At 46.3% G+C, this 576,716-nt stretch overlaps 2 protein-coding genes, 1 long non-coding RNA gene and 1 pseudogene across 3 annotated transcripts; 1 reads left to right on the top strand and 3 right to left on the bottom strand.

Annotated features, from left to right (window-relative positions):
- Window positions 1–95,530: 95,530 nt before the first annotated feature.
- Window positions 95,531–506,197, top strand: PDZD2 (PDZ domain containing 2). The gene is given in 28 exon segments (XM_049769043.1): window positions 95,531–95,659; window positions 245,294–246,111; window positions 390,750–391,215; window positions 406,198–406,340; window positions 409,649–409,781; window positions 413,258–413,410; window positions 446,519–446,615; window positions 455,464–455,609; window positions 459,732–459,851; window positions 460,673–460,787; window positions 464,059–464,132; window positions 464,296–464,521; window positions 465,871–465,988; window positions 467,798–467,930; window positions 473,209–473,290; window positions 475,357–475,391; window positions 476,353–476,509; window positions 477,831–478,012; window positions 478,014–478,391; window positions 478,394–478,512; window positions 478,581–478,614; window positions 482,999–483,137; window positions 488,723–491,978; window positions 492,708–492,825; window positions 493,865–493,966; window positions 495,795–496,053; window positions 500,460–500,594; window positions 502,960–506,197. Coding segments are annotated over 27 exon segments (7,563 nt in total). The 5' UTR covers window positions 95,531–95,659; window positions 245,294–245,635; the 3' UTR covers window positions 503,127–506,197.
- On the bottom strand, window positions 280,404–284,884 carry LOC126000459 (uncharacterized). The gene is made up of 4 exons (XR_007492757.1): window positions 284,726–284,884; window positions 283,844–283,968; window positions 280,998–281,052; window positions 280,404–280,809 (listed from the first exon to the last, which is right to left on the bottom strand). It is a non-coding gene; the product is annotated as an uncharacterized LOC126000459 (long non-coding RNA).
- Window positions 495,080–495,196, bottom strand: LOC126002362 (uncharacterized; annotated as a pseudogene).
- A 10,136-nt stretch (window positions 506,198–516,333) lies between the features above and the next one.
- On the bottom strand, window positions 516,334–573,552 carry GOLPH3 (golgi phosphoprotein 3). The gene is made up of 4 exons (XM_049767698.1): window positions 573,331–573,552; window positions 535,635–535,766; window positions 527,353–527,467; window positions 516,334–518,221 (listed from the first exon to the last, which is right to left on the bottom strand). Exons 1-4 carry the CDS (start codon window positions 573,550–573,552, stop codon window positions 517,797–517,799), a joined length of 894 nt encoding a protein of 297 aa, XP_049623655.1. The 3' UTR covers window positions 516,334–517,796.
- Window positions 573,553–576,716: the final 3,164 nt, after the last annotated feature.

The raw sequence follows: 576,716 nt of genomic DNA, 5'->3' as shown, positions 1-576,716 counted from the left end.
TGATCCTGGCACCACTAGGGTGCCCAAGCACTGAGCCAGGAAGCATCATGAGCAAGGCTGCTTAGGGCTTAACACCCCACCATACCCAAATTTGGGTATCTTGGAAATAGAAGGATGCCCAAACCGTACAAGTTTGGAAAGATGCAAAAGAGGAATAAGGACTCTCCATTCTCAAGTGTACTGATCCCTTCACAATGTGAATTTTATTCCTTCCCCTCTGCATTCCTCCCTTCCTTCTTGTAGATGCTGCACCTAACGAAGGATCATGCCATGCCTGACTGTGGGGCTCACACTTGTGTGGCCCTCAAAAGATGCCTAGCTCTGTGCCAATGGGCAATCCTGGGTTGGCTGAGGGGCCCAAGGCCAGGAAATATAGTCAATATAGTCCCACTTCAAGACTAAGCTCAAACAGTGCACTCTATCTCTGCCTCATGTCAGGTTGAAAGGCTGACCCCAAGCAGAGAGGAAAGGGGCAGATACTGCCCTGTCCACTCTTTTCTGCCCTCCCCCAGACCCAGCCTGCACTGTGGGAGACTCCTCTAGCCTGCACAAAATAGATGCCATCAACCTTAGCCTCTGTCTCTGTGGAAAGTTCCACTGAGCTGTATACGTGACCATCGGCAGGTTCTTAGCCCATGAGCAAATAGGAAATCTTGCAACAAAACATAGTGCCTTGTGCTAACCACAGGGCCATGAGGCCAGGGACAAGGTGTAGATAGTATTTCCTTATATGTCTCTGATTTCGGTCAAGCTAAAGATTGCTAGGATCAGCCATTGAGTTATGCCTTCCCCTTTACCCTTCCCCACCTCCTATGGGCTGTGCTTAACAAGGCACACTCTATCCTTTTTCCCTTTTTGGCCAAATACCTGGAGTAAGCATATAATTGGTGAAAAGCTTGTTTGAATTGACCAATGCTTGTATGCCCCATAGGTTTAATGCTAAGTACCTTTATCCATTCTTGGTTATGTGCCTATGCTTGGAATATAATTGGATAAGAGATGGTTCAAAATGACCAATAGTTTTTGAGACATGCCTCCCTTAGTGTAAAAAATATATAAGCGCTTGCCCGCTTAATAAATTTGACTTTGATCAGCAACAAGACTTAGGCCGTTCTTTCTAACCTCTACAGATTTTTCCACAGATATTTCGGATCGGGTCGGCCTCAGCAAATCCACAAATAAGTTGCGGCATTCATCCCCTTCACCCTGCTGGCCGGGGTCCCCAGAAAGCCGCACTGCACCACTCCAGAAATCTTGCAGGCCTGTTACTACCTGAGCACCTCCAGGCAAATTGTCATGTAGAGCTGATCCAGGAAAGGGCCAGTCTCTCCCTCCTAGTAGGCCCCAGATGAGATCTGTCTATGACCTCACAAGAGGCCCTAGGTAGGGGGTGTGTCTTATTCCCAGCAGGTGGCCTGAGGCAGAGCAAGGTGGGGTTGTGTTTATTCTCCAGTTCCCTGCTCAGAACCTCCTTCTCTCTCTCTCTCTCTCTCTCTCTCTCTCTCTCTCTCTCTCTCTCTCTCTCTCTCTCTCTCTCTCTCTCTCTCTCTCTCTCTCTCTCCCCTCTGGAGAGTGCTACAGCTGAGGTCTGGGGCTCCACATAGCCTCCAGGGAGGCCATGGACTGGCAGGTATGGAGTCCTGAGACCCAGATGCCAGAAGGCCTGAACCAAGAGCAGGCCTGGGCCTGGGTCATGGACTTCTTCCCTGCTCTGTGCAGCAGCTTCTGGGAGCTTCCACAGTGGGAAGTTTGAGGTGATATATAGTTCTGCTGAGCACAAGGCTCGGACTAGGAAATTCTTTCCAAACCAGGGAGGCCAAGGACTGGCAGGCAAGGCATCCACAGCTCGAGATGCCAGAGGGCCTAAACAGAAAGCAGATCTGGCTCTGGGTCATGGACAACGTCCGTGCTCTGTGCTGACGCTCTTGGGAGCTTCCACAGCAGGTAGTTGAGGTGATATATAGTTCTCCTTCTGCTGAGCACAAGGTTGGAACTAGAAAATTCTTTCCAAACCAGGGAGGCCAAGGATTGGCAGGCAAGGCATCCACAGCTCGAGATGCCAGAGGGCCTGAACAGAAAGCAGACCTAGCTCTGGGTCATGGACAACTTTTGTGCTCTGTGATAAAGCTCCTGGGAGTTTCCACAGTGGGGAGTTGAGAAAATGCATAGTTCTCCTTCTCCTGATAACAACTCTGGGACTAGGAAATCTGTTCCAAGGACAAGGTGGTCATGGACTGGCAGGTAATGGTTCAAGAACCCCAGATGCCTGATTCCCCATTACAAATCAAAGAACACAGCAAAATCAGCTTAACCCAGGTAGGCTTGCCTCTGCCCACAAGGACAGAGGTCTAATTCCTGCCTGTCTTTGGACTAAAGGAGACTCTTTTAAAGGCTACACCCGGGGCTGCTTCCTGATTCCCAGTTACAATCAAAGAACAACACAGCAAAATCAGCTCTTGAGTGCTTAACCCCAGATAGGTTTGCCTCTGCCCACAAGGAGAAGGGGCTAATTCCTGCCTGTCTTTGGGCTAAAGGGAACTCTTTTAAAAGAGACACCTGGGACTTCTTCCTGATCCTGGGTGACAAAGAAGAAAACAGAAGAAGAAGAAGAAGAAGAAGAAGAAGAAGAAGAAGAAGAAGAAGAAGAAGAAGAAGAAGAAGAAGAAGAAGAAGAAAAGAGCTTGGTCAGTGAGTAGACATGAACTCCATCGAAACATGTAGTAGGAATCACACCTCAAGCATGCCAGTGGGAGAAACAACGAAGGAAAACAGCAAGCATGGAAAATGAATATGGCCGCTCTGATGACTCAAAAAAATACAGATAAGGAGTTTAGAATAGAAATATGGAGGATGTTAGTAGAACTCAAAGAAAGCATAGATCTATCTGAACAGACCACAAATATAAATATGAGAAAAATCCTAACTGAAATAACGGGACTGAAAAATGCAATAGAGGAATTGAAAAACTCTCTGGACTGCCTCTCCAATAGAATAACAGCTGCTGAATACGGCTGGAAGATGAGATGCATAGTAACTCCATACCGCAGAAAAGAGTGGAAAAGAGGGCCCGGAGAGATAGCACAGCAGCGTTTGCCTTGCAAGCAGCCGATCCAGGACCAAAAGGTGGTTGGTTCAAATCCCCATGTCCCATATGGTCCCCCGTGCCTGCCAGGAGCTATTTCTGAGCAGACAGCCAGGAGTAACCCCTGAGCACCGCTGGGTGTGGCCCAAAAACAAAAACAAAAACAAAAAAACATCAAAGAGTGGAAAAGAACCTTAGAGCAAATGACCAGACAATAGAAAAAATACTCAAAGATTGTGAACAGATGAAAATAGAAATGTTTGATAAATTCAACAGAAACAAAATAAGAATCATTGGAGTCCCAGAAACCCAGGAAGAAAATCCCCAGGAAGAATCAACAATCAAGAACATCATTACAGGGGCTGGATAGATAGCATGGAGGTAGGGCGTTTGCCTTCCATGCAGAAGGATGGTGGTTTGAATCCTGGTATCCCATATGGTCCCCTGAGCCTGACAGGAGTGATTTCTGAGCATAGAGCCAGGAGTAACCCCTGAGCACTGCCAGGTGTGACCCAAAAAACAAAACAAAACAAAACAACTACAACAACAACAAAACAACATCATTACAGAGAAACTCCCAGAGCTAAAGACTGCATGCAACCAAATCCTGCATGCCCAAAGAATACCAGCTAAAAGAGACCCAAAGAAAAGCACCCCAAGACACATCTTAGTCACGATGATGAATCCCATAGATAGGGATAGAATACTGAAAGCAGCAAGAACAAAAAGGGAAATTACATTCCAAGGAGCATCCTTTAAGGTTTACAGCAGACCTGTCACAAGAAACCCTCAATGCCAGAAGGCAGTGGTGAGATATAGTGACAAAACTCAATGAAATGAATGCTTCACCTTGAATACTACACCCAGCCAGACTCACTTTCAGGTTTGAAGGAAGTATACATGGATAAACAACAGCTCAGAAACCTTACAGACTCAAAAGCAGCCCTAAAAGAATAGATGAAAGGTCTACTTTAAGGAAAGAAAGACCAACAGATACACCAAACTTCTACACAAAGATGATACTAAATCCCATGACAATATAACTCTCATTATCAATGGGCTAAATGCTCCTGTTAAGAGACACAGAGTGGCAAAATGAATCAAAAAAGCTGAATCTGGGGGCCGGAGAGATAGCATGGAGGCAGGACATTTGCCTTGCATGCTGAAGGTCGGTGGTTCAAATCCCAGCATTCCATATGGTCCCCTGAACCTGCCAGGAGCAATTTCTGAGTGTAAAGCCAGGAGTAACACGAAGCACATCTGTATAATCAAAACAAGCATATCTCAAAATCAAAGGCTGGAGGAAAATCATTCAAGCAAAAATCACACTTAAAAAAGCTGGAGTGGTCATATTAGTATCAGATGACACAAACTTTTGATTCAGAAAAGTTATAAGGGACAAAGATGGTCATTTTGTACTAATCAAAGGTTATGTACAACAAGAAGAAATCACACTCCTAAACATATATTCACCTGCAAAATATTTAATATAACTCTTGGCAAACCTGAAAGAAAGTATCAATACCAGCACAATAATAATGGGAGATCATGGGGCCAGAGAGATAACATGGAGGTAAAGTGTTTGCCTTCCATGCAGAAGTATGATGGTTCAAATCCCGGTATTCCATATGGTCCCCTATGCCAGCCAGGGGTGATTTCTGAGCATAGAGCCAGGAGTAATCCCTGAGCACTGCCAGGTGTGACCCCTCCCAAAACAAAACAAAAATAATAATAATAGTGGGAGATCACAACTGTCTCCTGACACCTCTTGATAGATCAACCAGGTTGAAACCCAACAAGAATGTATTAGCTCTGAAAAGAGAAGTGAAAGAAAGTGGACTAGTAGATATATACAGGGCACTCCATCTCCAGAAAACTGGATACACATTCTTCTCCAATGCACATGGGTCATTCTCCAGGATAGACCACGTGCTGGCCCATAAAACATATCCATAAAGTCAAGAGGATAGAAATTATACAAACTACTTCACTGACCACAAGGCACTAAAATTAGATGTGAACTACAAAGAAACACAGAAGAAAAACTTTAACACCTGGAAACTAAATAGTTCACTACTGTAGGGTTACTGATCCTACCTTAATCAATAATTGTACTCCATCCTAGGGTGTGACCTGGTGATAGTAATATTGGAATATTCCTTACTTGGTATTCTGCTCCCACCCAAAGGTGGGACCTGATTCTTCTCAATAAAAGCAGGGGTCTGAGGAAGGCAGGGGCTCATTCTTTGGTCTTCTTCCACTGAGCTGCACTCCATCATAGGAGCAGAAAGCTTTTGTCATTTGAATTTCTTGCTTGAGCACTGAATTTCCGGAACCCATTTTTGTACATTTTTGCTTTGTGAATTACTTCCTGCGGATCTCTACAACTGGAACTTATGAATGGGAACTGCCTTTCCTGTCTGGTAGTTTGGTGGGAATCAAACCTCAACCAATCTCCTAGAGAAGTGACACTTCACACTACTGAACAACCAGTGGGTCAGAAATGAAATCAAACAGGAAATCAAAATGTTCCTGGAAACAAATGACAATGAAGACACAAATTGTCAGAATTTATGGAACACAACAAAAGCAGTACTAAGAGGAAAATTTATAGCCTTGCAAGCACACATCAGAAAAGAAGAAGGGAGGGTGGAGAGATAGCACAGCAGTAAGGCATTTGTCTTGCATGCAGAAGGACAGTGGTTCCAATCTCGGCATCCCATATGATCCCCCAAGCCTGCCAGGAGTGATTCCTGAGCAAAGAGCCAGGAGTAGCCCTTGAGTGCTGCCGGGTGTGAACCAAAGAAAAAAAAGAAGGGGCTATATAAAAAGCTTAATGACATGCTTTTAGAACTAAAAATGACCAACAAAAAAAAATCAAAAATAGATAGGCAGAAGGAAATAACACTTAAAGCAGAAATCAGTGAAATGGAATTCCAAAAAAGAATTCAAAAGATCAATGAAAGCAAAAGTTGGTTCTTTGAAAAAATAAATAAGATCAATAAAGCACTAGCAAAACTCATAGAGAAACACACAGAGAGGAATCTAATACACCGGATTAAGAATAAAAAGGGAAAGATCGGGCCCGGAGAGATAGCACAGCGGCATTTGCCTTGCAAGCAGCCAATCCTGGACCAAAGGTGGTTGGTTTGAATCCCGGAGTCCCATATGGTCCCCTGTGCCTGCCAGGAGCTATTTCTGAGCAGACAGCCAGCAGTAACCCCTGAGCACTGCCGGGTGTGGCCAAAAACCAAGAAAAGGGAAAGATCACCACGGATACTGCAGAGATTCAAAGGATAATCAGAGACTACTTTGAGAAACTTTGCCACAAAACAATGAAAACCTAAAGGAAATGGATAAATACTTGGACTCTTATAATCTTGGATGATCTTGCATATATATAAGTAGACACATCAATACTGAGGTGTAACTCCACCCTGGATTTAGGTGTAGCTACCTAAGACCCACCCATTTCTGGGAGAGGTCTTGGGAACCAGATATTATGTGTGACCTTACCTGCAAGACCCCGCCCATTCCTGGGAGGGGTCTTGGAAAAGGTAGATAAGCCTTTGAGCCAGGGGATTAGGGTTTTCTGCCCTGCTGGGCTCTCTGGCTTTTGGGTCTTTGGCTTTTTGGTCTTTGACCAGCATGGAGGTCAAAGGAAGATGGCTGAAAGGAATTAAGATGCAGGGTAGCTAAGAATGGCTGAATGCTTGAAAGGTTATGAGATAGGCCACATACATGTGGTGGATAGGGCATGAATAAAGTTGATGCTTCCTGGTGCCTGCCTGTGAGTGAGTTCAACACCCGTCGCTTTCCTGGACCCCAGACCCACCGGTTCATGGGGGATGAAGCCACGTGGCCGGGGCCTAAGAACAAAGGCCTCCATCCTTCACCATCCACTTCCATCCAGCCCCATCATTAATTATTTGATTCTACACTGAGGAAATTAAAATGGTCATCAAGAGTCTTCCCAAAATAAAAGGCCAAACCCAGATGAATTCACTAATGAATTCTTTCAAAGCTTTCAAGAGGAACTTCTACCAATCCTCTGCAGGCTCTTTCATGAAATTGAAGAATCAGGAACACTCCCAGTTTTACAAAGCTAACATCACCTTAATATCAAAATCAGACAGAAATGCTGCAAAAAAGAAAACTACAGACCAGTATCCCTGATGAACACAGGTGCGAAAATCCTCAACAAAATTCTGGCACAATGGATCCAATACCTCATCAAGAAGATCATTCACCATGGCCAAGTAGGTTTCACCCCAGGAATGCAAAAATAGTTTAATAGCTGTAAATCAATCAACATAATACACCATATCAACAAAAAGAAAAAAACATGATCATATCAATAGATGCAGAGAAAGCATTTGATAAGGTCCAATACTTATTTTTTTTTTTTTTTTGTGGTTTTTTGGGTCACACCCGGCCGTGCTCAGGGGTTATTCCTGGCTCCAGACTCAGAAATTGCTCCTGGCAGGCACATGGGACCATATGGGGTGCCGGGATTCAAACCGATGACCTCCTGCATGAAAGGCAAACACCTTACCTCCATGCTATCTCTCAGGCCCCCAATACTTATTCTTGATAAAAAATTCTCATCAAGATGGATATAAAAGGAACTTTTATCGATATAGTAGAGGCAATCTACCACAAGCCAATGGCAAATATTATTAGTATTATTTTTTTTTTTTTTGGTTTTTGGGCTACACCCGGTGACGCTCAGGGGTTACTCCTGGCTATGCGCTCAGAAGTTGCTCCTGGCTTCTTGGGGGACCATATGGGACGCCGGGGGATCGAACCGCGGTCCGTCCTAGGCTAGCGCAGGCAAGGCAGGCACCTTACCTCCAGCGCCACCGCCCGGCCCCCGCAAATATTATTCTTAATGGAAATAAAATAAAAGCCTTTCCACTAAAATCTGGTACAAGACAGGGCTGCCCTCTCTCACCACTCCTATTCAACACAGTGCCGGAAGTTCTTGCCACAGAAATTAGGCAAGAAAAAGATATCAAGGGCATCCAGATAAGAAAGGAAGAAGTCAAGCTCTCACTGCAGATGACATGATATTATATTTAGAAAATCCTAAAGACTCTACCAAAAAGCTTCTAGAAACAACAGTTTCAGATAGCAAAGTGGAGGATACAAAATTAACACACAAAAATCAATGGCCTTCTTATATACCAATAATGATAGGGAGGAAATGGATATTTAAAAAAAAATCCCATTTACATTAGTGCTCCACAAACTCAAATATCTTGGAATCAACTTAACTAAAGATGTGAAGGACTTATGCAAAGAAAACTACAAAACCCTGCTTCAAGAAATAAAAGAAATGCAGAAATGGAGGCATATACCCTGCTCATGGATTGGGAGGATTAACATCATTAGAATGGCAATACTACAAAGGCATTGCAATTTAATGCAATTTAATTTAATGCAATCCCTCTAAGGATACCCATGACATTCTTCAAAGAAGTGGATCAAACACTCCTGAAATTCATTTGGAACAATAAACACCCAAGAATGGCTAGAGCAACTCTTGGGAGGCATCACTTTCCCCAACTTTAAATTGTATTACAATGCAATAGTCATTAAAACAGCATGGTATTGGAATAAAGACAGACCTTCAGATCAGTGGAATAGACTAGAGAATAGACAGAGAATGCTCCCCATATATACAATCAACTACTCTTTGATAAGGGGGCAAGAAATGCAAAATGGAGCAAGAAAAGCCTTTTCAACAACTGGTGTTGGCACAACTGCTCAGCCAAATATAAAAACACCAACTCAGACCTTCAACTAACACCCTGCACAAAGGTCAAATGCAAATGGATTAAATACCTTAATATCAGACCTGAAACCTAAGGTATATAGAAAACACTCCAGGACATTGAAACTAAAGGCATCTTCAAGGAGGAAACAGCACTCTCCAAACAAGTCAAAGCAGAGATACACAAATGGGACTATATTAAACTGAGAAGCTTCTGCACCTCAAAGGAAGTAATGCCTAGGATACAAAAGCCTCCCACAGAATGGGAGAAGCTATTCACCCAATACCCATCAGATAAGGGGCTAATATCTAAGATATACAAGGTCTTGACAGAACTTAACAAGAAAAAATCATCTAACTCCATTAAAAAATGGGGAGAAGAAAAAAAAGCACAAAACAATAATTTTTCCACATATTTATACATTGATCAACTTTTTGACATCTTTATATTAGTGTAGATATTGAAGTTGATGTCTCCAATATTATTTTATTTTATCTTATCTTTCTCTTTCTTTTTGCACTCTGGAATGAGTTGCTTTCAGAACCGAGACTGCTGTGTGTGCTTGTCTTTATTGCTGTGGTGCTCACTGGATATTTAATTTGATTCTTCTTTCTGTATTGTGGTGGTGTTTCAATTGCCTTTTTCACATCCTCTCTCAAACAGAGGTTGAAATCCTCTGGAAGGACTCTGCCTATTTTCAGCATATTTGACTTCTTTCTTTTTCTCTCTTATTTTGTACCCCAATCTATTGCTTTTCTTTCCTTCAAACAAAGCCACATAACTCAATTTATCTAGCTTTGCTTTTTAAATAGAGGGGGAGACAGGGGAGGGTACCAGGACCAAACAGATATATGATCACTAATAGTGAGCAGGACAAAGAGGGGACCACCTACTCTAGCAGTGATAGGTGTGATGGTGGGGTATATGGGTTGCAGAAGGGGAACTGGGATGGGGAGAGGACAAATTTGGTGATGGGTATTCCCCTGATTCAATGCTGATATGTACCTAAAATACTACTGTGAAAGAGACATAAGCCATTATGATCAAAATAAAAATTAAAAAAAGAAGGATTTAGATGGATAACAGAAAAAAATGGGGAGAAGAAATGAATAGACAATTTCTCAATGAAGAAATACAAATGGCCAAAAGGCACATGAAAATAATGGTCCACATCACATAATCATCAGGGAGATGCAAATCAAAACAACAATGAGGTATCATCTCACACCACAGAGATTGGCACACATCAAAAAACACAAGAACAATAAGAACAATCAGTGCTGGCAGGGATGTGAAGAGAAAGGAACTCTCATTCACTGTTGGTGGGTATGCCGTCTAGTCCAACCCTTATGGAAAACAATATGGAGATTACTCAAAAAACTGGAAATTGAGCTCCCATTTGATCTAGCTATACCACTCCTAGGGATATACTCTAGGAACTCAAAAACACAATACAAAAATCCCTTCCTCACACCTATATTCATGGCAGCACTATTTACAATAGCCAGACTCTGAAAAAATCAAGGTGCCCTTCAACAGATGAATGGCTAAAGAAACTGTGGTACATATACACAATGGAATATTATGCAGCCATCAGGAGAGATGAAGTCATGAAATTTTCCTATACATGGATCTACATGGAATCTATACTGAGTGAAATAAGTCAGAGGGAGAGAGAGACACAACATAATCTCATTCATCTATGGGTATTAAGAAAAAAGCATTGAAATAATTCCCAGAGGTTAGGGCTGGAAGAACCGACTCAAGATATGAAGCTCACCAGAAAGATTGGTGAGTGCAGTTAGAGAAATAGCTACACGAGAGCTACAATGTCAATGTGTGAGGGAAGTAGAAAGCCTGTCTTGAATACAGGCAGGAGTGTGGGAGGAAGGAGATGGGGGCATTGGTGGTGGGAACATTGCACAGGATATATATAGGCCACTCAATTTTTGGGAGGCACACCCAAAAATGCTCAGAGTTTGTTTCTGTCTCTGCATCCAGGGATCACTTCTGGCATTTTGGGGGGTGCAGGGGATTGAACTTGGATTGGCTGCATGCAGTGCAAGCACCTGACCTGCTGCACTATCTCTCTGGCACTATCAGGTTATAAGAGTATAACTATTGGTTATACTCAGCCTAGCAGGATGGGCCTGGTGCTTTGGTACTCAGTGCTACCGAGGCTACAACTGGTGGTGCTCAAGACTCCATGTGGTATTGGGGATTCAAATAGGGGCATCACCCATGAAAGGCATATTTACTAGTTCTTAGGTCCATTAATCCAGGTCCTAGGGAGTAAGAAAAATGTATTGTCTTCTCTCCACCCTGCACCACTTTCTCCTTCAGTTTTTAAACGTTTTAGTGTTCAAGGTTATCTTTGCTCAAACTGCATTTAAAAAATATAACTTCCTCCCTCCCTCCCTTTCTTCCTTCCTCCCTCCTTTCCTTTCTTCCTTCCTCCCTCCTTTCCTTCTTTCCTTCTTTCCTTCCTTCCTTCCTTCCTTCCTTCCTTCCTTCCTTCCTTCCTTCCTTCCTTCCTTCCTTCCTTCCTTCCTTCCTTCCTTCCTTCCTTCCTTCCTTCCTTCCTTCCTTCCTTCCTTCCTTCCTTCCTTCCTTCCTTCCTTCCTTCCTTCCTTCCTCCCTCCCTCCCTCCTTTCCTTCACCCTCCTTCCCCCTTCCCTCCTTTCCTTCCTTACTCTGTGCTATCTCTCTGGCCCGGCCCTTTTTTCATTCTTGATCACTTTTTAGTCTTTTGGCCACACCTGGAAGTGCTAAGGGCTTGCTTCCTGCTTTGGTACTCAGGGATCACTCCTAGTGGTGCTCAGGGAATCATATAGGATGCTGGACATCCAACCTGGATAGGCCGCGTGCAAGGCAAGCGCCCTGCCAGCTGTGCTACCGCTCCAGCCGGGCCGAGGATATTTTTTGAGGGGGGGTGGGTGGGATCAAGTCCGCCCCATTCTCTGCCGAGGCAATGAACCATTTTCCCTCCCAGGCACTGGCCAAGCAGATTTGAAGTCTCCCGCTTCCTCGCTCTGGCCACCTAGATGGCGCCCCAAGCCCCGCCGAGCTGCAACTCAGAGCTGCCACCTCGCTCCGGCTGCTCCGCCAGGATCCCCGGGGACGCCCGCTGCACCCCAGGGAACCCCCGCATTCATTGCAGTCCGTGCCCGGCCCGGGGCCGGGGAGGGAGGTGAGGGAGAGAATCCCCGTTCCCCATGCTGTCACTTCAGGGGTCCCCCCAGGGCCCAAGCGGCACAGGAGGGAATCCGGCAGACGGGCGCGGTGGGCGGGCGGGAGGCGCCAGAGTCCGGACGACCTCGGATCCCCGGGGCCGAACCCAGATCTCAGCTCCCTCCCTGGGTCCCGGGGGGCGCCTCGGCTCCGTCTCCCCGCGCACCCGGCCCGGCTGGGGTGGAGAGGACGCGTGGCCCGGACACGGCGGGGAGCACCGGGACGCGCTCGGTTGGATCCTGTCCGAGCCCCGATGTCCGCAGGTGCTCGGGCTTCGGTTCCCCCGTCCTACCTCCTCCCTAACCCCGGGGAGACAGAGACAGAGACAGAGACAGAGACAGAGATGCGCTGGGCGAGGGAGCGCTCCCCAGCGCAAGGGCATCTTTGCGGTGCGTTTGGCATCAGTCCCCGGAGTCTCCCCCCCAAGTCATCAGTCTCTAGGTTTGATCTGTCGCTATGGCGAATCTTCAGCCCTCTCATTTATCTTGGAGGAGGGGCTCCTAGCAGTGCTCAGGAGGCCCAGGGCCCCTCCCAGCAATTTTTGGCCAACCAGGCTGGTGGTTCAGTGCATGGACTTTTTGGATGTGGTGCTGGTTGGCCTGCGTACATGCGTAATTACCTGACAACTAGTGATGCTGACTGTCACCCCTCCCAGGGCAATGCAATCTTACCTGGAGAGGCACATCAGCCCACTTCTGGGAGGAGTCTATGGAAGGTAACAAAGTGGTTGCCTCAGGGGTGTAAGGGAATTCAGGGAGATTGAGCAGAGGAAGCCAGAGGAGGAGGCAGGGAGACAGAGCTGAAACAGGTTGAGGTATAGGGCTGTGAATGGAGTCTGCTTAAAAGGTAGGGGGAAATAAGGGAGACATCAAGACCAAACAGGTGCAAGACTACTAAGTAGTAGGTCAGATACAGAGGGGACCACATATTCTAGCCGCCCTGGGGGTGAGAGAAGAGGAAATGGGAGGGAGGACAAAAATGGAGGTGTAGGGAGGACAATTTGGTGATGGGAATCCCCCCTGATTTTATGTAAATATGTACCTAAAATAATATTGTCAACAATATGTAAGCCACTATGATCAAAATAAAAATTATATTAAAAAATATATATAAAAGGTTAGCATAGAAGCCATGGTGGCTAAGGCCTTATTAATAAAGTTGGTTATCTCCTGACTTTATTTCCTTGAAGCTACCCTGAATCTGCAGACCCGACCGCTAGAAGGGGTTGCAGGTGTCTGATCCGGGCAGGTCGAGAAAGGATCCACCATCATCTACCACTATCCAGGACTCTTATTAATTTAATTATTACTACACTGACTGGCCCCCAGGACCACGCCAGTCTGACCTCAGGCTACACCACAATGCTTGGGGACCATTTGGTGCTGGAGACAGAAATGGGGTTGCTACCACAAGGCCTGCGTCTTAACCCCTGTCTGCCTCATGCAAGGCAAACGCCCTGCCACTGTGCTATCTCTCCGGCCCTCAGAACTTGAGCTTCTTGTTTTGTTTTGTTTTGTTGTTTTTTTTTTCGGGCCACACTCGTTTGATGCTCAGGGTTTACTCCTGGCTAAGCGCTCAGAAATTACTCCTGGCTTGAGGGGACCATATAGGATGCTGGGGGATCGAACCGCGGTCGCGGTCCTTCCTTGGCTAGCGCTTGCTAGGCAGACACCTTACCTCCAGCGCCACCTCATCGGCCCCAGAACTTGAGCTTCTTAACCAGCTATGTTTGACATGTTTGTTTGTTTTAGGGCCACACATGGCAGCACTCTGGGTTACTCCTGATTCTGCACTCAGGAATCACTCCCAAAATGCAGCCATTGAAAGAAAAAATGGAAAGAAAAAATATAAAATGGAAGAGATAAAAAAAGAAGAAATAAAAGAAAAACAAAGTAGTGTAAGTACTGTAGCAAGCACATTTTTTTAAAAGTTATCAAGGATTCAGGTTTATTTATTTATTTTGATTTTGGGGTCACACCCGGCAGCACTCGGGGGTTACTCCTGGCTCTACGCTTAGAAATCGCTCCAGGCGGTGTAGGGGGGGCAGATACTGGCTTCCGGCTCTCTATCCATCCTCCCTTGAGCTGGAGGCCAGCTCTAGCTGGCATGGGGTTTGGGGAGACCCCATGTGGAAGGCCTTCTCCTTAACTTGGGTGCACTGGGAGCCTTGATAGGCCCCCCCCCCCAGCCTTTCCCTCTTCTGCCCCCGGCCTCCAGACCTTCTGGGGTGGCAGCCCAGGAGGCCAGACAAGGTGGGTGTCAGGAGGTCCCTCCTGGATGGGGTCCCAAGCCTTCTCCCTTTCCCCCAGCTCTAGAGAGGGAAGGGCACAGGGTGTAGGGCCGGGGCAGATCCCGGCTTCCCGCTCTCTATCCATCCTCTCTTGAGCTGAAGGCTAGCTCTAGCTGGCATGGGGTTTGGGGAGACCCCATGTGGAAGGCCTTCTCCTTAACTTGGGTGTGCTTGGGAGCCTTAATAGGCCCCCAGCCTTCCCCTCTTCTGCCCCCGGTCTCCAGGCCTTCTGGGGTGGCAGCCCAGGCGGCCGGACAAGGGGGGTGTCAGGAGGTCCCTCCTGGATGGGGTCCCAAGCTTTCCCTGCCCTTCCCCCAGCTCTAGGGTGGGAAGGCACAGGGTGTAGGGCCGGGGCAGATCCCGGCTTCCTGCTCTCTATCCATCCTCTCTTGAGCTGAAGGCTAGCTCTAGCTGGCATGGGGTTTGGGGAAACCCCATATGGAAGGCCTTCTCCTTAATTTGGTTGTGCTGGGAGCCTTGATAGGCCCCCAGCCTTCCTCTCTTCTGCCCCCGGCCTCCAGGCCTTCTGGGGTGGCAGCCCAGGAGGCCAGAAATGGTGGGTCCTAACTTGGGGTGTGCTGAGTTTTGCTCGGTTGCACTAAGTTTGTCACTGGCAATTTCTGACCAGTCTACATATGGAAAACCGCGCGGGGGCATTAGCCCCAGCTCGCACTGCATGTATTAAGAGTATTCCTTATCCTTTTGTTAAGTTTTGCGTACCCAGAATGTCCATTTTGTATTCTGACCTTTCTTTCCCACACCCCTACAAAGCTCATTTTTACTCTTTAACTCTCTCACCCCCCAAACATCACTAACCCACATTACTCTTTTTAACTTCAGTACTGCACAATCCTAATCACAGACCAAAACCGTGCATTGTGCGTAACAACCCCAAACTATTTCAAAAGACATAAAATGGACACGTATTTTTTTTCGAATATTTTGTATTTTTTCTCTGATAGCTATAAGCATTACTAAATATTCCCTTATACAGTGATAATTCTTTTTTTTTTTTTTTTTTTTTTTTTTGGTTTTTGAGCCACACCCGGCGGTGCTCAGGTGTTACTCCTGCCTGTCTGCTCAGAAATAGCTCCTGGCAGGCACAGGGGACCATATGGGACATGGGGATTCCAGCCAACCACCTTTGGTCCTGGATCGGCTGCTTGCAAGGCAAAAGCCACTGTGCTATCTCTCTGGGCCCCTACAGTGATGATTCTAACCACTTTTTATCTTCTCTTTATGAGCTGTTCAACAAGGAATTTTGGTGAAAGAGTCCCCAAGTTTAATCCTTATGATTGAACCATGTCATGGGGATTGTTGGACTTGTTCTTACGGCCCCCATATGTGCCAATAATGCCACTTGGCATTGCTCCTTTTTTGCATAGGCACATTAAAATGGGAAAATACTATACATACAAATAAGATCCTATCTAATAGAGATTGGAACACACAATTCTTGTAGTGCAAAGGGACCTTACACCCTGAATATTGACATAACGACCTGGCACAGGCCTCAGAAGAAAGGGCATGTTCCATTCACCCCTGAATCAGGGAAGCCATCCACGAAACATCCAGGTTTGTCTATAACATCACCTGGAAGCAATTCTCTACACGGAAGACCCTACCACTGCTCAGACATCGACCTGCTCAAGAGACTTTCCTTAACACTGAGAAGACTCAATAATAACAACGACCTGCTTACAGGACAAGGCTTCCTGCATTACCCTTTAATAGTGAGGTGAAATGAGAGGACGCTCCACGCCCTGACTTCAATGTAGGATATACAGATTCTAGGATCTTTAATACAGAAACATGATACCAACAACAGAGACTGTGTGAAAAATAAAAGTGTGTTTGGCACTACAGACAATGTCTTGGATTGGATGATCTAGCTTGCCTGGAGCCTAGAGTTGGTCTTATGCCAGGAAACTTCAGGGGTAGGGTCTCTTTGTATTTAGGCCAAGGTTATTCCTTTCTATGCCCCTCATATTTTGGTGGGCCTATGCAAACAACAATTGCCACTCTAACACCGTTTTTACTGTGCTCCTTTGACTCTAATCCTTAAAAAAAAAAAAAACTTAAAATTTGAGGTTAACTTAAGCTAATATGCATGTACATGGAAATGTAAAAAATACTATGCCTCTAATGTTTAAGGAGTTACGTAAGTTTTATGGCTTTAGATTGCCTTGTGTGCTGTTAAGAAATATTATAATGTGTTACAATCTGGGGACTTGAGGGACAAAGTAATTGTACATGAATTCTGTTTTATTTATCTTAATGTTCTTTGGCTGAAAGTTCAAAGATATCAGCAAGGGGACTTCTGAGAATTATGTTATGGGTGATTGTCCGTCCACTGTAACTTTACCTTGTCCTCTTTCTTTGCATCTTTGTCCTCATAATTAAAAATAAAAAATTAGGGGCCGGAGAGATAGCATGGAGGTAAGGCGTTTGCCTCTCATGCAGAAGGTCATCGGTTCGAATCCCGGCGTCCCATATGGTCCCCCATGCTTGCCAGGAGCGACTTCTGAGCCTGGAGCCAGGAGTAACCCCTGAGCACTGCCGGGTGAGACCCAAAAACCAAAAAAAAAAAAAAAAAAAAAAAAAAAAAATTAAAAAATAAAACTGAGGGGCCGGGAAGGTGGCGCTAGAGGTAAGGTGTCTGCCTTGCAAGCGCTATTGTAGGACGGACCGCAGTTCGATCCCCCAGCGTCCCATATGATCCCCCCAAGCCAGGAGCTATTTCTGAGCATATAGCCAGGAGTAACCCCTGAGCGTCAAACGGGTGTGGCCCAAAAACCAAAAATAATAATAATAATAATAAAAAATAAATAAAACTGAAAAAAAATGTCAATGTAGTTGATGTGCCAGCAAACAAGATATGATTAGGTATTCTTGAGATTTACCTCTGTTTGATGGGAGTAAAGATTAAATAAAAGATACACATTAAGAAAAAATAATGAGCAGAATATTGTACTTCTAAGTAGTTCACTTGAATGAACATTTTGACCACAAAACTGTAAATGCCAGAAGAATTAGATATGTGTTTAATCTAATTGTTAGTTTTTAGTTAGAAAGTGGTATTGGACATAGGTTAATAATGTTTTTCCATTCTTGATTTTTTTTTCTCTTATATAAATTTAATAATAAACTTAGTTGACCTCAAAAAAAAAAAAAAAAAAAAGAAAGAAATCGCAGGCTTGGGGGATCATATGGGATGCTGGGATATGAACCACTGTCTTTCTGCATGTAAGGCAAATGCCATACCTCCATGATATTTCTCCGGCCCAGCAAGTACATTTGTAAAAATCATTGAAGTCAGTAATGAAGTATTAATGAAGTCATTAATAAAATGACAGAAGGTTTAGGTTTAATAAGCTTAGCTGCCCATTCTGTTAAATTGGGGTGTTCCTTTAGAGATTATGGCATTAAATAAAAAAATGCAGAAATTCAATGCACTGTTTTTTTTTGTTGTTTTTTGTTTGTTTGTTTGTTTGTTTTTTGTTTTTGGGCTACACCCAGTGGTGCTCGAGGGTTACTCCTGGCTGTCTGCTCAGAAATAGCTCCTGGCAGGCACCAGAGGCCATATGGGACACCAGGAATCGAACCAACCACCTTAGGTCCTGAAACGGCTGCTTGCAAGGCAAACGCCACTGTGCTATCTCTCTGGTCCCTAATGCACTGTTTTTGATCATGCAAATTTTAGGAGCACGTACTCTGTTGTCAGGCCTCCCCAAAGAAAGAAGATATGGGGGAGAATGCCTACACTAACTTGAAAAAGCCCTGGTGATATCAACTCCAAAACTCAAGTACCTGAAGTGGGGTAAGATCCTGTCTCAGAAGGGAATCACAGAGGTTCAGTGATGAGGCAGAGCCATCAGAGAAATGGTCATTCTGTGTGAAAACAGCAGCAAGCGTGGCTTCTCTGGAGGTGGCCAGCTTTGTACTGTTGGGGTAGCCATACTCTTTCACTACTTGGATTACTTCTTGTTTGAGAAAAGACTGAGTTGGAGAAAAGAGTCTGTGGAGCTGGACCAGTTTGAACAAGAGAGTTATTTTTATTTTTGTTTTGTTTTATTTTGTTTTGGGATCACATCGGTACACCGGTGTTGCTCAGACATCGCCCCTAGCAGGCTCCAGAGACCATATGGAATGCTGGGAATTAATCCCTTCCTTCCTCCCTCCCTCCCTCTCTCCCTCTCTCTCCCTTCCTTCCTGAAGCGAGGTATTTTTTTTTCTTAAATAAAACAGAAATATAGCACAATGTAAGTGTTTGCCTGGCACGCAGCCAACCCAATACGGACCTGAGTTCAATTCCTAGTCTCCCATATGGTCCCCTGAGCCTTCCAGGAGCAATTTCTGAGCACAGAGCCAGGAGTAACCCCTGAGCAGCACTGGGGATGACCCAAAACCAAAAAGAAAAAGAATAAAGAGGGCCCGGAGAGATAGCACAGCGGCGTTTGCCTTGCAAGCAGCCGATCCAGGACCAAAGGTGGTTGGTTCGAATCCCGGTGTCCCATATGGTCCCCCGTGCCTGCCAGGAGCTATTTCTGAGCAGACAGCCAGGAGTAATCCCTGAGCACCGCCGGGTGTGGCCCAAAAATCAAAAAAAAAAACAAAAACAAAAACAAAAACAAAAAACATTAAAAAAAAAAAAGAAAAAGAATAAAGAAAGGTGTCCGAGGAGAGAAGAAAGGGACATGTCTTCAAGACAGAACATGGGCTTCTCCATAGTAGAAACTAGCAGAGAAGCACAGAGACAAAGTCAGTGTGTTCAGGGGAGCACCTGGGCTCACAGAGAAGCTGTTCTTGGGTCTTCCCTGCTCTCCATCTTATTATCTCCACCCCCAGTTTCCTGGGCGGTTGCACTTTCTACTCCTTCAGTCTGGTAGGAGAGATGGGTGAAGGGACCAGAAATACCTTGGTTTGAGTCCTTTGGTTTTGAGCCACACTGGTATTCCTCGGGGCCTTTCCCCAGCTCCAGGATCTCCCACCTGGAGGTGCTCAGGGGACCACGTTGGGGAGGGCCATCGTGTGTTCCAGTCCTTTCGCCAGACCCAGCGCCGTGATTGTGATTTGCCGGTGCACTTGTTGCTTCTCACATGTCATCAAGGAGAATCGGGCACAGGCAGGGGCGTCTGGCAGTCCGTGGGCTTGCCGGGGGGGGGGGGGGGGGGTGCAGGTGCCTGGCTGAGCCGCTCCTGTGTTCCAAAGCTGCTGTGTCTGAAGAAGTGCGTGGGGATGGAAAGGCTTTCCGAATACTATGCAGGCTTGGGCAGGAGACACACCACCCCCGACGTGTACCCCACACTGTCCACTCTCTTCCTCCTAAGCTTGAATTCAGTTCTCCACCAGCACTGCACAAGTTCTTTCCTCTTTCCCATCATCCTCCTCAGCGAGACCCTATGCTCAGGCCTCCTCCTTGTTTTTCAACCTTTTTGGCTTTGGTATTGCTTTTTGAACCACACTTAGCAGTGTACAAGGGTTACTCCTGGCTCTGAACTCAGAAATTACTTACCATATGGAATGTCCGGGATGGAACTCAAGTCAGCCACTTGGAAGGCAAGTGCCCTGCCCACTGTACTACCACTACAGCCCCTATTTTTTTTTTTTTTTTTTTTTTTTGGTTTTTGGGCCACACCCGGTGACGCTCAGGGGTTACTCCTGGCTATGCGCTCAGAAGTCGCTCCTGGCTTGGGGGACCATATGGGACGCCGGGGGATCGAACCGCGGTCCGTCTCCTAGGCTAGCGCAGGTAAGGCAGGCACCTTACCTCGAGCGCCACCGCCCGGCCCCATACAGCCCCTATTTTTAAACTTTTTAAGTTGTCAATGCCATTCTGGAACAGGGAGGCAAGGTCCCAAGACTGGTGCACATCCCCTGCTTGTAGGAGACCTGGGTTCCATCCCTAGTATCACATGTTTCATTGAACACTGCATTGGGAATCACCCCCAAGCACTACCCAGTGTGACCCACTGTAGGTGTACCTATCTGAGACCCGCCCATTTCTGGGAGGGGTCTTGGGAACTGAATATTAGGTGTGACCTTACCTGCAAGACCCCGCCCATTCCTGGGAGGGGTCTTGGAATAGGTAGATAAACCTTTGAACGAGGGGATTAGGGGGGCTGCCCTGCTGGGCTCTCAGGCTTTTGGGTCTTCGCCTCTTTTGGTCTTTGACCAGGATGGTGGCCAAAGGGAGATGGCTGAAAGGAGTTAAGATGCAGGGCTAAGAATAGCAATGCTTGAAAGGTTATGAGTAAGCCACACACATGTGGTGAATAGGGCATGAATAAAGATGATGCTTCCTGATGCCTGCCTGTGAGTGAGTTCAATACCCGTCGCTTTCCTGGACCCCAGACCCGCTGGTTTATGGGGGATGAAGCCACGTGGCCGGGGCCTAAGGACAAAGGCCTCCATCCTTCACCATCCATCACCATCCATTGCCATCCACCATCATCTTTAATTATTTAATACAACAACCCACAAAATATATTTATTCATTCATTTTTTATTACCATACTAAGCAGTAAGTTAGGCCTTATTCCTGACTCTGAACTTGGGGATTACTCCTGGCAGTGCTCAGGGGACCATATGAGGTGCTGATCTTCAAGCCCAGGCCAGACACATGCAAGGCAAGCACTCTGCCCGTTGTACTGGGGGCGTGACAAAGTTATAGCTTCATTGCTATTAATGGCAAGGAGAAGGCACCTGGAGTTTAGAAACAAATTTAAGGCTGGATGTATCAACTATAGCTTTGCATCTTGGTAGTTATTTCGTTCAGGACCTTCTTTTCTATTATTTTCAATTTTATTTTAGCAAAGGGGTTCACAGAACGGCTATTGGTAGGGTTTCATGCATGCAACATGCCAGTACCACAACCTCCACCAAAGTGCCCTTCCCTTGACCATTGTCCCAGTGGCCTGACCCCTCCCACATTTCCATACACCCCCAAACTTCCTAATGAAGACCAGTTCTGTTTTTCTTTGTAATCACCCTACTATTTTTCTTTATATTCCACATATGAGAGATCATTATGTGGTGATGGAAAGAGCTGTGGTTTTTTTTATTTTATTTTGTCTTAGTTTTAGTTTTTGGGTCACACCCAGCAGCACTCAGGGGTTATTCCTGGCTCTGTGCTCAGAAATTATTCCTGGTAGCCTCGGAGGATCATATAGGATGTCGGAGATCAAGATCCTGTAAGGCAAAGTCTTCAAGGACTTTGTAAGGCAAAGTCTTATGATTCTATAAGATTTAGACAATTTGGGGGCTGGAGCGATAGCAGAAGCAGGTCGGTTTTGCCTTGTTTGTGGCTAAACTGGAATTGACCTGGGTTCAATTTCTGGCTTCCCATATGGTCCCCTGAGCCTACTGGGAGCAATTTCTGAGCTCAGAGCCAGGAGTAACCCCTGCACACTGCAGAGTGTGGCCCCAAAACAAAATGAAAGTTTTATATGATCTCATATTATATTGGCACATAAAAACCCACGCAATAGAACCAGGGCAATAGCTCAATTCACTGACTCCAGTCAGTAAAGTGAAAGCAGGAATCTTTGCTTTAACATCTCGCATGGTTCTTGTCCACCACTGGTAATGAACTCTGAACACTGAGCCAATGTGTCCCCAAAACAAAGAATAAAAGAACACCCAAAACAACACAAAGGGTACAGAGTACAAAAGGTATAGCATGTTGGGACTTGCATGTGGGTAGCCCAGTCTTGTTCCCCAAGTCCCGCCAGGAGTGATCTCTGAATGCAGTTAGGAGTAAGCCCTGAGTGCCAAGGAAAATGACGTTTCTGCTCTGAGTTGGGGTATTTTTAAACAGGTTTCTGCACTGTGATTCACCTGTCAAATCATTTATTTTTCTATGAGTAGGTCAGTTTCTTAACCCCCTTATCTGACATAGCACAGGGACAAAGTGCCCCCTGGCATGAAAGGAACATGATTTCATAATGAAATACTTCCCCTGGATGGTTACCTAGTCTCTCAATATTAACATTACCTTGAAAGCAGGCAAAAATAGATTTCTTGAGCCTGAGAGATAGTATAGGGGCAAGAGACTTATCTTGCAGGCGGTCAACCCTGATTTGATCCCCACTATTCCATATAATCCCCTAAGTATACTGCCAGAAGTAGGGTGCTTGCCTTGCGCGTGGCCAACCCAGGTTGCAGAGCCAGGAGTATCCCCTGAGCACCTCTGGGTGTGGCCCAAAAAGAAAAGAAAAAGAAAATGGAATGAGTACATCAGCCTATTCTGATCACAAACATTTTTTGTTTCTGGAGTACATCCACTGATGGATGCTCAGGCATTACTCCCGACTCTGTGTTCAGGAATTACTTTTGGCAAAGATCAGGGGACTATATGGGATGCCGGGGATCAAACCTAGGTTGGCCCCATGCAAGGCAAGTGCCCCATCAGCTGTGCTATTGTTCTGGTCCCTCACAAAAATCTTAAACTTGAGGAAATAATCTAGCTCCAGGACTGCCTCCAAAGACTGAAATTGGGCCAGAGAGATAGTACAGTGGGCAGGGCACTTGCTTTGCACATGGTTAATGTAGGTTCAATCCTTGATATCCCAAAGAGTCACCCGAGCATCGCCACTCGTGATTTTGAGTGCAGAGCCATGAGTAACCTTGGAGCACACTGAGTGTGGCCCAAAAACAAAAAACAAAGGAACGTATATATGGGGGAGCCCTGGACATGATCTCCATCCAATCTGCAGGTTTCCCTAAGCACAGATGGGATGACTTCCTGAATACAGTTGCTGAGTGTATCTGAAAACAATCAAAGAGAAGAAAGGGGCCAGAGTGAAAAGAAAAACATGATCCTCAAGACTTAGTATAGACTCACTTCTGGTGCTAAGAGCATTGTTTTTATTTCTTTTTTGTTTTTAGACTATACCTGGCTTAGCTAAGGACTTACACTTGGCTTTATGCTCAGGGACCACTCCTAAGCTTGGGGATTTTGGTGGAGGACCATAAGTGGTACTGGGGATCACACCTAATCAGCTGCATGTAAGGCAAGTGCCTTTCATTAATAGTACCTCTCTGGCCCCCAAAAAGTCCTAATGCTATGGAAGGCTGTGAACACATTCACCAGTGCTAGATTTTAGGACTTGGGGCTTTGGTGAACTTAAAAATGTTATTAATTTGGAGTAAAGAGTTGTGCCATGCCTGGTTAGGACAAGTTGTAGGTAAGAGTTGTGCCAAGGCTGCCAAGCCTTCTTGGAGGTGAGAACTGGCTCAGATCAGGAGTGACCCCTTAGGTTGCACGTGGCCAACCCAAGTTGCAGAGCCAGGAGTATCCACTGAGCACCTCTGGGTGTGGCCCCCCCAAAAAAAAGAAAAGAAAAGAAAAGAAATGGAATCATCCTATTCTGGTCACAAACATTTTTTGTTTCTGGAGAAACAAACGATGCTCAGGCATTACTCCCGAAACAGCCACATTGGCATTCAGGAGACTTAGGCAGGAAGGACAAGCCTCTCTTGGGCATTTTCTTCTCAGAGCAACCCTACTTTATAAGTGGAGCAATCGTTCATTCTTAAAAGCCACAGCCAGAAAACTTAACCTTAGCACACTCGGCCTTCCCTGCAAATGTTGCCAGAAATATTCCATCCTCAGGGGACCGGAGTGATAGTACAGCGGTAGGGCGTTTGCCTCGCATGCAGCCACCTTGGACAGACCTGATTTCGATCCCCAGCATGCCATATGGTCCCCTGAACCTGCCAGGAGTTATTTCTGAGCACAGAGCCAGGAGTAACCCCTGAGAGCCACTAGTTATGGTCCAACTCCACCCCCCAAAAAAGTCCTCTCTCCACTAGTCTCATGCATAACAGGCCCTGCCTGTATTACTCTTACAAACGTTCACCCTTGTGGTCAGTCGTGGTCAGTTCTGTTTGAATCACTTTTATCTATAAACTTAATTTGTTAATTTGTTTTACCTTAAAAGGTAGGATGACAGGTGTTCTCCCTGGACCCCCGTGTGCCTCACATGAGTTTGTGCTTTATTTTCCCTAAATGAGGAAATAGTCCAAACAGTCCCCACGTACAAACCCCAAAGGAGGTAGGATGGCAGCCTGTGAAATGAGCTCCGGATGTGCCGCACATGGTTGGATAAGCAAGACTCTGAGTACCATCCCTGGCAACACATGGTCTCTATGGCACTGCCAGGAGTAGCCCTGGTGGTCCCTGAGCATTGAATTGTCAGTCCTAAACCTTTGGACTGAGCTCTGCTAGGGGCTGGGGAAGAAAAAAGTCGACCAAGTGCGAGGCAAACACACTACCTCTGTGCTATCACTTTGGCCCCATGGTGACTTTTTTGTTTGTTTGTTTTTTGGGCCACACACGTTGACCCATTAACTTCCTTCCTCCCTACCTCTGTTCCTCCCACCTTCCATCCTTTCCTCCCTCCCTCCCTTCCTTCTTTCCTGATATTTGTTTATTTATTTACTTATTGTTTTGGTTTTTGGGCTACACCCATTGACGCTCAGGGGTTACTCCTGGATATGAGCTCAGAAATTGCTCCTAGCTTTGTCCTGGGTCAGCCACATGCAAAGCAAATGCCCTACTGCTGTGTCACTGCTCCGGCCCCCAATTTTTTTTTTTTTTGGTTTTTGGGCCACACCCGGCGGTGCTCAGGGGTGACTCCTGGCTGTCTGCTCAGAAATAGCTCCTGGCAGGCACGGGGGACCATATGAGACACCGGGATTCGAACCAACCACCTTTGGTCCTGGATCGGCTGCTTGCAAGGCAAACACCGCTGTGCTATCTCCCCGGGCCCCCAATTTTTTTTAATTTTTATTTTGATCATATTGACTTACATATCTTTCACAGAGTATTTTAGGTACATATTAACATTAAATCAGGGGAATACCCATCACCAAATTTGTCCTCCCCCTTCCCTTTCTTCCCTTCCTGCAACCCATATCCCCCACCATCACCCCCCGGGCTGTTAGAGTAGGTGGTTCCCTCTTTGTCTAGCTTACTATTAGTGATCATATATCTGTTTGGTCCTGGTACCCTCTCTTGTTTCCCCCTCTATTTGAGAGGCGGAGCTAGATAATTCGAGTTATGTGGTTTTGTTTGAAGGAAAGGAAAGCAATAGAGGGCCCGGAGAGATAGCACAGTGGCATTTGCCTTGCAAGCAGCCGATCCAGGACCAAAGGTGGTTGGTTCAAATCCCAGTGTCCCACATGGTCCCCCGTGCCTGCCAGGAGCTATTTCTGAGCAGACAGCCAGGAGTAACACCTGAGCACCGCAGGGTGTGGCCCAAAGAAACAAACAAACAACAACAACAAAAAGAAAAACAATAGAATGGGGGTAGAAAACAATAAATAAAAAAAGTCAAAAAAATAAATCAATAAACAAATGTGGATAAAATGATTATTTTGTGCTCCCCCCCCCCCCCCGCATAGGCACAGTAACTATTGGAGATATTATAGAGGGATCTGGCCCCCAATTTTTTTTTTTGTTTTTGGGCCACACCCTGTGACGCTCAGGGGTTACTCCTGGTTATGCGCTCAGAAGTTGCTCCTGGCTTCTTGGGGGACCATATGGGACGCCGGGGGATCGAACCGAGGTCCGTCCTAGGCTAGCGCAGGCAAGGCAGGCACCTTACCTCCAGCGCCACCGCCCGGCCCTGGCCCCCAATTTTTAAAGAGAAAAAATTTCATCTTTCCTCAGTCCTAACACTGCACTTGTTTCATTTTTGCACATAATTTTCAGGTTTTGGCCCTATGCATACCTGGAGAGAGTTGCATGTAGCTGAAATGACTCAGCTTATTTCGTGGTTTTCTCCAGTCACTAGAGGAAACACCTGTGCTGATTTCAGTACACGTTTCAACGCAGTACCGCTGCCTAGCAGTAAGTGGCACTATTTCTCTTTCCATCCCCCTCTCTCCCTCCCTCCCTCCTCTCTCTTCTGTCTTCTCTTTCTTCTCTCATCTCTGTTTTTAACCTCTCTTTCTCTCCTCTCTCCACACTCTCTCCAATCAGAATAGCCAAATAGCGCCCTTCTCGATGCTGTGACAGTTTCGGTCTTTGTAACTATTGTGTGTGCCCACAGAGAAAATTGCGGGGAGGACTTTCAGAAGTAAACCCAGCTGACAGCACCATGTCACTTGTGTGTCTGCTGTCAGAGCACTGCTGTCATGAAGCTGCTCTCTGCACTGTTTCTGACAGCTCCCACGACCTCTGATGTGAGCTGTTGGTGTTCTAACTCAGGTGGAAGAAATGGGGCCTCTCACCAGGCCTTTCTGTCTTGCCTCTGACTTCAAAACATTTCTCCGAAGTGGGAAGATTGTTGAAAGCAGCCATCATCCCCCAACCCCTTCCAGGACTGTCAGGGCCTGTTTGATGCAAATGAAGCCAGGAATGGGACAAGGAGGATGTTTTCTGAGGAAATCTGTGACAGGAGCTCAAGCCTTGGCTGAGCTTGTCCCTTCCTTATTTTTCTGCCCTGAGGTCTCAGAACTCCACCAACCTCTTTCCATGGGGATCCTCAAACTTCCCAATATGGGATGTGGTGGGAATGTCTCCTGGGTCCCTTATTACAAGAACATCTGGCGATCTGGTTGCTGTTTTCAAAGTCAACCATCTCAGGTGATCCCAGATGTCTGTCCCAAGCTGTATTCCTCTTCTCAGGCTTCTTCTAAATAAGGATGTTGTCATCATCGTCTTTGACATCATCATCTTCATTATCATTGTTGTTGTGTTGTGTCACACCTGACAACACTCAGGGTTTACTCCTGACTCTACACTCTATCGCTTCTGGCAGAGCTTGGTGGGCCATAGGGGTGCTGAGAATGAACCTGGCTCAGCTGCATGCAAGGTAAACACCCTACCTGCTGTACTGTCACCTGGCCCCACATTACAGTCAGGAGCAATAATAATACAGAGGTTAAGACATTTGTCTCAAGTCAACTTTCCAATACTGGCTCTTACCACATACAGTCCTAACACTATTAGGGTTTGCTCCTGAGCACAAAGCGATGAATAACATAACTGGCTATGGCCAAAATATCCCCCACCCCAAAAATAAAACCTCACGCTAGCTTCCAATATATTTCTATGAATAAGGGTATGTCTAGGTTAAGAGCTTTGACAAAATTCCTTGAATGTAAGGGGAAAAAAATCACAGAAAATTTTATGTAAACTGACTTATCATGAAAAAACTTTGGTCTTTTAGGAAACAGAGAGATAGTACAAGGGTTAAAGCATTTGATCTGTCTGCTGCCAATCAGTTTGAGTCCCAGCACCAAATATATGGTCCCCTGAACTTCTTCAGAAGTTCACTGAGGGGCTGGAGCAATAGCACAGTGGTAGGGCGTTTGCTTTGTACACACAGATGACCAGGATTCAATCCCAAGCTTCCCATATGGTCCCCAGAGCTGCCAGAAGTGATTTTTTCAGCCACACCCAGCGGCTCTCGGGTTACTCCTAGCTCTGCTCTCTGGCAGAGCACAGGGATGTTTTCTGGCAGGCACAGGGATGCCAGGAATCGAGCCTGGGTCCATTCTGGATCAACAGCATGCAAGGCAAACATCCTACCCCTATGCTACCATTCAGCCCCAACAAGCCTTATTTGTAAAGATGAAGGGTAGGTAGGGAAGGATATATGGCTGTAGCTCAGTAATATATCACTTGCCTTTCTTGTATGAGGCCCTGAATTCAATTTTTTTTGTTTGCTTTTTTTTTGGGGTGGGGTGGGGTTTGGGTCACACCCGGCAGTGCTCAGGGGTTACTCCTGGCTGTCTGCTCAGAAATAGCTCCTGGCAGGCACGGGGGACCATATGGGACACCGGGATTTGAACCAACCACCTTTGGTCCTGGATCGGCTGTTTGCAAGGCAAATACCGCTGTGCTATCTCTCCGAGCCCTTGTTTGCTTTTTGGGCCACACCCTGCAGTTCTCAGGGTTTACTCTGCTCTCAGAAATCCTGGCAGGTTCGGGGACCATATGGGATACTGGGGATTGAACCCTGGTCGGCTACATGCACGCAAGGCAAATGCCCTAACTATCTCTCCAGCCCCCATGAATTTGATAGTTTTACACTGCCAACACGTGTGCTCACACACACACACACACACACACACACACACACACACACACACACACACACAGCTCTGCATTAGTCTGGTGATTCTGATGCATTCACCACCACGTTGAGAAACTCCTTCATCTGCCCTTCCCTATCTCTAACCAAATCTAGGCCATTACCCAGTGTTTATCAAGCAGTCGCATTTTTTAATTTCCTTAATTAGATGATATTGAACAATTTTCTGCACTTTTGAAATGAATTGATTTTTTAAATGAAGGTAGAAAAATATCACAGATTTACTATTTATTCCATGGAGTGGCTTCTCTAGTACATATCTTATAAATAAGCCATAGTCTTGTTTATATGCTTGGGGACCTCACCAGGCATTGCTCAGGGGTTTCTCCTGACTCTGCACTCAGGAATCACTCTTGGCAGTGATTTTGGTGATCATATGAAAGGCCAAGGATCAAACTTAGGTCTACTGTTTGCAAGACAAACACTCTACTTGATATACTGACTCTCTAGCCCCCTAATTTGAAAAAAATAGTAAGTACTTAATGTTGTATAAAATTTGCAATAGCAGCATCACATGCAAAACTAAAATTGCACTTTCTTGACAATGTTGATGGAACTGAAGATAATACCCCCCCCAACAAAATGTGTCAAAAAACAATGACGAAACCACTGATCTGACATTTCTGCAACTAAACATTTTCCCCCCAAAAGCCTTACTGTGCAATACTTACAATACAAATAACAAGATGTATGGAGGGGAAGTGTTGGAGCAAAGCAACGAAAGCTCTGCAGATCTGGAAGGAGAATTTTTAGGGATTAATCTCTAATTTTTTTGTTTTGTTTTATTTTTGGGTCAGACCCGGCAGCGCTCAGGGGTTACTCCTGGCTCTACACTCAGAAATCGCTTCTGGCAGGCTTGGGTGACCATATGGGATGCCGGGATTCAAATCACCATCCTTCTGCATGCAAGGCAGATGCCCTACCTCCATGCTATCTCTCTAGCCTAATTAATTAAAAAAATTAAATGTTTTAGAGAGGGCCGGAGTGGGGTGGGGCTAAAAGTGCTTCCTGAAAGGAAGTATAGACAGTTATTGGAGCCTCTGGGGCCTGGTAATGAAATCAAAACACAGAGATGGGGGAAATGGAATTCGCACATCCAGGACAAAATATATAACTTTGAAATAAAGGCAGAGATGTCAAAAGCAAGATCCAGAGAGTGTTTGTGTGTTGGAAAGAGCTCACAGGCAATGATGATGATGATGATGGTGATGATGATGATGATGATGATGATGATGATTGATCACAGGCCTGGGGTTGATCCCCAGTCCCACCTGCTTCTCTAGGCACTTCCAGAAGCATCCCTTAGCATAGAGCCAGGACTAGCCCCCAAACACTGCTGAGTGTGTCACACACACACACACACACACACACACACACACCAACAAGGAAGTTCTCTTATAGTATACTTGCCATTGTGTAGGAACATAGAAAGAATAAGAACATGTTGCACCTTACTTAAACAAAATATGTACAGGAAAAAGAAAGCCATAAACTAAAGTGATTGCTTGTACAAAGAGTGGGGTGGGGCTGAAAACAAGAAGGAAATCAACAGTGGGAGAGAGTAAGATCATTTCTACAGGGGAAACCTTCAGGTTTTGACTCAGAATTGTCATAGCATCATGTACCCAGAAACAAAGGAGTTCAAGGCAACCAGGATGAAAGCAGAACCCACAAAGACAAACAAAACAGGAACTAGAGATTTTCTTCCTTCCTTCCTTCCTTCCTTCCTTCCTTCCTTCCTTCCTTCCTTCCTTCCTTCCTTCCTTCCTTCCTTCCTTCCTTCCTTCCTTCCTCCTTCCTTCCTTCCTTCCTGCCTTCCTTCCTGCCTTCCTTCCTTCCTTCCTTCCTTCCTTCCTTCCTTCCTTCCTTCCTTCCTTCCTTCCTTCCTTCCTTTCTTTCTTCCTTCCTTTCTTTCTTCTTCCTTTCTCTCTTTCTTCTTCTTTCTTTCTTTTTTCTTTCTTTTCTCTCTCTTTCCTTCTTTCTTTTCTTCTTTCGTTCCTTCTTTTTCTTTTCTTTACCCTCCCTCCCCCCTCTCCTCCCCTCTCCTCCCCTCCCCTCCCCTCTCCTCCCCTCCCCTCCCCTCTCCTCCCCTCCCCTCCCCTCCCCTCTCCTCTCCTCCCCTCCCCTCCCCTCCCCTCCCCCCTCCCCTCCTCTCCCCTCCCCTCCCCTCCCTCCCCTCCCCTCCCCCTCCCCTCCCCTCCCCTCCTCTCCTCTCCTCTCCCTCCTCCCCTCCCCTCTCCTCTCCCGTCCTCTCTCCTCTCCTCTCCTCTCCTCTTCTTTCTTCTTGCCACACCCAGCAGCATCTTTCTTCTTGCCACACCCAGCAGCACTCAGGTTATTCCTGGCTTTGTACTGAGAAATCACTCCTGGCAGGCTTAGGGGGACCATATGGGATGCTAGGGATCAAACGGGTTGGTTCTAGGTCTGCTGTGCTATCGCTCTAGCCACAAAGGGAATTATTTCAACCAGTGAACCTCCCCCTTCTGGGTCCTTACAGTATCATCTTAGCCCAGATCAGGCTGATGTTCCCATATGTATTATCAATACCCAGCTCCAACATGCTTTTTTTTTTTGTTGTTTTTTTCGGGCCACACCTGGTGGTATTCAGGAGTTATTTCTGCTCTGCACCCAGAAGTTGCTTCTGGCAGACTTGGGGGGCCATTTGGAATGCTGGGAATTGAACCCAAGTCCATCTCGGATCAGCTGTGTGCAAGACAAATGCCCAGTCCCACCAACCTGCATTTTGTTTGCTTGTTTGATTTTGGATCACTCCAGGCGGTGCTCAGGAGTCATTCCTGGCAGTGCTCAGGGCACCATATGAAATGCCAGGAATTACATTGCAAGGCAAACTCCCTACCCACTGTGGTATCACTCTGGCCCCTCAACCTGCATTTTTTTTTTTTTTTTTGGTTTTTGGGTCGCACCTGGCAATGCTCAGGGGTTACTCCTGGCTCCGTGCTCAGAAACCACTCCTGGCAGACTCAGGGGACTCTATGGGATGCTGGGATTTGAACCACAGTCCTTCTGCATGCAAGGCAAACACCCTATCTCCATGCTATCTCTCCTGCCTCAACCTGCATTTTTTTTGTTTTTTTTTTTTTTTTTGGTTTTTGGGCCACACCCAGCGTTGCTCAGGGGTTACTCCTGGCTGTCTGCTCAGAAATAACTCCTGGCATGCAGGGGGGACTATATGGGACACCGGGATTCGAGCCAACCACCTTTGGTCTTGGATTGGCTGCTTGCAAGGCAAACGCCACTGTGCTATCTCTCTGGGCCCTCAACCTGAATTTTTTTAATGTCACCAAATTTGTGATGATTTGTTCCAGCTGCCTTGGGAGACTAACAGTGACTCTTTCCTGCTCCATCACAGAATGGATGTATTTGGACACAAGAGAGCACTGGCCTGCCATGTGTTCCAAAGACACCTTCTTCAGATCCTATGAGCCTAGTAAGGGCAGTGATTAAATTTTCATCTAATTTTTCTAGAAGGTGCAATCGTGTCATCACGTTTGCGTCCATTTTCACTGGCATCTTTGTTTAGCCTCTTAAATTTGCCTTGCTAAATTTGGGGAGGGGTGTTTTTAAGGCAACTCAGGGGACTGAGCACCAGCCTCAGCAAGACCCTACCAATGGGCACAGGTGGTTGAATAAAATGCAGTGTAGAGGTTGATGGCAAGGGTGCTACAATGAGGGGGTGAGGGAGGTGGCCCTGAGTGTTGTATGATAATCCTGGCCTGGCAGTGCTTTGCCTGAAGTGCACCCTTCACCACCACTTGGTGGTGCTCAGAGACAAAACTCAGGCCTGAGCATGCCAGTCAGTGTCTCTGCCCCTTGAGCTCTCTCTGTACCTTTATGATCATTTGTTTATACTGTGGATGTCACATGCTGAGGCCCTCCCCAACTATGCAACAGGGGACCAGAAGTCAGTTGCTTCAGGCAGTGGAGGAGGCTGGCAGGGTCTGGCAGAGTCCAGTGTGACCTGACGGTGGTGCTCCCCCACCCGTGCTCCCTGCACTCTCAGGCTCTTGATTCTGCTGTTCCGCTCAAGCCTACTCCCTGGCCTGTCTGGCTTCATAGGTCCAAGTAAAGAAGCCTCCTCCTTGCCCAGAATTGCGAGCACCAGACCCCACAAATCCCATTTCCTATCTATGTCTGTGGGCCTTGTTTTCTCCTTTTTCTCGTCATTCTGTACTTGGCTGTCCATTGGCTCCAATTGGCACATTTCCTTTGGAAAATACCATCTATTATTCTTTTGTTTGTTTTATTGGGGGCCACTCTTGGCAATATTTGGGGGCCACTCTGCAATCTGTGCTCAGGGGACTCCTCCTGGTTCTGTGCTTGGGGGTGGTTCCTGGTAGAACGTAGGGGGAAGGTGATAGGGATGAACTCTGGATTCCCACATTCAAAGCACCCACTCAGGGGCTGAAGAGATAGCAGAGCAGGAGGGCGTTTGCCTTGCACAGGGCCAACTTGGGGCAGACCTGTTTCTATCCTAGGCATCCCATATGGTCCTGCGAGCCTGCCAGGAGCTGTTTCTGAGCACTGAGCCAGGAGTAAACCTTGAACACCGCCGGGTATGGCCCTAAAACCAAACCAAAACAAACAAACAAACAAAAAATCAAAGCACAAACTCAGTCCTTTGAACTGGCCGCTGTATTTTATCCTTTTTGTTTGTCTATATGTTTATTTGTTTGTGGGCCACAGTTCAGAGGTTATTCCTGGCTCTGTACTCAGTCACTTAGGAATTTACTCTTGGTGGATTCAGGGGACCATATTCAATAGTGGGGATTGAACCTGGGTTGGTTATTCTTTTTTTTTTTTTTTTTTTTTTTGGTTTTTGGGCCACACCCGGCATTGCTCAGGGGTTACACCTGGCTATCTGCTCATAAATAGCTCCTGGCAGGCACGGGGGACCATATGGGACACCGGGATTCGAACCAACCACCTTTGGTCCTGGATCGGCTGCTTGCAAGGCAAACACCGCTGTGCTATCTCTCCGGGCCCTGGGTTGGTTATTCTTTTTTTTTTTTTTTTTTTTTTTTTTTTTTGGTTTTTGGGCCACACCCGGTGACGCTCAGGGAAATTTTTTTGTTTGTTTGTTTGTTTGTTTGTTTGTTTTGGGCCACACCCTGTGACGCTCAGGGGTTACTCCTGGCTATGCGCTCAGAAGTTGCTCCTGGCTTCTTGGGGGGACCATATGGGATGCCGGGGGATCGAACCGCGGTCCGTCCTAGGCTAGCGCAGGCAAGGCAGACACCTTACCTCCAGCGCCACCGCCCGGCCCCGGGTTGGTTATTCTTAAGACTAGCAACCTACAAGCTGTTCTTTTGCTTCAGCCCCGTATTTCCTTCTTTATTTGTCTTCTGAATAGCCAACCAATATCACAAAGACACTGACCGCTTCCAGGGAAGGAGAGGAGGGGGAGAAGGAGTCAGGTCACTGACATTGGGTTCAGACTGCAGAGGGGAATGACTGTGCTGAGATTCTCATATTGAAATATAGCTGTGTGCACATAGTTAGCCCAGAAGAAAGAAGTAATCAGGATAGCATAAATTGTTTGGGTTTAATTTCCATTTGCAAACTCTTGGGATAGTAAAGATAATGAAGCCTAAAAATCAGTGCTGACTGTCTCTTTTAAAAGCGATAAAGAAGGAATTTGAATGCAAATTGTAATATTTTTCTTCAAAGGAGAATGATTTGCCACTCTTTAATTTGATAAAGTCCTTTATGCCTCAAATGCAAGACCCAGGATTTAAATATTAATAATCTTCAGAAAGCCAACATCAAGTCCTCAAACCCTTCATGAATTAATTATCACCATTTTAAAACTCAAATTTTACAAAGCAAATCTGAAAGTATATAATGACTTTTCCAAATCATGTCTTTTTTTCTCATATTAAGTCATCTGAGTAAATTAAAATTTATTTATATTACATGGAGCACTAATATTATAGTGCCCTGCTTCTTCTCATTGTATGATTTCAACTATGATTTTTGCATTTGCAATAATGAATGTTGAACACACACACACACACACACACTTGTTTTGAGACCACACCTGGGGGTACTTTGGAGTTAATCTTTGTCTAGTGTTCTGAGGTCATTCAGGGGAATTTGTAGTGTTAAGATATCAAACCTTGAACTCCATGATGCAAGGCACTCACTCCAGCCTTTCAGGACATCTTCCCAGCCTATTTTAATTCATTATTTTCATCTATTTGGGGGGGGGTTATACTCAGCAGTGCTCAGGACTTACTCTTGGCTCTGTGCTCAAGGTTCACTCAATGGCTGGCTCCAAAGGACCATTTGAGGGCCCGGAGAGATAGCACAACGGTGTTTGCCTTGCAAGCAGCCGAGTCCAGGACCAAAGGTGGTTGGTTCGAATCCCGGTATCCCCATATGGTCCCCTGTGCCTGCCAGGAGCTATTTCTGAGCAGACAGCCAGGAGTAACCCCTGAGCACCCGCCAGGTGTGGCCCCCCCCCCCCAAAAAAGGACCATTTGATTAAAGGAGGTCAGCTGATTGCAAGTAAAGTACTCTCTACAATAACTATAACTATGATTTCCTTGTATCTATTATTATTTGGTTTTTTGTTTGTGTTTGGCAGGTCGGGGGACCATATGGGATGCCAGGATTCGAACTGGAGTTCATCCTGTGTTGGCCCCTTGCAAGGCAAAACGCCCTACTGCTGTGCTATGGCTCCAGTCCTATACATTATTATTTTGTTTTGTTTTTGGGCTACACCTGGCAGTTCTCAGGGGACAATATGGAAAGACAGAGAAACAAAACCCAGATCAGCAAGTGCAAAGCAAGCACCTTATCTACTATACTATCTATCCAGCCCTAAATCCATTTTGTATTAAGTCTTTACTTGAATACAAAAAAAAAAAAAATGAAGATTCATTTCTTTTTATTTATTTATTTTTGGTTTTTGGGCCACACCTGGTGACACTCAGGGGTTACTCCTGACTATGCACTCAGAAATCGCTCTTGGCTTGGGGGGACCATATGGGACGCTGGGAGATCAAACCGAGGACCATCCTAGGTTAGCGCGAGCAAGGCAAACACCCTACCACTTGCACCACCGCTCTGGCCCCGATGAAGATTTATTTTGCAAAGCATCAGTCCATGATTTTTTTTTCTCTCTTTTTCAACTTTTGGGCCATACCCAGTGGCAGTTCTCAGGGAGTCACATACAGTGCTGGGAATCAAACTAGGGTCTGCTTGGTGCAACTCTTACCCCTGCACTATATCTCCAGCTCCAAGTAGCTTTTTTCTTTTTTCTTCCTACCCCATCATCCATTTAATTTTTTGTTAGCTATTTTTCCTGACTTTACTTTTCTATTTCTAGGTGATACGTATATATATTCCATTTCTTTATTCATCTGAATAGACTGAGATGCTGATTTTCAATTAATCATGAGAATTTTAGGGGATCAGAGCTAAGGTATAGTGGGTAGGTAGGGTGTTTGCCTTTCACGTGGCCTACCCAAGTTAGATCTCCTGCATTCTATATGGTACCTTAGTCTGCCAGGAGTAACCCCTGAGTGCTTCCAGGTGCTGGACCCCCCCCAAAAAAAAACCCAAACATATACAAAACAAAAAATAAATTTTAATGCATCTCTTCTCCACTGTTCTCTCAATAAATCCTGTCTCAAATGCCTGTGAAAATACATTCTGTCTTGTCATTACTTGACAACAGAGTAATCTTGTCTAGTTTACTTTGGAGACAAGGAACATGATTATGTCTTTCCCAAGTCCTTGGCTTTTACCTGGAGTCTGATTTAAATTGCCTGATTTAAAAGCATTTTTTAAATGTCTTTTGTGCATCTAGCTAACTAGTCTCATCTCTGCGGCAGCTCTGTGAAATGCTTCTCATTTCATTATAATACTAAATCTGTTGGATAACTGAAGGATTCCAGAGACCCTTCCATCAGTCCCTACACAGTCTGGAGAATCCTCTTTTCTATGCTGGTCTTGACAGTTCCATCATGGCTGCCTCTCTCAGGCAGCAAATTCCAACTGCTTTCCCGGGAAATTCTTTGCCTCCATTGGATTCTTGCCCCTCAGGCTCCTGGATCCTGAGACTCCAATTCCTAACCGCCAAGATGCTCTCTTTTGTCTGAGCATGTGTGTACATGTGAGTGTGTTACACACACACATTCTCTCTCTCTCTCTCTCTCTCTCTCTCTCTCTCTCTCTCTCTCTCTCTCTCTTTCTCATAACTTGCTGAGGTGACTGCAAAACACTGTTCAAGGCTCTCACGTTGTCTGAATTGCTCTTTTCTACTCTCTCAGTGGACTTTGGCTAAATAAAAATTCTGGTTAAACAGTAATCTTGGGGACTGGAGGGGTTAAGATGCTTGTCTCTCAGTCCCTTTCAGCCCCTAGCATTGCATATGGTCCCCCCACAGCACCATCAGGAGTGGTCCAGGATCACAAAGCCAGAATAAAATCTGAGCATCCTGGACTGTGCTCCAAAACCAAACATACAAAAACAAAACAAAATGTAGAGACATAGCCCTAAAGTTCTCCAGCTCATCATCCCAGAAGTCTGATGCCTTTCTTGGTTGTGACCTTCTGTCCATTGTTTTCCTCACCATCCTCATCAAAAGCTTTTCAGAGTTTTTTTGTGTGTTCCCATGTTTGAAGTCTCAAAAATAATAGGCCTTTTGTTTTACTTTTCATTGTGGTTTTATTTGTTTATTGTCTATTATTCATTGGGCTGGTCCCAAAAAAGCCTTTCTTTTTTGTTTGTTTTTCCTCTTTTCCTAAAAGGCCTTTCTGAGAGGAGTTCAGAGTTGAAAACTTCTTCTGTCTCACTAACAAATTCTTTTCTGCATTCTGGAGATCCTACAGTTTAGTGATAAAGCCTCCTGGATTGGCCAACTAGCTCCTCACACTGTCTCTCTATATTGTCCAACTATTTGCCATTTTGTTCTATGGCTTTGGATTCCCTAATTAAAACCTCTCTGATCTATTAAGTTTTTTTCATTTTCTACCATCCTATCATAGTTTTTTCTATTGTTTTTGTTGACTTTACTATTATCCTCTGGTTCTTTTTAAACTTTTTGTTCTGCTATAGGATTCTAAGTTTCTCTTTTATTTCTTTAAGAATCACTTAAATTATTTTTTTTCCTCCCTCCATTGTTTCAGTTTCTCTGGCTCCTATTGATTTTATTAGTGAATTAATTTACCAGCTATGAAATTCAACTGCAGTGGGGCCGGGCTAGATAGCACAGTGGTAGGGCGTTTGCCTTGCATGTGGCCAACTCAGGATGGACCTGATTTCAATTCCCAGCATCAATATGGTCCCCCCAAGCATGCCACGAGCAATTTCTGAGCACAGAGCCAGGAGTAACCCCTGAGCACTGCCGGGTGTGGAGCAAAAACCGAAAAAATAAAAAATAAAACAAGATAGTCATAGGGAGAGAAGTAAATTATGGAGATGGTGGCTTCTATCTTGCCTTCTAGCTTCTTTGCCTTCCAAACCAAAACCTCTCTTTATCAGTTCAAATTCGACTGGGAAAAGGAGGGGTCCAGTAAAAAGACAAAAGTACCTAGATCAAGCTAATCTAGTCTAGCTGGATTTTTACATGTCAAAAGGAATGGGTGGAAAGGAAAGAGGAAGCTAGGGACCACCTTTGTTTTGTTCCAAGAGATGTGCTCTGGGCCTAACCTCCTGCCCTGGCGCCCTGGGTTCCTGCCAACTCTGTGCTGGCACAGGCTGTTTATGCATTTTTCACTCTGAAGATTCCACTGTGCAGATGTATCACAGTTTGTCTTGTTCAGCCTGTTGATTAAGTGGTTGAGTTTCTATTTAGGAGAAATTATAAACAAAATTATTTTATCTTTATTTTTTGTTTTTTTTTGGGGGGGGTTTTTTTTTTGGGTCACTCCCAGTGGCCCTCAGGTGTTAGCCCTGGCTCTGTGCTCAGAAGTCGCTCCTGGCAGGCTTGGGGTACCATATGAGATGCCAGGGGCCGGGATTCGAACCAGGGTCCATTCTGGTTGGCGGTGTGCAAGGCAAAGGGCCTTAGGGATGTGCTATTATTCCTGCCCCCTTTTTATATTTTAATTTGAAACTGTGTTTTCACATTAGAGGGCTTTTACACCCCTCGCCACAGATGAAATGATACTTTCTGGCAATTTACTCATGTTAGACAGGAAAACCTACCCAGAAAAGTGGCTCAAAGGACCTGTAGCACATGCTTTGCATGCAGGGAGTCCCAAGTTGATGCTCAGACCCTCTTGGTTCTCTAAGGACCACCAAGAGCCAGCCCCAAACAATGCATCAGGAATGACCTCTGAGCATTGACAGATGTGATCCCAAAGCAGTAAATAAATATATCACAAATACACAGAGTTAAAGTAACAGTAAAATTGAAAGGAGAGGGGCCGGCGATGGTGGCGCTAGAGGTAAAGGTGTTGTCTGCCTTGCAAGTGCTAGCTCAGGAAGGACCCGTGGTTCGATCCCCCCGTGTCCCATATGGTCCCCCCAAGCTAGGGGCAATTTCTGAGTTGCTTAGCCAGGAGTAACCCCTGAGCATCAATGGGTGTGGCCCGAAAAACCGGGAAAAAAAATTGAACGGAGAACCAACTTTATTTTGGTTGATATTCAGGGGTTCGGTGCTCAGATATTATACCTGGCTCTGTGTTAGGTTTTGGGGCCCAAGTGCAAAATTAAGCAACTTACCCCTGCTCTGTCTCTCCAGCACCCCTTTTTAATAAAGAAAAAAGTGATCATTAGCTTTTTGCATAGAGCAATAATGTCCCTAGATAGATAATAACTTTATTTATTTTGGTTTGGGTATATATTTAGAATGGACATCAGAATGTTTCCTGGCTCTGTGCTCAGAGATGACTCTTGGCCAGCTCAGGGGATAGTAGGAAGTGCCAGAGACCAAGCAGAATCAGATGCTTGCATCTGTTTGTTTGTTTTTGGGCCACACCTGGCAGTGCTCAGTTTACTCCTGGCTCTGTGCTCAGGGAGTGCCCAGCAGGATTTAGGGAATCATATGTGGTGCCAGGGATCAAACCTAGGTCAGCCATAGGCAAGGCCTTACCTGCTGTACCTTCTCTTCTGCCCATAAAGGATCTTTCCTGTAGACAGTATGTCTCTGGCCTATATATAGTACAGGACTAGCTCTTTAAATCCATTTTAACAATCTCTACCCAATAAACCTTTTTCTAAGGTGGTCAGAGAGACAAATAGAAAAGCAGGCAGGATGCTTACCTTGTATGCAGCTGACCTGAGTTTGATCCGTGGCATTCCATATGATATACTGGCTCACCCTGAGCATAAGGCCAAGAGTAAATCCCTAGACATCACTGGGTATGGCCCAAAATGAAAATGAAAAAAAAAAATTTTTATTGAGATATAAAATGTTTACAAGAGCTGAGGGGTGATATGTTACCCACATACACCAAAGTGCTATACCATTATGTCCTGGTCCACTATCCATTTATAGCCCATTCCCTGCGTTCATGGTGAGGCAATCTTCTATCATTTTGTAAATTTTATTTTATTGAAACCATTGTGATTTAAACTAAGCCCTTCTATGTCTGAAACCCAAACTTGGGTTGGGTTTCAGACAGTACAATAACTCAGGGCCTATTCCACCACCAATGTCCACCTCCCTCCACCAAAGTTCCCCAATTGCATCCCATACCATTCCCTAGTCCCACCCCCCAGGCCTACCAAGCATAATAGGCCCATTGTTAAGAGTGTTAAAGTTTTGGGTCTCTTGATTCCATTGGTTGTTGCCTTTGGCTGTGGATCTTTAGAGTTCTGTCCTTTTTTTAACACTAAACAATGCATCTGAGACTGCTTGGTCCCTGGCCCCATCCTTTTATAATTATGTTTCTTCTCCTTCCACTCAGTTCCCTTTTTTCTCCTCCCTATTCTTTAGGGCTAAGAGAATCTTCCTTTTAACTCATCTGTTAGTAGATTTGTGTTTACTATAATCAACACAAATGAGTTGATGTATCATATGCTTGTATTTATTTCCTTTTTCTTCCTATCCCTGTTTCTCCCTTTTTCTTTTTTTGTTTTGTTCTTGTTTTGGCAGTGCTCAGGGGTCACTGCGACTTTCAGGGTTTACTTCTGGCTCTGGTGCTCAGAAATGGCCCCCTGGCAGGAATGGGAGACCATATGACCATATGGGGACCCCGGGAATCAAACAGGGTCCTTCCCGGGTCACTCATGTGCAAGGCAAAGGCCTTAATGCCCTCTTTTTTCTTTATTTGGTGTAGGTATCACACTTAGCCGTGCTATGCAGTTGCTCCAGGCTCTGTGCTCTGCCGTGTTTTGTGCTTTCCTAACAGTGCTTTGGACTCTTTTTTTTTTTTTTTTTTGGTTTTTTGGGCCACACCCGGTAACGCTCAGGGGTTACTCCTGGCTATGCGCTCAGAAGTCGCTCCTGGCTTGGGGGACCATATGGGACGCCGGGGGATCGAACCGCGGTCCGTCCAAGGCTAGCGCAGGCAAGGCAAGGCACCTTACCTCTTGCGCCACCGCCCGGCCCCCCCTAACAGTGCTTTGGGATCATGCAATGTTTGAGCTCAAACCAATGTAGCACATGAGCTCAGCTTTGAGCCATACTCACTGACCTTTTCCTGACTCCTTTGGGATTAGTTCATGTTGTCTCGTGTATTCTGGAAATGGTTGTTTCTCTTTAGTTAATTAGTTATGTCTTTTTGTTTGTTTTTCTCAAGGATTCTCGAGGGATGCTCTAACTTACTACATTATACCTTCAAGTAATACTGCATTACTCCACATCCAATTTAATTTCTCTTTTGTTTATTATGCTATTGTTGCCATAATTTTACTCCTACTACATTTTAAGTAGCATTATATATTATTTTTGCTGTAGTCAAAAAAAATCCTTTAAATAAACAAGGGAGGGATGATGGAGTAAAAGTACAGTGTGTAGGTAGGGCTCTTGCCTTGTTCACAGACCTAGAATTAATTTCCAGCATCCTGTGTTGTCTCCAAAGCCCTAATAGGAATGATCCCTGAGTACAGAACCAGGTATAAGTCTTGAGCACTGCTGGATTGGCCCAAACAACCAAAGGTAAGCAGGAGGAGATGGTGTTACCCCCCTTCACCAATTTCCTGTCTGATCTTACCTGATGATAAGACCAGCCCATTTCTGGGAGGGGTCTATGGAAGGTAACAAAGGGGTTGTCTCAGGGATTCAGAAAGGATTCACAAAAAGCTTCAGGGGAGGAAGCAGGATGGAGGGATAAGAGACAGGTTTGATATGCAGGGCAGCTGAGAAGAGGCTGCTTAAAAGGTTAGCTTAGAAGCCACACATTGGTGGCTAGAGCCTTGTTAATAAAATAAAAAGCTGCATGTCTCCTGACTTCTCCTGACTGGCTGTGAGTCTTTTTTATCGCCTCTACCCTGAAGCCACCAGCTGGAAAGGAATGCAGGCGGCCATGGCCCAGGCTGGAAGAGACAAGGCCTTTCCACCCCAACCACCATTAATCCAGACTCCATCAAGGACTCTTATTAATTTAATTATTTCTACAAGATGGCTCAACACTGGGCGCCTGTGCTGCATGCCAGAGGTCCAGATTCAGTCTCTAGCATCACATCAACCCCTAAGTACTTCCAGGGGAATTGCCAGTCGCACTGAGCCAGTAGGAACCCCAAGAGCAAACTTTCCAAAGAACCCACTGGTGAAAAGCCATTAAAAACCCAAAATGTTCACATTGGTTTGTGGGGCTAGAGCTCAGGGTCTAATATCATCCCTACTCCCCACCCCTATGTTTTCTCCTACCTTGTTGTTCCTCTTCACTCCTTTCTGTGATCTGTGGGTGCATGAGTGTCTCCTTTCACACCATTAGCATGTGATTTGCAAGATGCAGTGTGGCCATTGGAAACAATTCTACAACCCCCAACTCTATAACAAATACTCGAATCAGAACTGACTGTGCAAGTATTACCTAGGTCTGAGGAAGGGAAGGGTGGTAATTTCAAATGTTGGTTGAAAGCTGGGTTACCCCAAGGCCGGGCAAGTGAAAGAGAACTAGAGATGTTGATAATGGAGGCGAGGGAGAGTGAACAGTTCTTAGGGCTCAGGCATATATTTTGGTTCTGCCACCGCATGGGACCCAACTGAGCATCACTGGGTGGACCCTGCAGGCCACAGTGCACTGCCAAGATAGCCCCAGTAATCCCTAGCAGCAGCACTACTACTTCTTTTAGCCTCACATGGAAAGAAGATAATGCTGGGCAAAGAGATAGCCCCAAAGTCTCAAGCGATGGGACCAGAGAGATGGTACTAGCAGAAAAAGTAGTATTATTGAATGCAGCTATCAGGATTCGGTCCCAGGCATCCCATATGGTTGACCAAGCCCCCAAAAGAGTTATTCCTTAGTGCAGACCCAGGATTTTGGCTGAGTGCAGCCAGCACCAAACAAAACCAAAAAATGTTTATAGCACAGCCTTAGTAATGGGGGGAAGGCCCCAACTTCTTATCCCCAGCTCTGAGCACTGTTCCAGGAGTATTCCCTGAGCAACACCAGGTGTGGTCCCCTAAAAAGAAAGATTGCTATATGTCCAAACAGGGTGGCCTTATTCCAATCCCTCTTTTGGATTAGAAAAAATTACAAGTTGTAGATGTTGGCAACTAACTTCAAACATTTTAAAACACAGTGTGGGATCAACATATGTTTCGAGGGTGTGTTTGGCTCCGAGGCAGCCAGTTTGGGTCTGTGGTGTAAAGCAGTTGTTCCCCAGCCTGGCTGTAGATCAGAATCATCCTCGGAGCCTAAAGAACACAGATGCCCCATCCCTGCCCGAATTGAATCTCTCAGGTTGATGCTGATGCGTTAGCCAAGTGCCAGAAGAGGGCAATGGGTCAGAATGATAGTACAGAGGGGAGGGCTTTTGCCTTGCATGCAGATGAACCCAGTTTGACCTCTGGGAGCCAATATAATCTCCCAAGTCTGCCAGGAGCCATCCCTTAATGTAGAATAGGAGTATGCCTGGCAATGCTGGCTATGGCCCAAAATCTTACCAAATACAAATAAAATAAAAGAACGATAGTTTCCACTATGCAAATAAACTCATAGATATGGGGGGATATTGTCGTTTGGTCACATGTATCAGTGCTCAGGGCTTACTTTGACTCTCTACTTAGGGATAACTCCTGGCAGTACTCAGAGAATGTCAAGTGCCAGGCAAGTGCCTCATCTCTTGCACTTTTCTTTTCTTTTTTTTTTTTTTGGCCACACCCGTTTGATGCTCAGGAGTTACTCCTGGCTAAGGGCTCAGAAATTGCCCCTGGCTTGGGGGGACCATATGGGACACCCGGGGAATCGAACCGCAAGCCCTTCCTTGGCTAGGCACTTGCAAGGCAGACACTTACCCTCTAGTGCCACCTCACCGGCCCCAACCTGCACTTTTCTGACCTGATATGGAAGTTTTTATTTTTTAATTTTATTATTTTATTTTATTTTATTTTTGCCACATCAGCAGCTCTCAGGAGTTACTCCTGGTTCTTGCACTCAGGAATTGTTCGTGGCAGACTCAGAGACCATATGGGATGCTGGGGATTGAACTCTGCCAGCCACATGCAAGGCAAATGCCCTACCTTCTGTGCTATTGCTCCAGCCTCTGGGAAAATTTTTTTAAAAAAGTCTGGGGAGGGGGGGGCGGAGAGATAGCACAGCGGGTGTTTGCCTTGCAATCAGCCGATCCAGGACCTAAGGGTGGTTTGGTTCGAATCTCAGTGTCCCATCTGGTCCCCCGTGCCTGCCAGGAGCTATTTCTGAGTAGACAACCAGGGAGTGATCCCTGAGCACTGCCAGGTGTGGCCCAAAAAACAAAAAACACACAAACAAAAAAAGTCTGGGGGGCCGGAGATAGCATGGAGGTAATGTGTTTGCCTTGCATGCAGAAGGTCAGTGGTTCAAATCCCAGCATCCCATATGGTCCCCTGAGCCTTGCCAAGAGCGATTTCTGAGCATAGAGCCAGGAGTAACTCTTGAGTGCTGCCGGGTGTGACCCAAAAACAAAAACAAAAAAATTTGAATGCGAGTCTCAAACAAATATTTATGCAAGGCTATATGCTAAGTACTCTGCTTTACTTATTGTTTTGCTTTTTGTTGTTTTTGGAGTTGTGTTTTTGGGCCACACCCAACTGTGCTCAGGCCTTCTGGTTCTATGCTCAGGGATCATTCCAGATCCATGTGGGATAATGGGGATCAAACCTGGGTTCACTGCACTATCTTTCTGGCCCAGAAGTGACTAAGATTTATTTATTTATTTAGTTTTTGGAAAGGGAGAGGGTATTTACTTAGACAAACAGTAAAAATCAATAGATTACAAAAGCTTGAAATACTATAAAGATGTAAAGTTAACAGAGTTATTTGAATTGATGAACTCCCAGATAAATCTGTATGATACTACTCAAGATTTTAAAACATATCTCAGGCAGTTCCCAAGAGTTATACTCCCAGGTACTTCTATTATTACCTCTCTAGTTTTCTTTTTTTTTTTTTTTTTTTTTGGTTTTTGGGCACCACACCCGGTGACGCCTCAGGGGTTATTCCTGGCTATGCGCTCAGAAGTCGCTCCTGGCTTGGGGGACCATATGGGACACCGGGGATCGAACCGTGGTCCGTCCTAGGCTAGCGCTGGCAAGGCAGGTACCTTACCTCTAGCGCACCGCCCGGCCCCACCTCTCTAGTTTTCAATCAGCTTTTTCTTCCTCACATTATATGCAAAAGGTTATCATTAGGTTGAAACAGGTAATTCGGTCTGTCATACAGTTTGAAGCAGGAAGAGAGGTAGTAATGACTAAGCAGAGAAAACTTTCTTGGGAAAGCATGAGATTCCTGGTGATAAGCTTTAATCTGATCATCTCTGAGGACTCAATATGACCCTCTGTCCCCATCAAGAATCACCTTCTGGGGCCTGAGCTACAGCATAGTTGTAGGGCTTTTGCCTTGCATGTGGCCCAACCTAGGACAAACCACAGGTTCAAATCTCCCCGGCATCCATATGGTCCCCCTTAGCCTGCCAGGAGTGATTTCTGAGTGCAGAACCAGGAGTAACTGCTGAGCACTGTCTGGTGTGGGATCATTTATAATAGTCCAACTAGCTAACTTTTCTTTTGTCACACATTAGAAGTTTGTTTGGCTATATTTCATAGTCTCCTTGTAGCTACTTAGGAATATAATAAAGAGTTGGTGTGGCCCCCAAAACCCAAATATATAATAATAATAATAATTAATAATAATAAAATGACCTGGTATGTGTAACTGCTTTAGTCTTTATCTTTCTGCAGGTTTTATGTCTCTGAGAGTGTTAAGGAATCCTTACTCAGCGACCAGGTCTAGGAGTTTTACTCCTTTTTTTCTTTTTTTTTTGGTTTTTGGCCACACCCAGTGACGCTCAGGGGTTACCTCCTGGCTATGCGCTCAGAAGTCGCTCCTGGCTTGGGGGACCATATGGGACACCGGGGGATCGAACCGTGGTCCGTCCTAGGCTAGCGCAGGCAATGCAGGCACCTTACCTCTAGCGCCACCGCCTGGCCCCAGGAGTTTTACTCTTAGTGGCTTTTCAGGATTAGAAACTCTGCTTATCTAATCTTATCTCTTAGCACCACCAACACCACCAAGGACTATTGACTTTTTTTTTTTTTTTTTGGTTTTGGTTTTTTGGGTCACACCTGCACAACCTGGCAGCGCTCAGGAGTTACTTCTGGCTCTATGCTCAGAAACTCGCCCCCTTGCAGGCACAGGAGACCCATATGGATGCTGGGATTCAAACCGCCAACCTTCTGCATGAAAGGCAAATTGCCTTATCTCCATGCTATCTCTCCGGCCCCAGGTCTATTGACATCACTGAATGACTTGCACAGAGAAAGTACCAAGTGACAGGGACCAGAGAGATAGCATGGAAGTAGGGCATTTGCCTTGCATGCAAAAGGACAGTGGTTCAAATCCTAGGCATCCCATATGGTCCTCAGAGCCTGCCAGAGAGATTTCTGAGTGATAGCCAGAGTAACCCCTGAGTACTGCTGGGTGTGACCTAAAAAACAAACAAACAAACAAAAAAGAAAGTACCAAGTGACACAAAGCTTTTTGTTTTAGTACAAACCACAATTTACCCCGCCTCCCCATATTATTAATACAAATGATTGTACCAGGTACTGTGTTAAGTGACAAGCATAAAGATGTGGCTAATACTATATAGTATGCCGTTACTTTATATGTCATTAAGATGCAGCTATTGCTCTTGATTGAACTCATATTCTAGAAGGTGAACTGGTAATCACAGTAGGTATATAATAAATGAAATCATGGAAATAAACTTGAGGGCATGACATATATAGCATGAGGCAATGGTTTAGTAGTTGTGGATAATAAGTCTACTTTTATTGAATGTTGATTTTATAACAAAGCTAAAGGGCAATTGGATAAAGAACAGTTAGCTATGTTGTTAGATCTAAGGCTATAATATTATTGCTTTCATCTTGATCATCCTCCTGGATTGAAACATCTCCACTTCTCTACTCCTAGGCTAACCCAGAAGATGGCAGAACCTAAACTAAAATAAAAAAAAAAAAACTACAGGCGGGGCCGGAGAGATAGCATGGAGGTAAGGCGTTTGCCTTTCATGCAGAAGGTCATCGGTTCGAATCCCGGCGTCCCATGATGGTCCCCCGTGCCTGCCCAGGAGCAATTTCTGAGCATGGAGCCAGGAATAACCCCTGAGCACTGCCGGGTGTGACCCAAAAACCACAAAAACAAAACAAAACAAAACAAAAAAAAAAACTAAGCAATGAACAGAAAGTAATTCTTTTTTTTTTTTTTTTTTTTTTTTTGCGGGGGAGGAAGGGGACACACGCAGTGGTGATCAAGGGTTACTCCTGGCTCTGCACTCAGAAACCGCTCATGCAGGCTCAGGGAACAATATGGGATGCTGGGGAACAGACCAGTGTCTGTCCCAGGTTGGCAATGTACAAGGGCAAATCCCCTGCCGCTATGCTATAACTCTAGCCTCCAGTAATTCTTTTTCAGCAGGACAGGGCCACACTTGGTCTTTCGTTGGAGAAAATACCTGACTTTGTGCACAGGGGACCATGCAGTACCAGGATCAAACCCCCACATGCAGATCAACTCAGTTCTTTGGGATAAGCTCTATAAATGTAAAATAATTATTCCCTAGTTTTTTAGTGATGCACTGTACTTTTTGGATATGTGCCCATTCTCACCTGATTTTTAGGTGGTATTTCACTGTGTTTTAATATACAATTCCCTGGTTAAAGTGAGGAGCATTTTTTATGTACCTATTTCGCACCTTCTTTGATCAAGGGTCTATAAGACTTCTTTCCCCCTTTTTAGTGGTGTTTTTGTTCTTAAGTTTGTTTTTTTTTGGGGGGGGTTTGGGGGTCACACCCGGCAGTGCCTCAGGGGTTATTCTTGGCTCTATGCTCAGAAACTGCCCCTGGCAGGTACAGGGGACCATATGGGATGCCAGGATTCGAACCGCCATCCTTCTGCATGAAAGGCAAATGCCTTATCTCCATGCTATCTCTCCAGCCCCTTGTTCTCAAGTATTTTTTTTTTTGTTGTTGTTGTTCTCAGTTTTATCGATGCTTTATATATCTTAAATATTGACATTTTGTCTGATGTGTGATGGTGGAATATTTTCTCCCAATCTGTGAGTGTGTCTCTTTTATTCTAGTCATTTTTTTCTTGTATAAATGTAGAAGCTTCTTAATTTGATGTACTTCCATTTGTTTATCTGGATTCCATAATATTTGGTCAATAGCTTTGAGTCATTGAAGATGCCTCTAGAGTTAATATCAAAGAGTTGGTTCTACTTAGTTTTTCTCAATGTAACCAATGGGTATGGCTCTAACATAGAAATCTTTAGTCCTTTTATGTTCAATTTTCTATTTATTGAAGCTATTTAAGCCTTGTAAACAAACCATGTGCCCATTCACATTTACTTTTGTATATGGTGTGAGATAGGGATTCAAGTTCATTTGGGGTGTATGTAGTATGTAGTAACCAGTGGGAAATAATCTTAGAGCCCAGTACATCTACATCACAGAATTTTGTGAACCATAGAATAAGCAAATCTGTTATTTTGAGCAGGAAAAAGATGGTGGCTTCAGGCAATGCAGGTTCATTCAGAGGAATTTTCAGCAGAATGTCTGGAATGTTCATTCATTTAACTTGTAGCAGCAAGTGTATCACTGACTGGTTAACCTGTGATGATGCAGTGAGCTGCCACAGCAACAAAATTTAAGCTATATCCAAACAGTGAAATGTTACCTAGAATAAGAAAAGCTCAAACTGATGTGTGTGTGTGTGTGTGTGTGTGTGTGTGTGTGTGTGTGTGTGTGTGTGGTGTGTGTGTTGTAGAGCTGTTGTTTTTGTTTAATCACTCCCAGCAGAGCTTAGGGCTACTCTGGGCTCTTCACTCAAGAATTTTTACCTGCTATCATTTCCAGAATGATAGCACAGAGATAGGTGTTTGCCTTATATGCGTCAACCCCAGATGGACTCCCGTTTGATTCCAGCCTTCTATATGGTCCCCAAGTCTGCCAGGAGCAATTTCTGAGCTCAGAGCCATGAGTAACCCTTGAGCACCGCTAGGTGTGACTCTCCCCCCCCCCCAAATAATTTTTCCTGGCAGTGCTCAGGGTACCAGATGAGATGCTGGGTATAGAACATGGGTCAACTGGTACAAAACAAGTGTCCTACATGTGGTACCATCTCAATCCCTTAACTTTGGATTTAATTAAATAAACTTAATAACTTTAGACTCAAAAAACCTGGCCAGATATGGGGCCGGAGCAATAGCACAGCAATAGGGCATTTGCCTTGAACTCAGCCAGAACAAGCCTGGGTTCAATTCCTGGCATCCCATAATGGTCCCCTGAGCCTTGCCAGGAGTGACTTCTGAGTGCAGAGCCAGGAGTAACCATTGAGAACAGTTGGGTGTGGCCCAAAAAACACAACCCACCCCCCAAATAAAGTCCTGGCCAGTTATGAGTATTCATCATTGACCAACATTATAAAAAGTCAGGCTCTCAGTTCTAATTTCAAAACATGAATATGGGTACAATAAGAAGTATAAACAAGTCATTAATCTCTGAAAAAATCCTAAACTCCTGGTTACTTTTCTCTCAGTAGAAGGTGGGCACAGTCTTCCCTGGTACCATTGGTTTCCTAAATGGTCTTCATCCTGCCCCACTTCTGACTTTACCACATGGGTTAAATCAAGAGTTCCCAAAGACAGAGATTATTCTCTGTCCTCTAATAATAATTGGGTTTGGGGGCCAGAAATGGTGAACTCAGCAGTAGGGCAATTTGCCTTGCATGTGGTCTGACCCTAGGACAGACCACGGTTCAATCCCCCTGTATCCCATATAGTCCCCCAAGCCAGGAGAAATTTCTTGAGCAAATAGCCAGGAGTAACCCCTGAGTGTCACAGGAAGAGGCCCCAAAAACCAAAAACCAAAAAAAAAAAATTGGGTTTTAATATCCTTAATAACCCAAGATAAGCAAACCCTGCATCTGATAGCCAACCAGCACTCTTACACCTCAGAGTACGTGACGTTTGCTATTCTGATTATAGCAGACTAATCGGCTAAGGAAGAAATTGTTGAATATAGTGAATGTGGAATATTATCCCAGAAATATTTTAGGGGTGGGAGTGGGGGCCATACCCAGTGGTACTCAGGGGCTGCTCTTGGTACTATGCTCAGGGACCTTGTGGTACCATGGATCAAATCAGGGTCAGCGACAGGTAAGGAAGAGTCTCAAGCCCTGTTCCGTCTCTCATGTCCAGCCCCCAAGTTATTATGAGGCTAAAGACAAAGGAGTACATGATAGAGAAAAAGAAAATTAGGCAACTCTTCCTTTTTTTTTTGGGGGGGGCTACACCCTGTTCAGGAGTTACTCCTGACTATGCACCTCAGGAATCGCTCCTGGCTTGGGCCACCATATGGGATTGGCTGCGTGTGCAAGGCAAATGCCCCTACAGCTGCGCTAATTGCTCTGGCCCCATTATTATTATTTTTTAAGGCAAATAATGCTAATAGGATAGGCACTCCCCTTGTGTTCTTTCAAACTAGCAAGTCTACCAAATAGTCTTCTTGGATGAGTCTTCTTCATAACATTTAAAAAACAACCCCCACAAATGTTCCCTTCAGATATTCCTGAAAGGACAACATTCAATTGTATCTATAAATTACATTCTCATTGTTTAGAAAACTGTTTTATGGTAATGGAAAGTTGTTCACTTGGGGTCAGCTCTCAACCAGAATGCTAATCAAGCTCATGTCCCTGAACAATGCCAGTTCTTTGCTCTTTACCTTTTGGATGTGGGAACCATATCCAGTGGTGCTCAGGGCTTCCCCTTAGCTCTGTGCTTAGGGATCAGTCCTGGGGGGGACTCAGGACATCATATAGGGTGCAGAGATTAAATCTGCAAGCCATGTGCAAGCAAGATGCCCTGTCCCTGCCTGGACTATATCTCCAACCTTGGTTGCTTGGTTTGCTCATGAGTCCCACTTGCCACCTGCAGAGATGAAGAACACCTCCAGGGGACATTGTGAAGTCTCACCCTGAGACCCAAAAGTAAAACAGCAAACTCGAAGAGCGGAATAGCTGCCAGCTTGTCATTTTCTATCTTTGTGCCAAGGCATAAAGACATATTTTGTGGTTGATTAGAAAAAATTAAAAATGTCAAAGCTGCACTATTTCACTTCATAAGGTCACATCTCTGCTCTGTCAGGAGAAAACGAACCATTTGTCTGTGGGATCATCTTACTCTTTTGGGGGAGCAAGCATGGTCTGGTTAAATTAAGAGACTAGGAGAAGAGGGATATTCAAAACCCAGGTAATACATCCCTCGCACCTGATGGCCCTGAGTGTTACTCTTCAGGGTGATGGTCTGGAAAGAGTTTGCAGAGGGGCCAGAGGAAGAGCAAGTAACAGGATCTGATGCAGTGGGTAATGTTAGACAGCACTCAGGCTCAGAAAGCTTCTTTCCACAAGCTGTCCCCAAGTGACACCCCCAGAGAGGGCTCACCTCGGTGACAAATGAAAGTCCTCGACCTGTAGAAGTTTAGGGCATCTTATACATGATCGCACAGTCAGCGAGGAGCTGAGAGCAGAGTCAGGTCCCTCAGCCTCTTTGTAGTTCAGTGCTTTTGTTTGGGGACCACAGATGGCAGTGTTCACTGTGCCCCCCAAGAGCTGTGCTCAGGGATCACTCCTGGCAGAATTATGAACTTCAACCCAGGTCTCCTCTATCCCAAACACGTGCTGTGTCTGTTGACTTCTCTTTCTCTCTGGAAGTTCTACACTGTTCTTTTGGCAGTGAGCAGACTTTGTGGAGGGGGATTATAAACCTCGGGACCTATTGGATCCTGCATCTGAGTCTTTTCTTGCTAGGTGGTTACCATGGCAACCGGGGAGTTTCCCACTGCCCCACCCACTCACCAAAAAGAGTCCCACCTGTCTCAGCCAGGATTTAGGGCCTACTTCTAGGTGAGTGCCTGACACATAGAAGCTTTTCGCACAGATGTTTGAATGAAGACCCCTGAAATGGTGTTGGGGTCTAAGAGGACGTGGCACAGGTCTTAGCTTAGCCTCTGGGGTTGGTAACAAGAGTCATTAGAGGAGTTTCTATGGGGACTAGAAAAAGTGTTAATGGGTGAAGGGTGCCTGCCTTGCAAGCAGCTTACCCAGCAACTATAGAATTAAACCTCAGGTTCTAACACACAGGCACACTAGGAAAGATGCGGGACTGGAAGCAAACTTCAATCTAGGAAATAATGCACACACACACACACACACACACACTACACACACACACCCACACACACACACACACACACAAACCACACACTAAGAGGAGAAATGGGTTCAGAAATTCCAGCCTTCAGCCCCTAAGAAGCAGCAAACTCAGTTGGAAGTCCAGAAACACAGAGAGCAAATTCCTGGAAATCCCAGCTGAATTTATTAGAGAGGCACAGACCACACCCATAAATGGGATGAGGAGGTCTAAATACCTGAGTACCCAGTGGTACTCTTGGGCTGTTCTTGGTACTATGCTCGGGACCCCTTGTTGGTACCATGGATCAAATCAGGGTCAGCGCCAGGTAAGGAAAGAGTCTCAAGCCCATTGTTCCGTCCTCTCATGTCAGCCCCAAGTTATTAGGAGCTAAAGACAAAGGAGTACATGATAGAAGAAAAAGAAAAATTAGGCAACTCCTTCCTTTTTTTTTTTTTTTTTTTTTTTTTTTTTTTTTTTGGGCTACAACTGTCTCAGGAGTTATTCCTTACTATGCACTCAGAAATCGCTCCTGGCTTGGGCCACCACATGGGATTGGCCGTCGTATGCAAGGCAAATGCCCTACAGCTGCGCTATTGCTCTGGCCCCATTATTATTATTTTTTTGTTTTGTTTTGTTTTTGAGGCCACACCGTTTGACCGCTCAGGGGTTACTCCTGGCTATGCGCTCAGAAATCGCCCCTGGCTTGGGGGGGACCTTATGGGACGCCGGGGGATCGAAACCGAGGTCCGTCCTACACTAGCGCTTGCAAGGTAGACACCTTACCTTTAGTGCCACCTTCCGGGCCCCTATTATTATTTTTTTAAGGGCAAATAATGCTAATAGGATATGCACTTCCTTGTGTTCTTTCAAACTAGCAGTCTACAAAATAGTCTTCTCGGATGAGTCTTCTTCATAACATTTAAAAAATACAACCCCCCCAAATGTTCCCTTCAGATAATTTCTGAAAGGACAACATTCATTTGTATCTATAAATTACATTCTCATTGTTTTTTGTTTTTTTTTTTCCTTTGGGGGGGGCCACATCCGGCGGTGCTCAGGGGTTACTCCTGCCTGTCTGCTCAGAAATAGCTCCTGGCAGGCACGGGGGACCATATGGGACACCGGGATTCAAACCAACCACCTTTGGTCCTGGATGGACTGCTTGCAAGGCAAACACCGCTATGCTATCTCTCCGGGCCCTACATTCTCATTGTTTAGAAAACTGTTTATGGTAATGAAAGTTGTTCACTTGGGGTCAGCTCTCAACCAGAATGCTAGTCAGTCATGTCCCTGAACAATGCAGTCTTCTTTTTTTTTTTTTTTTTGCCACACCCGTTTGGTGCTCAGGGGTTACTCCTGGCTAAGCTCTCAGAAATTGCCCCTGGCTTGGGGGGAACCATATGGGACGCTGGGGGATAGAACCGCGGTCCTTCCTTGGCTAGCGCTTGCAAGGCAGACACCTTACCTCTAGCGCCACCTCGCCGGTCCCTGAACAATGCAGTCTTGCTCTTACCTTTTGGATGTGGGGACCATATCCAGTGGTGCTCAGGGCTTCCCCTTAGCTCTCTGCTTAAGGATCACTCCTGGGGGGACTCAGGACATCATATAGGGTGCAGAGATCAAACCTGCAAGCCATGTGCAAGGTGCTACATTCAAAGATGTCTCCAACCAATGAATAACAAGGTATATACTGAATGAGATGAAATCCAATTAATCCCACAGCTACCAGGGTTTGATCCCTGGCACCACATTGGGTCCCCTGAGCCTGTACAGAGCCAGGAATAAGCCCTAAGCATCCTCCACCCTTTTCTTCAGTTCACTCCCCACCTCTTCAAAAAGGACCATCTTTCTTCTCCCCTCCCACTCCCAAATTTTTTTTTATAACACCAGGACCTTCTTAATGCCAACTCAAGATGTTTTATTACAGAGGCCAAAGTGATAGCACAGCGGGTTGGACATTTGCTTTGTACAGGGCCAACCCTTGTTTAATCCCCAACATCTCATATGCTCCCCCAAGCCCAGATGTAATTCCTTAGTGTAGTCAGGAGTAACTGGTGAACATTGCTGGGTGTGGCCCCAAAACCAAATAAACAAGCAAAAAGTTTCATTCCTTGTCCATGCAGACAGGAGAGTTGATTGTCCATCGCTCTGGAGGAGAGTAACTTCGATCATTCATCACTGCCAGAGTCCTGCCAGGCACGAGGGAAACACAGCACTCCATGGAGTACTTTCTACTCATTCAGAAATTTGCCTGGCTTTTGTAAGTCCCCTGGGGCCGCATGTAAATAAGAGGAAAGAGCAAGGCCTTGCCAGAAAGTGGCTGGATTTCAAGCAGACTGTGTAGCTGTGTGTGTGGCTTTGTGTATGCCTGTTCATATGCACATGGCCATGTGTATTCCTGTACATGTGGGGTGTGCATGCATCTATTATATGTACAGGTGTGTGTGCACACATGTGTAGAAGTCTTAGGTTGAGCCTCGGCATCTGTTTTCATTATATACCGCCACTGTCTTCGGGCCTGGAGGGCTGCTTGTGATAAATCCCTTGTAAGTCTTAAGTTTGCTTCTTTGTATGTAATTTCCCTTTTTGATTTTGCTGCTTTGAGTATTTGATCTCTATCTCTGGTTTTCATCACTGTAACTAAGGTATGCCTTGGGGTGCTTTTGGGTGGACCTCTTTTAACAGGTAGTCTTTGGGCCTCCAGGATGTGGGTGCAAGCATTGTTCAGCTATGGGAATTTCTCAATGATGATGTCTTTGACTATTACTTCTTCGTAGGGGTTTTCTCTCCCTGCCCCTTTGGGACTCTAATGATCTGTAGTTTTTTTCTGTTAAATTTATCCCAAAGGTCTATTGTTGTCTGTTTACTTATTTTGAGGATATTTCCCATCTTGTGTTCATTTATTTTATGACTCTTATCCAATTTCTTCTGTTGAATGGAGGTGTTATGCAGCTCATCTTCCAGCTCATTGATTTTGTCCCCAGCAGCTATATCTCTGCTGCTGAGGCTTTCTAGTGAGGTTTTCATTTTACTGCCATGTTTTTCAGTTCTGATATTTTTTTGGATTTTTCTCATTTCTTTTTGGGGGGTGGGCCACACCCAGTGACTTTTAGGAGTTACTCCTGGCTCTGTGCTCAGAAATTGCTCCTGGCAACTGATCCAGGACAGACTGTGGTTTGAATCCTGGCATCTCATATGGTCCCCCATGCCTGCCAGGAGTGATTTCTAAGTGCAGAGCCAGGAGTAACCCCTGAGTACCACTGGGTGTGACCCCCCCAAAAAAGAAAGAAAAACAAATAAGTTCTGGCTTGGGGGACCATATGGGATGCCAGGAATTGAACCAGGATTCATCCTGTGTAGGCCACATGCAAGGCAAATGCCCCACCACTGTGCTATCGTTCCAGCCCCTCCCTTCCCTCCCTTTTCCTCCATTCTTGAAGTTCTTGTTCTTGTTCTTCTTGTTCTTGTTCTTCTTTTCTTGTTCTTCTTCTTGTTCTTCTTGTTCTTCTTCTTCTTTTTGTTATTGTTGTTGTTGTTCTTCTTGTTCTTCTTTTTGTTGTTGTTGTTGTTGTTGTTGTTGTTGTTGTTCTTCTTCTTCTTCTTCTTCTTCTTCTTCTTCTTCTTCTTCTTCTTCTTCTTCTTCTTCTTCTTCTTCTTCTTCTTCTTCTTCTTCTTCTTCTTCTTGCCACATGCAAGACAAATGCCCTACCCACTATGCTATCATTCCAGCCTCTCCATCCTTAAAGTTTCATTGCTTGGTTTAGGACCACAACCTGGTTCCTTGCTCCAGGATCACTTCTGATGGGTTGGAGGGACCATCTTCAATGCCAGTTAAGACTGTAAGACTGTCATGTGCAAGGCAAGCACCTTACCCACCCACTGTACTAGCTCTCCAGCCTCATATTTCTTTTCTTGGTCTGGTTTTGGAGCCACGATAGAGGTCCTCAGGGACTACTCCTGGTTCTGTGCTCAGGGGTTGCACCTCACAGTGTTTGGGGACCTTAGTGGTACCAGAGACTGAACCAGGGTCAGAGCTATGCAAGGCAGGTGCCTGTTAGACCTTCACCCTTGTAGTATCTCTAGCACCACTGCTTTATTTTTCTACCACGCTGGTGCTTAGGGAGAATCAGGCTCTTCCTGCTGTTCCCTTTGGATCCCTGCTGCTCTTGTGTGTGTGGAAAGTACTTCCAAGAACAGATAAGTAGAGGGAGAGATTTTGCATTAAAAAAATCCCATTTAGTTAATCTTAATTTCTGGGTCAGTGGTTTTCCTCTCTGGAGCTTTGGTTTGTAATTAATAGAAAAAGCACAAGGTTCAGCCAAGTCTTGGGTGCTGCTGACCCTCTATGAAATTTGCTCTTAAAAAGCAGGCTCAATTGAACACGATCAGCTCAGAGCCGCAAAAGCAAAGGAAAACCCATGAGTTTTCAGTTAGAAGCCAGCAGCCTTCTACAGGGGTGAGGAGGAAAGGGGAGGGGAAAGGAGGAAGGGAGGATGAGGTAGAGAGAAGAGAGAGCAGGAAAGGGAGAGGTAGAGAGGGGAAGAGAAAGGAGGGGATGAAGTAGGAGGGAAAGGAAAGGGAGTGGAAGAAAAGAAAAAAGAATAGAAGGGGAGGGGAGGGGAGAATGGAAAAAGAAGGTAATGGGATGGCAGGAAAGGAAGGGGAGGAAAAGGAAAAGAGGGGAAAAGGGAAAAGAGGGGAAGGGGGAAGGAAAGAATGGGAAAGGGAAGATGAGAAGGAAGGAAAGTACAGGAAGAGGTGGGGAAGGATGGAAGGAAGGGAAGAAAGGAAGGAGAGAAGGATGGGAAGGAGAGGGGAGGGGGGAAAATTGGAAGGAGGAAAGGGCAGAGAAGGGAAGGGAGTAGGGGAGAGAAAGGGAGAGAAAGGGAAGAAAGGGAAGGCCTAATCTTTAAACCACTTCTCTGGCCCCTGTAAAATCACCCCATGTGGGGCCGGGCGGTGGCGCTAAAGGTAAGATGCCTGTCTTGCCTGCGCTAGCCTTGGACGGACCGCGGTTCGATCCCCCGGTGTCCCATATGGTCCCCCAAGCCAGGAGCAACTTCTGAACACATAGCCAGGAGTAACCCTTGAGCGTTACCGGGTGTGGCCCAAAAACCAAAAAAAAAAAAAAAAAAAAAAATCACCCCATGTGCCTTATTTCCAAACCCGTGTGAATGTGTCTGAAGCAGGGTAGCCATGAAGAATTAATAAACCAAGCCAATCAGGAGAAAATCATAGCGTTGGTTGGCTTCTTGCCTCATGGTTTCCACAGGTCAAGCCAAACTCAAACCTCTTTTTATTCTACCAGTCCAAATTCAACCAGGAAGGGGAAGGTCAAGTGAGAGACAAAAGCACCTCTCCGGGTCAAGTCAAAGAACTTGGTGGAAAGAAAGAGGAAATTGGGGGAAAGCCTTTGTTTTAGGTAAAGGCAGGGGTGACTTAGCAGGCCCCTTACTTGGATGTCTCTCTGGGCATTCACTGTTTCTACTAACCAGGACTTGAGGACTCAGGGGTGTCATCCCTTTTACCCGCTTGACCCTGTATCTTGGGCACAAACCTCCCTACATGGGAACTGCCTCAGTCTAGTGCCACCTGGGCCTAGATAAGGCACAGGTCAGGTCACTCTCCCAAGTGAGTCAGTCAAAAGGCAATTGTGTCAGTTCATAGTCCACTGTTGTAATTCTCTAAAGCTAGTGGCAGCTTTTTATATATTGTATTTTCCAGAGTATAAGACAACTTTTTAACCCATGAAAAACTTCTTAAAAGTCAGGGGTCGTCTTATACGCCAGTATACAGCATGTTAAAACTTACTCCAGCTTCAGGGATGAGTGATTCGCCCCCCTCTTACTGCTGCATCCCATCTAGCCACTGGGTGTCATTGCTGGTATGTGGCTTTCCAGTGCTCAGTCCTCTGCTTGTCCTGATTCATCGAGCTCCACATCTCATCCAGCTGCTGGGTATGCTGCTTTCCAGTGCTCAATCCTCTGTTCAGCTTTTATGGGACACAGAGGAGGCACTCTGTCTCCCTCTAGCTGTCCTATTAATCACTGCATCCCAGCCTTCTGCTCTTGGAGGAGCCCCCTCTCCCTGCTCTCAATGTAGATCACAATTTAAAAAATCACAGTCACTCACTACAAATGACATATGTAAAATGATTGTTGGCACTCCAAATTCTAGCTTTATTAAACATATACTGTTCACCTTTGAGGGTTCTTCTCTTTTTCTCTTACATTTTTTTCATTTCCATTTGGTGTGCGTTAAAAGAGAGGTATACTGCAAATATAGCCCAAACCCTATATTTTAACAGGAAAAGTAGGGGGTCATCTTATACACCCAGTCATCTTATATGCCGGAAAAAATGGTAAATGTGAAGCCATGTACTCAGTAGGCTGAGTGCTTTGTATACAGAAGCTCAGGTTCTATCCCTGGCACTGTATGGTTCCCTAAACACTGCCAGGATCTACTCCTGAGCACAGAGCCTGGAGTAGCCCCTTATAGCCCAAATTATTTTTTATAATATCTTTAAGTACCATGATTACAAACATGTTTATAGCTCAGTTTCAGTCATAAAAAATCACCCCCATGGGGCCCGAGACATGGCGCAGTGGTAGGGCATTTGCCTTGCATGTGGCTGACCGAGAACTGACCACAATTCAATCCCTCATGTCCCATATGGTCCCCCAAGCCAGGAGCAACTTCTGAGCACAGAGCCAGGAGTAACCCCTGAGCATCACCAGGTGCAACCCCAAAACAAAAACAAACCAGAATGAAAAGATCACCCCCTTCACCAGTGCACCCTTCCCACCACCAATGTCTCCCATCTCCCTCTTCTTCTACCCCTTGCCTGTATTTGAGACAGACATTCTCTTTCTCTCACTCACTACCATTGTCATGATAGTTTTTAGTGTAGTTATTTCTCTAGTCAGTGTAGTTATTTCACCACTCTTTGTGATAAGCTTTATACCAAGCCAGGATCTTCCAGCCCTCACTTTTATTGTCTCTGTGCATTATGACAATAATGTCTTTTGGGCCGGAGAGATAGCATGGAGGTAGAGCGTTTGCCTTGCATGCAGAAGGACAGTGGTTCAAATCCTGGCATCCCATATGGTCCCCTGAGCCTGCCAGGAGCGATTTCTAAGCGTAGAGCCAGGAGTAACCCCTGAGCTCTGCTGGGTGTGACCAAAAAACAAAAACAAAACAAAACAAAAACAAAACAATAATGTCTTTTATTTTTCTTAAATCCCACAAGTGAGTGACACTATTCTCTCTCTTTCTCTCTCACTCTCTCTCTCTCTGACTTATTTAACTCAGCATAATAGTTTTCATGTCCATCCATGTATAGGAAAATTTCATGACTTCATATCTCCTGACTGCTGTGGATGTCTTGCATCTCAGCAATTCTCATGGGTCATAGCACTACATGATAGGAAAGCGGGAGCATGAGTGGCCGAATATGAAATATGAAATAAATGAAACCACACGGAGAATGTGGGGTCAACAGGTTTCTGGCAGAAGTATGACAGGTTTAATTTTTTGAGCAGGGGAATTTATAGGGGTAAAATTAGCAACAGGTGAAGAATAATTGTAATCACAAAGCCTAGTACAACAATAACAATACTTAAGCAATGGGTGTGACTAAAAATTCTAAGTTACAAGAGAGAAGGTCACACAACTCATGGTAACTCCTTGCAAGCTTACTTTAAATGCAAAAATCAGGATTAGGAGAAAGTAGGAAATATCTAGAAACTTGGTCTTTCTAGGCTGGACTCTATTGTTTTAGAGGTTAAATGAAGGGAGGTACCAAATCCCCAGGAATGAGCTTCCCTATTTCTAAAGGAGGGTCAAAAGTCAAAATCTGTATTCTGGTTACACCCTTTATTACCAGAAACTGCAGCTGCAAAGGACATATTTGAAAAGGAGAAAAAAATTGTCTTTGCTTTTAGGGCTGACTATATCCAGAAAAAGGGGTTCTCAAATAAACTTTGGTGCTGGAATTTCTGAGCCAAATTATTTGACAGAAGCTATTCTTTTGCCTGATATATACAAAGGAGAGCTAGTCAAATACTGGGTAAAAATGTAATGCCAGGCGTCTCTGGAAATTTCTCAACCATCCACGCAGGGGAAAAAGGTGTCCACAGCTGGCCTTTTGAGGACCCCATGGGGGTTAAATTAGTTCTACCCACCAGGAAAATCTGAGGATACATCTGGTGGTCTGAGCCCCCCTAAAAGCTTAGGCATGTCCTGTAACCTGACAACTGCATAATATTCCATTGTGTATATGTACCACAGTTTCTTTAGTCACTCATCTGTTGTTGGGCCAAATTAAAATAAAATGAGATCATGCAGATAATTTAGAGACCAGGAACAGACCAGCTGTGGGGACACATGCCTAGCATGCCTCCCACCATGCTCAGTTCCTGGCACCACAAAGTCCTGCCAAAATTGCCCAAAAGGCCCCCAAGTACCCCTGGGCATGTCCTAAAAGTTTGGGCCTCCCTGCCTTGCAGGGCCTGAGAAGCTCACACTGAACCAAGAGCCTGGTGGGTGAAGAGACACTGACAGGGCCCCAGACCTCCTGAGCACCTCTTGGGAGAGCCCCCCAAAGTAAATAAAATCAGGGGCCAGAGCAACAGCACAGTGGTAGATCATTTGCCTTGCATGCAGCCAACCCAGGACAGACCCAGGTTTGATCCCCAGCATCCCATATGGCCCCCTGAGCCTGCTAGGAGCAATTTCTGAGCACAGAGCCAGGAGTAACCCTTGAGTGACATTGTATATGTGTGTGTATATATATATATATATACATATATATATATATATATATATATATAGAGAGAGAGAGAGAGAGAGAGAGAGAGCACTGTATTTTATCCAATAGAATATAGATGATCATTGAAACTCTGTGCTCATTCTTAGAATGGAGTCAAATAAATCTCATTGGGGTATTTTGGCACCGATTTTTACTAAAATGATCTGTGCTGTGAAACAACAGCTTTCACCGAAGTATGATTTTATAGCAGAAATGTTTTGGCAAATGCATGAGAGCCTCCTTCATTTTCCCAGAATTTCTCAACATTCCACCTAATCCTTAACATTTAAGCCATTGTTTTTTTTTTTTTTTTTTTTTTTTTTTTTTTGGGCCACCCCCGTTTGACGCTCAGGGGTTACTCCTGGCTATGTGCTCAGAAATCGCCCCTGGCTTGGGGGACCATATGGGATGCCGGGGGGATCGAACCACGGTCCTTCCTTGGCTAGCGCTTGCAAGGCAGACAGACACCTTACCTCCAGCGCCACCTACCTGGCCCTAAGCCATTGTTTTTGGAAATCCACATCCTGTTACCATATTTGTTGATTTTTCCGTCCCAAATATTAAGTCTTTTACCTAAGTTTTTTTTTTTTTTTTTGTCAATGGTTTTTATTTTCATACATTTCCAGCAGTGGTTCCACACTCACAACTTTATAGATGCCTGTATCTTTTGGAATAATTACAAAGTGTTTTGTAATTAATTTGCACTGTGTGGTATATTTTGGGGGGAGAGAGCCACACCTAACAGTGCTCAGAACTTAGTCTTGCCTTTGTGCTCAGGGATTGCTCTTAGCAGTGTTCAGGGAACCTAATGGAGTGCTAGAGATGGACTCAGGGTAAACCATGTGTCATGCAGGGCAAGTGCCTTAAACCCTGTACTATCTCTTGAGTTCCTAGAAGTAAACATTTAAAGAAGCTTTTATCTCTTAACTTTCATGTATCCTGAAATCAGAAAGAAAGGTCATCCTCAGAAAGGAGGAGGGTAGGACAAAGATGAGAATAAAGGAGAGGAGTCAGAGATCTGAATGCAGCAGAGAAGATTGGTAATAATGTGTAAATGGGAGAACGTTGGGGCCAGAGCCATAGAACAGTGGGTAAAGCAATTACGTTGCATGCTGCAGATCCAGGTTCAATCTCTGGCATCCCATCAGGAGTAAGTAATTCCTGAGCTAAGAGCCAGGAATAACACCTGAGGTGATTGGGTGTGGCCCAAAACAGAAACAAAAACAACAACAAAGGGAGACTGTTTGACCTAAAGAAATAGTGATTGAGCATTGATCAGATGACCTGAAATCTAATAGGAGGAAGGGCAGAAAAGTAAGGATCTATCCAAGGGGACATGAGGACAGGTTAGAGAATAGTGCTACTTTGAAGGAGATGGGTGCAGTGACTTTGTACATGAGCACAGGAAACTCAAACCCTGCTATAACCATGTTACTTACATGATTAAGATATCAAGTTTAGAGGCAGGATAGATAGCACAGCAGTAGGGGGCATTTTGCCTTGCAAACGGATAACCCAGGATGGACCTGGGTTTGATCCCTGGTGTCCCATATGGATTCCAGAGCCTGCCAGGAGCAATTTCTCAGCACAGAGCTAGAAGTATCCCCTGGAAGCATTTGGGTCCAAAAAAAAAAAAAAAAAAAAAGGCTTCAAGTTTAGAGCACAGCTTGTAGGGCACTTGCCTTGCACATGAATGACCCAGGTTTGATCCCCAGCATCCCATATGGAATCCTGAGCCTGCCAGAAGAAATTTCTGAGTGCAGAGCACAAAGTAACCCCTAAATGCCACTGGGTGTGCCCCCCCCCAACAAACAAATGATGTTTAAAAACGGGCTGGAGAGAGTGCAGGATTAAACCCCTACCTTGCCTTGCTTACTGTGAACCCTAGTCCCATCCCAACATTGCATATGATCCCCTACACACTGCCAGAATGACCCCTGAGCATGAAAACAGGAGTAAGCAAAGCATGGCCCTAAAACAACAACAACAACAACAAAACAAAACAAAACAATAAAAAATGACAGGCAAGTAGAAATCTACCATTTCCTCAAGAATCAATGCCACAGTTGCTAGGACTGGCCTATTTGGTGGTTTAACACTGCAATGGCTGGGCTGGCCTGTTTGAGGTAGTTGATAGGGATTTTACAGGCCAGCTTCATTCTAGAAGGGAGTTTGTCAGGTAAGTGCAACCAAGGCCCAAAACAGTGCAAATGCTAGTGACAAAATTAATGGGTCATTGAGTCAAAGCTGGGATGCCAGGTCTCACAGCACTCCTGACTTCCAGAGAAAAGATATTTTTGTTTGTTTGTTTTGTTTTTGGGTCACACCCGACTGCACTCAGCGGTTACTCCTGACTATCTGCTCAGAAATCGCTCCTGGCAGGCACGGGAGACCATTTGGGATGCTGGATATGAACAACCTTTGGTCCCAGGTCAGCCGCTTGCAAGGCAAATGCCCTACCGCTGTGCTATCTCTCCTGGCCTTGAGAAGATGATATTTATTGCTGCTTCTTCCCAGGAGAGTGCTGCAGGGAAGCTGGTGTCCGAGGAGAAAAAGTCCAGAGCTGAAGGCACCGAACAGACAAGAGACGGAGGGTCCAGGGCAGAGGTTGATGGTGGGCAAGGGAAAGAATTGGTTGCTTGGGGACAGTGTGGAAAAGAACACAATACTGTAGATATGTTGGGATGAACTCAAGGCACAGGGCAGGTGCCACAGAGGACTCTAGGGGGAGGGCGATAGAACTTGTTTTGTTATTGTTGTTGGTAGTGGTGGTGATTTTTTGGCTACTACTAGCAGCTCTGAGGGGTTACTCCTGGATCTACTCTCAGAAATCACTCCTAATGGGCTCGGGGAACGAATGGGATGCTGAGGATCAAATGCATTGGACACATGCAAGGCAAATACCCTACCCAATGTGCTATTGCTCTGGCCCAAAACTTGTACTTTTATTATTTTCTTTTAATATTACCTTGATTTAAGCACCTTGATTACAAACATGATTGTAGTTGGGTTTTTTTTTTTTTTTTTTTTTTTTTTTTTTTTGGTTTTTGGGCCACACCCGGTGACGCTCAGGGGTTACTCCTGGCTATGCGCTCAGAAGTCGCTCCTGGCTTGGGGGACCATATGGGACGCCGGGGGATCGAACCGTGGTCCGTCTCCTAGGCTAGCGCAGGTAAGGCAGGCACCTTACCTCGAGCGCCACCGCCCGGCCCTGTAGTTGGGTTTTATTCACAAAAAGAACACCCCCATTCACCTATGTTCGAATCCTGGCATCCCAGTGGTCCCCCGATTCCCATCACCAATGTCCCTCCAATCTCCCTCCTCCCCCTACCCCCCCACCGCCTGTATTCAAGACAAGCATTCTGCTTCTCACTCATTGACATTGTCACCATAGTTGTCAGTGTAGTTATTTCTCTAACTGCACTCACCACTCTTTGTGGTAAGCTTCATATCATGAGCCGGTTCTTCTAGCCCTCATCTCTATAGTCTCTGGGCATTATTATAACAATGTCTTTTATTTTTCTTAAAACTCATAGATGAGTGAGACTATTCTGTGTCTATCTCTCTCCGCTCTGACTTATTGCACTTAGCACAATAGGTTCCATGTACATCCATGTATAGGAAAATTTCATGACTTCATCTCTCCTGACAGCTGCATACTAGTCCATTGTGTATATGTACCACAGTTTCTTTAGTCATTCATCTGTTGAAAGGCATTTTTATTGTTTTCAGAGTCTGGCTATTGTAAATAGCTCTGCAATGAGTATAGGTGAGAGAAAGGCATTTTTTGAATGGTATTTTTGTGTTCCTAGAGTATATCCTTAGGAGTGGTAGAGATGGATCATATCGGAGCTCAATTTTCAGTTTTTTGAGTAATCTCCATATTGTTTTCTATAAAGGCTGAACTAGATGTCATTCCCACCAACAATAAATGAATGTTCCTTTCTTTCCACATCCCCTCCAGCACTGATTGTTCTTGCTCTTTGTAATGTGTGCCAGTGGCGTGAGATGGTACCTCATTCTTGTTTCTTTTTGTTGTTGTTTTGTTTTTGTTTTTGGGTCACACCCAGCAGTGCTCAGGAGTTACTCCTGGCTCTATGCTCAGAAATCGCTCCTGGTAGGCTCGGGGGATCATATGGGGTGTCGGGCTTCGAACCACAGTTCTTTTGCATGCAAGGCAAACGCCCTACCTCCATGCTATCTTTCCAGCCCCCATCATTGTTGTTTTGATTTGCATATGCCTGATAGATTAAAGATGTGGAACATTTTTTTCATGTGGCTTTTGGCCATTTGTATTTCTTCTTTGAGAAATTGTTCATTTCTTTTCCCCATTTTTTGATGGGGTTATATGTAGTTTTTCTTTTCTTGGTTTTTGGACCACATCCAGCGGCACTCAGGGATTACTACTCCTGGCTCTGCACTCAGAAATCTCCTGCAGGCATGGAGACTATGTGAGATGCTGGGATTTGAACCACCATTCGTCCTGAATCAGCTACGTGCAAGGCAAATGCCCTACTGCTGTGCTATATCTAAGACTCCTAGATGTTTTTTTCTTGTAAAGTTCTGTCAGTACTTTGTATATCTCAGATATCAGCCCCTTAACTGATGGGTATTGGGTGAATAGTTTCCCATTCTGTGGGTGGCTTTTGTATCCTAGGCACTATTTCTTTCAGGTGCAAAAGCTTCTCAGCTTAATATAGTCCCATCTGTTTATCTCTGCTTCCACTTTTTTGGAGAGTGATGAAATGTCATGGAGTATTTTACCTACGTGTTGTTCTCTATACATTATGGTTTTGGGTCTGATATGAAGGCCTTTAATCTATTTGGATTTGACCTTTGTGCATGATATTAGATGGAGGTCTGAGTCTCTTTTTTTGCAAGCGGTTGACCGTTCACCTGAACACCACTTGTTGAAGAGAATTTCCATGCTCCATTTTGCATTTATAGCCCCTTTATCAAAAATTAATTGCTTGTATGATGGGAATATTCTATGAATACTCAAGTCCATTCCATTGACCTGAAGGTTTTGTCTTTATTCCAGTACCATGCTATTTTAATGACTATAACTTTGTAATACAATTGTTTTAATTTTAATATCTTTATTTAAGCACCATGATTACAAATATGATTGTAGTTGTAGTCATGTAAAGAACACCCCCCCATCACCAGTGCAACATTCCTATCACCAATGTCCCAAATCTCCATGAGCTGTGTCATACCCCATCATGTCCCTGACCGCACCCAGGGTCAGGAAAACTAGCAGAGGCAACAAGAACATTGTTTGATTTGTTGGTTTAATTCATATTTTGGGATACACAACTAGTGCAAATACATTGGAACACTTTTTTGGGGGGGAGGGGGTCACACCTGGCAGCGCTCAGCGGTTATACTCCTGGGTCTGCAGTCAGAAGTCACTTCTGGCAAGCTCGGGGGACCATTTGGGGTGCTGGGATTGGAACCACCGCTGTCCTATGTTGGCTGCTTGCAAGGTAAACGCCTTACCGATGTGCTATCGTCGGCCCCTGGAACACTTTTCTAAAGCAATTTCAGAGGGGATGTCGTTCTCAGGTTGAGAGAGAACAGAGAGGAGAGCTGTAGGAAGAGGGGAAGAAAAGGGAGGTGATGAAAGGCAGGGAAGGGGCTCTGTTGTTGGGGAACTCTCATCACCCTCCCTGGCAGCCTGCACCCTCCCTTCATGGTCTTGTTCAATTGGATTCGTCTGGAGGTCGAGGCCAGTGAAATATGCTATGTCCAGCACTCATTGACCTGATTGTATCAGATAGTGTTAATTTTTTTCCAGTTAAATTGTTAATAGGCACAGCCATGCATATTTAAAATGTATAACATGCTGATTTTATTACCATTGCATCTGGAAACTGTACTGGATCTAGTTAAAATAATCATCACTCACATGCTTGCTACCTATGAATGTATTTGTGTGTGGTGTAAACAAAAGCCATCTTTACAAATTATAGGTACACAATATATCATTATTAATGATACACACCATGTTGTAGTTCTGCTTATTGAAATGTTTTCCTTTTGTAGCTGAAATCTTTTTTTGGGGGGGGGTTATTTGTTTATTTTTGGCCACACCTGGCAGTGCTCAGGGGTTACTCCTGGCTGTCTGCTCAGAAATAGCTCCTGGCAGGCACGGGGGACCATATGGGACACCGGGATTCGAACCAATCACCTTTGGTCCTGGATCAGCTGCTTGCAAGGCAAACGCCGCTGTGCTATCTCTCCGGGTACTGTAGCTGAAATCTTTTTTTTTTTTTTTTTGGTTTTTTGGGTCACACCCGGCGGTGCTCAGGGGTTACTCCTGGCTGTCTGCTCAGAAATAGCTCCTGGCAGGCTCAGGGGACCATATGGGACCGGGATTCGAACCAACCACCTTTGGTCCTGGATCGGCTGCTTGCAAGGCAAACACCGCTGTGCTATCTCTCCGGGCCCCTAGCTGAAATCTTAAACCAAAATCTTCATTGGTCTTCAGTTTCTGGCAACAGTTGATGATGCCTTTCAATTTTCTCTTTTTAGTTATTTTTTCTAGTTATTCAAAGAAAATAAAATCTACTAATATTTTCCTAGCAGTTCTCAGAATTTTTTTTTCTTTTTGGGCCACACCAAGTGGTGCTCAGAAGTTTCTCCTAGTTCTGCGTTCAGAAATCACTCCTGGCAGTCTCGGAGTACTGTATGAGATGCAGGAATCTAAACTGGATCAGCCGAGTGCAAGGCAAACGCCATTCCCACTGTGTTATCAGTCTGGCCCCATGTTCTCATAATTTTTATATATGTTTTAGTGTATTATTGATGTTAGAGTGATGGTACAGTGTAAATGAATTATGCTTGTCTTGCACAGACCTGCATGATTTAGTAATCCCTGGCACATCTTCTGGCCCCTAGAGGACTGCCAGGAAGTGTTTCTTAAGTTCAACGGGAGGAGTAAACCCTAAACCCTGAACACAGTAATGTGTAGGCTCTAAGCAAACAATGAAAAAGAAAATCATGTATTATTAGAATATGATAAATTTGGGGCCGTTACAGTGACTCAAGTGGTAAGAAATCTGCCTTGCCAGCGCTAGCCTAGGTTCGAGCCCCTGGTATCCATATGGTCCCCCAAGCCAAGAATGATTTCTGAGCACATAGCCAGGAGTAACCTCTGAGAATCACTGGGTGTGGACGAAGAAGAAGAAGAAGAAGGAGGAGGAGGAGGAGGAAGAGGAGGAGGAGGAGGAGAAGGAGAAGGAAAAGAAGAGAAGAAGAATATGATAAATTTTATTGATTTATAATTCCATTTGGAATAAATTTTCTTAAAATAATTTATCACTTAAAAATGTTCTTTTAAAGAAAATTAGCAGGATGGAATCGACAGAAACAATGAACTAAGCTTGCAATGCTGTCTGCAATTTATTTCAAGATACTTCAAACATCAACAACAAAATCATGGAAGCAGCATCCTTTGAAGCCCTCTGCAGCTTTTGTTATCCTCACGCCTTCAATCCCGAAGGTAAGCCCAGTTTTCTGGTCATGATTATCAGTGGTGGTATTTGTTTGATTCAGTACATTTCTTTCTTTATATAAGAAACTTAAGTGAAATTTGTTTTTCTTCTTTTTTTTTTTTTTTTTTGTTTGTTTTTGGGTCACACCCGGCAATGCTCAGGGGTTATCCTGGCTCCTGGCAGGCTCGGGGACCATATGGGATGCGGGATTTGAACCAATGACCATCTGCATGAAAGGCAAAACGCCTTACCTCCATGCTATCTTTTCTTCTTATTACTAACATCAAACATTGCCTCATTTTTCCTATTTTGCTGCAAAGGATAAACATTCACATATTTAGTAGCTGAATAGGATGCCATTGTATATCCATATCTTCTTTTCCAATCATTGGTCAATTTTAAATGGCTATGTCAGTTTCAGCATTAGTGCTTCCTAAAAATGCTAAAAGACTATCATGTTGGGGCCTGGAGAGATAGCACAGTGGCGTTTGCCTTGCAAGCAGCCAATCCAGGACCAAAGGTGGCTGGTTTGAATCCCGGTGTCCCATATGGTCCCCCGTGCCTGCCAAGAGCTATTTCTGAACAGACAGCCAGGAGTAACCCCTGAGCAATGCTGGGTGTGGCCCAAAAACCAAAAAACCAAACAAACAAACAAAAAAACTATCATGTTGGGGCCGGAGAGATAGCACAGCGGGAGCGCATTTGCCTTGCAAGTGCTGACCCAGGACACCAATGGTGGTTCGAATCCTGACATCCCATATGGTCCCCCGTGCCTTCCAGGAGTGATTTCTGAGCAGAGAGCCAGGAGTAACCCTGAGCAACGTCGGGTGTGGCCCCCGCAAAAAATAAAAAAACAAACAAACAAAAAAAACTATCAAGTTGAATACATATATAATTTTTCAAGGTAAATTTTAATTTAATTTTTTTAATTTTTTAAATTAATTTTTAAATAAATTAATTAAAAAATAAAAATTTTAATTCTTTTGGTAACACCTGGTCATGCTAGGAGTTTACTCCTGGTTCTGTGCTCAGGGGACCACGTGGGATGCCTAGATTTGAACCAGGGTCCATCATGTGTTGGCAGTGTGCAAGGCAAAAGCCTTACCGCTGTACTATCTCTTGAGCCTCAAGGTAATTTTGGGGGAGGGGCCACACCCCAGTAATGCTCAGGGTTACTCCTGAATATGCGTTCAGAAATCGCTCCTGGTGGGGCCAGAGCAGTGGCCCAGAGGTAAGGTGTTTGCCTTGCACGCACATGGCTGACCCAGGATGGATCGTGGTTCGATCCTCAGCATCCCATAGGGTCCTCCAAGCCAGGAGTGATTTCTGAGTTCATAGCCAGAAGTAACCCCAGATGTGGTCCAAAAACAGAAAGAAAAAGAAAGAAAGAAAGAAGAAAGAAAGAAAGAAAGAAAGAAAGAAGAAAGGAAGCAAGAAATAAAGAAAGTAAGAAAAAGAAAGAAAGAAAGGAAGAAAGAAAGAAAGAAAGAAAGAAGAAAGAAAGAAAGAAAGAAGAGAAAGAAAGAAGAAAGAAAGAAAGAAAGAAAGAAAGAAAGAAAAGAAAGAAAGAAAGAGAAAGAAAGAAAGAAAGAAGAAAGAAAGAAAGAAGAAAGAAAGAAAGAAAGAAAGAAAAAAAAAAAAAAAAAAAAAAAAAAAAGAAAAGAAAGAAGAAAGAAAAGAAAGAAAGAAAGAAAGAAAAAGAGAGAGAAAGAAAGAAAAAGAGAGAGAAAGAAAGAAAAAAAAGAAAAAGAAAGAAAATAGAGAGAGAAAGAAAGAGAAAGAGAGAGAGAAAGAAAGAAAGAGAGAGAAAGAAGAAGAAGAAAGAAGAAAGAAAGAAAGAAAGAAAGAAGAAATTATTTATATTACTTAATTTTGCTTACATTTCCCTTGACATCAACTTTCTTCACATAGAAACAGCTCTATCTCTGGGTGTGGTCATCTTGTTGAGATGTCAGACTGTCTAGATTGAGATTGTGCCCACTCATCTTGACTACTGTGACTAAGACCACAGTGAACACTAAGGTTGCAGCTCTCAAAATATTGATTTTGAAATTTGAAAGCTATATAGCCAGATGTGAATTACTGAATCATATAATACTTTGTGTTTTCTTATAGTTTAAAACAAGTACATGGGGCCCCGGAGAGATAGCACAGTGGCGTTTGCCTTGCAAGCAGCCGATCCAGGACCAAAGGTGGTTGGTTCGAATTCCCAGTGTCCCATATGGTCCCCCCGTGCCTGCCAGGAGCTATTTCTGAGCAGACAGCCAGGAGTAAACCCTGAGCAAAGCCGGGTGTGGCCCAAAAACCAAAAAAAAAAAAAAAAAAAAAAAAAACAAGTACATGTTACCAATTCATACTACTACCTGTTAGTAGGAGATAGTTACTCCACAGATCCAATTTAAATGTCTGTTGATTTTTTGCCTGAGGCAATTTTAATAGCTAAAAATTTAGATCAGTTACTGTCTGTGAGTCTATTCATGCAGAATGTCATCATTCATTCATTCTTTCTTTCTTTCTTTCTTTCTTTCTTTCTTTCTTTCTTTCTTTCTTCTTTCTCTCTTTTTCTCTCTTTCTCTTTCTCTCTTTCTCTCTCTCTCTTTCTTTCTCTCTTTCTTTCTTTTCTTTCTTCTTTCTTTCTTTCTCTTTTTTCTCTTTCTTTCTCTCTTTCTTTCTCTTTCTCTCTCTTTCTCTCTCTTTCTTTCTCTTTCTCTCTCTTTCTCTCTCTTTCTTTCTTTCTCTTTCTTTCTTTCTTTCTTTCTTTCTTTCTTTCTTTCTTTCTTTCTTTCTTTCTTTCTTTCTTTCTTTCTTTCTTTCTTTCTTTCTTTCTTTCTTTCTTTCTTTCTTCTTTCTTTTTAAATAGCAGGGGTCAGCACATCTGGAGTGCAATGGATAAGCCTCACCCTGGGAAAACCACCTTTGTGATCATGGTATCTCCCTTACCAGTTAAGTATTCTTCTATTTCATAAATGTATGGATTGTGTATAAGAAAGAAGGTAAAATTAAACATAAATTTTATTAAATCATTAGGGGCCGGAGCTATAGCACAGTGATATTTTTTCTTCTAAAAACAGTACCTTATAATATTTTATATATTATATATACTAATATAAATATTTCTTCTAATTTCAGTCCACTATAGATCTTCAATATTAACCCTTTATCAGAAGGGTACTGGGTGAATGTTTCTCCCATTCCATGGATAGCCATTATTCTCATCACCTTTTCCTTTGAGGTATGGAAGCTTCTCTGTTTAATGGAGTCCCTTTTCTTGATCTTTGCTTCCCTTGCTTACCAGTGGTGTTTCTTCCTTGAAGGAGAACATTAGCTTCAAAGTCATGCTATGTTCTTCCTATGTTTTTCTCTATGTATCTTAGGCTTCAGGTCTGATATCAAGGTCTTTAATCCAATTTTGCAAGGTTTAAATAGGAGTCTGAGTTTGCTCTTTTGCATGTGCTGACGAGTTTTCCCAATACCACTTGTTGCAGAGGCTTTCCTTTCTCCATTTTCCATTTCTTGATCCTTTACTAAAAATCAGTTGATCATACATCTGGATGTCAGTCTCAGAATATCCAAATCTATTCCATTGATCTCAGGGTCTTTCTCTATGCCAGTATGATGGTGTTTTAATGACTACTGCTTTATAGTACAGTTTAAGGTTGGGCAAATTGATTCCTCCTATCTTCTTATTCCCCAATTATTTGTTTAACTATTCATAGATGTTCACTTTTCCAAAGTGAACAAGAGTCTCTGATGGTTTTATCTATATTGAGACAAATTTCTTCAATTCCCATATTACTGAAGTATTTTTTATGAATGGGTACTGGACTTCGTTTCTCTGCACCTATTGATATGATTATATGATATTAGTTTTTTTCTTTTATGGAGTTGATGTGTTGTATTGATTGGGTTGTATATATATATATATATATATATATTTTTTTTTTTTTTTTGGTTTTTGGGCCACACCCTGTGACGCTCAGGGGTTACTCCTGGCTATGCGCTCAGAAGTTGCTCCTGGCTTCTTGGGGGACCATATGGGACGCCGGGGGATCGAACCGCGGTCCATCCTAGGCTAGCGCAGGCAAGGCAGGCACCTTACCTCCAGCGCCACCGCCCGGCCCCCTGGGTTGTATATATTAAACCATCCTTGCATCTCTGGAATGCATCATAACTGGCCAGGTGCCAGTATGTTGTATAAAGAAGTCCTGAATGGTGATAGATGATGGTGAGATGGATGGAGGGGCCTTTCTCCTCCTGCCTGGGCCATGCATTTGCAACCCTCTTCAGCTGGTGGGCCTGAGGGTTCAGGGTAGTAGTGAGTAAATGATCCATAGCAATCAGGTGTCAGGAGACATCAGCTTTATTCAGGCCCTGGCCAACATGTGTGGCCTATTATAACCTTTCAATCCAGCTCCATTATTAGTCCTGCATTCAACCTCTTTCTGCCATATCTCCTCCTGCTGCTTCTTCCTCCATCTCCCTTCCTCAATCCCTCAATCAATCCCCCAAATTCTCTTTCTGACCCTGAAGCAATCCTTTTGTTACCTACCAAAGACCCCTCCCAGAAATGGGCAGGTCTTACCATCAGGTAATGCAGGTTATGCAGAAGATGGGGGTGAGGTGACAGTCATGATGGAAAAATTTCTTGGTAAGTTATTGAATTCTATTTGCCAATATTTTCTGAGAATGTTTTCCTCTGTGTTCATCAAGGATATAGGATATAAAAGATATAAGATATTCCCTTTTAAAGTCTTTTCTCTGTTTTTGGTATCATAGTGATGATAGGAGGAAATCATATACTTCCTCAGATATGCTTAGACTGGAATTCAACAAGTAAATAGGCTTTGCACTTTCCCAACTCTCATTTTCTTTATTTTAAATTACTTTATTTAAACCAAGTAATACAAGGCTGTTCATAATACAGTTGAGGTTTCTTTTTTTTAATAATATATTTATTTATGCTCACATGATTAAAAACATGTTTGTAGTTGGGTTTCAGTTATAAAAAACGAACACCCCCCTGGGCCAGAGAGATAGCATGAAAGTAAGGCGTTTGCCTTGCATGCAGAAGGTCTGTGGTTCAAATCCCGGTATCCCATATGGTCCCCTGAGCCTGCCAGAAGCAATTTCTGAGCATAGAGCCAGGAGTAACCCCTGAGTGCTGCCAGGTGTGACCCAAAAACCAAAAACCAAAAAACAAAAAAAAAAGAACACCCCTCTTCACCAGTACAACCTTCCCCCTAGGAATACCTCCTATCTCCCTCCTCTCACCACCCCTCCCCCCCACTGTATCCAAGACAGGCAATCTATATCTTTCCATCACTACCATTGTCATGGTAGTTTGTCAGTGTAGGTTATTTCTCTAACTGAACTCACCACTTTTTGTGGTAAGTTCTATATTGTGGCCAGTCCTTCCAGTCCTCATCACTATTGTCTCTGGATATTATTACAATAATGTCTTTTATTTTTCTTAAATCCCATAGATGAGTGAGATCATTCCTGTGTCTATATCTCTCCTTCTGGCTTATTTCACTCAACATAATAATTTCCAGGTCATCCATATATAGGAAAATTTTAGATCTTCATTTTTTATTGACACTGCATAGTATCCATTGTGTATATGTTACCACAGTTTCTTTATTCTATTTATTTTTGGGGGGTTTGGGGTGCACCCGGCAGCACTCAGGGGTAACTACTGGATCTGTGCTCAGAAATCACTACTAGCAGTCATGGGGGATCATATGGGATAACGGGACTCAAAACCACTGTCTGTCCTGGATTGTCCTGCTTGCAAGGCAAAAACCCTTACTGCTGTACTATCTATGCGGCCCAACCACAGTTTCTTTAGCTACCTCATCTGTTGTTGGTCATCTTGGTTGTTTCAGATTCTAGCTATTGTAAATAGCACTGCAATAAATATAGGTGTGCAGAAGGCATTTTATATTGAGTGTTTTTTGTTCCTAGGGTATATTCCTAGGAATGGTAATGCTGGATCATATGGCAGTTCAATTTTCAGGTTTTAAGGAATCTCCATATTGCATTAATCCCATCAAAAATAGGTAGAAGAAATGAACAGAAATTTCCTCAAAGAAAAATACAAATGGTCAAAAGGTACATAAAAAATTGCTCCACAGGGCCCGGAGAGAATAGCACAGCGGTGTTTGCCTTGCAAGCAGCTGATCCAGGACCTAAGGTGGTTGGTTCCAAGTCCCAGTTGTCCCATATGGTCCCTCATGCCTGCCAGGAGCTATTTCTGAGCAGACAGCCAGGAGTAGCCCCTGAGAACCCGCCAGGTGTGGCCCAAAAACAAAACAAACAAAAAAAAATGCTCCACATCATCGCCAGCACTGATTGTTCTTTTTCTTTGTGATGCTTCTCTCTTTTTTTCTCTCTCTCTTTACTTTTTATTTATTTATTTTATTGTTTTGTTTTCTTGTTTTTTTTTTTGGCCACACCCATTGACGCTCAAGGGTTACTACTGGCTACTTGCCCAGAAATCGATCCTGGCTTGGGGGTGCCAAATGGGAACAACAGGGGGATCGAGCCGTGGTCTGTCCTAGGCTAGCGCTTAGCAAGGCAGATGCCTTTACCTCTAGCACCACCACTCCAGCTCCTCTCTCTTTCCTTTTTGACATTATGGTTTGCATTATTGCTAATAGAGGGGTCCTTTTCTGTTAGTTTCTCCATTTTTAGCAACAAGTTCTATCCAAAGCAATCAGTTCCAAATATTATTGCACTAATAGACACTTTTCTACTTTGGCTACACTCACTGCTCTTTGTGTGGAGCTTTCTACCATGGGCTGGAACTTCTTCTATTGTCTCTAGGTATTATTACTTTTCTTGGGCGGGGACAGACCTGGTAACGCTCAGGGCTCCTGGCTTTATACTCAGAAATAGCTCCTAGCTCGGGGGACCATATGGAACTTCAGGATCAAACCAGGTCCATTTTAGGCAGCCTTGTGCAAGGTAAATGCCCTATTGCTGTGTTGTTGCTCTGGCCCCTGTATTATTGCTATTAATGGCACAATTTAAGAAATTGGAAAAAGGGCCCGGAGAGATAGCACAGCGGCGTTTGCCCTTGCAAGCAGCCGACCCAGGACCCAAAGGTGGTTGGTTCGAATCCTGGGTGTCCCATTTGGTCCCCCGTGCCTGCCAGGAGCTTTTTCTGCGCAGACAGCCAGGAGTAACCCCTGCGCACCGCCGGGTGTGACCCCCCCCCCCAAAAAAAAACTAAAAAAAAAAAAAAAAAGAAATTGGAAAAAGAGCAACAAAATGAGCCAAAATTTTGGGCCGGAGAGATAGCACAGAGGTAGGGCATTTGCCTTGCAAGCGGCCAACCCAGGACCAACGATGTTTCAAATCCTAGCATCCCAGATGGTCCCCTGTGCCTGCCAGGAGCGATTTCTGATGAGCAGAAAGCCAGGAGTAACCCCTGAGTACCGCCGGGTATGGCATAAAACCAAAACCAAAACCAAACCAAACCAAACAAAACAAAAGAGCCAAAAATAAGCAGATAAAGGAAATAATAAAACTTAAGGAAAAAATTAAGAACTGGACACCACCCCCCCAAATCTGAAATATCAAATGAAAACAAAAGCTGGTTCTTTGAAAAAATAAACAAGATCAATAAACCTTTAGCAATATCACAAAGAAAGGGAGAGAGAGAAAATTAATAAGCAGAATCAGAAATGAAAAGGGGGACGTCACTATAAACACTACAGAAATTCCAATGTTAATCAAATATTAATTTGAGAAGCTCGATGATAAGCTGAGAGTAGATAATCTGGAGATATAGAAAAATTTTTGGACGCCTATAACCTTCCAAGGTTGACCCAAGATGATCTGGATTACCAGAACAGAATTTTCAATATTTAGGAAATTAAATAAGTGATCCAAAGACTTCCCCAAATCAATTTTCTCAGAGCAGGTTCTAGGCATCAAAAAGGATAACTTTCCTTTCTGTTACTAAAAGACCCTATTGTGCTAACTAGTAGAAACCTCAATCATTGTTAATTCCAAGCAAAATAGGTCATTTTACATAGAAATTCTCTTAAGCCAGGGGCCAGAGAGGTGGTACAAGCAGTAGGGCATCTGCCTTGCATGCACTATCTCTGACAGACCATGGTTTGATCCCCTGGCCAGGAGTAATCCCTCTCTCCCTCCCTCCCTCCCTCCCCCCCTCCTTCTTTTTTTTTTTTTTTTTTTTTTTTTTTTTTTTTTTTTTTTGTGGTTTTTGGGTCACACCCGCAGTGCTCAGGGGTTATTCCTGGCTCCAGGCTCAGAAATTGCTCCTGGCAGGCACGGGAGACCATATGGGATGCTGGGATTTGAACCGATGACCTCCTGCATGAAAGACAAATACCTTACCTCCATGCTATCTCTCCGGCCCCCTCCCCCCCTCCTTCTAAACTCCTTTCATTCCTTCCTCCTCCCTCCCTCCCCTTCTGTCCTTCCTTCCAACCCTCCTTCCTCCCTACTTTCCTTCCTTTCTTCCTCTTCTTTCCTTCCCTTTTTTTTTTTTTTTTGGGTGGTTTTTGGTTTTTGTGTCACAGCCGGCAGCGCTCAGGGGTACTCCTGAGTCTATGCTCAAAAATCGCTCCTGGCAGGCTCAAGGGATCATATGGGATGCCTGGATTCGAACCACTATACTTCTGCATGGAAGGCAAAACACCCTACCCTCCATGCTATCTCACCGGCCCCATCTTTTCTTTTCTTTTTTTTTTTTTGGGGGGGGTTATACCCTGTAGTGCTCAGGGCTTATCCCTGACTCTGCTCAAGAGGCACTCCAGATGATGCTTAGGGGACCATATGCAGTACCCATGGATTACCCAATTTAGCTGCATGATAGGCAAGTGCTCTTTCCATGCATTCTCTCTGGCCCCATATAGATATTTTTAGAGGAAAGTGAAGGCTAAACATGAGGACACTCTGAAATCCATGGAAATAAGTTAAAGTAGTAATCAGAAAGAAGCTTAGCAGAAAGCAGAAGATTCTACCATTTTTTCAACCATTTTAAATGATTTTTTTTGGTCTTGAAACATATCATTTGAGGATTCTTTTTGTTGTTGTTTGATTTTGGACCACACTTGGTAGTACTCAGGGCTTACTCCTGGCTAGGTACTCAGAGATCACTCTTTCCAGACTTGGGATCACGTGGGGCACTAGGAATTGAGCATAGTCAGCTGTGTGCAAGGATAACACATTATTACCCAGTTATACTACCCATCAGTCCCACCGATTCCACCATTTTTTGTTGTTGTTATGGGTTTTCTTTCAGTTGAACTCCCAGAGCAGAATATCCTACCACAAACAGTTCACAGAGATTCCTGGTGATACTTTCTAACTTTAAAATGTTAACTTCAGGGGCCGGGAAGGTGGCGCTAGAGGTAAGGTGTCTGCCTTGCAAGCACTAGTAGGACGGACCGCGGTTCGATCCCCCGGCGTCCCATATAGTCCCCCCAAGTCAGGGGCGATTTCTGAGCGCATAGCCAGGAGTAACCCCTGAGCGTCAAACGGGTGTGGCTCAAAAACCAAAAAAAAAAAAAAAAAGTTAACTTCAGGGGATGTAGAGATAGCATGAAGGTAGGGCATTTGCCTTGCATGCAAAAGGATGGTAGTTCGAATTTTGGCATCCATATGGCCCCCAAGCCTGCCAGGAGCAATTTCTGATCATTGAGCCAGGAGTAACTCCTGAGTGCTTCCAGGTGTGACCCAAAACAAACAAAAACCAAACCTGTTAGGTTGAGTATATATCTGTATCAGAAAGAGGAATTTCAAAATATTGGTTTTCTTTGTCTTTTTGCTTTGGGATCACACTCAGTGGTGCTTACGAGTCCACTTGGTACTCTGTGCTCACTTGTATGGTGTCAAGAGATCAAACAAAGGTAGGCTGAATACAAGGTAAACCTAACCTTAACCTCTACATGTACCCTCTCTCTGGTCAAAATATCACATCTTGTAACTCTTTTCGTATGTTTGGAGGTACAAAAGTCATTGTATGGAGAAAATAAGATTTGGGAGATAGAATAAAGTTCCTCCAAAGATGTCAACCTCATAATCTCTGAAAATTGCAGGAACTTGAAGATGTATTTAAATAAAGGATCGTGAGATGCTCTGGGTAGATCAAATGTAGTCAGGCTTCTAATAGCAGTGAGATAGGTGGACAGAGAAAGCACTGTCACTAGGGAAGCAGAGGTTAGAATGATGCAAGAAAATGACTATTGGACAAGGAAGCAGACCACCCTAGAATAGGAAAGGAAATAACCTCCTTAGCACTTGCAGTGAAACATAGTCCTGCTGTGTTTTTTTTTTTTTTAAGCAGTTGATTGATTGATTAATTGATTGGTTTTTGGGCCACACCAGGCAATGCTCAGTGTTTACTCCTGATTCTCTGCTCAGAAATCGCTCCTGGAAGCTCGGGGGACCACATGGGATGCCAGGAATAGAACCAGGCCTGCCGCATGCCATGCAAATGCCTTTACCACTGTGTTATTTCTCTGGCCTCCTGCTATTCTTTTTTTTTTTTTTTTCCGGCCACATCCGTTTGATACTCAGGGGTTACTCCTGGCTAAGTGCTCAGAAATTGCCCCTGGCTTGGGGGGACCATTTGGGACGCCAGGGGATCAAACCGCGGTAATTCCTTGGCTAAGGCTTGCAAGGCAGCCTTACCTCTAGCGCCACCTCACAGGCCCCAACCTCCTGCTATTCTATTTGAGACTTCACACTTAAAAAATTGTAGCCAGTTAACTACACAGTGTACTTCAGCTTGCCAATGCATGAAACGTTGATGCTGGAAAGGTTGGACAGAAGTTTAAGGCCCATTTTTTCAACCTGTGTACCACATATAATTCCCCCATTATCTTCCCACTCCCACCCAGCACTCTGAGGAGTGATCTCTGAGCATCGAATCAGAGAGTGAGCACTGCCAAATATGGCCACAAAATGCAAACAAAAATGATTGTTCACACGTGCAGGCACACATACGGAATTATTTTTCAGTCATCAGAAAGAAGGAAATCTTGGTTGTGTCTGGGTTACAGTGGATGGCCCTTGAATGTATTATGTGAAAGGAAGTAGCCAGCCAGGACACATATAATATAGTATCACCTATGTGTGAAACCTAAAAAAGAAGCAGTTGTAGTCGGAGAGATAGCATGGAGAGTTGTAGTCGGAGAGATAGCATGGAGGTAGGGCCTTGCATGCCTTGCATGCATCCCGGCATCCCATATGGTCCCTCGAGCCTGCCAGGAGTAATTTCTTTGTGTAGAACCAGGAGTAACACCTGAGTGCTACCGGGTGGTGTGACCCAAAAACCAAAATAATTAATTAATTAAAAAAAAAAAAGGAAGCAAACTCGTAGAAACAGGAAAAGTGTTTATCAAAGGCTGGGATCGGTAATAAGGAGAAATTGACAAGACTGTGTGTGTGTGTGTGTGTGTGTGTGTGTGTGTGTACGTGTGTGTGTGCGCGTGTGCATGTGTGAGTGTATGTATGGTTGCTGCAAACTGAACCTAGATGTTTGCACATCTGAGGCATCCACCCTACCACTGACCATACCCCTGACACTAAGTTAAAAAACTTGAGCTATACAATGAACAGGTCTTGAGGAGCTAATGCTCAAATGGTACTGTGGTTGGTAAGACTATTACATGACTGAAATTGGCTAAGAGAGTAGAACTTTAATGTTAGCACCTCAATAGCAGCACAACAAACATGCACATAAACCCAAAACATAAGTATGTGAGTGATAGATGTGTTCATAGACACCATGAGTATAAATTCTTTCACAACATATCCATAGAGAAAATGACCAAGACATGTGCTTTAAATATCTTTCCATTTTATTTGTACATTATACCTCAATCAAGGTGGAAAAAAGGCAGAAAAATTCTAAGATAATAAACTTGTGTTGTTTTGGGGCCGGAGCGATGGCACAGTGGTAGGGCATTTGCCTTGCACTTGGCTGACCCAGGACAGACCATGGTTTGATCCCCAGGCATCCCATATGATCCCCCAAGCCAGGAGCAGTTTCTGAGTGTATAGCCAGGAGTAGCCCCTGAGCGTCATAGGGTGTGGCCCAAAAAACCAAAAAAAAAAAAAATTCTTTTTTAAGGCGTTGTGTTTGTAATTTGTAAGAACAGCAGTAAGACATGAATTGAAAGAATTATAACTTTCAAGTTTAACTTTCAACTTTCATGGCAAACTTGCTGGTTGAATGTTTCCAAGGAAGTTTGTTCTAATGTTCATCCCAATCCAGGTACAGATGTGTGTAACAGGAAGAAAAATTCTCTAGAAACTTTTCTGTAGCTAATTGTAGACAATAGTATAATGGGACTAGAATGTGATAAAGGAATTGGTGAAAAGAAATTTTATTTTGTTCTTGAGTCTGAGTTATGATGGCATTATGCCCATAGTGACCCTCCCCAGGCAGTGGTGATATTTTGGAGGCTGTTTGATACAATATTTGAATATGGTTAGGAACTGAACTAAGGCCTCTCAAATTCATGTGTCAAAGCCCTAGCCCTCTAGCATAATGATTTTTGGAGAGGGACCTTTGAAAGACATTTAGATTTAGATGGTCATGTAAGTGGGTCCTCAAGAGAGAATTTGTGTCTAAAAAGACACAACAGAGAGTGTGCAAATGAAAGTCTCTTCTTAAAATCACTTCATGCAGACTTTGAGAAGAAATGAGGAGAAACTTGTAAAAGAGGCAGATTGTAAAATGGAGAGAGAGAAAAGAGACGGAAGAGAGAAGAGAGAAAAGAGACAGAGACAGACCTAGCATTCAAGATGAAGCAGAAACACTCATGGTTTGGAGAAGGTTTTCAGAAAATTTCCTCAAGATACTCAAGCTGACCCTTCAGGGCTCTGCATATAGGGTAGGCTGACTCCACCCACAAAAAAATCATGAAAGGCTGCTGCTTTGCTCCTTGCCTGGTTTCCTGCTCTTCTGTATAAGGCAGCCAAGAAAGGCCCCAGCAGATATAATCTCTTCAGGGCTCTGCACAAGGTAGGCTGACTCCGCCCATGAAGGGTGGAGTCAGAGGATCCGTGCTGCTCTGCTTCACTTCAGGGCTGCGTGCATCCTCTAGCTAGCCCATCAACCCCACCACAACAAGTAGAACGTGTCATTTTAATCTCTGCTCTCTCTTGAACACTGAATCAGCCAGGCAACCAGAGCCCAGTATAGGTGTGGGAAAAGCAAAGTGTGGGTAAGGGTGAGACACTGAGCAGTACGAGAGGTCCTCTGGAAGGGAGGGGCCAGACAGGTGGCCCTCACTGTTTTCCAGGTAGTAGGGGCCAGGCAGGACTTGCCCAGCATCACCCTGGGCTGGTTTTCAACACTCAATGTTAATCGCTGTTGCCTCATATCCTCTACTGGCTCAGCATCCAAACCATTCCTGAATCTTATAAGAGAACTAGAGCCATAACTAGGAAGGATGGGGGCCTCTTTTAAGTCCAGAATTGAAGGGGAATCTCACTTTTAGGTCAGACTAACCCTGAGTTTTAGTATACACCCTAAAAGTAAGGATGTGGTTGTATTTTATATTTTGTACTCCATGCAGAAAATCCAAATAGTATCTGTGAGAGCATTGATGATGATGATCATCATCATCATCTTCTTCTTCTTCTTCCTCCTCCTCCTCCTCCTTCTTCTTTTTCTTCTTCTTCCTCCTCCTCCTCCTTCTTCTTTTTCTTCTTCTTCTTCTTCCTTCTCTTCTCCTGTTTCTTCTCTTTCTCCGACATCTTTCTCTCCCTCTTCCTCCTCCTCTCCTCTTCTTCTCCTCCTCCTTTCCTTCTTCTCCTACATCTTCCTCTCCCTCTTCTTCCTCTTCTTCTTCTCTCCTCTTTCTCCTTCTCTTCTTCCTCCTCCTTCTCCTACCTCTTCTTCTCCATCCTCCTCTTCTTCTCTTCATCATCATCATCATCATTATTATTTTTGTTGTTGTTATTATTATTTCTATTTTGGGGTTATGTTTAGTTTTAGTCAGGACTTACTTCCAGCTCTATGTTCACTCCTGGCAGGGCTCAGGGGACCATATGTGGTGCCAGGGATTTAACCTAGATCTGTAGCCTGCAAGATAATGTGCCTTAACCTCTGTACTATCTTTTTGACCTAAGGAACCTTTAATTTGGGAGAAATATTTACCATTAGTACATTCAGAAAAAGCAAGACACAAACAAAACTCCTAATTCAAGATTCTATTTTGCTGTGTAAGTGGTGTAAGGATGGACCCATGTGGGAAGGAAGCACCTGGACCATGTATTTTCACTCTGGCCCTGAGTTCTTCTGAAAGAAAAGTCCATGGCACCAGGAAACCACATTGGGGACATGACAATATGACAATATGACACTGCACATCCTTCCATTTCCCATGACCTTTTTGGGTCTCTGAAAGCACTTTCTTGCCAATTCATGCTGGCAATACATTATTGATAAGCCCTGTGTCATTCTGATTGATGGTGCCCACTCAAAGGATTTTAATAAGAAAAACATCATTCTTTCATGAGCATTTGGGATTTATCATAAGGAATTAAATTATGAGTGTGCTTTCTTCTCTGGAGAAGATTTTCTCTCCCTGGGCAGATGTGTGGGGCCTCCAGGACTAGGACAGGAACAAGGAGACTTTCCACCCTCAGAGCTCCAAGTCCTGAGAAAGGCTTATCAGTGTTGAAACCAGCCACAACCTATTGTGGACAATGTGGCATTTGCATGATAACAGGCGGTAAGGGAGGCCCCTGACCCCAGAGCCCTTTTACATGTCCTCTTTCTCTCCCTCCACCAAATTTCACTGGGCAAGCCAGAGGATCAGGCCCGATCAATCTTCAGTCCCTCAGGAGACAGACTTCTGAGATCTTGTCCTCCCAAGCTTACTGGCCCGTCATTTGGAGTCTTTTTGTTTTCTCCCATACTTCTGGGTGGTCTGATGATCTAAATCACAAAAGCAAATAATTTCATTTGAAAGCAGTCCAGAGGGCAGGAGAGATAGTAAGGCGTTTGCCTTGCACAGCTGACCTGGTTTAATTCCTATCACCACAAAAGGTCCCAGAGCCTGCTAGGCTTGATCCTTGGGTGCAGAATCAGGATAAAACCTGGGCACTGCCGGGTGTGATTCCAATCCTCCCCCAAACAAGCCAACAAACAAACCTTACCTGCTCCTGCTGTACTAGCTGATCCTTCTCCCCCATTTACCCCATTTAAGTTAATTAGTTCATTTAGGGTTTTTTTTTTTTGGGGGGGGAGCTCACCCCTGAATGTGCTCAGGATTTACTCCTGACTCTAAACTCAGATGTCACTTTTTTTACTTCTTTGTTTTGTTTTTGGGCCACACCCAGAGGTAGTGGTGCTCAGGGGTTACTCCTAGCTATGCGCTCAGAAATCACTCCTGGCAGTGCTCAGGGGACCATATGGGATCAAACCGGGGTTGGCAGCATACAAGACAGATGCCCCATCCACTATGCTTTCTTTCTGGCCCTAATTGGACTTGGTGGTCCTTATGAGGTTCCAGGAATTGAACTTTGATCAGCTTTATGAAAACCTAGCAAATGCTCTAAGTGCCTTATTAACCCTGCAACCCCTAAAGCCCCCCCCCCCATCTTAAAGCAGTTCACTTGGGGTCTCCTGCACTTCATGGAGCCTGTGACTGCCTTAGATCACAGCTTCTGGCTCTATGTTAAGACAGGCAGTGTTTCTGGACTCTGTGTCTCTGTGGCCTTTTCAGCTTCTCCAGTAAACACAGGTACTAAGATTGGCTAAAGAGACAATGAAGTGGGAAGAGTCACATGAGAACAATAAAGAAAACAGAAGAGAAAGATGAGCGGGATGTTTATTTTCGTAATTGCTTTTGGAGAGATTATTAAATGAAGATATCTGAAAGGGGAAGTATCTGATGGAATAAAAATAGCCCGTGATTGACTTAGAATAATGTCTTTTCATAAGTAAGTAGAGCAGAACAGAACAAGGGACTAATCAGCAGGGGAGCTGGGACTCAGGGATGAGAATGCGTCACACATGAGATGAGGCTTCAGAAATGTCTCACCTAAATAGTCTGTGGATTTAGACACTGAATTGCTGCTACACACAGGGAACCGGAAAGGGGAGGAGGGGAGGATCCCAGTTTCCCAGGTTCCAGGGGTGGGGATGGGGAATAACTTTTATTTTTCCTTTTGGTTTTGAGGCCAATCCTGGTACAACACAGCTGAGTGCTCGGTGGTCACCTGGGGTGTCCAGAGGACAAGTTTCAAGGAGCCAAGTTTCAAGTCTAGGACTCTTAAAGTGGAGCATGTGTACCCCAGCCCAATGAGCCATTTCTCCCATTCCAGGAGGGGAAACACCTTCAACTATTCTGCTAAAGTGATACATATCTAAGGCATTCCTTGTGTTCGATTACTTAGATAAATTCAAGTAAAGGCAAAGGCCAGGGGCTAGAGCTATAGCACAGTGGGTAGGGCATTGCTTTGCAAAACCCACCCAGGTTTACTCTTTGGCATCCCATATGGTCCCCAAGCTGACCAGGAGTGATTCCTAAGCTCAGAGCCAGGAGTAACCTCTGAGCATCTTTTGGTGTGACAAAAAAAAAAAAAAAAAAAGACAAGGGTCAACTGTAAGACAGATCCTCTAAGTATTTAAGTATTCTTTGCTAAAATCACTTCTCTTATTTATTTTTAGGAGGGGTTGGGCCACATCTGGCGGGTGCTCAGGAGTTACTCCTGGTTCTGCACTCAGAAATTGCTCCTGACAAGCTCAGGGAACCATATGGGAAGCTAGGAATCGAACTGGAGTCCACCCAGGGTTGGCCGCTTGCAAGGCAAACACCCTACTGCTGTGCTATTGCTCCGGCCCCTAAAATTACTTCTCTTTAGCAGCTGGAGCAATAGCACAAGAAGATAGGGTGTTTGACTTATTTGCAGCCAACCTGGGTTTGATGCCCGGCATTCCATATGGTACCCCGAACATGACAGTGATTTCTGAGTGCAGAGCACTGTTGGATATAGCCCCCAAAAGAAAAATATATCACTTCTCTTTAGAGATGAACCTTCTCTGCCTCTCACAGGACCCATGTATATTGCGAGTCCCCAAGCATGTGGGGGTAGTTTAGCATAGGACAGAAGAATTGAATCATCTGTATAAATTGTGAAAACAATAAGTAATATCTGGTCTTTACTTGCTAGTGTAGAATTCATTTTTCTCCTTCTAAAAATCATATTAAAAATGACCTTGGCAACCAGTGTTCTCATAGTAGAAATGAAAGGTGGAATGAAAGATTTAAAAATAGATGGTTTCCCTGCCAATAAGAATCATGCATTCTGTATGGGGAACCCCAGGAGAAAATAATAAATATTGTATCCCCGGTAATATTTTACAACACTGAAAACAAGATGCACCTTTGTGTGAGCCCTGCTGTCCTGCCTGTGGAAATAGGAAAAGCTTGTCATTTTCAAAAAGCATTTGAGCCTTTCCTCTTAATAAGCATTTTGGACTTTGTAGAACACAGTGGTTTCAATAAAATTTTTTAAAATAAATAAGCATTTTGGAGAAGGAGATATTTAAGCAGGTTTATTTTGTGCATTGGCTGATATAAAACCGTTTTCATCAAGAAAAAAGATAAGGGCCGGAGAGATAGCATTGAGGTAAGGCATTTGCCTTGCATGCAGAAGGACAGTAGTTCAAATCTCGGCATCCCTTATGGTCCCCCTGAGCCTGCCAGGAATGATTTCTGAGCATAGAGCCAGGAGTAACCCCTGAGTGCTGCTGGGTGTGACCGAAAAAACAAAAGAAAAAAAAGATCAAGGGGCCGAAGAGATAGGGCATTTGCCTTGCACGTAGCCAACCCAGGATAGATGATGGTTCAAATCCTGGCACCCCATACGGTCCCCAAGCCTTCCAGGAGAGATTTCAGAGTGCAGTGTCAGGAGTAACCCCTGAGCGTGGCTGGGTATGACCCAATAACAAAAAGAAAAAAGAAAAAAATATCATTATTACTATCCAATTCCAGAATGTGTTCTAATAGGTTTACATATAAAAATGATAAATATATAAATATTATATATTATAAATTATATAAATTATAAATATCAAGATTATATATATAATCTTTTGGTTCTTGGGCTGTTTAGGAGCTCATTCTTGTTGGGGACTGAATCCACACCTCTCACATTCAAAGCATGTACTCCAGCCCTGTGAGCCATTTCCTAGCTCCAGTCTCCTTTCCACCCCAGTTAGGCTACACTTTATTTTACCTAAAACAAAGATCATCCCTGGTTCCCTTGTATGTTTGTTTACAACTTGGATTTACCCCCAAATAGAAATTGTCTTACTGGTAAACCTCGGTGGGACTGGCTCAGGTTAGCCTGAGCTATCTGTCCTTACTGCCCCACTCAGGGGTAGTCTCTGGACTCAAAAACAGCAGTTCTGTCAGGCAACTTGCTCTCCATATGAGGTAGGAGACTGCCAGAATACATGTGTTTTACCCTTAGCCTGGTTTGGATTATTTCATGCGTGACCCTGATTCAGACTCGTTCACCTGGGCTTGGAGATATGGTGCATGGGGTGATTTTACTCACATTTGGGGGGGGGGAGGGAAAGGGCCACAGCAGTGTTCAGAAGCTGTTTCTGGCTCTGTGCTCAGGAATCACCTCTGGTATTACATGAGGAATCTTGAGGATTTGAACAGGGCTTGGCCATATTCGAGGCAAGTACCTTATTTCCTATGCCACCTCCCGCTGTTGTAAACATTACTGTTTCTATGTTTACTACACATATGCTCAGTGGCCATCCAAATCACAAACCAACCAAGCCACAGTCTAGGGTGCAGATAAAAGAATACCATCCTGCCAGAGAGATAGAGCAGTGATAGGGCGTTTGCCTTAGATGCTGAAGGGTGGTGGTGGTTCAAATCCCAGCATCCCATATGGTTCCCCGAGCCTGCCAGGAGTGATTTCTGAGCATAGAGCCAGGAGTAACCCCTGAGCAGGGCCGGGTGTGATCCAAAAACCAAAAAAAAAAAAAAAAAAAAAAAAAACCAAAAAAACCCAAATACCATTTTCACCCCCGGACCCAAAAGTATGCTTCAGTTTCATCAGGCTATCTGAATTGGGTGTGTGTGTGTTTTGTTTGGGGCCAGGGTTTACTCCTGATTCTGCACTCAAGAATCATCCCTGGACAGTGCTTGGGGTGCCATATGGGATCGAACTCAGGTCCAATGTGTGCAAGGTAAGCGTCCTACCCATAGTCCTACTTGTACTATCTCTCCAGACTCTGGTCCCAGCTATCTGAATTTTTGGGATTTTTGTTTTGTTTGTTTGTTTTTGGATCATCCTCAGTGTTTCTGGGGATTACTCCCTGCTCAGCACTCAGGAATCATTCCTGGTGGATTCAGGCATCCATATAGGTGCCTGGATCCAACCTGGGTCAGCTGTATGCAAGGCACACACCCGACCTGCTGTGCTATCACTCACTCCCACCTGTGAATTTCTCAATCGCCTGAGGATCCCTAAACACTATCCAGATTCACATCCACTGAATTAATCTTTTAGTGCCAGTTGTTCTGTGTTTACTGTTTTGTTTGTTTGCTTTCTTGGAAGGTCACTCTCAAGGATATTGGGAGTGAATCAGACCCTTACTTGGAAGCCTTTTTTTTAGGCTCCAGCCCTCTGAGCCATTTTCCAGGCCTGGATCTGTTTTAAGTCCTTTATTGGCCAGAGGCTGGCTCATTCCAAAGTGAGTTTATGAATAGAAGATTTAGAGGCCAGGAATTTGCAGAAGACAGGAGTCTAATTAGCTGGGTAAACAGGAAGCTGGAATCAGTTTGGGAGATCAAATAAACCCAGGGAGGCCAGGAGTAAGGGAACTGTACTACTCAGACCCCTTGGAGGCTTCTAGGGAGAAGGGAGAGAGGGATGGGAGGAACAGTAGCGGAAGGGAACCGTGGGAAGGAGGTTTTGCAAGCTTTTATTTGGGTTGGGGCCACCACTTCCAGTTTCATTTCAGCTTTTGGGAGAGTCTTCACAGAAGAGAAAGCCCAGAAATAACCAGATGCCACTGCAGCCCTTGAGAATCTACTGGGCTCACTTAAAGCCATGCTTATGCATCATGTCGAGCAGTGTTCAGGGATTACTCCTGGCTCTGTGCTCAGGAATCATTCCTAGAGGCATTCAGGGAACCATATTCAGTGCAACAAATCAAGCTGGAAATGACTAACGTGCATGTCAAGCACCTTAGCCTCTTGTGCATCTCAAGCACCTTAGCCTTTGTACTATTTGAACTGAGACAGAAGATTCTTTTTTTATTTTGTCACACCCGTAGGCGCTCAGGGGTTACTCCTAGTTCTGTGCTCAGAAATTGCTCCTGGCAGGCTCAGGGGACCATATGGGATGCCAGGATTCGAACCACCGACCTTCTGAATGCAAGGCAAACGTCTTACCATGCTATATCTCTGGCCCCGAGACAGAAGATTCTTGAGTGATGTTATCCCATCTAATGCTTTCTTGTGAGTTTTTTTTTGTTTTTTTGGTTTTTGTTTTTTTTTTTTTTTTGGTTTTTGGGCCACACCCAGTGGTGCTCAGGGGTTACTCCTGGCTGTTTGCTCAGAAATAGCTCCTGGCAGGCACGGGGGACCATATGGGACACCGGGATTCGAACCAACCACCTTTGGTCCTGGATTGGCTGCTTGCAAGGCAAACACAGCTGTGCTATCTCTCCGGGCCCTCTTGTGAGTTTTTTTTTTTTCAATATATATATATTTTTTACACTCAGCAGCGCTCAGGGGTTACTACTGGCTCTATGCTCAGAAATCGCTCCTGGCAGGCTTGGGGGACCATATGGGATGCCGGGATTTGAACCACCGATCTTCATGCAAGGCAAATGCTTTATCTCCATGCTATCTCTCCTGCCCCTAGCAGCCTACTTGTTCTCTGTACTATCTCTCCAGGCCCAACCATATCTGTTTTATCTGTTACTAAATTCCATGATGAGAACATAACAAGCATTTCACAATACTTGTAGAAAGAGTAAGATCAGTCTTGTGTTCTTCAGTACTGGGGGACAGTAGTTTTTGTTTGTTTGTTTTGTTTTGTTTTCTGTTTTGTTTTTGGGTCATATCCCGCAGAGCTCAGGGGTTATTCCTGGCTCTGTGCTCGGAAATTGCTCCTGGTAGGCTCGGGGGACCATATGGGATGCCGGGATTCAAACCACTGTCCTTCTGCATGCAAGGCAAACACCCTACTTCCATGCTATCTCTCTGGCCCATGATTTTGATTTTTTAAAAATCTATCCTTGGTGGAGCCAGAGCAATTACACAGCAGGTCAGGTGTTTCCATGACCTTGTACATGGCTGATCTCGGTTCGTTGTTCTCTGGCATCCCATATGGTCACCCGAGCACCGCCAGAGTAATTCCTGAGCACCACCAGGTTTAGTCCCAAAACAAACAAACAAACCAAAATTATTCTTGTCAGCATGTTAGAGTGGTGTTTAGAGCTTTTGCCTTGCACCGCAGCCGACCCATCTTCAGTCTCTGGTATCCTGTATGGTTCCCTGAGCATTTCCAGGCGTAATTCCTGAGTGCTGAGCCAGGCATGAGCATTATCGGATATGGATCTTTCCACAAAACAAAATCGGGATCGGAGTGATTGCACAAAGATAGCACAAAGAGTAGGACACTTGCCTTGCATGCAGCCGACCCAGGTTCAAACCCTGGCATCCCATATGGTACCTTGAGCCTGTCAGGAATAATTCCAGACTACATAGAGCCAGGAGTAACCCCTGAGCACCACCAGGTGTGACTCCAAAACAAACAAAAAATTCATTTCCAGGGGCTGGAGTGATAGCACAGTGGTAGGACATTTGCCTTGCACACAGCCAATCTGAGTTCAATTCCTGGCGTCCCATATGCTCCCCTGAACCTGCCAGGAGCGATTTCTGAGTGCAGAGTCGGGGTAACTCCTGAGTGCCACCTGGTGTGACCCCCCAAAACAAAATAAATACATAAATAAAACTGAAAAAAAATTTATTTCCACATCAGAAACATAGTAAAGGAGGCCAAGCACTTGCCTTGCATGAAGCTGACACATTTTGAATCCCCGACATCACATCTGGTCATGCAGGCACTGTCAGGGGTCACTCCAGTCCAGAGCATAGTCAGGAACAATCTGTGAGCATGCCAGAGGTAGTTCAAAAATCAAAACCCACAATCAACTCTCAGTGGGGCCACCGTGGAGCTCATGTACTCCCCCCATGAATATTGCATGAATATCTCTGGGTATATCAGTTTCTCTCCACATCGCCAAATGTGAGAGTCCAGTTCACTGAGGTGACAGACTGGCCCTGGTCTGGATGTGTGCGTGTGTGTGTGTGTGTGTGTGTGTGTGTGCGCGCGCATCTGTGACAAAACAGGGCCTTCCCGAGCTGCTGAACCCAATGACTAGATTACCTCTTCGTGACCCTGCACCACAGTAAGCAGCCTGAGATGAAGGAATAAAAATCACTGCTTTAGATTACAGGGATAGGGTTACATCTCTTGGTGCAGGGTTTGTTCCTGGCTCTGTGTTCAGGGGTGACTCCTAGCAGTGCTTGGATGCACTGCCAAAGATCTAACCAGAGTTGGCTGCATGCAAGGCAAGTGCCTTTCTGTGCTCTCTCCAATCCCATGGGCCTTTATTTAGAAGTTTGCTGATATACTGGCAAAAATATCTGCCATGGGAACTTGATTCTTGTTCATATCAATTAGCCTATGGAAAAGTTGGTTTTTTTTTTTTTTTTGTGTTTGTGTGTTTTTTGGTTTTTGGGCCACACCCGGCGTTGCTCAGGGGTTACTCCTGGCTGTCTGCTCAGAAATAGCTCCTGGCAGGCACGGGGGACCATATGGGACACCAGGATTCGAACCAACCACCTTTGGTCCTGGATCGGCTGCTTGCAAGGCAAACGCCGCTGTGCTATCTCTCCGGGCCCGGAAAAGTTGGTTTTATGATACATCATTTTATTTAAAATTGTAGAAACTATTAACATCTTTAAGTGAGGACTTACTTAAAGTCTTGTAGCCCCAAATAACCCAACATTTATTTTGGTTCATTATTGTTTTTTTCTTTTGGTTTTTGGGTCAGGGGTATACCTGGCTCTGCACTCAGAAATTGCTCCTGGCAGGCATGAGGGGGACCATATAGGATGCTGGGATTCAAACCACCATGAGTCCTGGTTCCGATAGGTGCAAGGGAAATGCCCAATGGCTGTGCTATCTCTCCGGCCCCTGGTTCATTATTTTCATATTTCCTAGTCTCTTAGATTTTCTGAATCCTTTCTACTTCTTCATATTGCATTTATTATAAGCAGTAAATTAAAATGGCAACTTGGACAGATGTACTAATCTGTGACTAAATATTTATCAAGGGGGCAGAAATAATTTACATTTTAGTCTCAAACACTGGAAAATAAATTCCCTCACTTGTAAGCTGTCCAAATTGGCAAGATTGGAAAGGCAAAACAAAATTTCCATGCATTTTATTGACCCTGGAGAAGTGACCTATTATTAGAAAGCCAAAAGATGCCAAAAATTACCTGGAAAATATTGAATGTAAAGTGATTGAAATGAGAGTTGTTTTAAGCTGTCAGCAAACACATGTTGAAAGGTAATAGATTATAAACGACTGCAGTGGCTGGAGAGATAGTGCAGAGGCTTGGTAAGCCTTGCACGTGGCAATAGGTCCTGGATCCTATCCCTGACACCCCATAAGATCCCCAAGCACTGCCAAGAGAAATTTCTGAGTTTAGAACAAGATGGAAGGGGTCGAAGTGATAGCACAGCTGTAAGGGCATTTGCCTTGCATGTGGCTGACCTGGGTTTGATCCCTGGCATCCCATATGGTCCCTTGTGCCTGCCAAGAGTGATTTCTTTTCTTTTTCTTTTTCTTTTTCTTTTTCTTTCTTTCTTTCTTTCTTCTTTTTTTTTTTTTTTTTTTTTTTTGGTTCACACCAGGCAGCGCTCAGGGGTTACTCCTGGCTCTGCACTCAGAAATCACTCCTGGCAGGCTCGGGGGACCATATGGGATGCCGGGATTCAAACCACTGTCCATTTGCATTCGAGGCAAACACTTTATCTCCATGCTATCTTTCCGGCCCAGGAGTGATTTCTGACTGCAGAGCCAGGAGTAACCCCTGAGTATTGTCAGATGTGGATGAAAAACCCAAAAAGAGAAAAAGAAAAAAGAACAAGAAGTAAGCCCTTAGTGTCATGAGTTTCAGCCCCCAAACAAACATAAACATCAACAAGATCCAAACCAATTTAACAATTCATTCCAATTTTTTTTTTTTTTTTGCTTTTGGACCACACTCCTGGTTCTACACATAGGAATCACATCTGGCACACTTGGGGACCATATAGAATACCAGGAATCGAAGAAGGCAAGTGCCTTACCTGCTGCAGTATCACTCTGGCCCTTAAGTTTACAAATATTTTATTTTATTTTGGCACACCTGAAAGACAGTACCTTACCCACCGTTCTATCTCTAGCCACTAATTTTACCGATATTTATTAAATGGCTTTGAGTTAAACATTGTGCCATGTTCATCTGGGAAGTCCCCCCAGAATAAGAGCTGGCTCTGAGACCTCTGGGGGAATGCCTAAACTGTGTGCAGGATTTCTCCAATATCCAATCTAGCAAGAAATGTGTTAACCACTTGCAGAAAGTGCTGATGTTGCAGTGATTAGTGGGAGAGAAAACCCAGTTGTGGGTGCCAGTGATCAAAGAAGCCTTCTCAGAAAAGGGGGCAGTGAACTCTTCGGGATTTCAGCAGCTCTAGGAGGATAAGAATGGCATTCTGGCCAAGGAAGCAATTCCCATGTTGTACTGCCTGGCTGAAAGGAGAGTGCTTGCGATGGGCTGGATAAGAAATAACAGTGCTCTGGGCATAAGTAATCTATTCATTCACATCTCCATGCATCTCGCAAGTTTCCTATGAGGGCAAAAGGGAGCCCAGATAAGCGTGGGCACAGAGGCAGAGGAGATTGCCTGCTGCTCTCTACTCAGGGGACTGAGCATAGTAGAGGGCAGGCCCAGGGCCGCTGGAGAGAAAATGCCAGTCCTGCTTGATTCTGGAGGGCTGCTTGTGGTGCCCAATGATACCTTTCTAAGTAATAGCTGTCATTTCACAGAGCGTCTCTAACTGCAGTGCTGAGGCCTTCTCCTGCCAATCCATACGATCGTCCTGTGTGGCAGGTTATCTTTACAGAGAGAAAGAGAACTGGATTTCTGAGACTGCACAGCTTGGAATACCCAAAGCTTGGATTTGTGCAGACACGCCCCTCAGTGGCCGAGTCATTCAAAAGCTGACAAACAGGTGTATTCAAGTATGACTCCACCCACCCCAAAATACCATCCTGACATACCTGGGGACCACTCTGGTCTCTGGGGCTGTGCAGTGATCGCTATCTGTTCTTACATGTGAATTCAGCTAATGCAGCAACAACCTTGTCTCCTGTCCCACCGAAACCCATCCCTCTCCTGCAAAGATCTCCAATTACTGCTCTGCAGAAAATGTCAAAAGCATTGTTCAACTGCTCACCATTGCAGGTTTGGTCATATTCTTATATACATGAGATTTATATTATTAAATTTATTATTTTACTATTTATTATTAAATCTATATTATATATATTTACTCTTATCTACTAACACTTGAAAAAGACCATCTTTTCCCCTTCAGAGAACTTAATTTGCAAAGCTGAGCTGTCTCCCTATTACATTCTTATCACCCTCTTCCCGTCGTGAGCAGGATGACAAGGATAACAAAAGAAGGAATAAAAAAATATTGGAAGACCTTCAAGGAAATCCTGGGGAACGAAGGGTGGAACAAATCGCGGGCCACAGCTGCATATGGTCCCACGATTGACTTGACATTCAATTTCCGGCTCCATTCAGCAGGGTCTCTGCGTTAATTCCTCGCAAGACCACACCACCCTGGGACCTCAGGACAAATATCTGGCGCACCCCTGAGCGACGCATTACTGGCGAGGTGGAAACTCTCCAGAAACTCTCATATGGGTGCCCACAAACACAAGTAATTTTTCCCTCCCTCCTTCCCTTCCTTTCTGCTGTGCTATCTCTCCGGCCCTTTTTTCATTCTTTTTCACTTTTTAGTTTTTTTTTGGCCACACCTGGAGGTGCTTACTTCCAGCTTTGGCACTCAGGCATCACTCCTGGCGGTGCTTAGGGAACCACATAGGATGCTGGGCATCCAACCCAGAACGACCGAGTGCAAGGCAAGCGCCCTGCCCGCTGTGCTACAACTCCAGCCGGGCTGAGGATTTCTTGAGGGGTGAGATCAAGTCCGCCCCATTCTCTGCCGAGGCAATGAACCATTTTCCCTCCCAGGCACTGGCCAAGCAGATTTGAAGTCTCCCGCTCGCTCTGGCCACCTAGATGGCGCCCCAAGCTCCGCCGAGCTGCAACTCAGAGCTGCCAACCTCGCCGCGGCTGCTCCGCCTGGATCCGCGAAGATCCTTCGGAGCCGGCGCGCGGGGGACGCCCGCTGCACCCCAGGGACGCCCGGCCCGGGGGTGGGAGGGACTCCCCGGCAGCCTGGCCTTCCGAGGGGGGGCGGGGTCCGAGGGGGGGTCCCCGCCCCCCATCTGTCACTCCAGGGGGAGCCCCCGCCCCCCGAGCGGCGCAGGAGGGAATCCCCGCCCATCCCGGAGGCTAGCTCCCGAGCGCACGGCCGAGGCGGGCCGGGTGGGCCGCGCCGGCAGACGGACGCGGCGGGCGGGCAGGCGGCGGCGGTGCCGGTGGTGGCTGCGGGGCCCCGGGGCCGTGCAGGGCCGAGCCGAGGCGCGGGGCGGGTGCCCGGGTGTGCGCGGCGGGCGGGCGGGCGGGCGGGCAGGCGGCTGCGGGCGTTCGCGGCGCTGCAGCCCGGTAGGCGCGGTGGTAGTGGCGGCGGCGGCGGCGGCATCGCCCGCGCCGGGAGCCGCCGCGGAGCCCGGGACCCAGCGGGCGGAGGTGCCGGAGTCCGAACGCGCTCCTGCGGAGCAGCGGGACCTTCCACGAGCCGCGCGCAGGTGAGACGAGCGTCCGGGACGCGGGGCCCGAGCTGAGCCCCGGGGTGCGGGTGCGGGTGCGGGTGGGTGTGTGGGTGCGCGCGCGCCGAAAGGGTGGCACCCCCGACACCAGAACCGCGTGCGCTCGGGAAAGTTTCCTGACGACCTCGGATCCCCGGGGTCGAACCCAGATCTCAGCCCTCTGCTTGGGTCCCGGGGGGCGCCTCGGTTCCGTCTCCCCGCGTACCCGGCCCGGCTGGGGTGGAGAGGACGCGGCGGGGAGCACCGGGGCGCGCTCGTTCCGATCCAGTGCGGGTCCCGATGTCCCCAGGTGCTCGGGCCTCGGGTTCCCCCGTCCTGCCTCTTCTCATACCCCGGGGAGACAGTCAGGGAGCGCGCCCCAGCGCAAGGGCATCTTTGCGTTGGGTTTGGCATCAGTCCCCCGGAGAGGGAGCCCCCCAGGGGACGCAGCCTTGGGGACATCCCGCTGCACTCCCCTCGCCTCCCTAAGTCCAGCTGATCATCAACCTGTACTGCCCCCCCCCCCCACGCCACCCTGCAGCTCCGGTCCCTGCAGACACTGATAAGGGATACGAGTGTGAAGAGGACAAGTCTGGCACCAGCGGGGCGCAGACTGGCATGGCAGGCACGCGGGCATTCCAGAGCGCCTGACCTGTGCCCGCCTTGGAGGTTAGGGAGGAGTGTGGGGGCTGAAGCCTGCTATCGGTCTCAGGTACATATAGGCTGGTCTGGGTGGGGGGACATTACGGGGCGCCGGGATGGGGGCTGTGCTTGCTTCCCCGACCCGTCTTTGCAGCAGAGGTTGCCCACTATGGAATGGTCCTTGCGCGCGCTGCTGCAGAAAGTGCTCGTCTCTGAGCCTCCTTCTGCTACTTGTCTCCCCGCATTCAGCCTGCTCTGAACTGGGGCTCCCCTCCAGGGCTGCGCAGGAGCTTTCCTAGGCTGTAACTTCTGGGGGTGAGAGAGTCAAGTGGGTACAGGCTGGCAGGTGAGGAGGTCTGGGGCAGCTAAGGCGAGAAGAGTGCCTGGGCTGGCTCACACCCTGGGCTGGAGGTGGTGGTTCTGGCTCCAGCCATTCCTTTTTCCATTAGCCCGCGCCAGGAACTGCTGCTCAGCTAATCACCACCCAGTGGTGCATGTGCCTCTCTTCTCTCTCTCCCCCTCTCTCTCCTCTCTTCTCTTTTTCCTCTCTCTTCTCTCCTCTCATTCTCTCTCCTCTCTCCCCCTCTCTTCTTTCTCTCTCCTCTCATTCTTTCTCCTCTCCTCTCTCCCGCTCTCTTCTCTCTCTCTGTCTCTCTCTCAGTCTCTGTTTCTCTCTGTCTCTGTCTCTCTCTCTCTTCCCTTCCTCCCTCCCTCCCCCCAGAGGGGGGGGAGATGGAGCACCCTTGGTGATTGGCAAGTTCTGGGAGAGGAAGAATCAGAAACTTGTGAAGTAGATAAATGGCCTCCCCCCCTCCACACCACCACCACCACCCCCCCATGACAGAGTTAATATGCTCCTGGAAAAATATTGACGTAACTTTAAAGCTGTCATTGCAGTGGATTTCTCGTGCACTTAAGGCAGTTTGCTATTAAAGGAAATGCACGAAATGTCCCGAATCATTGCAAGCAAGCCCTTTATTTTTGGCATCCCTGTGGTTTGCTGTGCGCAGGGGATGTACAGAGGCGACTGGGATTCCCTTGGTGCTGTATGTCTCATCCTGTCAGGAGCTGTGATATGTGCACCCTCAGGGCTCGGAAGAAATTCCTCGGAGCGCCATGCGCTTCTGTGCTTCTTGGATAAAGGAATGAAGAGGTGATAAGTGAATCAAATGTCCAAAAAGAGAAACTGGAGGAGTATGAAGGAGAAATGCTCTCTTTCTCGCTCTCCCTCTGTCTCTGTCTCTCTCACTTTGGCACCACACCTAGAGGTGCTCAGAGCTTACTCCTGCAGACTTGAGGACCAAAGACTTGGATATCAAGGATCAAACCTAGGCAGGTTGTATGCAAGGCAAGCACCCTGTCCACTGTACTAGCTCTCTGGCCCCTCCAGGAATTTACTCTTGACTGAGAAGATATGCACTCATGTTGGAGACGAACCTCCATTTAAAGGGTGGTGTCCCGAGGGGCTGAGGAGGGCTCCTGAGTTGGCCCAAGGGGCATGAGAGAAGAGGAGGATGATCTCCAGGGCTGGGTGAGCCCGTTCTGCAGTCGGAATGGGCATATTTGGGAATTTTTGAGTTATGATTCTCTTGGTGGTTAGGTTTTTTTGCATCTTAGTTCCTTTGGAGGAAAGATTGGGATTGGGAGCAATGGAGGTTGTGAAGCTATGGCGGTAATAAGAGGGGAGCTGGAGGTCCAAGAGTATGAAATCAATGGGGGTAGCCAGCCAGGACGACTCCTTGGTTTGGACCTGAGGGTGGAGCACAACTTGGATTTGGAGCAAAGAAAGGTCACCTGCAAGGAAGGTCACCTGCAGCCTAGGATCATGCATATTTTTGCACTGTGTTTGGTGTTTTAACAGCCAGCGTACCAGAAACCTGAGAAAATAAATTCTTTTCTTTTGGGGGGGGCAGGTCACACCTGGCAGTGCTCAGGGGTTACTCCTGGCTCTACACTCAGAAATCGCTCCTGGTAGACTCAGGGGACCATGTGGGATGTCAGGATTCAAACCACCGTCCTCCTGCATGCAAGGCAAACACCTTACCTCCATGCTATCTCTCCAGCTTCTGGAGAAAACAATTCTTCCAGGCTCTTACTCTGCCATGTCTAATCAGCCACCAGGCCTTGCTGTTTCCTTTTTCTAGTGGAACCACCTTGCCACTCCCAGAACCTGCAGTTGGATTCTGAATCTTTTGTTCCTCTTCATTCACTCCCCTTTCCTGCTGTATTTTTTGATACAAGCACATACTGTAGATCTTGACAACTCACATAGGGTGTAGCTAAGAGGCCAGCTAGAATATCCTTTCTGAAAGCCTGGTTCTATGGAGCTTCTTTTGGAGGGGCAGGGATGGGGGTAGGGTTGGGCGATTCCTGGAGATGCTCAAGGGCCAACCTAGCTCTATGCTCCAAAGCGACCCCTGGTGGTGCTTGGAGAAACCATGGGTGGTGGGCCCGGAGAGATAGCACAGCGGTGTTTACCTTGTAAGCAGCCGATCCAAGGACCAAAGGTGGTTGGTTCGAATCCCGGTGTCCCATATGGTCCCCCGTGCCTGCCAGGAGCTATTTCTGAGCAGACAGCCAGGAGTGACCCCTGAGCACCGCCGGGTGTGGCCCAAAAACCAAAAAAAAAAAAAAAAAAAAAAGAAACCATGGGTGGTGTTGGGGGATTGAAGTCAGGGTAGCTTGGCAGCAGCCAGAGGCAAAGCAAAGAAAGTGCCTTCCAAGTTCACCTCTGAACATTCTTATTTTTGTACCGAGATACACCCCCATAGTGGTCAGGGCTCACTGGAGTTCTGCCCTTAGGGACCACTCCTGGCAGGGCTCAGATGTAGTGCTCAGGGTAGTGCTTTAATTCTGTACTGTCTCCAGCCCCCATCTCTTCTGCCCACCAAGGGTCCTCATAGTTCGAAGGAGGATTCCAGCTGGCAAGAAAGATGTCCATCTAAGGAAGATGGAGAGACAGGAAGAGGCAGGAACCTCTGGGGAGGGCTACTGTCCCAGGGCAGTAATAGAAAGTCCAGTGATGAGACCAGGAAAGACATAATGGCAGACCCAGAAGCTGCAAAACCAGGGAAATGACGTGGTTCTCTTAGCTCTTTGGGAGGAAGGATTGGGATTGTCAAAAAGGTCACAAGTGATCGCCAAGGCAGTCGTGATAGCAATCAGTCGCAAAGGGAGAGAGAGACTCTGGATCCTGAAACCTGACAGTTAAAAAGACTCCAAGAAAAGAGGCAGGATAGTTCAAAGGGCTAAGCACACATCATATATGCGAGAAACCCAGGTTCCGTCCCTGAGCACTGCTGGGTGTGCCTCCCTTTCCTTTTCAAGTAAAGCCAAAGCCAAGAAAGAGTATCTTGAGGAGGATGTGGGAATGCTTATCCCGGAGAGCCTCCAGTCCTCCCTTGGCAGGCATGTTTCATACTGATGAGAAGTGAGAGATCATGATCAGGAGAGCTTGGGAGGAGGGAAGAAGCAGCCAAGATCAAGTGCAGGTGCAGGCAGGGAAAACCATTGCAGGCTCTGCTGCCCTGGATGGTGAAGGGAGCAGAGGAGAGGCGAAACCCTGGGAGAGTCTGGGGCACAGCAGGGGGAAGGAATGGGGTGTGGCTGAGAGTGAGGGATGAAGGGCACAGGTGAGATGCTGCGGTAGCCTGGGGAGGTGCAGCTGGGCACCTCCAAAGGCAGCCTTCAGAGAAAGGAAAGATTCATGAGCGCTCCTGAATGGGGCCTCTTCTGGGACTGGAGAGAGGGATCAGCAGCAGGTCAGGTACCTGCTTACAAGTGGCCAATACTGTTTCTATTCCTGGCACCATCTATGGTCCCCTTAACCCTGCCAGGAGTGATCCCTGAGCACAGAACCAGCAGGAAGTCCTGAGCACAGCCTGGTGCTGCCCTGCAAAGAAATGCTCCAGAGAGTGGCTTAATCTGTGGAAAGATCCCAGCCTCAGTTTACAGTTTTCTCTTCAGGGGCCCATTCTGAGGGGACTGAGCCAAGGTGCGTTTCACCCTGCAGAGTGCCCACAACTGTGTTTGCTGCAGGCTGGGTTCTTCTGAGAAACAATAGAGAAACAAGTCAGTCTCTCACAGCTCCCCTGAAGATCCAGAACAGGACGTCGTAGGGGGCTTGACTGGAGCATCCTGGCCTACCCCTTGGGTGAAAAGCTTTGAACTGCTCAGAGTGGCCACTGCCTTCCTGTTCTCGCTTGCAGAGATCATTCTGGATGGTTCCAGTGGGTGCCTGAGTGTTTCTTGACACTCTAGAAGACACAGTGGCCTAGTTGCTGGGCTCTCCTGGATGGCCTTGCTGCTCTGTGGTTTGTACAGGGCAGCTTGCTCAGACTTACTTGTTCCTGCAGTCAGGGCAGTTGGGTTCAGAGAAGCAGAGAATCTGCTTCCTTAATATTTGTTTTTGTTCCCTCCCTTTCCCCAAGGGCACTCAGGGATTACTCCTGGCTCTGGACTCAGAAATCACTCCTGGCTGGGGGACCATATGGAATGCTTGGGGATTGAACCCTCATCTGTCCTGGGTCAGCCACATGCAAGGCAAATGCCTTACCACTGTGCTACCACTCCGGCCCCTGCCTCCTTCCTTTTCAGCTGCAATTACCTTCTACGGCTGTCCGGGCTGGTGCTGGACAACTAGTTTCTTTTGCTGGCAGTTGCGTACAATGCAGATGGCAGAGGAAGAAAGATAAGTTGTTCTCTTTCTCTTGCTTTTTATTAATGGTTCTATGATTGTACTTCAAAAGATTGACTAATTAATGTGCCGGAGAGAAAATTCAGAGGTTTAGGCGACAGATCCAGATTCAGTCCCTGGCACCCCATGTGATTAATTGAGTTCCTCTACCAGTGGCCCTGGATTGCAGAACCAGGAGTAAGCTCTGATGAGCACGGCTGGGTGTGGACCTCCTTCCCTTTAGAGGTTAGCTAAACAGTCACACTGATTAGTGAGGAGGAGAGGAAAAGGTGTGCTCAGTTCATTTGCTGAACACTGACTCACTAGACTCGCCAACTGAAGTTGGCACCAACTAATGTCCAACTAATTCCCACCAACTAATGGTGGGAATCGTGCTGACTTATTGTTTTATTTTTGGTTTTTGGTTTCGGGGCCACCCACGGATGTGCTGAGGGTTTGCTTCTGGGTCTGCACTCAGGGGTCACTCCTGTGGAGCTTGTGGGGGACCATATGGGGCACCAGAGATTGAACTCTAGTCAGCTGCAAGTAAGGCAAGCATCCTACCTGCTCTGCTATCTCTGGCTTCCAGACTTATTTATGCATACATAGAAGTATAAAAGTTGGGGCCTGCCAGGAGTAATTATTTTTTTAGGCCAAACCCAGCAATGCTTAGGGGTTTCTGCGCTCAGAAATTGCTTCTGGCAGGCTCAGGGATCATATGGGATGCTGGGGATCGAATATGGGTCTGTCCTAGGTTGATTGCATGCAAGGCAAATGCCTTACCACTGTGCTATCTCTCTGGCCTCATCCCAGGAGATTTTTTTGTTTTTGTTTTTGGGCCACACTCGGAGTTGCTCAGGGGTTACTCCTGGCTGTCTGCTCAGAAATAGCTCCTGGCAGGCACGGGGGACCATATGGGACACCGGGATTTGAACCAACCACCTTTGGTCCTGGATCAGCTGCTTGCAAGGCAAACGCTGCTGTGCTATCTCTCCGGGCCCATCCAGGAGATTTTTTTAAAAAAAATTGATTGGTTGGTTTGGGAGCCACACCTGGTGGTGTTCAGGGGTTACTCCTGGCTTTGCACTCAGAAATCACCCCTGGCAGGCTTTGGCACCACATGCAATGCCAGGAATCAAAGCAGGTCCCTCCCAGGCCAGTTGCATGCAAGGCAATTGCCTTACTGCTGTGCTATCTCTCCAGGCTCCCAGGAGTAATTTTTAAGTGCAGAGCCAGTAGTAACCACTGAGTTCCACATGGTGTGATCCTGAACCCCCCTCCCCTCAAAAAAAAAAAGCCAAATAAACAAAGTTGGGGTCAAAGAAATAGTACTGTGAGTAGGGTACTTGCTTTACATGCTGCACCTGGGTTTAATCCCCTATACCCTTATGGTCTCCAGAACCCACTAGTAATGATCCTTGAATGCAGTTAGGAGTAAGCACTGAGCTTACCGTCAGATGTGATTCCCCCATCCGTCCGTCCGTCCGTCCATCCATCCATCCATCCATCCATCCATGTATCTACCCACCCACCCATGTGTGTTTCTTTTTTTATTTTTTTTATTTATTTTTATTTTTATTTTTGGGCCACACCCGGTAATGCTCAGGGGTTACTCCTGGCTATGTGCTCAGAAGTTGCTCCTGGCTTGGGGGACCATATGGGACACCGGGGGATCGAACCGCGGTCCGTCCAAGGCTAGCGCAGACAAGGCAGGCACCTTACCTTTAGCGCCACTGCCCGGCCCCCCCATGTGTGTTTCTTAACAAAATATTCTTAGTTATTTCCCACTGGAATGGTCTGCCTATTAGCTGCTCTTTGGACTGAGGCACTGGTACTGGGCATGAAGCTGGGGAGCTTGCCTTGCATGCTGAAGACCCTACTTTTGATTCCTGAGAACACCTGGCTCTCCCCTCCCTAACACCACCCAGTGCTGCCCTGGGTCTCTCCCTTCCCAGCCTGACCCCAACCCCAGCAGACACTAGTTCCTAATTACCAGGCTGCACAGCTGAGCACTTCCAGGGATGCCCTATGCTAAAATGAGAGTTTATAAGGCCCCATGTAATAGCACAGTAGGTAGAGAATTTGTTTTGAACATGGCAGACCTGGGTTTCATCATTGACATCCCATATAGTCCCCTGAGCACTACCTAGGGTAGTTCCTGTGTACAGAGCCAGGAGTAACCCCTGACACTGCAGGTGTTAAAAAAAAAAAGTAGGGAGCCAGAGAGATAGCATGGAGGTAAGGCATTTGCCTTGCATGCAGAAGGATGGTGGTTCGAATCCCAGCATCCCATATGGTCCCCCGAGCCTGCCAGGAGCTATTTCTGAGTGTAGCACCAGGAGCAACTCCTGAGCGGAGCCGGGTGTGACCCAAAAACAAACAAACAAACAAAAAAAAATGAAAAGAAAAGTAAAAATAGTGGATTTCATTGAATTAATGAACATGATGGGTTCCTCAGTCTTTTCGTGGCTTTTGAAAAATTTAAGTTGTGGGGCCAGAGCAATCACACAGAGGTAGGGTGTTTGCCTTGCATGCAGCTAATCCAGGATGAACAGTGGTTCAAATCCCAGCATCCCATATGGTCCCATGAGCCTGGCTCAGTGGCTCAGTGCTACAGCCTGTGTGTCTCCCTGGATTTGATCTGTCGTACGGCGGAACTTCAATCCTCTCATTTATCTTGGAGGAGGGGTTTCTAGCAGTGCTCAGGAGGCCCAGGGCCCCTCCCAGCAATTCTTGGCCAACCAGGCTGGTGGTTCAGTGCTTGGACTTTGTGAATGTGGTGTTGGTTGGCTTGGGTACCTGGGATTAATTACCTGACACCTAGTGATGTTGACTGGCCTCCAGGGCCACACCAGTCTGATCTCAGGCTATAGCACAATGCTTGGGGACCATGTGGTGCTGGAAACAGAAATGGGATCACTACCACAAGGCCTGAGCCTTAACCCCTATACTATCGATCTGGCTCCAAATTCTAATTCTTTGTTGTTTCATTTTTGGGTCACATTCAGTGATGCTCAGGGGTTACTCCTGGCTTTGTGCTCAGAAATTACTCCTGGCAGGTTTGGGGAACCATATGGGATGCTGGGGATTGAACCTGGGCTAGCCACATGCAAAGCAAACACCCTACTCATGGTGTTATCTCTCCAGTGCCCTTTATTTCACTTTTTTAGTCTTTTCATATTCCTGTCAGAAGGGCCAAGAAAAGAACCTGTTCGTTTTGAGCCTAGCAGTGCCAGACAGAAGCAAAGTTTGAAAACGGCCCCATTCCCAGATCCATTCTTGAGTTGCCTGTGATCTCTGGCACAACACATTTTTTATTTACAAATGCATTCACGAAAATACTGGGAATGTTGATGGTCTGAAAACTCAATAGTCGAAGAGGCCCGTTGTGGCAATAAGGCAGAGGAGCCAAGAGACAGCTTATGAAGGCACCAACCATGCAGAGAAGACACGTTTGTTTTCTCTGTCTCTGCTACTCCAGGAAAAGGAAAGTGGCTGCCTGTCTCTGGCCTGTGCCCCAGACCCATAGGTTCATCTCAGCAGGGCAGAGAACCACCTGGATTAGAGAGCTCCTGGCTCCTGGGCACAACATTTCCCTCCAAGGCAAGGGTCTGGGTTATTAGCTTGCAGAAAATCTGAACAGGAAGAATGAACTCTCGGTGGAAGCAGCCTAATGAGACTAGGGAACACTGAGCATCTGACTAGTGAAAGTTATTCTGGGCTTATTTGCTTCTGGGTTGCAAAGTGTTTCTGTAGCTCATCAAGTTCTCTGGGAGACAATGAGGGGTTCTGAAGAAGCGGGTTGGGTTGGAATGGGGTGGGAGTGGAAGGGGGACCGACTTCTCAGCAGAGGAGGAATCTTGCACAACATGCTATTATTGCCAGCTTTGGATGAACTGATTGCGAGGAGATGGGGGAAGTCGGATGGTCTGAAATGCCTAAATTAAGAAAGAAAAAGTCCCAAATCCAGTGGTTTCCTCAGAAGTGTGTAATGCTCAAAGGCTAAGGTCAGCACAGCTCACTCCATAGTTCACTCCTGGGGTTCCACCAAACCACGAAGGTATCCTTACCTCTGGGGGCCCTTAGCACAATTGTGCCCTTTGAAGATTTTCAGTGGGAGTGGATGGATTTGAGCTGAACCCCACTCTCTTCTTTTTTTGGGGGGGGGGGACGCAAGGGGAAGGAGAGCTATGCAGTTGCTATGGCTCAGATAGGCCTTGGAACTCTTTGTTTTTTTTTGAGCCTGGCAGTGCTCAGGGGTCACTCCTGGCTCAGGACTCACTCCTGGCAGGTTGGGGGACCTTTGGGATGTGGGACTGCACACAAGGCAAATGTTCTACCTGCTGTGCTATTGCTCCAGCCCCATGGCCTTGGATCTCTTGTGCACATAACATGCACTCCAACCGCTCACCCCTTCCCAGGCCCTCATGTACTCTCATGTTCTCCTTCTCAACACCCGACACCTCTAGCTTGACTTGGCACCTCTTTACGATGTCACCTCGTGGGAATTGCCCAGCTGACTCACACCCACCCTGTTGGGCTGGTCTCTACTAGGTAATCCTCCTGCTTGGCTAAAAATAAAGATAGTCCAGCTCCTCAGCTGAGAGGAGAGGAGAGTGGGCTTGTCGGGGGACAAGTTTGGGAAAGGGCGAGCTTTGTGCTGCCTTACAGGGAGGCCTCTGGGTGGGAGCAGGGAAGGGGGTGGCTGGGAGCTCCGCTCTCCTGGGGCTTTTGCTAAGGATAATTTTTCCGAGGACAACCTGGGGGAATGGGGAAAAGCAGGATGAACACCAGCAACCTTTCATCAAACGCCAGTGCTTCACAGATGACTGTCTAAGGAATCTGCTCATCCTGTTCACAAACCAGAGCTGCCACCGGAATGCCTGTGTCAGGCAAGGCTGTTTGTGGAGAGAGAACGAGAGGCAAGCGGCGGCCACACCATCTGGGCTTGGTGATTGCAAGTTTCAACACCCAGTCAGGCCCCTCTTGCATCAAGGCAATAGCAGTTTGCTTATGCCTTTCTTTGGAGGAAGAGGAGTGGGGGGGGGGGAGCACATCTTGCAGTGCTCAGGGACAATCCCTGGCTCTGTGCTCAGGAGTTACCCCTGGCAGTGCTCAAGGAATTATGTGCTGTTCCAGGGGTGGGACCGAGAACTGCTCTGCACAATGCAAGCATCTTACTAGCTCTCTCTAGCACATGCCTGTGTTCTCTGATACCTTGCACACAGGTGACCCATGTAAGCAGAATTATTTAGTTTTTTTGGGGGGGCCACACCCTGCAGTGCTCAGGGATCACCCTGGCAGTGCTCAGGGTACTGCTGTGGATCCAACCCAGGTTGGCCATGCCCTACCCATTGTACTTCCACTTCAGCCCTATCAAATGTTGGCATGTTTCCTTGTCTGCCTTGAAGAGGAGAGGTGGTCAAGTTTGATATACCCAAGTGGCAATAAACTCTCCATTTTTCTCCTGGCCAATGGACACTCTCGGGCGTCTGCTTCTTGTTGGATTTCTGGCTGTTCTTCTCGTTCCCTCTTTTGGCACTGTCTTTTACAGAGCATCGGGGTAAAGCTAGACTGTGCCCAATTGGTCTCATGGTGAAGAAACCGACTGCCAAGGCTAAAATAGCCATGCAAACATCGTTACAAAACCATGCAGCAGACCAGATTGGCATCCTTTCCTCCAGAGTTTCCACCACTGCCCCTGCTGCCTGGTACTACCCCGCCCTGGTCACTGCAATTCCCAGCATCATTAGGCTGCAGGAAGAGACAGATGTCCCCAGAAAATGTGCTCTTGGGTTGTAGTCAGCATGGATTCTCATGTGAGAGCCAGTGGGAGGAGAGGAAGGTGCCATGAAGAATCGCATTAACCCTCTTCCCGAGCCTTAGCAGGTGGGAAGCTTATCAGCTTCTTCCTAGAGACCCAGGGGGCAGCCTGCAACCATGTTTTGGCACCAGTGAGACCCACATGGCCACCAAGCATGCCGTCTGTTCTCCTACCTGCCTAGCTTCTGGACACGCTCTCTATCTGGAGGATTCTGCAGAAGAGCTGCCTTTTCTTTCATCGTCCATTGCAGCCAGCCATAGGAGGCAGAGGAGCATCGACTGTTCTGTTCAGCAGGTGCTGTTCTAGGCTCCGAGCTCCCCATTAGCTTGTATGATTCTCCTAACCAGCCAGTGAAGTGTAGCTTGTTATCCCCTTGTATTGAGTTCCTAGGTGTGCTCTAACAAATATCACAAACTGGTTGGCTGCAAATGACAAAAATGTCTTCTCTCAGAGATTGGCACACGAGTCCTTAACCCCTGTAGCATCTCTGTGAGTCTCTTTTTAGTTTGTTTGATTTGGGGGCCATACCCGGAGATGCTCAGGGGTTACTCTGGCTCTGCATTCAGAAATCACTCCTGGCAGGCTGGGGGACCATATGGGATGCAGAAGATTGAACCCAGGTCGGCTGCATGCAAGGCAAATATGCAGTCACTCCAGAGCCCCCTCTGTGGTTCTCTTATAAGGACTCTTAGGATTGGATTTAGGGCCCCTGGTATAATTCAGGATGAGCTCATCTCAGTATCTATAATTTATAACTACTGCAAAGACCTTTTTGCCAAATAAAGTCATATTCACAGGTACCAGGATATGATCACATTCTTTTTTTTTTTTTTTTTTTTTGGGAAGCATCATTCAATAGACTTCATCTTGTCTTGCCAGTGGAGAAATGGTGGTGTGGTGTAGGCAAGCAAGTGAGAAGCTGGCACAGCAGTCTGGCCCCTACACTTGCACACCTCACCACTTGCTTCTGCCTCAAGAGAAGTGCTTCACAATTTTCTAAGGTGTCAGGGTGGCAGGAAGGATGGGCAGAGATGGATAACGAGATACAGACCACAGTGATCAGCAGTATTCTCCTTGCTGGTCTACTGAGAAGCATAATATTATTCCCTATGTTGTGAGGCTATAGCAGAGCTTGACCTGGGTTAGCTCTGCTAGTTACTTCCTCTGCAGGGAGGAATCCCATCTGCCTTCAGGCTCTACCTTCCATCTATGTTATATTGTGTGCTGAATTCAGATCCACATCCCCTGCAATGTTTCCTTTCTGTGTGAGTGGGTAAAAGTCATCTTACATACTCTCTGTCTTAAATTTTTTTTTTTTTGGACCATACTCGGTGGCGCTCAGAAGTTACTCTTGGCTCTGCACTCAGAAATCACTCCTGGCAGGCTTGGGGACCATATGGGATGCCAAGAATCAACCCAGATCTGTCCTGGGTCATCTGTGTGCAAGGCAAATGCCCTACTGCTGTGCTATCACCCCAGCCCCCTTCCTCACAGTCTCAAGTTGGGCCTCTTGGTTTTTCCTCCCTCCAGCCACTGTTTTTTTCTTTTTCTGCTCAACCAATAGCACCACCTTCTACCAATGGCTCCTTTCCAAGGCCTAGAAACCACTTCCTCCTGCCCTCCCCTCACTCCCAGCTAAGAAATCCCTCAGTTCCGTTGGCCCTCCAGATCCCAGAGCATTCTCCTACTTCTCTGGCAGCCACACTGGTCATACCCCTGGATCTCTGCTGTCCTTGTCATCTAGTGCTTCCACTGGGAATACTTGACCCACCAGTCCTCTCTAGAACCTTAGGGCATCTGGAAGGTCATGTCACTTTCCTCACTGCCTTTCAGGTAGGATTTAGCCTTGTCTTCACCATCTCTCTCCTCTGCTGCAGACACACTCTCCTTTTCCTTCTGGAACATTTAAGGGGCATGACTTAACCGCCTGGAGGCTGCTGCTCCCAGACATCAGATTATCTGAAACAGTTTGTCTTGGGACTCTAACAATCCCCTTTGAAATTAAAGGTGTTCCTTGAGGGGGAGGAACACACCCAGCAATGCTCTGGACTTACTTTTGGCACTGTGCTTCCGGAACACTTCTGGCGGTTTGAGGGACTATATGGGAGGCTAGGTATCCAACCTGGATTGACCATATTTAGGTAAGGCAATTGCTCTACCTGCTGTACTATCATTCCAGCTCCTGACACAAAGCTTGGATCTCTTGTGTACCTACCTATTGGAACATTAGTGCCACCAGAGCCAGCACTTGGCCTGGTCTAAGTTCCATACTGATTCAGGTTTTCCTGTTTTACTTTGTTTGGTGGTGGGGAAGGGTGAGAGGAAAAATTGACTTAGCATGGAAGTGCCTACTTACAAGAATTGAAATCTAGGGGGCTGGCATGAAAGCACAGTGGATACTGTCAGTGCATACTGCTGACTAGGTTTGGTCTCTGGCATCCCATATGGTCATCCAAGCACTACCAGAAGTGATTCTTGAGTGCAGAGCCAGTTATGATCCCTGGGCATCTGTGGGTGTACCTATTTAAGACCCTAGACCCACCCTTTTCTGGGAGGGGTCTTGGGAACCGGATAATAGGTGTAACTTTACCTGCGAGCCCCTCCCATTCCTGGGAGGGGTCTGGGAAATGTTAGATAAGGCGGAACCAAGGGGATTCGGGGCCTTTGGCTCTTGGCCCTTTCTGCGCTGCTGGGCGCTCTGAGGAAGATGGCTGAAAGGAGTTTAGATGCAGGGCCAAGAATAACTAGTGCTTAAAAGGTTATGAGATAGGCCACACACATGTGGTGAATAGGGTATGAATAAAGTTAATGCTTCCTGAAGCCTGCCTGTGAGTGAGTCTTGATTACGCCGATCACCTGGGCCTGGAACCCGCCAGCTGGATGGGGGATGAAGCCACGTGGCTGGGGCCTAAGCACAAAGGCCTCCATCCATCGCCATCCAGCCCCATCGTTAATTATTTAACACAACAGGCATCACCAGTGTAGCTCAACCTACTGCTCCCCAAAATGAATTTGGACCCAGTTGCCCATGCCACAGTGAGTAGTCTTAGCCATTATTACTGCTAAGCAATTAGGAAGCAGGCATGATAAGCACCCCAAAAGTCCTTGGAGAGCTCTGAGTTTTCAAACTCAACTTTCTGCATATAAGTCCAGGAAATAGAGTATTATTAGGACACAAGGTAGAAATATACTCAGTTAGGTCCCAAGTCTCTGATTTCTCTATAAACTCTGTCTTGGCTATATCCTGGGAAGGTAAGATTAGTTCTCATTTTTACTGGGGGTCTTGTGAGGGGAGGGTTGGCCATATCCTGCAGTGCTCAGGGGCAACTCCTTGTTCAGTGCTCATGGATCACTTATCATGGTGCTCACCAGGGATCAAATTGGTGTTAGTCAGGTGGTTCCTGTATTTCCTCTCGTCCTGGTTTGTCCTTTGATTTTTGTCTGTTCATCAATTTTCTATCCTTATTTACACACACAGATGAAATCATCCAAAACATTTTCCTCAGATTTATTTAGCGTCACATCATTCTCTGGAACTCTTCCCATTTAATTAGGAATAAATTGTAAGCACAGAGCTAAGAATAGCCCCTAAGCACCTCTAGGCAGGGCCCCAAACAAAAACAGACAAAATACGTTTTGTTACAAATTGCAGAAATTTATTTTATTTTGTATATTCAATTGCATAAATGTATCATCTATCGGTTTTGGCTGTTTCCATATATTTTACTTATACATCAGACGGATACTTCAAAATGGAATTACTAGGTCATAGTGAGCTGTGTCTTTAATTTCTTTTTCCTCTTAAAAATTTCCAAATTTTATTTGGTTTTTGGACCATACCTGTGGTGCTCAGGACTTACTCATTTTGGCTGTATGCTCAGGGAACATGAGGAGGGGAAAGGAGAGGAGGAGGATGGGAGACGGAGAGATATGAACTGCAATCTGCTTCATGTAGGACAGGTGCCTTCTCTGCACTGTCTCCCTGGCCCTGTCTCTCTGTTTTTAGGCCACATCGGGAGCCTCAGGGTCTAAGTCCAGCTTGGTGCTCAGGGATTACGTCCAGCCAGTGCTGGGAAACCAGACAATGCTGGGGATGGGAGCAGACCTTGAACTCTCTTCAGGTATCCTGGCCTGAGAATACTTTCTCCTTAACCTTTTCTCCAAGTTGTGTTACTATGCTACTATGCTTGGTTTGTGTGTGTGTGTGTGTGTGTGTGTGTGTGTGTGTGTGTGTGTGTGTAACAAGAAAGTTTTTTATTCCCAATATTTTAGAAAGAGGGTGAGAGGGGAAAGGAAGAGAGAAGTATAATGTTCAGGAGAGAACAATCTTGACAGGCTTAGTGAATGTGCAAGGCAAGTGCCTTGTGTGCTGGGCTTGCTCGTTTATCTTTCTTTTTCTCTCTTATACTGTTAGGGTCAAGTGCTCCCAAACTCCTCCAGGCTGATATCATGGAGCAATGCACCTGTGTCATCTGTGCCCATGATGCTTTGGGCATTTATATCGAGGTCTTAAACTCAGTTGGTTTTTTTTTTTTTTTAACTGATGAGATTAGGGAATTGTGCTTGCTTTCCCCTGCACAGGGCTGCCTTGTCCTCACACCCTTCATTGGAGAAAATCTTCTCTCCATGGTCTTGTCTTCGATCCTTGTATAAATTCAATCTTGATAAAAGTGTTATTTCTGGCCTTTCAGTTTGGCTCCATTGGTCTGTGGGTTTTATTTTCAGATCAGGTATTATTCCAATACCATGAAACTCTGATGGCTGAGAATACAGGTTGATAGCAAGACCCTTCCCAATGGTTATGATTGGTGGACAAAAAAGCCACCAAAAGACCCCAGAGGGATCCCTTTCCCTATCATCCTTTTAGGGCCAGTCCTGGAAGAGGCCACAGGAACAGCTTCCTACCAGATGCCAGGTTCATGATGCTTCTGCCAGGCTGGAAAGAACAAAAAAGCAGCTGTTTTATTTCCTTCCTGGTTGTCGGGCCTCCTGGAAGAAAATCAGTTCCATCCTGAGCATTGCATCAGTAAACACCAGACGCTACTGTTTCAGGCAGACAATCCATGTGTAGCGGCCCAGACCTATCACGCCAGGCCCTGGTGTGCAGAAGGGATTTTCCGGGCTGGCAAACAGAGCTGCAGGCCTGCTCGAAGGCTCTACTTTGGCCATTGACTCTGCTGTCACCAGTGGAGTTTGCTATGGAAACCAGAGCTTTGCCCAGGGGTTGTGCATGTAAAGTGTCACTCACCCAGCGGCTCCTTTATTTTTAGCCTCAGCAGAAGAGGAGCTGCTCATTGTTCCTCGGAACCTGCAAGTGGGGAACAGTGGAGCAGCCCTCCTTGGTGATGCTCTGTGCCCTGTGCTCCCAGGCAGCCCCGCCTGCCGCTTCTCATTGGCTGGATCTGGAAGCACCTCTGGATTCCATTGGCTCCAATCTTTGCCATTTAATAAAGTTGGACTTGGTGCTTTACAGAATTTTCTCCACCCATTTCTCATTTTCACCTCCAACACTGCAGGAGGAAGCTTTGGTGGTTTCCACAGATGGAGGTAGGCAGGGAGCGTCCTGGCAAATAGTGGATACTGCGGAAACTCAGCATATTTTTGTTTTGTTTACATGGCAGTGCCCCTGGCTCTGTGCTCAGGGATCACTCCTGGCAGTGCTCGGGGACCTTCTGGCATGCCTGAAATTGAACTTGAGTCAGCCACATGCAACACGCTTCAGGCCCTCAGCAAGCATTTGCCAGAGGTCATAGATAGTAATATCAGTTCTGCCCTATTCTCTCCTAATGTTCACACTTTGTGCTTCATGCCTGTAAAGCAATATATATTTTTCTTTCTAAATTGTTCTTGTTTTAATTGTTTTTTATTGTTGTTGTTTTCAGTTTGGGTGTTGAGGTCACACCAGGCAGTGCTTAGGGATTCCTCCCGGTTCTGCACACAGGATTTACTTCCGGTGGGCTTGGAAGACCATGCGAGATGTTGGGGATTGAACCCAAGTCAGCCACATGCAAGACAAGTGCCTACCTGCTGTACTCTCTCTATAGTCCCTAGTTTCTTTTTTTTGGGGGGGGCACAACTGGTAATGCTCAGGGGTTACTCCTGGCTATGTGCTCAGAAATTGCTCCTGGCTCGGGGAACCATATGGGATGGGGGGGGGTTGAATCAAGGTCCATCCTATATCAGCCATGTGCAAGGCAAGCACCCTACTGCTATGCTATCACTCCAGCCCCATATAATTAATTAATTAATTTTTAACAAGGGTTAACTTATTGGGCCAATGCTAATAATCATTCCTTGCAGGGCTTTGGGAACCCTGTGTGTGGTTCCGATGATCCAACCCTAGTTGGCAGAGTGCAAGGCCAGTGCCTTCCCTTCTGTGCTATCTCTCTGGCCCTCACTCATTTTGTATTTACTTAGCAACTGCCACACAGAGATAAATATAGGCTATAGGTCATACTTGGTCCCTAGTACCATGGTCTGCAGATCAGCAAGCTGGGAATGGCTCTCAAGCAATGACTGTGGGTCTCCACCCAGAGCTGTCACATCCTGATTGCATGCATTGTTCATTTTATCAAGCTCTGGAGTGATAGTAAAGGGGTTAAGGTGCTTACATAGCCAAGCTGGGTTTGATCAGAAGCAAATCCTGATACTGCCAGGTGTGATCCTTAGACAAGCAAATATTCCATAAGTCCCCTAAAACAAAAGTTTTGTCAAATAGTTTATCATTTAAGGGTGGAAAGAAAAGAGTGGAGAATGGATAGTTTGAAGATATGGAAAATCCCCTCCCCAATCACCATGTGTAGAAGCCTTGAGCTCCACTGAGACTCCCTCTGGCATATTAACAGAGAGATCTTGCTTGGTCAGGATGCCATCAGGCTCATGATACATTGCTTATTGGTGGGAGCTCTGGTTGCCTGTAAGGGGTTCCTAGTGGACCAAAACTTCCCATAATTTGACACCTGATGTGAGTCAGAAACCTGGCTGGGGTCAAAGAGATAGACCAGTGGGCAGGGTGCTTGCCTCACTTGTGACTGACCCCATATGAAACCCCGAGCACCTCCGGAGTAATCCCTGAGTACAGCTGGTGTGACCTCAAATCCTAAACCGAGAAACCTGGGCTAGAAAGTTACTTGGGCTGAGACAGTCCGATGCTATGACTCAAACACCCAACACTGTACGTGGGTCATTGTGGGCCTTTCCTCAAGTTTCCTAAGTGAATGTGTCTAGTGTCAGAAGAGGCTCGATTTCAGGTCAGTGACAGCTGGGCCCAGGAAAGTTCTGGCATGGGAAAGGATGGCCTTGGTCTTCAGGACTCTGGAGTCTGCACGATGATCTAAGGGGAACAGACACGAGGCTGGAGAATGGGATCTGGGATCTCTGAAGAGGAATCTCCTACCACAGTGTCAAAGAGAGTTGTCTTTTCATCAGGGGCATTTCACACTTCACACACCTGTCATTTGACTTTATATATATTAATGGGTGTTAGATATACCTGGTTGTACTTGGGTGGGTGGGTGGGGGGGACTCTATTGTGCTGAGTTTTGAACCCAGGAATCCTATTTACAGAAAAAAAAATGATGTGAGCAACCTTCCAGACCTATTTTATATTTTTTCCTTTTATTTTATTATTTTTGTATTTGGATCACTCCCGGTGGTGCTCAGGGGCTACTCCTGGCTCTGCACTCAGAAATCACTTTTTTTTTTTTTTGGTTTTTCGGGCCACACTCGTTTGATGCTCAGGGGTTATTCCTGGCTAAGCACTCAGAAATTGTCCCTGGCTTGGGGGGACCATATGGGATGCTGGGGGATTGAACTGTGGTCCTTCCTTGGCTAGCACTTGCAAGGCAGACACCTTGCCTCTAGCGCCACCTCACCAGCCCCTAAAATTTCCTTTTTTTTGTGTGTGTGTCACACCCGGCAGCGCTGAGTGGTTACTCCTGGCTCTATACTCAGAAATCGCCCCTGGCAGGCTCAGGGGACCATATGGGATGTCGGGATTCGAACCACCAACCTTCTGCATGGAAGGCAAATGCCTTACCTCCATGCGATCTCTCCGGCCCCTCAGAAATTACTCTTGGCAGGTAATGGGATGCCAGGATTTGAACCACCGTCTGTCCTGGATCAACTCTGTGCAAGGCAAATGCCCTACCACTGTACTATCTCTCCGGCCCTATATTTTCTTTTTTCTTTTTTCTTTTTTTTTCTTTTTTTTGTTTTTTTGGCCATACCCATTTGATGCTCAGGGGTTACTCCTGGCTAAGAGCTCAGAAATTGCCCTTGGCTTGGGGGGACCATATGGGACGCCGGGGGATGGAACCACGGTCTTGATCCTTGGCTAATGCTTGCAAGGCAGACACCACATTTTCTTTTTTCTTTTGTTTTTTGGGACCACACCTTGCAGTGCTCAGGAGTTACTCCTGGCTCTGTACTCAGTATTCACTTCTAAAAGGCTTGGGAGACCATATGGGATGCTGGGGATCAAACCTCGGTCGGCTACATGCAAAGCAACATCCAAGAGGACCTGCTGTGCTATTGCTCCGGTTTCATATTGTAACTTTTTTTTGGGGGGGTCATACCCATCAGTGCTCAGGAATTACTCCTGGTTCTACACTCAGAAATTGCTCCTGGCAGGCTCAGGGGACCATATGGGATGCTGGGATTCGAACCACTGTCCTTCTGCATGAAAGGCAAACGCCTTACCTCCATGCTATCTCTGCCCACCCCCGCCCCCATATTGTGACTTTTAAAGCATCTATCTATGTTTGACTGGTTTAAGTAGCATCTCATCGTGGTGCCCTCTGAGGGTGTAAAATCTTGGAGAGAATTGTTTTGGAAGTAATGGAGAGTTTCATTCTTGGACCTTCAACACTTAGAACAATGCTCAGCTTTGCCTGGAAATGCTGAGCAGGCAGTCAGAAAATAGAGCTCGAGAGAATGCAGTGGAAATCCTGGCATTTCTAATTCCAATACGGTGCCCCGGGGAAGGGCATGTAATTGGTAGGAGGCAGAGCCCTGGTTGGTATTTTTCAAACACCCCCCAGGTGCTTCTGTAGGGGAATCAGAAGCTCAAACCTCTCCTTGTTTTTCCTCTTTCTTGGGTTTCCTTGGTCTGCAGATGTCGTATTCTTAGAAAATCCATTAGTCTCAAAGGCGAAATGGCAGTGGATGCTTGTAATGAGGTCGTGCCACGTCTCCTAGCTGGCTAGGGTTCTCATCCCAGCATCTTGCTAGAGCGACTGGAGATGCATTTTGACCCTGTGTGACCTTGGCCAACTGCCTGTGGCTGGTGCAGACCTCTATTGCAAAGCCTTGTTCCCTTTATTCCTTACAACAGACTCTCCCCTTGGTACTTGGAAAGCAAGAGGGGTATGTAAGGACTGTATCAGTCTCCCCACTCCTTGTACTCAGACGTCTTCTGCCAATGCCAGGTCCTGCCCAGCCTTTGGCCAAGTCTCATTTCCTCGGCCCCACTCTGGCAGCTTCTCCCAGAGCATCTGGCATGCCCCGCCTGGCACCTTCACCTGCTCCAGGCACACTTGGTTTTGGTTGGTGAAACCTATGGAGAAGTGCCTGTTTGTGTCCTCTGGGGCACACTCTCCGGGGTGCTGGGCCTCTTGTTTCACCTCTTTTTTGTCCCCCCCAGCAGGCAGTGGGTAGAGACTAATAGATGGCCAAGCTGGCTTGCCTAAGGATTGGCAGCTTCTAGGAAGCTCTGTCCAGAGCACTGGAATCAGCTGTGGCAGGTTGGAAATTGGATTCTGCATAAATATCCCTGCCTGCTCCCTAATGGCTGACCATGGCTCTGTACGGCTACATCTTTCATTCATTCTTTTTCTCTTTTTTTCTCTACCTTTTTCATTTTCTCCCTCCCTCCCTCCCTCCCTTCCTTCCTTCCTTCCTTCCTTCCTTCCTTCCTTCCTTCCTTCCTTCCTTCCTTCCTTCCTTCTTCCTTCCTTCCTTCCTTCCTTCCTTCCTTCCTTCCTTCCTTCCTTCCTTCCTTCCTTCCTTCCTTTTTCCTTCCTTCCTTCCTTCCTTCCTTCCTTCCTTCCTTCCTTCCTTCCTTCCTTCCTTCCTTCCTTCCTTCCTTCCTTCCTTCCTTCCTTCCTTCCTTCCTTCCTTGCTTCCTTGCTTCCTTCCTTTCTTCCTGTTGTTTAAATATAAAATACAGAGTCCTAGTGTTGGGCCTAGTGAGGCCTCCCTCAGCTTGGCCCGGTGCCTGTAGCCCCTTCCGCCAGCAGGCCTGTAAGTTGCAGGATAGGATAACTGCAGAGAAATCATTTCACAGGCAGTCAGTTGATGTTTCAGGAGACATCCAGCTTTATTTCAAGACCCTAACCGCCATGCCCATTTCCTCACATGGCCTTTATGCTCAGCCTTTTCTCAGCAGCTCCATTTTGGGGGGGGGGGTCACACCTGGCAGTGCTCAGGGGTTACTCCTGGCTCTATGCTTCGAAATCGCTCCTGGTAGGCTCAGGGGACCATATGGGATGCTGAGATTCGAACCACCATCCTTCTGCATGCAAGGCAAACACACTACCTCCATGCTATCCCTTGGCCCCTCCCAGCAGCTTCTTTCAGCTGCTCTCCAAGCACCCTTACTGCTTTTCTTTCTCCCCTTCCCCAATCCAGTTCTATTCTCTATTCCAAACTGCAGTCCCTCCCTGGTGTCAGTAGGGCTGACCATTTAGGTGGGATAAACAGGAAGTTGGGGGAGGGATACCCCATACTTTCCTTCCTCCCTCCCTCTCTTCCTTCCTTCCTCCCCCCTCCCTTCCTTCTTCCCCCTCCCCCTCCCCTTCCCTCCCCCTCCCCTTCCCTCCCTCCCTCCTTCCCTCCCTCCTTCTTTCCCTTCCTCCCTCCCTCCTTTCCTTCCTTCCTTCCTTCCTTCCTTCCTTCCTTCCTTCCTTCCTTCCTTCCTTCCTTCCTTCCTTCCTTCCTTCCTTCCTTCCTTCCTTCCTTCCTTCCTCCCTCCCCTCCCTCCCTTTCTTTCTTCTCTTTTCCCTCCCTCCCTTCCCTTTCTTACTTTGTCTCTTTCCTCTTTTTCCTCATCTCTCCTCTTTTGCTTCTCTCTTTCCTTCTTCCCAGCCTTTGGCAAACCCTAGCATGCCAGAGTTCAAAACTGGGGCCTGTCACATGCAAAGGATATACTCAGTCTACTGGGCTCTTTCCAGCCTAGCTGTGTCAGTCATTGTTCTTTTTTTTTTTTTTTTTTTTTTTTTTAAGAAGCAAGGCTTTCTTATGTTTCTTTTTGGGGAGGGAGGTTTGGGGCCACCAAACCTCTATTTGATGCTCTTCAGGGTTCCTGGCTTTGTGCTCAGAGATCACTCATGATGGTGCTTGAGGGACATAGTGCAGTTCCTGGGTCATTTGTATGCAAGACAGGTACCTCACCTCCTGTTTTCTCTTCTCTTTCGGGTCCCACTTGGTGATTTTTTTTTCCAAGTGGCTGAATATGTAGCTTATAAAATTAAAAACCTTCAGAGCTTTCCCCTGTAGGTAAATGGCATGCCCAGGAAAGTTCAGATACAGTCACATTTGGCTTCCGCAAATCAGGGTCAGAAGATAGCTTAGAGTATCGAAGCACATGCTCAGCATGTCATAGCCCAGGTTCTATCCTGCAAGCACTGCTAGATGAGGTCTCTGAGCACTGAATAGGAGTATTTCCTGAATTCTTCTGAGTGTGACCCAAACCAAACCAAAATCCTATCGAAGAATGATCTGCTCATTTATTTTATTGTGTTTATTTTTACTCTACCAACAAGACTCAGGCTCACTCCTGATTCTGTGCTCAGGAATCACTCCTTGGTGGTGCTCAGGAACTTTCTGCAGGACTGCAGGTAGAAGTAGGCTTGGTTGTGTGCAAGGCAGGCTCCTTAGCTTTCTGTGTTCTTCCTCCTGCTTGTAGCACCCCTTTTTCTCTGCTCTGGGACTTTTAATGATTGCCCTTTGTCTCTCTCATATTCTTTCCCACAGCCCCAGAGCTCAGGCATTCATTTACCACCCCGTGCTGCCTGGGTCTTACAAGTGGAAGGTTTTGAAAGGGAAGTTCCTAATACCTTTGTGGAAACTGGGATGGTGGGAGGGGATGTCTGGGAGAAAGAGGAAGAGGCAGTGCAGGAAGCTGGGAAGTGTCATAAACCCATTTCCGGCTGGCCATAGGTAGGTGTATAAGACACACAGAGATGCATGTGTGTGTGTGTGTGACACAAAGAAGCATGTGTGTGTCTGTATGTGTGTGTGTCTGTGTGTCTATGTATGTTGTGTCTCTGTTTGTGTCTCTGTGTGTGTCCTTGGTAGAAGGTTTAGGAATAGCACAGCAGGGGAGGCCCTGGATGACTAGTAAGGTGATTGTTCCCTCAAAAGCAGTGAAGAGAGGGGAGATATTCTGCTAGCAGTAGTGGAAAAGCAGATCTATAGGAAAAATCTGGAGAAAAATCTCCTCAGAAGAGCTTGATGGATGGCCTCCCTCTGAGAGAGGATTCTGGCCAAGAGCTGGACCCTGCTCTCCTTGGATTTATTTTATTTCATTCTTTTGGGCCAGTCAGCAGTGCTCAGGGGTCGTTCCTGAATCTTGCTCAGGGATCATTTCTGGCAGCTTTGGAGGGAACCAGGTAGGGTGCTGGGGACTGAACCCGGGTTTGCTGCATGCAAGGCAAGCCCCTTACCCCCTGTCCTAACAAGACCTTGTCTTGTTCGCTCATTTGTAGCCAATCCTGAAGCGAAGATACGGACAGGTTTCTGTGGAGGATCCTGTTTGGTACTAAACACTCAGGTCAGGGGAACACTGAGCTCTCATTTTCAGAATCTGAACTGAAAAGGACTTGCAGGATAGGTCAAGAGGTAATGATTCTTTTATTTATTTATAATGTAGTAGCCCTGAAATTACAAAGTTATTTATGGTTGGATTTCAGGCTTGCAATGTTTTGATACCAAGCCCTTCACCACTTGCCTCCACCAGTGCATTTTTTTTTTTTTTAAGTTTTGTGGGGCCAGAGAGATAGCATGGAGGTAAGGCCTTGCATACATGAAGGATGGTGGTTCAAATCCCAGCATCCCATAAGGTCCCCCGAGCCTGCCAGGAGTGATTTCTGAGGGTAGAGCCAGGAGTAACCCCTGAGCGCTGCTGGGTGTGGCCCAAAAAACAAAAAACCAAAACAAGTTTTTGCAGGACCGGAGCAGTGGTGCAGGGCATAAGGCGTCTGCCTTGCATGCACTAGCCTAGGACGGACAGCGGTTCCATCCCCAGCATCCCATATGGTCCCCCAAGCCAGGAGCAATTTCTGAGCTCATAGTCAGGAGTAACCCCAGAGAGTCACTGTGTGTGGCCGAAAAAACAAACAAACAAACAATAACAACAACAAAGTTTTTGCACTGTGGTTTGCAGATCTGTTGCTGATAGGGTTTCGTTTAGAAGACTTCACGCCTGCCTTTCAGCACCATCTTCTGGTTAAAGCTTCCTCCATCTTGGTCTATTCTCCCTCCCTGTCCTATCTCCAAGCCACCTCAGGTGGCAGGTTTCCTACTGAAGACCAGTTCTCATGATTTTTTCCCCCATTGTCTTTGGGCATTTGTATTTCTTTATATTCCCTCTATGAGAGTGATCATTCTGTTGGTGTCTCCCTCTACCTAACTTCACTCAGCATGATACCCTCATATAACAGCAAATTGCACAACTCTCTTTTCTCCTATGACTAATATTCTATTGTGTATATGCACCATAGTTATTTTTTCTATTCTCTCATATATTCTGTACACTTGGGTGGTTTCTAGATTTTGGCTTTTGTGGATAATGCTGCAAGGAACATAAGGGTGCAAATGCCTTTTATCCATTTTGTTTTTGATCCCTTGAGGTATATTCCAAAAAGCAGAGTTGCTGGATCAAATGGAAGCTCAATTCCTAGATTTATTTTTAGGAATATTTATATCGTCCAGAAAGGGTGGACCAGTCAGCATTCCAACCAGCAGTGAAGGAGAGTCCCTTTCTTCCTGCATTGGCATTAGCACTGGTGGTTCTTGTTCTTTGTGATGTGTGCCAATCTCTGTGGTGTGAGATGATACCTCATTGTTGTTGTGATTTGCATCTCCCTGATGATTAGTGATTGGAACATTTTGTATGTGTGTGTCTTTTGGCCATCTGTATTTCTTCTTTGAGGAATTTTCTATTTATCTCTTTTTCTATTTTCAGTGGGGTTGGTTTTTTGGGGGGTTTGGGTCATACCAGCAGCACTCAGGGGTTACTCCTGGATCTGCGCTCAGAAATCTCTCTTGGCAGGCACTGGGGACCATATGGGATGATGGGATTCGAATCATCTTTGGTCCTGGGTCGGTTGCTTGCAAGGCAAATGCCCTACTGCTGTGCTCTCTCTAGCTCCGGGGTTGGATTTTTTTTTCCTTATAAAATTCTACCAGTGCCTTTGATATTGACCTCTTTCCAGATAATTGGTTTACTATGCAAAAATTCTACACTTTTGTATGTGGCTCTGATACAGTGGGGGTGGGAGGGTAGAGCCCCAAATTAATTGATCTAAAGTTGTCTTTTTTTGGGTTTGTTTGTTTTGTTTTTGGGATCCCACATGAGGATGTTCAGGAGTTTATTTCTGTCCCCGCATTCAGGAATCACTCCCGGCAGTGCTGCAGGGACCATATGGGGTGTGGGGGATTGAACCCACTTCGGTCACATGCAAGGCAAGTGCTCTACCTGCTGTGCTATGGCTTTGGCCTCTCTAAAATTAATCTTAGTCAGATACTTAAGTCTCACCCACCAGAATAAATAACATGTTCACTACCCAGAAAGGGAAGATTGGGCTGGGAAGTCATAGCAGATGGAAGGAAGTGCCAACCAAGACACATGGACAAAGTAGCAGAAAGAAGAAAGCACACCTTCCACAGAGACATTTATGCCCAGACAGACCGCAGATGGCACAGTCAGGCAGGGCTTGTACACCTGGAGAGCACCAACTTCAGAGCACTATATCTTACTCAGAACCATGACTGAGACTAGGGCAAGCTGAGACCCCAGGATAGCACAGGGGTGGGTTCCTGGAGTGGTCCGGGGACAGGGTACAGAACAATGAGTCTCAGTATGGGGACACATGTGACAGGGTTCTCCCCCAGACAATTGTAGATCAAGAATGCTGAAGCCAGGAAGGGTGCAGAGGGCAAGACAAGACCATCAGACCACAGAGGGGACCAGGTCCTGGGGTCCTCACCTATTTGACATGTGTAGTGAACTTCAACTTCTTTGGGCTTGTTTGTTTGTTTGTTTTTGGTGCCCTGGCAGCACTCAGGGGTTACTCCTGTCTCTGTGCTCAGAAATCGCTCCTCGTTTTGGGGACCATATGGGATGCCAAGGATCGAATCTATGTCTGTCCTGGGTCAGCCATGTGCAAAGCAAATCCCTACCACTGTGCTCCTCCTTGGACCCCAGAACTTAAACTTCTTTTTGTTTGTTTGTTTGTTTTGTGTGTTTTGTTTGTTTGTTTTGGGGTCATACCCAGCAGCACTCAGGGGTTACTCCTAGCTCTATGCTCAGAAATCGCTCCTAGCAGGCTCGGGGGACCAAATGGAATGCCAGGATTTGAACCGCCATCCTTCTGCATGCAAGGCAAATGCTCTACCTCCATGCTATCTCTCTGGCCCCAGAACTTCTTTTTTTAAAAAACAACAACAACTTTATTTTATTGATTGACTGGTTATTGAGCCACACCCAGCAGTGCTCTAGGGTTACTTCTGGCTCTGAACTCAGAAATCTCTTCTGGCAGGCTAGGGTACCATATGGGATGCAGAGAATAGAAACAGGTCCCTGCTGGGTCGGCCGCCTGCAGGCAAATACCCTACTGCTATACTATCTCTCCAGCCCCCAGAACTTGATCTTCTTAATCAGCTAAGTTTGACATGCAGATCTTTGTTTGTTTGTTTGTTTGTTTGGGGCCATACATGGCAGCCCTGTGGGTTACTCCTAACCCTGCACTCAGGAATTACTCCTAAAATGCTCTGGGATCATACAGGTTGCCAGGATCGAACCTGGGTCCACCCCGTGCAAGGCAAACACCCTACGGGTTGTGCTATCGCTCTGGCCTCCACATGCAGATATTTCAGACAATTCCCAAGAACCCTTGAGTTCAGGAAAAATCCACTTTGTGCTCACAGCTCCAGGATTCACAAACCTGGGCAGTACCACTGGACTGGAGCTTGGCAGGTGGGTGGTACCGAGGTCCCACTCCAGGCCTCCTGCCTGCAAAGCCCTCCCACCATTGCCTCTTCCCAGGCTGGGCTCCTCATGGGATGGATGTAAAGGAAGCAGTTTGCACAAGTGCTGTCAGCTGTCCCACAGTCCTGGAGGGAAGCACTATTGTGAGGGGAAACAACCCCACCTGTACCCGGAGGGTGGGACTGCTGAATCAGGGCTTCTGCACAGTGTGACCCTCAAGGCTGGAGACTGTCACCTTCTCTAGCCACCTCCATGTTCCCCCACCCTCATTCTCGCTCTTTTCCTCTGCTCCAACTCACTTTCTTTATTTGGTTTGGGGGCTGCACCTGCCTGTGTCAGAGGACCATATGTGGTGCCAAGGAGTCAGACCTGGTCAACGGCATGCCAAGTTACACTTTAACTTCAGTACCATCCGTTGTTTGGCCCATGGATTTTTTTTTTTTAATAATTTATTTCAAGTGTTTTGGGGCCACATTCACTGATGCTCAGAGGTTACTCTTGGCCCTGTGCTGAGGGATCAAACCCAGATTGGCCCCATGCCCCTGTACCTTTTCTCCCTTTCTCATCTGGGCCACACCCAAAGATGCTGGAGGCTTCTTTGACCAACTAATAAATCCCTCCTGTGCCCTTAGCCTTCCTCATCACATTCATGATGGCTGATAGATCATGCAACCTGATGTCATGTTTGTTTTGTTTGTTTTGTTTTGTTTTGGAGGGGGGCATATCTGATGCTCATGGTTACTCCTGCTTTTGCACTCAGGGATAACTCTTGGGTGTGCTCAGAAGAGCATAATATTGTACTAGGGATCAAGCCCAAGCTGGCTTTATTCAAGGCTACACCTGGTATACTTGGACTATTCCTAGCTCAGTGCTGGGGACTGGTTCTTCGGAGAGGGGGTGACAATACTGGGCCTGCCACATGTCAAGTGTGTTCTCCCCTAATCTGAGCCAACTCCCTAGCCCTAAAGCCCCATGTTTGTAGATGGGGACCCAGAATGCAGGCTCTTGAGAAGTTTTCTTTCAGAGTTGGGCCTTTAAAGCTTACTGCCTTGTTTTTGGCACAAGTCAAGAGTGTTTCATGAGGTTGTACGTGAAGGCTTGATACAGATAGGCCTTGCAAATCACAAGGAAGGGGCTGCTCTGATTCCAGAAAATGTTCTGAAACACATTGACATTTGTATCAGTATATTGCCTGCCTCTGAGTTTTTTAGGCCCTTTCCTTCTATGGATTCATTTTGTGGATTTTAGAGGTCACACCCAGCAGTGCTCAAGGCCTGCTTGGGAATCATTCCTGGAGGGACTCTTGGGACCATATGTGGTACCGGGGATGGAACCAGGGCCTGCAGTATTCAAGGCAGGTGCTTGCTCCTGTTTTCTCATTCTGAGAAGGCCTCCCCTTCCTTTCTCCGAGAGCTGGAAAGGCAGGAATGAGAAAGGGTTAAGCCTCTATTCACTTGGATTTAATTAGGGGAGACTCCCCATCTCCAGGATCCATTGTCAGGATTGCTGTTAAAAGAGGAGCCTGCTGTGTAAGGGATGTGAAGGGGCCACCCTGGTTTACTTTCTGGAAGGAAAGGGAGAGGCTAGATATTGGAGGAGGGGAACTGGGAGCTAGAAAGGAATCTAGCAGAATTTTAAGCTGTGCCTTTGACCTGGAAGAATCTGCAGGCTAATGAATGAATGGAGCAGGTAAGTATGAAGAGGGTTTCTGGGATCATTGTTGGGGTGGGAAATGCAGGCTTCCTGCAGCTCCCCCATGGGTGATGGAGTCCTACCCTTTCCTTATGGCTCCTTCTCTCCCTCTCAGGAGAGCTTCTCCATTTGACACAAGGCCTGGTTGTGATCATTGCTTCTGCCTGCTCACACCTGTTCTGTACCTTATTGTGTGGCTCTCGGCATCTTCTGGAGCTCAGGGCTAGGCTGATGCAATGAAAGTTCAGCAGTTTGTCCCCAGTCTGAGACAGAAGCACCTGTCCTCTCTGCTCTCTTGTTCAGCATGGCAGGAAGGCCCCTGTGACCAGCTTCTTTCAGAGGATGGGGCCTGAGGGATAGGACAGTGGGGAAGATGCTTGCTTGCCTTGCACACAGCTAAGCTGGTTCAATCCTCATTACTCCGTAGGGTCTCCTGAGCCCCCACGGGAGTGATTCCTGAATACAGATCCTGAGCATTGCCCAACTTGACCAACAAACAGAACAGGCTGTGGGGACCACAGAAAGTTCGAGACCAGCAGCCAGGCCAGGTACCACAGCTGACTAACTTTGATCACTGGCAGGTTTTTCTTTTAATTTTTTGTTTGCGTTGGAGCCACACCTGGCTCTGTTGTCTGTTAGGATGACTCCCTACTCTGTGCTCAGGATTTACTCCTGCTGCTGCTGCTCAGGGGAGCACACAGAGCTGGGGATCAAGCTGGGCCATGTTTAAAGACAACACTGAGCCCTCTGCACCTTCTCTTGGGTCCCAGTAACTGGCTTCTTAAAAAGTAGCGGTGATGTTTAATGATTCTTCAAGTCTCTGCATTTTGTCCCATCCTGTATCTCCCTCCTACAGACCAAACCCACATCTGTGTGCCTTGGACCTTCTGCTCTACCTCGAATAAAGAATTTCTCTAAGTTCACACTGAGTTCCTTCCATGAATAGAAAAGGCTAGAGTATGAGAAATTCAGTTCCCTTCCACTGACAAGTCTAGCTTTGGTAAACTGTGAGTTATTATATGTTAATGATGATGATGATGATGATGATGATGAAGATGATGAAGATGACGATTATTCTGGCATGGGATTCCTACCTGGTTGTACTCAGGCTTTACTCTTGGCTCTGTGCTTAGGGGTCACTCCCAGTGGTGCTTGGCTGGACCAAATTGGGTGCCAGGGATCAGACCTAGTCTAGTTTTGTGCAAGGCAAGTGCCCTACTCATTGTACTTTCTCTAGCCCCTTCACCTCATATTTTTTTGATGAACAAATTGAGATCCAGAGAGGTGAGGTGACATGAAGCATCACATGTGAAGACTCCTCTGTGAGATCCCCCACTCTCCCACATGGCTTGGTGTCAGGACTTGTTATTTTGTTTGTTTGTTTGTTTTATTTTGGGCCACACCTGTTGATGTTCAGGGGATATTCCTAGTTCTGCACTTAGAAATTGCTTCTGGCTCAGGGAACCATATGGGATGCTGGGAATTGAACCCTGGTCAACTGAGTGCAAGGCAAAAGCCCTACCACTATGCTATCACTTCAGCTCTTTGGTAGTCAGTGTATTAAGAAACCTGCCACTATGTGAGCAAATGTCAGTCCACAGCCAGTGTCTGCTGCCTGAGGTTAGGGTCTTGCAATCCAGACTGCAGTGCAGTTGGCCTGGCCACTCCTGCCTTTCAAACAAGCAAGCATGAGGGCATTTTCCCACCCCTTTAAGGCCTCTTTCCTGTCCCCGGATGCCATGTCCAATATCCTGGGGAATGGTATGTTGCATTGGTTTGATTTTAACTGCAAGTTAAATGGAAAGGAAGAAAGGGAGGAAGGAGGGAGAGTGGGAAAGAAAAAACAACTGCAGTTAAATTTTGAGGTTTTTTTTTTTTTTTTTAAATAACATTTTAAAAAATTGAACCACTGGGGCCGGAGAGATAGCATGGAGGTAAGGCGTTTGCCTTTCATGCAGGAGGTCATCGGTTCGAATCCCGGCGTCCCATATGGTCCCCCGTGCCTGCCAGGAGCAATTTCTGAGCCTGGAGCCAGGAATAACCCCTGAGCACTGCCGGGTGTGACCCAAAAACCACAAAAAAAAAAAAAAAAAAAAAAATTGAACCACTGTGAGATATAGTTATAAAGTTGCTGTTGGTTGTTTCAGTCATAAAATGTTTAGTCCCATTCCTTCACCAGTGCTCATTTCCTGCCAACAATAGCCCCAGTTTTTCTCACCCTACTTCTTTTTTTATAGTTTTATTTTAAATACATATTTTAATACTTTTTGGGGGCCACACCCAGCAGTTTTCAGGGGTTAGTCCTGGCACTGCACTCAGGAATCACTCCTAGCGGTGCTTGGGAGATCATCTGGGGTGCTGAGGATCGAACCCGGATCAGCTGTGTACAAGGAAAGTGCCCTACCCACTGTGCTATCTCTCTAACTCCTACCCTCTGTTTTTTTTTTTTTTTTTTTTTGGTTTCTGGGCCACACCCGGTAACGCTCAGGGGTTACTCCTGGCTATGTGCTCAGAAGTTGCTCCTGGCTTGGGGGACCATATGGGACACCGGGGGATCGAACCGCGGTCCGTCCAAGGCTAGCGCAGGCAAGGCAGGCACCTTACCTTTAGCGCCACCGCCCGGCCCCCTACCCTCTGTTTTGATGGCAGACATTCTCTCTCTCTCTCTCTCTCTCTCTCTCTCTCTCTCTCTCTCTCTCTCTCTCTCTCTCTCTCTCTCTCTCTCTCTCTCTCTGGTTTGCATACTGTTACTGAAGGGGGGGGGGTCATGCATATCATTTTTTATCTCCTTTCAGCACCTAGTTTTTGTCCAGAGTGATCATTTCCTTGAGAGTTATTCTTTTTATTTAAAGAAAAGGTATTACATAGTTGATCTTAGTACATTTGTTTCCAGATAAGTGAAAGTAGTCATTGAAAGAAAAATAGAAAGAAAAGAAATTAAATGGAAGAAATTTAAAAAGGAAGAAAAAAAGAGAAAAAAAGTACAGTAGCAAGTACATTTGTAAATATCATTGTATCTCCAATGAAGCCATTAATACAATGGCAGAAGGTTTAGGTTTAGTAAGTTTAGCTGCCCATTCTGTTAAATTGGGGTGTTCCTTTAGAGACTACAGCATCAAAAAAAATGCTCAGAAATTCAAAGAACTGTTCTTGTTACTACAAATTTTAGGAGCATGTAGTCAGTTGTCAGGCGTCTCCAAAGAAGGAAGATATGGGGGAGAATGCCTACAATAACTTGAATAAGCCCTGGTAATATCAACCCCAAAACTCAAGTAGCTGAAGTGAGGTAAGATCCTGTCTCAGAAGGGAATCATAGAGGTTTAGTGATGAGGCAGGGCCATCAGAAAAATGGTCATTATGGGTGAGAGTAGTAGCAAGCATGACTCCTCTGGAGGTGGCCAGCTTTGTACTGCTGGGTAGCCATAATCTTTCACTGCTCGGATTACTTCTCGTTGGAGAAAAGAATCTAGGGAGCTGGCCCAATTTGAACAAGAGTTATTTTTTTGTTTGTTTGTTTGTTTGTTAGTTTTTTGGGTCACACCCAGCAGCGCTCAGGGTTTACGCCTGGCTCTGTACTCAGAAGTCACTCCCGGCAGCCTCGGGGGACCATATGGGATGGCAGGATTTGAACCACCGACCTTCTGCATGCAAGGCAAACACACTACTTCCATGCTGTCTCTCCAGCCCCTGAACAAGAGTTATTTTTATTTTTGTTTTGTTTTGTGTTTTGGGGTCACACCGGTGGTGTTCAGAGTTTACTGACTCTGCACTCAGAAATTGTCCCTGGCAGGCTCGGGGGACATTATGGAATGCAGGGAATCGAACCAGGGTCCATCCTGTGTTGGCCACGTGCAAGGCAAATTCCCTACTGCTGAGTTATGGCTCCAGCCCTGAAAAAAAAATTTTTTTTTTGCAGAGAAATTATTTTATTTTATTTATTTATTTTTTAATTTTTATTTTGATCATAGTGGCTTACATATCTTTCACATTAGTATTTTAGGTACATATTAACATTGAATCAGGGGAATACCCACCACCAAATTTGTCTTCCCCCCTTCCCTGGAAAGTTATTTTTATTTATTTATTTATTTATTTATTTTTGGCTTTTTGGTTTTTGGTCCACACCTGGCGTTGCTCAGGGGTTACTCCTGGCTGTCTGCTCAGAAATAGCTCCTGGCAGGCACGGGGGACCATATGGGACACTGGAATTCGAACCAACCACCTTTGGTCCTGGATTGGCTGCTTGCAAGGCAAGCAGCTATCTCTCCAGGCCCGGAAAGTTATTTTTTGTTTTTTGTTTTTGTTTTTTGGTTTTTGGGCCACACCCAGTAACGCTCAGGGGTTACTCCTGGCTATGCGCTCAGAAGTTGCTCCTGGCTTGGGGGACCATATGGGACACCGGGGGATCGAACCTCGGTCCGTCCAAGGCTAGCGCAGGCAAGGCAGGCACCTTACCTTTAGCGCCACCGCCCGGCCCCCGGAAAGTTATTTTTATAGGAGGTTGTTTACTTTGTAATTTGGGGTGGAGGGATTAGTGTTGGGACATACTCGACACTATTTGGGGGTTAATCTTGATTCTCTGCTTAGGAGTGATTTGTGGTAGTTGTGTGGTGGAAACACCTTGGTAAATAGGTAAGAAGAATCAAGGGTTACTGCAGGGGTCTCAAACTTGCAGCCCGCCGGCCCTCCGTTCAACATTTTGTGGCCCTGCCCTAGAGGAATTTTTTTTGTTTTGTTTTGTTTTGTTTTAGTTGTTTGGGTCAACCCCTCAATGTTCAAGTTTTACTACTGACTTTGCACTCAAGGATCACCCCTACATTGCCTCCTGTGGCCCCAGGTAAATTGAGTTTGAGACCCCTGATGGCCCAGTGGGCTGGTGCACAAGATTTGTGCCATCACCAGGTCCCACCTCTTCAGTAATTTCCTGAGGTTACCTCCTGGAGTAATCTAATACCCTTGCATTGAGCTGAGAATAGACCCTGTGCCTTTCTGTCAAGATATGAAAAGACCAGAGGCAAGTGCAGCGGATCCCTGCCCCCCCCCCCCCCCCCAAGCAGGCAGGGAAAGGAGCTTTTCTGGGCAGCCAGTGTCCTGCACACAGACTGTTCTGGTCTCCTTGGTCAGCCCTTATCCCCGGCGCAGATCTGACTCATGGCTGAGATCATGAGAAGTCCAGGCTGCTTTTCTTGATGACTTTTTCTTTCCGATTCCAATTTTCTTTTGCGTATTTGGCTCTGTCTGGCAGCCAGCCTGGGGGAGGGAAGCTGGCCGGGGCTGTTCTGAGGCCTCTGCTGGTGTCGCCTTCACTGGCCACTTCGGAGTGTTGAGCCTCTCATGTGCTCTGCTGGACGGTCTGGAGGGCATGGGACAGGCGTGTGTGTATGTGTGTAGACTGTGCGGGCTTTATGACAGTTGGAAAATGCCTTATTTTTCTTAGAACTTGAGGGGTTTTGGGAAGACTCTCCTCCTCATATGCATTATTAACATTCGGCACCTGTTAACTTAATATCCACCTTTTTCCTCTGGGCTGAAGATAGAAAATGGAGATTTCTGCCATCGAGAGGAAGTTGCTGTAATTTAATTCAGTTATAATTGAATTTTATAAAATGTATTGAATTGACTCAATTACATTTAAAAAAGCAACTATTACCCTCCCCAGTATATTAGGGTTATGTTAGCTGTAGTGACAAATCATCCCAATTTATCGTTTATTTTATTTTTGTGTGTCTAATTTTTGCTCGTTTGTTTTTGTATGCCAGAACTTGTCGTGCACTGGGATTACTCCTGGTCGGACTCAGGGGACCTTATGGGAGGCCGGGGATCAAATCCAGATCAGTTATGTGCCAGGCCAGAGCCATACCACATACCTTCTCTTCAGCCTCTATTTTTATGTTCAGCGCTGACTCCTGGCTCTGGTACTCAGGGGTCACTCCTGGAGCTGCTGGGGACCATATATGGTACCGGCAAGACAAACACTTTAGCGTCTGTCCTCTTGTTCTCTAGCCTAAGTCTTCAATAGTTGCTTAGAAAAACACAAAAGTTATTTTTCACAGCTTGAGTTCATGAGGACAAGACTTCTTTCTTGATCAGCAGTTAATTTAAAACAAAAAAATTGCTAGGGCTAGAGCACTAGCACAGCGGGTAAGGTGGTTGGTTGTCTGGTCCACAGCTGACCTGGGTTGAATCTTCTGCAGAGCCACTGCTGGGTGTGGCCCCAAACTAAAACAAAACAAAACAAAACAAAACAGAATTGCCATCTTCATCTTCACCTGCAGTGCTTGGACTTCCAGAGGCTTCTCCTGGTGATGACAGGAATTCTACTGAGATCCTCATGCACAATCAGCATATGCTCTCCTGCTTTGGGACTCCCTGACCCTTTGTCAGTTTTGAAAACTCCCTCCCTCCCTCCCTCCCTCCCTCCCTCCCTCCCTCCCACCCACCTTTCCTTCCTTCCTTCCTTCCTTCCTTCCTTCCTTCCTTCCTTCCTTCCTTCCTTCCTTCCTTCCTTCCTTCCTTCCTTCCTTCCTTCCTTCCTTCCTTCCTTCCTTCCTTCCTTCCTTCCTTCCTTCCTTCCTTCGTTTCTACGCTATATTCTTCCTTCCCTCTATCCTTCTTTCCCTCCCTCTCCCTCCCTCTCTTTTTTCCTTCCTGAAGCAGGATAGTTTTTCTTAAATAAAACAGCATTGTAGGCCCGGAGAGATAGCACAGTGGCGTTTGCCTTGCAAGCAGCCGATCCAGGACTAAAGGTGGGTTGGTTCGAATCCCGGTGTCCCATATGGTCCCCCGAGCAGGGAAGACCCAAGAACGGCTTCTCTGTGAGCCCAGGTGCTCCCCTGAACACACTGACTTTGTCTTTGCTTCTCTACTTGTTTCTACTATGGAGAAGCCCATGTTCTATCTTGAAAACATGTCCCCTCCTTCTCTCCTCCGACATCTTTCTTTTTTCTTTTTCTTTTTCTATATTTTTTTCTTTTAGTTTTTGGGTCACCCACAGTGGCACCCAGGGTTACTCCTAGCTATGTGCTCAGAAATTGCTCCTGAAAGGCTCAGGATACCATACAGGATTCTGGGAAGTGAACTCAGGTCCGTATTGGGTTGTTTGCATGCCAGGCAAACACCCTACAATGCTGTTTTTTTTTTTGTTTTGTTTTGGTTTGGTTTTTGGGCCATACCCGGCAGTGCTCAGGGGTTACTCCTGGCTGTCTGCTCAGAAATAGCTCCTGGCAGGCACGGGGGACCATATGGGACACCGGGATTCGAACCAACCACCTTTGGTCCTAGATCGGCTGCTTGCAAGGCAAACGCCACTGTGCTATCTCTCCAGGCCCCCCCTCTCTTCCTTCTAAGCTTGAATTCAGTTTACCAACACTGTACAAGCTCTTTCCTTTTTCCAAAACCTTCTTCATTCCTCTCCTTGCTTTGCCCCAACCAGCTCAGGGTTTTTGCAGGTCAGTGGCCAGGCCTGTCCCCCAGAAAGTCTTCCTCCCACCTGTAGATCAAGTGCCCCTGCTTGAGCTGTGTTCTGTGAAGGCCGAGTGTAGAGACAGGAGTCATAGGGATGTCATTTCCCCAGTAGCCCTTTGACCCACTGAACTGGACATTATCCTGGAATAAACATCAGGTGGTTTATGAGCCTACAGCCACAGTACAGCCAGTAAAATTCTCTTTTGCACATGACCATCCTGGGTGTGCTCCCCAGCACCCATATGTACCCCAAACACTTCCAGGAGTAATTTCCTTTCAAGGAAAAACAGATTTTATTGGAAGGTACAGAGGAAAGAGAGGGGTAGAGAGTAACAAAAAAAAAAAAAAAAAAAAAAAAGCATAGGGCCGGCGAGATAGCATAGAGGTAAGGCGTTTGCCTTTCATGCAGAAGGTCGGTGGTTCGAATCCTGGCATCTCATATGGTCCCCTGTGCCTGCCAGGGGGCGATTTCTGAGCCTAGAGTCAGGAATAACCCCTGAGCATTGCCAGGTGTAACCCCCCCAAAAAAAAAACACAGATTGGGGTTGAAAAGATTGCACAGTGGGTAGTGTTTGCCTTGCATGCAGCTGACCTAGGTTGATCCCCAGCATTTCATATGGTCCCCCAAGCCTGCCAGGAATGATTTTTTTTTTTTTTTTTTTTTGTGGTTTTTAGGTCACGCCAAGCAGTGCTCAGGGGTTATTCCTGGCTCCACGCTCAGAAATTGCTCCTGGCAGGCACGGGGGACCATATGGGACGTCGGGATTGGAACCGATGACCTCCTGCAGGAAAGGCAAACGCCTTACCTTCATGTTATCTCTCTGGCCCCAGGAATGATTTCTGATCACAGAACCAGGAGTAACTCCTGAATGCTGCCCGATGTGTCCCAAAAACCAAAAACCAAAAAAAAAAAAAAAAAAAAAAAAAGAGAGAGAGAGAGAGAGAAAGAGCACAGCCTTCTCCGTTGGCAGAGAGAACCCTGGCACACAACCCAGCATGAAAGCAAGAAAACTCACACCTCAGGAGGGGAGACTCAAGTAACATGCTTGGGTACCATGGAGCAAGCAACACACATGCCAGGAGTAATCTTTATTTTTGGGGGGACAGTTGGGCCACAACCAGCGACACTCAAGCTGCTCCTGGCTCTGTACTCAGAAATCACTCCTGGCAGGTTCAGTGTCGGGGATCAAACCTGAGTCGTCCTGGGTCAGCTTAGTGCAAAGCAAATGCCCTACCTGCTGTGCTATTGCTCCGGCCACGAGGAATAATACTTTTTTTTTTTTTTTTTCTGGGCCACACCCGGCAGTGCTCAGGGGTTACTCCTGGCTGTCTGCTCAGAAATAGCTCCTGGCAGGCACGGGGGACCATGTGGGACACCGGGATTCGAACCAACCACCTTTGGTCCTGGATCGGCTGCTGGCAAGGCAAACGCCGCTGTGCTATCTCTCCAGGCCCGAGGAATAATTCTTGAGTACAGAGCCAGTAGTAAGCCCCAGCATCACCAACTGTGAACCCAAAATCCACATCCTAGCTGTGACTCCAAAGCCTATGTATATCATATATATATATATATATATATATATATATATATATATATGCCTTGGGTGAGAAGGAAGGTAAGGACATTCTTAGCTGAGGGGGACAGTGGAAGAGGCCATGAAATTCCTAGTGCCATGCTGAGAACCTCAATCCTTAGAGCAGTAGTGAGAGTGTTCCCCACTCCCCACGAGATTAGGGGTGTTCTCAGGGATCCACGCTTAGGGAGGTGGAGGTGCCCAGGAGTTCTACTGAGGACCACGTACCTAGCTAGAGACTGGAAGGGCCGTATGGAGGTCTCCAGGTTGAGCCCCACATGTTCCTGTCCCAAAGTCCTGGGGTCTCCTCAAGGAACATGAGGTTTTACTTGAGGGGGGGGGATACAAAGAATGGAGCCCGTCTCTCTTGCTGCTTCAACTTATTGCCTTATTCCAGAAATCTTTTCTTACTAATCATTTTTAATGATCTCAAGGACAAGTGCCTTTTGCGATTATCTCAACAAGTTCGTATATGCTTGGGCCCTGCTGCAGTTCAGAGGTTTAGGAGGTGACTGCATGTGGATTGTTGTGGTGACCATTGCAGCGGTCTAAAAATAGCACTGGGTGCTCAGAAGGGAACTTGGCAGGAGAGTTTGGACAGAGCCTAGGTTCACATCACGGTCTCTTGGCAATGGGATTCGAAGCTTGGCCCTCTGCAGCCTGGTATTCTTATAGGAAGGGCTATCATGGGTACAGACATGGAATGCCATGCATACTAGGTGTGGGTTGTATCTTTCTGGGACTGAGGTATTTGGGGGTACATTGTCACATCACTATATCTGCCCTAATGCAGTGTCTTGAACTTCCTTTCCATCAGCCTCTCTCAGCTGACTTTACCCTTCCAAAGGGACCCCACCTATTCCATGTTCACCCACCCTTCCCAATAACTTGACTAACTTCTTAGAGTCTCCCACCTCATCCCTGGTCATCTCAGTTTTGTCATCAAAGGTTGAGAAGATTCCTTCCCTCATTGGCCACCCCTGCGTAAAATGCTCTTCACTACATCTGAGAAATACATGACACAGACCCTCCTCCTGCTGACATATGCCACTAACATTCCATTCAGCCTGTGCTAAAATGCTGTTTTATCCATGATGTAGCTTAAATTATTATTATTATTATTATTATTATTATTATTATTATTATTATTATTATTATTATTATTATGGCTTTGGGCCACACCTGGCAGCATTCAGGATTCTGTGCTTAGAAATTACTCTGGGCAAGCTTGGGGGACCATATGGGATGATAGGATCATGCTCAGGTTGGGTTAGTGCTATCTCTCCCTCCTCTAAAGATGTGTGTGTGTGTGTGTGTGTATTTCTCCATTGTGTACACATACCACAAATTCTTTTTTTTTTTTTTTTTTTTGTGGTTTTTGGGTCACACCCGGCAGTGCTCAGGGGTTATTTCTGGCTCCAGGCTCAGAAATTGCTCCTGGCAGGCACAGGGGACCATATGGGGCGCCGGGATTCGAACCGATGACCTCCTGCATGAAAGGCAAATGCCTTACCTCCATGCTATCTCTCCGGCCCCACCACAAATTCTTTTTTTTTTTGGGGGGGGGTGTCATACCCGGCAGTGCTCAGGGGTTACTCCTGGCTTCATGCTCAGAAATTGCTCCTGGCAGGCACGGGGGACCATATGGGACACCGAGATTCGAACCGATGACCTTCTGCATGAAAGGCAAACGCCTTACCTCCATGCTATCTCTCCGGCCCCCATCCCACAAATTCTATTTTTTTTTTATTTTTTTTTATTTTGGGCCACACCCGGTGGTGCTCAGGGGTTACTCCTGGCAGGCACGGGGGACCATATGGCACATCGGGATTTGAACCAACCACCTTTGGTCCTGGATCAGCTGCTTGCAGGCAAATGCCACTGTGCTATCTCTTCAGGCCCATCCCACAAATTCTTTATCCACTTATCTATTTCATCTGTTGTTGGTTACTTGTGGTGTTTACAAATCTTGGCTGTTATAAAGAGAGTGTTACATTGACCACAAGTGGGCATATATCTTTTCAAAATTAGTGTTTTGTGTTCTTTTTATTTAGTTGTTTTGTTTTGTTTTGTGGCCACATCTGGCAAAACTCAGGTTATTCCCACTCTGCACTCAGGAATTACTTCTGGTAGTGATTGGAGGACTATATGGGATGCTGGGGATGAAACCTGGCTTGGGTTGGCCATGTGCAAGGCAAGTACTCCTACCCATTGTGTTACTGCTCCAGCCCTCCTTTGGCTTTCTTTCTTTGTTTTGGGCCATATCCAATGGCACTCTGGAGTTACTCCTGGCTCTGAGCTTAGAAATCACTCCTGGGAGGCTCAGGGGACCATATGATGTCAGGGATCAAACCTGGGTCAGCCCAATGCAAGGCAAATGCTCTACCCTTTGTGCTATTGCTCCAGCTGCCTTCCCTTGGCTTTTTAAATGATATCACTCATTTATAATTTTTATTTAATCACTATGGATTACAAAATTATTCATGATTGAGCTTCAGGTACACAATGTTACAATATCAATCCCTTCACTGGTGTTTGCTTCCCTCTACCAATGTCCCCAGTTTCCCTTCCACCACCACCCCCATGGCTGGCATTTCCTGTTGGTGATTGGTGCATTTTCCTGCCAAGATCATTTGGACTCTGGCTCTGGGGCCTCCCGCTGTTTCTCTTGTCATAAATGGATGGTGCTAACCTGAGAGGGGAGGGTGTTTTGGGACCTTGAGTAGAAGCAAGCAATTTCAAATGATCAATCTTATTTGCAGGCAGATATGGCTAATGGTAGACTGGGGAAAACAAACTAATTCAGATCTGGAGCGAGAGTGGGGCTAGTTCCATCGGGCCTGCTTTTAAATGTGCTGTAGTATGGAGTAAAGGGTGCTGGGAACCTTAGAATCAGTGTCCCAGAATTTCTTGGGTTTTTATTATTCTTTAAAGATCAGAGGCTGGTGTGCAGAATTTGCATGCTGGAGACTTGGGTTTGAATGCTGGTATCCCACTGTCCTTGGGCACCCGAGGAAAGATCCATGAGAACTGAGAGAGAAATAGCCCCAGAGCACTGCTGGAGATGACCCAGAAACCATAAAGATGAAGACTTATGACATGAAGCCTAAGATGGACTGCACATGAATAATGGTGGCAGTAATCAAGAGCATAGTTATTGAGGGTTTATAGGAACCAAGACTGTGCCAAAACTTTCCCTAAAAGTAGGTCACTAGAACCTCACCTAGACCTGTGTGTAGGTTCAGCTGTCACTGTGCTGTCATTTCCTAGATACAGATGACAGAACTGAGACCCAGAGAGCTGAGGAGATACCAGATGAAAAACAACTATGTTCCCGTGCAGTCCTGAGCTCCAGCCCTAGTCTCTAGATGACAATGAGAACTTCACTGATAGTCTGTTGGAGACAGTGTCCTGTCAAAGATCAATTTTTCTGTCTTCTGTCTTTTATGCGCCTTTCACCTAAGGCTGCCTACCTGCAGACTTTGCTGTAAGCTTTTGAGCTAACAGGAAAGGTATTTCACAGCTGAAGGAGATTTTCTTTGAAGCCAAAGAGAAAAGTGAACACCCCAATGCCAGTTCCAGATTTAGGCCACTCCCTTTAGCTTCTTTCCGGAGTTAATAGCTACGCTTCAAAAACCTGCCCCTTCACAGACTGATGTTAGCTCCAGATAAGCGGGCTGCAGATCCCACTTTGGAGACATAAGGTCTCCCTCCCCTCTGAATATTTTACTGCCTTTGTTCTATAACCTTCGCGCCAAAAAGTATGATTGACATGTCCTTTTTACCTGCCCATTTCTCCTCCTCTATATAAGAGATGCTGGACCAATAAATTTTACCTCTGATCGGATATTTCGCCTGAGGTCTTCATTACTAACCTCTCTCAGATTTTTTACAGGTGTGGTTGTTCTTTTAACCCAGCCAAATAAAGGTGCGGACGTCCAAGAGCCTCCCAGCCGCTTCCCCGCTGGCCGGGCCCCTCCAGGGGGCTTTAGGACCCTGCAATAGTCCCTTGATGTAGAGCTGTAGTGTTTGTTTTGGGTTTGGGGCCACACTCTTGCTGGTGCTGGTTGATCATGTGCGAGACAGGCACCTTAGCACCTTAACTCCTGTACTATCTCCTTTCTTTCTTTCTTTCTTTCTTTCTTTCTTTCTTTCTTTCTTTCTTTCTTTCTTTCTTTCTTTCTTTCTTTCTTTCTTTCTTTCTTTCTTTCTTTCTTTCTTTCTTTCTTTCTTTCTTTCTTTCTTTCTTTTCTTTCTTTCTTTCTCTCTTTCTTTCTCTCTCTTTCTCTCTTTCTTTCTTTCTTTCTTTCTTTCTTTCTCTCTCTCTCTCTTTCTTTCTTTCTTTCTTTCTTTCTTTCTTTCTTTCTTTCTTTCTTTCTTTCTTTCTTTCTTTCTTTCTTTCTTTCTTTCTTTCTTTCTTTCTTTCTTTCTTTCCTTTCTTTCTTTCTTTCTTTCTTTCTTTCTTTCTTTCTTTGTTTCTTTGTTTGTTTGTGTCTTTCTGTCTTTCTCTTTCTCTCTTTCTCTTTCTCTCTCTCTTTCTCTCTCTCTTTCTCTCTCTCTTTCTCTCTCTCTTTCTCTCTTTCTCTCTTTCTTTCTTTCTTTCTTTCTTTCTTTCTTTCTTTCTTTCTTTCTTTCTTTCTTTCTTTCTTTCTTTCTTTCTTTCTTTCTTTCTTTCTTTCTTTCTTTCTTTCTTTCTTTCTTTCTTTCTTTCTCTCTCTCTCTCTCTCTCTCTCCCTCCCTCCCTCCCTCCCTCCCTCCCTTCCTTCCTTCCTTCCTTCCTTCCTTCCTTCCTTCCTTCCTTCCTTCCTTCCTTCCTTTCATTTTCAATTTTAATTTTCAAAATGAGGAAATAGAAGAGAAGGTTTATCCCTTTCTTCAGGAGAAACCCAGAAGTGCCAGCCTCTGAAATTCTTTCTAGAAGGTTCATAGGAGATAGTCTTAAGGGGTCTAGATTTTAGGGGATTGTTCTCAGTGCCAAAAAGAGGCTGCAGATATAAGGGGAGAACTGAGGCTGATGGAGTTGGTCAGGGGAGCCCCCCTTTTACCTACCATTGAACCCCAAGAATTATTCTCTACATGAGCTCTGGAGACTTCTGGGGATGTTGTTACCTTGTACATCGTGATTTTTCACCATTGTCTGTTTCCTGCTGTATGTCCAAGTGAAAATTCCCTGGCGACCTTTCTCCTTGCCATAGTGAGAGAGTTGAGGTCCTCGTAGGACAGTCACCTACAGGAGTCCCTTCGTTGGAGAAGGGAAGAGCTGGCCTGACCTGTGAATTGGGCATGGGTTTGGGTGGGAGTACTGGCTCCTTTCTAGAGCTTTCTGTGAGCCATGAGGACAGGACTGTGCTCAGGCAGCATGGAGCACATCTTTTTTTTTTTTTTTTTTTTTTTTAGTTTTTGGGCCACACCCGGCGGTGCTCAGGGGATACTCCTGGCTGTCTGCTCAGAAATAGCTCCTGGCAGGCACGGGGGACCATATGGGACACCGGGATTCGAACCAACCACCTTTGGTCCTGGATCGGCTGCTTGCAAGGCAAACGCCGCTGGGCTATCTCTCCGGGCCCTGGAGCACATCTTTGACTGTGAGAACAAACTCTGGGCTCTGAAATGTAAACTCCCCCAGTTGGGGTGAAGAATCGGGAGGCTCGTTGAGGTGTTGGGTTGGGACATGGCTTCTCAACGGGCTGTGTTTTTGGGATCTCAGGAAGGAGAATTGTGTGGATTCTGGAGGTTCTAACTGTGCTCCCTCCACCCTTTTCCTGTATTCACACCCCATTATGAATGTGATAGTGGTTAGAGATGGAGTCTTAGGTGATGAGGTGGAGGGTTAAGGCCCAGGATCACCCTGCTTGGTCTCCCTCTTCCTGCCTGTCAGCATGGGCACCTCATAGCCCAGCACCTTGTTCCTGGACCTGTCACCTCCACACTGTGGGAACTCCACCTCTCAGGGGGCATGCTTATTTCAGTGCAGGCTGAGGCAGTCATTAGGGGCATAGAGAGTACAGCAGGGAAGGCATATGCGACCATTTTGGGTTCCATCTTGGCATTCCATATGGTTCCCTGAGCCCTTTCAGGAGTGCTTCCTAGGCAGAAAGCCATGAATAAGCCCTGTCATTGTTGAGTGTGATCCTAAAACAAAACCAAACCCAAAGACTTGGTTAGGCCAAGCCTTCTAGATGTTGTCAGGGACAAGTGGAGGTGACTGGGGGGTGGTCAATGGTAAATACAAGGAATCAATATAATGCATTTTTCTTTAAACAACTATTTTCAGGGGCTGAAACAATAGAACAGTAATGGGGCCTTTGCCTAGGAAATGGCCAACCAGAGGACCCGAGTTCTATCCCCAGCATCCCATATTGTCCCTCAAGCCTGCCAGGAGTGATTTTTGTGCAAAGAGCCTGAGTGCTGCTAGACTCCCCCCAAAACAAACAAACAAATGTAAAAAAACCTGACTATTTTCGGAGGCCAGGAGATAGTTGGGGGAAAGAAGCACAGGTCTTGTCTGAACAAGACCCCAGATTTAATCCCTAATCCCCATCACTGCTGTGTGTAGCTGGTGGCCCTAGCACCTAGATTGAGCAGCACATCAGTGGTATCAGATCCCTGTTTGGACCCATGCTGCATGGGGTGGTCCCAGCTGCTGGGCACTGCTGGGGACCCTCCACTTGCCCATCCACCAATAACTTAATTCCCTTAAGAACAGTTCATGTTGCACATGTGTTCCTCCTGCTTTCCAAGATGTTAAATTGGCTACTAATGAAGTCAATCGTGTTGTTCCACAATGATATTTATTTAGTTAGTATTTTTATTGAAAACAAAACGCTCAGAGTACTTTAGATCCAAAAACAATAATTATCACTTTTTTTATTAGCCTGTGAAATCTAGTTGTCTGGAAGCCAGTGAATTGGGCAGCCAGACAAGTGAAGGAGAGGCCAGAGTGATAGCACAGTGGGGAGGGTGCTTGCCTTGCACAGGGCCAACACGGGTACAGTCTTCATCTTCCCATATGGTGTCCCAAATCCTGCCAGGAGTGATTCCTGAGTGCAATGCAGAGCCAGGGATAACCTCTGAGTAGCACTGGTGTGGTCCCAAAATAAATACCCTCTACCCCAATTAAAGAAAAAAAAAAAAGTGAAGGTGAGAGCTGACAGCAGCAGGTAAGGGGCTCTTGGAGGAGAGAGAACTCAGGCTGGGTGGGCCAGAGGGTGACAGCGAGGAGTCTGGGGAAGGGGTCACTAATGTCTCATCAGCAGACATTAGTGAGCTCAGATTTGTGGAGTCCACAGTGAGCGTCGTGCCTAATGTCAGTTCATCAGTGCAGATGCGAGTGTTTTGATGGAAGGAGGGTGGGCAGGTTCTACTGCAGAGCAGAGACCATAGACCTTGGACTATAAAGCCCAGGAAGTTCCAAATCCTTTTCTGTGTAGTAACATCTGGAGAACCACCTAGTGTGTGAGGCTCCCGTCTCTGTGAGACACTTTTTGTGAGACTCCCCTTATCTGTAAGACCCCCTAATGTGAGAGACCATCTGTGTGAGAACCTTTTTCACTGAGACACCCTCTTTTCTGGGAGACACTGTTTTATGTGCAAGACCTTCTGTGTAAAAGAACCCCCATCTGTCAGAACCTCTTTATAGGATGTTTTTGGGGTGATACACCTTTCCGCTGCCCCTTTCATCCCTTTCCTTTATATTTTACTTACTTAATTAATTAATTTTTTGTTTTGAGGTCATACTTGGTGACACTCAGGGGTTACTCCTGACTCTGCACTCAGAAATCGCCCCTGACAGGTTCAGGAGACCATATGAGTGCCAGGGATTGAACCCAGATCTGTCCTAGGTTGTCCGCATGCAAGTCAAATGCCCTACTGCTGTGCTATTGATCTGGCTCCCTCTTTTATTTTTTGTTTGTTTTTTATTTGGGGGTCACACCTGCTGTGTTCAGGGCTTATTCCTGGCTCTGTGCCCAGGGATCACTTTATATGGGGGTGCCAGGGATTAAATCTGGGTCAGCTGTGTACAAGGTACTCCAAAAGTAGGCCTGGTGTACAATGGTCCTGGGCCTGACCCTTTCCCTTCATGTGTTAACTTCCTTTTCTTATTGCTGTGGTTATAAGGGGACACTCACATATTTGTTTGTGTACTTGTCACACTCATGGCAGGATACACTCTGACATGCTGCTTATGACACCCTGGCCACAGTGCTCACACATATTTCAGTTGTAATTCCAGGAAATCACTGTCTCTGGTGGTGCTAGGTGACCCAGAGATCAACAAAAGAATGATTGCATTCATCTGTGGGATATTAAAAAAATGACATGAGAATAATACCCAAAATATTTAATAACTGGGAAGTACAGTTAAGACAGAAAAAGGACCACTCTGACAATAAAAATTGAAAGATCACTCTGGACAAGAACTGGGAATTGAAAGGAAGTAAAGTTATATGCATGTGGAGAGGGAGAGAGGGAAAGAGAAAGGGGAGAGAAAGAGGTGGTGGGGGTGGTGAATGAGGGTAATTGGGGAAAATTGGCATAAAATGAGAATGAGCATGGATGAAGGGATGTAATAATGAAAAAGAAAAAAGATGAGTGGCTGATGGGGACATGGGGTGGGGTGGGCTCAGAAAAGCTGGGTACAGTGTGGACACAGCCCAGCAATCCTCCAGTATCTCTGGCCTAGAACAGGCCTAAGAGTTGCCCTGACTTATATCAGAGACCCTTCCCCACTGGAAACAGCTGCTGAGGCACTTTTCCAAGATGGTGGGTGCAGCCACAATGTGTCCTGAGGGGGAGCTTGGCCCACACAAAGTAGAAGATTTTTATACTATGTCTTGTTTTTATTTTCATTTAGTTATTTTTGGCAGTGCTAGGGATGGAACCAAGGGCCTCAAACATGCAAGGCAAATGCTCTGTGCTACATGGAGCCAGGGATCAAATCCACGCCTCCTTCAGGCAAAGTGTGTTTCTAGCTCACAGAGCTGGCTCAGTAGCTCTCTCTCTCTCTCTCTCTCTCTCTCTCTCTCTCTCTCTCTCTCTCTCTCTCTCTCTCTCTCACTCCCCCCGCTCCTCTCACATTTTGCCCTGCCAGACTGTACACAAGAGACACAGCAGGCAGGTGGTCGCTATATGGACCAAGCCACCCTCCCTGAAACTCTCTAGACAAGGGCCCTCTTGTTGAGTGTGAGATGAAGCAGCCAGAACCGTAAACTTTCCAACTTTCCACTAAAGTGACTTTATCAGCCTCCCCACCCACCCCCGCACCTGACAGAAAGATCCATACTGGGCTGGCACCGGTTCCAGCTTTTCTTACGGGAAGCAAAATATTTTATTTCACATTTGCAAAGCAGCTTGTGCTTAAAAACATCTCCAATATGTACACTTTGGAACGCTTTCTTCTTGAAAACGGGATTTTCAGAGGTGGCATCAGGAGGCTGCTCCTTCATCTCCAGAGACTGTTGTCTGAGGGCAACACAGAGGTTCCTCAGGGTCATGTTGTATGGGGTGTCTGTCATGGCCCAATGAGGTGCTCCATGTACAATGGATCTACTGGATTGGGGTTTTTATCACCCAACCCCACCTTATGGAGAGACACTGATCTGGCAATGGCTTCGGCTTATGCATTTGGGAAGGAACTTTGCATTCTGGAAGTCTGAGGTATTTTTTTTGTGGGGGGTGGGGCAGATCATACACGGTAGCACCAGGGGTTACTCCTGGCTCTGCACTCAGAAATCGCCCCTGGCATACTCAGGAACCATGTGAGATGCTGGGAGTCAAACTGGGTCCCTCCCAGTCACCGCATGCATGGCAAATGCCCTACCAGCTATCTCTCTGGCCTAGCAAGCCTGTTTTAATTTTATAACTGAGTTTCCATTCCTGTTGGCCCAGGAAGCTGAGTTGTCCTGTGCTGCCTAGGCTGGTCCCAGGGAAACACGCTTTCTGGGGCCGGATGCTGGTGGTGAGTGCACATAGGCAGCTAGGAGCACATCCCACAGCCTGGGGCATGCCGACGTCTGGTCTGAGCTTTGACGGCTGTGCTGTTCTCTGAATCTTCCGGCTTGTCCTTGGAATCTTTCCCCATATGCCAGTCCCTGCGGGGCTTGGAAAATGCCTCCTGTTGTCCGTGCAGCGAACCTGCACCCAGTCTGGCAGCTTGTGTCTTGCCGTTTGGAAAGACGGACGGTGGCACCTGGGCCAGCTCAAGTTTCTCTGGCAGTTCTGGCCTTTCTTACAGTAAGTGACTGTTACTGGCTGTTTGGGGGGATTGTCTGGCCTGAATTTGCCGGGATTCCCCAACCCTCTCACCCTCCAGGTCAATTAATACATGCAAAGTTTTGGCTACTGCTCATGTCAATGTTTTACCATTGTCAGCAAGTGCTTCTAAATCTTGAGCACTGTCAGGTGGAAAGTTGTCTGTTCACTTTCTTGGTCATGGGTATACACGGAAAATTTAGTACTATTGTCCTGTCAGTACTTTAAGCTTAGGGGCCGGAGGGATAGCACAGCGATAGGGTGTTTGCTTTGAACGCGACTGACCTGGAGGGACCCGGATGATTCCCTGCATCCCATGTGGGCCCACGAGCCTGTCAGGAGCAATTTTTGAGTGCAGAGCCATGAGTGACCCCTGAGCACCACACCAAGTGTGGCCCCAAAACAAAACAAAAAAAGGAAGAAGAAGAAGAAGAAGAAGAAGAAGAAGAAGAAGAAGAAGAAGAAGAAGAAGAAGAAGAAGAAGAAGAAGAAGAAGAAGAAGAAGAAGAAGAAGAAGAAGAAGAAGAAGAAGAAGAAGAAGAAGAAGAAGAAGAAGAAGAAGAAGAAGAAAAAAAGAAATACTTTTAGTTTACACAGAACTTGCTTTAGGGTTGGAACATATGCTTTGTGTATGGAGGCCAGGCTTCACCCCCCAGAATTGCTTGGACCCCTGAGCATTGCCAGAGTGAGTCTTTGAACACAGAGCTGGGAATAACTCCTGACCACTGGCTTGTATTGTCCCTGAAACAATACATACCCACACCCACACCCCCACACCCCCACACCCCCCCCCACACCCACGGGTTACTCCTGATATGGTGCTCAGGGATCCATGTAATGCTGGTGCTTGAACTTGAACTTGGGTCTCCTACTTACAAAACATATATTCCAGCTCTTTGTAGTCCTTCGAGTATTTTTTTTGGGGGGGGGCACGCCCGTTTGATGCTCAGGGGTTACTCCTGGCTAAGTGCTCAGAAATTGCCCCTGGCTTGGGGGGACCATATGGGACACAGGGGGATCGAACCGCGGTCCTTCCTTGGCTAGTGCTTGCAAGGTAGACACCTTACCTTTAGTGCCACCTCGCCGGCCCCTCTTTGAATATTTTCTTGACCCTATCTGTTTAAAATTTAAAAAAAAGTGTAAGTACAACACCTGGTTCTGCTCAGGGCTTATTTTTGGCTTTGCACTCAGGTCACTCTAGGAGGGGACCATGTGGGGGTACTGGGTATTGAACCCAGGTTGGGTGAATGCAAGACAAGTGTCCTAATGGCTTTTTTTTTTTTTTTTTTTGGTTTATGGGTCAAACCCAGCAGCCCTCAAGGGTTACTCCTGACTGCACTCAGAATTTGCCCCTGGCAGGCTCCAGGGACTATATGGGATGCTGGAAGTCGAACCCAGGTTTGTTCTGGGTTGGCTGTGTACAAGGCAAAACACCCTACCACTGTGCTATTGCCCTGGCCCTATTCTTTTTTTTTTTTTTTTTTTTTTTTGGTTTTTGGTTTTTGGGCCACACCCGGCGGCGCTCAGAAGTTACTCCTAGGGCCCGGAGAGATAGCACAGCGGCGTTTGCCTTGCAAACGGCCAATCCAGGACCAAAGGTGGTTGGTTCGAATCCCGGTGTCCCATATGGTCCCCCGTGCCTGCCAGGAGCTATTTCTGAGCAGACAGCCAGGAGTAACCCCTGAGCAATGCCGGGTGTGACCCAAAAACCAAAAAAAAAAAAAAAGTTACTCCTGGCTATCTCTTCAGAAATAGCTCCTGGCACCTGGCAGGCACGGGGAACCGAGATTCGAACCAACCACCTTAGGTCCTGGGTCAGCTGCTTGCAAGACAAACACCGCTGTGCTATCTCTCTGGCTCCAACCCTGCCCTCTGGAACCCTATTGTGTGTGTTTTTTGTTGGTTTTTTTTTTTACACAATAGTTTTTATTGAAAGGAATTATTAAGATGTGAGAGGAGAGGAAGGGAAGGAAAATGTTAAAGAAAGAACATAGGCAGGGGCTGGAGCTAATAGTGAACAGGGAGGACATTTGCCTTACTTGCGGCCAACTCAGGTTCATTCCTCAACAACCCAAATGGTTCTCCAAGCCCTCCATGAGTGACCCCTGAACACACAGCTAGTAGTAAGCCTTGAGCACTACTGGGAGTATCCTCCAAATGAACAAATAAACAAAGAGCAAAAAGAACACAGGCTTAAAAAGCAAGCCTCGGAGTCCAGAGCAATGATACAGCAGGTTGGGCTCTTGCCTTGCATGTGGCCAACCTGGACTTGATTCCCTGTACCACTTGTGGTCCCCAAGTCCTGCCAGGAGTATCCTTGAGTGCAGAGCCAGGAATAAAGTTCAAAGCACTGTGAGTGTGGCCCAGAAAGGAAAACTACAAAAAGCAAGCCCAGGATCCCACTATGAACATCTTCTGCAGACAATGTGCTGTGGGCAGTCAGCACACACACTTATTGGCTAAACTCCACCAAGTCTCCAGATTTCACTGTTCTTTCTCCTACCCAGGGTCAGGTCCAGCACCACCAGGCTCTTAGTAATCACTGCTTCGTGTCAGAGCCTCAGAGTTTAGGCGGTAGAAAGCCAAATGCACAAGGAAACCTGCAGAACAAGGAGCTAATTTGCAGAGAATACACATTTCCTTCTCTAGCAACTGGAACTACCTGTCACCCTCATTGTAAGTAGTGAGTAGTAGATGGGAGCAAAATTGACAGCCCAGATTATTTCTAGATTATTGCTATCACATATTATTATCTGCTGCATTTACCTCTAGAGGCTTCTCTTTGTAGTAATATGACCTCAAGAAAATGAAAACTGTCTGAGCGTCCCCATTCCCATATTGTATTCAGTATTATAATGTGATACTAAGAATGTTAGATAATTAGCTTACACGACTATGTATTTGTCATCGTATATCATTATTTAATAATATGTTCTTTAATTATAACACATAATTATATGGTTAATTTATATAATTATAAAACAAAGTTAGCTACATTATGTTGTAATGGTATACTTCTAATATAAAACACTGATGGGATATATATAGATATATGTATTCATTACCTAAATGTCTATGTCTCCCTACCTTGTCTGCTTGTTTGTCATATCTGATCACAAGTACAGGTGGAAAGTTTCAAATCTTTAAAAATCAACTTTTCTGGGACTGGAGTGATAGTACAGCAGTAGGGTGTTTGCCTAGCACACTGCCAACCCAGGACAGACCCAGGTCTGATTCCCAGCATCTCTATGGTCCCCCGAGCTTGCCAGAAGTGGTTTCTGAGAACAGAGCCAAGAGTAACCCCTGAGCGCCACCAGGTGTGGCCCCAAAACAAAACAAAAACCACCACAAGGTGATGGACTTTGGGACTATCACAGGACTCCTGCATCTACCTTGTCACAAGTGCTCTTGAGTTCTGACCCCCTTGACCCACATGTGACCAGCAGGATCCTGGCTGATCTGCTGTTTTTCAACTCCGGAGTTGCACACAGCTCCACTTTAGCTTGGTGTGTGTAAACACTGCAGAATGGGCCATGAGCCTTGGTGATTGCCTCCACTGAAGAGATGCATCCATATTATAGGCAGGAAGCATGGCCCTGGGTGAACACCCATCTAAGCACCGCGTTGTGAGTGCCGATGAGCATTGTACCACATGGGTGGCCCTGTGAGCACTCCAGCCATGACTGCAGAAAGAAGGGAGAAGAAGAGGACGGGACTGCACCTGACCCGGGCTTAGTCTCTGGCACCCTACAGGGTTCCCTGAGCCCCACCAGGAGTGATCCCTGAGCACAGAGCCAGGAGGAAGCCCGGAGTACCACTGGGCATGGCCCCAAATAATAACTATTAAAAAAGTACAAATCGATTTTAGTAACCATTTTCTTAATTTCTTTTTTTGGGGGGAGAGATGTCTGGGCCACACTGGGCAGTGCTCAGGGCTTTCTCCTGGCTCTGCCCCCAGGGATCACTCCCAGCAGTGTTCAGGGGATCAAAGGGGATATGAGAGATTGAATGAACCTAGGCTGTGTGCAAGGCAAGCATCCTGTCCACTGTGCTCTCTCTCCGACCCCTACTTTCTTCATTTTCTTACCCATTGTTTTCACTTGGTGAAGCCTTGAAATCCTGGTTTTTAGGTCATTGGGGTGGGGGGTTATTTGGCCTTTGGACAAACTTGTCTGTCCAACTCCAGCCAAGGACATCTTATCTCAGCCTCATTGGTAACTGGTCCCATCATAGCCCCAGAACCTTCTTTCACTGGTCTCCAAGGGAGCACAAGCCTTTTGATGATTCGCAAAGCTTCACACAAATCAGAGGAAGAAAGATAAGCATGTGTTGACACTGGCACAGTGGTCAAGTGAGTGCAAGCCTCCTCTCTGCTACGAAAGTTAGAAAACACATGACCAAACCCCAAATTCTCAGAGCTCATCTTCCTCATCAGACAACCATCTTAGAAGACCAACTGAATTCTGAGAGGTTCTTCCCCCAGAAAAGTGTTTGTAGGGGCATCATGTGGATGCCTTGACCAGGGGCAGATGCAGAGTTAGGACCAACGCAAAGGGTATAATTTTTTTTTTTTTTTTTTGGGACATCCACATTCTTTCTTCTCCCCAAGACCCACTGAGATAATTGCACGATTAGAAAATTAGACCCGAGAGGAAAGTTGAAAGGAGCAGGAACTGGTTAAACCAGCGGAGGTGAGAGCAAGGGGTTGGAGTGATGGGCCGCAGCAGCTGCTGGGAATTCCCTATTTGCCTCACTGTAGCGGGAGTTACTCAGACCCCATCAGTGGGTTGGAGGTTAGACTTGGCAACAGGAAGTGTGTCAGCGTTGGGCTCAATGCTGATGTCTGTGCTCAAGTCTGAGCCTGCAGGGCTCAAGCAAACGGTTTTGTTTCTTCCATGGTGTTATATCTACATGCCCAGCAGATTGACCTGGGTAGAGTCTTGGTGTCCTGGGCAGAGCTTTGATTTTCACAGCCCTGGATCCCAGAAAGGTGCTTAATTGGAAGAGATGAATGGATGTTCTAATTCCTGTGAATAGCAAGGCTGTCTGGGAGAAAGAAATCGCGCAGTCCCTGATACTCTTATTTGTGTTGGAATGAAGTGCGTCTTTTGAAAAGGTCAAAGAAATATGAAAGCAAGGGTTAATTGGGTACCTTTCTTTCTGATTTAAAAATCCTTAATAACCACATAATTGAATTCTCTTTGTTTTTCTTCCTCCTCTGTGGTGAGAACTAGTTGATTCTTCATAGTTGGAGTATGTGTATGTTTGTTCATGGTGTGTGTGTGTGTGTGTGTGTGTGTGTGTGTTCATGGCTGGGGTTGTGTGTTCATGATTGGGGTGTGTTTGTATGTGTTTGTTTGTTCAGGGTTGGGGTGTGCTCATGTGTGAGTGTTTGTTTGTGGTTGGGGTGTGTATATGTGTTTGTTCAGGGTTGGGGGGTGTTTGTGTATGTGTGTATTTGTTCAGGGTTAGGGTATGCGCGCGCGTGTGTGTGTGTGTGTGTGTGTGTGTGTGTGTGTGTGTGTGTTCCTGGTGTGTGTGAAGCTTCAAAAGCTCTGCAGGTGAAATTCACACAGGTTAAGTAAGACACCTCTTGCACCCCTTAGTCACTTGTGGTGGATCCCTCCGGACTTGCCATCCAAGACCCCAGATAGGAAGACCACCCCCCATCTCCTGATCTTGCAGCGCATGTGCACCAGCCACAGGACCCCACTCTCCTCCCCTGCTCTCACATCAGAGGAGCTCAGAGCTCTTATCTCTCCTCTGTTGACACCAAGACTCCACTTACTTGATCTCTTTGAGGCCATTTCTCTGGCCGGCCCTGGCCATCTGGTGTTTGCTGGCTGCTTACATAGACCCCTAAGTCTGCTCATTCGACACCCTCTTTGGCAGGTTGTAGCTCCCCTGCAATGCTTACAGCTTGGCTTTGGGAAGAGGCAGAGCTTGCAGGTGCAGATGCTCCCATCTGAGTGCTGGGGGCGGGGATGGGGATGGGAGGGAGGGGTGAAAAACAAAAGGAAAAAAAAATCCCAGGAGAAGGTCAAGATTTCCATTCGGATTTTCGATTTGTCTTGAATCCTAGTGGGAGGAGGTGGATCCAAGTCTTTGAACACTTTTTTTTTTCTTTCTCTAAAATAACTGGTAAAGTTATATAAAAAAAAAGGGGGGGGGGGAGGTGGGAAGTCACCTATAACTTCACTGTTTAGATGAACTTGTTTTTTTTTTTTAATAAAAAAATAATATACAAAATGTCAACAGTGAAAATGGTTTTAAAAAAAAACTCCAAAAGCAAGAGTTTGGAAGCTTTTATACATAGACATGCATATATTTGCCCAGAAGTACTAAAAATGAGGTTCTGAACTTGGAAGATTTTTCTTTTTTGCTCAACATGTCTCTTTGGGTGGGGGGTAGGGGTGGAGAGAAGGGTTAGGCCACTCCTAGGGGCTACTCTTGACTCTGCATTCAGTGATTACTCCTGATGAGCTCATGGGACCATCCTATGGCACAGGTTCATCTATGCAGATAGTGATCCAGGGAGAGAGACCCACAGTACTGTTGCCATGCTTCTCTGCATCTTGTCCATGGTGGATCTTATCTGTATGTCCTTGAAACTTCTGCCATGGACAGCGTTGGATAAGTGAATGCAGAGAGCAGTAAAGATCACATGAATGATGCCATGTTATCCCAAGGAAAGGCCACACAGAGTTGTTCCCACAAGCCTGTACAAGGTCCTTTTTCCTTGAGCACTCCTCACGAATATAGAAAATGTTGGCTCATTTGGAAATACTTTTGATCTGACTTTCAATTTGGAATTAATTTTTTTCTCTCTCCAAATGCTAAAATCACTGACCCTCACCCCTGTTATCAGACACTCTCTATCTTCTCTGTAGATCGGAAATGTTCCTTTCATTATGTTTTTATGCTGATGACACTCAGACATTTCCACAGTTGGGCTCTATGCTTATGTTGCAATCGCTGTGCACTGCCAGCTCTTCTTGGATGTCTGGGATTTACCCGGGGGTTGGGAAAGGAGGGTGAGAGAGGGAAAGAGATCTTGATGACCAACACTCTCTGATCAACTTGTACCTGCTCCTCTTCTTCCTAGGAAACCCCATCCTCTACCCAGTAACCCTGAAGACAAAATCACTAGGCAGAATCATCCCTTCCCTCCCCTCTTCTCCTCCACTTTTCTCCCCTCTTTTCATCTCCTTTCCTTTCTTTTTTTTTTTTTTTTTTTTTTGGGTTTTGGTTTTTGGGCCACACCCAATGGCACTCAGGGGATACTCCTGGCTCTGCACTCAGAAATTGCCCCTGGCAGGCTTGGGGGACCATATGGAGTGCTAGGAATAGAATCCGGGTTTGTCTCAGATCAGCTGTGTGCAAGGCAAACACCCTACCACTTCAGCCCCTTCTTTCCTTTCCCTTCCCTTTGATCCCTTCTTGGCATGGAACCCAGGGATTCACAGATGCCAGGCAAGGGCTCTACTATAACATTCTTGCTTACTTGTTTAAAGGCTAGAATTCGTGTCTGTTGTGCTTGGTGCTGTTGTTCAATAGTTTGAGTAGTATCTGGTCTCCAGCAGGCACCAGAATCTATTTCTGGACTTGTGCTTTGTACCCGTGTTTAGTCCTTTTGTTCTTCTCTGTTAAATTGCTCTCATTATTGGAGCTTCCTAATTTGAACACTTCTAGCACCAGGCCTTCCCTGCCCCAGCTCCTGGCATCCTCCTTCACCGTATCCCTAACTATCACATTTATTTTTCTCCTAGGAGCCTTTGAGAAGTACTAGTTGGTGCTTTAATTGGGTGCACATTGAGTTGAGGGATTTATTTAGAAGGGGAAAAATTAGCCGACCTTTTTATAGATGAGAAGTAAAAGCAAGGTAGAGCTTTCTTCTGAGTTAAAATTTTCTTCCAGGTTCTCAATAGACTTATTAAAATGTTTTCTAACTGATAGAGTTTAGAATAGACCCAGAGCAGCAAGAACCAGATGTGCCACCCTTTCCCCATCCAGCCCCACTCAGACACTTCCCATATTATTTTCAAGTTCCTCCTTGCCCTCATTCTTCCTATAAGTGTTTTAGAATGTAATTCTAGGAGACGAAGACTTTTGATCATGCAACCATTTTTGTAGCAACAACAACAAGACTGATGATGTTTGCTGCTGTTGGACCCATGGTGCTGACAGGGGGCAGGAGGGACAGTTTCTGCTTCCAGAGATTGTGGGAGTTGAGTGTACTATGCTGTGCAGGGACCAGACTAGCAGTTCCCACAGACAGCACATGTGCTCCAGCCCTTTGATCCATCCACAGACCCAATACTTGTTTATTAATAGTCTCAATTGGGTTAGAGAGACATACAGGGGGGAGGCCCTTCCTTGCACATGGCTGACCCTGGTTCAATCCCTGGCACCACACGCCACCCCAGAGAACCCAGGAGTGATTTCCTGAGTACAGAGCCAGGAGTAGGCTCTGAGCACCACTGAGTATAGCCCTAAACCATAATTATAGTCTAATAAAGAAGGTATTAAAACATTATGTCAGGGGCCAGCGCAATAATACAACGAGTAGGGTGCTTCTCGTGTATATTGCTGATCAGAGTTCGATCCTGGTGCCTCATATGATATCCTGAGTCCATCAGGAGTGATCTCTGAGTACTGCCAGGTGTGGTCCCAAAACTCAAATAAATAAGAACAAAAACAACCCCAAAAAAGTATGACTGTATTGATTTTTCTTATTGAATATCAGTTTAATTTTTTTTTTTTCTGTTGAGTAGTTGAAAATGGGATGTGCTTGTCTTCCACTGTATTCCCCCAGACTGTTTTTCTTTTCTGATTGTTTTTGGACAGAAATCTTTTAACTTGTTCATTTGAAATGCAATTTTCATAAATTTATTCTATACTTAATTGTCTACTCTGCTACCCTATTGAATTTTCTACTGTTTCTGGACTTTTCTAGTCTTCTCACGCCAGTTTCACAGACTGTGGTGTGAGGGGAAATGCTCAGCTCTCAGCATGCCCCTAACTGTCTGGAGATGGTGCACTGAGGCTTGAGGGAGCCAACTGTTGGCTGGGCTCCTGAAGGCACTGCGTTCATCTGAGATGCAGACACAAAACGGTGTCTGGCTCCCGTGTTCACAGGTTTGTCCACAAATCTCGGCTCCACTGCTGAGTGTGCGAAAAGTTGAATAAGTACAAACTCTGAGTAGGATGCTGTGGGCTAATGATCTTGAATGTCCTCTGGATTCCTGGCCTGACTGAGCATGGCTCAGTAGGTGGGACCAGGGTTCAGAGTGATAACACAGCAGGTAAGGTGCTTGCCTTGCAAGTGTTCAATCTGGGGTTGATCCCCCCCCCCCTGAGAATAGAGCCAGGAGTAAGTACTGGGCACAGTCAAATGTCATCTCAAATCAAAAATAAAATAAAACAGAAGCTGGTAACACCTTCTACCAGGACCTGGCTGGCTTCGACCCCTCATCACCTCTGTGTTCCAGAGAAAGACAGAGACAGAGAGACAGAGAGACAAAGACAGAGAGTGTGAGTGAGATATTCTGTACTCCTGGCTCTGCACTCAGTAATCACTGATAGGATTTAGTGGACAATATAGCGTGCCAGGAATCGAACCCAGGTTAGCTGCATGTAAGCATTTTGCCACTGTACTATCCTTCCAGCTCCCTTGTTGTGCAATCCTTTTTGCTTTGTGTATCTTTTCTCTTTTCTACAGAATGCTCAGGGATTTTTCTCTGCTGCCCTGCACTCAGGACCAGGGCTTCTTCCTTTGTTTTTGTTTTTGTTCTGAGCAATCCAGCATTGCTCAGAGGTTCCTCCTGTCCCTGCGCTCAGCAATTACTCCTGGCAGTTCGAGGGAACCATATACAATGCTGGGATCAAACCTGGGTAGGCCACATACAAGACAAATGCCCTCTCTGATGTGCTATCACTTGAGTCCCAGTTAGATCTTCTGGAATCTGATGATGCTCTCCTTGGGTGTCCAGGAGACCTTAATTTCTGCTCCAGAAGAGGACTCAGGCCTGTGCTGTTTTTCTGCTCTGATTTGTTGGGGCTGAGGCATCTTGGTGGGTTCTTGGCTGCACAGTCCTTCCTTAGGAAGGAGAATGGGAAATCCCCGCAGGCCTGGCTGAGCTATTTAGGTGCTGGCAAACTCATCAGCCTGCCGCCGCTGCTGGGGTCATCCAAAACGCAGTCTCCCGGCCCCATGTTTAGTCATCCTTTGACTTCTAGCGGGAGCCAAGTCTCCGAGATAACTCTGGTAAAAATATCATTGGTGATCAGAAAGGAGTTCAACACCACATGCACATTCCTGGGCCGGTGGCTCAGAGCTGCTGCGGCCAGAGCATTTAGGGTCTCAGAGCTGGAAAGGCCAGTCAGGACGGCTGGGACCATGTTTCTTCTGGGTCCTCGAGGACCCAGAAGGCTTCACTCCTTTTGCTCATCACTTCAATGCAAGTCATTCCCTGAGCTGGGGACTACATTGTGAAGCCCCTGACTCACTTCCCAGTGCCCGGGATGTGCTGGGCACCATCATTGTGACCTGCTATAGCCATGGTTGGACTCTGCATATATGCTTCTGGGGCTACCATGATGGATGACCAGGAACTGGGGGGCTTAAAACAGCAGACATTTATTTTCTCCCAGTCCTGGAGACCAGATGTCCCAAATCAAAGTTCTGGCAGGGCTGTGCTGTTTCAAAAGGCACTGGGGGACCATCTCCGGGGGCCTCTAACAGCTCTAAGCTCTGGCCACTGTTCACATTTCTGTCTGTGGGTCCCTCCCACCAGCCCAGCCTCCTGAACCCAAGGCTGGCTGCCTCCTCCTGTGTCTAAAGACTGAGCTCCCTGAGCCATTCTAAAGATCACACTTTAAAGCCTATCAAGAGAATCAAGAGAGAATCAAGAGCATCCCTAGGTTCAACTGATTCATATTGAAGGATAGAGAGAGAGAGAGAGGACAAGGGTTAAGACACTTCTTGCATGTGGCCCATCTTGGTGTGATCCATGACACCACATATAGTCTCCTGAGCCCTGTCCCTAGGCCCACCATGCCCCCAAACAAACCAACCAATAGAGATGGCTCAATGGGCTGAATGTAGGCTTTGCAAGCTTGGAGGCTTGTGTCTGAGCCCCAGCACTGCCTAGGATTTCCCAAGCACTGCTGAAGTAAATCCCCCAAATAAAACAAAGACCCCCTTTTTTTTTTTGGTTTTTGGGTCACACCCGACAGTGCTCAGGGGTTCCTTCTGACTCTATTCTCAGAAATTGCTCCTGGCAGGCTCAGGGACCATATGGGATACCCGGATTTGAACCACCATTCTTCTGCATGCAAGGCAAATGCCCTGTTTCCATGCTATCTCTCCGGCCCCTAAAACAAAGACCCTTAATGATGGTGGGAAGGTAACTGACCTAGCCTCTGTGGAAAATTATAGAGTCCTTAAGAAAGTGAAATAGTAGAGTTTATGCCTTGCCTGTGTGAGGTCCTGGGATCCTGCCCAGCACCAGGATTGCTGGGTACTGCCATGTGTGGTCCCCTTAAAAAAAAAGAAGATAGAAATAGCATTTGATGTAGCAATACCATGATATGGAAGGGTCTGAAAACCCAAGAGCTAAATACTCTTTGCCCTCATAGGCAGCATTCACAGTAGCCAAAGCACAGAATCCACAGCAAGTCCAATGGCTGTGTAAGCATTTGGTGAGGACACTCAGCAGAAGCTACACTGCACTAAATCTGACAAGACTGGCTCCTTGGGGCCAAATGACTGGAGCTTGAGGTAGTTGTGCTAAGGGAAAAGTAGTTAAAGACATTACCAGATACCTTCACTCCTATGTTTACTCTGAGTGAATGAACTGGCAGAACCCAACAAAACTCACTCCTGGGCTTGGTGAAAACTGTGATTACTAGAAGAAAAGGGAGGGGGACAGGAGCTAGAAGAGTCCTTTGAAATCTGGAGAGATCATAGGCACTTGTATCCCATGGAACCTTGGTTCTGATCAGGCACTGTATATGGTATCCTGAATATGGCTGGGAGTAACCCCTGAGCACAGAGCAAGGAGTAAGCTCTTAAAAAAAAAAAGTCCAGATGTGGCCAGAGCAGCACAGCAGGTAGGAGTATGAGGCAAGAGTGATGACTCTTAGTGGTGTCATAGCATGAAGGTAAGGCCTTGCATGCAGAAGGACGGTGGTTCGAATCCCGTCATTCCATATGGTCCCCCGAGCCTGCCAGGAGCGATTTCTGAGCATAGAGCTAGGAGTAACCCCTGAGTGGCCCCCTCCCCCAATATATATGGACTGGATTCAATCTCTCTCTCTCTCTTTTTTTTTTTTGGTCTTTGGGTCTCACCCGGCAGTGCTCAGGGGTTACTCCTGGCTCTTATGCTCAGAAATCGCTCCTGGAAGGCTCAGGGGACCATATGGGATGCTGGTATTTGAACCGCTGTCCTGCGCCTAAGGCAAACGCCCTACCACTATGCTATCTTTACGGTCCCTGGATTGAATCTTTTCCCCATTTTTGCAAAGATTTTTGGGCCACACCTGGCAGTGCTCAGGGTCTATTCCTGGCTCTGTTCTGGAGTGTCCCCTGGTGGTGCTTGGGGGCCATGCCATGTGGGGGATGGAACCCTAGAGGGCTGTGTGCAAGCCTTACCAGTCTATCCAGTTCTGAATATACTTTTGAAAGGAAATGTGGGATGAGCTCTGCTACTATTGTAGCAGCATTGAGAAGTAGGGAAAGGGCTGAGGTGCCGCCAAAGTCCCTGCTGGATGTGACCCAGAGGCTCAAGCTACAGCCAGACCCAACCACCCTGCATTGCTGCGACAGACACTGGACCATCAGCCTATACCATAGGGATCAAGTCTTTCCAAGAGTGGGATCTTCTACCCCCCAAAAAAACACTTGCTGGGGAGCTGTTCCCCCTAACTCGAACAAAAGATAAGAAAAAGCAGTGCTTTCAAAGACTCAGAGCTGGGCATGGCCATGAGGTTCTGTCCCGCCACTGTGTGTTGGCTAAGCAGAGACTCTTAGGGAGCAGGATGATAAATTGGGGGGTAGGCATGCTGGAGCCATTGAACCTGGGATTCCTGAATGCAAAGAATGAACTCCAGACCTTTGAGCAGACCCTCCAGCTCAGGGAGCTTATCTTTGCCCCATGTAGCATCTCTCCCTGGCAGTCAGACTTTCTTTGTCTAGCTCATGGGGCCAAGATGGAAGGAAGCTGCTTACTTCTCTTGCAAGTGTCTTCCCAGAACCACAGCATTCGTCCCAGCCCCAGTCAGCTCTCCAGAGTGTTTCATTGCTGTGCATTTCATCCAGGTCCATTTTCAGAATCTTTGCCCTGTGTTCTCTGGGTTGTACCCTAGTTCCTGTGGAGCAGATGAGGTCATGGGGCAGGAGATACCAAACATAATAAGCAAGAGCATCAAAAGCCATGGAGAAAAACCGTATTTGAGTACAATGGTTTTTGCTGGTTTGGTTTAGGGGACGCACCTGGCAGGGCTCAGGGGCTACTCTGTGTTCAGGGGTCACTTCTGGCCATTTTTGGGACCGTGTGATGTTGGAGATTGATCCAGGCCTCCTGCCTCAAAGTTGTACACCAGGGGCCGGCTAGATAGCATGAAGGTAAGGCATTTGCCTTTCATGCAGAAGGTCATTGGTTCGAATCCTGACGTCCCATATGGTCCCCCAAGCCTGCCAGGAGCAATTTCTGAGCGTAGAGCCAGGAGTAACCCCTGAGCATTGCTGGGTGTGACCCAAAAACAAAAACAAAAACAAAACAAAACAAAAAGTTGTACATCAGTTCTTGGAGCCATCTCTCTGACCCATGTGCAGTATTTTATCTTTATTTGTGTGGTGAGGGATCACACACCCAGTATGCTCAGGGTTTACCCTTGGCTCTGCACTTAGGGGTCACTCCTGGTGGCATTGGGGGACCATATAGGTGCCAGAAGAAAATTTTATTAAAAAATTGTTTTTATAGGGGCTGGAGCGGTGGCACAAGCAGTAAGGCATCTGCTTTGCATGTGCTAGCCTAGGACAGACAGCAGTTCCATCCCCCAGCATCCCATATGGTCTCCCAAGCCAGGAGCGATTTCTGAGCGCATAGTCAGGAGTAACCCCTGTCACTGGATGTGGCCGAAAAACCAAAAATAAATAAATAAATAAAAGAATTGTTTTTATACTCTCTTTATTTAAGCCAGAAATTAACCCTGCCCACTGCACTATTGCTCTGGCTGCTGGAGTACAAGCTTAGAAGGGTCTGGTTTATGTTCAGTTGAGCTAGACTGATAGATCCACATTCTAGTTTTTCTGGTTTCTCCTGCCTGTTTTCTTTTCCCCCCTTCAGTTTTCTCACAGTGCTCAGGAGTTACTCCTACTCTGTATATAGGAATCACTCTTGGGGAGCTCAGGGGACCAGATGAACTTGGCTATGTGCAAGGCAAACACTCTGCCCTCCAGTCCCTCTCACACATATTCTTTTTTTTTTTTTTTTTTTTGTTTTTGAGCCACACCCGGCAGTGCTCAGGGATTACTCCTGGCTATCTGCTCAGAAATAGCTCCTGGCAGGCACGGGGGACCATATGGGACACCGGGATTCGAACCAACCACCTTTGGTCCTGGCTGCTTGCAAGGCAAATGCCGCTGTGCTATCGCTCCGGGCCCTCTCACACATATTCTTAAGGGGGCAGGTGCAGGGACACAGAAGGGGGCAGGTGGGCAGGTGCAGGGACACACATGGCTATGTTGAAAGCATCATGGGTGTGTGTAGTTTAGCATGAAAAACAGAAAGGGAGGCTGGAGGGTGAGGATTGTTCCACTGCTTAGCCTGCACCCAACTGGGATCTGTTCCTTCTCAGAGCAAAAGTACTCTTGTGGCGGGAGGAGTATATGGAGGTTCAAACCCTTACTTTGCTTGTGACCAACCCCAGTTTGATCTCAGCAGCGCAGAGGGCCCCCGAAGCACCTCCAGGAGTGATCCCTGAGTGCAGAGTTAGGAATAAGCCCTGAGCACTGCTCAGCCTGGCCCAAACCCACTCCTCCAGACCCTTTTCCCCCAAATAAAGAATTGTTACTCTTTTAAGTTTTTTTAAATACAATTTAATACAATTTTAATAAAAATTTTTTTTTTTTTTTGGTTTTTGGGCCACACCCGTTTGACGCTCAGGGGTTACTCCTGGCTATGTGCTCAGAAATCGCCCCTGGCTTGGGGGGACCATATGGGACGCCGGGGGATCGAACCGCGGTCCTTCCTTGGCTAGCGCTTGCAAGGCAGACACCTTACCTCCAGCGCCACCTACCCGGCCCCTAATAAAAATATTTTAATAAAATTTTATAACTATGAGATGCAATTATAGAGTTCATGTTTATGTTTCAGTCATACAATGTCTAACACCCATTCCTTCACTAGTGCACATTTCCTGCCACCAGCGTCCCCAGTTTCTCTTCCACCAAGCCTGACTATGACAGACATTTTCCTTCTTCCCCTCTCTTCCCTTCCCCTCTCCTCCCTTCTCCCCTCCCCTCTTCCCCTCTCCTCCCCTCCCCTTTCCTCCCCTCCTCTCCTCTCCCCCCACACCCCATTTTTTCCTTTGAGGCACTATGGTTTACATATTGTTCCAAAAAATTGTTCTTAAGGGTCTGTCTTGGCTAGTCAGAACCAGGAACCTGTAAGGAGTCACCTTCTCCTCAGACTTTAAACTACAGGCCTCAGGCCAATTGCAGTTTAGCTTTCCTCACCCAAAATGAAACTGGAAAGGGAAAAGGGGAAGGGACCTATTTGCAAAAAGCTTTCACACCCCTAAGCTCCAGCTCAGGCTCCTTCTCCTTCTCTTTAGGTGTCCAGGACTTGATCTGTTTTAGCCATATTCTCCAAAAGCCCTGGAAATGACCCCCACATATTCCTGGGGATGGTTTTCTAGATAAGTAAACAGACCATTTTTCATTCATTTACGCATTTTCTCAAAGCCAGAGTCGCTCAAACATGGCGTCGTGTGTCTGAACGCCCAGAGCCGAGCAGGCTTTTTCCTGTGATTTGTCAGTTCTGGGGTGATGGGACAGGGCAGAACTGTCTGGCCATGGGGAGGGGACAAAAGGGGGATGCGAGTGCTGGGGTGTTGTACCTGGTGTGTTGCACCCACCCATGTGCGGTCATCTAGGGTTCCTTCAGACGGGCAAACCTTGAAGGTTGGGCTGCATACTGAGACCAGGGGAAAATCTTCCTGCAGTGCTTGCCTTGAGCTCAGTCACCTTGAGGTTACCAGGCCACAGGCACCCTGCCACCCTGCCCTGGGCACACAGTCTGCAGGCCACACACGCTGCCTGTCACACAGGTGAGAGCTACCTGCCAGCGTGAGCACACCCAGGCCCTCTAAATGTTTGTCCTGGGGCCCCCATGGAAAAGAGCCATATGTGTTTCTTGCAGAACTGCTGAAGGACCACCCCAGTCCACACCCTGGTGTCCTTCTGCCCCCCTAAGACCGTGGATGTGTCTGGGATGAGTCTCCTTGGAGAGGACTCCTCACCTGCCCCATCTTTCCATGACCTGGTGTCGAACTTCTAGAAGCCCCTGGGAAGGGCGCTCTGGCCGGCTCCCACCTTCGGAACCGCAGGGCTCATGAACAGCTGCTTTTCTAATAACCAGAAGATGTGCAGGCGCTGACACGGAGAATAGTTTCCAGCCCGAAAGTTAATTAGCAAGCTGGGGAGCCCAGATAAATAAAGCCTGCTGCCTCCTCTCTCAGTGCTGACAATATTTGATTGGGGGGGGGGGGCGTGTTTCCCTCCCCTCTGCCCCAAGCAGGAGGAAAACGGGCTCCCACGCATGCTCCAGCCTACAGTACAGGCCAGAGTGATTCTAAGCTGGGGGACCTGGGGATGCGATTCCTTCTCCAACCTCAGCTTCTGTGTTTCTCCTACCATGCCAGAAACTGGGTGAAGCAGGTTGCAGAAGGCAGAGGGGTTTTGCCAAGCACTTGGTGACTGGCTTCCCTTCTGTTTGTGGACCATATTACTGTCTGTCTGGGCCACACCTCACATTTTTGAGACATACTCCCGCTCTGTGCTGGGATGGCTTCCAGGGACCCTACGGTGGCAGGGACAGGACCCAGGTCTGCATGCGGCACTCAGCCCATTGAGCACTCTCTCCTGCTCTTTGCGTTTTAGGCCGCTGAGCTTTCTTTAGGCCTAGCTATTCCTTGGAAACTTCAAGCATTCCCTTGAGGTAGGCACCAGTGCCTGCACAAGCAGGAAAATGGAGTGTTAGGCCAGCTCTGCTGCAAAAGTCCTTAAGTGGGAAATGGATTGAAAGCCAAGTCTGTGTAATGTCTAATGGCAGAGTTAAGGTCTTCACCAAGGAAGAGCTCCTGTACTCAGAAACTCAAATCTCTGGCACCCTGTCTCCCCCCCTCCCCCCATTCCTTTGTAGGTACCCATGCGGTACTCCCAGCTTGCAAGTTGGGGGTCACTTCAGTGTTGTTCAGAGGACTAAACCTGGGCCTCCCACATGCAAAGCAAAAACTCCACACTGTTGGGCCCTCTTCTGCTCACTTCACTTACTTATGTTTTCCCCACATTTTTATTACAATATTGTAACATCCAGTACTGTTAACAATAGTTTGATGTGTCCATTATTCCAACACCCCCTTACTTTATTTATTTATTTATTTATTTATTTATTTTGGTTTTTGGGTCACACCTGGCGGTGCTCAGGGGTTGCTCCTGGCTGTCTGCTCAGAAATAGCTCCTGGCAGGCACGGGGGACCATATGGGACACCGGGATTCGAACCAACCACCTTAGGTCCTGGATCGGCTGATTGCAAGGCAAACACCGCTGTGCTATCTCTCCGGGCCCCACTTTATTTTTTTTTAACTTTATCTATTGATTGATTGGTTTTTAGGCCACACCTAGGGGCACTCAGGGGTTACTCCTGGTTCTGCACTCAGAAATCACCCCAGCAGGCTGGGGGATCATATGGGATGCCGGGAGTTGAATCGGGTCCTTCCCAGGTCGACTGCATGCAAGGCAAATGCCCTACCACTGTGTTATCTCTCTAGCCGCATCACTACTTTACTTTAGATGTGTCTGTCTTCATCAGCTCTGGCTGCCATAACTGAATTGTATAGTTGGTTCTCTAAATGTGTATTGCTCGCAGTTCTGGAAGCAGAAGGACCTGGATCAGGTGCATAGTAGACTGAGGGGCTGGTGTCTTCCTGGTTTCCTGGGCACCTTCTGCTCAGGGGGTGCAGGGCTCAGCCCCTTTGTGTTTTACAATGGTGTTCCTTCCATCAGGACCATCTGCTCTCATGGCTTGTGGTGCTTGGGGAGAGGGGCTTGGGGCTTTAGCACAGGAACCTGAGGCGTAGACTTCAGAGTAGCCTTTTCTTTGTTTGTTTGTTTGGTTTTTTTTGGAGAGGGGGCACACCTGGTGAAGCTCAGGGGTTACTCCTGGTTATGCACTCAGAAATCTCTCCTGATTTAGAGGACCATATGGAACGCCTGTGGTCCGTCCTGGGTCAGCTGCATGCAAGGCAAACACCCTACTGCTGTCCCACCACTCTGGCCCCGGAGTAGCCTTTTCTTTGAAATGTTGGCTGATGGCAGGCCAAATTTGGAGAAAGAAAGGGGCAGGCAATTTTATCTCTTGTATCACTTTATGCACTCACTTGGCACTTCTTCTCTTCCTCTCACCATTTCCTTCCTTCCTTCTTCCTTCCCTCCCTCCTTTCCTTCATCCTTCCCTCCCTCCTCCTCCCTCCTTCTCCCTCCTTCCTTCCCTCTTTCCCTTCCTCCCTCCCTTCCTTCCATCCTTCCTTCCTTCTTTCCATCCTTTTCTTTCTTCCCTCCCCACACCCAGGGGTGCACAGGGTTCACTCCTCACTCTGTGCTTGGGGGGGGGGTCCTATGTGGTTTTTGGGGATTGAACCTGGGTTAGCCACAAGCAAATTAACTTACTGTCCTATCTCTTTAGCCCTAACATTCAGCCTGTCTGCTCTTGAATCTGAGAAAGCTCTAGGATGCTGTCAAGCCAGGTGAAAAAGCATGTTCCTTCACAGAAGGCCCCTGAGCCAGTCTCTGCTCTGTGTTCCAGCTTGAATATCCAAAGCTGCTTTGGAAAGCTCATGCTCAGAGTCAGAGCCAGAGGCAGGGCCTGAACTGAGCATATGCCCCTGCTTGGTGTTTCTAAAATATTCACGGCTTTTACTCACCCTGTTTTGAAACAAGAACCATGTGTTTTTAATTGAATTGTGAGTTTCATGTCTGGTTAAAAATACTGACATGGGTGCTGGTGGTAGGAATGAGATGGGACGGGGCGTCAAACCAGAGGTGAATTCCCTCCTCAGCCAGGCAAGGAAAGAAACCTGGGCCTGCACTGGCACGACTATACCTTGTGACCTCCCTGCTCCCTTTTAGTGACCCCCCTCCCCTGTGGCTGTTCTCTGCTCTTTTCCACCCTGTTGGTGCATGGGCCAGCCCTGGGCTCTGTTCTCTGAAAACAGGAAGAACAGGGAAGCCAGAGATTTTTTTTTTCTTTCTGGGGAAGCATGTCCAATGGTGGTTAAAGAAGGGCTGATCTACAGGGGCTTTGAAATGCAGCCCACCAGCTAGAGCCATAGTATACCAGGTAGGGCTTGCATTGCAGGTAGGTATGCCTTGCATGCAGCCAAGTTGACTTCAATCCCCGGCATCCCATATGGTCCCTTGATCCTGCCAAGTGTGACCCCTGAGCAATGCTGAATATTACCCAGTCCCCCACCCCCAATAAATACATTAAACTCAGCCCATTTTAAATACTTTCTGATAGTTAGGGCCAGAGTTGAAGCTGGGAGAAGCCCCAGAGCTCCTGCCCCTACAGCCAGGCCTGAAACCCTTCCCTGTCTTCAGTCCAATGACTGCTTTTCTAGTTGTAAAATAAATACCTGCATAAAAATTCAGGGCCAGAGCCATAGTACAGTGGGTGGAGCATTCACTGGTGTGCAGCCAACTTGGGTTCAATCCACAGATGGACCCTTGAACCCACCGGAAGTGGTCCTTGAGCAGAGAACCAGAAGTAAGCTTTGAGCATTGCCAGGTATTTTCCGCTTCCCCCTAAAATAAATAAATAAATAAATAAATAAATAAAAAGACTTTTTTGTCAGTCATTTTATCATCCATAGATAGCATTTATTTCTATTTATATTGCTTTAAATATTTTTATTTTTATTTATTTATTTATTTATTTATTTATTTATTTATTTTTTGCTTTTGGACCATACCCATACCAACTGGCTCAGGGCATACCACTGTCTTTGTGCTCAATGATCATTCCTGGTGGTACTCAGGGAACCAACCATATGGGGTTGCAGGGATTGAATTCAAGTTGTTGAGGTGTAAGACAAGAGTCCTGGGGCTGGGCGGTGGCGCTAAAGGTAAAGTGCCTGCCTTGCCTGCGCTAGCCTTGGACGGACCGCGGTTCGATCCCCCGGTGTCCCATATGGTCCCCCAAGCCAGGAGCAACTTCTGAGCACATAGCCAGGAGTAACCCCTGAGCGTTACCGGGTGTGGCCCAAAAAAACAAAACAAAACAAAAAAAAACACAAGAGTCCTACTTATTGCACTATTTCTCAGGCCTCCTAAAGTCATTTTTTTGTTTTTGTTTTGGGAAGTTATACCCCGTGGCACTTGGGTTACTCTTGGCTTCTGGCAGGCTCAGGGGACCATATGGGATGCCAGGGATTAAATCTGTGCTGGCTTCATGCAAGGCAAACATCCTACCCGCTCTGCTATCTCTCTGGTCCCTAAAGTCTGTTTTGGTAGAGACAATATTTACAAAATTGAGTTTATTCTCCCTGGTGCCTTATACCACACACCCTGCTCAGTAGCATGCTGTACATTTTTTCCCATTTCTTCCTGTTTAATTTCTGAGCTTTCAAAGGAGTCCTTGGGTGAGCAAATGATCCTCCGGCCAGGGGATGTGCCACAGTGGATTTGAGCAGCACCTCATTTTCAGCTGTTTGACGGCAGGTGGTTTCTATTACAGAATGCACTGTCATATTATTGTCCTTTACTCTGCATTATGTGAAATGCTTCCTTTGTTTGAAGAATCATTACTTTTTTACCCTTGCAATAATGATGAATGTGTTCTAGCCATGTAAATCGAATTACTTTCTAAATGCAGAACTCCTTTCACCCCAATTAAGGAGGACCTCTATTGTTTTTTAAAGAGGACCAGGATTTAAAAAAAAAAAAAAGAGGAATGAGAAAGAAACCATGCTTATACACATCATCTCTCTCTCTCTCTCTCTCTCTCTCTTTTTTTTTTTTTTTTTTTTTGGTTTTTGGTTTTTGGGTCACACCCGGTGGTAGCTCAGGTGTTACTTCTGCACTCAGAAGTTGCTCCTGGCAGGCTTGAGCCACCATATGTGGTGCCGGGATCTGAACCACACTGTCTGAATCTGCTGCATGCAAGGCAAATGCCCTACTGCTGTGCTATCTCTCTGCCCCCGCTTTTTTTTGTTGTTGTTGTTGTTTACACATTATCTCTTATGTAAACCTAGGGTGTATTATGTGAGTTAAGAATATACGTTAAAGCGGGGCCAGAGAGATAGTGCAGTGAATAGGGTGTTGCCTTGCACACAGCAAACCCAGATCCTGGCTTCCCATAGGGCCCCCCAAGCTCACCAGGTTTGATTCCTGAACATAGAGCCAGTAGTAAGCCCCATGCATTGGTGAGTGTGACTCCTTCTGCCCCCAAATATATACAGTAACAGGGTTGAGGCAATCATTCAGCAGTTACAGTACTTGTGTTACATGTGGCCGACTTTGGTTCTATCTATCCCAGTGCACAAAGTCCCCCTCAATCACCTCAGGAGTGATCCCTGTCAGTAAGCCCCGAGCATTGCTGAGATTTGTTTGGGGTGTGGCCCCAAATAATCCTCTACAAAAGAATATACATTGACAGATTTATTTAATAACTTTACATTATTCTCTCAAGAAAGGTTCATTGCAGGGTGGGGAGCCAGCTCAAAGGGCCAGAGTGCCTGCCTTCATGGGTTCAACCCTAATACCACTTGCTCTCCTGAGCACTGTTTCTCTTGCTAGAGCCCCAGAACAGATTCACTAACAGGAAACTTCAGAAAATAATAAGTGAAGGCTTATGGATAACTAAAACTTAGACTAGACAAAGGGAAACAGTAAACGAAGAGAAAAGTCCAACTTTTTTCTAGGCCAGTAAAGACTTTGAAAGTAGAGGATTTAGTCTAGTTGTAAAGGATAAAATCAGCCTCGTGTGGAGCTCTTGAGGTGTGCTTTGGGGCTTTCTACATATGATCTCTTTTATACCTCACAATTGTCCTACAGATTTGCTGGGTTTTGGTTTTCAATCAAATCTGGCTGTGCCCGGGGACTACTCCCAGCAATGTGCTCCAGAGTTGCTCCTGGCAGTGCTTGGGGAATTAAAACTAAGGTTTCAGGGCTTCTATAAATGTCCAGGGCCTCACACATGCAAGGCAAGTGCTCTACCATGGAGCCACAGCCTCAGTTCTACTGTGTATTTATTGTTAAAATCAATCATACCCATGGCTTGAGAGACAAAATAGCACATAAGGTCTTGCACACAGTTGACCTGAGTTTGATCGGCAGCATGACAAATGGTCTCCAGACCCTACCAGGAGTGATCCCTGAGTAAGAGCCAGGAGTCATACCCGAGTCCTGCTGAGTGTGCTCCCCCCACCAATCTCCACTTCAAAAAATCTATTGGACCTTGAAGAAATAAATACAGTATAGTCAGATTAGAATCTGGAACGACTCCAATTTAGAAACTAGTAGGCAGTGCGGAGAGGTTTGACAGGTTGTATCTGGGGAAAGTGAAGCAGTGTTTTAAGGACTGCCTGGGAATTGCTGAAAAGTGTTGTCAGGTAGGTAGGGGATGAGTGAAGAAGGACTGGGCAAGAGATATAGTAGAAATTTAAAACAAACAAACAAGTCCCAATATGGGGCCAGAGTGGTAATTCTGAGAATAAGGAGTTTGTCTTGCATGCAGCTGACCTGGGTTCTATCCCCAGCATTCTAGGAGTAATTCTTTTTTTTTTTTTTTTTTTTTTTGGTTTTTGGGCCACACCCGGTGACAGTCAGAGGTTACTCCTGGCTTTGCGCTCAGAAGTTGCTCCTGGCTTGGGGGACCATATGGGACACCTGGGGATCGAACTTCAATCCGGCCTAGCCTAGCTAAGGCAAGGCAGGCACCTTACCTCTAGCGCCACTGCCTGGCCCCTCCAGGAGTAATTCTAAGTGCAGAGCAAAGGGTCAACCCTGAGCATTGCTGGGTGTGGCCCCAAAACAAACAATCTGCAAGAATACCAAAAAATTCCAAAGAAACAAGAAACACAAATGAAGCAATCCCATCATTTTCTCCCTAGACCTTTTTTCCTTTCCTTCCCTTGGCTCATAACTTGAATCCTTACTCCTAATGTGACCCAGTTTGGGGTTGGCATCTTGAAAGAGATCATTAAGATTAGATGAGGCTGGCAGCAGAAATGATAGAACAGTGGGTTGGGCGCTTGCCTTGCATGTGGCCAACCTTGGTTGGATCCCAACTGCACATATGGTTTCCTGAGTTTTCTCAAAGTGATTCCTGAATGCCAAGCCAGAAATAAGCTCTGAGCATGGTCAGCAGTGACTCCAGAGCAAAGCCAAACAAGACTAGATGAGCTAACTTGGGTGCCCTCTAAAGATGTCCTTAGAACAACAGGAAGACACCCCAGAGTGAATACCAACCTTGAAAATCCCTATACGGACCCGACTGGTTTTGCCATGAGAGTACTTGTGTTCCATGAGATAGTGAGTGTGTTGTGTACTCACGAGCCTGGTGCTTTGTTCTGGCAGCCTGGAATATTCTGGGTGAAAAAATAGACTCAACATTCAGAACCCATGGGACTGTCTGTAGGGCATTAACACCATGTCCTTCTGTCCTGCAGCATCTAGCACTGCCTCACTGGTCCGTCCCTCCACAGTCCTCATGCGAGAGGCTGTCCTCATGCCAAAGACAGTTTCCTGCAATTGGACCTGGGTAAACTGAGCCTGGAGAGAATTGTTGTGTTGCTTGTCCTTTGTTTGGGGGATGCTCCAGGCCATTCCCAGTCATGCTAGAACCTGAGTCTCCTGCATACAAAACATATGCTGCAGCCTTTTGAACTTCTTCTCCAGACCCTTAAGGCTCTGGTCATTGGAACTGACCTTGTTCAGTCTCTTCAATTTTGGTCTGGCATTTCCCCCTCTCTCTTTGCAACCTATTTATTTATCTAAATTCTTGGCCCTCCACATCCTCTCCTTGTCCCAGACCGAACACAGATATAACTTACCCATAATTATACATTAAAATTGCACATCTGGAATGCACAATGTGTGTGTGTGGGTGCAGTGGTGGTCACTGTAGGCCCCTCACTCGGCCTCTGATCCCAATCCTAAACCATGGGAACCGATCCTGTGAGAGGGGCCACGTGGCAGCAGCTGGGCTGGGGGTTTTCTTGGTCTATCTTTTGGGCTCGGATGATGCTTGTCCTTTCTCAACTAGCTTCTATGGACCCCAAAGCTATCATTAAGTCCAAATTGCTGCTTTTGTTTTGTGTTTATGTGTTTTGTTTTGATTTGTTTTGTTTTGTTTTGTTTATGGTGCTTGGATGGAACCAAGGACCTCACACATTCCACTGATGGTCTACATCCCTGGCCCTAATGCTGCTGTTTTGTTGTGAGTGGAAAGACTAGCTTAGAGTTCCTTCCTTCCTTCCTTCCTTCCTTCCTTCCTTCCTTCCTTCCTTCCTTCCTTCCTTCCTTCCTTCCTTCCTTCCTTCCTTCCTTCCTTCCTTCCTTCCTTCCTTCCTTCCTTCCTTCCTTCCTTCCTCCCTCCCTCCCTCCCTCCCTCCCTCCCTTCCTTCCGATCTTGGGCCACACTTGGATGTGTTCAGGGCTATCTCCTGTCTCTGTGCCCATATGGGATGTGTTGACCAATGATCTGCCATTTACAAGGCAAGTACCTTAACTTGCTGTGTTGCCTCTCCAGCCTCTAAAACTTTTTTTGGTGATAAGGGGGGGGTGGGGGGGCGGATTTTGGGCCACACCCAGTGATGCTCTGGGGTTACTCCTGGCTATGCGCTCAGAAATTGCTCCTGGCTTGGGGGACCATATGGGATGCGGGGGGGGGGGGGGATCAAACCACGGTCAGTCCTAGGTCAGCTGCTTGCAAGGCAAACATCCTACTGCTGTGCCATCGCTCCAGCCCCCAGCCTCTAAAACTCTTGTTTTGTGTTGTTGGGCTACATCCAACAGTACATAGGGATTACTCTTGGTTTTGCACTCAGGGATGTTTCCTGGCTGATTCCAGAGACCATATGAGCTACCTGGGATTTAAATCTGAATGAGATGCATGCCAGGAAACGCCTTATCCACAGCACTATCTCCCCAACCCCAAATACTTCTGTATTTGTAAAGTTGAGCCACACGTGCAGTGTATGCATTAATAACAGGGTGATGAACGACTGTCCTCCAATGGATTGTGAGACCTAGTGGTTTCAAATTACTTCTGAGCCAAGGTCATTTGGGGGTTACTTAGAGTTCAGGTCATTGACCAGAACTTGAGGAAAACCCTCAGCTGGTTCTTCTCTTTCCACCTTTTATGGTTTCCACTTGTGTCAGATGACCATTTTTGTCCTTTTATTTATTTTTTTAATGATGATGCTAATAATAGAGTAGGGAGTCCAGGTTTTCTAAGAAACTAGGAAAAACCCAATGAATTCACTTCCATCTTCTAAAAGCATGTGCTGTGGGGGCAGTACTGAGGTCTAGATGAATTTAACCTTTTTTTGTTTTGTTTTTTTTTTAAGAAAGCATTTTAGCTCTTATACAAATAAATCAAGAACCATTTGTTGGGGCTGGAGAGCTCTCCAGGGGTTGAGACACATGCCTTATTTGGCTCACCCCATTCTAACCCTAGGCACCTGGAGCTGTTTTCTGAACTGCTGTGAGCTCTGGTTCCCTCCTGGGTGAAGAGCAGAGACAAGAACCCAACCTTATTGGGCACTCAAGGGGATCAGAGGAGGTAATGCAGGAACACAGCGCCTGGCATGCAGGCAAACTCAATATTTGATGGGGCTGTACTCACAGCAACCTTGGGGGTGGGAAAACATGTATAGGAGGAGCACATATGTGGGAGAGTCTCTCGGACAGGCCAAGCCTTCAAGATCTGGCTGGGGTTAAGGTAGTGACAGGGATAGGCCCCCAATCCAGGCAAGATGTGGTCATGGTGAGTTTCAAGAGGAGCTGATGGGGCCAAGACACAGTACAGCAGGGAGGGTGCTTGCTTTTTCAGCATTTGGCCAACCCAGGTCCAGACCCCTGCCCCCCACAGGTTCTCCTGTGCATTTCCAGGAGTAATTTCTGAGCCATCAGAAGTAACCCCTGGGCATCATCAAGTGTGGCCCAACTCCTCTCTCCTGCATCATTGTCCCCCAAAAAGAAAGGGAGTTGGGCTACTCATTGAGCCACACTGGAGACTAGCAAAATCAGCTTCATGGCTTTGCAGAATTTGTGATTCAGCCTAATCAATGCCCAGAGCCTACAGAGGCACATGACTGAACCACAAAGTGTGTGTGTGTGTGTGTGTGTGTGTGTGTGTGTGTGTGTGTGAGTGTGTGAGTGTATAGTTTATGTATGTGAGTGCTGCAGACGTCTTCGTCCCTAAGCAAAACCTTAGTGGGGTTATAAAACCTTCATGGGAGAAAGTGGGTACACAAGGTGGACGAATATGAAATATGAAATAATAGAGACCACACAAAATGCATTGTATGGGGACCCATGTCTATGAGACAAGAGACAAATTTTACTGTTCAGCTGATGACATTTTAAGCACAACTCTGGTATGCAAGGTATTTTCAGGGAAAACAAAGGGCAGAGGATCATTAGGAGGGACAATACAATGGTACCAGACCCTAGAATCTACATTTCAAATAACTATCCCTAGGTGAAAAAGAGCCCTGCTAGAGGTAAGGGGAAACATGAGCTGAAGATGTTTTTGGGTAAGCAAAAAAAAACAGATTTTTCAAGAAACAGAAGGAGAGAGACAGGTTTTGGAAGAAACGTATTTGCAGTGGCTGGAAAATGGATTTTTGGGGGGACGGAAATAATTGTGTACCATCATGGAGCTAGACTCAGAAAAACAAGTTGCTGGCGCCAGGTTATACTTGAAGTAAGAGTTACAAATAAACTAGCCAGCAGGAGATTTTTGGTGGGCTTTGGTACTGACATTTCTTTGTGACTGCAGGATAGCTAAGGCCAAATTTCTGTAGTAGAAAAGGAGACAAAAATCAAATTAAAGGAAAAGAGAAAATGTAATGTCACAGCCATGTCAGAAATATAGCCATTGACCACATTGACCACAAGGGTCAATGATTGACTTCTCCAATGGGCCTTCTGGCAGATATTTCTTGGGAGGAAAATTAGGCACTGCACCAGGAAAGCCAAAAGCCACGTCTGGTGCATGCTTCCTTAATAATGGAGAAATGCATGCTGCATGCCTCGACATGTGAGTATGAGTGTTTGAGAGTGTGTGTGAAGTGAGAATATGAGTATATGTGAATTGAGCACTGCACAGAGAGTCTTTTTCTCTTTCTATCATGTTCTTCTTGAGCTAGAAAATGCTGCTGCAGACGGGTTAGCGTTGCTAAGCAGAACCTTCGTGGAGTCTGGGAACCTTACACGGGGAGTAAATGAGACCACACAAAATGCATTGTATGGGGACTCACGTCCAAGAGACGAAAGACAAATTTATTTTTCAGTGGATGACATTTTAAGCACAGGCTCTGGAATGCAGGGTGTCATCAGGGAGAACAAAAGAGTGGGAGATGTTCAATGAGGGACCAAGCCTTAAATTTACATATTAAGGGGCCGGGTAGGTGGCGCTGGAGGTAAGGTGTCTGCCTTGCAAGCGCTAGCCAAGGAAGGACCGCGGTTCGATCCCCCGGCGTCCCATATGGTCCCCCCATGCCAGGGGCGATTTCTGAGCACATAGCCAGGAGTAACCCCTGAGCGTCAAACGGGTGTGGCCCAAAAACCAAAAAAAAAAAAAAATTTACATATTAAAAGACCGTTCTTCAGGTGAGAGAGAACTCTGCTGGAGGGCAGTGAAACCAGAACTAGAGATGTTTTTGGTTTAGCAAAAAGCAGGTTTTTCAAGATATCAGAAGGAGAGAGACAGAGATATTTATGATGTCTATGTAGTAGCCGCAAAATAGATTTTAGGGGGGGATGGAAATAATTGTTTACCATCATAGAGCTAGACTCAGAAAAACAAGCTGTTGGCGCCAGGTTATATGAACTAGCCAGCAGGGAACTTTTGGTGGGCTTTTGGTACTGACATTTCTTTGTCTGTAGGAGAGCTGAGGCTGGATTTCTATAGTGGCCAAACAGAGAGAAAAATGTAATGTTACAGCCATGTTGGAATTACCACCAATGATTCACGCAAAGGGTCAAATAATTGACTTCACTAAGCAGGCCCTTTGGCAAATAATTCTTTTAGAGCAGCGGTCCTCAAACTATGGCCCGAGGGCCACATATTGTATTTGTATCTGTTTTGTTTCTTCATTGCAAAATAAGATATAAGCAGTGTGCATTGTTCATAAGTTTTGTTTTTACTATAATCAGACTCTCCAGTGGTCTGAGGGACAGTGAACTGGCCCCCTGTTTAAAAAGTTTGAGGACCCCTGTTTTAGAGGAAGGCACTACACCAGGGAAGGAAAAAAAAAAACACGTCTGGTGCGTGCTTTCCTTAAATGGGAAGTAACAAAATACCACTTAACTGCCCATGTCATGGCTCCCCAAACTATGGCTCACAGGCCACATCTGGCCTGCCAATCACATTTTTCCAGCTTACCAGTTGTTCTTGCCACCGCTTCCTGTCCTGTTTAGAGGCCAAGTCACCTCAGGCCTGGGTGTGCATGTGTAGAATGTTCACTGCACTCTCCAATCCCCTCCTCTCTGTCTCAGGCAGGATCCTCAAACTATGGCCTGCTAAATGTAGGCCCATAGTTCTCATTGAAAAACTGGTTAAGTTTATTGATTTACCTACTTGTTCTTTATTTTATATATTGTTGTATCTGTTTCCATTTTGTTTTGTTTTGTTTTTTACTTCAAAATAAGATGTACAGTGTGCAGAGGAAAATGTTTGTAGTTTTTGTTTTGTTTTTTTTTTTTAACTATAGTCCTGGGGCCGGAAAGATAGCACAGCAGTAGGGCATTTGCCTTCCATGTGGTCGACCAGGGAGGAACCTGGTTCAATTACTGGCATCCCATATGGTCCCCAAGCCTGCCAGGGGTGATATCTGAGTGTAGAGCCAGGAGAGTAGCCCCTGAGCACTGTGGGGTGTGGCCCCCAAACCAATCAATCAATCAATAAAGTTAAAAAAAATAAACTATAGTCTGGCCCTCCAACAGTCTGAGGGATAGTGAACTGGCCCCCTGTTTAAGAAGTTAGAGGACCACTCGCCCATGTGTTTAAATCAAGGCCAGGTATCAGGCTGGCACCGAGACTGTGGTCAAGTCAGTAAGTAGGTTTACAGATACTCCACCCTAACTCAGGTGGCTCAGGGTGAGACCATCCTGTCCTATCCTGTCTGTTTCTCTGCTTTTCTGTAACAGCGAGTCCTGGGGCTTCTGGGACACTGGGCTGAGCCATGGGAACCCCTGAGATCCAGCCCTCCCACTTCATTACCAGCTGTGGCCCTGGAGCCCCAAAACATGCCAGGGTAGCCCTGAGCAAGCTGTGAGGGCCTCCTCAGTCCCCCGTACTGAACTCCCTCCTCATTGGCCATGAAGTAACAGGAGGGGCTCCAGGCTCTTATGGGACCTGCACAGCTCCCCCTGAGTGCACATAATAACCACCAGACACTGGAACTGCTGAATCTCCAAGTCAGGGACAAAACTTGGGTTTTTCAGGAACTGTTACTTCAAGGATCTGCGTGGCCAGTGAGCCCAGGCCAGGGCAGGCTGTGATGGGGCCTTACTCCAGAGCAGACTTCTGATCTGTTCTGGTACCATCAAAGCTGGGGGACCTACAGAGTTGGGTGGGGAGTACTGGGACTGGAAAACAGACATACATACAGAGACACACACACATAGAGAAAGACACAGACACACAGACACAGAGGCAGACACACACAGACATGCATCACACTTATGCATGCAGACATTCACACAGACACACACAGAGACACATACAAACACATACACACAGACTTAGAGACTAACATCACATAGACACTGACATACACACATATACACACGTCTACACATATTCACACATGTACACAGGCAGACACTCAACCACACAGAGACACAAATTACACATAAACAGATACACAGGCAGACACTTCAAACAAAGACACATAGAAATACATACATAGGATGGAGAGATAGCATGTGGGCAGAAGGGCTCTGCTCTCTGTGGCATGGATAGGGTTGTCCCCCACCCCAGCAGCTTGTGTGGGGTTCTGTGTGGGGTCCAGGAAGGCTCCCGTGCCTCAGAGACCTCGGCAGCAGGGTAACAAGGCCAACCCTCTCCATCTGTCCTCTCCTCTGCCAGATTTCTGACAGGACTCAGGCTCCCAAGAGACAGGAAGTGGGAGCAGCTAATCCTCTTAAAGGCTGAAAGCAGGGAAGGAGCAGTCAGGAAGCAGTTTCCCTTCCAGTGCTGACGCCCAGATCAGGCCCAGATCAGAGGGGAGTGCCTGGGTGCGGAAGGAATGGAATCAAAGGCCACCATGTTTGTCTGTCTGTTTGTTAGTTTGTGTTGGCTGTGCTTAAGGCTTACTCTTGCTTGAATGCAGGAATCACTCCTGGTGGTGCTGGGGGACCATATGGGATGCTGAGGATCAAGCCCAGATTGGCCGCATACAAGGCAAACAGGTATCCTCTGCTCTATCCCCCAAAGGCCAGCATCATTGGGGCTCAGCTCCCACAAGGCCCCTTTGGAGGCATTTGGAAGCATCTAGAATCAGGGCTCAAACCAGGAGTGAGGGGGCCCATGTCAGTCCTGACTGCCTTAAGAGCTTCTTGTGGCCGTGAGACTGGGGTCTCCAGCTTCCTCGACCCTAATCAAGGAGGTCAAACTGGTGTCAGTGTGGTCCACTGTGAGTATTGAGAAGGCCATGGGGCCAGAGAGATAGCACAGCAGTAGGGTATTTGCCTGCTTGTGGCTAACCCAAGTCAGACCTGGGTTCGATTCCCAGCATCCCATATGGTCCTTCATGCTTGCCAGGAGTGATTTCTGAGGAGGAAGAGGGGGAGAGAGAGGAAGAGATGGGGGGGGGGAGAGAGAGAGAGAGAGAGAGAGAGAGAGAGAGAGAGAGAGAGAGAGAGAGAGAGAGAGAGAGAGAGAGATGGGGGAGAGAGATGGGGGAGAGAGAGAGAGAGAGAGAGAGAGAGAGAGAGAGAGAGAGAGAGAGAGAGAGAGAGAGAGAGAGAGAGACATGAAGGTGCAGGCCTGGTCAAGTTTATCTTGGATGTGGAACAGAAGAGCTAAAGCACCTGGACTGATTTGATTTCTTGTCATCCTTCCTGCTCTGCAATGTCCAGGGGAGGAAGGTTGAGAGTTTGTCTGGCTTTCCCCTGGGTGCGTCTGCTTGTGTTTGCAGGGCTCATTGCCTGCCTCAGTGAAGACAGGTGACTGGCTCGGCCTTCAAGGCCTATTTCCTCCCAGGTTTGTGCGAGTGCCCCAGTTTCTGGTTGTAGTCTCAGGCTGAGTGAGTTTCTGCCATTCGGTCCTCCCATGCATTGTTAATGATCTTTCCATCTGCATACTAATTCTTCCTAATTGCTTTGCTGGGTAAATGGAAGTCAAGGTCTGGTTCCTATACCCTCTCTGTCCTTCCCTGGGGCTCCCACTAAATTGGTGATTCTGTTGCTTGTGACTGGAGAGGAACATCAGGGAAGCTCTGGACCTCCTGACCCTCTCTTCTCTCTTGTCTGAGGGTATGGTGCATGGTAGGAAGCTTGCCTCATAGTGGGGGATGCAGCTAGGGCAGAGAAGGAGAGAAGGGACCACTATGGCAGTGATCATGGGAAATGATACTCTGGACAAGAACTGGGTGCTGAAAGGAGATAAAGTGATTTGCATGAGAACAGCACTACAATAATATTGCAACAACATTGCAAACCAGTCTCTCTCTCTCTCTCTCTCTCTCTCTCTCTCTCTCTCTCTCTCTCTCCCCCTCCCTCCCTCCCTCTCCCTCTCCAACTATGGAGAAGCCTGTGCGCTCCCTTGAGTGCATTTCTTTCTCTTTCTTACCACATACCTCCCCTTCCTCAGTACTCCTCTTTTTACTCCCAAAACAAAATCATTTTAAAGGAAAAAGAGGGGAGTTCTTAGCAGCTCTTGGGAGTGGGTGCTGGAGCATCCTTGTCTTTAACACACATGTGTGTGGGAGGAGTTTGTTCTCTCTGAACCTGGGGACGAGTGTTCTGGGCAGCTAAGTTCTCTTCTATAAGGGCTGGAGCCTTAGCACAATGGGGAGGGCATTTGCCTTGCATGCAGTTAATACTGCTTCAATCTCTTCAATCTCCTGCATCCCATATTTCCCCTGATTCACCAGGTGTGATCCCTGAGCACAGAGCCAAGAGTAAGTCTTGAGCACCACCGGGTATGGCTCAAAACAGAAACATCAAAAGGCGCAGCTCTCCAAGCTCACAGCCCAGAAAGTGGCTCAGCAGGATGCCTGGAATGGTGGGCACTGTGCTCGGGCTCCTCGGACTGAGTGTCAAATGAAAGAGCAAAAGCAGATGTCAGAGCTGAGGACTGTGTGTATGTAAAATCACCCCATGTACCGTATCTCCAGCCCCAGATGAAGGAATCTAAAGCAGAGACTATAATAATAGTCTGCACAAAATAATCTAGATCAGGGCCGGAGAGATAGCGTGGAGGCAGGGTGTTTGCCTTGTATGCAGAAGGACAGTGGTTCAAATCCTAGCATTCCATATAATCCCCCGAGCCTGCCAGGAGTGATTTCTGAGCATAGAGCCAGGAGTAACCCCTGAGCTCTGTGACCCAAAACCCCTGTGACCCAAAAACCAAATAATAATAATAATAATAATAATAATAATAATAATAATCCAGACAAAGTTGAGATTGAAATACAGGTATTCTGGCAATCTTCTATCTCATATCAAGAATGCTTGACAGAAGGGGTATGTTTGAGTACAGAGACCACCCCTGCTGGGGGAGTAAGGACAGATATCACTCAGGCTATCCTGAGCCAGTCCTGCCCAGGATTACATGTAAGACAATTTCTGTTCTTAGATAAAACCAAGTTGTACACAAATAGATACAAAGGAACCAGGGACGATCTTTGTTTTGGGTAAAAAGAGGTGTAATCTAAGATGTGTGTATCTGATAAGTCAGGGGACTAATTCTCAGGATGGGGGCTGGACCTTAGCTGAGGAGAGGGAGGGAAAGACAGTGTTCCATATGGGTCAGGCTTCCTGTTTCTATCTGCTCCACTGGGGTCTCTGGTAGTGGAAACCTGAGAGCATTTCTTCAAGATATGACTAGTTCTGGGATAAGCACACGTGGGTGACATGTGTGTGGAGGATCAGAGCCCTCCAATTGTTCTGTGGAGAAAGGAAAACGTTTGTGATTCTGGGGATCAAACTGGGGGGAAAGGGGGCACATGCAAGGCAAGTGTACTACCTCTGTACTGTCTTATCTCTCTAGCCTGAGTCCTCGACTTTCATGCAACAGATTTTGATGTTTATATTTTGATGCTCAGGGCTTACTCCTGGCTCTGCACTCAGGGATTACTCATGGGACTTGGTGGGGGGCCCTATGGGGCACTGGGAATCTAGCATAGGCTGGTTGTGTGCTGGATCAACCCGTTTTCTGCTGCACTATATCTTCAATCCCCTTTTATCTCTGTATAATTTATTTTATTAGTAGAGTGTAGGTAACCTGGTTACAATGCATTTATCGTTCTGATATTCAAAAGTATTGCAACATCAGCACTACCAAAGTGCCTTCGCTACACCACAGCACCTCTAGGGCAGCCCCATTTCTCCCTCACACACACACACACACACACACACACACAAATACACATATATACCACACATACATACATACACACACACAAATACACACACCCCTCTACCTGGCAGTGCTCTGGGGGCCATATGGGACCAGGGATAAAGCTGGGCTCCTGCATGTGAAGCTGGAACTCCAGCCCCTTGAACCCCATACTCCACTCCAGGCTGTTGTTTGTTTGCTTTTCTTTACTCATGGTTTTGCTGAAAATTGGATCCAGGGCATGAAAGATATGTGTTCTGCAGTGGAGCCGCTATCTTATTCTCCCTCTGTTCCTCCTTCCGTCCCTCCCTCCCTTCTCCCTCTCTCTCTCACTCATTCTCTTCTGTCTCTCTCTGTCTCTGTTTCTGTCTGTCTGTCTGTCTGTCTCTCACACACACACACACCTACACCTTTTATGGCCACATGCAGCCATGCTTAGGGACCAGTGAGATACTCAGGAATTGCTCTAAGTGGTGATCAGGGGTCTTCGCAATGCTGGATATCAAACCTGGGCCTCCTGCATGAAATGCAGAAGCCCCACCTTCCAATCGCTGTCTCTGTCTGTCTGTCTTTCCCTATCTTTATAAACATTCAGAAGGAAGAAAAAGTCCTCCTCTCACCACCCCCATGTTTGCCTGCCAGATTGCTGACATTGGCTCTCAGGGCCACCTTCCTTGTAGGGGGTTGACTTGTCCACACCCGTGGTCTCCCATTGTGGGGGGGTGGGTAGGCCACACCCAGTGACACTCAGTGGTTACTCCTGGCTATGCGCTCAGAAATCGCTTCCAGCTTGGGGGACCATATGGGATGCTTGTGGTCTGTCCTAGGTTAGCCACGTGCAAGACAAATGCCCTACCGCTGCGCCACCGCTCCAGCCCAGTCTCCCATTTCTTATGCTTCTCCATGCACCTGGCTGAAGGGCACCTGGCAAGCACTGTGGCCTGCAGATCAGAGACAGCAGTAGCTGAGCTCAGCTCACAGAACAGGAACATGATGGTACCTGTGCTGCTCCTACAGCCCCATCTGTCTCTTCTCTGGCAGTCCTAATGGCATAGAGGTGGCACAGGGCAGCGTGGGAAGAGAGCCACAGCCTCCCCACTTTCCCACACGTCCCCCACATTGTGGGACACCCCCACTCATGCTGTCCTGGTCACATAGCAGAGCCTGGGCGCTAATCCGGAGCAGCTGTGCTGCGGCCCTGGTGGGCATTGGGGAGGAGCCTGGCATGTCTTCATTCCCAAGACTCCCTTTTCCAGAAACCGCTGTCTCGGGAGGCCAGAGACAGTTTGAGGAAGACATTTGTCCCGGTCCCCCCAGCCTCGTCTTTGGGGGGGTCTCTGCTTCTCCAGATGCCCTCTGGGGCCCCCCTGAAACTCAGCTGTCTGAATAGGCCTCAACATTTTCTCCCAAAGAGTACAGGAAGGAGGAACAATGTATAGTATAAATGTTTTTATTTCTCCTTCCTTCCTTCCTTCCTTCCTTCCTTCCTTCCTTCCTTCCTTCCTTCCTTCCTTCCTTCCTTCCTTCCTTCCTTCCTTCCTTCCTTCCTTCCTTCCTTCCTTCCTTCCTTCCTTCCTTCCTTCCTTCCTCCCTCCCTCTCTCCCTTCCTTCCCTCCCTCCCTCCCTCTTCCTCCCTCCCTCCCTCCCTCCCTCCCTCCCTCCCTCTTTTCCTCCCTCCCTCCCTCTTTTCCTCCCTCCCTCCCTCTTTTCTTTCCTCCCTCCCCTCCCTCCCGCCCCCCTCCCTCCCTTCCTCCCTCCCTCCCTCCCTCCCTTCCTCCCTCCCCCCCCCATCTCCCACCCCCCTCCCTCTTTTCCTCCCTCCTTCCCTCCCTCCTTTCCTCCCTCCCCTCCCTCCCTCCCCCCCCGCGCTGTTCCTCTCTGCTTCCCTCCCTCCTGTCCTCCCTCCCCTCCCTCCCTTCCTCCCTCCCTCCCTTCCTTCCTCCCTCCCTCCCTCTTTCCCTCCCGTCCTTCCTCCCTCCCTCCCTCCCTTCCTTCCTTCCTTCCGTCCTTTTGGGCCACATCCAGAGTTGCTCAGGGCTTACTCCTGACTGCGCTCAAGATCATTCCTGAAGGTACTCAGGGAACCATATGAGATGCTTGAGATTTAACCTAGGTTGGTTGTGTTGCAAGACAAGCACCCATGGGGCCGGAGTAGTTGTGCCTTGCAAGCGCTAACCTAGGACAGACCACAGTTTGATCCCCCTGTGTCCCATATGGTCCCCCCAAGCCAGGAGCAATTTCTGAGCACTTAGCCAGGAGTAACTCTTGAGCATCAACGGGTGTGACCCAAAACCAAAAAAAGACAAGCACCCAACCCACTGTACTACCACTCCTGCCCAGTGGTCTATTAATTTCTCTTTTATTTATTTTTATTTCTCTTAATTTTGGGACTACACCCAGCATCAGTCAGAAATTACTCCTGGCAGTTTAGGGGACATATGGGATACCAGGGATTAAACCCTGGTAGGCCCCGAGCAGAGAAAGCAATGCAAGGCAGTCCACACTCAAAATCTTTTCTTTTCATTTTATTTGGTTTGGGGGGGGCACACTTTACTTTATTAGGCCTTATTCCTGACTCTGCACTCAGGAATCACTCTGGGTGGTTCTCAGGGCACTATGTGGGATGCCGAGGATTGAACCCAGGATTATATACCAGGCAAACGCCCTACCCACTGTACTATCACGGTGGCCCCTGATTTCTCTTTAAATCCCCGCCCCTTTCCCATTGTGGTTTCTAGGGTCACATCATACACCTGCCTGGGCTGTGATGCCTCTGAGGTCTGCACTGGTTTAGAGGCAGGTCCTTGTACATATTCACAGGGTTCGCCAGAGGGTGCCAAGGTGCTAGAAGCTGCTATTCTAGATGCTAGAGCTTCAATACCTGTTCATTTAATTTTTTTTCCAGTTGCGGTGCGCGTGCTCGCACACACACACACACACACACACACACACACACACACACACTCCTACTCCTGGCTGAGGTGCAGCTGGACACTGTTTATACTGCTTGGGGTGCCAGGATACTTGTGGAAGCACCAGGGAACTCATGACTTTGTGCTTGCCAGACAGCACTCTAAGCCGATTGCAAGGCAAACGCCCTACCTATTGTACTATCGCTCCAACCTGTTCTCTTCTCTCCCCCTAAGACCTGGCTTTCCCAAACAGGGCTGCAGGGTTTGAGTGAATAGTTTTATGTGGAGGAGAGACTGTCCTGGGCAGATGACACAGCCTTTGACCATCAGTAGTTTCTTTTTTTTTCTGTTTGTTTGTTTGTTTGTTTTGGGGGAAGCCACACCCTTCAGTGCTCTGGCGCTACTCCTGGCTCTGTGCACAGAAATCACTCCTGGCAGGCTCAGGGGACAAAATGGGATGCTGGGGTTGGTTGCATGCAAGGCAAACACCCTCCCATCCTTGTTTTTTAAATGTGGGTCCAGTGCCTGGTCCCAAGCCCACAGTCAGGTGTGAATAGGTTGACGCCCAATGGACTCCATCCTAGTAGTGTAATAGACTTCTTCCCAAGCACTCACAGGCAGACAGTAGGTCTGCAACAACACCCCAGCCCTTTTCTGTCGCATAGAAGAATTGTCTAGGAAATTCCCGGAACTAAGAATTCCTAGAAGCACCAAGTACACAACATGCTGTGTTGTGTGTGCCCTTGATTTGGTGCCCCTTTAGCCAGTGCAGAGGGTCCCAGGCTGATGATCACAGCTCAGTCCTAATACCAGGCCTGGGATCCTCCATAGCCTGGGATAGCTGAGGGTATTCCAGTGTGCTCATTTTTAAGTTGCAACTATTCACTTACCTGAATCTATACCAGTGCCCATCAAATGAACCTTCCCTTACATGGTAACCAGTAACAGGTTGTTAGGATGAACTGACACGGGGCATGTATACAGTCCCACAAAGCCTATCATAGTGGGTCTTTATGGGTGCAGAGTTGGGGCCACACCTGGTGGTGTTCCTGAGCCATTCCAGGATCTGCTCAGGAGAGACCCCTGGTGGTAACTGGTGCCAGGATGCAAACCAGGGTTGGCTGCATGCAAGCCAAATGGTCCCCAATGAAAGATTATTGACTATGTGGCTATTGGTATTTCTGGGGTAGCTCTTTGACTAAGAAGCCCGCATGGGATGGCCTTGTCACTTGGATCCATGTGATGCTCCCAACTCCTTTGCAGAGCAGGTGGCAGGAGGCCCATTTCACAGATGGGGACAGTGAGACTGGGAAGGTCATGACTGATACTGGGTCAGGCTGTTCAGACAGAAGGGGGTAATGTCTGAGCAGGACACTGTTTCACCACCATCCCCCAACAGCCCCTCCTTACCCTTCAGGTGGGACTTGCACCCAGTCTCTTTCTCCATCACCAAACGCAGAGCAGGCTCTTGAAACTTGTTTCTCTTTGCAGATTCTGTTTCTCTTTGAGTGACCGAGATCTTAGGGTTATCTCCAGCAGTGCTCAGTGGCTACCTCTGACTCAGTGCTCAGGGCATGCTTCTGGCAGTGCTTGGGAGACTGCATGTCGAGCTAGGGGATCAAACATAGGCATCCTACATGAAAAGCCTGTGCTCGGCCCACCAAGATATCTCTCCAGCTCAAATTTATTAATGTAGGGCCAGAGAGATAGCACAGTGGTAGGGCATTTGCCTTGCACATGGTTAACCCAGGATGGACGGTGGTTCGATTCCTGGCATCTTATATAGTCTCCCGAGTGAGCGATTTCTAAGCGCAGAGCCAGGAGTAACCCCTGAGCCCTGCTGGGTGTGATCCAAAAAAAAAATTTTTTTTTATTAATGTAGAATTCACAAAAACAGTGCATTCCTGTGACATAGAATGCATTAGGGACATTGTGCGACTTGTGTGAGACATTGTGTCTCTTCTGTCTAGTTTCTAAATGTCTCAGAACATCCCCTAAAGGAGATCCTGCACTTGTGACCAGTGATTCCCCATGCAGACTCCCCTAAGTGCTCTCAGTGGCTTTGGCTATTTTGCATGTTGCCTATAACTGGAGTTATACAACATGTAGCTTTTTTTATCTGGGTTTTGCAAGGCTCTTCTGTGCTGCAGCATGCATCAGAACTGTTCCTTTTCAGAGCAAAATATTTCGTGACGTGGCTATACTTCCCTTTATCTTTTCATCTCTCGATGGACATTTGGATTGCTCCCACATTTTATTCTTCGGCATGATTTGTGCCCAACTGCTGACTTGAATGTCTGTCTCTTTTTTTTTCCGAATGGAGGATAAGGAAAAAAGGGGTGGGGGAGAAAAAGAAAAAACCCATAACAAATAAAGCCATGTCAATCTCATATTGGTCTATGAGTACAGAAAGTCTGTTTTGTACAGAAAGGGCGTGATGTGAAGTCTGTTTAGGAGCACAGTTATTCTGTTACATGTTCATGCATGTTTAGCCTCGTGATGGATTAAGCTTGGTTTTGCCAATGTGACTCCTAATCCACTGTTAGAGGACACAGAAGAGCTTTGGTCAACTCACAAAATCTGAATGTGAACAAGAACAACAAATATCTGAAACTAGGGGTTTCATCCATCCTCTCACCCATTCCAGAGAGTCTGCCAATAGCAAGCCTTGTAGAAGTGCCACCAGGCCCTGTTTGCATGTTCAGGGAGGCAGCTATGCTCCTCAGGATTGCCAGTATCACCCCTTCAGTTGCCCTTGTTTTGCCCTCAAGGAGGTGCTACACTGGGTTATTGGCAGCTGAGTTTCCATGTGACATGTAGAGGAAAGTTCTGTAACTCTTGGTACTCCTGAGAAGGTCCCTGAATAACTGCTCTGGAATGAACCTAGAATGCTCTGTCCTTCCCTCCCTCTCAAAGGAGCCCCTGCAGACCTTTTGATTGATTGACAGCTGCCCCTAGATCATTCTGCCTTCAGATGCCAAGATCAGCAAAGGAGGATGTGAGGACAGAGCCCAATCAGAGGCTGTGCAAAAAAAAGGTGGCAGGCCAGAGAACACAGCACCTCCCTGGCACAGTCCCTGTGGCCTGCGACCTTGGCCACCTGTGCTGAATGCAGATGCACAGTGTCTGCCTGTGAGTGCACAGTGCCTGTGAGTGGAGAGTAGCTGTTTCCCAAGAAGCCTAGAAAGTCCTTGAGAGCTACTCAGTTTGTGAGGGTGGTAGGGTAGAGAAAATATTATGAGCAACTCCTTTGCAAATAACCTTATGGAAAAACATTATGGTTGTTCGCTTTTTTTATTTTTTATTTATTTATTTATTTATTTTTTGGTTTTTTTGGTCACATCATAAACAGGGGTTACTCCTGGCTCTACGCTCAGAAATCGCCCCTGGCAGGCTCTGGGGACCATATGGGATGTCTGGATTCGAACCACCGTCCTTCTGCATGCAAGGTAAACACCCTACCTCCATGCTATTTCTCTGACCTGGAAAAATATTGTGAACATAGAAAATTACATGGTTGTGAGAGAGAGAGAGAGAGAAAGAGAACGAGAACACACATTCCATAGAATGCTGCTAGAAGTTTGATACAGACAGATGTAGCTGTGATGTTAGAAATCAGGGTATTGATTCCCCAGGTGGTAGCCAATATTATCAGGGACTAAGTTCCAATTTTTTTTTTGTTTTTTGTTTTGGTTTTTGGGTCACACTTGGCTTTGTTCAGGGGTTACTCCTGGCTCAGAAATCGACCCTGGCAGGCTGGGGGGACCATATGGGATGCCAGGATTCTAATCACCCTCCTTCTGCATGGAAGGCAAATGCCCTACCTTCATGCTATCTCTCCGGCCCCTAAGTTTCAATTCTTGATTGGGAACAACTCTTTTTGCTTTCACAGAATCTTCAATAGTATTCAGTGTGTAACCAAACTCTGAGGGTAGAATAATCCTGGAGTTAATGTGGTTCTAACTGGTCATCCTAGGGTTTATGGAAGCAGTTTGGGAGATTCACTTGGTTTCCCTCTTCCTGGCATCCTTTCCCCCATTCACTCTCAATCCATGCACTCAACCTCCTGGATCCAGGAGCAAGCACCAAGCTTGGGGGGCTGCCTAATCCCGATTAGACAATGAAAAATTTTGGGGGCCTCTTTGCTAAAGCAACTTGGATAGAGGCATCTGCCCTCAACTGGGGTGGGTTTTTTTTTTTGTTTTTGTTTTTTTGTTGTTTGTTTGTTTTTGTTTTTCTGGTTCCTTTTTTGTTTGTTTTTGGGTCACACCCAGTGATGCTCAGGGGTTACTCTGGCTATGTTCTCAGAAATTGCTCCTGACTTAGGCGACCATATGGGACGCTGGGGATCGAACCACAGTCTGTCCTAGGTCCGCTCCTCAACTGGGGTTTTAATCTGGTAAAACTAAAGCTTTCGCTTCCAATGACCATATTGGCCCTTTGTAGAATTCCAACCAGAAATCAGAAAGGGCACATTTCCTGATGATCGTCAGGGTGGATATAGCCATAAATGGAGTTTCACCATTCTCTGTGGACATCTCACATGTTCCTATCTATGAACTCCCTGTTCTGCTTCTGCGCTTCAGGTTGGCTTTTCTTTTTTTTTTTTTTTATCTTTGTTTTTTTGTTTATTTTTAGGTTGGCTTTTCATCACATGTATCGCATGCCCTTCAGTCTTGTGATTGAATCTGATGTTTCTTAGTAGTTGTACTTGTCCAAAGCTGACTCCTTCTCACAGAGCACTTAGTCTTCCCATGAGTTTGGAGGTACAGTGATACTTCTATATTGTGGGGGTTAGGGTGTGAGAGATTGGGGGGGTCTTTATTTTTCTTTTTAATCCATTTTTATTAAGGTTCCAAGATATATAATACTGATAACTATGCTTCTCATGCAAAGATCATCCTGGCACTCCACCCTTCACCAAAGAGCGCCCTTCTCTGTACCCATATCCCAAGCATACTTCAGCCACCCCCTTTTGTGAATGCTTAGTAGGGGAGGCTTTGGTAGTAGCTGTTGATTATGGGATGAGAGAAGGGGACTTTCTGAAATTGAGCTGCTACAGCATACACAAGTTTTGCCTAGTGTGCTCATTTAGGTTGCCATGGGGGCATTGTCTTAGTCTTCCAGAACTTGGGGCTCATTCTAAGACATCAGTGGAAGAAATGAGAGCACTAGATTGATGGGAGCTAAGCAGTCTGCTAGAGAAAAGGGTCAAAGGATGACCTTCTATGACCCAAGAATGACCTTACATGCACAAGGATGCAATAATGACCTTCCACGACCCAAGGATGACCTCTCATGCCCCAGGATGATTTTCCATGGATAAAAGAAGACCTTCCATGTCATGTCCAAGGATGAACTTCCATGTTCAGGAATGAACTTCCATGGCACAAAGATAATTTGTTAGGGCCCAATTATGTAAACTTTATTTGAAAGTTGGCCACTTGTAAAAATGTACAAAGAAATGGAAGGTGGTGGTTTAGGGAATCAAATTGTTAAAATGGTCTGACATTTTAGGGCAGGTCAAAAAAACACTCAGAATTAGAATCTGGTTTTTGTTTTTGTTTTTGTTTTTATTTTTGGGTCACACCTAGCAGCGCTCAGAGGTTACTCCTGGCTCAATGCTCAGAAATAGCTCCTGGCAGACTCAGGGGACCATATGTTGCTGGAATTCGAACCACCGACCTTCTGCATGCAAGGCAAATGCCTTACCTTCATGCTATTCTCTCCGGCTCCCCAGAATTAGAATTATTAAACCTGGAGATGACCCACACAGTACTTGTCATTTGCTATATCAATTTTGATGACTTATTGGATGGGATGGGGAAACATTCAATATAGCATTTAATGATCTTGCATTAACTTGGCAAGGACATAAAAAAGAGAAAGAAAGAGCCATAGTCTTTCGTGGGGGAAGAGTGTTGGGCTCCATCTGTAGTACTCAGGGCTCTGTGTTAAGAAGTGACCCATGGGACACCAACAGCAGCTAAAGTGCTGAAAAAACTTCACCAAGACCATGGAGAATGACTCAGGGGTTAGACAGACTGGTATGCCCAGAGCCCAGAGTCAGTCTTATGCCAATAAACTTCTGGGGTGAGGGCTTCTTGTAATCAGACCAAGGATTTTTTTCCCGTTTTCTCCACATTTTGCTGGGCCTATCCAAACAATGGTGATTGCCACTTTCACACCTTTACTACTGTATTTTTTAACACACATTCATTAAGAAAGAAATAAAAACAGCTTAATGAAATTAAAAATAATAACTGTAGTAGAGTGCCTGTCTCGAATACAGGCAGGGGATGGGAAGGAGGGAGTGTGGAAGTAGGAGTGGGAATGCTGCACGGTGAAGGGGGGGTGTTCTGTTTGTGACTAAAACCCAACTATGTATCATGTTTGTAATCATGGTGCTTAAATAAAAAATTTATTAAAAAAAAAAAAGAAGTGACCCATGGGATCGGAGAGATAGCACAGTGGTAAGGTGTTTGCCTTGCATGCAGCTGAACCAAGACGGATGGTGGTTCAGATTCTGGCATCCCATATGGTTCCCAGTGCCTGCCAGGGACAATTTCTAAGCACAGAGCCAGGAGTAACCCCTGAGCGCTGCTGGGGTTAAAAAAAAAAGTGACCCATGATAGTGCTCTGGAGACTATATGCAGTGCCAGGGATTGAACTGGGTTCAGGGTTGCCAGACAGACCTGTCCTATCTCTTCAGCATCTTCCCTTCCATGGATTAGAAGTCCATCTAGGATTAGTGAATTCTTTAGTCTGTAAGTATGTGACTCTGAGAAGCCATTCAGTAAATACCTGTCTCTTGACCCCATTTAATACATTCTGGTACACTGAATCCACAATCGACCCACAATCAATGCTGTTTCAACTTGAAATCCAATCCTCTTTGACTCTGTTCACCCTGATGGAACTGGGAAAGAGGTTCGTGAGATAAACAAGAGCAGAAAACTTGAATGCTATCTGGAAGCTGGGACTTGCCTGGTCTCATTTAGAGAGGACTGGACAATAGTATAGTGAGGAGGGCATTTGCTTTGCACATAGCTGGCCCCTGGCATCTATAGCTCTATCCCTGGCATCCATTATGGTTCCCTGAGCACCACTAGGAATAATTCCTGAGGGCAGAGGGAGGAGTAACCCCTGAGCATCATTGAGTGTGGCTTCAAAATCAAAAAAAATTAAAAAGTGAGTGCTCTGGGAGATTTTTATGGGCCTGGTGCTCCACTGAGCACATTATATGGATCATCTCATTTAATTCTTACTGATCCCTCAAGGTTTGGCAGCACCATGGGCTCCAGTTTCCTGATGAGAAAACTGAGGCTCAGAGGGGCTCATTAACTTGCTCAAGATCCCCCAACCTGTCTGAGCCTGCATACAAGCTTCATTGCCCACGTTCTGGAATCTGAGGGGTTGCAGGGGAAGAACCTCTGTCTGTTGGTCTGGGATGCTTTCCCTGAATCCCTTCAGTCCCTAGAGCTGAGAAGAAAAACAAAAATCATTCCTTGGGATGCTCAGTGCTGACCTCAGCCTTTCAACACTGTCCAATAACAGAAAAGTCTTCCCTGCAGGACATAGCAGTCAGGGCCACCTGGGGAGGGACCTGTGGGTGACAAGTGTCCTTGCCGTCAGGGATGTTTGGGCTATGAGGGCCCTATTTCAGACAGCTGCTGAAGACTGCAGCAAATTCCTGAGGAGACGGTGACCCCGCAGTGCTGCTCCTCCTTACACTCTGTGGCTGCGCTTTCTAAAAATATTCTTGAAGATTCGCTAATGGGCCTCTGGGCACCTCAGCACTCAACCATGTAGCAGGATGACTTGATGTGCGCTAAAGGGGGGACCAGCTAGTTCATGGACAAGCTCACCTGTTTTACAAACAGTCGAGTGCATTGGGGGTGGGGGGTTCTTTTTGCCAGTGTGACCTCCTCATCTGCTAGTCAGAAATTAAAGCCCCGGGGATGGGGCCGGAGAGATAGCATGGACGTAGGGCATTTGCCTTGCATGCAGAAGGACAGTAGTTCGAATCCCAGCATCCTATATGGTTCCTCGAGCCTGCCAGAAGCGATTTCTGAGGGTAGAGCCAGGAGTAACCCCTGAACGCTGCCAGGTATGACACAACCCCCCCCAAAAAAAAATAGAAAAAGAAAAAGAAATTAAAATCTGGGGAGAAAGGCACTGCCGTGCCCCCCAAACACTGCTAGGTGTCCCCTGTTGCTGGAGCCCTGAGCCATAGGAAGAAGCAGTTATTTAGAGGAAATTAAGGAAAACATTTTTCAATGATACTTGTTGGGCATGGCTTGGTTTGGGGGCCACACGCAGCCATGTTCAGGATTTACTCCTGGCTCACAGATCACTCCTGGTGAGGCTCAGGGATACCCTGGTACATGGTACCAATTTGATCAAACTGGGTTGGATGTGTGCCAAGAAGTGCCCTACCCACTGTACTATCTCTCTGGCCTTTTAATTATATGTTTCCATCTTTCTTAGAAAGTCTGTTGAAAATATGGTTAAAGAGTATAATTCCTTTTCTATGAGTGCACTTGAAAAGATGAACTGGAGGGGCTGGAGTGATAGTACATTTAGGGCATATAGTAATAGGGCATTTGCCTTGCAAGTGGCCTAACCGGCACAGACTGGGTTTGATCCTTGCCATCCCTGAGCCTGCCAGGAGCGGTTTCTGAGCACGGACAGAGCCAGGAGTAATTCCTGAGCGCTATCAGGTGTGGCCCAACAACTTAAGAAAAGATGAACTGGAGACTAAGGCAGGGTTGATTCATGACAGTGTCACTTCTGTGAATGTGACTTGGTTTAGATTTTCAAAACTAGTTCCCCCGCCCCACCCAGGGTAGGTCAGGAGAGAAGGATGATCATGATCTTTCTGTTCAGCCACGTCTCAGTGGCTTCATTCACTTGAGAATTTGGTATTTTGTTTCTGTTTGGGTGTTACATCTGGCAGTGCTTAGGGCTTCTTCCTGACTCTGTGATCAGGGATCTCTTCTGGGGGACAATGGCTAGTACGGGCATTGATATTGGGCCAGCCACAAGCAAGACAGGTATTTTACCCTTTGGACCATCGCACCAGCCCCTCATTTGAGAAATTATAAAAGCTTTGTTTAAAGAGTTTCTCTCTTTTTTTTTTTTTTGATATTGACATTCTTTGTATGAATCATATAACCTTCTTTTCTCTTGACATTTATTCCCTTCTCCAATATTATCTTGAGGATAATTCTAGAGGGAAAAAAAGAGACTATTTTCCCCTTTGTAGTTTGAAGTGGAAAGATTTACAAAAACATTGTCTTCTCTTTTTCGCTCTCCATGTTTTGCATATATAATTAAGGCTAAGGATATGTTTGGGTTTTTTTCAGAGGGTTGTAACTTGCCAAAAAGTTTCAGTCTTAAAAACTCCTCATGCTTGGAGCCAAAGTGATATGACAGCACAGTGCAAGGGTGTTTGCCTCTTACGCAGTCGGCCAAGACAGACCCCGGTTCAATTCCCAGCATCCCATATGGTCCACCGGGCTTGCTAGGAGCAATTTCTGAGCACAGAGCCAGGAGTAATGCTTGAGAGCTGCTGGGTGTGCCCCCCCCCCAAAAAAAAAACCAAGCAAACAAAAAACCTCCTCATGCTTGTGGATACTGTCTATGCTTCCTCTCCACACACTACTCCCTTTCTGCCTACAGGGTATCTCCCAAGTCCCTGTGGGGTTGGTCCCACCTTGAAGGAGCTCAGGTCAGTGGGATTGTGGAAGGGTTAGATCAGGTGACTGCCACATTCCCTCTTTATTTAAATGGGCAGAGCTAAGCACTGTGACCTGCCTCCCAGCTCCTGTGCTCAGAAGCATCTTCGTATGCATGCTAAGTGTTATTTTTCATATGGAGAGATAAATATATGTTTATTGTAGAAAAATCAGAAAATATGACCAGAGGGGCCAGAGAGATAGCACAGCAATAAGGCGTTTGCCTTAGATGTAGAAGGATAGTGGTTCAACCTCGGCATCCCATATGGTCCCTCGAGCCTGCCAGGAGCGATTTCTGAGCATGGAGCCAGGAGTAGCCCCTGAGTACTGCTTGGTATGACCCAAAAACCAAAAAAAAAAAAAAAGATACTGGGGATTGAAACTGGGCAAGGCACACGCAAGGTAAGTGCCCTACCTATGGTGCTCTATCTCCAATTCATCATGTTTCATGTACTTGTATACAAAATCCTGTAGGTGATTTTTTTTTTTTTCCCCACTTATGATAAGAACTGAAGGGTCTATCCAGGACACAGCAGATGAAACTGCAGCAGGGCTGGCCTGAAGGAGCCTTTCACTACAGTCAAAACCCAAGAGGAAAAACAATGCCACACAATTCAGGAAACTTGATCCTGGACTCCACGGAAGGCCCACATTACAACAAGCCACAGCACAGACTGTGCTTTAGGGCCTCTGAGCCTAGGGCTCTAAATAGAGTTGTGGGGAGCGGGCTGATGGGAAGTCTGGGGCCATTGGTTGGATTCCAGGCATCCCAGGCAGGAATCACTGTAGGTCCTCAGGGAAAGAAGGGCCATGCTTTGCCCTGGCACACACAGACACCACAGAGTATGCTCCAGGCAGCCTTTACGCTGTTGTCTGCCCACCTCAGACAGTCGAAGCCTGTGTGAGGAGATTTCCTGAGCAGATGAGATAAAGACCCATGAGGAAATATTGGTATCGATTCGTGTGTCAACTCCTTTTCTGGGCGTGCTGGAGCACTCTGAGAAGACTCTGCTTTGTGGAGCGCTGAGACAGGGTGCTGTGATCCATGAACAATGTCCCTCTGGGGTGCGGGCGTGGGAAGGACACTGGTAGACCAAACTCTTTATCCCTTCCATTGACAAGCGGGCTGTCAAAGAATGTCAATGAGCGCTCATGGTTAGAGAGATAGTGTAGGGGTGGAGGAGCTGACACCCCCCCCCCGCCCCCGCTTTGAATCCTCAGCATCATTTGGGGGCCTCTGAACACTGCTAGGCAGGGTCCCTGAGTGCAGAGTCAGGAATGACCCCTGAGCACAAGTATGTGTGCGACCCCCTTCCCCCCACCCCTCGCTAAAGCAAAATAAAAAGCTAAGAATAATAAAGTGTGTGGGAAAGGGTGCTTAGACTCGGGAGGCCATGAGAGTTTCTGCGTGTGCCCTGTGCTGTATAATCTGGGAAACACTTAAGGCCCCCATTGTTCTTAGAAATAGTCGCTCAAAGGAAAGGGGCTTTTAGGGGCCTTGGGGTTGTCTCTACTCCCCAACTGGATGGTGAGTGGCCCAAGTACCTCTCCATGTCGATGGCCTCCCTAATCCCATGAGACCTTCCTGCTGACTTTGGGAATGGGGAGTCCAAATAGCATGCAAACTGTTAGGTGACCCCTAGCACCCCTGGAATAACCCATTAAAATTTTTAAACAAACAATAAAATCACTTCGTGGGGCAGCAGCTTCTCCCAATGGCTTGATACCCTCTCCCTTTTCTTATTGTCACCCCTGGGAGACCTTTTGTCTACTGCTTCATAGCACACCCAAAATGAAATCTCTCCTAGAATGGCATCACTATCAAACATCTTACTTGGTTTGTTTATTTTGGGGTCGTACCCCATGGTCTTCAGGGTTTACTGCTAGCATTGTGTTCATGAATCAGTCCTGGTGGAGCTCAGTGCCATAGTCTGGGATCGTATCTGGGTTGGCCTCATCCAAGGCAAGTGTCATGACCCTTGTCCTGGCTCTGTTTTCTGTGCATGTGCCACTTCATTGGCTTGTGCTCGCTCTCTGACATTCGGACATCTGACCTGACTCTTTGCTACCCACCTTTCCAGCAGGGACAGTTGTCCTGCCACAGCAGGAAAGGAAAGGAAATGAAGCCCAGTTTGATTAGAATAAACCTAATCAAATGCTCACAGGACTCAAAAGACAGACCTGGGCCTTGTGGGAGGTACTCACAGATGGTGAAAGACCAGCACTTTGCAGGAGGCATTTTCAATTCCAAAGATGAAGATGTCCTCAGAAAGGCATAGACCACTCTGCCACTTTTGAGGGCTAGAATGGTAACTGCAGGAAGCAGCATTTAAAAAGTGCTCAGAAGGGACCAGAGCAGTGGTGCAGGTTGTAGGGTGCTTGCCTTGCACACGTTAACCTAGGATGGACCGCAGTTTGATCCCCAGCATCCTATATGGTTCCTCAAGTCAGGAGCGATTTCTGAGTGCATAGCCAGGAGTAACCCCTGAGCATCACTGGGTGTGGCCCCAACCCTCCCTCCCCCCCAAAAAAAGTGCTCAGAAGGAGAGGTATTTTGACAAGTACAGAAGGCAAGTGAGAGAAAGCACAGAGAGAACGATGTAAGCCATAGCAAAAAAGGGCCAAGCAGAGAAAGGGATCCCTCTTCCAGATGCTTACAAATGTGGAAATCATGGGGTTGGGCTTCTGTTTCCACCTCCACCCCTGGCCCAATGCCTTTGAAAGTTTCTCAGCTCCCAGGTGAGTGATACAGAAAGGATACCTATCCCAGAGTCTGCAGTAAGAACCCTCAAACCATCCCCTAGGGTGATGCTAATGCCACAGAACTGTCTATGGACCTTCTCAGGTTTTCCCAAGGCTCTGTGCTGTATCCCAGGGGTGCTGGAATGATTCAGGAGTTGGAAGTTGTCTCATGTGCGATTGGGAGTGATTTCTGTGTTCACCTAAAACAGATGTGAAAGGGGAAGCAGAGAGGTTTCCTATTTGAAAAGGGCCAAAAGGCAGGATGAATTTGGAAACCTCTGCTAGATGGTACCAGTGGCAGTGCTGACTGCCCAAGAGGGCTCCAGGCTTTCCAGAGTAGCCTTATGGGGTCCCGGGCTGTAAAGTCACCCCCACACCATATCTCCAAGCCCAGGTGAATAAATCTGAATCAGGGTCGTACAAGAAATAATCTAGACCAAGCTGAGGGGGAAATACATGTAGCCTGGCAGTCTTCTAGCTAGTATCCAGCTCTGCCTGTCAGAACTACCTTTTTTATTGAGTACAGAGATTGACCCTGGATAGGGCAGTAAGCCCACCCAGGTTTACAAGTAAGACAATCTTGTTTTGGGTGAAACCAAGTTGTAAACAAACAGATACAAAGAAACCAGGGATAAACTTTGTCTTAGGTAAAATAAGGTGTAACCCAACACTGGGCTTGCTGGGATCCACACAGTGGTCGGCAAGCCGTGGCTCTCGAGCCGCATGTGGCTCTATACACTTTTTAATGTGGCTCTTCTGTATGCTGGGCAGCTGCTCCAGGAGTCAGGACTCTGTTCCTAGCCTCTCTGTCAGTGAGCGCCCTGTGTAGCTCTCAAAATAAATTTCAATTGTGGTTTTGGCAAGATTTGGCTCAGTTGAAAAAAAAGGTTGCCCACCACTGCACTAGGATAAATCAGGGTGTCACCTTGATTGAAAGGATGTTGACCAGGTAGGCCCCAAGCGCTGGGGTTTGGCACCTTCTGTTCATCTATCTGCTATTGTAGAAGGTCTTGAGGATCAGATTTGTGCCCCCAACCTCGCCTCCCAGTCCAACCTCAAAACCCATAATCTCCACCCTCTGTCTTTGCATGAGGCCCCCCACCCCAACTTTTCAATAGCTGCACTAATGTCTGGATGTGGTCCCAGAATCTTCCAACTGGTCCCTTGCTTCTGCCCTAATACTCAGCTATTTTCTACTCTGGACAAAAGAGCCTTTCATAGCATTTAGACTTTTATTTCTTGCGGGGCACACCTGAGGATGCTCAAGGTTTATTCCTCGCTCTGTGCTCAGGGATAAATCCTGGCAGGGCTTAGGGGTCCCTATGTGGAATGAGGATTCGAACCAGGGTAAGTCCCAAGGTAGGTAAATGCCCTACCTACTGTACCCTCTCTCCAGCCTTCCCATGATATTTGGAACCTGACCTCTTGCTGTGGCTTACAAAGTGCTCAATTACAAGAAAGGTCTACATAGCCCAAAGTCCAGAGCAACTAGTGTCCAGGGACACTTGTCTGGTTCTGCCTCTACTGAAAAAGATTTGGAGAAGTCTCAAAACAGAACAAAATAGAGCTTCATGTGACCCTGCTATCTCTCTCCTGGGCATTCTCCCAAGAACTCAAAGCATCAATCTTCAAGGCTGTCAGCACACCTGTGTCCATCCATCATGGAGCTATCTTCCCATGAGACACTGGATAGTCATCAGTTATTACTCAAAGTGCCAAGACCAGGAAACAGCCTTAGTGCTGAGTAGTCAATGAGTATATCAAGAACTTGTAGCCTAGGGGCTTGGTGTAGTAGCACAGTTCATAAAGCATTTTGCCTTGTACAGTTTGTTCTAGGTTTGATCCCTGGCATCCCATGTGATCTCCTGAACACTGCCAGGAGTAATTCTTGAGTACAAAGTCTGGAATTAACCCTGTGCACAGTTGGATGTGGCCTTCTCCCACTGAAGAAAGGGAAATTGTAGCCTGTCTGCACAGTGGAATACTCCAGCTACGAGAGAGGATGAGACCTTGCTGTTTGTTTGCTGCAGCTTGGATAAACTGAGGGACCCACAACACCACCCTGCTATTATGAGTATAGGAAATGAAACAAGGCAATTGGCAGTCCCTAGAGGGAACAAGCATTGAGAACCGAGGCTGCAAAGGGGTGTGTGTTTGTGCGTTTGCTCCTTGAGAGACGATAGAAATGCAGGAGGGTGCCAAGTCATTTTGTTTTTTGGAAAGAGAATGTTTGGGTGAGTTTGGGACCCTCTGCCTAAACAGGTTTGTGCTGGATAATCTAATTTTTTTTTCTAAGAGCAGCTGCAAATTCAGAGTTTTGGCACCATTTCCAGGTATTACAAGATAGTTCTGGGTTGGGTTTTTTTTTTTTTTTTCCTAGCCAGCACCTCTGGGAGGTCCTGGCTCCCACCAAGGGGGCCTCTGATGTGTATGCCAGGCTCCCTCCCATGCCCACCCTGAGGAAATAAGTCTATGGATGCTGAAATCTCCAGGGAATCTTGTCCGTTCTGCTTTTGAGAGGAGGCTGTTTGCATCTTGTTTTCTTTCTCTCCCCTTAACTTTCCTTTGTCCTGCTTCCATCCTGGTGGGGCCCTGGAGCAACGATTATTCCTCTGCCCCATCTTGGCTTCTCCTGGCAGAAATGCTGCCGTAGCTTATCTTGAACTCCGTGCAACGGGTTTTTCATCTCCCTCCAGGAGCAGTTGGAAATGGAGGCTGCAGGCTTCTGCAAAGCGTAATTGGTTTTAAATTGTAGGTTTAATAATAATGATGTTGGGCTTAATGTAGTGCCTTTCAGCTGAGACTCGCAGTCTGTGGCAACTAGTCACTGGGTCCCAAAACTCTGCTCAGGAGGGGACAGCCAGGACCCGTGAAGGTGCCCCTGCACACCCAGATACATCCATGAAGATGAAGCCACAGACAGAAGTGACCCTGAGTTATAGGCTGTGTGGGCAAGCCAGTGGGAGTCTGTTGGGCAGGTTTGAGAGCTTGAGAATGGTCTCAAAGACTCATTATTTTGGGGAGAGTCATTAGTCTAAAGCCCACAGTTCTTAGGGGCTACTTCTGCTTAGTGCTGGGGTGTCACTCCTTGTGGTGCTAGGGCACCTAAAGAGTGCCAAGACTCGAACCTGGCCTCCCTGCCTGCAGAACACTTGCTCCACACCAAACAGCTGCCTCTTGGCCCCATTCCTGTTCCCTTTAAAAACAAATTTTTGGTAGGTACTACACCCAGCAGTGCTCAGGCCTTCCTCCTGGCTCAGTGATTAGGGCTCATTCCTGGAAGTGCTCAGGGAATCACTGGCGGTGCCAGGGTTGCCCACATGCAAAGGAAGCACCCTCCTACCTGCCGTACCTTCTCCCTGGCTCCCACTCTTGGTGTTTTGGTTTTTTTTTTAAACTCTCATTCCTAACCTTTGGGTCACCCCACAGCTCAGCAGCGGAGGAACTCAAATTTCCCAAGCTAGCTTCTGTAGCACAGGTTTAATCGAGAGACCGAATTAACTTAATGGACTATCATCAGGCTTCTGGCTTCTCTCGGTATTTTAAGTAACTGTTTTCTCCTTCCCTCTTTCCTGTGGCCAAGCAAGCGTGCTTTTCAGAGATTAGATTCTGTGCTTTGGGCTCTCGCTGGGAGAAGAGCTCTGCTTTAGAGGGCAGAATGCCCGGATTCTAACGCTACTTCTTTTCTTTGGTTTTTCTTGATTTTTTTGAGTTGGGCGCCACACCCAGCAGTGCCGACTTATTCCTGGCTCTGGCCTCAGAATCGTTCCTAATGGAGCTCAGGGGACCATATCCAAAGCCAGGGATTGAATCCGGGTTAACCATGTGCAAAGCTTGCACCTTCACCCCTATCTCTATGCTCCCTAACACTGCCTCTTTCTCAGCTGGTCTATATAAATTCCTCTGGCCTCTTTTGTGTTTGTTTTGGGATCACACCTGGTGATGCTCAGGGGTTTTTCCTGGCTCTGCATTCAGAAATCACTCCTGGCAGGTTCGGGGGACCATATGGGATAGCAGGGATTGAACCTGGGTGCTATGCTATGCTATCTCCACCCTATCCATCGTCCTCTTCACTATGCCTGGTCTCCTTCCGTACTAGACAGAGAAGACTAGTGGCCTGGACGAGAAGGTCCACTCCAGGCAGCCAGGGCTGCAGTGGGCTGTTTTTGTGGAAGGCCCAGACCCCTTCGAGGGCACGTGTGAGTGAACAGAACCACGAATTTGCTTCTGTGAGACAACAGTCTCCCCAGGCTTGGCCCCAGGAGGGCTTGCTCAGCAAAAAAACGTCAGTTTGTGTTCTGAAAGGCGGAGGGAAGGGGGTCGGGGATGTGTGATGTGGGGCATCCTGCTGGAAGATTACAGGCACAGTCAATGACAGGGTGTAGTCGCCCCCCCCTCCCAGTCACCCTGGCAGGCTCCTCAGGGTCCACCCATTGGATGAACCCCGAGGGGCCGAGAGGGGCAGTGGCAGAGCCTGTGGTGAGATCCCCGCCCATGTCAAGCATCTCCTTGTGGCAGCTTCACAACTGCCATTGCACCAACCACATTTTGCTGGAGGCTTTGGGGTTTTGTTGTAGCCTGGAGCATGGCTCATGGGGCTGAGAGGGGGGTGAAGGGCAGAAGGGAAATATTGAGTCTGCAGCAGTTTCTTGGGCTTTGGCAGTCTGGGCTGGTCCTGCTGGCTGTAGCCCATGAAAGAGTGGGGGATGTCTGGTCTGTACCTCTGCTTTCTGTAGCAGAGCTCATGGGAGAGCCTCCTCTGGCTTCCCGTCTCCTCCAATGCTTCGCTGTTGGAGGCACCTGGCCTGCTATTCTGGAAGCTTTAGCCTTGGTCACTTTCAATGAAAAAAGAAAATGGGGCCAGGGATAGCACAGCGGGGAGGGTGTTTGTCTTGCACACGTCCAACCTGGGTTAGAATCCCTGGCATCCCATATGGTCCCCTGAGCCTGCCAGGAATGATTTCTGAGCAAAGAATCTGGAGAAACCCAAGTGCCACCAGATGTGTGGCCCCAAAACAAAACAAAACAAAAAAGAAAATGAGACCTGAGCGATAGTACAGTGGGGAAGGCACTTGTCTTACATGCAACCAACTTTGGGTTTGATCCCTGGTAGTGTATGTATATGGTACCTTAAGGCCTGCCAGGAGTGAGCCCTGAGCTCAGAGCCAGGAGTAAGCCCTGAGCAGGGCCAGGTATGTCCCTAAACAAACAAAAAAACAAAGCCAGGATCCATGTAGATGTCTCCAAGGACTGACACTGAATAATTCCCCAACTACTGCCAGGAGTGACCCTGGAGTACTGAGCCGTGAGTATCCCCAGAACATTGTTGAGTATGCCCCCCCCCAAAACAAAAACAAAAATTAGGTGGGTGTTTTGGGGATAGGAGAAGGTTGTGTCTCACCCAGCTGTGCTCAGGATTCACTCCTGCTCTGGGCCCAAGGATCACTCCTGGTGGTGCTCAGTCTATGGCGCAAGAGAACCAGCCACTGCACTATCTTTCCAGCTTCCCAAATGAGATAGCATGAGTATTGTTTCTAAAAGCAAATGGGCAGCACAAGTGAACAGATTGGGGGCTGGGGTGCCTGCCTACCTTGTGTAATCCCTAGCATGTGAGGGTCTCCTGAGCACCATTCTGTACAGTCTTGGTGGTCCCTAGCTCTGCTGGGCCTGAGTGGTGCTGTGTCCTCAAGCCCTGAATTCAGCCTCTGGTTTGATCTCGTGTTGCCTGGACCCACCCCTCTGAGTCCCTGGAGCACTCTTCTGGGGAGCCCTCCCTCACCCTTATTGGAAGAAAGAAAGTTAACAGTCTCCCAAAATAAACCTCCTTCGAAGGCATATAATGTAGGCAATAAATCCACAGGAAGGGGAACCCTTCTCCCCTTTTCCAGAAGCAATTTGCTGACTCCTTCTGAAGACGAATAACAGCATGTAAGTAGCAGACCAGGAGCTGTTGAGCTGCTTGGCCCTGCCTGGATTGTAGAGAAGGATGAGGTTCATGTGGAAGAAGGATGGGGGGGGCCAGGGCAGGCTGCAGTGGGGAGGGTCTGGATGTTCATGCTGCCAAAAAGATGGTGCAGCAGGCAGGCATTGGCCTTGTATGTGGCTCATTGGGTTTGATCCCCCTCACATACAGATGTTTTCTTGAGCACTGGAACATAGCTGGGAGTAATTCCTGAGCATCCTGGGTATAACCCCCAAACCTTCCCTCAAGATAGAAGACAATAAAATAATTAAAAACTGGGAGTTTATTTCTCTAAAGAACTAGAGTGGGAGATAGTCTGGGCTGGAGGGTGCCTGTGTCTGTTTTGGGTTCGATCTTCACACCAGACCAGCACCAAGTGAGGTTCTGGAGCACCCTGAGCACCTCTGGGTCTGGCCTTCAAAACCCCCAGTTACATCTGGGTTCATCTAGGGAGTTAGTCCCTGGCAATCTAGGCCTAGAAGATCATCACATTCTCAGGTTTCTGTAGTAACTTCATGTCCTTACCTGCCTGGGTGCCAAGACTGACTTGCTTGGAAGTATGCTTACCCCAAAGAATTTATAGAGCTTCAGGGCTGGAGTGATAGCACAGTGGGTAGAGCAATTGCCGTGCATGCAGCCTACCTAGGTTCAATCCCCAGCATCCCGTATGGTCTCCCAAACCTACTTGCAGTGATTTCTGAACCAGGAGTAACCCCTGAGTACCGCAGGGTGTAGCCCCAAAACAATAAAATAAAGAATTTATAGAGCTTCATAGAGCTGACCACACTGGCTCCAACATGAAGTAGGGCTGGGGTTAGCCATGAGGACTGCTGTTTCTTCCTTTTTTTTTTTTCCTTTTTTTATTATTGTGCATTCTTGTTTTCTTAAGACTCACCTGTCACCCAGCAACACCACCGCCCACATGGTCCAGGAGGTGCAGATGGCGGTACTGCACGGGGTAGCTCTGGAGGAGATGAGGAGCAGGCAGCAGCAAAAAATAAAATGGGGGGTGCTGAGAGGAGAGGTAGATTGGTGGATTTACATGTGCTTGAAGATATTTGTATGTGTGAATATGTGCACTGTGGAAAGAAGCATTTCAGGGGCATCACTGGGTGGGGAGAGGTGGTCTGGAGTGTGTGAGCACATCAGTGACTGCTTGTGTGCTTGTGACAGCAGGAGTGTGAGTAAATGTGTGCATATATGATCACACGTGTTTGTATTGGCTCGTGTGTGATTTTGCGTGTGCAATTTGAGCTTGTATGTGCACATGTCCGTAGAGCTCAAGGTCACATGTATACTACTGGCCCCAGCAGCCCTTAAGGCTTGGGATGCATTGAGATGAGGAAACAGGATTTCTCTGCAGGCTGCTGGTTCCCTCTAGCAAGGCCATCTACTAGTCACAGGGAAGATTACTTCCGGTTTATTCAGCCTCCCAGCTCTTGGGGCAAGGATCACTTCCAGTTCACTCAGCCTCCCAGCACCTGAAGACCAGATCAATGGTTCATTCTTGTCTGGTGCTGGTTAAGTGAAAAAAGAGAATTGAGGAGCATGGGGACCTCTCAGTTGCTGGGCAAGGTCTGTCCCAATGGCTTGGGGTATGGGCTGCATGGGCAGACTCTGGCGTTGGTAGTGGGGGTCACAGCCCTGCCTTGGAGCTACAGTAGTTATCATTTGGGAGATCAGTCCAACGGATGTGAGGATGAGAACTGAGGATCCTAGTGGGGCTTCGGGGTGGTTTGAGGGAACCTGGGCTCTTTCGCACCCACAGCATTGCTTGACACTGTATGGTGCTGCCTTTTACCCCTTTCCTCTGTCTCCTTCTCAAAGCTTCATCAGGATACCAGTGCCTAGGCCTTTCCCTGCTGCAAGCTGGTGTCCAAGCCACTCCTTTCTGGGCAGATGGTGTAAGGTGGGGACATGGGGAACCCCTCTTCCTATGTACATAGATCTGGGTGACCAAACATGAACACAGTGTTCCGGGGGACTGGCATCAGAAGGCCCCTCTCAGTGGAACGAGATATCTAGTTAATCACGTAAATGTAACATAAGAAATAGCCATCACAGTGACCATCTGAGAATTGTATTTGTGTCTGATCAGCAATGACCAGGGTATCACAGGAAACAGGAAGGCATGTTCATGGCAACTCTCAGGGTCGACTCTGTCAGCTTATTGGCTGGCAAACCATTGTGGAAAATGCTCCATATAATCTTGGTGATGTGCTCATAAATATAACATGGGGATGGCGGAAGTGATGTCAGCAAGATGGCGGAGCAGGAAGCCTCTAGTCTAGCCCATGGAGACATTGTTAAAACATCCTTAACACATTGACCATTGGGGGCTCATACTTGAATGTCCCCTGGGTCGGACTAGACCAACAGAAATAGTTATTGTTGCCAAGATTTCATGTTCCATTTTAGTGCAGTGCTACTGGCAAAGCAGAGTCCTATTAATGTCGTTGCCAGGGCGTCAGAAACACTCATTGCTTTGGCTGGTGTCAAGAGTTTAGGAAGTCTCAGAGGGAAAGAAAGTTTATGGCCAGGATGGTTTTGTCATCAGTTCAGCCCAACCAGCACAGTGGCTGTGTCCAGGCAGATTGGCCATCTGGGAGGTCCTCTTGGGCCTTCCCTTTTCTCTCTGGCAACTGTAGGGGATATTGTCCTGGGCCTCACATCCCCAGGTCGCCATCACCAGAGTTCAGTGGGATTGCTCTGGTTATTTCTTGTTCTCCGCTCACGTCTCCTCCTGCCCTCAACACTGTCTGGCCCAGGGCTCCTGTTCAGGCCGCCTGGAACTGTCCAGGTTCATACTTGGCCTCACTGGGTTCTGAATTTTCCCAGAGCCTGGGTCTTAACTCATTTGTATTATTAATTTGTTTAATCTTCTCTGGGACTGATTTCACAGGGACTGACCTTCCTGTTATGGGGCATCTTCAAGTAACAAAGCACTGCTAGACATCCTGATTTTGAATTTTCCAAAAATCTTCCTTGGAAGACTGTTTTTCCTATAGTCTCTCTTCCTCCCTCCTTCCTTTCCTCTACTTTTTCTTTATCCTCCCTCCTTCCTTTTCTTTTTCCTTTTCCTCCCTTCCTCCCTCCTGTTCCTCATTTCCTCGCTTTCCCTCCCTCCTTCTCTCCCCCCTCTATCCTTTTCTTCTTTCCCCCCTTCTTTTCTCCCTCCCTTCTCTTTCATTTCATTATTTTTTCTTTACTTTCCTTGCTTTCCCTCCTTCTCTCCCTCCTTGCACCCTCTTCTCCTGCTCCCCCATCTTGCAGAGGTAGAGAAGAGACCAGCTCTCGTCAGGCCTCTGAGCCCCCTTCAGAATGTCTCCATCTCCTGTGCTGGGAAGGGCATGTTCTCTGCTGTCAGGGAGGAACCTATCTCTCCCAGAACTGCCTCCCTGTTCCCAGTCACAATGCCTTCCTGATCCCACTGATGTGCCCCACCCCACTCCTTCCGCCTCCTTCCCTCTGTTCCCAGCAGGTTCTCACCCTCTCCCAGCCATTTGCTCTGCCCCAGTGTTAACCCCATGAGCAAGCAAGTCTTTGCAGCCCCTAGGAGAGCCCCCACATCTCTTTGTGCACGCCCACTCCCCACCTTCCTACTGGGGCATTTCTATTGTTGTTATTTCTGGGTGTCTCGGAGGGAACAGCAAGAACCGGGTGCCACAGAACCAGTGTGGATTGTTAGCACCCCACTCGTGCCCACAGTGGGTTCTAAAAGGGGTGCGTTGGCCCAGTTGTGCGTGTACCCACAGGAGACTGGGGGTAGGAGAAGTGCCTCGGTCTGAAATTAAGGCTCTGTCCTCTATGTCCAGTTACCTCACATTGGGAGCTGGGCTGAGCCTTTGGCCTCCTCTTGGGGTATCACCTTGCTTGGGGCTCCAAAAGCAAAAGGTGTTGGGGATGGTGGCTGGAAAACACAGTGAAACATGCACTTCTTGATGGGTGTGAAGTGGGGGGGGGGCACTCCTGGCTCTGTTTCTTCCAACCCCTACAAATAAAGATAATGGTTAAATGAGGAAGGTGCCTGGGATTTCAGGGAGGGAGGTGGTTCTGGCACCTTCTAGTTGCAGGACTCAGTGTGGATGGGAGAGGCCAGAGGCCATTCCTGTTACAGGAAGATTCCAAAAGTCTCTGAGGGTAGCAGAGCAGGAAGGAAGATGGTGGTCTGGAGGGAGAAAGTGGCCTTTGGCTTGGGTGCTCTGGCCTCAAATTGCTGAAGAAAACCCAAGTTCACTGAGCCCAGGAATTCTCCTGACACTTCTTTTTTTTTTTTTTTTTTTTTAATATAATTTTTATTTTGATCATAGTGGCTTACATATTGTTGACAATAATATTTTAGGTACATATTTACATAAAATCAGGGGGGATTCCCATCCCCAAATTGTCCTCCCTACTCCCCCGTTTCTGTCTTACCTCCCATTTCCTCTTCCCTCACCCCCAGGGCGGCTAGAATATGTGGTCCCCTCTGTCTCTAACCAACTACTGAGTAGTCTTGCATCAGTTTGGTCTTGATGCCTCCCTTATTTCCCCCTCTAAGTAGGGGCAGGGGTAGCTAGTTCAAGTTGCGTGGTTTTGCCTGAAAAAGAGAAAATAAATAAACCGGGGTAAGAGTTTAATACCCCGAAAATGGGCAGAATCCTTCTAGAGGTTCTCATCATCGATTTGGGAAATGAAGGAGAAAAAGAAGTTGAAACACTCCACCAGTACCAAAAGAAGTGTCAAATATCCAGTGAGGACTCCAGCTATAACGATAAGCACCACAAAAAACAGATAAAAAATAAACCAAAACAAACTAAAAACAAACACAAACAAACAAAACACGCCGTGGTCTTGAAATAAGAAACATGGCGTTAGCACATAACGAAAGAAAAGAAAGGAAGAGAAAGGAAAGAAAGAAAAAAAAAAAAAGAATAATTGGGTGCCAACAATTTCAATAATCACATCCAACTGAGGAATCGACCAAAATAGCTAGGTAAATAAAAATAATAATAACATTAATAAATGAAGGTAAGATATATATATATACATAACCAAGGTTTTGTGTTTTTTGTATTTTTTTTTCCCTCCTGCCCCTGGCACAGTAAATATTGGGGTCATTCGAAAAGGAATTCACTTGCCCCTATAAGATATGGGGTTTCTCCGTCCTTGAGTATACTGTCATGGAATCAGCTCTAGTCTTTGCTCAGGATCATTACTCTCCAGGTTGTGGGTTTTTTTTTTTTTTTTTTTTTTTTTTTGGTGTGTGGAAAGCTTCTGCTCTGTCCAGTGTGATACCGTCAGAGCTCTGTGTTTAGCAGTCCCAGTATCTGTACATATCCTGAGGTGGGACTTATGGTGAAGTCAGTCTTTGTGAATCTGGAGGTTCTGTTACCTCAGTGCCATTTTAATCCATCTTCTGTGGTTGGTGATCTTGGTCCTTTGCGGCTGAACTAGGAAGGCATCTAGGATAGCGTCTTTCTTTGTTCTTCCAGAAGCCCCCTTTCCGTTACAATTGTCTCTGCCGGACCTTTGGGACTGGGGATCATGCTTATTGTGCAGGTCTTAGTTCAAACCCTAGACTAGGGCTTTTTTTATTGGTCCCAAAGATGTATACAGTCTGGTCGTGGTTCTAGTATCCAGTCATCTGTAAATCACGATCTTGGCTTTTGGACCTACCAAAGGGTTGCCACGTCTTCTGGTTTTTGTCTTGTCATTAGCTGGTGAGGTAGGCTCTAAACTGCTCTAAGGTCAAGTTGTTCACATTTTCCTCATTGTCGAGATATCATGTTAGAGCTGGCCCTTGTTGTTGACCCTGCAGTAATAAGGCTGTCCCAGATGGAGATTGTTTCTTACAGCTGTTGTGAGGAGCTGTGCCGTTTCTATGTCTGGGATCCAGGGTTCAAGGCTGGTTGAATGGTATCTAATCACCTGAGGTCTAAGTTGATTCCACATGACATATTTTCAAGGTAGGAGATAAACCCTGTATTGTAAACAACTATGAGTTCCTATCTCTAGTAGATAAGAGCTCTTTTTTTTTTTTTTTTTTTTTTTTTTTACTATGTAAGATTTCCCCTTTATTTAGTGTGCCTTTGCAGGGGGAAGTGGTGCTCCATTATATGTCGGAGTATTTGGGGTAGACAGAGTGAGTAACAGAGATAGGTCACATACCCAAAGACGATTAAAAAAAAAAAAAAAAAGGAAATAAAAGTGTATGTGCCCACAAATGTATATGTAAGGCAAACATTTAAATAAATAAGTTAATTAAAAAATATAAAAAAATTAAAATGAGTTAGCGAAGTTTTTAAAGGACCAATGTGGTGCAAAAGACTACTTTGCATTTGGGAGAGAACAGGTAAAGAGATGGTGTATTACAGGTCTTATGCCTATGTTGGAAGTACAGTTTTCCCATTGTCTTTTGGATTTTTCTTGTGTTGTGTGGGTTCCCAGGCATCTTCCAATCACACCCCCTGCCCCCCTTCAGATTGGTAAAAATTTGCAGCTGGGAGGTCTTGGAAGAGTTCTTGCATTGGGGATACTATTGGACCTAAGTCCGGTTTCAAGAAACAGTCCATGTTAGGGGGAGTTGGTAGCGAGGGTCTCGCAGCATGTGTCCACAGGGGAGTTGGCTGTCTTTTCTTGCAGGAGACGATGTGTGGGTTCGGTGGGTGTCCCCTCGCCTGGGTGCTGGGTACTGGTTCATTGGGTAGGAGGTCGATCTTGCTGCCTAAAGATTAAGGACTGAGGGTGGAGAGTTTTAATATGGTGGGAGATCTGGATGGGATTGAGGGGTGAAGGGATAGTTGGGATTTAGGGGGGGAGAAAGGGGAAGATATATGGGAGGGGTATGAAGGAAGAGAAAAGAGAAAATACCGTAGAAAGGGAGAAGAGAAAGGGAAAAAAGTAAAGAGAAGAGTAGAAGAGAAAAAGAAAAGAGAAAAAAAATAGAGAGAAGAAAGGAGAGAATAGCAAGGGAATGCTGGTTTGGTTGAATGTGTTCGATGGACTAGAGCCTGTAGTTTTAGGTCTGTACATCGCAGGTACTGCTTTGGTGGTCTGAATGGTCACGTGCTTCGATTCCTAAAAGAAGGTTTAACCTAGAGATAAAGTGAATGTTAAAGAGTTTTCTCGTGGCCGTCTCATTAGTGCAAGCAAAGGTTATGGTATCTCGTGTGGTATCCCGAGTTGCCATCTTAGTTTGTCCGCCCTTTGTATCTAAGGGCCGCCTGTGGAAAGAAAAGGCTGAGAGGTTATTTTTTAAAATATAGTAAGGTAAAGGGATTTAAAACGTAGTGTTATGGTATGTTGCCATTGCATTACGTGATTTCCCGCGGTGTTCTATACTTGTGTTCCTGTTTACGATCTCTAAGGGATTATTGTGGGCCTTTGTTGTAGGAGTCTGGTTACATACCTGTTCTCTCCATGTTGCTGTTTCTGTTGTTGCTGTTTTCATTGTGGTATAGCTGTTGCAGTCAAGAGTTTGCATTTGTTCCTTTTTCATGTATTTTTGGACACTGCTCCCACGTATATGTTGACTATTACAGTGATCGGAGTTTCTACCCTGTTAAACCCTGTTATATGATTGTTAAGTATTAGTTGTGTATAAAATATATGTTCTAGGTGTTTCAGAATAGTGCTACCATTCTGTGTTTATCTTTTGTCTTCTGGCTTACTTCGTTTAACATAACATGATCTAGGTCCATCCACGTTGCTGCAAAGTCTGTGATTGTATCATTTCTAACTGCCATGTAATATTCCATTGTGTATATGTACCACATCTTAATGATCCATTCATCCATTGTTGGACACCTAGGTTGGTTCCAAGATTTGGCTATTATACTGAGTGCTGCGATAAATAGTGGGGTGCATATGTATTTTGGAATGAATGTCCTTCCATCTTGTGGGTATATGCCTAGGAGGGCAATTGCTGGGTCAAATGGCAGCTCAATTCTGAGTTCTTTGAGCACTCTCCCAGACTTTCCTCCAATAGGTGTTGGACTAGGGGACATTCCCCACCAGTAGTGGATGAGAGTTCCTTTCATACGCATCCCCGCCAACAAGGTTGTTTTCCATTATTTTTGATGTGGGCCATCCTCATGGTGTAAGGTGGTATCTCATTGTTGTCTTGATTTGGATCTCCCTGATGATGAGTGAATGGTGAGCATGTTTTCATGTGTTTGTTGGCCATCCTTCTGTCTTCCTCAGAGAAGTGTCTATTCATTCATCTCCCCATTTTTTTTATAGCTTTGTTTGCTTTTGGGTGGGCTCAGCTTTCTGAGTGCTTTGTATGTTCTAGATATCAGCCCTTTATCTGATATGTCGAGTGAAAAGATTTTTTTCCCCATTCTGTTAGCTGTCTTCTTGCGTTAAGCAGGGTTTCTTTTGCATGCAGAAGCTTTTTTAGTTTGATGTAGTCCCATTTGTTTATATTGATGCTAACGTTCTTGCCATTGGTGCTCCATTCTCAAAGACCTTTTTGATATATAGGTCTTTGAGTGTTCTGCCTATTTTATTCTCAATAAATTTATGGATTCGGGTCTGATTTCAAGGTCTTTGATCCACTTTGAGTTGATTTTTTGTTATAAGGAGTAAGGATAATGGGTTGATTTTCCACTTTGTACATGTGGTTTTCCAGTTGTAACCAACAACCATTTGTTGAATAGGCTTTCTTTGTTCCATTTCAGATTCTTGCCTCTTTTGTCAAATATTAGTTGGCTATATACCTGGGGGTTTATGTCTGGGAATTCTGTTCTGACCCACTGGTCTGATGTCCTGTCTCTGTTCCAGTACCATGCTGTTTTGATTACTATGGCTTTATTAGTATAGTTTTCAAGTTAGGTAAGGAGATGCCTCCCAGCTTCTTGTTTTTCAGTATTTGTTTGGCTATCCTGGGTCTTTTGTGGTTCCAGTTGAATTTTGTGAATGCTTGTTCTAATTCTTTAAGAATTGTGTCTGGATTTGGATAGGGATTGCAATTTAAATCTATATAGGAGTTTGGGTAGGGATAGTCATTTTGATTATGTTAATTCTACCTATCATGAGCATGGGATGTTCTTCCATTTTCTTTAGATCATCTTCAATTTCCTTTCTGGAGTGTTTTGAAGTTTCCCTGGTATAGGTCTTTCACTTCTCTTGTAAGGTTGATTCCTAGATACTTGATATTTTTTGATACTATCTTAAATGGAATTGTATTTTTAATCTCTCTCTCCTCAACTTCATTGTTTTTGTATATAGAAACGCTACTGTCTTTTGTGTATTGACTTTGTAACCAGCCACTTTGCTGTATTGGTTAATTTGTTTCTAGGAGCTGTTACTGTGGACTCTTTTAGGTTTTTTCGATGTATATACATATATCGTCGGCAAAAGAGAGAATAGATTGTGTTCCTCTTTCCCAATTTGAATTCCTTTGATTCCTTCTCTTGTTGGATTGCAATTGCTAGGACTTCTAAGGTTATATTGAATAAGAGTGGAAGAGAGTGGGACAGCCTTGCCTAGTTCCTGATCTTAGTGGGAATGCTTCTAGTTTCTCACCATTGGTATAATGTTGGCTGTAGGCTTTTCATAGATAGCTGTAACTATCTTGAGGAAGGTTCCTTCTAACCCTATTTGCTGAGTGTCTTTAACATGAAAGGATGTTCGGATTTTGTCAAATGCCTTCTCTCGCAATCGATTGATATGATCATGTGGTTTTTGTCCTTTCATGTTGTTGATGTGGTGTATAATGTTGATTGATTTGCGTATGCTTTGATACCAACCTTGCACTTCCTGGGATGAATCCCACTTGATTGTGATGTTATGATCTTTTTGATGAAGTGCTGGATTCGGTTTGCGTAATATTTTATTTGAGTATCTTTGCATCTATGTTCATTAGTGAGATTGGTCTGTAGTTTTCTTTTTTGGTAGTGTCTTTGCCTTCTTTGGGAATGAGTGTGATATTAGCCTCATAAAAGGAGTTGGGGAGGATTCCTGTTTTTTCTATGGTTTGGAAGAGCCTATGGAAAAGTGGTAGTAACTCTTCTTGAAATGTTTGATAGAATTCACCTGTAAATCCATCTGGGCCTGGGCTTTTGTTCTTAGGGAGTTTTTTAATTACATCTTCAATTTCCTCTGAGGTGATTGGTCTGTTTAGGATTTCTAGATCTTCCTTTTCCAGTCTTGGAAGAGGGTGTTTTTCCAAGAATCTATCGATTTCTACTGGGTTCTCTAGCCTAGTTGAATATAGTTGTTCATAATATGATCTCATGATATGTTGTATTTCTTGGGGTTCTGTTGTAATCTCTCCCCTTTCATTTGTGATCCTATTGATTTGGGTGTTTTCTCTCTTTTTTTTTGGTGAGTTTTGCCAGTGGTTTGTCTATCTTGTTTATTTTTTCGAAAAACCAACTCCTGGTCTCATTGATTTTTTGTATTGTTTTCTTGGTTTCTATGTTGTTTATTTCTGCTCTGGTTTTTATTATTTCTTGCCTTCTGGATGTGGTTGGACTTCTCTGTTGCTGATGTTCCAATTCTTTGAGGTGATCTTTTAAACTGTTGGTTTTGTTATTTTCCTGATTCTTGACATAGGCCTGAATTGCTATGAGTTTCCCCCTAATTACTGCTTTTGCTGTGTCCCATAAATTTTGACATGTTGTCTCTTCATTGTCATTTGTCTCAAGGAATCTTTTTATTTCTTCCTTGAGTTGTTCTTTGATCCAGCTGTTGTTGAGCAGCATGTTGTTTAATCTCCAGGTATTAGTTTTCTCCATTGCTTCTTCTTGACCTCAATTTTGAGCTCTGTGGCATAGTGATCTGAGAGGGTACTTCTAATGATCCTTACCTTTGTGGTCTTATATAGGTTGGCTTTGTATCCTAATATATGGTCTATTCTGGAGAAGGTTCCATGTGGGCTTGAGAAGAATGTGTATTCTGCTTTCTGGGGGTGGAGGGCTCTATATAAGTCTATTAGCCCTAAATCTTCTAATTTTTCATTCAGAGCTCTTATTTCTTTGCTATTTTTCTGTTTGGTGGATCTGTCCAGTGGTGATAGTGGAGTATTGAGGTCCCCTGCTATTATCACATTTCCCTTCATGTGTTTCTCCAGGTTTGCCAGTAGTTGCCTCACATATTTTGCTGGCTCTACATTAGGTGCATAGATATTGACCAGGGTTAGTGTTTCTTGATCTAATGTTCCCCTGATCAGTAAGTAGTGACCCTCTTTGTCTCTGATCACTTTCTTGAGGTTGAATGCAATTTGGTCTGATATAAGAATTGCTGTCCCTGCTCTTTTTTGTTTTCCATTGGCCTGAATAATCACTTTCATCCTTTTATTCTAAGCCTGTGCTTATCCTGCATCTGTAGGTGTGTTTCTTGCAGACAGCAGAAGTCCGGTTTATTTTTCCTAATCCAGTTCTCTACTATGTGTCTTTTAATTGGAGAGTTTAGTCCGTTAACATTTAGGGAGATTATTGAGAGAGAGGATTGTTGTGTAGTTGTGTTGTGTAGGGTGGTTTTTGTTACAATCGGGGTTTGGATTGTGTAATTCGTCTTTGAGTAAGTCGTTTAGGATCGGTTTTGTTTGCACAAATAGTTCAAATTCGTTCTTGTTTGAGAATGTTTTTAGTCTATCCTCCCATATGAATGTAAGTTTTGCTGGGTATTGGACCCTAGGTTGGAAATTTCTTTCATTCAGTCGTTTAAATATGTCATTCCATTGTCTTCTTGCTTGAATTATTTCAAATGGGAGATCTGGTTTGATTCTTATGTCCCTACCTTGGTACTTGAGGTTTCTTTTCTTCCTTATTGCTTTAAGGAGTTCTTCTTTCTCTTTGTTTTTTGCCAATTGGATTACCATGTGTCTTGGTGTTTGTTTATTGGGGTCTATCTTATTGGGAACTCTTTTTATTTCCTGTATTGGCATTGCAGTATCCTTCCAGAGGGTGGGGAAGTTCTCCGCTATTATCTCTCTGACTACTTGTTCTTCCCCTTTCCCTACTTCCTCCCCTTCTGGTATACCCACAATTCTTAGGTTGTTTCTTTTGTCCTTTTTCATTAGATACTGGACCTTTCCTTCCAGTGCTTTGCCTTTTATTTCTTTGTTGGTTTCTTGATCATTTTTTGTTTGCAGTTTTCCTTCGAGTTCTTCAATGTGTTTCTCCAATTCTGTGTTTCTGCTTGTAAGGCTTGTTACTTTGTCTGTTAATTCCTTCACTTCTTTTTGTATGGAATCTCTCATGTTCTTTAACATTTCTTCTTTAATTTGGCTGATTTGTTCATCCATAGATTTCTTATACTCGATAGCTAGGGTTTCTCTAATTCCTTTTATTAATTCTTGCATTTCCTTCCTCATGGCTGCTTTTAGGTCTTCATCGCGTGTATCTGTGTATTTTGGTGGACTTGGAAGCTTGCAAGAGTTTGTCACCATATCTCCAGATATTAGTGATTTCCTTGATTTACGCATATTTCTTTGTATTTAATGGTGTGTTTTAGAGTGCTGTGCTTCTAATTTTCACCTGTTTTGATCCCCTGTGGTGTGGGAGTTGGTTCCCTCCCTGAGGGTGGTTCTAGAGGGACTTTTGGGTGAACTCGCTGAGGTTTTGATCCTCCTGTACTCTTTATGTGGCCTGGTTAGTTGTTTTCCTCTTTTGTTGGCAGCTAGTACTGGCCCTTTCCTGACCACAGTGGTGGGGGGCACTGTTTCTCCTCTCCTTTTTCTCCTCTCCTCTACTAGTTGGAAGTCAGTCTTCCTCTTTATTCCTGTCAGCAGGTGTAGTTCCGCTTCTGGCCACACTGGTTGCGGGCGCTGTTGAGCCTGACTCTCTGTTCCCTCCCTTATCTGGGGGTCAATGAAGCTCTGCTCCTCCGAGTTAGCGCGGAAGAAATTCCCCCAGTCAAGCCCTCCCGGTAGCTGCTCTCAGCCCTAGGGGGGGCCCGGTCCACTCTGGGGCTCGGGGCTAGGTTGCTCTAGGTTACCTAAAGGTCCAGGGGGCAGGCCCAAGCTCACCTAGTCTATTCGTCCCACCTGTCCCAGCTGGGCAGGTGACTCCGGCCCACTAGGTACTAGGGAATGTCCTCCCCAGTCTACGCTCGGGTCAGGTGGGATGAACTCTGGGGCCTGGAAGTTGAGGCAACGGGTGGTGTGGTCTCTGTGCCAACAAGCTGGCCTCTGCAGTCTATGGGGGGGGGGGTCGCGCGCAGGGTGGCTGGCGGCTGCGGGTCGTCCACGTGTGGGCGCCCTAAAACAGTGCACTCACCATGGACGCCGGGGTTCCCTACTCCCCGTTGGCGCGGCTGGCCTCTGCAGTCTATGAGGGGGGGGTCGCGCGCAGGGTGGCTGGCGGCTGCGGGTCGTCCACGTGTGAGCGCCCTAAAACAGTGCACTCACCATGGACGCCGGGGTTCGCTATTCCCCGTTGGCGTGGCTGGCCTCTGCAGTCTATGAGGGGGGGGTCGCGCGCAGGGTGGCTGGCGGCTGCGGGTCGTCCACGTGTGAGCGCCCTAAAACAGTGCACTCACCATGGACGCCGGGGTTCGCTATTCCCCGTTGGCGTGGCTGGCCTCTGCAGTCTATGAGGGGGGGGGTCGCGCGCAGGGTGGCTGGCGGCTGCGGGTCGTCCACGTGTGAGCGCCCTAAAACAGTGCACTCACCATGGACGCCGGTGTTCCCTACTCCCCGTTGGCGCGGCTGGCCTCTGCAGTCTATGAGGGGGGGGTCGCGCGCAGGGTGGCTGGCGGCCGCGGGTCGTCCACGTGTGAGCGCCCTAAAACAGTGCACTCACCATGGACGCCGGGGTTCCCTACTCTCCTGACACTTCTTAAATGGGCAGACAGTGAGCCAGGTTCAGCCGGACACAGCGCCTTGTCCGTAGATCACTTGCTGCCTGGCTGACCACATCACTGTGTCGATGGACCATGTTTTGCTCATCTTTCCTCAGTGGGTGAACATCGGAGTGGTTTCTGCTGTGTACTGTTGTGAGCAGTACAGGTAGGAGCATTGGGCATACATACTTGTTTTCAGTCCTTCAGGAATCTCGGCTGAGTGGAAATGCAGGCTCTTGTGGTCGTTCTAGCCCGACCTCTGAGAGGAATCCTTAGCCTTTTCCACAGCAGCTAGTCCATTTTACATAACCCACCCACTGCCATGAAGTGCAGGAAAGCTCTGACCAGCCTGACCAGCCTGTTTGACCTCACCCAGTTCTGGTTCCTAGCTATCCACCTGCTTTCAGCCCAACTCTCTGGAGTGGGCGCCCCTGGGCTCAGGCCTCTGGTCCACTTTCCCAGCTTAACCCATCCCTTGGCATTTACCTGGTATCTGCCACGCCAGCCTTTGCTCAGCCCTCCCTTCAGAATATCAGCAGCCATTGCCGAGGAAGGGCTGGATGTGATTTAGGACTAAACAGGCTGCAATGGAAGCCATATTGGCAAGGCGGGGCAAAGAACAGCTGCAGGACAGCAACTCAACCATCAATCAAAGCTTATTGGCTGGAAGCATTAAATAATATCCGGGGTGGAAAGGGAGACTCAATGGGTGCTGCATTGGGCAGACAAGCTCATCTTCTGTCTCAGCGTCTTCATGGGGACCATGAAGAGTAGCTTTTCACCTGTTTCAACTTGACCTGACACTTCTGGGCCTTTCCCAGTCTCCCCTCTATAGACACTTCCCCTCAGTGATGAGCAAATTGGGAATAATTTAGCTTAAAATCCAGGCGGAGCTCAGTAGAGCAGATAATTAGGAATGCCTTTTTTCCTTCTTTTTTTTTAAAGTGCTTGGGGAGTTTGGAGACCTCAGACATGACTTTTTCATTGGAGCTAATGGTTCCTAGTTTGTGAGGGCAAGAGGTTCTGTGAATGTCCTATGTGTATTCCAGGAGGAGATCTCTGAGAGTAACCCCGAGTAATGACAGAATTGGGGTTTGCTGTACTGACAGGAGCTCCATAATTTAATCTTCATAATCTTCAAGGCTCCATAATTTATTTTTTCTTTTCTTTTTTAAAATTAAAACATTTTTTGGGGGGTGGCGCAGTGATAGCACAGCAGGTAGGGCATTTGCCTGCACGTGGCCAACCCAGGTTCAATCTCGGCATCCCACATGGTTCCTCAAGCCTGCCAGCACTGATTTCTGAATGTAGAGCCAGAAATCTGAGTGAAAAGCACTCATTAACCCCTGGGTGCTGCTTGGTGTGGCCCAATTCCCCCCCCCCAAAAAAAGGGCATTTTGGGGAAGGGGTATATCCAGCACTGCTCAGGGCTTCTGCCTCTGCATTCAGGGATCACTCCTGGCAGAGCTCCTATGGGATGCCAAGGATCGAATCTGGGTTGGCTTTGGGCAAAGCAAATGTCCTCATTGCTGCACTTTCCCTCCAGCTTTCAGCTCAGTCATTTCTTGTGTAGAACTGGAATGGAAAAAGAAATTTAGTCGCTCGTCATCAGCAGTAACCGCCTACCACAAGAGAAAATAATGCTTGTGAGCTGTTTGGGGGAGAAAGAACCATCACGAACCATTCTTTCTGTGAATTATAATGATGTCATCCCCATAGAGCTGGAACTTGGTAACCCTAGACTTGGAGGAGACAGGAAGTGATGTCAGCTAGATGGCAAAAATGGAAAACTTCCATATTTTTTCAGTTTCCCCATAAAACATTAAACAAACAACTCTATCCTTGCCCAAGTGTCCCTCACAGGAACTCAGAAGTTGAGGGCCATAGACATAATACAGCAAGTAGGGCACTTGCCTTGCATGTATGACCAACCTGGGTTCGATCCCTGGCATCCTGTATGGTTCCCTCACCATGCTTCGTCAGGACTGATCCCTGAGTACAGAGGTAAGCCTTAAGCACCAATGGGTGTGACCCAACAACCTCTACTACTTCCCCTCCAAAAAATGATTTTTAAATGTCAAGACCCTTAGATGAGATAGTCACCATTTTTTTCAGAGTGGCTCAAAGCCAGGGAGATAGACAGGAGGTCCTTATAGCTCTCCTAGGTGCCCCTCAAGGCCAGGACCCCCTTCTGTCATGATAGTTGACACAGCTGGCATTGATCCAACACTGAGTGCTGATGGTTGCTAAGTCCTCAGCCCTGGAGTAGAAGGGCTTCAGCTCCTGGTGGAAGTTGTTCTTCCCCTTCCACCTCAGCACCTGGGCATTTCCACCATCCTCCAGTTTCAAGCTTCAACCTTCAGCCCTATGTTCCCAAAGTAGTTGGGAAGGGACTTGACTAGTTGTTGTTATTGTTTTTGTTGTTGTTTTGGGCCACATCCACACCAGGCAATGCTCAGGGTTTGTTTTTGTTTCTGTGTTTCAGAATCACTCCTGGAGGGCTTGGGACAATATGAGGTGACAGGGATTGAACCTGGCTCAGCTGTATGCAAGGAAAGCACCTTACCTACTGTACTATGGCTCTGGCCATTCTTCATTATTTTAGATGAAGGATTTTGAAGATGGCCCTGTGAGTTAGGATGAAGAGAGAAAGAAAATGATTCCCCACACTCAAGCATCCATGCTTATTCTTTCCTCTTCAGCTCGAGAGAAGGTGGCCTTGGAGAATGGACATGAGGAAACTGTGGGGCCTGAGTTAAAAGCATTTAGCTGTGCAATTAGCTGTGCCCTAGCTCTCTCAGAGCAGGAGGGAAGGTGGCAGGAGACTGCTCCAGAATTTTGATCTCTGACAGCAGGCTATGAGGAGTGACAGGCAAAGACTGAGGTGACCACCTGCCCTGCTAACTTGTTCCTTTGTAGTGACCCCAGGGGCAGTAGAAGTGAAGGACATGGCGTAGGTGGTCTCTAATGTTTGGTTTAAAGAACTAAGTTTCCTTCCTTGGTGCTTACTCCCATGGATGAAACTCAAGTGCCCCTCCTCAAAGTCACTAATAAACCCAAGGATGAGTCAAGTCCATGCCCAGAAGAGTTTTTAAGCTTTGAAGCTGGGGCTGGAGATAGCTTAGAGGTAGGGTGATTGCCTTGCATGTGGCCAACCCTGGACAGACCCAGGTTCAATCTCTGGCATTCCATATGGTCCCAGGAGTGATTTCTGAGCGCAGAGTAATCCCCGAACACCGCCAAGTGTGGCCCAAAAACAAAAACAAAAAAATTTTTACATAAATAAAAAAAATAAAGTTTTAAAGCTTTAATATGTTGATGAGCCACATTTAAATGTGAGCCACTGGTGATAGGTGCCAGAGTTAACATATTAAATGAGGTTAATAATGCAGAAGTCCACCAGGAATGCTGTGTATTAACAGGCTTTCTCACGTACCTATGTGATCACAGATCACATTATCAAGAGAATTCAACCAGAAGTAGAGGCCTGGAGGAATCGTGCAGGAACTTAAAGCTTTAAACACGTAGTCATGAGTTTGAATCCCTAATGTCTCACAGTCTCCAAGAAAGATCCTGGCAGCTTTGCTGTCTTCGATCCCCCAACTGTGCCAGAGGCAGGTGTGTGTAAGCTGCTGAGATAGGAAGCTTTATTAATTTAATTAAAAAAAAATAGGGCCAGAGAGATAGCACAATGGTAGGGCATTTGCCTTGCATGCGACTAACCTGAGACGGCTCCAGGCTCATTTCCTGGCATCCCATATGGTCCACCAAACCTGCCAGGAGCAACTTCTGAGCACAGAGCCAGGAGTAGCCTGAGCATCAGTGGGTGTGGCCAAGAAACAATGAATAAATAAATAGGGGACTGAGCGGTGGCGCAAGCAGTAAGGTGTCCACCTTGCCCGCTCTAGCCTAGGACAGACTTTGGTTTGATTCCCCTGGCATCCCATATGGTCCCCCAAAGCCAGGAGCAATTTCTGAGTATAACCAGGAGTAACCCCTTAGCATCACCTAATGTGGCCCCAAAAACTATTAAATAAATAAATTAATTAATTAGTAAAATAATTTAAATGGTGGGTTTTGTTTTGTTTTATTTTGTTTGGGGGTCATAATTGGCAGTTTTCAGAATTACTCTGGGCTCTGTGCATAAGAGTCACTCCTGGTGGGTCTTAGGCTGCTCTAAGGGGTATTGGGGATTGAACGTGGGCCAGCCACATGCAAGGCAAGCACCTTGTCTACTGGACTATCTTTCCAAAGGGGGAATATATATATGTTTCTGGCCCACACCTGGTGATGATCTAGGGTTACTCCTGGCTCTATACTCAGAAATCATTGGTCCTGGCAGACTTGGGGGACCATATGGGATGCTGGAGAATGAACCCGTGTTCATCCCAGGTCGTCTGCATGCAAGGCAAATGCCTACTGCTATGCTATCACTCCAGCCCCAGGGAAAAAATATTTTTAAAAGATCCTCAAATATCTCCCACAAGGGAAAACCCTTTCCATGGGATTGTCTTCTACCTGTTCCCACTCCAAAACAGAGGGTTCTGCATCTTGCATTTCTTTCTTGCATCCAGAATTATTGCATTACTGGGTCCCTCACTACTTAATATTCCTTCTTCACCCTAGGGTGTGGTCTGGTTCTTGCTACTAAAAGCCTGAGTTTCAGGAAGGCAGGGGTTCATTCTTCCATGTTCCTCCACTAAGCTGCTTTTCTTCTTATGAGCAAAAGGCTTGTGTGTTAAGATTCCTGGCTTGCGTGTTGGAATTCCTGAATCTGTTCTTACCCTCTTTCACTGTGTGGATTATTTTCTGCATTGATGTTTGCTTCCAGACCCATATCTCTCCAATTCCTAGTTTTGGAGCCTGAGGTTTTCATCACATAGAATGTTTTGGGAAGACACTGACTATTCCCAAAGGAAAACTCACAGATGTGTTGAGATTCAGACAGCCTTAGCCCCTGAAGTGGTACTTGGATGAGGGGTGAATGGGGGCAGCCCATGAAGCTTTTGCCCCTGGCCTGGTTTCCTGCACCAATCTGTCCTAATGTCTTTGATGTAGTATGTACCATACCATCTCCCCGAACCCTAGGACAGGCATGAAGCTTGCTCCCAGCTTGTTCTAGCAAGGATTTTTCCCAGATCTTCTCCCCTTTATAATATATATTTTTTTTATTTAAATATGGTCACTACATAGGTTGCTACAGTCATACAATATACAACAACCTTCACCAGTGTGCTTTTCATGTCACCAGTGTCAACAGTTTCCCTCTCACCTTCCCTGATGCTCTCTTTCCTCCCACCCTCTTCTGCCTGGTTCTTCTCTCTCTCTCTCTCTCTCTCTCTCTCTCTCTCTGTCTCTCTCTCTCTCTTTCTCTCTCTCTTTCTCTCTCTCTCTCATTCTCTCTCTCACTCTCTCTTTCTCTCCTCCCCCCCCCCAATATTTTTTGAGCCACACCTGGCAGCAGTCAGGTGTTACTCCTGACTCTGTGCTCAGAAATTATTCCTGGCAGGCTCTAGGTATATGGAATGCCGCTGATTGAACCTGAGTCAACCACATGCAAGACAAACACCCTATCTGCTGTACTATTGCTCCAGCCCTTTAGATCCCCTTGCAAACTGTTGTTCAACCATGTTTTTGCTTGGCCAGTGTTGAGCTGAGATCCCTTTGTCAAAGGCAGAGTTATAAAGTGGGATATAGTTATAAAATTAATAGCTTCTTCCTGCTTGCCTACTTTTCCCCAGGATTGTTCTTCCTTCAGGATTGTCACCACACAGGGTGGGGGGAGTCTGCAGGGTCTTGGCCCAGCCAATGCCCCCAAGAAGGAAACATGAAGCTTAGTATCTCCTCTTGTAGAGGGAGGCAGGACAGCATGTTAAAGAGCAATTGCAAAAAAAAAAAAAGTGCATAGTGGGGGCGCAGCAAACCCCAGCGCCGAGACCCTCTCAGATGCCACCTGGTGGGCAGCTTATACAGTCCTCCGCTTCAACCAGCAATGCAGGAGACAGGACTGTGTTCTAGATACCTGGATAGGAAATAACAAGAGATGCATGAGGCTTCGCTTTCATGTACGGCTCCTGGAGCATGCTCAGGACTTAAGCAGCAAGGAAGATAAATCGCTGCTGCTGAGTTTTAAGAATCCAACAGCTGCTCATCTATCTTTCTTGCTGGATGTCCCAGTAGCTATGATTACTGGTGACGCTGAAGAGGAACAAGGGGAAAGGCTGGAAGATCCCCAGGACTCAACTATAAGGAGACAGAGAGAAGGGCAGAGAGTCAGTTACACCCTTGGTTTTGCAAACCTAGCCCAGATCGTCGCACTGTGGGGTTCACTTTTATATTGCCCTTTATATTTGGAGCATTGTGCCTCCCAAAGGTCCTTTGCAAATACTTTCTTTTGGGGAGGAGTTAAGCACATCTGGCAGTGCTCCTGTTTCAGGGTGGTGCTTGCCCCCGCCCCCCATATAGAGCCAGGGATCGAACCTGGGTCAGCCACATGCAAATACTTAATGCTTGTGCCTTAACACCTGTTCTGTCTCTAACCATCTCTCTGCTCTTGCAAATACTTGCTGAGCAAATGAATGTACAAGGCGGAATTGTTTCTACAGTCCAGGAACCAGAGATGCCTGTCCTGTTGCCAAGGGCTGACAAAAGGCATTTCTAGACACTTCAGACTTGGGTGCCTCGTGTGGGAGTCAGCACTGTTCAGCCAGTCTAGATGTGGCATGAAGTGAGCAAATCTGGCTCGAAGCAGACCCACTTGGTTCTCCAGACTGTTAGTCTGCTACGTTTTGAACCATTTGTCCAGGAAACATTTAGCAGGCTCTGTTTCACCTCAGTGAGGATAAAAAGGGAACCTTGAAAAAAAAAAAAAAGGGAACCTTGGGCTTAGAATTTGAGTGCCAGCATTCAGGCCAGTGGGTGACATTTCTAAAGTTACTGCACAAATCTTTCTAGTGCCACAGGGGGTTTGATGTCAGGAAGGGACAGTGGGCAGGGGATGGATACCGACTTCATTTTGATGAAATGAGTCAGGTTTCCTCTCCAACTGGGTGCTTGACTTTTCTTTTTAAATCTTTCCTCCGGATCCTTGGAAACCCATTTTTTTTTCTCAGAATCACTGAAGAGTTGGAAGAAATCGATTAATTTTTAATGCAAAATGCAGCGTCTGGCTATGAAAGAATGGGGTGGGTGGGCAGAGGACACAGGAGGGGTTTACCTCACATTGTTTATCAACAGTGTCTGAATTTTTTGGTGGGTTTGAGTTTGGGGGGCATACCTGATAGTGCTTAGAGGCTACTCCTGGTTCAGTGCTCAGGGCTCATTCTGGCAATGCTAGGGATTGAACCCAGGGCTTCTGCATGTAGAGCCTTTGCTGTTGCCCTCAGTCTGCATTCTGATTCTTGGGTGGTGTAGACGCTGATGACTTCTGGGACCAGATATAGAGACTTTCTCTTTGGAAACTCCCCAGGAATTCTCAATACTGTGCGTGTCTGTGGCACTGTGCGTCAGGTCCTCACAGGTAATCTTGGTCAGACTAATGCATGCTGTCTTGCGTGGGGAGGTATGGGGGACAATTCTTGATTCCTTTTGGAAAGATGAAAAGTGTGTCACTGAAGATGTTAGTTGGACTCCAGAAGAAAGCTCTGTGAGTGCTGCATAATCACCAAGAAAGTAGGTCACATCAGGAGCCTGTGCTGTGTGTGGAAGAACGGGCAAAGAGGAGTAAGAAAAGTGTCAGGTCGTTTCATTGTCTCACAGCTTTGACAGCCAAAGCGAATGGGCAGGGGCTCTAGGCTGAATTCATCCCCTGTACTTCCCCCCCCCCTTTTCTTTTGAAAAAAGACCTGCTGGGCGGTGCTAACCTGAAGAAGCTGGGGGACACCACTGGGAGCTGGCTGAACCCGGGTGGCTCCCTCTTGGGTATTTGGGAGAATTACATTTCCAGCAAAAGGGCAAAATTTGCATGGGAAGAGAGGATGGAGATGGGTAGGATCCTCAGGGGCTGCGAACTCACCTTGAGGGCCTTAGGGAACCCAATTGATCACCTGCAGTCTGTAAGGCTGTTGTGAACAGATGGAGGATACCCAGAAGGCCCCAGGAATGCTCAGGCTTTAGACATGGGGTAGTGGGGGAACCACATTCTTAAGAAGAAATGCTTATAGTGGGGCAGGAGAGATAGCATGGAGGTAAGGTGTTTGCCTTTCATGCAGAGGGATGGTGGTTCAAATCCCAGCACCCCATATGATTCCCCGAGCCTGCCAGAGGCGATTTCTGAGCATAGAGCCAGGAGTAACCCCTGAGCACTGCTGGATGTGACCCAAAAACAAAACAAAACAAAACAAAAGAAATGCTTATAGCAAGGACTACAATAGAAAGGCCTTATTGTAATTGAGGTGGGAGCACTGAGAAGGAGGTTTACAGGTAAAGAAACAATGCTGGTAGATTTCTAGGCTCTTAGCTTCAACCTTCTTTGCACCCCCACTTTAGAGGAAAATTCAAGGATGTTCGAATGGTCTCCATGCTACATTATGACTTCCAACTTTTCACCTTGATTTACTGTCTTCCCTTCTTCCATGCAGCTCTAAGTATTTTTTACCAAAGTAGTGATTTTGATACTTGCATGTCTCTTTTCCTTTTGTTTTTGGATTACACCTGGCAGTGCTTGGTTGGGGGTCACTCCTAGATCTATGATCAGGGTCAAACTCCCTGCAGTGCTTAAGAGCTACTCCCAATTCTGAGATGGGAGAGGGGTCACTCCTGCAGTGCTTAGGACACCACTGGTCCCAGGGATTGTCTCCCATACACAAAGCAGATATTTTAGCCCTTTGGGTTACCTCCTGGTCCCGAAGGCCTTGCTTTCCTCTGCAAGAAAACATGTGTGGTTGACTCATTAGACGGATTGCTGTTAACGAAAGTACTGCAGCAAGGCAATTTGTAAAGGGAAGATCGGTTTGTGCAAATAAGCACAATTTAATGAAAGTGCTCAGGGATGAGCTGGTATCTAATGTATTTGTTCTTCTTAAATTGGGAAGCTCTCTGGCAACAGATGAAGCCCTGCTACTATGTATTTGATAATAGAGGAAGCAGGGAGTGGTATAGAGATTAAGTGTGATTATTTTAATAGTCTCCTAACTATTCAGAGCTCTTGGCGGCAACCTCTATTTTTGTATGGGTCCTACCTTAGATACTGAGATGACCATCTTGCACACAACTATCTCATCACCCCCATGCTTGTCATTGGTATCTTTAGTACTGTTGACTCAGGGTACAGGCACTGGCTTCATTACAGACTGTTACATCCTGAGTTGGGTAGGGCTGTTTCGGCAGTTTGCAGGACCACCAAGGTTGACGGAGAGTGTGGGAGCAGGAACTTGTAAAGGTAAGGCAGAGTCTGGCAGTTGGCTCTTGGACTGGCCAGGATCCATGGACAGGAAAGCTAAGTCAACGAGGAGGCGAGGGCAGGTAGTGGAGCCAGGTCTCAATTGAAAACGATTAGATCATTTCCTTGTTGGCAAGACAGAGGGCTGTGGTAGACCAGAAAGCCAGGAGTATTTCACCAGGCCAAGGTCAAATGTCTGCCAAATCAGAGGACGAGGGAAGCAACAATGGAAGTGGGTTGAGTGAAAAGACCTGGAGCTCCCCCAGATTCTTACTTCTGTCTGACCTTTGCTTCCCCAGGTGTCTCATTTCTTGAACTTTCCAGCCACACAGTTAGCTGGCTTCAGATCCACGGCTCTGTATTCACTGGCGTCCTTTCACAAAGTGAGATCTACACTGGGGAAAGACTCAGGACTTCTCTGCCCCAGCTGCTTGGCCCTGTCTTATGGATAAAGGCAGTTCTTTGACCTTCCTTGATCCCCCCAGATAAACAACACTTAAAGATTCTGGTGGGATGAATGGTTTTAATCCCTTCTAGCCCAGAATGGTGTCCTGTGAGACTTTGAACTCAGTCCTGCCCTTTCTTTTTTACACTGGTAGTGTCCAAGGTTTATTCCTGGCTCAGGGATCACTCCTGGCAGAACTTTGGGGATCATTTGAATGCTGCGGGTTGAACCTGGTTGGCCATATGCAAGGCAAGTACCCTACCCACTGTTCTTAGTACTACTCTGACCCTAGTGGTCCCATAATGTCCTCAATGCTTTGCCCAGAAGACAGTTTTTCCTTTTTCCTGTTTCTGCCATTTTTATTTAATATTATATATATTTAATAATATCTTTATTTAAACACTGTGATTACAAACATGATTGTAGTTGGGCTTCAGTCATAACAAGAGCACCCCCCCTTCACCAGTGCAGCATTCCCATCATCAATGCCCCCAATTCCTCCATCCCCTGACTGTATACAAGAGAGGCATTTTACTTTTCTCATTCATTAACATTGTCATGATAGTTGTTAGTGTAGTTATTTCTCTAATGGCACTCACCACTCTTTGTGGTGAGCTTCAGATCGTGAGTCAGTCCTTTGGGTCCTCATCTCTGAGCATTATTACAGTAATGTCTTTTATTTTTCTTTAAACCCATAGATAAGTGAGAGTATTTGGTCTGTTTGTCCGTCTGTCTGTCCCCCCCCCCCCCCGACTTATTTCACTCAGCATAATAGTTTCTTTTTTTGTGTGTGTTTTTGTTTTTGGGCCACACCTGGTGATGCTCAGGGGTTACTCCTGGCTGTCTGCTCAGAAATAGCTCCTGGCAGGCATGGGGGACCATATGGAACACGGGATTTGAGCCAACCACCTTTGGTCCTGGATCAGCTGCTTGCAAGGCAAACATCGCTGTGCTATCTCTCTGGGCTCAGCATAATAGTTTCCATGTCCATCCAAGTATAGGAAAATTTCATGACTTCATTTCTTCTGAAGGCTGTATAATATTCCATTTTTATATGTACCACAGTTTCTTTAGCCATTCATCTGTTGAAGGGCATCTTGGTTGTTTCCAGAGTCTGGCTATTGTAAATAGCACTGTGATGAATATAGGTATGCAGAAGGTATTTTTCTATTGCATTTTTGTGTTCCTAGGGTATATATACCCTAAGAGTGGTATAGCTGGATCATATAGGAACAATATTTTATATATTGAGGAGGGTAGGTTTGTACTTGGTTGCTGTTCTTGTGCTCAGGGCCCTGGTGTGGCAGTTTCTGGAACCAAGTACAAAGCCCGTGCCTTTACCTTTGAATGATCTTTCCAGCCCCTTCCTATTTTTAGAAGGGTCAGATCTGTATGAAGTCAGTCCTCTCTGTCAATCACTGACCAACCAGAAGCTCTGTGAGCCAGTGGAGTCCTCAGAGTCAGGACACCACTGAACAGAGCTGTTTGGCACCATGACACACCTGCTTCCTGAATGCTTGAGGAGACCACAGGGATGGGGCAGATTGGAGGTATTTGCGGGTTATAAGCTTCAAGCTCAAATTTAGCAATTGAAAGTGGGGAAGATGCTGTGATACAAGTAATGGTATCTTATGTGTTTGTTTGCTTTTTCTTTTTGGGAGGGGGCACAACTGGAAGTGCTCAGGGATTACTTCTGGCTTTGTACTCATGAATCACTCCAGGTGGGCTTAGGAGACCATTTGGGGTGCTGGGGATCGAACCCGGGTTGTCTGTTGTGCTGTGTCTCTCCACCCACTACAATGACATTGATTCATCCTAACTTGAGTCTCCTTAGAGGGAATGTGTGGGAAGAGGGAACAGAGACGTCAGGATCCTTGTCACTCCTTCAGAGAACAGAAGCTGCTCTTACATTGTCAGATGGGGCCCTATCCTTCCTTCCCTTTATTCGTAAAGGTTGTCTATGACATTCTGAATCATGAGAACATGGGAGGTTTAACTTACATCTAAATTTCATGGGTAGATGTGGGGGTCTCATAAGATCATTGATTTAGGGAAAGGATAAAATCTGAAGTAATATTAATAGATAGTAGGTTGTCTGTCCCAACTCAAGTCCCAGTGGCATCACTATGGTTAAGTCACTTGGCCTCCCAGTGCCTGATTATAAGCCTGGAGTCACCTGGGCTGAAGCTCTTCTTATCCCTATTGTCATGGTTTCTTACTTAAATGGCCAACAATGACCCAGCTTCTAGGGAGTTTGAAGCCAGTCCACCCCTGAAATGGACTCTTTCTTTCTGGCATCTGGATTCTGCCCTCTGACCTGAAACCTGTATACAGATGTGTGTGTGTGTGTGTGTGTGTGTGTGAGAGAGAGAGAGAGAGAGAGAGAGAGAGAGAGAGAGAGAGAGAGTGTGTGTGTGTGTGTGTGTGTGAACTATGACAACTGCTCTGTGCAGAGAAAGAGAACCTGGATGCGAAAAATCAACATGGCATGAAAAAACTAAGAGCTGGAGGCCAAAGCAGGATGGGAGGAAGAGGAAGGAAAAAGTGAGAAAACTCAGAGGATAAAGGGAACCACTTGCTTCCTTTTAACTCCTCTGCCAGGAGGCTGGTTCCTCTACAGAGATAACATACTCACTCACTGCAAGGGAAGAAGAGTCAAGCAAAAGAAGATGTGTGTTAGTCTTACCACCCAGAATTAAAATGTCTATTAATCTCGGCTCCTCCTTTTCACTTGCACAGACACTCATGCCAATGTGCTGTGTATAAATAAAATTTTTTTTTTTTTTTTTTGGTTTTTGGGTCATACCTGGCCGTGCTCAGGGGTTACTCCTGGCTGTCTGCTCAGAAATAGCTCCTGGTAGGCACGGGGGATTCGAACCAACCACCTTTGGTCCTGGATCGGCTGCTTGCCAAGGCAAACACCGCTGTGCTATCTCTCCGGCCCATATAAATAAATCTATACCATGGAGCCCTAGGTCTGGCTCGATAGCGTGTTGGTAAATCTCTAGCAAGTGGCTTGTTAAAAGCACAGGGACAGCCTTTGCTTTTGTTCAGGTATAAGGTTCCTGTTTTCTCTGGAATAAATGTTCCCACCTTGGATGGCCACCGGTCTGCCCCACCGTAATGTCCCTCTGCTGGGTGATGGCTCCCCAACACTCCACAGTTTTTGGGGGAGCAGCCTGACTCCTTCTCCAGCATACTATGGGGAGACTTGGTTTCTCCATGATCCTCCCCAATCTGGTAGAGCCCAAGAGCCCTTTTTTTTTCCCCTTTGGTTTTTGGGTCACAACCAGCAGCACTCAGGGGTTACTTCCCTGGCTCTACACTCATTAATTGCTCCTAGCAGGTTCGGGATACATATGGGATGCCAGGATTCAAACCACCACCCTTCTGCATGCAGGCAAATGCCCTACCTCCATGCTATCTCTTCGGCCCCCCCCAAGAGCCCTTTTGCTTGAACTCTATATTCTCCATCAATCTGATTACTTGGATTCTCTTTCAGACTTGATGGCTGGTTCCCAAGCTCATCCTGGTTTGTGTGTGTGTGTGGTGTGTGTGTGTGTTTGTGTGTGTGTGTAGTGTGTGTGTGTGTGTGTGTGTGCCCATTCCATGGACCATTGTATGAGTGAGTCGGGAGAGGATCCCACTGTTTTATTATGATGGTGGCAGGGAATGGCAAGTGGAGTGGTTGAGAAGGAAAAAGGGTATGTGTGTGGGTGGCGGCTGCTACCGTCCAGACCAACAAGAGGAACTTACATTCACCGTGGCCATTTTCTCGGGGCCCTGCCAGCTGGGCTGTGTTGGCGTCACTCACTTCCCCTGGCTCTCAGCATGGAAACCTGGCCCCTCTCCCTGCTGTCTGCTGGGGAGAAGGCTAGCAACCCGTTTGGCCCAAGGAAAACCCTCCTAATCAGATCCAGCGTTTTTCCTTGCTGAATGGGCGCTTTCGGGAAGGGCTAGAAAAGGGAGACAGCGTGCACAAAGCCGCCATGTGTTCTGGCTGAGCTGTCTGTCTCCTGCCTGGCTCGCAGGCTGAGCGATGGCCCTGGCCCAGCCTGGTGGGCAGAGGTGGCCTAGGTGCAGAAAGGGTCAGTGCCAGGGGCCCAACTCTCATGGGGAGTTTTAATTGCCTTGAGAGAGTCTGAAACTGGGTGAGCTTCTGATAACAAGGACTCACTCTTTCAGGCCCAGACAGGTTCCCCCTCAGGACTCCTGGCAGAGCTGGGTGCTGTGGATGGGCACGGGAGGCCTTTCTTGCTCCCAGGAAGAAGGAAAGATGTGGGTGTTCCTTCTCCTTCCTTCACTCCCACAGAGAAACGCCGGTGACGCCCTAAGAAGGCCAGAGTCTGATTCTTGGGGCCAAAGAGGCAGAGTCAGTGGGTGAGAGTTCCCACAGTTAGTTCATGGACTCTTCACGCCCCGTCACTTCTCCTCCCTGACATCCCACTTCAGAGAGGCCTGTACACTTGCTTATATAGGGTTGTCATTGTCACCGCCAGCCCCCTTAGCCCTGATCCCAATGATTATTCTGCAACACCTAAGAAGACCTTGTCTCCCTCAGTTTAAACAACCTTTTTTTTGTTTTTGTTTTTGTTCTGTTTTGTTTTTGGGTCACACCCAGCAGTGCTCAAGGTTACTCCTGGCTCTAAGCTCAGAAATCGCTCCTGGCAGGCTCAGGGGACCATATGGGATGCAGGGATTTGAACCACCGACCTTCTGCATGAGAAGTAAACACCTTACCTCCATGCTATCTCTCCGGCTTCCAGTTTAAACAACCTTTAACCTCAATCTTTCTGTCTCTTAGTTTCTCTCTTATACAGACACATATGCTTTTTCTTTTCTTTTTCTTTCTTTTTTTTTTTTTTTTTTTTTTTTTTGGTTTTTGGGTCACACCCGGCAGCACTCAGGGGTTACTCCTGGCTCCATGCTTAGAAATTACTCCTGGTAGGCTCAGGGAACCATATGGGATGCCAGGATTCGAATCACCGTCCTTCTGCATGAAAGGCAAATGCCTTACCTCCATGCTATCTCTCTGGCCCCTCTTTTCTTTTTTTAAACCAGCCAAGGGAGATAAGTGCATTAGCATTTGGAAACCCCAGAAATGTTGTGAAGGCAAAATCTTTCCTCAGTCACCTTCCTCAGATGAAACTGATTATTTGTGCCAACATCCTTCCCTCAAAGAGATTCATTCCAACCTTCGGTCTTGTTAATATTCAGTCCAAACTACTGTGTAACTGACTTGCTATCAAGCATCAAGACACACGTTTCTCCCATGCAGAGACTCTTCTAAGATGAAATTTAGGTGCTTGCCTCACTCGTGGCCAGTTCAAATACACACACACACACACACACACACACACACACACACACACACACACACCTCTAGGAGTCACTCCTGAGCAAAGAATGAGGAGTACCTCTTTCCAAACACCACCAGCTATGGCCAACACACACCCCTCAAAGATATATCTACATGGTGAGATACAAGCAGTGTGTGTGTGTGTGGGGGGGGAACCCAAAAGATAACACAGCGGGTAAGATGCTTGCCTTGCATGCTGTTGACTCAGGTTCAATCACCTGCACCCCACAAGTACCACCGGGAAAGATCCCTATGTACAGAGCCGGAGTAGCCTCCTTTCAAAACAAAACAAATAATAACAACAGAACACAGCAGCAGCAGCAACAACAACAGAGTGCATGTAAAATCCCAAACTAGGTCTTACTCTCTTGCTTAAATAATTAAATCTTTAAAACCACCAGGAGCCCAAACTCATTGTCTAAGAACCAGAGGGGATGCTAACCACCATCTGTCTCACCAACCCCAGCCTCTCTACACCCCCTATGGTCTCCCGAGCTTCACATACACTTTTTTCCTAGAGGAATCCCATTAGAACTGGCAACGTGTATGTCAGTGTCCGCCCACCTCCACCCTTCCCACTTTGTGAATTCCTTCATTCTTCACTGTTTGTCTTCAGTTATTTATGTGTCTGTCCCCAGGAAAACTGGGCATCTCTTGAGGGCAGAAACAGAACTGACTCCATTTGTATTTTAGCGGCGAGTGGTAATGCCTGGCACGAGGGTAACGGCCCTCAGTAAATATTTATGGAATGAGTTGGCCTGTTCTTGGTATGTCTGTGTTCATCCTCCTTCCAGTCCCACACGTTTGTTTTCAGCCGTGTCTGGGACGAGCCCATGTGATCTTTTCTTGGCCTCTGCTGCCATGTTCCTGTTTGAAAGAATGCCAAGGAATCAGAGACCCTGCTGGGCACTATCCACTATTTCAGTTTGGCCCTTGCTAGTGGGTCGGAGGTAGCTTTTTGATACTATTTAGAATCCCCCCCAAAAGAAGCAGCTTTTGCCTTTTTCTGCATCCGAAACCCAGAGTTGTGCCTACCCAGCCTTCTGCTGGAGATGTGATTTATGTGTTTCCTGGAAATGTTTTGCAACAGGAAAAGGAGGCAGTGCTAGATAGGAAGTAGCCAGGTGGAAACTTATCAAAAGCAGGAGTAATTCAGACTCTTACTGGAGGAGGGAGGAGGTGCTTGAGCCCAGCAGGATGAGAGGCCATGCCTCTGCCCTGGCACTTGGGGTTCTGTTGTGAATGACCTTGGCCCCAACCTGTCACCTTTACTTGTGCTGCTTGGAAATGGGCAGAGAAAAGAGCAGCAGTCAGTTCACATGCCTGGAGCTGCTTTCTGAGACTCTGAGGCTGCCTCAGAAGCACTGATTGGGCAGAGGGGGTATGTGGTTTCTTTTCAAGGGCTGGAGAGATGGTACAGGGTTCAGCAGGACTGAATCCAACCCAGTTGCATTCTCCACATGGCCTATTGGTTCCCTGAGCTTTTCTGGGAGTGACTTCTCAGTCCAGAGCCAGGAGTAAGCCCTTATCATATCTGGGAATAGCCCAGAGAAGAAAAATTAGGAGTTGAAGCAATAGAACAGCAGGTAGGGTATTTGCTTTGCAAAGAGTTGTCCAGCTTTGATCCTCGGCATCTCATTTGGTCCCCTGAATGCTCCAGGAGTGATTTCTGAGTCCAGAGCCAGGAGTAACCATTGAGCATTGCCAGATGTGCCCCCAAAACAAAGAAACAAACTAAACAAATAATAATAGTGTGTGTGATTGTGGACTCTCTTCTGTGGACCAGAAATGTTGTTAAGCCCCAGATGACACTGTCATTACAGCTGCCCCAGAGTCTCTTGGGCCCCATAATATCGGGACCAGGCACAGCATGTGTTCAAGGTGCAGGTGTCTATGGGAAGCATAGAGGTGATGGGTAGGAGAGAATGGAACCCTGCTACACTGTCACTGGGGGGTGGAAAGTGGCATCACTGTTGTGCCTTAAATATTCAGTGATTTGGAAAGATAGTAGAAAAGGCAATATTTCTGACTTGCATGTAGTCAGGTTGCATGTAGTCAGGCCAGGCTTGATCCCCACCATTTTATATGGTCCCCAAGCACAGGACTAGGAGCAAACCCTAGGCACTGCTGAGTATAACTCCAAGCCCTAAAGCCAACAATAATGTCTGTGGAAACTCCACGTGATCCAGCAGTACCATCTCTAGACATTTATCCAGGGGTTAGGAAAATTCTTCATTCAAAAGTATATTTGACAGGTTGAAAAGACATTCAGGGGTCAGGAGCACATGCTTTTCTTTCTCTAGGATCAAACTCAAATCCCAGCATGACCAAGTTCTCTGGAGAGGCCTCAGGAACTGTAGGGCTCTAACATCTCAATCTACATGAATCCCCACTTGGACGTGGTTGGCCAAATGTCGCCAAAAGTGATGCCTAGGCCCCCTGAACACTGCTTGGGAGCTTCTTCCAGAGGGCATTTGTATCTCTATTTACAATTACTGAGGCCTGGAGCCAACCTAAATGTCTTGGGAAAGGTGAACTGGTCAGGAAAGTGTTTGTTTGTTTTTTTGTGTTGTTTTGTTTTTTGGGCCACACCCAGTGACAGTCAGGGGTTACTCCTGGCTATGCACTCAGAAATCACTCCTGGCTTGGGGGACTATATGAGATGTGGGAGATCAAACCGCAGTCTGTCCTAGGTTACTGCATGCAAGGCAAAAGCCTTACTGCTTGAACCATTGTTCCGTCCCTGTTTGTTTTAATGAGGCATTTATTTATTTAATAAAGGAATTGAGAGAGGTAAGTGTTTAGACTCGGTCATCTGCCACTGAAAAATCAGACCTTGCCACAAAGAGTAGTGAGTGCAGTTAGTGCAGAGAAGAGACCACTGTGACCATGACAGTTGGGAATGATTGTGCTGGGCAAGAACTGAGCTCTGAAAGGGAATAAAGTGATATGATGGCACCCCTTTATTCACAAAAGTGCAAACCACAGAGTCAAAAGGAAAGAGAGAAATATAAGCAAAACGCCTGCTCCAGAGATGGTGGGAGTGAGTGGGTGGGAGGGAAACTGGGAACACTGGTGGTGGGAAAAGTGCATTGGTGAAGGGTGGTGTACATTCTGTGACTGATACTCAATCATGAACAATTTTGTAACCATGTTACTTAAATAAAATAATTAAAAACTTAAAAGTAAAAAGAAACATTGGACCCATCTTCTGGCAGGACCTGAGTGACAAAGTACTCAAAGGAAGTGATGGTGTCAGTGGAAGAAGAAAGAATTGGCATACAGGTACCAGGTGGTATTGCTCCCATCAGAATTCCCATTCGGAAGCAAACAAACTGCCAAGGGAGAACACAGGGAACCCCTAGGCTGATTTTCAATGATAGGGGGTCCCCAGAAGAAAAGCAGGAATAAGCAGAAGGGTATGTTAGAAGGAAGAGGACGAGTCACAGAGCACAGAGTCCCAACTGTTCCTTGGTATCACTGTGCCACTGTAAGTCTCAAGTGCATCAAACAGGAGTATGAACAAGAGCTCACAGATGCACCACTGTGGTCCTCATCTTTACAGTCAGAATCTCTAACAATTGGAGCTAACTTAGCCTGGTGATGCCGAGATCAGCTTGTCTAGACAGGAAGAGGCTTTCAGGCTTAGATTATTTTCTTTTCCCTTTGGGCTATACCCAGCAATGCTTATTCCTGGCTCTGCATTCATGGCTGTGCTTGGGGGACCAATGGGATGCTGGAGATCAAACCCGGAGTAGCAGCACACCTAAGGCAAACACCTACCCACTGTGCTATCGCTCTGTTTCCTAGGCTTAGATTTTTGCTTATGACTCTCCGTTACCCCTTGTGGAATGAATGAGCAGGTGAATAAATGATTTTTCCTTGTGCATCTTCATTGGTGCTCCTAGTATTTATCTGGTTGAACACAGGGTCTCTCTTGCCCTTTTATTTATTTCTTCTTCCTTTTTAGGCCACATCTGGCAGTGCTCAGGGCTTACTCCTGGCTCTGTACTCACTAATTACTCTGGCAGGTTTGGGGGACCATATAAGTGCAGGAGAGAGAGAAAGGCCAGGAGAAAGAGGGCAGGAGAGAGAGGAGACAAAAACAGAGAGGCCAGGGGAGAGAGGAAAGAGAGAGGGCAGGAGAGAGATGAGAAATCGGTGGGGAGGGAGCCAGTAGCTGGGCACCTAGAGTCTGGCTTGTCCTCAGGATGCCCATCCCTGCTCGGGTCACACCCACAGTCACATCCCATCCAGACCTGCTCTTCAGTACATGCTGAGTCCTTCCTGCTGGGTAGGACTTGGCACAGCACCTGCACTGTGGAACAGTAGCATGACTTAGGGCACCACCAGGGCAGCAACACCAGGTCAAGCCCAGTGCATGGTCCCTCCTAGCCAGGGTGACCCTGGGGTATTCCCCAGCTCTGTGGGTACCTGGAGCCTCCATTCCCCACAGAACCTGTCTGCAGGCTTAGCCTTGTCAGACCAGGTTTCTAGTGGAAAACCTTCCACTGTAATGGCCCCAGTGTCAGTGTTTACACTCCCTATAGTCACACCTGGTGTGTCTAATTCCAAGAGCTGGAAGGGTGCTGCCATTACTGCTGCAGGGCTGGTGAGGGCTGCACGCTTTATTCCCAGGCCAGTGGGGGCTGGTGTAGGGATGGAATTCATACTTCCTACATGCAAGGCAGGTGCTGTACTGCCCAACCACACACCCATGCTCCTCTCCCCTCATTTGGGGGGGGGGGTTGGGCCACACCCAGCGGCACTTGGGGGTTACTTCTCATTCTGTGCTCAGAAACAACTCTTGGCAGGGTTGGGGGACCAGGGATGGAAGCCGGGTCAGCCACCCACAAGGCAAGCAACCTACCTGCCGTGCTATCACTCTGGGCCCCCACCCCCAAATTTTTTTTCTGACTGTGGGCTTTTTCCACTGAGTGACATCATGGACACCGAGCGCCATGACTGATGACTGGAAAGCAGGTCCCCTAGCAATCTGTTCCCACATCTGTTCAGCAGGACTCTGGAAGATGCTAGAACAGTCTGGAAGAGAGTGGCATACACTTCCTCAGTAGGTCTCCTGGGCAACAGTGCTGAGGACACAGGATCCTCCAGCGTTAGTTCCATGTGTGACCAGTTCTGTGTCTCTGCCTTCCTCGCCAACACCTGGTGCGGTGCAGTCCCTTCAAGGTGCCCCCATGGTCCTCTGTGATGACAGCTAATAGGGACCATGTCCTGAGCTCCTGAGCCAGGACCTCTGCTGCTCCCCAGCCCTAATCTTAGAAATGAAAATTACCAGTTACTGGGTTGAGAATTCAATTAGCAAATGCAACAGACAGACATGGTTGAACAATTCATCCTCAGGAAAACCCACAGTAATTGCGCGCCCATGAACATACAGATAGCCTTGGGGAGCCAGTCACTATGGGAGAAGGGCCCCATGATATGCTGGTGTCTCATAGACTAGACACTAGCGCTGATGTCAGGGGGCAGCATTTGGAGATGGGACACAGGAATCCAAGAGGGGTGGTGAGTGCAGAGGACAGGGAGGACCAGAGGGAGAACACAGCCACCAGGCTGCAGCATAGTTGGTGTCTGCAAACATCGGGATTGGTCTGGTCCCCTCTGCAGTGCCAGGTGTGACTCTAGAATAGTGATGCCTAACCTTTTTGAGCCCAAGTGCTCAAACTGCCTCACAATGCCCAGTCCTCCCAATGGCCAATCCGGCCATGTTGCCAGGTGTGCTGCAAAGCAGACACCAGCACACTTGCCTCCTGCTGCACCACATATCTTAATTGCGGACCCCTTCTTGCATGCCAGATGCAAGGCCTTCACAAGCTACCGCTGGCACGCGTGCCATAGGTTTGCTATCGAGGCTCTTACAGGGGTCCTCAAACTTTTTAAACAGGGGGCCAGTTCACTGTTCCTCAGACCATTGGAGGGTCTGACTATAGTAAAAACAAAACTTATGAACAGATTCTTATGCACACTACATATATCTTATTTTGCAATGAAGAAACAAAACAGATACAAATACAATATGTGGCCCACAGGCCATAGTTTGAGGACCACTGCTAGAATGTCCAGCTGGAAATAAGCCTTGAGTACTGCAAGATGTAGCATCTCCATTTATCTTATTTATGTATTTTATTTATTTATTTTTTGTTTTGTTTTATTATGTTTTTTTGGTTTGTTTTTTTTTTTGGGGCCACACCCGGCGGTGCTCAGGGGTTACTCCTGGCTGTCTGCTCAGAAATAGCTCCTGGCAGGCACGGGGGACCATATGGGACACCGGGATTCGAACCAACCACATTAGGTCCTGGATCGGCTGCTTGCAAGGCAAACACCGCTGTGCTATCTCTCCGGGCCCTATTATTTTGTTTTTTAGACCATACTCACAGGGGTTGCTCCTCGCTCTGTGCTCAGAAATTGCTCCTGGCAGACTTGGGGTACCATATGGAATGCTGGGAATCAAACCCTGATTATTCATATGCAAGGCAAACACTTTACCACTGTACTATTGCCCCCCCCCCCGCTTTTTTATTTAATGAATAGTTGTAGGAGCCAGATCTTAGTGCTGCCTTTTAAGAGCTGGTGAGTGGGGAATGAACCTAACTATGCAGCTGATTTCTTTGGGCATAGTCCGGCTGGTCCGGGTGAGGCCCTCTTGAAATCTCCCTCTGTGCTCTCTCTGTTCGTGGGGAAAGCAGGCTTTGCCCATTGGTGTGGACATATTACCTTCACTGCAGTGGAATCTCTGGGTCTGGGAGATGACATCAGGGCTGGAACTCAAGCTTTGCATGCAGGAATCCAGACTTTGTCCCCAGTATCCTGTGGCTCCCCTGAGCACTGTTGGGAGTTGCTCCTGAGCATACCCCTGGAGCCCAGCACTATTCAGTGCATCCCCTATACCCAGAAGTGAATGAATGCACCTTCTTAGTGATACCACCTATGAGACGAAGCAATTGCTATCTTAGTGCACAACCTGGTTTCTGATCCTGGATGCCTGAGGACTAGAAGGTGGGCAGGGATCCAAACCAAAGTCACCTTGTGCTGTCTCCCTGGTTTTCCCCAGTCACAGTGCTAACCTGTGTGCATGTTTGTGCCTTTTGTTTCTTTGTTTGGGAGCCACATCTGATGTTGCTCAGAGGTTATTTCTGGCTCTGTGATCAGAAATTACTTCTGGCTGGCTAGGGGACCATATGGGATGCTGGGGATCGAAGCCAGGTTGCTATGTGCAAGGAAAATCCTTATCCGCTGTGCTATTGTTTGGTTCTTCCATGGCTTTTAAGAGACTTAAAGAAGTCATTTTATGTTTTGGTTTGTTTTTGGGGGGTGTTGGGCCACATCCAGCAGTATTTAGAAGTTACTCCTGGCTCTGTGTTCAGAAATCACTGTTGCCAGGCTCAGTCTACCATATGGGATGACAGTGATTGAACCCAGGGCAGCCATACAAGGCAAACACTCTCCCCACAGTGCTATTGCTCCAGTCCCTTAAAAAGGCTTTTTTTTTTTAGTTTTTGGGTCACACCCAGCGGTGCTCAGGAGTTACTCCTGGCTCTGTACTCAGAAATCGCTCTTGGCAGGCAAAGGGAACCATATGGGATGCCGGGATTCGAGCCACCGTCTGTCCTGGAACGGCTGCATGCATGGCAAATGCTTTTCTGCTGTGCTATCTCTCTGGCCCCTTAAAGAGGCTTTTAAGAGGCTGAGGGTCCAACTTCTGCACTCCACATCTCCCTATCATGGCCACCCGAGCAGATCAAGGACAGACTCTCCATTAACAACGCTCAGCCTTTTTCCTCCCCAGGCCTGCTCACCCTCAACTTCCTTGCATTTTCCCCTCTATTGTTTGGCCAGTCTATCTCTTGTAGTTCTTAAGGCTTCCTCCTAGTTCTGTGCTCAGGGATCACTCATGGTGGAGCTTGGGGGATCCATGTGTAGTGCCAGGACCTGAACCAGACTTGGCCAAATGCAAGGCAATCACCTTCACCCCTGCTCTGCTCTCTGACCTCTTCCCTTCATTTCTTGTCCACTGCATTCAAGACCAAGGGCTAAGGACAGTGGGATGGATTGAGCTCTCTCTGTTATAGCCTCTCCTTCCCTGTAATTCTGGTTTCCTGTGGGGAAGAAGTCACATGAGGACTCTCCTCTCTATCTTCCAAGGTCTCCGATTTGTCTTCTCATGACCACTGTTGAAGACGCATCCCTCAGGGAGGCCTGGGAAAAAGATGCTTCTCTCAGAGGCCACGGTGGAGCCTAGGGTTTCCTCTGAGAATTCTGTATCCTGCCCTGTGCTCCAGTCTTAATGCCTATGGGCTTGCTGGAGGGAAGGAAGAAAGGCCAAGGCTCCACACCATTTAGGCCTCTGCCAGTTCCAAGAGTCTGTGGGGGTGTCTTTGGAAACAGCCAGTTTTCTATTCTGCTCTGCCTGCAGCAAACCCTCCCTTTTGCTTGAAACCTGGGTTTCTTCTGCTGCTCCGAAGCACGTTTATTCAGTAGGATACAATTCTCATCTTCTGGAACTGCTGCTGATCTGCGGCTGGAGCTCATGGATGTGAATCCACCCGCCACCCCTCACCCCACTGCCCTGCCTTTGTCTTGACTGATAGTCAAGATCTAATAAGGCAATTTGGCGCAAACCTTGCACGGTTTCAAACTTCCATGTGTTGTGTGTCTCTTAATGAGGCTGACAACTCTAGTTCTGCTTTGCTAAGTCAGCACCAGCATCCGGGAAACTTTATAGGGCTGGAATGAAGCTTTGTAGGAACCCCTCATTTGGCAAATAAGGAAACCGGGCTCAGAGAGGCTCACCAACATGCCTGGGATCCTATAGCTAAGATTGAAAAGCAACCTGACGATGTCACTGGGTATTGTAAGTATTTGAGTCATTGCTAAATTATAATGAGGTCAGGGGCCATGTAGTAGCACGTTAATGAGTTAAATACTGTCGGTCTGTTTATCCAGCACCAGAGCATTCAAATAGCATGACAGGCACCATAACTCTTTTACTGTCTCTGTGATGGAAGCCTCATGCTCAAAGACCAGGACATTGGAGTAACATGGGTCTGGAAGCAAATGCCCAACACAGGAAATAATCTACACACTGAAGGGGAGTGAAACAGGTTTCAATAATTCCAACACATAAAGCCTCTGGCTCCTAAGAAGCAGAAAGCTCAGTGGAGGGAAGCCGGAAATGCAAGAAAGCTTATTTCTGATATCCTGGATTTTTTTTTTTAATTTTTGGACTACATCCAGTAATGCTCAGGGGTTACTCCTGGCTATGTGCTCAGAAATTGCTCTTGGCTTGGGGGACCATATGGGAAGCTGGGGGATTGAACCGAGGTCTGTCCTGGGTCAGCCCTGTGCAAAACAAACGCCCTACTGCTGTACCATTTCTCGGCTCCTAATATCCTGAATTTTTATTAGGAAGAACCAGACCACACCCTGGGGTGGAGAGCGAGTAGTCTAAACACCAATCCAATGTGTTTCCAATCAATGGGTAGGTAACAAGATATATACTGAGTAGGGTGGCTCCCCGTTAATCCAACAGTCTCCATGCCTTAGTTCATGAGTTTTTATGAGGTCAGCTCATTTCCTTTGTGTGTGTATGTGTGTGTTTTGACACACATTATCATTATCTCATTCACCTCCTCAGTCCCACCTTCATGTTCTCACCTCAGTACTATGTTCATGCTGTCACTCAATTCCTCTGTACCACCTTTGTGTTAATCATGCCTGTGTTCAGAGCCACTTTTATGTTCTCACCTCCTCAGTACCACCTTTATTTATGCTCTCACTCACCTCCTCAGTGCCACCTTTCACTCACCTCAGTCCCACCTTCATGTTCTCCACAGATCACACTAATGCACTCAGGCCAGGTCAGGCCAAGACCCTGCCATTTACCATCTCTAGGATACAGGCTTTGGGGGACATTGTGGGCTTTGTTCAAGGCTCAGCCTGGAATGGGCAGTAAGGAGACATAGTGAACAAATCTATGATAACCAGCTAAGAATATTGGCTTTTGTTTAAAATGTAAACATTGCGGTTGGAGAGCTAGTACAGTGGGTAAGTACTCATTTACTTATCTTGCATGTGACTGATGGGGTTCTATCTTCAGCATCCCATATGTCCCCCACCCCAGCACTGCCAGGAGTGATTCCTGAGTACACAGGAGTCATCCCTGAGCGTCACTGAGCATGACCCATAACCACCCCCAAAATAAAAATAATTAAAACAGGAGCATTGGGGACTGGAGATATACTATAGCAAATAAGATACTTGCCTTGCACATGGCCAATTCAGGTTCAATTCCTGCTACCCAGTATGGTTTTCAGCACTGCCAGTAGTGATTTTTTATTACAGAGCCAGGAGTAAGCCCTGAGTATTGTCAAGTGTGCCCCACCAAATGTGAGCACTTTAAAAATTCTAAAGAGGGATCCAATCCTAGAGGAAGTAGAGAGGCCTTTGGAGGTCTTTGAGCATCAAGTTAGAATGTGAAGTCAGATCCCAGACAGCTGCCATGGGAACTTTGACCAAGCCAGCCAGGCAGGAGATGCTGGCCTTGAGGTAAGGTTGGGATAAGCAATGGGGCACTTTCATTCCTCTCCTGCCAGAGGAGCTGCTGGATTTCAGGAAATTGGCCTATGACATTGGTGACATTGGGCACAAGATTGATTTTTTTTTTTTTTTTTTGGTTTTTGGGTCACACCCAGCAGCGCTCAGGGACTACTCCTGGCTCTATGCTCAGGCTCCTGGCAGGCTCAGGGGACCATATGGGATGCTGGGATTCAAACCACAGTCCTTGTGTATGCAAGGCAAACGCCTTACCTCCATGCTATCTCTTCGACCCCAAGATTGAGTTTTACTTCATTTCTTACTTCTCATTTTTGTCTTCCTATCCCATTCCTTCCAAAATTTAAAATTCTAATAGAAGAAATTAAATATTTGGGACTAGAGAGATAATACAGCGGGTAGGGCACTCACCCAGCACGTGGCTTGATTCCCAGCATCCCATAAAGTCTTGAGCACTGCCAGGAGTATTCCTGAGTACAGTCAGGAGTAATCAATGAGCACCGCCAGTGTGGTCTCTAAACCAAATAATAAAAAAATTAAAATATAAATTAGAAATTAAGGGGCCAGAGTAATAGCACAGTGGGTAAGGCATTTGCCTTGCATGCATCTGACATGGTTTTGATCCCCAGCATCCTATCTGGTCCCCTGAGCACTGCCAAGAATAATTCCTGAGTGCAGAGCCAGGAGTAATCCCTGAGCACTGCCACTGGGTGTGGTGCGCGCGCGCACACTCACACACACACACACACACACACACACACACACACACACACACACACACAGTAAAAAAAGAAATTCAATACTAAACAGTAAATTCTCTTGGGATTAGGTAAGATGGAGTTGGGGTTGGGAGTGCTAACCATGATAATATCTGGAATTCTTTTCCCCCTTTCCTAACCAGCATCCACCCCAGAGGGGATTTTCCTCTGCCCCTCCCATTCCTACTGCTGAGAAGACACGACTTACTTCTCAGGGATCTGAGTCAGTGGTGGTTCTAACACCGTATCGGTGAATTACTTCAGCATGAAAGCATTTATTTGGGATGCTAAGGCTGTCAGCTTCAGGCTTCTCAAAATTAATTTAGACTATCATGGCTGTTTGCTTTAGATGGGAATCTAATTGAGAAATTATAGCTGGTGGATCGGGGGAGCCGGCCAGTGGCATGAGTTCCACTCCGGGTTCCACCCCTTGGGCAGGCACGTGAGAGGGAGATGCAGACAGGGGGAAAGGGGGGTGCTGTCTGCAGCTTCTGCTCTGTCTTCCCTGGGTCCACACTGTATTCGAGGAGGAGGTAGGAGGGTACCACCTCTTCAGGGTATCACAGGATAATGCACGCCCCCATTTTCTTTGTGGCATCATGAGCCACGATTGATGCTAGAGATTCCTGCACACATTGTTCATCACCACACCCCACACCCCCATCAGAGTGCCCCCCTTTTCCCTCCTGAGTCATCTCATATTACTTTAGTAGAGGCCAATGCCTTTGCTGCTCCTGTTCTGAGGAGCTCACAGTAAAACAGTTAATAGCATAGAGGGCTGTGGCCAGAGAAATGGTACCAGTATTGTGAGTCAGGGGCTTGCCATCCACCCAGGTTTGATCCTCAGCAGTACATATAATCCCACAAGCCTGGCAGAGGTGATCTCTGAGTGCAGAGCCAGGAGAAAATCCTGAGCATGTCCTGGTGTGCCTCACCCACCCACCAAAACCTAAATCACAACAAAATAACAGGCTGCAATTCTCTTTCTTAATCCAGCTGTAGATGTGGAGCTGACCATTGGTGTTGTCCATGCCAGCAAGGCCAGATTAACTGCCTTGGAGGGGACCTGACCTTGGAAATAATCCTTCCTTCTCTGATGCTCCTTTCCTACTTCCCCCACCGGGGGTCAAAGAAGGGTTGGCAGCTGCATCCACTGGTCCACTGGTGCTCATGGACTACTGGAAATACTGGGTGGGGGGTGCCATGTATGATTCCACGCATTGAACTGGGGTTGGCTGCATGCAAAGCAAGCACCCCACCTGCTTTTTTTTATCTCTGCCCACTGTATCCCCTGCCACTGTTGGGCAGGGAGGGGCACACCAAATGGTGCTCAGGGGTAACCCCTGGCTCTGCACTCAGGAATTAGCTCTGGCGGGCTTGGGGGACCATATGGGATGCCAAAGATTGAACCCGAGTCGGGAGATGCAAGACAAGTGTCCCACCATTTTGTATATATAATTTATTTAAGCACCATGGTTACAAAAATGTTCGTAGTTGGGTTTCAGTCATCGAATGTACACTACCCCTTTACCAGTGCAACTTTCCCGCCACCAATGCTCTTCATTTCCCTCTTCCCCTATCCCTGCCTGCCTTCCAGACAGGCATTCTATTTCTCTTTCTCACTATCATTGTCATGGTAGCTATCAGTACAGTTATTTCTCTAAATATATTCACCACTCTGTGGTAAGCTTTATATCATGGGATGATCTTCCCAACCCTCATCTCTATTGTCTCTGGGTATTAGTACCATACTGCCTTTTGTTTTGCTTTTAGTATCACAAATGAGTGAGATCATTCTATATCTCTCTCTCTCTCTGATTCATTTTACTCAGCATAATAGTTTTCATGTCCATCCATGTATAGTAATATTTCATAACTTCATTTTTCCTGATGGCTGCATAGTATTTCATTGTGTAGATGTACCACAGTTTCTTTAACCACTCATTTGTTGATGGGCACCTGGGTTGTTTGTAGATTCTGGTTATTGTAAATAGAGCTGCAATTAACATAGGGCTGAAGAGGGCATTTTTGTATTGTTTTTGTGTTCCTAGGGCATATCCCTAGAATCTGCCAGCATTCTTAATAGCTTTCTAGTTCATACAGATTGAATTTGTAGACACAGATAGATGGGAAATCATCTTTCTCCTGAGTTTTGTTTTCTTGAATTCAGCTTGTTTAAAGGTCATCTTGCCCCAGCGCTTTCCTCTGTATTGGTAGGTCCGGAATCATCTAAATCGTGACTAACACCTCTCATTATACTCCATTAAACCTATGACTTAAAGGATTGCTTTACAGGATCAAAAGTCTATAGGGTGACAGGCACTGGGCTTGGGTATGAAATCCAGTAATAAATCAGACACAGTCCACCTTATCAAATGCTAACACCCAGGATTGGACAGTTTCTTGCTCACTCTAAGCCACCTGAGAGGTAGTTAAGGCTGGGATGTGGCTCAGTAGTAGGGCACTTGCCTTGAATGTGTGAAGCCCTGGGTTTGATCTCCAGCACAGCAGCAACAAAGATTTTGTTTATTAACTTTTCTCATTTTACGAATGAGGAAATGAAGACTCTTGAAGGTAGTTCATTCTGTAGAAAATATTTTGATTTGTTCATGACATTTAATATATCTGCCAGGAGTTACTGTGCTGTGAAGAAATAACAAAGGACATTTGGCTAAAGGAGATTTGTATCCATCCAATTTGTATCCATTCCTAGATTATCTTTTCTTGGATTGTTCTGTTTCTTTCCAATAGGATTCTGATGATATATATACATACATATTTATATCTGATAAATGTTTTGATATTTGTAACTATTTAATCATTGGCATTCCAACTTTTTGGCCACTCAAAACTCCCGATATTGGCAATTTCTTTTCGGTTGTTGAGTAATATGGTCATTCGTTATCTTTTTGGAAATTAAAGAATCATGCTTTAAAAAGTTATTCATAGTTTAATTTTAGTCATATACTAACTTAGCACCAATATCATTAACAGTGGTATCATATCAGTGCCAACTCCATCACCAGTGTTTCCATACTCCGTCATCCCCCCATCTGTCCCCTGCCTGCCACCTTGGCACATACCTTACAAAATTTCATGATTGCAGCTAAAGCTTATGTTTTCAGTGTTGTTGAGTCTGTGCATTGGGTATATAGCTGTACCACTCCCCCACATCACCAGTATTACTGAAGTCCCGACCCCTGTTTACCCTTTACTTCCCTTTCTCATCTTCTTCCTTTCTTTTTTTTTTTTTTCATTTTCTTCCTTTCTGCTTCGATTTCTCACCTTCTAAAGTCTGGGGTCAAGGGTGATTTAGTAAAAAGCTACATTTACTCATCCAGTTATTCTATTTATCATGGATAAGTGGTTTTATCTTGTGCTTGTCTTTCTTCTTCTGATTACTTTACTCAACATGGTATCTCCAGTTCCAACTAGGTTGCAGCAAATTGCATGATTTTATCATTCCTTGTTATGCACCGTATTCTTTGGTAGATAGATAGATAGATAGATAGATAGACAGAAGGATGGATATATAGATTGATTAGATAGAGATAGATAGATAGTAATTTATTATCTTACAGAAATTCTAACATCTCTACTGTTTATTATTAGTCTCAGTTAACACTTTCTGCGAAGGTTGGAAAACACTGTCCATGCAACTTTATGGTGGGATCCATGAACTTTCCTGGGGCAAAATTGACTATGGAAAAAGAGTAAAAGGGACTGATTTTCCTATGTTTACAGAAGGAGATAAAAAGTGAAAAGTGCACCTACTGGGTGCAGAAGAAGAATTGTTGATGGATGAAGTTAACCTTTAATGTGGGAACTTCTGATGCTTCAAATTCAGTGGTTATGGGGCTGAGACCAGCTGCCCCTGCAGAGTGCAGGATGACGAGGTACTCTGTACTCAGACCGAGGAGCCCCCAGAATTCTGGAGAAACATATCTGGGGCCAGTGGCTTTGGCACTGGCCAAGTAGAGGTTGTTTCAATCAGAGCTGTGGGGTGCAGAGGGCTGTGTTGCTCCAAAACAAGTAGGAAAAGGATGGAAGGAGAGGGCTGGGCTCAATGGGGCCGCCACAGCTGCTGCAGCTGCATTCACTGGTCCCCTTACCTTACTGTGGCCTCTTCACCATACTGTCCTGCATTCAGCGCCCTCCTAGCTAGGTGGATCAAGTCCTATGGACCCAGGCCTTCCCTTCCCGGTGTTCTAGTGCTTCTCCTTCCCCCAGCAGTCTCCTCATATGACCATCAATGTGTGAATTGGGATGGTTCTGGCAAAAATCACTACATTTTCCTACTACAAGGGGATGCATCTTACATGGAAAAGACAGGCAGTGTTTGCCTCTAGGAAACCCAGAGGTGTCTGTCTGAGGCCAGGGTGTGTGTCTTTGTGAGTCTGTTTGTCTAAGTATGTGTATACATCAGTATAACTATATCTATATGTCTGTCTTGTATCTGCATATTTTGTATATATTTGTACTTGTGTTATGTCTATTTTTTTCATTGTTATTGGTTTTGTTTTTTTTTTTTTTGGTTTTTGGGTCACACCTGGCAGTGCTCAGGGGTTATTCCTGGCTCCAGGCTCAGAAATTGCTCCTGGCAGGCACAGGGGACCATATGGGGTGCCGGGATTCGAACCGATGACCTCCTGCATGAAAGGCAAACGCCTTACCTCCATGCTATCTCTCCGGCCCCTGTTATTGGTTTTTTATTGTTGTTGGTCTGGGGCCCACATCTGGATGTGCTCAGGACTGACACCTGGCTCTGTGTTCAGGGATCACTCCTGACGGGGCTCAGAAAACCTTATGGGATGCTGGGGACCAAATGCAGTTAGCTCCATGTAAGTAAAGCAAGTACCCTGCCCACTGTACTGTCATTTTGGCCCCATTGTTGGGTTCTTCAGCTCATGCCAGAAATTGAACCCAGGACCTCATACCTGCCAGTGTTCTACCCCTAAACTATATACTTGTACGTTGTACCTGTGTTATATGTTCATCTATGTGTCTCTATGTTGTGTATCTGTAGATGTGTTTCTGTGGGTACCTCATTTTATGTGTGTATATGTGTGATTATCTTTATATGTATATGTATGCTACTTGTATGAAAAGCAAACTTGGGGGCCAGAGCAGTAGTCCAGAGGGTTAAGGTGTTGATCTTGCACACTGCCGACCTGGGCTCAATCAATCAATCAATCAATCCCTGGCACCATATATAGTCCCCCAATCCCTGCCACGAGTGATTCCTGAGTTCAGAGCCAGGAATCAGCTCTGGAGTCTGCTGGCTGTGGGCCTATAACACAGGCAGGAGTCATAGTACAGCCTAACATTAACGTAGCTGACCCAGGTTTGCTCTGCAGCAATCCATGATTCCCCATGCACCGCCAGGAGTGATTCCTGAATGTAGAGCAAGGAGTTACTCCTGAGCACCATCGGGTGTGCCCCTTCCAATGCAAACAGACATAAAAATAGGTGTGGGTCAATAAGCCATAAAAGCAAACTCCTGTGTCCTGAAGTCCTCTCCTTGGAGTCAAGCCTCCCCACGGTAACCAGATTCTTCTATCTTTTCCTCCCAAGGTGTGAATGAATCCTGAGCAGATCCTGCGAAAGGGGACCCACATCCAGGCCACCTGCATGGCCCCACACAGCTGACCTGAACCAGGACAGGCCTTGTCGGATAGGCCATTCCTACCTGGGCTGAGCCTTCCAAGAGGTGCCCTTGCTCTTCCCAAGGCTGTTCCCGTTGCACCTCACTCACTGCCCATCTCCTGCAGAGGACCCATGGGCCGGTGTGCCAGCAGGAACCCAATGCCAGGTAGATCCTATGACAGCCAGGGCAGCCCCAGGCCGAGGAGCCTCACTGGGCCGGGCGCTCGGTGGCGAGTGATCTGGTGATGCCGGGGCGCGCGAGTGAGCACCATGCCCATCACGCAGGACAACGCGGCGCGCCACCTGCCCCTGCTGTGCCAGTGGCTGCAGGGCAGCCTGCGGGCGGGCGGGGCGGGCCCCGAGCAGCGGCTGTGCCAGGCGGCCATCCGCAAACTGCAGGAGTACATCCAGCTCAACTTCGCCGTGGATGAGTGCGCGCCTCCCCCCGAGGCCGGGCCCCCCGACATGGAGATCTGCACCGTGTACCTCGCCAAGGAGCTGGGCGACGCCGAGACGGTGGGCCTGAGCTTTGGGAATATCCCCGTCTTCGGGGACTACGGAGACAGGCGCAGGGGGGGCAAGAAGAGGAAGCCGCACCAGGGGCCCCTGCTGGACGTGGGCTGCATCTGGGTGACCGAGCTGAGGAAGAACAGCCCCGCCGGGAAGAGTGGGAAGGTCCGGCTTCGGGATGAGATCCTCTCCCTGAACGGGCAGCTGATGGTGGGCGTGGACGTCAGCGGGGCCAGGTGAGTGGGGGGCTCCGGCTGGCAATCTTGGGGGCCTCAATTTGCTGCTGCTGTTGCTGTTGCAGTGGGGGGGGGGACAAAAAAAAAGGACTTGGCATGTGTGGGCATGCGTGTGTGGTGAAGGACATGAGGTTTTCGGGGTGGGGGTGCCTCTGGATGGGTTCATCTGTCCAAGTGCATGGTCAGAGGGCTCGTCTGCTATTTCTAGAAACTAGCTAGCCCTAAGCCCTGGGATCTTCCAGGCTCCAAATGTCAGAGCGTTGTGTCTGCAGAACAGAAAAAAACTAGGGTCAGTGCACAAGCTTTCTGGAAGATTTTGGTGGTAGAGGAGGGGTTTCCAACCATACTTTGATTTTGAGTGAATCAGACTTCCCCAAGACCTTTACTGTGTCCTGCAGGCCACTGAGGTCCCCGGTGGAAGGGGAAAGTCTCTCTAATACACACACACACACACACACACAGACACACACACACACACACACACATGCTTTAAAAGGCATGAAATAGGAGCTGGAGTGACAGCACGCGGGGAGGGTGTTTGATTTGCATGCAGCCTACTAATATTTGGTCCCTGGCACCCCGTATGGCCCCAAGTCCTGCCAGGAGTGATCTCTGAATCTAGAGCCAAGAGCAAGCCCTGAGCACCCCAGAGAGCAGAGCTCTCTCTCTCTCTCTCTCTCTCTCTCTCTCTCTCTCTCTCTCTCTCTCTCTCTCTCTCTCTCTCTCTCTCTCTCTCAAAAAAAAAAAAAAAAAAAAAAAAAAAAGAACCCAGTTGTCATACAGCTAACTCAGGCTCATCCCCAGCATCCCAGATGGTCCCCTGAGTACCACCAGGAGTCATCCCTGAGCACAGACCAATCATCTCTGAGATTGTCAGGTGTGGGCTCCAAACCAAAATCCATCTATCACAGGGCTGAGTGGGAGCTGGCATCTATAGTGATCCCCATGTTCCTCTCTGCACACACCCCTTAGGATCATAAAAGCCACAGCTAATAAGAACACTTTTCATGGCCAGCACCCCAACACCAATTTGTTGCCTTTGCTGCTGCCTTGCATCCTAATCTGAGCCACTCTTTGGAGGCACTGCTCCTTCTCTTTAAGCTGGGTTTGAAGTCAGAACTTCTTTAGAAGAGCGTGAGGGTTCAAATCTGCCTCTCTCCCGCTCCCCTCTTCACATGAAGGAGCCCTGATCTCCTGTACCTCAGAACAGGACCTTAGGTGGACATGGTCAAGGCAGATGCAATGTGTTAGGCTAAGCGGGTCCTTTGGTGGTCCAGTGTTCTGGTGATCCGGGTGACCAGGCTCCATATAGAAAGGGAAAGTGTAAGCTGAGAGAGAACTCTGAGTTTGATCCCCAGCAAGCCTATGTTCTGGTGCACCACAGGAGCAACCCTGAGCACAGAGCCAGGAGTAGCCCCAGCATGGCCAAGCATCACCCTACAAGCAAAATAAGGGCACCTGTGGACACAGACACATGTCCAGAGAGAAGGAAGATTGAGGCTGTGCTGTCTTGCTTTTCTGGTATGGCTTTTCTGGTTATCTCAGGGAGAGCACATCTCTGACAACGCCTGGATCCAGGGCCTTTCGTCTCCGGGATGCTGAGTCCAACTCTGTAGTATCAGCCACACCATTTGTTGAGCTGTATTACGGCCTCCCTAGGAGGTGACACACAGAGACAGTCCAACTCTGTTTGCTGTGGCCAGTCCTCTCTCACAGTCTTTTCTCTGAGGACACTCTAGAAGCTTCTGGGAAAAGTCATGGGCGTGTTTCTGTGGGAGGAGCAGGTGTAAGAGGTTGATGAGAAGGTCACGGTTTGCTTGTTTCAAAAATTAGCTTCCAGAGGTCAGAGTGATAGCACATGGCTGACCTGGATTTAATCCCCAGCCAGATGGTCCCTGAGCCTATGAGGAGTGACTCCTGAGCATCACCAGGTGTGGCTATGAGACAAAAAAAAATATACAATGGAACAAAATGAATTTAGAGTTCATTTAGAAAGTATATCCCTGAGTTGGAGAGATAGCACACTGGTAGGGCCTTTGCCTTGTACACAGCTGATTCAGGACAAACGGTGGTTCAATTCCTGGCATACCAGGAGAGTTTTCTGAGCGCAGAGCCTGAGCATGGTCAGGTTTGACCCAAAAAAAAAAAAAAAAAAAAAAGTTTGTCCCTGTGGAAGGACAAAGACATTTTCAGCTCAAACTGAACTCATTTCTGCAGCCCAGAACCAGCCCTGCAGCCTAGCTGTTCCTAGAATATAGCCGCGCCCTCTTCTTCTTCCACCTCTGCCTGCAGTTTGCATCTAGTCTCTGAGCTGGGAGATCATGTTATTTTGTGTGGATCCAGTATCATCTTCAAGTGAGCTCCAGAGAACATTCTGGATAGGGGAAGGAAGTTGGTTATGCCTGACGTCACCTCCATACCCCATCTTGCAAACATAGAAGGCATTTGCTTTCCAGATCTGCTATATTTACCCAAAGGAAAATGGTATTTTCTGGAACATTCTATTTACTTCTGTGTTATGAAGAGAATACTGGGAAGTTTATTTGTTGTCGGTTTTTTTTTTTAAATATATTAATTCCCACAAGAAATGCTTTGTAACCCCAGACCCTCCCTTCCTCAGTTTGCTTTCTATAAGTAAACTAGATCTGTTCCCTGAGGACAGATTGTTCCAAAATGGTAACAAAATGTGGAATTCATTAAAAACACAACCCACACACCAAAACAAAAACAAATAGCCTTTTCTGAAAAGTAAAAAGGGCCCATGTTTTACTTAAAATGTATTTTCCAGGATATGAACCTTGACTGGGCTTTTTATTTTCTTTGTGTGTGTGTGTTTGTATGTGTTCATAAATAAAGCCAGAGACATGGTACAGGGTTAAAGGTGCTGACCTTGCATATGGCTAGCCTGGATTCTATACCCAGCACCCCATTATGGTCCCTGAACCACATCAGGAGTAAGCACTGAGACCAGAGCTAGCAGCAAACCCTAAATAGTCAACTGTAGCCCCAAACCTATAATAATAATAAATATAAATGTGAACAGAGCCTAGTACACAGCAAAACCATACAGGGCCGTGGTCTTCTACCATCTTGGACACTGTGGTCCTTTCCCCTAAGAGGATCACTTACTTAGTTCAGGGGTCCTCACACTTTTTAAATGGGCCAGTTCATTGTACCTCAGACCGTTGGAGGGCCAGATTATAGTTTTACAAAAAAAAACTGAACAAATTCCTGTGCATACTGCACATACCTTATTTTGAAGTAAAAACAAAAATTAAAAGGAAGAACAAGTAAAGTTAAATCAAGAAATTTACCAGTATTTCAATGGGATCTATGGGCCTGCTTTTGGCAAGCCATAGTTTGGGAACCCCTGACTTAGTGAATGAGATAGTGGAGCCCTAGGTGGGCTTTTACCAAAGGTCAGACACTCAGCCGTAGGAGGCTTTGCGCTTTCTCAATCTTCACTCAGCAGCCAAAGCCCAGAGTAGAGCCAAAAACGTCTTTGAGTCTGTGGAACCGAAAGGGACTCCGACTTTTGCGGAGGAGTGGGTGTTTGTTTGGGGACCACAGCCAGAGATGCTCAGATCTTTCTTCTGGCTCTATACTCAGGGCTCACTCTTGACAGGTCTTAGGGAACCATAGGGGTGCCGGGGATTGAACTAGAATCAGTCATGTGCAAAGCAAATGTCCTACCTGTTTTACTGTCTCTCTGGCCCCAAGGCTCAACCTTTGGCATTTTCCTCAGCCAGAAAGAGCATCAGCTTCAGCTCAAAAACTAGGGTGACCGTCAACCCCTGACCCACTGCTGGCCCAGCCTGGACACACATGCTGGAAAGGACGTGTGTGCAGGTGCTCATGGAGCTGTGTGGCATGAGATATCTTTGTGATGGTAGGAAAGGGTCCAGGGGAAGCAGGCCTTTGGGGGAGCTTAGGGCCCTTGGCTGCCTGTGTACAGGAGACTCTCTGGCCTGGCAGCCTCGTTGACCATTAGTCCCTGGCCGAAGCACCCCTGCCTGGAGACAGTTTCAGATTCACTGGAAAGATTTTTGCTCGCTCAGACTCTGGTCACCCATGGCAACCTCGAGTTCCTCCTCAGTTCTAGCTGATTCTCAGCAGTGTCAGGAGGAAGCTCGAAGGCGTTGCTTGGGGAGCTGACTGCAGGTAGTGATGCAGGGGTAAGGTGTGGGAGCAGGCAGCAAGGAAGGATGGGCCAATTAGAGCTTCATAACCCGGCCTCTGGGGCCACTGGGTGAGAGGCGCTGGGCCTCCAAATGTCCCCAGAGCCAACCATGATGGCCGTGATGACCTAGAAACATCAAGAAAAGGTTAAATTAGATCCTGCTCACCATTTAAGGAGCCACAGGAGCGTGTAATATGCTTTCCAAAGATTTCCATTACGGAAGGCTAAAAGGAAAACAAGTTTCCGCATTTAAAATTCAATTATCTGGAAAAGCCGTCACATGGAATAGTCCCGTGGTCCGGAGGCCTTGTCAGCCTACCCTGCGCACATGCTGTCTCCTGTGGGGACATGGTGGCTGGAGGGGTCCAAGGGTCCTTCCTAGTCATCCTCGGCCCTAGGGAAAGGTGAAAACTGAGGCTCCAGAAGAAGCTTCCCAGGAGGCTCAAGAATGGTGGCAAAGCGAGTTGAGGTCCAAGATCCAAGTTCTCAGACTTTGTCTTTGGCTCAACACATAATGATTATGGCAATTAAGATATATTGTTGGGAGGCCGGAGAGATAGCATAGCGGTGTTTGCTTTGCAAACAGCCAACCCAGGACCTAAGATGGTTGGTTTGAATCCCGGCGTCCCCCGTGCCTGCCAGGAGCTATTTCTGAGCAGATAGTCAGTAGTAACCCCTGAGTGCCACTGGGTGTGGCCCAAAAACCAAAAAAAAAAAAAAAAAAAGATATATTGTTGTTTGTTTTACTTGTTTTGGGGCCACACCCGGTTGTACTCAGGGGTTACTACTGACTATCTGCTCAGAAATAGCTCCTGGCAGGCACGGGGGACCATCTGGGATGCCAGAGATTGAACCATCTAGGATACATGCAAGTTGAGTTCCCAACTCATTGCTCCAGCCCCCAAAATTCAGATTAAAAAATAATAAACAGTTCTTATCAGGACATCCATGATGTAGAAAGTTGTGAAAAATAATTTCTGATGTCAGTGACTCCAGGCTCCCCTCAGCCTAATACCCATTTTTCTAAGTTTCATTATTGTCGTTGGGGTCCTGTGCTTTCAGCAGTGTTTGCTCTGGTGGTTTCAATATATCCAGATGCCTTATCTCTGTACCCCAGACCAGCCCAAGGACCCTGACCCTAAATCGTGTTCCTTCCGCATCTCTCTCGCTCCTCCTCCTCCTCCTCTTCTCTCCCTACCTGGAATTTTCTTTCCTATAATCTAGCGCCAAGAGTTTTCCCACCTTTGCTACTTTCTAATTGACATTAGGATTAAAAAAAAAAATAGATCTAAAAGGGAAAGAAGACAGGACAGGAGGGGAGGAGAAACGAGGAGAGGAGAGTCAGCTGAAGAAGCAGGCTGAGGATGACAGGAGGGAAATTGGGGGCATTAGGGGCAGAAAATGCACTCTGGTGAAGGGATGGGTGTATAGGTGTGGAAACATTGCATGGCTGAAACTCAACCTTCAACAACTTTTTCACTCTATCTCAGGCTGATTCAAGTAAAAAGTGTGTGTGTGTGTGTGTGTGTGTGTGTGTGTGTGTGTGTGTGTGTGCGTGCGTGTGTATGTGTGTGCGTGCACCATATCTAGCAGTTCTCCAGGGTTACTCCTGGCTCTGCGCTCAGGTATACTCTTGGCAGCCTCAGGGGACCATATGGGGTATCAGAGATCAAACAATGGGGTAGGCAAGCACCCTATCTGCTACGCAATAGCTCTGCATCCCCCAAATTTATTTTTTAAAAGAGCTTACAGTGACAAAAAAGATAGCAAATAAAATTTTTGTATGCATGCTCTACCTCACTGTCTCTATGTTGCAACATCCCTTACCTGGAGATCTGTAGTCACTGCTGGAAGCTTCCTAAACGTGGGAACTGCAGGGACCTTCCTGAAGGTGGAAGGATGGATGGGCGGGAGCCCTTTAGCTCGGCGCTCACCTGCCGCCTTGTGGTTGGAGCTAGCACTGCACTGAGCAGTGTCCAGGCCGGCTGCCTTCTTGTTTCTTTCGTTTTTTTCCTACTTAGCCATAAATTATTAAAATAAGGCCTTTTCCCTTCTGGGGAATCCTCAAGTTCTCTCTTAAACATGTATTACTGAAGCTGAAGTGATATTACAGTGAATAGGACACTTGCCTTGCACACAAATCTCTCCAAGAGTGATCCCTGAATGCAGAGCCCAGGAGTTAGCCCTGAGCCACCACTGGGTGTAGCCTACAAACACTAAAAGAAAGTAAAAGAAAAAAAAAAAAAGTATTACTGTCTCTCTCTCTCTCCTTATATTTCTCTAAATAAATTTCTTTTAATAGAACAATTTTGTTTCACAAAGGAAGGAAGAAAGGGAGGGAGGGAGAGAGGGAAAGAGGGAAGGAGGTAGGGAAGGAAATTGAGCCATAGAGATAGTACAAGGGTTAAGGCAATTGTCTTCCACATGACTTATCCTAGTTTAATACTCAGATATCATATCAACTATCATGACAATGGTAGTGAGTGAGAGAAATAAAATGCTTGTCTCAAATACAGGCAGGGGGTGGAGAGGAGGAGGAAGAAAGTGGGCATTGGTGGTGAGAAGATTGCACTGGTGAAGGTTTTTTTTTGGTTTTTTTTTTTTTTAATAACTCAAACCCAACTACAAACAAGTTTGTAATCTTAGTGCCTAAATAAAGATATTATAATTTTTAAGTCCTATTTATTGGGGCTGGAGCAATAGCACAGCAGGTAGGGCATTTGCCTTGCACATGGTCAACCAGGGACAGACCTGAGTTCTATTCCCCAGCATCCCACATGGTCCCCCCCAACCCAGAGCCTGCCAGGAGCAATTTCTAAGTGCAGAGCCAGGAGTAACCCCCAGCTTCACTTGGTGTGGCCCCAAAAACTAAATATATGTGAATGAAAGTTTAAAAAAAGCTGTTAAAAAATAAATAAGAGGGCCTGGAGAGATAGCACAATGGTGTTTGCCTTGCAAGCAGCCGATCCAGGACCTAAGGTGGTTGGTTCAAATCCCAGTGTCCCATATGGTCCCCCAGTGCCTACCAGGAGCTATTTCTGAGCAGACAGCCAGGAGTAACCCCTGAGCACTGCCGGGTGTGGCCCAAAAACAAAACAAAAATAAATAAATAAAGATAAATAAAAAGTGCTATTTATTTATTTGGTTTGGGCCACACCCAGTGAAGCTTGGGGGTTACTCCTGGCTCTGCACTCAGAAATTGCTCCTGGCTTGAGGGGACCATATGGGATGCTGGGGGATCGAACCGTGGTCCATCCTAGGTTAAGGGCATGCAAGGCAAATGCCTTACCTCTGTGCCACCACTCCAGCCCCCAAAAGTGCTATTTATTATAACAAAAAGTGGAAGGAAAGAAAGGAGCCTTCTTGTTTTTTGATTGCGAAGATAAGATGTTCTTGGGTTTCTGAGCTCTCTTGAGAAGGGCCATTCCTAAGCTGTCCCCTCTAATCTCAGTGCCTGGTGTCTTCATAGAGGATTGTCATATCCTGGCCCCCTTTCTCAGTGAGCTTCTTGCACTGGGTAGTGGAGAGACATTGTCACACACACACACACACACACACACACACACACACACACACACACACACACACACACACACACCGTGAAATTAGCCCAATCTCTGGGGACCAGAATGCTTGCAGGAAAAGGATCAGGGATGCATTCTTGGTGAACACTGTCCCTTGGGCGCTCTCAGTCATAGATGTTGAGCAGCTCCAAAGCGCCCACAAAGCAATTTGTCAGGACCCCAAGTTCCTAGGAAAGAACAGATTAGGGGAGGAAGCAGCTTTGCGGGATCTAAAGCAGATAGACTATTTGTAAAATTAAATCCCTCTCTTTCAACAGTGCTCAGAAGGCTATTTTTGGCTCTGCTCAGGAAGTACCCCTGGTGGTGGTACTCAGGAAGCCATGCATGTGCTGGGGATGGAACTGAGTTGTTGGGACACAAGACAAATGCATCCTTTGTGCAATGGCTCCAGCCCAAAGATCTTCTGGGATGTGGCCAGAGTAGATGCTGCTCCTACGATGTTCACATCAGAGCCGTGGCCTTTGGACACACAAGTGCTGGGAAAGAAATAGTGCCCATCCTTCATTCCTGGATTCAGTGTGAAGGACAATTCTTTGAGACAAGAGGGCAATGCATCTTCTTTTCTTCTTTTTCCTTTTTGGTCTTTGGGCCACAACAGGAGGGGACACTCAGAGATTATTCATGGCTCTGAGCTCAAAAATCACTCCTGGCAGGCTCAGGAGACCACATGTGATGCTGGGGATTGAACCAGGGTCCGCTGTGAGCAAGGCAAGAGCCATGACTGCTGATTGCCACATTATGGTCTAAGATGCTTCTGGTTTATTCAAATAAAAATGGAGTTGTCACCAATGGAATCTATGAAGAGACAACACAAAATACAAATCTAAGAAAACACCCTCTTCATTAAGCATAGATTATGGCTTAAGATAATATTTAATGACAGTACAAGACCCTCATAATTAACAGGATAGCTAAACTCTATATACCCATGACACAAATACAAATAGTTTTAAACATTTTAGCAGTGTTTAAAATTACAGAGGAACCCAGAATTTTTTTTTTTTTTTTTTTTGGGGTCACACCCGGCATTGCTCAGGGGTTACTCCTGGCTGTCTGCTCAGAAATACCTCCTGGCAGGCACGGGGGACCATATGGGACACTGGGATTCGAACCAACCACCTTTGGTCCTGGATCGGCCGTTTGCAAGGCAAACACCGCTGTGCTATCTCTCCGGGCCGGAACCCAGAATTTTTAAGAGACATTTTCGGTCTTTTTTTAAAAAAAAAAAAAAAAACTAATTGTTTAATGCTTTTATTTAAATTGCATAATTGCTTAAAACCACACAGCAGGGGACAGGGACAGCTCGATGGGCAGAGCCTGGGCTTTGAGGGTAGAACAACCAATTTGATCCTCAGTACTACTGGGCTCCTCCACCACCACCAGGAATCACCTCAGAGCACTGAGCTGGGAGTAGCTCTCGAGCATCATCGTTTGTGGCCCCCAAACAAACAAAATCCTGATATCCTGATTAGCAATACAAAAAACACAGCTCCAAAATAGAATTTTGTAGATAAATTCTCTGGAAGAGGGGGCCAGAGGGATAGCACAACAGTAGGGCATTTGCCTTGCACACAGCCAACCCAGGATGGACCCAGGTTCAATCCCTGGCATCCCATATGGTCCCCTGAGCCTGCCAGGGGTGATTTCTGAGCACAGAGCCAGTAATAACCCCTGAGCGCTTCCAGATATGGCCCAACCCCCAAAAAAATTCTATGGAAGAGGCACAGACCAGGCTTGCTAAAGTCTGTTTTATTTTCACTTTGTTGTTGTGGGGGGGGGATATGTCTCTGAAAGTGAGGTACTGTCTCTAGCTCAGTATCTGGAGTCACTCCTAACCAGAGTTGGAGGACCATGTGGTACAGGAAATCAAACTGGGGCTTCCACATGCAAAGCCTGTGTTCAGCCCTAGGGCTGCCTCCCTGGCCCCATGTTCCTGAAGTTCCCGAGTCCCCGTGCGTTGTGTGGGGGCTTTACTTGCTCCTCACTTCCTACAAATGAGGGTGTTTGCCCGATTCTGTTTCAGTGAAGACATGCAACACCCACTTATGTATGAGTCACTAGAGAAAAGAGGTACCAGAGAAGATGTATTTTTGAAACTCAATGACTTCATTAGTTCAAAGAATGTTCTGAGGGAAAATGATGTCATGTAACAGCTGCGTTGACCAGAATGAGGAAGAATTCTGAATAAAGCTGTAAAAATAAGCCATAAGATGACAGTCATTGGCTCACCCCCTTGATTCTAGAACATGAAACACCACTTGGAAACTTAAGACAGATATGCCCAAAGCATCAGTGAATGTCTTTTGAGTGGTTAGTTGTGTAGAAATGAGGTCTAGGGGCTGGAGCCATAGCACAGCAGTAGGGCATTTGCCTTGCACGCAGCTGATCCAGTTCAGATCCAGGTTCTATCCCCAGCATCCCACATGGTCCCCCGAGCTTGCCAGAAGTGATTCCTGGATGCAGAGCCAATAGTAACCCCTGAGTGCCACCTGGTGTGGTTTACACACACACACACACACACACATGAGAGAGAGAGAGAGAGAGAGAGAGAGAGAGAGAGAGAACTGAGGTTTTTAGGAGACAGAAGCTGGCTCAAGGGCCTGTCAAGCTAAAGGTTGTGAGTTCAAAGCACATGTGCACAACTGCAGAGAGACAGGATGCAGAGAAAGGCTGAGAAAACACAGGCAAGCGTGAGGTCCTGGCCTAATCATTAGAGCAAACACACTAAGAGATCCCAGGCCCCCAGAGGACTGTGCAACTAGGCAGAGTGCCTTGGATTCTTAACTGATAGTAACAGGGCAGAGAAGATGCTTCGAAGACTGAAGACTTGTGGACCCCTGAACACTGCTGGTGGGATCCCTAAGGGCCAAGCCAGGAGAAACTCCAAACATAGTTGGTATGGCTCGAAACAGAAAATAAGAATAGCAACATTAATAATAATAATAATAATAATAATAATAATAATAATAATAATAATAATAATAATAATAGTGAGGTTTTCGGGAAATGGAAGCGTCTCGGTGGTAGAATTTATGCCTCACACGTGTGGGGCCTGTACCCCATCCCAGACACCACAGGCACCAACCAAGCATTGATCACATTTTTATGTTCCGTGTCATGAGCTGGGAAATGACCGTGATAGAGTTTTACTGCCTGTTTATCTTGAGGCAGGGCTGTGAGCAGGGTCACTGGCTGAAAGGAGGAGAAGCAGGACCTTTCCCCTCTTTGGAATCTTGCTAAATTAGGATTTCCTGAGATGAAGTACTAGATCAAAGGAAATTTTGCCAAATTGCTTTTAACAAATGGTTTTGCCAAATTACCATCTCACAAAATATGTCAGCGCCAGTTTTACGAGCACCATTTCAGGTCTAGGTATTATCATTTAAATGTTGAATTAATAGAAATGAAACAAAATGTAATTTACAATTTTAATGTGCACTAGTTTGATTGGAAAGCTTGACCATTTCCCCTTGGTTGTTTTGTTTGATTGTTTGCTTGCTTGTTTTCAATTTTGCCTGTTGCTTACATTCCCTATTTGCAGATTTTGTTCATTGTTAGGGTCTTACTCTCCAGCTCTGGAATATGCATGGAGGTGTTATAGATCTAGGTTAGTTTTTCCCTTTATGGATAAAAACTCTCCTTGATTTCACACCCAATCACTTGTGTTAGTAGAGATAAGTGTTTGCTATTTATTTGAGTGATCTGAGGACTTTTCCATCGTTGCATCTTTTTGCTGGGTGGTGCATCTTCCCCGAAACCTGAGACTCACTTCTTTGAGTTTTGGGACTATTTTACATTTTTCTCTCTGATGTAGAGCTAGCCATCACTCCTGGTGCTGTGTGGTAGAAAGCAAATATCTGCTGCTTCCTAAATCAGCATCTAATTACCCAAGCATAATTTATCGGTAACTCATTTTCCTACTTGGCTTGATTTATTAAGATACACAAATACCTACTACTCCCTACATTACTGTTTCCATTCTCTTGGCTTAGATGTTTCTTTCACACCCCACACAGGCTCTTCTTATCATATTGTAATATTCCAGCAATGCCGGCTTCCTCTTCTGTCACTGCTGAATGTCTTTCCTGAGAGTATATGAAAATTAAACCTCCTCATTTTTCCAGCTCACCCGGAGTCACAGTGTTTGTTTGTTGAATTGTTTGCTTTTGTTTTGTTTTTGGGCCACTCTCAGCAGCGCTCAGAGATTACCCCTCTCATGGCTCTGCACTCAGAAATCACTCCTGCAGGCTCCAGGGACCATATGGATGCTGGGGATCGAACCCGGGTCTGTCCCCAGTCGGCTACATGCAAAGCAGACACCCTACCCCTGTACTATTGCTCCGGCCCTGTTTTTTGATATGTTTAGGCTATTCCAGGGGTCACTGTCTTTTCCACCTTAGTCCATGCTGAGCAGTTCAGTTCAAAGTTTCCCTCCACAAAATTATTCTCTTTTTTCTCTCTTCTCTCTTGAGTAGACTTCCTTCTGCTTGTATGCACACAGACTCTGTTTTCTGAGAGTCCTAGATCCAAAGGGGGCCCCTTTCTTGTCCAGACCCTGAGTTCCCAGGATGGTGCCTTGGATGGTTTTTACCCTCTGATCAATCAGACCTTAAGCCAGCTATGCCAGAAGACTTGGTGGGTGTAAGGATTGTGATTATCTGGTGGCCTGATCTAATACCACTTACCCTTTAAGCCACTTTCCTCATCTGGTAGCAGGAAAGGCTGAAATGGGAGGGGGGGGGGCGCAGAAATTATGTTCAGGCCCAGTATTAGGGAGGTGCAGCCTGTGAGAGCAGAAAACTGCTTCCTGTGGACAGCCAGCAGAACAGGGGGTGTCATGCTGACCTGTACCTGGCCAGCACCCGGAGAATTTGCAAGGGCTTCAGAGGATCCTTTGGTATTAGTCTGTGCAGCTCTGAGCAGAAAACCCACCCTGTGTGGCCTGACAAGCAGGATTTGGCCCCAAGGCTCTGGACACAGGGAGTCGCTGCACTCTATCAGTTGGCTCATTTACTGTAAATAGACGTTCTTTGGGAGTTGGGTTGAGGTCAGGTTGTCCCAAAGAGAAAGGGTTGTTCCCTATCCGGGGAGTACAGGAGAAGATGGTACGTTGATAATTCTCAGGAAATAATTAATCCACACAGAAATAGAGGAAATAGCAGGCAAGAAAATTTTCACTGCAAACTGTTCACCCACAAGCCAGTCGCTCCAACAAACTGAACCATAAGCCAAGATGACAACCCCACTCAGCTCTCCTGCCTTCAATTTATTCAATTCCAAAATTCAAGCCCCTTCCCAAAGAGAGGAGAAAATATCAACTGATTGAGATACAATAACAAATGGGAAACAAATGGGGACCACTTTAAAAGGCATTAATTTACTTAATATTTCCCCCTTTTCAATCTCTAAAAATAATAATAGAAAGTAAACAATAGACCCCAAAAAGACCAGGGGAAAAATACCAAATGAATAGCAATAATTTGCATAGGCGCATCAAAAAGAAAAAACTTTAGGCATAATAACAGGATGTTCCTACCCTAAAACATGAGTCAAGAAACAAATTATAAGCTCCATAGTAATTCATAATCCTCATTGTACATTATGTAAAGCAGAGGCGACGGCAGAAGCGAGGAGCAGAAGTGAGAATCAACAGCAAGATTCAACAGCATTAGATTCAGTATCAGCAATTCAGCATCAGAAACAGCATCAGCAAAGAAGTGGCAGCAGTAGTGTCAGCAAAGGGAGTTAGCAAGAAGTTAGAGTTAGGGGCCAGCAAGGTGGCGCTAGAGGTAAGGTGTCTGCCTTGCAAGCGCTAGCCAAGGAAGGACCGCAGTTCGATCCCCCGGCATCCCATATGGTCCCCCAAGCCAGGGGCAATTTCTGAGCGCTTAGCCAGGAGTAACCCCTGAGCATCAAATGGGTGTGGCCCGAAAAAACAACAAAAAAAGAAGTTAGAGTTAGTCTGACAGAAGCCTGGAAAAAGCAGCTGAAAGGGAGACAGGCCCAGAGAGCCAGAAGGAGTAAAGAAGTAGCTGGTAGGAAAAGGTTTAGCATAGAAGCCATGAGAGGAAATGTAGATGTTAGGTTAGGACCATGCAATAAAGCTGGTTGACTCCTGGAACTTCATCTGACTGCTTTGTGAATCTCTCCACCCCCACCCTGCAACGTTCAGACCTACCTGGTTGTAGGGGCTGTGGGAACCTGGTCAAGACGTTTTTTGGGCTCACCATCCCCACACCAACACTAGAACTTTTTTAATTAAATTAAAACAACAATTTACTAGTCTCTGGAGTTTGTTTTGTTTTTTATTTGGGGGGTCACACCCGGTGGCGCTCAGGGGTTATTCCTGGCTCTGTGCTCAGAAATCGCTCCTGGCGGGCACAGGGGACCATATGGGATGCCAGGATTTGAACCACCATCCATCCTTGGTTGACCACATGCAAGGCAAACGCCCTACTGCAGTGCTATCTCTCTAGGCCCAACAATTTACTAGTCTCTGGATGTGTGTGTGGATTCGAGACTACCTCAGGTGAGAAAGCCCAGAGCCCAGACCACACCTGTCATTTTTTCTTGCACCTGCCACATTACCTGCTTTTTACCCAAGAGGGGCTCCTGCCTGACTGAAATCATGCCGTGGTAGCTTCAGTCCTGGCCCTTACTTTAGTCTCTTCAATTGGAGAGTGAGGGTCCTGGGGAGATGGCTTAAGGGTTCATGTCACATCGAAACTGGGGTTCGAGCGTGGTGCTTCATAGTCCTCCAAGCTGTCCTGGTGGAGCTCTCCACTTTCCTCTCACAGCCTCTCGGGTTAGCACCATACAACACAGAAAGAAAAGGGGACTAAAAAGCAAATGCACATTAACGGAAGCCCCTCCAACCCTGTCTGCACCCCTGGGCGGTGCGGCCTGATGCACTGTAAGTGCAAGTGTACAAGTGATGAGCTGTAAGTCTAGGGAGCCCGTGCTTCTGCCGCCCTCAGTAGAGTGCTCCTGGCCAGCACCATCTGCAAACACCAGCTCCTTGTTATCAGAACAGATTCTCTGAAGGGCTCCCGTGGTTCTCCATGGGGCTCAATTTGTTCTACACCGCGCAACGCTGATTCTGGCTCCTTCCTTCTCTATATAGATACACACCTCATTCCTTCCCCTGAAGGATGCGCACACACTTGTATGCATATCACACACTTATACTCATGCTCTCACATATACTATACCCACTTACACTCACACACACCACCACACATTCACTCTCAGACACTTTCACACACACACACACACACACATACACAACTGACCTCTTCCCTCACATTTACACATACACACCTGACTCCTTTCCTCATGTTATACAACTCACACATTTGTGCACATTTCATAGACACATTCAAATACCACACACATGCATTCACACACTCAGACTCCCACACCAGACCCATGCATTCACACTCAGATTCATATTCATTCACGTATGCATTCAAACACTCAGCCACACACAGTCACACGTCTCTAGTTCCCCTCTGCCCCCAAGAGAGGTGCTCCCATCCTCAACCAGCCAGTGGTTCTCCTGTGCTCTGGGAGGTGCTGGGAGAAGGCCGATCAGCTGAGTGCAGTCCTGTGCCAGGAGAGCCACCACCTTCGATGATGGAGGGACAGACTACACAAGGACTTTGAGGGGATACAAAACTAACAGGGAGGACACACACCTGCCAACTGTGCTTTGCTCAGTTTTCTTGTTGTCTGAGCATAGCCAGGGTGGAAACAGCCCACCAGCACCTGAAAAGTCTATTTGTCCACCTGTAAGTCTACCTGTAAGATGACACCCAGCTCTTAACCCAAAACAAAAGCATGCCCCCCTCTTCTTTCCTGTAAATCTCTCTTTTGATATGCAAAGCCCACCTGGATTACTCTCAACATTCCCCCTCCAGGTGACTGGGAATTGGTTTAATAAAGAAAAAGGAGTTCTGGCTTTGGCTCTGGGAGACACCACTAGAGAGAAGCCACTGACTCCATCACTCTCTCCTGACTGGATTGGCTTATTTTTTTTTAAACTTTATTGATTGATTGATTGGTTTTGGAGCCACATCTAGCTGTGCTCAGAGTTACTCCAGGACCTGCACTCGGAAATCGCTCCTGCCAGACTGGGGGTCCATATGGGATGCCAGGAATCAAAATGGGACTCTCCCGGGTTGGCTGTATGCAAGGCAAAAGCCCTACCGCTGTACTATCTTTCTGGCCCCTGGATTGACTTATTAAATCTTTACTGCTACCCTACTTCTTTTTTGGGGGTAGAAATATGCCTGTAAGGTGATCTCACAAAATATGGGTTTTTATTTTGAACACATCTGCTCGCTGGAGCACTTCTGGAGATAGAGGAAGAGATGCAGTGATGGTGGAGATGGAGAAGGCAATCCAAGGTTCCCTGGCTCTCAGCGTGAGCATAGCCACACTGCTGTGGCCTCTGGAGGGCACCATTCATTAGTTTATTTCTTTGGAGTGCACTGTGGTGATGAAACCACAAACCAGACTTACTTTAATACCTATGATGTGTTGGTTATTACTTTTCATAAAAACTGGGAATTGCACCTATGCCAAGATATATATATATATATATATATAGGTATGTATGTATGTATAAATCACCCCAGTTCTTCGCAGCATTCTAGGTTATTCTCGGGTAGCTGACTTATTCCTACAGGTGTGTGAGTAACAGGTGTTCCACAGAATGAAAACTGTTTTTCTTATTTTTTTTTTCTTTTAATGAGCTGACAGCTTCTGATGGGAACCAATTCAAGATCAAGGCCCTCTTCTGCTCTAAGCACTGGGATGCAATTTGCATTTTTATAGGCATGTTTTCCTTTTTAATGAGCAAAACAAGGAATTCAGTAGGCACCATTACAAAACAGTGTGGGGTAAGTTATTTGAGTGACATGGATATAAGTGATTATCCTTGTCCCTGGGGTTCCCCAAGGGAGAAGTATTTCCTGTCTCCTTCCCTGACCTCTGCTCCCCACAGAGAGCTGGGATGTTTAAAGCCAGGCTATTTAGGTTGGGAGCTGGGGCACAGGAAGGGGCGTGATTTTCCCAGGGTTCAATCCTGGTTCTGTGCTCAGGGATCACTCCTAGCTCTGTTCTTGGGGATCGTTCATGGCTCTGCTCAAGAATCACTCTTGGTTCAGGGCTCAGGCTTCATTCCTGGCTCTGTGCTCAGGTCTTACTCCTGTCTCTGTGCTCAGGGCTCACTCTTAGATCTGTTCTCAGGGATCAACCCTAACTCTGTGCTTAGGAATCACTCCTGACTGCTCAAGGATCATTCTTAGTTCTGTGCTCAAGTATAAAATTACCCCACGTGCCGTATCTCCAACCCCAGGTGAACAAGTCTGAATCAGGGTCCTGCATGAAATAATGTGGGGTGAAACATATATAGTCTGCAGGCAGTCTTCTACCTCATATCTCCCCTAAGCTGACTGCCAGACTACTGTTTTTATTGAGTCCAGAGACCACCCTTGGGTGGGGCAGTAAGGACAGATAACTCTGGCTATCCTGAGCCAGACCTACCCAGGTTTACAAGTAAGACAAGCTCTGTTGGGAGTAAATCCAAGTTGTAGACAAACATACATAGGAACCAGGGATGATCTTTGTTTTAGGTAAAATAAGGTGTAACCTAACACTCAAGGATTACAACTAGTGGGACTCAGAGAACCATATGAGGTGCCAGAGATCCAACCCAGTCCTATTGTGTTCAAGACATGCATTTTACCTCAGATTAAGATAACCTCAGGCTATCTCTCAGGTCCTCAGGATCATTTGTTTTGTTGTGTTTTTCCCCCAACTTTTGAACATTCTCGTTCAAATCACACCCCAAGCCATTCTCTTAAATCATTAGATTAAGGCTTGGGGGCCTTATGGGATGCCAGGGATCGAACCCAGGGTCAGTTGCATGCAAGGCAAACTCCCTACCACTGTGTTATAGTTCTGGCCCCAGAGGTTCTGACTTCTCTCCAGGAGGAATCACACCTTCAGAAGTATGATCCTTCCCCAAGGGCTGGTTTTCCGCCTTTTCCTCCAGGCCTCTTGACCCATAGTCTGTAGAGGCTCAGCTCAGACTTGGCATTTACTTCCCAAATTTGCTCTAGTGGGTGAATTACCCCAGTGGGAAAGTGAGGTAGGCAGGGCAGGTCTGCTTGCAGCAGTTGATGAGAGATTTAGGCTTGTTCATCTACGTGTTTGTCTTCATTAAGGTTCATTGCCAGGAGAAAGGGAGGTGCATTGTGAGGAGGATGGGAACAAGATGTAGCAAAGGCTCAAACACAGACCCTGCAGTGTGACGGCTTGAGAAGTGAGAAATGGAGGCCAAAGTGTTTGAACTGAAAGGTAGAATTAGTAACCAAGAGTGGGTAAAACTGGATCCAAAGCGATAGCACAGCGGTAGGGCCTTTGCCTTGCATGCAGACCACCTGGGACAGATCCAGTTCAATCCTCAGCACCATGAGCCTGCCAGAGTGGATTTCTGAGCACAGAGCCAGGAGTAACCCCTGAACACCGCCGGGTGTGGGCCCCCCCCCTAAAAAGGAATTGGTAAAACTATCTTCAGGGTGGAAAGCTGAACACAAATCTATTGAAATGCTGAATGCAAATGATTAAAAAGGAATTTCGTCCTTCTATGGAATCTTCATTATAGTTGATCTCTGTGACAGCTTTCAAAGGAGACCTTTAAGAGAGAACAAGAAAGGTCTGTGTTTGTACTCTCCTCCGGGAAAACAATGTTTAAAAATACCAGAAGGCAGCATTTCCAGAATCCAGCTTTCTCTTTCCATCTACATCTGTATTGTTTGACAGCTGCTCCACAACTTTTCACCACCACAAGTGGTGAGTTCAGTGAAAAGTGTGCATGAAAGGTGCAGCGATAATATAGCAGGTAGGGTGCTTGCCTTGCATGCAGCCAAGCCGGGGTTGATCTCCAGCATCCCACTGCTCTCCTAAACACCACCATGTGTGATCCCTGAACACAGAGTCAGGAATATCCCCTTAATGCTGCCAGCGGTGCCCCAAAACAACAACAACAAATGCACAAACAATATGGCCCTATGTCCTATCCTGAGCACTGAAAAAATGAAGAAGAAAGAGAAGTTTGGGTTTATACTTATTCTTACTGGTCCTGATTAGGTCCATTACTTCTAGCAGCAGGATCCGTCTTCGAGGATAGAGTTTTAAACCCCTGTGGAGCCAGATTTGAAATTTCCTTAATTACCCACTAAAAATGACTACAAGTACTATATGTGACGTGCTTTTTTAACTTGCATGTTTGCAAAACAGACCTTCTTCGACTGCTGTTCCAAATATGCCAGTCTGACCTACATGTTTAAAATAGATGGGAATGCGTCTTACAGAAATAGCACTCTGGTGGTATTTTGTGAGCGCCTTCTTGTCTTTTTTCTACAAATGAGTAGTCATTTTATTGGCTTTGCAAATACAGAAAACCATGATTTTTGCACTTGTCCACAACCCAAGGGGAATACTCTTTTTTCCAAAAGCCTTTCTCTCTCCTGTCAAGATATCCTGCTAATTCCAAATGTGCTTTAATGTGAGAAGCTTCCCCAAGCAAGCTTCTGTGTTCACCTAGGTGTTTCCTTTATGAAAATAAGGTTTTCAGTCGGTTCTCAATGATTCAATTCAATAAAGTACATTCACTCAATTCTTTTCTTTCCAGTTTTTTTAGGTCACACCTGGAGATGCTCAGGGGTTCCTCCTGGCTCTGCACTGCCCACAGTGCTCAGGGGATACCAGGGATCAAACTGGGGTCTGTCAATTATAAGGCAAGCGCTTTACCTGCTGTACTATCACTCCAGCCTCCATATTAATCCACTTTTGAAAGAAGCAATACTTGATCTACACTCCAACACTCTATATAATATCAATCTTATCTAGATAATACCTCTTACAATGAGGATCTAAGTTATGAAACTTTCTCTTTTTTTTTTTGCCTTTTTTTTTTTGTTTTGTTTTGTTTTTGTTTTTTGGTCACAACCCCAAGTACTCAGGGGTTACTCCTGGCTCTATACTCAGAAATCGCTCCTGGCAGGTTCAGGGGACCATATGGGATGCCAGGATTCGAACTACTGTCCTTCTGCATGCAAGGCAACCGCCTTACCTTTATGCTATCTCTCTGGCCCCTATAAAACTTTCAATTGGAATTCATAAACCTGGAGCTGAGCTTCCTATAGCTTTAGTATGGATTCTTGATGCTGAGCTCATCCAGAGCACTTGCTGGAATGATGAGCGACTCCAGCCCACCAGCTAAAAGGAATTGATGGTGGAGACAGAAAAGCCAGTTTGGGTGTGACTGAGCCAGGGCCCCCTCCCTACAGCTCGAACCCCACAGCCCCCACCCCCGGTCCTAGGGGCAAAGTCAGACAGCAGATCTTACCTCCTGATTGAGCCTTGATTTCAGGTTTTTTAAAGATTATAAAAAAGCAGGGGGGCCAGGCGGTGGCGCTAAAGGTAAGGTGCCTGCCTTGCCTGCGCTAGCCTTGGAGTAACCCCTGAGCGTTACCAGGTGTGGCCCAAAAACCAAAAAAAAAAAAAAAAAAAAAAAAAGCAGGAGGCAGAGCCGTTGAGGTAGCGCTAGAGGTAAGGTGTCTGCCTTGCAAGTGCTAGCCAAGGAAGGACTGCGGTTCGATCCCCCAGTATCCCATATGGTCCCCCCCAAGCCAGGGGCAATTTCTGAGCGCTTAGCCAGGAGTAACCCCTGAGCATCAAACAAGTCTGGCCCGAAAAACCAAAAAAAAAAAAAAAAAAGCAGGAGGCTTTTTTAAAATCTTTCTTAAAGATTATAAAAAAGCAGATGTGTCTAGCAAGAGCCTCAACTCCCATTCTCCGGTCCTTCAGGGGAAGGGCTGCAGTGTCCAGCTCCGATCAGCTGAGAGCAGTCATGTGTGTGGTCACTGTGTCATGTCCTGAGAGCATGGCCAGAAGTAGAGACTGTGCTAGATCAGTTTGGGGTCATTGGTGTTGGGTCGACTTAAATAAGCCCAACTATGTTCCATAAGTGTTCTTCTGGTGCACTTTGGGCCATGGAGACTTTCTATGAGATTTGCTGGATTAAAACAAATATTTTTTTTGTTTTGGTTTGGTTTTGTTTTGTTTGGGTCACACCCGGCCGCACTCAGGGGTTACTCCTGGCTCCACACTCAGAAATCGCTCCTGGCAGGCTCGGGGGACCATATGGGATGCTGGGATTCAAACCAATGACCTTCTGCACGAAAGGCAAATGCCTTACCTCCATGCTATCCGACCCCCTAAAACAAATACTTTTAATTAAATCACCTTGAGATGCAGAATTAAAAGTTATTAATTTAGTCAAACAGTGTTCCAACACCCATCTCTTCATCAGTGTTCATCTCCCGCCACCAATTTCCCCAGTTGTCTTTCCCCACCCCCAAACTAGCCTGCTTCTATGGCAAACACTTCCCCATTTCTCTCTCTCCTCTCCCCTTTTATTTCCTTTTGGCACTGTGGTTTGCACTATTATTAGTGAAAGGGCATCATACATATTGTTTTATTTTCTTTCAGGTCCCAGTTCTAGGCCAAAGTTTTCATTTTCATCTATTATAATTTCTAATTATTATAAGTATATGTATATATATGTATGTATAATAGTTTGGGTGGGGTTCTTTGGTTTTTTTTTTTTGGCAGTGTTACTCTTTTTTTTGGGGGGGGGCCACACCCAACGGTGCTCAGGGGTTACTCCTGGCTGTCTGCTCAGAAATAGCTCCTGGCAGGTATGGGGGACCATATGGGACACCGGGATTCGAACCAACCACCTTTGGTCCTGAATCGGCTGCTTGCAAGGCAAACACCGCTGTGCTATCTCTCCGGGCCCTTTTGTTTGTTTATTTATTTATTTATTTATTTATTTATTTATTTATTTATTTATTTTTGGCAGTGTTACTCTTGGCTCTGCATTCATATATTATTCTTGGCAGGCTTGGGACCATGTGGGATGCTGGGTATTAAGCCGGTATTAAGCCTTGCTACATGCAAGGCAAATGGCTGTCCTATCACTTTGGCTCCATATATATTAGTTTTTAAGTTACTTTAATGTGGGGAGAGGCTCAGGAGGCCTTAGGGCCACTTTGCACTCTGTGAAGGTAGAAGACTTGCAGTATACATCAGAGCATGTACTTGGCCACTGGAGCCTTTTGGGTGAGATTCAGACTGTGGTAAAGCAGTTGTTGTATGCTTGCTGGGTGTGTGTGTGTGTGTGTGTGTACCTCTGTGTGTGCTTGCCTGTATGTATGTGCACTTAGAAAATAAATGCTTAATTTACTGGACATGATTTGCTACTCATTCACTTTATTTATTGATTTATGGTGCTCAAGGTCAAGCTCAGGTCCCAATCATTCAAGGCAAGAGCCCTGTCACTTCCCTGACCCCTATAATCAACTTTTAGGAACAGGACAGTGCTGAAGTTTTCTCTGGCCCAGCTCTCCCCAGGTCTTAGAAAGAGTCCTCTGGTTCACAGACATTTATATAATCTGTAAAGTTTAAAAACACAAGCTAAACTACAACTAAACAGAAGTTGTATACTATATTTCCAAACTATGTGTCCCAGGCCTATTCAGAAAACTTTTTGACGGGGGCTGAAGTGATAGCACAATGGCAGGGCATTTGCCTTGAATGCTGCTGAATCAGGATGGACCTGGGTTCAATTCCTGGCATCCTATATGGTCTGCTGAGCCTGCCAGGAGCATTTTCTGAGCGAAGATCCAGGAGTAACCCCTGAGCACTCCAGGTGTGGCCCAAAACCAAAACAAAACAAAAACTTTATGATGGCCTAGAGAGCTGGAACAGTGGGCAGGGCTCTTGCCTTACATGCATACAGACTTGAGTTCTATCTCCGGGCACCCCATATGCTCATCCTCATCCCCAAGCACCTCTAGGAGTAATCCCTGAGCACAGAACCCAGAATAAGCCCTGAATAATGTCAGATATGGGTCAAAAGAAACAACAGTAAAAATAGAAAGATAAAAATTAAAACTTTCTAAGCCAGAAATGTTCCTCAGAGAAATTTGTGTAAGCCTGATTGCAGGAGCAGAATGTCAGAATCAGGAATTCAGACTGAATATCCCTCATCCCACCTTTCTGCTTGGAAAAAGCAACCAGCCAAGGCAAACAGTCCTGCATACACATGATGGGTTCCCTAAAACTTACCCAGGAGGCCTTGCTTTTAAGGTGCCTTTGGCGTAGAGACACCCAGCAAGCAATCACCTTCCCCTTCAAGGCAGGGTGTGTGCCCAGCACAGAAGATCCAGCAGGGCCTTCCCTGCCTGATGCTTTGACTGGCTGAATTCCAGACCATGGCCCCTATGAGCTCTGTTAGCTGCACCCTCAATAAGATCTCTCAGGAGAGAGAAATATGTCTTCCCAACTCCCTCCAATTGGGCTTCTTAGTGGGTGCCTCTCCTGCCTCCCTCCCAGATCCTGAGAGCTGGGGAGATCCCTGAGAGCTCTCTCCTGGAAGAGTCACTGGATCCCAATTCTAGAGGACCAGCTCTTGAGGTCTCTTGCCAACATGAAACACAGGCAAAGGTCACCTTTCCCTAGTCTCCTTGATTTGCTTTCAATTCCTTTCTTCCCCTGCTGAGGTCCTCTTTGAAAACTAGTCATGCTGGGGCTGGAGAGATAGCATGGAGGTAATGTGTTTGCCTTGCATGCAGAAGGACTGGTTCGAATCCCAGCTTCCCATGTGGACCCCGAGCCTGCCAGGGGTGATTTCTGAGCATAGAGCCAGGAGTAATCCCTGAGCGCTGCCGGGTGTGACTCAAAAACCAAAAAAAAAAAAAAAAAAGAAAACCAGTCATGCTTATGGGTTGTAGTGATGGGGTGCAGGATCTTCATTTATCTTTTCCTTGAAGAAGAAGACACCAGAGATCAGAGCACACAGTTAAGACAAAGGTTTGCCTGGGTCATCTTTCATCATTGAGCCTTAGAAGTGACCAGAGAAGAGAAAGGCATTTGCTCCTAAGAGCTGTGCAAAGGAAAACACCATAAAACAAAATAAACTTTTTCAGAACCCCCTTGGTGATAGAGTAAGAGTCAATAATTAGAAAATCTTTGGGTGAATGTTAATGCTCCGCTCATGAGTATATTTGCAATTTACAAGTGCAGAGCTGCTGTCTCCAAGATAGGATTAATGAACCCAGAGCTGTGGCAAGGAGGAATAAGATTTTTATGTTCCAGAGCCTCCATTTGTTTGTTTAGAAGTTTCTTTGATGGGAAGGAAAACTTCCCAGTTAGATCACAGTGGCTCTTGAAGAAACTATGAATATTTGTACCTCTCCCCCTCCCTCTGTATCCAAGAAATAGGTATTGCCGTTACCTGTTTAAAGGCTCACTTGGGGTTTTTTGTTGTTGTTGTTTTTCAGTGTACCTATTCAATCAAAATTAGTAACAATTTTAATGATTAAAAACAGTGTGTGTGGGGCCAGAGAGTTAGCATGGAGGTAAGGCGTTTGCCTTTCATGCAGGAGGTCATCGGTTCGAATCCCAGCGTCCCATCTGGTCCCCTGTGCCTGCCAGGAGCAATTTCTGAGCCTGGAGCCAGGAATAACCCCTGAGCACAACGGGGTGTGACCCAAAAACCACAAAAAAAACAAAAAACAAAAAAAAAACAGTGTGTGCCCAGAGCAAATAGCACAATGGGTAAGGCGTTTTCCTTGCACACAGCCAACACTTGTTTGATCCCTGGCATCCCATATGGTTTCCCGAATGCCAGGGTTAATTCCTGAGTGCAGAGCTAGGAGTAATCTCTGAATGCTGCGAAGAGTGGCCCAAAAACAAACAAAAAAATCCCCCCAAAACATGTGCTCAGTTCAGTAAGGCAGAAGAAGAAGGGAAACATCTTCAATGGATTCAGAGATAAGCACATTAAAATTTAGGACATCCCTTGTTTGTACTTGATAATACAGGCCTTGCATGCCACCAACTCTGCTTAGTCAATGGTGCCACATTACTCTTAAGTACTCTCAGGTCACTCAGAGCCTGAAATAATTCCTGAGCATTACTGAATATGGATCAACCCCTCCTTTTTTCATCCCCCCACAAAATATGACTAACCAGATTTGGAATATTGGCCCCTTGTACCCTAGCCCACATACCTATAAATACTCTATGCAAGAGTGATTTGGTTGGGCTACGTGCCTGTTTAAAAGCATGAACTTGACAAGTTGTAATCTTTCTACTTAGGACGTGTGTAAGGTTGAGCAATTTCTTAATCCCACTAAGCCAAGGTTTCCCGAACTGTGAAAATCAGTCATGCCTGATTCCTCAGGTGACAAAGAGTTGATGAGGTCCTGCATGCCAAGACACACCCACGAAGATGGGCCCTTGGCACAGCAACAAAACCCATCTTCACAAGCCTCCTGGTGGCTTGGAAACAAGCAGTGCTTATCAGCTTCACTTCTGCCACCTCACAGTGTTGGAGCCCCTCTCTTCAAGTATGATTCCAGAACCTTCCACTTAAGCCACATTAACTTTCATGTTTATACAAACATCAGTCATGGTTTGTGCTCCACAAGCGCTGACAAAGAAGAGCTGAGATTCCGGCTCTGTCCTCAGATTCCGGCTCTGTCCCCACTGTGGCACATTCACCTGAAACCAGAAAAGGTGTTTGGTTTCGTTTTGGGGCCACACCTGGTGATGCTCAGGGGTTACTCCTGCCTATGCGCTTAAAATTGCTCCTGGCTTGGGGGACCATATGGGACGCCAGAGAGCCAACCCAGAGCCTTCCTGGGTCAGCTGCATGCAAGGCAAATGCCCTACCACTATGCTATTGCTCCAGCCCCCCAAAATTTTTTTTTTGAAAGAACTTTGGAAAGATGTTTTTGGCAAGCCCAAAAAGGGTCCAGTAGTTTCTTCATGGAGCACGCACACTCTGTGGTGAGGCCTCCTTAGACGGGAAGTCAGGAAACTGGGTCATGGAAGTCCCACTTCCTCATACACTGTCTTGCCCAGTGCCTTAGCAATGATCTTACCTCTCCTGCAGAAAGTGATCATGCTGGTATCATGATGGAAATTCCTCCACACTCACCTTTTCATTTTTTCAGTGCCAGTGGGATTTGAAAAGCAACCCAATGTTTTTCTTGGTGAGAAAATTGACTCTATTTTACTTTCCTGGTTATAAAATTATCCAGTCTGTTGTTCACTGAACGCAGTTCTCTAGGTAATAATGGAGCAGATTAGAATTCAGATTGGAGTCCAGGAGTTGTTTTTTAGGAATTATCTCCTTAATTTGCAGGCCATGGTGGAACTTGGGAAGAGGTCTTTGGAAGATTTGGGGAATGTGTACTGCTCTGTGTTTCTTGAATGGCTCACTGACTAGGAAGAGGTTTTTCAAGTCACGGGTATTGTTGGACGTGTTCTTATGCCCCCATATGCACCGATAACACCATGTGGCTTTATTTCTTGTTTGCATAGGCACATTAAAATGGGAAACTATACATACAAATAAGTTCTTATCTAATAGAGATGGAAACACATAAACCTTGCAGTGCAATGGGACCTTACACCCTGAACATTGACATAATGACCTGGCACAGGCCTCAGAAGAATGGGCATTCTCTATTCACACCTGATCTATGGAAGCCATCTACGAAACATCCAAGGTTGTCTATAACATCACCTGGGAGCAATCCTCTACCAGGGAAGACCCTACCGCTGCTCTGACATCGATCTACTCAAAAGAGGCTTCCCTTAACACTGAGAAGACTTAACAACAACAACCACCTGCTTACTGGACAGGGCTTTCTGCATTGCCCTTTAATTGTGAGGTGAAACGAGAGGATGCTCCACACCAGCCTGACTTTAATGTAGGATATGCAGATTCCAGGATCATTAATACAGAAACCTGATGCCAACAATAGAGACTGCATGAAAAATAAAACTGTATTGGCACTATAGACAATGACTTGGATTGAACAAACTAGTTTGCCTGGAGCCTAGAGTTGGTCTTATGCCAGGAAACTACAGGGGTAGAGTCTTCTTTTTTAGGCCAAGGCTTTTTCTTTCCTTGTCTGCCATATTTTGGTGGGCCTATGCAAACAATATTTGCCACTCTAACACCATTTTTACTGTGCTCCTTTGACTCTAAACCTTAAAAAAAAAAACTCTTAAACTTTTGATGTTAACTTAAACTAATATGCATGTGCATGAAAATGTAAAAGAGTACTATGCCTTCAATGTTTAAGGAGTCACATAAATTTCATGGCTTTAGTTTGCTTTGTGTACTGCTAAGAAATGTCATAATGTACTACAATCTGGGGACTTGTGGACAAAGTAATTGTACATGGGTTCTGTTTTATTTTTTTTAATGTTCTTTGACTGTAAGTCCAAAATTTAGGCGTCAGCAAGGGGATGTCTTCTGAGAACTCTGTTTATGGGTGATTGTCCTTCTACTGTAACTTTACCTTGTTCTCCTTGCATCATTGTTCTCATAATTAAAAATAAAAAAATTTAAAAAAAGAAATAAGAAAAAAAGGAAGAGGTTTTTAATTTTTCATCATAAGACAGAGCAAGTCAAGGTGAGGAACTCAGTGAATGGGAATTGCTGGGAAAGGAAGATGGGTCAGTGTGATTAAAATTAATGATGCAAACAGTGAACATGGGAAGGAGATTATTAACCCAGGGAGAAAGGTTGGACAGAGGTGAGGGACTTCAAGTGAGCCACGAAGATGATTACAAACCTGTCCTTGTTAAGAACATGCCTATCAGAATAGAAACAGACATACCAAAGGGAATTTTGAAAGATTCTGGAGTTTTACCAAAGCTTATACATTTTGTTTTCTGTATCATTATTTACCTATTAATATAAATTAAAAAGACCAAAACTTACATTATCAAAATTTTTATTTTAAAAAATGATGTAGCCCCCCCCCCAAAAAAAACCAGTTTTGGGGCCAGCGAGGTGGCGCTAGAGGTAAGGTGTCTGCCTTGCAAGCGCTAGCCAAGGAAGAATGCGGTTCGATTCCCCGGCGTTCCATATGGTCTCCCCAAGCCAGGGGCAATTTCTGAGTGCTTAGCCAGGAGTAACCCCTGAGCATCAAACGGGTGTGACCCGAAAAACAAAAACAAAACAAAACAAAAATCGATGTAGCCAGCCGTCAGAGTGGTGGCGCAAGCAATTGGGTGTCTGCCATGCATGCGCTAACCTAGGATGGGCCAAGGTTCAATCCCCACGTGTCTTATATGGTCCCTCAAGCCAGGAGCGATTTCTGAGTGCACAGTCAGAAGTAACCCCTGAATGTGGCCCAAAAACCAAAAAAAAAAAAAAAAAAAAAAAAAGATGTAGCCAGACCCAATAATAGTACAGTGGGTAGGGCACTTGCCTTGCACGCAGCCAACCCAGGTTTAATCTCTTGCACCCCATATGGTCCCCTGAGTACCACTGGGAGTAATTTCTGAGTACAGAGCCAGGAGTAACCCCTGACCATTGCCAGGTATGGCCTCCAAACTAATAAATAATAATATTAATAAATGATGTAGCAAGGGTTGTAGAGATAGTAGTGACTCTTATGTTGTTTGCAGTTGCTCCTGGATTGAATCCTGGCACCTCATATAGTTCCCTGAACATGACCAGGATCAATCCTTGAGCACAGAGCCAGGTGTGCACCCTGAGCACCACTGGTTATGACTCCACCCCCAAAATAATACCACAAACAAAAATGTTCAATTATGTAGCAAGTACAAACTAGGATTAAGCAAATTGTTAAAAGTCCTGTACAGGCTGTTGAGATAGCCCAGGGGTCAAGGTGTTTTCCTGATTTGGGGTAACAGTGATTGTCTTCCACAAAATGTCTCCTACTTCATCCTGACTATGCCCATCCTGACTATTCATCCAGCCTCTGAGGGCTGGAACACGCCTCTTTGGCCCAGGGACCAGGGCAGGGAAGGAAGATGCCCCTGAAGTGTGAGGGAGGCTGGCACCGAGACATGACTCTGGAAGACCTTTGAAGACCAAGGGCATAGTCCATCCTCTGCAGCAGACAGAAAAGCATAAGATGGGACTGAGGTGGGCTAAGGTGCTGGCCTAGTTAGTCCACAGATGCTTCTTGCAGATGGTGGAATTATTTTTCCTTCTGTGCTTAAATTAGGAGGAGGATTTGGCACTCAGATGGGAGGAAGGAGCTGCTCCACCCAAAAGGTCGCTCTTGGGAAACATTCAGGATGGGACAGGGTGGGAAGGAGCAGAGCCGAGCGGCAGACAGGGGCAGTGGAAACTGTGGAGGGGCTCTGAAGGAGGGGCCATCACAGCCACACTCCCCACTGTATCAACAGGCTCAGAGACTGATGCTTCCATAAAGAGGGGCCCAGGCTTAGGAGCTTCAATCTGTATCATCCCTCAGAAGAAGCAGGTAGCCCCCAGATTTTTAAGGCACTATAGGCTGGGGCAGATGTGCTTGTCTGGGCCTCTCCAAGCAGCTCATCCTAGCATCAGGGCTGCCAAGGACAGTAGATCTCATCTTCTTTGGGTTGCTCCAAGATCCTAGCTGCAGATTCTAGAATGATATCACAAAGGTGCACTGTTCCACCCTCCAACCCCACCCCTCCCCCAGCTGTGGGGTGTGGGCATGGACAGATGTGTCCTCAGACATTCCCTTCACAGCTTGTGGAGTCTAATGCTCATCACCTCTGTGATTGTAGGTGATTATAAAAATACTTGACAACAAATGCAGATGGGGCCAGAGAGTACAGTGGGTAGGGCACTTAATTTGCATGTAGCTAATATAGAGTTGATCCTCAGCACTCCATAGGATTCCTCAAGCCCTGCCAGGAGGCATCCCTGAGCACAGGGCTAGGAGTAAGTCCTGAGCATTGTTGGGTGTAGCCCCCAATGGCCTCTTCTCCAAGAAGTTGCTCTTGACTGCTATTGAAGTGAAATTAAAATAGGAAAGAAAAGTAATAGCTGGATATAAGAAGAGAAGATATGGGGCCCGAGTGGTGGTGCAGTGGTAGGGCATTGCCTTGCATGCAGCTGACCTAGGATCGGCCACGGTTTGATCCTCCAGCGTCCCATATGGTCCCCCAAGCCAGGAGTAATTTCTGAGTGCATAGCTATAAGTAACCCCTGAGTGTCACCAGGGTTGGCTCAAAAGCCAAAAAAAAAAAAAAGGCATTTTACAGCACTGTACACATAAAATTTCTCCCTGGTAGCTTGCATATTCTGACTCAACAAATGGAAATGAGAGCAGATGTTGTCAACAAGTCTGGAGAAAGGAAAATTGAAGTGTGTGTGTGTGTGTGTGTGTGTGTGTGTGTGTGTGTGTGTGTGAGAGAGAGAGAGAGAGAGAGAGAGAGAGAGAGAGAGAGAGAGAGAGAGAGAGAGATCTCAGCTTTCTGGTTTGTGTTAATGTTAATGTGATTTATGCAATGTCCAGGAATGTAGACTTTTATTCTTGAGAATCCAGTTATTGCAACCAATCTTTCTAAACCTGATGAAGGCTTAAAGTAAGAAGTGCATGTCCTTCTTGCTTCCACTGTGCTATTTAATCCACATATTTGATGACAGTTTCTTTGATTGGGCTCCAAGTTGTGTCTGATTGCTGCTGAGAGCAGTGGATAAGAGAGGAGAAATGGACTAGTTTCTTCTGCTCTCTTAGCTCGGTCACAACGCAGGTCTCCCTCACTCTTTGAAAGTCCCAGGCTTAACTGTTTCTGTTTGATATGAGTGAGGAAGTTATTCTTTAGAGTGTGGGAATGCTCACATATTTTTCATCGGAGTTAGTGATAACAGTGGGAAAATATGGGAGCTGAGTCCCCCATCTCAGCCCCCCCCCCATAGGAATAATATACTTTTAGATAGTTGGGGAAACCTGTATTATCCCTGGTAGTAATGGATTGAAGTCAAGTAAGGGAGCATTTTCAGAGGAATTTTCAACAGCAAGTACCTGGGAAGAGCTCAGTATGAAAGAGCTGACCTTTCTCTGAATTCTTCTGGTGTCCTTGGGCCTGCTTTGACCTCACTTTCCCAGGGCCCAGGCCACTTGGTTTGGATATCAGAACTTCATTCACAGACATTGGGGCATTTGAAGGACCCACCCAGGTCTAGGTCAGCTTACTCCTAACCATGACTAGTTCATATCTTTAAGTCTGTTAGCAAACAGCAGAGACAGACCTCCATTTAGTCCTTCTCTGTCCACGCGTACTCCACAAGGATTCGCCAACACTGACTGGGAACTTGTTCTATTAAAACGAGAGGGAAGAGTATGGGAGCTTACCCTTGTAACAACTGATGCCAGCTTTCTTAACCTGAATGTTGTTTTGGGATGGTTCCTTGCAAAGGGACCTATGCTGTGCTTCGGAGGATGTATCGCTGCATCCTTAACTTTGACTTATGAGGTGCCAGTAGCTTCCCTTGCCTGACTGGAAACCAGCAAAAAAATAAAAAAATTAAAATTAATGGATAAAATAAAATAGATAAAAATTAAAATTAATGGATAAAATAAAATAGATAAAATAAAAAATTAAAATTAATGGATAAAATAAAATTAAAAATGTGGATTAAATAACACAGAGAACACAAAAAGAACATGTACTCCTTACTTGAAGAAAAAAAATAGGGCCAGAGAGAGCACAGCGGTAGGGCATTTGCCTTGCACACAACCAATCCCGGATGAACTTCGGTTCGATTCCCAGTATTCCATAGGGTCCCCCAAGCCTGCCAGGGGCAATTTCTGAGTGCAGAACCAGGAATAACCCCTGAGCACCGCCGGGTGTGACCCAAAAACCAAAAATAAATAAATAAAAATAAGTGGACCAAAAAGATTATACAAGAACTAAGATGTTTGCATGCAGCTGAACACAGTTCAAGCCTAGGTACCACATATGATTCCATGAGCACCCCAAGGTGAACCCAGGGCCAGGAGTGTCAGTGGGTGTGGCTATGAAAGTAGCCCCAAATTGTCTCTGGATATGACCATATATGCCTTGGTGTAAAGTAGCTGTTGGGTAGAAATCACTGGCTTATAACCTCAGGCATTATCTTTGGTACTTCATATAAATAGTTTCTAATTTACTCTCCTTTCCTGGGGTTTAGATAGATCTTGGAGGACTAGAGTTCATGGCAGGCATAAACAAGGCCCTGGGTTCAATCCCCAAAACCACATGGTTTCCTGAACATCTCCAGGTAGATCCCTAGTGATTTCCAGAACATCTTGGGAGGTTTCTTGGCCTCATACCACACCTATCCTCCTCCTTTAACCCTTAGACAAGAAAAGAAAATGTTAAATGATTTAAGCTGAATCTTGTAGGTAATGTTAAAAAACATGTTAATGTTATTCAACAGGTAACAGTTGTGGGATTTAGTCATTAAATCTATTTTTTTTGGGGGGGGGCCCACACCCGGCAGTGCTCAGGGGTTACTCCTGGCTGTCTGCTCAGAAATAGCTCCTGGCAGGCACAGGGGACCATATGGGACACCGGGATTCGAACCAACCACCTTTGGTCTTGGATCGGCTGCTTGCAAGGCAAACGCCGCTATGCTATCTCTCCGGGCCCTTTTTATTATTTTGGGTTAGTCATTAAATCTAGATCTTAGGTCCAGAGATATAGTACAGGAGTAAATGCACATGTCTTGCAAGTGGCTGATCCTAGTTCAGTCCCTGGCACCACATAGCTCCCTAAACATCCTTGTGTGTGAGGCCAGGGAAGACCCCAACCCGCCCTGGGTAGCCTACATGATTGCTGCTTTTCTGCTTCCTAGTTGTGTGACAAGCAAACTAGGTCAGCTTCTGGCCCACTTTACTTGTCTGTAAAATGGGTAGTTAATAATAGTACCTCTCATTAAAACTATAGCAGGGATTTAATGAGACAGCGTGTACAGGGCCTAGAACAAGACCCATCATTCAGTAAGTCCTCTGCTGTTTTATTCTGGACTGCAAAGATATTTCCCCAGGCCCTGCAGTCCCCTTTCCTGTATTCAGGGGAATAATCTGTCTAGTTCATTCAATTGTTTCTCGAGTGGTTCTTCCTTCTGTACAGCCTTAGATTCAAAGACTCGGAGATATTCTTCTACATAGATTCGAAGAAGCACCCGAGGCAGCTGTCAAGACTCACTCCTCCATCTTCTCTTCAGTCAACACTGACTAACTACCTTTTTGCTTCTGGGCATCCTGTTCCTATTACTAGCATCTGGACAACCAGTAAGTCCCCATCCCACCCAGGAATTGGCTGAACGTTTATTGGATGGAATTGTCATTGTTTCGTTTTTAAGACAATTCCAAGTTATTCCTGTGGCTTGTGTTAACAATCCTGAGGTTTCTTCGCGTGCTTCATTTAGTGCCACTGCTGAGGCTTTTGTACTTCTGGAGCTCTGAAGGCCCTGGATGTGGTTGGGACTCTTCTCCTGGGAATTTCCTCTTTCTTCTATTCTCCAACTTTTTATAGCTGCATACGGTTTAGATCTGTTCGCAAACACTTGGGTAATTATGCCATTCTCTGTTTATAGACTAAGAATAAATGGTCCTAATGGGAAAATATCTGCCCTTTGGAGTAATTTAGATCAAGGCTTTTAATTTTTTTTTGTTTGTTTGTGTGTGGCTCATCTGCCTTTCTAAGGATCAGTTTGATGTTTGTGTCACTCATGAATCACTGGTTGTTGATATACAACAGCACTCAGTAAAACCCATTAAAAAATTTCCCTTGTTCTAAAAGTAGTTGACACTGGGAAATACGTGACCCATCCATCTGCTTTCTCACGGATGCCAGATTAAAGGAGACAGTGGATTTTTGAGAGGCTTAGGGGGCAGCTGATAAAAGCTCCAGAGATGACCCACTAGACTAGAGTCTCGTGCAACAATAGCATGATGGACCAACTCAGTTCAGCTCACTGTGTCTTCAAGAGGTAAGACAATCAGTGATTGGTTCATTCACTCATCTGTTGTGGAAGACTTAATTTTATGGAAGGTTAGGTTACTGTTTCTAATTAAAAAAACAAAAGCGGGGCCGGGAAGGTGGCGCTACAGGTTAGGTGTCTGCCTTGCAAGCGGATGGACAGCGGTTCGATCCCCCGGTGTCCCATATGGTCCCCCCAAGCCAGGGGTGATTTCTGAGCACATAGCCAGGAGTAACCCCTGAGCTTCAAATGGGTGTGGCCCAAAAAGTTAAGAAAAAAAAAAAAAAGCATAGTAAGCCTTGCACAAATGCTTCCACTTTCAGTAAGAAAAAGAATTGCCTTTCAATGGAGGGTGGGAGGGACAGCTGTGTGCCCCAGGTGATATAAAACTACTGAAGACTTGGCATTTTGTCCATTTGGGTTTACAAGCTTAGATACTTCTTTTTGTGAGGTTCCTCCTGCCCCTGAGATAAAAAAAATCCTTCCTGAATGGAAGGCGGGGATACAGTGCAAACACAACCTTTTGAGTCACACAAAATGGGCTTTAATTGGGACTGTAACATTTACTAATAGTCCCACTTAACTTTCTTGTGACTCAGCTTCCTTGTGCTAAAGCGAATAATTAATTCCTTGCAAAAAAAAAAAAAGATCAATGGCATAGATATTGTTGGTCAAATCAACATAATTATAGTATGAGCATAACAATTCATCATCATCATTGATCATCATCATCGATTATTATCATCAATAACAATTATTTTCATTATTATCATCATCATTATCGGTTATCAAGTATTATCATTATCAATTATCATCACCTACCCATCAAACCGAAAGCAGTATTGCCTGTCCCTGGAAACAGTAAAGAGGAATGACTCTCTACCAGAGACTCATCTAGTCAGGATGTGTTCTTTGAGATTCCTAGCTGCCAAAGCAAGCAGAGGTCTAGCAAGGTGTGAGCATAGGTTTGCAAATCTACGCTCACTTGGCCTTGTTTGAAGGAAAGTAGATGCTCAGGCTCTTTGATCCTCTATTCTGTGGGGAACATCGCAGCCCTAAAAGAGAAAGAAAAGGAGTTTTCTTGCCTGGAGTTCCCCCTAAACATGCCAGATTAGCTCTTAGGATGGGGCCTGATAGGCGAAGACTGCACAGGGCTATCAGTGTCCAGTCGCTTACCCTCAGGATCCAGCAAGACTTCTTTCATTCCAACCCAAATATTATTAATATTGCGATTGTGTCTTACCTCTTCTGTCTCTTGGCGGGATGAAGAACAGCTGGCGGCTTCCTTTTCAATGCCCCTGCATAGGGGGGGAAGACTGTTAAGTTCGCCTCAAGGCACTTTTTCACTCTAGACTAAACAACTCCAAATCCTTTAACCTTCCCTCCTAGGTTCTATTTTCTCTCTTTAATCATTTTGGTTCTCCTCTGGAATCTTTCCAGTGTCTCTGCATCTCTCTTAAAGAGGGGTGGGGTGGGGGTGGGAGGACTCGGCTGGACAGATCACCCTAATAAGAGTCTGTCTTCTGCCAAGTGCCTTATTATGAAGGAGGAAGAAGGGGGAGGATGCACTTTCCCTTCATGACAAACTCCCACCCCAAGTGAGCCCCCGCCTTCCCCCTGCCCCATTAACTCCCCCACAATGGTGCTGCCTTTTCCTTCTTATCAGTCCAACCAGCAGAATTACAGTAATGCATAGTCGGCACTGGTGAATCTTGGGCCTCTGTCTGTTTCTCTCCCTTCTAAATATTAAGCCCTATTTTATGGCTGTCATTTGAATCATCAGCCCCCGCCCCATACCACTTTGTAATCAGCCCTCACGCTGAACTCTAAACTGTTTTTAATGAACCATTTCCTTGATGTGCTGAAGCCACTTTGGATTCTCTTAGAAAACCAGCAATTCCTGTTCAAATTAATGTCATTCGTTAGCTCAGGGTCCGCATTGCAATTTTAGTATTATTTAAAAAACAGGCCCACTCCCCACTTGGAGACACCCATTCCCACTTAAGCACCCCTCTATTTACTGAGCCACTGATCACTTTCCCAGTCTGCAGTGAGACCTGGTGAGGAAAGAGAACCAGGATCTTGCTGATGAGAATGGCACCCGCATCTAAGAGCTCTGGTGAAATTAAGATATTGCACAGACACGGTCAAATTTTAAGTTCCAACACATAAAGCACCCAGAACTGCAAGGTTTGGGGGGAGGGAAATCCTGGGCTGCATTGTACTTAAAAATCATGGATTTACTTTACTTTGGGTCCTAGACATCCTCTCCATTCCCTTGTTCCCTCAACCCGCAGCAATTCTAGGCCAACAGAGTTGGATGCCCTGCTCTGCCCTGGTTGTGCAGCATGTGGCCATGCTCAGAACCCTGACTGGCTGTACTTGGAGTGGGGTGAAGGGGGGGGTGGGACATCACAGTGTTTAGAGGAACTTGTGGTTCCAAGGAATCAAACTGGGGTTGACCCACAATGATAATTGGAAATGATCACTTTTTACAGGAAAAGGGGGTTCCGTAAGAAGGTAAAGTGATATGCATGATACCCCTTCAGTAATAACATTGCAAACCACAGTATTGAGAGAGAGAGAAAGAGAGAGAGAGAGAGAGAGAGAGAGAGAGAGAGAGAGAGAGAGAGAGAGAGAGAGAGAGACCTGCTATAGAGGTGGGGGACAGGAGGAGAACTGGGGACATTGGTATCAGAAAATGTTCATTGGTAATGGGTATTGGACATTGTAAAACTGGAAATCAATGAGGAACAACTTTGTAATTGTATCACAGTGATTTACTTTAAAAAGTTATTAATGGGGGCTGAAGAGATAGCACAGCGGCGTTTGCCTTGCAAGCAGCCAATCCAGGACCAAAGGTGTTTGGTTCGAATCCCGGTGTCCCTTATGGTCCCCCATGCCTGCCAGGAGCTATTTCTGAGCAGATAGCCAGGAGTAACCCCTGAGCACCGCTGGGTGTGGCCCCCCCCCCCATTTTATTAATGGGAGACCAAAACCATAGCACAGCGGTTAAGGCATTTGCCTTGCACGTGGCTGACCCAGGATCGACCTGGGTTTAATCCTTGGCATCCCATATGGTCCCTCAGACCTGCCAGGAGTGATTCCTGAGTGCAGAGCCAGGAGTAAGCCCTGCCTGAGCACTACGGAGTGTGACCCAAAAATCAAGAAAAATTTTATTGGAAAAACAGCAGCTAGAGTTGGGCCTCATTCAAGACATGCCCCAATCCCTATACTCTTTCTCCATCCAGCTTTTTCTTGAAACAGCACTGGTTTGTACCCCGCACATTTAAATACCAGATGAGGAGAAGGAAGTAACATGTGAGCACAGTGTCAGTGCAGAAAGCCACCAGAAAGGGGCTGGGAGGAGCACATCTGAAATTCTAATGAGAAAATCACTTCTTTGGAACCTAATTCCCTTAAAACTCATCCGCTACTGAGATGCTGATAGGGAGCCTTCAGCAAGGGGCAGTGGAGGTGGCTCAAAGGGCTGACTTTCAAGTTCACCTTCTTGGAGAGTTCAGTCCCCAACAGAAACATGCCCCACCCTCTTCTCCACCAGTACCAGCTGCAGACCCCCTTCCCCCTCATGGCCCCATCTCTTCAGGCTCAGAATGTTGGCATTGCTAGGACTGAGCCCTAAACCAGTGGGTTGGCACTGCTGGCCAATATTGCCCAGGAGTGGCCCCCTGGGTCTGAGTGCCACTCCCCCAAAGTGTAATAAGTACCAGGACAGACATCTGACTGTAGGAGAGGGGAGGGAAGAAAGACCCTCAGGATAGTGGAAGTTAGAGTCTTAATGTCTAGCTCTGAGTGGGTTTTATTTGGGTAGGGGGCGTTGGGCCACATCTGGTGGTTCTCAAGGATTACTCCTGACTCTGTGCTCAAAAATCGCTCCTGGCAGGCTCGGGGGACCATATGAAATGCTGAGAATTGAACCCAATTTAGTCTCAGGTCAGTCTCAGGTCGGCTGTGTGCAAGGCAAACGCCCTACCACTAGGGCCCCATGTACTAGGCTTTGCTTAAGACCTGCCCAGTACTGGCCTAGTTGGAGACCAGCCTTGTAAAACTGGTTCTGGCCAGGCCTACCTGGTGTTCTGAACTCCCCAGTCTCTCATTGGCTGCAGTACCCCACCTTCTGGACTTCTGCTTCCTTCCACTTCCTCCAAAGCAGGATGCCATTGCCTGGCAGGCCTGCCCCATCTGTGGATGGGCTGATGTGCCAAGGGGAATGAAACATCTGGGCCATGCCAGGCTGGAAGATGACCAAGTTCATTTCCTCCTCCTCCCCAGTGCTCTTCTAGGTGCCCTGGAAGGGGCCAACTTCCTGCCTCTCCCTCCCCAGACACTACCCATGCACCAATGCAGGTGGTTTCTCAGGCTGCCTCTGCCCCTTTTTTTCTTTGTGTTTAGGTAACAACTGGTGAGTGCTCAGGAGACCTAGTGGGATGCCAGGGATCTAACCCAGGTCTGCTGCTTGCAAGGCAAATACCATATCTGCTGTGAGATGGCCCCTACCTCCTTTCTTAGGGCTTGCCTCCCAGTCCACCTAAACAAACACAATATTTTTGGGAAGAGGAGGGAGGGGCTGGTGGATGCCTGAGATGAGGTGCACAATCACCATTTAGGAATTTATATTTTGGGACTGGGGCAGGATTTTGGGAGGACCTCCCTGTGAGTGGGTGCGACTGCATGCAAGAGAGACTTTGCCTTTCAGCCACAGGGGGTCCCCACCTCTCTCTCTCTCTCTCTCTCTCTCTCTCTCTCTCTCTCTCTCTCTCTCTCTCTCTCTTTCTCTCTCTCTCTCTCTGTCTCTCACTCACTCTCACTCTGTCTCTCTCTCTCACTCACTCACTCTCACTCTCTCTGTCTCTGTGTCTCTCTTCTCTCCTCTCTCACTCTCTTTCTGCATCTTTCTCCCTCTCTCCCTCTCTCCCTTCTCCCAACCCATCCACCCTCTTGTTCTCTCACTTGCCCTCTTTGAGCTGCAACCTGGCGCCTCTGGAAGCAGGTGACAATGAGTTCAGAACGCTTCCTTCATGCTTTGGGGTTTTGTCACCGCCTCTTCTTGCCTTTTCTTTTCAACAAGTGTTAACAGGGTGGGCAGGATGGAATAAAAACCCAGTTGAAGTCGTGAACCGCCACCTCCTCTGCGGGTCCCAAGACGTGTGTCGTGAGCTCCATTGTCTCTGTTGGGTTTATTGTCTCTGTTGGGTTTGGGAACCAAAGCAGAAAAAAAAAAAAAAAACAAAAAAAAAACACTCTTTTCCTGGCTTATTTGTGATTCCCATTCACTTGCAAGCGGAAGCCTTGGGGTGTGAGGTAAACAGTGCATCCTCGTGGCTGGGCTACCCCAGCGAGGGGGGGGGGGTGGGCTTGAATGGGTGGGTGATTAGCAGTGTGGGGTCCGGGTGACTCTTGGACCGAACCCCACTAGAAGATTGGGGAGGGGGTGCGCGGGAGGGAGGTCGGGAAAGGTAGAAAGGAAATGCTTGAGCGGTGCAGTCACCGGGAGGGATCCTTCGTTAATTCGGAGCAGCCGATGGAGCTGAGCTCGGGGTTCCTCGGGCTCTCCGGGGTCTTCGGCTGGCTGCGACGTTTCCTGGCATTGCTCAGCGATGATCCCAAGGGGGTGGGGGAGCTCCTAGCAGCAGCCCACCCTATCCCACCCTTCGCCTCCCGCTGCCACCACCCGCAGCCCCCCAGGCAGAACCCACGCCGCCGCCGCTGCCGCCGATTATGAAACGGGACCGTTATGAAATGATTTGCTGGACGGGGGCGGAGCCGTGCGCGGGGGCTGGCGGGGGGATTTGGGGGCGCGCGTCTTCGTCTTCGCCTCGCATGCAACCTGCTCCAGCGCTGCGCTGCGCTGGCAGCGGGCAGCTAGCTCCACCGTGCACGGCAAAGTGGGGTCACCCCGCCCGCCTCCGGAACCCCAAACTCAACGCCTCCACCGCCCTGCCCTCCTCCCCAGAGGCGGTTTCCTTCCCCACCACCACCACCACACCCCACCCCGCGAGGGGAGTGCCCGGGGAAGGGGGTTCTGGAATGCGGCGGAGTTTTGACAAGTGAAGCCCCGGGAGCGAGCTGGGATTGCGTTCCAGTCTGCGCAGAGCCGCTGCCGCCGGCGATTCATCGGTCCTTGCGGGGTACTGGGGGGAACCCGCGCACCCAAGGGCGCCCCCCAGCCTGCGCGCGCGCGCGCGGCAACCGCTACTCACTCCGAGGCGCGATTCTTGGCGGGGGTCCCCCGAAGGTGACCTGCGGCACGGGAGGTAGGAAACCCGCTCCCCCCCCCCCGTTTGGATTTGGGGTGCATCGGGGAGTTCGGGTGGCGTGGCGGCGTTCAAGGGACACGCACGCACAGTCTCCCAGGGGCGCGGCAAGCTGCCTCCCTCCCTCCCTCTCTCCCTCCAGGGTCACTCGGGGTCTTGTTTGGGGCCCCGGGATGGGAGGAGGTGATTTGCAAATTTGCGTGGTCAGAGAGGGTTGGCGATGCCCTGAGTCTAATCACCTACTGGAGGAGGCGCCTGTGGGGGTTATAAGGGGCGGGGTGGGGGCATAGGACCAAATGGGGAGATCCCTGAGCTTTCCCCAGATGAAAGATGCTGCTGAAGGGTGTGTGTTTGTGCTTGTGTGTCTGTGAGCGCAAGGGAGCATTTGAGGGGGGGGGGGTCCTCCTTCCCTGCTCACTTGGGCTTGGACTGGCAAAGGAATGAATTTTTGCAGGGAGCAGAGCTGCTGCAAACACCAGGGGACACTTTTTTTTATTATTATTATTTGGTTTTTGCATTTGGAGCCACACAGTGGTACTCAAGACTTAGCTACTGGCTCTGAGCTTGGGAATCGCTCCTGGCAGGGCTTGGGAGACCTACTTGGGGTGCTGGAGATCGAATCCAGGCCAGCCAGCAAGCGCCCGCCCTACGTGGGGGCCACTGGATGATCCCCGAGCAACTTCACAATCTTTTTCCAGACAGACTCTGCCCCATCCTGGCCAGCAGCCTGCTGAGATTGGTCCTTCCCTGGGTGCGGAGTGGAAAAAGGCTTTTTTTTGCTTGTACCCCTGCAGATCTGAGGTGTTGGCTGACGGATGCTGGGGAAGAGAATGACATTTCCTTTCACTCTGCTAATGCTCCCTGCTAGGCAGTCTGTAAAGAGCAGGAGGGAAGGAAATTTGTCTCTAGAGCTGGCAGTAGGGAGGTGATAATTCTGCACCCTGAAAGCATTTCTGGGAGGAGAGACTTTTCTCCTGTAAACTGGCAATGGCTTGGATAAAAGTGGGTCAGACTGGCAGTCTGGTTTGAAGTCATAATGAGAATAGCATACACCGTAAAAACAATTTTTTAAAACTTTTTTGGGGGGTGTCTGAACCATACCTGGTGGGGTCCTGACTCCACAGGTCAGTCCAGGTAGTATGTGTATGTGATGCTAGAGACTTGATGGGGACTTGTGATGCTAAAACTGTATGTGATGCTAGAGACTTGATGGGGTCTGCCATGAGCAAGACAGGCACTTAACCCATATACCTTCTCACTGGCCCTAAAAATGTGGGGGTTTTTGTTGGTTTTGTTTTGTTTTGTTTGAGGGCCACACTCGGTGATGCTCAGGGATTTGTCCTGGTTATTTGCTCAGAAATCGCTCCTGGTTTGGGGGACCATATGGGACACCGGGGGATCTAACCACTGTCTGTCCTAGGTTAGCATGTACAAGGCAAATGCCCTACCGCTTGCACCACCACTCCAGCCCCTAAAAATGTTTTTTAAGTGTCTTTATTTTCTTTCCTTGGTACTGGGGATGGTTCCTAGCACTTCTAGACATTAGAACCGTGCATTCTAACTCTGGCCTATGTTCCTGTCCAGAAGTAATTTAAAAGACAGAAAAGAGACTCTCACACTTCGCAATCCTGATTTCCTATTGGCGGGGAACACGCATCCCAAATGTCAGTGTGACCATTCATTGCTTGCTCATCTCTGTGTCATCTTCCTTCACCACCACTGACCTGTCTGGTCCAGGACAATCTGTTTCTGGGCCCCTGCGTTGTCCCTGTTTCTGGTGTGTGCTGAGTCCCACCTTCCTCATCAGCTCTCTTGCTCACCTAGCTCCTCCATCACCTTCTAGAAGGTTTTGCAAGTGGCTTCTTGGGACCTCTTCCAGATCCTTGCTGGGTTTCCCTTCCTTGTCAAAGTTTAAGACATCCAGGAGCTATAGAGGTGTCATGGGATTATTTATGGTGCTTACTTTGCATGTGGTCAACACCAGTTCCATCTCAGGCACAGCTTAGGGTCCCTTAAGTACTGCCAAAGAATGACTCCTAAGCACTGCTGTGTATAGCCCCTGAGCCCTCAAATTAAGAAAATTAAGTTAAATTAAATGCCTGGGGCCAAAGCAGTAGAATAGCAGGTAGGGTGCTTGCATCTTGCATGCAGCCAGTCTGGGCTCTATGCCTGGTACCCCATATGGTCTCCCAAGTCCATCAGGAGTGATCCTTGAGGCTGGAGAGATAGCACAGCAGTAGGGCATTTCCCTTGCACGCATCCCGGCATCCCATATGGTCCCCATGCCTTCCAGGAGTGAGTTCTGAGTGTAGAGCCAGGAGTAACCCCTGAGTGCTACTGGGTGTGACCCAAAAACAAAAAAAGGAGTCATCCATTAGCACTGAGCAGGGAATAAGTCCTGAGCACTGCTGGGTATGGCTCCCAAACCAAAATAAATAAGTAGATAGATAGATAAATAAATAAATAAGACATCTTTTTGTTTTGTTTTGTTTTTGTTTTTGGCTCACACTGGCAGCGCTCGGGGGTTACTCCTGGTTCTATGTTTAGAAATCATTCCTGGCAGGCTCAGGGGACCATATGGAATGCCAGGGTTTAAACCACCATCCTGCATGCAAGGCAAATGCCCTACCTCCATGCTATCTCTCCAGCTCCAACATCTAAAAATTTTTGCAAGAAAAGGTAGTCGTTCCCTAACCCCTTCCCAGTGAAACAAATCCCCATGCTCTAGAAGCAGCCACATTATGGGGTCATAAAGATAATACAGTGAATAGGTCACTATTCTTCTACACAGACCTAGGTTCAATCTCTGGCTTCTCATGAACACCTGAGCACCACCACGAGTGATCCCTGAACACAACCAGGTTTGGCCCCCAAACAAAAATGAAAAAAAACAAAAACAAAAACAAATCATGTTTCTCCCCCATCTTCTCTTTCTTTTCCTTTCTTCCTTCTTCTTTTTCTTTCTTTTATTCATTCTTTTTCTTTCTTCCTTCTTTTACTTTCTTCCTTCCTTCTTTCTTTTATTTTTTCTTCTTTCCTTTTTTTTTTTACTTATTTTTTCTTTCTATTTTTCTTTCTCTTTCTTCTTTTTAAACATTTTATATGTTGGACCATACCCAGTAGTGCTCAGTATTTACTCCTGGCTCTGTGCTCAGGGATCCCTCCTGACAATGCTCAGGAAAAAATATTTGGGATCCTGGGAATTCAACCCATATCAGCCATGTGCAAGCAAGGCAAGTACCCTCCCTCCACTGCTATTGCTCCAGCCTGTTCTTCACTCAGATGAAGATGGGGCATTGATGGGGCCACATAGGTGCTTGCTGTGCTGTTTTCCATTACTGTGAGCCCACCAGGATAGACATCTGATCATGGTGCTCTTACGCACACTTTGGGGGGTCGGTTTCTCTTGCTGAGGTGCGCACACAGCCTTGGGAGTGTGATGTTGCAGTGCTTTGGGTTTGGGCTCAGAGCTCATCATTCATGCATCATGCTTGGCACCTGTGGGTGGCACCAGGGAGTTAACTCACATTTGCAAAGCAGGCACTTCTGTTGCTATGCCATCCCTGAGCCTCCTCTACACCTTATATTTTTGGGATGGAGGTAGGTTTGGGGCTCGTGCATGCTTTGGGCTCTGTGCTTGGGGTTTGCTTCTGGCACTGCCAGTGACCAAAGTAGAGATAGCTACATGCAAAGCAAGTACCTTGTTTCTGTGCTTTTTCCAGCCTAGAGCTTTCTGCATGGAAGTAGTTCATCAGTACAGCTGTATCTGAGCCTTCTTCCCTTGGCCATAGCCTCCTGCTGCTCTGATTAGCTGCTTGAAGTCTGCCAGTGCAGCCTTCATCCCAGGAACTTCTTTCCCTTCATCCTGAGAGTTCATTTTGTCCTCTCTTTCTTTGTTTTACCTCTTCTCTGCTAAGACTCGCCCACAAGTTCCATGGCAGATTTGGAATCTTTTAAGTATGATTGAATAGTTCAATGGGGTTAGAATCCCATTCCCTCCGAAATTGAAAAGTATGAAAGTATTGCTGATTTTTATTGATTATTTAAAAATTTTTATTGCTTAGTTTTGAAATCTTATTTTTATTTGTTGGTTTGAGGGCCACACCTGGCTTTTCTCAGGATTTACTTCTTGCTCTGTGCTCAAGAATCACTCCTGGAGGGGCCAGAGCAATGATAGCACTGTAGAATGAACATTTGCTTTGCAAGCAGCTGAACCGGGTTTGATCCCTTATATCCCATATTGTCCCTCAAGCCCACCAGAAACCTGAGGGCAGAGCCAGGATCAACCCCTGAGCACCTCCGGGTGTGCCCCCTGCCTCCCAGAAAAGAGACAAACAGAAAAGAATCACTCCTGGGGTTGGAGCAATAGTACAGGTGTGGATAGTGAGTAGGGCACTGTTTGCATGCAGCTGTCCCAGGTTTGATGCTCAGCATTCCATAAAGTCCCCCAAGCCTGCCAGGAGTGACAGCTGAGTGCAGAGCGAGGAGTAACCACTGAGCATTGCTGAGTGCAGCCCAAATTCTCTTTCACCCGCACCCACCTCCAAAAAAGAATCACTCCTAGTGGTGTTTGGGAGACCATATGTGGTGCTGGAGATTAAGCCCAGGTTGGCTGTGTGTCAGGCAGGCACTACTGCTCTACTGTCTCTCAGGCCCTGAATATTGATGCTTTATTTCTTGTCTTTGGGTGTAAATTATTTCCCTCTTTACTGAGAGTTTTTAGGATTTTCTCGTCCTTTCTCAGTGTGATGAAATTTCACTGGAATCTACCTGATGACTTTTCTTTTATCAGTCTTCCTTGGCTTTCTAAGGCTCTTTCAGCTGGGGAGGGCACCATGTCCTGCCCTTCTCAGTATTCTTCTGGAACAATTTTCTTTTTAATCATTTCTCTTTTTCTTTTCCTGGAATACCAATTCATTGGGAAGGTTGCTCTCATAGATTACATCTTTAATTTTCTTTCTCTCTGTTTCTGTTTCCTTAAAAATAATTCTGCTTCCTGGGAAATTTTCTCATTTTCTCTTCTAGCCCATATATTGAATTTTTGGTCTGCTATCAAATTCCTCATTTCCAAGAGCTTTTTAAAAATCGTCAAAGTTTTTCTTTTCATAATCTCCTGTTCTTGTTCCCCTGATGAAAAGACTTTTCAGCTCTACCGAACTCTGCATCAGCTTCTTTTTTTGTTTGTTTGTTTTGGTTTTGGTTTTGGGGTCACACCCAGCAGCACTCAGGGGTTACACCTAGCTCTAGGCTCAGAAATCTCTCCTGGCAGGCTAGGGGGACCTTGTGGGATGCCGGGATTCGAACCACCGTCCTTCAACATGCAAGGCAAATGCTCTACCTCCATGCTATCTCTCCAGCCCCTGCATCAGCTTCTTTAAGTGTTTCTTCCCCCTGAACAGTTGATTTTCTCTGCAGCTTTTGGTTGTGGTGTGGTTTGTTTTTGAAGTCACTTGAAAGTTAAGTTCCATTCTATGTCCAATAGTCTCAGACTCTTCGCTGAAACAGCCATGAGGCCTTGCATGCAGATATGGGTTAGGTACCCCCAAAAAGTTCCTCCTTCTGAAGAAGACAACTTGAAACAGTGTCAGTGTCTAGAATGGGAAATCTGGCCCGGGAAATTTGCCTGTACACAAATTATGGAGTTAGTGAACAATACAGAGAGAGTGACTACTCAGAGCTCCCTAGATAATCTTGATGTGCACTGGGCCTCTTGTCCCTAAGCAGTTATTCTACCTCAAGGTCTCATTGAATGATTCTCATCTCCTGTGGGAAAAGGTTGGCTTTCAAAGGAAAGTGACCGGGTAGAGAGGATGGAGTTGGTCTCTTTCAACACTCATGGGTTAACTTGAAGCTTCGCTTTGCTCTTTGAGTCAGAAGTGGAAAGGAGACCAGGAATCTAGGTAGAGACTTTTCTCTTAGTTCTGTACTTAAAGCCACACCTCTTCCATCCTATTGTGATGTCCTAGAGTCTAGGTTGCTCTCAGCAGAACACACAGGTGGCAGAATTCAGTCAGTCACCTGGAAACTACAACTGAGGTGATCTGAGCCAGTACCTGGTGTTCCCAATGGCAGACTCTCAAAACTTTGGTGTATCTGTCAACAGCATCCCAATCAGGACATAACTGATTCTCTTGGTGTGGAGTGGAAAGCAGACAGCATTTGTGGATGTGTCTGTCGCTGTGACTTAGCAGGCCTGTGGCTGTGAGAGCATCTGTATGCCCAGTAATTTCGGTACTCATTTCCTTGCTTGGCAGTCTCCAGAGACAAGCTGGTCTTGTGGAAGTATCTGTACTCTGGGATGATTGGGTTGCAGATCATTCAGAATGAGCAGAATCCTTTCCATTCTGCTCCCCAGGGGCAAGTGTGGATAGAGCATGTGCTCCAGGTCTGGGTGATGAGGTGTGAAGGAAAGTCTCTTGAGAGGCTTCTAGGACTGGTTTGCTCATTACTAAGCAAAAGACACAAACATCTAATGGGCCCTGTGCTGTCTGGATAGGTTGCTGTTGAGAACTGCTGGAGGCATCTTGCCTTACTGTGACTTTTGCCCTCCTGAGCCTTGGGTTGAAAGGAACCAGCTGGAGTGAGCTGATCCCAGGTCTCCAGGAAGCCCCACCTTCTGTCTGCATTTCCCATCGAGCAGATGATGAATTTCCTCTGCTTTGAGTTGTTTAGAATCTGGGCTTGGTTTCACTTCTCACTCAACTGATACAGGTGGGTGATTGTTTGTGCCCTGTCTCCTTTCCAGAGTGCTAGAGACACCATAGACCCAAGCTTGAAGTAGAATTTCTATTTTTCCGGGAAGATGAAAGTAATTTTGTTCTTCTTACAACTTCAGAGGAAGAAATTGGGACCATTGGGTTAGGAGGAGGGGATTGATTCCTTGACTTTGAAGATGACCAGCTGAGCTCAGAGAGAGTCCATCCTGGAGTTGTCATGGATGTGAATAATCTTGAAGTTTTGGGTTCCATCTGGCCTCCCTGAAGTCCTCAGGGCATTCCTGAGTGACCCCTGCTGGTTCACAGGGTACCAAATGTAGTGCCAGGAATTCAAATCAGGTACCTGGCAGCCACTGCTGACATAATCTCTGCACTATTCTCCAATCTTCAATGAATGATGTTCTTAAAAAATAGGCCTTGAGGAACCCAGTTCCCTTCAACCTAAGAAAAGCTGAGCACCAAGTTTTCACTCGCTCGTGAGTGGTGGAGGCTAACTTGGTGTTTCCTGCAGTGCATTCCAGTCTTTGGGACCTCTAAAGAGGACATAGACTCGACAGTGCCCAATGCTGACCGGAAACTCCGGATACAGGAGAAAGTAGACTGTCCCTTCCTGTTTCCACCAGTCAGCTCAAGGGGCAACAGCACTTCCTTTCCTTTCCTTTCCTTTCCTTTCCTTTCCTTTCCTTTCCTTTCCTTTCCTTTCCTTTCCTTTCCTTTCCTTTCCTTTCCTTTCCTTTCCTTTCCTTTCCTTTCCTTTCCTTTCCTTTCCTTTCCTTTCCTTTCCTTTCCTTTCCTTTCCTTTCCTTCTTTCTTTCTTTCTTTCTTTCTTTCTTTCTTTCTTTCTTTCTTTTTCTTTCTTTCTTTCTTTCTTTCTTTCTTTCTTTCTTTCTTTCTTTCTTTCTTTCTTTCTTTCTTTCTTTCTTTCTTTCTTTCTTTCTTTCTTTTCTTTCTTTCTTTCTTTCTTTCTTTCTTTCTCTTTCTTTCTTTCTTTCTCTTTCTTTCTTCTTTCTTTCCTTCCTTCCTTCCTTCTTTCTTTCTTTCTTTCTTTCTTTCTTTCTTTCTTTCTTTCTTTCTTTCTTTCTTTCTTTCTTTCTTTCTTTCTTTCTTTCTTTCTTTCTTTCTTTCCTCTCTTTTTCTCTCTCTTTCCTTCCTTTCTTTCTTTTTCCTTTCTTCTTCTTTTTACTTTTCTCCCTCTTCTTTCTATTTTTCTTTTTCTTCCTTCCATTCATTTATCCTTCCTTTCTGTCTTTCTATGCAAAGGTCTGTCCTCTTTAAGGTAAAAGTTTGTTGTTTCCTCTTTTTAATTTATATTGATTGATTGAGGTACTATGACTACAATCCTGTTAATCAAGGTTTTCCCATGTTCCTAATTCCAGCACATCAGTGCATCATTAGTGTGCCCATCCCTGTGAGATCCCAGTTTCCCCCTTATAAACTTGGTAGTGTGGATTCATTCTATCACATTGTGTGTGTGTGTGTGTGTGTGTGTGTGTGTGTGTGTGTGTGTGTAAGAGATCCTCTGAGTCTCTCTCATACTTAGCATAATATTGGCATTGAAGGCAAGTCTTTAATTGCTCAGCACACAGCATTCTACTGTCATTTTCCTTTTTTTATCTGCCTCTCCTACTCAACTAAGACTGTAAGAACAGATTCTCAGTACTATAACATAGCTAAGATCTACTGAGCACTTGTTACTTGGCACCATGACAAGCTTCACCTGGTGAGCCCATTCATCCTGACTCCTAGGAAGAAGATGCCATAATCAGGGTTTGAAGCACTTGTTCCAGGTTGTCTGGCTTTTCAGTGGCACACACAGATTCAGATGCTGCCAGTCTGGTGCTGACACTTGTCCTGTGTCCTAGTCCGCCATTGGGGCTGAGCACTGTTCCAGCAATTTAAAGGCGCAGTAGGGTTCCTGACATGGTGAATGAATACACACCAGGATTCTACATGTCACAATGGACACATTCATTTCTCAGGCAGCATATTTCCTCATAGAGCCTCAACGCCCATTCTATAGATTTGGGTTAGAAGGTCCCAGGTCAGGACTATCTAAAGAAATCTTAGAGAGACACTTGGTTGCAGATTAGGGAGTGAGCAGGAAAGGGTTGTTTAGTTTTGGTTTTTAATTTTTGGGTCACACCCAGCAGTGCTCAGGGATTACTCTTGACTCTGTGCTCAGAAATTGCTCCTGACAGGCTCAAGGGACCATATGGGATGCTGGGAATCAAACCAGAGTCTGTCCTGTATTGGCCGCATGCAAGGCATATGCCCTATCGCTGTGCTATCCCTTCAGCCCCAGAAGATGGTTGAAGTTCTCTCATTGCTTCTCTTCCTGCTCAGTCCCAAATCTCCCAGGTCTACTCACCTTTGGGAACCATCCTTCTTGTCCTCCTTGTCCCTGGACCCTGTCACCATCTGAGTATTTGGTGTTTCAGAGAGTCTTAATATTTTAGCGTCTTTCCCCAAGGGCTCATGCTGCTGGTGGAGCATTAGCTGGCAGGAGTGGCTGTGAGACAAGTGAAGCCCTGAAATCCCACGTACCAGGTGTTTTCTTATAAATGTTGTTTCTCTCTTTTGAATCCTGAGATAAGACAGCTGACTTTTTCCTTTGTTACTTAAGACTTTTGGCTGAAGTCTGGGATTTTTGTTTTAATTGCCAACTGATTGAAAATACCAGTGGGAAAACTGTGTTAGTGTGCAAAGTCAGGGATTTGTTTTATCTGGGGGAGTGAGAGAGCAGGTGGAGATCCTGGGTGAAGGGACACTTAGAAGAGCATCTTTTCTGGCTGGTGGGTTGTCTCAGGAATAGTTTCACTGCTCTTGTAAACAAAAGATACCACCCCTCCAGCATATATGGGAGATTTAAAGTTCTAGAAGTTTCCACTTTCGTTAATTAAATTGCATCTGAGGTGAAGGATATGAAGGTTTTCACTTCATCCTTTGGTAGAGCAAATGATTCATGTATCATCTATGGTACACTTGTCTCAAATACATCTCAAGTGTGTGTGGTGTGTGTGTGATTTATAAATGTGTTTACTTCCACTTCCCCCTGCCTTCCCATGGATTCTGTGCTTCCTCCATACCTGCAATCTTACCTCTCTGAGTTCCAGCGTCAGTTCCTAATGGAGGGGAGCTTGAAGGAGTGATGTGTAGAGGTGTTGGTCACACCCAGCCTCTCAATACTCCAACCTTGCTGAAATTCTCTCAGCAGTTCCTGGGCAGCGCGTGCCCCAGGTCTCCAGGAGTTGTTCCTTCTTCTTTACTAGGTCTCTCAACTGCCTAAAGCCCTTGAAGCCCTCACTCTATAAAAGCTCCCCACAGCCCCTTGCCTGCACTCAATTCTAGCCTTTCTTGTGCCTGTTTGCAAGGTAGTAGGCATCAATACACTATAGTCCTCCTCTTCCTTTAGAAAAGAATTTACCCTCTGTTTTTTGGCCATTGTTGGTGGTGTTCAGGGGTTACTGCTGACTCTGTGTTCTGCGATCACTCCTGGTGAGGTGGGGGGGCATCTGGGATGCCAGGGCTTGAACCCAGGTCAACTACAAGTGCCTCACCCAGTGTATCTATCTCTCCAGCCCCCTCTCATGACATCTTCATTGTGCTCTTAAAATGCCAGTTCTATTTCTTTTACTGAATCTGAACTTTTTGTGCAGAGTGGGGGTTTAGGGGAACCAAATCTGGAGGTGCTCCAGAGCTATTTCTGGCTCTGTGCTCAGGACTGGTCTCTAGAGGTTCTCAGAGCACTCTAGGCATTGGGGACTTGACCTTAGAGTGACCACACGCCAGGCCATGCTTTTTCCGCTGTGCTCTCTCTCCAGTGCCGACTCCATCAGAATTGGAACTGTAGCCTGTCCGAAGTGTTCATTTTGCCCTGTGGCTCTTCAGTCAGAAAAAGGCTCTTGCCTCTGCCTACGAGTGTTTCATCCGTGGGGTCCCCACCAGGGGCCTGTCGCTGTTGATTGATTGTAAAGCCTATTTGTATCCTCCTCACCTGGCTTCATTTACACAGCCTCATTATCAAGGAAACACAGTCGTCAGTGTTTTTTACAGCGTTCTGTGAACATTCTGCAGTCTTCATGGGTGAAGGGAATACTGCAACGACGTAGAGTCTGAGTGTCTAAAACCTTCACTGGGAGGTTGGTTGAAAGGAGGTTGGTTCTGCTCAGAGGGTTGAGGCTTGGTTCTCAGCACAGGTGGCCTGGATAATGCAGGGATCTGGTGCCCCAACTCTCTGCTTTGGGGATGCTTCTGATGGAGGAGCCTGGATCCTTGGCAATGCATGGATGCTGCCCCTGAGTGCTGCAGCTGCAAACCAGGTAGACAGGCTTTGCATGCCCAATGCAGCCAGGCAGGATTCAGATGAAAATCTAACCTGTGTCCACTATTATCCCCTGTGTAGGCGGCCCACACTTCCCCACATTGTTTACTTGGCTCTAAAATGAGACTGTGTCCTAAACAGCCTTTTGCGTGTATGCGGGGGGGGGGGGGGGGGGGGGGGCGGCATAAGGTCATGTGAGCATGATGGTGTCAGTGCTTGGGCCTCCTGCATGCAAAGCATAGGCTCTGCAACCTGAGAGAGCGAGAGAACACAAAGACCAGGGAGAGAAAACAACAACAGCTTCGTTAGGTGCTTGTCTTGCATGGGTCCCATCCAAGTTCAATCCCCAATACCACATACAATACCACGTACGATCCCCCAACCTGCCAGGAGTGATCCCTGAGTGCAGAGACAGGAGTAAGCCCTGAGGACTGCTGGTGAGTCCTCTTACCACAGCTTCCATGTTGCCTCATGGGGTCCATTTATTTGTTAAACTCAGAGAACTCAGGAAGGTCATTCATTACCTTCTAGGTCACAGGGCAAGAAAGGGACAGCCCAGAGCAAGCCCAGCAGCTCCCCTGTTCATGCTTTAGTGTCATGGGAGCTGGTGACACAAGTGACAAAGTATTCCAGCTCTATTCCTCCCCAGAGGGGCCAGAGGGGGTGACTAACAGTTTAACACTCTGTGCTTGGGTCCCCCTAGAAACTGCCCTGGACCTTAGGCAATCTCTTTCTCTTTCTCTATCTCTCTCTCCTTGTCTCTCCCTTCCTTCCTTCCTCCCTCCCTTCTTTCCTCCCTCCCTCCCTCCCTCCCTCCCTCCCTCCCTCCCTTCCTTCCTCCCTCCCTTCTTTACTCCCTCCCTTCCTCCCTCCCTTCCTCCCTCCCTCCCTCCCTCCCTCCCTCCCTTCCTTCCTTCCTTCCTTCCTTCCTTCCTTCCTTCCTTCCTTCCTTCCTTCCTTCCTTCCTTCCTTCCTTCCTTCCTCCTTCTGTTTTCCTTCCTTCCACATACATTTTCCATCTCTTGCTTGCTTTCTTGCTTTCTTACTGATATACAGACTTACTAAGTTGTTTATGAGTTTCAGTCATACAGTGTTCCAACACCCATCCCTTCACCAGTGCACATTTCCCACCACCAGTGTCCCCAGTTTCCCATCTGCCCCCACCCGCCCTAACCTGCTCTATGGCAGACACTTTTCTTTTTTTTTACTTTTTTTTTTTTTTTTTTCCGTTTTTGAGCCACACTCGGCATTGCTCAGGGGTTACTCCTGGCTGTCTGCTCAGAAATAGCTCCTGGCAGGCACGGGGGACCATATGGGACACCGGGATTCGAACCAACCACCTTTGGTCCTGGATCGGCTGCTTGCAAGGCAAACGCCGCTGTGCTATCTCTCCGGGCCCAGACACTTTTCTTCTCTTATCTCCCTTAGAGACATTCTGAAAGTTACCCCTTAAACACAAATCCAGGTTCCATGGAAAGGGGCTTTCCAGGTAGAACAAAAATATGGGTTTTGTCTTTATCCCGGGAGTATTTTAAGAACTGAGACCAAAACAAAATACTGTAAGAAAACAGACCCTTTCACTTGCATTATAGGTCTTAGTGCCAGGAACAAGGAAAAATGTGTTTTCATGGCAGCCCTAGTGCCACACTGAGCCGGGCTGTCATACCTTCCTACCCTGGGCCTCTTAAAACAGAAGTGATGGGGCCCGGATGGATAGCACAGCGCATTTGCCTTGCAAGAAGCCAATCCAGGACCAAAGGTGGTTGGTTCGAATCCCGGTGTCCCATATGGTCCCCCGTGCCTGCCAGGAACTATTTCTGAGCAGACAGCCAGGAGTAACCCCTGAGCACCGCCGGGTGTGGCCCAAAAACCAAAAAAAAAAAAAAAAACAGAAGTGATTTACAGCGAGGAGCATTGCTTGGGCCCCTTCCCACTTCAACACGGTGCTCTCAAGATATGCGATGCTCCCAAGGTATGTTGTAGATGCCCTCCCTTCAGAATGTTCTAGAAAACACCCCATAATGTCAGAGCTTCTCTGGCTCCCTTGCTGCTGGAAGTGACTGCTGCAGCAGGGTGCAGTTTGTGCCCACAATCTGGTTACTGGAGTATCCAAGGCTACTTGGGGTGTGGGGGTGGGGTTGGCACCCCTTGAGGAGATGCTGAGTGGATCTGGGACGGTTCATAGACTGCTCAGGAGTGTCCCAGTCCACGGCCTGCTGCCTGCCTTGGGATGGCACACCTCAACCTCGATGTTAGAAACAAGAAGACAGTAAAAGATAAGACAGAAAGTCGGAACCAGTAGCATAATTCAGTGGCTCTGAGTAGTGTTTGAATCTTCCTCAAATATTCCACATGCCTCATGCTTTGCTCTCAGAGATTCCTACAAGCAATTTTTAGTTGTACAGCAGTTAAGTGTGTGCCATTACCACACAAGAGGGATGTGATTCTTCTAAACACACAAGTGCCACACAAATAAAATGATGTGTGAGCGCCACAGCCATCCTAGCTCTAGAATAGTAGGGCACTTGCAGAGCACTCAGCTGACCTGAATTTAATCCCTAGCATCCTGCATGGTCCCCTAAGCACCACCAGGAGTGATTCATGAGTGCAGAGCCAGGAGTAACCCCTGAGCATCACTAGGTGGGTCCTCAACACCCCACCCAAAATAAAGAAAAGTTCCAGCCCCATGGGTCCTGGGAGGAGCTCCAGGCATTGAACCACCATGTATAGCAGCAAGAGGCCCAAGTTCCTTCAGATACCACACGGTTTCCAAGCACTGCTAGGAATGAGCCCCCAGCATGTCTGACTTTGTGCTCCCCACCACAAATAAGATCCGCTTACATGCCAGCACTGCAACTGCATCTGCAACTGAGCCAGCCCATGCTGAGTGTGCAAGCACCATGATCTCAGTGGTATCCCCATTTGCATCTCGCCCGGCCTGTGTACCCCTCCCAGTCAATGCAATATCAACAACAGCCAGAGGAAGAGGATGAGAAAGGAAAACAGAGATAGCCCTTCACCCTTCCAGCATGGCTCCTCGGACACCAGTCATCTGGCTCATGGGGTGCCCTGATTTTCAGAGTATTCTCATTCCAGAGTCAGTTTAGGGTGGAGTATTATTTTCCCAGAAGTCTCCATCCACACAAGGGGTTGGCCTCTTTTTAGGTTCTTGCAATTCTTCCCCTGCTGGGAAGATCTCATGAGTGATTTTATTTTGCACATCAAAGTGTTGTTTAGGGAACACCCAGCAGCCTGGCTTGTCCTTTCCTCCAGTGGTGCTCTGCTACTGAGAGGACAACTGAGGAAATTCTGAAAAAAAATAAGTGGGGCCAGAATGATAGCACAGCAGGTAGGGCATTTGCCTTGCTCTTGGCCAACCCAAATTCAATCCCCAGTATCCCACATGGTCCCCTGAGCCTGCCAGAAATAATTTCTGAGCACTGAGCCAATAATAAGCCCTGTGCTCCACCAAGTGTGGCTCAAAAACAAACTAAAGGTTTAAAAAAATTAAGGAATAGGGGCCAAAGTGGTAGGGCATTTGCCTTGCATGTGGTTGACCCAGGAAGAACCTGGGTTCAATCCCCATTATCCCATATGGTCCCTTGAGCCTGCCAGGAGCGATTTCTAAACACAGAGCCAGGAATAACCTCTGAGCACCACCAGGCATGGCCCGAAAACCAAAATAAAATAAAATATAAATAAAATAAGGACTATTCCTGAATTCCTGAGCATCTGACCACAAGTGAAAAGTGCTGGATTTCTTTGTCAATAGAGCTTTTAAAGCTCACTTCAAGCTTTAAATCAGCTCAGAACTGTGGCCAATCCACTTACATGGAAGGGAAGAGGAAAGTTTCTAGAAAACTCAGGCAGTAACATATTTATTTCATTGTATTAATATTTTAAGGAGAAAATATTTTATAATATGAATTAATTAAGTGATATTTAATTATTATTTCATCTTATCATTGGATGTATCTTGGAGTATGTTTTATACTATACTTTGGAAATATAATATATAAACATATACATGTCTTTCTTTTTTTTAATAATAATTATTATTGTGACCAAAGAGTAAATAACAAATCTTTCACAGTAGTATTTAAGGTACATAGTGACAATGAACCAGGACCTTTCCCACCACCAGGGTTGTCCTCCTCCCTCCAACCCTTTTCCCAGCATGTGTCCCATATCTTCCCTTTGTTCTCCGGAGTGCAAGTGAAACTGTTCCCCTCAGTGTATAGCTTGTTGTAGATAAGGTATTGATTCTGTTGTTGACTTTAGGTTTGATGTTTTTTTTTTTTTTTTTTTGCCTACATTTTATTCTATATATCATATAGATTCAAGTATGATATAAAGGTCTTGAATTTATTTTGATCTAACATTTGTGCATGGTTATATATGGAGGTCTGAATTGCCTTTTTGCATGTGGCTGACCAGTTTTCCCATCACTTATTAAAGAGGCTTTTCTTGCTCCATTTTGTGTTTCTTGCTCCGTTATCACATTTTAATTAATTATACTTCTAAGGGTCATTTTCTTTTTTTTTTTTTTTTAATGCATAATTTTTTTTATTTAAACACCTTGATTACATACATGATTGTGTTTGGGTTTCAGTCATAAAAGGAACACCACCCATCACCAGTGCAACATTCCCATCACCCAAGTCCCAAATCTCCCTCCTCCCCACCCAACCCCCGCCTGTACCCTAAACAGGCTCTACATTTCCCTCATATATTCTCAATATTAGGACAGTTCAAAATGTAGTTATTTCTCTAACTAAACTCATCACTCTTTGTGGTGAGCTTCCTGAGGTGAGCTGGAAGTTCCAGCTCTTTTCTTTTTTTTGTGTCTGAAAATTAATTATTACAAGGGTGTCTTTCATTTTTCTTAAAACCCATAGATGAGTGAGACCATTCTGCGTTTTTCTCTCTCTCTCTGACTTATTTCACTCAGCATAATAGATTCCATGTACATCCATGTATAGGAAAATTTCATGACTTCATCTCTCCTGACAGCTGCATAATATTCCATTGTGTATATGTACCACAGTTTCTTTAGCCATCGTCTGTTGAAGGGCATCTTGGTTGTTTCCAGAGTCTTGCTATGGTAAATAGAGCTGCAATGAATATAGGTGTAAGGAAGGGGTTTTTGTATTGTATTTTTGTGTTCCTAGGGTATATTCCTAGGGAGTGGTATAGCTGATCGTAAGGGAGCTCGATTTCAGTTTTTGGAGGAATCTCCATATCGCTTTCCATAAAGGTTGAACTAGACAGCATTCCCACCAGCAGTGGATAAGAGTTCCTTTCTCTCACATCCCCGCAACACTGTTTATTCTCATTCTTTGTGATGTGTGTGCCATTCTCTGGGGTGTGGAGGTGGTATCTCATCGTTGTTTTGATTTGCATCTCCCTGATGATTAGTGATGTGGAACATTTTTTCATGTGTCTTTTGGCCATGCATATTTCTTCTTTGTCAAAGTGTCTGTACATTTCTTCTCCCCATTTTTTGATGGGGTTAGATGTTTTTTTCTTGTAAAGTTCTGTCAGTGCCTTGTATATTTTGGAGATTAGCCCCTTATCTGATGGGTATTGGGGTGAATAGTTTCTCCCACTCAGTGGGTGGCTTCTTGTATCCTGGGCACTATTTCCTTTGAGGTGCAGAAGCTTCTCAGCTTAATATATTCCCATCTGTTAATCTCTGCTTTCACTTGCTTGGAGAGTGCAGTTTCCTCCTTGAAGATGCCTGTAATGTCCTGTAGTGTTTTGCCTATGTGCTGTTCTATATATTCTTATGGTTTTGGGGCTGATATCGAGGTCTCTAATCCCATTTGGATTTTACCTTTGTACATGATGTTAGCTGGGGGTCTAAGTTTAATTTTTTGCAAGTGGCTATCCAATGTGCCAACACCACTTGTGAAGAGGCTTTCCCTGCTCCATTTAGGATTTCCTGCTCCTTTATCAAAAATTAGATGGTTGTATCTCTGGGGAACATTTTCCTGAGTATTCAAGCCTATTCACTGATCTGAGGACCTATCCTTATTCCAATACCATGCTGTTTTGATAACTGTGCTTTGTAGTACAGTTTAAAGTTGGGAAAAGTAATTCCTCCCATATTCTTTTTCCCAATGATTGCTTTAGCTATTCGAGGGTGTTTATTGTTCCAAATGAATTTCAAAAGTGTCTGATCCACTTCTTTGAAGAATGACATTGGGTATCTTTAGAGGGGATGGCATTAAATCTGTATAATGCCTTGGGGAGTATTGACATTTTGATGATGTTAATCCTGCATCCATGAGCAGGGTATGTGTTTCCATAGTTACGTGTGTTCCTCTCTTATTTCTTGGAGCAGAGTATTTATAGTTTTCTTTGTATAGGTCCTTCACATATTTAGTCAAGTTGATTCCAAGATATTTGAGTTTGTGTGGTACTATTGTGAATGGGGTTGTTTTCTTAATGTCCCTTTCATCCTTATACCTATTGTATATAGAAAGGCCATTGATTTTTGTGTTGTAATTTTGTAGCCTGCCACCTTGCTATATGAGTCTATTGTTTCTAGAAGCTTTTTGATAGAGTCTTTTGGGTTTTCTAAGTAGAGTATCATGTCATCTGCAAACAGTGAGAGCTTGACTTCTTCCTTTCCTATCTGGATTCCCTCTGATATCCTTTTCTTGCCTAATCGCTATAAGCAAGAGTTACTTCCAGTGCTATGTTGAATAGGAGTGGTGAGAGAGGACAGCCTTGTCTTGTGCCAGAATTTAAGAGGAAGGCTTTCAGTTTTCTCTCATTGAGGATAATATTTGCCACTGGCTTGTGGTAGATGGCCTTCACTATATGAGAAAGGTTCCCTCCATTCCCATCTTGCTGAGAGTTTTGATCAAGAATGGTGTTGGACCTTATCAAATGCTTTCTCTGCATCTATTGATATGATCATGTGGTTTTTATTTTTCTTGTTATTGATGTTGTGTATTATGTTGATAGATTTACGGATGTTAACCAGCCTTGCATTCCTGGGATGAAACCTACTTGATCGTAGTGGATGATCTTCTTAACGAGGCATTGAATCTATTTGCCTAGGATTTTGTTGAGGATCTTTGCATCTGCATTCATCAGTGATATTGGTCTGTAATTTTCTTTTTTGGTAGCGTCTCTGTCTGGTTTAGGGTATCAAGGTGATGTTGGCTTCATAAAAGCTATTTGGAAGTGTTTCTGTTTGTTCAATTTCATGAAAGAGTCTTAGCCAAGATTGGCAGTAGTTCCTCTTGGAAAAGTTTGATAGAATTCATTAGTGAATCCATCTGGACCTGGGCTTTTGTTTTTCGGCAGACATTTGATTACTGTTTTAATTTCATCCATGGTGATCGGGGTGTTTAGATATGCCTACACCTCTTCCTTCAACCGTGGAAGATTATAAGAGTCCAAGAATTTATCCATTTCTTCCAGGTTCTCATTTTTAGTGGCATAGAGTTTTCAAAGTAGTTTCTGATTACCCTTTGAATCTCTGTCATATCAGTAGTGATCTCTCCCTTTTTCATTCCTGATACGAGTTATCAAGTTTCTCTCTCTCTCTTTCTTTGTTAGGTTTGCCAGTGGTCTATCAATCTTGTTTATTTTTTCAAAGAACCAACTTCTGCTTTCGTTGATCTTTCGGATTGTTTTTTGAGTTTCCACTTCGTTGATTTCTGCTCTCAGCTTTGTTATTTCCTTCTGTCTTCCTATTCTTGGGTCCTTTTGTTGAGCATTTTCTAGTTCTATTAGCTGTGTCATTAAGCTACTCAGGTAAGCTCCTTCTTCCTTCCTGATGTGTGCTTGCAAAGCTATAAATTTTCCTCTCAGTACTGCTTTTGCTGTGTCCCATAGGTTCTGAGAGTTTGTGTCTTTATTGTCATTTGTTTCCAGGAACCTTTTTATTTCCTCCTTGATTTCATCTCGGACCCACTGGTTATTGAGCATGAGGCTGTTTAACTTCCAGGTGTTAAAGTGTTTCTTCTGAGTCCCTTTGGAGTTCACAAATAATTTCAGAGCCTTGTGGTCAGCGAAGGTAGTCTGCAAAATTTCTATCCTCTTGATCTTATGGAGGTATGTTTTATGTGCCAGCATGTAGTCTATCCTGGAGAATGTCCCATGTACATTGGAGAAGAATGTGTATCCAGGTTTCTGGGGATGGAGTGTCCTATATATATCCACTAGGCCTCTTTCTTCCATTTCTCTCCTCAGGTCTAGTATATTCTTGTTGGGTTTCAGTCTGGTTGACCTGTCCAGTGTTGACAAAGCCGTGTTAAGGTCCCCCACAATTATTGTGTTGTTGTTGATATTATTTTTCAGATTTGTCAACAGTTGTATTAAATATTTTGCTGGCCCCTCATTCGGTGCATATATGTTTAGGAGAGTGAATTCTTCCTGCTCTACGTACCCCTTGATTAATATAAAATGTCCATCTTTGTCCCTTACAACCTTCCTGAGTATAAAGTTTGCATTATCTGATATTAGTATGGCCACTCCAGCTTTTTTATGGGTGTTGTTTGCTTGGATAACTTTTCTCCAGCCTTTTATTTTGAGTCTATGTTTGTTCTGACTATTCAGGTGCGTTTCTTGTAGGCAGCAGAAGGTTGGATTGAGTTTTTTGATCCATTTAGCCACTCTGTGTCTCTTAACTGGTGCATTTAGTCCATTGACATTGAGAGAAAGAATTGTCCTGGGATTTAACACCATCTTTATTTCAAAATTTGGTGTGTCTTTTGGGTAGTCTTGTCTTAGATTAGGTCTTTCAGTTTCTCTCTTAAGACTGGTTTTGTGTCTGTGAAGTTTCTGAGCTGTTTTTTGTCTGTGAAACCATGTATTCTTCCATCAAACCGGAAAGTGAGTTTTGCTGGGTATAGTATTCTGGGTGAAGCATTCATTTCATTCAGTCTTGTCACAATATCCCACCACTGCTTTCTGGCATTGAGCGTTTCTGGTGACAGGTCTGCTGTATATCTCAGGGAAGCTTGCTTGAACATGATTTCCCCTTTTGATCTTGCTGTTTTCAGAATTCTGTCTCTATCCGTGGGATTTGTCATTGTGACTAGGATGTGTCTTGGGGTGGTTTTTCTGGGGTCTCTTTTGGTTGGTACTCTTCGGGCATGCAGGATTTGATCACATATATTCTTTAGCTCTGGAAGTTTCTCTTTAATGATGTTCTTGACCATTGATTCTTCCTGGAAATTTTCTTCCTGGGTCTCTGGGACTCCAATGATTCTTAAGTTGTTTCTGTTGATCTTATCATAGACTTCTATTTTCGTCTGTTCCCATTCTTTGACTAATTTTTCCATTGTCTGCTCATTTGCTTTAAGTTTTTTGTCCAATCTCTCCTGCTGTATGGAATTGTTATGTATCTCATCTTCCACAGCACCAAGTCTATTCTCAGCTTCTGATACCCTGTCCCAGAGCTTATCCATTTTGTCATTCACTTCGTTTACTGACTTTTTCAGTCCTGTTAGTTGACATGTTATTTCAGTTTGGAGTTTTGTCATTTCTGCCTTCATATTTTCTTGGTTCTTATTAGTGTTCTGTTCAACTCGATCCATGGTTTCTTGGAGTCTGTTGAGCACCTTCCATATTGCTAGTCTAAAGTCCTTATCTGAGAGGTTGATTAGTTGTTCAGTCATTATCTGGTCCTCAGAATTGTCATCTTCATTCTCTATGTCTGATGCTGGCCTGCGTTGTTTCCCCATTGTCACACTTGTATTGTGGGTTTTTCTACGTGTTGTGGTGGTATTCATTGTCTATATGATGTAGGCAGCACACTCCTCTGGCTCCTCCCTTTCTGGATGGGCTGACTTGCCTCTAAGGGAGGGGAGTCCTCCGTGGATGAAGCCTCACACTGGGTCAAATCTTAGGCCCGAGCATGCAACAGAGAAGACAGTCCAGAGAGAAATGTTTGCTTCTGTGATATAGCGCCGTTCTTAGTGTGATTTTTCCTTCTTGTTGCAATGGAGTTCTTTCCTTAGAAAGAGTGCACGGCCGCGTAGCGAAGCGGATTTTCCCCGCCTGGTGTCACACACAGGGAGCCAGCTTTTGCAAAGGTTAGCCGGTTTTTATGCTCTGAAGTCCCTCCCTGAAAATGGCGTCTGGGCCAGCGAGGTTTCTGGAGGCTCTTTTTGCCCCACTCGCAAGAGTTTCACGCAAGAGGACAGTAGACAGACATAGACAGGTCACACTCACAGTCTTTCACAGCTGAGCCCCACTGGGCCGGTGTACTTTCGCGGATTTTCCCCGCCTGGTGTCACACACAGGGAGCCAGCTTTTGCAAAGGTTAGCCGGTTTTTATGCTCTGAAGTCCCTCCCTGAAAATGGCGTCTGGGCGAGCGAGGTTTCTGGAGGCTCTTTTTGCCCCACTCGCAAGAGTTTCACGCAAGAGGACAGTAGACAGACATAGACAGGTCACACTCACAGTCTTTCACAGCTGAGCCCCACTGGGCCGATGTACTTTCGCGGATTTTCCCCGCCTGGTGTCACACACGACGCTGGGAGATCTAACCGCGGTTCGTCCTACGCTAGCGCTTGCCAGGTTTGATGTTTATGTCGGATAATTTTTTAATTCCACTCAATGTTCATATGACTGTTTGTTCCTGGTACCGTTCATTTATATTTTACTCCTCAATTCATGAGACAGAACATGATGATTCACATTGTGTAGCTCTGCTGGAAGAGGACAAAGAAAAAAATAGCAGCTACCCCCCCAAAAAAATAATAAAAATAAATAAAATAAAAAGCACCCATCAGCAAAAGAATCACCAAATAATAACCACAAGAATGAGAAAGAGGGCCTGGAGAGATAGCACAGCAGCGTTTGCCTTGCAAGCAGCCGATCCAGGACCAAAGGTGGTTGGTTCGAATCCTGGTGTCCCATATGGTTCCCCGTGACTGCCAGGAGCTATTTCTGAGCAGACAGCCAGGAGTAACCCCTGAGCATCGCTGGGTGTGGCCCAAAAACCAAAAAAAGAAAAAAAAAGAGTGAGAAAGAATGAAAAGAAAGGAAAAAATAAAGAAGAGAAGTTAAAAAAAAGAAAAAAAAGGAGTGTGGCAAGTTTTTGTGCCCTCCTTTTTATTTCATAGAACAGTAAGTATTGGGAGCGTAAGAAACATACATGTCTTTCTAAATAACTACACATATATCATTGTTGGCATTTAAAAATAGGTTGCTATACAGTGTATTAGTAGTCAGGAAAAAACTAGAACACTGTGTTATACTTTGTTTGAAAATAAAAACCCTCTTTTCTGTTTAAAAAAAAAAAAGGAAAAAAAGAGAAAAAAAAAGAAAACTCAGGCAGTTTCCCTCACTGCCCAGCTCATGGGAATTTGGCTACTACAAATGCCAAAACACCCAGACTTTGAAACCCTGGTCCTGAATTTGAAAATGAAGGGAGGATAAGTTTTCAGAAAAGCTCACATAGTTTCCATAGCTGATGGGAATAGTACAGTGCCATGTTCCTGTCTTTAGATTGTCCTGGGGCCACTCCTGGCTCTGTCTGTGCTCTGGGATCCCTTTGAGATGTGGAATTTTTTTTTTTGTTTGTTTGTTTTTTGTTTTTGGGTCACATCCAGCAGCTATCTCTCTGGCCCCTGAGATGTAGAATTCTAATCCCTATTATGACCACAGCCACATGCAAGGCAAGTGCCTTAACCTCTAAACTCTGTCCAGCCCCACATTACTGTCTTCAGTGAAACATGTATAGATAATGACATTTCCATTTTGTTTATTTAATGACAAATCTTTTCATTTCCATTTATCTAATTTTCATTTATCCAATCAGATTATTTCTCCAATTTTTCCAGTTATTTTCTTAACCAGGCCAATAGATTATTACCAGAATTGGGGCTACCCTTTAATTCAATTCCCCTCTGACATAGGAAGTATAGACATATCAAGCTGGATTTTGTTTTATTTTTGTTTGGGGACCTTACCCACTGTGCTTACTCTTGACTCTGCACTCAGAAATCACTCCTGGCAGTTCTGGAAGGGCCATTTGGGATGCCAGGAATCAAACCCAGGTTGACCGCATGCAAGACAAGTGCCTGCTCACTGTCCTATCTCTCTGCCCCTCTAGTTATATTTTTATCATATATTTTGGCTGCTCTGAATCTCTGCAAGCACTAAGTCCCTTCTGCATTCTCACTTGAATTCTCTTCGCCTGCAAAATGAAATGAATAGACATGCCAACTACTAAAGTAGTCCGGGTGTATGTTTTCTTTAATAAGCAGTCTGTCCTGGGGAAGGGGGGTGCCAGTTGAAAGCGAGTGGTGAGCCCCACTGCAGAGATAGGGGAACTTTGGCATTACTGTATTGGGTATCATGGGAAATCACCTCGGTGTGGGCTGTGAACCCCTCTCAGGCTGGGGATGGCCATGTGGGGACTCATCCATCTCAGACAGCCTATCAGCCTGTGGTTTGGGGAAAGCCACCATGGAGAAGTTCCCTCAGAAAACTCCCAGGCTCAGGAGGAAGAAGCCCTCACTCCTCCAGCCCTGCCTCTCCTGCACAGGGGTGGGTGAATCGTCCCCACAGCACCCCAGCCCACTGGGCCTGTCCTCGTCTGCACCTCCAGCTCTGTTTCCTGTGAAAGTCCTGTTTTCTGGAAAACAAACACGGGATACATCTGACAGGTCAGCGTGTCAATGACGCCTTCTTTTATCTCTCAACGTTTCCACTGTGGACTGCTTTAATGCTTGAGAAACATGCAGGCCCCCCCACCCTCAAATTGTGCTATAAGTAAAGTTTTCCAGAGAAATAGTAGAAGGAGGCACAACTGTCTGTAGAGTGTGGGATGGCAGGAGAGGGTACAGGGGCCAATGTTTGCCTCACATATGACTGACCCTAGTTCTGACCCTGCCACATATGGTCACACATAGCTGCCACACATAGCTCGGTGTGGTCCCAACACCACCATCATCCCCTCCAAAAATAAAAGGGATAGGGTTATGAGAGAGGGAGAATTCAGGCAGCAAGACAAATCTGTCAGACAAGCCAACAGGCTGGGATTTTTGGAGAAATTTGATGTGGCTGTCTGGAGTGTAGGCCAGGCAGACAGGGATCCCCGGTGGGGTTCCACGCTGTAGTTCTGAGGACAATCCTGTCTTCTCCAATGTAACTGCTTAATAAGTTTAAAAACAAATTCTTGTTGAGCTCCTTTGAAATTTTTTATTTATTTTTATTTTATTTTTTATTTATTTTAATTTATTTTTTATTTATTTTGATTGAAATTATCAATTCATTGGGAAACATAGACCTTCTTATAGTATTGTCTCATATCTGAAGACAGTTTGTCATTTGTGAGTCAAACTTTTCTTGTGTCCTCCGTTAATATGTTTTGGCAGTCATGTGTATTTGTGTGTATGTGTGTTTAAGTAAAACAGGTTTTATTCGGAGGTACCAAAGAAGGGTAAAAAAAAAAGATAAGGGCCCGGAGAGATAGCACAGCAGTGTTGCCTTGCAAGCAGCCGATCCAGGACCAAAGGTGGTTGATTCGAATCCCGGTGTCCCATATGGTCCCCCCATGCCTGCCAGGAGCTATTTCTGAGCACACAGCCAGGAGTAACCCCTGAGCACCGCCGGGTGTGGCCCAAAAACCAAAAAAAAAAAAAAAAAAAGATAAGAAAGATAGAAAATAACAGGTTCAAGAGAGCATAGGCTTCTCTAAGGTAGAACCCTGTACACATCCCAGAGTTAAAGTAGGAAAGTGTACATCTCAGGAGGGGCAATGCAGGCGACATGTGCTCAGTCACCATGTACCAGGCAACACATGTTGACACATTGCCTGTGTTTTGGTTTTAGTGAATGTGTTGGGGGGGGGGGCAACGTTCAGTCACACTTGGCCGAGCTCTGGGCTCAATCCTGATTCTTTTTGCTTAGGCAGTTCTCAGGAGATCAAACCAAGGTAGGCCATGTGCAAGGCAAGTACATTACCCACTGTTCTCTCTCTCTCCAGCCCTTCATGATTTTTTGGGGAACCAAACCCATTGGTGCTCAGGGGTTACTTGTGGCTCTGTGCTCAGAAATGACTCTTGGAAGGACCAGAGGTTCGACCATATGAGATGTTAGGGATTAAACCCAACACCAATTCACCAGGAAAAGGAAGATCAAGTGATCCAGGTGGGCTCTTACATATCAAAGGGTTAGGTTTAAAGGAAAGAGGGAGTTGGGGATCGCCTTTGTTTTAGTTTAGTAGCTAGGTCTGGGGACCTTATTAGATATGGGGATTAAAGAGGATCTAACCTGAGTCACCCATATGCCAGGCAAATGTCCTATCTACTGTGATACAGCTCTTGCCAATAAGATCATTCCTGAAAAATCTGAGTGACAGTATTGAGTCATGAGGTTCCTGGGCCTCTCATGCCTGAGAGGCTTCGGCCGATTTGGAAATGGCAAAATCTTTGGTTTATTTATTAATTAATTTTTTTGTATTTATTTATTTTATGTGTAAGAGTGTTCAGGGTTGCTCCTGACCCCGTGCTCGGGGTTGTTCCTGGTGGTGCTCAGGGGAGCATGTGGTGCCAGGGATCAGGGATCAGCCCAAGTGTCTTGTGCTCCAGCCCATTGAGCTCACCTCGGCTCTCTCTGGTCATTAGTTCTGCTTCCTGCCTATATTTCAATGTCCTGTTGCAGCTTGAGATATAGAAGGAGTAAGATTCTTTTGCTATTCAGTGCAGGTTTTAAAATGATATTTTTACTTGGTTGATTGATTGATTGATTTTTGGGCCACACCCAGTGGCGCTCAGGTATTATTCCTGGGTCTGCACTCAGAAATCGTCCCTGGCAGGCTGAGGGCCCATATGAGATGCCAGGAATCGACCCACTAAGGCAAATGCCTTACCACTGTGCTATCTTTCTGGCCCCTTAAAAAATGATTTTCTGAGTAAGGCATTTGCCTTGCACATGACCAACCTGGGTTCAATCCTCGGCATCCCATATGGTCCTTCTGAGCGTTCCAGGAATAATTTCTGAGTACAGACCTTAGACTAACCCTTGAGTGCCAACAGATGTGACCCCCAAAATAGACCAAAATAAAAAGGTTTTCTGTTCGGTGGTATTTCTAATCTTCGGTATCATTGATAAATGAAGAAAACCCTTTGAAAAAGAAAAGTCCTTTTCATCCAACATCTGTATTTGTGTCTGAGCTGGCTGAGATGAAAAGCATGGTTGCATCTGTCTGATTCTACTCATCAATCTGATGTTTGCTGTAAGGCAAACCCTGAGGCCTCTCCCAGTATCTCCTGCTATCCCTGATGTCAGAGATTGGAGTCTTCTCTAGAGTGAGCTCAGGGGACCTGAGCCAGGATGACCAAATTCAGCAGAAACTTTGAGGCAAGGAAGGAAAGGAAGGCTAGGGCAGGGAAGGGCAGAGAAGCTGGCACTCAGAGGCTCTTTAAGTTGGAAGCAGGGGAAGGGTGGGACCCCTCTTCCTTTCATATTCTCTTTCCCAGGGGGAGGAGGCAGCATTCTGCGTTGAGGTTAAGCCATGCAAGATGAGGAAGAAACGGAGCGGTGAAGAGCAGGATGCTTGAAAAAGGATTCACTCTCCTCATAGATCCTGGTGTACCACCTGGGCCCGTTCCCACACTGTTGTCTGGGACCTTTCTAATCTTTCCCTGTCTATTTTCCTCCTCTCCCCATGTAGCTCCAATCTTATGATGGTGTTGTTTATCCTTTTCACTGAAATCCCTGAGGCTTTTTCCTGCCTCAGCCAATTTGAAGACACGTTTTTCCATGATTTCAATTTATCAGGAGCCATCCAAATTTCCAGCCACTTGACTTGCCAGAGTCTCCTCCTTCTGCCGTGTGTACAGGAGAGATGCGGTGATACGAAGAAGCAGTGGGCATGTTGGGAATCCCAGGAGCGTTCACTGCTCTCCGGGTCTCCTCCAAGGTTTCATTCAGTATCTTCATTTGCAGAGATCTGAGCTGCACGAACTCTGTTTTGATTGGCTCCAAGGGACTTGCAACAAAATACCCATGTTTGAAATGGTCCGTGTTGCCCAGAGCACTGGGCTGGGGCCAGCACAAATGTTTTCTGATAGCCTCAGGAGTTTATGGAAACTCTAAACGTCCCTGTGACCCTGCCCAGTACACATGGGCGCCATGAAGGCAGGTGGCAAGGTAGAGGGTGCTGATTGGCTGGGCTGGGCTGAGATGGCTAATCTACAGGTTGGCAGTGAACTGAAGATTCTCCATTAGTCTTCTCACCCACATCCTCACAGACTAGAAGTTCTAAAACCTCTGTCTAATATGTGCTATTATATGGATTTGACTTGCTGCGTAAATTAAGACTATTCTCACAGGAATGCATTTTTAATAACGCCAGCTCATCTCATCCTATTTCTTCATATTTAATAGAGTTTAGTCTGACTCCATCCCCTTCTTTCTGGGCATGCAAAAATCCACTCTATAGGTTGACAGCCCTGCATACCTCTTAAAAGAGGAAAAAATTTCTTTGGGACTGGAGCAATAGTTACAGCTTTGCACATGCTCAACCCAGATTGGATTTACAGCATCCCAGATGGTGCCCAGAATCTTACTAGGAATAGTCCCTGAGCACAAAGCCAGGAGTAAGCCCTGAGTATCGCCAGGCATGACCCTCAAACAAGGAATAGAATTACTTTGAGGGATGCCTGAATGCTGCTAGATGGGCAATATTCAGCCACTGATCCCCAGGCTGATCCTGCCCAGCTTTGGGGGCCTAGATGGTGTTCACTTTGCAGAGGACTCTCAACTAGTTCACTTCTACATGCCCCCCACTCCCCCCCCCCCGTAATTAGCACTGCAGGCAGAGACCCCAGATGAGAACACAGAGAGTCAAGCTGCTGCCAATTCTGGTGGGGATTTTGCAAAGGGACCTTCAAGTGGCAGATGTCCCGATAAGTAGCAACCTGCTACCCCAAAACACTTCTGACAGCACAGGAGAGGCATTGTCTGTATTGGCTGCATTCCTCAGAGCGTCTTTATTAGGATGATCCAGAGCCCGACTGTCCTCGGAGCATCACTTAGGAGACACCTGCCTGCTAACATGGAGCATTCTAGAACAGGCTCATTGGTAGTGGAGTATTCTTTAGAGCACCTCAGAAAAGATTCCTTTCTGCTTGTTTGTAACTTTAGGGATGGTTTATTTGAAGCTGGGGAAGCATATGTATATTTATTAAGACTTTTCATTTGCAAATCCAGTTATGGTTTTCAGAGACACAAAACAGAAGGACATAGGGGCCGGAGAAATAGCATGGAGGTAAGGCACTTGCCTTGTAGGCAGAAGGATGGTGGTTCGAATCCTGGTATCCCATATGGTCCCCTGAATCTGCCAGGAGCGATTTCTGAGCATAGCCAGGAGTAACCCCTGAGCACTGCCGGGTGTGACCCAAAAACCAAAACAAAAAACAAAAAAAAAAAAAAACAAAAAATAAAACTAGAAGGACAGATAAGGTTTTTCACTCCAGTTAACTGGAGACAGAAAGTCAATTTAATAATAAATAATAAATAAATAAATAAGGAAAATGTGAGACTTGTCTTTATTCTTTCTTACTCTTTTAAAAATTAATTTAGTTCTTGTTTTTGGTTTGGGGGCCATATCTGGCTGTGCTCAGGGCTTACTCCTGGCTCTGTGCTCAGGGGTCACTGTGGTGAGACTTAGGGGACTGTATTCATTGCCAGTGATCGGACTTAGGTTGGCTAAGTATAAGACAAATAACTTAACCCCTGAAATATTTCTCCTGCCCCTAATGATACTTATTGTTAAATGAAAAACTTTTTTTTGGTTTTTATGGCTTTTTGGGCCACACCTGGTGACGCTCAGAGGTTACCCCTGGCTATGTGCTCAGAAATTGCTCCTAGTTTGGGGGACCATATGGGACACTGGGGATTGGACCCTGGTCTGTCCTGGGTCAGCCACGTACATGCAAGGCGAACATATCACCACTGTGCTATCGCTCCAGCCCCCGTTAAATGAATTTTTGAATAAAACTATTTTTCTTTTTTTCTATATTTACTATGGTTTACAAAGTTTTTCATAATACAGTTAATTCAGGCATTCAATGTCCCACCACCAGTTCCACCAGTGTTGTACCAGTCCCTCCACCAGTTGGGTCAGGGATGTTCTAAGAAATGATGTGGTTTGTGTGTAAATAGATATAGGCCAGTCACATATGTTGTAAAGATTGAACCGTTTGAATTACCTAATGAAATGTTTGAATTGTTAAAGTTTGTAAACCCTATATAAACTGCTTAAGAGTTTGACTGGGGGTCCTGGTCAAGACCTCACTGCATTGGATGAGTCTTTGGCCTCAGCTTGCAGAATAAACTCCCTTTTGTGCTTTGCATTATTGGAGGTGGTCTTTGACACTCAGTGTCGACTTGGGTGGTCAACTCGTTCCCTAACAACCTTAGCTACACCTAGTATCTAAATTGGTGTGTTCCTATAGGGATAGCAGCTTTAAAAAATGAATTTGGGGGCCGGGCGGTGGCGCTGGAGGTAAGGTGCCTGCCTTACCTGCGCTAGCCTAGGAGACGGACCGCGGTTCGATCCCCCGGTGTCCCATATGGTCCCCCAAGCCAGGAGCGACTTCTGAGCGCATAGCCAGGAGTAACCCCTGAGCGTTACCGGGTGTGGCCCAAAAACCAAAAAAAAAAAAAAAAAATGAATTTGACTCTGGGGCCAGAGAGATAGCATGGAGGTAAGGCGTTTGCCTTTCATGCAGAAGGACAGTGGTTGGAATCCTGGCATCCCATATGGTCCCCTGTGCCTGCGAGGGGTGATTTCTGAGCACAGAGCCGGGAGTAACCCCTGAGCACTGCCGGTGTGGCCCAAAAACCAAAAAAAGAATTTGACTCATGGTCACATTTGCATGTCATGGTGATAACAACCCACGTAAGTGGCATACCTGGAGTTTGGTCAGATTGATATCTCTGCAGAGAATTGTAGAGGAGTAGTGAAGCAGGGCCATAGGGAAAGCCATGATTATGGGGGATAGGTTCAGCAGGAGAGAGAGTTATATCAAAGAAAGAAGTGTTTTCATGCTGCTGGCTGGAACAAACCTAATCCAGGTGGGTGGGTGGACTTTAGTTTGGGGACCACCCCTCTCAGTGCTCCTCCCAGCTCTGTGCTCTAGGTTGCTGCCAGCAGGTTTTTGAGGGACCAAGCCTTACATCTCCAGGACTGCAGCCTTTGCTGCAGTCCTTTGAGCTCTTTGTCCAGCCCTGGTCAGCCTTTGGTACATGGTCTTTGACCCTCATCTTTCATAGTGAGAATCATACCTGAGTAAATACTTGCATCATAAACAGTGTCCAGTTGGGAACTGGACACTAAAAGGGGAAAAGAAAAGTGAATCTTAGTGGAGCAGAAGTCACACACACTTAAGTCCACAGAGAACCTAAGTATGGTCATTAAAGAGGATGAAGTGGTTTCTCGGGGAGGCTTGAATCTTCTCTCTCTTGAAGTGCTGAGAAAATCACAATGTAAGGGCAGCCAGTTCAGGGAGACTCCCCAGAGATCAGCCTGTGCTCCCTATGACTATGACAGAAGTCATAGCCATTCCAATGGCTGTTATGATAGCACAGTGGTGTTGCCTTGTATGTGGCCAACCTAAGTTCTATCCCCTGGCACCTCATATGTTTCCCTAACCACCTCCAGGATTGATCCTTGAGTACACAGTCACAAGGAACCCCTGAGCATTGCTGGGTATGCCCTCCCCCCAAATAACAACAACAAAAGTGATGCTTCTGGAAGAACCAGATGAAAAATAAACAGTCCGTGGCTACTGTAGGGGTGGGTGATAGAGCATTTCAGGAGGAAGTCAAGGGGTATCTGCGGCTGAACATATACACCGGGAATTCACGCCACCAACCACATATTGGCATCACACAGGTCTTGCACTAAGCCCAGGCACGATCTGCCAGTTTGTCGAGTGTTCTGTGTGACTGGAGACAGCACTGGGAAAGTGTGTGTGTGTGTGTGTGTGTGTGTTTGTATGTGGTTGGGGAAAGGGTGTGTGTGTTGAGGGGATGCTTTTCCTTCCCTGCTTCTCTGCCACTCCCTTTTCCTTCTCGCTTGCTGAGTCTAGGCCCTGACTCCCTTCCTTCCCCTCTCCTCTGGCGTTGAAGCCCTGCCAGCTGGAGAAATTCCTCCACTGGCCCTTGTGCCCTTCTGAGAATTCTGGGCTGGCTGGGCCCCAGCACACTCCCTGCAGGAAGCTGCTTCTGTGAAGGAAGGCTGTGAAGCGTGGGCCTCTGCCACGGCCTGGGACCTTTGCCACATTTCTGGCTAAATGCCTGGGGCAAGATGAGCTTCGTGTGTGTGTGTGTGTGTGTGTGTGTGTGTGTGTGTGTGTGTGTGTGTGTGTGTGTGAGAAAGAGAGAGAGAGAGAGAGAGAGAGAGAGAGAGAGAGAGAGAGACCCAAGTGATGTTCTCTGCAGGATCTTGGAGTCGAGAGTAGGTCATGTAGGTGGCGTAGAAGTCTCTGTGCACCTTGGAGTACAGGACACGGGGTAGGACTGCATAGACAGATTTCCTCTGTGCCCGAGTTTGTTCCTTCTTCTGTTGTTCTTCCCTTCATTCTGTTGATACTGTTGTTGCTGGAGCTGGGGTCGACACATTCTCACAGTCATGGTGTTCACATACTTTGGGCCCTTTGCTTTGCATGAGGGAAAGGGGGTCAGGGAGGTTGTCACGTTCCATGGGAAAGGTGTGGGCACATACCTGGCAGTAAGTGGGGAGAAAAGTGCGCCTGAGTGCTTCAAGTGTCCAACCAAGATGGACTTACCCTGACTTGGATTTCCATATGTTGGCTGCTCTGACATGTTCATGAAGTTCTCCCAGCAGCTAGGAAGGTGAATGTTCAAGCGCCCAGACCACATCCATGCACAGACATACTTGGGATTGCCTGGGTGGATGAAGTGACCGAGTGGGAACTGGACTCGGGACTCATTTGCAAGGTGTGTGGTGTAAATTCAGTGCTTGGGGAACAAGCCACAGGGGGGACCTAGAGTAACAGTGCTGGGCCCCATTAGAGTCTCCCTTCCCAGCAATTTGGGCTCATCTCCCCGGTGTTTTGTTTTGTGCCTTTTGAGATGGAGATACTGACTTGAGCATCAACCAGAGCTCCCATGAAAGTTTTTTCCAATAGGAACTGCCTTCTGTATTTGTTATTGTTTATGTTTGGGGACCACACTCTATGGTGCTCAGGGGCTATTACTGGTTTTGTGCTTGGATGGTGAGGAGAAAGCCAGTGCTTTGGGAGAGACCTTAAGGTGCCAGTAGGAGTGAAACCTAGGTCTCCTGCATGCAAACCTTGAGCTATCTCTCTAGCCCCTTTTAGTTATAATTTTACAAGAATTATTATGGTTGGGTTGTAGAGATAGCATGGAGGTAGGGCATTTGCCTTGCATGAAGAAGGATGGTGGTTCGAATCCCAGCATCCCATAGGTCCCCCGAGCCTGCCAGGAGCAATTTCTGAGTGTAGAGCCAGGAATAACCCCTGAGCGCTGCCGGGTGTGACCCCAAAAACAAACAAGCAAACAAAAAAAAGAATTATTATGGTTAACAAGTTTACAGTAGCACTGACTTTATGGCCTGGGTGTACTCAGTTTCCTCATCACATCACCACTAAAGTGTCCACTCTGCATATTCTGTCTACCTCCTTACCCTTACCCTGGAGTTCTCAGTTTGCACCCCAAGACATAATTATGCCATCCGTTGTCCTGTTTTCCACCTCACACACACACTACAGAAGCATGATAAAAGACCCCCCCTTCTTGTATTTCTCCCTCAGGCTAATTCTGTTCAGCATGATGCCCCTCCTTGCCCCCCAGTCCCATTCATGTGGCAGCTAAGTGTGTGATTTCCTCTTCTTTGACAGCTGTAGGATAGCGTGTTGTGATAGACCCCGCAGTTCCTCTACCTACTCTCCTATTGTCAGATACTCAGTTGTTTTCATATTCCAGCTACTGATACTAAGAGCTGCAGTGAACACAGACATGCATAGATCTTTCCAGATGATGTTTTTGGGAAAGGAGCCACAGCTGGCAATGCTCACGACTCAGGGGGTCTGCTCTTGGCAGGTCTCCAGAGATCATTTGTGGTGCCAGGGATCAAATCTGAATTGGGTGTATCCAAGGCCAGTGCTCTACCATTGTACCATCTTTCTGGCCCCACTGACCCCTTTTTAACAATAGAAAGAAAGCACCATGCGGGTGATCTACAGAGCCTGCTGCTGAGTCTCATTGCCTGTTATCAGAGGTCCATTGTTGTGGGAACAGTGGGGCTGGTTTTCCCACAGGGCTCTGGCCAAGGGGAGTGCAGTTATGCAGAACACAATGCTTAGAAGGACACTGTGACTGTGACGACTCAATCCACCCCACCCAGAAGCCAGTGCACAGAGCAAGAACATAGATGCTTGATTTCAGAACTTTATTTCTCTGTGGTTTCTGGCATTTCTTTTATGCATTTTTCAAAGCTTTTTCTAAAAGAAAAACAAAATGGGGGCTGGGGAGTTATAATACAGGAGATAGGTAGCTGACCAAGCCTTGTTCAAGGCTTAGTATCCTGGTTCCGCAACACTGCCAGGCGTGATCCCTTAGCACAGAGACAGGAGTAACCATGAGCACCATCGTTGCTAAAACTAAAAAAGAAAAGCTGGATTGGCTTCCTGGGGCCACACTTAACTTTGCGAGGTTGCTTAGCTGGAGGCAGTGGGAGGGTGAGCTGAACCTCAAACATCCACTGGTGTTTGGGGTCACCTCAGAGAGAAACAAGCTTAGTTCCAAGCCTGAGTTCCAGGGATGCAGCTGTTCTGGTCCATTTGCAGCAGGGATTTGGACAGAGCAGATAATACCCATGGGAACCGGAAGATAAGTCTGCATTGGGTCCTAACAGATGTAATTTGGTCAGTCTCAAATGCAAGGTCCGGGTCTCCTGGTACGTCTCCCTGTATAGCTACAGATGTGTGCTTCGTTGGGCATGTTAGATTGTTATTTAACATTTAGCAGCATAAGGATGTCTGCTACTCCAGCTATGTTACTACAGTGGCTTCCATGGAGGGTAGCCAGTAATCCACTGTTGATGCTGGAGCTTTTCGTAGCCTTAAATCATTCCTTGGGAGGAGTCAGTAGGTTCGAGTGATCTGAAGTGCCTGGTCTTTGGACGTTTTTATGGTCCCCGTGTTGGACAGAGGAAATGTCAGGATCACATGCGTGGAACTGAGACCATCTCAAGTACCTCCCCTATTCTTGCTTCTCTGCCCCGCCCCCCATATATATTTTGTGAATCGTTCTCTGTTTGTCTTTGAAAAGATTGATTTATACTTGTGTGCGGGAAAAGTCCCAGTGCCCTTTCCTCTTCGTGCTATAAAGTTGCCATTTAATGAGGCGCAGGGAAGGCCACCCAGTCACTGGAAGTTCCAAGTGTCACACTGCAGCATTGTTCCCAGCAAGTATTTACTTTGGAGCCAACCTCTGCTTCCTCCTGGTGATTGGAGAGCCAATAAATTGTTTAGGGATCCAGGAGCTTCTGCAGGGGACCCCGTTCTTTTGGAAGGGCACCACACTTGATCCCCCGCAGAGAGTGCTGCTTGGTTTTTAAGGAGAGAGTTTGAAGGCACCACACTGAGTGATCAGGGCTTACTCCTGGTTCTGTGTTCAAGGATGGCTCCTGGCGATGCTAGAGGCCTATACGCGATGCCTGGCATCAACCTGGGTGTGCTGCCTTTAGTGATGTACTAGCTCTGCAGCCTGCGAATATAGCTGTGCTTTCGTTCTTTTTTTTTGGTTTTTGGGCCACACCCGGTAATGCTCAGGGGTTACTCCTGGCTATGTGCTCAGAAGTTGTTCCTGGCTTGGGGGACCATATGGGACACCGGGGGATCGAACCGCGGTCCGTCCAAGGCTAGCGCAGGCAAGGCAGGCACCTTACCTTTAGCGCCACCACCCGGCCCCTGTGCTTTCTTTCTTTCTTTCTTTCTTTCTTTCTTTCTTTCTTTCTTTCTTTCTTTCTTTCTTTCTTTCTTTCTTTCTTTCTTTCTTTCTTTCTTTCTTTCTTTCTTTCTTTCTTTCTTTCTTTCTCTTTCTTCTTTCTTTCTTTCTTTCTTTCTTCTTTCTTCTTTATCTTTCTTCTTTCTTTCTTCTTTCTTTCTTTCTTTCTCTCTCTTTCTTTCTTTCTTTCTCTCTTTCTGCCTTCCTCTTTCTCTTTCTTTCATCTTCCTTCCTTCCTTTCTTGCTGGCTTTCTCTTTCTTTCTGTCTTTCTGTCTTCTTTATTCTTTCCTCCCTCCCTTCCTTTCTTTTTTCCTTCTTTCTTTCTTTCCTTCCTGCTTGCCTGCCTTTCTTCCTACCTTCCTCTTTCTTTCTTTCTTTTTTCTTTCTGTCTTCTCTTTTTTCTTTCCTCCCTCCCTTCCTTTTTCTTTTTTCTTCTTTCCTTTCTTCCTGCCTGCCTTTCTTTCTGCCTTCTTTTTTCTTTCTTCCTTCTTTCCACCCTTCCTTCCTTTTTCTTTTTTTATACTTTCTTCCTTCTGTCCTTCCTTTCTTTTTTCTTTTTTCTTCCTTCCTTTCTTCTTTCCTTTCTTCCTTTCTCTCTTTCCTTCTTTATTTCTCTCAATGTTTCTTTTTTTAATTGTTTTTATTTAGTTTTAGTCAAACAGTATCCCAACACCCATCCCTTCACTAGTGTCCTCTACACTCCACCAATTTCCCAGTTTCCTTCCCATCCCCTCCCCAATCTGCCACTACGGCAGACTCTCCCCACACACACCTCCCTCCCTTTTATCTTTTTAGGTACAGGGGGATGGTTTATAGCTGTATTTTCTGACATGATTTAACCCACCACGTTCTATAGGCTGCAGAGCATGATTTATCTGGGTGATACCTGGGGTGTTCCCAGCCCCATGGGGAGGTTGTTTGAAAATGTCTTTTCTTCTAAGTAGGACAGTGTTGATGCCTGAGGAGCTGAGTGGTCCGGGCAGGTGGGGGCAGCAAGAAGGAGAGCTTGCTGCTTTCTCTGAAGAATGTGGGGTCCAGCCTGGTCCCAGCAAGGGGTTTTGCTTGCTGTCTGCCTTGGACACCCCCCCACACACACACACATAGTTAATTGCCCTGTTCATTGCCTTCTGGCAGGGCTGCCGTGTTCCAGAGCTGCTGTAAGGCAAGACTGGTAGAGGCTTTGCACAGCAGTGCCCCACAGAACCTTTGGGCAATGACCTTGTTCTCTATCTCAGAGCTAGAGGAATGGCTGCTGGCCATATGGGGCTCTCAAGCTCCTTGTTAAACCCAAGTTCCACTGCTTGTGAAACAAGTACTCACCCATTGCACAATCTCTCCTGACTCATGTATACTTTTTCCCCCTTTGCCTGCACCTGGCGATGCTCAGGGCTTATTCCTGGCTCTGTGTTTAAGGCTCCCTCCTGAGACCAAATTGGGGTCTGCTGTATTCAGGGCAAGTACCTTCCCCTGTATTGTCTCTCTGGCTTAATTTTCTTGATGCACCATTGAAGTAGCAGGCATGGTAAGTGGGTATATCTGGGTCTGTGCAGGTGTGAAGGGCTTGCCTGTTTTTTCCAAGCACCTCAGAATTCATCCTCCCAGCCTGTTGGAGAGAGGCAGAGATGGCTTGGCTAGATCAACTACAGCTAGGAGGAAACTCCTGAGACCCAGAGAACTGAGAGATGAGCTCTGGAGAGGTGGTGAGTTCTCCACCCAATAAAAATAGCAGTGTAGTATAACCAGGTCCTTCTCTGCTTCTTGCCCTCTTCGGACAGTCCCAAGCCCCTTCCATTCCCCAGCTGCATTAGATGGTAATTAGAATTAGTCCTTAGCAGGGGGCCCCCAGGAAGGGAAAGCTGGCTCACATCTGGAATCTTGGCTGTAGGCATTTAATCTCCTTTCAACTCAAACAGGCCTAATGAGCAGCGAGAGTTAGGAAATCCCTGCAGGCCCCTAAATCCAAGGAGGAGGTTCTCGGGAACCAGAGGAAGTGGGCCAGACAGGTGGGAGACCCCCACGCTCTGTGAGGCTCATGGTTCTTGTTTCTGTCCCTCCTTACCTAAAAAGGAGACAGGACACCGGCCACCTAGATGACCTGGGACCAGCTGATTCCACAGAATTATGTATCCCCAGCTGGAATCCCCAGAAGCCAAAACTCTTACTTTCTCCCTGGACTCCTGGCTCCATTCTCTCCACCTTCTCGAGTCTTTCAAGTTTATGAAAGGAGATGAGGAATGTTCTGCATCTTGGGGGCTTTATGCAGGGGCTGAGCCACGTGCCTCTGAGCTGGAATACTGAGTTAGCCCAAGCCAATAACAGTCTGCGGATCAGGCATGGAGAGAAGGTCAGTTAGCTATCTCCATGGATGCCCACACTGCAAGCCATTCATTCTCAGCCTCACCCAGAGCCCACACCTTTACACTTTACTTGGGACTGACCTGATAACTGAAGGGAGAAATTGAGTGTGCCAGTCAAAGACACCCACCATGAATATTGCTGCCCATCACAAGACCCGTGTACCTGCTGCTCAGAGTCAGGCTGGTTACCACCCCCACCCCCCTTCCCGCGTCTACCTGCCAGAGCCACAGCAGGGAGTGGGGAGATGACTTACTTCCAAAAGTGAACTGGAGAGAGAGGGCAGGGGTTAAGGTGACCTCAATTCAACTGCATGGTGGTCCCCCGAGGACCAGAACAAAGAGCCAGAAGAGACCCCAGCAATGCTCAGTATGGCCCTCCATAAGGGAAATAGCAACAGTAACAGTAGGGATAGTAGTGGTGGTACTGGTGGTGGTGGTGGTGCTGTAGTCATCATTGTTGTCATAGGACTGGTAGTTGTGGTGGTGATGGTGATGATAGTAGTAGTAGTAGTAGTAGTAGTAGTAGTAGTAGTAGTAGTAGTAGTAGTAAAGCATGAACCAAAAAGCACCTTCCTCAGATTAACCACGTCTTCACTTACTGGTTGTAACTTGCTGGTCCCAGCCTACCTCCCTGATTCTTCTGTCCTGACACTCAGAACCTGCAGGTAACAGCTAGTGTAAACCAGGATGTCCCCCAAGAAAGACCAGACAGATGGTGTCTCTGTACTGTCCCGGGGCACACAGGTACAGAGACCTGCTTTATTCTCGGAGCTCTGGGTCTGTCCAAGAGGCTGGGGTGTGAACTGGTACCGTAGTGTGAGTGTTGAAGAAACGGGTTTGGGGTGACAGAGAATGATAGGAGGTCTCAGCAGTATTTGTAGGAGCATGCAGAGATGAATGGTAGGTGGAATTGCAGGGCCAGGAGAACATTGGACTTGACCTTGTGGAGTCATTTGCATAGACCTGGTTGAAAATATATGCCGAGTTGGGCCGGGCGGTGGCGCTGGAGGTAAGGTGCCTGCCTTGCCTGCGCTAGCCTAGGACGGACAGCGGTTCGATCCCCCGGTGTCCCATATGGTCCCCAAGAAGCCAGGAGCAACTTCTGAGCGCATAGCCAGGAGTAACCCCTGAGCGGCACAGGGTGTGGCCCAAAAACCAAAAAAAAAAAAAAAAAATATATGCCGAGTCATCCTTGAAATCATTCTATACCCAAGTGATTGGCTCATGCAACATTCACTGGAGTTTGTGTCCAAAAATACAACAATAGGAAGGTGGCTCAGTGGCTAAGGCACCCACCTGGCAAGCAATCATGAGTTGAATCCCCAATGCTGCCTCATGTGCCATATCAGTCCTGGCAGCTCTGCTCCATTCACAGCACACCACACCAATTGTCTGACTCCTATGAAACTGGTAAAGAAGGAGGGACGATGCTTGGTTGAGGAGCATGCATCTAGCATATGCAAGGTCCTGAATTTGATTCCTGCACCCCGTGACCCACTCAACAGTGCCAAATGCTCTGGTGACCTTCAATAGTGCTGGGCGGCCCGAATAGCACCCAGTGCCACTGAGGGTGAGCCCTGTTGAAAAAATCAGTATTACTCAAAGGAGCACAAGGCCAGGAATGCTGCAACATCTTATGCTTTTCATCAACAACTAAGCATGTAGGTACCATGGCTAAGTAACTGTGACTACAGCATCCGCAGATGGACAGATGGTGAGGCACCCTGTGTATCAAGGATGTAGGTGATGTTCAGGGGGGAAGGCTCAGTTAACTCTGAGGTCACCTTCAGACATGAGTCCTGTTTTGTAGATTCTAGAAAGTCTCCTTAGAGGGGGACATGGAGCCATTGGCACATCAGGGATGTGGATGTGTCTGTGTCTTTGTGCTGCAGAGCCATAAATATGTCTAAACTTGATCTTCTTTCCTCCCTCTCTCCCTCCCTCTCTCCCTCCCTCCCTTCCTCCCTCCCTCCTTTCCTTTCTTTCTTCCTTCCTTCTTTCTTTCCTTCTTCCTTCCCTCCCTCCCTTTCTCCCTCTTTCCCTTCTTCTCTTCTTCCCTCCCTCTCTCCTTTCCTCTTTTTTTTTTTTTTTTTTTGGTTTTTGGTTTTTGGGCCTCACCCCGTAATGCTCAGGGGTTACTCCTGGCTATGTGCTCAGAAGTTGCTCCTGGCTTGGGGGACCATATGGGACACCGGGGGATCGAACCGAGGTCCGTCCAAGGCTAGCGCAGGCAAGACAGGCACCTTACCTTTAGCGCCACCGCCCGGCCCTCTCCTTCCCTCTTTCCCTCCCTCTCTCCCTCTCTCCCTCTCTCCCTCTCTCCCTCTCTCCCTTCCTTCCTTCCTTCCTTCCTTCCTTCCTTCCTTCCTTCCTTCCTTCCTTCCTTCCTTCCTTCCTTCCTTCCTTCCTTCCTTCCTTCCTTCTTTCCTTCCTTCCTTCCTTTGCCATACCCAAAGGAGCTCAGGGGTTACTCCTGGCTCTGCACTAGAGAATCTGTCCCAGTGGAGGAAAAAATGGCAGAATTTGCCTGTCCACTCCACAGCCTCTGTGCCTGCATGCTGAGATGGTTCCCCTTCAGCAGAAAAATGTTTAACTCCCCACTTTCATGCCTTCTGGTGCTTCAGTTCCCTCATCTGCAGTCCTGCTCTCTGTGTTTTCATTCTGCCAAGCATTCACTGTAGCACTGGGCCTGCATTTAGCTCTGTGTAGCGTGGCTGAACCAAGAAAAAAAAGAGGCACATGCCGATGTCTGCAGAAATCACGATCCCCCCAATGAGTCTGGAGCTCTGAGCAAGGCTGGTGGCTTTCAGAGTGCAGAGTGATTTGGGAGCTGAAAGAATTATTGGACTGGCTTCCGTGGGAACTTGTTCTGGCCTTGTTTCTTGAAATATGAATATTTGAGCTCTGGATGGTTTCTCTTGATAACTAAACAATGACTAAATACAGAAAGGGGGGGTTGGGGCTGGAGCAACAGCACAGTGGGTAGGGCATTTGCCTTGGACACAGCCAACCCCGGTTTCAATCCCCAGCATCTCATATGGTCCTCATAGCATGCCAGGAGTAATTTCTGAGTGTAGAGCTAGGAGTAACCACTGAGTACTGCCCGGTATGCCCCCCCCCCAAAAAAAAACAGAAAGGGGACCTGGGGGGGGGGAGACAGGATTTTAAGTCAGCCACCGGGACTTGGGCATCTCTCCTTGGCCAACTCTTGGGACCTTTTTTCCATACTAGGGAGCCAAAAGCAACTCTCAGCTGTGGTGTGAGAGGCTGAGATGAATTTTGTCCTAGAAGGCCCCGCTTATGTGGCTGGCATTTAATTTAGCTGGTGGCTCCCAGGGACAGACAGACCATGCTGCCCACCATGACAAAGGGAAAACAGGAGACATGAGAGAGATCTAATGCCAAGCTTCACTGACAGCCTCTGGGGGTGCAGAAACAGGCTAGAGGTAAGGAAGGGGAGGCACAGTTGGATCTTGGGGCTGAAGACCAGAATATCCCACAGCTTACATTGGGTTCCTTCCTTGGTACCCCATGGTCCTGAGCACTGCCAGAGATGACCCCTCACACCTAGCCTGTAAGTCTTATGCTGGCCATGGTACCAGGTTCTGGTACCCAGAACCTCCCAAGCGACCCACAGACCATGCAGGGGTCTCAAACTCACGGCCCTCAGGCCATTTGCGGCCCTTCGTACATTTTCTGGCCCTGCCCTAGAGGAATCTTTTTTGTTTTGTTTTGTTTTAGTTGTTTGGGCCACACCCCCCAATGTTCAAGGCTTACTACTGACTTTGTACTCAAGGATCACCCCGATTTTGCCTCCTGCAGCCCCCAGGTAAATTGAGTTTGAGACCCCTGTATTAGATATTCTCAAAGAATTTCTTCTCCTTCTCTTTTTTTTGGGGGGTCACACCCAGTGGCACTCAGGGATTACTCCTGCTCTGCGATCAGAAATTGCTTCTGGTAGGCATGGGGGACCATCTGGGATGCCAGGATTCGAACCACCATCCATCTTGGATCGGCTGCATGCAAGGCAAAAGCCTTACTTCTGTGCTATCTTTCCAGCCCCAAATTTCTTCTTTCTAGTGAGAGCTACCTCCAATGTGGTTGGGGGTCTGATGTGATCTAGGGGTTCAGACCTGATGGTTTGTTCAGTGCTCAGCCAGAGGAGGTGGGGACAAGATGGTGATCTCAAAAGCCAGCATGGAACTTGTGTCCTGAAATCTGGAAAGCATGTGCTTCGCCATTGGGCCATCCCCTACCATGGGTCCTCAAACTTTTTAAACAGGGGGCCAGTTCACTGTCCTTCAGACTGTTGGAGGGCCAGATTATAGTAAAAACAAAAATTATGAACAAATTTCTATGCACACTGCATATATCTTATTTAGAAGTGAAGAAACAAAATGGGAATAAATACAATATGTGGCCTGCGGGCCGTAGTTTGAGGACCATTGCTAGCCCATGCTTCATTCTTTGGGAGGAGTATCTAGGCCAAAACACTAGAGGTGCTCAGGGGTTCTAGCTGTTCTGTGCTAGCGGTCCTCAGGAGCCCATATGTGATGCCAGGGATTTAAACCAGGGTCTAGGCCACCTTAGCTATATCCAAGGGCTCACCTCTTGTACTGTCTCTCCAGTCACTCCTGATTCTTTCTTAAACCCAAAAGCACAAGATTGGAGGTTGGTGTCTGCCTGAGCTTGCCTGGCTAGAAACATTTCATACTTTGGACTTGACCCAACTCCTGTCTCCCTCATGCAGAATTCATGGACTCAGAAACGAGTACTGAATCCCTGTGTGCCAAGGCCTTGCTATGGATGCATTATTAATTCAGAAGAGGCCATTAAATAGATGTAGAGCTATAATTCTCAAGTAAAAGTTTCTAAATCTTTATACGTATGAAGACATTTTAAAGTATTCATTATAATAATCTTTTTAAAAGTAGTTTGCCAGTTACTAAGAAGAAAAAAACTCTTTCACAGCCATCATGTGTAGCAGTAAAATATCAGCTAGGGTTATCTTTTTTTTTTTTTTTTTTTGGTTTTTGGGCCACACCCGGCAGTGCTCAGGGGTTACTCCTGGCTGTCTGTTCAGAAATAGCTCCTGGCAGGCACAGGGGACCATATGGGACACCGGGATTCGAACCAACCACCTTTTGGTCCTGGATTGGCTGCTTGCAAGGCAAACGCCACTGTGCTAACTCTCCGGGCCCAGCTAGGGTTATCTTGCATATGTGAGGCCCTGAGTTCAATTCCTGATGCCTCTTGGTCCCTGGAGCACCAAACCAGAAGGAGCCCCTGAGCACTGCTAGGTATGGTTTCCCCCTAAAAGAAAGGTAAGATTTTATCTTTTTTGTTTTTTGTTTTTTGTTTGTTTGTTTGTTTTGGGGCCATACCCAGCGGGCTCAGGGGTTACTCCTGGCTATGCGCTCAGAAATCGCTCCTGGCAGGCTTGGGGGAGCATATCAGATGCCAGGAATTGAACTCAGGTCCGTCCTGGGTCAGTTGCATGCAAGGAAAATGCCCTACCAGCGTGTTATTACACAGGCCCCAGAGATTTTATCTTTTTAAATCAGTATTATTCAAAGTAAAGACCTATGGGTATTTAGTCTTGTTCTGACAAGGTTTTGTTTTTCTTTTGAAATGGTTCTAGATAATGGTTTTTCCTTTGAAATGGTTCTATACAAGAACCAGAGATATAAGATAGGTATTAAAGTACTTATCTTGGATGTGATTGATACTGTTTTGGTTCCCAACAATGCATGACCTCCCCAAGCACCACTGAGTGTCTCCCAACCCCAATAAATTAAAAATAAAATAAATAACATTGTTCTTATACATGCCTGTGATGTGGTCCTTGGGTAAAGCAAGTATCATAAGTTTGGATCATTCTTTGTTTGGGTGGGGAGGGAAGCACACCTGGCCATGCTCAGGATTGCTATGGGTGGGCTCTGAGAACCAGATGAGATGCTGGGGATCAAACCCAGGCCAGCCAACCATGCAAAGCAAACATCCTACCCACTGGACTGTCATTCTAGCCCCAAGTTTGGACCATTCTTACCTAAACCCTTGAAAGAATGACTATACCAATATATATATTACCTAATTTCTGACATAGCTGGGAACACACACGATCACATTATGTCCAGAAGTTTACAGTCCTGGGCATTTCATAAAGGTCAAATTGTATGTGATGTGGAACATTTGTGATTGACTTCTTTCATGCAATGAATTTTTTTCCAAGATCCACCCCTGCTGCAGTATTTATTAGTTTTCCATTTCCTCTTATTATCAAAATACAGTTTAACACGTGGCTACATCATTTTCTTTTTTTTTAATTTATTTAAACACCTTAATTACATACATGATTGTGTTTGGGTTTCAGTCATGTAAAGAACACCACCCATCACCAGTGCAACATTCCCATCACCAATGTCCCAAGTCTCCCTCCTCCCCACCCGACCCCCCCTACTCTAGACAGGCTCTCCATTTTCCTCATACATTCTCGTTATTAGGACAGTTCAAAATGTAGTTATTTCCCTAACTAAACTCATCACTATTTGTGGTGAGCTTCCTGAGGTGAGCTGGAACTTCCAGCTCTTTTCTCTTTTGTGTCTGAAAATTATTATTACAAGGGTGTCTTTCATTTTTCTTAAAACCCATAGATGAGTGAGACCATTCTGCGTTTTTCTCTCTCTCTCTGACTTATTTCACTCAGCATAATAGATTCCGTGTACATCCATGTATAGGAAAATTTCATGACTTCATCTCTCCTGACAGCTGCATAATATTCCATTGTGTATATGTACCACAGTTTCTTTAGCCATTCGTCTGTTGAAGGGCATCTTGGTTGTTTCCAGAGTCTTGCTATGGTAAATAGTGCTGCAATGAATATAGGTGTAAGGAAGGGGTTTTTGTATTGTATTTTTGTGTTCCTAGGGTATATTCCTAGGAGTGGTATAGCTGGATCGTATGGGAGCTCGATTTCCAGTTTTTGGAGGAATCTCCATATCGCTTTCCATAAAGGTTGGACTAGACGGCATTCCCACCAGCAGTGGATAAGAGTTCCTTTCTCTCCACATCCCCGCCAACACTGTTTATTCTCATTCTTTGTGATGTGTGCCATTCTCTGGGGTGTGAGGTGGTATCTCATTGTTGTTTTGATTTGCATCTCCCTGATGATTAGTGATGTGGAACATTTTTTCATGTGTCTTTTGGCCATGTGTATTTCTTCTTTGTCAAAGTGTCTGTTCATTTCTTCTCCCCATTTTTTGATAGGGTTAGATGTTTTTGCTACATCATTTTCTATTGACCTGTTATCAGTGACGGATAATTATTGGGTTTCCACTTTGGGGCTCTTATGAATAAAGTGGCCATGATCATTCTTGCACATCTTTTTGTGTGGGTATATTTTTATTTCTCTTGAATGAATATCTACGTGTAGAATCACTGGGTTATACATCGATTTGCATTTTCCAGATGACGAAGGATGAGCATCTTTTCCTGTACTTTTTCAATTTTTTGTGTTCAGTCTTTCTCGGAGTGGGAGCTACCTCTCCCAAGGGTGAAAAGTAGGAATGATTACGGAGGATGAAGTTCTATAGTAAATTTAAACGCATTTGGAGGGTACTCTCTCTTTGTCACTTAAAGGAGGTAAATTTACAGGGGGCTAGTTACTGAGCAATTTTTACAAATTTACTTTAAACACCGGGATCCACAATTCTGTTCATGGTAGAATTCCATGCACAGGACAATCTGGCCCCATGTGCTCCCCAGTGCCTGCTTCCCTCCACCATGTCCCAGTGTCTCTCTCACCCACCATCTACCCCTAGCCCCCAGCTGAGTGATTTATTTTTCCCTGAAAGGGAGGCAGTAGGCCAAGCAAGTTGGGGTATTTTTGACTTTTGGAGAGCTGCTCAAAATCATTGCCTATCTATCTTTCAGTTGTGTTGTCTTCTTATAGTTGAAGGCTAATCTCTTTGTTTAGGGGCCCCATCTATTGGTGCACAGTGGCTGCTTCTAGCTCTGTGCTTGGGTCACTCCTGGCTATGCTTGGGGCCCTGCGTGATGCCAGAGACCCAAGCCAGGCTGCCTACTTGCAGAGCATATGCTCAGCCCTTAGTGCTATCTCCCCAGCCTGAGAAGTATGGATTTTTTTTTAAAGATAGTTCTAGTTTTTATATTTAGGTCTGTGATCTATTTATGTTCATATCTGTGCAGAGTGAGAGGACCAGGTCCAACTCCATTCCTTTGGTTGTGAGTTCTCAGTTGTTAAGCAGCATTTGTTGTGTGCTATGGGGGGGATGAAACGTTATAAATCATCTATGTGGCAAGAGGACTTGCATGCAGAAAAATGTTCTTAACCTCTTAAAAGTAAAAAGCATGTCATTTTGAGGGCAAAAGAAAATAATTAGGGCAGGAAAAATTATTCCAAGTTAGAAAAAAAATAGTCTTGTATATTTTACACCATGTGTGTGGTTCGTGTGTCTGGTGAAGGCTGATGCTGCTGGGTTTGGGAATCAGGGACACCCTGGTAGAGGGAGCTCTGCTGTGAGTACTATCCAGGACCTCTTGCATGCAAGGTTTCCTTGAGTCACTTGAGCCATGTCCCAGCCCCCACAAATGTGGACTTTAGTGAGTCAACGTGTAAATCAAGACAAGTCAGCAAAAATGTAGCAAAAAAGATCACCCATAAGATTTGGCTATGTGATATTTTTCTAACCTTGAATAGTGCCAGGTCTGTTCAGGTTAGTTATGGAAAAGAATTCAATCTATCAAGACTGAAGAAGTAATAGGGATTAAGGTCCTTGCCTCTCCGTAACCATCCCTGTTCTTTTGCCTATGCAGTACTACCTGAGCACTGCCAGGACTGACTCCTGAGCACACAGCCAGGAGGAAGTCCTGAGCACTACTCAGTGGAACCCCAAGAAATTAATTAAAAGTCATGCCATGTAGGAGCCGGAGAGATAGTATGAAGGTAGGCCCATCCATCCACCTTCTTCTTTTTTTTTTTTTTTTTTGGTTTTTGGGCCACACCTGGCGGTGCTCAGGGGTGACTCCTGGCTGTCTGCTCAGAAATAGCTCCAGGCAGGCACAGGGGACCATATGGGACACCAGGATTTGAACCAACCACCTTTGGTCCTGGATCGGCTGCTTGCAAGGCAAACGCCACTGTGCTATCTCTCCGGGCCTTCTTAAGCAAACAAAAAGCACCCTTGAGAACAGAAGTGATAGCACAGTAGTTGGGCATCAGCCTTGCACACCACTGACCCAGGACAGACCCAGATTCGATCCTCAGCATCCCACATGGTCCCCTGAGCCTCCCAGGAGTGATTTCTGAGCACAGACCAGGAATAATCCCTGAGCACTGGCAGATGTGGTCCAAGAAACCAAAACAAACAAAAAAACAAGAAGCACCAATTATACCGAGGACTACTACCCTACCTGTGCCTCTCCAGGTGAGACCAGGATGGTCTCCCCAACTCAGGAAATGCTAATTGAGGATTTAGCCAGGGTTAGAGATAAAGCCCTCAGAAGTGCCCTGATTTGCATTTTGAAGTCTCTATTTTGCCTCCGGCTTGCAATAAGTGGGGTCATTTTCTCTCTGAGCTCCTCTCAGAGCCTCTGACTTGCAAAGGAGTCATTTGCATGCAAATTGGGTTCTCTCCTCCCCTTCTCCCACCCAGGGTCCGGTCCTGCTGCCAGAGCTGGAACCAGCTGTCACCGGCTGCTTTCCCACATAAATGTCAGCCTGAAACTGCAGTGCTGCCTCCTGCAGGCCATGTGGCTCTGGAATGTCTTCCTGCAGGGGCATGCTGACTTTAGATTTAGAGCTCCAACTATTATATTGGAGGTGTGGTCCCTAAGCACCCCCAGGTGTGACCCCTAAGATAAAATAAAATGCTGGAGGTAGGTTGCAGGGTTGGATAGGTGGGTTGGATTCAGTGCATCATACATACAAAGTATACACTGTACAACTGGCTACATGTCAAGCCCCAAATTTAGTGGGGGTGGGAGGGAGGAGGAAGGAAGAATTGGGTTGGGACCACATATCAATCACAGTGCTCAGGGTCTGATTTTAGCTATGTACTCAGCAATGTTCCCTGGTGGTACTCAGAGGACCTCATGGGATGGAATCAAGGTAAGCAGCATGCAAGGCAAGTGCCTTCACCCCAGTATTATCTCTTGGACCCATATACTTCATTTTCTGGAATTTAAATTATTAGCAATTAAAATTGCTAATAACAAAATCAGTTTTGTCATTTCCTGGACAGTAATGCATCTCAAGAGTCTACCCCGGGGACTGGAGCAATAGCACAGCAGTAAGGCATTTGCCTTATGCTCAGCCAACACAGGACGGACCCCAGTTCGAATTCTGGCATCCGATATGGTCCCCAAGCCTGCTAGGAGTGATTTCTGAGCACAGAGCCAGGAGTAACCCCTGAGCACCGCCAGGTGTGACCCAAAAACAAAAATAAGAGTCGACCCCTTAAATAGGAGCAATAAATAGCACAGTCAGTAGGGCGTTTGTTTGCCTTGCACACACACACAGCTGAGTCAGGTTCAATCCCTGACATCCCATATGTTCCTGAGCCTACCAGGAGTGATTTCTGAACACAGAGCCAGGAGAAATCCCTGAGCACCACCAGGTGTGACTCAAAAATAATTATTTTTTAAAAGAAAAAATATAGTCTGTCTTTAATACCAGAATTTCCTCCTGGTGGAGGACTGAGAGTAAAACTCAGGTGCCATCATTGCTACTTCTCCACCACCTTTACCTCCCCCAGATAGTAATTCCATGGCAATGGGGTGCAGGAGAGGGAGGAGAGGGATTTGGCTATTGCTGGAAGCAGGGTGAAAAATGAGGCTCCTCTCTGTACAGTGCCCCTTCCTGGCACAATACTGACACAGAAAGCTTGTGAAGCAAACCCAGATCAGGGCTTGAAGCCTCAGTCACTCTTGGAGGAAGATGGGGCAGCATGAAATATTCACAGCCATTCCTATAAAAAGGAACTGGAGTGATGGCCAACCCAGGTTTGAGTCGAGACATCCCATATGGTCCCCCAAACACTGCCAGGAGTAATTCCTGAATGTATAGCCAAGAAAAAGGAAGCCCCGAGCATCATCACTGGGTATAGTTCCGAAACAAAAAAATTGTAAAAAGAGAATCACTGTCAATATGTACCTTAAATATAACTGTGAAAGACTTGTAATTCATATTAGTGACAATAAAAATTATTTAATTAAAAAAAAGAGAGAGGGGCTGGAGAGATAGCATGGAGGTAAGACATTTGCCTTGGGCCCAGAGAGATAGCACAGCGGCGTTTGCCTTGCAAGTAGCCTATCCAGGACCAAAGGTGGTTGATTCAAATCCCGGTGTCCCATATGGTCCCCCGTGCCTGCCAGGAATTATTTCTGAGCAGATAGCCAGGAGTAACCCCTGAGCACTGCCGGGTGTAGCCCAAAAACCAAAAAAAAAAAAAAAAAAAAAAGACATTTGCCTTGTATGCAGAAGGTCAGTGGTTCAAATCCAAGCATCCCATATGGTACCTCGAGCCGACAGAAGCGATTTCTGAGCATAGAGCCAGGAGTAACCCCTGAGCGCTGCCGGGTGTGACCCAAACAAAACAAAACAAAACAAAACAAAACCAGACACAATTGGGCCAAGATTTACATATGAAATTAGATGCTGAGAAATTGGAGTAGATGGGTCGGGTCCCTCCCCAGTAATAGATCTTTCCTTTGACCTGTGAACAAGGTCACTAATCCTATCCTAGAGGCCTGTCCAGGGTATTTTGTCTAAAATTCTGTTCCTTAGCATCTTCCCCCGCTGCAGTGTTCTAAATTCTGTTCCTGGGCATCTTTTCCTCTCCAGTATATGCTGCCCTTCTTGTGCCTATTCCGTGCTCTATTCAGTGCATCTTTTCCTGGTCTGGAATCTGTGGCTAGAATCTGGTCCCTGTGTCCCCTTGCTGGGGCTGTTACTCTGTGGGTCCTGCCCTCTATCTGGGTGCAGGTGAGGGAGCCTAGAGAAATAAGAGAGAATGAGAAAGAGTTAGCCCCACTGCTTCGTGGAGGTGCTTGGCTTCTTTTCATCCTGCTCTCCATGCCCCTAGCCATCCCAGCAACGATTTTGATCTTTTGATGGACAATATTTAAAGTGACCAGGTGGATTAAGTAGTTCCCCTGGCATCCGCCCATGTATTCCCTCCCTCACTCCAGCAGGGTGGACTGCTTCCCAGCATCACTAGACTTGTGAGTTGGCCTGGCCACAGGCAGTGCAGATGGATCGGTGTCTGCTTCTTCTGACCTTCCCATCGGTGCTCACCCCTTAACTTTGTTCCCTCTCCTAGGTTAGCCAGCCCCAGATTTCTGTGCTGGAGTCTCTGAGCTTCCTGCCACAGCTTGTCTTCTGAGCCTTTAGTCAAAGAAACCATCTTCCTTGAGTTTGGGATCCAGCCGTGGTGGCCTCGAGGCAGCCACTCCCAGCTAGTCCCTAGAGGCTGGAGCACAACAGTGGAGCCCTGCCCAGACCAGGAGGATGAGAGACTCAAAGATACTGAGGCCATGGGAAGGGAGTTTGGACCGTGTACACATGTGGATGCGCACAGGTGTGATGGGTGTTGAATTCTTGTTTCTTCCACCATTTACAATGTGTAGAGATAAGTATGGTATCTTGGCTAGTGAACTAGTGGGCTCTTGGTTCTTGGGAACATACCCTATTTCTATTTTCTGGGTTTGTTTGTTTGTTCATTTGTTTGGGAGCCACACCCTGAGGCGCTCCAGGATTACTCCTGGTTCTTGGCTAAGAAATTGCTCCCAGGGCCCGGGGAGATAGCACAGTGGCGTTTGCTTTGCAAGCAGCCGATCCAGGACCAAAGGTGGTTGGTTCGAATCCCGGTGTCCCATATGGTCCCCCCCCCCCCCCCCCGTGCCTGCCAGGAGCTATTTCTGAGCAGACCGCCAGGAGTAACCCCTGAGCACTGCTGGGTGTGGCCCAAAAACCAAAAAAAAAAAAAAAAGAAAGAAAGAAAGAAAGAAAGAAAAAAGAAATTGCTCCTGGCAGGCTTGGGGGACCATATGGGATGCCAGGTCAGTCCCAGGTCAACTGCATGCAAGGCAACTGCTCTACCACTCTTCTATGGCTCTGGCCTCCCTGTTTCTATTCTATCAGTGGGGACCTTTACCTCCTTACAGGTTCTTTGCAGACCAGCCCTCTGCTCTGGAACCCATTATCCATCATTCAGAATCTGCTGTGTGGACAAGACTCTCTGGGTTGTGGAACTGGTAGCATCGCATTCAGCACAGTGTGCCTGCATGGGGCAAGCAGGTTTGTAGAGAGGGAGGCTGGAGTATAGTGATAACTGTGTATGCCTTGCATGCTACTGGCTTAAGTTGGATCCCTGTGACACACATAAGACAGGTTAGGAGTTATCCCTGAGCCCAGAACCAGGAGTAAGCCCTGGGCACAGTAGGATGTGGCTCAGAAACCAAAATAATATTTTTAAATATTCAAATAAAATAAACTAGCATCTCTCGAGTGAGGTGCAGGCAAGTCAAAGCACTTTGCTTGCATGCAGCCGACTCCAGTTTAGTCCCTAGCATGGCATATGGTCTCTCAAGCACCATCAGGAGCTATCCCTCTAGGGTGTAACCAAAAACCAAAAATTAAAGACATCAGTCAAATGAAGCAGCATCACATAACTACAGCGAGGCTTTGCCTTGACATTGGAAGACCCTTGGGTCATTCTGCCTCTTTCCATGTGTGCCATGGTCAAGAAGAGAAGCACGGGTCCATCTGAGTGGCTCTTGCTGAATAGGTTGAGTGCAGACCATACATACAGGCTTTTCTCTTAGACCTGCCCTCTTTCCTTTCCGGCTACTAGAACTTTTTTCTACCATTCTTCTCACCAGACTCTGCATTGTGGCAGCAGGCAGGCAGGCACATTCTTGTGTCTTTTGTTTTCAAGAAGACCTGGAAGTCGCCTTGGGCTGATTCCCATGGGAAATCTCCAATTATTGAAGGAAATTCTTGGGGGGGGGGGGGGGGCGGGTGGTACAAAAAGGAAACAAATCACTGATTGTTTGGAAGCTCCTCGAAAGAAAATTCTCTCCCTGCTTCCAGAAGCCGGCTATGGGTTTTGTAAGTTGCTGTGATTCCTGGAAAAGATTCTCCCTGGTTGAGGCACAAAGTCCCAGCCTGGTGCAGCTGAGCTCAGGCATCTGTGTGCTTTCATGTGGTTGGGGTAGAGTTCGCCTTCTTGGGGTTCCCTCCCCACACCCGCTCCACCCAATAAAAAAAGACTCATCATGTCTAATCTTGGTAGAGACTTGCAACGTGTGCAGGACTGTTGATGCTGTTTCAGAGAAATTACTTGGAGGCCTGAAGTCACAGGCTGGGTGCCCCAATTCTTTCAAGCTCTGTGTATAGCAGGGATTTTCCTGGTTACTATCAGGCTTAGGGAAGAGCAGGTGAAAATGGGGATGGAAGAATATTGCTGGGCACCAAAGCTACTTTGAATAGCCTGTTACCAGGTAGCCCAAGTTTCTGGTCCTAAATGACAGAGGTCACAGCTCTGCCACTCAGAGGTGGCCAGAACAGTGGTGAGTGGTGCAGCTTCCTCCCTTGCTGCATGGGACCTGCACCTTGAGAGTCATGAATCTTCATTAACCCTTGTTGAAGACCAAGAAAATAGCAACATTCACTATTTGACCCTTTCTTTCTTTCTTTCTTTCTTTCTTTCTTTCTTTCTTTCTTTCTTTCTTTCTTTCTTTCTTTCTTTCTTTCTTTCTTTCTTTCTTTCTTTCTTTCTTTCTTTCTTTCTTTCTTTTTCCTTTCTTCCTTTTTTTCTTTCTCTTCTTTCTTTCTTTCTTCTTCTTCTTCTTCTTCTTTCTTTCTCTTTCTTTCTTTCTTTCTTTCTTTCTTCTTTCTTCTTCTTCTTCTTTCTTTCTTTCTTTTCTTTCTTTCTTTCTTTCTTTCTTTTTCCTTTCCTTCTTTCTTTCTTTTCCTTTTTCTTCCTTCCTTTCTTCTTCTCTTCCTTCCTTCCTTCCTTCTTTCTCTTTTTTCCTTCCTTCCTTCCTTCTTTCTTTCTTTCTTTCTTTCTTTCTTTCTTTCTTTCTTTCTTTCTTTCTTTCTTTCTTTCTTTCTTTCTTCCTTTTTTTGGTTTTGGGGCCACACCCGGCAGAGCTCAGGGGATACTTCTGGCTCTATTTTCAGAAATCGCTCCTGGCAGACTCCAGGGACCATATGGGATGCCGAGATTCGAACCACCAATCTTCTGCTTGCCAGGCAAACGCAGTATCTCCATGCTATCTCTCCAGCCCCTTGACCATTTCTTTTAAATTATAAAAAATTTTTTTGTTTTTGTCTTTTGGTCACACTGACCTGGCAGTGCTCGGGCTTACTCCTGCTCAGAGATCACTCCTTGTATGGTTCTATATGGGGTGCCAGAGATTGAACCTGGGTCAGTTGTGCTAGACAAGCACCCACTGTGCTATTACTCCAGCCCAGACAGTTTTTTTCTTTTGTTCCCCAGGGGCAGGGGAGGAAGGAGGGAAAGATATGTGTGCTGTGATTTTAAGGAGTATTTTTCTTTTAATCTGTGAAGTTGTATATTGTTCCTTCAAATCAGAATGGGAAGTCTGGCTATATAAAGTGTTCATTTATTTCATTGAGGTTTTTGTTTGTTTGTTTGGTTGGTTGGTTGGTTGGTTTTTAGGCCACACCCAGGGGTACTTTGAGGTTACTCCTGGCCCTGCACTTAGAAATTACTCCTCACAGGTTCAAGAGACTATATGAGATATTAGGGATGGATTGAACCCAGGTCAGAGGCATACAAGGCAGATGCCTTACCCACTACACTATCGTTCCAGCCCTGAGGGATTTTGTTTGTGTGTTTTTACACTATATCCCACCATTGTCTTCTGGCTTCAGGGTGTCCTATGATAAATCTACTGTAAGTCTTAAGGATACTCTTTGTAAGTGATTTTCTTCCTGATCTTGTTGCTTTCAGCCTTTTATCTCTCTTTGGCTTTCATCCTTCTGATTAGCATGTGTCTTAGAGTCATTTATATTTGTGTGTCTTATGGCTGGTATCCTTCAGGCCTCTTGGATCTGGGTACATGTGCTCCTCGGTTCTGGAATCTATTAAATAATCATTTCTTTTTTTTTTAAATGATTATTTCTTTAACTGTTGCTTTTGTTTGTTTTTGCTTTTGGACCACACTCAGTAATGATCAGGGATTACTCCTGGCTCTGTGCTCAGGGTTCATTCCTGGTGGGCTTTGAGGACCATATAGGATATCTAGGATCAATATTCCAGGTCAGCCGTATGCAAGGCAATCATCTTACCCATTGTAATATCACACGGGCCCTTAACTATTAGTTTGTTATCAGAATTTTCTTCCTGGTCCTCTGAGACCCCAGTGAATCTTAGTTGTTCTTCTTGAATTCATCCAAGAGTTCTCTTGTCAGCTTTTTATTCATTTTGAGGCTTTCCTATCTTTTACTATTGTCTGGAGGTTTTTTTGCATATTGTCTCGGAACTCACTGACTTTGTCCTCAGCTGCTGCTACTCAGGCCTTCCAGTGAGTTTTTCATTTCACCCACCAAATTCTTTAGATCAGACAATTGTGCTTGGCATTTTTTCATTTCTGTTCTCATATCTTTTTGTGGCTTATTGGTTGTCCATGCCATCATTTCTTTGTGCTGATTACACATCCTCAACATTTCCCCTCTAAAGTCCTTATCAAAGAGGTTCTATTTAACTGGTTGGGTCTTCAGGGCTACCACCTTCACTCACTAAGCATAGTGGGGTTCTGAACTGCTTTCCCACTGTGACTTTTGAAATCTGTGGAGAGAGAGAGAGAGAGAGAGAGAGAGAGAATCTGTTTGCTGTACTGCAATGCAAGGGATCTATAAAGGGACCTATAAGGTTTAAATCCAGGGCCTCTCACTGTCTAGGGCCTATTCTCTACTCTAGGAGCTATAGGAGCTATATACCCTTGCCCTGCTCTCTATTGTTGGGGTGAACCAGACCCAGGTTTAAGACATGGGGAAACCTATGTTTCCCCTAAGCCATGCTGCCTGGCCCCTTGACAACTTCATTGTCATAAAAATGATGGTTCTAAGCCCTGCCTGCCCAACACTTCTACTCCTTGCATAGCATCTTAGTGAAATGGGAATTCTGGGTTGATGGCGCCAGCTCTGTTCATAGGCTCAGGAATGTGGGCCTCAGGGTAAACTTGGACCTGGCTGGCAGCCTGCTATTGGCAAATGCCTGTTTCACTTACTGCCACTTGGCACCTCCCTGACCCATCACTGCCAATTCAAAGATTGCAGGTCAGCTGCCTGCAGGGCAACAGGGTGAAAAGGACCACACTACATCCAGGGAAGGGAAGACGCATGGGCTTGTGGGAAATGTCCGAGCTGAGAAACATCTTTCACGGAGTGAGTGCATGAGGTAAGGTGCCAGCCATGCACACAGCTGCTTTGGCTGCTAACTGGTTCCATCCTTGGCACCTCCTAGGGTGCCCTTGGTCCAGCCAGGAGTCACTCCTGAACACAGAGCCAGGAATAGCCCCTAAATACTACATGTGACCTAAACCAGCCCCTTCTCCTCTCCACATAAAAAGAAACAGGAACAGCTTAGGATTCACTGCCTCTGAGACATTACTCCCAATTCCAGCCCTGGAGAGCTGTTTCTGGAAACCCAGGCTGCACCCGGCAGGGGCCACTCTTCCTGTAATGGGGTGTCATCTGCCCCTCCAATCTGCACTGCACAAGGGATTGAGGGAGCCCCTATCTATTACTGGCTGTGGTCTCAGCGGTGTTGAATCTCACCTGTACCAGTTGCACCAAAGACTGGTGCTTTGGAGAAATGCCTGCAGAGTGGCATACAGAGTTAGTGTCTTTAATCAGCCAAAGGCCTCCACAAGCTCTAGTGCAGAGATTCCCAAACTGACTTTGGCCCACAGTTTCCTTTCATGAAAAAAAAAAATCACTGGGCCACACCCAGTGATGCCCAGGACTTACTTTTGGATCTGCACTCAGGAATTATTCCTGATGGACTGGAGGTTGGGGGCAGCATATGGGATACTAGGGCTTGAATTCGAGTTGGTTACAAGCAAATACCCTACCCACTGTGCTATGCTCAGGCACTAAATTCACCTTTTTTAAGCAAACACAGAAAGCGCAAATCTCCCTGTGCCCCCATTGCACCCAAGACTAGTATTGCATGCTCCCCCCACCAAGTTCATTCAAGAGCCCCTGGGGGGGTGCCACAATTTAGGGAACCCTGCCTCTGAGCGTGATCTGGAGCTGACATGGCCAGTGGCATTAGCTAAGAAATTGACTTTATTACCCCCTGTCCAGTGGGAGCTATTAGGACCTGGATGTAGTTAAAATTGTAAAGGGAGGGCCGGAGCGATGGCATAGCAGTAAGGCATTTGTCTTGCACAAGGCCAATCCTGGACAGACCCAGGTTCAATTCCCGGCATCCATATGGTCCCCCGAGCCTGCCAGGAGTGATTTCTGCGCGCAGAGCTAGGAATAACCCTTGAGCGCCACCAGGTATTGGCCAAAAACAAACTAACAAAATAGAAGTTATATCTGGAGTTGCAGCAGAAAACATATCTCCCTTATTTTGATCTATTTATTCCACCCCCCCCGCCCCTGATCTATTTATTTAATGACTATCTTGTGCAATTGTCTCAGATTGTCTTTAACTTTGTTTCTAAAATGACCTTCAAAATAAACTGCTAAAACATTAAAAAAAAATTTTCTGCTTTGCTGAAGAATGAAAGTGCCCCCAGTCCAAAGGTGCCTTGGGCGGATGGCCGGGCCAGGAAGCGGAGGCTGAGGCCTGGCCACTCTGTGACCGGATAGACTGTGCAGACTGTCCTTGATGAGGTGGGGAGGCACCCGAAGCCTAAGTGAGTTCTTGTGTGGCAAATTCACCACGCAGGGGAGTGTAATTCTGACATATTTTCTGTTTCTCAGAAGTCTGTGTTTCCTCTCCACAAAATATGGGTGATTTTTGCTATCTGTGGCCAGAAGACACAGGCTGAACTTTTTGAGTGGACTAGCCCAAATCTCATGAATGTCCTAAATTCTTAAAAGTTAATCCCAAGACACTTCGTGTTTTTATTTTTGTTTTGTTTTGTGGCTTCATTTGGCAATGCTCAGGGCTTACTCTTGGCTTTGTGCTCAGGGATTACTTCTGGCAGTCTCAGGCTGACCGTTCCTGATGCCATGTTTAATCCCAGGTTGACTTTGTGCAAGCCAAGTACCTTAGCTGCTGAGTGATTTCTCCAGCCCAAACACTTGGTCCTTGGGGCATGGTGATGTTCATTTCTTGTTCAGTTTCACTCCCTGACATGTGAGCACCCCACTGCCTTCTTTACCCAAGAAGGCTCCTATCCTGAAGATAACAGGGCACTTCCAAAGGAATCCCCCTACCCTGTCATTTAGATATGGAGCTAAAATATGAAGAAGACAGTGGGGAGAATGGCCCCAGCCTGCAGGATGAGAACAGAGTAAGGGGCCGCGGGTCTTTGCACACAAATAAAAGTTTCAACCAAAGAAGAGCCTTACAGAAAAGGGAGGACAAAATCCCAGGGCCACACCAAGTATCTGAGGGTGTTTCAGAAGCCCTTAGGACACTTGTATCCCTTTAAGAAGCAGCGTTTTAGTTAGGCAGAACAGATGTTTTTTTCCAAAGAAGACAAACATGCCCATCAGTCACAATAAGATGTTCTCCATCATCATCATCATCATCATCATCATCATCATCATCATCATCATCATGACGGAAAGGCCAATCAAAGCCACTCTGAGACAGACCTCACATCTGTCTGGACAGCCTTACTCAAAAACAAGAAACCATAAATGACAAGTGCTGGCAATGATGTGGTGAGCAGGCTTGCTCTTTCAAGCCTGTGTTCTCTCTGGAACATGATGAATCTGTTCTTGCTTGTTTTTTCTTTCTTTCTCCTCATATCTCTCAATCAATCAAAAGTATCTTCAGTCAGGTCGGAGCAGAGGCGCAAGCGATAAGGCGGGGTTTTTTGTTTTGTTTTTGTTTTTGTTTTTTTTTTGGTTTTTGGGTCACATCCCGCAGCTCTCAGGGGTTACTCCTGGCTCTATGCTCAGAAATCACTCCTGGCAAGCTCGGGGAACCATAGGGGATGCCGGGATTTGAACCACTGTCCTTCTGCATCTAAGGCAAACGCCTTACCACTGTGCTATCTCTCCGACCCCGCGATAAGGCGTTTGCCTTGCATGTGCTAACCTAGGACAGACTGCAGTTGAATCCCCAGCGGCCCCATATATTCCTCCAAGCCAGGAGCAATTTCTGAGTGCATAGCCAGGAGTAACCTTTGAGCGTCACAGGGTGTGACCCAAAAGCAAAAAAAAAAAAGTATCTTCAATCAATCAAAAGTATTCATTCAAAAATATCCCCATTCAATCAAAAGTATCTTGCTTCACTAAAAAATATGCAAAAAGAGGGCATTCCTATGGGCCATTGGTGCAGCTGTTATGAGAAGCAGTCAGTGTGGATCTAGGCATATTCTCTGAAGAAAGCAGAGACGTTAACTCAGAAACATAGATGTAGCTTGCTTATAGGGTCACTAATGCAACCAGGGCAGAGAAAGAAATGTATGGATGAAGGTGTGTGTGTGTGTGTGTGTGTGTGTGTGTGTGTGTGTGTAAGAGAGAGAGAGATGCATATTTATGCATCACAGTTTCACAAAAATATCTTCTGAGAAATTTGTCTCAGGAGAATTTGTATGAAGTAGAATAGAGTATAATTACACAAACCTAAGTTTTGTGGAGCCAGAACAATAGTTCAGGTAGAGTGTTTTGCAGATAGCCAACCCCATTTCAATCCTCAGTACCCCATATGATCCCCTGAGCACTGCCAAGAATAACTCCTGAGCACAGAGTCAGGAGTAATCTGTAAACATTACTGAGTGTGGCCCCCAAATAAAATAAAACAACCTAGATGGCATAGCCAGTGGTTCTCAATTAGGAAATCAGGCAGTATATGGCTCTCTATGGATCCCAGGATAGTCCAAAGGGGCTTCAAGTGTGAATGGAATCAATGGGATGCTGAGGAGTGTGTGGGTTGGTTTTTGACAAAATCACCATTAAGATGGTGTGTTGTTCCAGGGGCTGGAGCAATAGTGCAACAGGTAGGGCGTTTGCCTTTCACAAGGCTGATCCGGGACAGACCTTGGTTTGATCCCCAGCATCCCATATGGTCCCCAAGCCAAGAGTGATTTCTGAGCGCATAGCCAGGAGTAACCCCTGAGTGTCACCGGGTGTGGCCCAAAAACAAACAAACAAACAAAAAGAGTAGTGTGGTGTGTTGGGGCTTCCACAGTGCATTCATGGGGAGACTCCAGTGGAATGAAATAAGTCAAAGGAAGACGGTCCAATTTTATGTATTTGTGGAGTCTGAGAAGCAAAAGCCAAGATGGCAGGAGTAGGGCCATGTCTGGAGTAGGAGTAAGAGGCAGAGGTCGCAGGAGAGCGACCTGGGAGCTCGAAGGCACATGGCACAGATTCCTCCTCAGCAAGCATTTAAATCTTCCAACAGGATATAATTTTGGAAGAACTCAAGTTGGGTCATACTGGAAGATTACAAAAGGAAAATTCTGGGGGAAATCAATTGCCAAGGGACAGTGAAATTGGACCAAGGAGCTAGAGGAGTTCTGAGGCCTGTTTCCCATTTATTTTACCAACACTCAGTTGGGCTCTAAGGGAAATGGAAGGCAGGAAGTTTTCAAATAGATTAATCCTGTTCTTCCAGTGAGGCCAAGACCAGCGAAGCAAACTTCCCCGAACCTGTTCAGGCACTTTAGGAGGGTTGCAAAACCCTTTCCCCTGGGTCTAGGGCCAGAGAGATAGTATAGGGCTATAGCACTTGCCTTGCACACAACTGATCTGGTTCAGAAAGTCCCCTGTTCGCTGGCACTGCCAGAGACTAGTTTGGAGCACTGCAGGGTGTGTCCCCCAAACAAAACAGAACAAAGTAGCCACACTTTTCTTGTAGTTTCCTTTAGTTTAGGGTTTGGGGGTGCCCCCTTTTTTAATTCAACAGTGCTCAGGGCTTACTTCTGGTTCTGCACTCAAGGATCACCCCTACTAGGGCAGGGGAACCACATAGGATGCTTGGGATCAAGCCCGGACTAGCATGTACAAGACAAGCACCCTACCCCTTGTACTATCTATAGCCCCTTAGGGAGTTTTCTGTCTTCCTGCTTTGGGAAGACACTGCCTGTTCCAGCCACTCTCCTGCTTTTTTTTTTTTTTTTTTTTTTATCCCATACCCTGATATTTGTTCTTGTCACCCCTGAGAATGGGAAGCCAGTTCTGCAAATTTCTAGGGCCCTTTCAGCTCCCTTCACTGGGGGAGGCTGTTCCCAAACATTCTACCCATTATTTTTGACCTGGAATCAGGGCAGGGGGAGGAGGAAACTTGAGCATTGTTTGTGAGTTGTAGATTAATTTTCTCCAGCAGTCAGTGGTTGGCTTTTTATGAGGAGGCCTTAGGAATAGGAAACAAGGTAGCCAAAGTACAGCCAGAGGGAAACTGGCAAGCAATGCCAGACGGTTGGAGTTTTGAATCACAGGGTCAGGGCTGGAGACCTGGTGTATCAAGAAGCTAAATGCCAGGTTTTGTAAGCAGGAGCCTCAGGTGTGATTCCTGACATCACGTGATCAACCAGAGATCATTAAGAAGGGACTTTTGTTCTACTCCCCAGACTCAAAAATTAATCAAATAAAAAGTTGAAGACTAGGGTTGAGAACCTAAGAGACTGTAGCATGCTGTTTTGCTACTGATGGTTCAAGGTCAGCCCCAGATATTGCATGGCATACAAACCCCCCCCCCCCCGCCCTTCAGCCACCAGGGTGGCCTGGTGATCCCAGCAGACCTGCCTCACTGGGCTGAGTACTTAGTAGCCTGCACAGCTGAGGTTGATCTTGATTATTCATTATTAAATTGCTTTAATATTAATTAAATATTGACACAGCATTAACTGTCATCCCCTGGGGGCCCGGGACATTGCCAAACACTAAAGCGTTTAAAATGAGCAGTCTGGGGGTGGAGCGATAGTACAGCAGATATAGGGCACTTGCCTGGCATGCAGCTTACTCTGGCTCGATTCCTGGCACCCATGTGTCCCTCCAAAACCTGCCAGGACTGATTCCTGAAACCAGATCAAGGAGTAAGCCCTGAGCACCACCAGGTGTGGCCCCCAAGAAAAACAAGAAGAGCTAAGCTTTGTCCCCTCTGCCTGTCTACTGCTGCCTCTGTGGCTCCGATCCATCCCTCCGCTCACTGTAAATGGGCATCATTGTGCCATGTCTGTCTTGCCAGAACTGGTCTGGGTTTGTTTCCCATCAGCACGAGCTCCTCCAGGTTTAGTCCTTCTTACCCTGATTCAGAATTCCCTTCCTGGGGCAAGAGCAATAGCACAGTGGTAGGGCATTTGCCTTGCATGCAGCCAACCTGGGACAGACCCAGATTCGACTCCCAGCATTCCATATGGTCCCCCAAGCCTGCCAGGAGCAATTTCTGAGGGCAGAACCAGGAGTAACCCCTGAGCAATACTAGGTGTGGCCAAAGCATGATTAAGGCTGAGAGGAGCTGAGCTGGGGGCAGGTGAATTCAGTAATGTTCAGGGGTCCCCAGGGGCAGCTCCCAGCTGTTCTGGGTTCTAACAGATCAGCCCGTAGGCCTGGCAGTGCAAGGGACCACTGGACACTGTGGTGCTAGAGACTGAGCCTGGAGGCCTGTGCATGCAGAACCTGCGCTTGAGCTCGTGGTAGTCTCCTGTGTCCTTCCCGCCCTTGCATGCTGAATGGCGTGCCAGAGCACATACCTACATACCCCTCGGGTCTAGCTGTCCCTCTGTGATGGGCCCTTGCATTGCTTCCGTCCTTGGGTGTGGCTGCTCTGAACTGGGTAGGACAGATTGTTCTCTGTGTCTCTGTTCTCAGGTCTTGGGGTATGTATGCAGGAGTGTCTTGGCTTTTGTGGCCTGTGATCCCTTGTCTTGTTTTTTGGGGGACCACATCTGGAAGTGCTCAGGACTTCTTTCCTGCTCTGTCCTCATCCATCACTCCCAGCAGACCCCAGGAGACTAGACATGGGGGATTGAACTGGGGTTCCCTACCCCTTGCACTCTCTCTCCAGCCTCGGTCTCTTTTCAAGTTATTGCCATCTCTCCCCAGCTCTCTTTCCTTCCAACATGCCCCTTGTTCTTTTGTGCATGGGAGAGTCCTCAGTGCATTCCTAAGCTATAGGTTGTGACCAGCTACAGAGCCATAGCTGTTGCTTCAGTGATTACCTTGTTGTCCATTGAGGGCAACCCTGGGAGTTGAAGGGAGGAACTAAATGTCCTTCTCGATGCTCTCCTCACTCGATTTTCCTGACATGTCCTGGACTGGCCACTTTTCTTTCTCGGGCCCATTTCTCACATGTGCACAGAGGGAGAACTCATCACTCACCGAACCCTTTCCCAGGCCACAGATGGGGAGACCTGTGGGAAGACCAGTGGGAAGGATGCTGAGCCTCAGACCCTGACAGGCTGGCCATGGACTCATGTTCCCAAAACTGGGAAGGTTTAGCTGCTCCTTATGGCCAGGCACCCTCTGTGATCTGGGTCATGCTAGTGGGTGAGGTAGTACAGTGCTGTTTCCCTACAACAGGCTATAGGGTACATATGACCCACCCTTTCTGAAGAGAATGGGAAGAACAAAGGTGGTATAACTGGTTTTACCATAGATTTTTGGCAGACGTAATGAACTAATGCTGGAGAGAATATTCTGTAGGCAAATTTTGCCTCTGATTAAAATTTTAGTTTGATCACAGGCCAAGAAAAACTTAACCTTTTTTTTATCCCTACTACTGTGGGTTTATTTTGAGGGGGGTGGGGTAGACCCCACAAGCAGTATTTGTGGGGTCTGGAGCCTCCTGGGCTGCTTGAGTCAATGCTTGAACCCAGCTCTGGAATGTTCTTTGGGCCCTGGGGTGCTGAGGGTTTGGGAGGGTCACCAAGGCCACACCCAGCTGTGCTGGGGGAGAAGGGACCTGCCCACAGGGTGTCAGGATTGAGCTCAGAGCCTCACTAATAGACTTGTAGTCCAGCCCTTTGAGCTATGCCTCTACGCTTACTTTTTGCAAAACAATTATTGGGGGCCAGAAAGAATAGTAATAGTAATAGTGGGTAAAACTCTTAGCCTTACTCAGCCAACCTGAATTGGATCTCCAACCTCCCATATAGTCTTCCAAGTTCTGCCAGGAATGATTTCTAAGTACAGAGCCAGGAGTAACCCTTGAGCACTACCAAGTGTGTTTCCCAAACAAAAACAAAAAACTGGAGGAGGGAGAGATAATTCAGGGGTTAAATAAAGCACCTTGCATGTGTCCAACCCCAGTTTGATCCCTGGCACCACATATGGTGCTCCAAGTCCACCATGAGTGATTTTCCTGAGTGCAGAGCCAGAAGTAAGCCTTGGGTATGACTGGATATGACCCTGAAACCACACAACAACAAAAATCACTTTGGGAGCAGTGAGATGGTCCGAGGACTTTGTTTCCCTGTGCATCACCTATGTGGCCCTGGAGACCCAAAATCCCTACAGCCTTAGGGCCTCACACTGAGTTGCCAGCTCAATTCACCAAGCATCACTGGGAGGGCACCACCCCTGCCCCAACCTGCTGAGCACTGCCCCGCTTTAGGTGAAATGAAGCATCAGTTGCACCCAAGTGGGGAAGGTTGGACTGTGTTGTCGCTCACACAGACATCTGGGAATCCAGAACTGTGGCACCTGCTGGGCTCAGAGACCCAGAGTTGCTCCTCCCATAAAAGGTGAATCTGTTGTTCCCAAGAGGTATGAGAGTGATTGGGACCTGTTTAAGACATGTATGGAGCTGCATAGAAATATGTTTACAAGAACTTGTGTTTGGGCTGGAGTGACAGCACAGCAGAAAGGGCGTTTGACTTGCTCACATCTGACCAGTGTTTGATTCCCAGCATCCCATATGGTCCCCTGAGTCCACCAGGAGTAACCCTTGAGTCCGCCAGGAGTATCCCCTGAGTACTGCCATGTTTGGCCTAAAAGCAAACAAAAAAGGAGGAGGAGGAAGAGAAAGAAAAAGAAGTACTACAACAACTTTCATTTATTTCATAATGCTTAGTTTTGGGACCCACCAACAGTGCTCCAGGTTTACTCCTGGCTCTGCACTCAGGAATCACTCTTGTCACTCTTGCCAGGTTTGAGGGTCCATACATGGTGACAAGGGTCAAACTCAGGTTAGCCGCATGCAAGGCAAATGTCCTTCTACTATTTCTCCGGCCCATTAGAAGACATTTGAAGCATCTAATTAAAACAACAACAATACTCCGGAGTCTAGGGGTGTGGCTCAATGGTCAGAGCATATATATATATATATGATTGTGTGAGGTCCCAGGTTTGATCCCCACTGCTGGAGGGGAAGAATCTGAGTCCGAACTCATGTGTTTTTGATATATGGAAAGTAAAAAAATAAGCTTTGAAGAGGAAAAAGACTTTCTGTGATGGTTGAGAAGAGTTTGTGATGTTGAGGGGCCAGACACGCAATTTGACTGGATTATTCCCTGAATGAATCAGTTAGAGAAGACAGACAGGAACCCACACCCACCCTGATGTCCTTCTGGGATTTTTTTTTCTTTGGTTTTTGGGTCATAGCTGGGAGCACTCAGGGGTCACTCCTGGCTCTACGCTCAGAAATCGTTCCTGGCAGGCTCGCTCGGGGGACCATATGGGATGCTGGGATTCGAACCACCATCCTTCTGCATGTAAGGCAAACGCCTTACCTCCATACTATCTCTCCAACCCCCATTCTGGGATTTTTCAATGCATGAACCATGACTGAGGTTCAGGTGAGAGAATTCAGCCATGGGCATGATCCCAGAGGTCTCAGAATACCACCTGTTCTCAGCTCCACAACAATTGTGGGCTCTTTTTTGTCTTTTTTTTCCTAATTAAAATTTTCTGGGGTAGGCTTATTAGCTTCCAGGTAGACCACTTTTCTGTGTGAGCCCTGGGTGCCATTCCCAGCTGCCCCAAAGCTAACCACAGAAAAACTGGAATCAGTGTTCCTTACTTGTGAAGGTACTGAGCTTCTTGGTCCTGTGCCTATCTCCTGACTAGATAAAAATCATTTTTAAAAATCACCAATCAGGGCTGGAGAGATATCATGGAGGTAGGGCATTTTGCCTTGCATACAGAAGGACAGTGGTTCGAATCCCGACATCCCATATGGTCCCCCGAGCCTGCCAGGAGCGATTTCTGAGTGTAGAGCCAGGAGGAACCCCTGCACGCTGCCAGGTGTGACCAAAAAAAAAACAAAAAAAACAAAAACAAAACAAAACAAAAAAAAAAAATCACCAATTTATTCCGGCTGCAAAAATTATGGCATTTCTCCCCATCTGTGGATTTGGCCTGTGTGTGTTGCCTGAAGGAACCTGTGTCTTGATTCCTTCCCCTGATTAAGTCTTCCAGGGAAATCCAATCCTCTCTGGTATTTCTAAGACTTCTCCAGAGCTGACTGATAATCTGCATCTGTTAGTCCAAGGCTAAAGATGGATGGCTCATTGCTAGAATAGGAACAATGGAGCTAGGAGTCCTATAGTAACACAGCCTGTAGTAACCCAAAGACTTGGGAGCTGGACGTGGAGCAGTAAGGCATCTGCCTTGCTGGCACTAGCCTAGAACGGGGTTCTATTCCTCAGCGTCCCATATGGGCCCCCAAGCCAGGAGTGATTTCTGAGTGCATAGCCAGGAGTAACCCCTGAGCATCACCGGATGTGCCCCCCTCCAAAAGACTTGTTTACAAAATGTATTGGAGCAATAGTGCAGGAGGTATAGCATTTGCTTTGCACGCAGTCAGCCTGGGTTCAATCTATGGCATCCCATATCGTCCCCTGAGCCCACCAGGAGAAACCCTGAGCACTTCTGGGTGTGGCCCACAACAAAAACAAAACAAAACAGCAATATAAGAATTTTTTTAATGGGGAGTGCTGGGAGGCTTGGCAGGCCCCCAGCGGTCCCCCTCTTTCTCCCCTGAACTCCAGGCCTTCCCTGGGTGCCAGCTCAGATGGCCAGAAGTGGGTTCAGGTGGACTCTTAGGAGTCCTCAGGCTTCCCCCCTCCCTCTGTACTCCAGGGGGAGGTGCATGGGGAGGAGGGCAGGCAGATATCTGGCTTCCGGTTTCCCCTTTGATTCTGGAGGCCAGCTCTTGCCACGTATAGGGTTTGGGGAGTCCCCGGCATCATCAGGCTTTCCCCCTACTTCTCCCTACACTAAAGGAATGCGCTTTGGGAGGAGGGCGGGCCGTACTAGCACTGGTTTATGTTGGGACAGTCGATTTTTTTCTCCTTGGTCTCCTCTTGATAGTGTTGTATGCATATTGTTTATATATGCATAATATCCATCTTGTATTGTGACCTTGATACTGCCCTACAAAGCTCATTTCTAATCTTTTATTGCCTCAGTCCCAACCCTTATTTACCCCCATCTTCCCATGTAGGTGCAGCTCATGACATGAAGCTCACCACATAGAGTGATGAGTGCAGTTAGAGAAATAACTACACTGAAAACTATCATAACAATGTGAATGAATGAGGGAAATAGAAAGCCTGTCTTGAGTACAGGTGTGTGTGGGGTGGGAAGGAGGGAGATCTGGGAAATTGGTGGTGGGAATCTTGCACTGGTGAAGGGGGGCGTTCTTTACATGACTGTAATCATACAACTACAATCATATTTGTAATCACGGTGTTTAAATAAAGATAATTTAAAAAAAAGAATTTTTTAAAAATGCATTGGCAGTTCCCAGTTGCCTTCCCATCCTAGTGCAGAACTGACCCATCTCAGGTCAGGTCAGTTTTGCCTGCCTTGCATGAAGTCAATGAAAGTTTGTTTCTTTATACCATCCTGGTTCCCCGAGCCCTGCCAGGAGTGATCCCTGAGCACAGAGTCAGGAGGAAGCCCCATGCACTGCCAGATGTGGCCCCAAACCCAAAAACAAATGACAAACCAAAAAGCTGGCTTTTTGTAAATGCAAATAAAACGTCTATTTCAGCATGAAGTGTGGAGTGATGGGTGGAAAGTTCCTGCATGAGTCAGCAGTTTAGCTTTGGAAAGACCCTTCTTGGTTTGTTTGAAGTATTTGGGGGGTTTTGGGGGGGGTTAGGAGTGGGATTTTGGCCAGCAATGTTCAGGGCTGACTCCTAGCAGTGTTTAGACAACTTTGCATGGTGTTGGGGGTTGGTCATATGCAAGGCAAGTGCTTTACCCACTGTACTCTCTCTCCTGCCTGATAAACTTTTCTTTCTTTGAGCAGGGGAAAAAGTAGTTTGGACCACATCACACAGTGCTTAGGGTTTCCTTCTGGGTTTTTTGCTCACAGCTACACTTGGCAGGGCTCAGGGCATCAGTTGCAGTGTCTGTGACTGAATCAAAGTCAGCCATATGACAGGTACCATAATCCCGTCACTATCTCTCCAGCCAACAACAAAAATTCTTTCTTGGTATATTTAGAACTTGCCTCTTGCCCAAACTCCTTGGTCCACCCAGCGTGGGCTGCGGTGCTTCCCATCGCCAAGGGGCGCTTCCAGAGGCGGAGGAAGATTCGGTCTGCAGGCAGCTACGGGAAGCCTGCCCCTTCTGCCAAGATTGGCTTCTCGCCTGTTTCTCAGAGCCTGCAAGCTCTGATGAGCAGCCTGATTCCAAGACGCCGGCAGGGCAGGGGTTGGCTTGTTCTCTACCAAGCGCCGTTCAGCTGCGCGCACTCATAAATGAAAAATGATCCCAGTGCCGTGGGTGGGGCCCCGAGCACGGGAGGTGAAGCTGGGAGGAGGAGAAGGAGGAGGAAAGAGACTCAGAGCTCAGGGAGCTTGGCAGAGCTGGGAGCCTGCCCCGGCAGGGCTCGCTGGTTGTGGACAGTGGATGGCCCGGGATTCGGAGGCGCTGAACTGGAGCAGCGCAGCAAACTTTAAAATTAGTCCTGGTCTCATGCTATGCGGCGCAGTGGAAAACTCACCTGGTTTGCTCCTGACACAGGTAGGAGGGGAGACCAGTGTGTGCCTCTGTCTTCTACAGGTTTATTCATGTCATAAAGCAGGGGAGTGAGTGAGGAAGTAAGGGGGAGTTCACCCCCTGAATGACAGCTATAGAGTCTGGCTGCCTCCCTCTACCCTCCTCTCCTCCCAAATCTGAGGCTTGCACAGTGTCTGGGATTTTACCTTCAAACCCACAGAACTCTGGCAGGCGATAAGGACCCACCGACCTGGTTTTGGAACAAAACACTTTGAAGCCAAAAGGTGGTTGGATGCCTTTGTGAAACCTCCCCAAACCCACGGGGCTCCTGAGGGAAGCTTAAGGGTGTAATGCTCTCTCTCCATGAGGACTGCTCCGCTTCTGTTCTGCTTCTCAGTCAGGAGGATCCTGACTTGTCCCAAGGGCAGGGGCAGGGACAGAGGGCTGGACCTGAGAACTGTGGTGGCTACACACTCCAAAGTGTGCAGGGCGCCATGGACTGCGTTCGTTGCTACCTTGAGGATGCTGAAAGTCTGATCGTGGTGCTGGGGTTAGAGCTGAGACTTGGGGCATCTGTACTGTCTGGGCTTGTGAGGACAGAAGAGCAATCAACACGCCAGTTTGGGTTTGGGCTTGGGACCATTTATAGTGCTTGCTTCTATAGTGGGAGTGGGGATGACTTGACATGGATTTTTCACCCCAGTTTCGTGGGAAGAGCGTTGAGGCCTCGAGCCAGTATGTGGCAGAAGGAATGTGTGTGGTTGGCATTCAGGAGCGTCAGAATTAGGTCAGCTTGGTTCCATCCCAGTATATCAGCCTGAATGCCCGGCTGATAGATAGGCTGAAATCGAGCTTTTATTATGGAGGGGGATGGAGAAGGTTGGACCACATCTGGCAATGTTCAGGGGCTGCCTCTGGTTCTGTGCTCAGGGGTTTTTCTTGGTGATGATCAAGGGACTTTGTGTAGTGCCAGGGATAGAACCAGGATTGGCCACAGTGCAAAGCCAGCACCCAAACCCCTATGCTACCTCTCCAATGTGGACTTGTCCATTTGAGATCATTGTGCTGGCCACAGGCTGTGTGAGAGACCAGAGCAGGGAACCAATTTGGCCCCTGCAAACCAACTGCTGGTTATCAGGCTGAGGTAGCAGCTCCTATGGCTTTGTGCTTTTTGCCTTTAGGGCTGGGAGAGGGCTGGGCTGTGTCCAGGCAAGCCCTTTCCTTATCACAGGGTGCTTTGGCTGCTCAGCCTCCCAAAGCTGTAGCTTCAACAGGAGTACTGCGTGTCCCCTCTCATTTTCCTGTTTGCTTCCCCACTGCTGGTTGGGTTTCCTTCAGTATCCATCCCTCTCTCTAGTCTGGGCCAGTGGCTATTTGTAGGGAATGAGGTTGAGCGAGGAGACAGGCTTCCTTCCCAGAGTATGTTCTAGAAGCAACCAGAGATTAGTAAACCATGATCTGCATGCCATATCCAGCCATTAGCTACAGCGTGGATGTGAAGAATGTACATTGCATTTTATTTCAGGGGCAGAACTCTCCGTGCAGTGCTCTTGCATGTGCTTTTGCATGAAATGCAAGAGGTCAACCCTGGTTGCAACCTTTCTTGCAACATCAGCCTTTCAAACCATCTTCCCAGCCTGGTGCATTGCATCTTCAAGAGTTAAAGAAGGCACAAGGCAGAGACAGACATGACCTTCAAGACCTCAGATATGGTCTTTGTGTCAACCCCTGTTGTGTTTTTGTTTTTAATTAGCCATTTGCTTTCTTTTTTTATTTTATTTATTTGTTTATTTTGGGGGTGGAGCACATCAGGCAGTGCTCAAGGGTTACTCCTGGCTCTGCACTCAGAAACCACTCCTGGCAGGTTCAGGGAACCATATGGGATGTCAGGGATCAAACTAGGGTTGGCCGTATGCAAAGCAAATGCCCTCCTTGCTGGGCTATACCTCTGGCCACATATTTTCTATTTTTAAAATGCCTGCTTCTCCTCCCTTTGCTCTTTATATGATTTCCAGGGCTCGTGCAGTTGGTGATGAACTCTCAAGGTCCCAAAGGGTAGCACCACTGAAATTGTACTTGGCATGTAGGGATCAAACTCAAGGCCTTATTCCTGCAAGATAGGTGCTGTATACCCCAGGCCTCACCCTGCCCTGGCTACAGATATTAATGTCCTTCATGAGCATTGTGATGGAACCACAGGTTGACAGTTATTTTCAGCTATTTAAAAGACCCATTACTTTGTAAGCAGCTTTCTATGTGCAATGGTCTCTGTGTTTTGTTTTTGTTTGGTTTTTGGGCCGTACCCAGTGGCACTCAGTGGTTCTTCCTTCGCTTAGAAATCGCTCCTGGCAGGGCCGGAGAGATAGCATGAAGGTAAGGCATTTGCCTTTCATGCAGAAGGTCATCGGTTCAAATCCCGATATCCCATATGGTCCCCCGAGCCTGCCAGGAGCGATTTCTGAGCGTGGAGCCAGAAGTAACCCCTGAGCACTGCCAGGTGTGATCCAAAAACAAACAAAAAAAAAAAAAACAAGCAAGAAATAAACCAGAAATTGCTCCTGGCAAGCTCGGGGGACCATGTGAGATGCCAGGGATCGAACCCAGATCCATCCCAGTCATCTGCGTGCAAGTCAAACAAACACCCTACTGCTGTGCTACTGCTGTGCTATCCCAGCCCATGGTCTCTGTTAAACCAATTATCTTCAAGGGGCAGATTGAGTTGAAGGTTCTTTGCAGGTCTCTAATCATGGTAAAGAAAGTCAGGCAAACTTGCTAGGTCTAGAGTTAGATTGTCAACCTCCCTCCCCATTGGCCAACTTGTTAGGAACCCTCCCATCCTGCTGACTGTTTCACCTACTGAAATGTCCTGATATGAGGGTAGGGATATGTTGAGGGACCAAAACTCAGCTTCTTGCATTCTCCTCTGTGAATTGATTGTCTGGACTTCAGCTATCTGGGTTGTATGGAGGGATGCTTCCTGTAGTAAAAAAAGGAAATAAAATAAAATACTAATTTTCTTTTCATTTTTTGGGCTCGAGCTAATAGCACAGTGGGTAGGACATTTTCCTTGCCACATATTTGCAGCTGACCCTGGGATCCATCTGGGATCATCCAGTGATCCCCTGAAACTGCCATAAATTTTTTGTTTTGCGGGGCCACACCTGGCTCTGCCTCAGGGTTCCTCCTGGCTCTGCACTCAGATGTTACTCCTGGCAGGCTCGGGGTACCATATGGGATGCCGGGAATAGAACCTGGGTTCATCCAAGGTCAGTCATTATGTAAGGCAAATGCCCCTACCGCTAATCTCTCCAGCCACAGGAATAATTTCTGAGTGCAGAAATTAGGAGTAACCCCTGAGCATTGCTGGGTATGGCTCCCTCCCAAAAAACTTAATTTTCTTATATTTAATACAATGTCTCTTTAGTGCTGTGTGAGGAAGTTGACTACAAGCTACATGCTTGCCAACATTATCACTGAGGGCCACCCTGAGGTCCCTCTTCCGGGTCCCACACTCGGGTTCTCAATGCCTTTTCTCACAGGGGAGGAGCGTGTGTGGCCTTGCACTGCAAGAAGGGCTTTCTTGAATCTTCTAGAAGCAACCTGTTGTTCCCCCCCCCCAAAAAAAAACAAAAAACACAGGAGAGCTAAAGAAAGACATTCACAGGGTGTGTGGCTTAAGCAAAAATGTGAGGTAAAAGCATCAATATGATTGTCTTCTGGGCACTTTCTGCCACTTTATGTCTTCTGCCCACTTTGCTCCTATGTGTGAGAACTGGGCAAGGGAAGGGAGCTGGGGCTTGTCAGACTCCCAAGTTGGGGAGACATTATGGAAAAATGCTCTATCTGGCACCCCATGGGGTTCACACTGGGAAAGCAAGGTGGTATTGACTACACAGTTGACCATCTGGACTGTCAGAACTGGCAAGGGTGGGTCCTTTCATGTCCCACAGCAGGCAGGCAACTCCTTCATCTGTATTTAGAAAGGAGGTTGGCTCTGAATTTAGAGCTTAAGCAACCTGCTATTCCTGTATGCACCGTGTGTGAGACAGTCAGAAACCTGATTTGCGTAACTGCTGAAACTCAACTGCAAGCCAACTGGGCCGGGGCCTGGCCCTCCCTGAGTAGGGAGCAATGCGGGGCCTCTGTGTATGAGAGGAGCCTCTCAAGCTGCCCCCCCAAGAAGGTGGGTGCTGTGTGGCCAGACTCTGTGGGGCAGACTCTGGAGTGAAGGACCAGCTTTGGGTTCCAGAGAGCCAAAGAGGAATCATGAGAAGGGTCAGCAGGAGGGACCAGTATGCCTGTTGGGACTCAGAGCTGCCTCGAGTCTCAGGCAGTATGAGAAATATCTCACCTCTGAGCCACATAGTCTCGAAGAGGTTCTGTCACCCAGAGAACAGCCTGGCATTTTCTCCTGGTACACTAATGCAGAAGCTGCAAGCAGCTCTCAATAGCCAAGTCACTGGACTTGACTCAAAGTCAGGGCATTTGGGTAAAAGAGGTTTTGTTAAACGCCTTCATGCTGAGTTAGAGCAGGTAGAGAATTTGTCTTGCACACAGCTGACCTGGGTTCATTCCCCAGTATCCCATATTATCCCACGCCTGCCAAGAGGAATTTATTTTTTGTTTGTTTGTTTTGTTTTTGGGGCCACACTGGTGATGCTTAGGGATTACTCCTGGCTATGGGCTCAGAAATCGTATTGCTTCTGGTTTGGGGGGACCATATGGGATGCCAGGGGATCGAACCTCGGTTCATCCTAGGCTAGCACAGGCAAGGCAGACGCCTTACCTCTTGCGCCACTGCTCCAGCCCCCCAAGAGTAATTTCTGAGCATAGTGCCAAGAGTAAACCCTGAGCACCACTGGGTGTGGCCCCAAAACAAAAACATAAAATAGAAATTCTTTATGTTGGGGCCAGAGAGATAGTATCAGGCTACAGGCACTTGGCTTGCATATGACCAACCTGGGTTCAATCTCCGGCACCATATATGGTCCTCTGAGCACCACCCGGTGTGATTCCTAAACACAGAGCCAGGAGTAAGCCCTGGGCACCTCCTGAATGTGGCCTGAAAACAAACAGAAACAGCCTTTGTCTTTGTGACTCTGCTCAGAGTACTGTGACTTTTTCAAGGCCAGATGGATAGACAGACAGGCTGCTTAGATGGAAAGTGACATCCCCAAGGAAACTGCAGAAGCTCTGTCCCCTCCCTGATCCCATACAAGACCAGACCAATAGCAGTGCCAGATCTGAATCCAGGGATGGGGGTCAGGAGGGACTTGGTGGTCCCGGACTTCAAATTTATTTAAACACCATAGATCTCAGGAATTATTGAGTAGGGAAATTTTCCTTTCTTTTTCCCCCTTTCTCTTTGTTGCTATTGCTCTGAAGGATTGGACGTGTAGCCTTGTCTGTCATACTCACTGGAGACATGCACTTCTGTGACACCAGGGATCACAATGCCACTGCTATCAGGATGCCACTTGGCATGTGGGTAAAGCCAGGATCCAACTCTTGGCCTCACACCTGCCCTGTTGCCAAGCCCATGTTGTTTTTTTTTTTTTTTTTTTAGTTTGTGGGTCACACCTGGCAGCGCTCAGGGGTTACTCCTGGCTCCACGCTCAGAAATTGCTCCTGGCAGGCTTGGGGGACCATATGGGATGCCGGGATTCAAACCAATGACCTTCTGCATGAAAGGCAAACGCCTTACCTTCATGCTATCTCTCCGGCCTCAAGCCCACATTGTTCTTGAGGGGGCCATCAGTCTTGTGCTGTTCCACCAGCTGCATTCCTGTTCTCTCCAGAAGTGAGGAAAGGGAATCACTATTCCAAGGGTCTCCATCTTCCACTTGCTTGTTTCCACCGTAGCACTTCCCCATGCAGCATGGACTTCTGCTTCCCACCAGCTGCTGCTGCTTATGGGGTAGAGGGCTGATGCTTTGGAAAACATTTCAGGTATTTTTATTGAAGCAGATGTAAGGGCAAGGACCATTGGGGCAGGGGAATGCTCCAGACCTGGAGGGAAACAGAGACAGGAAATGCCCCCTGGAGGGTGAAGGGAAGGAGGGGCAGAGGAGAGGGCTGCAGTTGCCGTCTGTCAAAAGGCCGCCTTGGCACCATCCTTTCGCAGGCTCGGACTTGCTGGACGTGCATTTCTCAAGTGAGTCAAACAGGGTAAGGAGGAAAGGTGGTGAAGCTGAGACTTGTCTGTGGGGATGGCGCAGCATTGACAGCTCCACTATATGAAATCCTGCTGTCCTTCCAGTGTGGTTCATTGGCCAGTCTTCTGCCCTTCAGACTTTCCTGGGAGTTTCCTATAGAAACAGATGCTTAAACTTCCCGTTTTTTATTGTTGTTGTTGGTTTTTGTTTTGTTTTGGCCACATCCGCGATGCTCAGGGGTTACTCCTGTCTCTGCATACAGGAATCATTCTTGGCAGTGCATGAGGGACCATATGGAATAGCAAGAATTGAACCTAAGTCAACAGCATGTAAAGGGAGTGCCTACCTGTTGTATGATCGCTCTGGCTCCTTAATTCTTCCCCTTACAAGTGCATGGAGACAGTTCTTTTCTGTGCTCTCTCCAAGAGAAATACTTATGAGTTATCTCTGAAATCTTCTATGACTAAGTCATAAGTGTGGCCCTTGAATCGCTGTGTGGGAGAGAATCTATGATGAGTTTAACACTTTTATTTTGGTTGGGGAAGGATGTTGGGGTCACACCTGGCCATGCTCAGAGTTCAACTCCTGGCTCTGCAATCAGGGATCACCCCTGGCTACTCAGAAGACCACATGGGGTACCAGGGATTGAACCCAGGTTTGTCACTTGCAAGGCAAGTGCCCCACTTGCTGTGGCCTCTCTTGACTCTTCTATTTTATTTATTTATTTATTTATTTATTTTTTGGTTTTTGGGTCACACCCGGCAGTGCTCAGGGGTTACTCCTGGCTGTCTGCTCAGAAATAGCTCCTGGCAGGCACGGGGGACCATATGGGACACTGGGATTCGAACCAACCACCTTAGAAGGGAGGAGGGAGGGAAGGAGAGAGGAAGGGAGGGAGGGAGAGAGGGAGGGAGGGAGGGAGAGAGGAAGGGAGGAAGGGAGGGAGGGAGGGAGGGAGGGAGGAAGGAAGGAAGGGAGGGATGGGAGGGAGGGAGGGAGGGAGAGGATGAGGAAGGAAGGAAGGAAGGAGGAAGGAAGGAAGGAAGGAAGGAAGGAAGGAAGGAAGGAGAAGGAAGGAAGGAAGGAAGGAAGGAAGGAAGGAAGGAAGAAGGGAGGATAAGAAAGAAAGAAAGAAAGAAAGAAGAGAAAGAAGAAAGAAAGAAAGAAAGAAAGAAAGAAAGATAAAGAAAGAAAGAAGAAAGAAAGAAAGAGAATAAATAACTAAATGAATGAATAAATAAAATAGATTAAAAGGGAGAAAAGAGGGAAAGTACCACACCCATCAATGCTTACTAACCAATTGAAGGAAAAAAAAAACATTAAAAATTATAATAGGGCAAGAGCAATAACACATTAGATAGGAAATTTGCCTTGCATGCGGCCAATCCAGGTTTTATCCCCAGCATCCCATATGGTGCCCTGAGCCTGCCAGGAATAATTTCTGAGTGCAGAGCCAGCAGGAATCCTTGAGCACTTCCAGGTGTAATCCCCCAAAAGCAAAGAATATATATTACATATATATTTTATTACATATATAATAAAATAAAAAACCAAAGCTAAATGACTGTGTATTTTTGCTGCATGCATGTTACATGTTTGTATGTGTCCATATGTACACATGTATTTTCATGTGTGTGTGCATAAGTATGAGGAAGTAGAGCTGTGAACTGAAACTCACTCATGAGCTGCCCTCCATCCTGCCTCTCTGTACAACCCTCAGTTTGCAGGTCTGTGATTTTCTCTCTCTCGGTCTCGGCTTCCAACACACTCACGGGATCTACTGCAAGGCCTAAAGCTTTTCAGGGGAGTTTGAACCCATGCTCAGCCAAGCTGCCCATGGCTGATATGTTGGTGGTTTCACTGTCTTGGCATGTGGGTAGGGAAAGAGAGGAAAAGTTCACCCACAGAGCAGGCTCGAGACCTTGGCTGGGCAAGTTGGAAACTCGGAAACAAATCTGTGTGGGCTTTTCTGAAAACAGATCTTACCGTGAGGACCACGGTTGTGATGGCTGCGGAAAGTCTTGGCAAGAGCATGACCCAGAAAGGAGCCTGCATTCGATCAGAGTTTGGGGCACAGTTTCAGAACCCTGTCGAGAAGTTATACGCTGTCAAGGCCATATGTGCACGGAAGTAGCGTTCCACATGGAGGTGGCTACTTTCCACAAAACTGGGATTGTTTTTGGTAACCTGGGCAGTGGTGTTCAAGACAGCCGAGCTTGCCCATTAAGGAATCTTCACACCCACTGAAAGGATTTGATCCAAGCACTTGCTTAACTTTGAAGTGCTGCATTCTGGGGGAGGGGGACCCTGTATGGAGGCTAATGGGGATGGAAAGGCTGAAGCTGGAACCTACAGGGCAGGAAGTGGTCCACCAGCCCCTTGTACTCCAGCCAAAATCTGGTGGGTGGTCCCAGGTTCCAGTCTTGCTCACACTGAGCAATTCTGAGCAGCCCTGTAGAGGAAACTCTGCTGACTGCGATCATGATGCTGCCAGAATTTTCTGGTCACACAAGCACCTGATAAAGAGGCACAGGGGCCAAAGAGATAGTTCAGGTTGGTCAGGCGCTTGCTTTGCATGCACATAGCCTGGAGTGACCCTGAGCTGAGAGTAGTCCCTGAGCATCCCCCCCACCCCCAGTAAAGGGAAAGTATCCCTGCAAGCACCAGAACTAAAGAGAGGCATGGACCCCACAATCAGGAACTGCAGCTGTTGGTGAACACTTATGTGAGTTCATGCCACAACCAGATGATGTGAACTTCAGTCCAGAGAGGTCACTTCAAAACAGGTGTCCGAGCACTGCAGCTGAGGGAGCTGGGAAGCACTGAAACTGAGTGCACAAGCATTGTCCATTGATGTGCCTCCTCCTCACCCAGCAGCATCAAGGCCAGGCCTGGGGCAGCCTGACAGTCTCAGCAGTGAAGGGAAGAGTCGGGTGTAGCCCCACAGCATAGGCAAGTGCCTGGGTTCAATCTTGGCACTGCACCCAAATGATAATAAGGGCAATATTGATTTTCAGGTGTTCCAAAGAGTGAGATGCTCCCCAGAACAGAGGGAGGATAAAAATAAAAAAGGAAAGAAATTGAGGGGGGATGAAGAGATAGACGGAACTCTCAGAGAGCAGGAGTCGAGGGAATCTGAATCCATCCATGGTAGGAGTGATACAGCTGAATATCCAAACCAGAGTCAGCAACACTGGCAACAAGGGGTCCAACGTCCAACAACCAAACTTAAAAAGGTGCCTTCAAGGTGGCATCCTAGGGATGGGGGACGATGTGGGAGGGAAACCTGGGATGCCTGGTTGTGGGACTGGTGCTAGAGCAAAGAGTATGTCTAAAAGCCAACTATTAATAACTTTGTAAATCGTGGGGCTTTAATAAAAATTATTTTAATAACATTAAAAATTAATAGCAGGACCTGGAGCAATAATTCAGCAGGGAGGGCATTTGCCTTGCTTGTGACTGACTGGAGTTAGATTCTTGGCATATATTTTGGTTCCCTAAACACTGCCAGGAGTGATTTCTAAGTGCAGACCCAGAAGTAACCCCTGAGCACAGCCAGATGTGGCCAAAAAACAAAACTAAATCAATAAAATTAAACAGCAAGGTGCTGTGTAAGATGGCACCCAGCTATTAACCCAAAGCAAAGGCATTCCCTCGTCTTCCTCTTTCCTTTTAAACCAATCCTTTGATATGTGAAAGCCCACCTGGATCACTCGGTCTTCCTCCTCCTGGTGATTGAATTATTGGTTTAATAAAGAAAAGGCAGTTTGGCTTGATGCATGGTCAGAAAGAGACTATAAGGCAAAAGGCAAACTGACTCCATGATTCTTTCCTGACTGGCTTGGTTTATTAATTCCTCACAGCTACCCTACTTGCATTAGACCCAACCACCTGGGTGTAGAAATACATGCTGTAGGGTGATGTGGGGATTTATTTTATAGTGCTGCTTGGGAAAAAGGAGCCAGCAATATGGGACACTCAGCTTCTTGCAGGGTTACCTGAGCCTGTCTCATCTTACCCTAGATTCTATGACTTGGGAGGTGCTGAGGTGCTAAAAGTGAAGAGAATAGAATATTTGCAACTAGCTCGAGCTCCAATGTACCACTGCCTTCAGTGATGGACAGAAACCACCTTTTCACTCCTGCAGGGAAAGCCTGCAACAGAGTTTGAGAAATGTGGGGAGGCCTTTGACCACCCAGCTGTGAGCTTCTTGGTACTATCTTCTACCACTTTTTGTATTAACAGATGACAAAAACTTAGAGTATCCATAAATATAGTATTAGAACTGTAAAATACTTTTTTCTTTTTTTTTTTTGGTTTTTGGGCCACACCCGGTGACGCTCAGGGGTTACTCCTGGCTATGCGCTCAGAAGTCGCTCCTGGCTTGGGGGACCATATGGGACGCCGGGGGATCGAACCGCGGTCCGTCTCCTAGGCTAGCGCAGGTAAGGCAGGCACCTTACCTCCAGCGCCACCGCCCAGCTTCAAAATACTTTTTTCTTAAGATTTCTCTTTGTTGTGGTTGTGGTGGTTGCTTGGAGAGGGGTACCATACCTGGCAGTGGTCAGGACTTTCTCCTGACTCTATGCTTAGGGATCATTCTTTGCAGGGCCTGGGGGACCATATGGGATGCTGAGGATCAAATACAGGTGGGCTGTGCAAGGCAAGTTCTCTACCTGATGTACTATCACTTTAGCCCTCTTATGATTTTCCCTTTTTTTTTGTTGTTGTTTTTTGTTTTTTTTTGTTTTTTGGGGTTACATCTGGCAGCACTCAGGGGTTACTTCTGGCTCTACACTTAGAAATTGCTCCTGGCAGGCTCAGGGAACCATATGGGATGCCAGGATTCGAGCCATCATCCTTCTGCATGCAAGGCAAATGCCCTATCTCCATGCTCTCTCTCCAGCCCCTCTTACGATTTTCTTAATGCTTTTTCTTCTCTAGTCTACTTTTCTGTAATCAAATGATATGGAATATGTGTGTAAGTAATAACATGTATGTTAAATGGTAGTGACAGAGAAGAAAAGATAAGGGGAGAGGAGAGGAGTGGGAATGAAGGAAGGGAGGGAGGGGGGAAGAGAAAATTTTATTTTAGAGATTACTGTTTGATTTATTTTGAGCTTCATTTTCCAGGAGAAAATATGAACCCAGGATAGTATGATATGTTCTAGCCTATGAATGTTCTAGGCGTCTTGATACAATATAGGCTCCTTTATCATAGGTCTTGGTAAGGCCAGAGATTTCTGTACTTCCAAATTCATAGTAGCCAGACTGTAACCTACAACAATCCCAGTAATGGACCAGCTGGGTTCTTTAAACTCTCTTCCAGTTGTCTGCATTTAACTGGGAGAGATAGAATAGAGAGTACAGGCCTTGTTTGCAGCCGACCCCAGTTTGATCCTGGACACTCCAAATGTAGTCCCTGATAATGGCCACAGTTTCCTCGTGAGACGAGTCAGGAGTAAGCCTTGAGCACCACTAGGTGTGACCCCACTCACCCACTCAAACACACAGAAATTAAGAATCTGGATGGAAGGTCAGCGCTCAACAACAACCGTGACAGTAGCTTCCCAACACTTGGATGTTCAGGCGTTGTCTGGGAGAGGGGAAATGGAAGACTCCACCTGCCTGAGCTGTGTGCAAAGGTCTCTGGGGTCACACTCGTGTGGTGTTACTGAGGATTGAACTTGAGACCTCACGCCTGCAAGGCCAATTCTAGTGCTGATCTCTCACTGGGTTCCCAGCAGTGAAGAAGCCTGCTGGTGCCCGTGGGGGTTAATGTGTCCAGATCAAGTCCAACAGAATCTGACCTTTCAACTCAGTCCTCTGTGCTGAGTCTCGTGGTCTGATTTCTGGGGTATGACAGGAAAGTAGCAAACAATTGCCTGTAAATATGGGGGCTGGAAAATACATGGAGCCAGTGATTGTCCACCTGCTCTAGCATGTAATTACTTTAAGAACAGACAGGTTGGACCTCCAGGCGTTCTACTTCTTCATTAGACCACTTAAGGTTCCTTGGTGCTTCAACTTCCCCATCTGTAAAGTGTGGATAATTCTATCTCTACTACCTCCCTTCCAAAGTGGTCAAAAACAACTTCGCTTCTCATACTCAGTGTCCCAGGTTTCATTCTGGCACCTGTCACAGTAATTAAAGAAAAAAAGAAATGCAGGGCCAGAGCAAGAGCACAATAGTAGGGCATTTGCCTTGCATACAACCAACACAGGACAGACAGCGGTTTGATTCCTGGCATTCCATTTGGTCCCCTGAGCCTGCAAGGGCGATTTCTAAGCGCAGAGCCAGGAGTAACCCCTGAGCACTGCTGGTCATTTGCCTTGCACACAACCAACACAGGACAGATGGTGGTTCGATTCCTGGCATCCCATATGGTACCCTGAGCCTGCCAGGGCAATTTCTGAGTGCAGAGCCAAGAGTAACCCCTGAGCATAGCTGAGTGTGACCCAAAAACAAAACAAAAAGATATGTAACCATATAGAGAATCGCTTTGAGGAGTCTATCATAAAGAGAGACAACCAATGGCTATTAATATTATGCTGCCCCAAAGCCCTTCACTTTCTCCTGAGTGACCTCACATACATTCGCTGGAGAGAACTTTTCATTTTCTGACAGCCTGATGGAAGATTTACTTGGGGTAGAGAAAAAAAAAATCAAGATTCCCTTAGAAACACATCACTTGTGAATTTCCCGGTGAAAGTGGCTTTAATGACCCATAAGTGAGTCATTTTGCACCCTCTGCTCAACCATGGCCCCTTTCCAGCTCCGGTCCAAAGCCAGAAATTGTTTGGGGGAGGGAGTTGGTACACATAAGTCTCAGGATGTTTCTCCGTCTGCTCCAAAGAACTGTCTTTCCTACAGCTTCTACTGCTCTGGATGGTAAAACTGTTTCTTTGAGAATGGCAGGTTTTCCTCCTTGTGCTCCAGGCCAGATTGAGAATGTGCCAGGTCTTACTCTCTGTGAAAAAAATTGTTGTGACTATTTACAGAGTCATAAACTTGCAAGAGATAAAGCTGTAGCTCTTTCTTCCCCAAAAATGATCTCACCATTCACATGAATGAACCTTCATTATATTCTTTTTTTTTTTTTTTTTTTGTGGGTTTTGGGTCACACCCGGCAGTGCTCAGGGGTTATTACTAGCTCCAGGCTCAGAAATTGCTCCTGGCAGGCACGAGAGACCATATGGGACGCCGGGATTCGAACCAATGACCTCCTGCATAAAAGGCAAACACCTTCCCTCCATGCTATCTCTCCGCCCCCCCCCCTTTATTATATTCTGCTCTAGGGATGATAGGGGAGGGAGGGAGAGAGGGAGGAAGAGGGGGGGAGAGAGAAGAGTGAGTGAGAAGAGAGTGAGAGAGAATGAGAATGGGTGGATTGCTCTGACCCAGGTTTGATGCCCACATCCCATACGGTACCATCACAAGTGATCCCTGAGCATTGTCACCTGTGGCCCATAAACAAAACAAAAGAGACAAATTGTGGGCCAGATAGATAGTACAGTGGGTAGGTATTTGCCAACCAGGATTCAAACCCTAGCATCCCATTTGGTTCCCAAAGCACCCCCAGGAGTAATTCCTGAGTGCAGAAACAGGTGTAACCCCTGAGCACCACTGTTAGCTGGCAATAAATAAATAAATAAATAAATAAATAAATAAATAAATAAATAAATAACACACCAAAAAAATATACACTAGTTGTGTTTTTGGAAAGTTGCTTAAAGAAAACTTAGAAAGACAAGGAGTAAAGACAATGAATAATGAAATAAAATTGAAGAAATTTTAGGGAACCTGGGGGAGGGAAAGAAGAAATGCTCCTTTACAGGCCTTCATTCCACCCAAAGGACTGGACCTTCCTCAATGCCAGCGATGATTGGATGCTTGATAGGCAGACAGACTTTCTGTGAAATAAGTCATTTGTCTGCTCTTTCTCTCCCATCTTCCTTGTGTCCACTTCTCTTCCTCTTCTCCTTCATTATGTTTTCCTGCTGTCCCATCCTCTCTTGGTCTCGGAACAACTAGTAGACCGCCGAACTCAGTGTCAGAAACCGTCCCTCAAATTTGTTTTTTTCCAGAAGGTCAGATCAGTGAAATCATACAGCAGGATCCTGTAAGCTTATTTTTGTTTGTTTTGGGACCATACCCGGTAGCACTCAAGGGCTACTCCTGGCTCTGTGCTCAGTAGTGGCTCCTAGCAGGCTCTGGGGACAACATGGAAGGCCAGGAATTGAACCTGGGTCAGCCCACATTCAAGGCAAACGCCTTACCTCTGTGCTATTGCTCTGGTCCCAAGTTCTTGTAAGCTTCTTGTCTTTTCCTTAGCACAGCTGTTTGAGGCCCCCTTGTCATAACCTGCTTTTGTGGCCCATTGTCAGGGTGCTGTATGTGCCTACAGTGTTGAGTGACATTCCCCAGAAGTGGGGTTTGTGCTTTTTCGTCTCATCCCTGCCTAATATGTTCAGTCGGACCAAGAAGTGGTTCCTTTACCTCCTGCTTCCTGTCCCGAGGCCATTCTGATGACTATCTCCATCGGGTCTCTTGAAGAGCAGAACGAATAGCCCTGGATATTTTTGTCTATTTTTCAATGCAGGTCTTTTTCTATCTCTTAGTACACTTTGAAACAAGTTTAAGCCCTTCTTGTTTTTTTGTTTTTCCTTTCTTAGGAAAAATCTGGTCAAGTCTCACTAAAGGGGCTCATCACTGTTTTAATGTGATGACTTTTTAATTGAATTGTAACTATTATATAAACTGGGACGCCAGACTTCAAAAGTCTCTTTTAAAGTACTGTTTTCTGTTTAAAAACTGGACTGATTCCATTCCCTGTCTATGGTAATAATTTTAGGATAGCTATGCCAAGAGATAGAGTTATATCACAAACACCACATTCTGAATTTCAGGTTAGAGTAGAGAAGGGAGGGATGATTTGAAAATAATTATGTGATAGGAATGTCTGAATTTGTAACCTCTGTATACCTTTGATTTATGATTGGACAAAAATAACTTTTAAAGAAAACCTTCTTGGATTTCATAACCTCCACTGAAAACTTGTGGGCTGCTGATTACAGCCTGCAGATTTATTCTAAAGAAGCAAAACTGACCGCTAGAGCTGGCTGAATGAATTAGTTACATGCTTTTCCTTCAGGGTGATCTGAACTTCCTTCCCCACTAACTCAAGAAAAACAGTTTCAATTTTGTTTCTGTAATCCTAGTGTTTAGGCCTGGGAGTCCTGGACCATCTCGGGGGCCAGACTTCAGCGAATCCTATAGTAACAGCTTTACTGTCTTATTCCTTATGTCTTTTTTTTTTGGGGGGGGGGGTTTGGGCCACACCCGGTAACGCTCAGGGGTTACTCCTGGCTATGTGCTCAGAAGTTGCTCCTGGCTTGGGGGACCATATGGGACACTGGGGGATCGAACCGCGGTCCGTCCAAGGCTAGCGCAGGCAAGGCAGGCACCTTACCTTTAGCGCCACCGCCCGGCCCCCTTCCTTATGTCTTAATGGAGGCAAGAATGTGGTCTCAAGTCTAGATGGACCTTCTGAAGTTCCTTCATCTCTAATCCTAAATTGTGTCATTTACAGTTTGTTGCCAACCTGTCTTCCCTGACTCACTGGTTAGTATTGCCAGACAGTGCTGTTGATGCTTCGAGAAGAGTTCTCTTCATAGACTTGCTTATGGGAGTAAAGTAGAAATAACAAAAGCAGTGATTGAGGGAAGCCAGAAAGAGAGTATGAAGGGGAAGGTGCATGCCTAATGCCTAGCACAGTCCATGGAGTTATGAGTCTTAAGTCTCATGTCTCCAAGACCATGCAGCCATGACACATAGTCTTCTGAGCACCATCAGGAGTGGCCCCTGAGTAAGAGCCAGGTGTGACCTTTAAGCACTGAAGCACAACCTATCCCCAATTAAAAGCAGTGAGGACATTGTTTGCTACGTAACTCTGGCTCTTCTCATGGCTCTGTTATCCTTGAAGTGACATACTTTGCTAACACTTTTCTCTTTACCTGACCCGTCTCCAGGCCTCCATGCAAGGCCATGAGTAGCATATCCAAGCCATGTGGTATAAGGAAGGAGAGAGAGTCTGGTGAGATGAAGCACCCATTTGAAATATGGGTACATCACAAGGAAGCTAGACTGCTAGGACCTCTACCCTTCCCAGGAGCTTTCAAGAGAGGCGTGAGCAAGGCAGATGACCAGCATCTTTCACTCACTGAGGTAGAAAGTTGACAAGATGCTTGCTTGGCTGACATGTTTGGCTGATAAAATGGCTGACAAGATGGCAGCTCATTTCTAGGGAAACAAAGGAGGTAGGCTGGGCCCACCTGCCCAGTGTCCCTGGAGAAGGACAGAGAAGACTGGCTCTGATCAAGTTTAGGATCCAGGAGGAATGGGTATTAAGCACGAATCATGAAGGTTGACATCTTTCTGTTTCATTTTGTTTCAGGACCTTACTTGGCAGACTTACTCCTGGCTCTGTGTTCAGACATCTTGGTGGTGCTCAGGGGACCATCTATGGTACAGGACATTAAACATAGTGTCTCCAGCGGTGTTTGCCTTGCAAGCAGCCGATCCAGGACCTAAGGTGGTTGGTTCGAATACCGGTGTCCCATATGGTCCCCCATGCCTGCCAGGAGCGATTTCTGAGCAGATAGCCAGGAGTAACCCCTGAGCACTGCCGGGTGTGGCCCAAAAAACAAAAAACATAGTGTCTCTGAACCAGATTGACATCTTTACTGCTTGTTTGTTTGTTTCATGAATGTTAGGACTGGAAAGATAGTACCAGACATGCAAGGCATGTTCCTTACTTGAAACTGACCTGAGATTCCCCACAAAGTCTATGGTCCCCCAACTACCACCAGGAGTGATCCCTGAGCACACTGTCATAAGAAAGCCCTGAATACTGCCAGATGTGACCTCCAAACCAAAAATCAATGTAAAAATTAATTAATAAGTACATTCGTGTGTGTGTGTGTGTGTGTGTGTGTGTGTGTGTGTGTGTGTGGTTTTGGGGTCACACCCAGCAGTGCTCAGAGGAAACTCCTGGCTCCATGCTCAGAAATTGCTCCTGGCAGGCACGGGGGACCATATGGGAAGCTGGATTCGAACTGATGACCTGCTGCATGAAAGGCAAACACCTTACCTCCATGCTATCTCTCCAGCCCCTAATAAGTACATTCTAAAATGAATTCTAAAACAAGGCTGAGGAGAGAGTGTTGACATGTCGGTACTCACCTGAAAGAGGAGTGTGTGTGTTGAGGTAGGGTGGGCAGGTGGTGACCAAGTCAGTGGTCTAAGCTCTCAGTATCACTTAAGGTGCCAGGCCCACCTTTCAGGACTTGGCAGATATACCCCCGAGCTGCCAAAGATGGTCATGGAGTCAACATTGAATGTGTCTGAAACTCAGAAAACAAAAGTACTGCTGAAACATGGTGTCTCTGAAAGGAGGTTTAAGTCTACGGAAGCTGACACCCAAGGAGAAGTCAGCTGGCATTCTTTGGGCTCCACTACTCACATCATATATAGGTGACTAGTTGACGGGCCACAACAGTCAGTGCTTCTCTGCTGTGTGGGCCCCAGTAACTCCTCTGCATTGTCATCCTTTGGCTGTGCTTGGTTAGGGAACGTGGATGGTTCTAATTGATCTGGAATTGACTTGATACTCACTGAAGAGTGTGTGTGTGTGTGTGTGTGTGTGTGTGTGTGTGTGTGTGTGTGCTTGGTTAGGGTACGTGGATGGTTCTAATTGATCTGGAATTGACTTGATACTCACTGAAGAGTGTGTGTGTGTGTGTGTGTGTGTGTGTGTGTGTGTGTGTGTGTGTGTGTGTGTCTTCATGGTGGGGGTAAGCAGGACTACATGGTTTGAGCCACACTCTGTGGTGCTCATGGGCTGTCCCTGACTCTGCTCAGGAGCAACCCCTGGTGGTGCTCTGGAGATGATATGCAGTGGCTGGGATTTGAACAGGAGTTGCTACAGAAGCAATTACATGCAAGGCAATCAGAAACATTAACTTGGGTACCGTCTCTCGTCTCTCAAGCCCCGGCATCTTTACATTTCTTTCATAATCAAAATAGCCTCCCATCCTGGCCTCAGTGGCTGCTACCAAAATGAACTCTGCAGCCTTGCCCTGTCTGTTCCAGAAGAATATCAGTGCAGGTGGCAACTGGAAATCTCTTACCTTGTTATCTACAGACCAAAACATCATTTGTTGCTGTTAGTTGGGAGGCTACTCCCCTCCAGACTTGGGGGTCACCAAGGCCATGCTCCACTCTCACACCTGGAAGGTTTTGTGCATTGCCACTTGAGCTACATCCTCAGACCCCAAACATCATTATTTTAAAAATAAATTAGCGAGGGCCCGGAGAGATAGCACAGCGGCGTTTGCCTTGCAAGAAGCCAATCCAGGACCAAAGGTGGTTGGTTTGAATCCCGGTGTCCCATATGGTCCCCCGTGCCTGCCAGGAGCTATTTCTGATCAGACAGCCAGGAGTAACCCCTGAGCAATGCTGGATGTGGCCCAAAAACCAATAAATAAATAAATAAATTAGCGAATGCACCAATTTATACAATTCAATACAAAGACTCTGTATGTCTACAAACTTAAAAGGCAGCGTTTGGGCTTTGTTTTTTAACAGTCTGCCCCCCCCTTTTTTGTGCGTGTGTGTTGGGGGATGGGAGGTGACATCTGACAATTGCGTGTCAGGAATCAGCTGTAAGCAAGGCAAGCACCTTACTCCCCTGTACTACCTCTCTGGTCCAAGACACGATACTTTCTCTTGACAAAGTCAATAGACTCTTCAATCCAGAACAGCAGCTAAAAGAGACTCATGAGAGGAGCCTTTAGAGAAGTCCCTGTTACATGCCCATCTTCTGAAGAGTTGAGCGAAACTGGGCCTCAGGCTCATGGTGCCTATAACTTAAATACCCTTCCTTTTGTCATTATTTAAGAAAAAGCAATGCAGCAACTTTCCACAGATCTGCTTTAGTCAGACATCACTGTACTTTAAACCATGTCTGGGATCATCTCCTTTACCCAAAGGCCACTTTTAGGAGGTGGCCCTCTGGAGAACAGGTGTTGCCAGTTTGTAAAAACTTGGCAGAGGGCTGTCAGGCATAGTAAATAAACGCATGCCCTGTTGATGCTCTCAGGATGTCTGAAGTACTCATATATATATATTTTGGTTTTTGGTTTTTGGGCCACACTCGGTGGCGCTCAGGGGTTACTCCTAGCTATCTGCTCAGAAATAGCTCCTGGCAGGCACGGGGGTGGGGACCATATGGGACACTGGGATTCAAACCAACCACCTTAGGTCCTGGATCGGCTGCTTGCAAGGCAAACACTGCTGTGCACTCTCTGCCCCTGAAGTACTCATTTAAAAAAGCTGTCCTGAGTTTCACAAGGAAATGGCTCAAGAGAACTAACACAGGGTGCAAAGTGTTAACAAGAGCAAAACATCTCCCAATTACTGAGTGCTGCTTAGTTCTTAGCCATGAAGGTTTGTGGGTTTTTCTCAAGCACATCAAGACATATGAGTAACTGAAGAGACATGACCCCTGATCTGAAAGTGCTACCATCTTCATAAAGCTCCAAACTGTATAGGAAAAAGACAATAGGTCCAATTTGCTCCTTGGCCTAAAAAGCAAGATCTACTAAAGAGGGTCCTTTATCTTGGGGAAACATTTTGTAATCTAAATGGAACAACATCTTGATATAAAACACTTGTTTTCCTCCACTCTATTCCAGAAGGTTCCTCTGCTCCAGTGCTTTTGTTTCTCCTTCCTTCCAGATTCTTCCAGACCATACTATCCAGGGTGTGCAACTAAGAAATAACTCTGGAGGCTGTTTGTTTTCCCTTCAGCTCCCTTGGTTCTGGTTCTGTTTTTGAATGTTTTCTGTTTGCTTGGAGGAGAAGGTTCCAAGTCTAGTGTGTGCCGCCTGCCGGCTATTTCCTGTTGAGAACATGTGGGAACAAAATGAGTTCCTGAGAGTGTTAGGTATGCTGAGGACACAGAGACCCACACCTGCCAAAACCCTGCACCAAAGCAGAAGGTGCTGGCCTTGGGGGGGGGGGGGGGGAGAGTGTTTTCCCTGTGATTTAAAAGCCTGTGTCTGAGACCCTCTCTAGACACTTCAAAAACACGTCGTCCTGTTGACTGTCTGGTGGCATGGTGATATGTTGAAACGTTTCACATGAAAACAGCTGGGCTCTTGGAACTGCTCCTCAGAAAAGTGAAGGAGACCGTTCACAGGGAGGTAGCTAGGCCAGAAAAGCATGTCAGACAGATACTAGTCACCCATGGAGGTAAGACTAGTCAGAGAGGACCGAAAAGAGGCCGAATGTGCTGGAAGTGCTGGTTCCCATTGCTCCATGTCTCTGGTTTATTTGTGGCCCCTTGGGCTTCTGGCCCCCATTTGAGACTCTTTAAAGCTAGCTGATGTCATGGCTTGGTTGGGATGGGCAGTCTCCCAGACCCCACCCTGAGGTCTGGAGTGATTCCAGGCCTGCTGTGCTGAGACCAAGCTCAGCTCGGAGTTCAGGTCAGGCCAGAGGGCTTGCAATGGAGCCCGGAGCTTGAGCCTGGCCAGATGGACGGGGACATGAACCCGGAGGCCATTGGTTGGCTTGTGTTTGGAAGGGCAGCTGTCTCTGTCCAGCAGTCCACAGCACCCTCTCTGTGCTGGTTGTCTATGCTAGCTGATTTCCAGCCAACTTTGATCCACACGCACCCCCATACAGGAGGCCAATGGCCACAAAGGGCCAGTGTGGCTGTGTCTGATGCCTGTCCTTGAGACCTCTTCAGAGCTTTCGACTTTGCACCTGACCCAAGAAACCTGCTTTTTCAAGAGAGTTTATCTCCAACTGAACTATGGTTCTTTGCTCTATTCTCTCTTCCTGCTTCCCTCCTGACTGTAACTTCTGGGACTGCACAAGAGACAATAGCTACAGACAAGTTTAAGGGGCAGACTGATCACATAGCAAATTTCTATAAGGAAATTTATTGTCATTTACTTATCAGATCTTAGAAGGACTTAATCAGGACTCTACTTTTATCCATAATCCCCATTTAAACCTCCTCACTTCCTCTGGGAAAATACAAAAGGGATACATCTCTGAAGTGACATGTCTTTTCAGGGCCTGAGTGCAGGCCTGATGCCTGAACCAGGCATCATCTTGCTCCAAAGAGTGAGTTTCAGGTGAGTTTCAGGTGAAATTATGGCAATACTCTCAGGGTATTAAAACAAAACAAAAAAAAAGCCCAATTCAATAATCCCTTTCTGTTTTTTTCCTTGCTCCCAGCCAATGGATACCAAGAAAATCATGTTTTCTGCCATACTGATGATGGGACCGAGGCCTCACATCTCTAACATTTTGTTTTGTTTGTTTGGGTCACACCTGGCAGCGCTCAGAGGTTACTCCTGGCTCTACACTCAGAAATTGCTTCTGACAGGCTCGGGAAACCATATGGGATGCCTGGATTTGAACCACACTCCTTCTGCATGCAAGGCAAACACCCTACCTCAGTGCTATCTCTCCAGCTCCACTTCTCTAACTTTTTTTTTGGTTTTGGGATCACACCCAGCAGCGCTCAGGGGTTACTCTGGGCGCTGTGCTCAGGAATTGTTCCTGGCAGGCTCAGGGGACCATATGGGATGCTGGGATTTGAACCATCGGTCCTGGGTCGGCCGCTTGCAAGGCAAACGCCCTACTGCTGTACTATCTTTCTGTACATCTCTAACTTTTAAAGGAAATCATTGAATGTCATTCCTCAGAGCACACAGCTCCCTAGTTGGACATCTTGTCCCAACTTGGTCTGACTCTGGGTGATTCCCTTGCCCAGGGTCCTGTCCCTTCTTCCTCATCCAGATTTCTGTGGGCATGACCATCACCTACTGACTATGCTCATTTTTTCCCCAAAATAGCTGCTGGAAAAATGAGTCTGCTAAGAAGATGCTTCTTTGCTTCCAGCTAATTGGGTCCAGAAGGCCTGCAGGCGGGAGAGAGTTCAACATAGGACAGGTCACTACGTGGATGACACTGTTTGGGGTGCTGGCACTGGGAAATAGTACAGAGGAGGGAGGCAAGGCCATTGGACTCAGAGCCAAGATAATCTGAGGCCAGTGTTGGTGGGATGCCCCTTCACTTATCATGTGGCCATAGATCATTTGAGCACATGTTACCCCCACATTGTCAGAGAACTTGGCCTGGAGCTGAATAAATCTGTTGGCCTCTTCCACCCTCACCTGTGACAGACACCCTCACCCATCCAGACACTCACCAGCCTTCTGGACCCATCTTAAAATACCACTTACTTTACCCAAGACCTTTTTCTTCTGGATGTGGCATTTCTGGGGTGCAAACTTACCATAAGGTAGAACACCCTGCCTGGCAGTGTGTGAGATACTAGTGTCTCATCTCTACAGGAGGAACCCTAACTCTAACTTGAGAATGACATGTATGAGGGATGTACATGCAGTACCCAGTACGCAGTGTACACTCATGCTTCGCCAGTAGTGAAAGACCTTCCCTTTGGTTTTTTGAGTATGTTTTGGAAGTATCTATAAACATATTCTTTTTGTTTGTTTGTTTTTGGGCCTCACCCAGTGGCGTTCAGGGCTTACTCCTGGCTCTGTGCTCAGAAATCACTCCTGGCAGGCACAGGGGACCATATGGGATGTTAGAATTTGAACCAATGTCAGTCCTGGGTTGGCCACTTGCAAGACAAATGCCCTACCTCTGTGTTATCTCTCCGGCCCCTATAAACACATTCTTGAAAGCAAACACTCTGTTTTCATGACAGCATCTGTGTGTCTCCATTTCTAGTTTCCACAGGGCTTCCCTGGCTATTAATTTCTAATCCTAGGAGATCAGTACAGAAATCCTTGTGTTTTCCTTGTCTGAACATGAGGAAGAGCTGTGACCACAGAGATGCTCAAGGAATCAGAATCATGCTTATTCAGGGCAGCAAAGAATGTGTTGATGTGAAGCTAAGTTGTTCCCAGTATTCTTTCCACATTAGAAGAACATGGCTTACCTGTATTCCTAAATTATTGTTGACTTGATATTAGTACTTAGACACCCTCTAAACTCAGAAAGGTCCTAGTGAAGCAAACAGATGGATGAACATTGCAGTATATGATTAAATGTATTGGTTGTACTTTTGAAATATATTTGAACTTTATTTTTCATCAAGGTCTCAGAGTTATCATGATAGTGGGTCATTGTTTCACAGTGGCTGAGAGTTACTCCAATCTCTCTACCAGAGATCCCACCAATTCCTCCACCACTGTCCCACCACTCCATTCCCTTCTCCCAGCCCCTTAGTTCCCAGTTCTATTGCTCAAGTTTTAGAAAACTTGGGTTTTTAAACAATCCTGAGTATACTATGTGGGCAGGATTTAAAGATATACAGTACATGGCATCAGATTGCATGCACAGAGGGAGGGTGTAGTTTTGAAATTCCATGAGTATCTTTTCTCTGATTTCAAACCTTGAGAGACATGGGAATGAAGACCCGCTCCAGAGGGGAGCTGCTCTGACATAAGTGAAAGTAGTCTTGGTGTTAGGTGGGGCAGGCTCTGGCCAAGCCCCTTGAAAGGACTCTGGGAAAAGGCTTGAAGTCACCAGGGGAATGGTTTCAAGATGGAGCTGGAGCTGCTTGTATAGGAGCCACCAAAAGGACTAAGATTTCATGACTGTTGTCTTTGTATGCGTGCAACCTTGGTGGTTCTGAGATGTGGACCCCAGGACTTTGTAACACTCACCTGTGGGGAAGGGGAATGGAGTTCCGTTTGGCATAAGGGAGTGTGAGCATTACTGACTGGTGTGAATTTTCAGTTAGGGCTTGTGTGAGGGGGAAGAAGAGCAGAGAGGGGAACTGTGTGTTGTTATTAGCATAGACTGTTAGTATGGAAATATCTGGAAGGTCTAACAGGGCCCTCAGTCTCTAGACACTTTTTTTGACATCATACTGAGGTGATCAGAAGTTACACCGGGCTTGGGGGTTGTCCCTGGAAGTACTTGGGTGATCATGTAAAGCCAAAGATCAAACTTGGGCCTCCTCCAAGCAACATGTGTGCACTTGCCCCGGAACTGATCTCTCTCTGGCCCAAAAGAAGTGTTCCTGCTTTTCTGTTTTTAGTTGTTATTGTTGTTGTTGTTCCTGCTTTTTTGGTGATTCTTTGTGTGTGGCCTGCATGACTTGCTTCTCCAGCACCAGACCTCTGCCTGGGAAGCTGTCATTCACAATGATTAAATTTGGAATCAACTTCAGAATGAGCCATTTCAACTCTGGGGTTGAGCCTGGGTCTCTTGCCTGTGCCACTTATATGCAGCACCCACTTTTGACACATTTCTCTGAGCATGGTGTAATACCTGGAGCGTGGTCTGAATTCAGTTATCAAGTGTACATACCAGCCTTTTCTGGGGGCAAGGTCAAGGCCAGCACGTGGCAGAAAAGGCACAAGAATAGCAAGAGGAGATAGGGCCTGGCAGGGCCGGGAGGTTGGCTTTCAGAGGTTCTCAAATGTCTAAGATGGTGGTTGAGTTATTCTCAAAAATTAAGTATCAAATCTTTTTTGTTTTGTTTTGTTTTGGGTCACACTGGGCAGCAGTTAGGAGTTACTCCTGGCTCTACACTCAGAAATTGCTCCTGGCAGGCTCGGAGGACCATATGGGATGCCAGGATTCGAACCGCTGTCCTCCTGCATGCAAGGCAAACGCTTTATCTCCATGCTATTTCTTCGGTTCCTCAAATCCTCTTCTTTATTGCCTGTCTCTCCTGCTTGATTGCACACTCTGTAGACAGAAACCATTCGTGCATTGTTCCGCTCACGGCTGTCTTTCCTACTGCTTAGAACCCTGCCTGGTCTGTCATAGAAATTCAACTACTGCTTGTCAAATGAAGGCATCGGTGAATGAACAAATAACTGGATGTGAACTGCACCTCTGATAGTTTTATAAGCAGGAAGGGGAAGCAGCCTTAAGTCATAAGAAGAAGGTGAATTGCCTTTCCTTGAGGCACCTCTGTTCGCTGATGAAGCGATGGGCTGGTTCCTGTGCAATGAAGCCTGCCTTGGCTTGCGCTGCTTTTTGCCTTTGTGATGACACCCTGAGACCAGGGAAGAAAGAGCCATGCAGCTGCATCCTAACCAGATTCCTCATGGACTAGGCTGATCTCATACAGTCACAGAAGCTCCAGTTCCTCGGTGGCCACTGGATAAGTGAAGCAACCCTCTGCAGATAGGAGCCGCCAGGTTCTCTTTGGAGAGCCAGTATCTCTGCCTCGTGCTTTGGGCGTTTACTTGTGTATTATTGTAGGAGTCACATGTGGTGGAGCGGGAGTGGAGGGGGCATGGAATTCAGAGCACGCTGGGCATGTGCCCACTTGAGCCATATCTGTGACCTTTCTCTGCAGCATTTTAGTTAATTAGCTAGTTTGGTTTGAGGCCACTCTTGGCAAAGCTCAGGTATCATTCCTGGCTCTGTGTTCAGGGATCACTCCTGGTGGGCTGGGGGACCATATGGGATGCCAAGGGATTGAACCGGGGTCAACCACTTGCCAAAAGCCCTATCCACCCTATACTTCCTGTTCGGCTTTTCTGAAACATTTTATTTCTTCAGGGGGCCACACTTAGCCGTGCTAAAGGATTACTCCCAGGTCCGCACTTTTGAGTTGCTCCTGTGTTGTTTGGCCCATGTGATTCTTGAGCTCCAACTGGGCTCCTGCATGCAGATATGCACAAGCATTCTGAGCCCTCTCCGGCCCCTGTGTGGCATGTGTAGAAAGTCAGTAGTCGGTATCCATCATGGATCAGGCCTTTTCTACTTGATTTCCTCCCAAATCCCCTACTTTCAGAGTGTCTGTGGAAAAAAAGCCCCTATTGGTTCTTGCAGAAACAAGGGGTGGGCGACTTCAGTGAGCATGGACCTTGCGCGTGTGAACCTCTGCCCTAGGAGGTGGGGCTTGTAGCTCCTTCCTCTTCCAGGCTGCTGGAGCTGAAAACCACAAGGCCTACTCATGTCAAGATTCTTAAGATTCTTGGCTGTCACCTTGTGAGTTTGAGATGTGAACTTTTTGTTTTCATTTTGGGGATTACACTCAGCCGTGCTCAGAAGCTATTCCTGGTGTGGTACTTAGGGGCTACTCCCAGGGGTGCTCTGATGGTACCAGGGATTGAATCCAGGACTGTATCATACCATTATGGGTCCTTGCCCTTGAACTTATCTCTCAAGTCTGAGATATGAGCTTCTTTTGGTGGGGGAAGAGGTGGGTAACAACCGACAATTTCAAGGGTTACTCCTGGCTCTGCACTCAGCTATTACTCCTGGCAGTGCTTAGGGGATCATATGTGATGCCTGGGATTGAACTTGGGTTGAACACATGCAAGGCAAGCATGTGTTCACTCTACAATAGCTCCAGACCTGAGAGATCTGTATCTGTTTTCCTCCTGGCTGACTTCACTTAGCATGATACCCTCTGATTCCATCCACATCCACGTCCAGCAGCAAGTTTTATGGCTTCCTCTTTTTTTTTAATATATAGTGTTCTTTTAAAACCATTTTAGGGGGCTAAACAGTAGCACAGCAGATAGAGTGCTTGCCTAGCATGCAGCTGATTCAGGTTCAATCCCCATCATCCCATAATGTTCCCTGAGCCTTCCAGGAGTAATATTTGAGCAGAAAACAAAGAGTTACCCCTGAGCTCCACTGGACATTGTCAAAAAAATAAAAATACATTTATATTGGAGTACTGTGGTTTACAATTATATAAACTATACTCTTCATTTTTTCTTATAGGTGACTAGTATTCCATTGTGTTTAAGTACCATTCATCTGTTCTTGGACATTTTAATTGTTTCCAGATCTCAGCTATTGTGAATAGAACTACAGTGAACATATGAACACAAAAGTCTTTTCAAAGGGGAGAGAAAGGAAGGAGAGATAGATTTTTCAGTACTGGTTTATTTTTAGATTCATATTGATTTGTATTTCCTAATTCCTAGTGTTAAGAATAATCTAGGAGGGGCTGGAGCAGTGGCGCAAACGGTAAGGCATCGGTCTTGCCCATGCTAGCCTAGGACAGACCTCAGTTCAATCCCCCGATGTCCTATATGGTACCCCAAGCCAGGAGCGATTTCTGAGCATATAGCCAGGAGTAACCCCTGAGTCTCACCGGATGTGACCCAAAATTCAAAAAAAAAAATCTAGGAGCTGGAGAGATAGTATAGTAGTATATATAGTATAGTCTTGCACATACCTGACCTAGGTTCAATCTCTGGCATCCCATCTTGTTCCCCGAGAACTGCCAGGAATAATTACTGAGCATCACCAGATGTAACCCAGCTCGCTCCCTTCCACCACCAGAGAGAGAGAGAGAGAGAGAGAGAGAGAGAGAGAGAGAGAGAGAGAGATCTAAGGGCCAGAAAGATAGTACAGTTGTTAGATGTTTTCCTTGCATGTGGCCAGACAATCCATGCTGGTTTGATCCCTGGTTCTCAGCTCTATCAGAAGTGATTCCTGAACACAGAGCCAGGAGTAAGCTCTGAGCGCCATGGGGTTTGATCCAAAAATGAAGGGAGAAGCAAATAGAAAAGCCAAGGAATCTGTTGTACTAAAGAGAACAGGGGCCAGAGTGGTGGCGGAAGCAGTAAGGTGTCTGCCTTGCTGGTGCTAGCCTAGGACGGACCACGGTTCGATCCTCAGCATCCCATATGGTCCCCCAAGCCAGGAGCGATTTCTGAGCACGTAGCTAGGAGTAACCCCTGAGTGTCACCGAATGTGACCCAGAAACCAAAAAATAAATTAATGAATTTATTAAATTTTAAAAAAGAGAGAGAGCAACATATTTATTTATTTGGATTCTCTAGTTTGGACTCTACTAAGGGCAGCTAACATGCAGTATTGCTGGGCTGCGCTGAAGAGAGGTAGTGAGCAGTGATACAAACTGGCTTCACCAGTTTCTTTTCCCCAATCAGCCATTAGAATAATATTCTAAAGGACTGGAGAGATAGCACAGTGGTAAGGCGTTTGCCTTAGACACAGGACGGTGGCTCGAATCCCAGCATCCCATATGGTCCCCCCAGCCTGCCAGGAGCAATTTCTGAGCATAGAGCCAGGAGGAACCCCTGAGTGCTGCAGGGTGTGACCCAAAAACCAAAAAAAGAATAATATTCTAGTACTTTCTAGGCTGATCCAGAACTCTCATCTCTTCTCAGCCTCTTTGGTGCCAGAATCCCATTTCCTGTCCAATATACCTTCTCCTTTACTTTGTAACTTCACCTCAGACTTTCCAAAAAAAAAAAAAAAAAGTCTAGCTCGCTCTAAGGGAGCTTCTAGAATCTAAGAGCATGAGGGTCCCCTGGGAACTCACACTTGTTCTTGTGCAATTCCAATTAAGGAGCTTCCAGATGAGCCCTTCTCAAGAAGAGAGGGGTGTTCTGACCTTTAGATCCTGCAGATTGTTATCTCCCACGGCTCTCCTTGGTAAATTGACCCTCACAGGTTTTTCAAGGGAACACAAGCAGCTTTCCAGTTTCCACTGGCTTTGATAAAAAACAACTGTCCTCTTCTGTTTGTGCTGTGGGTCACCAAGTCTGGTCCTGAAAAATCAGACTGTTTCCTGATAACTCCTTTAGAAACCAGCCCCAGGCAAGGTTTTCCTCCCCTTGTCTATCCAAGCACCCAGTGGATCTGGGACACCACAGAATTTGTACATTGGTACTAAGTCAACTGCTAGAGTCTGAGTTCTATGTTTTTTTTTGTTTTTTGTTTGTTTGTTTGTTTTTTGTTTTTTTGTTTTTTGGGTCACACCTGGCGGTGCTCCGGGCCCTGAGTTCTATGTGTTTGTGGCACTTATAGCAGCAAAAGCCAGGGCCCAGTGGAACACAACTGGACACACACTCACACACACACACACATACACACACACATACACATACACACATAAATACATACACATACCATCGCCCAGTGGTGCACACCTAGTCCCTGGATATTCTGAAATACACACACACACACACACACACACACACACACACACACACACACCTGGTTACTCTGAAGCACACACACACAAACATATATCGGACCCAGTTGGCATCACCCTTATTCGGGTTCGCCCTGTGTGCCAGGCATCAGTAATCAATGGCCAAGTGCCCAGAACCAAGATAAGCTCAGGCACCTGGAAGTCACTGCCCAAGGGCTCTTCTGGCTTATCAGAATATCAAAGTGAACCCGCTACCTTGAGCCTCATCATACAATCAGGGCTACATGGTGAGTCTTTAGAAAGTCACTACATTCAGAAATTGCTCCTGGCAATGCTCAGGGTAACTTATGGGTCTGGGGATCAGCATGAATCCAGGTGGGCCACATGCCAGGCAAATACCTACCTGCTGTACTGTCTATCCAGCCACTGTATGACTTGGGCTGCCCAGCACCACCCTGCATTTGCCTCCTCATCCTTCTTATTCTTCAAACTCTAACTTTTCTTTTTTTTCTTTTTTTTTTTTGGGGGGGGCCATACCCTGTGACGCTCAGGGGTTACTTCTGGCTATGCGCTCAGAAGTTGCTCCTGGCTTCTTGGGGGACCATACGGGACACCGGGGGATTGAACCTCGGTCCGTCCTAGGCTAGCGCAAGCAAGGCAGGCACCTTACCTCCAGCGCCACCGCCCGGCCCCTAAACTCTAACTTTTCAAGTACCAGTCTTACCCACCAATCCCTTCCCAGGCCTCCTGCCCCTGAGAATTCAAACTTCAGAGGACAGTCTCAAGAGATAGGAGGAAGGAACTTCAAGCTTTCTTTGTTGTTTTGATTTTTTTGGAGGTGCCACACTCAGCAGTGCTCAATTTACTTTTCACTCTGTGTGCAGGGTTTCCCCAAAGCAGGGTTCAAGGGTCTATATTGTGTGCCAGGGATTGAACCTGGGTTAGCACATTTAAGGCAAGTTCTTTAAACCCTGGGATATTTCTTCAGCCCTCAAACTTCCTTTTGAACCCAGAACTATTTAGGTAAAGGAAAAACAGTGAGATCTAGTCCGACTGGAAGCTTGCCATGGCCAAGTGAATGAGGAGAAAGTTCACTAGGCCCCTGAACCTCATTTTTGGGTGTGCTGGTCTTTCTATTTACCTTTTTAGTAGGGCTAAAGGGGCACATTTGGCAGTGCTGAGGGCTACTTAGAAGTTGCTCCTGGGCCCGGAGAGATAGCACAGCGGCGTTTGCCTTGTAAGCAGCCGATCCAAGGACCAAAGGTTGTTGGTTCAAATCCCGGTGTCCCATATGGTCCCCCGTGCCTGCCAGGAGCTATTTCTGAGCAGACAGCCAGGAATAACACCTGAGCACCGCCGGGTGTGGCCCAAAAACCAAAAACCAAAAAAAAAAAAAAAAAAAAAAGTTGCTCCTGAGGGCCAGAATGATAGCACAGTAGTAAGGTGTTTGCCTTGCACATGGCTGACCCAGGACAAACCTGGGTTCAACCCCTGGCATCTCATATTGTCCCTTGAGCCTGCCAAGGGCGATTTCTGAATGCAGAGCCAGGAGTACTCCTAGGCAGTGGTCCCTGAGCACTGCCAGGTGTGTCCCAAAATAAAAAAAAAAAAAGTTGCTCCTAATGGTGTTTGAGGAAACACCATCATGCATGCATGTGGTGCCTAGCATCAAACCTGCCTGCCTCATGAAAACATGTGCTCTAAATTCTGTGAGTTATCTATCTCCCATCCTGTTAAGGTCCATCTAGGATACTCAAAATAAAATAGATTTTTATTACCTCAATAATTCCACAAGCCAAAGGAAACTTTTTAATAGCTTTAGAAGAAATCAAAAAAGGAATTCTTGTATAATATTATGAAAAGCTTCTAAAAGGCTAATTTGACTTGTTTAATGATGAGGAGACCTTTATTTAAGGCCTGTGATTATTTCCCATTTTCTCCTTCTCAGAAGTTGACTTTGAAGTTTAACGATTCTCAGATTGAATTTGGATCTTACTGAACAGAAAAGAGGATTTGGAAGTGAGGTTGAGCCAGGAAAGTGCTGGAAAAGTTAGGTCCTGCACAGACCTAAGGAATGTGCAGACTTTACATTGAAGGTGATTTGAAGAATTGTAGGAAAATTACCCCCTGCTCAAAAAATCTCTTCTTTGCCCACTTGCAAGTGTCTATAATTCATTCCATTTGGTCTTTGGGATGAACTTAGAAAGCCCCCAGTACAGGAAGGAATAAAATAACCTGTCAGACAGTTCCTCTGAGGTGTCCAGTCATATTGATTGCCAGGAAGCCAAAGGACCAAGCCAGAGCCAAGAGAAAGATAAAGGTCTCTTGCTCTGAAGCTGAACTGAGGAATAAAATACCCTTTATGGTGGAAACTTCCATGGTACTTGGAGATAAGAAAGATAATTCAATCAATGGGCCAGCCTTTCATTGTTTGGTTTTGGTGGTTTGGGATTTTGGTTTTGGGGGCCACATCCACTAGTTCTTTTTTTTTTTTTTATGGGCCACACCCGGCGGTGCTCAGGGGTTACTCCTGGCTGTCTGCTCAGAAATAGCTCCTGGCAGGCACAGGAGACCATATGGGACACCGGGATTCGAACCAACCACCTTTGGTCCTGGATCGGCTGCTTGCAAGGCAAACGCTGCTGTGCTATCTCTCCGGGCCCCACACACCCACTAGTTCTGATAGGCAACTCCTGACTCTGAACTCGGGAGTCACTCCCAGTGGTGCTTGGAGGACCACATGGTACTGGAGATTGAACCCTAATGTCCTATATGTAAAGCATGTGCCCAGCCCACTTCCGATTCTAGGCCAGTCTTTGGGATTTGAAAAGAAGTTGTCAGGTTGTTCAGACTTTGTTGATTTCTCTTTTTGGAAATTTTCTTAAGCACCCTACCTGCTGTGCTGTTGCTCCAGCCCCAGTTGAACTGGGTTTGGTCCTCAGCACCTTGTATGGTTCTCTGAACCCCACCAGGAGTGAATCAGAAGCACAGAGACAAGAGTAAGCCATGAGTACTACTAGGTCTGGTGCTCCCCCAAAATGCTGGCTAAACTCATTCTTTAAGCAGATGCTCCTTGAAAACTTTAGGGGTTGGTTTTGTTTAGTTTGTTTGAGGTTTTGGAACCTCACCTTGCTGCGCTTAGGATTTACTCCTTTTTGTGCACTAAGGAATTGTTCTTACTGGCTGGACTATTGCTCCAGCCCCAGAATTTTTGAAAGAGAACAATATTAGGGGTCAGAAATACAAATAACTTTCCCAAGTGTTAGATATAATTGCTAAATTGTAGGCCCCCTGATTGGCCCCCTAAGCCTATGCTTGCCCAGTTGTTCATTTCTGGGACCCAGGATCCAAGTTTCCTTTGTTTGTTTGTTCATTTGTTTTTGGGCCACACCTGGTGATGCTCAGGGGTTACTCCTGCCTCTGAGCTCAGAAATCACTCCTGGCTTGGGGGACCATATGGGACACAGGGGAATGGAAACACGGTACATCCTGGGTTAGCCACGTGCAAGGCAAACGCCCTACCACTGCTCCAGCCCCATAGTTTTCTTATTTTCAAAATGAGGGAGTTGAAATGGATTACCTTTAAGTTGGTTTCCTATTTATTGATTTTTGGTTTTGGGCTCTGCACTCACTAATCACTCCTCACGATAATACACGAGGGACCATATGGGATAATGTGGGTAAAACCCAGGTTGACTACACTCAAAGCAAGTGCCCTATCTTCCAGCCCCATGGTTCCCATTTTATAAGAAGAGAGTCCTGGGGTTGGAGACACAACCCATTCAGTACCAAGCACAAAGCCTGGAAAACTAGAAACAATTCTCTTGGGGCTATGGCCTGAAAACAAAACAAAACAAAACAAAAACCCAGTTCAGCTACGTGCAATGCAAGTGTCTTACCTGCTATACTATCACTTAGATACCCTCAGGCTGGTATTGTTTGTTTTGTTGTTATTATTTATGGGCCATACCCAGCGGCACTTAGGGGTTACTCTTGGCTCTATACTCAGAAATTACACCTGGCAGGAGTAGTTATGAGATGTCAGGATGAACCGTGTCCTGTAGTGTGCAAGGCAAATGCCTGATCCGCTGTGCTATTGATCCGACCTCTCAAGCAAGTTTTAAGTGCCAGTTTTAAAGACAATTTTTATTAACTTGGATTGGTGTCCAAGGGCTTTCCTCTTTGTTCACATCTTTTTTTTTTTGGGTCACACCTGGCAGCACTCAGCAGTTGCTCCTGGCTCTATGCTTAGAAATCGCTCCTGGCAGGCTTAGGGACCATATGGGATGCTGGGATTCAAACCACCGTCCTTCTGCATGTAAGGCAAATGCCCTACCTCCATGCTATCTCTCTGGCCCCTGTTCACATCATTTGATGCAAAATTGAGAGTGGTTTTCTTTGCCACCTGACTGCGAGTTTGGGGTATAGCTGTGTGTTTTGCCCAGAAACTCAGTATATTTAAAAACATACCTGATAACCTTTCCTTATGATCTGATCCCCTCCCAGGCCCTGACTCTCAGCCCTGGTGGAGAGCAGCTAGCCTAGAACATTTGGAGGAGAAAGATCTGTTTCTCACTAGCGAGCCCCACCTTTAGAGACCACTCACAGGTCAGCCACTTTCAAGATGGGGGGTTGACATTCTTCAATTGGGAATGAGGCAATATGTAGAATATGGCAAGAAGCCAGCAATCAAGGCATTTCCTCAGGTTGTTCAGGAGCTGAGCTTTCTTATCTGAGATAGCATGGTCGGAGGGGCCAGCCACACTGGCTTCCTGCCTCTCAGAAAGTGTTTTCTCCACCAGCTCTTAAATGACCTGGCTGTGCACTCCATCCATCACTGGGCTGCTGCATGTCCTGTTTTCTCTTAGTCTCTAAGACACGAGCAGTTTCTTCTGTGTTGCCTTCACAGGTGTTTGCTCATTTCTGTCTTTTCCTGCTGCCAAGTGTTGGACAGTCCTTGAACATGACAACTCAATTGGGCCTCCTCTTTCTCGAGCTCGACTGCCCTGTGGCTCCTTCTCTTCTAGTGAAGTCCATTTCCAGCAGTTGTTTTGCTCCCTCTTCTCTGCGTGCTTCCCATTTGTTCCATTTCCCTGCTCATCCATGCACCATGTTAGGTGGCGATGCTCCACCTACAGTTCTTGGAACAGCCCAATCTTGAGTCATGGCCCAGTAGTGTCTGCCTGCATGTGCGAGTCTCCCTCTGATCACCTCACCAGCATCCCCAGACACACACACCCCCCCCCCCCAACTCTCATTCTTCCTTGGTCCTTCTTTATCCTGGAACTTGGCAGGAGTCATTCAATTAGAACCACACACACAGGATTGGGATGTAAAAATGATTAAGGAGCCAGAGCAGTATCACAATGGGTAGGGTATTTGCCTTGCATGTGACCAACCCAGGTTTAATCCCTGGCATCCCTTATTGGTGTCCTTAGCAATGCCAGAAGTAATTCATGAGCACAGAGCCAGATATATGGGTCCAAATTTTAAAAAAATAAAATAAAAAGTTGAAGCTAGAGAAATAATATTAAGGTCGAGAATCGACAGGTGAGACCATGTAATTGAAATAAAGCAAAGCAAAGCAAAGCTTTATTTCTTCTACCACTATGCCCCCAAACTGGCCAACCAGGGCCACCTCCTGTAGAAGATGACTCCCTACCCAGGCTTCAAGCAAGTTCATGTAGGGTTTTGCATAAATGACTACTTCATTCTATTATCCTTGAAATTGATTCACTAGTGTTTAGGGGACTTTTCACAACTCCTACTATCTTATCCCTAACAAGTTTTCTGCTATGGCAGGTGTCCTTGGGTGGTGTTTATGGTTTCTAATGAACTTGAGAGCCATGAGAGAGCCCTGAGAGTTTGCAAATGGAAACTGCCTAGAGGCAGGAAATGGAGTCCTTAACCATAGGTGACAAAATGGAGTCCCTTTTGCTCTAGGCTCCACAATAGTAAAACACTTGCCTTGCATGCAGCTGTCTCAGCACCATATATAGCTCCCTGAGGATCATTCCTAAGCACAGAGTCCAGAAAAGTCCTTGAGTATCACCATGATCCTCCTCCCCCTAGTTAAGGGGAAAGTAATGTGGGGGTTGTTTGGGCCACACAGGAGCTAATCCTGGCTCTGCTCATGCATGAATAGCCTCTGGCAGTGCTTGGGGGTACCATATGCAGTGCTGGGATTAGAGGCTAGGCAAGTTATTAATCTCCTATACTATCTCCCCTAAGAATAATTTTTAATGGTATGTTAGAATTCATTGGGTTTTGAGATTTTTATTTGTTTTTGGTTCAGTTTTAGTTTTGGTCAGGGCTTACTCCTTGCTTCTGACTGTTGACAGAAAAATCCCCCTCTGACTAATGCAGGGGGTACTTGCATGAGAAATGTCCAGTAGATCGAGCTTTGGTGGAAAGGGTTATATTGGGTGGTCTGGGTTGTTTTGTTTTGTTTTGTTTTTACTATGAGTCATTGAAAAATGAATAGTAGATGAAGAGAATATTCCACCGCTTTCTGAAGCTTCATGGTGTAAGCTGTTGACTGACTTTTTTTTTGGGGGGGGGGGCATACCCGGTGACACTCAGGAGTTACTCCTGGTTATGTGCTCAGAAATTGTTCCTGGCTTGGGGGACCATATGGGACGAGGGGATTGAACCAAGGTTCCTCTTGGATCAGCCACGTACAAGGCAAATGCCCTACCACTGTGCCATTGCTCTGGCCCCTGTTGACTGGACTTTTAAACACATAGGTCCAGTGTGAGGCACTGAATTGATCTGCCCATATCTGTTCATCTACATGGTTCCCTGAACATTCCAGTTGTGACTTCCAGGCTGATAAATAAAAGAATTTTTGTTTTCATTTTTATCTCTCAGTGGTTTAACATTGATTTTCAACTTGTGGCTTCTTAGGAGTTGAGTCTGATCACTCTCTTTCTCTCTCTCTCTCTCTCTCTCTCTCTCTCTCTCTCTCTCTCTCTCTCTCTCTCTCTTTCTCTCTCTCTCGTTTTTTTGGGCCACACTCAGCAGCACTGAACCACCATCAGTCCTGGGTCTGCCTCGTGCAAGGCAAATGCCCTACCATGGTGCTATCTCTCTGGCCCCGACCAGCCCCTATTTTTTATAAAATTTTAATTGACACTGTGAGATACAATTAGAACATTGTTCACAATTGAGTTTTTGACATACGGTGCCCAATACCCTTCACCAGCACATTTTCTGCCACCAATGCCCCCAGTTTCCCTCATGCCTTCCCCCCTTTTCTTCTCCCACTGCCTGCCTCTGTGGCAGATATTTTTCTTCTCTCTCTTCTCCTCCTTATCTCTCTTCCTTTCTTTTCTTTTAGACACTGCATTTTGCAATATTGTTCCTGAAGGAATATCATTCATGTCATTTAATCTCTTTTCAGCACCCAGTTCTTGTCCAGAGTGATCATTTCCAATTCTCATTGTCATAGTGGCCCCTTCTCTGCCTTCCCACACTCGCACTCTATTTGTGGCAAGCTTCCTAGCATGAACTGTCCTACTGGTCATTGTCTCTATTGTCTTTGGATTTAATTACCATACTATCTTCTTTTTTAATATTTCACAAATGAAATCATCCTCTGCCAACCCCATTACTCTTTTTTGTTTTTTGTTTTTTAGAATGTTTTGGGTCACACCCGGCGGCACTCAGGGCCTACTCCTGGCTCTACTCTCAGAAATCACTCCTGAAAGGCTGGGCGGGGGATTGGGGGATCATTTGGGATGCCGGGATTCCAACCACCATCCTTCTGCATGCAAGGCAAACACTGTACCTTCCTGCTATCTCTCTGGCCCCAACCCCACTACTCTTGACTCATTTCTGGAGTGGGCAGTCCTGAGGTGTCACTGCAGTGGGTGGTCTTGAGGTGTCACTGGAGTCCTGAGGTATCACTGGAGATCTGGGATATCACTGGTATCCTGAAGTGTCACTGGAGTGGGTGGTCCTGAGGTGTTACTAGAGTTCTGCAGCAGATGGTCCTGAGGTGTCACTGGTGTCCTGAGGTGTCACTGGTGTCCTGAGGTGTCACTGGAGTCCTGAGGTATCACTAGCACAGGCAGTCCTGACATCTAACGGTGCCCTTCTGTCCACAGCTACCTGGCTGAGCAGTGCTGGAATGGCGGCTTCATCTACCTGATCATGCTGCGGCGCTTCAGGCACAAAGTTCAGTCTCCGTACAATGGCGGCGGACGAGGCACAGAGCCCGGGGAGAGCCCAGCCTTGCAGCTAGCTGACCAAACCGTGAAGAAGGGCAAAAGGACAAGGAAGTTCGGGGTCATTTCCAGACCTTCTGCCCACAAGACCACTGAGGATTCCGCTAGCAGCGCGAGCTGTGAGTTGGACAGCGACCCCCCAACGGAGCTGGACCCTGTGCTGGGGAATGGCCATGCCTCTGAGTTGGAAAATGACCCTGATTTCCTCCAAGAGGGGGCTGGAGCCCAACTAGAGGGGTCGGAAGGTGACAGGGGAGCAGATGCTCCTCTGCCCGCAAGCAGCGACAAATGCCACGTCTCAAAAACAGCCAAGACGGATGCTCAGTCCAGTGATTGTCCAGCCAGGGTAAGGCTTGGTTTGATTCTAGAAACTGAGTTTTCTTCTACTTCTTTTCTAACCTGGCTTCGGTGTTTCCATTTATTTTATTGAAGCAACATTGTTTTATAAAACTGGTTATGTTTTTGGGGTGTTGTTTCACAACCTCCATACTAGTTCTGGCACCCCGTATAGTTCCCTGAGCCCACCAGAATGATCTCAAAACATAGAGCCAGGAATAAGCCCTGAGCACTGCTGCATATAGCCCCAAAACAACAAATAAACAAACAGAAAACCCCAGCATAGTTGCTGGAGAGATACAGTGGGTAGAATTAATCCCTGGCACCCCATATGGTCCTCCAAGACCTACCTACCGGGCTTGACACCTCCCTCACAAAAATAAATAAATAAATAGTACCTCAACTTAAAAAGAAAAATTATTTCTTGTTGCCTTTAAGGTCTAGAAAACATATCTAAGGTGACCTTGCTTGTTGAAACCAACAGTTTTATTAAGATAAATGATCAGAAGACATCATAATAACAACCAAAAATGCAAGTCACTTTATCCTACTTGAGTAAAGAGATAGTGGAGTGTTCCTAAGTGGAAAATTCAAGTCTTCTTTGGTGTAATTTGAGTCAGATGAGGCCCAGAGAAAGTCCTCGAACTGCCTTGTTATCCATCACTGCCGTCACTGGTGGAATTGCACTTCAAGGCCAGGAATTCCTGGTGGCAGTTGATAACATAAACATCCAAGCATCCGCATTCACAGGAAGAAAGGCCAACATGCAGGGAAGCATCCGCTTTTATTTTCAACATTTTCCAATAAGACACATGTTCGTGGGCTTGCGATGTTACATTGCTGAATTCTAGTGATGTTTGGCTGCGTCTCATACCTGGTGAGTCCATCAGTGATGGTCAGAGTTTGTCCTCCCTTAGGCACAGCCCAGATGCTCTCTCCCAGCACCCCGTGGGCTCATCCGACTAGTGCCTCCCACCAAGTTTCCTGTATTAGGGATAAGCAGGATCATTCCTATGAGTTTCCTGAACAGAGGCTCTGAATGCCAGAGAAAGTAGAAACACTGGTGATGGGACTGGAGAGATAGCACAGCAGAGGAGCATTTGCCTTGCATGCAGCCAAACAGCGATTCAAATCCTGGCATCCCATATGGTTCCCCAAGCCCGCCAAGAGCGATTTCTGAGCGCAGAGCCAGGATTAACTCCTGAGCGCCACTGGGTATGACCCCCCCCCCAAAAAAAAGGAAACACTGGTGGTGGCTCCAGCTTGGTTTCTTCTCTGATTTCCTCCAGACGTAAAAAGGAATATTGGGAAAGGGATAAATGGACATGGAGAAGGGTTACGGTTATAGTTAGAGTTAGCTTTGCTGAGCATGAGCTAATCACCCCTATCTCTGAAGGAAACAAGTTTGAGAAACCAGGTGATCCTCAGAAAGACTTCCACAGGGGAGGCACTATTTCAAGATGGAGCATGCAGATAAATGAGAAGGGAAAGTTCATAATTCAGTCATTGATTTCACTTAAAAACTAAAAGGTAGAGGCTGGAGAGATAGCACAGTGGGTAGGGCAGTTGCCTTGCATGCTGGCAACCCAGGTTTGATCCTCAGCATCCCATATGGTCCCCTGAGCACTGCCAGCCATAATATCTGTGAGCAGAGACAATAGTAGCCTCTGAACGCCACTGGGTGTAGTTCAAAAACAAAAAACCTAGACGATACAGCCACTCTCGATCAAGAACTAAAAATACAATACAGCATGTTCCTTTCTGAGTTCAAATTCTACACTGGTAAGATTCCACATTGTGATTGCTCAGAAAGTCTGGGATTGAAAAAAAGGTTAGAAAATGTTGACTACTGAATCATTTGGATGTCTAAAATAATCAAAGAGATTGAATGTCACAGACAGTTTGAAAAATAGGTTTTTATTTTATCTAAAATGAAGGGTAATATTTATTCCCAAAGCCAACAAACATTTGGGGAGCCACACCCAGTGATGTTTATGGTGACTTCTGGCTCTGCACTCAGGGATCACTCCTGAAGATGTTCAGGGGACCACATGGGATGCCAGGGATCAGACCTGAGTTGGCTGCATGCAAGGCAAGCACCCTTTCTGGCCCAAACTCATCAGACTCAAAAAAATTATTATAACACCATGATTTTTTCTAATTCAGTCGTTTCAGGCATTCAGTATTCAAACACCAATCCCACTACCAGTGGGACTTTCCTTCATCAATGTCCTCAATTTCCCACTTACACCCTTGCTTAAACCCTTGCAGGCACAAACAAATTTGCTTCATATTGTTTTATGACAAAACAAAGGCAAATAAGCTTATAAACAAGGGTCATTTTGTAATAATTGTTATATCTCTTTGTGGTATTACTAAAGTCAGTGTCACGGGATTTACTGGGCTGTGTTTATTGCTAGTTGAGCCTTCTGTGTTACTGTTTAGGCTCACTGAGTTTGGTGATCTTTACCAACTCAGATGCAATTTTCCCATCAGATCTGCTATAATCCGAGTGCTCTATCACTACTTGGAAATTTTGAGGTACCCACAGATTTCTGGAGGCAGTTCAGGATCTGTCGGTCTGGAGCAAATTTGGTGGATTGTCAGTTTGATAAGATTTAGTTGTGGAGCTGGAACATTTCTGTCAGGGGGTGTCAGGTGTGGCTGTGGGCTGCTGTGCCTTCATGCAGTAAGAGAATCTGCCTCCCTTCTTCCAAGAAGGCTCCAGAATTGTCAGTCTGGTCCAGTCTACTTCAGAAGAGTCAGCAACCATCATTTTCTGTTGGAGTAATGCAACTGGGCTGCTTTTACTGTGGCAAGATGGCATGTTGGACATGAACAAACCCATTAAAGTTTTAAGAGATTTTCCTTGGGGAAACTTCTGTTCACTTAAAGACAACAAAATTGCCTTTCTGGTACTTTTTGTTTTTATTTTTGTTTAGGTGGTGATCGGGTTTTTTACTAGACTTTTTTATTTGCTTTTTTTTGTTTGTTTGTTTGTTTTTGGGGTTTTTTTTGTTTGTTTGTTTTTTGTTTTTGGGTCACACCCGGCAGTGCTCAGGGGTTACTGCTGGCTCTACGCTCAGAAATCGCTCCTGGCAGGCTCAGGGGACCATATGGGACGCCGGGATTCGAACCACTGACCTTCTGCAGAGAGGCAAATGCCTTACCTCCATGCTATATCTCCGGCCCCTAGACTTTTTTGTTTATTTATTTTTTAACTGTGTACAGAGCTTACTCCTGGCAGTACTTGAAGAACCATGTATCATGTCAGGTTCAAACCCATGTGGGCTTTGTGCAAGGAAGACCCACTGAACTATCTCTCTGAATGCTTGAGTTTCAGGATTCAGTTATCTGAAGAAATCACATCTCAGAATACCCTTGTCTGCTTGAAAGTTCAATTAAATAAGAAGATAGAGATGAAATTCTGGGAGGAAGAGACTTGAATGTTTTGCTTCTGGGACATCTATTTTTGAACCCCTTGCCTATGGAAAGGGGGAACCAGCAGTCTAAAAGTCACCTTCTTTATAACTTTTTGTCATCTCTTGGCTGATTCCTCGTCCCAGGATGTCCCAGGATATGCGTGGTATCTTGAAAGTCAGAGCAGGTCACATTCTTTCTCAGGCTTGATTATTTGTATCAGAAATTTCTTCCTTAGGTAATTCTCCCAGGATGATTGAGCTTGTCAGGGAATGAGTGGCATCCCTTTGGTCAGAACCAATGGGCCTTTACTGATGGTTGCTTCCATTTTGGGTTTGTGTACAGTTTCATTTCACTCTGGGATGAGCTAAATGGAATTTCCAGAACAAAAGTTGGCTACTGACCTATTAAATATGTGTGAGGGGAGCAGATTCCAAATCATTTAAATAATGGGGGATTCAACAAGTCAGCACTGCTCCATTTCTGCTTTATTAATGATTACTATATCTACAAAGACCTAATACATTACAGAAATAACTTAGAAGGATGATCATTCAGGTCATTTTTATTTGTCAGGTACTTATTTTTTATAGACTGTTACCAATTAAAGTAAAATAAATCCTCAGACATTGTTTTTCTATTCTTCTCTCTCCCTTAACTGCTATAAGAAATCTGCTTCCTTTTAACAAATATCTCCTTTTAAAAAAAAAATATAGTGTTTCTAGAGACTGAAGATATAGTGCAGTAGGTAATATACTTCCCTTGCACAAAACTGGCTCCAGTTCAATCACTGGTGCCTCATATGGTCCCTGAACCTTGTGGAGAATGATCCCTGGGCACAAAGTCAGGAGTAGGAGAGCCCTGAGCACAGAAAGCCAGGAGTAAACCCTGAGTGCTGCTAGGAATGAACTCTGAATACAGAGAGCCAGGAGTAAACCCTGAGTACTTCTGGGAATGAATCTTGAGCACAGTGAGCCAGGAATAAGCCCTTAGCATTGCTAGGTGTTCACACACACACACACACACACACACACTGTTTTTTTTTGTTTTGTTTTGTTTTGTTTTATTTTGTTTTGTTTTTGGGTCACACCCGGCAGGCTTGTAGTGATTTGTTGGTGCTGCATTTGGGCTGTGTTCACTCTCAATGTCTAGGGGTGTGCTTGGGTGTTTGGAAAGGATGACAGGGGAAGATGTAAATTGGGGAAGAAAGGGTCCACAGTGTATTGGATTTCAAACTGGGCCTCCGACATGCAAAGCATGTGCTTAATTAACTCTTTGAGTCATCTCTCCAGCCTAATATTATTTTATATATATATTTAATTCAGCCTGTTGGCTTTTGACAAGTTGCCAGCTTCTGTCTACTTCAAACTTGAACTATTTTTTAGTAGACGCTAATTTCAAGTGTAGGCAGCAAGATTTCATACTGATAGTAAGATGGTACAAATGGCGGTGCAGTTATGGCTGGTAGCATCTTCCTCTTCTTCCTGTGTATACCTTTGTTTTCTTCCAGACTCTTCCATTAAATGATCAAAAATTTCAGAACAAGGAATCTTCACCGATCTCTGCTACTTTCAGTGGAGAGGTGGAGGTGAAGAGGAGATCATTTGGGGGATAAAAGTGGAAAGAAGATCTGTTTCTTGACTGGTGTAAGGGGATGCTCTATGGTAGATGGGTTATGCCGAGTTTTTTTTTTTTTTTTTTTTTCGCTAAGTAAAAGGTTTTTTTTTGCTTTTGACTAGTTGGATGTGCATATTATAAATGTGAAAGGGGACAAGAGAAGGCCTTGTGTGAGCCCTTTTCTGACTGTAGGAACACCTAGAAGTGCTCAGGGGATAGTCCCAACTCAGTGCTCAGAATAAACTATGGTCCCAGGCCTCCTGCAGGCAAAGCAAACTCTCAGACAATGGAGCTATCTCTCTGGCACCCATGTGGGTGCTTTGATGTGGTGTCACAATAGGTCATTATTCTTCCCTCGTGGTCATAGTTTGAATATTTCTTGTTGCACATTATATTTCTAGAAGCATTTAGAAATGAGAAAAGCAGGGCCAGAGAGATAACACAGCAGTAGGGAGTTTGTCTTGCACGCAGCTGATTCAGGATGGATCGTGGTTTGAATCCCAGTATTCCATATGGTCCCCTGTGCTTGGCAGGAGTAACCCCTGAGTGCTGCCAGGTGTGACCCCCCCCCAAAATATAAAGAAATAAGAAAAGCAATATGTATTTATTATTCCCATGCTCCTGAGCACCATGCTTGTTTGTAATCATGGTGCTTAAGAAAAAAAAGAATATATATATATATATTTGGTTTTTGGTCACACCCCGAAGCGCTCAGGGATTACTCCTAACTCTATACTCAGAAATCGCCCCTGGCGGGCTCTGGGGACCATATGGGATGCCAGGATTTGAACCACCGTCCTTCTTGTTGCAAGACAAACACCAGCCCCAAGTAAAGATATTAAAAAAAAAAAAAAAGTTTCCTGGGAGCCGGGAGTCTAGCAGGAGGAGGTTTGGCAGGCCCCCAACATGCCGGAGGCCTGCTTGGCCAGGCCTAGGGGGGGTGTGGGACTTGGGTAACCCCAGCACCCCTCTACCGCCTTGCTCCAGATCTCCAGGGCTTCCCCGGGCCACACCCCTGGGCAAGCCGGTGAGTTGGGTCCCTTGGTGGAGCTTGAAGGTACCCTAGGCCTTCCCCCACTATCCATGCGGCTCCTTAGGGAGGGTCTGGGTGGGGCTCTGAACTTCTGGTCTCCCAGCTTCTTGAAGGATCTCTCCTTCCTGGGAGCTGGGAGTCTAGCAGGAGGAGGTTTGGCAGGCCCCCGCCATGCCGGAGGCCTGCTTGGCCAGGCGTAGGGGGGGTGCGGGACTTGGGTAACCCCAGCACCCCGCTGCCACCTTGCTCCAGATCTCCAGGGCTTCCCCGGGCCACACCCCTGGGCAAGCCGGTGAGTTGGGTCACTTGGTGGAGCTTGAAGGCACCCTAGGCCTTCCCCCACTATCCATGCGGCTCCTTAGGGAGGGTCTGGGTGGGGCTCTGAACTTCTGGTCTCCCAGCTTCTTGAAGGATCTCTCCTTCCTGGGAGCCGGGAGTCTAGCAGGAGGAGGTTTGGCCGGCACTGATAATCTCTGTCCAGTTTACATTTTCAAAATCGCTCGGGGGCTATCGCCCCCGCGCACACAAGTAACATTAATAGTACTCTCACAAAAAACATTAATCGTACTCTCACAAGAAACATTAATAGTACTCTCACAAGAAACATTAATCGTACTCTCACGAGAAACATTAATAGTACTCTCACAAAAAACATTAATAGTACTCTCACAAGAAACATTAATAGTACTCACTATCATTGAATTATGTTTTTATGTATGCAGAATGTCCATTTTGTACTCTGCCCTTTTGCATACCCCTTCATAAGTTCATATTTCTCTTTAACTTCTTTAACTCCTATCATCATTACTTACCCTTTCTAACTTAAGTACTGTTGAGTCCTAAGTCACAGACCAAAGTGGTGCCCTAGAGTTAACACCCACTCAACTATTTTAAAAGGCATAAAAAGGACACATATCTTTTCAACATTTTATGGGTGTTTTCTTTGATGGCTATAACTTTTGCTAAATACTTTCTTATACAGTGATGATCCCCCCCCCATGTTTTTTATCTTCCCTTTGTGAACTGCTCAATATGGAATTTGGTGTGAAAGAATCCCTCAGTTTAATACTTATGTTTGAACCAAGTCATGGGTCTTGTTGGAAATGTTCTTATGCCCCCATATATCTGATAGCACCACGTGGCTTTATATCTTGTTTGCGTAGGCACACTAACATGGGAAAATACTATTCATACCAATAAGTTCTTATCTAATAGAAATGAGAACACACAAATCTTGTAGTGCAATGAGACCTTACACCCTGAACATTGACATAAAGACCTGGCACAGGCCTCAGAAAAATGGGCATTCTCCATTTACCCCTTGATCTACAGAAGACATTTACAAAACATCCAAGGTTTTATATAACATCACTCGGAGGCATTCCTGTACCAGGGACGACCCTACAGCTGATCTGACATCGATCTACTCAAAAGAGACACCCCTTAACACTGAGAAGACAACAAGAACAATGACCTGCTTACTGGACAGGGCTTGCTGTATTGCCCCTTTATGGTGAGGTTTGTCTATAACATCACCTGGAAGCAATCCTCTACCACGGAAGACCCTACCACTGCTCAGACATTGTCCTGCTCAAAAGAGACTTCCCTTAACACTGAGAAGACTTTACAACAACAACCTGCTTACAGGACAGGGCTTCCTGCATTGCCCTTTCATGGTGAGGTGAAACGAGAAGGCACTCCACATCATGACTTCAATGTAGGACATGCAGATTCCAGAATCTTTAATACAGAAACATGAGACCAACAACAGAGACTGTGTGATAAGTGTGTTGGCGCTACGGACAATGTCTTGGAGCGAACGATAACTTTCCTGAGGCCTAGAGCTGGTCTTATGCCAGGAAACTTCAGGGGTAGGATCTCTTTGTATTTAGGCCAAGGTTATTCCTTTCCATGCCTCTCATATTTTGGTGGGCCTATGCAAACAACAATTGCCACTCTAACACCGTTTTTACTGTGCTCCTTTGACTCTAATCCTTAAAACGCACCCACTTAAAATTTGAGGTTAACTTAAGCTAATATGCATGTACATTGAAATGTAAAAAAAACTATGCCTCTAACTCCTCTTTAAGGAGTTACGTAAGTTTGATGGCTTTAGATTGCCTTGTGTGCTGTTAAGAAATATTATAATGTGCTACAATCTGGGGACTTGAGGGACAAAGTAATTGCACATGGATTCTGTTTTATTTATCTTAGCTTTCTTTGGTGAAAGTTCAAAGTTACGATATCAGCAAGGGGACTTCTTCTGATAATTATGTTATGGGTGATTGTCCTTCCACTGTAACTTTACCTTATCCTCTTTCTTTGCATCTTTTGTTCTCATAATTCAAAATAAAAAATTATATTAAAAAAAAAAAAAGCTGTTCAGTGTAACAAAGAGAGGGTGGACAGAAAGGGGACAAAGAATGACAATGTATCTAGTATCTAACTTGAAATCAAACCAATTGTTGTGTTTGCTTTGTTTTAATTTTCCTAGTTTTATTGAGAAACTGGAATTTACAATACTGTTAATTATACTTCCCATACATACATCATCCCAATACCACACCCACCACCTGAATGTCTGCTTCCCTTCACCAGTGTCCTAAGGGTCCCTCACAGCCGTGCCATACCCCTTCCCCCAAGTAAGCTCAATTTCCATTGACAAGATCTCTAGTTCTGGTAATTTGTTGACAACTTGTTGTTCTCTTACTATGTTTTTTTTATATCCAACATATATGAAAGATTTATTTTTTTAATTTATTGTGGAGGTGGTGACACCTACATACATATACATATGCAGATGAATAAAGTAAGCTAAACTCCTGAAATTCTACAAAGCTGTAAATCAATGATGAGTGGATAAAAATTATTTTTCAAAAACTATGTATTGGCACAAGTGCATGGTACCTGAGCAGGTTTCACCTGCATCTCCCCTCTCGAGATATGGACTTTACTGCTTTCATGCTGGGTTGTGTACTGGAGCTCTCTCAGTCTTTTGAGAAGCCTGCACTTTTCCTTAAGCATATTACTCTTTCTCTCTCTCTCATCTTCTTTTATTTTTATCTCTTTTTTAACTTAAAAAACAAACTATTTTTCAGACATATAAATTTTAAGAAAGTAATGGTACAAAATCTATATTCATTTTAAATCTTATATGAAATATTAATTATATATTATTAATAACATATTATAATGAAAATCTCTATGAATATTTAAAAACTACCTGAGCAGACATAGAAATTCAATATAAATTATATTAATTCATTATTGAAAAGAATAAAATCCCTCAGTAAACAGACCTTTCTTAACCCTAGTGCTGTGAGTGAATGCCATATTCACTGGCAAAGAACTGAGGTTTGTCTTATCTTTTATTTGTTTGTTTGGTTGGTTGGTTTTGGGCCACACCCAGCAGCACTATGGAGTTATTCTTGGCTCTGCACTCAGAAATCACTCCTGACAGGCTTGGGAGACCATACGGGATGCCAGGAACTGAACCCTGGTCCGTCCAAATGCCCTCCTGATATTCTATCTCTCCGGCCCCTTGTCTTGTCTTTTAAGAAGCTCCTTTAATATTTCTCAAAAAACTGGTTTTAAGGCTTTGACTTCCCTGTGTTGTTGTTTGTTCATGCAGCTCTGCATCATGCCTTCAAATCTGAATTACAGTCTAGTTGGAAAGAGCACTGTTGGCAAAGTGCTCACTTAATTTAGCCTCTGGTTCAGAGAGTCTCATTTGATGGCTCTCTGTGAATCTTTCCTCTGGATGGAAGTGCCTTTGATCTTTTGCTTTTAGTATTCTCTGTCCTTGGCTGTTGTCATTCCGATTATTGTATATCTTGAGTTTTTTTCTTTGGTTCTGCTTTGTTTGTTTTCTGGGACCCTTCAGACTCTTTGGATCTAGGTGCCTCAACTTTGGGAAATTCTTTTTTTTTTTTTTTTTTTGGGCCACACCCGGTGATGCTCAGGGGTTACTCCTGACTATGCGCTCAGAAGTCGCTCCTGGCTTGGGGGACCATATGGGAAACCGGGGGATCGAACCGCGGTCCATCCAAGGTGAGCGCAGGCAAGGCAGGCACCTTACCTCTAGCGCCACCGCCCGGCCCGGAAATTCTTATCTATAATTTCTTCAATTGAATTTGCTTTTCTGATCTTTAGGGACTCTGATAATTTCTTATCTTATTCCTCTTAAATTGACCCCTTATTCTCTAGTGTGATGTTTATTTCTGTTCAGGCTTCCCTCCCCCACCTATCGTTGTTTTCTAGAGATTTCCTGCATCTCATCTGGGAGTTCCTCAATCTTTCCTCAACTACTGCTGTTCTGTGGCTCAGACCTTCTGTTGAGGTTTTTATATCACTCTTCATTTCTGACTCTTCTGATAGTAATTTTTCTAAGTCTCTCGTACTTTTTAAAAAAATATTAATTTACTTTACTTAAAGAGCATGTATCACATAGTTGATATTTTGATCATAATACATTTGGTGTTTTTGTTTTTGGAGTTTTTTTTTATGGGGGGACTACACAGTTGCACTTAGGGGTTACTCCTAGCTCTACACTCAGAAATCACTCCTTGGCAGGCCCAAGGGACCATATGGGATGCTGGAGATTGAACCAATCTGCTGTGTACAAGACAAATGCCCTGCCTGCTGTGCGATTGCTCCAGCCTTGATCATAATACATTTTTTTCTCAAGTAAGTGGGAGCAAACTTATTAAAATATAAAAAAAAGAAAGAAAAAGTGTACAGAAACAAGAAAATTTGTGAAAATTATATTATGTTGCAATGAATTGTCAGATGGTTTACTAGCTCTTGACCATATTTTGTGTCTTGCTAAATACCTGCACTATTGTTTCTTTGATCTCATTAAACATCCTCAACATGATGTCACAAAGTTCATTCTCTGATATTTTTCAGAGATAGTTGGTACTGGTAGAGCTTTCTGTTTTATTATTTTCACTCACTGAGCTTGGAGAGCTTGTACATGTTCTTCCCATGTGCTTGCAATGCAAAGTGCAATTTTGAAGGCGTCTCCGAGAGATTAAGCTGGCTTTAACCTTCCCTGCCTTCTCTACTCAGCGGCAGGAGATATCAGTTTGTGCAGAATGAGGTGTGCTGAATAGAGCTGTCTTGTGGCTTCACAGTTCAGCAGATGAGGTTTTGTGCCTGCTTATACAGTGGAAGATGTGGTGGGTCTAGCTGGAAGGGAAGAGAATCGATTTCTGACTTCAGAAACGCTATAGCACAGCGGTAGGGTGTTTGCCTTGCACATGGATGACCCAGCACGGACCTTTATTCTATCCCTCGGCGTCCCATACGGTCCCCCCAAGCCAGAAGCGATTTCTGAATGTATAGCCAGGAGTAACCCCTGAGCATCGCAGGGTGTGGCTCAAAGAGAAAAAAAAGAAAAAAGAAAAAAAGAAAAGTCCTGGGAATATCAACCAAAGGGTTTATCATACGTGAAAGAGAGCAGGGGCAAGCAAAGAGTATGGGATGTTGAGGCAGACCCACTGATAACTCTAGTAGTTTTCTTATTCCCAGATCCCAATCAATGTCTCTGTGACTCTTGGAAAAGAGAAATGCCTCCTCTCCCCCACACTTTTTTGAACTGGGAAAGCCTGCAGCTTCATCTCAAACCACCTGAACTTAAAGAAGTTTTGACCTACTTACCATAGAAAGAAAGAAAAAAATCAAACCCCTATTCTGTTTTGGATTCAACTACCCTGGAAGACCCAGAAACAGCCAATGGGTGGGCCCAGGCACTGGTAGGGGATCCACCCCAAGCCAGGACACAAGGGCACTTTCCCGACTGTTTCTTTGGGGGCTCTGTATTAGGCCATAGTTCTAGAAGGGTCAAGAGTTGACCCTCTCCGCCCTCTCCGCAGTAGCACTAATTCTCAAGGACAGCTTCTTGGAATTAGTGAAACCACAAGAGACAGGGCAGGCCAGGAAGACTAGGTCTGAAGGCAGGAAGGAATGACGGTGTTCCAGAGGTCAGAGGCAACAGACCAAAAATATGGTGTCCCACATGAGCCCCCGGGAACACTGACAAGTTCACAAACTGCTGTGGTAAGCCAGCGGCTTCTGAAGTTACGTTTGGCCACACGGGCCTCATCTGTCTGCAGTTGGCAGATGAAGGAGACAGTTGGCACCGCTGCGTGTTGCTGAGGCAGTGAGCCCCACTGTGCGGTGCTGCATTAGGAAGGATGTTGGAGCCTCCAGGTCTCTGTCTGCTCGCCTTTTCCCCAGATGGTCCGCGGTCTGCACTTAGGCGACCATCCAACATCTGGTGTTTGGGCTCTCCGTGAAGTCTCCCCTTAGCTTCTGACCATGTACATTCAGATTCTCTAAATGCCTCAGATTCTTTCTCTTTTGCAAGCAGCATGAATGGGCAGCTTGCCGGCTTCTCAGGAGTGATGGCTTTGTGTATATTGGGCCTTCATTGCTTCCATTGGACCCTTTGGATGGATGAAAAAAACAGATGGTTTTAGATCGTGAAGAAAGCATTGCAGGCACTACCTCTAAAGCCAATGACCCTCAAATCAGTCTCTTCAGAAGGTTTTGCATACAATTGTCTGAACTGTGGACTATCAGAGGGAACACGCTGTGCAGAGGCAGATGGAGATGTCCTTGTCTGATGGAGGTGTCCTTGTCTAGCAGACAGTCAAGCAGAGAAAGAGCCAAAGCTGAAGAGCTATCAGTGGTCCTGAGAGCCTAAAACAGAGATTCTTTGTTTTCTTTTTAATTTTGGTCCATATTGGAGATATTCGGGCTATTCGTAGATCTGTCAGGAGTGACTTCTGTTGGTGCTCAAGGAACCGCATGCAGCACCAGGAATTTGAATTGGGTCTGGCATCATGCAAAGCCAGTGCCTTAAATCCTGTATTATTGCTGGTCCTATTTGTCTGACTTGGTTTTTGGTTTTTAGTTTTTGGGTCACACCCAGCTGTGCTCAAGTGTTACTCCTGGCTCTTAGCTCAGGGGTCATTGCTGGCAGTGCTTGGGGACCATATGGGATGTTAGGGATAAACCCCATGTCAACCACACACAAAACAAATGCCCTACCTGTTGTACTATCATCCAGAACCATTGGTTGTTTTCTTTTTTTTTTTTTTTAAGGTAGATTTTGAGGCTAGAGAAATAGTACAATGGGAAGGGTGTTTACCTTGCATGCAACAAACTTGGATTTGCTCCTTGGCATCCCATGTGGTCCCCTGAGCACTGCCAGAAGTGATTCCTGAGTACAGAGCCATGAGTAACCCCTGAGCACAGCGGGGGTGAGAATCAGCCCAAAATAATCCCCCCAAAACTAAAAGGTAGATCTTTACAATGTATGAAGCACTTTGTTGTTGTTGTTGTTGTTGTTGTTGTTTATAGGGAGCATATCTTCTGGTTCTCAGAACTTATTCTCAGCTCTGTGATTAGAGATCACTCCTGGCAGAACTCAGGAGACTATATGAATTGCTTAGGATAGAGGCCAGGTTGGCCGTATGCAAGGCAAGTGCCCTACCAACTCTATTATCTCTCAAATATATATATTTGATATATTCCAAAAGTATTCTATAAACCAATGTCTTTCGAAATTCATAACAAATTTTAATAACTAATTTCTGATTTTAGTTCTATTTTACAGATAATCTCACATATATGTTTTAAATAAGTGTGAGAGACAATTAAATGTGATCTTTTACATAGATAAGTAATACTTGGTCACCTAGGGGTCAAGGACTTGGGTCATTGGAGTATATGCTTTGCATGCAGGGGCCCCAAGTTTTATTTTCAGCATTGGATGTTTCCCCAAATACCAAACAGGTAGTAGCCCTCAAGCACCAAGTTGGATATGGCCCCAAATCAGCAAGCAAATATATAGATGCTAGAGCAATAGTTAAGGGGCTAAGGAGCTCATATTGCATGCAACAGACCCCAGTTTCATCCCCTTTCTGTTTCCTATGCCCTATCAGGAGTGACCCCTGAGAGCAGAGGCAGAGTAAATCCTGAGCACCACTAGGTGTGGCTCCCCAAACCATAAACAGACATAGACAGAGGATAGACACCAGTCAACACTATTCTGCCTCTGCTGAGCATCAGGAACACTACTACTTGTTTTCAGAAATATTTCCTCAAATTCTAACAACAAACCTGGAGGTATTAATTCTTAGTCCCACCATAGAAGCAAAGAAAGTGAGATTTTAGGGTAATAGGTAAGTACTGAGTGGCCAAGCTAGACTTGAACTAATTGAAGTTTCCTGGCAGCAAGTCTTCACACAGTCTTCTTTTCATCTTGCTCTTTATTGAGTAAGTCTGCACAGATAAAAGGAACCCAAATGCAGCCAGGCCCCTACAGACTGCAAGACCTGAGCTTGACCCCACAGACCCGGTCTGCACTACTCACCATCCAATCACAGTGGAGCAAGAAAATCCAGCATCTCACAAGTCTTAAACTCCCATGCTTACACCCTGGGTCATGGTCCATGTTGGCATCAAGACCGACATTTCCATCCTGGTAGGAAGTTCTGTCAGACAGCACTGCTGACCCTAGATGGGTGTCCCAAGACAAGAACGTGTCTCTCTCCTGGTCATCCATGCTGGACAGAGGCAGTGCTGCTCGGTGTGTGGTCTCGACCATACCTCTCTTCTCCTAGCTCCTACTCTGTGTGAGTTTTGTTTCGTTTTGGTTTTTGGTTGGTTTGGGGCCACATCCGGGCAGAGGTCAGGGCTTAGATCTGGGTCTGCATTTATAGATCATTTCTGGTGGTGCTGTGGGATCATTTGCAGTGCTGAGGATCTACCCCTGGTTGGCTACATGCAAGGCAGGCACCCAGTGTGCTATACATTCTCTCTAGCTGTGTGTGTGTGTGTGTGTGTGTGTGTGTGTGTGTGTGTGTGTGTGTGTGTGTTTATGCTCACAGCATGTTTGTTTTTGCTTCCCAGGAAGAAGTTGGCCGCATATGGAAGATGGAGCTGCTGAAAGAGGCTGATGGGCTGGGCATTCAGGTTAGTGGAGGCCGAGGATCAAAGCGCTCACCTCACGCTATCGTTGTCACTCAAGTGAAGGAAGGAGGTGCTGCTCACAGGTGACTAGATAAACTCCCCTTTTCTCTGCCCTCTCTCCCCAATCCTCTCCTCCTCCTTCCCACCCCAGGACTGGGTCTCTTTCATTTGGGTCAACACACTGGTAATTAAGGTTCACAGGCTGAGCCTGGAGCGGAAGGAGATCAGGCTTGAGCTGAGCTAATTAAACACTCTCTGAGCACAGGAAGTGGCTAATTGCTGGCCAGAGGCAGGCTCCTCCAGACCATGAAAGAGACAGTGGATTTTTGGGGGTGCAGCTTGAGGCAGATGGACTGATCCTAAGGTTGGAATGCTCATACCATGCAGGGGGAACCTGCCTGCCCAACACCTGAACTTGTGTACCCACACCTGAGTCCTGGTGTATGAAGGCCTAAGCAGGGAGGTTGGGTTCAGTATGTCCGTAACAAACAGCCATTCTCAGGAATCTGCAGAGAGCAAGCAAGACACATGTCCCTGTCATGCAGGTTCATGTGGGATGCGAAAAGTCATTGTGTAACATTTTCCTTGTGACCAAAAAACATTCCCTGTGTCGCAAAAATGTTCTCCAATCTGTACAACTCTTTTTTTTTGTTTGTTTTTTTGTTTTTTGTTTTGGGGCCACACCTAGCGGTGCTCAGGGGTGACTCCTGGCTGTCTGCTCAGAAATAGCTCCTGGCAGGCACAGGGGACCATATGGGACACCGGGATTCGAACCAATCACCTTTGGTCCTGGATCGGCTGCTTGCAAGGCAAACACCGCTGTGCTATTTCTCCGGAATCTGTACAACTCTTGAAGGAGAAAGGGGACAGAGCTTGGAGAGAGCACATAAAGATTGACAGGGTGGGGCCAAAGTGATAGCACAGTGGTAGGATGTTTGTCTTGCATTCGGCCTGCCCGGGACTGACCTGGGTTCAATCCCCAGCATCCCATGTGGTTCCCTGAGCTGCCAGGAGTGATTTCTGCATCTTGAATAACCTCTGAGTTGCTGCTGGGGGTGGCCCAAATTAAAAAAAAAAAAAGTGATGGGAAACCTGGTAATGCATGATGGCTGACTCTGGGACTCTTCCATAGAGGGGAGGTTGGTCATCTATGTTTCTGTACATTCGCATGTCCAGGAGCTGGCTGGCTGGCACCATTCTCAGCACACACCCCATTGCCAGTACTACATACGTGTGACTGTCCCAACTACAGGTGCATTGCCTCTTTGACAGCTATTGTTCCCATGGAGCCCAAGTTCCTCTTACTTGTAAGCAGGATTTTGTTTGACTGCAATTCTTCATTCTACTTACAAGTCTATTCTTTGGAATTGAGCTTTCAATGAAAGTCCCCATATTATTTGCAGAAAGCAGATTTCTGATTCAGACTTCAAATCTCCTTTATTGTGCAGGACGATATTAGGCCAATGCCAAATTAAACTTCTTAATTTGCTGACATACATTCCTCAGTTGTTTGGGAGAACCAAGATTAAGAGTAAAACAATATTTACAACACAGCTACTGTGGGGTGAGTGTGAGCTGATGCCCAGGGCTGGATAGAGGTTTATCAAGGTGGGTTTCACTGATGAGGGCTGGGTTAGTCCGGGTACCCTGAAGCTGATGGGGAGATGGCAAACTAAAGCTGCACTGGCCCATTGAAACTGAGAATGCACTGGAAAGCTTCTTAAGAACTGGTCTTGAAGTAGCTTCAGGCATTCAGTCTGAAGAATGGGAAGCTGGGGAGAAGACCAGTGCACAAGAGTCATAGGTGTCACCCTCTTATTAGAGAGCGTGCTGCTAATAACTGAAGGAGCGATAAGGTCAGCCACAGGCTGGCTATTATCTGGGTGGCAGTTATTATGAAAGGATGGAGATCAGGATTGTTGATTTTATCGGAAAAGGAAGAGTATCGGGAAACTTTCTAAATGATGTGTACTTGCAGGAGAAATTCCCATCAGATAGTCCTGGCTTCTGCCTTTCATGGTCCCCTCTGTGTCTGGCAAGTTGGCAATTAGGAAATTCCTGTCCCTGAAGATGAGCAGGGCTGCTTTGGTCTTGTTAGCTGTTTCTAGAAGATCTCACTGAGTTTTTATTTTTTTTGGGGGGTGGGTCACACCTGGCAGCGCTCAGGGGTTACTCCTGACTCTATGCTCAGAAATCGCTCCTGGCAGGCTCGGGGGACCATATGGGATGCCGGGATTCAAACCACCGTCCTTCTGCATCTAAGGCAAACACCTTACCGCTGTGCTATCTCTCAGGCCCCTCTCACTGAGTTCTTACCCTTAGCTGAAAGCTGTGTTTTCTAGAGTATAACTGCTCTGTTTCTATTGTATAACTGGTATGATTCTAGCATGGAATTAACCTGCTTTATAAGAGTCCAACTGAGAGGTCGGAGAGCTAGCATAGAGGTAGGGCATTTGCCTTGCATGTGGCCAACCCAGGAGGGAACTGGTTCAATTCCTAGCATCCCATGTAATTACCCAGCCTGCCAGGGATGATTCCTGAGTGCAGAGCCTGGAGTAATTCTGAGCACCGCTGGATGTGGCCTCAAAAGCAATCAATCAACCAAGTTAAAAAAAGAGAGAGAGTCCAACTGACCTGTTTCTAGAATATAATTAACATGTTTCTACTTACCTGTTTCTAGAATAAAATTGACCAGTTTTCTAGAGTGTAAAGCCAGCATGATTGAAGGGTCTGGCAGTTCCCTGGGTACTCTGTGCCAGTCTGCCCGACCTATGTGTGGTATCAGGCCCCTTAAAGAGTGCTTCTATGGCCTCAGTATGGATCAGGGCTGATGCCACAACAGGATGAATTCACACGCTTTTTTTGTTCATTTTTCTTCTCATCCTGTGCCTATTAAGCTGGCCTGTGCATGTTTAGGTGTGAGCTAGGCCTTGACCTGCCAATGCTTAGAATTCTGTGTGCTCCAGGGAGATTGCCACAAAGCTAGCTATATATTATCAAGAAGAGGGGTGATTCCTGGTGAGCCTGGGGAACTCAGCTGGCACCTAATCCACTGGGATGGGTGGTAGGTAGGACTGAGAAAGACTAAGTGTTCTCAAACCCGCCACCCTGCTATCCCTAACACGATTTCCAACTGGCTGGGACTCACTTCTTTGACATCAGTGCCAGAAATGATGGTAATTTAAGAAAATGCCACTTGCTAAGCCACTGTGTGAAATCCTAGCGTTTCTCTCTCCCAGAAGTGGGCCTCTGGACCCAAGTAGACCAAGCTAGAGCAGGAAGGCTAGAACCTATCCCAAACACCCTACCACCCCCACTTTCCTACCCTCACCCCCAGTTTCAGATCCAACTCACAGGCTTGACCAAGGCTGTGTCTCCTCTGTTTCCCCAGGGACGGAAGATTGGCCCTGGGAGACGAGCTGCTGGTGATTAATGGGCACTTGCTGGTGGGGCTCTCCCACGAGGAAGCCGTGGCCATTCTTCGCTCGGCCAGCGGAGTGGTCCAGCTGGTGGTGGCCAGCAAGGTAGGTCCCTTGGGTCTGTATTGTAATTTACTCCTGTGCCTCCTCGTCTTCCCTGTTTTGCGGCAGTGCCAGGCACACACTCGAGGTGGTCATGGTGCCCTCCCAACTTAGTGGAAGAACTCACACACGTATTAGTGCCATTAAAGTTGCACTTGGCATGTGGTGTGGCGGTACCCAGGGTGCAAGACAACATCACATTGCAGCAAGGCAGTTACCACTGAGGTGTCCCTGAGTATCTCCAGCTTTGTTTTTCGCTTGTTTGTTTTTGTTTCTGGGCTACCCCAAGGTGCTCAGTGATTACTCCTAGCTCTACACTCAGGAATTAACCCTGATGGTGCTCAGGGAACCATATGAAGTGTCAGGGATTAAACCTGGGTCAGCTGTATGCATGGCAAACTCCCAACCTGCTGTACTGTTGCTCTGGCCCCAGATAATTATCATTTTAGAAGTTACACTTAACCATGAATTAATTACTCATGTTTTTTGTTTGTTTGTTTGTTGATTGTTGGGTTTTTTTTTGTGGGTGGTTCTTTTTGGTTTGGGGAGGTTATTTTGTTTTTTTGTGCCACATCCAGTGGTCATCCCAGGTTGGCCGCATGCAAGGCAAACACCCTACCGCTGTGCTATCAGCCCTGAGCTTTGTTTTGTCTAATGGACATTTAATTTGGGAGCCTTCCCAGGCAATGTTTGGCAACTCTGTTCCCAGGAGCAACTCCTGGCAGTGCTCAGAGAACTGTAGGTGGGGTCAGGGACTCAAATCAGAGTCATGGCCAATGTGTCCGCATGTAAGACAAGCTCTTTACCTCCCACACTAGCTCCTGGCCCTCCCATTTGTTTTCCAGTACTTAGCGTATGTGGGTGTAGGTGTGTGTATATGCCCGTGTGTAAGGCAGCTAACCTGTGAGCCCCTGTTTTTAATTTGTTGTTGTGGTTTGGTTTGGGCCCACACCCAGATGTTCCCTGTTCAGTGCTCTGGGGTCCATGCAGTACAGGGGGATTGTCCCAGACCTCCCCACAAAAAGCATGCACTTAGCCCTTTGAACACTCTTACCTGGTTTCTAAATATATATTTTAAATGAAGATGATGAATTTATATTCAAGTCCTCCCCATACCCTCACCACTACCCCACACACAGATGTACACACAGAAACACACACATTTGCACACCTGTGTGCTTACACACTTATCTTGGCCCTGAAGTGTAAGTGCATCTGAATGACTTGATGCCACATGCATCTCATTTTTTCTTTATAAAAATGTTTGTATTATAGTTTAGGTGACCTGAGTACAATAGTGTTAATGGTTTTGGTTTTGATGTACAAAGTTATTGCACCTTTATCACCACCAAAGCACCCAACTTATAATTTTGTTTGTTTGGTTTTTTTTTTTTTTTTGGTTTTTGGGACCACACCTGGCTGGGCTCAGGGGTTATTCCTGGCTCTGTGTTCAGAAATCACTCCCTCACAGGCTCAGGGGACCATATAGGATGCCGGGATTCAAACTGGTGTTCGTCCTATGTTGGCCAAGTACAAGGCAAATGCCCTTTCGCTGTGCTATCACTCCAGCCCCCTATAATTCCTTTTTTAAAGTCTTTTGGTCCTGGTCTATAGTGATAGCACAGTGGGTATGGCACTTGCCTTGTATGTGACTGACCTGGGTTCAATCCCTGACATCCCATGTGATTTCCCAAGCACCTCGAGGAATAACTCCTGGATGCAGAACCAGGAATAAACCCTGAGCAAGCATCACCAGGTGTGACCCAAAATTAAACAAAAAAAGTGTTTTGGGTCCTTTTTTTTTTTTCTGCAGTGGGATGACACACAGGACTTTCTCCTGACTTTGTTTTGGGGAATTCCTCTAGGTAGATTCAGGGGACCATGTGTGGTGCTGGGGATTGAATTGAATTTTGTTGTATGCAGAAGCAAGAAAATCACTACATGCTGGACTATGGCTTCCCCCTTTGGGGGTCGGGTGATACCCAGTGGTGCGTAGGGATTACTCCTGGCTCTGCACTCAGGGGCCATTATTCCTGGCAGTTCTCAGGACCAGATGGGATGCTGAGGATAGAACTCGGGTTGACCTCATGTAAGGCAAATGCTCTACCCACTGTACTATCTCTCTGGCCCCAACCCAGCCCTATTTTTAAAGCTCTTCTGAAAGATACTGAGGAGCTGGGAAAGGTCATCCTGGTTGGGAAAAGCATAGGCTGAGAGTGGAGCAACTAGCCCGAAAGCAGGGGGTGGCCAATGCAGCTGCCAGCCTCCTTCGGGACGTGCTGAGGTTGAGCTCTGCTGGGACCCACTCAGGCCTGCTTGCTTCTGACTCACTTGCGCCTCCCCAGAGCCTGTGGGTCCTGTTGGTCCAGTCAGTCCCTCCCTCTCATGCACCTTTGTTTGACCTGAACCAGGGCACCCTGGGCTCATCAGGCCCCTGTTTGCTGCTTTTCCTCCCAGAGGTGCTCCCCAAGGCCATTGTCCTGGTCCCCTCCTTCCTGGGATACAGGCCCTATGGCTGCTGCTGAGACTCCCCAGGAAGCCTTAGGACCTGAGGAGCCAGTGAAGCAGAGCCTGGGGCTCACTTCCAGTTCACCCCAGTTCAACTGGGGTGAGTCAGCATAAGGCCAGTGTGACTTTGGAACTGAGATTCTGCTGTTTGTTGTTGTTGTTGCTTTCTTTTCTGGTTTTAGAGCTATATCGACAATGCTCAAGGTTTTCTCCTGGCTCTGCACTCAAAGATCACTCCTGGTGGTGTTCGGAGAAACCATATAGGGTGCTGGGGACCAAACCCAGGCCCTTTATTTTGCACTCAGCCCTTTGAATCATCTCCAGATTCTCTAATGTATTGATGATTGTTAGTTTGTTTTTGTTGTTTGTTTTGGGGCCACGATTCCTGGCTCTGCACTCAGGAATCACTCCTGGGAGGCTCAGGGAACCATCTGGGATGCTGAGGATCGAACCCAGGTCAGCTTCATGCCAGGCAAATGCCCTACCTGCTGTGCTATTATTCCAGCCCCTTCCAGCTTTTTTTGTTTTCTCTTAGATTTTAAGGGCCTATTTTCAGAGAATTTAGTGAATAGAATGGAAGAATATTCTATACTTTCTGAAAACTCTTCTTTGCTCCTGTATGCCTTTTGTCTCCAAGACCCTTTGCTCATGGGGGTGCAGAGTGGAAACCTTGGCAGGAGAATCCAAGCACTGAGGCTTCAGGGGCAGGATCTGAGATCTGAGATGGTCTCTTCCTTCCCTAGCTATCTCCTTCTGCTCAGATATGCTGCAGGACACCAGGCCCCCTCACTGGAGGTGGAGAAGGAGAAGGAGGGGAATTGTCCTGACAGGAAATGCTTCCAGGGAGAGAGAAACTCAAAACACACACACACACACACACACACACACACACACACACACACACACACACACACGTCTTGTTAAGCCTGACGGCAATGCCCCCAAATAACATATGACCATTTTGTCCCCAGGAAACCTCAGCCGAGGACCTCCTCCGGTTGACAGCCCAAAGTCTGCCTGACCTGGCCAGCTCAGCAGAGGATGTGTCCTCCTGGACGGACAAGGAAGACCAGGAGGTGGATGCAGATGAGGAAGTAGGAGCCAACACCTCAGTCCGGGGGACAGTAAGTACCTCAGGGTGACAATTTCCATGGGAGGCTGCACAGGACAACCTAGTAACACACATGCCTGGGCCAAACACATGCCTGGCACCTGAGAGCAGAGACCCAGCAAGTCTAGCAGAGCCAGCATGGGGGAGGGTCCCAGGGGATGCTCTTCTCACTGAGCCTTCCAGAAAAATCTGCAAGGGCAGCGCCTTTCATCCACGAAGGAACTCTGAAGCTCTGGATCAGTAAATGTTTCTGGTGTTTCCTTCAGCCAATCAGAAGTTTCCTCTTTTACTTTTTGTTTTTGTTTTGGGGCCACACCTGGTAGTGCTCAGGGATTATTCCTGGCTCTTCGCTCAGAAATTGCTCCTGGCAAGCTCAGGGGACCATATGGGATGCCGAGGATCTAACCCGGATCTATCCCGAGTCCGCAGTGTGCAAGGCAAACACCCTACTGCTTTGCTATCACTCCGGCCCCAAATTTAATCTTTCTAATTAAAATTCTGAAATTTCACACACACACACACACACACACACACACACACACATACCAGTCCTGGATTTTTTGTTTGTTTTAGTTTGGGGACCACACCTGGTGGTGCTGAGGGGTTACTCCTATCTTTGTGCTCAGAAATTACTCCTGGCAGGCTCAGGGGACCATCTGGGATGTCAGAGATCAAACCCAGTTCAGCTGTGTGCAAGGCAAACACCTTATCCACTATTATCCACCAATAGCACGATGTGCTATTGCTCTGACCTCTATCCTGGCATTTTCATACATGATCATATTTGGAGTTAAGTACCTTCCTCTATTACTCGAAATCCCTTCAATTATATTTTTATAAACTGTACAGCATTTGTACAAACTATACAATAAAACTGTGAAAAAATCCTTTTAAGGTTCTTAGTGTACTTGTTAGAAAAAGATAAGCATCTTCAAACTATGGACAAGTTAAAAAAAGAAAAGAGGAGCAACACTAAAACTGACGGACAGCAGCATAGGAGCCATTGTGTATTAAGCTCAGCATCCTCCATGCTCTGGGGCGCTTTCGGGGATATTTTCTGATACGGTGTTTGAAGACTGTGTATTTTAATGTGAAGAGGAATTTCCGGTTGAAAGTCGAACGTTAACATCACCGGGAAGTAATCCAGTCAAACTGTAGAGCTAAACTAAGCCCTCCTATTGGAGCCAGACCAGGACTGCCCATGGTATGGAGGCTTGTCAGTCTGGGGTGTTGCAGAGGTACAGATTAGTCATTCCACAGTCCTCAAGGGGGAAATGGAAATCCCACATCCCCTATCCGGAGAGGATAGGAGATGCTGTTCTGGAATTCTGTCGAATTCCACAGTAAATAATGCACACAGATTTGAAGGTTAGAAAAGACAAGAAACTCACTACAAGCTGTTCATCCACAAGCCAGTTGCTCCATACGTGGAACCACAAGCCTAAAGGAAAAGCTCTCTCTCTTCTGCCTTCCTACCTCCCCTTTATTGAGATCCAAACAAAAAGGAAAAAGCAGGCAATGAAAACAGATACAAATGGGAACTATTGCAAAAGCCTCTGTTTACCCCTGTTCACACTCACCAGGGCTCAGGCTCCTTTCTCCTGGATCAGGAAGGTGGTGTCTGCAGTGTTGCAGCGTGAAATCTTGTTCGTCTTTCTGGCTGTGGCCAGGGCACCTCTTCCCACTAGCCCTGATCAAAGATCCAAAGATCAAAGATCCAAATGAACAAGCTTTGTTGGGGCATTTTTCTTGGCTCATCATTGGGGCCTTAGAGAAAAATAAATAAATAAATAAATAAATAAATAAATAAATAAATAAATAAATAAATAAATAAATAAACTTTAAAGCATCAGGGGCTAGAGTGATAGCATAGCAGGGAGGGCTTTTGCCTTGCACGTGACTGGCCCAAGTTCAAGCCCCGGCATCCCATGAACCTGAACCTGACAGTAGTAATTTCTGAGCACAGAGCCAGGAGTAACCCCTAAGCATCACTGGGTGTTGCCCCAAAATAATAACAAAAACAATTTAAAGCCTCTTTTATAATGTTTACATAATGTGCTATTTTTACTTTAGGGGCATAAGAGATGGTTTCACCCTTTCTTTTGCATCTCTGGAGATTCAGGAAGCTTGAGTACGGTTCTGCAGGTTGTAGTCAGCACGAAGGTGTTTCATACAAGAATGAGACATCCCTATTTAAACTTCTAGTAAAGAGCTTTACCATGTCAGAGTCAAAATCTTAGAACATCTTTTTTCCTACAAAGGCAAGACTCTATTCTTAATTTGATTTAGTTTGGTTGGGTTGGGGAGCCACACCTAGTGGTGCTTAGAGGGCCTACTCCCAGAGCATTGCTCAAGAATTACTCCCAGAGGTAATCAGGGGACCATGCCAGGGATACAGCCAGGCTTCCTATGTGCAAAGCAAAACATGAGCTCTACCCATTGAGCACCTTTTTGGCCTTTGGAGTTTATCTTTTGGGGCTGCTTTTCTTTTGTTGTTGCTTTTGTTTGTTTGTTTGTTTTTTGGGCCACACCTGGTGGCACTCAGGGGTTACTCCTGGCTCTCTGCTCAGAAATCGTTCCTGGCAGGCATGGGGGACCATATAGGATGCCGGGATTCAAACCAAACCCTGGGTTGGGCATTTGCCTTGCAAGCTGTGCTATTTCTCTGGCCCCCAGGGCTGCCTTTCTTAAGTTTGTTCAGAGGCACTGTATATTCTATGGTGGGTTTTGTACTTTTCCCCTCTGCGTTTCCTTCCAGGGAGAGCTATCAGGAGACCAAATGGTGTGGAGGTAAGTCGTTGAACACAGTGACTTGTGCAACTCTCTAAGGGGACCTTAGAATAGGCCCAAGTGCACTTGGGCTGCACTTTATGTTAAACCACATTCAAGTGTGTGTCTCCTGTGACATACCATGACTCTGTGCATGTGTCATCTGGGTATCTCTTCTCACCTGTCAGTGGCTGCTGGCTAGACTAGCCTCGTTTCCACTCAGTGATGACACGACCTTTCAGAACTGCTGCTTTGTCCTTGAGCAATCCTGATCCTGATCTGCTCTGGGCTGTCCTGGCTCCAGTTCACTCTCTGTCCAGAGCAGCCTCCGCAGGCCTCCAGCAGTCCCTGGATAGTGCCTGGCTCCCTTCTTAGGACCTGGCAGTGCTCTGTTCTCCCCTACTCTTTTGGACAGATGGACAAGATCCTCTACCTTTTTGAGACCCTGGGCATTATTCCTGAGTTCTGTTTTTGTTTGTTTTGAGGCTATACCCAGTGAAGCTTAGGGGTTATTCCTGGCTCCGAACTCAGAATTTACTCCTGGCAGGCTTGGGGGACCATATGGGATGCCAGGACTTGAACCTGGATCAGTCATGTACTAGGTAAATGCTTTACCTGCAGTGCTATTGCTCCAGCCCTATTTCTGAGTTCTGTTTAAAGTTTCCTGCCCCATGTCTATGAAATCCTTTCACTCTTACGTTTTTGTGTGTTTTTCTTTTAACTTTATTTATTTTATTGGTTGATTGGTTTCTGGGCCACACCCAGCTGCGCTCAGGGATTACTCCTGGCTCTGTGCTCAGAAATCACTCCTGGCAGGGGACCATATGGGATGCCTGGAATCGAACCAGGTCCCTCTGGGTCAGCCTCATGCAAGACAAATGCCCTACCGCTGTGCTATTGTTCAGGCCCCTAAGATGGTTTTGTTTGGTTTTGACTTAGAGGCCACATTACTGAGGGTCACTTGTTGGACTTAGGGGACCATATGGGGTGCCAGAGATTAAACCCAGGTCAGCCTTGGGCAAGACTAGCAGTCCACCTGCTGTGCTATTGTTCTGGCCCTTCTTTGTTTTCTGTTTTGAGCTCAAGAGTGATTCCAGCTCTTTGCTGTCACTCCTGGCAGTGCTGTGGGGACTCTATGGAGTGCTGGGGATCACACTCACATAGAGTGTGTGCAAGACAAGTGCCTTAACCCTGTACTGTCTCTCCTACCCAGAAATCTCTTTGCTCCTTTGCAGCAGTGGGTAATGTCCTGCTACAGCCCATGAAATCCAGCAGCCAGGCCCTGCTGCATGACTCGGGCTGCCCACAGCCCACCTACCTGCACTGCAGGACCCACATACTATGTTACCAGTAGGCAGATGCCCATGGCACCAGCCAGTGTCCCCAACCCTGCTCTGTAGCATGACCACGTGGCATCTTGTGAACTGCTGGTCACATTCAGAGTTGGTTTTGTTTGTTTTTAGGGGGGGTGTCCACACCCAGTGATGCTCAGGGGTTACTACTCCTGGCTCTGCACTCAGAAATCACTCCTGGCTTGGGGGACCATATGGGACGCCGGGGGATCGAACCACAGTCCATCCTAGGCTAGCATGGGCAAGGCAGACACCTTACCGCTTGAGCCACCACTCTGGCCCCCACATTCAGATTTGTGAAGTGCTGATAAAAATCTGTTTCTCTCATCCAGCTTGGAGGGGAAGGAGTGTGTGGTAGGTTTCCATTCCCAGGAAAGCTCTAGAACTCAGCCAGTCACCGGGTGTTGTAACAAACTTAAAAACACAGAACAGGGGCTGGAGCGATAACACAATGGTAGGGCATTTGCCTTGCACATGGCCAATCCATGATGGACCTGGGTTCAATTCCCAGCATCTCATATGGTCCCCTGAGCCAGTCAGGAGCGATTTCTGAGTGCAGAGCCAGGAGTAACCTGAGCACCGCTGGGTGTGGCCCAAAAAAAGTACGCTCCAGTACACACACACACACACACACACACACACACACACACACACACACACACACAGCAGAGCAAGAGCTCATCTAATGCTAACAACAAAGTGAAAATGAGCTTTAAATGTGTTTATCCACCCTAAAAGACCATCAGTGACTTCTGTGGTCTTTGGAGCGACATCCAGGTTCCAGCATCCAGGGCCTGCCTGCAGGAAGCAGCCCTACAGACTCAAGGACAGTCTCGTGTCCCCCTTGGTCTGCTTGTCCTCCCTGCAAATCCCCAGCCTCTGAGACTCTACCTGGAGCTTCTGCACTGATACTCTATTCCCAGCTCCTGTCCCATTGCCACACACACAGGGCAATGGGCTAAGTGGGGCTCCATTCATGTACCTCTCACTGCCCACAGCCCAAACTTCCACCTCTCCCGGCCCTCAACCTCCTCCCAGCACAGCCTGAGCAGCCTAAAGGATTGGTCCTTGTGGAACAGACTTTCTCAGGCCTGGCCCAGCTCATCACACACTGAGCTGTTGGACTCAGGAGAAGTCCCCAAGCCCCTCGCTCCTTCTTGCAAAGGCCCAGAGAGGACCGAGCAGTGGCTGGTCTCTGCAGCCAGGCACTTCCGGTTGATTTAAAACAATATAACAATCACTTATTTGTAACAATCACTTATTTGTGACAATGACTTACCTTCTTCTGCAAGAAATTCCCCGGATGAAGTCTCTAGGGGTGTTTCACACGACTGCTACTGTTCTCCAGGACTGGAGAGAGGACACAGGGGTTAAGCTGTTTACCACACATCCTGTTGGCCCTCGTTCGATCCTCAGCACCATATATGGTCCCCTGAGCACTGCCAGGAATCACTCCTGAGCACAGAGCCAGAAATAGCCCCTGAGCACTGCTGGGTGTGGCTCCACATCCCCATCCTAATAGTAAAACCTATATACTAGTCTCATAAATAGGCAAGTCTAGAGACTCTCTGTTAGGCATGTATATGTTACATCTTAGTTTGGGTGGCTTATATTATAATGATGTTCTTTGGTTTTCCTTTTAAATTTGGGGCCACACCTAGCAGCGCTCAGGATTTACTCCCGTCTCTAAGCTCAAAAGTCGCTCCTGGCAGGCTCGGGTGACCAAATAGGATGCCGGGAATCGAACCCAGATCCATCCTAGATTGGCCGAGTGCAAAGCAAATGCCCTATAGCTGTGCTACCACTCTGGTCCCTTATATTATAATGATTTTTATAAATTAATATATTAAGGAAATTATTCATTGAAATTATCACATACCTCCTCTTATTCTTAGATGTATTCTAAGATACCCAGCAGATATACGGAATCACAAAGAGTACCAATATCTGAATTGACTTTGTTTTTCGTACACTTATGCACGTATGTGAAGTTTACTTGATCAAGTCGACACTGTAATAGACTAACAGCGATAACAGAGCAAAGAAACAATTATAAGGGTGTAACTGCCATTACAGCTGTATGAGTGTACTTGCACTCTCTCTCTCTCTTTCTCAGCTGTACATGATCATTTTTCATACTACAGTGGACATGCAGGTAATTGAAACTTGCCCAAAGCAAAATTGTGGGTAAAGGTACATCTAATTTAATGAGTTTTCCTGATTGCAGAAGTCATTTTCACAATATAAACCATTTTTTATTCTTCATTCAAGCTCCCCACACAAGACAACCAGCTATAAGCACACATCTAAGATGCCCTCCCTTAACATTTTTGAACTAGCTTGCCACTTGATCTTTTTTTTCAGTTTTTTTTTTATTAACCTTACATTTACTTCTGAAATGTGCTGTGATTTCCGTGATATCATTGTGAGCCTTTTCCTGTGTCTTTGGGAATGTGATTTATAGTGGCTGAGATTCCGTAATGTGGAAATGCCATAATTTATTTCTCAATGTTTCTTCCACAAATTTCATTTATGTCAATCAGATGTGTGTTCATTTTTTCCCCAAAACCAAAAAATTCCATACAGACATCTTTGTCCATATATCAGTGAATTATTTTTCCAGTTTTTTCCAATGACATATAAGCCACAGATTTGCTCAGTCAGGGCTTTTCTCTTGGCAAGGTCAGACCAGTCTATACTTGGAGTAGCCTGTGCCCATCATCACCAATAATATAATATTTTGGGGGCCACGCCCAGCACTCAAAAATCACTCCTGGCAGGCTAGGGGGACCATGTGGGATGCTGGGGGCGAAACCTGGGTCAGCTGCGTGCAAGGCAAATGCCCTCACCACCGTGCTATTTCTCTGGCCCCCATTTTAATCTTTTTTTTAGGTGAGGATTTTAAGGGGTGGGGAGTCATGCTCTAGTTTTCTATGAGAGTAGCTCTTTATAAAATGACAGAGAAAAGAATATTTAATATATCAGGATACAAAATGGGTGATACATCTTAAGTGGTTGGGAGCTAGTCTTTGTCTCTCTCATCTCTGTCTCTGTCTCTCTGTTTCTTTCTCTGTCTCTGTCTCTGTCTGTCTGTCTGTCTGTCTCTCTCTCTCTCTCTCTCTCACACACACACACACACACACACACACACACACACACACACACACACACACACACACACACAGGGCTGATTGTCTTTGCCAAACCTGCAATTGTCAGAGCACAGCTAGGAAGAGTCTGTTTAGCTCATCCATCAGGAAACCTGTATCCGGCTTTCTCTAACATCTTGAGAATCTCTTCTAATGTTTTTGGAATCACTAGTTTTGGGAAACCTTGGATAAAATCTTGGTGGTTGAGGCATTGCATATTATCTGCCGACAGGCAAGTACCTCCAGGATTAATCCCTGAGCACGGAGGCAGACAATAGCCCTGAGTACCACTGGGTATGTATGCCACACACACACACACACACACACACACACACAGACAGACACACACACAAATAAATAAGAGAGAGAGAGAGAGAGAGAGAGAGAGAGAGAGAGAGAGAGAATCAAGTATCTAATTCCTAAAGAGAAGACAAGTCAAGTTGGACTGGCTGCATCCACAATTCTGTAAGTCTAATGCTGGTGTTTGAATTTCTGTGGGTTTTTGGGGGGGTTGTTTGTTTGTTTATTTGTTTGGTTTTTGGTTTTGGGGTCATACCTAGAGGTGTACAGAAGTTACTCTTGGCTCTGCATTCAGAAATCACCCCTGGCAGGGTCGGGGGACCAAATAAGATGCTGGGGATCGAACCCAGGTTCATCCTGGGTCAGCTGCATACAAGCCCTATAGCTGTGCTATTGCTCTGGCCCCTATTTATTTATTTTTAAGATACTGACCATTTTTGGAAATGAATAAAGCTAGGACTTGAGCTTCTGTCTGAGCCAGCAAGTTATTTTCTTTTAGTGTTCCTTTTCCCTTGCCTACATTGTCACCTAGGTTGTGGTGGCGATGCCTGGGGTTTGCACACATGTGTGACTGATCACATCGCTGTATCTGCAAAAGAAAGGAAAGGTTCTGGACATTTGCAGATGGGTCCATCTGGTGTTGGATATGTGCTAAGTCATCTGTTGCACCTTTTCTGGTTGGACCCCACAGCTCTAGAATAGGAAATGGTCTGTCATGTTTTTGGAGAAATCCAGTCTGAGTCAGATACAAAGAGCAGCAAACAGAATACAAAGACAACACTCTGGGGCCAGAGAGATAGCATAGCGGTAGGGCATTTGCCTTGCATGCAGCCAATCCAGGACTGAGGGTGGTTCGAATCCCGGCATCCCATATGGTCCCCCGTGCCTGCCAGGAGTGATTTCTGAGCACAGTCAGGAGTAACCCCTGAGCACTGCTGGGTGTGAACCAAAAACAAACAAACAAACAAAAATAAAGACTGCACTTTGGTTTCCCAGCCAGGGAAGGTTTGTGCACTTAGCAGTGCCTGGCCCTTCCTTCAGCTGCATTTGCAGCCTGCTCTGTGCTTTGTATCTCTCAAAGGCAGCAGGGGCTGGAGAAAGTTCTGTAAAGTAGAGCATACTCCAGAGTCCCTTGTTCAATCCCTAACACCTCAAGGTCCTGGAAACACTGGTTGGGGGTGACCCACTGAGCAATGATCTGAGAGTAACCCCAAAGCACCATCAGGAGTGACCAAAAAAATTAAAATAAAAAAATTGAGAAGAAAAGCTGGAGTGATAGTATAGTCAATAGGGCATTTGCTTTGCATGCAGCTGACCCAATTCAATCCTCAGCATCTTATATTGTTCCCCGAGTCTGCCAGGAATGATAACTTGAGCACAGAGTCAGGAAGGAGTAACCCCTAAGAACCACCAGTGGTGTGACCCAAAACAAACAAAAAAATTCAGGGAATGGAGCAAAAGAGATAGTTCAGTAGGTTACAATACACTTACCTGGTGTGGTCAAAGTGGGTTTGAGTCCTGACACCCCATCCAGTTCCTTAAGCAATTCCAGAAGTGATCCCTGAGTATAGGACCAGGAATAAATAAACCCTGAGCACTTCTGGGTATGACACTAGAACAAAAATTTAGTCAGAAGACACCTGCAATCATCCTGGCAGAAAAACAGTTCAATTGTTCTACCAATTCCAAAAAAATAGAAGGCCACTGATACTTCCCAGGTAGTCTGGTCTATGTTGATCCTTCTGTGGCCTTTACAGAAAGGAGTGGGAAAGGGGCAGATCCCCCTACAGCAGCTTAACGCTACCCCCTATCCTCCAGAAACAACCCAGTACCACGACTGAACCTTATCAAACTTCCAAGCCACCAAATTTGTTTTAGATCTATAAATCCTAGACCATGCTGCTGCTTATAGCTCTGTGCTCAGGGGACCATATGGGATACCAAGGATTTAACCCAGGTCAGCTGCAAGACACCTCAAAATTTTATAGTACTGGGGGCAGGAGAGATAGCATAGTGGGAAGGCATTTGCCTTGCATGCAGAAGGTCGGTGGTTCAAATCCCAGCATCCCATATGGTCCCGGAGCCTGCCAGGAGTGATTTCCGAGCATAGATTCAGGAGGAACCCCTGAGCACTGCCGGGTATGACCCAAAAACCAATATATAGTACTGTCTGTCAGCTCAGTAATATCACAGGAAATCTGGTGGGGAAATTACACAGAAATCTTACAACCTTAGTGAGTTTAAAAAGTATTATACAGAAGGCTCAACTAGCCTAGTAAATCCTTTGACACTAACTTTAGTAACACCATGACGAGATATAACAATCTTTTCAATTGGCCTATGATTATATAAGTTTTGATAATTCCATTTGTCTTTGTGCTGTAACAAACAGTATAATATAAATTTGGTTTGTTTGTTTGGGTTTGGGGGGCACACCCAGTGATGCTCAGGTGTTACTCCTGGATATGTGCTCAGAAATTGGTCCTGGCTTGGGGGAGCTTATGGGATGCGGGAATCGAACAACAGTCTATCTTGGGTCAGCCGCGTGCAAGGCAAACACCCTACTGCTGTTCCATCGCTCTGGCCCCAAAATGATCTAAATTTGTTTGCACCTTGAGTGGGGGCAGGCTAGAGTGGTAGGTGAGTGATTGAGGACACTAGTGGTGTTGGAACGCTTACTGCCTGAAATGACTATATTAGGAACAGCTTGATTAATCACAGTGTTGTGATTTTAAAAACCCTTTCAAAAATTGGATTATAGACTCAAGTGCCCGTGTTCATAGTACAGAGCTCTGTTGAGGGGATCCAGATTGTGGAGTTTGTTTTCAGGCTTGATAGTTGAAATGCTGAAAATTCCCATATACTTGGGTTTGGGGAAGTTAAGCTTTGGGAGATGGGGCAGGAGCCACTGGCCCAATCACATCCTAGGATGGGCCAGGTGACAACTTCTGTGACTCACCTGTAAGGGGAAGGATGGCTATCAGTGCCTGTGAGATCAGGGAGATGCCAGACTGGATTTTTTTATTTGTTTGTTTGTTTAGGGGCCATGTTTGGCAGTGCTCATGGGTAACTCCTGGCTCTGTGCTCTTATATGTGATACCAAGGATCCAACTCAGGTCAGCTGCATGCCCTACTCAATATGCTATCTCTCCAGTCCCAACCAAGCTGGGTTTTAAATAGGGATTCACCTGGCAGTGCTGGATAGTCACATGGCGCCACTCATGGCCTCACAGAGGCCCAGATTGTATGGTACCATGTGTACCGTCTCCCCAAACCCTATGATCAGAGACATCTCAAGGCTCTGATCACTCCTGTCTTTCTGTGTGCAAAAGGTAGAGGGGTTTTGAAGCAGTTGTGTGCCTGGCCCACTGCAGGGTTTATGAGCACAGACATGTTCGAGGTGGTTCCTCCACCTCCAGGTTGCAGGTCTGCAGACAGCGGGGGTGGCAGGATTGCCATAAAAGTGGGCACCAGCTGGAAGTAAACAGCAGATCTCCCACATCCGCTGCTTCTTTTTCATGGGCTCAAGCTGTGCATGGTACCCCACTGCTCCTTCCATGGGGACTTCCCAAGGAGCACCAGCAGTGCTCCCTTTCCAGGCAAAAGGCAAACATGCCACAGGGCACGTTGACACATGGGGGTGTTTTGGTTTCAGCCTTAGAGAGAGATGTCGTGATTCTTTAATGGGAAGCAGGTGGAGAAGATAAGGATAATGATGACCTGGCCTGGATGCATTGCCCAGGGAGCTGCTGCTCTCTGGATTAGGTGAATGTTCTGGGGCCTGTCCCAGCTTGTTCCCTGCTCCTGTGCTACATTTTCAGTTGAGTGGTGTAATGCTCAAGGAAGTAAATAACTTATAGAATCAATCAGCAGAGAAAAGCAAGCAGAAAGAGAGCTGGAGAGACCGTACAGCAGGTGAGGAGCTTGCTTTGCATGGGATTGACCCTAGTACCCCATGTGGTCCCTCAAGCACAGAGCCTGAGCACTGTGGGGTGTAGCTGAAAAGCAACAACAAAAAATAATTTTTTTTTGGTTTTGGGCCACACCCGGTGACGCTCAGGGGTGACTCCTGGCTTTGCATTCAGTAATCACTCCTGGCTTGGGGGACCATACGGGACACCAGGGACCAAACCCAGGTCCATCCTGGGTCAGCTGTATGCAAGGCAAATGCTCTACTGTTGAGCTATTGCTCCGGCCCCCCAAAAAAAAAACAAAAAAATTTAAAGTGCATGTTCTAGCAGGGGTCCTCAAACTTTTTAAACAGGAGGCCAGTTCACTGTCCCTCAGACCATTGGAGGGTCTGACTATAGTAAAAACAAAACTTATGAATGAATTCTTATGCACACTGCATATATCTTATTTTGCAATGAAGAAACAAAATAGATACAAATACAATATGTGGCCCACGGGCCATAATTTGAGGACCACTGTCTAGAGCCTGGAGAGATAGTGCAGTGGGTAGGTGTTTGCCTTACACGTGGCCACCCTAGTTTTGATCCCTGACAACCAAAGGCACTAGGGGACCCAACATGGATTCCCTTGGGAATCACTAAGTTTTGATAATTCCATTTGTCTTTGTGCTGTAACAAACAATATGATATAAATTTGTTTGTGCCTGCAAGGGAGCAGGCTAGAGTGGTGGGTGAGAGATTGGGGACACTAGTGGTGGGATTGGTGTTAGAACATTTGGTATTTTTTTTTGGGGGGGGGCCCACACCTGGCGGTGCTCAGGGGTTACTCCTGGCTGTCTGCTCAGAAATAGCTCCTGGCAGGCACGGGGGACCATATGGGACACTGGGATTTGAACCAACCACCTTTGATCCTGGATCAGCTGCTTGCAAGGCAAATGCCACTGTACTATCTCTCCAGGCCCGGTGTTAAAACATTTAATGCCTAAAATGACAAGGTGTCTTGCAGTAATCCCTGAGTGCAAGCCAGGAATAAGTCCTGAGCAGTGCCAGGCGTGGCCCCAAAATAATGAAACCAAAAGTGTGTTCCATGGCTTTGTGGCACGGTGGTCTCCAATGTGGGAGTAAGTATGGGTGGGAAGGAGTAACAGTAGGGAACCCCAAGGATCTTCTGGAGTCTGCGAGGAAAGTCTTAGAACCTGTAGCTATTTTGTCTGGTTTTGGTTCTTTGGGGCATGCATACATGATGACAGTAGTCTTGGGGGGTGATTTATGAATCTTTTGGGGTTGCCAGACGGTTGCAGAATCCACACAAGTTGGTATCACAGCATGCAGCCAGATGAAATAAATGCAGCTAAAGAACACCCCCACCCCCCCACCCCCGTAGCGTTATCATTGTCTTTGGGATTGGAGAAATTTCTTCCAATTCCAGTGGAAGTAAGAGAGAGGTGATTGGAACCGGTAAGAAGGCGTCTGCCCTCCCATAACTCTGAGAGGGAATTAATACCATCAGAGGTGTGGGGTGACTTGATCTGTGCCCGGAAACACATTCCAGAGTCATATTCCAAGACATCACTCAGCCCTGCTCTCTCCTAAGACTTTGCCTCTGAAAAATATCTCTCCTGTTCACTGAGTTAGTTTCCTGTGTCCTTCGGGATTCGAAATCTCTGGTCTGCTCCTTGAAACATAAGAGTGGGATGTATTAGGATTTGCAGGAAAGGAGGCCTTTCAGAAAGGAGTTTAAAATTAACATTGTTTTTCTGCTACAAACTGGTGACAAAATTACCCAGGGAGGAAAATTGGCGTGATGGGTCTCTATTCTCCCCAGAAGGGGTCCCTGAGACAGTAGCATGCAAGATTTGATTTTTCCAAGAGAGCCCCGCGTAGTTGGTTTCAGGTATTATATTTGTTTTTTCAGGTGACAATTACCTTTGAACATGCATATATCAGTCTTTCCCACTCTTCCCATCTTGTTTCTTTTTTGTGGCCTCCTCCCATCCTATGGTTTGGCCCCTAGTCCCATGTGTTCCTGCTCCCCATTTACAGTTGTCACTTGGAATATCCTAGGATGTATGGCCTCTAGCTGAGCAATGCTATTACACAATGAGGTACTGGAGGGTTACTGGGCTTGGACTTGGCCCTTCCTTTCTGGGGGAGGTGACCCAAGCACAGTTCAGGTGCACTGGCCAGTTTCTGTCGCCCCGGCTCACCTCAGCCTTCCTACAGGCCCCAGGTGAATCCTGGGCATGACTCTTCCAATCAAACTTGACACAGCAGGTGTGGCCCCAGGCAGCCTCTCCTGACAGCTGCTTGCATGGGTCCCAAAAAGTTCCCGCCCTTCCAGGGAGATCCTGGGAGCAGTGCCATCTCTAGAGTATTCACACACCACACCCAAATTCCCAGGACAGGCAGTGGATGCTGGCTTTGGGGTGCAGCTGAAACGTAACAGCAGACAGGAGCAGATCCCGGAATGCCCCCTCTGTTCCCAGCAGCTAAGCCAACCAAATCTCAAAGGCCCTGAGACTTCCAGAAACTACACTGGTGCGGGGAAGGTACTTGTATGCCTGGCATGGCTGAGGGGTGCTTCAGTCTTTGGCATCTCTGCTGTGTGTGGGGGGGTGTCCCACGATTTCTTCCTCCCTTTCCTTCTGGCCAGTCCTCCTGCTCCTGTGGAAGGTCTCACTCATGTTGGAAACAGGCCCCCCAGGCCTACATGGGGGCCTTGGGTTCACCCCTGCACACAATCAGCCTGAAAGTTCGGTGCTTGGTCCCTGAGTGTAGAGTTTCTCATCCCTGTGGTACTAGGGTCACCTGGGGCATGTGTTGTCAGGGATCAGATGCATGCATGCAGCCCTGTTCTAGCCTTCTGTCTGTCTGTCTGTCTCTCTCTCTCTCTCTCTCCCCCTCTCTTCTCTCTCTCTGTTTCTCTCCCTCTCTTCTCTCTCTTTGTCTCTCTCTGCCTCTGTCTCTGTCTGTCTGTCTGTCTGTCTGTCTCTCTCTTTGTTTTGTTTTTACTGAGTGATCCCTGGCAGTGCTCAGGGCCACAATTGCCAATGCTCAAGGAACCATAAGCAGTCCCAGCATATGGGTCAGTGCTAGGCAAATCTTTGTACTGTTTTTCCAACTCTACATAATTTTTTTTTTACTTGAAGCATTGCGATTTATAAAGTAATTTCTATTTGAGTTTTAGATATACAACATTTCAGTACCAATCCCAGAGTTCATCCAGTACCTCCCCCTCCCAGCCTGCCATCATCTCAGGCACCTTTTTAAGTCAGCTTGTTAACATTTATGACCGTAGGTCTTTTGCTTGTTAGTTTGGGGATCATACCCAGCAGTACTTCAGGGTCTACTCCTAGCTCAGTGCTCCGGAGCTGCTCCCTGCAGTACTTAGGAGATGGAATTTGGGCCTTCTTCATGCCAAAAAAAAAAAAATACAACAGCCCTTTGAGTTGCCTTCCCAGCCCCTCTCTTATGTGCATTTCTTTAAGGGAGCCCTCCTTTTTTATGAAGGGAGGGGGAGTTGGAGCCATGACCAGTGGTTCTCAGAAGCTGTTTCTGCCTCTGTGCTTAGGAATGCCTCCTGGCAGTGCTCAGAGGAACAAATGCAACACTGGGGATGGAAAGAGAGACAGCCACATACATACCAAGCCAGCACCTTCACCCTGTCCCATCTACCTCACCCAACATTTACTTTTCATCTATCTTGAGATCTTTCTATACACATATTCTTCTTTTTTGTTTTCTTTTGGGACCACACCTGGCGGCACTCAGAGTCACTCTTGGCTCTGCACTCAGAAATCACTCCTGGCAGGCTTGGAGGACCATATGGGGGTGCCAGGGATCGAACCTGGATCCTTCCCAGCTAGGCCACATGCAAGGCAAATGCCCTACTCACTGCGCTATCACTCTGGCCCACACGTTATCCTTCTATTGTGTTTGCTGACATCTATCTTGTTCTCAGAGCCCAAAGCCCAGAGGGCCATCAGCCAGCCCCTGCTGAGAAATGACCCAAGGACCTTTCTATGAGACAGCCACAAACCTACATTGTTCCGTGATGTCTCTGGGAACATGGCAGGAGTAAGAACTTCCCAGAGAATGTCCGACTTTGGCTTGCCTGAACCCATCTGGAATCAATACCAGGAGGAACCATGCGCAGCCCCAATTCTTGCCATCCACCTGACAACAGCTCTTATTGTTTCAGAGTCACTTGAGGATATGGTCCTCTCTACCACCACCCCCTCCTCCCCCCACCCCACCCCCATGCATGATGCACACAATTAAATGGCTGTGAGCGCCCCACAGTGTCTTTGCCTCTACCTAGTGGCCAAGAGATCTTCATTGGCACGTCACTGGCATGGTCAGCCTCACCCAGAGAATTGCCCGCCGAGACAGGAAGCCTCTGCTAAAGGGAGGAAACTAGTCATAGGTCCACAGGGCCGGTTTGTATTGGTTCATTCAGCTGGTGCACTTGGATCTGCTCTCTACTCTCTGCGGTGCCAGGACCCTCATTGAGGTCTAGTGAGTTTCCCCTTCTCTGTCCTCCTGATTTCCTTTTGCGTTCTGACTTGTTCTCGCACTTGGCAAGCGCCAAGTCTAGTGTAAGAGGCTCTGTGCATTCATGTCTGCCATCCTCTCTCTGGCTTCTTGCAGTGGAGGCTGATTTACTGTGCTGTGTCCCTTTTTTTCCTGAATGGTTCTTCATTCCCCCACCCTGGCTCTTGGACGACCATCTGGTTCTCCTTCGGTCACTCAAACATCTGCCCCAGAGATCTGGAAAACAAGCGTCTTTGGCAGCCTAAAAAGAACATCAGAGAGCTTGGAGCCTGCAAGGGAACTCACCACTCTCCATCACCTCCAGAGATGGGGGTGCTAAGCAGAGACACTAGTTGATGCTTTCAGGACCTGGAGTGATAGCACAGGGGTAGGGTGTTTGCCTTGCATGCAGCCAATCCAGGGCAGACCCGGTTCAATCCCTGGCATCCCATATGGTCCCCCCACCCAGCCTGCCAGGAGTGATTTCTGAGCACAGAGCCAGGATTAACCCCTGAGCAATGCAGGGTGTGGCCCAAAAACAAAAACAAAAAACAACAGGGCTGCCCTAGGTTCTTGAGCTTGACAGTCTTCTGTCTCATTTGCAGAATCCCCCCCCCCCAAAAGTCTGCCTCCTGGGTAACAGTGGTTTGCTTTCTCTCACATGACTGAAGTGAGCCAAAAGCCAAGAAATTCAGTTCCTCAAAGCGATGTCTAGCTGCTCTGTCCAGTCATACCTCTGAGAGGTTCTCTAAAAAGATTTAGGGGCCGGAGAGATAGCACAGTGGGTAGGGCATTTGCCTTGCTTGCAGCAGACCTAGATTCGATCTCCAGCATCCCATATGGTCCCCCAAGCTTGCCAAGAATAAACCCTAAACTGCCAAGTTCAGGTGTGGCCCCCCAAAAAATAGTCATAAAAAAGATTTTAAAATATATTTTTTGAATTGCCACAGACGGGTGAGGGAGTTAGAGCACATGATGGAGCACAGGCGTGGCATATGGGAGACCCAGGTTTGGTCCCCAGAACATCATGCCAGGAGTGACTCCAAGCACAGGGCATGGTTCCTCACACAAAAATAAAGTCAAGCCGGGGCCGGAGCAGTGGTGCAAGTGGTAGGGCGTTTGCCCTGCACATGCAAACCTAAGATGGACCTCAGTTTGATCCCCCAGCATCCCATGTGGTCCCCCAAGCCAGCAGCCATTTCTGAGTGCATAGCCAAGAGTGGCCCCTGAGCGTCACCAGGTGTGGCCCAAAAAGCAAAAAATAAAGTCACCACAGCAATGTTAAATATTCAATTAATTATAATGCCAGCTAGTTCAAATCCCTTTACACTGCATAATTCTCAGCTGGGAAAACTGCAGAAATTAACTTTCAAATTTCAATTGCCGGGCCGGGCGGTGGCGCTGGAGGTAAGGTGCCTGCCTTGCCTGCGCTAGCCTAGGACGGACCGCGGTTCGATCCCCCGGTGTCCCATATGGTCCCCCAAGAAGCCAGGAGCAACTTCTGAGCGCATAGCCAGGAGTAACCCCTGAGCGTCACAGGGTGTGGCCCAAAAACCAAAAAAAAAAAAAAAAAAAAATTTCAATTGCCCACTCTGCCTAAAACACCAGAGCCATTCATGGTCTCTTTGGTCTTGGCATATAGTTTGGGCAATATGGCTACAACAGTGTTCAAGGTTATAGTACAAACACTTGACAAACCTACTGCACCCATCACCCCTTAAGTACCCACGACAACCTTTCCTGATTCTTCTTTTGTGCCCTCTGAGCCAATGCTATTCTTGGTGCTAGTGCTGGGACCATGTTCCATCTGCAGCGTGGGAACATACACTGCTCTCAAAGCCCCAGGAATGGTGAACGGGATTACTAGCCAGTCCTGGGGACTTTACTATGGAGTCAAACCTCACTTTTGGAGGTGCTCAGGACTTAGTCCCTGCTGTACTGTACTGACCCTCCGATACTGTCCTCATTTCCATCCTGGGCACCTGATTCCATGCCCCACCTCTTAGCATGGCAGTGCTTTCACTGCAGAAGGCTGCAAGTCTCTCCTGTGTGTTTTCTCTCTCTGTGATTCAGGAGCCAGACCCACAGTTGCTGATGCTTATGCTCCTAAAGAACTAGTCAGGGGGACCAAAGTGATAGAACAGTGGCAGGGCATTTGCTTTGCACACTGCCAACCCAGGATGGACCCAGATTCGATTATCAGCACCCTATATGTCCCCTGAGCCTGCCAGGAGAAATTTCCTTTTTTCTTTTTTAAATAACTTTATTTAAGCACCATGACTACAAGCATGCTTGTAGTTTGGTTTCAGTTATTAAAAAAAAAAAACCTTCACCAGTGCAACATTCCCACCACCAGTACCCCCAACTCCCTCCTCCCCCACCCCTTGCCTATATTCGAAGCAGGCTTTTTTTTTTTAGGCATTGCTCAGGGGTTACTCCTGGCTCTGCACTCAGAAGTCGCTTCTGGCAGGCTCAGGGGACTATATGGGATATCGAGATTCTAACCAGAGTCTATATTGTGTTGGCCGCGTGCAAGGCAAATGCCTTACCACTGTGCTATTGCTCTGGCCCAGGCATTCTATTTCTCTTAGTCACTACCATTGTCATAATAGTTGTCAGTGTAGTTTTTTCTCTAACTGAACTCACCGCTCTTTGTGGTAAGCATCATATCCTGGGCCGGTCCTTCCAGTCCTCATCTCTATTGTCTCTGTGTATTATTACAATTTATTTTTCTTTTTTTTTTTTTTTTTTTTTTGGTTTTTGGGTCACACCCGGCAGTGCTCAGGGTTTATTCCTGGCTCCAGGCTCAGAAATTGCTCCTGGCAGGCACGGGGGACCATATGGGACGCCGGGATTCGAACCGATGACCTCCTGCATGAAAGGCAAACGCTTTACCTCCATGCTGTCTCTCCGGCCCCAATTTATTTTTCTTAAAACCCAGGAGCAACTTCTGAGTGCAGAGCCAGGAGTAACCCCTGAGCACTGCTGGGTGTGGCAAAAAAAAAAAAGAAAAGAACTAGTCAGGACTAATCCCTCACCACCTGCACCTTGAAACTCATTTTCCTTAAGTTTGAGGGGTTCCAGTGCTTGGACATAATATCTTCCTGCTCCTTATTTTTAGGGAGCCAGTGACTATGCTGCCGGTGTTTCCTAGGCATCTTCTTTAGGACAGAGCTCCTCACTCTGGATTGAACATGCTGTCTTCCTGGGCATCTATATCCTCTCCCGACCCTGCTGTGGAATCTCATTGCCTTTTTGAAAGCTCTCCTCTTCTTTAGCTTTCTGTGTCAATTTTCTTTTTTTTTCTAAAATAGTCTCCTGTATTCTGTCCTGAGTAGGGAAAGCCAACATTAGGACCTGATGGAATCGCATCTTCTATTTACTAGAAACATCAGATGTCAAGTGCTCCCTAAAGCTGCCTTCCAAGCACTAGCTGGTTCCATCCAGAAATATTTCCCCAACAGACCAACAGCCAGTTCTAGCCACCAATTGTCCAGCCTAGTTGTCCTTCAGGAAGACTCCTGTTTCCTTTCAATGTCATGGATGTCTTAGGCCATTTTCATTGGGGTAACAAAAATAATGTTTTTATTATGTATATATAATTATTATATATTCATTTATATATTATATATAAATATATATATGTAAATTTATATGTAATACATAATATATATAAATATATTATATAAATATTCAGAGAGATAGTATAGTCACTATACTATAGTGGGTAGAGTACTTGCCTCACACAGGTCAATCAGGTTTGATCCTTAGTACCCCAAAGGGTCCCTGGAGCCTGTCAAGAGTGACCTCTGAATGAAAAGCCAGGAGTAAACCCTGAGTACCACTGAGTATGGCCCCAAAACCAAAATAAGCAAATCAACAAACAGATAAATAAATGTACCCAAGGACCAGAAAGATAGCACAGTGTTTAAGGTGCATACAGCAAACCCAGTTTGATCCCAGGCACATATATTAATTTTAGCACTGTAAGGAGTGATCTGTGAGCACAGAGCCAAGAGCCAGGAGTATTCCTGTGAACTGACTGACCCCAAAAAATATACAAAGAAAAGAAAGGAAGGAAGGAAGGAAGGAAGGAAGGAAGGAAGGAAGGAAGGAAGGAAGGAAGGAAGGAAGGAAGGAAGGAAGGAAGGAAGGAAGGAAGGAAGGAAGGAAGGAAGGAAATTTTGAAGGCTAGAGCAATAGTACTGCAAAAGGAAGGTCATTTGTCTTGCCCATGGCCAACCTGGGTTTGATTCCCAGCATCCCATATGGTCTCCCCAAGCACCACCAGGAGCAATTTCTGAGTGCAGAGCCAGGAGTAAACCCCTGAATACCACCAGGTGTAATCCCCCAAAAAAGAAATAAAAATATTGATTTCTGAGGAATGTTTATCTCTTTAGAGAGAGAATCCAAGAAGTTGTACACTTGATTTGCATGCAGCAATCCCATTCAAGTCTCCCTGGTACTGCCTGAGCACAAAGTAGTTGCAGCAGGTGCCTATGCACCTCCAGGTGTGACCTAAATATAAAAACATAAAACATGCCTATGAATCTTCTTCTAACTGCATAGTCTTACTCATCTCCTCCTTTAAGCCTCTCTAAACATTCGAATCCCACTTGGAAAAGCTCTCCAAATCCCCTCACTTTGTCTGCAGTTTTATTATTGTGTTATTTTCATTTGAAGGGCAACACCCAGCAGTGCTTAGGGACTCTTCTTAGTTCCCTCAGTACTTAGGAAACCAAGCAGCGCCAGGGATGGAGCTTCCTGCATACAACCTGCCCGCTTGCTCCTATTTGCAATGTTGAAATCTCAACTCCCCTCATTTCTGGAAGCAGCCAGGCAGAGTCCCTGCATCCATGCTTGTGGCTTTATCTCTCCCTTGCATGGCTTGCTGTAGCTCCCTGGGACCCTCCCCTCTCGTCTCAGTGTATCTCCACACTAGGAACCGGAACATCCTGTCCCCACACCTTCCATGTCTTTCCATTTCTTACCAGTTTTGCCAAATCTTCACCTTTTCTTGGAGGGAAGCCACCTTCCCCTGAGGCTGATCATCATGCTGTCTTTGTTTTCTTTCTTCCACTGTTCCAGTTCTAATCTAAAGCCCAGAATAGGTTCTTGATTCCTCTTTAGTGTCCTGTGCAGACCTGATTTCTGAAAACTAAGGGCTCAGCACATATATGCCTTTACAGCAGCCTTTTCCCCCTGAGATCACCACATGCTGTCCTGAGCACAGCTGGGCCAGTATCCCCAGGTATGACCACCAGACCATAAGTGCCACTGGGGGCTTCTCAGTCACTGGGGTTTGTTTGTTTGTTTGTTTGTTAGCCATACTTGGTGATGTTCTGCCTTCAGAATTCTCTCCTAGTGGTGCTGGGGGGGACCATATGGGATGCTAGAGATTGAACCCTGGTTCTGATTTGCAGGGCAAATGCCCTATGCATTGTGCTATATCTTCAGCCGCTAATTTGGAGAGGGGGCACATTTTCTGCCACTCAGGGTTTACACTGTCAGTGCTCAACAGACCATATCTGGTGATGGGGAAAGATCAAACCCAGGTTGCTATGTACAAGGCAAGCTCCTTACCCACTGTACTATCTCTTAGGCAGCAGTAACTGCTTTTTCTCTTTATTTATTTTTTTGACAATACTCAAGGCTTTCTCGTGGCTCTGTTCTTAGGGATCACTCCTGGCAGTGTTCAAGAATCAAACCTGAGTCAGCCCCATGCAAGACAATTTCCTTTTCGCCAAGCCCTGTAGTGATTTTATTGAGATGCTTTCTGCCCTTCTGAACCCCAGTATAAGGCTAATTCTCTTGGGCTGCCTATTCATTTTGTTTTATGCGTTAATTAAAGCTGACCCCTCTGGGGTATGGAACTGGAATGTCTGTCTCTCCCATCTAGAATAGTCTCTATAATTATCCTTGCTGCCAGTACCTGAGACCTGATGAGGTGTGAGCTTGAGCTTTTTCATTTTAAAGCAATCTTCTCTCTACCACTTTGACACACATTCAATATTGTTCTAGTACTCTCAGATGCTTTTTCTTGTTGCTGAGGCAGAGTTGGGGGGGGAGACTTGGGCTACACGATATTATTTGGGGCTTATTCCAGGGATCAAATGCAAAAAAAAAAAGTGTCCTCCAGCCACTCAAGTGCATTCTTATTTGAATCTCACAATAACTCGACAATTGCCAGGCAATACTGAGTCTTTTTAAAACAAATGCCATTGTCCTTTTTTTTGGGGGGGGGGGATCACATCCCGCGGTGCTCAGGGGTTACTCCTGGCTGTCTGCTCAGAAATAGCTCCTGGCAGGCACGGGGGACCATATGGGACACCGGGATTCGAACCAACCACCTTTGGTCCTGGATCGGCTGCTTGCAAGGCAAATGCCGCTGTGCTATCTCTCCGGGCCCCATTGTCCTTCTTTTTGCATAATTAAAGCAGCACCCCTACATGAGATGCAGAGCCTGCCCTACCTATGGTACAAGTAAGTCCCATCATGCCTTGCAGCCCTTCCTGTTCCTGAAGCATAGGCTGTAGCCCACGGCACCAGTGCTCCGAGCCCAACAGGGCTTCTTCAACTTTCTCCACTCTCATCTCCCTTCTCAGCCAAGAAATGAAGGAGGCGCCACCAGAAATACCTCAGATTCTTTGGGTGGTTGATTTTGAATTCCCTTTTGGTCAATGCCTGCTCAGAAACCTTTTAGTGTGGCCACATGGGGTCACAACCCAGAATTGAAGAACTAGAGCCTGCAGAAGATCAGGTGGTGAGGATCTGCCTCCTTTTGGGCCTATGGTCTTCTCATGTGTACTTGGCAGGGCTTGACAGGGAGACCCCAGAAGTTAGAATGGGACTGTATCTCCTTTAGGCATGGCATCTGTATAGAACTGGGTGCTAGGGAATGAAATGGCAGCAGCCCACTCTCTGCCTGTTTCTTTAGACTTGGGTCTCTGAGCTCTTTTTATTGTTGTTTGTTTTGGATACTCCCTTGAAGCTAGTAAGTGACGGGGGTAAGCCTGTCAATGCTTGGAGACCATGTGGTGCCCAGCAGTGAACCTAAACCGACCTTTGATCTGAGCCATCTCCCCTGCCTACCAGGTGATGCAAAAGGAAACATAAACATTTGTTTAAAAGGAAACATTTGTCCAGGGTCAGCAGTTTTCAAGCACAGGCCTTAAAATGGTGAGATTCAAATATCTAGACTCAACTTCTCCCTGAGACTCTCCTTCAAAATTAGATCTCCAGGGCCTGAGAGATAGCACAGCTGGTAGGGCATTTGTGTTATATGCGGCCAACCCAGGTTCGATTCACGGCATCCCATATGGTCCCCTGAGTTCACCAGGAAATATTCCTGAGTGCAGAACCAAGAGTAATTTCTGAGTTTTACTGGGTGAGGCCCCAAAACAAAAACATTGTGGAAAAAAATCTCAAGCCTGGACCAGAGCAATAGTACAGCAGGTAAGGCACTTGCCTTGCATGCTGCTGACCCAGGTTCCATCTCTGGCACCCCATATGTTCCCCCAAACCCTCCTGAACTGACTCATGGGTGAAGAGCCAGGACTAAGCTCTGTCATCACCAGTTGAGGCCCCCAAACAAACAAAAAGCCTCTACACCAGGGGTCTCAAACTCTCGGCCCAAGGGCCGTTTGTGGCCCTCCGTACAACATTCTGTGACCCGCAGCCTGCCTTCAAATATCGAAGTATTCGTGATTATTCGCTTACCAAATAATCATAATAAAAATCGCATTAGTAAGAAAAAAAATCGCATTAAACATTCGCATACCCCGAGCAGTTCCGTTCGGGGTATGCAAATGTTTAATGAGATTTTTTGCGATTGTTGTTCTTACTAATGCAATTTTTTATTGCGAATATTTTGGTAAGTGAAATCCCTTATGCAGCCCTGCCTCACCCCGACTTTGCCTCCTGTGGCCCCCAGGTAAATTGAGTTTGAGACCCCTGCTCTACACTTAGCTGCTATCTTGAGATTCTCTCTCAAAATCAGATATTTGGGGCCTGAGAGATAGTACAGTGGATGGAGAAAGATCAAACCTAAGGTTTGCCTTGCAGGCTGCCCGTCCAGGTTAGATCCCCAACATCACATAGGGTCCCCTTTCCCCCAACCCTGCCAAGAGCAACCTGGAGCATAGAGTTAGGAGTAAATCACCGGAGAGCAAACAAGCAGACGAACCCAGCCAGCTCTGTGGCTTGCACTGTTATGGATTCTGCTTCACTCTCCCCCAGTCCCACCTGTGACTACTTTTCCTGAACTCCAGGGATTTCTTTGCTTTCTCTGTCCCTCTTGTTCTTCCTTCTCAAGTGGAATCCATTGCCATATGTTCTTGTTTACACCACATCTGTTGTTGTCCTCTGTTCTCTACAACCTCCTGGAAGAGTGTCTTTCCCTCTCAGCCTCACCCCTGCCATCTAGAATCAGAAACTGGGTTCATCCAGCTCTGAACGAAGCCCCACTTTGCAGATAAGCATACTGGAGCTCAGAGAGGCTACCTCTTAAGCGTATGTTGCTAATGAATGGTGCCGCCAGAACTGTCTGGGGGACTGGAGTCTTGGTTCTGCCGTCTTGCTGTAATTTCTTTGTTTGTTTGGTTTTTGAGCCACACCTGGCAGCACTCAGGGGTAACTTGGCTTTGCACTCAGAAATCACTTTTGGCAGGCTCGGGGGACCATATGGGATGTGGGGGATTGAACCCGGGTCCTTCCCCGGTCAACTGCATGTAAGGCAAACTCCCTACCACTGTGCTATTGCTCCAGCCCCCACCTTGCTGTTAAAGCAAGTGCTAAAAAGTCTTCTTCACTGAGAGGTAGCGCACAGGTGACCGTGTGGATGGACTGTCATTTGGAATGGACCAAGGAGACAGGTTTTCCCCAAATGTTGAAAGCAGAACTTGGTTGAATTTGGGGAAGGGGCAGGATCTGAAAATGCTCAGATACTTTTCCCCATATAAATTAATATTAACAGATTCCAGGGTTGGATCTCAGTGGTAAAAAGCATGCCTGGCATGTGGGTATCTGAGTTTGATATCTGGCAACTCAGGGCAGGAGGAAAATAGCAGAGCCTGGGAGATAACTTAAAGAACTACTTTGGTTCCCAAGCACCCAATCCAGAGTTAGCCCTGGGCACTGCCAGATGTGGTTCAAAATGAGAAAAACGTTAAGTCATTAATGGTAATCGCATTCCCAGACACTCCTAATAACCGCAAAATCCTATCAAATAGGATGTTGTTTTTACGAACAGCTAAGAAGCCTTTAGTACATTCCATGAATATATGATGGCAGAGTTGTATAACCTGTTAATTAGAAATGCTGATGAATCACATGTAAATCCTCACTTAATATCTCTGATCCGTTCTTGGAAACTGTTTCTTTAAGTGAAATAGTACATAGTGCCTCCAATGGCCACAAGCTCATTGATGTAAACAAGAGTTAAATTCCTGGGCCAGAACGATAGAACAGTGGTAGAGTAGGGCATTTGCCTTGCAAGTGGCTGACCCAGGACAGTCTGCAGTTCGATCTCCTAGAGTCCCATATGGTCTCCCAAACCAGGAGCAATTTCTGAGCATATAGAGAGGAATAACCCCTGAGCATCACTGGCATGTGGCCCAAAAACAAAAAAACAAAACAAAACAACAAAAAAAAAAGAGTTAAGTTCCTATTGCCGAGACAGAGAAGTTGACCAATGGACTTTGCATTCTGGAGGCCAAGGTTTGATCCCTAATGCCTCATTGTCCCCTGAGTATGCCCAAGAGTAATTCCTTAGCACTAAAGTAGGAGTAACCCCTGAACACCAAAGGTGTGCCTCTCCCCAAAAAATTATGGTATGTATCTGGACACAGAAAATCACCCAAACTTCTAAATAATGGCCCCAAATGCTTATAGTATTAAACATTTCTATTCGTCCCTTCAATAAGGCTTCATCCCTTGTCTATCCTACATAGCCAGAACCTGGGTGTCCAGAGCTTCTTCCAGCCACTCTGAAAGGCAGGTGCCAACCCTGGCAGCTGATATTTACCTCAGCAGCTTTCCCAGGCAGTAACAGTTGGACAAAGCATTATTTTATAGATTTGTAAACTCATAGGTGATAGCAACTGCCTCTCTGAATGAACCACGGTTCTTCCGAGGATAAGGTTCGCCCAACTCATTTAAAAATGGCTGCATGACGTCATTTCCAGAACAGTTGGGTTTGTTCTGTATGTTTGAAAAGGAAACGCAGCAGAGGGATTCTTGAGAGTGTGGGTATTGGGACATTCTTAGACAATAGGCAGAAAACCTAAACAAGGCTCATTGTGAACAAAATTGAATTCTGTATATTGCCGCTTCCTGAAATAATCTGGAACTAATGTAGCCAAGCAACCTACATCCTGTACATTGAGCTCCAAACACCCCCTACAATCACGAAAGACCATTTTCTGTTTCAGGAGGAAACTGTTGGTTTTATTGAATTTCCAGGAAGTCAATGCTAACACTTTCAGGGGCTTCTGAGAAAAGATTTCACCCCCTCCCTTGAATTCAGCACTGAGATCTCCCCAGGCCTGTTCTTACTGCTAAGTAACACAAGCTATCTTGAGCGTAAGGTTTCTTTGGTGTCAGAAATGTTTCCATTGTTTTGTTGTTGTTGTCTTGTTGTTTGTTTATTTTTTATTTAAACACCATGGTTACAAGATTGTTCATAATACAGTTTTATTTGTTTTCGTTTTCACAGATAAAGTTGTTCATGTTTGAGTTACAGTTATACAATGTTCTTTCCAGTGTTTTATAGAGCAAAGAAACAAAATCTCCACTGATGGGGTACCCCCACCCAACAACAGTATTCCCCAAAATCTCATTTTATTTTTCAGTGCATTTGAGGATCTTAAAAATAAACTTTAAAAAAGCCCTTATAATTCCCTCATTAAAACACATTCCTCAAATTCTGAAGAGTTTTTGACATTGGTGCCTGCATTCTAAAAGCTCCTCATGATCTCTCTCCACCTCTCCTTCCTGCTTTTGTGCCTGAGCTTTCTTCACCAACTTTCTCTCCTAGATCCCAGATATGGAATCCCCAACTGTGCATTCAGTAATACTCTTTTGTATATTATATATCCTAGATCTCAAAGGAGGAAATTTGGATATATGGTTATATACCAAGAAAAAGAGTTAATGGAAGATTCATTGTACTTCCTTATTGAGATTATGTTTTCCATCTTGTGTCAATTGAGTGTGTGTGTGTGTGTGTGTGTGTGTGTGTGTGTTTGTGTGTTGAGGTGGGAAGAGATGAGTTAAAGGAACTGTCCAGAACAGAACAATTTTGTTGGTTTTGTTTGTTTGTTTATTTGTTTTGATTTTTTGGGTCACACCTGGCTGCACTTAGGGTTTACTCCTGGCTCTGCACTCAGAAATCGCTCCTGGCAGGGGACCATATGGGATACCGAGATTTGAACCACCATTCGTCCTGAATCAGCTGCTTGCAAGGCAAACACCCTACCACTGTGCTATCTCTCCAGCTCCTGAACAGAACAATTTTGATTACCCAAAGTATTCATTTACTAGAGAGAATCAAGGGGCTAGAATTTGAACTTTATATGTTGGTGCCTAAGTTAGATCTCTGGTACCACATAAATTTCTGAACAGAAGAGTGACCACAAAGCAGGAAAAGGCCCCATGGTGCTGAGTGTACCCATCTCCCCTACCCAAAATAGTTTTTATTAAAAAAAACTTAACTCAATATTTTATATGATTTTATTTTGTATATTTTTGAAAATTCATGTTTTCCAATACTGATGGGTGTGGTGTAGGGTTTCCAACACCACCTGCATGGTCAGATCCATCCTCCCTCCACTCACTCCATCACAAAGGCCCTCCCACTCACAGCCCCCTTCTGTAGACCAACTTTCTAGTGCAGTTGCTTTTGACCATTTGTTACTCCTTTAGTATTTATCTTCATATATGAGAAAGCTTGGGCCCGGAGAGATAGCACAGCGGTGTTTGCCTTGCAAGCAGCCGATCTAGGACCAAAGGTGGTTGGTTCGAATCCCGGTGTCCCATATGGTTCCCCGTGCCTGCCAGGAGCTATTTCTGAGCAGACAGCCAGGAGTAACCCCTGAGCACCGCTGGGTGTGGCCCAAAAACCAAAAAAAAAAAAAAAAGAGAAAGCTTGTGTTTGTCCTTCTGGCTTACTTCACTCAGCATGATGCCCACTAGTTCATTTACACTGTAACACATTCATGGTTCTATCCTTTTTTTTTTTTTTTTTTTCGCTTTTTGGGCCACACCCAGTGATGCTCAGGTGTTACTCCTGGCTATGCGCTCAGAAATCACTCCTGGCTTGGGGGAACACATAGGACGCCAGGGAATTGAACCTCAGTCTGTCCTAGATTAGCAGCAAATGCCTTTACCACTTGTGCCACCGCTCTGGCCCCTCCATCTTTTCTTATAACCAAGTAGTATTCCACTATGTATATAATCCATGGTATTTTTATCTGCTCATCTATTCTGAGACACTCAGGCTATTTCCAGAACTTGGACCTTATGAATAATTCTACAGTAATAGAATCACAAATGCCCTTTTGAAAGATTATTTTTGGGTGGTTGGAGTAGATGCCCAGAAGTGGAATCACTGGGTCCTATGAATAGTTTTCATTTTGAAGCATCTTTCGTTGGGGGGGGGGTGAACTCCCCATATAAGTGGGGCTTGGTGACCGTAAAGGTGCAGCCAGGGCTGGACACATCTTTCTGGTCACAACACTGAGTGCTTTAGTCAACTTCCAAAAATGCATGGAAGTGGGGAACTATGTTAGAACTATATTATAATAAGAAGAAGAGCCTCATGGGGGCCCTAGTGGTAGTAACAGTGAGTTCCAATCTTGGCATCCCATAGGGTCTTCCAAGCACTGCCAGGAGTAATTTCGGAGTGTAGAGCCTGGGTGAACCCTGAGCAACACCGGGTGTGGGCTCCTTCTCCCCCCAAAAAAACACACACATACAAACAAACGGAAAAAAAAAAAACAGGAAGCAGCAGGTAGACAGGCTTCCTGGGTGTAGACATTGGCTGAAATGAGCCACCCACTCTATGGACACCAGAGGTGCAGAGTCCAGGCCAGCTTGTCTCCCAAGACTGGAAGGTAGCCATGGCCATCACCTAACTGGAAAGAACCAGGAACTTGACTCCTCTCAGGTAATTGCTGTTTACCGTCTGGAGACAAGTTCTTTCCACAAAGTAAAGTTTAAACCAAACAAAGAGCCACCCCTAGGCATCGCCTGATTATTTCTGTTTGCCCAGAGTGCTTGCACGGATGTGGACTCATGTAGGATTCATGTCAGGACTCGGTGGGGAAACATCATTCTCTCCCCCGCGTCTCTAAAACCACCCTCAGGATTCCAGTCTTGGCTTCAGTCTTGGAGCCTGGAGACCTGCCAGTCCCACCCAGTGGCAGGGAGTTCACCAGATTTATTTGTGTTTTCCTAATTCCTCCTTCCTCTGTTTGCCTGTCTCCTCAAATCCCAGGAATTTTCTGCCCTGCTCTCATTCAGAAAGATGCTTGAAACTGAATATATGTTACATATAATATTCATATCAAAACAACCCCCTCTTATTTTGGAGGGAGGCTCAGGAGGTCAGGGACCCCATCAAATACTTTTGGTCAACTGAGCCAGTAGGAACCATGACCCAAGGATTGGATGCTAATCAGACCCTGATGGATACCTGGGTCTCCATGGCACTGTCACACCCAGGAAAATTCCAGGGATGCTGGGTTGCATCCAACGATGTTCTGGGGACTGTCAGAAATTGAACCAGGGTCATGCACATCCTAGGCTTGTGCCATAAGCACTATACTATCTCCTGACCCTAAACAAAAAAAGGGGAAGTTATTAGAGATGACTTTACATTTTCCTATATGGAGTCAAATACTTTGTGCTTATTATCTCTAGAATTCAAGGTGGTTGGTTTTTTTAACATCAAAATTATATGACTCTGATGACTATGGTGTCATAAGATACCATCTATATCTTGTAAAAGTAGAGAACTTCCTTGGTGTGAATCTTTACCTTCTCTAATTATTAGGATTTTTTCTCCTTCCCTCCAAAACTTCAAAGGGAAAGAAAATTTCAAGTGAGAACGGTCTCTTGTTTGATGTATATAATAAGTTTTACACATATCCCAATCCCCACCACCACCATTTTTTTGGGGGGGTCACACTCAGTGACACTCAGGGGTTACTCCTGGCTATGCACTCAGAAATTGCTCCTGGCTCGGGGAGCCATATGGGATGCCAGAGAATGAACCCAGGTTCTTCCTGGGTCAGCTGCGTGCAAGGCAAACGCCTTGACACTGCGCTATTGCTCCGGCCCCTTCACCACCATTTTTTTTGTTTTGTTTTGTTTTTTTGGGGTCACACCTGGCAGTGCTCAGGGTTTACTCTTGGCTCTATGCTCAGAAATCGCCCCTGGCAGGCACATGGGGACCATATGGGATGTGGGGATTCGAACCACCGTCCTTCTGCATGTAAGGCAAATGCCTTACCTCCATGCTATCTCTCCAGCCCCTCCACCACCATTTTTAATAAACACTTTCAAACATAAGCCTCTTTTCAGGGCCAGAGAAATAGCATAGCGGTAGGGCATATGCCTTGCATGCGGCTGACCTGGGAGGGACCTGGTTCGATTCCTGGCATCCCCTATGGTCCCCCAGCCTGCCGGGGCGATTTCTGAGTGCAGAGCTAGAAGTAAACCCTGAGCACCACTATGTGTGGCCCAAAAACCAATCAATCAATAATTAAATAAATAAAGTTTAAAAATAAAAGAAGCCCCTTTTCTTTTTTTAATTAGGTGGGTTTAGCCCTCAGAGATAGTATAGGGTCTAACTTGCCTTGTATGTGGCCAACCCTGGTTTGATCCTCAAGCACTTCCAGAAGTAACCCCAAAGCAGAGAGCCAGAAGTGGCCCTAAAACACCAGCAGCTTTTGCACAGCAGCTCCCTCCTTCCAGATACACACATATAAACAAAGGATTTCTTAAAACATGATTGGCTTAAATTGGGGGCTTAGCAGTGCCTGGAACCATCCTTTCCACATCACTATACCCCTTAGAATCTAATACTGTGCCCACCCCTTTCAATCTGTGAACTGGCTTCATGTACCCAGTTTAATGCAGTTGGGTACACTTGATGGTAGCTCCAGGGAGGAGAGGGGATGAGGGAGGTAGCTCCTGTCCAAGTTGGTGGACCCAGGGGTGCAGTTATTGGGCTGCCACCAAATTACTTTTGTACAAGTTAAGAATCTTTCACTTATTCATCCAGACTTGGACATTTGAGTTGTTCCCAGATCCTGGCCATTGTCTAAAGTGCTGGAATGAACATAGGATCGCATATGTGCTTTCCAATGAGTGTGTTTGGGCTTGGGTGGTAGATGTTAAGAAGTGGAATCGGTGTGGTGTGTATACTCAGCAGAATACGGTGCAGCGCAATGACCAAGAATGTGGTTTGTTGCAACACTGATGGAATTGGAGGGCGTCCTGCTAAGTGAAATAAGTCAGTGGGAGAAGAACAAATACCACTTTATTCCACTCACTGTGTGTAACCCTGCCCCCAACTTCCTGGTTTTCTAACCTCTTTTTTTTGGGGGGGGGGGTTTGGGCCACACCCAGCGGTGCTCAGGGGTCACTCCTGGCTGTCTGCTCAGAAATAGCTCCTGGCAGGCACAGGGGGCCATATGGGACACCGGGATTCGAACCAACCACCTTAGGTCCTCTTTTTTTTTGAGGTGTTAATCCCACCTGGATGATCAGACCCTCCCACACCTGGGATGGGGGCGAGCTGTTTTAAAGAAAGAAGAAAGGGTGCTGGCTGTGAGGAGGTGGAGAAAAGCAGCAGAGAGCTTGAGAGAGAGAGAGAGAGAGACATGGGATAAGTAGCATGGAGAGAAGCAGCACCAGAGACAGACAGAGCTTCTGAGAGAAAAACTTGAGTTAGGAAGACACGGCGCAGAGACTCATGGCAGAGAAAAGCCATGAGGGAATAAAGTGAGTTGACTCCATTAAAACTTTAACTGACTGCTTGTGGATTATTTCTCCACCATTACCCTGCTTTATCAGACCCGCCAACCTGAGGGGTTAGAAACATGGTGCCTGGAGCAGACTCACCCATCACATGAACTTTATACTTTATTTTATATTTTTAATCTACCCCATAGAATAAAAAGACAAAGTAAGGGAATGGATGACACACCCTTAGTATTAAGAGTAATTACTAAGCATTGTGTGTGGGGCAGACTAGAGGAGATGAAGAGAAGTGGTGGTGAAAAGTCTTGGGCACTTTGGCGAGAAGGAGGGGTATAGGCATTGTGCATCTCAAAACCATCAACTTTAATAATGTTGTAACTGCCTAAACCATAATAAACAATAAAAAGAATCCTTGGCTTGATAAAGTCAACACAATAGTTCCGCAGGCAGGACACTTGTTTTACACACAGCCCATCAAGTTCATGTCAGCACCGTATCTGAAACAATCCAAACTTGTTGGGGCCACACCCAGAAGTGCTCAGGCTTACTTCTGGTTCTACACTCAGGGATCACTCCTTTTCTTTTTGTTCGCTTTCGGGGGGGGGGGGGCTTTAACTGGCAGGTTTGGGGAAATACATGGAGTTCCAGGGGTCAAGCCCGGATCAGCCATATGCAAGACAAGCACCCTATCCACTGTATTATTGCTCCAGCCCTCAGCACCACACATGGCCTCCCAAACATTGCTAGGAGTGATCCCTGAGCACCCCTGCATGTCCCAAACACAATAAGGAAAAATATTCTTACACTTGAGTTTTCATCTCAACCTTTGTATTGGTTGATGCTCACATGATAAGGAAGTGCCTTGGTGACCCCCAGCAAAACTAGGGAGCTCCTCCCAAAAAAGAGGAAAAGGAGCACACAACGAGAGGCCCTGTCCAGTTCGAAGCCTTGTTGCTCCTGGACCGTGTGGGGAATTGCACCTGAACCACACCTGTCTGGGAGCTGCCACTCTGGCCTTTGATCCAGGAACCCTTTATCTCATGTGACTCAGGTCTGCTGCTCCCGCAGCCTCAAGGAATTCTCTGTAGCCCAACTCACCTCTGTGCTCTCTGCCTTTCAGCTGCCTGGGACCGAGGATTCCCAGGAGGACCTCAAGGGGAACCTAGAGAGCCCCAAGCAGGGCAGCAACAAGATGAAGCTCAAGAGCCGCCTGTCAGGTAAGAGCTGCTGCTGTTGGCTGGTGGGAAGGACAGTGGCCAAGGGCTCCTCTCCCCAGAACTGGTACCTGGGTGCAGGCCCCAAACCAGTGTTGGTGTGGGACCCTAAGTGCATGTTGGCATCTGTTGTCTGCTGAGCCCTAAACCTTGGCTTCTGCCTCCTTCACCCCAGTAGCCTTTTGGGGCGCTGTTCCCTGCAGAACCCGCCACCATGTTTCCCAGCTGCATCCTGTTGACAGCCGCTCTTGATCCTCAGAGAGAACTGGGGTGCAGCTTGTAGGAGCTTTGGGTCAGGAGAACCTCTCATGGCTTTTGGGGGACCCCCACCATTGTCACCCTGATGGGCTCTTTTCTCTATGAGAAAGGAAATACAGTAATTCTCCATGGCAGCCACATGGGTATGAAGCCATAAGCTTGTCACCGCTACAAGGCTGCCCCTACTAGTCTCTTTGATTTTCTTGGGCTAGGAAAAGAAACAAAGGTTCAGGCATTACTGGGGTATCTATGCTGTGTCTAGATTCAGGCACTGAAGCCTGATGTTGTATTTAGATTTAGGTTGATGCTGTGTTTAGTGGACCAGTCTACCCTGCTCCCCACCTAGGAGACAGAGCAGAGCTTGGCAGGGCCAAGTGGATGCTGCAACTCTTCAGTTGTCATGGGACCTGATGTTTGATGTACCTGATATATTTGAATTTATTGAAAAAGGAAAGCATAAAATGTAGAGCTTTGGGGCCGGAGAGGTGGCGCTAGAGGTAAGGTGTCAGCCTTGCAAGCGCTAGCATAAGATAGACCTCGGCGTTCCATATGGTTCCCCCAAGCCAGGAGCGATTTCTGAACTCATAGCCAGGAGTAACCTCTGAGCGTCAAACAGGTATGGCCCAAAAACAAACAAATGAAAAAAAGTAGAGCTTTTTGTTTGTTTTTTGTTTTTTGGTCCACATCCAGTGACGCTCAGGGGTTACTCCTGGCTATGGGCTCAGAAATTGCTCCTGGGTTGGGGGACCATATGGGATGGCTGGGGATGGAACCGCAGTCTGTCCTAGGTTAGTCGCTTGCAAGGCAAATGCCCTACTGTTGTGCCACCGCTCTGGCCCCAGTAGAGCATATTTAAAAAAATTTAAAATCCAGAGTTATAGGACAGGGGTTAAGCAATTTACCTTGCACATAAATGACCCTGGTTTTATCTCTGAATCCCATATGGTCATCTGAGTACCATTAGGTATGAGCCCTGAACACTGCTGGGGAAAAGAGGGAAAGGGAGGGGAAGGGTAGAAAAGCAGAGCTCAAAAACACATATAAGGGGCTAGAGTGATAGCACAGCGGGTAGGGCATTTGCCTTGCACACAGCCAACCTAGGTTCAATTCCTGGCATCCCATATGGTCCACTGAGCCTGCCAAGAGTGATTTCTGAGTGTAGAGCCAGGAGTAACCCCTGAGCACCACCAGGTGTGCCCCACACTCAAAAACACACATATTAATTACGTTACCCAAAGCCAGAGTGATTGTTCAGTGTGTAGAGTGCCTTGCACATGGCCAACCTAGGTTCAATCTCAAAGACCACACATGAACCTATCATCAATGAATCCTGAGCTCAAAGCAGGCATAACTCCTGAGCATCATCATATATGACCCAAAAATAAAGGCAAACAAGCAAAATACCAACCTTCCCACCCCTGTCCTCTTGCACCCCAGCATTCCTCTGTGTTCTCTGGGTTCACTTTTTTAGGTTCCTTTTCCATCCAAATAACAAACCACTACTTTGTAGCTGTGGCACAGACATGCTTGGAGCTAAAAAGAGGCCCTGTAGCCTCAGGGCACAGATTCAGGGCCAGCATGTGCAAGAGGAGGGACCCAGGCACCCCGAGGGGTACAGGAAAGCTCCACATGTCCAGGATGCAAATCTGCTCAACCTCCTCACCCGGGTTCTGTTAGGAGAAAGTCCCTAGCCAAGGGGGCCTGCTGGGACCTTTGAACCAGTGCAGTGACATTCCTCATTTTATGGATCAGAGCAGGAGTTACAGGGGGTGACAAAGGTCATGGTCTGTGCCAGTTTTGCGGGGCTCTTGTCCACTGCTAGGCCTTCAGGATAGGAATGGGGGAGGGGCGAGTCAGGATTCTCCAACTGTCCCTTTGCATTTTCTTCAAGTCTTCTTTTTGGGGTTGTTATTTGGGGGCACACTGAGTGATGCTCAGGGGCTACTCCAGACTCCAGGTTTCGGGGTTGCCCCTGGTTGTAGTTAAGGGACCGTGTCATGCCAGGGAAGAACTCTGGATTTCCCCCAACACAGTACAGACTAGGCCCTTAGAGCTTCCGTCCACCCTGAAGGCCGCTCTTTAATCTCTCTTACTTCCCTTCTTAAAAATTTTCTTGTGGGGCCAGAGAGATAGCATGGAGGTAAGATGTTTGCCTGGCATGCAGAAGGATGGAGATTCAAATCCCGGCATCCCATACGGTCCCCTGAGCCTGTCAGGGGCGATTTCTGAGCATAGAGCCAGGAGTAACCTTGAGCACTGCCAGGTGTGACCCAAAAAAATTTTTTTTCTTATAGGGGCCAGAGTGGGTAGAGCATTTGCCTTGCTTGCAGCTGACCTGGGTTCAATTCCCAGCATATCAGAGAATCTCCAGAGCCTGCCAGGAGTAATTTATAAGCACAGATCCAGTTGTAACCCCCTAGTGCTGCCATGTGTGGCCCAAAAACCAAATTAAAACAATTCTGTTTTGGGGCCAAGCCAAGCCATAGCACAGTGGGTAGAGCTTGCCTTGCATTAGGCTGTCCCGAGAATGATCCCTGGCATCCCATATGGTTCCACGAGCCTGCCAGGAGTGGTTCCTGGGTGCAGAGCCAGGAGTGACTCCTGAGCAGCATTGGATATGGTCCAAAGCAAAAGCAAGAAACAAAAACAAAATATTCTTTTGTGATAGTTGTTTGGAAGCCTGGGGTGGATCCCATTGCTGTTCAGCATCAGAACTAAGGATTGCACTTGGCAGTGAGGGGCAGCACCAGGAAGCAAACTATATTCCCACATGTCCTGCACTCTCTGTGCCAACTGACCCACCTCTCTAGCCCTCAGAGCAAGCAGTGCTCATGGAGGAGTAAGCCCAGGACTGGTGAGGCAGCCACAGAGGCCAACTCTGGCCCTTTTTAGTTCCCGCCTAGACACCAAGGCCCCAACCCAGCAGTGAGGCTGAGTGACACCCAGACGAAAGAGTCACACTCAGCTCCCTGCCCCACCACCAGGGCCAGGGAACTGGGACCTCATGACTGCATCTCTCTATCTTTATCTTTATCTTATCTTTATCTTTATCTTTAAGGAAGGGCTGCTTGCACATTGATTCTGTGAATCCTCCTGAGTGCTTTTCATGTACCAGGTCTTGTTGCAAGATGAGGAAAGGACTGGGGATATCGTACAGTGTGTAGCACACCTACCTTGCACACAAGCTGGGCTTGATCTATGTATGGTACCCCAGATGGTCCCCTGAGCACCACCAGAGTGATTCCTGAGTATAGAACTAGGACTAAGTTCTAAGCACTGCTGGGTTTGGCCCAACCCTCTCTCATTCCACCCTTTCCCACCCAAAAAAGAAAGATAGATGAAGGGCCAGAGTGATAGCACAGTGGTAGAGTGTTTGCCTTGCATCTTGCATGTGGCCAACACAGGTTGGACCCCGGTTTGAATCTGGCATCCCAGATGATCCCCAAGTCTACCAAGAGTGACTTCTGAGAGAAGAGCCAGGAGTATTCCCTGAGTGCCACAAGATGTGACACAAAAAAAGGAAGGAAGGAAGGAAGGAAGGAAGGAAGGAAGGAAGGAAGGAAGGAAGGAAGGAAGGAAGGAAGGAAGGAAGGAAGGAAGGAAGGAAGGAAGGAAGGAAGGAAGGAAGGAGGGAAGGAGGGAAGGGAAGGAGGGAAGGAAGGAAAGTAAAGATGGAGAGAGCCCAGAGAGAGGTCAAGGGCTGGAGCACATACTGCATGCAGGAAGCTCATGTTGGATACCTTGAACTGCGTGGTCTCCCAGCACCACCAGGTGTGACTTCTGAGCTCCAGGCTGGAAGTGGCACTGGAGCATGGCTGAGCATAGATCCATAAAAGGAAGAACAAGAAAATATAAAGCTGAAAGGATGCATTTAGCACAGCCCCTGCAAACTGCCAGAGCCACAGGCTTTGCCAGCAACAGCTGCCTTGTTGTTCTTTCTGTTGCTGCTAGTGTATTGCCACCATCATTTTCACAACTGCTGTTCTCTCTGAAGGACTGTGTAACTGAAAGCACCTGCCTCTAAAGTGAGAGACCTAGGGCTGGAGCAATAGCACAGAGTGGAGGGCATTTGCCATGCACATGGCTGACCCGGATTTGATCCCCAGCCTCCCATATGGTCCCCAAGCCTGGCAGGAGAGATTCCTGAGTGCAGACCCAAGAGTAATAGCTGAAAGCCACCAGCTGTGGCAAAATTAATAATAATAATAATAATAATAATAAGCAAAAGGACTAGACAGCCAGTACAGTAGGTAGGACACTTGCCTTGCACACTGTTGGCCCAGATTTGGTCCTCAGCATCCTATCATTCCATATAGCTTCTCTGCCCTTCCAGGAGTGGTTCCTGAGTGCAGTGCCAGGACTAAGCCCTGACATCATCCAGTGTGTCTTAAAACAAACAAGCAAACAAGCACAAAGGCAACAGAAAAGTTTAGGGGACAATGTAGTGAGCAACTTTTGTCCAAGGGTAACAGTGCTGCAGTCCATCCTTGTTGTCAGGGAAAACAGAGCAAAGAAGACAAGACCCTGGCCTCTAAAGTTGGGGAACACTAAAGCAGATATGTCTATACTCCTTAATTGAGAGGGTGCCCCATTCATTGGGCCACACCTAGTGATGCTCAGGGCTTACTCCAGGGTCTATGCTTAGAAATCACTCCTAGAGGACCGTATGCAGTGCTGAGGACCAACCAGGCTTTGCAGCATGCTGGACCAGTGCCTATGGCCTTTGCTCGTGGATAGGACATGGAGCAGACCCAGATGCTCTCCCTGCTCGATCATCAGACTAGAGCATGATTACCATGAAAGAGTCAGGGAGGAGAAGTTTGGAAAAGCAATTTAAAGACACCTCTAAGAGGCTTCGGATTTCATCTCCAGGTGGTGCTCTGAAGCGCGTTCACTGTAAAGACAAGTCAGTGCAGGAGATTTCCTGTGATCACCCCAAACTTGTTCTGTACACTCGGATATTTAGTCTGTCCTTTCTTCCAATGAGTTACTCTGGCATCCACACCACCGCATGTTAACTGCACACTCTACCATACATAGGTTCCAGGCCTCCATGTCTGAGTGAAGGGAATATTTTTTGAATAAATCTTTTTCAGATGAGTAAGCATGTCAAGATGTACGAATACAGTCATGAATTATTAGTTCTGAATTCTTAAGAAGGTTCTGTAGAGAGATTCCAGCCTTTTTCACTAAGTTTTGCCCAGTCTGGCTCCAAAATGACTGGAGAAATGTGATCTTTCATTTCATAAACATTTTCTTGATATCCTAACTCAGATTTTCCTTATTTCATACCTCCTCTTTTTTTGGGGGGGGTCACACCCGGCTGCGCTGAGGGGTTACGCCTGGCTCTACGCTCAGAATTTGCTCCTGGCAGGTGCAGGGGACCATATGGGATGTTGGGATTCGAACCAATGTCCTTCTACAAGCAAGGCAAACATCCTGCAGTTGTGCTATCTCTCTGGCCCTTAAGGCCCAGAATCTTATCTCTGACACCAAGAGTCTTTGGTGATATCCACTGTACTATAACTGTATTGGTGTTATCAAACTTATCTCCATTATTAAAAACTCGTCTATATATACATCTATATCTGCATACTTGGATAGATATTAGGGGGGCACGCCTAGCTGTGCTCAGGGCTTACTCCTGGCGGTGCTCAGAGAACTATAAGAGGTGCCAGGAATTGAAACATCCTCAGCTGTGTGCAAGGCAAGAGTTTTATCCACTGTACAATCTCTCTGATCCAATATATTTTTTAAAATACAAAATAAGGGGCTGGCACAAAAGTGCAGTGAGTAGGAAGGTCATTTGCCTTATATGTGGTTAACTCGAGTTCAATCCCCAGCACCTCATAGGGTCTCCTGAATCAGCCAGGAGTAATTCCTGAGCACAGAGCCAGGAGTAAACCCTGAGCCCTGCCAGGTGTGACCCAAAAAATATATCATCATCATCATCATCATAAAATACAGAATGGTATTGTTTTATCCCAGAAAAAAATTACTAAGAAATTTTGAGGCAATTAAAATTTAAGAATGGGCTGGAGAGATAGTACAGCAAGTAAGGGGCTTGCCTAGCATATGACCAATCCATGTTTGATCCCTGACATATGGGGATGTGGTCTCTTAAGTACTGCCAGGAGTGGTTGCCGAGTGCAGAGCCTCTGTATTACCCTGTGCATAGCTGGTTTTAGCCCACCGCCACCAAAAAGAAGGCAAAGGAAGGGAAAGAAATTAAAATTGTTTTTTTTTTGTTTGTTTTTTTGTTTTTTGGGCCACACCCGGCGTTGCTCAGAGGTTACTCCTGGCTGTCTGCTCCGAAATAGCTCCTGGCAGGCACGGGGGGGGGGGGGGGGGGCATATGGGACACCGGGATTCGAACCAACCACCTTTGGTCCTGGATCGGCTACTTGCAAGGCAAACACCGCTGTGCTATCTCTCCGGGCCCTTAAATTGTTTTAATTTTAAGGATTTGGTGTGAAAATTTGGAGCAACACCCAATGTTTACTCCTGCCTCTGTGCTCAAAGATCACTCCCAACAAGCTCAGGGAACCATAGGGGATATCAGGGACCAAACTAGGTTCATCTGCATGCAAGGCAAGTGCTCCATCAGCAGTACTATGGTTCTAACTCAGAAATTGTTTTAATGTGGTGGTGGTGGGTACTTCGTGAGTTGTTTTGTTTGTTTGTTTGGGTTTTTTGCTTGTTTTTTAGGTCACACCCAGTGACCTAAAGGCTATGCACTCAGAAATCACTCCTGGCAGGCTTGGGGAACCACATGGGATGCCGGGGTTCGAACCTGGGTCTGTCCTGAGTCGGCATGTGCAAGGAAAATGCCTTACTGCTATGCTATCTCTCTAGCCCCTGTTTTAATTTTTTTTTTTTTTTTGGTTTTTGGGTTACACCCAGCAGCACTCAGGGGTAACTCCTGGCTCTGTGCTCAGAAATCGCTCCTGGCTGGCTCGGAGGACCATATTGGATGCTAGGATTTGAACCACTGTCCGTCCTGGGTTGGCTGTGTGCAAGGCAAAAGCCCTACTGGCTGTGCTATCTCCAGCCTTTGTTTTTTGGGGGCGTTTTTTTTTTGGGGGGGTCACACCTGGCAGTGCTCAGGGCTTACTCCTGGCTCTACGCTCAGAAATTGCTCCTGGCAGACTCAGAGGACCATATGGGATGCCGGGATTCGAACCACCGTCCTTCTGCATGCAAGGCAAATACCTTCATGTTATCTCTCAGGCCCCTCCAACCCCTGTTTTAATATTTTTAAAGAATGGCCTATAGGAGTTATCTACAGACTCTGTTTGTATGGTGTGCATGGTCAAAAATGCTTTCTAGGGGAGGCCAGAGAGATAGCATGGAAGTAAGGCATTTGCCTTGCATGCAGAAGGACTGCTTTGAATCCTGGCATCCCATATGGTCCTCCGAGCCTGCCAGGAGCAATTTCTGAGCATAGAGCCAGGGGTAACCCCTGAGCACTGCCGGATGTGACCCAAAAACCAAAAACCAAAACCAAAAAAAAAAAAAAAAAAAAGCTTTCTAGGGGCCAGGATAATAGCACAGTGAATAGGATGTTTGTTTTGCACACAGCTGATCCAGATTCGATCCCCAGCATCCCATATGGTCCCCAGAGCTTGCCAGGAGTAATTTCTGAGCACAGAGCCAGGAGTAATCCCTGACCATTACTGGGTATGGTTTAAAAAACAAACACACACACACACACACACATACACACACACACACACACATACACACACACACACACACACACACACACACACACTATGTAAGCAACCATTATGTTTTTTTTGTAGCTATACGGACAAAAACACTTACTCTTATCTTTACAAACTTGCTGACCTTTATTTGAAATCTAAAACTGGATGCAAATCAAATATCCATCAGCAACACAAAAGAAAAATAAATGACAGGTTGTTTATACAGCAAGTTAGTATACAGAAACGGAATGAACAAACTGTTGGCATGGTTTTAAGTTCACAAACAAATATTAATGACAAGGAACTAGAAAATAAAATACACTAGCTATTCATTTATATAAAGTTATATGTAGGCCAAAGTCATCTATGATGTTAGAGTTGAAAGGAATGAAGCCACTTGGGAGACTCTAGGATGTGCCTGTTTTGTGAAAATGGCGGAACTGCTTACTTAGGATTGTGAGCATTTTTCTAGGTTGTTAAGTCTTAATGGAAGGTTTGTTGAAAAGGTCATTGCAATACAAGAAGAAGAGCGCCTGTCACAGTGATGGATCTGTCCCCACCATAAAGTGGTATCCATCGTCCAGCCCTAAAAACCACCCTGAGAACATTCTCACTGTTGCTCATTGCCTTCTCAATCTTACAAGGCAAACTGTGCATGTTGTTCCTGTTCTAATTTGATCCCTTTACATACTGGCACCTTCTCCATTATCTGGCATTCGTGGCCTCTGCACACAAGTAGCCCATGCAGAGCTGAATGGTAGAACCCAAAGAATACCTTTGGGATCTCTGCCTGTGCACATAGTGCAACAAGGTCATGCCTATGTACCTGTGTGTGATTCTCTTTGCCCCATATCAACCCACATTTTTTGTCCCCCCCCCACCAGGGGGTGTGCACCGTTTAGAGTCTGTTGAAGAATATAATGAACTGATGCTGCGAAATGGGGATCCCCGGGCCAGGATGTTGGAGGTCTCCAGAGACGGCCGAAAACACTCTCTTCCCCAGCTGCTGGATTCTACCGGGACCTCACAGGTAGGCCAAGATCATGGGCCCTCTTGCCCTCTTCCAGGTGCTGTTGGTTGGGAGAGTATATCTACACCCTGGTTCTCAAGATTTTATTGGATTCCTTAAAAATCGATAATGGCAGGGCCAGAGTGACAGCACAGTATTAAGACATTTGCCTAGGACGGATCTGGGTTCAATTCCTGGCATCTCATATGGTCCCTCGAGCCTGCCAGGAGTGATTTCTGAACGAAGAGCCAGGAGTAACCTCTGAGTGCCGCTGGGTATGGCCCAAAAACAAAAACAAAAACAAAAAAAATCAATAATGGCTTGTCATCTATGTGAGCTGGTAGTTCTTAGAGGTAGAGGGTAGCAAGTCAGGTCTCTCCAGGGGAGGCAACAAGGAAGTCAGCTCAATATCAGAAAATTCTAGAGAAGCAAAACAATCCTCTCGACAGCTTGATCCTCCTCCCTGTGTGTTTTGGAACCAAGATCTGTTCTCAACTGCCAGCAGACAATGGCGCCTCATGGTCTGTGGTGGACTTTCATGGCTTGTTTAGGTGGTGCATCTCATGTCAGCATAACTGCTGGGGGCGGGGGGTGGACTGACATGGGGACATGAATAGAGGGAGTGTGGACACCTCTCTGGGCCTGGGAACCTGCCTGTTTACACACTTTTGAGACCAACAGCTAAGGTGAGAATGGAGAGGTGTCATGTGTGTGCCATCCAAGTTCACACCCATGCCAAGTGGGGGTGGGGAGGAAGACTCAGTCTCCAGGGAACTTGTGGAATGTTAAGCTAAAGGATTCCTGAAGAGGTACTGGCATCTTGACCCCAATCCTATTACAGAGCAGAGATGGAGGAGGTAGTTGGGGAGCAGCCATGACACCTTTTAGTACCTGGAGACTCACAAGTCATAGAGTAACAGCCAAGGCAACCAGAATCTCCAGGAGTGTTTACTCAGATCTGACCTGACCAACCAAATGGAAAGAGCTGTGTCGTAAGGACAGTTCTAATAGTCTCTTGTGTATTGACAACTTGAGTTGAGGCACCATGAGAAAGGGTAAAAGGTCCCTAGATCCTTAACTGGAGGCAAGTGTGTGTCTGCTCTGAATGAGCCAATTGATCCAGCAGTGGCAGGAGGTCAGAGGCTGCAGACTAGAGGTGAGAGCTAGAGTGAAAGAGGAGCGAGATTTCAACACCTTCATGGTCAGGAAAACAAGCATTAAGGCCCAGCTCTGTAACTGACCTGGGAGCAACCCCAAATCTGTACAGCCCAGAAATGCCTCATTCTAACTAGGCTTCCAGGAAGCACAGGTGTGAGAATTTGAGAGAAAAGAGATCAGGTTCTTCTCTCAAGTATTTTTATTCTGCTCTTGTCATTTCCTCCTCCTCCTCCTTCTTCTTTTCTTTCTCCTCCTCCTCCTCCTACTCCTCCTCACTATGTGCTAGGCAAGCACCTTAATCACTATCTTCCCTGACCCTTTTTCTTTCTCTTATCACTAAAAAGTTATCTAGAGGATCCAGGAGAGAGTACAATGCTTCAGGCACAGGACCCTGGTTTGACCTCTGACACCACATGAACACTGCTGGGTGACCTAGCTAATCCCACATCATTGGGCTATTACAGTAACACTTCCTCCAGCCCTTGGATTGAACTGCACCCTGGTTTACAGTCATTGGAGGACATAGCCAGAAAAAAGTATTACCTAAAATAAAACTGTTCAGTGAAGCTTTGTCAATGGCATAATATAAAATGGGAAAGTTTTATGTCTATACTAACCAAGATGGCAGCCTCCTGTGTTTACTGGGCAATGAACAGTTAGGGAGAGCTGGGGCTGGAGCAATAGCACAGCTGTAGGATGTTTGCCTTGCACACTGCTGACCTGGGACAGGCTGGGGTTCAATCCCCCAGCATTCCATATGGTCGCCTGAGCGTGCCAGATATGATTTCTGAGTGCAGAGCCAGGAATAATCCTGAGTGCTGCCGAATGTGATCAAAAAAATAGAGTTAGGGAGAGTGAGACATGCATTTTAAAATTTATTTATCTTGGGCCCGGAGAGATAGCACAGCGGTGTTTGCCTTGCAAGCAGCCGATCCAGGACCAAAGGTGGTTGGTTTGAATCCCGGTGTCCCATATGGTCCCCCGTGCCTGCCAGGAGCTATTTCTGAGCAGACAGCCAGGAGTGACCCCTGAGCACCGCCAGGTGTGGCCCAAAAACCAAAAAAAAAAAAAAAAAAAATTTATCTTTTGCTTTGGGAATCATTCTCAGTGGTGCTCAGGGGTTACTCTTGGCTCTAGGTTTGTGTATTTTGTCATCCCATGTTCATTTACTTGGATCTACAACTACAGAGCCCACAAGCCAAGTGACTTGCATTGCTACAGATATGGTATCCATAGGGGTTCCTAATTCCAGTTCCCTGAAGATACTAAAGAGTTACTGTAGTGAAGTTTGTTGTTGTTTTTGTGTTTGTGTTTTAGGGCCACACCAGGCCACAATCAGGGGTTACGCCTGGCTCTGTGCTCAGAAATCACTCCTGGAAGGCTCAGGACCATATGAGTTGCCAGGAATCAAACCTAGGTCGGCCACATGCACAGCAAATGCCCTACCCACTGTGCTGTTGCTCCAGCCCCTGGCGGTGAAGTTTGGATAAAGTCTAAAATGATACATGATTTCCAACTGTCATCCTAGGTCACCTGTAGACATCCCAGTTGACTGGGGCTGCTTTATTGACAGCTCTGTTAGCACAGTGGCTCCAAATTCTTTGAAGAAAAAGGTAACTAAGTAGATCTTTGGTTCACACTTGTTCCCAGTTAGAGGTAGACTGAGGGTTCCTTAGAGGCTAATACCCAGTGAAAAGGCTCCCTTACTGACTCACATAAACCCATAATTTGAACATCTATGGGCTGGCAATCTCTTTGGTGGTTTTAGGAAGAGACTAGTCAAATCATTATCATTTTTTAAATTAATCAGAGTGTGAGAGACACATATTACTGACATCTATATTTTTAACTGCAAAGTATTGTACTAAGCTTCCAAGAACCCAACACTATAATAACAGACATCTTGTTTCTACCTTCGAATATAGAAGTAGACGTATTCAGGCTAAGGACTATTTTTCTTTTCTTTCTTTCTTTTTTTTTCTTTTTTGTGGTCTTATTTTTTCATATTAAATAGAAGGTGGTGTTTTCCTTTTGCTTATGTGGAAATATTTGTGCCATTTCCGAGATTATGAACAACAACATGATCTAAGAACAAGAAGAAGTACAAGAACTCACTCACTCTTCTTCAGTTATAAGTAATGCATCCCTGCTACACACGTCTACACTGTGGGTACTGGGCAGGAAAAAAGAGATCCAGATTTGAGCTACAGCAGGCCAGGAAGGGAAAGTGTGGTTTATGGAAAAAAAAACACTTTTCCAAATGCAAAGGATTAGAACTGAAGTGGCCGCGGTTTCTTAGTGGTATGTTTTATCTGGAATGACAGTCGTCTGGGTTCGGGGTTTGAGGTTTGTCAGAAATTAGAGCTTTCAAGCAAGCACATGAAGCTGTCTTCTAACCTTTCTCTGCATTTGGGCTGGGGCAAGGGGGCCAGTTCCCAGGCAGAGTTGAGCACAGGAGAGGCTATGTCTGGGGTCCCTCTGGGATTCTGGGTCCTGAGTCAGTTCTAGAAAACAAAGGAAGCTCTGTGGAGACAAGTGTCCCAGGAAGGAGCAATTCTGGGTGTTAGTATTACCCTGGCACCTCTTCCTGGGGAGGCAAAAGGTGATGTCCAGCCTTCAAATATGGGGGTTCATATTTGGAAAAGTCTTCCAGATGGTGCTAAGGGGACTCAAGGGCTATTTCTGGTAATACTCAGCCAGTTTGATGCTCAGGACCAAGGATGTGGTGCCTCTCAAGCCATGAAGTGCCAGCAATTGGACTAGACCCCCAATGTGCAAGGCATGTGCTCCAACCCTCCTCATACCCCTATACTATCTCCTGGATCTTCCATTCATATTTACAACAAACCTAGGGAACTGGTCGTGGAGCCCCCCAAGCTGGCTAAGGTTTCCCCACACCTGGTGAGTATGTGATGTGGCCACGCTGGGGTTTATATGTGGCATGACCTCACTGAGTGTATGTGATATGGCCCTGATGCCTTTCAGGAGTACCACATCGTCAAGAAGTCCACACGCTCGCTCAGCACCACGCAGGTGGAGTCTCCCTGGAGACTCATCCGGCCTTCAGTCATCTCCATCATCGGGCTGTACAAAGAGAAAGGCAAGGTGCGCTGGGGGCTCCGAGCTGGTTTCTATTAATGCTAGTTCAATGGAAAGGGGCATCCTGGGAGGACTGATTTAGGGCACCTTTGAAGAAAGTTGAATGGCCACCCAGATACTCTTTCCCTTGGGCTTCCGAGAGAGATGGGCAAACCCTCTTGGCCAATTTGGGGTCCCTACATACAGGAGTGATTGCCCAATAAGTGAATCCACAATAGCCAACTAGCTTATACAAGGAAGGATAGGCAGGTGCAGATGAATGGCCCAGAGCTGGAGCAATAGCACAGTGGTAGGGCATTTACCTTGCATGCAGCTGACCTGGGACAGACCCGGATTTGATCCCAGGTATCCCATATGGTCCCCTGAGCCTGCCAGGAGGAATTTCTGAATGCAAAGCCAGAACTAACCTGTGAGTGCCACCAGGTGTGACAGCCCCTCCAAAAAAAAAAAAAAGGAATGATCCTTGGGGCTGGAGCGGTGGCGCAAGCAATAAGGCATCTGTCTTGTGTGCGCTAACCTAGGGCGGATCGCGGTTCAATCCCCCAGCATCCCATAGGGTCCCCCAAGTGAGGAGAGATTTCTGAGTGCATAGCCAGAAGTAACCCCTGAGTTGATCTACACCAGCCTGCTTTTGAGGGAGATCCAAGATGGTTCCATACAGGCATTTCCTTGAGCAAAGGTTTTTCCTTACAGTGGAACTCCTAGTTGAGTGTGAAGCTAAGAGATCGCTAACCCAATTGAATTCATTTGAGAGTCAGGAGGTAGTGGGAATGGCACTCTCAGGGTCCCTGCACTGACACCCTGCACCCTATCTGCTCTGGGTGTAGGGCCTTGGCTTTAGCATTGCTGGAGGTCGCGACTGCATCAGAGGCCAGATGGGGATTTTTGTCAAGACCATTTTCCCCAATGGATCAGCGGCGGAAGATGGAAGACTGAAAGAAGGTAGGCAGCATCTCCTGGGGTTCTTGGTGGCAGTGGGAATTGGGTGGATCTGGCCTGAACCCAACATTTACTGTGATTCTGGGTCAGTTAGTGGGACTGGAAGTTTCTATTCTTTAGTGGCTAACTTGGGGTAGTAATACTTAAACCCCAATTGCTGTGAACATTAAATGAAATGTTATGTGCCAAATGGGGACTTGATTTTCTGTTTTGCTTTTGGTTTAAGAGCCACACCCAGTAGTGCTCAGAGGTTGTTCTCCCAGGTCTGTGGGCTCAGTGGGCTCTTTCCTGATGGTACTGGGAGACCATGTGGTGTCAGGGGTCAGACACAGACCCTTCCACTTGTACTGTCTCCAGCCCTAGTTCAGTCACTTTACTTGGATCATTAAAAATCTATCTCATTCCCTTGTGGTCCTTGCCTTGATGATTCCTAAGATCTTGTGTTTGTGAGATTTCTTTAAGGTAGTAATTTTTTAGTTGAATTACTCTGTGATGCAGTTACAAAGTTGTTCATGGTTGAGTTTGTCATATAATGTCCCATCACCAGTGCACATTTTCCCACCTGACTCCCACACCCCTACTACATGCCTTTATGGCAGACATTTTCCCTTCCTCCTTCCTCTCTGTCTTTCTCTAAGCTCTCTCTCTCTCTCTTTCTCTCTCTCTCTCGCTCTCTCTCTCTCTCTCTCTCTCGCTCTCTCTCTCTCTCTCTCTCTCTCTCTCTCTCTCTCTCTCTCTCTCTCTCTCTCTCTCTCTCTCTGTTTCTCTCAGTCTTTGTGGTTTGCAACACTGTTACTAAAGGCATATCACTTTACGTCCTTTTAGTACCAGATCTTGTCCAGAGTGATCACTGGTGTTTTGTTTTTGGGATTTTTTTTTGTTTGTTCGTTTATTTGGGGGCCACACTCTGCACACTCAGGGGTTACCCTGGCTCTGCACTCATAAATCACTCCTTGGAAGTTCTCGGAGGACCTTATGGGATGCTGGAGATCAAACCCAGGTTGGCCGCATGCAAGGCAAATGCTCTCCTCCAGTGTACTAAAATAAAGCTCATCATACCTGGCAATGATAGGGATCCCAGGTAGTGCCAGGGATCAAACTTGAGGCCTCATTCATGCTGAGCTCTGTTTAGCTCTGAACTCTGTTCTTGCCTCAGAGCCTCAGTATGTAAACATCTTCTTTACATTTTACCCGAGATGGCATCTCCCATCTCCCATTGCATGAACATTCTTGACCAAATGTTTTTTTCTCCAGCTTCAGCTTTATTGAGACATAACTGACATAAACATTACTGAAAGAGCTTGGTCATTTGATACCCATCTATATTGCCAAATGGTTGTCACAGTCGGGGGTGGGGGTGGGGTGGTGATCATTACGTAACTTGCACGTGTCAGCTCACATAATGACTGAGAGAAAGAGAGAGTGGGGATGATAACACCTGGGCTCTCTCAACAACTCGCAAGACTCTAATGCACGCTTGTTAACTGTGGTTTCTAAGTTAGACTTCGGTCCCCAGGACTTCTTCACAGATCTTGATTTTGTTTCTCCTTTTGCTCATTGCATGTCTTTCAAGAGATGTATCATATTCAGGAAATAAATTATCACATTCAGGAAATCACAATATTTGTAGTTACCTTATAGACAAAAAAAAAGTGGGGAGAAGAGGGCATTTGTCTTGCATATAGATGACCTGGGTTTGCTCTCTAGCACTGCATATGTTCCAAGCCCACCAGGAGTGATCCATAAGTGCAGAGCCAGGAGTAAGCTCTAAGCCCTGAGCACCATTGGATGTGCCTACCCCACCCCACCCCCAAATAAAATAGAAAGAGGAAGGAAGGAAGGAAGGAAGGAAGGAAGGAAGGAAGGAGGAAGGAAGGAAGGAAGGAAGGAAGGAAGGAAGGAAGGAGGGAGGGAGGGAGGGAGGGAGGGAGGGAGGGAGGGAGGGAGGGAGGGAGGGAGGGAAAAAGAAAAAGAAATGTGTGAGGACTGGGCCAGGGAAATGACTCAGAATTAGAGCACATACTTCATGTGTGGGACCCTGAGTTTTATCACAGCACTGCAAAAAGTACTAACACCAAAATATGAGTGCTCAGTTCAGTGGGCCCAAAGGATCAGTGCTCTGGATTAAACCAATTTACCTTTGGGGATCTGAGCAGTACAGTTGGTAGGGCATTTGCCTTACAAGTGGCCCATCAGGGTTCGATTCCCAGCATTCCATATGATCCCCTGAGCCTGCCAGGAGTGATTCCTGAGCGCAGAGCCAGAAGTACTCCCTGAGTACTGCCAGGCGTGACCCAAAGACAAAAACAAAACAAGAAAAGGGTACAAAGCAGAACTGAGTCAACAGGATGTCCAAGTTCTTATTTATCCCCAGGAGACAAGAGAAGTGGGCTTGGAAAATGACCCGACTTGACCTGAATGGTGCAGATAACTCTAGGAGAGTGAGGGAAAGAGCAGGCATGCATCTCAACCCAGGAACCAGGAACCTCTAGTCTATTTCTGGATGCTGAACTGCCATTCCCAAATAACAGTTTAGCAAGCATTTTCCATATCTATCATTGAAACCGTTTTCTACGCACTGATGGTTCTCTAGGCTCAAGGAACTGCTCTTTCTGCAAATCATATTGTGGGAATTTATGCTTCATTTCCAATGTGTTGAAGTTTCTAAATAAAGACCCAGAAGAAAAGCTTGGGACTCCTTTTAACAGATGATTCTGTAAATATAGAATCTGTCAAACTCAGCAGTGACTGAAGAATAAAATCTTGATATTTTCCATAGGGTTTTTTTGTTTTGTTTTGTTTTGTGATTGGGAAGGAGGGTTCAGGAAAGATTCCACATCCAGTGTTGTATAGATGCTCCATTCAGGTGCTACTCCTGGTGCAGTGCTCAGAAAACCATGCCAGGAATCCAAGCAAGCACCCCAAATCATTGAACGAGCTCTCTCTCTCCCCTCTCTCTCTCTCCCTCTCTCTCTGTCTCCTCTCTCTTCCTCCTTCCCTCCTTCCTGTCTCTCTTTCTCCTCTCTCTGGCCCCATGCCTATTTTAATTAAAGATGGAAGTACAGAATTACTGCAAAAGAGCTCACGCTATCATTAATCATCCCAAATTGTGTCATTCCTGAGAGCTAAACTCATGGAAGTGGATTGGAATAATCCAATTCATTATGTCAGGTCATAAGTCAGGGAACAGGAAGTGCCCTAATGAAGCACTGACAGTAGGCAAGAGCCCGGAGTTACAGCCTCTGTTAATGTCGTTCTGCTGTTCTTTCATTAGGGGATGAAATTCTAGATGTGAACGGAATTCCAATCAAGGGTTTGACGTTTCAAGAAGCCATTCACACCTTTAAGGTAACCGCATTCCTGTGGGTCACCTTGCCTCCTTTGCCTCTCCCCCTTGATTTCTTTCTGGTGTAGGTGTGTGGTGGCTTGTTGTTGCAATCTTCTGTTGGTTTGTTTTCATCTTTTGATGAATCATCTGAATGTTTCTTCCCCTCCCATTTTGTTTCCTCAGCAAATCCGAAGTGGATTATTTGTCTTAACAGTCCGCACCAAGTTACTGAGCCCCAGTCTGACGCCCTGCTCAACACCCACCCACATGAGCAGATCCAGCTCCCCCAATTTCAATGCCAGTGGGGGCACCACCACCGTAGGCCCTGATGAGGGCAATTCTTCATCCCTGGGCAGGAAGACACCTGGGCCCAAGGACAGGATCGTCATGGAGGTCACACTCAACAAAGGTGATCTTCACTGTCAATGACTTCCATGCCGAAATAGTGATTTCTGCTCTCTCTGGCTGTAGATATTCTGGGTTTTGTTTGTTTATTTTTGAAACCATACCTAGTGGAGCTCAAGGACTAATCCAGACCCCTTGGTGGAGGCCATCTAGCAGGTTCTTTTTTGTATCCTTTGAAATAATTGCTCTCAGCTTAGTGGATTTAAAAGTAGAGATTTTAGCGATTTAAGGGAAGGAGTGTTACCAAGAGTGATTCTGTGTATGTCAGAGAATCATGTTGTTTTGGTTTGTTTTTCTTTTTAACAAAAAATTCTGCAGTCGGAGAGATAGAATGGAAGTAGAGCGTTTGCCTTGCATGCAGAAGGACGGTGGATCGAATTCCGGCATCCCATATGGTCCCCCAGGCCTGCCAGGAGCGATTTCTAAGCATATAGCCAGGAGTAACCCCTGAGCACTGTCGGGTGTGACCCAAAAACTAAAATAAAAAAGGGGGGGCCAGAGTAACAGCGCAGCAGTAGGGCATTTGCCTTGCACGTGGCTGTTCCAGGATGGACCTTGGTTTGATCCCTGGCATCCCATATGGTCCCCCAAACCAGGAGCATTTAGCCAGGAGTAACCCCTGAACATCACCGGGTATGCCCCCCCCCCCAAAACAAAGGTAGTATAGCAGGTAGTATAGTATTTGCTTTACACCTGTCAGGCCCAAGTTCAACCCTTAGCATCCTATATGGTTCTCTGAGCATCCCCAGAGGTAATTTTGTGTGCAGAGCCAGGAGTAACCCCTGAGCATCACTGGGTTTGTTAAAAAAAAAAAAAGTAAAAGGAACAAAAATATGATGAACATTTTAAAAACAAAGTAAAACATTAGGACTGAAGAAATAGTACAGTGGATAGAATGCTTTCTTAAACATAGCCAACCACTACCTTTTAAGTTTTATTCCCAGCACCCCTAATGATCTCTTGAGTTAAGCCAGGAATGATCCCTAAACACAGAGCCAGGAGTAATTCCTAAGCACTGCCAGGTGTCCCAAAAGCAGGGGAAAAAGAAAAATAGATTAATTACTAAAGAAAGGAAATGAAAGGAACCCTGAAATTTCATATCTAGAATGAAAAATAAAATGACTTATATTCTGCTTCCCAAAATCAGGCTTAAGAAGCCAGGAATTGCCCATTGAATAATTCACAGCCTGTACTTAGCTCTCATTTCATTGACAGAAGGTGATGCCAATGTTGACAGAGATAAGCCAGGTTTACATTATGTCTGGTCCAAAAGTAAATGGGCATCAGTCTGAATATACATTAGTGCGGCAACAAGTCACTTAGCTTTTTTTCTGACTTATTCTTGGCGCACAGAGCCACGAGTCGGACTGGGCATTGGAGCCTGCTGTCTGGCACTGGAGAACAGCCCTCCGGGCATCTACATTCACAGCCTGGCACCTGGATCTGTGGCAAAGATGGAGAGCAACCTGAGGTTCGTAATCCCCCCTGATGCCGTGGGGCTAGTCTGCTCGGTGGTGATGCTGGGCGGGCTTCTCAACCACAGTGCTGTTGCAGTCCTGCAGCTGGGATGCAGCGAATAGCATCCGCCAAGATGAAAGGCTCCTCTTAGTGCATTTTGAAGGGACTCTGGGACTCTTTCTGAACCTGTTTTGTTCTATTTGGACTCGGAAGAGCAGTTTCAGAAACGTGACAGTAATACAGGCTATTTGGATAGCGATGATTAGCTGAGTTTCTTTTTTTTTTCCACTGCTCTATTCATGCCTATAAACATGCATTTGAATGTTCAGTACCACAAGCCAGGAATCTGGTTCCTGATGAGGTCTTCACTATTATCTCTTGAGTCTTTTCTGCCTCGTTCACATCTTTGAGTAGCAATGTCAAACCGTCGCTTTCTGAAATGACTGCATATCTGATTTCTCTGCCCAACTAGTTGGGTTTTGCCTGGGTATTCTGTTTATGCAAGAACTGCCTAGGTATTCTATAAAACAGCATTTTCAATAAGTCTGTGCCCACTGAAATTTCACACAAGAATGTATTTGTACTGCACAAACTGCTCTATGAAAACAGTCTCAGCTTTCCCTCCTGTAAGCTCCTCAGTTCTTGAGCCACCGAGACATGGTCAAAATGGCATTCCTGGAGGTTACCATTTTGTGGTACTGTTAATTGTTTAAATGATGTCTTGAGCAAGTTAATCATCAGAGTAAGTTCATCGGAGTTAAGTTAATCATCGGAGTAAACTTCCATACGAAAAAATTTTGACAAATCATCCAAAGTACATTAAAGAAAATATACTTTTAGAACTCAAGAAAAAAAATCCTTTAATGACATCCCAAGATGATGTTTCTGTCTTGAATGGTTCCATATGTCTGGAGCATGCCAAATGAACATTCTTCAAACCCCACAGAAAGACGCTTTGTTCTTTCGGACTGTGTTCACTCTCTATAATTTCAAATCAAAATGGGCATCTTGTCCCCAGTTCCTCATTTGTCCAAATCTGAACTGTTTCTGTTTTTAACAAATTCTTGGGTAACCTTTGAGCTTCAGATTGTTCCTCTTTAAGTTTTATTACAATAATCGTTTCAGGGTGGGCAGAGGTTGGCGGGTTTTATATGATGATCAAAAGTAAGGCCCATAGTCAGGGGGTGACGTGGGTGGGCGTGTAGTTATATGTGCTCCGTAGATGCCCTCGTAAGCATTGCCACATAAATCTTTGTTTTGGGCCCCCAGCTCCATGCTCCAGAGCAGTGCTCTTTTCTCATTATTCTGGAATTTATCATGTCCTTCTAGAAATTTAGGGTACACGAAGCTCATGTCTTTTCAGGGACATGTTGTTGCCTTTTTCCACACTGAACGCTTGCTTCTTTTAATTCAGTGACACAATCCTATGCCTCAGCATCTGGCAACTTTGTTACATAAATCCTCTTTTCTTCCAATAAATATAAATGAAAAAAAGCTAAAGTATCAATCACTAAACTAATTTCAACCCAATGGCATTATTTTTCTAGTTGTCAAATCATTGTAACAGACTACTAACTAGACATTTGGTGATGCAGTCTGATAGGACATCCAAGTGTGAGCCACCGGTGAAACACAGTGTCCAGGTGACAACCAAGAATTAGCCACCAGAGTGACACGCTCCCTGGGGGGACATGTAGGGTGATCCACGGATCGTACACACCAGTCTCAGCCTGGTCAGGTGATCTTCAAGAAGGACTTCCAGTTAGGGAGTGCTGGGAGAACATCTGTGCTCAGACACCATTGTGTTGCTCTTACCCCCCAGCCGTGGAGATCAAATCCTGGAGGTGAATTCGGTCAATGTTCGCCATGCAGCTCTGAGCAAGGTCCATTCGATCCTGAGCAAGTGCCCCCCTGGGCCTGTTCGCCTGGTCATCGGCCGGCACCCCAACCCGAAGGTAAGGGAGGTTTTGATCTGCTGAGGATGGGCAGATGGTTCCACTCTTTTTCTGGCAACAGTGACACCCACATTCCTGGGACATTATGACTACACCTGCCTTGGGGCTGTTTCTGGGCAGCAATGGGACCCAGGTCATTCATCCCCTATCTCAGTGAAGCCTTGTCTGCCCTTGTTTATCTTCACACACTTAGAAAATTGTGTAAGGGAGTAGTTTTTTGGTTTTGATTTTTAGGCCACATCTGGCGGCTCTCAGAGGTTTTGGTTTTGGGACCACGCTCAGTTGGTGCTTGGTTTACTCCTGGCTCTGTGCTCAGAAATCATTCCTGGCAGGCTCAGAGGACTATATGGGACCCTGGGGATCAAACCGGGTTGTTCCCGGGTCAGCAGCATGCAAGGCAAATGCCCTACTGCTGTGCTATTACTCCAACCCTATGTGAGGAAGTTTTAACTGATATATTGCTTTTTAAAAAAATGTTGGCACTGTTTATACAGTTTGCCTTGTACATGGCCGACTCAGATTCAATCCTCAGCATCCTATATGGTCCCCCAAGTCTGCCAGGAATAATTTCTGAACACTGCAATATGTGGCCCCCCCCAAAAAAAAAACAAAAGAAAAAAAACAAATGTTGGTGCTTTTTGGACTATACCAGGTGTCGCAGGCTACTTCTGTTTTTGTTTTTGTTTTTTTGGGCCACACCTGTTTGATGCTCAGGGGTTACTCCTGGCTAAGCGCTCAGAAGTTGCCCCTGGCTTGGGGGGGGGACCATATGGGACGCCGGGGGATCGAACCGAGGTCCTTCCTTGGCTAGCGCTTGCAAGGCAGACACCTTACCTCTAGTGCCACCTCTCCGGCCCCTGGCTACTTCTGGAAATCAGGCCCTCCTGCCTGCAAAGCAGATACTCTCTCCTGAGTCATGCCAGTCTCCTTGGGGGCATCTTTTGGCCTCCTGGTCTCATCAGCTCTGATGAGGGGCCTCTCTTGGACCCTTGCCACGTGGCCATAGCCCTGTCGCCATAAGAAGCAGGCTGTGCTGTGTGTGTCTCACACCGCCTGCTGCATTCTAGAGAATGAAGTAGTCTGTGGCGTGACTACTGAACTTCAAGGCATGTCTGAAGTCAATGCTTCAGACAAGCCGGCTCAGGGTTTGCCAGGACATCGGCTTCATCTCAGTCACCGAGTATCAGCCTTATTTTAAGCCAGCACCATCCAACATCCAAAGAGCCTTTTGGTGTGAGGCATATCTGGTGGTCTATTGGTCTGCAAAGCAACTGAGTTTCAGTTGCCTGTGATGCTGTGAGAGACAACCAGCAAAAGCAAGAATGTGTATGTATGTGTGTGTGTGTGTGAGTGAGTGTGTGTGTGTGTGTGTGTGTGTGTGTGTGTGAGAGAGAGAGAGAGAGAGAGAGGAGAGGTGAGAGTGATGAGAGAGAGTGAGAGTGTGAGTGTAGAGAGAGCGAGAGAGTGAGAGAGAGAGAGAGAGAGACTGCTTCTCCCCATTTCTTCCAAGCAAAATAAAAGTATTCTGAGTTGTAACAGCAGACAATGTTTTTCTTTTGGTCAAGATTCCACTTTGTTGGATGTATTTTTGGACCCCTGAGCCCAGCACTTCATGCCAATTCTACGCTTGGATACGGAATGTATGTGCTTCCCCTAGTTTTCATGTGGTTCCAAGAGAAATACCACAGGATTTTCTTTTATTCTGCATCTCCTAATGACTTGGAACAGTGGGTGCCCAACTGGGATATTCAAACCCTGTGGGTCTAGACAAGCTACAATTTGGACCTGCTCAGGTGACAGCCTGAGCTTATGTGCAGTGACCGAAAACCAGGGAGGTCCAGGTTTCCTTGGCCCAGGGCTTGTCAGCATGATGAGAAGGAGCCGGAAGTCTTTTACTTGTTTCAACCTTCAGCCATTTTTCTCCGGTTGCAAAATGTCGAAAAGAAAAATTTGCAACGGCCCTCTGAGCTACTCTTTCCCCTGGCTTGTGTGTTCAGAGCGACTCTCTGCTTTGTGAAAGGGTGTGTGGCTGTAAGTGGATATGCCTGCGTATGTATGGCCACATATTTTATGTTCAGTGAAATCTACTAGAAAATATGACGTAAAAAACTACGAAGTAATTATGATTTATCTGTTAGGCTGAAAGGTAATGCCGAATCTATTACAGAAATATTTATGTATTAAGACAGATTGCTGTGTTTCTCCAAATGTTTATGCAGGACGTTATTTTACTAGGCCACTTTACCACTCTAAATTTAAACTATTTTTTAAACTTAAGAGGAACACCAAACTAAAAAGGAAAGGCTATACAATTTTCATAACTGGCTTTAAATACATCATGTATTTCTTTATGTATCAGTCTTTCTAGAAATCTTCCCAGAAATTATGAGTTACGAGAACAGCTAATAGAGGGGGGGAGAGGAAATTCCTGAATCTACCATGAGTCCAATAGAGAGGAAAAGTAAGAGTTAAAAAAGCACCATTGTGAAAAATTCATAGCTACAATTGATTCAGACAGGCATAACGAATGATGCTAAAACCATTCCGTGAAAATATAGCTGTGAGCAAGATATTTACATAGTCTGGAACTCTCTCCTCACAGATTACTTGGTAAAAACCCAAACATTAAAAAATTCAGTGGAGAAATCTGACAAACTCTTTCCTCATCCAAAGGTCATAGATATCATCACCAGTTATGAGACATGCAAGCCCTGGGCATCTCTGGGACACACTGAGAGGGAAACCAGGTTTTCGGATTATTTTATACCCCAAAGTGCTTAACCTACAACAAAGCATAAAGAAATTACCAGACAAATCCTAATGGAAGGTTTGGGTTGGTCTGGTTTCTTCCAAAATATCGGTATCGTGAAATGCAAAGAAATGCTCAAGGATTATTTTGACTAGAGACTAATGAGATGGGACAATCAAACCTGGGATTGGTTCTAGATTGCCAAAGAAAACCTCCTACAAGGGGCCGGTGAGGTGGCACTAGAGGTAAGGTGTCTGCCTTGCAAGCACTAGCCAAGGAAGGACTGAGGTTCAATCCCCCGGTGTCCCATATAGTCCCCCGTGCCTGCCAGGAGCTGTTTCTGAGCAGACAGCCAGGAGTAACCCCTGAGCACCGCTGGGTGTGACCCAAAACCTAAAAAAAAAAAAAAAAAAAAAAAAAAAAAAAAAGAAAGAAAGAAAGAAAGAAAAGAAAACCTCCTACAACGCTTTACTGTGTAGCCTTATTCTGTAAACCTGTGTTCTCCTTTGAATACGTATCTCACTTGCTTCTCTGTTTTTTGTTTTTTGGGTTTTGTTTTGTTGTTGTTGTTTTGTTTTGTTTATTTTGCTCTGGAGAAGTCTGTTTTCTCTCTTGAACAAGTACTTAACTCTTTCTCTCTCTTCACATTCTTTGAAAGAAAAAAATAACAGAACAAAGCTTTACTCTGCAGAGAATTGGTCTATGGCAGTCCAATCAAGACCCTCAAAAAGAGACAGAATTTGCACTCAAATGTGATTCTTTATATTCCAAAACATCATTTATCTGGTTGGGTTTTTCTTTTCCCCAGCAAAATGTTGGTGAAAGAAGTTTTATATTGGGCTGGGGAATGACTTAATCATCTGGAACACGTGCTTTGCATGCAGGAGACCCAGAATCTATCCCCAACACCACATACATGGTGCTCAGATTACAGTTGAGGGCAGCCTCAGGCACTGAGCCACGAGTAGCTTCCAAACACCATCAGGTATGGCCCAAGAATCCCAAAGAAGAAGAAGACACTGCATGTTGATTTTTATTTTCCTCATCCCAAGCTGACATTCAATTCTCGTCCATTATAGGCACATCTGAAGAGCACTCTGAAGGGCAATTATTAGGCAGTATTCCTGAAGTAGGTCAGGCTTTGGTGATAGTACATGAGGTTTTTAAGACAATGTCCTTGTTTTCACAAGACAGGAGTTGAAATATTTGCAGGGCACTGCACAAGTAACTCCCAATGGTTTAGCAAGTGAAGTGAGTAAATCTCAAATGGTGTAGCAAAAAGATAAAGTAGGGGTCCGGAGAGATAGCCTTGCATGCAGAAGGATGGTGGTTCAAGTCCCAGCATCCCATATGGTCCCCCAAGCCTGCTAGAAGAGATTTCTGAGCTTAGATCCAGGAGTAACCCCTGAGCGCTGCCAGGTGTGATCCCCCCAAAACAAAACAAAAAGATAAAGTGGGGGCCAGAGCTATAGTACAACAGGAAGAAAGTTCACCTTGCATGGAGCTGACTTGGGTTTGATACCCAGTATCCCATATGGTTCTTCTGAGCCTGCCAGTGTGATCCTTAAGCACAGAGCTAGGATAACCCCTGAACATCCCCAGATGTGGTCCCAAATAAACAAAAGCAAACAAACAAAAATAGAATAAGCTTAAATAGAAAAGGGGCTCGAGAGATACTACAGTGGGGCCTGGCCTTGCACACAGCTGACCAAGGTTCTATCCCATGTGGTCCTCCCAAGCACTGTCAGGAATAATTCCAGAGTACAGGGCCAGGAATAAATCCTGGGCTGAGCAAAGTGTGGCTCAAAAGCAAAACAAAACAAAACAAAAATTCAAAAGTAGAGTAAATTTTTTGCTTCTCTCTGGCAAGTTTTAGATAGATTTAAGGGTAAAAAATTAGAGAAAAAAGAATTATGGGTGTTCTAGAACAGAGGTTCCCAGAGTTATCAGTCCAAGTATCCCCTTGTTATACCCCTGCTGTCCCCTGGAAATCCATTTTTATTAGGCAAACAAAAAGTGCTCTCTTGAGACTGGAGAGTTAGTATAGTTAGTACAGCTCTTGCCTTGCATGTGTTCGAACCCCTGCACTCCATCTGGTCCTCTGAGTACCATCTGGAGTAATTCCAGAGTGCAGAGCCAGGAGCAACCTCTGAGTGGCCCTTTTGTGGCCACAAAACAAAAACCAGTTTCACCTCAAGCTTTCCTACCCATTGGAGGGTGCCAACATCCCCACAGGCAGGAAGTGCCCCTGACATTAGCACATAGTTCTTAAGAGATGCTCTTAGCAGCCATGTTGCCCAGATGCGCTGCCGAATGCACTGGGGCATCATGTGAAGATCACTTATTTTGTGTACCAGTTAACACAGCTTCACCTCTGTGCTCTGAATCATTGTTTCAAAGGATGGTCCTAACCTCTGACCCTGTGGTTTTCACCTGAGCTCAACTCCCAACTCTGCACCTCTTGCACTATAATGGGGGAAATAAATAATAAATAAAACCGTCTCATTTGTGCTTTTTATTGGGAATCAGGTTTCGGAGCAGGAAATGGATGAAGTGATAGCACGCAGCACCTCTCAGGACTGCAGAGAGGCCGGTCCTTCTCCTGGCTTAGGTATTGTAACTGCACTGTTTCCATTCAACATTCTGAAGAGTTCCTCATGAAGTGTCCCCCTGGGGCCACTCCCCATGCACTATTGCTGACTCATTGTCTTCAGATTTGGCAAAAGTAGCTTCAAAGAGATTCTGTGCTTTCTCTGAACTGAAGCTTTTAAGTTCTGCTGTTATGTAATGTATTTTATTCAAATTCTAACCACACCTGTTTCTTGCATCTGCTGCAAGATAATTTGCAAAAGAAAGAGAATTAGCAGCATCTTAGTATGTTTATGTATCTGACATGCTCTGGGTGAAAATGAAGCAGGACCAAATTATCTGATGTATAGAATATTATCTGCCCCCAACCTTGGGAGTCGGTTACATGAATTCAAAGGCTCAGCTAAATAAGGAAAATAGAGGTTTCTAAAGAAAGAAACAATGCATGATCTCCTTTTATAAGTGGAAAATTCAAGCAGACAATGGTTACTAAGAATTTCAGATTGGGGGGCCGGGTAGGTGGCGCTGGAGGTAAGGTGTCTGCCTTGCAAGCGCTAGCCAAGGAAGGACCGCGGTTCGATCCCCCGGCGTCCCATATGGTCCCCCCAAGCCAGGGGCGATTTCTGAGCACATAGCCAGGAGTAACCCCTGAGCGTCAAACGGGTGTGGCCCAAAAACCAAAAAAAAAAAAAAAAAAGAATTTCAGATTGGAACCAGAGCGATATATTGCACATCCGGGAGGGAGTTTGCCTTGTATATAGCCAACCTAGTTCCATCCCAGGCATCCCATATGGATCCCCGACCCTGCCAGGAGTGATTTCTGAGCACAGAGCCAGGAAGAATACCTGTGTGCCACCTGTTATGGCTCATAAACCAAGAAGGGGAAAAAAAGAATTTCAAATTGATTTAAAACATTAGACAATACATTGTTTTCAAACAAATGTTTCCGGTAGAATGGAAACCGAAAGGGATTCTGCAAACACTTCTGAGCTTGAGGTTTTTCACTTAGTTTAGTTTTGTTTGCTTTTTTACAGTACCAGGAATTAAAGCCAGGCTGTGTGCATGCAGGACATGCACTTTACCTCGGAACTACTGCACGGCTTTAAATGTTACTGACGTTAAGATTGATGTTCGAAGGGAAAAAGAACGCAGACATGAGTTACTGCTTGTCAAAGGAAAGGGAAGGCATAGGATTTTTTTTGGCAGCCATGAAATATCCTGACTATTTGCATCCATAATTAATAGATTTAAAGTGGCCACAGTCATAATAGGCCCTTTATTCAACCAGCTCATTCTTGGCTTGCTTGGAAACTGCCGCTTCATAATCCTAACCTGTCCACTTGGTCACTTATGAAGGATTTTAAGCCGGGCTTCTTGGGCCCTGAGATCTCTTTGCTCACAGCATATACATAATTTAACGCCTGGTTGCTGCATCTTTGCATTTCTGTTAAAAGCTTAGATACTCCACCCTGTCCCTAGGTCTAGTTCACCCTCTTCCCTAAACACCTTCAAGCTGGCTATAATGCTGAGCACTGCTGATCAGATCTGCAGAGGCTTCTGCCCTAGGGACTGCTGGAAGCTCCAAATACTCATAATTAAATGGACCTTGGATGGATGGGCTATATCTCATGCTGTCAGTTTCCAGAAAAGAGGGTGCTTCCAACCAGGATCATCCAAACTAGGGCTCTGTGCCTAAGCAGTCTTGGGACAGGACAAGGATCAAGTACCTTGTAGGCTGTCATGCCTTTGTGCTCACAGCCCATGGAGCAAAGAGGGTTTATTGCATCTCTGGCTCCTTTTCTGATTAAAGATGTGAGCTTTTTGAGTTGAGTTAGGTTGGGTTGAGTTGAGTTGAGTTAGGTTTAGTTTGGTTTGGGGCCATACCTGGCAGTTCTCAGTAGGTTACTCCTAGCTCTGTATGTGGGAATTACTCCTGGATGGCTCTGTGGACCACGTGAGATGCCTGGAGTGTTTGGTACCCAGGCCACCATGTGCAAGGAAAGCACCCTCCCTGTTATACCACCACCCCTGGGAACTTTGTGGGGACTCTGCTGTACTGATGTTCTGACGATTTCCCTCTCCCCACAGGCACCCCCTTGAAGAGCCCCTCTCTTGGGAAAAAGGTAAGTCCCCAGGTGCTCTCACTGCACCTCTGGCCCAGAATCCTAGTCCTGGACCCCTGTGTTAAGACTGAAAGCCTTAGCCTGGTTTCTACAAGGGCATCCATGCGGCCACTTTTTTTTTTTTTTTTTCAGGAAATACTGCATTTTTTTTTCTTTTCTTTTTTGGTTTTTGGGCCACACCCAGCGATGCTCAGGGTTACTCCTGGCTGTCTGCTCAGAAACAGCTCCTGGCAGGCACGGGGGACCATATGGGATGCCGGGATTCAAACCAACCACCTTAGGTCCTGGATCGGCTGCTTGCAAGGCAAATGCCGCTGTGCTATCTTTCCGGGCCCTGCGTTTTTTTCTTGGAGAGAGGCATGGGTCTCTTTTATGGGGCATTCGTCTCAGAAAATGCAAAGTCACAGAATGAAGGAGCAAGCTCTAGATTGCAGGGTCCTGGGTCAGGTTTGGGGCCCTTCTCTCAGTTATGGCTCCATGAGGTCCAGGAGCAAGTACTCCAGGCTTTGTTTTGTTTTTTCCTTTGTTTCTTCCATCTGCTTTTGTCTCACCCACTTGGCTTCCCTTTTCCAACCCTTTCCTCCAGTGCTTCCTCAAGGAGCTCATTCTCTGTATTTTCTGATACCTTCCTAACATTTATGAGAAGGAGAGAGAGGAGGGGAGAGAGAGAGCAGGGAGAGAAAGCAGAACAGAGAGAGGCAAGAGAGAGGACAAAAAATGAATGAGCCTTTGTATTAATCCAGGTTTGGGGTAGAGCTCATGGTCACCGTCACAGTAGTTTGCTAGGTTTGGTTTTGGGGCCACACTCAGTGGTGCTTGGGGTCTACTCCATGCTCCCTGCTGGGGTTCCTCCAAATAGTGCTTGGGGGAACCTGCAGAGCCTGTGCTCATCCTTGTGTATCCTTCCCCTTTGCAATCACCACAGTGTCTGGTGGCCCCTCACAACACCTTGTCTCTGCAGGACTCCCTGTCTTCAGAGGCGGACCTATCTCAGTACTTTGTCCCTGACATGCCGGGCTCCTTGTCAGACTTTGTGGTGGCTGTATCCGAGGACGAGGATCATGCAGGTAGTGGCTGTAGCACCTCGGAGGACAGTAACCCACCGCCCACCCTGTCCAGTAAGTACTGGGTGCTCCCCAGGGTCACTGGGTAGGGGGACACACCTGGACCAGGAGCTGAGTGAGGTTACTGGACTCCACACAAACACACCAAAACCACCCAGAGCTACTTACACATCAGTCTGGAATGTTGTGGCCTCAGATCAGGATTTGCTTCAGGCCTTGTGCTTTGGGGTACCCCGGCACCAGAACCCCAAGTCTTTTCCCTCACAAGGCTATCCCTTTGTTCTCTTTAGTGGGCAGTCAGCCCTTCCTGGTCAGAGCTCAGAAGAGACCCATGTTACACAGACATGAGTTATTTTGGTCAAATCTCATTCATTCCATATTTGTTCATCTTTTGGGCACCCCCAGCAGTGCTCAAGGGCTATTCCTAGCTCTGTGTTGGGGGGTCTGTGTCCAGCAGAGGCTGAGGGAATAGACTTCTTGCCTGCAGAGCCTGTGTTGTTCATTCCCAGAGCTATCTCTAGTCCTTCCTCCTCAGTGTCTTCCTAGATAGGATCCCACCCATGGTGGCAGCACTGGGGGCCTATGTGGTGTTTGGGATGGAACAGGGGCCTTAAAGCATTCACTGCACGTGCTCTGGTCCTTCACACTGTCTCCCCACCCTCCATCCCCCTTTGTCTGCATTTCTAACATAGGAACCTGAAAACTGCCCTGGCTAGAAGCAGACAGTGGGGGCTCCGGCTCTGCTCCGGTGCAGTAGCTGGGCTGCTTCTCTCCCTTCCGAGGCCCATAGAGCATGACAGCCACGGGTGGAATCAGCACAGATTTTGGTTCAGTGTGTCTCCCTCAGTCCCAGGAACACTCCTGTGCTGGGCTCTGTGCTCGCACACGCGACCAGGCTACGCTGTGCCCATCAGTGGGGGGATTCGTGTGGGTGAGCCTGTGGATAGAAGCTTGTAGATTCTCTACTGCACCAGGATCTGCATCCGTAGCCTCCATAGTGCTGAAGACCCCACCATAATCTGAGAGCTGGAATCAAGCCCTTTAGTATAGCCCAAAGGGCTAGAATGAGCCAGCACAGGGACACCCCAAACACACCACACACACACACCCACACACACACCACACACCACACTTTTCTCCTAATGGGCTATTCTCAACAGTAGGGTCTGGGTGGAGGGGAGCCTCAGGGACCTTGAAGAACTAAAGCCTCACTCTTGGGGGTCATGGGCTAGGCTAGGCAAAACCTAGCTGAAGGCCAGTGGCTGGGCCACAGGGCGTGACTGCTCAGGAGAAATCAAGGGCTAAAACAGGCTGTGACAAGGTGCAGCGGGAGCCCCATTTCACTGCCCCTTTCTCCCCTGCTGACCCCCACCAGCTCCTAAGGAACCAGTGAAAGCCAGAGCAAACAGCCTCGTGACCCTCGGAAGCCACCGCACCTCGGGACTCATCCATAAGCAGGTGACGGTGGCCAGAAAGTCCAAGCCCTCCCGAGCAGCCCCACAAGGACTCCGAAACCCCTTCCGCAGGCAGCGGAAGGTAGGCTGCCAGCCGTGGCAGCAGCGGTGACGGTGGCAGCGATGAGGATGAGGAGGGACGCAGAGAAGGACAGTATTTCCCTCCCCTGGCACCCTGGTGGACCCCAGCAGGCTCCTGGACCCAGGACAGTGCCAGACCTGCCATATCCATCACTTCCCAGGCCTTGGCCCCCCATGGCCACCAGGAGCCACCCCACAAGACTCGGGTCAGCAAGGCCTCATCTGTGCCTCTCCTGGGCAGCCCGCTAGACTCGGAGCTGAGTGTCCCTGGCGGTAGAGGGGATGCTGCTGCCCAGGCTTCTGTCGCGGCCTGTACCAGTGGCTCTGGCTGTGCAGGGAGGAAGGAGCTGCCTGGCTCAAAGAGCTCTCCCAAGTTGGTAGTACAGAGCAGCTGCAGGCCACCCAGAGTCTGTTGGTCCCCGAGAGTGCTGGCACTGCACCACAGAACAACAGCCTGGGGTCTAGGCACAAGCCTGTGGCCAGGGTCATTGCCACACCCGCCAAAGGCCAGGCGCTGCTGAGGTCTGGAGCTTAGAGATATCAGACTTGCCCAACAGTGCCCGAGAGCTGCAAGTCCTGGCCACACCCAGTCCAGGGACCAGCCCAGGTGGAAAAATGGACAAGGTCAGTGTGTGTTTATAGTGGTGGGGTGAAAGGGGGTGCCCTGCATTGAGACGGCACTGGGGCCAAGACAGGTTGTCCACTGTGGAACTATTCCTTTTTCTGCTCACACTCAGCATCCTTGTCTGTCTGCGGGCTGGGAGGAGGAGAAGCGGAACATTCTATCCTGCCTGTGATTGAGGATGGAAGGACCAGGGAGGCCAATGAATGCTAAAGTGGGCTCATGTAGGGCCCGGAGAGATAGCACAGCGGCGTTTGCCTTGCAAGCAGCTGATCCAGGACCAAAGGTGGTTGGTTCGAATCCCGGTGTCCCATATGGCCCCCTGTGCCTGCCAGGAGCTATTTCTGAGCAGACAGCCAGGAGTAATCCCTGAGCACTGCCGGTGTGCTCCCCCCCCCAAAAAAGAGGGCTCAGGTAGCAACGGCTCCCTAGCATTGAGCACCTCTTTAAACCTGTCTTCAGAGGGCAGGACCATTGATTGTCCGATTTCCGGACAGTTTTTCCCTCTAGAGATAGGCTAAGAGCCTCATTTTTTCAAACTTGTCTACCGTGTGATTAGTAATGGGTAATTGGATGTCATTAAAACCACACAGACCCAGGCCAGAGAGAGCAGTTGGGTTCTAAGGCACATGCCTCGCATACAGACAACCCAGGTTTGACAATCCATAGGGTCCCTGCTGACCACCACCAGGGACTACTCCACCAGGATGTAATTCCTGAACACTGTCAAGTGTGGACAAACACCTAAAATAATGAACGTGATGTCCAGGCAGGGATGTCGCTCAGTGGCAAGCGTGTGCCTGGCCCATGTGAGACCTTGAGTTCCAGCATCACTGAAACATCCAATTCTGGCATTTACATGCTGCCTGGCCATTATCTTGATCCGGTTGTACTTGGGCCGGAGCAATAGTACAGTAAAGAGGATGCTTGCCTTGCAAGCAACTGACCCAGATTCGATTCTCGGCATCCCATAGGGCGACCCAAGGCCACAGGGGTGATTCCTGATCACAGAGCCAGTAATAAGCCCTGAGCACCACTAGATGAGGCCCCAAAACAAAAACAAAACAAAACAGATCAATCTCGGGCTGAAGCCATAGCATAGCCAGGAGGGAATTTGCCTTGCGCACAGCCAATTTGGGTTCAATCCTCCGCATCTCATATAGTCCCCCAAGCTTGCCAGAAATGATTACTTTTCTTTTTTTGGGGGGGGGCACACTTTGCAGTGCTTAGGGGTTCAGAAATTGCTCCTGGCAGGCTCGGGAGGACTATATGGAATGCCAGAGATTGAACCTAGGTCAGCTACGTGCAATGCAGATGCACTACTTACTGTGCTAATCTCTCCAGTCACCGAGAGTGGGTTTTCTTTGTTTTTTTGTTTTGTTTTGTTTTGTTTCTTTGGTTTTTGGTTTTGGGGCCAAACCCAGCTGTGTGCTCAGAAATCATTCCTGGCAGACTTGAGGGACCATATGGGCTACCGGGAATTGAACTCAGGTCCGTCCTGGGTAGGCCGCAAGGCAAATTCCCTACCACTGTGCTATCTCTCTGCCCCCCACCCCCCAGGAGTGTTTTCTGAGTCCAGAGCTAAGTAAGCCCTGAGCATCACTGGGTGTGGCCCCAAAGCAAACGAACCCCAAAACCAAGCCCATGCCCCTCAATTATGTTCATACCTTGCCGACAAATAGAAAATCAGTGCAGTTAGTCCATCCCTGTGCAGATTCCCTGCCCCGAGAATAACTTCCATTCTGTCCTCTATGTCCTCCCGCAGAGCTGATGCTCTTTACCTCTTCCCTCTGCTGCCACCTTTGGGCTGTGTGTGACTCCTCCACGGAAACAGTATATTCCTAAAACCTGACTTATTTATTGTTTGCTTTTGGTTTGGATTTTGAACCACATTCAACAAACAGTGCTGGGGGTAACTCCTGACTCAGCATTGCTCCCATTGGTTCTCAGGGTGAGAAGGAAACCTCAGGCTCCCAAACCAGGACCTGGAGAGACGCAGGTCTGGAAGCAAACACTGATGCAAGAAATAAACGACACGGTGAAAGGGGGTAAAAACAGGTTCAGGAATTCCAATACACAAGACTTTCGCTCCTAAGAAGCAGATAGCTTAATGGGGAAGACCTGAGAATCTTGCTTCCTGATCTTTCCTGAGACCCAGGTTTTTTATTAGCAAGAACCAGACCACACTGTAAAGTGGAGAATGAATACTAAGTAGGGTGGGACCCATAATCCAACACTTCGGGGACCATGTGGTGCCAGGATTGAGCCCTGGATTCTCACATCCCAAACACTCACTGTCAGGAATTAACAATTGCCACTCCTGAGCTTCTGAGAGACAGAGACAGAGAGAGAGAGAGACAGAGAGACAGAGAGAGAGAGAGAGACAGAGAGACAGAGAGAGACAGAGAGAGAGAGACAGAGAGAGATAGAGAGAAACAGAGAGAGAGAGAGAGACAGAGAGAGACAGAGAGGGAGGGAAAGAGGGAGGGCAGGGAGGGAAGGGAGAGAGGGGAGGGGAGGGAAGAGGAGGAGAGGGAGAGAGAGGAATTCACAGGTCAGGAGGCCAGAAAGATAACATGGAGATAGGGCATTTGCCTTGCATGCAGAAGGATGGTGGTTCAAATCCCAGCATCCCATATGGTCCCTCAAGCCTGCTAGGAGCGATTTTTTGAGCATAGATCCAGGAGTGACCCCTGAGCACTGCCGGGTGTCACCAAAAAAAAAAAAAAAAAAAATTCACAGGCCAGAGGTGGCTGGGAGAAGCCTGTAGTCCTAGGTTCAATGTATCCTTTTTATTCCTCCTGGAGCTTGTATAGCAGGATGCTTCTTGGGTAAGGACACCCTGTTTTCAGGCCAAAGTTTTTCTTTCTATTTTTCCCAACTTTTGCGGCACCTATGCAGAAATCTGCCACCCCTTTTATCTTTTAGTTTAGTTTTGTTTTGTATTGGGGCCACACTCGGCAGTGCTCAGGGATTACTCCTGGCTCTCTGCTCAGAAATCTCTCCTCAGCAGGCTTGGGGGACCATATGGGATGCCGGGAATCGAACCCAGGTCCATCCCGGGTAGGCGCATGCAAGCAAATGCTCTACCACTGTGCTATTATTGTTCCATTCCCTATATATGAACTTTAAAGCAGCCCGACTACTTTGATTTGGGAGGTCACACCAGGTGGTGCTTGGGCAATTCCTGGCTCTGTGCTCAAAATTGATCCCTGCTGGTGCTCAAGGGACCATAAGGAGTGCTGGGGATTAGAACCAAGCTCAATGGTAGGTGTGAGGCATATGCTTTAACACCTGGACTATCTTTCCAGCCACTTGCTCTCACTTTCCAGTTATTATAATTGATGTTAACTATATACCTATATCTTAGAGATCTTGCTTTTAATTCTTGGTGACATCTACTCAAAGTGGGGTCTTGAGGAGTTTTGTTTTTTAGAGGGCCCACACCCTAAAAATGTACTCAGGATTACTCCTGGCTATGAGCCCAAGGATCACTCAAATGGGACATGGGGAACCCTATGGGGTGTTAGGGAATGAGCTCTAGTCTGCCACATGCAAGGCAAGCCCCTGCCCACTATATTATCACTCCCCCAGAGTTCTCTTGTTAATCTCTTGAAGAATGACGTTGGTATGGACATTCTTGCCATCCACATTCTCCCATCCATTACCACTAGCCACACACCCCCACCCACATCACCAATTGTCTCATCTTCAACAGCTCCACAATTGAGGCCAGAGATAGCACAGAGGTGAAGGCCCTTGCCTTGTATGCATATAACCCAGGTTCAAATTCTTACCATCCCATATGTTCCCCCAAGTGCTGCCAGGAGTGATCCCTGAGCACAGAGCCAGGAGCCAGCCCTTAGTACAGCCAGATATGGATCCAAACCTTCTTAAATAAATAATGAAAGGCCTAAAAAGTGGGAGACTATATTAGTACAACAGTACTATTAGTACAAGTAGTACAATAGATACAGCACTTGCCTTACATGCAACTGAGCTGGATTCAATCCAACATCATAGGGTCCCCCAAGCCCTTCAGGATCTGAACACAGAGCCAGGAGTAATCCCTAAGGACCACCAGGTGTGGCCCCAAATTTTTTAAATGATAACAATAAATGTAAAACATTTCCACCAACAGTGCTTCTAGGCTCCCATTTCTTCACATCTTTGCCAACACTTCTATCTCTTGCCCCTAAATCTTTCCCATCTCAGAGTTGAGAAACTGAGGTTTAGAGGAGAGTCAAGACCATCTTGTTTCTGTTGAACCTTCAATCCAGAATCTGGCTGTCCCAACTTCCTGACCTCCCTTAAACCAACTCTCTCTGTGCTGGGCTCAGGAACCTTGAATACGTCTGACTGTGACTTGTGCTTGTTGTTGTGCAGGAATCTCTGGGAAAGCCGAGCACTGGGGAAGGCTGCGTTTCCAACTGGGAGCCAGCAAGTCCTGGAGCCACGGCCTCTGGCTCCCATACAGACCCTCTACAGGAAGCTACGGCAGAGAAAGGGCTGCTACCCAGGAGGAGTAAGCTTGTTTCCTCATTCTTTCAGCACCAAGATATGAGGCCAGAAGTTCTCCAGTTTCAAACATTAGGGGTGGAAAGTTTTGAGCTGGGGAGGGAATCACCCCTGACTCGTTCAATATTTAAAAGTGGTCTCTGAAGGAAGGGGAGCACACCAGAGAGGGCATTTGCCTTGCACACAGCCGAACTGGATTTAATCATTCCTCTGCATCCCATATGGCCCTCTGAGCCCACCAGGAGTGATTCCTGAGTGCAGAGCCAGGAGTAAGCCCTGAGCAATGTCAGGTGTGGCCCAACACCAAAATAAAAAAGTTGTCGTGGGGGGCCAGGACTATGGCTTCTGTGCTCTGCAAAGATCCCAGGAGTCAAAATAATGAAGAATATCTTCATTTAACCTCATTTGGTCATCATGAGTGAGTTTATCTTTTATTTTATGGATTTTGTTTGGGGGGGGCCACACCTGGCAGCAGTTAGGGCTTACTTCTGGTGTAATCAATTCATCAGATGTGGTGCTGGGGATAAAATCCAGTAGGGCACAGCAAGTGCACTACCCACTGTCCTATCTATCTGGTGAATTCGTCATTTTAACTCCACTTAAAGCTGTATTCCTCAACCCCCTTCCAATCTTTTTTCCCTCCTGTGGACCCTTTTCCTACCAGTTGACCCCTCATCTCATGCTATGGGTCCCCATTTATGCGAATTCTCACCCTGGAAATATCTTGGGGGCCTGGAAAGGTACACATGGCCCTAGTTGAGAAATGCTGATTTAGAGTATTCATTTTTTTTATAATTTTTATTTTGACCAAAGTCGATTACTTTTTTTAAGTATTTGTGTGTGTGTGTGTGTGTGTGTGTTTTGGGTCACACCCGACAGTGCTCAGGGGTTATTCCTGGCTCCAGGCTCAGAAATTGCTCCTGGCAGGCACGGGGGACCATATGGGACGCCGGGACTCGAACCGATGACCTCCTGCGTGAAAGGCAAACGCCTTACCTCCATGCTATCTCTCCGGCCCCTAGAGTATTCATTTTTAATTACGTAAGACTATTTGTTTTTTGTTTGGTTTGGTTTGGTTTGGTTTTGGGGCCACACCCAGTAATGCTCAGGGGTTACTCCTGGCTATGCACTCAGAAGTCGCTTCTGGCTTGGGGAACCATATGGGATGCCGGGGGATCCAACCACGGTCCGCCCTAGGCTAGCGCTAGCAAGGCAGACACCTTACCTTTAGTGCCACCACACCAGCCCCACATAAGACTATTTGTATGTACGTTAGTTAGACATGAGATGAAATAGGAATTTCCCGCCCTTCAGTCTGTCAACTCCCTTGCTCCTGGGGTCATGTGCACTGAGAAAGTTCAGAAAACCTCCATGGAGTACCTAGAACAGGGGTGGTGAACAAGTTCGACACAAAGAGCCAAAATTTTAAACTGTGAGAGTCAGAGAGCCACACCACGCAGTGACCTGCCAAAACAAACACTCAAACAAAAGCATCTAATTTTAACAATAATCTATTAAACACATATTACATTTTGCCATTTTGAGTGAGGGTCAAAATCCTGCAGTGATGGTGAAGGTGTGCTGCGGCCTCCACACTAAGAACTAACAGCAAGATGTGACACAACATGTGACAACTGCTCGCTGGCCCATGCAGTTGTTTCCGAGGGATGGGAGATGGGAGGACGCAGCCTGGGGGCGAGACTCCACGCTCGGATATCTCTCCTCAGAGGTCCTTCCTCAGAAGCAGCAGAACAAAATCCAAACTTGGCAAAGAGCCACAGGATACAAAATCATGTTAAGAGGCAAAGAGCCGCATTCATTTTGGCCGGGAGCTGCCTGTGGCTCGAGGACCGCGTGTTCACCACCCCTGAAATGAGCAAACAGGTTTGAACAAGGATCCCTCAGATCTGGAAAAAGCAAATTTTCAAGCCAAGCTGTAGAAGCTGGAAAGAGAGTTTAACAGACTGAGCATGAGTTTTGTCTGCCTAATATCCAGGGTCCATCCCAGCACTATGTGGTCCCCTGAGCACTGTCAAAATGACTTCTTTTTTTTTTTTTTTTTTTTTTTGGTTTTTGGGTCACACCCTGCAGTGCTCAGGGGTTACTCCTGGCTGTCTGCTCAGAAATAGCTCCTGGCAGGCACGGGGGACCATATGGGACACCGGGATTCGAACCAACCACCTTTGGTCCTGGATCGGCTGCTTGCAAGGCAAACACCGCTGTGCTATCTCCCCGGGCCCCAAAATGACTTCTGAGCACTGTTGGGTGCAGCCCAAGAACCAAACCAAAAACCAAATTGTGGGGGGAGGTAAGCTATATTAAGGGACTTTGCTTCTTATTAGTGAAGACTGGTGAAATTTATTGAAAATGCCTGTTGTAGTGTCTGAGAGATAGTACTATGGGTAAGGTGTTTGTTTTGCATGAGGCCAACCCTGGTTTGATCACCGGCTTCTCCCATACATGGCTAGGGGTGATTCCTGAGTTCAGAGCCAAGATTAACCCCTGAACATTACTGAGTGGGCCCCCCAAAAAATTTTATTGTAGGGGCTAGAAAGTTGTGTGCAAGGTATGATGTTACCTTGCACACATCCAATCCAGGTTTCATCCCTGGCATCTTATCTGGTTCCCCCTCAAACCCTGCTCCCTGAGTCCAAAGCCAGGAGCAAGCCCTGACACACCAGGTGTGGCCCCAGAGCTACACAGAAAAACTGGCAGCACCTTTGCTGCATGAGCCATCTGTGCTGCCAGAGCACCTGCATTCTGAACACTAGCAAACGGCAGAGAGGAAATGTGCTCTTTGGGATTGTCTTCGGGAGCACATGGAGCCCCAAGACCACCCAGGACCAATCTCCCTCTTAGTGGCTGCTCGCTACCAACAGTATGAGCACTCATGTGTTCTGTGGTTCAGCCTTGTACCTCACTGCATGAAGAAGCTGCCACTGTGTTTCTGTTTCTTCAGGCTCAATCACTCAATTGAGCCATTCAGCTGCCAGTTTCACTGCGCTGCAGGTTGTATGACCTATGAAGGAAATGAAGCCACAGGCAGGCAGCTTTGACGAGTCTCAGCTGAGTGCTCTGGGGAGGTTTGCTGGGAGGCCACATCCCGAAGTACTCAAAGGACAGTCCTAGCATTGCTGGCATACCGTGTGCATGGATTGGCCAGATGCAAGGCCAACCTTGTACGAGCTATACTAGCTCTCCAGCCCTGTGAATCGATTTGGGTTTTGTTTGGGTTTGGAGGGCAGTGCTCAAGGCTTACTACTGGCTCTGCCCAAAGGTCATTCCTGGCAGGCTCAGGGGACCCTGCGGGGTGCCAGGGAACAAACCCAGGTCAGCTATGTGCAAAGCAAGCTGCCTACCCACTGTGCTATCTCTCCAGCCCCCATGCAGTGGGCTTCATTTGGGTTGGGGGGCAGCAGTGCTCAGGGTGTACCCTTGGCTCTGTGCTCAGAGATCATTCCTAGCTTGGCTTGGGACTGTATGGGGTGCAGGCAATCAAACTGGAGTCCATCACCTATAAGACAAGCACCCTACTCTCTCTCTCTCTCTTTCTCTCTCTCTCTCTCTCTCTCTCTCTCTCTCTCTCTCTCTCTCTCTCTCTCTCTCTCACCATGGACACTCTTTTTGATGCCAGCATATCACTTTTACTGTTTTTGTTTGGGGCCACACTTGGTGGTGCTCAGAGCTGACTCCTAAGCCTGCACTCAGGAATCTCTCTTGGCACTGCAGGAGGATCGAACCTAGGCATTGGTGTGCAAGGTAAACACCCAACTCATCACACAATAAGGCAAGCATCTTAGTGTTTTCCCTGATGCTCTGGCTGTTGCAGTGCAGGGCTGAATGTGGCTGTGGCCCAGGCCTCAGCACTTGCTGTGGTATTCACACATGTGACGCAGGTGGGCTACACTCACTGAACTGGGCTGCTCTTGCACAGGCTGGTAGTTGTGCTCCCTCAGGACTGCTGTGGTGCTCAGACATACTCCCTGGGGTCCTCACCAGTGCCTTCACCTGGCCAAGGGACTTGTCCGGTCACAAAATTTAGCTGGGGTGCAAGCACACCTCTGGTTATGCCCCAGAGATCATGCACAGCTGTGGTGTCAGGAGGAGCTGGAACAACAGAGATGTGGGACAGTTCTTGGACCGTGAGGGACGTGAGGGGATTGAACTCTAAGCTTCATGCTTGCAAGGCAGATATTTTTGCCACTGAGTCATCTTTTGGGCCTCTTATTTTGTTTCTTTTGTTTATTTGTTTGTTTTTTGTTTTTGAGTCACACCTGGCTGGCTCAGAGATTACTCCTGGCTTAATGCTCAGAAATTACTCCTGGCAGGCTTGGGAGACCATACAGGATGCTAGGGATCGAACCCGGGTCAACCACTAGTAAGGCAAACTTCCTACTCGCTGTGCTATCACTCCGGTCCATCCTTTGGGCCAACTCCTGTGCTTCCTAGGATTCACCATCGGTTGATATGCTGTGTTGCAAATTTTCTTGGAATACATAATTGGTTTGGAATGGGGAGAAGAAAGGGCCAGATGGGAGGTAGGGGACATGGGGGAGTCTTTGATATTTTTTCCACAGAGCTCAACATCTTTCTGACTTGCTTTCTAATGTAGAAAAGTCTTTGCTTTCTCTTCGCTTGAGGAATTCATTCCTCATAGGCAAGTTTTTCTGACTACTCAGGAGCTGGCATTATATAAACAGGCTGACACAGGCAAAGGACTTGTGTGACATGTGGAGAGACAGTGTCTCCCCCACCCCACCCCCCACCTCCAACCCACCCACTCCATCGTGCTTCCTGCATCTCTCATGCACATACCCCAAGTGCTGCGGGTCTGGGCTTTTCTGGCCATGCAACCCCCAGGCTCTCCAGAGGTGGCAAAAGTGGAGAAAAAACACCTCAATTATAGGAGTGCACAGGGGTCAGAGCGATTGTTCAGTGGGGAAGATACTTGCTTTCCATGCAACTTACCTGGGTTTGACCATCCCATTTGATCTTCCAAAATGCAGAGCCAGGAATCACTCCTGAGCATTGCCAGGTACGACCCAAAAAACAAAAATAGGTGTGCCCAGGGCATACCCCTTTAAACCTAGCTATGGCTCCCAGCACCACCAGAAGTGGCCGCTGAGAACAAAGCCTGGAATAAACCCTGAACACTGTAACTGGAGTGATAGCACAGCAGGGAGGGAGTTTGCCTCAAAGGCCAGCCAGTCCTCAGCATCCCATATGGTCCCTGTGCCTGCCAGGAGTGATTCCTAGCACAAAGCCAGGAGTAACCCCTGAGCACTGCTGGATGTGGCCCCAAAACAAAAAATAAATAGGGGCCAGAGTAATAGGACAGGAGGTAGGGCATTTGCCTTGCACATGGCGGACCAGGGTTTGATCTCTGGAATCCCATATGGTCTTTGAGACTGCCAGGAGTGATTCCTGAGCGCAAAGCCAGGAGTAACTCCTGAGCGCTGCCGGGTGTGACCCAAAAACTAACTAAATAAATCCTGAACACTACCAGGTGTGGCCTAGTCCTTCCTCCCAAATTTAGCTTTTCCCATTATTTCACATTTCCCCTTCACCCATCTTTTGTTCTTTCTCTCACAGACCTCGACGTCTCCCCTGAGCACAATCCTGTCCCACAGCAGAAGGGGCCAACTGTCCCGGACCCCAGCAAGACACCCGAGGCTTCAGGACGAACCAGGAGGTCTGAGGAGCAAGGAGAGTTGGGTCGGGCCCAACGTGAGCACTGCTCATCCCCTGGATGGTCGCAGCCCACAGCCAGTGTGGCCCCTGTCCTCAGCATGACCACAGCCCACTGCGGAGTGCCTAGGGGAGACTCCCTGGCCAGCGGCAAGCATGAGGCCCCTCCACCCCCAGACCCTCCCCAGGACTCCTCGAACAGCAACCCTCCACTGCCCTCGACATGTGGAGGGCCCTCGGGTCACTGCTGTCCCCAAAGGAGCGGAGGGAGGCCTATGACCAGCATGGACAGGCTTGACCAGGACAGTGCTCAGGGCTTGGCCTGGACCTCACAGCCCTCCCTGTTGGCGTCACTGCAGCCCGACAAGCAATTCGCCGCTGGTAGCAAAAGCTTTCTGAGCAGCTACTCCAGGAACTTCAGCAGCTGCCGCGAAGTGTCCCCACCAGGCCACGGTGCCAGTGCTGCCTCCAGGCCATCCCTCATGTATGGCGGTGCTGAGGACTCTTCCTCTGACCCTGAGTCCATCAGCGATGCCCCTCAGGAGGGCCAAGCCCCTACTGGGCCCCTTGGGTCTCCTCGACCAGAAGAATCTGAAGAGGAGCCTGTGGAAATGTGCTCCCCACGCAGTTCCCCCTGCACACCCAACCAGGCTGATGCAGATGCCTCTGGGGCTCCCAGAGCACCACCGAGGACGCACAGGCCCTCCATGGGCCCTGCAGCCTCAGGTTCGGCCATACCAGGCTCTCTCCAGTCCTGCCCGCTGGCGGATCCCAGTCTCACAGCCAGCTGCAGACCTTCTCCCACAGAGGGCACCGGCCCACCTGCCACAGTCACCAGGCACCAGCACCACGCGCCCACTGTGGCAAATGGCCTGGAGTTGGCCAGCAAAGCTCTAAGTCAACACCAAGACAAGGACGGTGCTGCCATGGGGGCCCCGGGCTCCTGGGGCGGGGATCGGACCTTCGAGGGCATAGACCTGCACATTTCCGAGGGCCCAGACCCACAGGACTTTCTCCAGGGCCCCCGAGGCAGCTCCAGGAAGCCAGGCCCGGCCTGCTCCAACGCCAGTGGCCCCGGACCACCTGGCCGAGCTGAGAAGGAGCTTCCCGAAGCCCAAAACCTGGGATTGTGCTTGACTGCCAGAAAGGCAGACACTGCCATGCTGAGCAGCCCTCCTTCCCTGAGACAGAGTCCAGAGAACCAAGACTCCCCCGGGAAAAATTCAGTGGAGGCGCAGCCCAGCAACAGCCAAAAAGCCCGGTTGGGGCCCAGACATAGGAGACTGAGCATGAAAGGCAAAAGCAGAGTGGGCAGTGAGGCCCCTGTGGCCAATAGCAGTGCCAGAACAGACTCCAAGAAACTCTTGGGGTCACCACAAAACCCTCCCAAAATGTTTTCAAAGGTGGTGTCACAGAGGCTGCACAGGGCAGAGCAGGGTGAGCTGGACCGCAAGGCTCCCAGGTGCGGACAGGAAAATAAGCCTCTCCCGCCTGCTGCCTTGGGGCCCCTGAGGCTCTCAGCCTCTGACAGCAGCATCAGGACCTGCGTGTCCCCACTAACCTCACCCAGGACTCCTCCCGAGCCGGCCACATGCAGGTTGCACACAGCTGCCCACTCAGAAGCCGACAGGGGTGGCTCCAGGCTGCCCAGGGGTGGCACCGAGAGCAGGCCATCCCCCACAGCCTCCAGAAGCAACAAACCGGATGTGTCCACTCATGACCAGGCCAGCTCTGCACCAGAGGTGATTGGCCACCGAGGTGGGAGAACCCGGGCCAGCGATGCCCGGGAAAGGACCACAAAGCTGAAAGTCCTGGAACTTGGCACTGAGAGGCCAGCTCAGAACACGAGTGGATCCTGGGCCCAGAGCAACAGCCCAGAGAAATGTGAACTCACACTGTGTCCCCAGCCAGGACACCCGGGGGAGCCGGGGGAGCCGGACGTGCAGCCTCGAGCTCTCAGTATGTCCAAACTGGCTTCCTCTCCTTCCTCCCCGACCTCCTCCTCATCATCATCATCTTCCTCCTCCTCCTTCCAGCTCCTTTCCTCTGCTCAGGCAGACACCTCCCCAGCCAGGGCAGACTGTGGATCCTTTGTGGGCTCTGGGCTGGGTGATCCTCCATATTTCACGCCCAGGCCGGCGACCAGGACCTACTCCATGCCCGCCCAGTTCTCCAGCCTCTTCGGTCGGGAGGGGCCTTCCCAGCACAGTCCAGCTCGAGCTCCGGCCCTTCGGGACACCACGGCCAGCCCAGAGGCCAGGACCTCCAGAGGCCACGGGCTTCAAGGCCTGGCCAATGGTCAGGGGCTGTACAGTGTGAAGCCCCTGCCAGAGACGCAGGACCTCTCAACAGCAGGTGAGGGGGATGCGCTACCGGTGGCAGAGATGAGCTGCCTGGCCGTGGACAGAGTCAGGACCGGCCCCAGGCAGCACTACTCAGAGCAGAACTGGCCACCCGAATCTACCTCATTCTTCTCGGTCAAGCAGAGAATCAAGTCTTTCGAGAACCTGGCCAACTCCGACCGGCCCACCTCCAAGGCCGGGGCTTGCCCCTTCCTGTCTGTAAGCTCCAAGCCACCCATTGGGCGGCGGTCTTCGGGTAGCGTTGTTCCAGGGAGCCTCGGCCACACGGGGGACCCCACCCCGAGGTCGCTGAGGCGCAGCCTAAGCTCCTGCAATGAGAGCCAAAGTGAAGGCGGCAGCATCCTCATCCCCCCGCTCAGCAAGTCTCCCTCCAGCTCGGTGCTGACAGGTTGCAGGCAGAGCCCAGCCGTGGCCAACAGCAGAGACTCAGACATGGACCCAAAGAAAGCCTTGGGACCTTCCAGCATCCCCACTGCCACAGTGACTCAAGCCGCTTCTATCAGGAAGAACAAGTCGTCCATGCGCCATGCCCAGTCATCTCTGTCCCGCTCGAAACTGCAGGAGCTGAGAGCCCTGAGCATGCCCGACTTGGACAGGCTCTGTGGTGACCACCTGGCTGGGCCCACAGCTGTGCTCTTTAAGACCGAGCTGGAAATCGTGCCCCGGCGCTCATTGGGCTCCCCCTCAGGCTGCCCCGGTGGGCCCCCAGCCCTGTCCCATCCCGTCCAGGGGGAGGACAGAGCCTCTCCGACAGACAGCGAGTCGGCCCTGCTATCGAGAATGAGCTGGTCGGTGAAGTAAGTATGTGCCTCATCCAGTTTTATTTATGGGAAACGGCTCCTCATGAAGGCTGGCTGTCCTTATCTAGGAGAAGCACAGGCAAGCCTGGAAGTTCCCCTGGTTCCTCATCTCAGAGTCCACATCCACAGCCTTGTCCAAAGACTTAAGCTGAGCAGAGCCAGGTTTGAACGTGGGTCCCCAGGTTGCCATCAGCCCTCTCTGCAATGATTGGAATGAAGCAGTGCTCACAGCAGACACAGCCACTGTTTACTGCTCTGCTGACAGGCATCTCCACCCTGTGGCAGAGTTCCCAAGCCCACAACAGGTGGCCAAGGAAGGCAGCTTCCCAGGGGCGAATCTGGAGTCTGGAGTTCCAATAAGTTTCAGACTTTTATTTTTGTTTTGGGGTCGTAAACAGTGATTCTCAGGGGTTTTCAGAGTTATTGAGGATCATATGGGATGCCTGGGATCAAATCTAGGTTAGCCATATGCAAGGCAAGCACCCTTACTGCTGTGCTATCACTCAGGCTTCATTCAGACTATTTTCAAATGGTTCCCTTGTTTCTAGAACACATTTGACCTCTTTATTGTCTCTATTGGTCAATCCTGTGGTATAGTAGAGGAGTCCCTAATTCCATAACGAGGGTTCCCTGGAATGACCTACAGGAGCAGAGAAAGGAGGTTATTTGAAAGGAGGAGGTGGTTTTTCCCTAAAACACCCCTTATCCGTATATTTATATTCTCAGATTGGACCGGCTTCTGGTCTCAGTGGAGGACCAGCAGAGATTACAGTCTGTTTTATCATCAGTCGGGTCGAAATCGAGGGTCCTGACTTTAATTCAGGAGGCGCAAGGACAATCAGAGGTGAGCGAAAGGCAGCTGGGGGTGTGGTCTGTCTCAGGCCTCCAGGCAGCCTTCCCCCAGTACCGCATAGGTCAGGTGACTGTCCCTCACTCGAAGTTACCTCTGAAGCTGGGTGTTAGTTAGCTACTTTGAGTGTTGGCTTCCTACCTGGGGCTGCTCTCATTGTCCTGCAGAGACTGGATCCCATTCTCCCACCCCATTCATCTGCGCTATGCATGGCTCCAGGGGGATTAAAAAAATGTTGGGGAGGGGCCGGAGAGATAGCATGGAGGTAAGGCGTTTGTCTTTCATGCAGAAGGACGGTGGTTCGAATCCCGGTATCCCATATGGTCCCCTGTGCCTGCCAGGAGCGATTTCTGAGCGTGGAGCCAGGAGTGACCCCTGAGTGCTGCTGGGTGTGACCTAAAAAAACAAAACAAAACAAAACAAAAATGTTGGGGAGCCAGTCATGGGAGCTGCCTGCTGGAAGAGACATGCCAGTCCCGTTCAGAAAGGACACAGGGCACTGGGGGTCAGGCCTATACCCGAACTAGGGAGGGAAGAAGCAATGGCATCACTTCCTCTGGAACCTCTTCGTTCTTTTTTGGAGAACAACGCCCAGCTGTGCTGAGAGCTTATTCCTGGCTCTGTGCTCAGGGATCACTCCTGGGGTGTTCAGGGACTATATGGGGTGCTGGAGATGAACCCTGTGTTGGACATGTGCAAGACAAGTGCTCTTCCGCTGTGCTATCTCTCTAGCCCTCTACGTGTTCACTCTAGTTGAACTATAAGGTTCACCCCTTTCTTCACAGTCAGTTATCCTTTTTTTGGTTTTGGTTTTTTTATTTTGCATGGTTTTTGCTTGTTTGTTTTGCTCAGGGTTCTGTGCTCAGGAATCTCTCCTGGCAGGCTCAGGGGACAGATGGGATGCTGGGGCTCGAACCTGGGTCAGCCATGTGCAAGGCAAACTAGTGCTCTCCCTGCTGTGCTGTCACTCTGGCCCCTACCTCACTGTTGACCCAAGAAACCAACCCTTGCTTCTTTCTGCTGTTTTCACCAGGACAAAGAAGATGTTTACTTTGTCGTCCTGAACAAAACAGAAGGCTCAGGTTTGGGATTCAGCGTGGCAGGAGGGCCGGAAGTGGGCCCCAAATCAACCGTGGTGAGTGTCAGTGACAGGTCCCTTCTGAGGCTCAGGGGGGTCCCTTCAAGGAGCGCAGAGACTCCTGGCCATGAAAATGGTATTGGAAAAGTATACTTTCATGGACAGTCATGTGGTTTTATTTTCATTTTTTTGTGTTTTTCTTTTTGGTTTTGGGGTAACAGCAGGCAGAGCTCAGGGTTTTTACTGTACTCAGTAACTGAGTGCCTTTGCTTGGAGTAGCCACAGCGAGGCAGGTGCCTGACCCACTGTACTATCTCTCCGGCCCTAAAATCCTCGTTTAAATGGCTGGTGAAGTAGTTAAGAGGTTATCTGTTTACCTTGCACACAGATAAACTGGGTTTGATCCCAGTACCCTGAACACTGCCAGGAGTGAATCTCAGAGCACAGAAGCAAGAATAAGCCCTGAGCCCTATGGATGTGGCCCCCAAAATTAAAATAACAACAAAACATAAAATCCTTGTTTTAATTTTTTTGTTTTTGTTATTCTGGTCACACCCAGTGGTGCTCAGGGGTTTCTCCTGGTTACTCCTAGCTCTGCGCTCAAAAATCTCTTTTGGCAGGCTCAGGGGACCATATGGGATGCCGGGGACTGAACCTGGGTCTTCCCAGGTAGGCCACATGCAAGGTAAATGCCCTATCACTGTGCTATCGCTTGGGCCTGGGCCCCCATTTGTTTTAATTCTTATTTGTTTTGGGGCCATGCTGAGCAGTGCTTAGGGTTTACTCCTGACTGCACTCAGGGATCACTCCTGCAGGGCTCGGGAGACCATACCGGGTGCTGGGAATTTAACCCAAATCAGCTACTTGCAAAGCATACACTTTACTTGGTATACTCTCTCCAGCATCCAAGTCCTTCTTTTTTATTTTTTTAGATGCTTTATTTTTATTCTTTTTGTTTAATTACTTTATTTAAATACCATAGTTCCAAGGTTGTTCATAGTACAGTTGGGTTTTTTTCCACAGTTACAAAATTGTTCATAATTGAGCTTCAGTTTATGCAGTTCAATACCCTTTATCAGTGCACATTTCCTGCCACCAGTGTCCCCAGTTTCCCTCCCACCCTACCCCCTGCTCTCTTCCCTGCCTGCCTCCGGGGCAGACATTTTTCTTAAAAATATGGAGCACTTCACTAATTTGCATGTCATCCTAACACAGGGGTCTTCTCTAGTGTCTGCTAGTCTTCTCTGTGTCATTTCGATTTTAGTTATATGCGCTGCTGAAGTGAGCATTGCACTTTTAAGCAACAAGTCTTAGAAACACCATTGCCTCCTCATTGTCCATAACATCTTCAGCACAAAAGGAAAAAAAAAATTAACTGGCTACATCTTGGCTTGCATTTGTGAAATGACTTCTTCCTCCAGAACAACATAAAAATTTCCACCCCTCAAAGGCCTTTGAGATCATGAGAGGTCACTTTCCTAGAACAAACCAGGCCTTGTTCACATCTGCATCCTCACAGCCTGTAGGAGTCCTAGGCATGAAGCTCAACGCTGGCTTTCACTTTACCTCAGAGTGCTTTGGATACATCCAGAGTTTGACTTTGTAATCTGGCTCTTCCAACACCTCTTCCTTCGTAAAACAGTTACCCTTCTTTTTGGTTTTCGGTTTTTGTTGTTGTTATTCAGGAGATACACCTTGTTTTGCACTCAGGACTTACTCCGGGTGGGCTCGGGGGACAATATGTGATGCGGGGGATCAAAGTCCGGTTGACTGCACTCAAGGCAAACAACCTACCTGCTGTCTTATTATGGCTCTGGCCCAACATAGTTACTCTTTTAGAAACTCTACTGCAAACTCATACATGTACTTGGTCTCTGCCCTGCAGGTCCACAGGGTATTTTCTCAGGGGGCGGCTTCTCAGGAAGGGACCGTGGATAAAGGCGATGTCCTTCTGTCAGTCAACGGCACCTCACTGGCGGGCTTAGACCATGGCGATGTCCTAAAGGTTATGCACCAGGCGCAGGTGCACAGAGATGTCCTCGTGGTCGTCAAGAAAGGGAGCGATCAGCCCCAAAAGGAGCATCCTCCAGCTGGTGAGAAGGGCTCTCTGGCTGGGAGGACCATTCCACTGGAACCTGCACTAGGTGAGGGCCACAAGCCATGAGCAGGTTGGGCAGTTGGTAGGGTGGCGAGACAACCTGCCTTCTGGATCAGAAGATTAAGTATGGGCTGATGTGTGTGGATGCTTCTGGCAAAAGCAGTGTAGCTTCTTTTTTTTTTTTTTTTTTTTTTGTTTTTGGATCACACCTGGCAGTGCTCGGGGGTTACTCCTGGCTCTACTCTCAGAAATCGCTCCTGGCAGGCTCAGGGGACCGTATGGGATGCTGGGATTCAATCCACAGCCCTTCTGCATGCAAGGTGAACACCTTACCTCCATGCTATCTCTCCAGCCCCAGCAGTGTAACTTCTAAGACTTTCTAGGTCCTTAAAAAAATATACTTCTTTTGATTTTGGTTCTTGGGCTATACCCAACAGTGCTCAGAGCTTACTCCTGGCTCTGTGTTCAAGAATCACTCTTGGTGGAACTCAGAAGACCATATGAGATGTCGGGGATTGAATCCAAGTCAGCCACTTTAAGGCAAGCACCCTACCTGATATACTTTCACTCTAATCCCCACATTGGGGAAGATTTAAAATGACTATTGGATAGTTTCTCCAATGTCTTAAGAAGGAAGACCTTTCATAATCACATCTTTTTTTGAGGGGGAATTCAGAGGCATTGGTTTTTTAGGATTTTTTTTATTTGTTTTGTTTTTTTGGGTCACATCCAGTGGCACTCAAGGGTTACTCCTGGCTCTGCACTCAGAAATTTTCCCTAGCAGGCTCAGGGAACCATAAGGGATGCCGGGAATCCAACCACCGTCCTTCTACATGCAAGGCAAACACACTACCTCCATGCTATCTCTCTGGCCCCTCATGTTTGGTTTTTTTAAACCATGACTGGTCAGATGGAGCCTTAACCCCAGCACTATTTTTCTGGCCCTCTTGCTTTTCTATTTTTTAGGGGATTGGTCCATACCCAACATTGCTTAGGGCTCACTCCTGGCTTTGTACTCAGGGATCACTCCTGGTGGGACATGGAAGACATTATAAAGTGCTGGGGAATGGAACCTAGGCCAATGGCATGTAAAGCAAGCACCTTTCTTTCTCTACTGTTGCTACAGTACCATTGTTGCATTTTAAGTGACTATTAAGTGAAAGATATTTGTAATGGGTGCAGCATAGAAAAGGCAGAACAAGTCTCAGCGTTAAGATTTGTTCTTGTAGGGTCAGAGCAATAGCTCAGCGATAGGGTGTTTGCCTTGCACGCGGCCAACTCCGGAGGATGCCAGTTAGATTCCTGGCATCCTTTATGGTTCCCTGAGTCTGGCAGGAGAGACTTTTGAGCACAAAGCCAGGAGTAACTCCTGAGCGTTGCTGGGTGTGACCAAAAAAGCAAAATAAAAAAAGAAAGATTTTTTTCTTGTAGGGCATTTGCCTCTCATGTAGCAGACCCAGGACAGACTTGGGTTCAATTCCTGGCATCCCGTTTGGTCTTGGAGCCTGCCAGGAGCTACTTGAGTGCAGAGCCAGAAGTAACCCCTGAGCGCCACTGGATGTGATCCAAAAGAAAACAAACAAAAAAACATTTGTTCATGAGAAAGAACATCAGGATTTATATTCTTTCCTTTTTCAGAAGAATATTTAAAAGTAAGAGGGCAGTAATACAGCAGATAGGGCATTTGCCTTGCATGCTGCCTACCCAGGTTCAATCCCTCACCAGGAGTGTTCCCTGAGCACAGAACCAGGAGTCAATCCTGTGTACTGCTGGTTGTGGTCCCAAAACCAACAAACAAGTAAGGTGGCATACATGCTCTAAAACCAATAGTGGAGCCATAAAGTGAGCTCAACAGCTTAGCACACAGATCTGCATGGAAGGATGCCTGGGTTGGTACACAATACATGATTCCTCAAGCACTGAGCTGGGAGTAACCCCTGAGCACTGCCAGAGAAAGCCTGAACCAATAAATCAAAGTCAAGAGCTTAGAGCAACCCTAGGAAGGCTTTTTCGGGGAGTCCCCACTGACTCTGACTCACTAAGTCCCTCTACTTCCTGTCCTCTTAGGGCTACACCCAGAGGTGGTGCTCAGGGACTTGTCCCAGTTTTGTGCTCAGGAGCGACCCCTGGCGGGGCTCCGGGGACCATATATAGAGCCAGGGATAGACGTGGCTTCCATTACACACTGTCCTCTGTCCAGGCCTCCACTTCTTTGGAGAGCAAGCCAACCCAGAGCCGCTTAGGCCCAGACCCTACTTTCTGGAAAGGGCATCTGTCTTCTCAGCATCTTTCCCCGGAGGCAGGGGCAGCTCTGCTCGCCTTGGCTGCCCGCAGGGCCCAGCTCTTTGTCAGGACTTGGCTGGGAATGTGCAGATCTCCGTGGAACAAAAGAGCCCCTCTGCCTGCCCGAATGCGGCCACAACACCAGGCTGTTCTGTCTCCCAGTGTCCTGCTCTCACCCCTCCAGAGAACGGAAGTGCTGAGTGGCATCAGCTGTCAGTAGGACCCTTCTTCATCATCCGAGGAACACTAGGAACCTTTTTCTCCCTTTGATGCTCACGGGGCTGTGAGGACTAGGCCATGGAGGGTCTCCTGTCATTAACCACCATGGAGGCTTTTGGGATCCCTTCAGGGCTCTCTGGCCTTGAAGCAGCCTCCAGTTATCCGTTCTAACTGACTTCTCCAAACTCTTGAAAATGGCTCCTTCTTCAACCACTTACTCCCTGACAACTATTTAATTTACTTAATTTTTAGGTTTTTATTTTTGGGGGAGGTCACACCCAGGCGACACTCGGGGATTATTTCTGGCTCTGTGCCCAGTAATCACCCCGGCAAGCTCAGGGGACCATATGGGATGCTGGGAATCAAACCACTGTCTGTCCTTGGACAGCTGCATGCAAGGCAAACACCCTACCACTGTACATCTCTCCGGCCCCTTATTTTACTTCTTATCATGCTTGCAACCATCTAACTGGGGCTTGATACACTTTTGAGGCAACAGGAAGCTTCTTTTTGCTTTGTTTTGGAGTCATACCCAGAAGTGCTCAGGGCTGACTCTTGGCTCTGAACTCAGGGATCACTCTAGGCAGGCTCAGGGGACCCTATATGGGGTTCAGGAATAGAATCCAAATTGGCAGTGTACAAGGCAAGCACCCTACCTACTGGGCTATGGCTCTAGCCCACTGAGAAGATGTTAGTCTTGATGCCGAGAACCGTCCCAACTCTTTTTTTTGGGGGGTTGGGGGGGTCACACCCGGCAGCGCTCAGGAGTTACTCCTGGCTCTATGCTCAGAAATCTCCTTCTGGCAGACTCAGAGGACCATATGGGATGCTAGGATTTGAACCACTGACCTTCTGCATGAAAGGTAAACGCCTTACCTCCATGCTATCTCTCCAGCCCCTATCCCAACTCTTAAGATCAAACTCTAGTGTGGGGGAGAAGAAGCCTTTCAATCACCGTTTCCAGGTGATTCCAGCTGAAGGTCACCAGAAAAGGCCTGAGTTCCTGTATACAGACGAATAAATCCCTGATGGAGAAAGTGTCTGTCAGTTGTTTGCAGATCCTGTGGCATGGCCACTAAAGCGCAGTCCTGGACTAGCCTCAGTGTTCAAAGGCCAAGTGGCCTCAACCAGAAAGGGAGGCCACGTTTGTTTCTGGTTCTTGCACTGTGTCCTCAGCAACTCTGCCCCTTGTCAGTCATCTCTGACACCTTCTGCCAACATGGTACGGAAGGGAAGAGCATCACAAATTCGCTTCCAGGCCCCCAAACAGGCCCACCTCTCCCAGGTGTAGCATGGCTGGTTGCGTGGAGGAGAGTCCTCCCACAATGCAGCTATAATATCATGAGCCAGACCCAGCCGATCACAGGGTGCCCCACATAGACACACGTGTGGCAGATGAAAGGCTGGAAGCAGCCCCTCCAGTGAGTCCCAAAGAAGACCTTAAATCCCTGGTCAGCTCACCAGAGGCCTGGCATGTGGGCACTCCTGGAATCCCAAACCAGGCCTTGGCAAGAAGTGGAATTTGGTTCCCCATGTGGTGATAGTTGGGCAGCATTTGCTGAAAGGAGCTGAGGCTTCTGGGGATTTTACCAGGATGCAGAGCATCTCCTGCACAGCCTATGCCGAAGGGAGTTGTGCAATAAGAACACGGAGTGATAGCACAGCAGGCAGGGTGCTCACGTTGTAGGCAGACAAGCCAGGTTCAACCTCCAGCATCCCATGTGGTCCCCAAGCCCGCCAGGAGTGATCCCTGAGAGCAGAGCCAAGAGGAAGCCCTGAGCACCTTGGGTGTGGCCTAAAAAAAGGTACATAGTGGAAACACACTGTGCATCAAAGGCCCAGCCCAGATACCGGTCCCTAGTGTTTGTGCTACTGCTTCTCTGTGGGGAACTTGGGCGGAAGAGCCGCGCGGCCACGTACCTTTCTGAATGTCTGACCACTGTCCTGCAGGGAGAAGCGGAGCCACTCCCGATGCCGTGTGTGTGGAAGTGCTGAAGACAGCGGCGGGGCTGGGCCTGAGTCTGGACGCGGGGAACTCGTCCATGTCTGGAGACGGGCCCCTGTTCATCAAGAGAGTCTACAAAGGTGAGGAGAACCCAGCAGCCTGCCTGCCATTGACAGCCAAACCTGTCCGTGGGGCAGTGCTAAAGATGGAGTCCAGGTCAGGTCCCTGCCAGGCCAAGTCTGTCCCCAGCCACGTCCCCTCGAGAGCTTTGTGGCACCTGGAGCTTAAGGCCTGCCTGCCCCGTTGTCCTGTCAAAAAGGCCTGTTGGGAAGGTGCTGTGGCCTCACTTGACAAGGACATGAACCTCAGACAATGAAGCAAAGGCCCGTGGTTATATGGTGCGAGTGTGGCCCGCCTGTTCCAAGCTCCCTACTAATATTCCCATCTCCATGTTTGGTTTATTGTTTGTAGGCCACACTTGGCGGTGCTCAGGGCTTACTCCTGGCTCTGCATTCAGAAATTACTCCTGGTGATGCTCAGGGGACCATCCAGGAAACTGGAGATGAAATCTGAGTCAGCCATATGCATGGCAATTTCCCTCCCTGCTAATGATATGGCTCTAGAACCCCATCTCCATGTCTATAGTTGGAACAGTTGGATGTGAGTGCATCAGGCTAATGAATCCCATCAATAAGGACTCCTTTCACTCAGCCTGATCTTACTGACTAAAAGGATTAAATACTAAATTTCAGAAAAGTGAGTTGGAAACAGTATAATCACTGCAGTAGATGGAAGATATGTGATCTCTTTGTCAACTTCAGCAGTTACTTTTTATTCATTTTCGGGCCACACCCAGCAGTGCTTATTCCTGGGTTGTCTGTGCTCAGGGAACACCCCAGACAGTGCTCAGAGGACCATGTGCATTGCTGGGGACCCAGCTGAGGTCATCTTCTGCGATGCAAGTGCCTTCACCCTGTACTCTCTGCAGTCCCTTAAAATTGTAGCTACCTACCAGTGAGCTACATCTTCAGTTTATGACATTGAAAGTCCTCACGAATTTCTTGAGGTTCCTGAGTTTAGCAATACTAAAACAGTCATTCTAAGAATGTATCTGTCAACCTTGTTTGTACTGTGTTTGTATTGCTATGTGGTGATGGAGATCAAACCTTGGTGCTGTTAATATGTTTGTTCGGCTCAGGAACCTGAAGATATTCTCGAGAACTATCCAAGCTTCATGCTTAGGAAGAGACTTCAAATTCACTATGAGCCCTTGGTTTCCAATACACTAATTTCTTGCACTCGAGTTAATATCTGAAATCGCTAACACTTGCGCTTACCACATGATAAAAATAAGTATGTCAGCAAGTAAGAAGGTCAGTGCTCCAGCTAAGAATTGCCTTTGTTTTTTAAGGCCACTAGTCAGTCTGGAACTTGTGCTCTATTTCTGCGGTTATGTAACTCATATGTAACTCAGAAGCATCCCCCTTACTCCTGGCCCAGACTACTATAAGGAAAAAATTTAACAGGCTGGAAAAAGTACATGAATTAAGGTGCTTGCCTTGTATTTGGCCAACTCCACAGCACTCCAGAAGCCAGGAATGTCCCTTGAGCTGGCTGGCTGTGCTAAAAATGAAAATTTTATTTCTTTTTTATCCTTTTTTTTGGGGAGTGGGGTGGAGGCTGGGGCAACACCTGGCAGCGCTCAGGGGTTATTCCTGGTTCTGTGCTCAGAAATTGCTCCTGGCAAGCTTGGGGAACCATATAGAATACTGGGGATCAAACTTGGATCCATCCCTGGTCAGCTGCATGCAAGGCAAATGTCCTACTACTGTGCTGTTGCTGCAGCCCAAAAATGATTTTTTTTGTTTGTGTTTGGGCCACACCCTGTGTTGCTCAGAGGTTACTCCTGCTCTGTGCTCAGAAATCTCTCCTGGCAGGTTCAGGGGACCATGTGAGATGCCAGGGATAGAACCTGAGTCCATCCCAGGTGGGCCAAATGCAAAGCAAATGCCCTATCACTGTGCAATCACTCTGGTCCCCAAAAATGAATTCTTATATATCACACTGTATTTCAAAAGCGTTCCCTGAATACAAGTAAAAAAGCCCTCCTGCTCGTTCTCCCCAGTAAGTAACCTGCAAAAGGTGAAAACTATAGCAAAAAGCATGTTTCTTGTAATACAGCAGCTGAGACTTAGATTTGCCTCCCAGCCTGCCTATGGCCTCAGGAGCACCATTCAGATGCAGAGTGTGAGTCCATCATTTTGGCAGCAGGGAAGAGCAAGCTCCTGTGTGTAACAGGACAGAATGCGGTCACAGAGCACCTGGGTCTGTCCCGGGTGTCTGTGTGCAAAGCAAATTCCCTACCACTATGCTATCACTCCAGCCCCTGCACTATCTGTCTTAAGATATTTCTCCATCATAAGGATATATCATTTTCTGCTCCCTTGGCATGTACAGTGAATGTTATGAAAGTATCAAGCTGTGAGCCTGCATTTGTTTTCACAGGTGGTGCAGCTGAACAAGCTGGAACAATAGAAGCTGGAGATGAAATTCTTGCCATTAACGGGAAGCCCCTGGTTGGGCTCCTGCACTTCGATGCCTGGAATATTATGAAGTCGGTCCCTGAGGGGCCTGTGCAGTTGGTGATCAGAAAACACAGGAATTCTTCCTGAAACAGGCACCAGCACCAATCCTGCAGGAAGTGCTTGGCATGTTTTTTTGGGGGGTGGGGGGGGGTGGGAGGTTGGTGTTTTTATTTTTTAAAAACAAGAATCTCCTTGTCTTAGTTCCCTTCTTCAGTTAGCAAACCAGAGGACTTCTTTCAATAATGAGCTCCTGTAACAATAGACATTGCTTTTTTCGGCCAGGACTCCCAAAATCTCCAGGTTTTTGCTTAAACCTGAAGCTGATGTGTGCACAGCAGCAAGGGAGCTAACTCTGGGAAGCCTTCCACCTGGATCCCCCAGGCCCAGAGGAGTTGTCTTAGTGCCTCTGTTTACTGATGGGAGACAGGTGTGACACACTCTTCACTCAACACACATAGCGACACCTTCGAATCTCCCTCATCACCTCTCCCAACCCACCCATCTGGGCAGTCAGGGAGCCACTGAAGTCAGAGGGGCAACACAAATGCCACCACTAAAAGGATTATAGTTTTATAGAATTTTATAAGTAAATCATAGTGATTTTAGACTCAGCCCATGGAAAGAGGAGCTGTAGGTCTGTGATATCTTGAAATGAAACTTAAAAAAAAAAAAAAGATAATTATGTAATTATGACCTAATGGTTAGTCTGAGCTCAGGAATTACCCACAAGTGAAAAAGAAATAGAGAGGTATTTTTAAAAAAATAAATAAATTTAATGTGCAACCTATGGATGCAGAGGTCAACTCAATGGGTTACTGATGCAGTGTTGATCCTGATCTGTGAGTTGTAAGTCAGGGGCTGTTTTCTCCAAGAACAGCCAAGTCCAGTGTTCGAAATAGCCATGCACTTCGCTGCTGGGAGCGAACAGAAAGTTCCCGCTCTGAAAGCACCTTGCATCTTCTTTTGAAACTCGTCTTGAATACCTGCTTGAGTACTTGAAATTCCACAGTGGTCAACACAGAAGCAGAAGCTAAATCACTGAGTCTCCACTCCCATGTGTTATGCTCTCCAACCGTTCATCTAAAACTTAAGATCAAGTATGTTTTTAGCATCCTTGGATTTCTAAACATAAACATTATATTTATAATCCAAATAGAAGAGGTTAAAATACTTTTGGGGGGAACTTTTAATTTACATGTGTGCCCCCTTTCCCCACCCGCCCCAACTCAAGCTTAAGAAAAACAGTCTCTTAAGTCCTGGATCTCTCTTGACCTGGGTGTAATGACATTGCTCTGCCGTGACTGAAGTTTCTGCTCTTTTCCTGTTTTGCCAAACATGGTTCCCTGCCCAAAATGTGTAACCCACTTTCTCCTTTGGAAGCATGAGCTTTTTTCCTAGTAGCTGTTACTATCAGCATCTGCTGGGCTGTTGGTCACAAAATTGGCTTTTCTCGCCTCACGCTACACCTTTAGTTCCAAACCCTCCGCAGCTCCATTGATCAAAATGTCTGAGAAAATGAGGGGCTGGAGAGAGCTCAGGAGGGTGCATGCTGCATGCGGGAGGCCCAGATTGGACCTCCAGCAACATCAGAAGCAACCCCTGAGCGCTAAGTCAGGAGTGGCCCAAAATACAAATAAACGAAAAAGGAAATGGAGAGCATGGGTACTTCACTCTTTCAAGCTAACTTCTTCAGTTACTCGGGTGCACGGGCCCGGTAACTGAAGCCCACACACGGGCTGGATCGCATGCCTGCATGCTTGATGACGAGGTTTTATGTTGGAGACTTCCTTAATCCACAGCTTTGGGGGCGAGGTTGCATGCCTGCATGCATGATAAGGCTAAGGTTTTATGTTAGCGATTGCTTTAACCTACAGCTTTTGGGGATGAGGTTGCATTCCTGCATGCATGGTAACACTCAGGTTTTATGTTGGATATTTCCTTAACCTACTGCTTTGGGGCAAGGCTGCATGCCTGTATGCATGATGACATTAAGGTTTTACGTTGGAGCTGTCCTTAACCTACAGCTTTGGGGATGGCTTTGAAAAAAGAACTCAGAGCTCATTACACCCCGATCATGTAGGTCCTAGGCCCATCACCTCCCTTTTCTGAATGGCCAATCCCAGTGCACCTCTGTGGGGTTAGCCCACAGTGATCGGCCCAGTGGGCTCTGGCTAGGTCTTGTGAGTGCAGATAGCTCATTCTTCTCCTGGGCTATATGTGAGAATGTAGCACCTCAATTAGCTCGGAAGATCAGATTCATTTAGCTTTGACTTTTCACTCCAGTTCCAGGTAGGATATTATAGGCCATCAGTGCAAGGTGCATGCTAGATTGTCGTTCAGTCTCTAGGGTCTGTCTTGTGGTTTCTGCTTTCTTGTCTAAGTGACAAAGAGACCATTAGAATCAACACTGCAAATGGTGTTTTGCCTCCACTCTTCCAGCTATTCCTCCTAAAGAGAAACACATCAACCTGCCTAGCAAACAGGCATTTCCAGAACAATGTGGAACAATGGTGTCATCTCCTTCTGAGACCCCAATCCTCAGAGCTACATGATACAAAAGGAAACCTCTGGCTTACTAAAGACATCAGCCACTTGGCTGGGTCCTGCCAGACGTGTTTCCTGGCTGACAGCTGGAATATATAAGAGGAAGCCAAAGCTCAACTGTCTTTGACCCGGAAATAGATCTTTGACCCGGAGATAAAACTATTTCTTTGTCTCTTCCGTGTTCGAGGCATGGCTAGTGTTTCTGATTAGTCTAATCCCCACACTTCCTGAAGTGAACACTAATGGTATTGTCCTACTAAAATTTTGTTTTAGTTCTCTAACTCATTGTTCACAATAAGCTATGAGGGTAAATATGTGTTATAACATGTAAATCATAGTTGCAAGGCTATTCCGTAAAGTAGGTGGGGTTTCATTTTCCTCCTTCCATCCACATCTTGTTTAATTTGATGGTTGACTTCACCTATTGTATGATAGTATCCATTATCCTTTATTTATGTAATATAAAATGCCTTATATATTAAAGAGTCAGTGCAATAATATGAAATAGCCTGTACATTTTTAAAATGTTGTCGCCAAAATTATGTAAATCCACATCTCTGTAAACAACTTTTTTAAAAGTAATTTTAAATAAACACTGCTTACTATACTTTGAACCCCAGCATCTGTAATCTTTTAAAATATGAAGACATGCTTATTATTACCTCAATAGATGAAAGGTATGCAAAGGCACAAAAACCAGCCACTCTTTCCCAGTGACATTCAACATCTGACACTCCTAAACTGTTGAACTTATGAAATCTTCAAAACAAATATCCCAGCTTCTTCTCCCAGACCACACCCCAAACTTGCCTTCAATCTCATCTCTCAAATCCCAGCAGTGGTCAATCTCCCTCCTACCATGGCATCTCCACTTCCATGCTGTTTCCCCAGTTTCCCCACAGCTTGCTTCTTGGTTCTCAGTGCCAAGCTTCTTCCTGGAGAAAGATCCCCAAACCCATCCAGACCGATGATTGTTTCCTGCCTCAGCTGGATTCTTGGCTACTCACCTTCCTCCATAACCCCACCCCAACATCTCACCTCTCGCCCATCCCTCAGGAAGATATCTGGGATTCTACGGCAGAGTAAAATACAAAGCAAAGTATCTACCTACTCTTTTAGGTTTTTGTTTTTGTTTTGCAGGAGTGTGGGGAGTCCTGGGGGCGACACCTGGTGGTGTACACAGTATGCAAGTCCAAGTCACCGGGAGCTCAACCCAGGCTACACACCAGCCTGCTGTGTGTGACCGCAGAAAAGGGCACCGGGCTAGGAAGGCTCAAAGGACATGCTTTGTGTATGTGGGAATCTCCTGAGCATGGGTAGATGTGCCCTGCCTTCTGAGAAAGGGGCACAACACTGGCCAGCATCTCAACTAAAAAAGAAAATGATGCAAATGCCCTGAAACAAGACCTCTGACAAGCATGTGCATAAGTACCACAAGCAGATTGTGAGTCTCAACTGAGGGGCCCTCCTGGGCGAGCATGTGTGAGCGCTGAACCCAAAGAGACACAAACCTCAGGGCCGGAAATGAGTGTCAGCACCTTAACCTGACAGATGACTGAGACCAGCACCTCAGCCCTGTGACCCCCCAGTAACAACAACAAAGGGGAAGGGGGGAATGGAACGAAAATCAAACTATGGAACTTGAGGTTTCACTAATGTGCTATCAATCAATACCCAGTTTTTGTTATGTACAGGAAAACATGAAAATAATAACTTAATATCTCAAAATAAATTATAAAACATAAGGGAAATGATACTAGGTATGAAGGGATTTAATATAAACTGAAACTAAAATAAAATGTAGTTATTAAAACTCAGTAAAGGTTTTTTAATCACACCTGGCAATGCTCAAGGGTTACTCTTGGCTCTGCACTTAGGAATTAACTCCTGGCTGTGTGTTTGGTGGGGGAAGGGGGAGAACTGTATGAGATGCCAGAGATCAAACTTGGGTCAACCACATGCAAGCCAAGCACCTTACCTGCTATACTATGTTTCAGTCCACAAAATTTTCAGTAATTTCAGAAAAAAACTAAGATAGATCATTCATAATTAAGAAACAATATTTAGGGGCCAGGAAGGTGGCGCTAGAGGTAAGGTGTCTGCCTTGCAAGCGCTAGCGTAGGACGGACCGAGGTTCGATCCCCCAGCATCCCATATGGACCCCCTGAGCATCAAACGGGTGTGGCCCAAAAAACAAAACAAAACAAAAAAATTAAATGTTTTTCAAAAATTAGTAATAGGAAAAAATATTTGACCCCAAGAAAAGTAAAAAATACATGAGACATAATCAGAGCTAAAGAAAAACCTGTATTTTCTGAAATTAAGAATAAAATTAGATTTGACACTCTATAGTGAAAGAACAGTCATGGGCTTGGCAATATTGGTCCAGAGTAAGCAATATGGAACCATCCAGTAGTAACATATCCTGGGGGTAAAATACAGAGTAGTGGGGACAAAACGTTGTGGGCTCAAAGCCAAATAAGGCACTGACCAAAGGAGGAACAGTCTCAAGGGCTAGTGCACCTGCTTTGCGAAATCCTGGAAGCCCTGGGTTTGACCCCTGAGCACCTCATGGAACCCTGAGCTCCACCAGGTCCAAGCAGCAAAGCATCAGTGGGCCTGACTGAGCATTGGCCCAATCCAGTCCAATTGCCTGGGTAATTCTTGGGAGTGGCCCAAATTCCTGAGCACTGCTTGGGAAGTAAAAAGGAAAATTTTTAAAAATAGGGGCCAAAAAAAAAAAGGGGGGGGGGCCAGAGAGATAGCATGGAGGTAAGGCATTTGTCTTTCATGCAGAAGGATGTGGTTCGAATCCCGGCATGCCATATAGTCCCCCAAGCCTGCCAGAAACTATTTCTGAGCATAGAGCCAGGAGTAACCCCTGAACACTGCCAGGTGTGACCCAAATACAAAAAACAAACAAATAAAAAATTAAAATAATAAAATAAAAAAATAAGCAGGGCTTGAGGCCAGAGCAGTGGCACAGTGGCAAGTCATTTGCTTTGCATATGGCTGACCTAGGATGGACCGTGGTTCGATCCCCCAGCACCCCATATAGTCCCCCATATGGGAGTAACCCATAAGCCAGGAGTAACCCCTAATTGACCCAGGGTGTGGCCCAAAAACAAAAAATATATATTAAAAAAAGCAGGACTGAAGAGGAAAATAAAGTATGATTTCAGGGGCCAGAGAGATAACATGGCACGTAAGGTTTTTGCTTTGCTCGAAGCCAACCAGGGTTAGATCCTCAGCATCCCATATGGTTTCCTGAGCACTATCAGGAATTACCCAAGTACAGAGTCAGGAATAACCAATGAGCACGGCTAAGTGTTGCCTCCCCCCCCCCAAAAAAAAAAGCATGATTTCAAAAAAGTTCTGGAACTGTCCAAAATGAGACTGGAACATCTTGCCATACTGGGAGGTTACCAAGGATGACTCAGAATCTTCTTATGACCAAACTGGAAGTTCTGAGTATCTTAAATGTAACAGATCCAATCACATGAACCAATGTTTATTTCTGGAACCAGATAGTAAAAAAGTTATGGCATTTGGCTTGCATGTGGTCATATGGTCATGACCCTGGTTCATATCCTGGCATCATCCACTGTTAGGTGTGGACACTTCCCCAAGAGAAAAAATAGGATGTTCTACAAGTCATGATTAAAATGAATAAAATTAATTAAAATAAATATAGTATCCTTGGAAAATAGTCAAGAATCAACATTTGAAAACTGGCCGATAAAATGTAAGAATTTTACCTCTCCTCTACAACAGCACTAAAAGATAACAGAGATCAGAAGTTTATAGAATAACAGAAATACTCTAGCTAATAAGTGAGCAGATACTGCACTGCAGCTCCTTGCATGGCTCTGAGAATTGGACAGTTAGCCTGACATCCCAAAAGAAGAGTTCATCTGCATTTCTCTTCTGTTCTGGGTACCCAAAGCCCAACACACACATGCCAGGCCTGCCCTCTCTGAGCTAACTGCCAGGCCTGTCATGGCTTCTCATTTAAAGAGTATCTCAGAAACAGTGCTCCCCACATCTGAGGAAGCATCAGGTACAGTTACCCAGCCCTTTAAGTGCTGGTCACAAACCTATATACTCTAAACCATATGGCTGTAATTGCTTATATTTACACTTTCCCTGGGAAACATTATAGGACCAACAACCCAATTTCATCAACAGAAGTCTTACAAGGGGAAAGATTAGTAGGGGGATGAGAGGAGTAGCAGGTCTTAAAAACACCTATCAGGGGGCCAGCGTGGTGGCGCTAGGCAGGGGTCCTCAAACTTTTTAAACAGGGGGCCAGTTCACTGTCCCTCAGACCATTGGAGGGTCTGACTATAGTAAAAACAAAACTTATGAACGAATTCTTATGCACACTGCATATATCTTATTTTGCAATGAAGAAACAAAACAGATACAAATACAATATGTGGCCCGCGGGCCATAGTTTGAGAACCACTGCAGGGTAAGGTGTTTGCCTTGCAAGCGCTAGCCTAGGATGGACTGCGGTTCGATCCCCCGGCATCCCATATGGTCCCTCAAGCCATGAGTGACTTCTGAGCGCATAGCCAGGAGTAACCCGAGCGTCACCGGGTGTGGCCCAAACCTCCCCCCCCCCAAAAAAAAAAAAAACACCTATCAGGCTAAGCATTAGTTCTGCAGGGAAAGTGCTTGCCTTGTACGTGGCCAACCCAGGTTCAATCCCCAGCACCCCAGATGGTCCTCTGGGACCTCCAGGAAAAACCAAGCATCAGTGTGCCCAAAAGCAAAAGAAAAAAAGGAAAAATATAAAATAGATCTACCAAATAAAAATTAAAATGAAACAAAATGTTTAGGTGCATTCATCGACTTCCAGCTCAGGGTGACAGTGCCTGGAAGGAAGCACTAGTGTTAGCTTCAGGATAGAGCAGCCAAGGAACTAAGCTGTTTCCAGATAGCAATACTGCCCCCTGGAGGGGAGTAGCAGCCTCGGGTGCAACCGGTTGCTGGCTGTTCTGTGGGTTTAAAGGCTGATTTCCAAGGGGTTCTTAAGTCTTAATTTTCCTTCCCCCTAAAGAAGGAGCAGCAGTCCCAATAAGTTTGGAAACCTCTGATCTACATACTAACCTAGGGATGGCTACAAGCATATTTGACTTAAAATAACTGATTACAGTCAACATTTTATTTCTGTAACTTCATAAAGCATAAAACTCAGACTAAATGTTGTGTAAACATATACACTGACTACTGTTTAAGCAAGTAATCTCATCACCCAACTTTTTGTTTTTGGGCCAAACCCAGCCACATTCAGGGATTATTCCTGGCTTTGCACTCAAATCATTCCTGGTGGGTTCAGGGAACCATATGGGATGCGGGGATTGAACCTGAGTTAACTGAATACAAGGTAAATGGCCTACCAGCTGTGTTATAGCTCCAGCCACTCACCCAACTTTTTTTTTTTTTGGTTTTGGGCCACACCTGGTGATGCTCAGGGGTAAGTTACTCCTGGGTATGCGCTCAGAAATTGCCCCCGGCTTGGGGGACGATATGGGATGCCAGGGGATAGAACAGAGATCCGTCCTAGGCTAGCGTGTGCAAGGTAGACTTACGGCTCGCACCACTGCTCTGGTCCCTTACCCAACTTTTTTTTTTTTTTTTGGCTTTTTGGGCCACACCCGTTGGTGCTCAGGGATTATTCATGGCTGTCTGCTCAGAAATAGCTCCTGGCAGGCACGGGGGGGGGGGGGGGGGGGCATATGGGACACCGGGATTCGAACCAACCACCTTTGGTCCTGGATTGGCTGTTGCAAGGCAAACACTGCTGTGCTATCTCTCCGGGCCCTCTTACCCAACTTTTTATTATGGGGCTTGCTTGGTAGTGCTTCCAGTGTTCAGGGAACTATGTAGTGATAGGGATCGAACTTTGGGCTTTCTGCATATGGAGTATATGTTACAGCACTCTGAACTAGCTCCCAGCCTAAGGCACACTCTTAAGAGAAAAGTCTTATCTGGAAGTTCCTCCTACAATAGCCAAATATAAAAAGATGTACATTATGGGGCTGGAAGAATAGCACAGTGGGTAGAGCATTTGTTTTGCTAGCAACCAACTGGAATTCGAGCTCCAGCATCCCATATGGTCCCTCAAACCTGTTGGAGTAATTTCTGAGAGCAGTCGGGAGTAATCCCTGAGCAGGATGTAGCCCCAAAAGAAAACAAAACAAGTAGATGCACATTAAAATAGTTTTTAGAACTGAGAGATAATTAGGTTAAGACACTTACCTTACATGTGATTGATCCTGGTTCAATCCATGGCACTGTATATGCAGTACTCATATACCCATGCAGTAACTCAGAATTACTCCTGAGTAATTCTGAGTACTGTTGGGTGTGGCAAAAAATTTATATAATTTATTTTATATATATAAAATCAATCATTTCTTGAAATAATAAGAATCCAAATGTCCTTTAATCGAAGATTTAACTAAATTACACAATGGAGCAGAAAAAAAGTTTAAAAGAATGCTGAGTGCTGATTTTACAAGCATTCCACAAAAACATACAAGAAGTTCATTAGGGGAGGGACAAAAAAAAATTCATTAAGTTCAGCATATGACACTAATGGGACTTCTTTTCTAAGACAGATCTAAAGGAGTGAATGCCCATATAATTCTAACCGTGGGCTGAGGATGTATGGCTTACAATTTCACCTTGTTTCCTTCACCCTCACTCAGGTTAGCACAGATATTAGGAACATAAAGGAGCTGTACTCAAGTATAGGTGGCTTTTGTGCAAAACTAACTGGAACAAGGGTAACATGAGTTGGAGATTACCAGGTTGAAGTTACAATGACCTAAAGTACAATAAAGCATTATTGGCTGACAACATAAAATAAGACACAGACAAAGAGGCCACAGAGTTGAGAAGAAACTTCAGAAACCTCTCACTAACTTCTACCTGGATTTTCCAAGCTTCTCAGGCAGGAGCAGCATGTGGACAAAATGCCTTTATCGGGCTGGAATTCATCAACTACACACAGAAACAAAGCCTCCCAACCTCAGGCACCAGCCCTCACTTCCCTTTGGGCAATACCAAGTTAAGGGGGTGTCCTACTTTAGTGGACCAGTGATGGGAAAGAACCAAGTTATATGATGTCTAAAACTGAGACTGCTGGGGAAGTGTACTTCAGTAGGCCTGGGGCTTTCCTGACCCTTCACTATCTGAGTGCTTCTCTCTTCTGAGAACAAATTATTTGGTCAATTTTCCATACCCCAAAGATAACGGATCTCTACAAAAAAATTTATAAATATTACTTCATCATTATAGACTTACAAAGTTGCTTTATAAAGTTATTTATAGCAGGCACCAGGGTAATGATTTTTACCTGCCTTCTACTGTTTTGAAAGGAAAGTGAAAGGTGGAGAGATAGAAGAGGCAGAGACAGATTTGACCTTCTGGGGTCTTTATTGGGGAGCACTCCCTGGGCCAGATCTCACAGTCACCACTAAGACTGCCAAGTTGCTCCTGCCCACAGCCTGCAGCAGGATTCTATAGCTTACAACGAGGGCAGAATGTAGGTGCAGGAAAAGGTGTGCTGATGTATCCCTAGTTAGGTCATAAATTTTCCATTGACCCTGCAATCAGGTCAGCTGGGCCTCGCTGTGGTCAGTCCTTATGACTTAAGGCATGGGCCAATATCCTGCTCTTCTCTTGCAGGGAGTCCTGAGACTTAGGGTCTGGGCACGCATCCTGTTTTCCTTTCCCAGCACTATTATCTCATGTCTTCAATCATGAGGGTCCTTCTCCTGGTGGAAGTTGAAAAATGCCTGATTTTTAACTCCTTGTAAGCCTTACAAAAAGTAGCCCTTCTGGAGCCGCAGTTAGCAAGAATTGCAGATAAGTGCTGTGCCTATTACTCCTCGCTTTTGGACTGAGAGTTTGAACACTCACCAGATCATGACACTAGGCTAATTAGTCATCCTCACCAAGTCATTCATTTATGAAAAGGTTTTAAAAAAAAAAAGGCAGGGGCAGGAGCAGTGGCACAAGCGGTAGGGCGTTTGCCTTGTTGGCGCTAGCCTTGGATGGACTGAAGTTTGATCCCCTGGTGTCCCATATGGTCCCCCAAGTTAGGAGCGCATAGCCAGGAGTAATACCTGAGCATCAACAGGTGTGACGGGGGCCGGAGAGATAGCATGGAGGTAAGGCGTTTGCCTTGCATGCAGAAGGATGGTGGTTCAAATCTTGGCATCCCATATGGTCCCCCAAGCCTGCCAGGACCAATTTCTGAGCGTAGAGCCAATAGTAACCCCTGAGCACTGCCAGGTGTGACCCAACCCCCCCTCCAAAAAACAAACAAACAAAAAAAAACAGGTGTGGCCCAAAAACCAAAAATAAAAGGGGAGGGGCGCAAAATACTGAGTGTATTCTATTCCCTTCCTCCAGTCTGTTTCTGTTAAGAGATTTCATCTTGAGGTTATTTTATGGAAATAATAAATGAAGAAATCAAGAAGCTATTACTAACTACTGCATAGTAGATCTCTGTCTCCTTCAAATTCCACACATTTTTTGGGAGGGAGGGGGTTGGTTACTCTGACTCTGCACTCAAGAATTATTCCTGGTGGGGTTCACGGGACAACATGGGATGCCAGGGTTCGCTGTGTGCAAGGCAAATGTCCTACCCACTGTGCTATTGCTCTGGCCCTCAACATGCGATTCTTGGATCCAAAAACTTTTCACCAGGGGCCAGAGAAATAGCACAGCAGTAAGGCTTTTGCCTTGCAAGTGGCCGAACCAGGACAGATGTTGGTTTGAATCCTGGCATCCCATAAATAGTTCCCCATACCTGCCAGGAGCGATTTCTGAGCGCAGAGCCAGGAGTAACCACTGAGCTTCGATGGGTGAGCGTTGAGCCAGGAGTAACCACTGAACATTAATGGGTGTGGCCCAAAATCCAAAAATCCAAACAAACGAAGGAAAAAAAAAAAAAAGAACCTTCTCACCAAAGTGGCACAGATCAATGGAAATCCTACACCTGCCATGGGGAGCAGCTTTCATGGAGCCGCCCTCCTGCCCTCCCAACTGTCAGCAGCAACATTTTTAAGGCAGCCCCCTATGCCCACCCCCAGGAGTGCACTTTCTTCACTCTCCTGAGTCTAAGTAACACAGGTCCTGAATTGGACACACACACACACACACACACACACACACACACACACACACACACAAGCTGCAACACTTTCTTCACTCTCTTGAGTCTAACTAACACAGGTCCTGAATTGGACACACACACACACCTTGAGCCATCCTGAATTGGACACACACACACACACACACACATTGAGCCATCCTGAATTGGGGACATACACACACACGTTGAGCCATCCTGAATTGGGGACACACACACACACACACCTTGAGCCATCCTGAATTGGGGACACACACACCTTGAGCCACACACACACACACACGCACGCACGCACGCACGCACGCAAGCTGCAACACTTTCTTCACTCTCCTGAGTCTAAGTAACACAGGTCCTGAATTGGGGACACACACACACACGTTGAGCCATCCTGAATTGGGGACACACACACACACACACACACACACGCACGCTGCAACACTTTCTTCACTCTCTTGAGTCTAAGTAACACAGGTCCTGAATTGGGGACACACACACACACAACACACACACACACACGTTGAGCCATCCTGAATTGGGGACACACACACACACACACACACACACACGCACGCTGCAACACTTTCTTCACTCTCTTGAGTCTAAGTAACACTGGTCCTGAATTGGACACACACACGCACGCACGCACGCACGCACGCACGCACGCGCGCGCGCGGGCTGAGCCATCTTTTCCTCCTCTGGAAGGCACATGGCCCAGAAGCAATGAATTCCTGAAAACCGTTCTTACAGAATCTTCTATGATTTTTCCAAAGAAAAATAGATATATTTTGACTTAAATTGCAGGTTATTACTGTAAGTACCAGTATTCTCAATTTTTGTGGAGGCTACTTCTAGTGGTGATCAGGGGCCACACGTTGTACCCAATAGTGCTTGAAAACACTTAGATACAGTGCTAAAAACTAACCCCAGAGCCTCCTGAATAAAAAACACTCTCCTGCATACAAACCATCACTGTTGAGGGGCCATACACAGCAATGCTCAGAGGTTACTCCAGATCTGCAGTCAGAGGAACAAGGTGGTGCTCAGGTGGACCATATGGAATATGAAGTGCCCTACCCATGGTTCTCTCTTTCCAGTCCTATTTCTACCACCTGCCAGTAACCAGATTAGGAAAATAGACCAGGTAACAGGGCTTAGGCGATGGCACAAAGGGCTGGGGCACTGAAATGCATGCTTGGTTTATAGGAGCCCAGGTTTGATTCCTGACACATGTCCCCTGAGCAATGCTTGATATAGCAAATAAATTAGGGCTACTAAATTATGGTCTATGCCAGTTGCCTGTTTTTATTTTAGAAGTTTTACGGGACTATTGTCTCACCTACTTGTATTGCTACTGGGAACTACCAGCAACAAGCTGAATAACAATAGATACCATTTCTCACAAAAGCTAGTATGTTTATTACCAACCATCATTTATTATCAACCATCAGATCCTGTAAGAAAATGTTGCCAATCCCTCATTGGAGATCACACCACAGTATTTTAACGAAGACTTCATGGGAAAGAAAACAAAGGAAAACTACAAAAATACAAATGACATGCTTGCTCTGATTCAGGCACTTTCAAGATCATAGTTTATTTTATTACTTCAGATAAAAAGATAGTATACATATTAGGGAATCCCTTAAAATTCAACTTTAGAGTTATACACTATCTAGTACTTTTGCAACATAAACTAACCAAAGAACTCTCCAAACACCTGAAAGCCCCACTATTAACATGAACTATGTAATAAAAAATTTGACATTTAATTTGTTCAATATATAGTATTTACATTATGAAACCAATGATGATATGATAAACTGTGATAAAGACATAGTAAAAATAAACTTTTAAAAGCAAAGGTATAGTCTTGTGGTGTGCTAATTATCATAATTATATATAAAAATTAAAACAAAGCAGAGCTTTCTCTTACAAATTCTTAATCATCTGAGTTGTGATCATTACCTGCAAACAAATTACATGCAACATCTGCTAGAACTGACATTGGATTTTCTTTCCCCAGAAATTGTAAGTAGATAAACATTTAAGTGTAGGCATTAATTTATTCATGGAGACAGAAAAATAAAAAACTGTACTCAAGATTAGTACTGGTCACAAGTCTTTTCCCTACGGAAGTGATACAACAGGAAGACCCAAAAAAGAAAAAGAAATTCTGAACAGGAGATGCATAGTCAAAGTATCATCAATGGCACAGCTCAAAATCTCTTGGGACTAATCACACATCCAGTCTCTCTCCGTCAATGATGAGGTCTGTTTTGTCATCAAAAATGACTGAAGCAAATGAGGGGCACAGGTGAACAACTAATTAAACTTTAGAAATAGAAGACAGAGGCAGGAGTGGCCAGAAAAAGGACAATTCTATATAATTCAAATTATGTACAGCATCACTGGAATGCAGCTCATTCCAAACTGGCTTTGTGAAACAATTGGACCTTTATGATTGAATTATTAAATTATAGCAAATGTAATTAATACAATAGATTTACATGGGAAGCAAAATCCAGGGGCATTTTCTATACTTACTGTGCTGTCTCAATTTAAAAATAATTTTGCTACGTACACATCTCAACTGAGGTCTATGTATAAAATATCCTAATAGATACAGATATTTACCTTTGGTGAGTTAAAGGCCTTTTTGTGACTTCTGTCTGAACTGTAGGCAGAATGTGGGATGTATACGTACACGGGGAAAAACTCAAGCTGACCAAAGGCATGGTGGGGAGACTGGAGGCACTTCGAAAGTCAAAGCACACCAGCAACCCAAAACATGTGACAATGAGAATAGCAACAAGGAATGAAATGCCAATATGGCAGTCTAACTTTTTTGAGACGGAAAGAGGAAGGCCTTTCGTACCAGCAGAATCCTGCATAACATACAAAAAGAAAGAGCCACCCACCAATTTAACAGAAAAGCCAATTATAGAATGGAAAGTACAATCTGCAGAAAACCAGAAGTCAACAGGAAAAGAAAATAAGAACTACGGTTTACATGAGAGGAGAATGCTGCGTTCTGAGCTGAGTTACTTGGTGAATGCGGCCACCACCGCCCACAGAACCTCGCTGGTGTTGGCCTTCAGACATTCCACCTCAGGGTCTAAGTCGAGAAGCTGCCGGACTCTCTTGGTGGCTAAGTCATACTGCTCGTCCAAAAGAGGAGCAAAAGCATTCTCTAGAACATCAGAGGCGTGGGCTAAGTAGATGAGAGCCAGCAGGCGCTTGTCCATGCGGTGAGGGTCGTTCACCCATTTGTCGAGAACAGCTTCCTGGACCTTCTTGATGAGACGCTGTTTGATATTGTTGTTGGTGAGAGGATGGGTTGTCATGTCGAACAGGAGGAAGTTCTGTTTCTCTGTGGTCAAGACACCCTTCTCCACTAGGTTTTTCGCTAACCGTTCCCTTACGTTTCTTAGTTGATAATGTAATTTTAATGGATTCCACGTCTCACCTAAACAAAAGATTGCAGAGGTTAGTCTCAACTGCTAATTATATTCAAATTTTGCAGGAATACAGGAATTATCTTCTCCCAGAGACATGGGAAAGAAAATTCTGTTTTCTTACCCCTGCTAATAACCCTATTTAACTTAGGTTCTGTAGGGATAGTAAACAGCACAGTGGCTACAGCACCTGTCTTGCAAGCATTTGGTCAAAAGCTCAAAGCTCAGGTGGCAGAGCTGGCAGTTTTGCCGTTTTCAGTAACAGTGACACGAACTGGCATTTCCATACACAGTAGCTGGGTATGTCCAAGCACCTCAGAGGGGTGTGGCTCCAGGGGAGCCCAGGGAATAAACAGATGTGAGTGCCATGCCAGCATGGTCTCTGGCAAGCACTGGGAACATCTAGCAGGCCTCTCTCCCTCCCCAACAGGCAAGAGTGTGTGAGCCCAGCACTGCAAAAACCACATTGACAACAAAGGAAAGGAAGCGGGGAAGGAGACTAAAATAGGATATTGATTAACAACAAAAAAATAAATCAGTTCCCTGGATTGGAGCAAGAGCATGGCACACATTTGCCTTGCACACAGCTGACCTGGGCTCAATTCCCAGCATCCCATATGGTCCCTCGAGCCTGCCAGAGCAATTTCTGAGCACAGAGCCAGGAGTAACCCCTGAGCACCGCTGGGTGTGACCCAAAAACCAAAACAAAACAAAAATTAGTTCCTCAGCTGCATTAATCTCATTTCAAGTGTTCAATAGTGAGAGAAATAGTACAGTGGGTAAGGTGTTTGTCACCAACCCAGGTTTGACCCTTGGCACATTATGTGGTCCCTCCAAGACCACCAGGTGCGATCCCTGAGCATAGAGCCAAGAATAATCCAAGCACTGCAGGTATGTAGCAGGTATGTACCCCCAAAACAACAACAACAAAATCAAGTACTCAACAATCGTGTGTAGTTGGTGACTACTGACTGGACAAAGAAATAAAACCTTTCAATCATGGGAGAGTCATGGAAGACAGAGCTGGAGAGCTGACAGCAGCAGCAACCCATATGATTTCCAGAGCCCCTACCCAGAAGATTCCTGAGTGCAGACTCAAGAGTTACCCCTGAGCAAAGCAAAGTGACTTCCTGCAAAAAAAAAAAAAAAAAAAAAAAGTTCTGGAAGACAGGATTATCTTTGACTACATTCCCAATTAACTACACATAAAATTATTTTACCACATGAATTAACACTAAAAAATATGAGGCTGGCTAAGGTGATGATAGTCCTAGGATTCTTTAAACAATGAGACATTTAAATAAAATATAGAAAACAACTGCTTACAGAAACAAATCAAAAGGTATCCCAGAGCACAAACACCCAACTCAACTCTACTCTAGCCCACACATCTGGTCCGAATTCCATTCCTGAGAGTGGAGTAAGAGGGAAGAGAGAACTGAGCACAGCAGTGCCATTGTGTGGAGGACAGGAGGACAGGGGACAGAGCTCGAGGGCTAGGGCAGGAGCATGCATGGAGCCACAAACAGGAGAACTCGGCAGTGACAGGTCTCGAAACCCACCTGGGCACTCCCTGGAGCCTGGCTGAAAAGCAAACCCACTAGGGCTTCAGGGGGAAGGGTTCACAGGGTTAGGAAAAAGGAAACCAACACAAAGCAGAACTGAAAAGCTCACTGGGCCTGGAATGCCAACAAGCATGAGCAGAAGGGCCAGAGAGAACACTCGGCATACACACAGGATCTCCAAAAGGACAAGGCCTTAGTGGAAGGGCTGAGCCAGTCCTGGAGCCAAAATTGCTCAGACCTGGCCCAACCTGGCTTAAGGACTCAGCTGGTCCACAAGTAGCTTGACTGCTCACCAAAATAAATCTACAACTTTATTTTCCGTCTGGAGGCCACCCTGGCAGTGTTCAGGGCCTACTGCTAGCTCTGTGCTTGGGGTCACTTTCAGTGATGCTTAGGGGACTGGGTAGTGCTAGGATTGGATTCACCAGGAGCCAGCTGCATGCAAATCAAGTATTTTCTCCAGCCCCACCCAAGAAAATTTTAACCATACCCAATTTACAGGGTTTTAGGTTTGTTTAGTTGGTTTTTTAATATCACTGCACAGCATAAATAGGGCGGAAAACTACTTCAGAGATTAAGTGCCTATTCACTGCCCAACAATCACATCATTGGAAAATGACATATTGACAAGCTAAAAGCAACTTATTCACTGTACTTATTCATATGGCAGTCTAGTGACACCTTGTGACCAAAATGATCACCTACATGTCCTAAAGTCTCATAATCATCTCCCCCATAAAAAGGTCACTGAGGGGGCTAGAGGGATGTACAATGGGGAGGACACCTTCCTCATACCCAGCCAACCTAGGTTCAATCCCTGGCATCTATCTCATCTGATCCCCGAAGTGACTCCTGAGAGCAAAACTAGGAGTAACATGGGTAGGGAGGGCACTTGTCTTTCAGCGGCTGACCAGGGATTGATTCCCTGGCACCAGATGATCCCCGAGTTGGCCTTGGTCAGGAGTGATTCCTGAGTGTAAAGCCAAGAGTAACACAGGATCCAAAAACTAATAGAGACTTACATTTTTGTAAAGTCCAGCAAGATAGCTCAAAGGCTAGTGGCATGTTATGATTGCCAGAAACAGTTTAGCCTTGATAACATCTCGTTTCCTGAGCAGAGAATGGTCCCCTGAATACCAATAAGAGTGGACTTGAAAACATTCCCCAGCAGTGTTCAGGAGATCGTGTGGTGCCAGGAGATCATCATTGCAAAGCACATGTATTCCAGCCCCTTTGAGGAACACTGGGACCCGGAGAGATAGCACAGCGGTGTTAGCCTTGCAAGCAGCCGATCCAGGACCAAAGGTGGTTGGTTCGAATCCCGGTGTCCCATATGGTCCCCCATGCCTGCCAGGAGCTATGTCTGAGCAGACAGCCAGGAGTAACCCCTGAACACCACTGGGTGTGGCCCAAAAACAAAATAAATAAATAAATAAATAAATAACACTGGGGCTGGAGAGATAGCATGGAGGTAGGGCATTTGCCTTTCATGCAGAGGAGCGGTGGTTCAAATCCCAGCATCCCATATGGTCCCCTGTACCTGCCAGGGGCAATTTCTGAGCATAGAGCCAAGAGTGGCCCCTGAGCGCTGCTGGGTGTGACCCAAGAAAACAAACAAACAAAATAATAATAATAATAACACTAGGGGCCGGAGCAGTGGTGCAAGCAGTAAGACGTCTGTCTTGCCCACGCTAGCCTAGGATGGACCGTGGTTCAATCCCCCAGCGTCCCATGTGGTCCTCCTAGCCATGAGCGATTTCTGAGCGCATAGCCAGGAGTAACCCTTGAGCGTCACCTGGTGTAGCCCCAAAACAAAACAAATAATAACACTAAGGGACCGGAGCCATAGCACAGTGGTAAGGCGTTTGCCCTGCACATGACCAACACAGGACAAACACAGTTCTGATATGGAAACACCCGGGATCCGATATAGTCCCCAGTGCCTTCCTGAGTGCAGAGCCAGGAAGCCAGGAGTAACCCCTGAGCACTGTTGGGTATGACAAGGAAAGGAAAAGGAAAGGGGAAGGGGAAGGGGAAGGGGAAGGAAAGGAAAGGGGAAAGGAAAGGGGAAGGAAAGGAAAGGGGAAGGGGAAGGAGAAGGGGAAAGGGAAAGGGGAGGAAGGGAGGGGAAGGGGAAGGGGAAGGGAAAGGGGAAGGGGAAGGGGAAGGGGAAAGGGAAGGGAAACCACTCAAATAATAGTCTAAGCTTTCGAAATCCCAGAGAGACATAACAGAGAGAGAATGTGATAAGCTCTATCACTAAACTACATTTCCCAACCCATAACATATACTTATTTATTAATTTTTCAACAGAAGCACAGAAAGTTTACAATCGACAGTATATACAATATACAAACGTTTACAATATCAGAATATATGTAATGCAGAAATAATAAAATAATATGCCTGGGTACGGGTGAAGAAGAAACCTTCCTCAGAACCTTACTGCAGTACTCTGCGCCTCAAAATCAACTACCAGATTGACCTGTGTCACTTATACGTGGTGCAGCCACCACTGCTGTGCTGGATTAGGAGATCGCAAGCAGCTTGGGCTTGGTGGAATCTGGCAGTGGGGACAATGCAGCCAACACACAGAGTGCCACGATTCAGCTGAGACCATGAACTTGTCATGTGCTCTACTGTCTGAACTATCTCCGCATCCGTTTGTTTTTCTCTTATTTTCTTATTTCTCTTATATACATATAATATATATATATATATTATATATATATATCATTTTTGTTTGTTTTTGTTTTTTGGGTCACATCTGACAGCGCTCACGGGTTACTCTTGGCTCTACGCTCAGAAATCGCTCCTGGCAGGCTCGAGGGACCATATCGGATGCTGGGGTTCAAACTACTGTCCTGTATGCAAGGCAAATGCCCTACCTTCATGCTAGCTCTCTGGCCCTATATATCTTATTTCTGGGGCCAGAGCAGCACAAGTGGTAAGGCGTCTGCCTTGCCTGCACTAGCCTAGGCGGACCACTGTTCGATCCCCCGGCATCCCATATGGTCCCCCAAGGCAGGAGTGATTTCTGAGCACACAGCCAGAAGTAACCCCTGAGCGTCACCGGGTATAGCCAAAAACCAAAAACAAACAAACAAAAAAAAAGATATATATCTCATTTTTTACTATATGTACATATAAATCTTATCACCTACGCATGAATCTTACTGCTCAACAGTCTAGTACAGTCTGAAAGAGTTGCAAGTCCAGAATAAGGCAGGTGAGACACAGCAACCACCTCTACTGCTCCCTCTAATACCACTAAGCCTAAATCCTTCCTTCTCAATCTCTTCCCCATCAAAGATCTACTTATCTCTCCAACTACTAAAACAGAGCAAGGAATTCATTCTTTGTTCTGAACTACTGCAATTTCATAGTGGTGGGTTTTTGTTGTTGTTGTCTTTGTTTTGGGGTCACATGCAGCGCGCTCAGGGCTTACTCCTGGCTCTGAACTCAGAAACTGCTCTTGGCAGGTAGGCATGGAGGACAATATGCGATGCCAGGATTCGACCCACTGTCCTGGATCGACTGTGTGCAAGGCAAAGGCCCTACAGCTGTGCTATCTCTCCGGCCCCAATTTCACACTGTTAAACAAATTTATTATCAGATTTTTAGAAATATACAACTCTTCCCCAAACAATGTTCAGGTCATTTTAGCCTGGAAGCACTTTTTTTTCTGTATGTCAAGAAAATTCAACTAAAGTGTCATAAGCCATAGCCAGGCACTACAGCCCTTCAACTTCATGAAGAGTGAAGTTACATTCATCCATAGATAAATTCAGAAACTGCAGTCATTTTCAAATGTAGATTTAGCTTTCTAGCATGCCATACTAATTTACATTAGTGAATACAGATACACTACTAGACCGAAGCTCCAATGTATAAAGGTAGAGAACCTTGCCGATGGACAGGGTACCTGAAAACATTTGTTTCCTAAGCAGCACCAAAGTCTATCAATTACACAGAGACCCACTACATCCACAGGAAAATTTCAACATTATGTCTTACATGCCAAAGTAACACACAATTTTCAGAAACTCTTCTCTTTGGTCAGTTTTGAACTGAACCACAAATTCCACTTTTTCCTTCATTGATTTCTGGGTCAGATTCGGCAGTACTCAGGGTTTTCTCCTGGCTCAACACTCCAGAATTACTCCTAGTAGGGCTCAGGGGACAATATGGAGTACTAGGGATCGCACCCAGGTTGGCCACATACAAGTCTACTATTACCCCATGTACTATCGCTCCAGTCCATAACCACAAATTCTACTCTGCACTATTGGAGGTCATAATCAGACAATGTTTCCATACAACAGGAGCACAACCCAAAGACTTTAGGCTAGTGACATCGGTCAGTGTACATACAAGGGAATTATAAATTCGCAGTTTAACTTTTAGTCTGTTTGCTTATTTTTTGTTTCAGGGCTATACCCAACAATGCTGTGGCTATATTCCTGGCTCAGTCCTCAGGAAATCGTGTATTACCAAGGGTTGAATCCAGGCATACTTAATGCATTCAGCTTCAGCCTGAGCTATCTCTCCACCAAAACTTCTACTTTTATCTAAGAAAATTACATTTCTATATTTAAAATATAAAAACTCAAATCTCTGTAATATGGCCAGTGGCTTGTCACCTACAGCCACAGTATGTAATAAGTAAAGTGAAGTCTGTCTGTATCATTTATATTAACCAAATATCAAATAGGAAGAGTAATTTTTAGAAGACACTGCAGAAGAAATTTTAAGGAAGATTTAAGATGATACTCAAGAAAAAGAACTGTCAGCAAATTTACAAGCGTGTCAAAAATAAATTTGTTAAAGTATACTTTAGCACAGGAAATAGCCACATGCAGAAGTTATGCTCCTGATCAAAAGGAAGAGCATGCCAGGGTGTGAGTCAGTGCAAAGAACCAGCCTTACAGTTCAGACCCCGCACTGCACACCATCACAAGCACCAGCCCTTGAAGGGCAAGCTGAGAACAATGCCTGGCCCATGTAAAGTACCTATCAGGACCCATCAGTTCAGAATGTGCATATAAATCCCACACGGGCTCCAAAGCAGTGCTCCCAAGGTCCAAGACAATGGAGCATTGGCCAACCAACCATCTTGTCTGGGGACCTACCTTTTCCTGGTCTTTAGGGTAACATTTAGCAATGCTTGGGTGATCAAGTGACTCCAGAAATCAAATCCAGGTTAGGTATATGCTTACAATAAGCAAGTACCCTAAGAACCATACTATCTCCTAGCCCCTATGTCTCACTATTTTGTTTTTGCCCTTTTATTAGGGGGGGGTCACTCAGGTGTACTACTGGATCTGCACTCAGGAAACACACCTGGAGGACTTAGGGTATCATATAAGATAGATAAAGGGGATCAAACTCAGGTCAGCTGCGTGCAAGGCAAGCAAGCGTACCCACACTGTACTATTGCTCTGTCCCTGCACGATATTGGTAACATAACATGAAAAATTCATAATCTTTTACTGAAAGTACCATCTCATAATAAAACTGACTATATTAAAAACCTTTTATATATCAAATAATTTCTATCACTCTAACTGCTAACTTTAGATTTAGTTCTTTTTATCAAAAGTTCTTAATAAATGTTCTGAACAGGGCCAGAGCGATAGCACAGCAGTAGGGTGTTTGCTTTGCATGCAGCCAACCCAGGACCAGGTAGTTCGAATCCCAGCCAGGGGGTCTGGTCTCCCGAACCCGCCAGGAGCGATTTCTGAGTGCAGAGCCAGGAGTAACCCCTGAGCACCACCAGGTCTGAGCCAAAAATAAAAATAAATAAATGCTCTGAATAGCAATGTTCAAGCATGAAATAAAATGACAATAAATATATGTGAAAGCTATGTTCTATACTAGAAGAAAAAGGTGACTTAGGTCTGGTACTTCAGAGCTCACAATCCAGATTAGACAATTATGCAAATGACACATTTAACTGTACAGTTAGTACTAATACAACTAGTATTAGTTCAATACTTTGGCCTCTGATAAAGTGGCCCTTTTCTGTCTACCTAGGAGGGGACAAGTAACTGGCTCTCACAAATGAGACCTAAAGGCTATTTCTAAGTTGAAACTGAAGAGCCAGCTAGCCGAGAACATTCCAGATGGTGGCGGCTCTATGTGCTGCCTAGGCAGCCTGCCAGGGTAAAAAAGAAGTAGACTGTGATTGACAGCATGAATGAGTATGCACGCACAGGGGACCACAGAGACAGAGACACAGACACACACAAAGAATTAGATTATGAGTGACAACATAAGTGAACATGCGCACAGGGGACCAGACACAGACACACACAGACATACACACAAAGAAGACTTTGACAGCATGAATGAGCATGCACGCACAGGGAACCACAGACACACATACACACATATAGAGAAGTAGACTTTGACAGCATGAATGAGCATGCACACATAGGGGACCCATTCCCCTCCCCCACACACACACTCTTTTACTTATTTAAATTTTTTGGTTTTTGGGTCACACCGGGCAGCGCTCAGAGGCTACTCCTGGCTCTATGCTTGGAAATCGCTCCTGGCAGGCATTGGGGGGGACCATATGGGACACCAGGATTCGAACCACCATCCTTCCGCATGCAAGGCAAACACCTTACCTCCATGCTCTCTCTCCGGCCCCACACAGACTCTTAAATTACTGAGATTCAGAGGTAGTTTACCTGCACTGCACTCCTTACCCTAGCATTGCTCTAACCCTGCAGTGTGATGTAATATGACAAAGGAATACTAAGGAGGGGCCGGAGAGATAGCACAGTGGCGTTTGCCTTGCAAGCAGCCGACCTAGGACCTAAGGTGGTTGGTTTGACTCCCGGCATCCCATATGGTCCCCCCATGCCTGCCAGGAGCTATTTCTGAGCAGATAGCCAGGAGTAACCCCTGAGCACCGCTGGATGTGGCCCAAAAACAAAAACAAAACAAAAAAAAAGGAATACTAAGGAATAGTGATGTATTTCATCCAACATGAGTTCAATCTTCCTTAGAGAGATAAAATCTTAGTTTTGTTTGGAGGGATGAGGGGGGTTGACCACACCGTGGCATCACTCAGAGTCACTCCTGGCTCTGCACTCATTCCTGGCAGGATCAGGGACCATACAGGATACCAGGAATAGAACCTGGATTGGCCGCATACAAGGCATATGCCTTATCTCCAGAACTGTCTCTCTGGCCAAGAGATGAAATTTAAAGACAACTGCTTTTTCCCTTCGCTGACTAGTAACTTCTAGCTGTACCTTAATAACCAAATGTTCAGTTATTACATGTAAGTTGCTCTCAAAAGAATTTTAAACTTTTTTTTTTTTTTTTTTTTTGGTTTTTGGGTCACACCTGGCAGTGCTCAGGGGTTATTCCTGGCTCCAGGCTCAGAAATTGCTCCTGGCAGGCACAGGGGACCATATGGGGCGCCGGGATTCGAACCGATGACCTCCTGCATGAAAGGCAAACGCCTTACCTCCATGCTATCTCTCCGGCCCCCAGAATTTTAAACTTTTACAAAAAAAATTTTTCGAAACAATCAGGTTTCGGTTGATATACTAGCTTACCACTTAGTAATTCAATCCAATTCTGGACCGTTTCTGGAGGCTGAGTCTCCTTAACATGCTTCAGAGCTTCATCAAGAAGAACATCTCCTGTTGGAGCATCTGACTTACAGATCACCTAAAACAAAGAAGCAAAAAGAAAGGCTCTACTGATTCCTTTTCTCTGGCTCAATCTCTTTAAATAAAAATCTCATATTAGTTATTATAATTAAAGTTCCAAGGGTTCCTGGAGAATCAAAGTTCAGACCTTAAACTTACTGTATTAGAAAATCTGAATTTAATTGAACCCAATTAGCCCAATTATTAGTGGAAATAAAGCTAGAGAGGCCAGAGATAGCTCAAGCATCAGGGGCACAGGCCAAGTGTGCACAGAGTCCCAAGCTGGTTCCCTGCTGATCCCCAGGACCACTGGGCCTGAGCACTGAAGTGTCAGGCCTGCAGAGCCAAGTTAGGTGCCTGCTCTGAGAGATCTTGGGATTTCTGAGCCCTGCCTGGGAGTTCTACCTCTACTTCCAGTCCAAAAGAAAGAAAATAAAACTAGTATGCAAAAATCTAAAGGGCAAAAATGCTACAACAGTCAAGTCACTATCATGCTATTAATTACTAACCATTTGATCCAGCAAGTCACTTCTTAAATATCGTATATGTTGCAGAAACAGATTCAGTTACACATAATAACTCAAAGTATGATATAAAGTGGTATTCCATGTGGGTGGAGAAACAAATTTCTACATAAATATTAAAACAACTTCCTAATAAAATAAGTGAAAATATTTAAAACTTGAGTTCCAAAAACTTAAACAACAATAAAAAATAAAAATCTAAAATATGGGAGCCAAGGAAGAGATTTTAAGTGACTCAAGTGAACCCGGATTAAATTAAGCATCTCATGTGGCCCTGGTGGCCCCAGAGCACTATTGGAAATGGCCTTGGAACCATAGTTGTCCTTTCACACCGTCTCCCAAAAATTTAAACATAAAATAAAAGTAGTTCTCACCTTCAAAATTTTAAACATGAAATAAGTTTAAGAAAGGTCTTTCCAAAACTGTGAAAACTAGCAACAACCTTAAAAATATTAATAGATTTTGGGGCCAGAGAGATAGCACAGCGTCCTTTGCCAACAAAGGACAGATGGTGATTCAAATCCAGGCATCCCATATGGTCCCATGCCAGCCAAGAGCAATCTTTGAGCATAGAGCCAGGAGTAACCAACCACTGGACGACACACATGTGAGCACCCCCCCCAAAATACTAAGAGATTTTATTTTTTATTTTTTTATTTTTATTATTATTATTATTATTATTATTATTTTGGTTTTTGGGCCACACCCGGTAACACTCAGGGGTTACTCCTGGCTATGTGCTCAGAAGTTGCTCCTGGCTTGGGGGACCATATGGGATGCCGGGGGATCGAACCGCGGTCCGTCCAAGGCTAGCGCAGGCAAGGCAGGCACCTTACCTTTAGCGCCACCGCCCGGACCCACTAAGAGATTTTATTACAATTACAATCCATGGCTGGTGAGATAGTACTGTGGGGAGGGCATTTGTTCTGCACATGCCAGCTCAGGTTTGATCACTGACATCCCAAATGGTCACTGAGCATTACCAAGAGTAATTCCTGAGTGCAGAGCCAGGGGGAACTTCCTTAGCATCATCAGGTGGCCCCAAAACAAAAGCAAACAAAAGGCTCAGTGACAGAGCATTTACCTCACATATGTGAGGTCCTAGGTTCGATTCCTGGCACGTGGTCACCCACAAGTATCTTCAGGAACAACTCTCAACAGGCACCAAGCCAGGGGTAACTTCCTGAGCACTCCCAAAACCAGAAACAAAACAAAAAGAATTTCCTGAGGGGTAAGGTGGGGAGTTGGACCACACCTGGCAGCACTCAGAGGCCACTGTGCAGTGCTAGGGATTCAACCAGCGCTGGCTAGATGCAGGGTAAATGCTTTCATCTTCAGCCCAAGAGTCAAAATAACAGAGATGGCATCCAGAGAAGAAAATGCTCTACCTTAGGTTTCATTACAGGTCTCAGCTACACAACAAATTTCAATCCCTGCAACATCCAAGAGGAGAGTTCATAAGAAGCAGAATGCAATTCTCTGCATGAGAGCGGGCCCAGGATTCCAACCCTGAGCACCTCACCTCCAAGAGCAATTGCTAGTCACCAAGCCCATAGTAATCCCTAAACGCCACCATGTGTGACTCAGAAACAAAAACAAAAACCAAAAACTTGGATAAAAGAGGGGCCGGAGAGATAGCGTGAAAGTAGGACATTAGCCTTACATGCAGAAGGACAGTGGTTCGAATCCTGATATCCCATAAGGTCCACTGAGCCTGCCAGGATCGATTTCTGAGCTGACAATGATAGTTGGAACTGATCACTTTGGACAAGAACTGGGTGCTGAAAAGAAGTAAAGTAATATGCATGGTACTCCTACAGTTACGAGAAGAGACAGACAGACAGACAGACAGACAGACAGACAGACAGACAGACAGACACAGCGAGAGAAACAGAGAGAAGAAAAATGTTCACTATAGAGGCAGGGGAATGGTGGGAAACAAAATGGAGATTTTGGTAACAGGAAATGTGTGCTGGTGAAGGGATGGGTATTGGACACTGTATAACTAAAACTCAATAATGAGAAACCTTTAATTATTTCATGTGATTCAAAACAAATGTAAAAAAAATTTTGGGGGGGGTTTGGGGTCACACCCAACAGTGCTCAGGGGTTACTCCTGGCTCTACACTCAGAAATCGCTCCTAGCAGGCTCGGGGGACCATATGGGATGCTGGGATTCAAACCACCATCCTTCTGCATGAAAGGCCTTACCTCCATGCTATCTCTCCGGTCCTTAAAATTTTAAAAAATTTTAATTTAGTAATTTTAAGTCTTACGATTCAAAAATCAAGAATGCTCTGAGAAATCAAAAATCATAATTAAGGAGGGGGGGAAAATCCTGCCTGAAGTAAAAAGGCAAGGGTCAAGAGAAAAAATATCTTGTGTGTCACTAACAGTGGGAATCAAATTCAAAAATAAATAAAGGGGCCGGGCGGTGGCGCTGGAGGTAAGGTGCCTGCCTTGCCTGCGCTAACCTTGGACGGACCGAGGTTCGATCCCCCGGCATCCCATATGGTCCCCCAAGCCAGGAGCAACTTCTGAGCACATAGCCAGGAGTAACCCCTGAGCGTTACCGGGTGTGGCCCAAAAACTAAAATAAATAAATAAATAAATAAATAAATAAATAAATAAATAAATAAATAAATAAATAAATAAATAAAAACACCAGAATGTTTTATCTAACTTTATACTAGAATTCTAGAACACAGGGAAGAACAGTTTCTAACCCTAAAACTTACTTCCCTGCAGCCAAAGTACCCACACATAATAAATTTTAGAAGACCGCCATTAAAGCATGATGTATATTTTCAGCACAACAAAGATGAAAAGAACTCAAATGCTCCCAGAGAACAAAACAAATTTTTTTTTGTTTTGTTTTTGGGCCACACCCGGCAATGCTCAGGGGTTACTCCTGGCTGTCTGCTCAAAAATAGCTCCTGGCAAGCACGGGGGACCATATGGGACTCCGGGATTCGAACCAACCACCTTTGGTCCTGGATCGGCTGCTTGCAAGGCAAACACCGCTGTGACATCTCTCCGGGCCCGAAACAAACAGATGTTAAATAGAATAAAAAATCAAGAGGACACAAGAACTGACAGCAAGTGCCTGCCAGCGCCAAGTTCAGTTCTTCGCGACTACAGAACAGCCTTGGTCCTCAACCCTGAAACCACTGTACGAAGACACTTTGAGAAATGCCCTCAATATTCTGTCAAAAGAAGTTTAAAATAATGCTTTACTTTAAGTCAAACTTGTCCAAAAAAAAAGAAGAAGAAGAAGAAACACAAGCAAGCCATTTTCAGCACAGAAAGACACAAAATAGTTCCTTCTCACAAGGATAAATGAATGTATTAGAACCAAATAACAAGCAAATATGTGACAGGAAGCTCTTAGAAACAAAGTAGAAATACTTTAGACTGGAACACAAGTTTTGATTTTTTTTCTTTAAATTTCTGGGTCACATCTGGTAGTGCTCAGGGGTTACTCCTGGTAGGCTTGGGGGACCATATGGGATGCCAGAAATCTAACCCAGATCCATCCCGAGTACACCACGCAAGGCAAATGCCTTACCACTGTGCTATCTCTCTAGCCCCTGGAACACACTTTTTTGTTTGTTTGTTTTTGAACCATACCCAGTGATGCTCAGGGGTTATTCCTAGCTATGTGCTCAGAAATCACTCCTGGCTTGGGGACCATATGAAATGCCTGGGGATCGAACCGCTGTCTATCCTAGGTTAGTGTGTGCAAAGCAGACGCCTTACCACTTGCACCACCGCTCCAGCTCCTGGAACACGTTTTTAGAAGACTTATCATATATATCTAGGATTTTTTTTTTTTTTTTTTTTTTTGGTTTTTGGGCCACACCCAGCGGTGCTCAGGGGTTATTCCTGGCTCTCTGCTCAGAAATAGCTCCTGGCAAGCACAGGGGACCATATGGGACACCGGGATTCGAACCAACCACCTTTGGTGCTGGATCGGCTGCTTGCAAGGCAAACGCCACTGTGCTATCTCTCCGGGCCCTATTTTATTATGTTTTTTAATTTAAAAAGCAGGTGGAGTCCAGAACAATATCTCAATGGTTCAATCCTTAGAATCCTGTATGGTTCAATCCTGGTTCAATCATTAGCATCCCATATGGTTCCCCAATACCAACAGGAATACTTTCTAAACACAGAGTCAGAAGTAACACCTGAGCTTCACTAGGTGTGGCCCCCAAAACAAAAACTTAAATGCCAATTTTCTCTTATAAAGCAAATGTAAGAAAAAAGACAGCTACAAAAAAAAAAAAAAAAACTTTTTAAGAATACTAAGTCAGGGCCCGGAGAGATAGCACAGTGGCTTTTGCCTTGCAAGCAGCCAATCCAGGACCTAAGGGTTGTTGGTTCGAATCCCGGTGTCCCATATGGTCCCCCGTGGCTGCCAGGAGCTATTTCTGAGCAGTCAGGAGTAACTCCTGAGCACTGCCGGGTGTGGCCCAAAAACCAAAAAAAAAAAAAAAAAAAAAAAAAAAAAAAAAGAATACTAAGTCAGGGCCCAGAGAGATAGCACAGCAGCGTTTGCCTTGCAAGCAGCCAATCCAGCACCAAAGGTAGTTGGTTCGAATCCCGGTGTCTCATATGGTCCCCCGGGCCTGCCAGGAGCTATTTCTGAGCAGAGAGCCAGGAGGAACCCCTGAGCAAAGCCGGGTGTGGCCAAAAAAAAAACAAACAAACAAACAAACAAAAAAAGAATACTAAGTCAAAAATAACAAAAACTCAGAAGGAAAAATCACTTTACTATGCAGAAAACAAGTATTAACAGAGTTGTATTATATAGAATGATCATTGCTATTTTACAAACAAATGATATTCAAAATATTGGGGGCTGAGTCAAGAACAATATTAACTTATTCTTCTAGGAAGTAAGCAGTGTTTCAAATTAGTATATCAATAGATTATATATTATATTTTACTGTATTATATTACATTATATATCATATTACATAACATATTGATCAAGACAGAACAAGCTTATTTAGAAATATGGTGGCCAGTGCCAAAAGAAGTCCTTAGTTGTATCAAGTGAGCTCCTCCCCTTCAAAAAAGTAGATCAGAGGAGATGATTCAAAGGACTGGAGCACACATTTTGCGTGGGGGAACCTCAAGTTGATCCCCTAACTCAGAGCAAGGTCAGGAGTGGCATCTCCTGACAAAAAGAAGTGTTTGGATCCCAACCAAAAATAAATAAAGTAGTACCATGCCCCAACCTCCAGAACCTAGTCTCCAGATCTTTTTTTTTTTTTTTTTTTTTTTTTTTTTTTTTGTTTTTGGGCCACACCCAGCGGTGCTCAGGGGTTACTCCTGGCTGTCTGCTCAGAAATAGCTCCTGGCAGGCACGGGGACCATATGGGACACCGGGATTCAAACCAACCACCTTTGGTCCTGGATCGGCTGCTTGCAAGGCAAACACCGCTGTGCTATCTCTCCGGGCCCTAGTCTCCAGATCTTGACAAAACCAGTTTTTGAATAAATCAGTTTAAATTAGAGTAAGGTGAGACAAACCTGGATTATCTGAGTGGACCTACATGCAATAAAAACTTCCTTATAAGGAACACAAAGAAGATGAAGCAGAAGAGTTAGAGAGAGACAAGGCCAGAAGTCAATGGAAGCCTGGAGCCATGAGCCACTGAAAGGCAAGAGAACAGCACTTGCCCAGAGACTTCGGGGGCATCATCATTTGTGGTTTTCAGCCACCAAGTTTATGGTACTGAATTAGACATACCTAGCAACCAGGACAAGAAGTGGGTATCCTCACCTCATTGGGTCAGGACAGGCAAGGGGCACAGAGGCAAGATGACTGCTATTATGGCTTTCCATCTAGTTTGGTCTTATGACTACTATATATTATTTAAAGCTATTTCTTTTTCTTTTTTTTTTTTGGTTTTTGGGCCACACCCATTTGACGCTCAGGGGTTACTCCTGGCTATGCGCTCAGAGATCGCCCCTGGCTTGGGGGGACCATATGGGACACCGGGGGATCGAACCTCGGTCCGGCCTACGCTAGCGCTTGCAAGGTAGACACCTTACCTCTAGCGCCACCTTCCCGGCCCCTAAAGCTATTTCTAAGTGAGCAAATTATATCATATTTGCTTTTTTTTTTTTTTTCCCATAAAACCTGTCAGCTACCCAGAAAAAAGAAGTATGCCTCTCCTGGTCATCACAGAATTCCAGGGTCAGAGTCAAGAGAAAAACAGATAAAAGCACTAAATGTGAGACCTAAACAAACTAAATGATAAACATGGCTGGAGAAAAAGTTTAGGGCCTAGGGCACAATCCATGCATAGCACATAGGACACAGATTAGATTCCTGGTACCCTTTCCGTTCCCTGCCATAATAAAGTATAGCATTACAGGGGTTGGTGAGGTGGCGCTGGTAAGGCGTCTGCCTTGCAAGCACTAGCCTAGGACAAACTGCAGTTCAATCCTCTGGAGTCCCATATGGTCCCCCCCAAGTCTGGAGAGATTTCTGAGCGCATAGCCAGGGTAACCCCTGAGCGTTTGGGTATGGCACCCCCCCCCAAAAAAACACCATGAGGAATATTTTCTAATATACTATATTCAATATTACATGAATGTTCTATATATGAATATAATATACATGTAATGTTCAGGATTAGTGGATTTCTTTTCTACAGAATTATTACTCTCTATAGTTTTATTGATCAAAAAGTGTTCAGCCCTAATCTAAAAGTATTCTTTTTTTTTTTTTTTTTTTTTTTTTTGGTTTTTGGGCCACACTCAGCAGTGCTCAGGGGTTACTCCTGGCTGTCTGCTCAGAAATAAAAAAAAAGAAAAAAAAAAAGAAAAACGGGGGCTGGAGAGATAGCATGGAGGTAAGGCGTTTACCTTTCATGCAGAAGGTCATCGGTTCAAATCCCAGCGTCCCATATGGTACCCCGTGCCTGCCAGGAAAAATTTCTGAGCACGGAGCCAGGAAAAACTCCTGAGCACTGCCGGGTGTGACCCAAAAACCACAAAAAAAAAAAAAAAAAAAAAGAAATAGCTACTGGCAGGCACGGGGGACCATATGGGACACGGGGATTTGAACCAACCACCTTTGGTCTTGGATCGGCTGTTTGCAAGGCAAACGCCGCTGTGCTATCTCTCCAGACCCTCTAAAACAATTCTAATTCATTAGGACAGTATTTAAGAAGAAAACAAAGAACCTGTCCAATAGTATAAGTAGGGTACTTGCCTTGCACATGGCTAACCTGGGAAGAAAGGGAAGGAAGGAAGGGAGGGAGGGAGGGAGGGAGGGAGGGAGGGAGGGAGGGAGGGAGGGAGGGAGGGAGGGAGGGAGGGAGGTTGGTTCTATCACCTCAAAAAACACAATTTGGGGCTGGAGAGATAGCATCGAGGTAAGGCGTTTGCCTTCTTTTTTTTTTTTTTTTTTTTTTTTGATTTTTGGGTCACACCCAGGAGTGCTCAGGGGTTACTCCTGGCTCTATGCCCAGACATCACTCCTGGCTGGCTCGGGGGACCATATGGGATTCGAACCACCGACCTTCTGCATGCAAGGCAAACGCCTTACCTCCATGCTCTCTCCAGCTCCCTCTCCTTAATTTTTAATGCTATAAGCAGAAACATTTGTCAGCACAAATTCTCTAAAAAACAACACCCACTTACCTTTCTTGTTAATAGACTTTTACGTCTCATTCCACAAGCCTCTAGTTGTAACCTTCCTCTCAATGCTAATTCAATTAACATACAGCCACGTAATCCAGATGATATACAGTCATTCCAAAATGATGTGTAACCCTATTAAAAAAAAAACAAACAGTTAATTAGGAGCCAACACCAGAATTATTTTCTAACCAAATTTATTTTTGGAGACTAACCTTTCATGTTTATGTAGTTACACTACTATATTTACGGGAGATGGGGGATACAATTTCAGGGAGCCCTCTAGATTATCAATAAATAGTTCCATAGAGACTCAACAGGATAGAATATGGCATGAGAGAAATGAAGTACTGAATAAAAATAGACTGTCAACCAACACTCTACCCAACTAGATTATAACCAGATTTGAAGATTGAATAAAAAGTTTTTCAGGGGCCAGAGTGAAGTATAGTGGGTAGGAATTTTGCTTTGCATATAGTCAAGCTGGGTTAGAACTCCACATCCCGGAGTGAGTAAGAAATGGCTGGATGTGGGGGTTTCCAGGCAGAGTGCTGATTGCTCTACCTGCAGAGTCTCCACCCGGCTGTGCTCCTTCTGAGGAAACTGAGGACCTGAAGGGAGCCCTGTCCTACTCTTCCCTGTCTTTCCTGAACTCTGGAAGCTCTCCTCAGAGCCCTGGGAAGCGAACCCCAAAGAAACTACATTCAGAAGCTACCCAGCGAGCCAGTGAGTGAGTAAGAAATGGCTGCATGTGGGGGTTTCCAGGCAGAGTGCTGATTGCTCTACCTGCAGAATCTCCACCAGGCTGTGCTTCTTCTGAGGAAACTGAGGACCTGAAGGGAGGCCTGTCCTACTCTTCCCTATCTTTCCTGAACTCTGGAAGCTCTCCTCAGAGCCCTGGGAAGCGAACTCCAAAAAAACTACTTTCGGAAGCTAGCCAGCGAGCCAGTGAGTGAGTAAGAAATGGCTGCATGTGGGGGTTTCCAGGCAGAGTGCTGATTGCTCTACTTGCAGAGTCTCCACCCGGCTGTGCTTCTTCTGAGGAAACTGAGGACCTGAAGGGAGCCCTGTCCTACTCTTCTCTGTCTTTCCTGAACTCTGGAAGCTCACCTCAGAGCCCTGGGAAGCAAACCCCCCAAAAACTGAAGCTACCCAGCAACTCTCCTCAGAGTCCTGGGAAGCGACCCCAAAAATACAGCATTCTGAAGCTACTACACCTGTCCAGTGGGGCCCGACTGTGAAAAACTGTGAGTGCTGCCTGTGTGTGTCTCTCTACCATCCTGTTGCGTGAACCTCTTGAGAGTGGGCTGAAAAGAGGCTCCAGAAGGCACTTAGCGCCACTTCGCTACGCAGCCGTGTGCTCTTTCTAAAAAAATAACACCATCACAAGAAGAAAAAAAAACACACTAAGAACTGTGTTGGATCACAGAAGCAAGAACTTCTCTCCAGACTGTCTTCTCTGCTGCATGCTCGGGCCTAAGATTTGATCCTGTGTGAGGCTTCATCCACAGAGGACTCCCCTACCTTGGAGGCAAGCCGGCCCATCCAGAAAGGGCGGAGCCAGAGAAGTGTGCTGCCTGCATCATATAACCAATGAATACCACCACAACACGTAGAAAAACCCACAATACAAGTGTGACAATGGGGAAACAACGCAGGCCAGCATCAGACATAGAGAATGAAGATGACAATTCTGATGACCAGTTAATGACCAACCAACTAATCAACCTCTCAGATAAGGACTTTACAGTAGCAATATAAAAGATGCTCAAAGACCTCAAAAAAACCATGGATAGAGTGGAACAGAGCACTAATAATAATCAAGAAAATATGAAGACAGAAATCACAAAACTCCAAACTGAAATAACATGTCAACTAACAGGCCTGAAAAAATCAGTAAACGAAGTGAATGACAAAATGGATAAGCTCTGGGACAGGGTATCAGAAGCTGAGAATAGACTTGGTGCTGTGGAAGATGAGATACATAACAATTCCATACAGCAGGAGAGATTGGAAAAAAAAACTTAAAGCAAATGAACAGACAATGGAAAAATTAGTCAAAGAATGGGAACAGATGAAAATAGAAGTCTATGATAAGATCAACAGAAACAACCTAAGAATCATTGGAGTCCCAGAGACCCAGGAAGAAAATTTCCAGGAAGAATCAACGGTCAAGAACATCATTAAAGAGAAACTTCCAGAGCTAAAGAATATATGTGATCAAATCCTGCATGCTCGAAGAGTACCAACCAAAAGAGACCCAAGAAAAACCACCCCAAGACACATCCTAGCCACAATGACAAATCCCACAGAGACAGAATTCTGAAAACAGCAAGATCAAAAGGGGAAATTACATTCAAGCAAGCATCCTTGAGATTTACAGCAGACCTGTCACCAGAAACACTCAATGCCAGAAAGCAGTGGTGGGATATTGTGACAAGACTGAATGAAATGAATGCTTCACCTAGAATACTGTACCCAGCAAAACTCACTTTCCGGTTTGACGGAAGAATACATGGTTTCACAGACAAAAAACAGCTCAGAAACTTTATAGACTCAAAACCAGTCTTAAGAGAAAAACTGAAAGACCTAATTTAAAACAAGACTAACCAAAAGACACACCAAATTTCGATATAAAGATGGCATTAAATCCCAGGACAATTCTTTCTTTCAACGTCAATGGACTAAATGCACCAGTCAAGAGACACAGAGTGGCTAAATGGATCAAAAAACTCAATCCAACCTTCTGCTGCCTACAAGAAACGCACCTGAATAGTCAGAACAAACATAGACTCAAAATAAAAGGCTGGAGAAAAATTATCCAAGCAAACAACACCCATAAAAAAGCTGGAGTGGCCATACTAATATCAGATAATGCAAACTTTATACTCAGGAAGGTTGTAAGGGACAAAGATGGACATTTTATATTAATCAAGGGGTATGTAGAGCAGGAAGAAATAACTCTCCTAAACATATATGCACCAAATGAGGGGCCAGCAAAATATTTAAAACAACTGTTGACAAATCTGAAAAACAATATCAATAACAACACAATAATTGTGGGGGACCTCAACACTGCTTTGTCAACACTGGATAGGTCAACCAGACTGAAACCCAACAAGAATATACTAGACCTGAGGAGAGAAATGGAAGAAAGAGGCCTAGTGGATATATATAGGACACTCCATCCCCAGAAACCTGGATACACATTCTTCTCCAATGTACATGGGACATTCTCCAGGATAGACTACATGCTGGCACATAAGACATACCTCCATAAGATCAAGAGGATAGAAATTTTGCAGACTACCTTCGCTGACCACAAGGCTCTGAAATTATTTGTGAATTCCAAAGGGACTCAGAAGAAAAACTTTAACATCTGGAAGTTAAACAACCTCATACTCAATAACCAGTGGGTCCGAGATGAAATCAAGGAGGAAATCAAAAGGTTCCTGGAAACAAATGACAATAAAGACACAAACTATCAGAACTTATGGGACACAGCAAAAGCAGTACTGAGAGGAAAATTTATAGCTTTGCAAGCAACACATCAGGAAGGAAAAAGGAGCTTACCTGAGTAGCTTAATGACACAGCTAATAGAACTAGAAAGTACTCAACAAAAGGACCCAAAAATAGGAAGACAGAAGGAAATAACAAAGCTGACAGCAGAAATCAACGAAATGGAAACCCAAAAAACAGTCCAAAAGATCAACGAAAGCAGAAGTTGGTTCTTTGAAAAAATAAACAAGATTGATAGACCACTGGCAAACCTAACAAAGAAAGAGAGAGAGAAACTTGATAACTCGTATTAGGAATGAAAAAGGAGAGATCACTACTGATATGACAGAGATTCAAAGGGTAATCAGAAACTACTTTGAAAAACTCTATGCCACTAAAAATGAGAACCTGGAAGAAATGGATAAATTCGTGGACTCTTATAATCTTCCACGGTTGAAAGAAGAGGATGTAGCATATCTAAACACCCCCATCACCATTGATGAAATAAAAATGGTAATCAAAAGTCTGCCCAAAAACAAAAGCCCAGGCCCAGATGGATTCACTAATGAATTCTATCAAACTTTCCAAGAGGAACTACTACCAATCCTGGCAAGACTCTTTCATGAAATTGAACAAGTGGAAACACTCCCAAATAGCTTTTATGAAGCCAACATCACCCTGATACCTAAACCAGACAGAGATGCTACGAAAAAAGAAAATTACAGACCAATATCGCTGATGAATGCAGATGCAAAGATCCTCAACAAAATCCTGGCAAATAGGATTCAATACCTCATTAAGAAGATCATCCACGGGGGCCGGGTGGTGGCGCTAAAGGTAAGGTGCCTGCCTTGCCTGCGCTAGCCTAGGACGGACCGCGGTTCGATCCCCCGGTGTCCCATATGGTCCCCCAAGCCAGGAGCGACTTCTGAGCGTCACCGGGTGTGGCCCAAAAACCAAAAAAAAAAAAAAAAAAAAAGAAGATCATCCACTACGATCAAGTAGGTTTCATCCCAGGAATGCAAGGATGGTTTAGCATCCGTAAGTCTATCAACATAATACACAACATCAATAACAAGAAAAATAAAAACCACATGATCATATCAATAGATGCAGAGAAAGCATTTGATAAGGTCCAACACCCATTCTTCATCAAAACTCTCAGCAAGATGGGAATGGAAGGAACCTTTCTCAATATAGTTAAGGCCATCTACCACAAGCCAGTGGCAAATATTATCCTCAATGGAGAAAAACTAAAAGCCTTCCCTCTAAATTCTGGCACAAGACAAGGCTGTCCTCTCTCACCACTCCTATTCAACATAGCACTGAAAGTACTTGCTATAGTGATTAGGCAAGAAAAAGATATCAAGGGAATCCAGATAGGAAAGGAAGAAGTCAAGCTCTCACTGTTTGCAGATGACATGATGCTCTACTTAGAAAACCCTAAAGACTCTACCAAAAAGCTTCTAGAAACAATAGACTCATATAGCAAGGTGGCACACACAATTAACACACAAAAATCAATGGCCTTTCTATACACCAATAGTAATAAGGAAGAAATGGACATTAAGAAAACAACCCCATTCACAATAGTGCCACACAAACTCAAATATCTTGGAATCAACTTGACTAAACATGTGAAGGACCTATACAAAGAAAACTATAAAACTCTGCTCCAAGAAATAAGAGAGGACACGCGGAAATGGAAACACATACCCTGCTCATGGATTGGCAGGATTAACATCATCAAAATGGCAATACTCCCCAAGGCATTATACAGATTCAACGCTATCCCTCTAAAGATACCCATGACATTCTTCAAAGAAGTGGATCAGGCACTTTTGAAATTTGATTGGAACAATAAACACCCTAGAATAGCTAAAGCAGTCATTGGGAAAAAGAATATGGGAGGAATTACTTTCCCCAACTTTAAACTTTACTACAAAGCAATAGTTATCAAAACAGCATGGTATTGGAATAAGGACAGACCCTCAGATCAGTGGAATAGGCTTGAATACTCAGAAAATGTTCCCCAGACATACAATCACCTAATTTTTGATAAAGGAGCAGGAAATCCTAAATGGAGCAAAGAAAGCCTCTTCAACAAGTGGTGTTGGCACAACTGGCTAGCCACTTGCAAAAAATTAAACTTAGACCCCCAGCTAACATCATGTACGAAGGTAAAATCCAAATGGATTAAAGACCTCGATATCCGACCCCAAACCATAAGATATATAGAACAACACATAGGCAAAACTCTCCAGGACATTGAGACTACAGGCATCTTCAAGGAGGAAACTGCACTCTCCAAGCAAGTGAAAACAGAGATTAACAGATGGGAATATATTAAGTTGAGAAGCTTCTGCACCTCAAAGGAAATAGTGCCCAGGATACAAGAGCCACCCACTGAGTGGGAGAAACTATTCACCCAATACCCATCAGATAAGGGGCTAATCTCTAAAATATACAAGGCACTGACAGAAATTTACAAGAAAAAAACATCTAATCCCATCAAAAAATGGGGAGAAGAAATGAACAGACACTTTGACAAAGAAGAAATACAAATGGCCAAAAGACACATGAAGAAATGCTCCACATCACTAATCATCAGGGAGATGCAAATCAAAACAACAATGAGATACCACCTCACACCACAGAGAATGGCACACATCACAAAGAATGAGAACAAACAGTGCTGGCGGGGATGTGGAGAGAAAGGAACCCTTATCCACTGCTGGTGGGAATGCTGTCTAGTTCAACCTTTATGGAAAGCAATATGGAGATTCCTCCAAAAACTGGAAATCGAGCTCCCATACGATCCAGCTATACCACTCTTAGGAATATACCCTAAGAACACAAAAATACAATACAAAAATCCCTTCCTTACACCTATATTCATTGCAGCACTATTTACCATAGCAAGACTCTGGAAACAACCAAGATGCCCTTCAACAGACGAATGGCTAAAGAAACTGTGGTACATATACACAATGGAATATTATGCAGCTGTCAGGAGAGATGAAGTCATGAAATTTTCCTATACATGGATGTACACAGAATCTATTATGCTGAGTGAAATAAGTCAGAGAGAGAGAGAGAAAAACGCAGAATGGTCTCACTCATCCATGGGTTTTAAGAAAAATGAAAGACATTCTTGCAATAATAAATTTCAGACACAAAAGAGAAAAGAGCTGGAAGTTCCAGCTCACCTCAGGAAGCTCACCACAAAGAATGATGAGTTTAGTTAGAGAAATAACTACATTTTGAACTGTCCTAATATTGAGAATGTATGAGGGAAATGCAGAGCCTGTTTAGAGTACAGGCAGGGGTCGGGTGGGGAGGAGGGAGATTTGGGACATGGGTGATGGGAATGTTGCACTGGTGATGGGTGGTGTTCCTTTTATGACTGAAACCCAAACACAATCATGTATGTAATCAAGGTGTTTAAATAAAAAAAAAAAAAAAAAGAGAACTCCACATCCCACATGATTCCCCCAAGCACCACCAGCACTAGGAGTAATGAGAGAGAGAAGGAGGGGGATAGGGAAGGAGGAGAGAGAGAGAAGAGAGGAGGGAGAGAGGGAAGAGAGAGAGGGAGAGAGAGAGGGAGAGAGAAGGGGGGAGAAGGAAAGGGAGAAGGAGAGGAAGAGAGGGGGGGAGAGAGAGGGGGGGGAGAAGGAAAGGGAGAAGGAGAGGGAGAGGGGAGAGAGAGAGAGAGAGAGAGAGAGAGAGGTTTTCAGACAAACAGGAATTGATTCCTACTAAAACTAGTCCTCTAAAAATTACTTTAAAATAAATACAGTTGTAAAAGGGGAAGAAACCCCTTGTGGAATTTGAAGACATCTTTAAAAAAAAAACACATAAAACACATGGGGGAAAAGTAATATACCAGATGGGGTTACTCCTGGTTATCTGCTCAGAAATAGCTCCTGGCAGGCACGGGACGCCGGGATTTGAACCAACCACCTTAAGTCCTGGGTCGGCTGCCTGCAAGGCAAACACCACTGTGCTATCTCTCCAGCCCCAGTGTTTCCAGATTTTGACTTTTCTCTCCAGTGTACAACAGGGAAAAGATCGTCCATCTGACTCTGTTCCCTGCTTTTCTTCTAAAGTCTTCTTCGCCTCTGCTTGTTTTAAACTCAATGTAAGCATCCCCTTTACTCCTCCCATCCTCCTTGCTGTTTAATCTCAGGTCCACAGTCTCTTCAAAAACTTCCTTTAATTCATCTCAGGTAACTTTGGAAGGCAGATTTTTAGTCAACATGATCCTGCATCATATTTTGTCTTTTCTTTTAGTTTTTCTAGTTTAATTCACTGACAAACATTTTAAACCAGTTAAGTTGGGACATGAATTGTTACAGGTCAGAGTGTGGCTCCTCCAAAGGATTTGGTTTTGTAGATTTCAACAGTAAGGAGGCGACAAACTGCAAGGTGGACAGGGAAGATGGGGGATTTAATGGAAATAAAGTTAGTATGGCCTGGGTCAGGCAGCAGGGTGAAATGGTTTCCCACTGTGACTCTGGCAGCAAGGTGGTGGCAGAGGAGGCCAGGTGAATTTAGTACTGGAGAAAGAGCAAGAAGGCTTCTAAGGAAGCAGAAATCACAAACCATGAGGAAAGATAAAACCTGAAGTTTCTTCTATTCCTCATTTTTTTCCTTCTTCTGTTTAAAAAAAATCAGGGTTTTTACTGAGGACACTCCAAGACAATATACAGCCCTATGGTCTACTTAGAAATCGTATAAAGAACATTTCAAGGAAGAATCTTGTTGGTTTTGACTGGATATTCATATAAAACTTATTTTTTGGTTTTTGGGCCACACCCGGTGTCGCTCAGGGGTTATTCCTGGCTATGCACTCAGAAATCACTCCTGGCTTATGGGACTAGATGGGACGTTGGGGGATCGAACCATGGTCTAGGCTAGCACTTGCAAGGCAGATGTCTTACCTCTGCTCCAGCCCCTCATATAAAACTTTTTAAAGAGATGAGTGATAGAGCTACTAACCCATTTCCATAAGAGTGTTTTTTTGTTTTTGTTTTTGCTTTGCTTTTCTTTGGTTTGGTTTGGTTTTTGGGCCACACCCGGTGATGCTTAGGGGTTACTCCTGGCTATGTGCTCAGAAATCTCCCCTGGCTTGGGAGACCATATGGGACGCTGGGGGAGCAAACCAAGGTCCTGTGTAAGGCAAACACCCTACTGCCTGCGCCACCACTCCGGTCCCCATTTCCCTAAGTTTTGAATAGTTTCTTCCCATGTACAAAACCATTTTTTCCTATAAATAGTTGGAGGTTTTGTTTGTTTTGCATTCAGAATGTAAAAGGAAAGCAGAATATTGTCTTTGTTTTTGCTCAGCTACTCTGGGCGGAGAGGTGGTGCTAGAGATAAGACATCTGCCTTGCAAGCACTAGACTAGGACCAATCCCCCAGCACCCCATATGGCCCCTCCCAAGCCAGGGCTTGGGATTTTTAACCTGAGCGTCAAATGGGTGTGGCCCAAAAAAACAAACAAAACAACAACAACAAAAAAGTCCTGAACTCTAAATAAAATAATCAAGTCTGCAGAGTCGGGACCTCCCTGAACTGCCATGACAGTGTCCTTGAGTGCATACACATGCTCCAGCATGAAATCATCTTTCCAGCCCTTGTTTTTATTTTTATTTTGGGGGGACCTCACAGCAGTGCAGGAGCCACTAGAGCTATGCTTTATATTGTTTGGGAGGCCATGAAGCACCTGGGCCCAAGCATTGGGTTCCTGCTGACCGTAACTGGCCAAGTATGGTCAGGAGCAGCCTCCATGCCCCTGAAGCACTGCTTGGGATTTCTCTCCTATTCCCCAAAGAAAAGAACCAAAACCAACGTAGCTAGTGAGTTGTGAACAAACGAAGGTCGGAACAGGGAGCTAAACAGGTGTCAGATACTGGTAGTTTTGGTACATTATTCCAACAGCATTGGTATTATTTCAGGCATGCCATGCCTCTCAACCACATCCACTAGCATGCAGTGCAACATCTTCCATGACTGTACGTTCTCATTATTCCCCACTGATGACCTGACTCAATTCCAGATGTAGAATCTCAATCTCAGTGTCTGCTTTCATTAGTTATTACCTACTCCCTGTGTTCCTTTATACTCCCATGAATAAGATTATTCAGTATTTGTCCTCCTCCCGACTCACTTCATTCAGCATGATACCCTCCTACTCAAGTTTCAGCAAATGGCAAGACTTCATCTTTTTTCATAGCTAACTGTGTCTGTGTGCCACAATTTCTTTATCTAGTCATCTATTGTTAAGCTCTTGGGTTCTTTCCTAATCTTGGCTACTGTACTTAGGGCAGCAATGAATATCAATGTGCAAATTAATGTTTTTGTGTTTGGGGGATAAACACCAAGATGTGTAATCACTGAATCATAGTGAGCTCTATTTTTAGAAAAGCTGCCATTCTGTTTCCGAAGAGGTGGAACTAAAGCATTCAAACTAACAGTGAATGAGTTTCTTTTTCACTGCACTCCTGCCAGCACTGTTTCCATATTTTCTAAAGTATACCTTCCTCATATGTATGAAGTGGTAATGTGTTTTAATTTGCATTTCCCTGATGATCAGTGAATCTGACTTTCATGCCTGTTGGTCATCTATATGTCTTCTCTTGAGGAAATGTCATTCAGCTCTTCTCTACAAATTTTGTTGATAAAGTTTAACCTAACCAACCCTGTGTTATCTCCTGGCCCCATAACAGAACATTTGGAGAGGGATGGATGGCACCCACCTGGACATAATCCTGACTTTGTAATCAGGGATCACTCCTGGCAGGCCAAGATTGACTATGTGGGGCCCGGAGAGATAGCACAGCGGTGTTTGCCTTGCAAGCAGCCAATCCAGGACCTAAGGTGGTTGGTTCGAATCCTGGTGTCCCATATGGTCCCCCGTGCCTGCCAGGAGCTATTTCTGAGCTGACAGCCAGGAGTAACCCCTGAGCATCGCCGGGTATGGCCCAAAAACCAAAAAAAAAAAAAAAAAAAAAAAAAGAAAGAAAGAAAAAAGATTGACTATGTGGGGTGCCAGGTCGTCGGAATGCAAGGTTAATAATGCTCTACCTACTTTACTTTTGCTTCAGCCCCACTATGCAGAAATTTTTGTAGTTCCTTTTTTTTTCCTTTGATTTTTCCTGCTTCTTTTTTCTTAATAAATAGCACTGAAGCATTCAAGATACCTCTGAAGTCAATATCATGTAGAGTTATGTCTATGCTTTGATGTTTTAGTAAGTGCAATGGGGTCCACTATCAAAATCTTTGATCCATTCTGAATTAACTTTTGTGGATGGAAATAAAGAATTCAGAGGTGTGTATGTGAGTGAGTAGGTGAGTGACTGTGTGGGTGTGTGTTTGTATGTGTGAGTGTAACTGACCCACGTACTCTACCACAGAGCTACATCCCCAGGTCTGCATCTGCCTAGTATTTCTGAGCCAAAATTTTCACTGACCTGATTGTTGGTTTTCATTCAATTATCATTTTACATGCTAAAAAAACATTATTGTTAATATGTGGGGGAAGAAGTCAGGGGCATGGGATCATTCTCTGAAGAGGGCAGGCTTGAGCTACTGTGGATTCAGATACTCTCTCAACAGTGTGACAACCAAGTTGGAAATTTTCAGATACTTTCCTGATGTCTGAGAGTTGCTTGATGGTCTAGAAAAGCCTACCCACAAGTTAATAAAAGTGATTGAGGGGGCAACCACCAAAAAAACACATGCTTAAAAGCTAATTCCAGAACCTCAAGTGAAGCTAGACTAAAACCATATCTAGGCTAATACCATTCCTAATAGCAATGGAGGAAGCAGCTTCAAGTCCTTAACTAGTTGAAAGTCCAGGATCACATTAAGAGAGGACTAACGGTCAAACAAGTTGCTTACTAACCAGAGAATCCCAACAGCCTTTCCAAAGAAGCACTGGGTTGTGATGGAGATTCAAAGACTAAATTTAACCTATTTGGAGCTCAGCAAGTTCAAGACTGTAATCATAAATGAACTCCTTTGTTCTAAAATATAAAGATGGGAGAGGGGGCAGAGAACCCCTCTCTGCATAATACAGGCTACCCCCACAGAACCAAGAGAATAGTCATTTCTTTACGTTCACGGGTCCAAAACAAGGCAGAATATGTAAAAGAATTCTATTAAGATTGCAATATGGCTGGTGACTTGTAGAACGTTAGAAAATTGAAAACAGGGCCCGGAGAGATAGCACAGCGGCGTTTGCCTTGCAAGCAGCCGATCCAGGACCAAAAGGTGGTTGGTTCGAATCCCGGTGTCCCATATGGTCCCCCGTGCCTTGCCAGGAGCTATTTCTGAGCAGACAGCCAGAGTAACCCCTGAGCACCGCCAGGTGTGGCCCAAAAACAAAAAAAAAAAAATTGAAAACAATCCAAAGGCTTCATTTGTGGTGCACAGGCCTCCAATAAGACTGGAAAACAGGAAAGTGGGAATGTGAGAACCCAATTATGTTATGGAAAATAGTGGCAACTAATGGTAACTAATCCAAAGTGCTTCTATTGTTGGCCTTTCAAACAAAATAATGACAAGTATTAGCAATAATCAGTTAAATAAAGATTTTTCCCCTGTACAGTACCAACTAAACCTGCTCAGATCAGTCTAACCTTGAGGTAAATCCCTATCTCATAAGAAGGCTGTGTAAAAAACGTTTTCATAGCTTGTGCCATTCAGAAGCAAGAAGCCAAGGATGATGCATTAACAAATAAGACAATGGTCCCAGCAATGTGCTCTGTAGACATAATACTTTTGCTCAGCAGGCAAATCTAAGCCTAAACACTTCAAGGAGGAATGTTGCTAGGCAGCAAAGCAACAACCTCCCACTCTTTGTTTTTCTCTCTTCCTCCCTCTCCCTCTCCTCCCCACCCCCTTATTTGATTTTTCTTAGTTTGATTTTTTCCCCCAAAGCACACCAGGCAATGCTCAGAGGTTACTCCTGGTTGTGCACTCAGGAATTACTCTTGAGGAGGCTCAAGGAACCATATGGGATGACAAGGTCAATCAATTCCAGTCAGCCACATGCATGGAAAATACCCCACCTGCTCACTGTACTATTAGTCTGGACACAAATAACATTTATTTGTATGATCATTTTTTTTTTTGGGCCACACCCGGCAGTGCTCAGCAGTTACTCCTGGCTGTCTGCTCAGAAATAGCTCCTGGCAGGCACGGGGGACCATATGGGACACCGGGATTCGAACCAACCACCTTTGGTCCTGGATCGGCTGCTTGCAAGGCAAACACCTCTGTGCTATCTCTCCGGGCCCTGTATGATCATTTTTGCCTGACTACTTTTTTGCTCTCATGTGGCTCAATTTCTGCAAAGAAAAGACAGTATTTATAAGGCCCCTAAAAAATCTGTGAAAAGAGCCCCAAATGTGCTCAAACATTACATTTTTTATTGCTTAGGAATGAAATGAATGTTTGGCTACCCAAAATAAAATATAATAAAATCGTTTCTCATAGAGGTAAACACAAACAGAAATTTGTGAAATTTTTCTATGTGTGATTCATACATGAGAAAAATAAAAAAAATACAGTAAAATTCTAATTTGCACACCTGCAAGCATAAGGCCCTAACATTGAACCATAGAGCTGCCCACATGCACTAAGTACAGGCCCATCAGCGCTGTTCTCTGGGACCCCAGCAGTACCATGGAGTACAAATCCACAGCCAGATCTGTGCAAACATTACAACTGAAGGTGAGGGAGCATTGCAGCTGGGAGGGAACCTATGTTCACAGCAGCAGCAACAATGAAAAAGGCAGAAAAAGGATTTCCTAAAGAGGTAAATATGTGATTTGGGGAAATCATAATATATGAGCTATATTAATGTTTAAATAGCTTTGCAAGTCAATTATCAAGAGTATTTTGTTGGTGGTTGTGCTCAGTGTGCTCAGTGGCTACCCTTAGCTCAGAGAGCTCAGCATACTATGTGGTGCATGGAATAAAAACAGGGTTCTCACACATGTAGGACAAGTGCTTGACCACTGAACCACATCTCCTGGCCCTGTTATCAAGGGTATATTTTTTAATGGTACCAGTAAAAAAAGAAAAAAAAAAAAAAACCTGAATGAAGTAAAAGAGACAGCAAAAGGGTAAATATGGTCCAAAACCTGAGGAATAAATAAAGTTGACATCTCAAGATGAAAAAAAAAAAACTAAGGCTGAAGCAGTCAGTGGCACAGTGGTAGGGTGTTTGCTTTGCATGCTGCTGACCTAGAACAGACCTCAGTTGAATCCCCAACGTCCTATATAGTCTCCCGAGCCAGGAGCAATTTCTAAGTAACCAGGAGTAACCCTGAGTGCATAACCAGGAGTAACCCCTGAGCAGCACTAGGTGTGGCCCAAAACAACAACAACAACAAAAACACCTAATTTAGGAATCATAAACTGGTGTTTGGTACTATTTTACTAAACTCAAAGAAAAAGAACATTTTCTGATATGCATTTGACCTAATATTTTTTCCTCCACTGTGACACCAGGGACCTGCAGGCAATCTTCTGAGTTATCTCCGAAAGTTTTGTTTTGGTTTGGTTTTTGGTTTTTGGTTTTTTTTGTTTTGTTTTGTTTTGTTTTTTGGTTTTTGGGCCACACCCGTTTGACGCTCAGGGGTTACTCCTGGCTATGTGCTCAGAAATCGCCCCTGGCTTGGGGGACCATATGGGACGCCGGGGGATCGAACCGCAGTCCGTTCCTTGGCTAGCGCTTGTAAGGCAGACACCTTACATCTAGCGCCACCTTCCCGGCCCCTGGTTTTTGGTTACACCTGGCGCTCAGGGGTTACTCCTGGCTCTGCACTCAGAAATCGCTACTGGCAGGCTCAGGGGACCATATGGGATGTCAGGATTCGAACCACCGTCCATCCTGGGTTGGCCGCGTGCAAGACAAACATCCTACTGCCCACTGAAAGTTTTCTTAAAGGTCAAAGAGAGAAGGAAACTCGGGAATATCTACACCCCCACCCCTGCTAATAGAGGCATGACAAGAATGTACTTCTTTTCTATTTTAATTGGTGGCCAGGAAGACATCATGGCAAGCACACCTAGCAGTGCTAAGAGGGGTGCCAAACAGTGATGGGGTCCAAGCATAGGAGGCCTTGCAAATGACAAGAGCTTGCACTACCCAGCTTCCATTAAGTTATTAAAAAACCGGGCCGGGGGCCCGGAGAGATAGCACAGCGGTGTTTGCCTTGCAAGCAGCCGATCCAGGACCTAAAGTGGTTGGTTCGAATCCCGGTGTCCCATATGGTCCCCCGTGCCTGCCAGGAGCTATTTCTGAGCAGACAGCCAGGAGTAAGCCCTGAGCACTGCCGGGTGTGGCCCAAAAACCAAAAACAAAAAAACAAAACAAAAAAAAAAACCCGGGTCGGAGAGATAGCACAGCGGCGTTTGCCTTGCAAGCGGCCGATCCAGGACCTAAGGTGGTTGGTTCGAATCCCGGTGTCCCATATGGTCCCCCGTGCCTGCCAGGAGCTATTTCTAAGTAGACAGCCAGGAGTAACCCCTGAGCACCGCTGGGTGTGGCCCAAAAACAAAAAAAAAAAAAAAGAAGTTATTAAAAAACCAAATCAAATTCTAATATCCACAGGTTTTATTATTTTTTTGGTTTTGGGGCTACACCCGGTAAAGCTCAGGGGTTGGTTACTCCTGGCTACGCGCTCAGAAGTTGCTCCTGGCTTGGGGGAACCATATGGGATGCCAGGGGATCGAACTGCGGTTCGTCCAAGGCTAGTGCAGGCAAAGCAGGCACCTTACCTCTAGCGCCACCACCCGGCCCCATTATTATTATTATTATTATTATTATTATTATTATTATTATTATTATTATTTTTGGTTTTTCGGGCCGCACCTGTTTGATGCCCAGGGGTTACTCCTGGCTATGTGCTCAGAAGTTGCTCCTGGCTTGGGGGACCATATGGGATGCCAGGGGATCGAACCGCGATCCGTCCAAGGCTAGTGCAGGCAAGGCAGGCACCTTACCTCTAGCGCCACTGCCCGGCCCCATCATTATTATTATTATTATTATCATTATTATTATTATTATTGGTTTTTCGGGCCACACCTGTCTGATGCCCAGGGGTTACTCCTGGCTAAGCGCTCAGAAATTGCCCCTGGCTTGGGGGTACCATATGGGACACCAGGGGATCGAACCACGGTCCTTCCTTGGCTAGCACTTGCAAGGCAGACACCTTACCTCTAGCGCCACCTCACCGGCCCCATCCACAGGTTTTTTTTTTTTTTTTTTGGTTTTTGGGCCACACCCGGTAACGCTCAGGGGTTACTCCTGGCTATGCGCTCAGAAGTCGCTCCTGGCTTGGGGGACCATATGGGACGCCGGGGGATCGAACCGCGGTCCGTCTCCTAGGCTAGCGCAGGTAAGGCAGGCACCTTACCTCCAGCGCCACCGCCCGGCCCCCCATCCACAGGTTTTAAACTGCACAGAAACCTCTAAAGATCATTAACCATTTCTTTTATTGTTTTTTTGTTCTGTTTTATTTTAGGACCACACCCAGCAGCACTCAATTACTCCTAGCTCTGCACTCAGAAATCATTCCTGGCAGGCTCAGGGGACCATATGGAATGCTGAGTCCATCCCAAATCAGCAGCACATGCAAGGCAAATGCCCTACCACTGTGCTATCTCTTTGGCCCCCATTAACCATTTCTTAAAAACTACACACTGAGGTAACAAGGTCTACACAGAAAGCAGCAAGTCACCAAGGAAGAATGCATTAGAAAACCCAAAGTGCAAGAAGTTTCAGAAAAAGAAACTGCCTTGCCCTTGGAAGGCTCTGAGTAGGCTCTAATGATTCCTGCCCTCATAACTTCTTGGAATCCCCACATCCTAAATAGTAAGACTTGAGGGCTTACTTCTAACAAACAGTGAAGCAAACCAGATGAGAGCCACTCATGGCCCACATCCTAAGTGACACATACCAATTAAAGATCTGTGAATCTTGAGCCAACAAACCCTGTTCCACTGAGAGACATCAGAGAAATGGCAGGACAAAATCTTAACAGCAACATCTGGAGCCGGAGTGATAGCATAGCAGTAGGGCGTTTGACTTGCACGTGGCTGACCTAGGACAGACCTGGGTTTGATCCGGCGTCCCCTATGGTCCCCCAAGTCAGGAGCAATTTCTAAGTGTATAGCCAGGAGTAACCAGAGCATCACTGGGTGTGGCCAGAAACAAAATAATTAGCAACAACCAATGAATCACTACATAATGGAATACTAATGAGCCATAAACAATCTCAATGCAGTGATGTAGAACAACTTATAAACTGTAACATGCTTTTCAAACAATTTTAGGAGTTAAGAGTGATAGCACAGCGGGTAGAGTGTTTGCCATGCACATGGCCAATCCGGGTTCTATCCCTACCAACCAATATGGTCCCCAGAGCCTGCCATGGGTAATTTCTCAGCACAAAGCCAGATGTAACAACCCGAGTGCTGCTGGGTCTGGCCCAAAAAACAAATAAAAATTTTAATTAAAATAAGAACGTGGGGCCGGAGAGATAGCATGGAGGTAAGGCATTTACCTTTCATGCAGAAGGTCATCGGTTCGAATCCCGGCGTCCCATATGGTCCCCCGTGCCTGCCAGGAGCAATTTCTGAGCACGGAGCCAGAAAAAACCCCTGAGCACTGCCGGGTGTGACCCAAAAACCATCAAAAAAAAAAAAAATTAAGAGAACGTGGGGCCTGTGAGATAGCATGGAGGTAAGGCGTTTGCCTTCCATGCAGAAGGACAGTGGTTCAAATCCCAGTATCCCATATGGTCCCCCTGTGCCTGCCAGAGGCTATTTCTGAGCATAGAGCCATGAGTAACCCTGAGCACTACTGGGTGTGACCCAAAAACCAAAAAGAAAAAATAAGAGAATGTGCCAACCAATATAGATGACTATGTTTTGTAGATGGAGGAAAGGAACCACTAGCAAAAAACTTTAATTATAACATTGCTATGGAATACTAGAAAAAGAAACCTCGAGCTTTTTTTAAAAATTATCAGAAGGAAGAAGTGAAAGGGATAATAATGGAAACAAGACTTCTAACTTATAATATACACCCACTCAGAACTAAACCAGTGGTTTTCAACTTTTTTAGCCCTGGGGACTGGCACCAGCCCAGACACTGTCATCTTTTTGCAGAATGATAGTTGAAAACCACTTTTTTAACAACAACAACAAAAATCCTACATGGTAAAATGACCAAAAAAATTATTTTCAAATGCATTTTAAATGTACATCCTCTGTAGAAGTAGTGGAAAAAATGTTCTGAGTTGAGGGGCAAGAGGAAATACAAGAGAAAAGGCATGTACCACTTTGGCAGCTCCTGATATGATCCCTAAAACTCCCCCAGCAGAACCAGGAATACTCCTTGAGCACCGTCAGGTGGTACCCAATTTCCAACCCCAGGGCTGAATTCATAAGTCAGTTAACAAAATCGACACTTTGAAATCATCTTTAACCTGTGGTGCTTACAGCATATTCACAGCTCTGTGCACAAATTTTGAAAACAAGTAACCTAATGCAACTAAGTATTATAGTTGGGCTGGAGAGATAGCACAGAGGTAGGGCGTTTGCCTTGCAAGCGGCAAACTCAGGACCAACATTGGTTTGAATCTCGGCATCCCATGTGGTCCCCCGTGCCTGCCAGAAGCAATTTCTGAGAGCAGAGCCAGGAGTAACTCCTTGAACATTGCTGGGTGTGGCCAAAAACCAAAACTAAAAAAAAAAAAAAAAGAATTATAGTCAATGAAGACTTTTTTTTTTGGGGGGGGGGGTTGGTTTTTGGGTCACAACTGGCAGCACTCAGGGGGAACTCCTGGCTTTGCACTCAGCAATCAATCCTGGTAGGCTCAGGGGACCATATGGGACACCAGGTATAGAACCTGGGTCCATCACAGATCAGCAGCGGGCAAGCCAAGTGTTCTCTCTCCAGCTCAGACTTTTTTATTTTATTGGAGGTAGGACCACACCTAGCAGTGCTCGATGTTTATTTTGGCTCTGTTCTGGGAATTATTCCTAATAGGACCTAAAAGGTCCCTAAAGGGACCATGTAGGATACTGGGGAATTAAACTCAGATTGGCGATGTGCAATGCAAAAATCCAAACCCCTGAACCTATTCCTCCAGTAAGATAAAGGCCTTTTTGAAAAAAGCTATGTGGGCCTTCCTTGAAAAGACCCACAACCACTATTGTGTTCTCACTTTAATAAAAACACTACAACTTTTAGAGGCTGGAGTGATAAGATCATGGGTAGGGTGTCTGCTTTGTACATGGATGACCCAGGTTCTATCCCTGGCATCCCAAAAAGTATCCAAGCCTGCCAGAGTGATTTCTGAGCACAGAGCCTGAAGTAATACCTAAGTGCCAGCATGTGAAGCCCTGAAAACAATAGAACCAAAAAAAAATAATAATAATAACAAAAAAAAACACTACAATTAAAAAGATATACATCAAGTGAAAAAAAATCTATCTGAATTCAAAACTTACAAGTAAACTGACTTTTCCTTTAAAAAAAGAAAAAGCTTATCTATTCTTTTTATTTGGGGGGAGTGTTCCTGGGTCACATCCAGCTGCACTCAGGGGTCACTCCCTGCTCTGCGCTCAGAAATCGATCCTGGCAGGCACAGGAGACAACATGAGTTGCCACCTCCATCCTGAGTTGACCACACGCAAGGCAAGCGTCTCACCGCTGTGCCATCTCTCCGGCCCCAACTTATCAGTTCTGTTTCTTGAAAACATTCTAAGGTATGGAGAAACAATACAGTAGGTAAGGTGCATACATTGCACACAGGCAGCCTGGATTCAATCACTGATATTCCAGATGGTCACTGTAATTCCTGAGTGCAGACCCAGTAGTAACCCCTGAAAGGAAGGAAACATCCCATTGCTGTATACCAGTGATGGCTAACCTTTTTGAGCTCGAGTGTCCAAAAAGGGCACATTGTTGCACAATGCCCAGTCCTTCCAATGGTCAGTCCGGCCCTGTTGCCAGGTGAGCTGCAAAGCAGACACTGACACGCTCGCCTCCCACCGCAACACATATCTTAATTGCAGACCTTCCCGCGTGCCAGCTGCAAGGCCTTCTTGTGCCACTGCTGACACACATGCCATAGGTTCGCAATCGAGGCTGTATACAAAAAAGGCAAGTGACAACCCACAAACACCTCGTATACAAACTGAGGCCCTTTCCTCACTACTAGAAACTAAGTTTCCTTAAAGATATGATGGAATGGGGCCAGAGTGATAGCACAGCGGTAGGGCCTTTGCCTTGCATGCAGCTGACCCAGGACAGACGGACTTGGGTTCAATCCCCAGTGTCCCATATGGTTCCCCAAACCAGGAGCGCATAGCCAGGAGTAACCCCTGAGTGTCACTGGGTGTGGCCCAAAAGCAAACAAAACAATGGAATCAGATCTGAGACAGAAAATAAATATTATGAGCCTAGGTCTTCTGTTACTGTAGATCAGAAAGCAGGACATTATCAAAGGTTAATAAGCTGTATCAAAACACCAAGCCCAGTAAGAAGGAATTCCACAAACCAAGGGTGGGAAAATTTAAACTTAAAAAAATAAGCAATGTGGAGATCCCCCCCCACGCCAGAGTGGTCTTCAGGGTCTCGCCTGGTAAATTTGGCCCTGGGGGGAGGATTGGGGGTAGAAATTCCTCCCCATGCATCCACAAACTACAGAGGCAAGGCTGCATCCAGAAGATTCCACATGCCAGCTCTTCTGTTTTTCTTCAGCTGGTATGTTGGGGGCTAGCAGGACAGCTAGCCATATGACCACTTAGTCCAGGGGACTGAGATCCCCCCACGCCATAGTGGTCTTCATGACCACACCTGGTAAATCGGGACTTGAGGGAAGGGTGGGGGAGAGAAATTCCTCCCCTATGCATACTGGACCCCATTCAGGAGTTTTTTTCTTCCTAGTATTCATTTTTAAAAGCGTGCGGGCGCAGCAACATCTATATTTTTTAACAACAGCCAAAAATATTCTTAATTCTTGACTGTTTCTAGGAAAAAAAATGGAATTCCCTAGATTTGGAGGATAATATTCAAATAGGTCTGTAAAATCAGTTTATATGTAGACATGACTTCCTATACAGTGGTCCTGACTGCCAAGCCTAACCATAAATAATTCATCTATACAATGTATATGGCCCCTCTGATATATTTTCCCTCCTCCACACCAGAGCCCCTTCTACTCCCTCATCTCCCAATTGGGATTCGTTATCTTCCCCTTAATTAACCTCTCTACCCTCAGTTCTTCAATTTGTTAGGCACCAAGACCGTCCTCCTGCCCCAACAGATTCTGCCCTTTCCCACCCCTACAAAGCTCATTATTACTCCTTAACTCTCTCATCCCCAACCACCTGTACCCCACATTTACCCTTTTTAACTTCAGTACTACACAGTTCTAATCACAGACCAAAGTCATGCATTGGATTTAACAACCCTCAACTGTTTCAAAAGACATAAAATGGACACATAAGTCTTTTGAATATTTTATGTGTATTTTCTTTAATAGATATAAATCTTTCTAAATATTCTTCTACTGTGATGATTCTACCGACTTTTTATCTTGTCTTCTCTTTGTGAGCAGTTCAATAAGGAATTTTGGTGTAAGAGTCCCTCAGTTTAATGCTTATGATTGAACCATGTCATGGGGATTGTTGGACTTGTTCTTATGGCCCCAATATGAGCCGATAACGCCATGTGGCATTGTTCCTTGTTTGCATAGGCACATTAAAATGGGAAAATACTATACACACAAATAAGTTCTTATCTAATAGAGATTGGAACACACAAATCTCGTAGTGCAATGGGACCTTACACCCTGAACATTGATATAATGACCTGGCACAGGCCTCAGAAGAATGGGCATCCTCCATTCACCCCTGAACCAGGGAAGCTATCTACGAAACATCCAAGGTTTTTTATAACAACACCTGGAAGCAATCCTCTGCCAGGGAAGACCCTACCATGGCTCTGACATCGACGTGCTCAAGAGACTTCCCTTAACACTAAGAAGACTTGACAACAACAACGACCTTACAGGTCCTGCTTACAGGACAGGGTTCTCTGCATTGCTCTTTAATTATGAGGTGAAACGAGAGGATGCTCTGCACCATCCTAACTGCAATATAGGATATGCAGATTCCAGGATCTTTAATACAGAAACATGATACCAACAACAGAGACTGTGTGAAAAATAAAAGTGTATTGGCACTACAGACAATGACCTGGATTGGACAAACTAGTTTGCCTAGAGCCTAGAGTTGGTCTTATGCCAGGAAACTTCAGGGGTAGGGTCTCCTTGTATTTAGGCCAAGGCTTTTCCTTTCCATGTCCCTCATATTTTGGTAGGCCTATGCAAACAATAATTGCCACTCTAACACCGTTTTTACTGTGCTCCTTTGACTTTAATCCTTAAGAAAAACAACCCACTTAAACTTTTGAGGTTCACTTAAACTAATATGCACGTACATGGAAATGTAAAAAAGTATTTTGCCTTCAATGTTTAAGGAGTTACATAAGCTTTATGTCTTTAGATTGCTTTGTGTGCTGCTAAGAAATATTATGTACTATAATCTGGGGACTTGAGGAACAAAGTAATTGTACATGGGTTCTGTTTTATTTTTCTTTTTTTTTTTTTTTTTTTTTTTTTTTTTTTTTGGTTTTTGGGCCACACCCGTTTGACGCTCAGGGGTTACTCCTGGCTATGTGCTCAGAAATCGCCCCTGGCTTGGGGGGACCATATGGGGCGCCGGGGGATCGAACCGCGGTCCTTCCTTGGCTAGCGCTTGCAAGGCAGACACCTTACCTCCAGCGCCACCTACCCGGCCCCTGTTTTATTTTTCTTAATGTTCTTTGGCTGAAAGTTCAAAGTTAAGATATCAGCAATGGTGGGGCAGAAGAGATAGCATGAAGGTAAGGCGTTTGCCTTTCATGCAGAAGGTCATCGGTTTGAATCCCGGCGTCCCATATGGTCCCCCATGCCTGCCAGGAGCAATTTCTGAGCATGGAGCCAGGAATAACCCCTGAGCACTGCCGGGTGTGACCCAAAAACCAAAAAAAAAAGTATCAGCAATGGGACTACTGAGAATTCTGTTTATGGGTGATTGTCCTTCCACTGTAACTTTACCTGGTCCTCTTTCTTTGCATCTTTGCTCTCATAATTAAAAATAAAAAATTAAAAAATGCAAAAAAAAAAAAAGCAACGTGGGGCCAGAGAGATAGCATGGAGGTAGGGTGTTTGCCTTGCATGCAGAAGGACAGTGGTTGGAATCCTGGCACCCCATATGGTCCCCCGAGCCTGCTAGGAGTAGCCCCTAAGCACTGGTGGCTATGACCCAAAAACCAAATAAATAAATAAGCAATGTGGGCCGGAGAGATAGCACAGCAGTAGGGCATTTGCCTTGCACGCAGCCAATTCAGGACAGGCAATGGTTCAAATCCCGGCATCCCATATGGTCTCCCAAGTCTGCCAGAAGTGATCCCTAAACAGAAACAAGAATAAGACCTAAGCATAAGTGGGTGTGGCCCCAAAATTTTGAATTAAGTAAATGTAATTGTTGTAACATAATAAAAATATTTTAAAGCCATGCTCATAATAAAAAATAACTTATACCCACATTTCACTGAAAGACTTAAATTTTAAAACTCATTTAAAGAATAGTAGAAGTCTACTGTGCTAATAAATGCATTATGCAAAAATAACAAAGAAAACTGAATCATTGTTACCAAAACTTTGGGGGAGGTCTTGAAGGGTCCACACCAGGTGATGCTCAGGGGTTACTCATGGCTATGGCTGAGAAAACGCTCCTGGCTTGATGGACCATATGGGACGCTGGGGAGGCGATTGAACCGTGGTCCCTCATAGGTCAACATGTGCAAGGCAAACGCCCTACTGCTTACAGCACCCTCCAGCCCCACCAAAACATTTTTTGAATTTTAAATTGTTATGTTTTTTTTTCTGTTTGTTTGTGGGCAATAACCAGCGATGCTCAAGAGGTTACTCCTGTCTCTATACTCTGAAATTATGTCAGGCAGTGCTCAGGGGACCCTATGAGGTACCAGGATCAAACCCAGATCAGCCATATGCAAGGCAAACACTTAACCCACTATACTGGGCCCAGAGAGATAGCACAGTGGTGTCTGCCTTGCAAGCAGCCGATCCAGGACCAAAGGTGGTTGGTTCGAATCCCGGTGTCCCATATGGTCCCCCGTGCCTGCCAGGAGCTATTTCTGAGCAGACAGCCAGGAGGAACCCCTGAGCACTGCCGGGTGTGGCCCAAAAAAAAACCAAACAAACAAACAAAAAAATACCCACTATACTGTATCACTCTGGCCCAGATTATGTTTTCCTTATTATCATATTAAACAAAAATTTCTAGGGGCAAGTCTAACAACTAATTCCAATATAGTAATTGATTAGAGTATCGGGAAGTGTCGAAAGTAACTGTAAAGTAATACTGACAAAATCTCAGGCTTCCGTGAATGGAAAAACTCATTGGAACTATTAATACTACTTTGACTTGTCTACATTCATAATTGAAGATATTAACTTTCAAGTCATTAACTTTCAGGTCATTAAAAATAGAGAAACCGGGGCCGGAGTTGTGGAAAAGGCGGTAAGGCGTCTGCCTTGCCCATGCTAGCCTAGGACGGACCACAGTTTGATCCCCCAGCATCCCATATGGTCCCCCAAGCCAGGAGTGATTTCTGAGTGCATAGACAAGAGTAACTCCTGAGCGTCACCACGTGTGGCCCAGAAACCAAAATAAATAAATAAATAATAGAGAAACCATTCTTTCCTGTCCAAGTTTTTTTATCCTGAATTCTACCAATGGCCACAGAAACCCATGACTGACAAGAAGCAAGGCTGTCACCAGATGATCCCACTGATGTTCTAATTCCATAAAACCACACTCTGCTAGCTCCTAATGTGGTAAGAATGTAGACAAATTGCAATCTTTAAGAAATCCAAAATATTGGAAGGTGAACCTAATAGCTCAGGGGTTTCAAACTCACGGCCTGTAAACGGCCAAACGGCCCTCCACACAACATTTTGTGGCCCTGCCCTAGAGGAATCTTTTTTTTGTTTTGTTTTGTTTTAGTTGTTTGGGTCACACCCCCCAATGTTCAAGGCTTACTACTGACTTTGCACTCAAGGATCACCCCGACTTTGCCTCCTGCGGCCCCCAGGTAAATTGAGTTTGAGACCCCTGTAATAGCTCCTTCCACATGTAGAAGATAATATGGAAGAAAGGTAGAGAGAAAGGAAAAGAAAAAAGAAAGGAGGGAAGGGAGAGGGGGAGGGGAAAAGAGAGAGGGTGGGAGAAAGGAAACAAGCTAGCTAGCTATCAAGTCAAATACCTTCCCTCCCTTACTAGTGGCCCAGATTTGGGGCATTACAGTGAAGTAGCATTGTTCATCAAAAGTGGAACACTGGGGCCGGAGTGATAGCACAGCGGTAGGGCATTTGCCTTAAATGTGGTCAGACCCAGGACAAACCCCAAGTTCGATTCCTGGCATCCCATATGGTCCCCCAGCCTGCCAAGAGGGATTTCTGACTGCAGAGCCAAGAGTAACCAGGAGTAACCCCTGAGCACTGGCCCCGTGTGGCCCCAAAACAGACAAACAAAAAGTTAACATTTTTGACACTACTAAAAACATTATTATGACAATATATTTTTTTTTACTTATTTCTGTTTTATGGAACAGTGCTAAATCCTGTTTCTGTACTCAGGAATTACTCCCAGCAGTGCTCAGAGGGCTGGAGGACCATATGCAATGCCAGGGTTCAAACCCATGCTAGCAACATCTTAGGCAAGCAGGTTGCTCTATATACATCTCCAACTCTAAAATTAATTTCCATCCAGGAATGCTTACTGACAGTAGTTTCACACATACAATATTCGACACCAATGTCCCCATTCCTTCCATGTCCCTAGGTTCTCCCACACCCACTGGCTTGTCTCTTTGGAAAACATAGAACAAGTTTATTTCATATTACTTGACCCAATATAACTTAAAGAAATAGAAAACAGAATTAGCAGAAAATAAAATCAATAAAAGTTCATTTGCGGGCCCGAAGAGATAGCACAGCGGCGTTTGCCTTGCAAGCAGCCGATCCAGGACCAAAGGTGGTTGGTTCGAATTCCAGTGTCCCATATGGTCCCCCGTGCCTGCCAGGAGCTATTTCTGAGCAGACAGCCAGGAGTAACCCCTGAGCACCACCAGGTGTGGCCCAAAAACCAAAAAAAAAAAAAAGTTCATTTGTGATGACCAACTTGCCATTTTCAATCTTTCGTAATCTAATAGAAGACAACCATAAGCACCGTTAGTGAGTGTTCCACCGTGTGAACTTTCTCCTTTGAAGCTCTTTTAATGCTTCTTGTAAAACTGGTTTCAAGGCTATGAATTTCCACAGCTGTTGCCTGTCCATGAAGCACAGCCTAATTCCTGAATGAGAATCTAGCTGGGTAGATAGAGTATTCTTGGTGACGTGTTCATCTAGTTGAGGTTTCATACTAAATCCTTTCTATATTCTTCTGGCTCGGTCTCATTTGATAGATCTGCTGTACAACTTAAATGCTTTCCTATGTACGCAGATTCCTTTTTTGATCTTTCTGCTGTATCTATTTTGTCTCTATCTGGATTCTGTCACTTTGAAGATAATGTTGTCTTGGGGTTTCCTAACTGGGTCTATTTTCCCTGGGGCCCTTCAGACCCCTTGAATCTTGTGCCTATAAACCTCAACTCTAGGAATTCTTACTGATTTCTAAAACTATGGTTTCATCACATTGGCTTCCCATTCTTCAAGGACTGATGATTCATATACTGTTCCTTTTGAACTCAGAAAGTTCGAAGAGAAAGACACTCTACTACCTAAAGAATGTTTCTCACCTCTTCTAACCATGACCCCCTTCTGACCTTCCTACCAGTGGTCGGTCCTCTAGTCTCATACTATGCTCTCCCCTCACATCAGTGCTTCTCAAATAGTGACCTCGGCAAACACTGTCATAACAAGCTAAGCCCCTTGTTTATGTCTCTGGAGCTGAGAGTTGCTGTGTCCTGCTTCAAACACTGCTTCAAAAAGCTATGCATTGGGCCCGGAGAGATAGCACAGCGGCGCAAGCAGCCGATCCAGGACCTAAGGTGGTTGGTTCGAATTCCGGTGTCCCATATGGTCCCCCCGTGCCTGCCAGGAGCTATTTCTGAGCAGACAGCCAGGAGTAATCCCTGAGCACCGCTGGGTGTGGCCCAAAAACCAAAAAAAAAAAAAAACAAACAAAAGCTATGCATTGTAAAACATGCTCATTGTAGCCATTAATCCAGACATCACCTCTGATTAAAAAAATCAGCTCAAATTATTTACATATTTTTGTTTTGCAGGTTAAAGTTTTTTTAATAAAGATATTATTTACAGTCGCATAGGGGGGCCCGCGAAAAATGTTTTCTTCTTCTTAAGGGGGCATGACAGAAAATAATTGAGAAGCACTTACGTGTTTATAGTGGCCCCTTGGAATATTCCAGTGACTCCCAGGAGGCTACACGGTCACTGATTAAGAAATGCTATCAGGGGGGCCGGGCGGTGGCGCTGGAGGTAAGGTGCCTGACTTACCTGCGCTAGCCTTGGACGAACCGTGGTTCGATCCCCCGGCGTCCCATATGGTCCCCCAAGCCAGGAGCGACTTCTGAGTGCATAGCCAGGAGTAACCCCTGAGCGTTACCGGGTGTGGCCCAAAAACCAAAAAAAAAAAAAAAAAAGAAGTGCTATCAGGGGGCCAGAGCAACAGCACAGCAGGGAGGGCGTTTACCTTTACCTTACACATGGAGGACCCAAGTTCGATCACCAGCAACCCATATGGTCCCCCAAGCCTGCCAGGAGTGATTTCTTTTTTTTTGGGGGGGGGGGTGTTGGTTTTTGAGTCACACCCAGCAGTGCTCAGGCCTCAGGGGTTACTCCTTGCTCTCTGCTCAGAAATCGCTCCTGGCAGGCTTGGGGGGACCATATCCCGGGATTCGAAACACCATCCTTCTACATGCAAGGCAAACGCCTTGCTATCTCTCCGACCCCACCAGGAGTGATTTTTTTTTTTTGGTTCTTGGGTCACACCCAGCAGCTTTCAGGGATTACTCCTGGCTCCAGGCTCAGAAATCGCTCCTGGCAGGTTCAGGGGACCATATGGGATGCCAGGATTCTAACCAATGACCTTCTGCATGAAAGGCAAACACCTTACCTCCATGCTATCTCTCTGGCTCCCAGGAGTGATTTCTTTTTTTTTTTTTTGGTTTTTGGGCCACACCCGGCGTTGCTCAGGGGTTACTCCTGGCTGTCTGCTCAGAAATAGCTCCTGGCAGGCAAGGGGAACCATATGGGACACCGGGATTCGAACCAACCGCCTTAGCCCAGGAGTGATTTCTAAGTGCAGCAGCAGGAGTAACTTCTGAGAGCAACCAGGTGTGGCCCAAAAACCAAAACCAAAATGCTGTCAAGACCATTTTAGAAAAGTCTTGAATTGTTCCTCTGGCCACACACATGGGATCTATAAGAAAGGTGATAACACAAACATAAAGGAATGGGCACTACTCAAAAGACAGCCCATAATGTTCCACAGCAAAACTGGAAAAGTCTGAATGTCACCTAGCATTCTGTTGGCATTGTAAAAATAAACAAATACAAGATTTTTGCAAGACAATTAATGTTGCTGCGCAGCATAGAAGCATTTTTTACTATTATTAGCTAAATTTTATTATGGAAAGTTGTACTCAAGTATTTTATTTATTTATTTATTTTGGATTTCCATAATGAAAAATTTGTGAAACTGTATCCTCCCCCTCTACATAACTACATAGGTGATTTTCTATTGAGCTCTCTGTCTACAAAAGCTTAAAATATTTATTACTTGGGGCCGGGCGGTGGCGCTGGAGGTAAGGTGCCTGCCTTGCCTGTGCTAGTCTAGGACGGACTGAGGTTCGATCCCCCGGCGTCCCATATGGTCCCCCAAGAAGCCAGGAGCAACTTCTGAGCGCATAGCCAGGAGTAACCCCTGAGCGTCACAGGGTGTGGCCCAAAAACCAAAAAAAAAAAAAAAAAAAAAAAAAAAAAATATTTATTACTTTCCCCCTGATAGAAAAACTGTGCCCACTGCTATCCCAGATTATAAAACTGGACCTAGGCATATGAGACATGTTCACATTGTACTGAGCCTAGCACAAAACTGCCAGAGCAGGAGGATATACCTTCCTATTTCCTCCTTTTCTCCTCTTGACCTTCACCCCTTTTATTCTTTCTCTAGCCTTAGCCTTGTGGCACAGGTTCAACCTAGACACTGAGTATGCAAAAGCATACTGAGTACGCAGTGATCTTCCAAGAGAATGCCAGGGGCTTTGGGCAGAACTTGGTCCAGTTTCAGGGATCTTGGTAGAGCCAGAATAGAAGCATTCTAAGAACAGAGAGAACATTCTGAAAAGTGTGTAGAAATAAAAGGCCAGTTTTTTATGGGGGTTGTTTTGCTTTATCTTTTTTTGTTTATTTGTTTTTGTTCTTTTTTTTTGGTTTTTGGGTCACACCTGGCAGCACTCAGGGGTTACTCCTGGCTCTATGCTCAGAAATCGCACCTAGCACGCTCAGGGGACCATATGGGATGCCGGGATTCGAACCATCATCCTTCTGCATGAAAGGTGAACACCTTATCTCCGTGCTAACTCTCCGGCCCGCTTTGTTTTGTTTTAAAAGCTAAGGGGCTGGGGTCAGAGGATAGCAGGAAGGTAGGGTGTTTGCCTTGCATGCAGAAGGACGATGGTTCAAATCCCAACATCCCATATGGTCCCCCGAGCCTGCCAGGAGCGATTTCTGAACGTAGAGCCAGGAGTGACCGTCACCTGAGCACTGCTGGGTGTGACCTAAAAACCAAAAATAAAAAATAAAAGCTAGGGCCCGGAGAGATAGCACAGCAGCGTTTGCCTTGTAAGCAGTCGATCCAGGACTAAAGGTGGTTGGTTTGAATCCCGGTGTCCCATATGGTCCCCCGTGCCTGCCAGGAGCTATTTCTGAGCAGTCAGCCAGGAGTAACCCCTGAGCACTGCCGGGTGTGGCCCAAAAACCAAAAAATAAATAAATAAATAAACAAACAAACAAATAAAATAAAAGCTAAAGGGCTGAGCCTTACATTAGTAAGGATGTTTGTCTTCCAAGTGGCCTGACCAGATTTGATCCCCAGTATCCCATATAGTCCCCAAAGCCTGCCAGGAGTAATGTCTAAGCACAGAACAGGAATAACCCCTGAGCACTCTACCCCTGAGCACTACCATCTGTGTCCCCCACTCAAAAAAATTCCATCCAAGTATTTCTCCAATAAAGAAAAAAAAAATAATACTCAAAATAGAGCTATACCCTAAGCCTCAGCAAATAGCAATATGATTAAAAATCGGGCAAAATGTTTTTAATATACATCTCTTCAGAAAATATTAAAAATGATCAAAAGCACATAAAGATGTTCGATTATAACTACCCATTAGGTACATCACTGAAGCAAAAACAGTAATAAGCTACCAAATCACAGCAAGCCTACTTTTTTTTTTTGGTTTTTGGGTCACATCTGGCAGTGCTCAGGGGTTACTCCTGGCTCTCTGCTCAGAAATCGCTCCTGTCAGGCACAGGGGACCACATGGGATACCGGATTCGAACCACCGTTGGTCCTGGGTCGGCCACTTTCACTGTGCTCTCTGGCCCCAAAAAGCCAGCATGGTAGAATCCTATATTATCTAAAAAAAAAAAAAAAAACAAGTAACAAGCATTGACTGGAATATGGACAAATCCTTGTGTATCATTTATTAGGAATGTAAAAATGATGCTGTCGTCATAGAAAAAAGTACAGTATTTCCTCTAGAAAGAAAAAACAATAAATTTCCATATAATCCTGCAAACCATGCTGGCAGCATTCCTAGGAAAGCTGTGTTCTAAGCCCTGACTTCCCTGGCCATCCTGGAAAAGAATGCCACCCTTCCATAACCCCACAACGCCCTGTTCAACTACACGCTAAGGCGGTGTGGGGGGGGGGGGGAAACGGGACTGCACAATGCCTCCTTCAACGACCCTCTAAAATTTCTCAACCAGGGCCATCCAAGGGTAAAAATCTCATAAACAGGGGCCAGAGATATAGCACAGCGGTGTTTGCCTTGTAAGCAGCCGATCCAGGACCAAAGGTGGTTGGTTAGAGTCCCGGTGTCCCATATGGTCCCCGTGCCTGCCAGGAGCTATTTCTGAGCAGATAGCCAGGAGTAACCCCTGAGCACTGCCGGGTATGGCCCATAAACCCAAAAAAAAAAAAAATCTCATAAACAGGTGTCATGATATGAGACTGGGGCGCAGTGGGAAAGATGAAAAACTGCTCTAGGTGCCAGAGCCATAGTACAGCAGGAAAGGCACTTGCCTTGCACACAGCTAACCTGTGTTATTTTATTTTATTTCTCTGGTTCCCTATGTTAACTCGGAGGGCCTTGTAATGCCAGGGGTTGAACTCAAGGCTTCCACAATGCAGAGCACTTTTTCTCCTTTAAGTTATAGGCTTAAGTGTTATTTCTGAGCTCATTTTTGCTAACTTGGTACACTTGCAACATTCAAATTTAGAAAACTAGAACTAGAAACTAAAACCAGATTAAAAGCATTAGTCTTGCTCTTCAGGCCCATGTTCTCTCAAACTCGTATCTTGCTAATCTATAATCTATGTCTTTCCTTGCTTGCTTGTTTGTTCTTTAAAGCTCATGTTTTCACTAGAACACATATTCATTTCATTCTCCCAACTCCTACATTTAAGTAACTTTCCTTCAATAAAAACTATCTTGCTTCACTTAAAAAAAAACTACCCTTAGTTCCTATACAAAACTTCCACTTGCAGTTCTCTCAAGGTGAGGGCACATTCAAAATTAAATCTCGGACTAGCAATCAACAAGAAAAACTTCAAGGAGCCGGAGCAATGGCACAACAGTAGGGTGTTTGCCTTGTACACAGCTGACCCAGGACAGACCCGAGTTCGATCCCCGGTATCCCATATAGTCCCCAAGCCTGCCAGAAGCGATTTCTGAGCGTAGAGCCAGGAGTAACCCCTGAGTGCTGCCGGGTGTGGCCCAAAAACAAAACAAAAAAAAGGTATAATTTCAAACATTTAACTCACAGCTCCATACAATTATTACACTAACTTGTTCCCAACTATTCTTAAACTATCAACCAATTACATTTTTCAAAACAAACTGTAACCAAAGATATGGATATTTAATGTCAGCTAAGCATAGACTTGGTTTACATTTATCAGTTTTCGTTTTTTTTTTTTTTTGGGGGGGGGGCAAACTTGGCTCTATGCTCAGGGATCACTGGCTGTGAGGTTTGGGGGACTATGATGTGGCACCAAATCCAGGATCAAACCCAATTAGCAACACACAAGGTAAGCACTATACTATCACTTCATCCACACAAACTTAGCATTTTTCATTATTTTAAAATGCCTAACTTTTTTTCTGGTTATTACTACCTTATAAGCTTTTTCAGTGCTAAAGAGAGTTTCACAGGTTGCATATGTGCTTTGCATGTAGAAGGCCCAAGCTCAAGTCTCAAAATCATAAAGCCTTTGGAGTTACTGTCCGGGTGGCCTCCAGCAAAACCCTGAGGAGGATCCACCCTACCCCCAGTAAAAAGTAAATTTCCATCTCAAAATATTCTCTTTTTTTTTTTTTTTTTTTTTGGTTTTTTTGGGCCACACCGATCGATGCTCAGGGGTTACTCCTGGCTGTCTGCTCAGAAATAGCTCCTGGCAGGCACGGGGGACCATATGGGACACCGGGATTCGAACCAACCACCTTTGGTCCTGGATCGGCTGCTTGCAAGGCAAAGGCCACTGTGCTCTCTCCGGGCCCATCCATCTCAAAATATTCTATGTCTAAATATAAATGTGAATGCACAGAATCAGAATATACAATGAACCTAAAATAGACACCTATATCCAAACATAGAAATGAATAGGTTCAGAAGACTGATTATTAGTATGTAAAGCTGTAGCATAGGTAAAAATATAAAGGCTAATCCTAAAACCAAACGCTAAAGAAATTCCTCCTAGTATTTGTACCAACCAAGGATATTACACAAGAAACCCAAGGAAGCATGGAAATGATCAGAATTCTAGATATGCTAGTAACAGCTTGTAAATGCCATGTGGCATGATAACCAGAAACAAACTATCATGACTTCCTGTCTCAAATCTGAAAGACTCCAAAAGCCAACTCACTGCAACCATGGAACCAAAACCTGGAACTTATTTATAGACAATTTACAGACAAAAAAAAAATGGTAAAAAACAAAAAACCTTCCAGTTTCCTGCAAGTGCAGGAAAGTTTCATTTTCAGTCCACATCACAGTTCAAAAGTTTCACATGATTCTGGCGGCTTCTGTTTTTTGTGACAACTAGAAAGAACCATAAGTGATTTCTAGCTGCACCAAAGCCAGGTGTGAGGAAAGCACCACAAAACAGTGCAAACCGCAGCAAGCATGATGAAAATGTGAAACTTCAAAAATGTGAGGGGCTAGAGAGATGGTACAGTAAGTAGGATGCTTGCCTTGCACGCAGTCGACCTGGGTTCAATCCTCAGTATCCCATATAGTTCCTCCATGCTCATCAGAAGTAATTCCTAAGTACAGAGAGTCAGGAATAAGCCCTGAGCACTGCTGGGTGCCCCCCTCCTCCAAAAAAAAAACCCAAAAAATAAATAAATGAAATAAAATATGAGTGCCACCAAAGTCCTGGTCCCCACAAGCACTGCAAACCGTGGATGCCTTAGCACAAACTATGGTGAACAAGCACGCAAATGCCACAGCCTGATGTGTGAACCCTGCTGAGCACCACTAAATGTGCCAGCACCACAGCCGGCCACATGAGCTTATCACTGGGACATCGACAGCAGAGGGGAAGGGGGAGACATGGGGCAATTATAAGCATGCACCCGCAAGCACACACACCACAAATTGTAGTATTCAGAGTTTCTGCCCATCTGCTGACTCCAACTTAAGAACTTTCCATTAAGACTGGACAAAAAAAAAAACTGGTCTACCTACACAAAGGAACAGTATTCAGCTCTCAGAAAGATGAAATCCACAGTTTCGCAGAAATGTGTAAGAAACATGAGACTACCAGGCTGCTCAAAACGGGTCAAAGAGAAGACAAATTCCCAATGTTCTCTCTCATGATATAAGAAGAAACAGAGGGCCGGAGAGATAGCATGGAGGTAAGGCGCTTGCCTTTCATGCAGGTCATAGGTTCGAATCCCGGCGTCCCATATGGTCCCCCATGCCTGCCAAGAGCAATTTCTGAGCCTGGAGCCAGGAATAACTCCTGAGCACTGCAGGATGTGACCCCAAAACCACCAAAAAAAAAAACATAGAGAGTAGTAAGGAAAAGCCAATTAAGACACACACTGTTAAGATAGACAATGAGAAGAGACTCCATCTGTAGACTGATTTTACTAAGTAGGAAAGAGGACAGGTAGACAGTGGTGGAGAGAAACTGATACTCTGGTAGCAGGCAAGGTCTAGCTAGCAACACTGTATTCCTGAAACATGGATAGCTGTAATGTAAATCACTGTGCTTAATTAAAAAAGAGGGAAAATAGGGGGGTAAGGAAAGAAATCAACGGGTATGGTGCTTGTCTTGCATGAGCCAAAACAAGTTCCATCCCTAACAACCCACACTGTCCTCCAAGCTCCACCAGGAGTGACCCCTGAGCATCACTGGGTAAAGTTTGGGCCTTGTTAATATCAAACTAAGCTCAAGGCTATTAACAAGAAGTATAAATGACTATGCTGAGTAAGTAACTCCTACCTTTGAAAAAAAAGTAATACTAATCACAATCCTATTGTCAGGCCATCCCAAAGAAGCAAACATAAAAATGAATAGGTTCGGGGCCGGGCGGTGGCGCTGGAGGTAAGGTGCCTGCCTTGCCTGCGCTAGCCTAGGACGGACCTCGGTTCGATCCCCCGGCGTCCCATATGGTCCCCCAAGAAGCCAGGAGCAACTTCTGAGCGCATAGCCAGGAGTAACCCCTGAGCGTCACAGGGTGTGGCCCAAAAAACAAAAAAAAAAAAAAAAAAATGAATAGGTTCAGAAAACTAGTTATTAGTATGTAAAGCTGTGAGCACAAGTAAAATTATAAAGGCTGATCCTAAAATCAAACTCTAAAGAAAATAAATTCCCAACCAGGGCCAGAGCCATAGCACAGCGGTAGGGCATTTGCCTTGCACGTGGTCAACCGCAGAGGGACTCTAGCGACTTCTGAGCGCAGAGCCAGGAGTGACCCGAGTGCTGCCGAGTGTGACCCAGAAACCAAAGAAAAAATTTCCAATCCCACCCCCTTCTACCTCTGTTCCCTGGATCTGCCTGTAGAAACGATAAAAATCCCTATATGGTAGTTACAATCAGCCCGAAATACTCAGAAGAACTGGCTAATATCGGGATAGTGACCATACATGGCAAAGTATGACCCCTGACATAAAATAAATACAACAAATGGTCTGTATTTATTAAAAAAAAAAATAGGGGCCAGGAAGGTGGCGCTAGAGGTAAGGTGTCTGCCTTGCAAGCGCTAGCGTAGGTCGGACCATGGTTCGTCTGACCCAGGACAGATCTTGGTTGGAACCCCGGCATCCTATATGGTCCCCCCAAGCCAGGGACAATTTCTGAGTGCATAGCCAGGAGTAACCCCTGAGCATCAAATGGGTGTGGCCCCCCAAAAACTAACTAACTAACTAAATAAATAAATAAATAAATAAATAAATGTGAGGCCTGAGCGATAGCACAGTGGGTAGGGCATATGCCATGCACACGGCCGATCCAGGTTTGACCCCAGCATCCCATATGGTCCCTTAGCTGCCAAGAGTGATTTCTTTTTTTTTTTTTAAACCAGTCTCAACTTGGTTTATTGAGACTCATTCAGGAAGACTGAGCACAGAGCAATTTCTGAGCACCAGTGTGGACCCAAAACCAAAAAAAAAAGAACTATACTGATATCTCAAAAGCTATAAAATATTCACTCAGGAGCTGGATAACAAGTTTTCTTCATTTAAAAAAAAATGTTTTGGAGGGGGGGGGCCTCACCTGGTTACTCCTGGCTATGCGCTCAAGAAATGGCGCCTGGCTTGGGGGACAATATGGGACGCCCGGGGTTCCAGCCAAGATCTGTCCTGGGTCAGCCCCATGTAAGGCAAACTCCCTACCACTGCACTATCGTGCCAGCCCTTAAAAGTTAAAGTCTTTAAGAAAAATTTTTCTTACCAAGATTCTAAATTTGAACTCTACAAAGGCAAAACTGAATGGTTTCTAAAAATCAATTTCTGGGAGTGTCAGAAAGATAGTACAGCAGGTAGTATGCTTGACTTGCACTCAGCCAATCATATGGTGCCCAGAGCACCACCAGGAATTAATTCCTGATTGCAGAGCCAGGAGTAACCTCCTAGTCACTGACAAGTGTGGCCCCAAAACTAAACACCATCACCCAAAAATATCAGACTGCTAGGACACATACATAAGATTACTTTGCTTCCTAGAAAAACTTCACATACAGCCTTTCAAGAAAATTCATTAATAACTAAAAAGTGACTGTACCTCCTTGCAGCTATGGACCAGCAGCTTCTGTCAAATGATTATTAGTAAAACCTGAGTCAAAGGAGCCCAAGAGAGTACAAATGCTTCAGTTCTGGAGAAGTGAAGTGGTTTATTGGATTACCAAGTAGAGGAGTCTCCTAGGTAGGCCCAAAGAGAGTGCAGCAGGCAGGAAGGTTGCCTGGCACAAGATGGACCCATTGGACTCAGGTTCCACCCTCAGCATCCCATTAAGGTCCCCCAGCACTGCCAGCACAAATTCCTGAGTTGCAGAGCCAAGAGTAACCCCTTAGTATTACCAGGTGTAGTTCAACAAGCCCCTCCCCCCCGAAAATTCACCCAGAATAGTTAGCTGACTTATTAAATATAATTTAACAACCTATAATGCTTTATACAGATCACTTTTTTAATCCACCTATTAAGTGGGAAAACTGATAAACAAAACGTGTATTTTTTTTTTAATTTGACGCTTAAAAACCGTGCGGTCTGTAGTTTTCTGACCAAGAGCAAGCAAATCCCGGGAAACACCTCAGACAACAAGATTGAAGACTATTCAATCTGTCTGCAGGTCCGAAGGCACAACCGTTTTTGCTGCAAGCTATCGAGACAAAGAAAATGTAGCAAAACGTTCCTTAAAAGAACCTAGGAAATAAGTATGGGGCGGGTCAGTGGTGAGGGGAGGGAGTGCCAACAGTACGGGTTGAAATTCGCCCGCAAAGACTCATTTCAAAGTCGGAACCCAAAAAGAATTGGGGCCAAAGAAAAAGCAGATAGTTGAAGGGGGGGAGGTCGCTTGCTGGGTTCGATCTGTGGCTCCCATAAGGACCCACCCCCCGAATTCAACAGGAGGAATCCCTGAGTGCAGAGCCGGGAGTAAGCCTCGAGCACCGAGTGTGGCCAAAAAATAAAAAATAAAAATAAAAATGGGCCAAGCAAACAAAACAACAGAGGGCAGCGAATACTGGAGGTGGGAGGAGGTGCCGGGATCGAATCCGGGACGTCAGAGACGTGGGAATCCAGAGAGAGTGAGAGATCTGGATCGCCTGGGACACAACGCATTTCTTTCTCTTGTGCAACTGAACCGGGGCTCTCTCACCCCACTGCCAACCGTGCGTGTGTGGCACCGTCTCCTTCGGCTCCCTCCTCCTAGGAAAACATGCGCCCTGCCAAAACGGGCTGTGGCCTGCGAGACCCAGGCGCGGGCCAGAATGAATGCAAAAGACAGCCACACTGGGGAACGGCAGTGCTCGGCCGGGGCCGGCTTGTCCGGGAGCGAAGCGCACCTGCCCCGTCCGGGACAACTTTGGGCCTCCGCCCCGGCTGCGCGTCGGCCGAGACGTGGCCGAGCCAGAGTGCCGGCGCGCGTGCGCCTGGCCCGGCAGGTCCTCGCAGCGAGGGAGCCCCGGCCCCGGCAGCGCCGAGACCCGCGGGCCGGGGGAGGGAGGGGGAGGAAGGGGCCGGCCGGGCCGGGCCGCGCCGCGCCGCGCCGCGCCGCACCTCGCGGTCCTTGAGGCCGAGCAGCAGCACCTCCTCCATGAGCGTGAGGCGCGTTTCCTTGGAGTCGCCCTTGTCGTCGTCGTCCTGCTCGTCGCGGCGGCCCTGCGCGTCGTCCTCGCCGCCGCCGCCGCCGCCGCCCGCCGCGCGCTCCTTGTCGGCCTGGCGCGACGCCTCGGTGCGCCGCTGCACCAGCCCCGAGCTGCGCTGGGTCAGCGAGGTCATGGCCGCCGAGCTCGCCCAGGGACGCGCGGCCCCGCTGCCCGCCGCCCTCCGCCCGCCTGCCCGCCCGCCGCGCCGAGCCGAGCGCCGCTTCCGGGTTACTCCCGCCCGCTGCGGCGGCGTCCGGCAGCCGCCAGGTTGCGCGCGCGCATGGGGAGGGGACGCGCGGCGGGCGGGACGACTCGCGGCGGCGACGGCCCCGCCGCGGGCGACCGAGCGCGGAGGCGGCGGAGATGGAAGTGGAGGCGGCGGCGGCGGCGGCGGCGGCGGCGGAGGCGGAGGCGGCGGCGGTGGGGGCTCCTTCCAATATGGCGGCGCGGCCTGACGTCACCGGGGATGTGGCACTGCCGGCGCGGGGCGGGCCGGGTCGGGCCGGGCTGGAAGCGCCGGAAGTAGCGGCGGACGCACGGCGCGGGAGGCGGGGCTAGCCGGTGGCGCCGGAAGTGGCGGCAGAAGCTGGCGGAAGTGGCGGTGCGGGGAGCTCAGGTGCCGGAAGTGGGAGTCAGGGTTTGGGCGGCTGGGCCCGAGAGGGGCGCTTCTCCCCGAGTCCGTCTTGCCCGGCTCTTCTCCCTTGCTTGTCTCCACCGGGTCAACCCCCCCCGACACCCCTCTGGGGGACTTTGCTCTGTTCTCTCATCCTTTGCCTCACTCAAGGGTTGGGGTTAGAGCTTGAGACTGGCCGGACACCTCACACACACGCACATACACACTCTGTCTCTCCTCTCTGTCTCTCTCTGTCTCTCCTGTTTCTCTGTCTCTCCGTCTCTCCTGTCTGTCTCTCTCCTCTTTGTCTCTTCTGTCTCTCCTCTGTCTCTCTCTACTCTGACTCTGCACTTGATCTTAGCCAGAAGGCTGAGAAGCGATTCTCTGTCTCTTCTCTCCTTTTTGTCTCTCCTCTCTGTCTCTCTCTTTTCTCTCTCTCCTCTCTTGTCTCTCCTCTCTTCTCTGTCTGTCTGTCTCCCTCTCTTCTCTGTCTGTTTCTCCTCTTCTCTGTCTCTGTCTCTCCTCTCTCTGTCTCTCTTCTCTGTCTCTTCTCTATCTCTCCTCTCTGTCTCTCTGTTCTCTTTGTCTCTCTGTCTCTGTCTCTCCTCTCTATCTCTCCTCTGTCTCTGTCTCTCTGTTCTCTTTGTCTCTCTATGTCTCTGTCTCTCTCTCTCTTCTCTCTGTTTCTCTGTCTCTGTCATTCCTCTCTCTGTCCTCTCTCTTTGTCTCTGTCTCCTCTCCTCTCTCTCTCTCTCTCTCTCCTCTCCCTCACCCTCCTTCCCTCCCTCATTCCCTTCCCCCCCCCCCCAGGAGGGACTAGGTCAATAAGTTCAGTCCTCAAGTGGCCACACACACCCGGCCACGCCTTTGGAAGGAGCAAGTCACCGCCTTTGCAAAGACTTGGCCCAAACTAGGTGTGTCGCTCGCTGTGGGAGAGGAAAGGTTAAGGCACGTTCGTTCGTTTGTTCGCCGGGTTTTGTTTGTGAAACTTTTTCCTTCCGTCTCGAAAGGGACCAGAATGCAATCAGTAACTGCCCACGTCAATGCAAAGCCACCTCGCGTTCTTTTTTTTATAGAGACAATAAATCTGGTTGTATGGTTGGTTTCTTGCCACGTCTTTTTGTACACGTTTGCTCTCCATGTGGTGGCCGATTTCACCACCTCTGGGCTTGCTGGGTTGGTTTACTGGTGCTATAGAATGAATGACGTGAAATCTGTGGAGTCAAACTTGAGCTCGAGCCCTTTATAAGATGAAAAACTTCCTACAGATATTTCCAAGTGTAAATTTGGCTTCTGTTAAAAATGAACCGCTTGTGAAATCTGTATGTATAACAACTTAAGTTTGGGGCCGGGAGAGATTGTATAGACAGTAAAGCACTTGCCTTTACACACACCTGATCCCAACTATCTGGATTCCATCTCTGGCAAAAAAAAAAAAAAAAAAAAAAAAGGTTTTGGGTTTTTTTTCTCCTGATTGCACTCAGGAATCACTCCTGATGGCGCTTTGGGGAACCATCTGGGGTGTCGGGGGCTGGTGGGGGTCAAACCCAGGTTGACTGCTTGCTGGGCAAACGGCCTACTCTTCACTCCAACACCTTAAAATGTTTAAATAAAATAAGTTAACAAGTTCTCTGATTCTCCCCACTCTTGATCTTTTTGGGGGGTTGGGAACCACACCTGACAGTACTCAGTGCTCTCTGCTAATGATCTATCCGGGTAGATTCGGGTGAGACCATATGTGGTGCAGGAGATGGAACTGAGTCCGAACCATGCAAAGCAGCTCCTTACCCACTACACTGCTGCTCCCCTTTCTTGAAAGAGCAAGGTTAAGGGCTGGAGAGAAAGAACAGAGATTAAGGTGCTTGACTTACACAAAGTCAACCTCAGTTTAGTCCCTGATACCACATTGGGTCCCCAGAGCACCCTAGGTCTGGCCCCTGAGCACCCCCAGGACTGACCTTTAGCATTATTGCGTGTGACCCAATATCCCTCCCTAATAATTACATGGAAACCTAATCCCCCTGCCCTGACTGTGGAGCACAGGAACTGCCTTCAGATGAATAGGATGTGGATAGTCAGTGACAGTCTGGGGGGTCATAAAGTCAGGCCACTTCTTCCTTGTTCTCCCCCACCTCTCCTCCCTTTCTCTTCCTCTCTCAAATCAGTCCCTGTTTGAAAGATCCGCAGCTAGACAGAACATCCAAACAAACCTACTAGGTCAGATCCTGGTGGAAAGGAAGAGAAGCCTCTGGCCCGCAGCCCAGTGAGGGGATCAGTGGAAGTAGAGCCCAGCCTCAGGTTCAGCTGAAGCTCAACCTCAGGAAAGATTCCAAACATGAACTCTGGCTCTTATCCTCATCACAAGAAAAATAAGGAAAGGCTGGGCCAGCTAAGCTATTTCTGAATATCTGAGTTAGAAAAACTGAGTCAATAATTGAGAGAGTAAATACTGCTTTAAGCTGCAAAATTTGGGTTAATGTATTATATAGTAATAGATCAGGGATCTCAAACTCGCGGCCCGCGGGCCGTTTGCGGCCCTCCATACAACATTTTTGTGGCCCGCGGCCGGCCTTCAAATATTGCAGTATTTGCGATTATATCGCAATAAAAATCGCATTAGTAAGAAAAAATCGCATTAAACATTCCCATACCCCGAGCAGTTTCGTTCAGGGTATGCAAATGTT

This window comes from Suncus etruscus, chromosome 2, assembly GCF_024139225.1.
Source record: "Suncus etruscus isolate mSunEtr1 chromosome 2, mSunEtr1.pri.cur, whole genome shotgun sequence".
Lineage (NCBI taxonomy): Eukaryota > Metazoa > Chordata > Mammalia > Eulipotyphla > Soricidae > Suncus > Suncus etruscus.
Note: the sequence above shows the minus strand (reverse complement) of the source record. Positions and strands in the feature narration are given on the sequence as shown.

Bases quoted from the DNA above. Each gene is read 5' to 3' on its own strand.
- GOLPH3 (XM_049767698.1), bottom strand. From the start codon at position 573,552: ATGACCTCGCTGACCCAGCGCAGCTCGGGGCTGGTGCAGCGGCGCACC. The intron at 535,767-573,330 runs GTGCGGCGCGGC...TTTTTTTAATAG, and splicing joins TCGGCCTCAAGGACCGCGAG to GGTTACACATCATTTTGGAA. The intron at 518,222-527,352 runs GTAAGCTAGTAT...TCTTTTGTTTAG, and splicing joins TTGGATTGAATTACTAAGTG to GTGAGACGTGGAATCCATTA.